Source organism: Vanessa tameamea, chromosome 9, assembly GCF_037043105.1.
Source record: "Vanessa tameamea isolate UH-Manoa-2023 chromosome 9, ilVanTame1 primary haplotype, whole genome shotgun sequence".
Taxonomy (NCBI): domain Eukaryota; kingdom Metazoa; phylum Arthropoda; class Insecta; order Lepidoptera; family Nymphalidae; genus Vanessa; species Vanessa tameamea.
Genome location: NC_087317.1, coordinates 10,787,688 through 11,364,403, shown reverse-complemented (window position 1 = coordinate 11,364,403; position 576,716 = coordinate 10,787,688). Strand labels below are relative to the sequence as shown.

Sequence of the window (576,716 nt, the reverse complement as noted above, 5' to 3'; positions counted from 1 at the left end):
TTGAATACTAAGATATAAAAAGCTATATACTTTATTACATGTTATAAAATTTATTGCGTATATATATTAATTAAATACTTTAAAGTTTAAATAACCTCGATATATCTGCTAATAGTATACGTGCTGTGACCAAGCCCTTAGTCGACGGTTGACTGACGGAGATGGATAACTCGACCATTAATTTTTGACATCACATAGTGATTAGCATCTAGGATTCTAGTTTTAGTTTAGTTTCTTCAGCGACATGACTCTTAAAGCTTTTATTTATTTAGACAGACATTAATAAGGCCCTGTGGAGCAGTTTAATAAATTAAAACATTCGAAGACATAACTATTACATAAATAACGAAAATAATTAGCAGCTTTATTAATGTTTTATTATTACTCTGAGTAACGATTAATTTTTGAATAAAACCGATATGGAAAATAATTAAATGGTAAATTTATGTTTGCATAGGAAACAATAATTTGTAACTAGTCCACAAACGTATTGAAGATAATTGAATATAAATCGAAGAGTAATTGCTTCACGTTAAGGTCTATTTAAAATACTGCTAACAGCTAGAAGTGAATGTTTTGATAACATTTGAATTATTAAACAAACTTTATTTATTACGAAAGACAATTAACTTTATGACTGCGGTCCTCGGACTATACGTATATATAAATACATATTTTACATTTACACATAGATGTCACCACTTTATGAGTTAAATACATTTTGAAAAAATATCACTCCACAAATACTACAATCATATCGTTGAAGAAATTGATTGAAGTAATTATTGTTTTCTTTTCGTCACTAAAAAAAATAACGTAAGTAGTTGATGATAAAGTTTATGACAGCTGTCATCCAGTATTTTAATTAATAAATAACGAGACTTTTGTTTTGTATTCCTTAACTGAAAAATTACTAAACCAATATACATAAAATTTATACCAGAAGATACAAAGCTTTTGATTTGAACGAAAAAATCGAAGCATTTAAGGTTTAGTGCGGGCTCCTACGGTAGAAACAATCAAATTCAAATGACTGCACTGACTTTTATTTCTGTACTCTAGTAAATGGGGTAACAACTTACATCTCACGATTTGTAAAACGTTGACGTCTGTGTATGAGTTAGTAGTTATTGCAATGGCTAATGGCTATTCCAATACACAATCTAGTACCTAATTTGTAATTAGCCTTCATCCTGTCCATTAAAAAAATAGACCTGCTCTGGCAAAAACTACCGACGACTTATTCGCATATCGGTTGCTAGGAAGATTATTCAGTCTAAGTCGAACTTTAATTAGTCGGTAGCCGGCGGGCGGCTAATACAAAATGTTTAATTAGACTAATGCATCGTACTAAGAGTCGCGTTAACTGCCGCATATGAATTATTTATTATTTGCACTCTCCTGAATAATACAGATGGCAATGTTTGGTTAAGTTCGTAGACATAGTAATAAGCGACCGCGGAAACAAAGCATCAAGCTGTATATATCAAACGCGTACAAGAAAAATCTATTATTAATATGTATACTTTTTTCCAAAAAATGAGTTTTCATGCTTGAATTATTGCAAGTAAAGAAGCTAGTTTACATCATTTACTTTGATTTAAATTGTATTGTATTCGATTTATTGTTATATTAATTTATACCTCTGTAATGAATATTTACACCGATTTGTTATATGAGATAAAGAAATATAATGGAAGCGGAACAGGATTACGTAATTTGTCTTATAAATACATTGAGATTGATACGGGACCCACGCTGTATAATATGCGAATATGGTTTTTACATGTGTAAATATTAACAAATGTTTTAATTAACGAACAACGCGCCGTAAACATTGATTTAATTTGTTTGATTGCGCTTCTTGAGCATATACGGAAAGATATGAAAGCATCTATTAACATTGATTAATCTATTTCTATAAGCTATAATAACAAACAATAGAAGGTAATAAAACAAATTGTAACAAAAAGTAATACATTATTTTATAATATCGATAAAACGTTAAGAGATTTATAATAATGATTTCATATTATATATAACCGTGTTGACTTATACTGAGTTTTATTAAATTTATAGCACTAAGGTGTCACCTTAACATGCGAATATAGGGGGAATGTGTGCAGAAGCTATAAATATGCCTATAAAGGCCAATAATAGACAGAGGCACTCATATATTCTCCATTTATACGACATGTCGGTAGTTTCTTGTGTTTTTGTGTAAATAACAGTTTTAATTATGAACCTTGATATATAAAATGCATAAAAATATAACACCTTGTTATGATTCTAAGAAGTGATACAGTTTCTATAGACACGATAAAATACTTATTAACCTAAGCTGCTTGTCGACATGTTATCATTTCAAATATCTTAGGTGTAATCAAAATTGCTTTCCAATTTCTGTTTAATAGTACTGATAAGTCGGTTATGATGCAATTTTTAAGACTGCTGTACCATGTTTAGTACCTACATACATGCAATTATGTTATATTTAATATAGTTATGAAATGTTATAATATGCTATTACGATTTTAATAGACGATAATTATTATTGCTCTGTATATAAACACCTGCTATTCTCTTGTCATTTAGAGAATTCATATGTGTTTAGTATCAAGTAAAGTCCGTTTGTTACTTAGTTCATTGCTTTGACAATGCCGACGCGTGCGCATGCGTGCCACGCGCGCCAAAGGTTGTACGTGCTAAAGGTGTACGTTCCAATAGCGGTATGGGCGAAGTATGTTTCGGTCTTTCATTCGTGATTGATATATCGCGCGAAAACGATGTAACGAAGTTGTTTTTGTTAAACTTTTTCATACTTTTATTGTCTTCGGTCGCTCAGCTTAACCAAAGGGGCGGTTACGAATATGAATAATATTGAACGAATTATCTAGTCGTTACGGGTTTAGAAATGATAATTTAAATAACACTCTGATTTTATTCTAAATTACACTCCGAACCGGTGGTAGATTCACTTAATATAGCTTTGTAAAAGGGCGATTCAAAAGTACTTGAATCGTCGTTTACGTGTGTAGATGTGATGGTGATGTAATAAAGTATATTTTGATTTTGATTTTGACCTATAAGTAATTAGCTGGTTTGCGGTTTGACCCGTGTTAAGCGTTTGTGATCCGCCTTCAGTTTGTCTTAGCAAAATAGTTGACAAATTGTAAGCTGTCCTGTAACTCAATTATGTACTTATATTTTAGTGACATAATTTAGGTACACAGTTATATTTTAACAGTATAAAAAAAAACCCTAAATTTAAAAATACTAGGTGAAATTTGACATCATCCAAAATAGTTAAAAAAAAGTATCAATATAATTGTAAAAAAAGAAAATCTAAAAATATATAATCCTCCTATGTTTTTTTACGGTCTTTATCAGTTCTTGTCAGCCCTGAGGTAATTATTTCCGAAGTAGCGGCAGTTTTTTGATATTCAAGCAGCAAGTGAATCAAGATTTTGATGGTGATGTCGATCAATACTAAAATCTTTATAATAATCTGCTATGGAAACATTTTTTAAATAATTAATATTCTTTACACGATCGAACTTTATTATTGGAAACTAAAATTTGACTAAATTTCAGAGTAATAAGGCTGTAATGCAATTACTTGTTGTGATATATATCACACAATTCTATTGTTACCTCAGTAATAAGTAATTTAAATAATCAGCGTAGCTAAATAAAACAGCTGCTAAATTTCATTAAGATTTTTAGTAATACCGTTTTACGATAAGACCAAAATCGTGAACCTCATACCGAAGTGTGAATAAACTGTTTTTGTTTTATGTTGCCCTGGTACATTCTTTTCTTCGCTACTTAGTTAAAAGTCTAGTCCGATAAGTATAAGAGCACGAGGCAAGATAACCATCGCTATTGTTTCATGTCAACATAACTCATCTTACGTTATTTATAGTTGCATTATCACGTCTGGACTTGGGGAATGACTAGCGGATTGGACCCGGTAGTACATTATGCTGTCCCTGTCATACGAAGTGTGTTGGAAGAGGTGGGAAAATTATATGGCGCCTCGACGGCTTAAAGTTTAAGTTTGAATGCGGAGCTAAGCGATACGGAAAAAATATAGGAATATATCATTATTTATAATACAATACTCTTGTAGTTAACTACTAATAAGTATTTAAAAAACTTCCAAAGATCTGATAACAACCTCGCCAACTTAAAATGCATTTTTGTTTACGAATCCATTATCATACCATAAACCATAATCAATAATAATAGAATATTATTTATTCAGTATCTCGACCAATGACATCGCGTTAATTCAATATCAAACTTATTTATTTTTCTTTATTCGCATGTGGTTTTATGTGTCGTAACGCCGTTTGAGACACGTTTGTACCTGAATTGATAGTGGCGCATTTGTTTAGCATTTTTGCTTCACACTTTCAACTCTACACATTTTGTAATGTATAAACAAATTTACATTAAAATATTTGAGTGACAAAAGAAAATGGGTCCTTTATTAAAAAAATAACGATTATTAAATATCTTACGGAAATTAAAAATAATAAATTAGGATTTTTTTTAACCTGGTTCGGTACCGGCGTTGATTGTACTGGAATACCCACTAAAGACAAGTGGTACATTCAGAGGGCTTGCACACGCTACCGTGACGCCTCAACGGTGGCCCAATTCTGTAGGGCTCCAAGGTAGAGGGGTTTCCCGGGTTATGTGCATAGTGGTGATGGCTTAATCTTTGGTATTCTTCGGTGCCACGGGTCAGCGGAGGTACTCTTTTCACGCTCCCTTACTGCAGACTCCATCTGCGACATGACATTTTTACAGAAAAATACCGACTCCATCCAGCACTATCCTGCATGATTAACCGATTTCCGATGAAGCAAAGGTATCCTAGAGTGGAAACCACGGTTCGGCAAACGCAGCGTAGGACATACCTCAACCACCAGCACCGACGACCTAAAGAAGGTGGCGGGACCCAACTGGATGCAGAGGTGTAGATATCGGAAGCTTTGACGCACTGGGAAAGGCCAAACTCCAGCAGTGGATTTGTGATTATTTAAACATTCTTTTATAAATTAATTCGGTGATAACCGAAGAACCGAAAGAACCGAAGAATTGGCAAAAACTGTAAATATAAAGCTTTTATTATTACAGCTAAGTCTGACATGAGCCTAATATGTCACATACAAGTTACAACGAGAACAGTTTTCTAAAAACTGCCATTTTCTAGCCTCAATAACTTATATAGTTCATAGTTCTGTTAGTATGTTACTTATATATGATTTATGAGATCTAAGAGACTATCAAGGCAATGAACATAGTTATGTACTTTTATGGTAAAAGCAGGCCATAGCGTATATCGATATTTTAAATTTAATGATCTATAATGAGTCTTCATTACGTATTTACTTAAATTAATTTACTGTCTTGACAGCAATTAGGAATAAATGATTAAATAAACTTTTTTTTTTACAATTAACTGAAATAGATGTACTAATTTTATGTTTCTTACTTACTTGCTTGGCTTACTGACTTGGTTAATTTCTTGAAGTATGACATATCTATTTATATATTCTTATTGTCTCATTAAACAATTTTTATAACAATAACCTACAACAAAGTCCTTTAAGAAACACAGTTATTTTGAAAAACGGTTACATTATTTCGCAACTTTATCGGTCATGTTTGAACCATTTAGAGTAATACATCTAATCTAATCTAACTTAAATGTAATTTTTATTAAAAGAAGCAAGAATAAGATCGTATATCTGGTATGTTTACAGGCTGTTTTTGATGGCAGTATCAAAATAATTTAATGTCTGGTTTTTAATATTGAATTTATAAGAAGTTTCTTATTTATTTCATGCAAAAAATGTACAGGCCACTGTAGTACAAGTCTGACTGTCTAGTACTCATGGTTTCGTTATATCTGAATTCTAATACTATCACATATCATGGACGTCCCACGCTCTACGGAATATATCAGGTTATTTTACCTAAGACGAACGTACGGACCAGTTAACAATCTCCATTGTATGACGTCGGTGTACATCATCTTACTTATTTATAGTCGTATTATCACGTCCCGGGCCGTAACTTGTGTTCAAATGTTAACATGTCCTCAGAACAAGGATAAAAATAGAAATGGTATCGGATATCAACACAGATCAAAATGGAAATAGCAAATCAAGTGAAACTTAATAAGAATAAGAAAATCAAATATGCGTTTGATTTTATGATTGTGTCCATCATTTCCAAAGAACCATTTAAATCTAAATTCGGTCTAATTATTATTTAGTGATGTGTAATGAACAATCTCCAATTGTAAGAAATAAATTGAGGTTTAATCTACATAAAATATATATGTAACAGAGAATATATGTATAATCCTAAAAAAATAATATAAAGTAGCTTTCTCAACAGTGAATCTAAACTTTGTCAACGTAGCATGTCACGTCGGTTTGTTTTATTATCTGTGGTCTAAAAACTTGAGCGAATTGAGTATACTGTGGTATACAGAATAATGAAGGCTCTATAACTAGAATCAGGATAGCGTGTGAATGTTAATGTTTCCCTCGATCTGTAAAATTGAATATCAATAGTGAATCTATACTCGTGTAGACATTAAACTTATTTAATTCGTATTCTTGCCTAAATGTATAAAAAATATTGCACTCATTTTTTTATTAAACTAAACAACTAGGCCTTAAAAATATAGAATAAAGTAAAACATGTATATCATTTTATTTCGTTTAATCATAATAAACTCACTACTAATTAGTTAAATCAAATACTAAAAAATGCACCCGTGTACGTCAAATTCACTTATACCAATAGTGCTGCACGATGCACCCGTTATCATTATCGACAATCGACTATTGTGTGCCACCGCCATAATTCATAGCGAGTTATTTACCGCTTATTATCCTTAGGAATGGAGACGGAACGGTAGCTTAGGGCTCCAGGAACTAGTTTATAAACGATTGACGCGGAAATTATAAGGAAAAATGCGTATAGTTGATAAGTTACAATTTGTGTCGTTGCAGCGGGGCTCCGGGGCGGAATTAGGGCTCTCTAACTCATTGATCGATCGTGAAGGGCCAGTATATTAATTACATGCTAGATTCATGTGCGCCTGTTACAGATATATTTTATGGATTTAATGATTTTATACTATTTACAAAGTAGTTCTATCTGGTCCGTTGTAAGTTATACTACGTAGTTAAAGGTTACTTACTGTTTGGGTTTGTTTAGTGCGGTAGTTAAAATGGTTATAAGTATTGGAGCTTATTACACCACGTTGCTCGAATGCGAGACACATGCGACGGAATTTCAGTGAAATTAGACATATACAGGTTTCCTAGCAAAGTTTTCCTACATCACATAGTACGAGAGAATTGGATTGTGTTGCGCAGAAATGTTCTAACCCACAGAAACACTAATAAAATCTACTGGAATTCAAAAGGGAAAAACAATGGTATGAAATAAAAAATAATATTAAATTAATTACAAAATTTACATTTCACAACGGTTCAATTATAAATACAAATTAAGGACATGAAAATTAAATGATGCTTGCACGGGTTTGGTTCCGCAAACATCGATTCACTTGTTCTAACCACTGGACCATCTTAGCAACGAAAGAGTGTATGCCTACTTAAAGTTCTTAATTTTAAATGTTTAACTATATTGTTTTAATAAGCACCAAGTTATCTATCAATAAAATTGTTAAAAACTATCGTATATTTTTTAAACCAAATATATCTTCCAAAACTATGTTTGGTCTATATATCAGACAAAATATACTATAACAATGACCAAAGTAATTCTGCTAAATCATTTGATTTAGCAGAATTACTTTGGTCATTTATTAATTTTTTTAAATTGCAAATAACCTGTTTGGAAATAATTTATTAACGTTTTCTATAAAAATAAAAGACAAACTCAGTTCGATCTCTCCGTTAAATACTCAGATATATGTATGACTGTACATTCAAATGTCTGTAGTCTTAATTCTCGTGACTGATGTATATAAATCTTCAATCGGCACTGACTGAAGCAAAGCGAAACATTAACCGTCAATATTAGTCTATTAAAGTTCTTCGACAATCATTAATGACCACACTACGGCTGTAAACGTCACTTGAACATCGACAATGAATTATGGTGTCGTAAACATGCTTCTAGTGACGAGACATTATATCGATAACATTTGGTGGTAAATATTTCTTTATGATTAATCGATGCAAATTACAATGTTTCATCGATATCAAGATCGATAAATGATCAATTATTATATGAGTAGGTATAATTTTGTTGTGTTATTGGTCGGTTATTTTATTGTTATTATCTTGGTAATTATTGATGCTGTATATTCATAAGATCATTAAGATCATATGATCTTTTTAAATTATTCATTTTTAATACTTAGTATGTTTTGTGCTAAAATTGTTGATTGAACAATTTATAAGTTTGACTTGTTTATTTGGGAATATTTTATAATTTAAAATACTTTTAAAAGAGTTTTTTTATGGCATATTAATACAACAAATATTTCATTACAGTTTATCGGTTCATTAATGTTATGATATATTCTTTTAAAAAATGGTAAATTAATTTTGTCATCGTATATCGATGTTATATAAAGCACGTGACTAGTAGATCTGACACCTACAGCACTATTGTTCTGCGTATTATCACTTCATTTGGCATACGCGTGTTATTTATTTGTATCATTTTAAGATTTAGGGTTTCTTGAAACGATATTTCACGATATTCCCTATGAGAATGATAGTGAGCGGATTTCTTGAGTGTCCCTATGATGAATTGTTTGATTTTGCTTTTATTCGTAGGCGTTTTAAGGTTAGTTTGCGATTATTGATATCTTGGAAACGACTCATAAAAATTGTTTTACAACGCCCAATCCTCAAGCATTCAGTATTACCGTGGGATATTTCTTACTTACTTAAAAGGCGTATCAAAATCGTGGATAAAAACTACAAATAGGCTATTAAAACAAATGACAGCATTTAAAATAAAAATTGGACAAGTTTGTGACTTATTTGAGAAAAAAAGTTTTAAACTAAAGTAAATGTCGAGTATTAAATTTATTATCAACATGGATATTATGTATTGCATAATTTATTGTAACTACAGCGATGTGTGTATCCGTATCCATACGGATATCGGAAGGAGAAAAATATCTGTACGTGCCTATAACTTTTTAGCGAATCTTGAATGGTTCTTTTTCATTATTACATTGATTACATATTGAGTTACCAGTATACTTAGTTAAAAGGTTATAAATAAAGTATATTCATAAGTAGATCGGATCTCTTTGTGATATACCGATATCATAATATATATATACATCGCACGTTTAATCCAACACCGTCACTATCATAAAAAAGCAAATTTCACAGGAGAGCTATTTAAAGATTTTAAAAAAACTGTATTTGATATAAAAAATTTAATATTTACTTTACTTGGAAAAATGTATTTTTAATTTGTAACGACTATTATTCTTAATGAAGGGGGGGGGGGGTACCTTAATTTTTGTACTTTTATATAATCGTTAGTTATTAATTTTTTTTAATTATAGTGACACTTTACTGCTTTAAAATAAATTCTATTTTAATTAAAGTGACATTTTATTCTCATAAGTGTTTGGAAATACAAAAAAAATAATAACTCATATTTTTCACCTAGCCGATCATTATTCTGTGGTTTGGTTGAATAGCGAAAACGAAAAATAAACGAAAAGACAATACTTCTAGTGGAAAGTGGTCACCGATATTATCTGCTCGGTTTACTACTTACCAACTTACAAAATACGTCAAAATTATTCAGAATTCCAACTGTAAATGTATAAAAAAATTATAAATTTAGTAAATTATAATTATATTTACTTGGTGGTAGGGCTTTGTGCATGCCCGTCTGGGTAGGTACCACCCACTCATCAGATTTTCTACCGCCAAACAGCAGTACTCAGTATTGTTGTGTTCCGGTTTAAAGGGGTGAGTGAGCCAGTGTAACTACAGGCACAACGGACATAACATCTTAGTTCCCAAGGTTGGTGGCGCATTGGTGATGTAAGGGATGGTTAATATTTCTTACAGCGCCATTGTCTATGGTGGTGACCACTTACCATCAGGTGGCCCATCCGCCTAACTAATAAGTTATACTCTTAATATGTATGTAACTGACACTATGCATATACTCGTACATCAAAATCATGTATTGATTTTTCTGCTGACCAAAACACTTGTCAGAATAAACTACTATTTCTAGGTTTTGTATATCATATATAGATTCCGATTTATTTTCCAAATACAATATAATATATAAGCCTATATCATTAGCTCCTCGAAGTCCGTCAATTTCACTCCAAACGAAACATTAACAATGATCTCTTGCGCGATCATAAGCTGTGAAGATGCACATTCAATAAAATACTTATAGAATATGTAAGGTTTAAATAAAATAAAAAATAAGTTCCGAACCCGTATTCGCGGAACCAGAAACTAATGACCAATGACATGTACGTATCTATTTATTTGCAGATATACATATTTTACAATTACAATTACTATTGTTAATATACACCAGCGTATAACGAAGACACAATTATTTACATGAGCTAATGAATCGTTTGAAAAAATATATAATGAACTCATCAGCACTGGACGTTTATTGTTGGGTGGTCGAGTATTTGTTAAGCTTATTTTCCTCGTAACGTTGAAATAATCACGGCGTTTGATTGACATTTAGACTTAGATAAACGCTTTATTATAATTTAGATTTTAATGAATAGCTTTGAAATGTAAGGATTTTTATACAATTAAAAACTATCACAATAAAATAAGTTAAAATGCGTGCAACTTAGTACACATGAGGTAAGTAAACTGGTTTTGCGTCAGATACGTTATACTCAAATATTTCTTCGAAATTAAACGCCGAGTTTTTAAAATCTTAAAAAAACTTATACTTGTGACTACTGGTGTCTCGTTGGTCTCATAGCATAGGTCTTAAGGCAGATCAAGGACAAAGTCCGATAATAAAAAAATATTTTTTGTCAAAAAATCTCAATTACATTTTTTATAAAGTAATGAATTCTCTCTGGTTAAGTCAGAATGCCATTTCACCGATTGAGCACACAATTGAGCGCAATAATATAACATAATTTGCTAAAAATATGTATTAAAAACATGTTTATCTATGCTTTCAATGAATGTGTATGCCACATTCTGAATTACATTTTTTCCGTCTTAATCTCGTCACTACATATTATAAAAAAAAAATCTCATCCCATCTGTCTATCTGTTTTAACGCGATAAACTCAAAAACAATCACACCTGGTTTTTATACGCTTTCCATCAATGGACGGAGTGTTTAGGTGTAATGGTAATTCATTATGGTTTTGTGAAAATTCGCTGTCGGAAAAGATGTCGGAAGAATTTATGTTGACTTTACTGGCATGCACGGCATAACCCAATATTTGTATATAAGCGCTCTATGTAGACCCTCATTCTAATCGTGCAAAGCCGGGCCGAGTATCTAGTAATAACTAATCATCAATTTAATAGACCTTAGAGACTTAGTTATGTTTAATAAATGTTTATTATACGACAAAACACGTGCGCGGTCAATCTGAATGCATTTGTAACAGCGCTTTCACAAGATCGCATCGGAAATTACATCTCAGCATAAATGGCGTCGCTTAAGAACAGTCATGTTCTCATTAAGGTGGTATGGCCCAAGTTAAAGACTGTAGCTAAGCTGCAGATGTATTATTATTTTTATCGAATAATTACATCTATTTTCTGCACTTCTTAATTATCATCAGTATCCTGCAACACTTCCAATTTTAACTTTCAACTATTTAATTTTCTAATATTTTTTTATATAAATCTTCTGTAGGTGTACTCGTATGTTACTGAACTCTTCTTTGACGGTTGGACTGGTTTTGATAATATTCTTTGTGTGGGTTCCTGGATGGTTTAAATTAGCCTCGATAAGTAGGGCTATGATCGAAGGGAAATTAAATTCCTATTTTACCGGAACGAAGTCGAGGCAGTATTTTATATATTTTAATAAAATGTATTATTTTTCTCATATAGTCTTTAAAAGGGGTTAACTAATACTCTCTGTTTATTTCTATGTACAAAATATATAATTCCTCTACTATTTGTTCAGTAATCATTGCAAGATTTTAAAATTACTTTTCGTACGCCACTCTTGTCGGAAGATCTACGTATTATAATGAATCATAATGCCTATTGAATATATTGCATCTGTTGTACTCTGTCTAAAATAAATTATCGTTAGTCCAATAAAATTATAATAAATTTAAAGACCAGATAAATGCGTATTCGACACTGGCAACGTTTACTATGAACTACAAATTATAATTATATGAAGAAATTTATGTTACGTCGCTTAGCTTCGGTTTATAGGTATTTGTATGATTATTGCTACCTTCATACAAAATTAAATCAGTTCGATGATTAAAATCGTGACTAAATTATAAATGCATTATTTTATGGAACAATAAAACTGGTCAATACTTTTCGAAATAATTATTCACTCGTAACAGAGATAATGTTCACTCGTAACCGACAAAGAATTCAATCTTTTCTTTTCATTTTACGTCTTTAAATCAATTGTCAAAAGTATTAAATTAAAAAATGTTAGTATTATTATTTCCAGATGAATATTATACTTGGGCCATACAACAATCAACGTGCACGCAATCCCCACTATTATACAGTTTCGCGACACCTCCTACTTATTAAATACACTGTAGATCCCAATTGCCCCCCCTTCGTGAAAGAGGGGACGTAACTAAGTGGGCAGAGCTATCAACTTTATAGCAGTGTGCAGATTGTTAGATAGAAGTCAGTATTTCATAATTGAAATTACTTCGTAATAGTGCATTGGCAATGTAATTGCGATTTAACTATATTGGTTGCGGCCGAAGTCATGCCCTGTTCACAATATACTATGTAACACACATGTATTAGGAAAAGCTTAATTTTGATGTAAAAAAATTTAATAAAATAATTAATAATAAATGCTGATGAAAATGTCTTTCCCGATTTCAATCACGGGACCGTTTTCAAGGGAGACTAGGTAACTGTGCAGGTCATATTATATTCACTTAGTGGTAGGACTTTCTGCAAGCCTATCTAGAGAGGTACCGTAGGTACTCATTAGATATGCTACCACCACAATGTCTTTACAATAAAACATGGACCTGGGATGTATTATCAGTAGTTCAGAGTATATAAAAAAATTGCTTTTTTTGTTTGTTAGGTTTAGCTATTATGTTAATTCGTTATATTGAATAGAATGTTATGGATCGGGCGAATATATCGTTAGTTACGGTAATTAATTTTTAGTTCGAAAAAAATATCTGAGAGAGAATAGAAGGGTTACTCCAACCAATCAGCGTATATTGAATTCATTGAATGAATGTTTACGGAACCGCGATTTCACAATGTCGTAAAATACAACGGTAAGATATAAAGTACGGGACAATTCTACTAATTTTTTTTTCTATTACAACGATCCAGATGCGGTTTAGTTGAAGTTGTCTCTGAATAAAATCGATAACGTACTGTAACTATTATAAATTAGTAGGATCAAACAACAGAGAGGCTTATCTGAAGATAATTGTGACCATAACTGAATAAAATGTATTTAAATTTTAAGCGGTCCTACGTTTTCATTTACATTAAACCGTTACGGTAAAATGTATGCAATATAAAACTGTTATTTATTAGTTATAAATAATTATTCCAAAATTAGAATTAAATGAAACATTATTTCGTATTTGATATTATGTAGAATTATTAAGGACGAGAACCTGTATAATGATTGTTTATAAGGAGACAGCAGGATCATTTTGACATCCGCTGGCTCATATGTATTTGCGGCTCGGCTGTATGCCGAGTGCTCGCGTTTATCCACAGCAATGCAAATCACCTACCTGGAGCAGTTCTCCTTATTGTGGATCGTGGGTGAGAATATTCTCTGGTCCGTTTAAACAAGAAAAAATGGAATGTTTTCTTGGAAATTTTAAAAATAGGATCAAGGGCGAGATGGTTGCTCTTCACCCCATTTCCTATAAACTGGGTCATCTCGGCTCTTTTATCTCACCGTATGTGCACAAAAGACAATTGACTAAGAACAATTAGCAACGTTCGAAAGAAACTAAATATTTCAGTAATAAAAAATATTCAATTAAAACTTAAATGCTTTCAAGAACCCAGACCTCTATTCACACGAAGGTTTCAATAAGCCATTTGCAAGTGCATCAAATACTAAAAAATATAAAAATACATATTTGTAACAGATGATATTCATACTTTAATATAAAAACACGATTGTTACGCAGAACACGCGTCCTAACGAAGTCGTACCGTCTTGTTAGTTAATAGTTTTAACATTATTTAATGTTATGGTATAATATTTATTCTTGGAATATATGAATTCTAGGTAGGTCGTTAGAATATAAATTAAAGATTTTTAATACAATTAAATTATTCAATGTACGTACACCCGATAAAGCTTCTTCGGATCACTTTTGTGTCTATACGTCTGTTAAAGTTAATGAATAAGAGCTGTGTTATTTAATTATAGCAATTTTATTATATTTTACTTTCGTACCATCTAATAGAAATATCTAAAAAACGTTTTTCGTTACGATCGTATTAAGCTCAGTTATCCCAAGTAATTTATTTTAAAATGAACTAAAGATACCGTGAAAGACCGTGACGTTGTACGACCGCTTATAATCTTCACCTAAGAGCGTCTATTGGGTCCGGTAGATTGCACTATAAATTGGTTTTCTGCATACACCGGCTCCATAATATCTTTTAATTAAGTGGTACACGCCTCTAAGCGACGTTAATTATGTCCAGAATAGATAACATGTCCTAGATTACTTACTTATTATCTAGATATTTTTAAAATTATGGCAACTAATGTCCGACTGGGACTTGGATCGTTACAATATTTCTCTTACGTAGGTACTAATATTATAAACGCAAGTCTGCGTGTTTTATACGTTACGTACTTATTCTATTGATCGGGTATATAAAAAATATATATTTGACTATCCGTGTTTAACTAATAAACAACTTTTGATAAATTATATAAAGTTACTTTTACACAAGTTCACTTAAATTGAAATAGTCTTTAGTCATTCATCATTGAATCATTAATTAAAAGATTAAATAAATTGTATTTTTTACTTTATAATAAACTATATATAGTTTATTATAAAGTATTCCTAACACACCAGCAGTGATATTTATACAATTAAAAAAACATTATTGCAATTCTCACCCCTGGAAAAATATCTTACCGTAAAGATAGACCACTATTGTCGACTGGTAACAATAATCGAACTAAAACAAGTGAATAAATCTAATCATTTAGCAAACAACGAATTAGTTATTCATTAATCGCAGCAGGAACGCTTACTGGACGGTTGAAACTATTAAAATTTATAGACGTGAAGTTAATTATTAGAAGAGCCGCGTAGTACAGTCTACTGGAATTCGCTCATGGATATCCATTCCGGTTTCAGTTTTAGAATCCATGACACGGAGACGATCAGACAATTCACAGAATTGCAAGTGAAACATAATTGTGATGTGCGATGAAAAATGCACTGTGCAAGATAACGCACTCTTCGATTATTATTATTATCATCTGATCATTATTTAAAAAAATATATGAATGACAAGGACAAACCTTCAAAGAATTAGCTTCGTTAGCACAAAAGCAAGATGGCCGGATTACTATTTTGCAATAAAGATACCGCACTTTTAAACGTCATATTTACGCTCGGATGAAGGCGGAATGTTAGTGGTTTAAAAAAGTGTTATTAAAAAATTCAAAAGGGGAATGCTCTAATTAAACGAGATCTTCTGATATAGTTTTCACGCCTAAACGATTGAATAGATTATCGTGACATTTCATATACTAACGTTTAGAAACGCTACTTTTTATTGGGAAAATATTATTTAATAGCACAAATGTAATAATAATTCAAAGAAATTAATTATGCAAATAATTATACTAATAGGGCAAATCGAAATGCCAGTGTCCATGAGCGATAGTGGCCATTGACGATTGGTCCAACGTGCTCATCCGCCGTTTAAGTAAGTATTTAAATAATTATAGCATGAGTATTTAATTAAACTTTTGTTTTCTGATGAGATATTTTATCATTTTAATAAAAAGCTTCAATGACATGTCTCCTCTTATTAAGATTCATTCGATAAAAACTAAATGTATGTTATATATGTATTTTTAATTCATATTTTTAATGATTTATAGTTTTGTACCTGTTATTAAAACTCCATTCATAGAGCACAGTGATTATTTTATAACTACAGATCTTTCTTTTACATCTTAATTCACAAGGTTCGGCGCTAATTGACGCTGGTTACCATACCATAATACAAAAAGATTAGTGACTATTTAATCGGCTTAGGAGAGTGAAATATACTGTTACCCTTAGATTATTTATATAATATATTATCAAGACAGTGTCGCAATACGAAAAACTAAAACAAACGAGCCAACTATATTATGTTGGTGTGCGTGACAGCTACACTCGTCACTCGTATACATTAAACTAGTGTGACGTTTAGTCATACTAGTTTACTAGTGTGCGCACACTTAGTGATCAATTCTTGGGCACTATTTTCACCAATGCTTTCTCGTTCGTGATAGTCTATCTAGACATACAAATAATCAACGGTGCTGTCTATAAAACACATTTTTTTCAATTTTTATCATTTTTACATTTATCTAGTTACGTAAAGCAAAATAAATAAAAGATAGTTAGTTCACTAAGAAAATACACGAATGATTTTTTCAAATAGAAATTAAAAAATCTAAAATTGAATAAAGACGGATAGATAGAAACAGTGATCTATGTAACGAATAAAAAAAAATTGAGCTCAAAATGCGATGTAATTAAAAAATAAGTTCAAATTAATGTCTAATATTTATTTACGGCGTCAATTCAATGCAAAGAATTTTAGTTTCTTTCAGCGAGCAATGAAATTTAAATGGGAAAGAAAATCACTAGTTAACAGATTTCAATTTGAAATTAAATAATAGTTATTATCGAACCCTTCACGTTCGATGTAAATCTTACTAGCAAATTAAGTTGTCTGCGAAGTATTGCGGATATGTTGTAATTACAGTTAATTAATATGGGGCATTGAAATCCGAACGCTAAATACATTCCTGCACTCGTACTAACTGCGAATAGATTTCGATACCCCTTTAAGATACAGTTGATTAATTTTCCATATCGAGTAAATTAATTGATTTGGAATAAGTTACATAAATTGAGTAAGTATTTTAAATTGTGAGTTGGTTAACATACAAATTAGCATTCTTTTGTATTAATTAATTGTATCATATTAAAGGATAGTATAAATATTCTTAGAAATTAGACCGGAAGTGATTTTTTCTATTTTTTTACAAATCGGACACAATTTATGTCACAAAATAAAAATAACACTAAGAAAAAACTAAGCTACTAACAATAATGGGTATTCGAAGACAAACCGACAGAGCAACAGCCTTACGATGAGTGCCGAAGCGAAAAGAGGGCAATGCCGGTGAGGCGTCATATTTTATGCGTTTCTCCCCCACTCCTATAGTCTCATCTTCTACAATGTATATTTTAATGTATTTTGTATATTAATTAAAATATAAATTAAACCATGAAAATCTTCATCATTTCATGATATCATAATCGCAGAACATTTTCTCTTTCTAAATAACTGGTTTGATTTTCTAGGAACACTCGTTGCTCATAGCTGATATGATTGTCTTTAAAGTAATGAAAAACAGTATCACGATGTCAACAACTATAAAAAAATATAATAATAATAATAGAACATTATAATAAAGGTAGGCAAACGGGCAAATGGACCACTACAGGTTAAGTGGTCACCGCCGTCCAACCCTAGTAGCTAAGATATTGTGTCTCTTGTATCCTATAGTCATACTGTCTCATTTCATTTACCCTTCAAACCGGAACAAACCAATACTAAGTATTGCTGTTTGGCCGTAGAATATCTTATTCATAAATTATAAATAACATGTACTACATGTACATTGGAATACAGCATAACAAGGTAATTTTTGTGCCATGATTAGTACGTAGATAAGAAAATTTGATGAAATATTAACGGTAGGTCTAATTAAATAACTAATGATACGCTTAACTTTATAAGTTCCAAGTATCTTTGCTAGTTCTTTGCGGTAGAATTCGCGAAATAAATGCAAATTTTCTTTACAATATTTTGCTGGTGGGTTCTATGTGAGTTTTAGTATTTTTTGTTGATATGTACTTGGACCCGCGAACTTAACATCGACAACTCTATGATTTTTTTACAATCAATTTAAAAATTTATAACCCTTAATATTTTTGATTTATATTCAAAGAAACTGAACAAGCAAGAACTGTCAAATGCTCAATGCTCCAAGAGTTATGTGTACTGGGTTGTGCCCACGACTTCGGACACGCGTTGGTGTGAACGATTTTCTTATTACCTTTTTGAATATCTGTATTGTTTGTAATAGTACAGCGAATGAACGTTAACTTTCCGTTTTTATTTATCAATTTTTACTTGAAATGGGCAAAGAAACAATATAGCCAAAAAGGAGTTTAAAACCTTATAGTCGATGATCATAGACGACTTTTAAAGCGCTTTAAGGTTGTTTTACTATTATTATATTTATGTGTTAATTTAAAAAACGTTAAACTTCTATTTATATTTGTAAATGTTCAAGAATGAAAACGTAGTTTTGTAAATTCTAATTAAGGCGGCATATGGCATACGGCATACCTACGGCGCCCGTTAGAACCACTTTACATATTGCACTGCCTTTCGTACACGCGACGAATCATGATACCGCAGCATCAGTGGCGATTATTCCCACAATTATTACATAAAGTAGTGTTTACTTATTATTTTAAACACGGAGTTAATCGCCGCTGCGATGTTGCGGTTTTTTAGCGACAGCCTGAGTAAACAGCTAATTTATACATTATTAGTGAGCAAAAATTTATCACATTGTCTTGTTTTGCTAACCGACGAGGTTATCCTTTTATTTTTAATAATTTAGCTATAACTTAATAAATCTCCATTCGTCCACGGTGTAATACTTGCAAACTTGAGATTTAAATGAAGAGCGCCTACTTATATTTAATATATTTGCTTTTTTTTATTTCTCACTCTCGTCAAGAATACCTCTTTGATTAATCACGTTCAGTGATTTTGTAAAACTTACTTCTTATAACATGCTTCTCAGAATTACCTGTATAGTATAATGCAGTCATGCTTTTAAAAAAAAACTAACAAGTTATCAAAACGAAGGTCTATATAAAAGGCTTACATATCATTTAATATATTCATTTAATTTATTTTATGTATACTAAGCATAATGTTTTATGTAAATGAATTTATATTTATTCATATTCAATAGGTAAACTTACTTGTATAGGGAAGAGTAAAATAATGAGATGGGAAATAACTTAGCAAAACATCTTGGTTTTATGAATTAAGTACATAAATGCAAGAAAAAATTACAGAACTCCTCGCAATTTCTCTTTCTAACTTAAATTTGAAGAAACTAAATTTTTTACCACTTGGAGCCTATTATAAAGTGACATATTTTATGTATTTACACAATATCTACTAATTTGACTGACAGGGACTCTGTCTTAAATTAATTATCCTTACAGCTTTGTAGCACTGACGATAAATAACACGAAGAAATGTTTTACGATAAAAAAAAAACGCTTCATTTCGGTTACTCTTATTATTATACAAATTTCCAGAAATCAAGATAGTTTGCATACCCTTGTAAAAATAATTTCAATGGGTTCTCTTCGAAAGTTGATTTACAAGTCTGTAAATAATCCAAAATAGTCCAAATTCTTTTCCCGTCAATCATGTCTGAAATATGAAAACACTGTAACTTGCGAAACTGTAACACTATCACTAATTGAGTCAACATTAATTTAATAAATTCATTTCAGTAACTGTAGGGGGCACCCTATTGTGAATGGCTGTCTTACTCAGTGTCGTTTAATTATAATTAATAAAAACCTATAGACTTGGATACCTATATAAAATTGACACGTATGGTTTTATATATGCTACGTACATTTATCCCACTAGGGCGCCTGCGCATTATCGCTTTATTATAACTGATTCGCTTCAATGCGCTTTATGCGTCGTGCACTTTTCCATGTTCTATTTTTTTAAAACATTTGCAAGAGACGATACTACATATTGTTTATAATATTTGATTGAATCAATATTTTTTCGCAATAAAATCTTAAGCGTTTCCGCGCTAAGTTGGGAAGAGATGCTTGTGTTATGTATAATAGTTTAATTTAAACAACAAAAACTATTTGAATCGAATACTCTATTATATATTAAAATGGATATCGATTACAACCGCTACTTTTACTCATGCGTGCTTGAAAGCGTTATTTATGAATTTCTCAGTATATTTTTGCATTGTTTCCGTTCAATGATCATAGTAATTGTTTGTTTGAATATGCAATTACTTAGTAAAAACATGATTAGGTACATGAAAAACATTTGAATAGGTAAATTAAAAAAGTGTAAATCGACGTTTTCGTGCGTATAGAAGGCGTCATTTTTAAACGCAATAGCCGTTTCATACTTACCGATAAATAATTTAATTACTGTTTCAGCCATGTTGTAGGATACTGTCTCTATGTATTCATTGGGAATCTTTGAAAGGTACAAATTTGATAATCTTGAATAACCAAGGTGTTTTTTAATTTTATTGTTATACTTACATATATATACATTCCGCACCACCTACATGTCCGAAATCCACAACTGCGCGATTTTTAAGACATATTCTGCCTCGCACAAGCACTCTGTGGAGCCAGCTTTCGCCGGAGGTTTTCCGAACCGATACGACATGGGAACCTTCAAGAAAAGAGCGTACTCTTTCCTTAAAGGCCGGCAACGCATCTGCAAGCTCCCCGGTGTTGCAGATGTCCATGGGCGGTGGTAGTCACTTTCCATCAGGTTACATAAAAAAAAAACTTAATCATTACATTCATAGCAAGAGTTGAACACAGACATATTTAAATGCTTAATTTTTTTATTGTACAGTATACATATGTTGTTCATATATTTTGGTCAAAAAGTTAGCAATGTTTTCAATCTTATGAGGTCATAATGTTGAAACTCATAATGTCATAATGATGAGGTCATAATATTGAAACGTGTTCAGACGCAGGTGCGTCTGAACACGTTTCAACTGTATTGAATTTCCTTTCCGTATTATATGAATTCGTATTCGTATTCGTAGAGAAAGAATATACCTTTTTTTACGCGAACACTATAATATGCGTAGTGCTTTTTTTATGTATCCTTATTATTATTCATCAAATTCTATAAATCGCTATTTGATAATTCGTCTATTTGATATAAATACACAGACAGAAACCACAGATGAATTTAACAAAGATTTGCCCAAATAAAAAAACTGAAATTAAATTAGAACATTTCGGGTGGGTTTTGTCATATGTAAATAATAAAATATGGTACAAGCGTTATCGGTAACAAAATATTTGTTGTAATATAGAAGCGTCAATAGCGCCATGGTGTACGAGCCGCCTAGAGATGTTAAAAATCACGGGTTCGATCCTGACCGATTGGGGTATTGTCGTACCCACTCCTAGTGCCAACAAGCTTTAGGCTTGATTGGGGGGTAGATAGGAATATTAATAATATCTTAAAATGGGGTTACTAGTATTCTTTATTTGAAAAAACACTAAATTAATTATTAGATATATTTATAGATTTAATACAAAAATTTGATTTGATCACGATTCCCGATTCCCATTTCAACACCAACTAACCGGTCATATTCTCATATCGATTCACCTTGATTCGTCCACAAAAAATGATATTATGATGTTTTTCATTTAACAAAAAGCTGAAGACTGCCAGATCATTGTGTGATTGAAATTGTCGGTTAACAGCTTTTCTCAGAATTCGGGTTCGTTGACACCGTCTGACCTTTATTCGATAAATCACTCGATCAAACGATATTATTGATGCACGTATTAAGATTAGTACACACATTAAAGTTATTTGTAAAGGGGTGACGACGTGTGATGATATTTTACGGTTAAATCGAATTCTGTCACTAGAATCTTTCCACATATTTTTTTCTTCACATAGAAAAATACAGCACGCTGTTGTTATATTGCTAATAAAATATTAATAATATTGAACATCGAGTTGTGTAATAATAACAACATATAATAAAGTGAACATATAAAATAAAAGTTAAAGAAGTAATTATTATGTACATTAATAGGTACAGTTCAATTTAAATTGAAATCATCTTCTTTAACAGAGATATATATTTCAGTAATATTGTTCAAGAAGACTCACATCGAAGATTAATTGGAAAAGATTACTGAAAACAATATGTCAATTTAACCTGAATTATTATATATAAATATAATATATATAATATTATAATTCCATATTGAATAAGACAAAATACGTCTTTTAATAACGTTTGCTAAAAATTATATTCATATCTTTGTCCAACGATTTTACGTTTTCTATCCAATAAGGGATCTCGACGCCACCCTAAGAAATTATACTAGTTTTTAACTTTTGTAATTCAACTCGTTCAATATTCAGTTAATAATAATTAGTATAAATTATTAATTAACACGAAATAAATGCAAGGGAAATATTTTAATACCTATTGATTACTCTAATTATATACTGCATAATGTCAAGATGCTCCCGAGTTATTATTCAATTATTAATAAGTTAAGTATGTTCCATTTTACAATACAAGCGGAAATCGGTTCTTACAAACAGCTGTGGACGAGTAATTGAAGGATTTTGTTTACTTTTCATACCTTTGCAATTATACGATGCTTGGTTTTTAATGGCGATATTAAATGAATTATGCAGAAATATTTATAAAATATATGTCATTCCGTCTTGTTGTCATCATAGTGACAAAAACCTCAATAATTATGATAGTTTCATCAATTATGTTAATGCATCATTGATTGATTGCTTATATAATTATCAACAAAGTGCAGTACTTATTTGAATAATTACTTAACCAAAATAATATTTGGTTAATTACAACACAAAAAATATATTTTTTTATTTATATGTACCGTAATCAGCTTTAAAATTATGGTCTTAAAAATTAATAAATAATCATTTAATCTGTATGTCAATAAATCTTTTATAACGAATATCTAGTCACGCTAAGCCTCAAAACGGTATTTGAATAATATAGTTTATTTATGATTAATTTTTGTCAGTATTTTATTTTTTTATGTACATATATTAAGGATCTTTAACGAATGATACAAACTTACCGAGTTTATAACATCGTGTAATAATATTCTTAAATATAGGTGCTCCTTCAATTACAGGACACTTCAAGCACATTGAAATTTGACGAAACTGAATTTAAACAAAAATAAATGTTAAATTTAGTTCACATGTATTAGTGTGGAATCTTCATTCTCATTTGAATGAATATTGTAAGTAATATCAGTTCATTAGTAGGTTGCACTCATGGTTAAATAAAATGCCCAAAAATCTGCATACACTGATTTAATAAATGGTGCTGTAAGTTTGTCACAAATGCCCTAGGGATGATGCCACTAGTAGGTACTCAAAAACGACAAAAGGTAATCGTTTTATCGTTAAAACAGTTGTAACTGTTTGTCAGCTTCGCGTTAAACTTGTTATTGTGTTTTTTAATATAACAAGTATCCATAAGTTTAGTTCGTCGCTTATAAAAATGTTAATCTTCGTTTTTTTAATTCTACCCAAGTTATGATAGTTAGTTTCGTATAATACGTTAACACGACGCCATCGTTCCGGAAGAGCGCAACCGTGATGTGTGCTTGCTTCAGTCCTATTGGCTGCATTTGTTTCTAATAGAGTGGTAGGGCCTGTAAGGAGGTTACACCCACTTACCCGTATATTGCCATACTTTCGTATGCTTAACTGTTAATGGCAATGTTGTAATAGTTCGCCACGGCACATATCACTTTTTTGCTTAGCTTTTTATTAACTGACTGCACAGCAAGTGTCACTGGGTTGTACTAAAACATAGTGAAATTTCACTAACAAAATAATACACTTAAGAACGTAAATTGTTTTTTATTCTTCAAAAATATAGCTGCGTAGGATTGTAACAAAATTTGATACTTGGTGACAGTGCTTTGTACAGTCGGGGTAAGAAAAGGTTCGTGACCTTAAGATCTATTTTCGTGTGCTCAGTATGAGCGATACCCTGCTTTACCGATTGAGTATGACATATTGCGTCGCAATGTCATTATAAGTCGCATCTAGCAAAGAGTATAATAGCGTTTAAAAGCTACAATAATTATAAGCAGAAGCCGTCAATCGGTATGATAATTAACAACTTTTCAAGAAACCTCATAGTCCTTCGTGAATGCTCGTGTAACATCGGAGATTAGGATATTGTCTTGTCTCTTAAAAAAGAGAGTGCATAGTAATCCTACTTCCTACTAATATTATAAACGCGAAAGTTTGTGTGTATGGATCTGGCTGATTTCTCTGAGGTATGGATGGATGTTTGTTACTCTTTCACATAAAATTTACTTAACGGATTTGGATAAAATTTTGCACACAGATAGAATTTGTACTGGAATAACATATTAGATACTTTTAATGCCGGGAAACATAAAATCTTCGGGAACGCGGGTGAAACCGCAGGACGGAAGTAGTAAATAAAATAGTAAAAATAAATAGTAACTATGGTAAAATTTATTCATTCAAACAAATCTTATTTATTTTATTAAAAACGAGTATATCCGCCATTCGTAGCAATCACAGCTGGTAGTCGCTGTCGCATTGATCCAACAAGGTGAGAGCATATAACGGTTCCTCTGAAGCCCTCCCAGACACTTCGGCAATGTTCTACCACAGCTGCTTTGGTTCTATCGTTATTATTTATCCACCGCTGCACCATCAGACCCCATAGATTTTCGATAGGGTATATCCGCCGCTTTGGCAGGCCAAGGAATCGCCACCACTTCCCCGTGCCAATGGAACCACTCATCACACGTCACGTCATTACATTAACCGTCACTTAAAATAACGGCCGAATAATATTACAAGCGTTTTTATTCTAAGATTGCAAGAAATTGCAAGAAAATATAAGACACTGACAGACTTTGCCAATTCAGTAGAAGATATCATATCTAATTTAAATCTTGTAATGACTAATTGCCCACTTTGCAGGATCTTTATACATCAAGTCCAACAATTTTACAGGCTGTTAATGTAAAAAAAAATGTAATGTAATGACTAATTAGGCCATAAAAAAGTTTTTATGTTGAAATGACACTAAACGTAGCCCAAAGATGTTACACTATTTTGAACCAAGTTATCATACTATGTTAGTTTAATTTTATATGCAGTTGTCTGTTTAGTGCTTTAGATTCAAAAGGTACTAGGAGTATACGACTTGATAAAGGAATGAATTTAAAAACTGACGAAGGTTTTCTTACTCTGACTGTACAATAAGTAGCCTAGGTAGATAAAACTAAGTCATCATATATTCTACCGGTAAGCAGCAACGCTTAGTATTGTTGCGTTTCGGTTTGAAGAGTGAGTGAGCCAGCGTAATTACAGGCACAACGGACATAACACCTTAGTAACTATGGTTAGTGGCGCATTGGATGTAAGGAATGGTTCAAAACTTATTAAAGCCAATGTCTACCTCGTGGTGACCACGTAATACCAGGCGGCTCATAAGCTCCGCTGCTCCGGCACCGCAATAAACGTAAACTGCTGTATTATTGAGGATAGAATCCTTTAGATAATCATTTATTAATTTTTTATATAATTTGTAAACACTATCTTTGTTACAATGCTTAAAATAAAGTAACAAAACGAAAAAAATGCCGTACCGATGAGTTAATAATGCTAGCAATTTACAACAGTATCACATCAAGGTATGCCATGATAATTATGCTAATGTCACATTAGCCATGGTAATCTTATGAGCGAATCGACCCGCACTCGTGTAGTCTACACCTATGTAATCGTATGTATGTATGAGTCCATCGATAGGTGGCAACATACTCATCCAATTGATAATACAAAAGTACATATTTAGTATTTTGTTATCAAGGATTAATGAAGAATGTTTAAATTTTTAAATTGTTTTTGAATTTTTTAATTGGTTTTGAATTTTATATTGATTAAATATACGGATAAATTAAGAGTTCTTAGTATTATAAATATCTAACTAGTAAGATATAAACAAACATTTGAATACAAAATATCTAATCGCTTGACTTGATTAATCTATCCGATCGAAAACATTTTATAGATTATACATACACATGTAACTTTTAAAATATTACTCGTCAAAATCATAAACTCTTATCGTCAATTTTTATTCATATAATAATCTTATAATTAATATTAGAATATTTTATTATGTGTGATAAGATAATGTGCTCATAGTAAAAAAATCTTATTTAAAAAAAATTAAATCATTATCAATCCAGTCGCGAATGTTTTAAAGACATTTTGAAAATCATCATACAACATTTTATTTATTACTTTACCATTTAAACGATTACTATACTAATAGTATAATGGAAAAGTAAGCCGGTCCGTCTGTATGTTACGCTTTCACGCTGAAACTAATGAACTGAATATGGTAAAATTTGGTTTGAAGTAAGCCTGAACTTCAAGGAAGAACAAAAACTACTTTTTATACCTAATACCTAACGAACAACCACAAAAAAAATGAGCGGAGCCGCGGGCGGTAACTAGTCTGTTAATATTTAGGCAACTTAAATAGGCCGGTTATAATTAATCCAATAACTTATTTAAACTATTATCTTACTAAAACGAAATCTACTTAATCTTAATTAATATTTAAGCTTACCATGCAGCATATGTTCGTCTTCAAACAATAGTATCAGAATTTGAAACGTCACCGTCAAATGCTGTAGTGGTTTTTGCAAGAAGGCTGAATAAACAACGAAAAGTCACCTCATAGTAATATAAGAATTATTTATATCGCATATATAGTTTAATTTAAGGAATTCATGAGTTCATTTTTTTTTAGTTCGGTGTCTAAGCAATCGTAAAGAGCGTATCTGCATTTCAAAAAGAAGTTTATTTTTTGTCACTGCCCTTTTTTTGCCAGGCGAATTATTTTGCCAATGTCACGTACATAAATGAGACACGTAGGAGATTGATCGGAAATTATGATGTTTTTGTTGACGATGTGAGAAGCATAGAATTCATAATTATCTTGAAATTCCGAAACGCATTTCGTATCTGACTTGTCAATATTATGACTATCAAATTAAAACACATATTTGTTTGTACGGAGCGTTATTTGTTGCCATATTAAGAAAACTTTGTTTTTTCTTATTATTACAAGTTGCTTCAAGCGAGTTATTTACATAACTTAAAGTAATCTTCATCCCGTGTACTACAAACATTTTTTCTAATTTTTGATATACATTATCTTACATTGAAAAAGTAAAAAGTCTCCCTGCTGGGCTAAAGCCTCTCCACGTGTTAGGTGTCCACATTTAACAGATTTACAACCGAAACATGCGGGTTTTCTCACGATGAACACACAAATTCATGTGCTTGTTATATATATATTGTTACTCGGTTAAGTTTGAACCCTCAAGATTCACGTGTTCCAACGTGTTAGGCCATCTCGACTCTGCCTACATCCGAACAGAACGTAATTTATTTTTGTTAACTATGTATTTTATTTTATGTTGGTTTTCATCAGATATTTTCACAATAAATTATATTGGATATTAAAGTACTGAGCTGTTCGGAGAGCGAGAAGGTCGCGGTTGGGGGCGTGTAGTCTCACGTAGCGCCCGGTAGTCTGCTGCGCCAAGCGGTCATAAAGAATCAAATACACTAGGAAGAAAAAAACATGTAGTAGGTACTATATTATTTTAGCTGTTGTTTTGAAACACTGACAATCGGTATATAGCATAGGTATATATTAACAAACACATACATTTTCTTTTAATAAGTTACATCGTATGTCATAAAATTTCTACACGTCGTGTTACCTACTGCAGGGTGTAGGGACTTGTTGAAAATTAAAATTTGTAATATTATGACTAACTTTAAACAGCCTGCAATGAAACAAAACTTAAAAATAAATCCGCTGCATTTTTATTTTAAATAAATAAATAAATAATATAAAATAACATAAAATATATACAATCTTCTATATTCTTGACATGGTATAATAATAAATGACGTAAATCGTTCTCATCGAAAACTAAATTGATTCTACTAACATTTTGCCAATTTTATTTCACCAAAGTTCATATAGGTTAAACCAATTTATCCGATCTGACATTCTCACTTCCTCGGCGCTCCTGGTACTAGAAATATTAAATCGTTATCATTTACAATAATAATCGTGTATTTTGAGAGTAAAACGGATTGTAATAAATAAAGGTTTTACACCACACCGAGATAAAAGCTTGTTTTGAATAGCAAGATCATCAGTTGATTTATTTTTGATTACTGCTTTGGCTTTATAAGAGGGATATAATAGGTTCGCCGCAATGGTCTAGTGGCTTAGTATAAGGTCGCAGATTTCGAGGTCCAGGGCTCAAAACCCAGATCTTGTGTGTACGGAGCGCATCTGTTCCATCGGGTTATGAGTGAGGGAAAATACAGTGTACTTGTGTCTGTGGGATATATTATAGTCCACAAATATCCGGCGTGGTTGACTAATGTTATGAGACTGGTTGCTTAGGCTATCAAGACGATATCTGTAGATACTGTTAGTATCAAAATAGGCAGTTAAACTTAGAGTTTTGAATAGTTGTAAGATAGCATAATACTTTACATATTAACAATTCGCTTTACCCTTTTTTTTTTTTGTAAAAAGCATATTTTTTATGTATACAAAAATATTTAAACAGTAGCTGTTTGAAATAAAAGTTCAATAGTTATGAATAATAATTTGTTTTATTTAGAGTTATAATTTTTGTATGCACACTTTTAGTTTTGATCGTAATAGATTGGACATATTCTAAATTAGCGGTGTTCCGGTGAGATATTTCCGGAGTTAAATTTATATTAAAAAAATATCCTAAATAATATTTTAGTGAATTTAATTACCTAATTATATAAACAAAGGAAGGAGGAAAGAGAACGAGATAGACAGACAAAACAAAAATAGTATAATGTTGTTTTAAAATTATACATTATACTATACACTTCAATTTATTCGTACACTAATAAATAATCACATTATTATTATTATCAGGCCGAATACTCTTAACTCAAAGTGTACATAGTTTAGCTTTTACAAGAGAATTTTCCCTATTTCTGAATTATTTCCAACAAAACAGGTCGAGTAAAAACTTGTTCCTGTCTTGATACTGTGGATTAACGACCTCGACCGCTAAATGAAATTATTTCGCATCTATCCGCCATCTTTTCACGCGATTTTTAGGGTTGCCACAAAAATAAACTCTATTTATTCTTTCAAAATATTAAAGAAACATTAGACGCTCTGGGATTCTTTGAAAATATTTTGGTCATATTTTAGTGCGATACATAAATCAATAACAATCAATTCAAGGTCATAGCGTTAGTATTCGTAAAATCCTAGCGACTTTGTTGTGGTGTTATTTTGACATTGTAGTTAGAAGCCAATTCATAACTTATGTAATATAAAAACAACATTTACATATTACATTAACAGCTAATGCCTCCTCTCCCTTTTGACGAGAAGATTTTGGAGCATATTCCACCACGCTGCTCTAATGCGGGTTGGTGGAAAACAACATTATGTATACATACAATGTGTATCTTACATAATTTTCCGCTTTTGTGAGGGTGCAAAAAATCAGTGTCACGAACTCGCCCAAAAGTACTCATTCCCAAATACTAGTATTTACTACCTGGCCCCATCAGCTCGATGGTACAAAAAAATTGCATCTGAATTATGTATACGTTTGAAGTAAGAAGGTAAGAACTTTGGTAGTTATACAAGGTATGCTTATATAAAGGATGTAAAAGAAAGTAGAAATGGATTGTTGATTTCTTTTGGATTTTAAAGCAACTGTTAAGGAAAATGTATTGTTTTATTATTCGTAGCATTAACAATATATAATGGCAGGAACGGAACCCGCCACTTTCCTTTGTAAACAATTTTTTATATTCATTATACCAGCTCAAGGATATTAAATTTCTCAATTAGTATTTTAAAAGTTCTTTCATTCAAATAGGAATTTCATTAATTCGATGGTTTCTTTTTCGAATTCGAACATCACTTATTTTGTATTAAATATTTCGTTAATGTTGCACGTATAGACCTTCATATTGTTAACCAATAATGGATAAATATTAATTAGGAAGAATTACGTCAACGTCGTTTGCCGTCATAAGCTTTGAATATATAACAACAAAGATGTGAACGTTTACGGTAGCCCTAGGTAGGTAGTACGCAGGCGCAGACCGACAATTTGTTTCGATCATATTGAGATCTCTCTATATCGCGGCGTAAATTGGCCTAACTGTACCTACTACCAGCAAATATTTGTAATTTTCTAGAACTATGGATATATTATTATGAAAGTTAGGAAATGAAAAATATAATAACGTTCTTTCATTATGTTATGAATGTTTTGCTGTTTATTTTAAGCGTTAGCTTAGCAGTTCATAATTTACCTAAACAAAGATAAACTAATAAATATTCTCTTGAAATATTATTATAAAATTCTATCGAGTTGAAAAAAATTCAATATTACAAACCTTTTATTAATCCACGTATGTCTATTAAAAATCAAATTTGTTATACTTGTCACTTACACAAAAAGTGGCACCAAAATTTCAGCCCAGACGTTTTATGGAACTGGTTCAAAGTTCACTTACAAGATTTTAGTCATACATTTATTGTTATAATTTATTTTTAATTTATTTACTCAACATTTGAATATAATATTTTACATATGTTAAATTTAAAATATATAACATTATTTTTATTATTAGTAAAATGAAATTGAATTGAACCCCTAACACACTAACACTTAAGGTTTTAAAAATTATTCGAAATGGCTTTTTCGCCAGTTGTTAACACTCACTTGACATGACAACGAATGTGGGCAAAAGCACTTACGCGTGTTAATTCTTACAAGAATTAATTTAAAATGACATTCACGCGTTGAATTTAAAAGGGCAAGGTTTGTATAAATTGATTTACGTAAAGATATCAAAACGCATCAAATTGGTGAAAGTTATAAACGTATATTTCATTATATGAAATTTACGCTTTCGTGTTAAGTTACCGTTATTATTTTAAGCAGTTTTATTAATTAAATGTCATTGTAGAAGTATTTTTATTTTAAATTAGTTACTGTAAATTTACCAGAAGACTTATCACTAAAGTAAAGTATACATCCTGTTAAATTCTCACTACTGGGCTGAGTGCCTCCTCTCCAATTTTCAGGGAGAAGATTTTTAGCGTATTCCGCCAGGCTGGTCCATTAATACGTGACTGACTTTCACCTAACATATGCGGTTTTCCTCACGATGTTTTCCTTCACTGCCGATCATGTGATGAATTATAAACACAAATTAAACACATGAGAATTCTGTATTGTTTAAAGGAGTATCTCGGCTTTGATTTATCATTAATTTGTATTTTTGATGTAGCTTCACCATGACGTCACTGTTACTTTATTAAAATTAGACAATTGTCAGCGGAATCAGGTCATGTATAAAATGCTTGGACTCTATACCACAAAGCTGCTCCAATGCTAGTTGGATTAAACATTTGACAAAATATAAAACTCATCGGTGATGGCACGGATTTCAAGCTGCGATTATTAGGCTATTTGACAATGCGAAAAAAACACGCTATTTAAATATGAAATTTTTAATTTGATATTTTTCAGCAAATATGTACTAGAATTAAAAATAACAACTTTTAATGGGTTCCTTAACCTCTACTAAATAATATAAAATGAATTTTAAAAACTAGTCAAATAGCCTTTTCTTAACATTCACGTATTTCAACCGCTGGTCCATATCAGTTCTTTCATCATTTTCGTCATATATATTTAAGCGATGTCTTTTTACATTTGTCATTTTTATACGGAAGAATGTGTAAGAGAGGCAACTTTTTCGCTTCTTAAAATATAATATAATCTTGTCACGGTTACAACTATTAATACTTATTTGACTAGCTTTGTTTCCATTTCCGATGATCCATCATTTAAAATTGAAATGTTCAAAAAATATCTCTTACCAGATTCTTACTTTAAAAATTTCCGCTTTCCATACTCAGTTGTTATGGCTTTGCATCGATAGTCAGTCAGGACAAACGATTTAATAAAAATGGATTTGAAGCAACAGATAGGAATAAATATATTACCTGGTGGAAGGTGTACACTTGCGGCTCTGAACTACAAGCTGTATGTGTATACAAGCAGAATAAGTAGTTTAAGCATTATGAAGAAACAAACAGAGAAACTGACAAATGCACGTTAACATTTATAACATATGTACGAAGTATATATAGATTGTTTATTTTGTTTGCTAAAACTGAATTATATCTACAATTATATTAATAATGAGAGGCGCGTCTTCTCGCAACACAGCTTAGCAATCGACTGAGATTTGCGAGAATGACGCACCTTCAATTGATGATTCAATCGATTATTTAAACGATGGTCGATTGAAGCTCCTTCTATCATGTATTGGCAATCGTACACGATTGTCTAAGGTACTCTTGTATACTTTACTTTCTTAATAGCACCCTAATGCTGAATGTCTATCATTAACGAATCATTATAGTACACCAGTACCCGATCGTTAGTTAGTTACGAGTAACGTCATTAAAGTCGTTTTTAAACGATACGTGCAAATAACGAAGCTTTTTATAGTAGTAGTAAAGGCAAAATAGATTAAAAATAATTTTAATCATATGCATAATTGTTGTTTATCTAATTCCAGGCATCATCATCGACGTAAATAGGTTAACAAGCAGATCACAAAAGCGAGATTGCGACGAACAAAGTTCCTAACGTGAAAACTGAGTTTAAAGATAAGGGATAGTATGCGAGAATCTAGACTGCGTTACCGAAGCTCGTTAGTTTCAAAATGGAGTTTTGTCACGAAGACCGCCGCCAAATTTATGATTGCACGGTCCACACTGGGGTGCCAAGCAGATTACTGATTAGAAATCTATATATCTGATCGCTAAGCACGTATTACGTTGTAATAAGATTCATTCTACGAAACAAATTCTTCAACGAGATAAGTTAAGTCCAAATAGATGAATGGATGCTTCACGCTTCAATTTTGTGACTTCATTAAATATTAACTCGTGCTTGCAGCGTCTGTCGCGTGCGTTTCGCATTTAGTCGCATATTTGTTAGCGAATAATTTATAATTGATTTCGATAATCTGTGAGTTATGCAATACAGTTAGTTATTTTAGATGTGTATTTTGTTGTTTTGTTCATTCCGTGAAAATAATGATAACTGATTCAAGTATCTCTTAAGGTATAATCTTAGTGGTGACTAACTGGCCAATTTTGAAATGTTAAAACGGATATGAACGGGATATATTTACACTCAGGGTCTTAAAATTGATTTAGTAATTTTTTTGTTATTTATTATAGATTCTCAAAAAAAAATCCGCTGATTTTCATCACTTCGTCTCAAGTCAGAGCTATGGGCTTGAATATTAAATAAATATTTTGGCAATCTTTTTAAAAATAATATTGAGACTGTTATTTATCATGTCCAAGCAAAACCGTTGGCGGATTTTGTCTGACATGTATTATATTGCACCAAATTCTATATATATATATATATATAATATTCTATATTCTAGGAACTTAAGTAAGTGTATATTGATTTAGTAGTATTGTTCATCTAAGGAACTGTCTCCACATATATTCATGTAAATAACGAAAATAATGTTACAAAATATGTATGTTATTTACCGACGTCAACACAAATTCCAGTTCACCGCACTCTAGTGTTGTCGACATGAACACTACACTGTACTTAACACTACATATATAAAATTACAATATTTAAATTTTATACTAAGCCAGTTTAGTTATTAGTTTAATCTATTAATCATTTCTTACATAACATAAAATACTCATTTTAACTAATCGTAGAATATTAGATTAAGATATATTTTTATAAACTTTTTTTTTTTTTAAGTTTGTGAGTGTATGTGTAAGGGACTTCTGACAGAGACTACTGTGTCCACTCGAACGTATCAGACAAAGTGTTGACCTAACAGACACGTGTCATCCGCGTATCATTATCCGTATGGTCCTGTTCTCTCTGTTGGGAGACTCCCCTATAGACAGTTCCGTCAACTCGACCAACACAGTCGCGTGCCATGCACTAGCTTAATATTCTATTGTATAATTTTGGAACGCAGTTCTTTTACGCGGCTTATAGTAGAATTAAGCAGCAGAAACAGTCACTTTAAGAAAGAGCCCTCTCCAGGTTACTTTTCCACTCTCTTTCCTCTCTGTTTCTTTTTCGATTTTATATAATTAATTCACACGGGATTTTCAATAATAATTTTGTCATTGTCATTTAATTATTATCAAACTTTGTTATTTTTTTATGAATCAAATAACATTTCTTTTTGAATCAAATAACATTTCTTTATGTATCAAATGACAATGGTCTGTTATTTTATTTATAATATAAAGCGAAATCATCTTCATTCCAATCAAATCTCCCGAGACACCTGACACGTTCCTGGCACAGGAAACAAACATGAGGTTATGGTATGAGATGGTGTAGTGGACCGTTTCCTTAACGATCACTTTGTTTACCTTGACTATCGAAAATCAAATCGAACTATACTAATTACTTTGTTTACTTTCACACTTTATTCAATTACAAATGCTTTTGAATGGTCATTTTACATGATTAAATTAATATTACCTTTACACACTACAAGGAGTTACGAGCTCCAGTGCTTGATAGCTTATATTAATGTTTAAAGAAAACAAACCTAACAGTTTGCTGGCCATTTAATTTCTAGTACAGATGTATCATACAATCGCATAATACCATCTTTTATTTGCAGGTTTCCAACAATCGCCATATAGACCGGTGAGTCCATACTTCATGCAAATCTCGTTCCATCGCAGACACATTTAATAACAAATTTAACCGTTAAAGCACTACTTAATCCTACCCAGAACAATACATTCATAAATCGTAGTTATAAATTATTTGATTTGATTATCTTTAGAGAAATTATAACGTGACTATTTCTTGATATAAGTTATAAAGCTACCGCTACGCTTTATAACTTATATCGAAATAAAATCTGAGATTGGAGATACTATAAGCTTTATAATTTAAAAACAAAAAAAGTTAAATGTATTTTTTTCGAATACCAGACTTACGCAGGGTAGGAAACTCCCATAAGAATTTTGTAGAGCAAGTTCTTTGAATCTATACTATAGATATTATTTTAGAAGAAGTCACTAGTAATATTTTGATATAATTTTGTTTATTATGTAGGTGTCTATTGAAATATATTCCATTGAATTTCGTACAAAAGTACAATTTTTTATACTTTTTGCGTATGCCTGCTTATTATATGTAGCACTCGAAACACGCTTTGTTTGTGTCTCTATATGAATGCCTGTTGCTTTTTCACAATCCAACTATATCCTATTCCAATGGAAGTAGGAAAAAAGATAATTAAACCTTAGATTTACGTATTTGATGCTTATAACTCAGCTATATTGAGCACTACCAAGAGTTTATGATTAATATATCTTTATTTATAATACAACAATATTTCACTGAACCACTTACTCATTAAAGTCACCTGTGTGCACATAAACTTGTATTCTTTAATAAGTAAGTGAAAAATCCCGTCGCCAACAAAATCCTTCAAGACGACATTAATGCATGTGGTCAATAAATTTTAAATAAATGAATAAATTTCTCCATTTCAGCTTAATATTATTTCCTCTATTACCTCAAGAACGGTAGCTTATTAAACATTTAATATTGCTTTCAACAAAGCCATGGGTCAAGCATTATCTAAGCTATCGTGTCTGGCATTTTCCTCGCCTTGTGTAATAGTCTTCCAGTGTTACATTGCAACGCAAATAATATTACATGCTATTTTAGTATATTCAAATCCTAAACCTAAAACTAGTACTAACTACAAGAAATGGATATACATATTATTGTTAGAACGCGCTAATATCTGGAGCTACCAGCAGGTTAGAAAATCTTTTTGCGTTTGATAGCCTATTTAACGAAGAAAGTTATAGACTACGAGTATAAAACGTCTTAATCGGGATGGCAAACTGCTTAATCCAAATATAAAAAACCGTAGTAGCGTTCAATTTAACAATCAATAAGTAATTGTAGTGTTTCTATATTGAATAAAGGAATTCGATTTTTTTTTGATTTGCATAACCAGTGACATATACAATATAATGGCTACGAACATTATTTTAATCTGGATTAAAAATCACCGCATAAAGAATAAATACTACACGTAAATAATGTACAAAATACCACGTATTCTATTATTATTCATCAATACTAAATAGTCGACTTTATTACAATTTTTATAGTAGATAACTTCAAAGGTATTTATTGTAACAATGTGCTATTTGTAATCTCCGTATTCAACATCTACTAGATTTCTTGACGTCCAATCGGATAGCTGTAAATACGTCTGAAAACCTGATAACAATAAGGTTTATTCACAATGTAACTTGGGAAACTGGCGACATTTTTGTCTTATAATATATATTTTTATTTAAGTAATTAATCTTATTTATAGAAAATACAGAAAACATATATATAATTTTGTGGTATATTTGACAATTACCTCGAACGATAATTTATCTTGATTAGTTCTTTCAGCGCGCCCTATCTAAACGTCTTACGGCACCTTCAATAAAATCGATGAAGATTTAGATTGTTAAAAAAAGCTCAAGCTGTCAGCTGGTAATTTGTATAGCGCACTAAACTATTGTACTGTAATGATTCCTACCTAAAAGAACTAAATATCTCTATATATCTATCTATCTCTCTCTATTTTTTACTTTCGTTTAAGGATCATCATTACCAAAAACATACCAACGAACTTAAAATTCTACACAAAGTGAGATCCAAGAATACCATCATATTGTAATTATATATGAACCTTCAGACGAGTTTCGTTAACAAGTTATTATGACGTAATTGCACTGTATCAGAACTTTTTTTTTTTCATAAAAAACGTTCAATCGAAATCGAAATCAATCTGAAGGCAATCGTAAAGTATGTTCAAACCTTAAAATCAGATAACTAGCATTAAGGAGAAGTTATCTTGAATCACTTAATTAAAAGGCATTAAATCTGTCATTTGCGCCTTCTGGACGCTGTATAAAGCTTTCTCCTTACGTTTAGACCTTATCTGGGGCCCATTATATCTCTAATAGCAGCTAGTTTATGTTTCAGGCACTGATGTAATGTGGCGTTCTGGATTAATGGCAGTTGTTATAGTAAAGATCTCAAAATTGGTAGACTTCCTTTAATTTTCAAAGACAGTATAATGCTGGAAAATTGTGTGGTTGGGTGCGAGGAAATTAATGCGTGTCTAATGTATTGTAGAGTAGCAAAATGCCGATCTACATAACTTAGTAGGTTATTTCTTGAAATATACTATATATTTTCCTAATTGAGTATCGCTAAAGCTACTTTTGCTTTCGAGATATAAAAATGTTTTAGTTTTTTATATTTATCATAAATTAATTTACCGGTTACAAAAATAACTGTAAAAATAAACTTTAGTACAAAAATATTTTTAACTTTCTTGAACTTTGAATCTATAATTATATCCATTATTCTTTAAAAAGAAAGTTTAACGTATAGACACGCAACATGAGCAAATATTTATTATATTTTGTACTCGTAATCATAAATTTAAAATAAACAAACAAATAAATAAAGAGGTCACGTCGCTGTACACGATAATTTTGTTAAAACTATAATTCACTATGTATAACATATCAATCAATAATTTCATATGAGTAATTTAACCGAATTAAAATATATAAATAAATAAATATTGGACAACATCACATATATTACTCTGATCCCAATGTAAGTAGCTAGATCACTTGTGTTATGGAAAATCAGTAGTAACGACGGTACCACAAACACCCAGACCAAAGACAACATAGAAAACTAATTAACTTTTTCTACATCGACTCGGCCGGGAATCGAACCCGGGACCTCGGACCGGCGTACCCATGAAAACCGATGTACACACTACTCAAAATCTAATCTAATCTAATCAAAATTAACGAAAGCCTGAATATTTGTTTTAATGTTCTCTTTTTTCTGATGTCTAGCTAATAACGTAAACGTTGTAACGTCAACACGGGAATCGTCCACAGCGGAGAAAAATGTAAAAAAATACTTTATAATGAACATTTGTAGAGTTAAAACTATTTATTTGGCTTTCAATAATAGATGAATTTCAGTAACCAGATGTTTTATTTATTTTATGTATTTGGTAGGCGAAGGTAGGTCGGTGGTCCGCCCATAAACGTTGGAGCTGTAACATAACACTAATGCACCACAAAACTTGAGAGCTAAGATGTCTTTTCTGCCTGTAGTTACACTGGGTCACTCTCGCTTTAACCTGGAACACAACAATACTATTATTGCTGTTTGGCGATGGAAAATCTGATGAGTACGCGATACTTACCCAAAAGGTCTTGCAGAAAGCCCTAACACCAAGTAAGCGTTTACTTGAATGTTTAAGCCATTGTCAACTGGCAGCCCACTAGAAGTTAAAAATTGTAATATAATAATGGTACTTATGTGCAATTAAAATGAAATTAAAATACCATTGATACAGATTATAATGTTAATCTATCATCATATCATCGTCATCAATGATTGTGATGATGTAATATTTTAAATGTTTATCGGAAGTAAGCAATGTCGTTTGAACATTATATACAAAAAAAGAGTATTATGGGAAAATTAAATGTAGCAAATGGGAAAGTTTGCGTCTATAGTCGTTTGTCAAGCAAACTCGAACATCTGGGCGGCGTCTAGTAAAGTATTAAGCAGAGTTAATATTCAAAGATATACAAGAAGATGTTATAATTTATGCGAACCGTAGATAATGGATGTACGCAATATGAACAGTAAGAAATAATTATACATTTTTCATAGATAAATATCAACCAAAAAGTTATATTATATATAATAAGTGGTTTAATATTTTAAATAACGCAATCAATAATAATTTATATTAAAATATATATGTAGAAATGAGAGAGGAGATGATCCAGTGGTTAAAACATGTGCATCTTAACTAATGATTGCGGGTTCATCCAAGGCAACACTGAATTTTCATGTGCTTATGTATCTTTATAATTCATCTCGTGTTCGGCGGTGAAGGAAAACATCGTGAGGAAACCTGCACGTGTCTAATTTCGATAAAATTCCGCCAACCATGTATCCACCAGCCCACATTGGAGCGTAGTGAAATAAACTCCAACCCATCTTCTCAATAGGACAGAAGGCCTTACAAGGCCCAGCAATAGAATATCTATAGACTGTTACTTTACCTTTACTTTTTACTTAATAAAAAAATGTTCAAGCGTTGAGACAAAGGTCTATGCAATATGTACACTCACTGTGCTATATTATATACACCCAATCTCTCCGCGAAGCATAAATTGTTTGGATCTTTGTTTTAATCATTGAGCATCTATCCCAGTCTGAATTACATTAAGAAATATATATACAGTGTCATTCTGATAAGTGTGGTTGACAAACATCCAGCCTCCAGACAAAAAACCTGGAGTTATAAAATTTAATTTTCTATTTATTTATTTTTAAAACTTCTGTATGTTGTCGAATACAATATACTCAAAATATGTAATATCTATAATTGCCAGAGCGCTATTATAATTAACCAATGCTGAACGCGATTTCCCGAAAAAGGGCTCGCAGCAGCGATCCATTCCAGATCACACGCAAACTAACCGCCCACACTTAAGATCTCATTATAAATAACAAACACATCCGAGATAGGAACTGCTAGCGAATTACATGTTTATACAAGTAGGTTTTACATAGCTGCATGCGCTGTTCGGTAATAGTAAAATAAGAAATAAATTTCATACCTTTATCGTATAATTTTAGTACGAATTTTATGTTATGAGAAACAATATTTTCTCGTGCAATTTTGTAATGTATATTCAAACAGGAATAATATGAATTCGTCCTGAAAAGTTAAAACTGTTGTGATTGCAGTTCAATTTGAGGCAAATAAATAATTTAAAGCACTAAATTATCAGTTTTAACATTATCCCTCATTAGCAATACGAATATTTTTGTTTTGATGTTAATAGTGTAATTAAATATTTATAAGTCAAAAAGATGCTTGTCCCGACTTCTCCTGATTGCAACGGCACCTACCGAGTCAAATCTAAACCACACAGGGACCCACTCAAATACACATAAAGATCGTTCCGACCGCTCACGAGATTTATACAAAATAAAAATCTCTTTCAACAATCAGACAGAGAACAACAGACAAAAAATAACTAGATTATATTTTAATAAAAAACTATAAATTATTAAAAAAAAACTTTCACTAAAAAGTTCCAATAAGATTTACCATGTAACAGACTTATATTAAATACAATCACGTGTTTTGTTAAGTGAACAAAAAACCCTGTATATAATATGGATCAACAATGTAATATAGGTATTATATGTTTAAAAGGAGATCTCAATCATCACGCCATAAAAACGTTCCCCATAATTTATTGAATAAAGAATTATTATAATAGTTTTTCTTCACTTGTGCCATAAACCTGCGTCATACCGATGAGTAACCTGGCACTACGGTATTAAGATAATCTATTATAATACCTCACACGAAGTTTAGCCTTAGACTTCACAACCGGTCTTTAAAATTATAGTATATCCTTTTTAAATCAATTACATAAATCGTTGTTTGCTTGAACTATTACAGTAGTTGCAAATATTAAAAAACGACGTGTTAAACAATATACGTATTTAAGTATTCTATATTGTAAAGTACTAAATGCAATTTGTAAATTTAATATGCGATACTTTACGTTACATAAATTATAAATATAATAAAATTATAAAAACCATTATATAACGGCTTTCATTGAAATCCTTTCTTGCTAAGGTATTATTGTGCCTGGTGCATTAGGGAATGTTGTTTTCAACAGAAATATTTTGTATAACGTTTTTATATTGCAATTTCGTTATTTGCAGATATTCTAGCATACAAAACTCACATATTTTTATCAAAGGTTTCGGATTCACATCCGCTTAATCCACTACGTTTTATGTGTTTATTTTTGTACTCAAATATCACCTCGTGAGTGGCGGTAAACAAAACATCACAAAGAAATTTGACACAAAAATTGTGTCGCAGCTGCGTGCCGAAACCTAGAACAGTGAGAGATCAAAACCAACTTCTTAATAGAAGCGGTGCCTTTGAAAAGAGACACGTTTATCAATTTAATGAAATCATTTACTATTGAAAAGTAAAATCTAGCAAATGTTTTTTTACATAGAAATTAATATCGCAATTACTCTTTTTAAATATAATTGACGTTTTAACTAATTTTCTGTATGAAAAAATTACATAGAAAACACTTTTTTCGGAAAAATTACTATGTCATTTTTAAAGAGATTAAAGAATAAAAGTCGACACCTCATAGCTTGAAAATCAAGGAACAGTTTGATGTCACATTCAATTCCGAACTCCATCCAGTGAAACAATAATTTATCATAATATATATACCTATATATATAATATATATGTTATATTTAATACATTACAGCAATGCAAAGATAAACCAGAAAGATATAACAATCGTTATTCACTTCAAAATAAGCATCGTATATAAAATCAATTAAACATATTTATGTTGTATATTTATGATCCCTACCGGCTCCCGTTGCATTATTGCGTATTCAAAGTGAAATATGACGTAGTAAAAACGCGTAAGTGCCTATTACAGCTTGATAACAACGCTTAAACCTAATTGTTTATACAAGACTTTATTAATTAATTCTTAATATATTTAAACTTGATAGGGCAAAAAGTTATATTGTAGTTCTTATCTATAGAAAGAAAAATTAAATGTCCGTTCGTTGATATTAACGAGAATGCGCGTAGTTCTGTTGAAGTATGGTTAAGAAGCGAATAGACGCTTCGTTATTTATTCTGCTGTTTAATTGATAGACAATTGTTTCGTCATATTTATTGTGAAATAATAAATGCATATATTAATTACTTTTAAGCCAATTTAATTTACTTAAAATTAAAACAATTTTTCAATTATTTATTGCTATTGGATACATTGTTAAATATTGTTTTAATGAAGAGAATTCTTTGCTGCAACAGCAATTCTCACTCTTGTTATATAATTATCACTCCTAATGCCATTTATAACGTATCTACGAAATATGAAAATGGAGATAAGATTTCTATTTTTAAAATTGATTTGCCATATATAGTAAATCTCTTCTAAACTTTGTCGGATAAAGATATATTTTTGTTTAATATTTAGGTATAAGAACTTTATTTCTCATAAGAATTTACCATTCACTTAAAATGAGATACAATGAATATTTCTATACATTTGCAAGAAAACAGTTTTAACATCTGGGCCGTTGGATATAAAAGGTTTTATTTACTATAGCGAGGATATTAAATTATTTTTTAGTTTGACTTTAAACATCCCTATACTATCACATAGTTTTATTTCATCTGGTAATTTGTCGAACAGCTGTACTCCCTCAAACAGAATTGTTTTTTTACCATAATTAGTTCTTACATTATCAATATGAAGTTTATATTTATTCCTTAAATTCGAAATATGCGGTCTCTGACAAATCCTTATCTCTGATTGAATGGAACCTGATTTAATTTGTTTGATTAGAATGCATGTATAGTATGTGTATAGTTGTGATATATTCAATATTTTTGTTTCATTATAAAGTTGTGTCGTTGGAGTAGAATAGTAATATATATGTATATAGAGTTTTGATAATCTTATTTTGTATTCTTTGTAAAGTATTTAAATTTGAAGTAATAGTGGATCCCCAAACCTGTACTAGATATTCTAAATGAGATTTTACTAAAGAATTATATAAAATGTTTCGGATTCTTTTTGGTATACAGGTGGAGATTCTATTGATTGCTCCTAATATTGATTGCAACTTTGTTCTAATATGGTTAATATGTATCTTGAAATTTAGTTTGTCGTCCAACCATAAGCCAAGATATTTTTTATGATGAGAGCGCTGTAATATATTTAGATATTATACTACATCGTTGGCCTAGTGGCTAAGTCTCTACACAGTGTGTGTGGCGCGAACTTGAGCACCCAGGCCCCAGGGGCCCAGTATAGGCTGGAGGTGTACCCCGCGTGGAACACGGAGAGGCAGATCCTGGTTCGCGAGATTAGACAAGACTTTTCCCTGCGAGCAATCTTGTCAGCGTTGGTCCGCAGTCAGTCAGTCAGTAATCGGCGTGGAGGGCCGTAGCCTTCTTCTGTGAGACTGTAATGGTCCAACCGTTAACTTCAATCTCGAGGCGTCGTCTCAGTCCTCCCTCAACCCCAACGTCTGAGACGTGACTCCGGGGCCGTGGACGTGTGAAGTGGGAGCCTCACGTTTCCAATTTCGAACGGCCCAGCTAAGATGGCCTGGTACTGCCGTACGCCTAGTGCGTAGGTGAGATTCACCCCCTGAGGAGAGCTGTGCCCAACCACGAGCGGAGCATTGCACGGAAAAGGCTGCGGATGTTATATTGACACGGTCCCGCAGCCTCTCCGATCCTTGTCGAAGACAGACATCACAGTGGTTTTAGTGGGTAGGAATCCCTCATAACCAGGTTTCCTCTCTGAAATATTCTACTACGTGAAAAAAAGTGGCTTAGGCTCTGTGAGACAAGGTTGCAGATCTCTAATTCAAACCCCAGGACAAACCGATAAAAAGTTCTTGGGTTTTTCTATCGAAAAAATTCTCAGTGTGGAAGAAGTGTGTACACTTTCGTACCTCGGAAACCAGGTAAGGCTCTTTCCGGTCCGGTCTCATTTGCCCGCCCAGCCAGGTTATGAGAACGCGGGGGCAGACAGGGTGCGTGTGTTTGCGCACACTCTTGTGCACTATATTGTATCCTGCGTAGCTGGTTAGTCTTCTATGAAAATAGCCACCATGGCCGAAATCGGTCTGGACGGCAACATCATATTGTATTTTAGTAGGGGTAAGAATTGGAGCAGGTTCTGGTTTACTTTACTTTACTGGTTACTTTACTTTATACTGCTAATCAGCAATATCTTGTTATGCTGTATCCAGCCTAAACAGTCAGTGAAACAGAAGGAGCAAAAAATTTATGACTTAAAATTAATTATAAATGTTTTATGAAGTTATTTTTTATTTTTGTAACCAATATGAATATAATCACCGAGAGCAGTCAACTGAGCTCATAAATCTATTGAGTAGCATACAATCATAGCATACCTTAAGCACAGCTTGATGTGACCATTTGATTCGTGAAATACGAGTTGTACAGCACCACCCCAAGCAAATTTGCAGTAACTTTGTTTAAATGGACAGAAGTTCTAGTTGACCATATTAATCACATGTATAACAGATCTTATATATTTTGCAATCTCCATCATGTCATAATGCCAATTGAAACCGAAATAAAGTTAAATTCACCTTATTCTCAGGAACTTGCGCATAGATATAAATATAGATATCAAAACCATGTTGAACATGTTTAGATCTAAAAACAACGTGACATGTCACCTCTTTAGGCCTTTCTAACAACAAAATACACCAAGTTACGGAGACAGCATCAGCGATAGATGGGTTCTTGTTACAGGCACATTGATTTTTGTATCGTAAATAACACATTTCCAAATATGCCCAATGGTAATGATTTTTAAGAGTTTTTAGTATTGCAAAAAAAGCTGAGATGGATCTGTTACGTTAGAAACAGGTACGTTTTGCAGTGTCCTAATGTATTCTCAACTAAAAGGCCTCTATATTTTTTTTCAATTCTAAATGTATTCTATAGTAACAGGCGTAAAATTTATACCTAATTTCTAAACCACAATCTAATTTATAAACTCTTAAAATAATGGTAGTAACTATGTTAGCTTAGTTGTTATTATACGTGTAATTTTTAAATATTTTTTGTGAAATTCGATTTACATATTATCTTGTCTTTATATTTTATTTAAAAAAAAATGAATCAATTAGAAAGGTCTTTTAAATTAAGAGTAACTTTTTCTAGGTGGTTCCTTTTTTGTTATATATATAAAAACTTTTTATAATTAATTATATATAACAGTATTCATATATTATAACAGTATGGCCGAGATGGCCCAGTGGTTAGAACGCGTGCATCTTAACCGATGATTTCGAGTTCAAACCCAGGCAGGCACCACTGAATTTTCATGTGCTTAATTTGTGTTTATAATTCATCTCGTGCTCGGCGGTGAAGGAAAACATCGTGAGGAAACCTGCATGTGTCTAATTTCAACGAAATTCTACCACATGTGTATTCCACCAACCCGCATTGGAGCAGCGTGGTGGTATATGCTTATACCTTCTCCTCAAAGGGAGAGGAGGCCTTAGTCCAGCAGTGGGAAATTTACAAGCTGTTTATGTAACAGTATTCATATCGTTTGCATGTCCTATTGGTACCTAATCTAGAGAAGGAAGAGGTCCGGCTGAAAATTTTGCGTCTATGTTACAGATTTTAATGATATGTTGATAAAAAAGGTTCATCCATAAGGGTCACGAAATAGGCTTTCTTACATTTGTTTCCTGCAAACAGCGATGCTTAATTTACGCAAATTTAAAATGAATTTAGGACTTATATAATGAGTGTTTGAAAATTTATCTAAAATAAACATTTTAATATATGTTTATGAACTAAGCCTTATCCATAATAAATAAGGACACGACTACTACGAATTTCTATAGCTGAGTAAATTCTTAACTGATTCGAATATTCCGTCTTGAATTAGTAAGTCGAGAAGATATTTATGTACTAATCCTGAATCTATTGTTTTAATAATCTGTGTATTTCGAGCACAATAGTAAGAAAACCAGTAACGGGTAACATTTCAATCAGTGTGTACTGATACCGACAATTAATATTGTTATCAACAGGGCTGTCCAAACAAGACTAGGATCGGCATATCATTAGAAGTATAAGGAATAATTAATTTGTGACAGTATAAATAAATGTAAATTATGACTGCTAACCTGTTACTTTTTTTATTTAAAATCATTAGGAAGCTGGTAAACTGGTTTTTTCATTCATATAAACTAGTTACAGAATAGTTAAATTGGCTTACTCACCTTTCAAATCGGAACACAAGAATACTTAGTATTAAATTTTTTGATGTATGGTGTTCCATTTGATGAAGATGTTTCTTCAGGCGGGAGATGTCCTTTGGTAGATGACCAAGAGAATTGGGAACTCAGTAGTTGATCTTTTTAACAATTATATTTATGTTATCATATACCATTTCATTGTCTATTTCATTTAACATTTATTAAAATATGTCAAAGTTTGTTACGTTTTAAAATACGCAAGAACTCTCCAGGAAAACATTATCCGTTCTCTTGATAAAGTGCAATGAGTGGAATTTAATATCTATTAAGGAGATGACTGAAGGAACTTAAATGGGATTCGATCAATCATTCGTCAAACATTGCTCGCTCTAATATCGAGATACTACCATACTAGAAGCTATAAACTTGTATAAGTCGCATAGTTTCGAACTATACAAGTTTATAGCATCTATATTGGTGCAATCCGAGGTTGAAGCCCTATTTGGCAGAACTAACGTAGCTATGACTTGGTCCGCAGGGGTCACGTGTGTATATCCGATACAGTCCATTGGTTATAATTTATACTACATGTATAATGACAAATGATTGCTGATTTGTCCGTCGTCATACAAAAGGCGTATTATGTATGGTATTATAGTTTCCATATAGGGACGAAATGTATATACCATATAAAATACTATTGCAAAATGACGATGAATTATATTCAACTTTTTTATTAAATATTGAGGCATTATACTTAATCATTTATATTCTAAGAATAACATACTACTATTGTTAAGTGGACTGTACATTATATTCCAAAACGATGCTATAATTAAATTAAATGGAATATTTTTATAATAAACAAGATCCACATGATTCGGTATACATACATTTGACAAATATTAATCGATTCATCTATATGATGACCTTATGCGAATATCGCGAATGTGTGAACCATTTACATTAGAAAACTTTCATTCAAAATCATAGGACGCAATTTTCGCTTAATCGTAGTAAAAAAATCCGTCTTATTAAATATAACTTTAATATACTTGATTAATATTCCATATGTTACTTAAAACTGACAACCCTCATTTCGATCAAGAGTTCGAACGATGACTAATCAGTGTAGCGCTGTCGGATTTCAGCTGCTTTGCATTCGTAATTAATTTATTGCGATTTAAATTATACTGTGACTCATTATTTCGTTGTAGTGAATTTGCATGAACTATTTGTCAGTAAATGAGCAGCTATACGAAGTATATTGATACAATTTCTGTTTACAAATAAATTGTAAATTATAATAGGACGCTTTGTAAAACTTTGTAAGCCTTAATGTAATTAAGATCCCGTTAATTTAAACTGACAACATCCAACCAGATGACCCAGACTAATAGGTTTTGATGTGCTTAATTTTGTTTATTTATTAATAGTATAGATGAAATTATGTTACATTTAGTGGTAAGGTGCTAATCCGCGAAGGAGTGACGCGATGAAATAAATACCAAAATCTCTCTATATATTTATGTATATGTGTATATCTTCTTACCAAATACATCTTCAGGTGCAAAGTTTATGATGCTAACAACTGCACTCGTTGTCAATGTGCGGTATATGATATTGAAAATGTATGCGTGCCAATTAATTTAAGCTATCTAATTATATTTTGTCGAATATAGAATCGGAGACCCAAGACGAACTGACGATGTATCTCCACCTGACAACTACCCACGATTTCAATTATACTGAATCAGATCATTCGACAAGCTCTTATCTTATAACAATACATCTAATTTATGCTTTAAAGTTTATCACATATTGATTCCGTAGAAATTATAATTGGTATTGAAATAATTAATAAATCAGACCGATTTGTAATTGGCTAATTTATAAGTGAAAAAAAATAGAGCCAATAGAATCGATTTAATTTAGATTAACCACCAGTAGGAATTTTTAAACAGTTTCCGGAGAAGCAATTTAAATACTAATTACGTCTAGCTTTCAACGAGAGTCACGAATAGTGTTGAAGCAGCTATTTGCATAAAAGCGGCATTATGTGTCTTTAACGTGTTGTAAAGTTGGCAGCCACTTACCTCTGGCCTCTAGCTCCTGCTGCGATGAGCTCGTAGGGTGACTGTTATTGGTCATAACAAGAATAAAATAATAATTATAACCTTCTTATTAGTAACAATATCATATGTTTTAAGTATTCTATACAATTATGGTATTATGAGACTGAATAGTTTAAGAAACTATGTTTTTAAATTACTAATAATGTAATTAAGAACTTATTGTTGAATAAATGTAATAGTTTTCTTTTTATGACTCGTTTCAATATTATTTACATTAAAATGATCGTTGATAAAGAAATGTCCTTGTTAGTACCTTTGTATGTAACTTTATACGAGTGTTCTGTTCTCTTTTACAGAAATGAATTATTCTTTGTAAAATCCTTAAAGTAATGTATGATGGTAGGCCTCTGAAGGCATTCCGAAATCAGTTGTTAAGTGTAGTTATCCTACACACAACGCTAGCATTCATCACTCCCCACGATACGTTGCGTATGTCTCAAATCCCTAGCATTCCGGCTTATATACTAATATGTATTTGATAGACACATAGTTTACTCATGTTCTGATTTCAGTCTTTAAAATATTAAGGTTGACTATTTCCCAAAGTACAGACTTTAATCCAAATAATGCGTTATATATGATCAACTGCATGTCTAAAATAAGTCGTTTGTATTTTCTTTTAAAAAATCTATAACAATAAATAAGGAAAAGTTTTTTGTGTTCTTTAACTAAAAAACTACTAAACCTCAATATAAATAAACATAATGCAGAATATGAAGCGCGTTTCGGCGAAGGTATTAGTATATAATATATTAAAGACAACCTCTACTGATGGTTTTGCTTGTAATTAAATAAATGTCGATAAATCAGCTTATTAAAAACATATCTGTATATCTATAAATGTTGTAAGTCTAGCCTTCAACGATAAGGTATCAAGTTCAATTCGCGCTCAGGATCGATACTGTGAATTATTAGGTGTGGGTTTCTATTTCTTCTTAACGTGCTTCAATATTAATGTGTTCCTTGCATGTTAATATTAGATTCCATTACCAACAAACGTTAAAGTTATTATTAACATTAGATTAATATAAACTCAACTATTATACTGATTCGTTTAAATAACATCTCTGCAATAATCATTATGAGTTAAAACGAGTGAATAATTAATTAAACAACATTGGAATGATCGTGAGAAAATAATAAGAATAATGATCGTGTTAGAAAAAAACTCATGAAAATTGTAAATTGAATATTTGTTATGGTAAATGTAAATTAGAGAATCATTTTAATTAGCATAATTTACGTATTTTACACGCAAGGTAAAATATACGCTTCTATGATTCATGTCTAACCTATTTTATCATTTACAAATATAAATTAATATTGCTATGTATATTTTTAATATTAGTTTTGAAAAATATGTAACAGTTTAAGATGACGTTTGAACGACAACATATTGTGATACGTCGTTCGACGTGCTTATAACCGATGGTGAAGAAATACTTTGATTTATAACACGATACAGAAAAAGGAACACAGGATCAGTTAGGTTAGATATGAAGATGAGAAGAAGGAAACTGCTGGGAACAAAGGGCGCAATACCGATTAGGGTGGAACAAATTTGAGGAAGCTTATTCCCAGCAGTGGACCTTTAAATGCCAGTGGGTGATAATGTATAAAGCAGTAATGTCAAAGTATAGGTATACCTTATTTTATTTGAAAATTTAATTCGTTTTCGTTTTATTAATAAATTATATAGTACTCTTAGTAAAATTTAATTTAAATTAAAGCCATTCAAAACACTATTAAAATACATACATATATGTGCTTATATCGGAAATGTATATATCATATATCAGAAACAACACTACCTCGTGAGCAGTTCAGCCTATGGAGCATATATTTGCATATTTATACGATACGTTTATGATTGATCGTCGTCAGAGAAATAAGAAAATATTATCTTTAAATAAATTATTTTATACATTTAATCATTAAAATAATGTCATATGTAAATATTGTATTAATTATCAATAGAATTCACCGTTGTTAAGTCAGTCAGTATAAGTAAATGTCAATCTCAATACATTATCTCGGGATCCAATTGTGAACGACTGACAGACACGGACTACTTCCTTGAAAGATGTTATAGAATATTGATGATGCTTCGAGTTGAATATCACAACAGATTAAGATAAAGATTCAATAAGTAAAATTGAAATCATACTATTACCATGCATAAAGTATTTTTATTTACAATAGTAAGGCAATGTTCGTCTACCTGGTGGTAAGTGGTACTTTCGCTGAACTAATTAATTAACCAATATAAATACCATTAAAAGAGCGACCAGGAGAACGAAGATGTCTTGTCTGTAATTACGTATGTAAGTTTAACCTTGTATCCGGAATATTATTATACAAAGTACAGTAACGTAAAAATATATTAAAAAAAAAATTAAATGGGATTTCCTCAATCGTGGTGAATATATGTGGTATGTTTAATTTTTGTGATAGACTTAACACAAAAACAAATCATTTCGATTTTATTAAAAAAAAACAGTTAATAAATTAAATTAACAATAATACCAAACCAAAGCTACGTTTTTTTAATTTGTTTTCTAATTTAGCTTAACAATTGTTCTACCTAAATTGTTTTATCGGCTTGTAGTAATAATAAACTTATACTACCCCTGAGTCCAAGGCAGAGCAACGAGACTGAGAACAAAAACGTAAATAAACACGACAGATACAATCTAATTGTTTTACCGCTTAACATCAGGACTGGAACAGTAAGGAACACAGCTGGCTTGCCCATGTGTGGGCAGAAATGCACATTTTATTAATTATTTTCATTCCAATAAAATCTTATAATTGGAAGAGAATTATCCTATAGTCGCTATTTTAGTTTAGCACGTGTTTGGGATGAATTACTTAACCTTTAGCGGTGAAATGTTTTGGACACGCAAACTTATTATGAAAGTAAATAGTTATTAAAGGGGAAAATAAACGGTAAACGAAATTAGGCCATAAATATAATTTATTTTGAAGAACCGTTAGTATGTTATTCAATTGATATATTGTGTATTTTTTTAAAGAAATTCGAAAGGGCGGTTGGAAACCACTGTCCACTTTTTTATAAAGGCTAAGTAACTGTACTCATACTAATTAAGTACCTGTATGTATGTGAAATATTAGTCAATACGTTAATTTAAACTTACTACAAGATAGCACTACCAATAAGCAGGTACGTATGCAAAATTAAAATATGCTTTATTCGAACAGGCTTTTAAAAGTGCTTTTGAACCATCATTTTACAGAATTGAATTAAACGTAAAACTACTACAGGTTCGAAACGTAGATTCTACCGAGATACATGTATTTGGCAGATATGTTAACAGTGGTGGATTTGTAAATAGTCTTGCTGGAGTATATTATTGTCGGTGGATTTTTTGTTAGTTTTTACGGATTTTGTTCAATATCGGCGCCGATTTATTTCTTCCAAGCCTTAGACTCATTTGTAAATCTGCCGTCATATGTTGTGAATTGTGAACAGGCATGCGACGAACACAACCTGGACTGATGACTCTAATATGGGGCAAATTCGAACGTTAGAATTATTATCATACTCTAATAATAATATAAGAATACCAATGTTTACGAAATGTGTTCGAAAACCTGGCAACAATGTAATGCGTTGATTTTCGTTCCGAATGTAACTTTTATAATAATTTTAAATGTAGAATTTAAGTTTTGTTCTATAATAACATGTTAAAACGAGTTAATTTAAATTTAAATAATAATAAAAGTGGCTTGATCCATAACAATAATAAACGTAACAAAGGATGAGTAACACCATATTTGTCAACTTAAATTGAATCGAGTGGACACGCCATTAAAGAGCCTCCCACGGATACTTATTATTTTACATTATTCCATAAAAGTTCACTCAGTATTAAAAACAAAACAAACACAAATTTGCTGTACATTAACAAAAAGTGTAACTGGTGATTAACATGAAAGAAACCAGTTAAATCTAGATTAAGGCGCATATCTAGTTAATTATTACCGGCAAAATACTAAAGAACTTAGAATGCTAATTTATAAAAGTGTAATGTAAAGTAAAGCAAATTATGATAACATCAATCTCTTATTTTATAAGCAATTTGTTACTTAATCTGAGACAAATATCTTTAAGACTTTAATTGCTTAATGTATGCGCGACTGTATCTGTGGTTATTAATCAAATTGTTAACTGTTATTAACTTAAACTACGCAAAACGAGTAAACTAATCTTGTTATTATATTTGATAATCTTATATGAAAAACTAGATTTATAAAAACCGGCCGATTTACTCGTACATTTGATTCTTATGAAAGGATAACATTTATATTTCTTAATTTCATCAACAGTTTCTATTCACTAATGTTTGCAATCTAGTTTGACAAGTAACCATGTATTTGAGAATAGCGATAGTTACTCCAACCTTAGCAACGGTTAAAAAAAGTCTATATGTATCTTAATTTCTCAAGTACTATTCAGGAAGACTTATACTAATTCAGGAAGACTCGACCAAGTCACTATACGCTAAGTATAGTTAAAGGACGTAGAAATAAAAGGCTTCTCCATAACAATGTCCACACCAAAATGTCGTAGGCTACGGCTTACTTTTATCTATTTGACTATAATTTAAGAGAAAATTGATCGAAATCATATCTGAAAATACCCACACCATACAAAGCAAACAAGTGTTGAAAGACCCACGCGATAACTTTCGCTAATCTCCGCTCGACATCTTGACGTGTTGGTCTTAAATATTCCTAAACGCCTCCGATAGGTGTCAATTTCAACATAGTACCGACGTTATCGGATTCTCATTGTAAACGAAATAAATATTGTTGTAAATGTTGTATTCTTAGTAAAAAGACTGAGTGTGCTAACATCACTACCAATAATAATTTTCTCCTCTAATCAGCCTACGAGTCGTGTGTATTTCGATTCCTGTAAAATTAAATTAAATTCTAAAGTATCAAATTCGATACAAAAAGCTGTTTTATTATTTGGAAATCACACGAGCTTTATTTAAAAATGTTGTTCGGTGATATATTTAAAAACAATTGCTGTGTCTCAGTGTTTTCAATTTCATATTCGTGATGACAAAAAGAGAGGATACATTGATTAGTTAAACAGCGACTGATCGACGTAATAAGTACCTAAGGCCGTTAAAATTTACGACATTTACATTTTGCCTTTCGTAAATGTGAAATAAAATTTAATAATAATCAGATAATAAAATATGTTGCCATTTAAAATGGAAATTATCTTACAATTAGAGTTTAGAAGCACAGCAAGTATTGCAGCTGTCATTGTTAACAGAGTTTTAATCACTATGGCTGATTTATGCGACGGCGGATAACTTAAAACAGTGCCGCGAGCTCGGGTCCCACATGATTAAGGATACCCGGTTTAGTTCCTAGCTGAAGATGTTAACGCTAAGGGACGTATTATATATTGTGATGTAATTTTATAATTACTAAGTTAACAGTTTTATACAAGTATTAAATAACCTACTCACCGATACAATCGAATTAATAAAAAAGGAAAAAATAAGTAAGTTTCAGAAGTGTAATTTAATATCACAACATCGCTTTATTTTGTAAGATCGCTCCCAAATTTGAGCTTTACTTGAATGGACCCAAAAAAGTTTCACTCTATAACGTAAGAGGTGAATGATATTTAAATTTAAAAGTGTTAACGGTAAGATTCTTTAAATTACAAAAAATATATATATTATTTTGCCAAAAAATTATTAACGAATGTGTGAAAACCTCTAATAAAAATATATTTATATATTACACTATTAGATATAATTACCATTCCATGTAACTTCAATACGGGGTCATATTAAGATGAATAAAAAAAATAACTTTTGACACTTTTTCTACCTTAATTAGCTGGCGTATACTTCACACTAATTAGCGGTGTCCTGTCAAGTATAGTAGAATGAAACTTGATCTTACTATGTATATCATTATATGCATCTCATTCACTCGTATATATAGAGATAATGTTTGTATGAGTGTACACGCTCACCCAAAAAGCGGTACAGTCGGCTAAGCACATAAGTGTACTTATTATTCTTTCAATAATATTTTTTGTACGAGATGAAATGAACTCCTATAAAAAGCGTGGTCTTAAAAAAAACATCTGATTAATCAAGTTAATATCAAAAAAATCTCGTGTGGTTTACGTCGGAACCAGACGATATCAAACGCAAAACAACAATGACCAATAAATACAATTCTATTAATAAAATAATCTGAGTGTTTTATAGATGTTCAAGTACTTGTAATATTAATACTTTAACAGTATTTATGCAAAGTAAAATCAAAGAAGAAAAGAATCATACAAATAATTTGAATAAAGAACTGAGTCATCGAAAATTAGAATGATATAAATTATGTCAAATATATATGTATATCTATTTTTTTTTTGTTATTGCATATACAGGTATATTTCAGCGACAAAGGATCTAGATATCAGCTTTATGTTCTTAAATAAGTTGTCACATAATTCGTTCTTTGTTGCTTGGCCGTATTAAATCTGTTTAGAGTGTACCCCGATCAAATTCCTTCAGCAATATCATAAACTCAGTGGACGCGAAATGCAAATAAAACGTCTTCTCGTGCCTTGAAATAGTTAAATCTATAGTCTTATTACTATGTAGTATTTTGTTCATTTTACGTATTATTTACTAGCTGTGCCCATGACTTCGTGCGCGTTTGAATTTAACAAAAAAAAATATTTTTGTAGCATAAGTTACTCCTTATTACATCAGCTAGTTACGAGTGAAAGTCCAGTCAAAATCGGTCCAGCCGTTCCAGAGATTAGCCGGAACAAACAGACAGACAGACAAACAAAAATTGAACAAAATGTTATTTTGGTATATATACCGTGTACAAACATACACTCCAATTTTATTATATGTATAGGTATCGTGTTATTTAATTGATAATAGTTCTTAACCACAGATAAACAAATTAAACAACAGATTGTCACCTATTGACATTGAAAATTAAATTATCGTTTCACGCAAACCCAATACGCGACCAATTATAACGTTTAAAGTGGTACCTTTGTGTCTCTAATTGTACTGATGAAGGCCGTTTGGTGGTGGAATAAGTAGGAAGTGAGCGGTACCGTCACAGCAGTGTTTTCACGGAACCCGATTATAAAATAACGTTTTTTGTAAGGCATGCACAAATTAGTTTCAAGAATATTACCATTATTATAGGCATATGATTCGTTTGCTGCAAAATATTATCTTAATATGAATCAATACGAATCTGAATAAAAAATACACTTTCCTACTATTTTAATGAAAACTACTTTTTATTATTATTATTTTTATGGCATTGGTTGGCGGACAATGACGCTTAAGAAATATTAACCATTCCTTACATCACCAGTGCGCCACCAACCTTGGGAACTGAGATGTTATGTCCCTTGTGCCTATAGTAACACTGGCTCACTCACCCTTCAAACCGGAACATAACAATACTTCCAAAACAGTTTAGCGGTAGAATATCTGATGACTGGGTGGTACCTACCCAGACGGGCTTGCACAAAGCCCTACCACCAAGTAATATACTATACAGCAAAGAACTAACAGGTAGCTATTAGTTAGAATATAGTTATTATAATGCCAGTCACTGTGCTATTGCTGGGGCATGTCTTCTATCCTCTTGTGAAGACCGCTTGGCCCTGCCGCTTCATAGAATGTCATATTTAAAAGCAGGTTTCTCGACATTATTTTCCCCACCGCTGAGCAAGACATGAATATTACAAACATTAATCATATTCAAAAGTATTGTGCTTGGAAAGGCTTGATGAAATTAAATCTCGCGATATGTAAACATTTTTATTTAAGAATGTCCCAATTTTCAAATTTACATTCAATCGTATTAATATTATACGTCTCTTTCAATAAATGGGATGATTTTTATGTAATAAATTATTGAAAAAATACTGCTAAACCATTATATGTACATAACATTTATACCAGAAGATTCAGCGCGTTCTGAGGTTTTAGTAAGAATGAAATAAATCTTCTTTACGTTTGTCTGTAACTGAATTCTTACTAAACTGACTGATTTCGAAGAAATTTTTAGAACGTTTTTGAATGGGTTGTTTAGATTGGACCCGGTAGGTGGCGCTGGAATTGGGAAATAAATAAAACTCTTATATTATCTCAATCGAAGACGGGACGGGTAACTAGTATTAATATCTATATAAATGTATTTATTTTTTCACTAAAACTTAAAACCGACCACATGTCATAAAACAAAATCTTGCTTTAAATACAAATTAAATAAATCAATTATCCACAGACAATTAACAGTGCATATTATACAAACTACTTATTTAATTTAAAAAATATCGCTAGCTCTCCTGTACTTTGTTAATAACAGCTCGACACGTTCTTGTACTATTATTTCAAATATATAAATTAACAAGATGTGTTCAACACGTTTCACTATCATTATTTTTAAATGTCGCTGTGACCATTCAATTCCTTTTAACGTTATCTATTAAATTGTATGGCATTTCAATTGACATAAAGTTTTGGTTATTATAATCACGCACTATTTGCGTTACACGTTATGTTAAAAGCCTGAATCGTTAACAATTTTACTATGTTTATATTTATGAGTGAACCAATATTATAATATGTAAAATAACTCATATATAACATTCGTCTGTTCTTATTAAACGATGAATTCTTAATAAATAAGGAATTTTATTTAATTCAAAATTGAAATTAAAACAAAACGTGGAATTAGTGTTTGTTGATTTTCCAGTACGATACATAAATTTCATTTTTATTTGGTTAGTGGAGAAAGTAACTACTGAATTTCTCTGGCTAATTTTGCTAAAATTTACACTTCAGATATAATCACGTTTAGTTTATTTTCAAAAGCGCTTGAATGACTAATATTATGCATTGTTTTTTTTTATAACCATTTTACAAAAATAAATTAGATAGTCTTTAAAAACTAAACGTTTGCTTTATTTTAAATAGAGGCAATTCACTCTATTATCTATTAATTGACTTAAAGTAGGTATATATAATAACGCAACAGAAGGGTGGTGCGACCGTGTGTAATGTGCTTCAAAATGCAGCCGTCAGCGACAAGCTTGACATCTAGTACTTACCATTACAGATATCTCAATATTGTTTTTACATTGAAAAAATATACATTTAAAATGGCAAAGACACAACAGGTTTATGTTAAAAACGTTTCCCGCCCACGTTCATTCAAACTCGTCCCTGTCATCGTGTGAAAACCAGGCATTAGTTTTAGACTTACCATCCACTTTTTAAAGATATATTAGGCTACATTTCAAGTTGCTGACTCTTGTATTCCGTTAGCACTTTTGAAACGTGATCTGTATGTATTTGAGTATAACAGTATAACGTAGGTATATAGATAACAAGAGTTCCGGGCTCAAATTTCCAAGGTAATTAAAGTTAATAGTTTTTTTTTGACGAAGAATTCTCAGTAGGCCAGAGTTAGATTACCGGCAGTGTAACCACGTGCCATGCCTCAAAAAATATAAAAAGAATAGTAAATTTTGCGCCCGAGTTCTCGGATTTCTCTTGTGGTTTTATCGGGTTGTTATCCTTTCGGACTATTGAAGTGAGAAAATAGAACATGCGTCGTACGTAGAATTTCATACTCAGTTATTTAGTCTTTTTTATAAATCACCGTGTCCGAAATTAAATCGAGAAGATATTATTGTAATGGTATTATTATCTAGATTTACAAAGATTTAAACAAAACAATGCAGGTAAACAATATATACAATTAAAATTTGAAGTAGAAACTATTCTATCGCTACAATGATCTTGTCCTCTTTTACTTAGGAAATAGGTCGATTTACGAGTAAACAATGAAAGCATTTTCGTTGCGCGTTCGAATTGAATAAAAAGTTCATTGTCAATGAAAATCAAATAAAAATAAATTAGCGTTCATTTGCGTTTCTACACCACTCTAATTGTTATAAGGTGCGAATATCAATTTTATTGACCTAGCTAACTGGATTCATAAATATTCTTGTTAAATAGTTTTATCACCTGGTACTAGGGAATATAGTACCTTAAATCTAGTGGAGAAAAATCTTAATAACTGTTTTTTAACTTCCACATTCTTGAACTTATTCAAATGTATAAATCTATAATAATATTGAAATGTCAAATGGGGCATATATCAATATTTTTTATGCGTTCTTTCGAGTGATCTCAAGCAAGCTTCGTCGAAATCGTCTCTGCAAAAAATGATATAACAATTTTATCAATCTGATATTCGCGCAAATTGTAACATGGAAACGTATCATAATGAATTATATTTATTTAATATACACGGTATGAAAATAGTAGAGCAAATACTTGGAACAAATAACTGTACAAGGGGCGTACTATCATTAATTAGCCTTTTCATTCGGACAGACCAATCGAAAGGGAGCTTTTAATATAGAAATATAATGTAATGCAATATAGCTGAGAATGTCTCCCCGCCGGGCTAAAACTTCATCTTCTTTTGCGGAGAATGCTTAAAGAGTAATCTACCTACATTCTATAAGGGTTGTTGGATACAAATGCAAAATTTTGTCTAACACATGCAAGTCGTAAGGAAACCTGTATGTTTTCCTTCATAATCCATGAAATGGTGCTGGTCCTAGACTTGAACCCGAAATTTTCGGTTTATGTATCATAACCACTAAGCCATCGCAATTTATTTATTTATTTCTGACTCAATTTTTAACTTTACCTATAATTTATTTATATAAAGCAAATTTATAAGTAAAGCTCATTACTCAACAAAAGACTGTACTTATAGATTATAAAAACGTAGAAATAGTGTTTGTTACGTTTTATGAATCATAAAAAAATAAGTAACAGCTAAGCTAAGTCAATGTCCCACAACTGGTCAAAGGCTTCCCCTCCTCTCGTGGAGAAGGTTTGAAGCTAACTTCACCACGCTACGCATACAGGATAAATCATAATGTACATTTGATGAACTTCTTTATGAAAACAATAAGTGAAAAAAACGAATTACTAAGTTGTCTTTAAATTATTTAAATTATTAGCTTGTCAGTATTTCTTGGTAGAATCTAAATTTCGAACCGGTGATATCTTTACATTTGTTTTAATCTTGTAATATGACACTTCAAAAAATCCTACAAGTGTCTATATGAATAAAATGTATTTCGGTGTTCATCATCAAAATAACCGTTAAATTTTGAAATTATATTTAGTACTAGAAATCAGTATAGTTAATCACAGAATAACTTACCATTTCTGAATTCCGAGACGCCTATAAATCGAATGTTGGTCTCGATAGACTGATTTAAATGCTTCTAAATTATAGTTTGCTTAATTTTAGACGACTGTACAATCACAAAATGAAACCGCATAACTAATTGACTTCTGAATTTAATAGATATATATTAAATATTATCCGAACTTTTGTTTTTTTAATTTATATATGTACCTTTTGATAACATTGAATGAAAAAATAAAACATTTCTAAAAACAGGCTTTCATGTAGAAAATTTCAGGTTTATGCTGTTTGCTGCTGAGGAATTCCATTCGTCTGGAGCCGTACCTGGATCAAGTCACAATTACCACAAAAATGCATTATCATTAGAAGAAAACCAAAATGTTAAATTTCAACTCCGTATAAGAGGAAGATGTTCTAATTCGAAATCAGTTTGCAGGATTTACGTAACACAAACTTTGCAAGTAAATAGATGCTTTTAAATGTTAACTTGTATTTAGCAGACAGCAACCAGAATATAGCATTGCAGGTTTAAATCTGGGTAAACACTACTCAGTTCTCACTTTTTTCTTTTGTATAATTATTCCTTTCATATTGAACAGCAAATATACGCTTGTGAGTTTATAACTAACGCAGATGCTTCAGTAATGAAGTAGATTGAAAATAAATAAAGCCTCTTCAATGTAAGATCACGTGATACAATGTATTGGTATAATGGTTTTCTTACAATGTAGTTATAATGCTGTATAATTTTCATGATATTATATCATAATTGGAGATCATATTCCGAAACGTTCGGCTCTCAGCAGCAACAGATCTTTGATAGTCCAGCGTAATGCGTAGTTGTAATTGTATAAGCAAATTATTGGTAGTACAAAGCTGCGTGATAAAGCAATATTAAAATTATACAAAACTAAAACTAAATTGTGCAAAGCAAACAGACTTAAGCTGCAAGTTTATTTTAAAGATACATTTAATGTTAAAGGTTTTTATTTTAATTGTATGGTATTAATAAAAAAAAATGCACACATCCAAACATTTTTTATTTAAATCAAACATCTTATGTCGTACCAGGGACCTTAGTACATTTCATATATTAACAATACGGATTATAATACTACTAATAACCTCCCATAAAAGATTTTAGTTGGCTCGCTCAGAATTGGGCCATATAAAATAATCACTTATGATTCAAACTATCGGCGGGTATTCTTAGCACAAAAAAATCTTACAAAAACAACGAAACAACAATTCCGCTATTTCAATATAAGTGTGATAAATTAAACTTAACTGAATAAAATAATGGTTCCAACAGAGAAATCTGAGTAAAATATAATTGTACACAGAAACTAGTGTTAGTTGTAAATATATCAAAGTCAACAAAAGAAATTGCGGACCAGAACGACTCAGTTAAATTGCATCGTCGCATTACTAAGAGTTACAACCGCTTAGGCCTTATTTAGTGTTGAATATCATCGGCATTACATACACCATATTTTTGCAATTTCAAGAGGCTTTGACGTAACGAATAATGTAATTGCATGGATCCTGCATATCGAATAGTAAAGTAACGATTGAAATTCATTTCGAAATCGTTACACACAATTTACATACTACATTCTTGTATCTAATATATTTTAAAACATTATTATTTAATAAGTTATGGCAAATAAAATATATGAATGTTATTTGAATAGGCTCATTTAAAGTTTCTTTATAATATGAAAATACATATACGTTATATAAAATTGGTGCTGATAATACGAGCAGAGAAACTTGTTCTATGTAGTAAGTATGCTTCAGTGAACTATAATCATTATTGTGTCCACACAGTTGTTTTTGTAATTGACCAATTCAATTACAAAACGACTGTGTGGACACAATTATAATTATATTAGAAACTCGTCATTAGCCGTAAAATTTACCTTTTTTTTAGATAAATGAAACTGTATCATACATTTTATACAACAACCCATCAACAACTAAACCGAATTGAATTATAATTTATTCGAGCGATTTTATAACAAAACCTCAGAGATACATTTATAACATCAGTAAGATAACTAAACGCCAACCAAAGTAGTATATAAGTAAAAATTAAACGCTCAAACAATGACACGACTCGTATTAAAACTTATAAAAGCGATTCAATAATTTATATTATCATAACGTCTTGTACTTCGCCATCCTTTTTCCGCTTACATATCTTAAGCATTTCCTTTGGCGCTGTTATTATATGTCGACATGAGCCCCGGTCATCGCTCGCCTTCTCTTAATTACCCAAGCCGATTTTCTACCAGGAAATCCTAAATATAAATCCATACAAATAATGTAGAGTAACAATTTATGATTCATCTTACAAAGCATATTATTTTTAGTGAGAATATTTAATTCGTTTTTAAAGGGTTTTCTAATACTAAATTTTTATAGTAAATATATAGGTAAAATTTTTAAACGTTAATTAAAATACTACCAAATATAATTTAAAAAAAAAACTGTTGAAATTGTTAACATACATAATTCTGTGGTTTTATAGATCAGGCAAAAAACTTAACTATAGAACTCGTTACATCATAAGAAAATAAACGTCTAATATATACATATTAAACAAGACGATCAATCAAGTCCCAACAGATAAATATTTTAATGACAACAATACAACACTTGTAAGGAAATGATTGAAGTTCCATCGTTTAAAAAATTGTGATCTCGCATTAATTACATGAATAATTACGATGTCCCATGATGGCGTTGACACGTTTTTATACGAGAAACAGAGTTCACGAGTTACATAATGGTGTAGACCCAGCTTTACGAAGCAATCATACTTGTTACTTGACGTCCACACGTGTAGAGCCGAGTTTATATGGTATGTTATGAAAAAAATACATTTTTTTTTTTATTTATTACACGAGCAAAATCTAAATATTATACTTACTTATTATATCTATTAAAACATAAATTAACTTTTTACGTAATAACGTACTAAAACAAAATGAGCCAAGATCAAATTATAGTTTTATTTTGTTATAATTTGTTTGCATAAAAATCTTTCCTTGTATTATATATTCATTGTTCAGGGGCAAAAAAGTACATTTGAAAATAATGAAATTCTTAGGTTAATTAAATCCAATTAACATGGACACGCATAAACTGCGTTCATTAGCCACTTTTAAATGTGTATGATAATTTTAATGTAGCAATTATTTTATTAACATTTTATAAATAATTTAATATGACCTAATACATTTAAGAGGCGCTTAAGGTGTAAGTATAAGAAGCAAAATATTTTAACATAATGTATCTAGTACTATTTTTTTAGCTGTCTTCTAAGACTTATGTTCTCGATATGGCCGTATTTATTGTTGCTAGTAAAACGATTTTTATTGTATTAGATAGCTTTCTCGAAAGTTGACAAAAAAGGAAGTTACTGACTTCCTATAAAATCTTATTTCAGTAGCGCGCTAAGAAGGCCGCCCATATTTAATATACAAACACTTACCGAAAAAAAAATTGATTATAGCCTTTTTATTTGAAATACATACAAAGATATTTTACTTTCTCAATATATATGTATAAGTGACTATCTACTCCTATTACGGTCATAAGGTTCGATGCTTACGCTTGTATCTTTCGCTTGCCCTCGGGCGGCAATAAACAGCGTTCTACAGAACATTAAAATTAAATATCATTAAATACGAATCTAGAGACTGTAAGTAGAATGTTCTAACTAGGAGAGGTAAGGGTCACAGGTGGAAGTCAAGTTCTTGCTACCGGCATTTAATATAAACAATCCTAATAGGAAGTAATTACATTATTTACATTTGGTTATTTGATAAAGTAGGTTAATTTTGCATTTTCATACAGAAATATATTCCTTATAAATGACTTTATTAAGTTCTATTATTTGGCGTTATAACCCCTTTATTAAGTGATCCTTGATTCTTGCAATGATTTGACACACAATTTTAAATAAATTAAAAAAAAGTTGGCTTTCAAATATGGAAAATCCCGTTCCCATCTCTTAATACGAAATATAATTGAATAATTGTGAAGCAAAGTGACATGTCGCCTTACAAAATACTATTGTTTTAAATGGGTTGATTTACACGAACTGACAAAATATTGAATATCGCATTCATATTCCATAAAACGCTTTATATTATGTACTATATATAAATGCTTAATTAAATACTAAATATTATCAAACTGAAAACTTTTTAAAATTATTTATTTACTTTTTAGCCGTTGATAATTTTATTTCTTACTAATAAATTTGCTATATTTAATTTGAAACAATTATTGCATAGCCTAAAAAAAAAAGTTTATTTACTTCGTGAATTCTATTTTAAGCATTTGGAGTGACGTCTGCTACATTTACAATTATTCATTTATTTTACAAATTAAATTAGCATTAACGAGATTATCCAAGTTGAATGTAATTTGTAAAACAAATTTGCATATCCACCCACTCGAATAATAATGTAAATTTTATCGAGTGTCTAATTGCACCACCTTACTGCGAGTATCATGCAAGTAATAGCTTTTTTTATATAGAGTTAATTTGTATAATGAGATGTAATTGGAATAATCAAGCTCTGTATAATGTTAGTTGCATGTTTGTAATCGGAAATCCGTGGCCTTTTTTAGTAACCCATTCATCCCTACAGGGAATCGAACTTCGGACCGGTCACTTTGCTATTCGAACGAGGTGTAAGTGACCATATATGGGACATATAATGACAAATTCCACACCTAAGATTCTTTGCAGTTTTGATGTAATTATTACACGATGGGTAAGAAACCGGGTAAGACATACAATAACTAGAATCTAGATTATTCAGTTAAATTTTAATATTTATTAGACTTATAGAAGTATTGTGTTAAATTAAAAACAACTCATGCAGCTGCCCATTGATTAGTAAAGTTACGTACTTAATCGGTATTAAAAAACGCATAAGCTAATTAACTTTAAATTAAATTAAATTACAATTCAGTTATTAGAAAATCTTATGAAGAGAGCAGTAAAATAAGATTTTAAAAATACGTAGTTACGTAATCTAAAAATTATATAATTTTGTAATTTAGTCAAACGCTTAAATATAATCCAATAAATATAATAGTAGATAAATCCAACAGTAACTGTTGAAACTTAGAATAAGATACCGATTATAAACTGAAAAACTCAAATTCGTTAGTGAAATTATGTCGTAAATATAATACAAGATATTTATCATACATTTCCTATTAACAGAAAAATGCATACTGCGTGTAATTAGAATTTGAAATAATAATGAACGAAAAAAAATGTAATTGGAATTATGTAAAATTATAATTGCCAATAATAGATAGGCAATTATTATTTTCCATAGTAGCAGAAAGATCAATAGGCCGCCTAATGTACGATATAACTTTTAATAAAAAAGTTATATCGCATTTAACAAAGCATATAAAAGAAATAAGACCGCTGAGAATATAAACAAAATTCTCAAGCTAAGCTTAAAACATTTAAGTCGTGGTTAAGGTTTGGATGTAAGGAGAACCTTTGCCCTGAATAGACTGGCCAGTTACTGTTAATCAGATCTATTTGAAAATGGATAGAACGAGCTGGGCTTAGAATTTACTACTGCAATATTATAGCAAACAAATCGCAACACAAAAAGAGCTTTTATAATTGTCTAGACTTCAGCTGCGGCTTCGGCCGCATGCGAGGCAGACAGGTGCTAGGTATAGTGTGTACTTTTCGGTATCACTGTTTCCACAATTTCAAGGTGAACATAACAAACAAGCACTCATAATATTAATTAGGATTTCTCTAAATACATACTTACTCTAGACTGAGCGGCATGTTGTGATGCTTCAAAAGTATATATTATATTCGTGATGCGTTCCGACGCTCTCTGACTCGTCACAAACAATAATGTAGCGTTCGTACTACATACTTATGATAGTCAGAGTGTAGATAAAATATGTTGGTAAAGTTTATTTTAATATAAAAAAAAGAAGTGGTACATTTGAGAAACCGATACAACTAACTCACATTATTAATGTATTATTTGAACTATAATAGAGAACTGGTTATTTGAAAAAGTTATTAACACTGCTATTCGTGGGCAGGCATTGAAAATAATAACTATCTTATAAATTACAAGTGGTACCATTAAACAACATCTTAAGCGTGTGTTTAGTTAATGAGATCAGTAAAATACATTTACAATCGAGCAGGGTCAGAATCCAAGCCTTCTTTATAGCGGCTAAATCGACCTCTAACGGACATTAATGTGGCTATTTCATTCATGAAATAAATATGAACCTATTCGTGTTTACTCGTGCTTTGTTGCCAAACAAAATAGTGCTTTGAAATCAAGTCTGATGTATTTACTGGGCTATAAGTTTTACGATGTCGTTTCGCCTCGAGAAGTGACCGTTTCAGATGAAATGTGCTATGATGTTATGGCTTTTGTGTGATTGGTGAACATTTTAGACGTTTGCGTGCTTAGCAAATTATTTTTAATTCTCGTTGAATCTATTAATATGCATATCGCATATTCGTAGCATATGTTACAGTCGTTAACATGTTTTAAAGTACACTAACAATATACGTATATACTTGATATATATTAACACTGTTTTCTACATATATGTTATGTATATAATAATTGCACTCACCAATTATAGCATTTTATAACTAACTAGCCGACGCCCGGCATGCGTTGCAATGCTGTTTTTTTTTTTTTTTTTTTTTTTTATGTCAGCAATTATCCGATACGATTCGTGCGCCACCTATAGAACGTTGATGGTATTGTAGTAAGGACGTTGACTTACAGGCAAATTCCTACCTACTGTTACCTTTTTACTGTAAGTATGGATTTGAAGAAAACAGTTTTGTTATATATCTATTTAATTGTAGAAACTAAAATGTATATATCTTATAATAAGTTTAGTTACTTAATTTAGTTACAACTTTTGTACTATAGATAATTGAAAATATGCCAGCTAGACTCAGCGTGGGTCACTTATGATAAAAGGAATGTTTGAAAATTCAATGCATTATAATTTATCTTATTAAATATTAAAATTTAGGCGCCACTGACGATTCAAAGATTGTATATTTAATTATTTAGTACACCGTTCGCCAGGCCGGTGTAACTAAGTTTGTATAAAAATTAGAGTCGGTACATCACTAAATTTCCAGCTACACGTGGATATTGTTTATATCTAAGGGAACAGGCATGCCATCCTTGGAGTTGCACCAGCAGCTAACTGGACACACTCAACCAGGAAACTGCAGCCGTCCACACTTAATATTTCCGCTTAAAATTTCAAATCCATGTAATGGGTAAAATAAAAAACCTCCTGCAATACGAAATATACAGGTTCAATAATCAAGTAAATAACCAAGAGATAAATACTTTTAACGAGAGATGTAAGCAGTAATTTACCTTCTGGAGGTTTAAAGTCCTGCTTACTTTAAATGACGATTTCAACTCAGGGGATTAATCCAATGGGTTAAAAATCACTGTAAATCACAAATTAAACATGACTACGACTTTCTGAATTGCAAACCAACGCATTTAAGCGAAAACAAGAATTAAAGACTTACAATTTTTTAAAGTCGGTAGAAATATGTTGTATAAAGTTTTTATCAAACTTCAAAACTCCATTATTAATATATTCTGAAAAGATATATCATGTTAAAGCACTGAAGTAATAATCAATCACAAATTAAGAAACTCAACTATTAAGGTAACTCACCGATATATTCAGTATATCGAATTTGTAGTTTGAATTCGGTGTTAAACCGAAGATGTAAAAATGCAAAAAGAACGAAATCGAAAGTTCTTGAAACTTTGAAAGGTGCGGGAGTGTGGCCAGTATCACCACCAAATTTAAAAAGGTATTATATCCATATTTAAATCAAATAAATAATTATTTATTTAATAAAAGCCAATTATAAGGCAAAATAAATCGGTCATAATAAATTTCCGACATTTTCAAACAAATGTTAACCCTTTATTAGATGACAGCTAATAAATTAATCTGAAACGATGCAAAGTGACTTCCAACAAATACAACAAACGAATTAGATAATAAAATCTAATTGTAATAATTATTTCACTGCACTGATAAAATAAATGTAATTTATTTTATTATTTAAATTCAAAGAAAATGCCGAAATGATGTATTGGGCTAGCAATACCGATATATGGGAAGTGGGAAATGGGTTAACGGCACGGATCTTAGCGAATTGACACTTTTGTGACGTTTTATATAATTAAAAAAAAAGTTAAAAATATAAAAATATTTTTTAATGTAACACTAGAATACTACTTAATCGGATAAATATGCCCAATTTATTATTACATGTAATTCCTATATCATAGTTCATTGAATCCATGTTAACTCATATTAAAATAAAGTAAAACTTTTTAAAGACGATTTTTACTAAACAAATACTTCGAAACGATATATTTAAACTTTAATTGGTTCATCAATTGGATGGAATCAATAATTTTAAACCAATTTGCAAGATTGCAAACTATTCATTTGTTTAAACAATTTTTTTACGGATAATCATTAAACTGGTAGAACATTAACTTATTTACGATAATTAACTATATGCAGTTTAAGACTACTTAGTTAGAATATGTATCAACAATGTAGTGTTATTTTCATAACCAACTATAAAACTGATAATAAAATATACAAAATAAATGTTATTATATATTGAGATCAGTTGGATTATACACATGTTATATGAGAATTTATATATACATACAAGTAAAATTATAATATAACTAAAAAACTATTTATTTTATATCTTAAATTGCAAGATAAGATTACGTAAAACTTTAAAATAGATTTTATTTTCAGAATAAACTATCACATTATTTAAAGGTAGTGTACCAGGTAGGTAACTGTAAGTATCTAAGTTAGATCGTGTGACTGAAGAATTAGTAGTTTCTTTATTTATTTAGAAGACTAGCTAACAATATATATTTTTTAAATATTTTCCACTCGTTATTTATTTTACTAACTATCCTTATGTTCAGGTTTGGACGTTGAGTTGGCCTGAGTCACAAGGGACATAACATCTTAGATCCCTGAGGTTTGTGGCGCATTAATGATACGAGGAATGATTAAATATATCTTAAAGTACCAAGTTCTGTGAATAGTAGTGACTACTTACTATCAGGTGGTCCATTTGCCAGTCCACCTACATCTATGACAATAATAATAATACTTACTACTACTACTACTACTAGCTTAAAGTCATTTATATAAATGAGGAAGCGAAATTGACAAAGAATTGATCCTTGCGAAACTCTATAATGACAGGTCTCAGTAGATTTATAGTCCAGTCAATAAAGCCCAAAATCCCTAACAAATTCGTAACCCGGCGAAATTTTGTGGGTTTGTTTAGTAAGGTAAAATAACTTACCGTGTGATTTTGCAGCGTCGTGGGTTGAAGGGAAAGGGTTGAAAAGGGGTGAAAAGCGTTTTTTGTTAATACCATTGTTAAAAAAATTAGTAACACGCTGCAAATTTGCAATTATCATGTTTATAGCATTTTGTAACATCTATTAAATTTGCAGCGTTTTGCAACGTACGGAACACTGTTTATTATTAAAAAACATTGATATTTGTGAACAACAAGGAAAAAAAAAATTAGTAACACGCTGCAAATTTGCAATTATCATGCTTATAGTATTCTGTAACATCTATTAAATTTGCAACGTTTTGCAACATACCAAACATTGTTTATTATTAAAAAACCAGTGATAAAAAAAAAATTAACACTCTGCAAATTTGCAATTATCATAATTTATAGCATTTTGCAACATATATTAAATTTGCAGCGTTTTGCAACATACCAAACATTGTTTATTATTAAAAAACAATGATATTTGTTAATAACAGCGGTGAAAAGTAACTTTTTTACCCCTGCAACTTCAACTTTGCAGCTTTTTGTAACATACAGAACATTTTTATTATAAATTAAAATATTGTATTTCATCATCAGTTTTACTGATGGAAGAAAAGCTAGTTCAGCTCTTAAATTTGTAATTCAACTGTTTCAAACCGTTTTGTTGTCCCGAAAATTACTCATCATAAAAGTTGCTTTTTTTTCGTGGTCGTTGGTCCAGATGGGCCGCCGTCCTCGAGTGGGCTAAAATGCACAGAACTTTGTTGGTCTTGTCATGGCGAAACTTGTTCGAACATCAGAGAAATTTAAATCGATGGCATGGACGATGATGAAACAGACGCATTTAAGAACAGTCTACTAAATGCCGAAAATAACAATTTTGGAGAGCTGCACGATCCATATCTTGATGACGAACCCGATGAGGCAGAAAACTCACCTAAGGAAAATGCAGGTGAGGTGGATACTCGAGGACGGTGGCCCATCTGGACCAACGACCACGAAAAAAGGCGACTTTTATGATGAGTAATTTGCAGGACAACAAAACGGTTTGAAACAGTTGAATTACAAATTTAAGAGCTGAACTAGCTTTTCTTCCATTAGTAAAACTGATGATGAAATACAATATTTTAATTTATAATAAAAATGTTCTGTATGATACAAAAAGCTGCAAAGTTGAAGTTGCAGGAGTAAAAAAGTTACTTTTCACCGCTGTTATTAACAAATATCACTGTTTTTTAATAATAAACAATGTTTGGTATGTTGCAAAACGCTGCAAATTTAATATATGTTGCAAAATGCTATAAATTATGATAATTGCAAATTTGCAGAGTGTTACAATTTTTTTTATCACAGGTTTTTTAATAATAAACAATGTTTGGTATGTTGCAAAACGCTGCAAATTTAATAGATGTTACAGAATGCTACCTTACTTACCTTACTAAACAAACCCACAAAATTTCGCCGAGTTACGAATTTGTTAGGGATTTTGGCCTTTATTGACTGGACTATTATTTTTAAGTTAACCCTTTGATTTATAGATTTGAATAAAATCATTTTTTTTATTTATTCTTAGCTTTATTAGTTACGTTTATATATTAAAATGATGCATGTGAAGCATACTTATAAAGCTGTCGTGTGGTAGAGACGAAGACTGTACGTAGCCCTAAAATCACTAACAAAATTATTTGTTATTTAATTACATATAAATTTTAAGTTTATTACTCTGAATGTAGATAATAATGGTAAATAAAATTTCCAAAGAATTATTTCTTCGCTCTACATCCTTTTAAGTACCATTATTTAAGTTTAATGTTTACGAGTCGAAATGGCTCGGTAGAAAATTGTGCATTCAAGGTTCTAAGTATCACTGAGTTTCCGTGTGTATAATATACCATTATAATTTATAGGCTAAGAAATGAAGGACAACTTTATGAGAAAACCTACTTTCAAATGAATATCCACTAACACGCAGTGAACCAATGTTGGGCATTATGTGGTTGAGTTAGCGATGGCAGTCTTATTAGTTTTTTACCAATTTACTACTTATAATTTTCAGTTAAGTAGTATATGAATATGAAGTACAAAATATATATAAATTGTTTAATATATTTAATAATAAATATTACCCTGCTCTAATATCGTTTTAAAACGGACCTTTACCTTAATATAAGACTGGTTGCGTTTAAGTAGCGCTAAAGATTCATTACAGAGGTCTAGCGGTAATTGATAGGCCTTTAACGGCACGGATAACGACATTCAAAATGTATATAATTTCACCACAACTGGTATCTTTAATTTAGATTTAAAATATGCGATTAGAACAAAATATAGATTTTTAACAGACGGAATTGCTTTTTTATGCTTTAATAGATGTCGCCCGCAGCGTCGCTTACGTTTTAGGGAGTGGTCGTACGGTGTTAGCCATAAAAAAATAGCCTTTGTCGTTCCTTGAGGTTCAAGATTGATTCATACAACATTTCATCAAATACGGTTCTGTGGTTAGTCCGTAGATAATCTACAGGCAGACAGACATTGTTACTTTCGGATTTATAATATTAGTATACATAAGCTGCCACAATTGCCGCCTAGTGACAAATAGTTGCCGACCGGTCCCGACCTCTTGGACGGTTGTCATTTACACTTATTTGGAATAAATACGTTTATTGCAAATATATTGTAGAAGCAGTCCTAGCGTTTCTTTAAAATAAATGTTACTTTCGGTATTGCAGACAATTAATCGTGAAAAAAATTAAAAAATACTACATAATTCCATCAGGTATGTCGCATTGTAACAAATTAGAAACATTTAAATAAAAAAATCATCTTTAATTTACTGCCAGTTTAAAAGTAACAATCAACAAGAGAAGTAACAACAGTTGTTATCATAAAATGTTATTAAATAGTAAAACATTATTTTTTTATTAGGAACCGTATATTTCTTAAAGGTAATTGGAGTTAATCAATGGTTGTTAAAGTAAACATCGAGTTTAATTTGTTAATTTAAACGCAGTTTATGGTAAAATAGTTTCATGGCTTAACACGCACCACGATTGAATTACATCGGTTTAAAACAATAATGTAACATGTGCCTATCTATAATTGTGCTGCATTAGCGATTTATTTTCAGTAATCGATAGCGGTTTGAAAACACACGATTTTTTTTGTATTTAATACATATATGTGTCAAATAAATAACTCTAATAACTTATTAAAAGAAGCAATCGACATTCTGTATTAACTAAAGTACTTATCGGGTTACTGTCTCAAATCGGTGTAAATTTTGCAAAAGCATTTTTTCTCCTGTTGGTGAATGAACACAGTACCGGCGGTGACGTTTACGTTTTATGTTTCTTATAATAAAATATAATAAAGTTAAGACACACGCTGCTTGTGAAAAATCCATTGTGGTAATTAAATGAAATTCAGCAAACGTCATCTGCTGCGCATGTTTGTAAGCGGTTTGGCGATTTCAAGTATTTCTAAACGTTTAATCCCAGTGCGCGCCTAGGAAGCTGCAAGTTGCCATGCTAACTTGATAATATGTAGATTTCACGATTATTATCTATGATGGCTTCTAATCTGAAAGATAAAGTTTGTTTCTATATTAAGTTTTAAGCAATTAAGTATATAGACATGGGTATGAATGTATGTACGTACCTATACAATTACTTGTTAACTTAGTAGAACGACTGCTCTCGAACCACCACTCTCGAACTAGCTTTTGCCGACGGTGTGTCCGAACCAATACGACTTGACAGTGCCTTACCAACTAACTTATTCGTTATAGACTGGCAACGCACTTGCAATGCCTCCAGTGTAGATGTCCATGGGCGGTCGTAGTCATTTTTCATTAGATGAAACTGCTGCCCAATTCCAAAATTTGAGTTTTTTCGATCACAGATAAACCTTTTTTTATGATATGTGGATAATCAAAATGCCGACGGAAATGTCAGAGTCGTTTTTTTTTGCTTACAATGAATATATATTACCTTATGTTATTTTAATAAATATAGTTACAGTTATTATAAGGTATTTGTAAAAAGCAAAATAAAATATGAAGTTGTGGGTCGTAAGATATATTTACTAAATAATAACATTAGTAATTATTTAAAAAATATCAGGAGATCAAACCTTACTTACCCGTTACTCGTGCAAATTTAGGAATATTAACTAAAATTAATTATACTTCAAATAGACTTATACAATTAACATATGTAAACATACGAATAAATTTATTTATTTCTTCTTCTTTAACTAATTTCCAGTTAATATTGAATGGAAATACTTGCAACCGCGACTAACGGTAAAACTGTCGAACCTAATAAAGTGAAGTTAACAATAAAATAATTGGACCCTTACACTTTAAGAAATAAGATTCAAAATGACGCCATTAGAAGTACTAATACTTTTTTAATCGATCAGAGACACAATAAGTACTCGATCACGAACTGTCAGCTCAGTTTTTTCAAGCCACGTGCCGAGATTACGATAAAAAAACTGATCAAAACTAGTTAGGCCGAGAGGATTCTGACCTGTTCAAATACGTGACACAATCGTATGGTGTACTGATCTCATCGTAACAGTACTACGATCTAGAATATTCTGTACAACAATCGTGTGATTAATTTAACAGAAGTTGTACGAATTGAATACACATTATAATAACGAAATACCACGGAATAAATGTGTGATATTTTAAAATTTTATTATTTTATATAATAAAACTTAAAGTCTAATATATAAACTAACGTAGCGATTTTAGCATTTTTGAGCTGTTACTGTTAAAAATTACACTCACAGTAGGCTTACAGTAAAAAAAAATAGTAGCATTATATTATATAGCATAATATGATATTTTTGTATTAATATATTATTAATTACGTACATAAATCATTTTATGTCTTCGGCATGGATCGGAAAGCCTTCGGGATCGTGTTGATATAATGCGTCCACACGACCCATATAAGTAATATATTATAGCAACATCGCAATAAAATCATCCCAAACGCGACATACGGCTCCAACTACATACTAGAACTAGACGTGGATGTGATGATGATGCGTTAGTATTACTTATTAGTAGTCGTTTTTTAAAAAATATATGTATTTCTGTCACTTTTTTATTTACATGTGCCCAAACATTTTACGATGGCAAAATTATTTGCATATAAAATATAGGTCTCTCTTATAGTTTTCAACGTACTTTAGATTTATCCACGCTGCCCAAAGAAATAAAATATAGTATAAATAGATCGAACATTTATTTTTTATTTAATATCAAAATATATTTTGTGCGAAATACAAATAGTATATTAGAAACCGCATACAATCACTACTAAATCAAGGATTAAAATAAATCTAAGTTCAATGTGAGTGAAATACACTCCAAGATACAAAAGAGCATTAGAAAGCCCGCCTTCCATCATAGGCTCGATCTGATAGGCCATATTGGTTACCATGACAACGGGAGTGCTAACGCGCAGTCTTTGATTTAGCGCCGCTTTTGCGAGGTGCGCTTGCACATGTCATTGCGTAAATTAAGCTAGTGGGTTATTTGTCCTGAACATAAAATACTGTACTGTTATTTGGAAATTATTCATTATATTTTAATATATAAAAAAAAGTATCTAAAAATATACGCTTATACTGTAAAATTTTGTATATATAGTTTTTGGCAAATTAAAAAACTTATACACTAACGCCAGTCAGACACCAAACGTAATTAGTTTTTTTTAAAAAACGACACCTAAATATAACATAAAACAGACTACAAAATGTTACGAGTATCAATAGATGACGCACTCTCCATTGTCAGCAAGCGTATTTCGTATTGAAAATTGTAGAAACAACATTTTCTCATACTTTTACATTAATTAAATTCTTCACATCTTATTCACCGCCATACGGGCGGTGAATAAGATGATAAGCAAGATTGAAATTAAATCCAACGACTTTCGGCGAGTTTAAATCAGCTCCAAACTTCCTACTTCCTTCTTCCTTCTTCCTTCCTACAGGCTACCTAATAAAACAAGACGACAATAAACTAATTTACATAAAAGTATTTTAAGTATCGTTCTTTATATTCTGAATTGCTATTGATTATTATGACACGATTAAATGTGGCAAAATGTAATTGTGTCAAAATATGTTAATATCATTTAGTTAGGCTTTCAATAAAATATGATTTGCACTTATCTCTAATTCGACCTTTAACAAATAAAGTCGCTCACGCACTGTTCGATTTGTAGACAAAATATTATTTTTACTAAAAAACATATTAATAAGTATCTTACGATCAATATAATTGCTTCAGCCATTTGACAATTTATCGAGTATAAACGTTGAACTAACTGTTTGGCGTATTTCTAAGATATTGTAGCAAGTAAATGTAATTATTTAATACCGGCTGTATCCATATCTCTTTCACCCAATAGTAATATGTCGATATATATCATTATTATATATTCAGCCAAGTACAAACATATAAGTACAAAGAAAAAGAAAGAAATCCCCAGAAAGATTACCCAGAGAATGGCATTTCTAAACGAAAATCTGGCGAAATTTCACAGAATTTTCATGAAGATAATTATCATATTTTTTAATCAGACAATTTTACCATTTGTTAATATTTAATATATTTAAAAACTGACAAAAAAATTCACATAATATTATACTCACTAATTGCATATAAGCTGGATTTTGTCAGTTGACTAACATATTTCTGGCATTCAAAACGTACAAAGTAATTATATAATTATGTCTTTTACAGGATACAGAACAATGAACTCTAGTATTCGTTTTGTTACTCATGAATAATTAAAAAAAAAAATTCAGTATGATTTAAGCTGGCATATATTTAGTACGTCGTTAATTCAGTATGTGGCCAGCCTTGTTGTTCTGTTGCTGTAGTCGCCTTACAATCAATTGAAGACAAATGCCTCGGAAACTAAAATGATATCGCCCAAGGTGCGATTTAATGTCCAATGTGCCTTCGAAAATTTACGTACACAATGTTGAAACTTGTCTCAACATAATTCGAGAATTTCATTTCGAAATTGCAACGACAATTCTGCTTAATGTCCCTTTCAGATTTGAACGACATTTTCGATAGTGAAATCAATTATATTGACATTTGAATATACGAAAATCATTGATATTCGATAGCTTGCTCATTAATAGATTTCACATTTATACGGTCAGTTAATAAACATATTGTTATGAATTATTGATTTCTTCTGCATAATATTTAACAAAATAAACATGTTTTGAGTTGCTTTACCGATTGCATTATCTAAAAGTACCGGTAGGTACTAGATAGCCCGGCTATATATTCACCAATTTAAGTGCCAGCTCACCGGCGAAGTACATCGCATATATTTTTTTATGACTGCTAATTAATTTACGTTTCATATACTAAAACAAATAAATTGAATGACTGGTTCCCGAGAATGTTTTTTTTTCTTCTGATTTATAAAAACGATTAAACACTAGTTATCCATCAATATCAAAACAATATTTATAGGTCCAAATTCAAAATTCTAAATTTTACAATGTCATAGCGGTTAGCGGATAACGGCGTAAAAAGCAGCGCGCAGGAAAGCGTCTTTGCCAGCCGACGTGATCCTTCGCGTAACCTATAGATATATATATATGTACATATAATATATAAACCATTACATATACATACATACATATATTTCACTAGTGTAGGGCTCCAGTGCTTAACTTTTAGCAAGCATGCTCTCAGCTCTTTCAGGTGAGCATCGGCTCTGACACAAATTGGAATGCAACATTTTCACATATTAGAAATAAATTAAAAAAATATGCACATTAGTTTTGAATTACTTGCTACATTTTTACAACGGACTGCATAACCTAAAAAAGTACTTTGATACAAAATGTACCCTCGTTATACCAATTATCATTATAAGTCAATTCTGCTAACAAATTGTGCCTTTATCGTTATCGAATGGATACAAACGATCAAGTTGCAGTTCAATTGAAATTAAAATTAGTAGAATTAGCCCAGCATTCCGGTTAATCTAAGGTTTATTTTTTTGAGGAATATAATCCTGAACGTATCATAACCGTTATAAATTACCAAAATTGGTCCCTAGTCTTTTCAAAATTTCGCACAGGAGACAACGATACAAATTGGGTCTAAAACTGAAAACTTAAGTAAACATAATAAGAGTTACATAATAGAGATAATATGTTATTTATTCATGAATTATTGTAATTATTGTAGACAAAATTGTTTTTGATAACCTGTTTATTGTATTTATAAGTTACATTATATTGTCAATGTTTCCTGTGTCTCTTAGAATATTAACTCACCCCAATCGTACTATCCCATATACATATCAAACAATGCTATAACTGACAAACGGGTGGTACTTATGCGGTTATTATATTATATTATATAATACTAGTGGTAAGGCAATGTATATATAATATAATATATTATTTTAATTACTTTTTTAATAAAAAATATAAATGAGAAATGACTTAACAAAGAAACGCTTGAATGCATTCACTCGAAACAGATAAAAAACAGTACAATATAATTTATTTAAAACAGTCAATAAATTATTAGAATAAAATATCATTAGCTTAAATGTTTTATTATTTCCTTTTAATAATATATTATAGAGGTTTGCGTTACACCGACCAACACCTTGGTGGATATATTTTTTATATAAAGTCCATTATGAATATTAGACGTTATATCACAAAGAAAAAGAGCCAAGATAGATGATCTGCTTAACCACAGAAAATACATACTTTTGTAGCTAAATCAAGGCAAGGAAACCTAGAAAGAAGTGTATATCTAAAAATCTGCGTGATGGAATATACACCAAATTTTCTCTACGAAAGAAAAGAAAACCTTAGCCAAGTTGTGGGATATTCACAGGCGGTTTTTTATTTACTATAGGGCACAAAAAAATAATGAATTTATAGTTAATTTGGACTCTTGTATATGTACTTTTCGAATATTATTAACCAAGTAATTATGTCATACGGCGACTCCCCGTGCAGTAACGATATCTAATTGCTTTTTCTACAGAATAAACTAGAAGCTATAAGACCGATTGAGTTAAATCACTCGTATTGTGGCAGCGCGTCTTTTTGTAAGCCATTATTAACCACCCGCCGTGAAGGCGCCGATTGCTTGCAATATTCTATAAGTTAATCTTGAACGTGACTTCCCTCGGTGTACTATACTAGTATAACCAGATACTTTATTTTCTTTTAATTTTTATACTCGATATCGGAGTTCGAATAGTTTTATAAGCTAATTAGAAAAACATAGGTTTATATTCGTGCGTGTGCAACTTGGGACGTCGAACGACTTCATTATAGTAATCATTAGCTTCTATTCTCATTAACTTATTATTTATTGTGATTTGTTCGTTTTTCACTGTTTATTAGATAATTTAATGATAGTGCAAATTTCTGATGTCTCTGATTTCTTTATTAAATATTTTTCTTTTCTTGTGGCATTTATTCATGCCATTTATACGCAATGTTAATAATCAGCCGATATCACGTATGATGGAGCGAATGAGACGCAACGATATTCTTTATTCTCCTACTTTGTGCGCTTCATCTCCGACAGTCGCACTAGTCCTGTAGTTCACCGATAGATTGACTTGTTTCCTCCACACCACTCTGTCCTCAGTTTGTCTCAGGGCAGTCGGAATATATTAAAGTCATTAATACTAAAAGCGTCTCCCTTTTTACTCATAGGAAAAATCTTCGATACCCGAGCCATCGAAGAACCGGGCTTTGTAAAACACTTAACCGAGACGACACTTTTGTCATCTCAGTGGGACCGGTCCTTTCCCGGTCCCGCTGAGGAACCAAACCATCACCTCGGTTAAGAAGACTACGGTCCTCCAGTCTATAACGCCGTTCGAAACATCGCCAACACCACTCACATTTCGATTTCACGGATAAGAGCAGCTCAACCACAACTATTATGATGACCAGATCACCAGCAGAATGTTGCCACGTCAAACACGACGCCGGACCGCAAAATAATTAATCGGTATAAGGACAAGCAAACTACAAAATAATGTTTTCATAAATATTGACTTATTAAAATTACATGACCTCACAATCACAATAGTATATCAATAAATGTATGAGTTTATAACAAATGGGCAAGTTAAATACGAGTACAGTACATTCCCACCAAAGTGAATTCTAAAAACAGTCTAAAGTTCATACTAACGACATCGCTTGTTTCCTAGGCTCGGCTTGGCGGCGGTAGTTTCCATCAATATAAATACTGGTTTGCATATTTTGCGTTTGGATTCTAATATGTTTATTATACTAACGCCATATTTTAAACAAACGAGAGATAATAGCTGTTCCTTGCACATAAATTTCAATTAAAAGAGCTTCGAACTAACATACGATATAAGATACAAATGAATGCATTTAGATAAAGCATACATACTATTTATAATATAGTCAGTAAAAAACCCCATAGGTATGCCATGAAAATTACGATGAAGTTTATTAGTCCGTTTGTATTTCTCATTAAAAAACATTTATTAAAAAAATCAGAATAAAGCCGAAAAAAGAAAAATATCATAAACTGCTATCACTAAAGGCTCAAAACGACGAAATAAAATCAAAATATTCTTTATTCAAGTAGGCTCATGAAAGGACTTTCGAATCGTCATGTAACAGTGTTGAGTTCAATGTAATGATATCACCGGTTCGGAAAGTAGATTCTACCGAGAAGAACCTGCGCGAAACTCAGTAGTTACTCCTTTCCATGATTTTATTTACAGAATAATAGTCAATAAAGTATTATTAAATTTATATATATCTCGCGTAGAAATCAACAAATACTAATTACATGGTTTTTTTTTATATAATATTGTATTGTTTAATACGTATTATTTATCAATGGTTTTCACATGGGCTTTAAATTTTTTAATATGCCAACATAAAAATAACTGTGGAATCTTATTATAGAAACGAATACGGCGCTTCAGGAAGAATATATTAACTCTGCGAATTCGGATTATTAGTTTACCATCTTTAGTCTACCTTCCCCCCTCGTGTCTGTACAATGACTGTCACCGTTTCCTTCGAAAAGATATATGTTATTGTGAATATACATAATATTGTTGTAAACATACTGTGAAGCAACTGTAAGTAAACCCACTCTATTAAAAACATTTCGAAGGGAGTCTCGAGCTCCAAGATTATAAATAGACCGAGCAGCTGTTTTGTTGGAGGATGAAAATAGTGTCAATATCTGTAAGACTATATATCTGGGTTACCCATAACAAATTCCGTAAAACATAATACTATGGAAGTAACCAAAGTATACCATCGAGCAGTATCAACATAAATTAGTTGTCTAACTTTTCTAACTGATCTGATATACCTAAATATAATCCCCCCCCCCCCCAAAGGGACCCCTATAGGGACGATAAAAATTATTACTATAGCTCCCAAAGTTAGAAGCGCTTTGAGAAAAAAGGATGTTCTTCTTGTGGTGATGTGATGTGGTGGCGACCCTTAACCATCAAGTGGCCCATTTGCACGTCCACCTACTTATACCATGAAAAAAAATCATAAGCTATAATGATTGTTTAAACAAACACAACAATCCTTAGTGTTGTTAGTAGCTATTTAGCGGTAGATTATCTGATGAGTGGATTGTAGCTACCCAGTCGGACTTGCACAAATCCTACCAAAAAGTGAGTTTTGTTTAATCAAATTAGTTTTCATCGAATGAATAAAATATTGGTCTGATTTTAAAAATATATTGTAGGAAATTACTCGCGCAGCACCGGCTAGCAGTAGTTCTAGTTGCTTGCCCTATTAATTATTGATAAATAATTTACCTTAAGTAATCTTTGTTTTGGACTTGAATTTGGACGAATTAATTTAAGATAAGTGTTCCGATAACATTTTAAATAAAAATATTTTTAATATATATTGCTAAATGGATGCTCTAGCAAGTCGCTTGACACCAAGGATATCGGCTTGACATCGAATAGAAACGTTACATAAACTGACAATTTTGCAACGACAACGGGTACCTTCATTAGGCCCGTGATACCGCGTGATAAAATATATCTGATACAATTTTTGCAGAGAAATAAATTCAGAGTTAAATAAAAGTTATAAATATTTTATTATTATAAGCTTTTATTTAACTTGCAATGTAAGTATGTACGGGTGAAATTTTGTGCATGGCGGAACATCCAATTTATATATTTTTTTCTTTTTAGCTCATTTAAATAGAAGCCTGTTTTTAAAAAGGTTTTTTACTTTTATTTTATTGATAAAATAATATTACGAATTTGTTTAATCAAACTAGTTTTGGATTTCTTAAATCTTGTTGGTACTTAATCTGTGATTAATTTAAAATAAAAACGTGTTTATGTCCGTTCGTTTCGCTGGATGAAGGCGTCCTTTTAAATTAAGCTAAAACCTCCAGTTCCAATTGTATCGCAGAAGTACACATACTGGTCTCATGATTTTTATCTTTTGTCGAGCACGATATGAGTTATAAAAGCAAATAACTTAACTTCAAATTGCAATATACGAAATTAAAATTATCTAGTACAGTAAACAGAGCTGTCAGCCAGTCTCCAAAATTAAAAAAAAAATTGTAATTTATATTTTTATTGCATATTTTATCAATGGACTTTCGTTGTTTGAAAACTTAATTTGATGACTATTCGCCTTGAGTTCAATGTAACTCCAAGGTGATCTCATCTAAATTTCATTAGTATTAGACATTGTTAATTTTTTATTTGCAGCGTACATTTCGTTGAGTTCGGTTTTTATTTTAAGAAGATTTTATTTATTTATTATTTTTTGTGAAATCGCGAGATATTGAAATTTAATATAATGAACACAGTTCGTAACGTATATCGCATGACAGCAACAATGATCTGTATAGTGCCTGACATTTATCCTTATATTATACTACAACTTTGTAGGTTTGTCGTCGTAAGATCATAATTTAATGTGCGCCCAAGCTTAGGAATCGTAAGCGTGTCGTACATAATGTATATTATTACCTGGTTAATCTGATTGGTTAAAAGTTCTCACATTAGGTACTTTGTAAACTATGTTCTTTTGAAGTTTGCAATTTCAGAATCAAAAATGTAATCCTTGTACATGAATTCTTAATAAAAATAATAAAGTTTGTTAACCCCTATTAAGTCATTTATTATATTTACATATCTATAAAATAATTTATATTATCCGATGTTTTTTAATGTGTGTGACTTTATAAATATTAATATTTTTTTTTTATTTACTGTGCCAGTCACAAAAAGAATTATATATATTAAATAATAATAAACATATTAAACAAACGAACCAACATTTCGCATTTATAATATATATTAAGTTGTAATAAATTTAATGTCCAGAGCATCGGCGACATTTTATATATTTATTTTTAAATGAAGTATTTACCGTTATTAATAAAAAATATTTCTTAGGAATACTATAATATTGGGCCAGTGGGAAAACTAAAAAACTAATTATTCAATTTCTCTTTACCTCCCACTACATAAATATAACTACTATATAAATAGAATAAAACACAACTTTCGATCATGCAGATGTAATCAACTTGTTTTATAATATTTCATACAAAGCGACTAACACGTCCAATTATAAAAAAAAAAAAACAATCTGTAAAACCATACGTAAACATAAGGAAACCACTCAAATTCATCCGATTTGTCAAAATATATCTAATTCAACCGATTTGAATGTAAATTTTCAATTGAGCCGTTTAAGGCGACTCTCGGTTAAAACGTGCATTAAATGGTTCATACAACTGCTTTGAAATCAACCAAAGACGGAAATTGAATAGTTCGCTCATCGTATTTCAACATAGGGAAATCCGTAAGATATAGAATTCTAAAACTTATTCCCCATTGTCAATAACAACTTTTTCATTTAAACCTTTTTGCTGAACTAATAAATTAATTTTTTATCTCATTCGATGCCCTTTGATATTTGTTTGATCTAAGCAACATTTTATATGTAAATTTATATATAAATTATTCATCTATTAAAAGTACACCATTTATGGTAATTTCGTAAAATATCGTTCGATTGTATCTGATTAAATTAATAATAAAAAAATGTATCACCATTTTGCAATTCTAATTTCAAAGAACATGATGCAAAGATCCAACACCTTTTTTATACTAATGGTATAAATGATAATGAGCCGTCTAACTGGACTTAATGTATATATTTAAATCAATCTGGTTTCAACCATAAACAAACAGACCAATTAATCAGCTTAGATATAGATATTTAAGCGATACAAGAAAATTGAAAAAGTTCTAGGATTCCTATTAGCGCCTATAAAGCCTTCCATGAGAGGGCAAACTCCGTCCTCATAATATAACCATTAATTCAATGGGCTCTTTAATATAGAAAAAGCCTTAAGTGCTCAAACAGCAAGGTTTCTCGAAGAATGTTTTTTTTATGATTAACTTGAAAGGATATTTTCTAATTCTTTATATTTCCGTTTTAAAGAAACAGATTAAGGGTATATTTTTAAAAAATATCTCGTTACAATAAAAATTGAAAAATTGTAGAAACATAATTTTTTATTTTATTCCTTAAGACTTTTCTAATACTAGCTAGTTACTAGCTCCTGGTCCCGACTTTTCACGAGTAAAATAATTTTATGAAATGGTATTGATAAACACATTTACCAACCGATCTATTCGCCGTTACTGCTAATGCATCGTAAGTTATAAAATATATTTTTTCATACGTGTATTTATGTATCTCGCAATAATTTAACTACTGGTTCTATACCAGTAGGTACTACCTTAAAGTGTAAGAGGTGATAATTATCTACATATGAACGAGTTATTTATATTAATTAAGATTCATACTTTGTAAGATTTTAATTAAGCTAAAGTTATCGTTAGTTGTAACATTTATTTTAACATTGTAAAGTTATGTAAGTAATCTACGACAAATACATGAGGTCACTGACTTTTCTGTAGCTAATTTGGAGGATGTACATGTGACTACAGATACATATTTATAAACATTTCTTTCACGAATAATTATGTATAGTTTTGGCAGAGTTCAACAGCGTCTGAAACGAGAAATGTCTCTCCTGCCTTATTAATCTATTTGCAACATTAACAAAAAATATTATTAAATTTCAATATTATACGGATCAGTTGATTTTGCGTGAAACCGTAAATTACAAACAAATTATTTATCAAAACTTACCGTTTTATGATATGATTTTGATGTCATAAATCAAGAAATATAAAACAGTTTTATAAATACGTAAACAAAAAAGTATTCAGAATGATTGTGCTAATCAATATTGTATAAACAAAAATTTAATACGAATGTAGTATATGCTAGACTATTAACCGTTCTTAAAGAATTGATGGTAGACACAATATTAACATTAATTGTTTTGCTGAAACGATCATCAGTAATTAACATATAATAATACTGTTAAAAGTAACTCATATTATTAACAATATAAATCACAAAATCGTGAACTATAAAATAAAATGTAAACGACTCCGATGCACAATGGTCACATTAAAGTACTTATGTTGGTTTAATGCTTATTCTTCTCCAAAGAATGAACAATTTGACTTTAGATTAGTTAGATTTAATATAATCTTGTAAAATGACGTTACAAAATTGTTCTAGCTTATTTGATTCAAGTATATTTTGATTTTATAGAGGAGAACGCCGCGGTAAAAGGAAATCATGCATCTCACCCGTCTAGAGAGCGGCGCTATGGCTGTAAAAAAAACAAATGTGAACCGTGCGATTAGACGTCGACAGTTTTTAATGAAATTAAATTAAAACGAAACCTGTAATAGGTTTCGAAACTACTAAAAATCTGTTGAATAAACGCGAAGATTCGCCGGCGACCTACTACTTAAGTAAGTACTTAAGTAGTTAGTTGTGTTTCGGGTTAAAGGATAAGTGAGCCAATTAAAAACAAACACAAGAGTTAATATATATATAAATATTAATATATAAAATGTACTTTTAGAAAATGATCGTCTAAAAATTTAGATAACACATACAGAGTAACGACACTATTTAAAAAAAAAAGAAAAAAATGTTTTGCATTAATTAAACAGCCTATAAAATTATGCTAAGACCCATTCCATGTTCTAATAAATTATCTTATAATGATTATGCCGACGATACATTATACTGGTGCCTATTAGTAATCATAAACGTGATTAATCATTGCATCTTTTCGTACAATCGGCCTGCGAGCTCATGTATACTTATCTCTTGGAGTTAGCATCGGGTGAATGAGGGTTGCCACACTAATTAATTAATTTTACCACTTTAAAATTAATAAAAATATATTGTATTCAAGTATAATAAATAAAATGTTTTTTATAAAGAAAGTGTAGCTCGATCTCAAAAATATTATTTTTTATACGTGGAAGAAAGATTGGTGAGACCAATATATAGGTACCAAATAAATAAATGTTAGAAGGCGGTGAATAAATACATCACATATAAAAAATAGTTTTTGTTGTAATAACGACGTTTTTAACTGTGAGTGACGACTACTGGCAACGATAGATCGTGGGTTCAATCTTGCTCGAGGCATATTATGGCCATGCAGGTGGCTATTATAACAACTCGCTCTTTGAATGAAACCGTTTATTATCAATCACCGTATGATAAAAATCAATGACTTCTGTTAATAATAATATTAAGTATAGCTATATCATTAAAACAAATTAATCAGATCACGTTAATAAATACTTGAAAATACTGAGAAAGGAAAATATAATAGTAAAAGTTTAAATTATACACAATGAGGGTACAGGACAAAGAGCGTGCAAAAGTGACCGTGTCGCTTCTTGATAACTTTGATCGCAGGGTTTAAGAATAAAGCAGATCTCTTATACTCATTTATTTAGTATCGTAATTACAAATAACTACATCTCATTATAATTATCGGATTGTTGTTCTTAGACAAATCATAATGCATTTTATAACTTACACCTCGAAGCACAAGATGAATTGCATTTGCAAATTAAGCACGTATATTTAAGCTTACTCCACATCTTCGTTTAAGTCACATAAGTTCGACCCTATTAATATCCATTCGCACGGGAAATTTAGCCATTTCGGATAAAAATACACATAAATCATTAAATATTAACGAAAATTAAGCAAATGTCTTGTCCAGCCCTGTTACAAAGTGACCAATGCGCATTAAGTATGCAAATACTAGCGATTATCCTCCAGATACGCCCATTTGGCTCCCAGCGCGATAACATCGTGGATCGCGATTAAACACAACTCATTATTACTCTATCACTTGACCCGGTTATATGACCTGTACATTATCAAGCCTTGTAAGGATATCTTCCTTACAATATCTTTGAGGGAGATAGTGTTTACAGATGCATGAATAAGTTAGCCGTTTGTTAATATTTATCGTGTCAATATAGCTCAAGGTAGCCTGGTATCATGCCATTACCTGCGTTGCTAGAATAATTTTCTAATTGATATGTTACAGTTCGATACTGAATTAAACTAGTATTCATATCGTATTCATCAATTATTGATTAAGTCATTATTTATCACGCCATTTATCCTCCCAGCATTCTTTTAATATTTTAACGCTCACTCATCACATATTCTACCGCCAAACAGCAAAACTTAGTACCGTTGAGTTCCAACTGGAATGGCAAGTGAGCCAGTGTAACTGCAGGATCAAGGACCATAACATCTTAGTTCCCAAACTTGGTGGTGCAAAAGCAAACAAATAAAACTCACCTCCTTATACTATTATTGTGGTTACTCAACTGCCAAGAGCAAAACAGCGATAAAAAATAATGTTATTAAGTAATGTGTATCAAACTTGCTTGTCATCTCCAGCTCGCTCTGAAATATCACAATTTCCAATAGCTCAGGGACGTCCAGAACATAAACTAGAAACCTGTCCCGAAACCTATACTATATTTCTTACATATTAAAAGATTCTTTACATCTTCAGATATGACATACGATTTCGACCAGCATGCAGCTGTATCTAAATATTAAAATAATAGAAATATTGCTGTATTAGATTCAAAACATTAATTAAAGCTGTTTATTTTTGTGTTTACGAGTCCGACCTTGTGTTGATAACTTAAAGCGAACATTTATATCAAATAACGTCATGTCCATCTCGCATTAAAACAGTGACTTTAATTTCAGGACAAGCTCACAAGGGCAGCAAGACAATCACTCATCAAAGTTTCATCGCAATTAAAAAAAGATAGGTAAGGTATTACGATACAAGAAACTAAAAACAATTTATATTGTTGTTTTTTTTTCCTTTTTGGCCTTAGTCAAACAATACTAAAAATTTTAACTCCTTCGTCGAAGCAAGCGACAATAGAACCATTCTTGAATCCATTAAGACTAAGCAATTACAAAAAAGATTTATTGTAAACAAACAACTGTACAATTAGATACCTATTATGTGTACGTTGTTTCCTGATAACTGTTGTACTTACGTGTCCCTGAATTAGTTTTTTAAAGAATTTTAATGAGTTGGATAAATATTATCCAACTATTTTGTGTAAAATACAGAAAGATGAACCATTTACTTTAACCTTTACTTGTCATAATTAACTTGAATCCTCATTCCTTAAGTATCACGCCGAAAGTTCTCTGCCAATTAGACTTTAATTATATCTGTCAGACGTGACAAAATTTTTAATACGAGTCAGTGTTATGCGATCATGGTGCCATCTATAACGGAAAGGTTACAAAAGTCTTTACGACAAAAAAAATGTACAATGAACATTATTTTATGATAATTTATTTTATTTTTATTTTATTTATTTTAGGGAAACATACAGCATAGTATAAAACATACAATTAATACAAAAATAATTCTAACATATGCCAACAAAGTTTCCACTGTTGCATTAAAACATGGAGTGAACTAAAAGACAAGTAATAAAAGTAACATATTAAAAAAGATTATCAAACATGAATTCCAAAATTAACAAAAAAAAACAAAAGAAACAAAACAATAAGCTCCAAATAATATTAATGATAAATAGTGTTTTTAAGACTCGTAAGAACTTAAATAGATTTACGTTAAAAATCTACATTACTATAATATTTATTATAATTAGCACATGCTCTTACCACAAAACTATTTTGGGAATAGTTAGTTTTACATATCGGTACATAAAAGGTTTGTTTTGAACGGGCAGAGGCATGTGGACACTTGATATTAATGTTGTTAACTAAGTACATTGAGTCGATATAGTTATTTATAATTTTATAAAGATAAACCTGATCTTTGCATTCTCTGCGTTTCTCAAGCGACAAAATATTAAGTTTATTAACGGAATCGGACCCAAATTTGCGCATTAATCTTCTAATAAATTTATTTCGTACATTTTCGATAGCCATAATATATAATTTTGCAAACAATTGAAGCAACTTCCAAACTGGACCATTACATACGCGTTATACAATAGGTTATATGCATTTATATTTCTAAAATCACTTCCATGGCGAAATATGAAACCCAATATGCTGAAAGCTTTTGCAATAATTTTATTCACATGCCTGTCAAACAGTAAAGTTGAATCCAGAAGCACTCCCAGGTCCCTAATCTCGATTACCCTCCTAATTGAATCATTGGAAATTTTGTGATCAAATAAAATCGGATTTTTTTTCCTAGAAAATGTAAAGTATCTAAATTCTTTGGCTTTTGGGTAGTACGAATAAGATATAATCGTCTGAAACTACCCCTCGTCACCTGCTTACCATTTGTTAAAGGTCGTCATTGTGTATAAATGGCGAAAAGGATTTATCAGAATTTTACGACTACTAGTCTGTACCGATTCTTGGAAATTATATTTGTTTGTTTCATACGGGTCCCGGGTGCTAGACGCGCTTTTGTTATTTGCGAACGGATGCTGGTAACTTTAAGTTACCAATAAAGGCTTTTACAAGTACATTATGCAATAGTTGGTTGGTTTTTCTGATTTCAAATAGAAATGTAAATGACTCGTTTCTGCCCGTAGCTGCATCCCAAAGTACCTACGTACTATTCTAGAGTATAAACTACCTGGTACCAAATTGCATTCCAATCCGTTCAGCTGTACTGGCGTGATTGAGTGACTAACGTCCATTCAATTTTTGGAAATAAAGAAAAAAACCGACTTTCATTTAATTTATCTCATGTCTGAAGTGTTATTATCTCCAATTATGTGTTAAATTTTTGTCACAATAAGTAAGTGTAATCGTCTGATATTGTCTTTAAAGTTGAAAACAAATTCAAACACATTAATTGGTGACTATTTCAGTTGAAATAAACCATAATATATGATGTAGTTGAAACAATAATGATCTGTTTTATTTATCCGAGCGTATAAAAGGCCCTCAGGCTAGTTTACCCGCGTGTGACCGATACATATCGACCTAATGATTGATGCAACCGCCTATTTGCCAGACTAGTTCCATCTCTCATTCAAGGCTATGCAAATAGCGTTGCTGTTGGTAAATGGCCATAAAGCTAATTGTGGCTACTCGCGCTAATGTAGACCATCCATTATATTATAAATGTTCACAAAAGAGTTTTTAAGATTATTCTCTCGTTCTAATAATATTATTCTGTGTAAATAAATATTTTTTAAACAAAAATATTGATCAATTTTTATTTTGTGTTTCAGGAAGTGAGTTAAAGTTCTCGTTATTATAAATATAGATTACAAAAATGTACGTTCGTGTTATTTTGTTTCATTGAATATATGATATATTTTACATATTGTTATCATTTTCATTTTATATCAATTTTACATATTTCAATTCTCTCTCATCTTCAATTCCGTTTAGATGGCGTTGTTTTATTTTACGTATATTTAATCCATAAAGTTATCCAGTTTATAAGATAATTAAAATATAGTGTTTCATCTCTTGACATTATTGTTAATTTATGATAATTAAACAAAGCTTACAATAATAGTCAGAAGTAATAATTATAAATAACACCAAAAATTTCAACAGTCCCAAAGAACCTTAGACAAAAAGACCTTCGATTATTAATATTGTGTAAGATTTCTATATTGTTACACAAAATACTTAATCAACTTAAATATTCTCGCAGTGGAAATGGGAACTAAGAAGATGTCCATATGTTATTTAATTACTTGTGTTGTTAGATGGATAGAACAGAGTAACTACTAAGTTTGTTGCCTGTTCAATCGCTAGAATCTAATAATTCGGTGATATATTTTGTCTTGTAAAATATAAATTCAAAAGTGTTTATAAGAGTCTACTTGAATTAATTATATTCATCTACCGACCACGATCAGGACTAAAAAATAATACCTACGTTATATAGTTCATCTGAGGGAGATGAGTGAGCCCGTAAAATTACAAGCACAAGATTGACTCAATTGATTTATTTTGATGTATTTTAACCAAATTATAAACGATAGATATATAGATATAGATATATAAAATGAACAACATCTTATGTATCATAAATAATTGCATCAAAATAAACGCTAATGTAATGGCCACACAATCGTACGCAGGAATGATACCTGTGCCCGGCTACTAGTAAAACTCATATCGAGATTAATACGGCGTACCCGGACCGCCCTTGTCTCAGACAGTTATTGCAACACTCTCTCTTCTTGCGTATTCCTTGTCATTAGTTATTGAACAAATAATTCTATTGTTCTTTTACGGATGTGTATGGGTGATATAAAATATATCAGAAGAAATAAATAACTATTTACATACCACCACTAAAAAAAGTTTTATTAATGATAAAAATGCAGAAAATAATTTTCAATAAACAAATACTATATGCCGAGATGGTCCAGTGAGTAAAAAAAAAGAACCGATGTTTGTGGACCAGCACCATTATGTTGTAATGTGCTTAATTAACATTCAAAACTCATCTCGCCCTTGACGGTGAAGCAAATTAACGTGAAGAAAACCTGAAATCTGCCCCCCGGTAATTTCCAATTCGCATTGGAACAGCGTGGTGGAATAAACTCTGAACCTTCTCCTCAAAGGCCGGGAAAGCCTTTACCAGCAGTGCTTTTTACTTTATTGTTACTATGAATTTCAGTAACTGCTGGTGTGTTGCCAATTCTTCTGGATAGAATCTACATTCCGAACCGACCAACTGTCATGAAAAGCAGCGACTCGAAATTAAGTAGTTGTAATATCTATAAATTTTACTATACTTTATAAATAAAATCCAAAAATACATTGGTTTTTACAATATGCGAATTGGTTTATAAATATGAGAAATAACATTATCAACACATAACAATATTTATACAAAACATTGAACTAATACGGCTCAGCTATGACGTCATAAGAAGTAAGAAAGACACTCTCGTTAAGGCTTAGAATCTCATCATAGGGTACTTTTCACACAGTTTATGATTTTAACTAGATAGCTTATATGTACGTAAATCTTCCTAATAAAAGGATACACTTCAAAGAGTTCTAAATCAAGTCAAAAACAGAAGACGTTAGTTAAAAACAAAATGGCAAAAACCATCACCTAGTATGACATTTGTATAGGCTTTTACGTAATATCATAAGAGGCGCTGAGCATTGACTGCACGCTTCGTACCATGTGTGACGTTTCAATCGCCTTCCCAGTAGCAGGGGTGCCAATGTAGAGAAAATACCCTAAATATGAAACCTCGCTCGATACTATAGATATTGGGCGAGGAGCTTTTTTGGCGAATATATGACCAAAAATAAAATATAAATAAAACAATTAAGAATCATTATAGAAAAATGTCACGTGAAACAGGAATGCTTAAAACCTGGTCGAACAAGAATCGTTTGTAAATACTATAAAATTAGAGTAATATCCATTATATACTGAGCTGTCGAGATGGTAGAGAATTACATTAAAAAAAACATAACAATAACACAGTAATTAGAATGCATAGCTTAATAGACAGGAGCGCCTTGCGCACAATTTAGGGATAAGCCATTTTTTTTCTATATGATTTGCAAATAAAATATTGTAATTAAAATTACATTAGACATTCTTTGCTACTGTAAAATTTTGTCAATTATACGAAAATGTTAAGCTTATCCTTTATTAAATTTTGATTTCACATCAATTAATTTTTCATAAATCATTTGTAACTTAACATCCAGATGATGAAAGATGTTAACTTATCGGTTAAATAAATATATTTTCTACAAATATTTTTACTTTAATAAAATACTACGTTGATCATAATTAAGGTTACAGTTTTGTTATATTCATTATAAACATCATCCAAGATCCTAAGACCGGCAACCCTACAGGTCACGAGTATAACATATTGACACCCGCATAGATAACTTAGCGCCGTTCTTAAAGCTAGCTTGAGATATTCAGATACAGACATAAGAGCTCATTAGAGAAATTGGAATTGTTAATATAATTAAATACAGAATCGTTGAATCTATCGCTGAATGTTGAAAAAACTATATATTATAAACTTCATTACATATTTTTCTGATTCTAAATCAATTTTAACTTGAAATTGAATAGACTATTGATGCCCACGTGTCCGTTAACTTGAATTTATGGCGCGGGGGTCAATTTACATTAAGTAAAAACTATCGTAGTAACTCACAAGGCGAGCGATTTTACTTTTAAATCAGATATTTAAATTTTATATAGTGGCCACAGGAAGCGAGTAACTGCGTTTCTACCAACACTAGTTAGATGTCGATGCGATGATTAGATTCCTCCGACCTAAAAGGCTTTAGGGACATAGTTACATTCTGAATTAACTAGACGAAATTGCTTATTTAAGGACGTCCGTCGAACAACACTGATCTTACCAATTTTCACCAAATACGGCAATTAAAATTAAAAGCACACTTTCATGGACATAAAAAACTACGAAGTGTAAAGCTGCAATATATTTTTATTAGGAACCTCCAAGTAAAGTGGTCGTATTATTTCCTGTCTGCATTTCAGCCTGGTCATCGCGAGACCACCACGATATAACGTGTATTAACCAAACAAGATTCTCTGTTATTACCGTTTCTCTGTGACTTCATTACATAAAGTTGGACATCTTTGAGTTTTCCATTCCAATTTTGACCAAACATGTCAAAAGAACTTATCAACAAAGATATTCATATAAATAAATACAAACTTACTTATTCAGTTTATCATAACAATGAAATATTTTATTTAAATCTTATGAATTACTTTTCGTTAATAAAATCGTGTATACATTTCTTACATACATATAAATATAAATTGCATTTTTCAATATAAAATGTTCACTTCACAAATGTATGACGTTTGTTTGGTAAGGCGACGTGTCCTAGTCATGGTTTTAAATTCGGGCCTCCACGGAACAATGAGTAAGTTTGTTCTGACTATAATTATGCTCAGCGCTGAAAACAACATCGTAAGAAAACTTTTCTGTTTTACAGGATTTTTTCATATACATATTATGAAACTTCAGCCAGTAGTTTACCGGTCTTTATTTGTATTTGTTTAATATTTTAGTATTTTCGATAAACAGTTATAATTTATTTGCACATTATGATTTTGTTTTTTTTAGTGCATTAATTATATGTAAGGATTATTATACGGTTGATGATCGTATACGTTGCCATTTATTTGGCAACGTATACGATCATCAACCGTATACTAAGAAGATAAGTATAACAAATTATATTATTGCAGACTAAAAAATAATTAATTTAATAACATAATATTGATATCTGTATCTTCATCATCTTTACTAAATAAACCGTTAAATCTAGATATTTAACCCGTTATATTCCTAACATATTTATGAACACATATTATTTAATGCAAATAACTAAACTAAACAACTTAGAAACCAGACAAAACACCATAACATATCTAATGTTTAGCTTAGAATGACAATAACTCATCATTGCTAAAGTCTATTCTTTACTATCGTTGCAAAATATGAATCTCGTTTCTAACTTCAGAGGGTTGTAAAGCCGCGGGATAGCTAGTTACTCGATGAAACAAGATTTTACAATGAATAAAATATCTCGACTACTTTAAATGATAAAATAACTAACCTTCGTTGTTAATATATTGGAAACGCTTTTGGAGAGATTGCGTGTAATTCATCTATGGTGTTCAAGTTTTAATGCGTACTTATATTTTAGCCGGACAAAGTTGTTTGTACAGGATAAGCTACTGTACAGCAGCGTTTTGAGATATATCGTTGACCAGAAGTATAATTTAAACTATTCTATGCTGTAATTCGTAGTCATCAATATTTGTACTGAAATTTAATTTAATTCCAAATAGCATCTACTTTATGGCGAAGTCCTTTCTGCTTTCCTTTATTCGCTTTGACTTATCTTGGACACAGGCATCTTAGACTAGTTCGGTTAATCTAGACGTAGCTTGTGATATGTTTCTCGTAGACTCATTCGTTTTAGTATTCTATACCTTAACGAATATAATAGACCTATCATTGTTGACCACACAAAAATTTCGTATCAACAATTATTTTAATGATATTAATTTCAATTAAAACAATTGAAAATACAGTCGAACGTTTTTGTATTCTACATTAAAAGAACTGGAACTGTTTTAATAATATTCCAAAGTATTCCTTGAACATCTTCACGTAAATATTTATCTGCGCAGACGTCTGACGTAATAACTGGTTAGGTCTTATATTCAACCTGTTGACGTCGGTATGCATAAATGAAATATTTATAAATCCCTCTGTACTACGGCGCGGTTGCATGACATGTTATTACGAAATGATAATAGTCGATCTTATATTATGAGAAGAAGCTCGCGAGGTAACATCGCTCTTTCAACTGTTGCTACGAACGTGGAACTTCAAAGATGATGGAAATCTGTTTTCCCAAGGTTGGGATATGTGTGAATCAGAATCTGTAATTTAATTCATTTTTTTGAAATTGTATCTCAAATATCGGAGCTTTAGGCTTATTTTGTGTGTTGGTTTTATTTTTAAATACCTGGTATCATTATTATTTAACGTTGTACTGGTTCTAGTTCTAGCCGAATAGAGTGACATTCATCAGAACCTACAAAATGATATTTTTCTGCGTATTTAAGGCCTGTAACTATTCTAATATCGCATACATATTCCTAAGGCCTTAATGTCTGTTAAACTCTTCTTTCATGCAGTGCAGCGATTATGTTAATAAAGAATTATAGCATTTCTTTACAAAATAATCGCTTGCTGGTACAGGATATTATAAGTCAAACAATAATATATATATAATAAGAGCCAGAGTCATGTTAATTTCCTGTAAGTAATCAAGTTTAAAAGAATAACTATTGATTTTGATGTGAGTTCGTCTCGATAGAATATCCCACATTTTACATTACAAACTATCTTCACGTAGAACTGTCATGAAATTCGAAGTATGAGGATATTAATTGTTTTTATAAGCTTTCTTAAATAAAATATGTTTTTTTGAAACATAAAGATACATGAATGCAACAATGACAATATGTTCAAGAATAACAAAAAAATTCTTCATGTCTGTTAACTTATTGCTGATTGGTAACTGGTCACCGTTGTATATGAATTTATATTTCTAAGCTAAACTATATATTACACTTTTTAACCCTTCAGGTAAGAAAGAGATAGCAATATATTTAACCCCGTCAAAGAATCGGCACTGACCTCTGACCTAAACTAAATTGACGGGTGTTCTAGTAACTCCAATTGAAAGAAAGAGACAGCAATGTGTCTTATCTTTTAAATAATTTTAATTCATAAAACGTGTTGCTAATATTTATTTTATAATCATAAATATAATATAGAGTTATAAATGTTAAAATTGAACCTTTGACTGTCATGTCACTTGTAGATTGAAGGCTAATTTAGTATTGAGCAATTCAATCTATACAAAGCTCAACTGTTGTAGTTGTGGTTTACTAAAAATATTTATAGAGGTTTTATATACTCGTATCAATTATATGATATAATTTTAATTTTTGTGTATTTAAAATAGTATATATCAACGAGACCAACAGAAATGTTTTCCCTAAAAACCTAGGAAACGTCAAAGTGAAAAGTGAAATGTATGTTTTTAAAAAAAACCTTAATAATACGATTCATTATTTAAAACACTGATATAATGCAATTCGCAAAAAAATAATCAACCCACAATATACATTAGGTAGCACATTTATTTAGTTAAATATAAACAAACTTGTACAATGTACATATGTTTTAAATCAAATTCCCTCAATACACCGTTACCATGAAGAGCGAATATCACGAAGAATTGAGAATAGCTAGTTTAATTTATTCACATAATTCACATCCTCATCTAAATGTTAAATAATTCAGGAAATGAACGGGTTCGCTTAAAGCTTAGTGGATAACACATGTTTTGTGAACACGGTCGGCGTCACGCTGGCTCCGGCCGGCGTCTAACGGACGCGCATTTGTTTACCAGAGACCTTGCGTGTTGGAACCTGAGCTATATTCTACGATAAATGTTTAATTTAGATCATTTTATACCATAAATGTTCTTGAAATATTGATCAAATAACAAAATTATTCTTGTCCAAATGAATACAATACAATACAAAGAAATTAAACTCACTCATATATTCCATATTGATATTTTATATACCAATTACTTTTGAAATCCATGGAGAAATTAATTAAATTCATTCGTTCATTCTATAATTCAGACATTCATATTTTTTATGAAATTAAATTTTAGATACTGATGTTATAGATAGGTCTTAATATATTAAAATAATATCATAATTAGTATGTGAAATTTCACTTCATAATCATAAAATTTAATTTTTAGACGAACAATAAAGACAGTCAAGTTAAGTAATGTATATTTTTTATTCAAATATCAGGAGCATAACTAAACATGAAATAAATGTTTATTTATTTACTCCAAATAATGTATTAAAGACACGTTTCAACAGCAACAGTACTTACGTGTTGAATACGCATATGCGATTTCCCTTTCCCGTCGCCATATGATAAAAAATAAATAAATAAAAGGAATTTAAACGTTCCACTCATAACATCCGACTCATTAACATGACATCGCAATTAATATGAAATACAGCTCGTCAAGCGAGCGCCGAAGCGGAGCGAAGCGCGACTCCACTAAAAACGAGAATCCAGCACCGATTATTATTTATGCATTTGGTAAATATTTATATGTTATAAACATGACAGAATTATGTCGGATCATTTATTTTATTGTAGCCTACCGATTGCATTGAATGGTGCGTGTCGATAGATGTATGTATCTTAGGTTTTTTTTAATCCACAGGTTGCAGATTTTGCACGTCTACGGATGTTGGACGCCACGAATCAAATTTATCATGACTTGATAAATGCCGTGTTCTATTTAGTTTCTTGTCAATGTTAGATATTGATTGTAACATATTTCTTTCTCAAATCATAAACATCTTTCTTTTCGTGATTACTGATCGTAAAATTATTTTTATAGCTCATATGTTGCTTTAAATTCATTCAACGGTTTTACAAGATATCTTTTTAATTGTTCGGGTTTTTGTCTGCTTTCACGTGTTTGTTTTTATATACATAATAGCAAAAATTGTTTTTTTTATTAACGGAGATATTTTAATAATTTAATATTTTATTTATTATTTTTCATAATTAAAAAATATTTTTATTTTGCCTATAAGAGTGTTAGATTCAAACCCTGTAAATCACGTGTCAGTCTTAAACTCGATAACGAATACGATTCTCGCGCTGCAATAAATAAATGATGAATATTAATTTCAACTATAGATTTAAAACGTAGATTCTAATTAGATTAACCGGTTAGAAAGTCAGATACTTTATTTTATCATCTTCGTTGGTCCGGTTATAGTGGTTTTAGCTTAAACTGCTGCAGATATCGACGACCTGGGTATAAATCCCGGGTCAAGTTAATAAAATTGTTTGCGTTTTTTGTTAATAAATTCATTGTAGCAGTAACGGAATTTTCAAAATAAGTCAAAAAAGCTAAAAAACGTGATAACTCAAAAATGGTTCACTTTTGCAGTATGCATATGGGAGTTACAATTATCGCAAATAGTCACCTCTATTACCTTATAACGAGAATACTTCGAATTACCAATAACCCTGTATACTATTTGACATTAAAAATTTCATTTAAATAGGATTTCATCATTTTTGATGATGTAAATGAGTGACTTGCAGTTTACAATTAAATGAAATCAAAACAAATCCTATCATAGGTTCTGAAATTTCTAAAATATCTTTTGGATAAATGCGAAGTTTCGCGGGGGATCCATCAGTTTTTATGACGCGCGCAAATCAAGGAGGGCCCTGTAAACTACATGATGAAGTCACTCGCTAAATCGTCAATTTAGTAACAAGTCTCTCGAAATAGACAACTTCACACCTTATATTTCTGTCTTATTTACTTAAACAAAAAAGACGAGAAAAATATATTCGGCTATGTTAATTGAATTTGACATTTTCCAACATGTGTGATGTCTTGTATACTACAGGATACATCTATATTTTATTTCTAAATATAAACTTAGATTTGATAATTGAAAAATGTTAGATTACCTGTAGAACACAATCAAAGAATCAAATTCCATGCCCAAGGAAGGAAGGATGTATGAAATTATTTGATATTAAGTATCAACGTTGCACAAAGCCTTAACCCTCGGGTTAACTGTTATTATTATTTAAAATAAATCATATTTAATACAACTTGTATCCAATTATAATAATAATATAAAATGTTCGTCGGACACTCACGCGAGGTCCCGATTCGGAAGTTATGATAATAACAACCTCTTAAACAAGAGCAGCGAGAGACGGTTAATTAGAATCAAGATTTAATATCTACGATGAAAATTATATTTCAATCGTATGAATAATTAGAGTAAAGAAAACTTATTTAAAATTATTAGTGAAAACGTTTTAAATGATCACTTGCTTAACCTTTTTTATTATACTACGAGTGTTACAACTTCCATGAATTTTCAGGATCATTCCAAGGTCATGACTAAACTGTAGATAACAAATGCATAAAAGATAAAAATGTACTATTCTAGATAAAAATGAATATTTGCTTAGTGAATCCTTAAAGTTTTTTTTGTGGTCATCTCCTAACCCGTGTTGTGCACCGAAAAATGTGTTATTGTGTACAAGTGTGTGTCCCAGCACCACGTGTGTGTCCCACACTCATGAACAAAAAGCTAAAACCTACTTTCTGTTAGTAATATTGTACTACGAAGTTAAAAATCAAAGCAATTCGATTCAAAGTCTCTAAGTTACAAGATATCTTAATTTATCAATAATTTACAAAACCGATATGAATTATTTAAAATATGATTGACATTTTCCGCGATCACTACAAATTGAAATTGATGTTGTGAAAGCCGGTATTTTGAATATTCAATTTACGTATAACGTAACTTCCGTCCGTGTTTATGTATTATTATGAAAATATTAATTTGTTATGTATTCGATTCAGACATAAATCTTTTTGATTTTGACAAGTTTTAAATGAATATTAAAACATTGATTACTTAAGTTGTGAGAAAAAAAAGAGTGAATATTTACATTAATATTATAAGGAAAAACAAGGTAACATTTATTTATGTTTTATTACAATTTTCAATTTTACAAGGCAAACAGCGACACGGCGCTTCTGATGGCATTAACCAATTTTATTTATTTACTATTTGATGAATAGTTTGTACTCGCTTCCGGTCAAAACAATTTAATATATACTAAAAATGAAAATATTTAAATATTTTTATGTTGTGTTATTTCCATGACAACCCCCAATCCTTATTGGACCGGCGCGCGTGGTGAAATGAACTCTTGGCCTCAGGCCTTTGTCCAGCAGTAAATCGTTTAGGGGCTGTTACTTTAATTGACTTAACGTGATTTATCCATTTATAAGCGGCATTTAAGACTTTAACTATGTTCAGTAATTCACCAAGAGAAAGAGTCATGACATCGTTTCCACAACACGGATCCAGATAAAGTTACGCGTGCAGATGTGACAGGATGATACGTTTAGTGTGCAGCCTGCTTTAAATCTTTATCGTTCTGAGAATTATAAGAAAAATAGAAGTGATATCTCTTTTGAATAAATAACTAAACGTTACTGGACTAGTTAAGTGTGTGTATACTAAATCTATTAATCAGGAAATACAAAGATCCTAAAAGTACGAAACAAGAAAATATTCTGTCTGCAAATTCTTATGCACTAACAATTCAATTATTTTTTAATATAATATATATATAAATACATAATATAAGTAAGCAACTAATGTACTTCATTTTAGTAGTGATAATTACCGCCGGTAATTAAGTAAACAATCTTTTTTATTGTTTTTCAGGTATTGAGAACCTTTAGAAGGATACTGGGATATTAGAGGAGATTTAGAAGGATTCTACCCATCAGAATCACTGCAAATATGGTCTCGACACGGATCTGAGAGGTTACGGGTTTGTTTTGATATAACATATACCTAGATCACTGGGAAAGTAAACAGCCATTAGGGCAAGATGGCACCTTTTTAATAAAAAATAATCAATAGAATTAGTACTGACTTTCTTGCCAGTTCTTCTCGATATAATTAACTGTCTGTACCTATTCTCAATTGCACTTTTTTATCTAAGTATATTAGACCTTTTTACTTACATAATATTACTTTAAAATTTGCGTATCATAGAACACGAGCTTCATGTCAATTCTAACTTCTCCTGTTCTGCGGCTACGTCAGTCACGATTGGCAACATTGTTTATGAATATCGAGGCTCGTTAGCGCATTCTTATCTCCTTGCTAATAGCAACACTTATTAGTGAGATTGAAACAGTAGTGCGATGCAGAGATATTACTAACTCGCTTTTTATGTGAAAGTGTTATAAAAGACGCCTTTTAGTTCTGAGATAACAAACACGGCTGGAACTTCAATGATTATTATTAATTAAAACATTCTTTGTCACTTCAAGGCATTGCATTTATGTACTAATTATTTGATATAACAAATGATTAAATTGTTTTAGATGGAATGACTAGGAGTCTTTTTTTTTTTCATACATAATTTAAGTCCGTAACGCTTGAACCAAAGAGTGATTGTAATTTGGGTTATAAGCTCACCACGTCACTGGCAATTGACTGTAAAAAGCTTCAAAATTATTTCGATGCCATTCAGAAAAAAACAAATAATTATGATGACTAACGACAAAGGATTATTCTAATGTCGAATCCAGTTCAAAGAAGAGAGATGGAAATGGTGTAAACACAATGTATAGAATCTTAATTTAAGCTCAAGCTTCTTAACGTGAGATGCTTAATAGAGAAAAATAAAATGTTTTAGCGACATAAAGATCCAGGATCCTAAATATTATAATTATGTATCTCTGCTCTTCGATTTAGTGGGCACCACGTGGTATCATCAACATATCAGTTACCATGTGTGAGTTTGAATGGTGACTGAGTTAGCGTTATTACAAACAGGGATACTGACTCACTCACATTCCATGCCTGGCAACACATTATCTTTCTAAGAAGAGCTTTATTCTTCTTGTCTTTTCATTGTCAGTTACTCTTTTGCTTGCCTGGATTCCTATCATAAATGATTAGAACACAATTTCGCCTAGGCTGAAGTCACAAAATACTAGTCCTAAAACATATTAAACTGACCACGACATAAGTGCCAGGTGCGCCCGAGTCCTGGATACACGTTCATGACACGTTTCATGACCCCTCACCTATACAAGCTTTATTAACAAATTTAATAGCTGACAAAATCAATAAATTCGATATTGGTGCCAGTGGAATGTGAGGTCGTGGATAGTGACTGATAAACTTTAATCCTTAGACTCGTGTTTGAGATATTTGCTGCAATAAAAGTTAATCTTGTTAAGACATATTTGTTACTAGATAGCTAATCGATTCTTTCGATTTATTGCTGAATGATATACTACTTTATTTACGCATTTAATTTAAATTAAGGTATTTTATAGTTGCAATGACTATAACTTCTCATGGTTTATAATTGATCTGATTTTTATTAGTAATAAATTATATCAAGATCAAAATGTGTAAACTATATTTGTTATGATTCACTTTCGCCGTTTACGGCTTTAATTGGGCTCTTGGAACGGGTAATATTTTTACAGCGCCAATGGTTATAGGTGGCGGTGACCACATACCATCAGGTAGCCCATTCGTACGTCCGTCTAGTTATACAAATTTTAATAAGGCAACAAAAATACTTTATCAATAAGATCAATGAAAATAGTCCATGGATTTACAACTGTAATAGAGACAGCATTATGCTAATAATAAGGTCCAACTTGCCGAATATCAGGCACGGTACGGCTTCGCAAGGACTGGCCAACACAGATGCACCTTTTCTTTCTCACTCCGGTGGAACAATGATCATCACGACCAGACAGAGAGAGCACAGGACCAATAACAAGAAGTAGCGTATGATTCAAATCTTTCATTAAAGTATAGGACAGTCAATGTACTCGTATTGTTCTTCTTTACAGACTAAAAATATAATAACTGCTATTATTGATTTATGAAGTGGATTCATCCTCAAGTACCTATATCTCTATATATCTTTAAACTGGAACTCTTATAGCGTTGTGGTTTTAATGATATAAAGTTAGTTACACTTTATTTCATTCAATTACAATATAAATTGAAATAATATAAATAACCCAACACAGCTGTGTGACGCCAGCCATCGTTAAATGTGTAGGCACGACACATACAGTCTAGACCTAATGTGAACCTACCCTTAGTAGCGCTTATCAAATTGACTACGTGTCGCCAATTAGGGACCTAAGTTATTATTATCACTCAAGCGCTTTTAACAACACTTTAAACGGAAATTGCTGCTATTACCGGTTACGTAAGAATTATCTTATTAGAATTATCTAATAAGATAATTCTTACGTGACCGGTTTGGGCCAAAATTGTATTAAAATATATAAAAGACTTCTGACTATACTTGTAGCAATTTATAAAGAATAAAAGTTCACATCGCATGGAGATAATAATCTATACAAGTACAAAAAGACTACAATGTATTGTATTCATGTAAAAGGTCATGCGTGTACTTTAGAGTACGTGAAAATGCGTACCAACATTTACTAAAAAAAATAATTAAAATCGCCTTTAATTAAGACATGTGTTCCAAACGTCATAATAATAAAAATAGTTGTACACGGCCAGGTCAATTAATGGTCAGAATGTACGGTTATTAGTAGCCTCATGTAATTAAAAGGTATTTTTGAGAGTAAAGTAAACACTTATGTCGTCACCATAACCAAATGTTAAAAATGTCAACGTCAATTTAATTAATAGAGAACGCACGAAAATACATATATTGCCTATAAATTGATTGAACTAAACTTGTTTATTTTTAATTTTCAACTTAGCTAATTTAGTACTTATTTTAATTATTATTATATTACATTTTTTAAGATGAAATTAAGTTATATATAATCTGTACAACATTTAATTGTTTTGCGTCCTTAATTTAAACTTATTCATCCGTAACTGAAAAAAAAACACTATATAATTTATAATCTGTGGTAGTATTCAAAAATATAAAGTTTGACTATTGGATTTATTAAAAAAACATGCAAATAATTCGTTCTTTTTATTTTTTATATATATAATATAATTTAAAATTTATTTAGAAATTTAAGTTATTCTTGGATTTAGATTTTCAATAAATTTATCAGTAAATATCGCTATAAACACATAATAAACTATTGTATTCCAATTGCGAATAGATAAGATTGTATGAGATAGCATTTCGACATGGCGAACGGTGTTCTTGAACGACCGTGTCGCCGGTCCATTGTAATGGTGGTCGCTGGCGACATGTTAGAACATCCAGCACTGGATATATATTGTGTGTTAATGTATTCGAATATTTGTTAACGTATCCGATCTTGAATAATTGGTGCAACTGGGTTTCCGATTGTTCGCATGCTTGTTGTTGCAATTTCGTAGCTATGAATTACTTCTAAAGTAGTTTTAAAAAAAATAAAGCAATACTTTAATTGTTTAAAATGATGTTTTTCTTTTACGGTATTCAGATATCGAAAACGCTACATTTACGTGTACACAAATTCGCTGTACAATTATTTACATAAATAGGTACTTATTATAACTCAACTTATCAAAATTTGATAAGTTGAGTTAAAATACATATATTTGAACAACTTATTATTTCCCTGTAATTATTATTATGACGTGCGGTAAAACCTAATCAAACAAGTGTTCATTGGAATCTCCCCTCTTTTGAAATGCCTGTCGTTCAATGATAGTGCTATCCATATATGGCGTATTGAAAGGAAGAAATTAAAACGTAAAGAAACTGATTAACTACCTTTTTCAGGACTTAAAAAAACATTTAAGTCATCATTTTACAAATTGGTCGTTTAATTTTTTAGTTTATTGTCTTAATGGTAAATGGAATTAATATTATAAACGTATGTTTTTTGTTTGATTTACTAAAAGGCTTAAGTATTAACACTTTAAACACACTTTATTGATGAGTATATCTTTCGTTATTGTATATAACATAAATAAAAAATCTTTTAATATCAGTTTTAATGTTAACATTTGTGAATGTTATAAACATTAGTAATTGATATACATATCGGTAAAAGATACGAAATCTATGTTCTTCTTCTTCAGTGTATATTGTAAATGTACTTTTTAAAATAAATAAATAAATATTCATGATAATACAATATAATGTTCTGGGATCAATTCTACAAACAAATTCTCACTTTATCGCAATCGGATCGAAACGTAGTCGATGCCCTTCAGCCGTTTTCTTACTCTAATAATACAATGAACCAGTTGCGGTTCAGTCGAAGTTGGAACGAAATATAATCCGAATCGTATCGTAACCGACATAAATAATCAGAATTTGTTCTCAATTTCGAATCGGGAACGTATCATTATACAATTATAGGTTAGTAGAATTGACCCCTGGTTTCACTTGCGTTACTTAACAAGGAATCTCGCTCCCTTTTTGTCGTCGTCACATAGTCTACTCCATAATGATGGTATCCAACCATTTCTTTAAAATGTTTAATATTCCATGATAAGTTAATAACGTAAGCTATACCAGATATTTTACTTAAAATAATGTATCAACGATGCAACAATTATGAAAGTGATACTTCAATGTGTACTATGTGTTCTGTGCCTTATGCTCACTGAATTTGAGCTGTAAAGACTTACCTGATATTATTTATTTCTATTGATATAATACGAGTACATTTTCTTATGTACTTGACTTGGTGTCATGCATGAATGTCGAGTTTGTCAAAAATATATTTAAATATCAGCACTCTGGATCTCTACCTCCCCGTTTTTCGTCTTTTTCAGAAGAATTCTGAACATTAGAAGTTATTAAAAATTTAATGAACTATCGATTGTCAATCTAGCTCTACCAGTAGCAGACGTGGTCCTCGATATTGCTTATGGCTCAATGACCACTATCAATAATGTCTGCAATATTCGCAAATCCCCTAAGTAAAAGACGGTGATCCAAACGTATGAAATCCTATGACAACATTAAAGTGAAGATAAACTGAATAATTCTCCAGACAGGAGAGGGGATCATAGATCATATCAAATTGACAAACCTCCTAAAAATAGACAATTTATGAAAATTTCATAAATCATTAACTTTCTTCTCAAATCGTCTAAATAACAGATAATTTCTCATATTATTTGAGCATTTAAATCTAATTCAATAAATATGAATCATCGCTTCTCACTAAGACCTGACCCCTGGCGGAATATAACTTTCTTAGAAAAGCGATTTCATATTAATTTTCGATTAAAATTATTCCGAATTCGCTCCACTTGAATCAACAGAAACAAGTTTAGTCCTATAAAATTAATAGTATAACAGGAGTAGTATGCATTGTATTATTAATAGTCAATCAAAATCCCTTCAGGATCCCTTAAGTAAAAACAAGTGCCTCGTAATATGCTATAAAAAGGTGAAGTGTTACATTGTTATAGCCTCCATCGCGTCAAGTAAAACTCGCGCTGTGCGGGCACATGTCTGATTATGCTTATCTAGAGATTTAATCTGACGTTGATATGTGACGTCCACTGGAAGGCGATAACATAAAATAATATCTCTTTTATGCTTACAAATATTAAGCGTCAAAATTTCATTTTGTTCTATGAATTTAGAGGAGAATACAGTGCAAAGGTAACATACCTTTGACAAATCGGGCTAGTTTTGCAAAAGTCGGGAGGTTAGGTCATTTTGGGTTAAGCAGTTGATTAACTTATTATAACCTATTATTATTGATGGTAAAAAATATATGTGCGTTCGTGTTGTTCAATTTTCATTTTATTCTATTACGTATATACAAAAAATGTAGTATTAAAAGGAGGCTTCAAATAATAAAACACTTACAAATAGATTATAATGGCGATGGACCAAAATTTACTATAACTAGTTACTTTTTAACATTATTAGAAGAACAATTGGTAAATAGGCTATGTGATGGTCAACTTTACGTATAGGCACTGGCACAGTAAGAAATGTAAGCAGGTTCTTAAACACCGGCACCGCCACCGCCACCGCCACATATCACGAAAATTAAGATGTCTGTAATAACATTGACTTACATGGTAAGTGGTCGTGGGGCAACAAGTTTACAATGAACTCCGTTTTATCAAAAGACGTAAAGTCAAAAACAGTTATATACCTCAAATTATTATTGTATAGCTTCAAATATTATGAAGATGTGCTGGTTGCGTTTCATACAGCTCCGTGAGAAAATACTAGTACTAATGTGACAAGAAAAAGAATAACGCCATGAATAAGACATATATAATCTGGGAAACGTTTCATCATGATATACTATGCCTTACTAGGCACATTCTTTACACTCAAGATGGTAAAACATTGTACGTAAGAACAATACTATGTTTATATACCTGTACTTTGCGGCGAATGCATTCGCCTAGACGATGATATAGAGATGTTCATCTAGTGGCTAGCTTATGAGGATGCAGATAATGGGTTCAAATCCCAGTACGAGCAAAAAAATAAAATTTACTTTTTTCTTCGAGAAATTCGTGGTAGCGAAACCGAGTTTGGAAGTGGACTAAATCTATGACTTATGTAAAAATTATTACCTTATATTATCAACTGCCAATGAAGATATTATATACACACAATTTAAACTGAAATTCAACAGGTATTGCTGTTTGGTTAGTACATTTTAATTAATTTTACATACGAACATTATTTTTGAAGTCATAAAAATGTTATAGAAAACTTAAAATAATCTTTACGTTTTGGATTCCTTAGAGTTTATTTGTATATATGTGGGCGTGTATGTTTGTATTGCTTATAAAATAAAGAGATAATTGTATAAAAAGTTAACATATCAAATGAGATGTTAACATTGTGGACAGACTAACTTATCGATAAACATTATATATTATTATATTTACGTAGAAACAGGCGAGATAGCTCAGTGATTAAATTACGTCCTTTTTAACTTTTCCTGGTCCTCATTTGTACTTATAATATAATAAAACCTGAAACTGAAGTCGAAATTCTATATTCAACCGACCGACATATGAAATAAATTCTAAACCTTAAATGTTAAAATGTTTGTACTTACATAATATTATTATAAAGTACACTTTGCAGTCTCACTCGCTTTAAATTTAAACTATTGATATGACAAGCTTTAATTAATGTTCTTGTAAGCATCAAGGCATAACATTCAAGGATATCGTTTACAAATGTCAATATATCGATTAAATGTAAAAGATAAAATAGAAATACTTTTATTATAACGAATAACTTATATGGTATTGTTTTTTAGCACATTTCTTAAAGGATCACAGCGTGACGGACAAACGGGCAGAAATATCGTTCGTATTTAAAAAAATATTTGTATTGCCTTTCCACAGGGAACAATGAAAATTGATTTAGTTCAACTACATTACATGAAAAGATCGTAAATAGTTGTACTTTAGCTGCAATCCTTTCCTCGCTTACGACAGGTAAAATCCTGTAAGCAATTTACTATAATTTATGAAACTGAAGCATTCTATCACTTTATATTATAACAGTATACGTATTAAAGATTACCACAGTATATTCTAGGATATACAATAATATCTTATTAACTTAATAACGCTGTCAAAATGTTTACTGTGGTATTAATGTCACAGCTGTTCGCAGCAGCAAGTTTTATATTCTATAACTTAATAGATAATTTCCTATTAAAATTATTTCACTGCAATACGTACGAGAAAATAATTTAAATATGACATAGTAGCAAACATATGGGTTTTTATACTAAATGAGAATTTTAAAAACCACAATACAAACTTATTGATGATGGTTAATCTGACACAAACGGAAATATATCAGGCGCAGGACTAACGGCATTATATACTTTCCGAGGTACATCCATTTTCAAGACCCCGGTTACCGTTGAAAATGTAATAACAGATAAACCCAACAACCTTTTTATCGACCCAACCTGGGGTTCTAATCCAAAAACCCGAGATCTGCGGAATGCCGCAGACCCCGAGTTTCTGTTTACATCTACTAGCCATTAGACCAACGAGGCAACCGAATAGTCAGACTAATTGAAATAAGGATACTTATATTTGTACCTAAAATATATATATGTATGTTATAATCAGTATAATGGTTACTAAAATCTTTGATTATTTCCAAGTCAACATCAATATTGACGACCTCCGTGGTCGAGTAGTGTGTACACCGGTTTTCATGGGTACGCCACTCCGAGGTCCCGGGTTCGATTCCCGGCCGAGTCGATGTTGAAAAAATTCATTAGTCGTCTTGGGTCTGGGTGTTTGGTATCGTCGTTACTTTTTTCCACAACACAAGTGCTTTAGCTACTTACATTGGGATCAGAGTAATGTATGTGATGTTGTAAATAAATATTGTATTTATTTATTTTTAAAATTGAATTTTTTTATTATTATTATTTTTATGCTATCGCTACAATCATAGATGTTTGAAATGTTGAATAATAATAATAAATGAAAAATATGCCTTATCATATTAAAAAATATGAAATAAATCTGTAAATAGAAAACGTTTAATGAATTTAACAAATAATATAGCACAAACAACCGAAGCTAAAACTACAGTAACCATTTACGAGCCAGTTTTACCGTGATCATTAACATTTAAGGAGCATTTAAGTTTCTCATAATGCGGACACCGACTAATTTATTAGTTTGGTAATGACACAAGAGATCATTGAATACATAAATCATAACGAGATTTTAGATTTTGGTCGCGGGCGCGGCTACACCTGTGCTAATGTTGAGCAACGATTGACCCCCTCTTTAAACTCGGGCAAAAATGATAATAATAAACGCCTTGTCGCCAACAAACTCTGTATAAGTTATGTAGTTGAAGTCAATTGTGAAGTATTTACACATGACAAAAAACTTAATTAAATAAATACAGCTCCTAATTAAGAATAATTATTGAACAAATTATAACGGCGTGGAATTGTGGCAAAAATGTGGTCAGTAGTCTTTCTTCCTAATTAAATTGTTGAAATTAAAGTGGTTATTTTTTTCTCATTTTACGTGTCCGTTTTTATGTAAGGAAGTGGAAGTCTTATTTACTTAGATTTCCACATCCAAATGGTAATGCTTTGGGCCTTTACGTATAAAGACTTCTTACACAGTTAATAACTCCGTCTGCAATAACCACCATGGTCCATGATGGATAACTACCTGGTTAAAGGAACAGCCAATTACATTGATTTATTCTAAAAATTAACGATTGCTAACTCTATTTAGATTTTTAGAATATAATATACGAGCTATTTGTCCCGTCTTCGTACGGCTGAAATAAGAAAATCGGGTCCTATCTAAAGATTTCAAGGGCCCACTCAAGCACACACAAAAAAACTGATCGAAATCGGTCCAACACTTAAGGAGGTCAGTTACATACACGAATACATAAGATTTATATGTAAAGCTATGGCTTAAGACCACTGGGGCCATAGGTCACTGCCCAAAATCGTGTACGCTAACAATCAATAACCTAACATCAGCAAATTATATAAAAAGCTACTTCAAAGAAGTGTTGCTGAAAAAAATGGACTAAAACAATTATTAACCTATGCAGTAATGAGTTTTGCATGTCCACAACGAAACGAACTTAATTAAGTATCTTTATAAGTTACTCTTGACAGCCGTTGCTAATCATTTACGACCACAATAGTGGCAAGAAATAATAATTGTGATTTACAAACAATTATCTATAGGATTAATTTTCTTTTGAATAATGAATATAATAAATGTCATAGCTTTGTAAAAAAAACTTTTAACGCTGAATGCCAATGACTAATTATAAATATTAATTTTAATCACCTTTTGCCAGCGGCTACAATTGCATAGGATTCATACATCATGTTTTATCGATACAAAAAACGATTATCCGTTTTGTTGTTTCTAACCATCCATTTGTATACATTACAAGGTGCAGCTGAAGCTTCGCGGCTTAGAAGCAGAATAACAGCATTTATAGCGTCAAATGAGCAGTCACATTTGAAAGCAACTATTTCAAACTGTGGAGGAACTAAAAATCATTATTCATCATTAATTTGAAACATATGGTTACAACTATTAGAGTGACACTTTGGATACCACCTACTCAACGCAGATCCGACTGCCAAGCAGCAATATCTTTGTGTTTCGGTTTGAAGGGGAGTGAGGCATTGTAAGTAGAAGCTCAAGGGACACAACATTTTAGTTTCTAAGATTGGTAATGTATTGGCGACGTAAGATATAGTTGATATTTCTTATAATGTTAATGACTATGGATGACACCACCAGGTGGCCCATTCGCCAGTCTGGCACAGCTTTTTTAAATAAATAAAAATATTATAACAAAACACCTAATTAATAAATAAATGAAGTCTTACAGATTAATTCATTCTAGTATATATTTTACCTAATTATAACATTCATGCTGAAATGACATGATAATTACTACGTCATTTCATCACTTGTATGAAACTTATCAATAATAATATAATAAATATAATTTCATCTTTTTTCACCCCTACTATAACTCACTCGCAAAGTTAAGCATTACCAATTTAAGTTATAATAAAATAAACATTGTAAAATAAGATACGGCGTTAAGTTGTCTATTTTGAGCGACTTGACAATAGACAGTTACGAAATATTATTAATTATTTTCAATATTTACAGTAATAATAAAAATATTAACTATGTATTCAAAAAAAAATCGATTGAAATCTTAAGAATAAATGTCGGTGCAGTTTTTCGTTCGGCATAGAAGAATTTCGAATATACCAATAAAAAAGTAACATATAAATAACATTCGTAACATTCTAACTCCAGTGAACGAATAATTTTTTTTTATGATATTGATAGGCGGACGGTTAGAATTGCCCGCAATAAGAAATAACAGGCATTCCTTACATCGCCAATGAGCCACCAACTTTTATAACAAAGATTTTATGTCCCTCGTGCCACTGTTACACTCGCTCACTCACTCTTCAAACTGGACTACAATTATACTAAATATTGCTGTTTTGGCGGAAGTATATCTGTTGAATGGGTGGTACTACCCAAATGCACCAAGCACTAGTTTTATTTAAGCGCATAATAAAAATTAAACAAAAATTATTATATTGATTTGATAAATAAGACCAACCTTAGGCCTCGCTTAGTACAAAATGAGGATGGTAACATGCAGTAATGCGTCGAAATTCTATTAGCGCTTAACACGGTTTAAACAAGTTACTTTAAATGTGTTTCACGTTGTCATTATTATTATTTATAAGGAATTCACGGTGATGTTAAGTTTTTCAATATGTATAAAAAATGGCATGCACAACGTCGTAAATTTAATTTTAATGTATTTTTAGACCTAAATTACTCAAAAAGTATTTTAATAAGGATATCGAATGCCTAGTTAAGAAACTGTAGAAGTATGTTACTATGACATCGCATTCGAACTAATACAATATGAATACAAAAGTTATTAAAAATAAATTACAAAAATAAACTTCGATACCTACAAAGACTTTCAATGAGTAAGCCCTAATTTTATTTTAATCAAAATTGTAGCTATTTTTTTTATTTTCCAGTAAATCTGTTACTGATACATGCATGATCATTATGATTTTCAACTACTGTTTAGTATCTATAGGTTGTCTATTGGGTTGGATGTGACAAGCTTAAATGCTGTATAGTTTTCTAAGTCAAAGGTTGTATGTAAAGCAAATTAAAGAGCTTATGGGAAGTGCTGCGCTAAACCTGCTCGCCTCTATTGAAGAAATAACTTATTTCACCACGCTTCTCCAAAGCGGGCTACATACAACCATTTGGCAGATCTTCATCCTACACCCGCGGGTTTCCCTCAATCCCAAGCCCTAGTTAAATTATAAATAAAAATTATGGCACATGAAAAGAAACTCAATAGTGCTAGCCCGCGTTCGTCGGTTAACATTCACGGGTTCTATCAACCGGGCTATTTCGGCTCACGTTGAATGATTTGATGATTTGAAAGATTTGCAAGATTTGACTCACGCACACATACACACTCATGTGTGAATCTTTCAGGATACCAAATTTACACTTGTCACGTAAATTTTCTAAATTTAAAGCAAGTGAAACTGCAAAGCACTGCTACTAATATTCTATAATAAAACGTAACAGAACTAAACCGAAGCGCGCTGCGATTAGAATTAAGATTTTTCACCTAGGCATTCTAAAATAACGTCTCCTTATTTATTTGTATAGTTAGTTGATTATACTGGAATAAACAATAAATGCTAACAATTAAAAAATGTCAGTCGTTCACAAAGCGCATAATTTTCTTAATTTTATTATAAAACTTACTAGTGCTTAAATGACAAACAAACTATAAAAATACCTCTCTTTTTTAATGATTCCTAAATACTTACTTATTTGAAGTACTGTAAGTGTAAGTGTGTAGACTGGTTGACAATTATTTACGGTAATGGATACATTACAACATAATTTCTCGTATTACAAACTACGAAATAATATATTTCATACACAAACTAAAATACTGTATAAAATAATGTATCGTATAATAACAACGATCCACCCCGGCCAAAAGTAGAAAGATATTATAAAAGTCTGAGTAAATAGAGTCGGCTTGTCGACGTGAGTCGTTTAATTTAAAAAAGTTCGAATATATTTTTTTTAGAAGTCGATGATCATGATCGAAGGCCTTATAATATATTTTTTTATTAGGGCTATTTGCTAAGGGTAATGCGAATATTAATATACAGAAGTATGATAATAGGCAGTTTTGGTTTACGGGCAAGTTCCAATAAAAAGTGTAGCGATTTTCCACCTCGCACCTCGCACAAAAATCAATATAATCTTACCATTACTTTTCTAAAACTTTAAAATAGTTTGCGTCAAAATGTAAGAGTTAAGAAGAGTTTCCACGGGATAGATTATTTGATTATAATCTTAATACCTGACAAATTATACATAATATATTCAGGTTAAAGAAATTACTCGTAAATAATCTTACAGTTCACTTTTACAATAAGCAATACATATAACTTATATACAAAATGATTTCAGTGGTAGAATCTGTGGCAGTACATGTCCACAATGACCCAAAAAAAAAACAAAAGAATGTTATATATTTATACAATTACAAATTAACTCATTTTATAACACTCTGAATAATCTGACTATTCCCATAGATTATATAAGATGATTCATCTTCGAGTACTGCATGCTATATACAATATTTTGTTACCAGTCCAATTTTGTAAAATAAAATATGTTTTTCTTAGCGACATATTAGCTATATAAGTCTGTTAACAACGCAGCAGGCGTCGCAGACAATTACTTGTATTTAATATAATATAGATTAGCCTTGCTAGCTTTGAAATGTTTATTATTCTGAGAACAATCACAACGCTATCTCAACGATCCAGCGCGTTTGACGTCTCAACGCGAATAAAAGCCGTATCCGTTGTATCGAGCCGTCTGATGAAATTATGGTATTCACGGCTGTTAGCGCGGTCACGGTGACGCGGCTCTCGTTAGCAATACGCGATTTATACGCGCGTCTCTTGCGATGGAAATTTACCGTCCGCAAAGAGCTTTAATTTATCCTATGGACGGATTGGGATGTGATTAGATTAATGGATGTTTAATGAAAGAAAATATCATTTTATATACTGTTTACTTTTTATTTTAAAACATCTGTCCCGAGCAGTTTAGGATGACTCGGCGAAAAAGAATGTCAGATAAAAAGTTAAGATCGAATAAAATTTTAGATATAAGTTAAAAGTCCCACACTATAGTCGCGTGAAAAAATACAACGAAAATGCAGGTATTTCAACATTTTTGAGACAAATTTACTATATATTTACCCAACATTTACATCGTGATCAAAATTCATCCCCTAAGAAGATTAAATAAGTGATGAAAGTTTATATGAAAAATCGCCATTTCTGATGTTAGAAACATGGAAATCGGAATTTATGTTCATGTTAATGATTGAATGGATGAAACTAAGGATAAAAGTATGTATGGAAATTTAAGCCATGTTTGTTAAAAATATGAAAATCAATGATTATGCTTCTGTTCATGAGAAAAAACGTTTGATCGTTTTTTTTTTAAATTGATCACCCAACGGGATGAAAATTTCTATAAAAGATTATTTTTTTATCTTTGAAAATAGAAATACGTTTTTGTACTTCTGCTTATGAGAATATCGGTTATATTCCCATAAACAGAAGTACAAAAACACCGTATTTGATAAAACATCACCATAGAGGGTAATGTTTGGAGATACAGGATTGCAAAGAAGTACACTTTTGAGCGTTTTTCAAAACAAAACTTTTTTGTCCGTCATATTTCATGCTAAAGATATTCATCCTTTTTTTAAAGAAAAATAAATTATCATAACAGTTTTATAAAAATAATTACCTAAGAAGGTCATGTAAGCAATGAACGTTAGTGTGGATGTTCAATATTTATCAAAATAATCATAATAAATAAATATTTTTTGCACATATTATGTAACCTTTTAGTAGTTATTTAAAATACGATTAGTTCAAGTATCTTCAATGGTTCCGATAGGATATCCCATCTATAATGTATAAAACTAGTATTCCTATAAAATATTGTTGAGCAAAGTTTAATTCAGAATTTCTCAAGACACTACAGATTTAAATTGTAAGTTTTTGTTTCTTCGTCAATGATAGTATGCCAATTTCAAAGAGACATTAAAATAATAAATATCATAAGCAAACTATTCCGCCCATTACATTTTTTATATTAGTATGGAATATAGATTATTTCAATGGTTGGTGTAACAAATGTTTTATGTTCATCAAATTGTATAATTGGTCATCATTCTCCCTTTAAAAAGGTCACGCTGTGAGAAAACAAATAACTATGTGACCACACAAACGCTATTTTAATAGATTCAAAGAAAACATCCACCTATTCTCACATTAACAAACTTTAAATAAAGTATAATTATTTAAAAGCGTTGCTAAAGAATTCACCCTTTCAAACGTAAAAAAGGTTTTATGTTGCACATCGAAGTATCAGTATAAGATACATAATTTGCTTTTTATAGTAGCTAATTAGGCTCTATCCAGAGGCATGACTTGTAATTATCTGAAATCTATAGATCACATTATAGCGTGCGTACGGGCTCGGAATCGACGCTGCACGTTCACGCAACCGAGATTTCTACTAGTTAGTGCAAAAAGCACGCCACCACTATTTACGCTCATCGATACAAGCAGACATTGTAGTTACCTTATAAAAAATTGACCTCTATTATCGGGGCTATAAGGTTGCGTATGTGTTGTAAATTTGTTTGATGAACGTCGGTTGGTGCTCACACATCACTCCTACCCCTCCCACCGCTCGCAGCCAATCACAGTAATCTGTATGAAATTAGCTAGAACTTCACGCACGTCACAACAATCGTATTCTGGTTGGAATGTCGACGCCATTATTAAATTTCTAGCGCATAATATAAAGCAAACCTGCACTGCCGAAGAACTTATTGAGAATATTCATATTATGATTTGTATGTAGTAATAAATCGCATAGTTTTTGTAGACACTTTAGTCAGGCCGCATATTAATGTAGAACCCGCTTCAATAAATGAGATTTTTATTGTAAATTGATATGTTGCTTAATTAGTGTACGTGGTGTGCTCAGTATCATAGATATTAATTTTTATTAGCATTAAGAAGTCTAGCACATGCTCTACACAGTTGAATAGCGTCATTTCCTAAGCTAAACCGAGCAATGCAAGCCATGATTGAATTTGAACTTTAAGAATTTTTCTTATATTATTTTATAGGAAAACATACATTACAGTAATGTTCAAATTTAATATTATCGTTTAAAGCTTCTTATTGGACAGAAATGTTTTGGAGCCGATTAAATTTCAGCAATTAATTTTACACATGCTGGAGTGGAGACCACGTTAGGCAAACCTAGTGTAAGACGCCCCGTGACGAGGTGGTCGGACGATTTATATATTGGATGCCCAAGATCGAGATGGTTGGCGTTCAATGCAGGAGGCTTTCGTCCACCAGTGGGCAATAAAAAGCTGAATAAATAAATACATTTCAGCATTAATAACAATAATAACAATTTGTCACACCACTAGCATTCAACGATTTTATTATTACTTCGGATAAGCTTATGTAGCCTCACTTCAGCTTGCGGCCATAGAAAAACATTAATTAAGAACCTACATTTCTGACGTTGTAATAGCTAAAAAAACTTTATAAATGCTACTAAGAAACTCAAAACTGAATATAAAATATAAAACTATAAAAAAGTTTTTACTAATTAAACAACTCTATAAAGTATATTATAAAAACACACTTTTCCAGCGAATATACAAAAATGGCCGGTTAATTAGTTCTCTCATTTGGTATTTTTAAACAATTACTGACTAAAAAAAGCGATGAAGTACTAACCACTACAGCCGGAAGATTCAAAAAATGCATTGCGTAAGAAATTACACTCATTACCTCAATTATCTATAAAATGTCGAAGTCATTTTAACACTAAAAAGATTTCACGGAATAACAATTGCCGTTGACTCGCAGCATACCACAACATAATTATAACATACAATTATAAGACTTAAGTATAATACATTAAGGGTAATAATTGCGCTGGCTCGAGCCTAAAAGAACCACACAGGAAAATATAAAAAACTATTTTGTTCATGTTTAACTATTTACAACTGTTAAGTTTTTAAAATACCGTATATATTTTTTTGCATGAAAGTCACACATTTTGCTGTGTAAGTTTTTACTATTTAAAAAACGATTAAGGGTAAACAGGCAAATATTCTGACCTCATTATCCCCTTATAAAAGGAGTGTGACAGTGTCATTACGAACAATCAATTATTTTCTTTTGGTTCTAACGATGATGCAGTATACGATAGATAATTAATGTGTTTCCGTCTCATTAACGTTAAATTTAGCGCAAAATTTCTAATTAAACTTTTATAAAACAACAAGAATTTCAAATATATCTGCTCATTACTCGAATTCATAAATCTTATCAATTAATTACAAGATACATGACATAAGCAGACGTTACTTTGCACAAATCATTGCCTTTCTCGTTCTGCACACGCAAACGAAGCAATACAACACCATCTATTATAAATATGCCACGAAATATTTCACTTACGTCTCGTCTCCACCTTCAAATACTATTTGAAGTATGTAGACCTGCAGAGAACATGGTGGGAAGTGATGACTTTTGAACATATACACTGACACTTCAAGAAACCACCACTTATCACCAATGCGCCGCCAAACATGAGATCTACGATGTTAAGTCTCTTGTACGTGTAATTACACTAGCTCACTCACCTTTGAATCCTGAGCAGAGCAATACAAATTATTTGTGGTGGAATACCTAATGAGTGGGTGGTACGAACACAGAGGGGGTGCGCAACGCCCTACTCCCGGTAATAGAATCTGAACCACATTAAGTATAAACGTCAATAGAAAACATATTCTACACATATTTTTTAGCGTAATACGTTTCTAAATATCTAATAGTATATATTTTATGATGTGAAATATTTATAGTTTAAATTACTAGATTTTAATTTAAATTGTCTTGTAAAATGATGGATTCAATAATGGCTTGAAGATCCAACTCATAGCTATTACGTCGAATAAATTGAAATCTCTGCTGTAAATATCTCGATATCAGATTAAATCCCCAAGGTGACAATTTCTTTTTCTTTGATTGGACAATATACTTAGCAAAATATTCAATGGTAGATATAGTTACTCAAATTTGTATCGTATCTTCAATATTTTATTGATAAAGAATTTTTTATGCAAATCAATCGTCTAATTTTCTCCATTTTACGAAACAATAACAAAATCTGTCGTTTTTCTAAACTAATATAGGTAATGTTTAATAGTATGATATTTTTCACGACTGAATTAGTTTATATTTTATAAAAGTATAGCTTTGATAGTGTTTCCCTAAATTATAGAATCAAGTAGACTCAGATCAAGCGTTAAACTAAATACCATCAGTGCCACGGGACACGCGCTGTTTGGTCATTACAAAGTCCCATATACAAGAATAACTTGAGTTTACAATTAAATATAGTTTGATCATTGAGAGCAATTTCACGAATGGAATTTGATTACAACCTCGTTACAATATGATCACATAAAATTTTTAGTAAATTTACTTTTATATTTAGACATATAGTATGTCGGTTTGGCACCAATATGAAAATCACAAAATGTAAACTCGATATCTGATTTAGGAACACGAGTGACGCCGCGGTACCGCTACTTGACTGCAACTATATAAACAGCTGACATTGTTTAAAGCCCGAACATAATATTTTACAAAAAGGATTATTAATATAAATAGCCTGTCCAATTGAGAATGTCGCTTGATCATTTACTCGATATAAATCTATACGTTTCAACTATTTGTCTGGGTTATAAATTAGAAAGAACTATTAATCCATTTATTTATTACTGGTAAGGAATACTAAAAAGTATTTAGCTTATTATTAGTTATTAAGTTTAGAAAACCTTGATTTTATCAAAAATGTTTTTAACTAAATCAGCGGAAACTCGCAAATAAACAATACACGCCATTTTGCTAACGTTATCATTCTCGGTGAGTTCTCGGCGATCGCTTAGATGTCGTTTATTAACTTAGAATATGAGCGTAAGCGATTATCACATGTTACTTGTGCTACAATTTTGTATTGAGATATCGTGATCAACGTTTTAGAATAGATAAGTTCTATGATATCCTTTGAAACGACTTCTTAGCTTGTAAAAATGGTTACCAATTGTCAGGTCGTTTCGGCCTGATATAGCACTATAGCAAAATAAATTGTAATTTCTATACATTTCCCAAATTTTCAATTGGGAAACGTCCAAGTTTTATATATAGTGTATATAGCTAGGCTTATAGGTTATATAGGTTCTGATTTGGTTTCCGCCACTTTTGAAGCGCTTAAATGCTCGATATATTAATAATTAATAAATACGCGCTTAGCATAGGAACGAATTAGTTTACTGTATCTTACGAAACCGAGTCTTCGGATTTATACTAGATAGGCTTTTTCTCTTCTGGAATGCAACAGTGGCTTCAAAAATTCTGTCATTATAATATATATATATATATAATATGCATTCACAACTAACAAATATTTTTTTATCAAGAAGATAAACCAACGTCCGTTCTACGATGGTACCGTCGTATCACATTTTATATACAAATATATGGTCGCATACTTTCATAGTTGTATGTAAATTGTTCAAATGCAACTTATTGCATTTAGCGTACGTTTATAATTAGGTAACCCGCCAATAACTGAAGCCGACCATCTAACTCTTTATCCACTATAACATGACAGGGTACTTTTATCAGGCCAATGCAATTTTACTACCGTAAACATGAAATCACAGTCTTACATGAAACGAAATAAGGTTAAAAATTGAGTTAGCATTATATTTGGAAGCGTAATATCAAAGTGGTATTACGCTTAAGGCGTCCCAAATCACGCTATACCCGTGCATTCAGTTTCACGCAATACAATGCTAATAAGAGCAAGTGCAGAATTGGAATTTATGACAATTACAAATGGCCGCGATAATGTGCAATGATATATGTTATAAAAGATCTTTTACTATTTGTTAGTAGTTCTGCAGCATTTTAACGATCAACTGCTATGTAATTTATATAAAGTGAATCTATATAAAAGGCTAAGCATTGATCATTATATTTTTGTTCGTTTTGGAAGTTGGACAGGCAAATGGGCTACCTGGTGGTAAGTAATTCATAGTAGTATAGAAGAGTTGCAAAAACTAAACTTAGCCAATTCGACCCGTTAAAGATATCTTTTTTTTTAATATACCTATCCGAATGAATATAAGTACGTGTTTAGCAATTAAAGACGGTGTATAAATTAACTTACCGCGTGCGAATCCGCAACGGGTAGTGACTGTATTTTATATAATTTTATTATATAGGAAAAACAAAAAGTCTTGTATCATAAATTATATTGAAAACAATCTCATTGGTATTTTAATTACGTGAAACAATTATGGTAATTTGTGGCATAAGTTCTTTATGTACATAAATATATTTTATATATATACGTACATATATCTTCGACTGTCATTTTTTATATCTTGAAGAAGCTACAATACTAATCTTATTTTTATTAGTTTCTAACCAAATCTCTGGAGCGTTGATTCTAGTTAATTCCATATTGAACATTATGTAGCATAAGATAAACATGTATTTGGTATGTATATTGGTCTTAGAGCTCCAAAGTGGCGTGACTCAAACACTAAGCTTTTTCTTATAAAGTTAAAACGATTATAAAAAGAAATACTATATTTATATAATATTTACTATAGATTATATTCATTAAACAGATATATACCCGTCTGTGGGGCGTTTACTTTGTTAATTTTTTCCTTCATGAGTAATTTTAAATGCATAAGTTAATTCTTAACAGAATAATTTTATTATAATTATCAAATTGTATTATAAGAATCATTGCTGTATTTTAAACCGGGCTAAATTTATTTAAATTGACACATTTAACGTGAGGTGTTATCTCTCATTTAAAATGAGGCATTTATTTTTTATAGTAGAGATAATCTATCAAGCAATTCATCAGCAACGTAATATGTTTAATACCTACTCTTGCATTTTGCGAATAATCTTTGTGGCGCACGAGACAAGCAATCTCATACAATTTCCCCAAGAATAATAGTCCAACTGAACACTCTGTCCATTTAGAATATCTGACATTACAAAACTATCCGATGACGCAAAATTATGCAAATATGACCTTTATAACGACCACATAAGGTGCTCGAAACGTATCCAATTTACGCTTATGGAATCCTTTGAATCCGGCGTGTTTACCTTTCGGCCAGGATTGTTCGAGCATTATTGTGTACCCTACAAGAGACGCACAAAGCCGTGTAGGTGTTCAAAATAGCTGGAAAATTATCTCGGCACATTCTGGGCCATTATAATACCTTTTGTAAATTGCTATGCGTAGTTCTCAGACGTGTGAAACGTTCACACAATTCGAGTTTGAACGTTGGTATTGGTGGACATTCAATTGTTATGTGCCCAACTTGGATAAAATAATGTTGCAATCGAAGTAAATAGCCAATCGTAGCATTTCAGATATATGTTATTATTCACTTAAACGTGATGTCTGAATGTACGGACAATTCTAACGTAAACAGCGACGATTTTCTCTCCATTTTCTCTCCGACTACATTCACATAATAAGCAATATCTCAAAAAACAACACACATGCAATATACATGTACATTGAAATTACATTATTAAATTACATAATTTAAATACACAAACAACGAGAACAACAAAATTAACCTTTACAATATTGACTTATCTATATGATTGTACGGTCATAGAAAATGTTTATTGAGGTTATTATCGCCGTTAGATATTTTTTATAACAAGAATTAGGTTCCGGTTCGTTAATCGATGCACAAATATCAAAAAAATATGCAAAACATACACTTATAAAAGAGTATTAATGCAAATGAATATGTCAAAAATACAAATATATGGTCATTGTAATTGGCAATATATAAATTTTATATATTGCTCGATAGACGATTTATAAGCACATGCAAAGCCTATGCGAATAACGAACTTCTCCCTTCTAACAGTCATAAAGATTTCAATGCAGACATGACGTGCACGTGACTAACCTTTTTAATTCCATTTGAATATTATCAATTATATTATACACGAGGCTTTAATAAGACTGAACACAATATATTTATATAATCAAAGCACATTTTAAAACTTATATACCATTAAGGTCTACAATGCTCTTATTTTTAATTCAGACACGAAAATTGTTGCAACATCTATAAATAAACACGCATTATATCAAATACCATAAACATGTTTGAAATATTTGGATTGAGACAATTAATAGGACATTCCTCTAACGCCGAAACCATTTTTGGAAACCGAAACGTCAATTGGTTATGCATTATTTAATAGTTTAAGCAAACCTTAGAGTTGTTAACAATTCATTTGTACCGAATTACAAGCAGTAATTGGCAAGATATAAATTCCTAATGTTTGTTTCGCAGTTATGAACGTAATGTAATTTTGTTAGTGAGTTGTTTAATTCGCGAAGTGTAAAGATCGAGTGAACAAGAACGAACTATTATGTGCCATAGCTGTAATCTTATATAGCTAATGCTAGATTGCTCCAAATAATACTAGATTAGGCTCCGCTCGCGTGAAATTCAATATGTCATTTTAAAACAGCAGTAGTGTGTAGTATTTATTTCTAATAATAATATATATTGTTATACGTGTTTTAAATACTTCAAGTATTAGGAAGAAGGAATAGTCTAGTGTGGAAAATTATAGGACTGCAATGCATAAGTTGCATACCACGTCAAGCATTTCTGACTCTTCGAAGTTATATATTGTCTTATATCAGCAATTGGGCCAGTGTGTTGGTAAATAGCCTCTCTGTTTATATTGAGCGCCCATTTCATACGCCCATGCCCGTCAGTGCTGATATAGTATAAAGTATAAATCATGTTGAAATTATTACTTTATTTAGGTATTGTTGCTTTCGTGCCATTGAGATAACCCTTTTTTATTCTTGATGATACAATTCATACATAAAGAATAAATACAATAGTAAATGTATCTTCAAAAATGAAAGAAATCTCGACCTTATAGATATCCACGCTATTTAAATTATTTCGAGGTATCGTTGATAAGAATTTTAAATCACTTTGTGTTACATCTACTACGACCTAATCTAAATTAAACTAAAATTAACATTACTATGTTAATAGTTGTATAAACTGACTGACTCGAAAATCGTTGTATCTTTTTTATTTTCACTTAAATATTACAAGAAACTTAACTTATTATATTTTTAAGCTTATTGTATTTTATTTAACATCACCTGCTAGAATAGTCCGATCAAATCTAGCAACTTACTACTTATTAAAAATTAAGCCAGATCCATTTAACCGATTGAGCGCACCCGTTGATTACTGGTTATAAACTACTGTACTAAAGATCTCAAGTAGCTATGTCACGAAAAAAATTTGTTTTTTTTTTTTTATATAATACAATGAATTACAACTTTTTTAAAGTATTAAACGAGACAAAAGACGAAAGTTTTTTCCAAATAAAATTTTACTCTTGAAAATCAACATGAAAAAAACTTCGAGAGTATATTTTTTATATACGCTAAAAAAGTTAATGAACAAAATGTAATTTTGTAATACATTTTATAATAGAAGCATAAAAAGTCAACACAATTTGAATGAGATATGAATGAACGCCGGATACAAGAACGCCGTTGAATTTGTTTGCAATCACCGATTGTCCCGTTGCACAGCTATTAAAAGCCTTCTTTATTCTCAAAGCCACCCATAGAGTTCATTTAAAAGTTAATTACAGAGATAAAGATTTAATATTGAGCTAGAATAGTTTTTATTCAAGTCATTACATGGCGTTTCTGGCATGTTTACGGTATCAGTCCTAACGGAGCAGTTTGTTTGAGCATTTACTTGATGAAAATTGTTGTCTTGCACAATGAAAAACTGAACTGTATTTTTATTAATTTATTTTTTGTATGTTTATAGCGATTCATTAAGAGCAGTTGCAAATAAGATTTTTGACAGCATTTGTACTTGTGGTGAATTTTAATGCCTGTTTTTACTATATGCATGTACACGCTTTCAATCTACAATTAAATATTTAAAGAAAATTTGAATCTTAAATTATTGTTGTGTTATAAATCAATTCACTAGTATCATGCACTTATATGTAATTCATTTTTTTATTATCAAGCCGTTTAATTTAATGTACGTTTCTAATTGTTTATCCATTATATTTCTGCGAATATTTAAAATGAAACTTCGATATCGATTTTCTTTTCAAAACTATATTATTAGTCTTAGAAATGAATAAATGGAAAGTTTAAAGGTTTAATTATGTGAAGTAATCATAGGTTTTTTTAATTCATTCCTACCATTTGAAATATTATTAGGCGTAAAGTCAAAACGGCCTCTAGTCCAGATATAAACGGCGTAGCGTGACACAAAATGATATAATGTCGTGTCTACACGCAGATTGGTTAAGTACAGCAATTACATAGTCTATCTAGCAGGTGCACTGGTTGCTAACCTCAGAACAGAATTAATTAGAAATACTATCTTACTTGTCTAATACGGACCATTATACCTATGTTACATTATATACATAACGTACGTTACGTAACGTTACTTACTTAACGTTATTTAAATTGTTTTTTATAATATAACCGCTCCCTTTCAAATATTTAATCTCCACTTGAATGCCTCATCGTTAGTTAGCTCATAAAGCTAATCGAATCCAGGTCAAGAAATTTTCAGTAGCAGTTCGGGTTCTGAAATTTGCAGTTTTCAAAACCGTTAACTCTCTTCAACCAGGAACTCTTTCCAATCCGAATACTGTTCCGTTCGATTATGAGCGTATATTATTTATACACTGAATTACTTTTCGGTAATGCTACAGATATTAATTCGCTTCCAGTTAAAATCAAGCTGTCCAGTCTATTTATAATTTTGAAGTTAGAGTTCGGGATGTTTTTAAAAAAGTAGGAAAACTCACAGTATATATTTACAATAATATTATATATATTCACAGTAACATTGATCACTTAGAGAGAATCAGTGTTAATCATTGTATGAACAAGAGAAGTAAGGATAAGCTTATAACGCCAAGTTTACGACTCCGCAAAGTCAATAAATCCTTCTTGGGGCAAGATATACGTTTCTTTAATAAATTTCCACCGATACTTTTATCTTTGCCGATACATAAATTCAAATCGATTGTTAAAAAACTTTATAATCTTGTGTTCATTGTTGTGATAAAAAAGTGTGGAGCTAATACATATTGATTTCCAGGCATGATGTATTGTACGTATACAGGTGTGTAATTGTATTTAAGTAATAAAACTTTGTGGGGAAATGTTGGAAAAGAGTAAATACCGAGGTTTTTTTGCTAGTTATTCTCTGTAGAATCTACATTCCGAACCGGTGGTAGCTTTACGTATTATACAGTTCTGTAAAATGACGATTCAAGAGTGCTTGTAAAAGACTACTTGAATAATAATATTTTGTTTTTGATTTTGAAGAAAGTAGAGAATACATTTTGTTAAGTTTTCGATTAATCTACACAAATAAATTCATTGAAACTTGTTTCTAATAATTTTCAATGTTCCAATGAATCAAATCTAATAAATAGCTTATTTCAAATTATTTATATCTATATATTCTATCTTTTAACTTTCAGTTTCGTGGGTAAATTTAATACTGACAACGCTTAACATTGTTTTTTTTGTGTTTTTCCTATCGAGATTTAAATTATTTAACTTCCTTTATAACGACCCGCTGATGCTCGAATAGCTTCCGCATATACTCGTATGTACTTGTGAGTAAACTCAAACGATATTGTAATACTTTACTGAAATATACTCTACATATGTTGATCCGAGAACCATTAATGACATTTCTACAGTATTCTTAACACTGAGGTCGTAACAGCCGCGTTGTAATGTATTATATACACACTATTTCATGCACGTGCGATTAAAATTAAATCACGCTATATAATGTAGATATTACACTAAAGTAATATATTAAATTTCAGTCGTTTCTCTTGTCATTTTAATATTATATACTTGTTTATGTACTTCTTTTTAATTCACGGCTGAATTACGCGCGTTAGATAATTAGAAAGAAAGCTGTTTTAAACGTCAAAAGTTTATTTGATTTATAAATGTTCTTAGTAATAAAAAACATAATTTATATTTTCAAATATGACATTACTTTTTGATATTACATGACACTTAAAAACGGTTATTTAATGAAACAGTTTATGATTTATAATTATAGCTAGAAAAGTTTTAAAACAAATCATGTTTAATATAAATTATTATTTAATTAGCGCAATTTATTTGAAATAGTTGTCTTATCATCGAAATAAAATTATAAAAAACAATATGATATAATTATATATGAAACGTATCACTTGTTGTTTATCGTCTATCATATTTTATGTAATTCGGAACAGCTGTAATGCAATACGTAAAATCAATACAGCATTCTAATATCGCAAATCTGTTATATATCTCAAACAACGCGTTAACTAAATCACTTACAATTCAATAGATAAGGATCTATTGATATAAGCCGTGACAAATATATTTAATATTACCAATATAATAATTTCCCATTATGTTATCTATTAAGAGAGTTAGGATAATGACGGAGCAGGATTTTCCAATGAATAAATTTGCCGGAACCGGCGAATCGTGTTACAGTTATTTGCATTCAAACTGTAAATTGAACAAATTTGAAATTCATTGCAGGCATCGCTCCTAGCGCTCACCTAACCATACCTCAGACGAGTAGAGGAAACACGAGAGAATCTGATCGTTTCTTAAACGATCTAACTTTTATTTTTTTACCTTTTTATTTTGAAGTGGATTATCTTTTTAAATTGAATATTTAAATTCAGAAGCAAAAGTTTTAGTCTAACCCATAAAATATACCCTATTTTTTTAAATTGTAGTTGACTTGTTTTCAGTACGATTTACACGTAGATAATATACCTATCTAATTTATTTGATGTGCTAATAAGACTGATGATTTGATCACAAAGAATCCGTCCCTTTAGCATGATGAAGTTGAAGATTTATTTTTAATTTAATTTATTTATTTAAATATTAGACAACAACACATACATTACTCTGATCCCAATGTAAGTAGCTAAAGCACTTATAGAAAATCAGAGGTAACGACGGTACCACAAACACCCAGACCCAAGACAACATAGAAAACGAATGAACTTTTTCTACATCGTCTCGGCCGGGAATCGAACCCGGGATCTCGGAGTGGCGTACCCATGAAAACCGGTGTACACACTATTCGACCACAGGAGGTCGTCTTTAGCTAGTGAATAAATTAATATTAGAATATTTTATTTAAAATTACTCGACCACGGAGGTCGTCAAATATTTATCTTCCTTTATAATGACCCGCTGCTGCTCGAATAGCTTCCGCATATACTCGTATGTACTTGTAAGTAAACTTAAAGAACGGCATCTCAATCTTCAACTTCACCCACTCAGTGAAGTGAGTGAAATTATAAAAGTACCGCAAAAAGCTTTCACAGCACGTCTTCATTCCGAAACAAAGGTCTCTTCTTAATTTTATTATTCTAAGTATCTATACTAATATTATAAATGCGAAAGTAAGTCTTCCTGTCACCCTATTCGATGAAATTTGGCATGAATCAAACTTGAACCCCAAGGAATAACATAGACTACTTTTTTATACTTAATACCTGACGATCAACCTCTAAAAAGTGAGCGAAGCCGCGAGCCAAAGTTTGTACATCCACTCAGTATGCCCAAACAGATCGTGAGATTACGATGAATCTTCGGTGAGTCGTTTTACATATGCCCGAGCCTTCTCGCTTTCCTTATTGAACAAAAAAAGTAAAAAAACTTCGTATTTATTACTTGAACTGAAACCTTTATTGTATAAACGTTTTACGTACTATAATCTATATTTTAAATATTGCGTTAATAGTCATTCAGTAATTATATTGCCTTTTTTATACCGATACATGAATGGCTGATAAAGAAATTAATGAGTGAATTAGTTTTTACTATATTAATTTATTTGTTATAAATCTTGGTAATCACGCAATATCTATTATGTAAATGATGTTTTCTAGCGCGATTGTTTATAACCGCGATCCAATATGCTAATACAATTTATTTATTTTTAAATAATATTATCCCTTTTAGTTATAAATTAAGTTTATTATATCAACACACGCACTGTAATTATTATATTATTATTTATTTTAAGCAGCTTGCGCTATTATTGTTCGTTGGCCAGTGTTTTATATACAACCTACCCCTTAATTTTTTTTTTTTTTCAATTAACATTTTTTTTGGATTATCTCGTATATAATTTTAAAATAAAATCAAACAATTATATTAAATTAGAGAATCGTAGTCGGTTTTTCTCGAAACAATTCACATTCAGACCCAATCATAATTTGACGATTAAGCAACTTAAAAAACCATTGTACTTGGAGTAGTTGAATTTATTTTTATTCTATTTGCATTTATTTATTAATTTCAATATTAATGTTAGAAGTTTCTGACATTTATATGCATCACTAAAACGCATAATGGGCTGACTAATAATATTTGGTCACCATTGACCCCAGACAATGGCATTGTAAATAATATTAAAAATCCCTTACATCGGCAATCAACTTTCAAATTCAAATCAGCACCAACCTTTGGAACTAAGATGGTTTATCTCGTACTGTCACTGTTAGCTCACACGCCCTTTAAATCAAAACATAACGATACTAAGCATTGTTCTTCGGCGGTGATGAGTGGGTGGTACCTACTCATATGGACTTCCAAATACCTCTACCTCATAAAAAACAATAAAGTTCATCTAGTCCTTTAAAAACAACATTGTTATAAACAATATATATTTAAATTTGGATAATATTCATATGAACTATCTTCTGAATGTTATGAAGGAATAATTACATTGAGTCGTTTCCACTGTTTTTGCCCAATAGTTATTACTACAGAAGTTTTTTTTTTTCATAAAATAAATATGTTAAAAAGGTAGGTAGACGGGCAAATGGACAACCTGATGGCAAGTGGTCACCTCCGCCTATAGACATCGCTGCTATAAAACATATTAACCATTAAGATGTTATGTCTCTTGTGTTACACTGATGATTACTGTTTGGAGCTATAATATCTGATGAGTCGGTGCTACCTAATCAGATGGGCTTGCACAAAGCTACCACCAATTACATATGCCTTAAAATAAATAATAAAAAATTATCAAATTGTATAATTATAACAAAGAATAAATCGAGATTTATGATCTTCATTGGTTCCATTTCACCAAATGATACACTTTGAATACAAATTAATGATTTATATTTTAATTAAAATAGCAATATCGCTATGTGTCCATAATATTTGGGGAGCTCCCTAAATTCCTCATGTGAATCCCACTATCAGAACTGAATTTAGATAAAAATAAGACAATGAAGGAGCTCTAAGGTAACAATTCAAACCACCTTTTTTGAATTCTGTAAACAAATATTACAAAGTTAACTTTATTTAATTACTGTTTCTCTACTCGCATTGCACGTCATTATAATATCTTCACCCATTTCCTTTGACGATGTCGTTCGCTACGCGGCTGTATGTGGTGTCGCTTAACGCGCTCAAAAGAATAGCTCGTCTTCTGTTTCCAGTCACGTAGTTTGATTCGTTAACATCGTTTGTAAATACCATTGCACATTTGCACATTTGCACATTTTTTACGTTTGTTATCATTAATATAAAAATAATTATTTAAAACGGCGTCGTAGGATGTTTTTACTGCCAGTTGTCGCCAGTTTATGTATTTTAGAGATAAATCAAGCATGTGTTTTATTTTACATTTAACGTATATAGACACTGCCATGACTGCTTATTGACAGTGGCCTGAAGTATTATATAACACCTCCATACATAACAAATATTTTCCATCGTTATGGGGTGATTAAGTTACTAAAGTCCAGATATATTATCGTTTAAACTAAAATAACTAATATTTCTACCTACACCACAAGTTAAGAAGAAAACTCTAATTTATTATTTTATTACAAAACCGTGACCATGATAATGAATTGAAAAACCAGCGAACGGATTTTCAGACAGTTTTCACCAATGGAGGAAGTAATTCACGGGGAAGGTGTAAGTGTATCATTTATTAGGTTTTTGGTGTAAATTTGACGGTGATTGTTGAAAATGTCGCCAAAAACGATGCCGGCTGGGCGCTTTACTTGCCTGCGCTGTGTAAACCAATAGAGCTAAATATGTTACAATATAAATGTTTTATGTAGACCCGGGAGCGGTGACTTGTATATTATACTGGTTATGAGCAAGTTTGGAATTAAAACAAAACTCAACTCAATACAAGTATGATAAATTTGTCTGCCATTTGTTTATTTATATTAATTATGATTACAACATAAAAAACACACTTGGAAATTGCATTTATGATTTAACACGAAAGCGAGACTTATGTCCAACAGCCTTCAACCCTTTCTACATTAAGAATTTACATGACTCGAACAGTGGCAGAATTGTTTTACGACTAGCAAATAAGCATCGCCTAGAGCGAAGCAAAACAAAGGTCCTTACAAAATACATAACCATATATATTCTCATTTATTTTCATTAAAAAAATTAAGATAATCTTTCTTTTGTTTGGTATATCGTTTCAAAATTTGCCACGTGACATGTGCCACAATTTTTCACACAATAAGGTGTCGTAAAACTCCATTAGGAGAATGTTTATTATGTGCATTTATAAATCGAGCACGTAAACGTTTCAACCACGAACAGACACGTCTCCATAAAGGGCTGGCGTCAAGTCGTAAGTCTGTCAAATACTTTTTTACATGGATTTTCATTTCGTACACGCACAGACACTGTATCAAGTCTAACTAAAAGAGATGACCACAAAGGACGATTAGAAAAAGTCTTTAAATATAAAAACAAATAAAATTGATATTGTATGTAAATGTATCTGTTTATTTACCAAAATAACACTACTTAACTTCAAAATAAAATCAATGCGGAACGGTTACTCACAAAGATTCATCTAAAGCTTACTGCCAAATATGTCAAGTATCAGTCTGTCAAATGCCAATTGTAAAACATTCACACTAAACATTGTTTGCAAATTCGTTTAAACAAAACTAGAAGCTCAGTCGTAAAACGACATCAAGTGCTAAAGATCATATCATACCGTCATTAAGTCTTGACGAGCGCAAAAACTACGGACATTTTGTAAACACCAATTACATACATTGAAATACAGCATCCTGTGCGATTTGATTCTCGTTATAGGCACTAATGAGCGAATGAAAGTACTCGAGACATGATGCTATCTCTCTCTTCGTAAATGTGATTTATTTTCAAATAATGTGGACGCTGAAAATAATCGCTAAAAGTATATATCTACAAAAATTTGACAATTATTACAAAACAGGAGAAAAAATCGTAATCTTCAAAATCTAAATATTCTTTCTGTGCATAAAAAAATGATACAAATACAAAAACAAACACAACATCGTTACAAATTATTAAAAGTTATTTAATACGGAGAACCTTAATAATTTTATAACTTAATTCAAGATGGCCATTGCAATGAACAGGCGCATATCTTAACAATAAATTCTATTTCAGTTTATCAAAATTTACGAGAAACGCTAAAGAACCAATTATTATCAAAATATCGTGAAGTATTAAGAAAAATCTTTTATTTTGTTAGATTTTTGTGCATTTTTTTTACATTGAAGTCTTAATTGTTCCTGATGGAACCTTAATAGTCGAAGCCTCAGCATGAGGTTTTTTTTTTTATATTCAATAGCTTTATCACACAAGTAGCAGCAGTAATTGCCTTAAGCGTCAACGGGCACGATAAAAAACCAAACGTGATCCCAAGACATCTTGACTCGAAGAAGTATCAAGAAAAAGCAGTTTTTTTTAAATTACAACAACTTTTTGTATCGAAGATTTTATACAAGGTACCCGTTATTAATATTGAGCTTATTAATTGACGTATGTATTCGAATTTCAAATGTTTTCCAATAATTAAATTAACTTTATTGTTTTACAAAATAAGCAATTTTATTTGAAAAAATATTGCATTATTGTCGTTAATTATAATCTACGTAACGATTGTATTATAAATTCACAATTAATGAAATGAGAATTGAAGCAAATTTGTTATGTAATGGACATGAATGATAATTAATGTTGAATAATTCGCGATGTTTATTTTCAGACAATATTAAAGAACTACCGCGCCGTTTTGCGTTCGAGTTGTGCAATAATGTTAACAACAACGAGACTAAAATAAATAAGTAAGAAATATACTTGTAATACTAATACAATAACACGGATTTTCGTGGAGCCGTTTGCCGTCTCGATACGAGTACTCACGACTTATTTTACCGCCAAATATCAGCGTTATATCGTGTTCCGTACCAATGTAACTGTTACTATAACCACTTTGACCTTATGGTTGACAACGCATTACTTATGTTAGGAATCTAAGATATAACTTACCAATACCAAAATATCTGTGCCGAAGTACCTACGTACCATCGGTACTGGAAAAAATATATTAAGAATATTAAGTATTTATTTCAATAAATCAAATTAACAAAAAAAAAACTTAGAAAATTTTATTTTTTTGTCATGCTCAATAAGTAAACTAATATGTTTATTGTAATAAAGAACATCACCAAAGTTTTCAATAGTTTTTACATTTCACGATTAAACGCTATAGAAGTTGGTGTACTGCACCAACTTTTAGCGGCGATATATAATAAGCCGAATTGTATTAAAACCTTCTGCTTTCAAAAAATAACATATATTATGTACCAAATATCATGGTGATCGGTCGAACTTTGTCTTAGTCTGTGTTTATTATTTATATTATTATATTTATTGTTCTTAAACTGATATTCTAACATATAGTTTATATGGAATATAAAATTTTGATACAAAATCTATAATATAATAACTTTTTGTTAAATAGATTGTATAATATTATAATTAATTAATTACCTTTAAAATACTAAACTATATTTGAAAAATAAGCCATTCCTAACAAGATACCGGAAACTAAAACTGCGTAATATCACTCAATTTTTTCATCAAAATTTGCATTGAATACACTGACCAGAAGAACTCTGAGTGCTTGTCAATCTCGAAGTCAGTACATTTCTGTATTTAAATTTATTTTTTACACCGATTGTCCGATAGATTATGGTGATGAAGGTATGTTAATAAAATCATGTCACTGTACAAATATAGACAAGAACAATGGCGATTAACAAACTTTATTAATTCATAGCTGCTTATATCGTAAGTATTTAATCGTGCATTATGTATGGCATGCATTCATTAAATACTAGAAAATTATTGTCATTCCAAATGAGTTTAAATAAAAAATTAAAACGCAGTATAAATAACAATTTATTCGCTGTTTCTGAACACATATTTATCTTCAGCCCCTATGCGTTGATTTATACTGTTTCCTCATTTACGAAACGTATGATCGCGCCACTCAACCGACACGTAAAAGAACTTTGTGTCTATAACATACAGAAACGTACACCGCTACTTACGATTGGTACGCTTTAAAAAAACTTAATACATATATTTACAAAGATTTTAATTACCACGATGTCAACGAATTACTCGTTTAAAAGAGTTACATATTTCACGATTTTTTACTAAATATAATTTCAATCAAAACAAATACAAGCGATTTTTACAAAATCTCATGTTATTATTATGTGGCCTCTTCATAATCGACGAATGTAATGAAATACACTTTCTCGGCTGCAAAGCGTAGTATTAATTTCAAATCAAGAGCGGCATGTAATACTAAGTGTATCATTACCTACTCTCTTGTAATGAAAATCGCCGGCGGTGAACATTTGTTTCACGAGTCAATATTTATTCTCTACATTAAATTAATAGACACAATACTTTAAAACTTTTATTATAATATATTTTGTATTCGTACTAGATGACACATAACGTATAGTCCGCCCAAAATAGACAAATTATTGCTGGACAATCGGTTCAATTGATTCAGATTTTATCTATTACAAACAAACAAATCTTTGTCAAAATGCTAAAAATCCAAAAGCTTTAATACTTTTTGCAGTTATAGTCAATATATTTTCAATTACATTTTCACTACGTAATAAATAGCATGCTTCATAGATACCTACTTACTTTGTAATTTTGTTATTAAAAAAAATACAACATTCCTTGATCATTATACGTTAACACTTATAAAAAAAGAACTACGTTAATAAACTGACAACATTTTCGAAATGGAAATAATTTTAAAGAATGTGTTAAATAAAAAATTGTTAATTACGATGTAAAAAAAATGTTATAAAAGATCGTATCTCATTATCGTAAGTTAAAAAACTGAGTTAGTAATAATAGGAACAAATTAAGCAGTTATTTTTCGTTTAAAAACAGACAAACCTACCCCTGTACACCATCGTGGGTTTAGTTTAAGAGACACGGACACGAATGCGGACGGAAAGAGATTATTAATGTCATTAAAACGTTAAGGTGTAACGATGATGAATTAGGTGTGATAGCCTCCGATGTTCACATAAAAGGTGAGGTTTTTTGCAAATTATCATCATTTCTTGTCACGTTATTCCCGCATTACATATAATCGCCATTCTTGAACGCCATAGAAACTTGGTAAATTAAATGTTTTTACGTATTTAAAACTTAATTGAAGAACATTTCAAGCGATCATATAATGCCGTTTAGGCATTACTCGAAACACATTAGCGCTATCTAAATAGTAGCTAAACATTATAGAATATTAATTAATCTATCGATGCTTAGCAAATTCAAACCTGTAATGAGCACTTGATATCATATATATGAAAGGATTGAATTGAAATTATTCCCGTTAAGAAGTACATGTATGGTCTACTGATATTTAGATGCCACTCGCTTACCAAATACCACCCTTTAATTTTTATTACATAACGGGTAGACTTCCAGCGACGTCCAAGATAAGGACGAGAAGTTGGTTTAACAATTATTACTAGACAGGTTCGGTCAACGTTGACCAACGATACAATATAGGAATATTGTCTAGTCATAAGTAATGTGTCTCGTGTGCTTACACGAGATGGGTTTTACCTCAGAAAACTCATTTGCAAATTCTTCGTTAAAATACGGTAACGACAGACATCCGACTTGATATATTTATTTGTATAACATCCACCATATAAGCAAAATTGTGCCTTCGTATTTTCAAAGCTTGAATTTATATTTTAAATGATCATAAACATTAAAAACATAGTTCTCACAAAGTAAAATGAAAAAAAGAACTTCTTCATCAATTAAGACTTAATTTACATTTTATCATGATCTAACATAAAACAGTTGTCTAATAACGATATAAAATGGAGAATTATTTCAGCATCAAGCTCGCCTTTTGTACAATGTACGTATTTATTCGTGTAATGTAATAAAGAATAATGGCTTTATCTATAAATGTTATTAAAAGGTAATTAAACAATTATTCTGTATCTTCTTCTATCGAATTTCAAACGAATTTACTCAATTTACTGGGTGGTCACGCTGTGTAAGCCCGTCTTGGTAGGTTCCACTGATCAGATATTCTACCGCCAAACAGCAATACTTGGTATTATTGTGTTCCGGTTTGAAGGGTGAGTGAGCTAGTGTAACTAAAGGCACAAGAGTCATAATCTAAGCTCCCAAGGTTGGTGAACTATTGGCGTTATAAGGAATGATTAATATTTCTTACAACGCCAATTTCTATAGGCGGTGGTTACCACTTAGCAGATGGCCCGGTTGGTGTACTACCTCGCTATAGTATTTTATTAAAATAAAAAAATACGCACAAAAAGAAATCACGCGCTTAAAAACTTTTATAAATGAGGTCATTAAGTATTATATAATTTAAAAATATATATAATATTTACACAATCGAGATAAAACAGAGGTTAATGCTTCAGAATAACGGAACCTTAGTCACAAATTGCAATGGGTTTCTCACATCTCTTAATACGAAAAGGTGTTATAATAAAAAAGCTCATTAAATATTCTATATTAAGAAATTAAACGGTAAGTTTTATGTTTTTAATAATATTATAGGACTTAAATGGAATCAGATTTAGTACGATAATTTGAAGCTAAACTCTTCGATGACACAAAAAAATGCGTCGAATGTAGAACGTCTTCGTTATTTCGATGTCGATTAAAAATAATAATTTACAAATATTTCGTTATATTTAACTTTCAGTAAAAACAACTGTTTTATTACATTTATTGCATTTTCAAGATACTTGATACTTTATTTACTACAGTAAAACATTTTTTAATGTATTATTTATGGCAATACGCCTTTAATGGAATCTTTTGCATTATCCATTTACTGAGTATCAAGATTATCTTCGTCTTTACATTTAATCTATTTTCTTACTAGATAATATTTAATTAAACTGTTTTTAAATTTCTTATAATAAAATACTTAACAGTAGAGTTGATCAGAGGCCGAATAAGGTTAAAGTATCTAGTTTGCGTTTTAATATATTCTAAATATTTATGAAATTATAAATTTAAATCTATTAAAGACTTTACCAAATAAAAAGTAATCGTTACTTAAATGTAACAATTGCACGTGTAAGAACATTCAGCCGCCTTGCCTGGTTACAGCCAGCTTTTTTCGCATACTCTCCAGAGAAAAGAAAATAAAAACAAAATGCCATGGCTAAAATCTTATTTCATCTACTACACGTTCAGTGACAGATAAAAATCTTATTCCAGGGCGATAAGACTTTAAGTGACAATGCTATTATCTTAAAGTTTTTATTTTATGTTTTTTACATTAAGGCCGTGGTTATACTGAGTTACTCGAAGTACCGTCGGCACATCAACATTCTGTAATATAAGATAAGAAGAGCTTCTTCAGTATATTTACCACTGTTCCCATAAGAAATCAGTTCCCGATTTGAACTTATCGTATATTAGACTGTTGTGCAACAAACGATACGACATTATTGTATATTATTATTTCTGATAAAGGTAAAGGAACATGGTGTAGGGATCGTCACCATACTATTAAACATTCCGATGCTAAAGATAGCGTCCGTAGCTGATAGCCATAGATTAAAGATTATCTCAAGCGAGATATTTAGAGATATGCTAGTAAGGGGAAATTAATTAGAGGATCTAAGATTCATGAAACCCCGTCTTGTTTATCTTTGCCCTTATAATTTTTACTGACTAATTTATATGGATGACGATTGTTTTTATTTGTACAATACATTCTTACAATAGTAATACTAAATAAGTGAGAATGGTCGTATGCCGTAAACCTTTTAATAGATTTTTTTGTATCATTCAAGTTCATACCTTATTTAATAACAATAATCTACTAAATCAACGTTATGTTTTGTACAGGGTCTTTGTCTCATTGAAAAGATACATCAGTTTAATAAAACTGTTTTATTTTCAGATTCATGAAGGTGGGAATATGAAGAAAGTACTCGAATAATTCGTACAAGAATGTCAACTTTCAACCTCAGATATCCCTGATAACCTGACCCTGATACTGGCAACATGTCATATGTTGCCAGATAAAAATAAAATCCTCATTTTTTGTATGGTATGTCATATATAGAGATTAGAAACATAGATGTATATCATCTTCTTATAATGGCATTTTTTAGTTATTTTGATATTTTATTTTTACGATTTTATATAAAAAACAATTATTTATACGAAATACGCAATTATTACTAATATAACTGTCAAATAAAGTATATTATCACTGCACTCTCGTTCGGATAGTTGTCCAAAACATGCAGTATCTATCAGATATCTATGGTTCGCTCACGATAGATCCTATTCGAGATTAGACGCCGATCCCAACACGATAACGTCGCGCGGTACATATGTTACCCGCTGACGTTATAAAGTAGCTTTTATACGGGTCGTGTATCCGAACGCCTGGTTTATGGTTCGGTTGTTACAGCAAAATTCAAACAGTAATTTCAAACTTTTCATAGCTAAATAAATGTAAATCGTAACTGACTTATGGATACTAAATGGATCAATTTTGATATAAAGTTTTTAGAGACTCAGGCTTTATGACGTTTATTAATATTAAAAACCTACATTATTATTATAATATAAAACTATTATCTCAACGACGAAATGACTTCATCCTAAAATATATGCTTTAAGTAAATGTGTCAACAAAAAACTAAAAATAATTTCATGAGTCTATTTTATATTCAATTCTTATAGGAACTTACTCTATGTATATATTCGAGTACAAAAAAAATAGTAATCTCGACGATAAACCGTATTTTAAATTATAAAATAATTGCGATACACATATATATTGTATAGACCAAAACATTAATTGCATCAAAGCACTTATCGTTGATATCCATCAACATTGTAAAAGAGGCCGGTTTAACATTGCACAGATCGCTCTTGACGCGTCCAAGCGATCCGTTAAAACCGTCAATTAGTAACATCATACGTACGCTCCTGTAAACATTTTGAATGAGATGGGTTATTGAGGACGCCACTCGTCCGTCAGCAGTTATCGCATCAGCCATCTACTCGTAGCCACCTGTCTTGTGAATGTAAGGGCCTTATCACAATTGTAATAGTAACTATACTAAAAATACTAATATTTATTTGCTTTAGAAATTGCAGTATGGGCAACACTTATAAATGTATTTCAATAAAATCAAACTGAGCAAATACCGTAAATAAAAATCCAATTCCGTTTGACAAATTGACAATCATTCAAAAACATTGATTCAATTTTCTCACTAATCATAAATGAAGCTTATGGACTTTGATTCAAAACATTTTTTATTTCAAGTGTGCTTTTTCCCAATATGGTCTAGTTTGGTATTGATATAATTGATTTGAATAAATTAGATATTTTATTATGATTATATTTGCACTGTTATTAGCAAAAAGTGACCTAAAAGAAACCACTATAGCGGCTTATTACAACATATCTCCTAAGAACGAGAATGCAAATCTATCTGATGATTAAGACAATCATTTTTAATTAATGCTCTCATCAATAATGTATGAAAACAACTTAGTCATCGCCGAAAAAGAAAACTAAATATATAATTATGTAAAGTATAATCGATTACTCAAACAATTTTAATAATAACATTAATATAAATAATTTCAACCTTTAATACATCATCAAAGGTTCGAGATAAAACTAATAAGACAAAACTGCACTGCATATATTTGTTTTAATTAATCTGACATGTCTTTTTTTTTTTAATTCGACTCTTATAAAGAATTGGATGAAGCAAAGGAACTTGTGTAATTATACGTATAAGAGACAACACATCTGATATGTCATTTATGTTAATTTTAAAAAGTATTATAAGCGAATTTTTTTTTTAAATACGCTTATTACTTTTATTAATATGTTTCGAATATTTTTAATAGTTAATGAATAATCAATAATTTGCAAATTCCATTAGAAAAGACATGGTAATCATTTAAATCAATCTAGATAATTATTAATTACACTCAGTCAATTCTTCGACAAACCGACACAAATGGTAACTGTAATTTAATCGAACCTGCGCCAACATTAGTCTTTTAGAATCTGAGCTCAAAATGATTGACACTATTTCGTATTTTACTGATACATTAGTAACTTCGAACTTTCATTAAATAATTGTTTAAATTCCAAGAAATATTCTTTGCCATTGTGCATGCGTCCCTAGAAAACTTCTCGTTACAATAATATAATTAAGACTACCGGCAGTCTGCGGTTAACTGGTCTTCGATTAAATATATAATTTAAGGTGCATTAAATATGATCGTAATTATTTGCATTCTATTTAACTTGTACCGTCTACCAACAGTTATCTTAAATTTTGAAGTTTTTAGTTACAACTAAACATACCACATATCATTCCTTCCTAAGTAAGTAAAATATTAATAAACTTAAACGTAAATTGGTAACACTACTCAAGCTATTCTCTTTCACTGCCGACACACATTATTAATTTTATTATAACACAATTAAATTACATGAGAACTCAGTAGTGGTTACCTGGATTTTAACCCGTAATCTTGACCGAGTTCTATCTACTTGATAATATTTTAAAATCGTTTTAAAAGTGACTAACATACAACACAAGTTCAACGGATCTAACAAGATGAAATTTTGCACAAGAATTCCTTATGGAAAGTAGATGAGCACTAAGGAACGATTTTTAAAAATTTATCTCTTAAACAGATTTTATAGATAAAGAATATTTCATTTATGTCGTTAAAAATATGGAAATCGGTATTTAAACTCCTATTAATGATTCAAAGACAGTTTTTGCTTGCATGTTTTCCACGTCTAATTAGTTCGCAATATAATTATCGCGTCTAATTATTCCTCAAGAGGCTTAAATTGGGGATGGAATTTTGTGCGGTAATATTGTTATTTTTGATATTAAAAATATATATGCTTATTGTTTTGCTTATAAGTTAAAGACAGTTGTTACGGCGCTCTTAAAATATGTCATGTAAGAAAGTGAAATTAAGGATTACGTTTCTGTATAAGTTCATTATTCATTATTAGGTTTTAAAATTCTCATTAGGCTTCTAAAATTATACCTTTTAGGTTGAAATTCTTAGGTTAGGTAAAAAAAGTATATGGCGATGAAACCTGCATCAATTAAAAATCTCTAATACCTACTTAAGAAAATTCGGTAGGTTTCTGAATAATGATTCCGATGGACTGTACCATCGGTTACTCGGCTAGTATTTCAATAAATCGTAAAAATAATCTTAATGTAAATTAATACGAATAAAATTTTATTGCATCGTTATATAACAATATTACATTGCGTATGCGTTTAGCACTTAATAAAAAACCTCGGAACAGAATGACACGTAAAAATGATATGTACAAAAGTGTGTACTTACTTTAGAATGTTTTTAATGAAATTAACTCAATCTTAATGTATTTTGATTATATTTCATTGAATGTGCTTCGTATATTTAAAAAATATATATTACACGAATATAGTCATAGAACAGTATATGCATAAAGAAATTCTTTGAATGGCTATTTTCGGGCACAGTGAGTACGTAAAACCAAAATGAATACTATATAAAAATTTGGGTTAAATATGATATAACTGGCAACTCGTATTCGCCAACATTTAACTGAGAATAGTATGCCGTTGCGTTGTTAATAAAACTAAAAATCTAAAAATAACATTGTGAAAAGTTCTCAAAGCATAGATACATCATTTTTGTTCGTTATTAATAATACAACTTGCATATACCACTTCTAGAGACTAGTTCTTCTATTGTGTGATATTGATGTAGTTATGTATTAAACCTCAAAGCATATGTATTATAAATTAGTTATCGGCTAATAAAACTGAGAATACCGATATAGTTATCAGGCTGCTACGCTAAATTTGCGCACGTGCGAGAGAAAACACTAAGACTAGGGACACGGAGAATAAACATTAATAAAACGAACTTTATTATCGTAATAGATTTTATTAAAGCTGGCGCTATTAAGAATGTCGTGCTATGAAAATATTATAGCTGAAAGACTATATTCATTTTTGTCTCTTTCATTTTTATATCATCTACCGGTATTTAAACGAGATGTTTGGTATTCTCTTTTATTATGCTGGCTTTGAGGATAGATTAGTCAAAATTGAATGATTTTCCTCAATATTTGAATGATAAAAATGCCCTTCAGACTGTTTTCGACCATGTCGGCAAATCTCAAGGAATACTAACCAACTACGCAAGTCATATTTTAGTGAAGTATGTTCGCTAACACAGGCAAACGCTCAATTCCCTCAGTCTCATAACGCGATGTGACAGCAAATCGGACACAACCGGAAATAGTTTAGGCGTAGGACCAAAGGCTTGAAATATTTTCTGAAGTACGGAAATGTAAATTCCAACTTCGAGACTCAGGAATTAAAAAAAAATGTCAAATACCTTTTTAAATCAATTAAACATTATGAGATTATGTTTTTTTAAGAGCGAATTGACATATTAAATCAATACCAAGTGAAAGTGGGAGAGGTAGTGAGAGGTAACTACTTACAGGAAATATCACTGATTCTTCTTGACAGAATCTGCATACCAAGTCGTAAATATATTTTGCTAACAATAATATAAACTTATTAGACTTCAGTAACAGTCCAATTTTGTTTTACTGACAAATTATAATTCTGTATTTTTCGGTATTATTCGATTCAATCACAAAATTAAACACCACAATGAAATAAAATAAATATTTCAACAAGTATATGAACAAACGATGAAAATTCTGTCGCTTTATGCGAAGCTAGTCTCCGTGGTCCCACCATATATTGATAGTGATGCACTCAGCTACCCAGCCATTAAGGCGCAGATAACCACAGCATTGCAGTAACTACTGGGTAAATTAATACTCCGTGTCACGATGGCATTAGCTTCCACTTAACTAGATTAGATACAACGACGGATTTTGTTAATTATATTGCTCTACGGAATTGCTTATTTTGTCCTCTACGCCATATAAGAGGGCTCTTTCTCCTTGATAACTGTTGTTGATAGTAAAAGTTCTGCTGTACTTCTAATGTATCTTTCTGTGTTGGGCGCTAAAATTATTATATGTTATTTCCTTTTTTATAATATATATATGAGAATAATAAATTGTGCAAAATTCACCAATTATATAATCTCAAGCCAAAGCCATAACCTATGTAATAAATGTATATTTTTTCATTTAATATATATAATATAATATAAAATTATAATATATAATACAAAATATATAATACCTTATTTTTTATATTAATGTATATATTTGAATATTTCTGCCACATTCGATAATGAATCGATATAATTAGAAACAGTTTCAAATATGATTGTCGAAAGTTGTGGTTTTACGTCACAACAAAAAAAAAACGCCATGTCCCGCGTTTTCACCGACGTAAAACTCTTATCTTTACATGTCTGTTTCATACGGATTTTGGTTGGTTAACGTTTATGGTTACTCAGCCCCTTAAAGTCGTAGCGTGAAACTATAACCTACAAATAATAAACGGACTATTTATTGCTAAAGGAATTATTCAAATCGGACTGGTACATTCTGAGATCGCGGTCAGCAATATCGTCAGCTTTACAAAGTAGATACAGATAATACACATAAAGGTCAATCACCTTGCATGTAGCTTACTCGTATTATCAAACAAACCTTATCAGTTTGATCTGAAAGGAGGTAATAATGTCCCATTAACGGTGATTTTATTGCTCATTATAAACACTGGTCCACAGCGGGCATTAAGTGATTGCGAACTAATTAGACGTGGAGAGACGTCCGTATGTAAGTTTATTGGTCGCCAGACTTAAGTTATGGATATGAAAACTTATTAGCGAAATAAAAATACCTTAAAAGCCGGTCAATAAAAATTCTACAAGCCTTCTACTGATTATTTTTCCAACTGCATACCGGACTTGCTCATTAGCTTGCTTTGTATGAAACTTATACAGAATCATATAAATCTGCAACTTTTTATACTAAAACTTTTTCTAAAAAACCCATAATTGGTATATAATACTTTATTTTTAAAAGATACATTTGCTTTCAATATATCATAAAGTTGTATTATATACTATTATTATTTATCGAAGACGATATTTTATTTTGTGTATGTTATCAATATATTTTATGTTACTCAATTATTATACAACAACTTAAACAACGCCATTGCCAGCGGTATCTTCGACAAAATAAACGCAGTTTTATCATTTCACTCATTCTGACATTTAATCACTTACTTCACTGCCCTTAAATTGACAGCCACTTCAGACCAAACGGTTGGACTCAGGAGACCTCGTAAAGATAGAATCTGCTCCGCTTCGTAAGGAAATTAAACACTATTCATCCAGAATATAAATCCCAGACTTTGAGTTGAATTATTATTTATTACCGTTCTTCGTACATGTTGGACATAGCACATAAAAAAAGACTTTATAATGAAATTGACGTAAATAAGCACCTGTTAACCAACAAAATAGTTTCGTATACATTACAGTCGGTAATCGTTTTAAAAACATTTTTCAAAAACACATTAACCGATAGAACGCTTATTTCATTAAAAATTAAGTATTTTATAACGGCCGTTATACTTACACTTTTAACAACTTCGTAAAATAAAACCATTTAGTCTGAAATAAGCAAAAACATAAACAACATTTGGAAATATTGCATACAAAGTAATTGTAAATTGTTCCAAATTTTCAAACGCCATTTTCTTAAAATGATAGGTATGAATTTGAAATTACAAAACTCAAAAACTTAAAAAATACCACATCGCAGATTATTTCCCAAAAATTAAAGGAGGAGCTACAGATGTCTAAACATATAAGAAACAACTTAAACATATAGAAAACAATATTAATTTCAATATAAAACGTAAATTTCATTACGGGGGCTGTACGTGCAAATATTATCTACGTAATATAATTATATCTACGATAAAATTGTTAATTCTATGTATTCACTGACCCCCAGACGTCCTCTTAAAACTAACTTGGCTCATGGCTCATTAATTGTCCCGCAGTAAGGCATTAATTGGCAACTTTAGTTCGTGTATTAATGCTTAAAATACTATACACTTATTTCGCTAAACGCTTAAGGGCTCACGTCCCACACGAAGTTGTAAAATTGATTTTGTTCAATTTAATTGAAGTAGCTTTAATGATCTAAAGCTTAGATCTAGATTTAACGATTCACTTTTATGTGTGTGTTACAAATGTTTGTTAAGTCTTTTTTGTGTAATACATTTAATTATATTATGGATGAAAATCGTAAATATGGATACAAAAAAAAACTAATTTTATGCATAAAAAAGACAATACTATTGAACAAAAATATTTTTATTGAAATCTCGTACCTATGTACATAACATCATTTATACCTAAATTAGCAAATACAATAATTTGGTATCGACGATTTCCTACAATCGATTATTTACTCAAACACTTTTAATACATTCCAAATTCAAATTTTAAATAACAACCAATTTTAGGAACGTTGTATACTATTAGTCAACTTAAATATTGATTTCCAATAACTCAATATCAAAGAAACAAATAGGTAAACTGTTCTCAGGCCAGTCAATAGTGCTCGTTTAATTAGGAACGTGTCGCGTGCGCCGCCCCCGCCACTGCCTTTTGTGTCCGACAAGTACTGCGTACAAAACTAATATTTCATACCTTTATATGAATTGGTGTTATTAATTATTATTGAATAATAGACCAACTTGATGTTGTATAAATATTAACTATAAGGTAACTCACATACTCAGTGGGCGTTATTAAGTTGTTTAAAGAGGTTTCAATGACGCTCTAAGTTTTAGAAGATTGCGATTGTAGGGTATTTATTAAAAACCGCTATGATATGGATTTTATATATTTTAAAACTTTATGCTGATTTTTATATTCAAAATATTAACATTATTATCTCATTTCATAGTATTAACGATAGGGAATTAGCTCAAAATTTTAGTTCTTTTTTATGAAGAATACCTTTCTCCGTATTTTTTTGAAAATGTGTTTTTAAAAATGGTTACGTTGTTCATTATACAAAATGTTTTGCAGACGGTACAATTGTTGGAAATTAAGCTAAATTTCCGAACGATGTCGACGCGGCTTCATTTATGAAACGTCCCGCGGTGTAAACACAGGAATGCCTGTACCCAGGCGCCCACACACCACAATCACAGTGTATTCGGCTCTATCCCTAACAAGCGACCTGAATATACAGATAAGGCTATAAAGATTAAATTGATAAAACAACATAAACCGCTACATATCACAAAATATAATGCCCCAATAAATAAGCTTTTGGCGTTCCATTAACGTTTTACCATATTTTGATTTAGAAATAGGTAAAACAGTTTTGGTTAAATTCCTAAGGAATAGTTTCTTGAACGAATAAAAGATTGGATTAATTTATCAACGAAATGTAAGTAATTAAAACTGGGATCGATAACATAACTTGCTCCACGAAGTAAGGAGGCGGTGAAAATGTTAATGTTCAGATTTAGTTAAGTACCCTATCCTAGGATCTGGGTTCATAATGTATCCTGCGCGCGCTCGATATGCACGAGTGCAGTTACACCACGCCACCCATTTACGTTTTCTATGTATTACTTATTAATGATATAAAGATTTATTACGTTCCACGACAGATTTTAATATTCATATACCGTAGCAATTTAATCTTTCTCTAATTCCACGGACGGGCGTCTGTAGATTTATTGGTTTGTTCCAATACGGACTTTTGTTTGAGGATTCGAAGCACGGGGCTGAGTCACGATCGCAGTAGGAAGTTGAAATTGATGTCAGATTAATTGTATCGTTTATATAAACTATTTGTGAAAATGATTTAGGTTTTCGTACAGTCATTTAGTAGCGATTATTCTCATTTATTGTGTAATTATATTTCTTGTCTTATTTTATGTTAAGGCCTTAAAACTTTAGTACTACGTAGTACATCCGAAATGAAACATTTCCTGATGTCTCAAAAACAATTGGTAAAAAAATGAAAGGTAAATGACTATGATTTTGTAGGCTATGAGTCCGCGACCGTACCGCGTCTCTAATGGCGTCTCTAATTTAATTGAGTATTATAATTGATTGTGATCGAGCAAGACTATGTAATTTAGAAAAGAATATAATATAATGTAATCTTGAGGTTGATATTACTTATAGCAACCAAACATTAATATTAATGTATCTCACGAGGCAAACTTCCATATTATAATTTACAAGATCCGCATGTCCAAAGTGCTCTGAGAAGAAATTATCTACTCTAAATTTCTCAACAATATTCAGTATATTCCAGGATAATATTGCTAAAGTCTGCATATATTTTAGTGGATATCTCGTGCACCTGCTCGGGTCAGACGGGTCGCGGGATCCTCAAGCGCCGCGGGTGACGCGCCGACGTGCTGATAACCATTTTCCTGTTTCGATACAATATAAGAATAGCCCTCTGGCAAATGTTTAGTAGCAAAGAATACGGAATAACCGAGCCGCTGCTCCCGCGACTTTGTTCGTTTATAAAAGATGATATAAAAGCTTTTGTGCTTGGCAATCTTCGATTTTGGCGTTAGAAATAAAGCAACAGGCTGTAACCACCCCCACTGCGAGACATAGGCCTGCATTCCTTGTACGGAGAACATTTCGGACCCTATCGGCAACTTTACTGTACTTGGCAAGTTGTTAAATATAAAAATGTATTCATTCCACGGCATTAGAAGAATTATAAACACTAATTAAGAATCGGCTGTCATCGCTCAAGAGTATTTTTCCTTGAGACATCTCGCTCTATTAGAGATAAAGGAACATTAAAACAAATAACTAATTAATAAAATAATACAAAAAAATATAAATACATAATATATTAAAATTAAAATAAATTATGTACTTATATTACAAAAAAAAAACAGATAATATTTATAAAGTAGGTAACATTTAATATTGTTAATATTTGCATTAACATAAATGCAAAGACAATTTTCATCCGACTATATATATAGAGGATTAAATACATAATATACAATTAATAAATTTTTATTAACTTCACAACATATGACATGACTCAACGTAAAATACTAATTTAAAATTAAAACAAAATAAATATATATATATGTGATTTGTTATTAGTTTTAACCGACTTAAAAAAAGAAGAAGGTTCTCAATTTTTCTTACTTTACAAGCTGACATTTAAAAACCGACTAAGAAAATTCTTTTTTTGTTTCAAAGTTCCCGTTTGGTTCCATCTTTTATTTAAAATTATATTATGTCATACTTACTTATTCAATTAATTTCATACTAACTTATTCAACCAATTTAATTTCAGAATCGAATCGATAAAACATCACAAGAATTCGATTAAAAAAAAAGTATTCCTTTGTATTTATAAAGCAATAAGACACAATTTGAAAAACGTAAAAAATGAAAACCAGTTTACATTAAGAAAGTAAAAATTGCTATTACAATAATATAAGAAATTGTCATTGTATTCGTGTTATATTTATGAATATAAAAAGACAAGGTATCCCAAGGTATCAGATATTCTCCCGTTAGAATCAGGGCACACTCGTAAATAATGCATCAGGTGCGGTATATAATGATAGCCGCCTGTGGGACAGCAGCAACAGATCTTTAGGATTCAATGCACTGTTATAGTCCTACTAATATTAACTTGAAATCATCTTAAATGTAGTATATTTAATGTGCGTAACAGAACTGAAACTATACTTTTACAACGCAACGCTACATAAAGAGCCTTAAAACTCAAGAATAAACATATTATTTGATATTTTATTTTTAAAATGTTACCAATTTATATATTTTTATTTAAAATAGGCGGAGTGGATTATATACCTTTTGGTAAGTGGACACTACTGCCATTAGACAATGGCAGTGTAAGATATATTATCCCTTAGAAAGAGCCACCAAATTGAAATATTATGTCCCTTGTTCACGTAATTAGACTGATTGACCCTTCAAACCTAAATGCAACAATACTAAGTAATTCTATTGACGGTAGAATGTTTATTGAGTAGGTGCTACCTGACCAGATAGGCTTGCACAAAGTTCTATATATTTTTAATCAATTAAATCAAAAATATTTTATTCAAACAGTATTTTGAATCGTTATTTTACAAAATTTTATTAAATTAAGTAGTGTTTTATTAAAAGTAAAATTAAATATATGTACCACCGGTTCCTTATGTAGATTCTACCGAGAAGAACCAGCAAAAAACTCAGTAGTTACCTTTTTTTCCAACATTTGAAACTTTTGAAATTAATTGTTTTACTTGACGAATCAAACTCGAAACATCAAGAACATCAAGAAGAAACACAATACTCGAAATAAAAAAAGAAAGACAGAAAAAATATCGCCTGAAACTAAGGATTAGTTTGTATGAAAAGAAACCGCAAGCAACTTTGTATGCGGACTTCACATTTGAACGATTCGGAGCAATAAATATCAGCTTTACTTCTCAACTTCTACAAACGGCATCGACATCAAAGCATGTATCATTTCTTGCCGGTCTTATACATTCAATAACTCACCTTTCTCCGGTTTTAGAAGGTCCATTAAAGATAAGTAATGCGATCGATTTTCAATCTTTTTATTGAGTTTTCTTCGAATATATCTGAATTATTTTCCATGAAACAATTAAAAACTTCGTATTTGGATTGTAATAGCATTATAATGAATTATTGCTTATAAATAAACACCTTAAAGTGCTACTATGTCTCGAAAAGGAAGTATGCCTGTCAATGGAATATTCATTACCTGTTACTTTTGTAACGTTAATAAACGATAAAGGTGTTCGCGACTAATTACAAACACCAGTTTTGCACGTTATTACTGAAATCTTTAAGAATGAAGCATTTCATCAATTTTAAGACGACAGCTTTAAAAATAACCCAGCGTCAATGTCAAAAGAATTTCAACATGATATATATAAAATATTTATCAAAATATGAAAAATATTAAATTATTTACGGAAATGTCAAGTTTTTTTAATTTATGTATATTAATGATTTAACGTGGAAAATAAAATCAATACTATTAAATAATATATGTATTAGTAAGTGAGCCGAGATGGCCCAGTGGTTAGAACGTGTGCATCTTACCCGATGATTTCGGGTTTAAACCCAGGCAGGCATCACTGAATTTTCATGTGCTTAATTTGTGTTTATAATTCATCTCGTGCTCAGCGGTAAAGGAAAACATCGTGAGGAAACCGTGTGTCTAATTTCAACGAAATTATGCCACATATGTTTTCAACCAAGCCGCATTGGAGCAGCGTGGTGGAATATGCTCCAAAACTTCTCCTCAAAGGGAGAAAAGGCCTTATAGTAATATAACCGATGCTTTAGAAATAAGTATCATATAAATATAGTAAACAACATTACACATCTAGTTCAGATAAAATATAAAATATCAGTAGTGCGTGTCTCATCGACATAAAAATACATTAACAACAGCAATCGGGCATTGATCTAATTTAATTATAAAGTACGGATGGGTTACGTGGTAAAATATTTCAGTATTCATGAGGTATGAAGAGGTTTCACGTTGGTCTCGCTCGGGGCGCTATGGCATTATAATACAAAAGCTATCGAACAGTGAATCAATGTGAACATGATTTCTATTATTCGTATGCATCGAATTTGCCTCGGGCTGCCCGCAATTCATGCCTTTGTCGCATTATGTCGCGCGCGCTTAGAGCATTGTTGAGAGGATTGCTTCTGCAAATATTATTCGAGGTATCGCATGCCTTATCTGTTTTACATATTTAGAGTATGCAATACAAGTCGGACACGCATTCCGATTGAATTGAATTTAATATTTAAGTCTAATTTTTGCAGTAATATTTAGGTGGTCATGTTTATGTACATATTCAAAGTAAAAACATTTAAAGTTTATATTATTTGATAACGTGTTTTCTCTGTGACATCATTTTATTATGTAAAGTAATTAATTATCAATCGTATACATTTATAACTTATATTATATTCATTAAAACAATTGTACAGATGATATGTATGATGACAACATAAACATGTACGGCTTATAAATTTCCCACTGCTGGGCTAAGGCCTACTCTCCTTTTTGAGGAGAAGGTTAGGAGCATATTCCACCTCGCTGCTCCAGTGCGGGTTTGTGGATAAATAATATAAAAATATGTTATATTTTATGTCATAAAGTACCACTTATTTAACTTCAATTATAATATACATGAAGAATGTGTCATTGTTTAAACTAGTATTATTGTTATAACTAGTAGTAGCATTTTTCCAAAATAATCGCTTTATTTTACGCTATTAAGAATGATATAGAATATAATATAACATGGGGGCGGTGCAGTAACTCTCGAAACGGATGAAACAGTGCGAAGTAACAAGTGTAGTCTAATGTAAATATATATATATGTGTGTGTGTATATGGCTACCTACAATAAATTAAACTATACTTATATATTTTCTTATCACTACCAAATCCATAAACCTTTGATATTTGATTAGTAGTTTCACTGACATTAACGTACGATAAAGGTGAAAATCGATTCGTTCGTCGTAAATCGTCTCTGTCCGGAATCGATTTTATTATCGACTATAGATTGCGTACTATCGCAACTCGATTGCGAATCTCTCGAGTATTATCTAATCCGCTCTGATTAGTGTATCCTTTGGCATCTTCCTATTTTCTACACGGACTCAGTTTAAATCCAAACATAGATTAACAAATAATTGATAGAGGAATGGGAGATAAGCAAAGAAAACCGGTCGTATTTCTGACCCAGTTCAAGTCCTAGATAATTTTTGGATTTAGTTAATTCTAGAAATAGTTTGAATATGTTTATATGAATACATAACGTATATATAACAATAATTTAATTGATATATGCAATTCAATTAACCTATATAACAATAAGACAAAATATAAATGAAATAATTAATAATAAATTTATACGAAAAAAATATATACATAGGGAATGAAGCTAGTGATGTTTAGTCTTCGCGTTTTTAAAGTAGAAACCATCTAGTAGTCGCCGTGTCTCGAGCATGTGTCGGGTTTAATAGGTGCCCTCTTTGTTTATGGCGTCGGAAATCGATGGCACGATGCCTGTTTAATAAAATATTTTTACTATTCTATTACTTGCGTTCAATTTATGTCTTACGTATACAGTCAATTCAATATAAATCTGTCCGGAAATTACGACCATCACTTTTTGCGTGGACCTGGATCAGAAGACAGAGACGTCTTGTTTTTTTAACCTTCTCAAAACAAATGTCTTAATTAGATTTATATAACTATGTTTTTCTCATTAACCATAATAAATCAGGACAACTGATGTCATCAGGTTTTTCCATTAATAATTATAAAAAAAGATCGTTTTATAATTACAGTTTTAATAAAAAGGTAAAACTCATAATAGCTTACAAAATAAACTCAGCAGTATTTTCAAATCATTATTTTACTAATAATATTTGGTTAGTCATCATACTTTAAATAATAACCTAAAAGCTAAAAGTAATTAAGTATCAGTCAACATTTTTAACCTTTCATCTATCCGAGTGACTTAACGTTTAATTTGTCTTCTTCCTTTGTAACTGGCATGTATAATTAAAAATACATATCTATAAAAACAAATAAATACAGTAACACCATAAAAATAATGGAAGTAATTTTTACATCATTTTTTTTTTCAGGTGTCATTCAAACGTCACGGAGATCATAACAAGGTTTTACAGTATGTATGTGTGTAACAATATATATAATTAGGTTAATTATTAAGGGTCGATTCATAAAATACGTACTCAATAAACGAGTTTTCGAGATGATAAAATTGCGTGGACCTCATACTTGTTAATTTTCAGGCAGGATATATTATATACAGAGTTGTATTAACTAACAATGTATTTCAAATATTGAAATAGAGTAACTACTAAATTTCTTGCCGGTTCTTCGTGGTAGAATCTACATTCCGAACCGGTGGTAGTTTTATTTTTAATGAAGTTCTGTAAAATAACGATTCACGTGCTTGTAAAAAACTCCCTGAATAAAGAATATTTTGATTTAATTTTTGACGTACGATACGAACGTGATGTATTCTATGATTTAATATATTTTTGTTTTATTCCGTTGTATATGTATATTAATACTAAGACGAAAATACATATTGTATAACATGGAAATCACAAAAGGTAACATATATCTATTAATAGAATAAATCACGTCATACGTAGTTAGCTATTTTGGTTAAACAAATGACTGAAACATTTATTATTTGTATATATTACTGTAAATAATGTTTGTTGTAGTATAATAACTTAGGAAGAAAAACAGAGACGGACGAATGACCTGCCTGATGGTAAGTATCTCTTCTGCCTATACACATAATCACTGTAAAGAATTTGAACCATTCCTTACACCGTCAATGCGTTTCGAACCGTTTTTTTCCATTGTACTTGATTCTGATTTTAACAGTCACTAACTTTTTAATACTAGGAATCTAAATATTTTACAATTACATCAGCGTAGCATTAATGGGAAGTTATGTGAACCTCAGAAGCTTGGATGTAACCGAAGATATGAAGAGGTCCCAACCTTAGCGAGGGTCTTGGTGGTCTAGTGGGTGTGTTCGTTTCTTACTGGCCTGCTAAGTCCCAAGCTGTGGTGGAACAATACACGAAAGAATAAAACCAGTCACTCATATTATGTATTATTTTTTAATACATTGGAAGAAACTATTTTTTAATAATTATTTATTTGATTGTCTCCAGTAACAAAATACTTTAATAAAGATTTTTATTTTTATATTAAAATTGTTTATGTTTATGAAGACTATGAATAGTAAAATATTTTTTTAGTTTACGACATAAAGCAAATTAAATATCACTTTGACTGCAATGTTAACTAACATGTTTTGCTCGCCGTTTTAGCAACATGGCATAATGACAATGAGGAAATACGTGAAGGTTATTAGAATAACCCTCTTGGGAATACATTCGCGGGTGGATTAGCTCTCCACTAATATAAGACTGACGGGCAATTGAGTCATTTGATGGTAAGTTGTCACCATCACCCAAAGATATAGGCATTCCTAACATCGCCAATGCGCCACCAATCATGGGAACTAAGATGTCATGCCCCTTGTACCTACAGTTACACTGGCTCACTTACCCTTCAAATCGAAACACAATTACACTGAGTATTACTTTTTTAAATATATATACACATATAGAGATATGATATTGAAAAGCTATTAGAATTAAATTTTATCGTAAGTGATCTAAGTGCACAAAATGATGAAAAAATATTTGAAGAACATTGTTATATGCATACAACCATAATGTCTTTTTTAATACGGGTTTTGTGGTGATGACACACGGAATAACACCTGCCGCCTACTTATTAGTATTTAATGCTAGATCGTGTGCCAACGCTCATTACAAGGATAAGAGTCGCCATTAAATGATATTATGTCATATCCATATTTTTACATTGATGATGTCGTTAAAAATGTAATTCTCATATAACTGTATTAATCTTCGACAATTTAAATTATCTTTTTTTCTACGTTAAATACGTGCGTTTTAATTCGGGCAATTCATCTCAATATATCTGACAAACAAGTATAAGTGAAAACTGTATGTTCGACTTCTTATATAGAACCGCCAATCTGCATTCGATGGCAAACGATAACATAATAGAACAGAATCATATCTGCCAACAAAACTAAATTTGAAAATGTATATGAACAGATTTCTTTGAAAAATAAAAAAAAATTGTCAAGAAACTTCGACACGATATATATATGTATATTCACGACGCTGTTATGTTAAAACTCTCATTTTTTTCAAGCGTCAGAGTGAGTTTATTTAGCAATCAAGTAATCAATTCAACGTCTAAGATAACATCACATTTGCATCATGGAGATATTACAAACATATAATAGCAAATTGCAATATCGCATAAGCATTTATAATATCAACCAATCAATCAATGACATATTATGTACATTTTTTTTTTAATTTAAATTATGCGACCTAAGGATTAATTTAATAAAACGAGCAACACGACTACCAAATTTTTGGGTTTTGGAGGTAACAAAGCAAAAAGACGTCGCTGGAATCATAAGCTTGAATGTTTTTCTTAACATCTACGTCCATTGATCTTGCTTGATTATCTATATCTCTCAATCGTGGCTTTTCCTCGTTTTTAGATTGATTTAAATAATCAACCTCAAAGACGGGATTACTTGTTTTTCTACCAATTAGAATTGTAAATCTGGCTTTTATAAGTATGCATTGTAATAAATCAAAAACTAAAAGGCATTAATTTCGCATTTATAGAGTACCATAAAACAAATAAATGAAACGTTTCTTGTTAGCATCAAACGACAATACCTTCACGCGCAATAGACATCAACGCGTTCATGTGTCACAGAGAATAAGTAGCGAGTTGGAAATAAATGTGATCGCTTTCAAGATTACAGAGGGATTGGAAAGACATTTAGACTAATTTTATTTTAAACATCGTTCACGAGAGCTGCCTCGTATTGCTAGAGATTTTATTAGTTTACATTATTAAATAGTGGTTGTAATTTTATTTTACGGTGGACTCGTCTTGGACGTGGCATGAAATTTAAAGATCTAAAAAAGGATACTGTGTATGTAATGAGATAGGTTCACACATAGATGTATATATGTATCTGTGTAACTGATGTCCAAAGTAGAAACAAACTATGTCATTAATTTTGGTGCAAATGTGAAAGCACTGGCTAAAATTCAGCATTAATAATAATTATGTAGATCTGATTAAATTTATCAACTCCATAATTTATTATACGAGTCGACTTAGTAAGGTATTTTTTTAATTCGACATTTGTAGGAATTCATTGTCACTCTCAATGTCTTTAATTTAATTTAATGGACATTTTGCAAATTTGGTATACAAGGTTTTCACCTGTTATAGATTTCGAGTTCTTGTAAACCTTTGCACATTTAACTTTTTATAATAATCTGACACAGCTTAGCAATTCAATTCAATTTATATAAACAGGCTTTTATAATTTTTGAACTAGACAAAAATAACAGTATTTTAGTTATCCGTGTACATTATTGAATGTAAACATTACTTTATAATTTATAAAATATATCAACAGTGGAGGCCGCAGGTTTGCCCAGAATTACATTATATATATAAAACATTACTATGTGACGTCAGCAGTTATAGCATTGCAGTTGAATCATCCCAATAATTTACGCATGGTCATGTAACTTCGGTATTTATGTAACCATGAAACCCGACCATAAAATACTAACGATTAGTATTAGCAGTAGCGTAAGAATCCGTTTATGAATATATAAATTGCACGCACTTATATTTTTATAATCTATATTTTACTATAATTCTTGCTTGCGAAAAACATAAGATCTTGTTCAATGTGTAGCTATAAATTGTATTTATAAACATACATATTTATTTTATGGATTATTATTAAACACTCCGATTTTCTCGATTATGTTCTCAATAATAAGATTTCTCCTTTTACAATTCCCTTGAAGTCGGTATACTTTGTCTCAGTCTGTCCGTGCGTCCGTGTACTGTCGTGATCTACAAAACAATAGTCTTGTTCCAGCGGCGACTTCAAAGCTTACCTCTCTAATTTAAGCTACAATGACAGTTATAGAGTACAATAATTAATAACTGAATCGTAATATTAACACACAAATAAATATAGGAATTACTGCTTTGACCAAAAGATTGTAGCTAAAACTTCATTTAAAATATATTTATAATGTGCACTCGTCGTCAACTTTTTTATTTAAACATGGAACAAGATAAGATACGTTTATCTTTACTTATAGGTAAGCTTGTAATGTTTTTATATATGTGTACTGTTTAATTTCCCAGAAATATTGCCATGATAATTAAACCCATTTCTGCCAAAATGTACCCGACCTTATAATTTAAGATTTATACAGTTTAAAGTTTTAATACAAAATTATCAAATTTTAATTAAGAATTTCAACGTGTTTCTCAATAATTAAATCGATTAATCCCACATCCTGGTGTTTTAGTTTGGTATATTCTGGTATCATATCTGAGTTCAAAAACCTTGTGTTAGATGACCTTGTGTTAGTGAACGAAGAGGCTCAAAAAACATCATTTGCCGAATGAACGATCGAAGAAGAAAAGAAGAATGTCGCCGTATTGCTGGGGTTTCCTAGCGGCATGTGCCTTCTACCATGCAATGCCCTTGGAAATCCCAAACGTGCAGGCGTCAATTACGACATGACGACAATTTAACTACGATAGAAGAAAATGAAGAATGAAAGAATATTTATGTTTTATATTTATCAATTTATTTGTTTTATTACACATATTTAACACAAGTTAGCTAATTTAAAATGACGGCTTATATATTAATAATATTTTTATCTCGGTCCAATTTTCACATACAAATCTGTTTTATATGTATATAATTTTTGGTAATATGTTATCTAAGTTCTCAAAATAACGTTAACAATTGGTTAAATAGGAAATATGAACTTTTCACTACGTAACTACTGGCCATTTATAAAAAATTGAATAAAAAAAAATTTAACCGTCTTTTATTTCTGCGTTTCATTTGTTTTTTTATTTTGGATATCCAAAAATAAATCGAGTGATATGTCAATTTATTTTTAAACTTTTGTCAAAAAAATGTGCTACCGTCGTGTTTCCTTAAATACACCTGATTTGTTTAAGTTAAAATACATGATCTCAGAGGAGCTGCAGTCCACGAGGTGTAATTCTAATTAAAAGTTATTACATTTTAATTTTTGTAATGTTAAATGATGCCGAGTCAAACGAAAATCCTCCTTGGACTTCTGAGGTAAGCAACAAAACCCTAAGTATTATATACATGGCTGACATAAAGGCATGCATGCTTGTCACATGTCTGGCACATTTACTTGCTCGGTCCTTTTCCTTGCTCACATACCTAGAAATTTTTCTTACGATAGAAGTAGATATAACATACTTATTTGTCTGGCTCAATCTCCCGCAGGTTTATTTTGCTTTTTATATTATTCTTTATGCAAATTGTTATTTAGTTTTATTTTAAGTTATAGTTCTTTCTTTTGCTTTTCTATTTAAAGAAAGGTAGGTATGTTAAAAGTTTTCGTGTTAAGTATTAATTAAAAGTGATTATTAATATATAAGTATATAAAATAAAAATGTTCATTCGTACATTGGTGGCGGCGACAGCGGCGATGTCAGTTGAAGAATCAATCTTTTTTGTTAAGTTAGACAGGATTAAAGTGCGGAGGCGACCCAGAAATAGAATCTTCTAGTGTAACAAGACGAATATAGGCCTTTTGGTGGTGAGTCAGTAATTACACACATGTGTGTAACCTTCACATCGTAATTGTATCCGAGGCATTTTCGCAGCGCGATACATAAAGGATATATTGAAAAAGATTATCTTGTGATTTTTTTAATCCATAATAGTGATAGGCTCCATATACTACGGTTTATATTGAAATATCTCAGATCTAAAATGGAAAGCCGCAGATCAAATGTTATTTGGTTTTCTTGTCAAGGAATGTCAGTGATAATTTAAAGTAAAAGTTAGCTGTGTTTACACACTTCGCAAATAAAACCGTTGGTTCTGAACCTAAATTATCTCCGTTCGTATCAGATCGCCGTCCCATCGGTTTATGAAAGTGAGATAACACATTCAAGTCGAGTTGAGTGTTCGTGTACACCTGTATATCTACCGTGCAATAATTTACTCTCGAATCCAGAAGACCGAAATCGTTCAATACACTATTTTAGTTTTATACATATACTAGCGACCCGCCCCGGCTTCGCACGGGTGCAATGCTGATACTAAATATACTACAGAATGTCTTACAACGTTCACAGCCTTTTTGTCATTAGACAATACAAACCGCTATGTCCCATTCGTCCGCATTTTAAATCTGTAATATCTTCGAAAATATTCATTTATATTAAATGCTGTAAAGGGCCCTATTGATCTATATTAGTACTTAATTGGATAAGAATTAATGCTTTGTTGCTTAAAATCGCTTCGAAAATAAGCCATTATTTCTCGTAAAAAGTAAAGGATAAAAAATGGTTATTGTGGGTTATCCCTAAAAGATAGATATATATACAATCACGGATTTTTTAAGACCTTTTTAAGGTATACAATGTGCATGTATTATATATATAAATCTTCCTCTTGAATTTATCTATCTATTAAAAAAAACTGCATCCGTTGTGTAATTTTAAAGATCAAAGCATACACGAGGACAGACAGCGGTAAGCGACTTTGTTTTATACTATGTAATGATTCTAAGTTGTTTTAACTGATACGCATAATTTGCATCGATCTATTCACTCACGATGGCATCTCCATGTCAATCTACAGGTAACATTAAAAAAACAAAGCTAATTTCTATATTTCTGCTGTCTTTCTCTTACGTTGATCGTATCACACACTTACGACCTTTCGTAAGCAAGCACGTGCGTCAGTCAATACTAATATACGCCGATATTTAATTAAACGTGGAGGGAAGCGCCTTCGTGAGTGAATAGATCAAATTATTTTAAACAAGTTTTAATTTTGTTTTGATTTATTAATCCTTTATTACACAAAATGTATTTTTATAATACAAGAGTAATTTTAAATATTTACAAGGCCATGGCTTGTATTTCTAATATTATGTCTCTATAATATTTTAGTTATTTAAATATTAGGGACATCCAAAAATATTTTATTTTTAGTTTAATTTTGTTCAATAATTAAACTTGCATAACGATATTATACTATATTACTTATTTTAAATGACACAATTATCTATAAAAATAAGCAACACTGCATATATAAAGAATATATTAATATTTCAAATAAAAAAAAAACGAAAATTATTCTAAAAAATATTTAAAGCGTTTGTATTGAGATTTGGTTCTTCATAAAAATAGAGTAGAAAATTATTGAAACCAAGACATAATATATTGCTAAAAACATGTACGTATGTTTTTTAATATGAATACAATCAAAAACTTTGTCTTCAACTTTACCAACTATACTATAATTATGTGCCGCGCAGTTCAGCGCGAGTAAATAAAACACCTCGTCACATCAACATCAATTAAATTTATTAATCCCAACTGTCAATTTCCTTGAACGCTTTTACGCATTCCACTTTACTTTTACTGTCACTGTCATATCTGTCTATAACTTTATTCGTCTCTTTCCTCTTGGATATTGTTGTTTCTTTCGCACAGTCACTGTGTTTCCTTTTTCCGTTCGAGACGACGAGCTCAGCTTTCTTTGGCGGCGGTTCCATTTCATCAATCTATAAAAATGATTACAGTTAATGGAAAAAATAGTTAATTTTTCTTATATTCAATTGATAAAATTTTAATTGTTATATCCATTTACACGGCTCATGGTGCAAAGCAGAGAGTGCTTTACGATCTAAAAATATTTTTCACCTTATTTACTTATCTTGTAAAAAAGTTTTTAAGAATTTTAGTTTTACTTGCTAGTACAAAGACAATATCCAAATTTAATTTTAAATAGTATTCTACTATGTTTGAAAAAATACTTCAAAATGTCGATTTTCCTAATAAAAAGCCACAAAAAATATATTTCGGCGAAATAAACACGCTTCTTGTCGTAAAATTAAATTAAATTTTAAACGTTTTTTACTCTCGCAAAAACGTTGTCAATTATTTTGGTGACTTCATATTGGTAAAAAAAACGATGTCATCATAATTTCCAAGAGATCTCACCACACGCAGTCGCGAGTCGTGGAAGAATTTGTTATATTAAATGTTGTAGTTAAATCCCTAGACTGTAATCAAATCAATTTGAAGATGAATCATTCGGATTCGATGTAGTACGTATGTGCCTGTAATTACCTGAAACACGCCGGAAGCGCACCTCTTGCGAGCCGGCTGCGCGTCTGCTAACGATACACTATTCGACCGCCCTCGACTCTTCTCCGGCGACCCGGTCGCGTTAGAATCACTGACAGTATCTAATAATTACAATGAATAATAAATAATCGCTATAAAAATAAATAAACTTTACATTGCTTCTAGTTCAGATGTTACCAATTTTCGTATTTTATTTTCTTTTAGAGATTTTGTACTGAACAAGATAAAATCATTTACGGGTGTTATATAAAATGTGTATTAACATATAATTTCTCTTTGATTAATACTGATAACGTAACTACAATATAAAGCCACAAATAAATAAAAAAATACTTTAAAGGTTATAAACAAGGTGATCCAAAGATAATTATAATCGGGTCCAAAGGTAATACATGTATAAATCTTAAAAAAATATGAGCGCAACCTTGAAATTTTAAACGAACTGCAAATAAGGAAGATCTCTAACTGTCTCGATTCGTAACTCAGGACTACTAAGACATCTTTGTCGACATTCAATATATACAAAACTAGTTTCAGGGATTAGTCGTCAGGTGTTAGGTATAAAGCCTATAGTCTTTCCTTGCATTAATTTGATGAAATTCGATTCAGTCGTTTGGCCGTAAGCTAATAGACAGACCGTTGCATTTATATTATTAGTAATGATAATAATCGAATAATGGGAGAAGGAAGCCACTTTTATGGACTCTTGCAACGCAAACCAAATAAGAAAACTACTAGACAGCCAATAAAAATAAAAATGTGGCAAGCAGTGACGATAAGGCCTGTCTCATCAAGACAATGCACCTGTGAACTGTCTGCCAACCGAGAAACAGGCTTCAGACAGCTTGATCACCTACTCTATTTTCAAGATCGAGTCTCCAACGACTTCTTCTTTTTGTCACGGCTCGAGAAACGAATACTCGGCAAGATATTTAAGCGATGAACGCTCAGTAATTATTTTGAGAAGGAAATGTAGATGTAGAAGAATAATAGGAAAAGAAGAGATTATGTATCAAATCGGTGGAAGACAATGTTCTTAAACAAATACAGCTCTTGTTTCAAACACTCAGCATTATTACCTTTGAATCACCCCTCCAAAATTTTAAAAGCATCAACTAGATATCAATTACATTATTAATTACAATAAATGAACTAAAGTGTATTCTAGTTACTGTTAAGCACATAATTAGTAATAAATTAATATCAAACAGTAGTCTATATTGTACGTTTAGAAATCGTTATCTAATTTATACTTACAAATGGATTTCCCTTAAGTGTTAATTTTGAATGCAAATAAAAAGCACATAATTAAGATTAAATATACATTAATTTTATAGGAACCAATAAAACCTTTTTGTTATTTTATCATCAATCAGATCGTGTTGCAGCAGCAATGTTCCTACTGACGGAAACTCGAATAAAAGTTGTTAAGATTTAAAAAAGAAAACTACATTTATATTGACCCTTTTAAATGATATATGTGCATAATTATAATGTTATACTTATTGATTCGTTAAAATGTTAACAACTATTTTTAAGATTACCTGATTATGAAAAAAATGTTTTTAATGATATATTTTTTTCTAAATTACAAATTTAACAAAACGGTCCTTGATAAAATACCTTAAGAACGAATAAATGAATAACAAGCTTACAAAATGTTAATATTTATTTTTATGAAGTTATTAAAAAATTAAATGGACATACCTCGCCGGGCCAACGCGTTGTCGGATGAATACCTGTAAAAAATATTTCGTATATAAACTTTATAAATATGGTAAAGTTATTTCAACACCAGACCATAAACGAAACTAAAAAATAGGATATTAAATTATTTTTTTGTGATCTTAATGCGATTACAGTAATGGATTTTGGAGGTATGTTTTAAGGCAATGTTAGCTATTATTTTTGTTCTCCTGTTAAAGAAATATAATAAAAATATGAAAAAATATGAAAATAGTTATGAAATTGATATTCTGGTATTCAATGGTTGGTTGTAATAGAAACAGTTAGTTGGAACAGGGGATAGGAATGGCAGCTCTGTTTTTGTGTAATCATACGTACGAGTATAGTCATTGTCTGTTATTATATTTCTGCACTCTTATAATAAATGCAATTGTTCGCGTACTTCCATTTAATATTTTCCATACATAGTGTCTACATCTATTTAAGACAATGTTTCTGTAAATACGTTATACATGCTCGAGGAACGCCTTTTAGATGACGAAACGAGTATTTCAAATTATTTAAGTGGCATTCGACTCAATATCGATACTCGCTAAAGTCGTCTAAAAATTATTAAAATTATAAAAAAATGTTTTGTCACCTATGTTTCAATTAATTAATCGATCTTAATGACAATTTACGTACATTAATATGTTATCATTTGTAATGAAAAATACCGATATTCTAGGTGAATTCATTGTTTTCAGATACATAACATTTTTGGTGAAACCAAAACACACGGACAAGCTTAGATAAATATAAAAAGTAACCTACATTACAAATATATTTGCATGAATTAAAAATAAAAGTAGGATGTATTTGAAATAGGAATATATTTTTTTAAATATATATTAAATTAGCAACTAACCGTATCCAATTCAAAGGTACTATTGCAATCGTTATAAAATGGGACAATAAACACGCGAGATATTAATACATAATTACTCGTTGGTTAGACGACAATAAGTATTATTATCGATAGAATGTCATTATGGTACAATAAATTTTTACGATATGTTTCGCACCATAAAGTGAAGTAGGTACTCGACTCGAATCGAATATAATTTTATTGGGGCACTATCGATATCAACAACGTCTCGACTATAATACGTGTGGTTATTTTAATCTCTATTACAGCTACAAAAGTAGGTATGGGAGTCATCCAGTTTTTCCAAACGAATTCCTTTTATCCATAGATAATATATAATCCAGATCAAATAAAGTAGAAATTATTCATTTTTATATTTTTTAATATAGTAAGATACATGTAAACGGGCATCTGAGTAGTACGGACGTTGATTTGAAAACAGCTCCACCGTTATAACGTTCACATACCACTAATATGTTCATGGGATTTATAAAAATATTCATTCAATTTAAAGTAATATGTCAATAAGCCAACTATTAATTTATTTAATGATATTACTTTAATAGTAAAATTTTTTAGGTATTAAAATTTGATAAAAAATAACGTATACAATTTATATTTATTTATTTTGCTATTATAATTTATTTCTTTTGCTATAAAAATTAAATTTATTGTTTGTAATTGTTACGGAAAACGAAACGTATCAAAATCGTGATTTTGAACGATCGTGTTATATTTTTTATAAATAAATTTGCTTTTACTAATTATTACTAACCGAATATTACCTATGAAGAAGTTGACTGACATACAAGCTATGGAAATTTAAGAAATATTCATCAATCAATTCCAATTTATTTATAACTCGACAAGCCATTATACTAGTATACATAATGCAGACACTGATCCCAATATATATTAATTGAAAGGAATTATTTATTGGAGGATTTTTTTGGACATCCGTTTATGTTGTTTTTTAATTTAAACTCGTACGTGCTGTATGCGGTAGTTGGAAATAAATAGAGCGATGTTTTTTGTAGTGACATTGTTGTACTCGGCTACGTGTTCACGGTGTGCAGTTGATATTAATATACAATTAAATCATTATGATCAAATAATTTTACATAATTTCGTCTATTTTATTAATATGCTAGAGTGTGACTACTTCTATTTTTGAATTGATGATAACCTAAAAAAATGCTTTCCAAAACCCGAACCATCTATTTTTATTCTTAAAACATATATATCAGACTTCTCATTTTTAATTATATTTTTATTTAAACATCAAATACAATTTGAACGTATGCCCATAAAGTCGCTGTAGACGTGCGTACTAATTAAAATGGCCGACTTTAATTAAGGATTATAAGTAGGTATAGTTCCGGGTAATAACAGTGGAGCGTTTGATTGTGATCTTTATCAAATGTCAACTAACCAATAACAAGAAATTCTAATATAAAAACAGCAAACCGTATGCTGTGTATTCAGTATAACATTTTTATAACGTTTTCTTAATTAATTCAAAAAGGTTGAATGTTTTAATATTCAAAAAGATGATACAAAATGTCATACATTGTTTTGCTTGAAATATTATTCATAATATTATATCATACTAAGAAATTTCTTAAGTAACTATAGATGTTCAGAAAAAGTTTTATGCGATGTACAAATTGTATTGTTAACCCATAGTCTCTAGCCCATATTTATGTAAACTCGACTAGAATTCCACAGAATAATAACACATCAAAGAAAAACTCTTTCAACCTTTATAAATTCTTAAATATTTCCGATTCAAACCCAGACTATAAAAATATTGAAGTGTTTTTTTTTTTTAATTCGAACCGACATTGCGAGTGTTTACGCTTTAATTTTTCAAGGAATAGAAAACATGTCGATGTCGATGTTGGTTTAATTGGTACGAGAACGCATTGGCTAATTGTGGTGTTGGACACACTAGCGCCTCGCATTCACCTGTCACGATACAGGGACATACCACCAGTGAGCCAAATTACTTCGCTTCGGTCACGACCACAGCGCTGATTCAATGTTAAGAATCTAATAGAAGTCCATTTAAAAGTAACGTATCGTTTGAAAAAGTTTTACGTGTGTTAAAGTTATTTCCTATACGGTTTATTGTCGCTTTCTCTATGTCTCATTCCGCGGGACATATAATGAGGCAGTCGACGATAAATCGCAAAATTAGATACTTATCGAGACAGTTTATAAGTTGCAATTTAAAATGAATGGTTCATTGTTAATACTCGAGTAATAATCAATCCATATGGAGAGGATGTAATGAGAAAAATTATGTTGAGCAAATAAAATATGAGTTTCTTATATTAGCAACTGTACTTATCTCGATCATCGCGTTCTTACAATTAGCAATTAAAGGCGCTGTGTTCTCTCACATAAAATCATCGAGACCTCGGACATCGGACATCGTCTCAAAGCTCAACGGGATGGTTCATTTATCAAACATTGCTCCAAATAAGGATCGTGGCGCGCCTGCGCGGTGACACGCGGAGAAGCGGCAATTGACTTGTAACTGCACTTTTTGTTTGAATCTACTAATAAGATATATTCAGGAGTGACGTTCGCAACTCAGATCGAAATAAGCCTTTTCGGGATTTCTATTAAGAGACAACTAACTGTAGCACATGTTGAATAACTATGTCCTGTAATAATTTTTACTTAATATCTCGCTTTATAATTTGCAATCCCTAGCTAAACGTGTGACCTATACTACTTTGAGATGAATGTTTAAATAAGCTGCATCAAGTCAAAGGTTCGGATATAAGCTGTAACTGTCGAATTACATATATAATATATTACATTCCAAATCAATATGAATTATTAAATTTTTAAAATACAAAGCGAATAAACGCTTCTGTATGTTAAATAGAAAAAAAACTGTTCGAATTAACTTTTCTACAAAAACGTCACAACAAGAATGCGTATCTGAATGAATTCTAAATTGAAAACTAGTCGGCTCACTTAATTGTAAACTGCATTGACATGTGCGAGGCATACTTTTGTTTTCTGATGAACCACCGGCCACATTATACTCCCTAAGGCCGATGCTAACACCGCATTAGCCCGTGTTATCTGTCACCGAGTGACGCCCGGGTACACTGTTTACGTAACTTATGCACATACATCAGTTTCAAAACAATGACCCGTTTGACGTTTGTCGGTATATTAACCACGACGCCATTAGATCGCTTTTCAGACTGAATATGGTATGTTTCGCCGATACCTCATTTAATGGCACTTTTAATGGTGAAATGTATGACTGTACTGGACTTGTGTGAAGTTTCCATAATAATATTATCTTTTTTATCTTCCTACAATTCCTTTACAATTCCGATAGATGTTTCAGTATATAGCTAGTTGGATTATAAGCTAACCTAACCATCGGAGTATACACTTGTTAACATTCTTTTTAATGTAAAAAGTCTATATATCGTGATTGATATATAAATTAACATTGTTAAGTTGTTCGTTATATACAAAATGTAATTATAGGACCCTTATAACATTCTAACCATGCTCTACACAGAGATGCGGTTGCTTAGAACAAACACACGATCAATTAAATTGTGTAATCATTGAAATTATACATACACTCGTGACAGCTGGCGTTAATAACTAGGTTTACTGCGTTATTGCATGCATTACAATGGGCCGAAACGGAATTAAAGGGTAAAAACAATAATAATATATACTCTATTCCAACCATAACAGGAAAAAAGCCAAAACAACATTTGGCAGCAAATTGACGCGATATCATTGGTCGAGAGTTTGATTAATCTATGATATTCAGTATGGATTTGCGAAAAAATGGCGTTTTGAACGATAACGCAACTGTTTTCGGAGTTTTGGACGTATAATTAGAGAATGATATATTAATCATAAACTCTTAGTAGTGCCACTACATACAGCGGAGCTATTAGCAAATCGCATGAAATACATATATCTAAGGTTTGTTTATCTTTATTCCTACTTCGATTGGAATAGGCTATACTATTATTCGTATCAAACGGTAGTGTATCCCTACAACTTTTAAAAGGGAAGTCTACAATGTAGTTACGAGTATATTCTACAAACTCAATAAATCTTAAAGAGAGATAAGTGCCCTTACATTTTTTTCATTGAATGCCATGTAACACTTAAACCATGTTTAGATATTAACAGCGAGTATCTTAGAAATGACTATAAAATAAAAATAACATAAATTATGTTATATAAAAAATTAGACGATACGTACATACTTAAACGAAATTGAACTACGAGTTAGATTTATTATAAAAGCACATATATGTAAACAGGAAAATACTAATTTAATTGATAGTTAGATATATTATAATTATATTTCACATTCAAAATACCAAATAATATAAATATTAATAATAATAGAAATATTGGAATAGATATTGTTCTAATAAATAGTCGCCTACGCTCCAAATTACGGTACCCAACACTCGCAGAGCGATCGCGACACAACAGGAAGAGTTTAAAAACATCGTTGTAATCCAATACGAAATTAGTTAGGCAAAACGTCCGTTAACGTTTACGATGGGTCTTTTAATTCGCTACCAGTATTTATTGTTACCGTGGCTACAGGGATATCGCAGCGGTTAAATCACAGCAAACAACGGTAAAGGTCGGGCTTACATGGACGCAATTCCAATTTTGGCACCAAATAAAAGGACGAACGATAATATGGTAATACCGTGGTGTTAGTGATATTGCTAGTATGGCGTACGGGTCGTACCTCATCCCTTTCCGAGCAATCACGATTCGCTTGTTGCACCCAACACAATAATAGGTGGACTTTCTTATCTCAGTTTATGGAATGTAAGGAGACAGAAAGACATATTTAGTGTATAATTCAACATCTACATCTACATCTACTGTAGATGTTGTTGTTTGAATAAGTATATCTCACAAAACTCTTAAATTAAGAATAGACTATTTATGGGGCACCGGATGGTAAGTGGATATCACTTCCCAACTTGCTTTTTCAAAGTATGGAAAATAATACATTTAAATATTTATTTTTTTATAAATAACAAAAAATGTGTTGAAAATTATGTTTGACCTCACGAGATACTTATTACACTCGTGATGAAATGCATTATTATATTATGCTTATATTAACAACTTTAATCTATCTATAAAATGATAAAATCTATCTATTTGTTTTCTTTCATATAAGACTTAATTGTCTTGGAAGATTTAGATTTAAAGTTAGTCTTGTTCAATGAAATGTTTTTCTTTGATCCAAAAAATAAAATGTATACAAATTCGGGTATTTATTTCGTCGGCATATAGCCTCTGCTGGACGCCGGTGTCGCGTGCGCTCAGTCGATCACGGCAACTTTACATCTTACATAGTTAGCGTTACCTCACTCGTTTATTTTTTACGCGAATTTTAATGCGACAAACCGGCCTCCATAATGATTTTCGCCTTATTCATCAGGAGGCTTATTAGAACAGCTCGAAAAGGGTAAACTTTGTTTTTATAACCGAGGATTGTGATGTCTCTGTCGTATCAATTACACTTAATTTATAGCCAATCTCCCTATTACTAGTTTACATTGCGGTGACGCAATAAGGCGCGCATGGTAAGGACGTTTTTTAGATATTCGATACGTATAGGAAAATTCTTAATTGCGCCAAATATGTCTTAGAAGAGTTTTTGTTTAATGCCATAATAAACGAATATCCGTTCCGCCTATGGACACTGCATCACTAATTAAATTAGTTACCGATTCAATATAGCTTCCAATGACAAACGACTAATAAAACGAATGGAGAATCAATTTAATGGCTTACACAAGATTTCCAATGAAATGTTCGTTCAATACCTAATGTTTTACTCTTGGTAGATATTATGGGGCCATTAGCCAATCTAATGTAATGCAAGTAATGGACTAATATAGGAGAATACAAGTATATGGCCGTATAAGCTACTAGTAAATACAGTAGTAAATTCATCCGTTACTCGTTGTCGGAGAGGCCGCGCCTTATACGCACAGATCAGACGCAATAGGCAAGACGTCGGCATGTCGAATAGTTTCACACGTCTCGACACAGACATCGTTGAATCTCAAATCCGTTTCGTGTTGTCGCCTGCCCGCTGTCATCGTCTGGTACCTAACGGAGCGAACTATCCTCGAGAATATTCACTTTGCACAAACGCCGACCAGATCCTATCGCAAGATCTCATTAGCTAATGGCGGCCTACAGCCAATTACACTGAGTGACGTGTCCGGGGCAAATTGTGCGCCGACGCCGCGTATTTGGGCCTTCGGAGAGCTATTCCATCTGTCAAACCCGAGCAGGCAATTATCACCCGTAATAGTTTTCTTGATAGCTCAAAATACTATGAATAAAGGCTACCGTGGCTTACTCTCAAAGTGTACCATCTCAAGCGAACACGAATCTGTCCTATGTCAGTTAAATACCACGTGTCAGTGCAAAGAGGTTTTGCCCTGTCCTGTCGTAGTCCATCTGTAGATCCAAGCACGCGTTAGTTATATCACGAGTCTCATCTGTTACTTACGAACGATGGAAATAAAATATAATTGGCTGAGACATTACGATTCATCTACAATGTTAGCCAATATAATAACGGACGTTATATAAAAAGGTGGTATTCATAAAAACGAGTTTTATTCCGCAAGAGCGCAGACGTATGTTCCTATTATAAAGAGGTGGTTCGAGTACGAGACACTATCAACGGCGAGCATCCAAAGTAAGATACAAAGTCAAGTTAAATAAATATGTTTTGCGTGGAGCCCTCCCAGTTTCTATTCAATCGAGTCTAAAAACAGGCGAGCGGTCACAAAGGCGTGAAACTGATGGTGCGTCGTAAAGATGCAGTCTTATAACACTAAATCGCGGGCGTCGTCGGGTGGCGCCATTAGTACCCCGTCAAGTATAAAGGACCAGTACAAAGCTGGTGCAATGCGCAAGCGCAGGGTTATCTTCACCTTTTGTCTACACGCAGGCGAAATACCTCGCCGCTCTTTGAGACATTTGCTACTTTGTTTGGACTTAGAAAACCTTAATGGTAATTTGTATGCAAATGCTGTGACATAATGAAATAGAACTTTATATATAAAACATAAGATTTCTATAGCTAAATAAATTATTTTGAAAAGAACCAACGCCATGGCAAAGAATTCCAGTAACTGGTACGGGGTACCTATTGCAATAAGTTAAAATACATTTAAATTCACTTGTCTTAAAACACACTTAAATATAATGTTTGAAACGAAAAACAAAGATATACATACCACACTGAAAACTTACTTTTAACCGAAACCGGAACGAAAAAGATTCAAGACACGAAAATGATTTAAATATTTCAATGTACTAAAATTTTGTTAGACAGTCCAATTCAAATTCAAAAGTTCCACCAACCAATAGCGATAAACCTAACAACGAAACACACGCATCCATCACGACAATCCGATATTTACCGTCACCAGACCACAGATTATTCATATTCGAGTTCAGCAATAATTTCAGTGAATGCTATCTGTGGTGTGTTAATCCGACACGACAGAACGCACAGCGGAACGTACTGGGTTTCTCAATGCCTTGCCTCAATAATATTCAAGCGGATAACTGGACTGGAAGAGCCAAGCGATACCTATCATTGTAACTGTTAATGCTTTATTTGACTCGACAGGTTTTAACGCTCTTATACCAAACGCAATTCTATGGAACATCTGCCGATGAAATCGAGAACGAACTCTCAACTAAAAAAAGTATAAATTTGGAATTACAAAAAAGATATAACATATTTTTGTTAACAAATTGGAAATCTTAACAGATCCACATGCGTCCTAAAATATTTTTTGCATATTTATAATAGAACCAGGAGAACGCACCGAAGCACTAATAAAAGTTAGTAAGAATTAAAAGTGAAAATCATTTTTGTAGTGACAACAACCCTGTTTAACTATACATACGTATGATTATACTAGCAGACCGGCCACGTGTTTCTGTGGCTACGTTATATGTCCGATATATATATTGTACGATAATGATTAGCCGAAAAACCTTTGTAAATATATTAGTATAAGTTAAGATGCGCATTCAGATAGATAACTTTGATGTTATACGTACTATTTTTTAATCTAAATCACTTTTATTTGTGTCCGTAAGTTGGTACATTTCTGTACAAAACGGTCCAATATAGTCGAAGATCACAATAAATCCAAATCAATTATCGAAAATATCTTCCCGGCAAGTAATAAAAAATGATTTAGTTATAACAACTAAGATTATATCAACTCAAAACAAAGTTTTACAATTGGCCTTAAATATGGATCAAGTTGGTGCTTCCCTTCCTTGGTCATATATGATTACTATTAAATTATCAAAATACTCTATTAAAATCTCCATTAGTTTTATATAATTTAATCATGGCAGTTGGACTTTATGTAAGGCCAGGAAATATATTGTATGGTATTATACCATTTTCAAATGTAAATACTAAGATGGTACTTTAAAAAATTTATAACCAGCTACAAGTTTGTACTGGAAATAAATTATTGAACACCTTTATATAACAGATACGGTATGAAGTAAATGCTGTTTTATTCAATACATTGCAAAGCTACTCCCACACGTGGCGCGCGCATAATACGAGGGGTATATCGCGATGACTCAACGTGCAGGGAGCGGACAGTATTTCACACAAGATCATGCGCGTCACGAAGGCTTAAATCAGTGACTGTTACTACCGCAAACAGCTATCGGAGGCTGGAGGCGAGAATCGCGACCCAGTTCGCGGCGCGTGCGCACCCTTACACAGAGCAGTGAGAGAAGCAGGCCTTACGCAACAAATTATTCATACAAACATATACGTTTACTAAAATCATATAAAAAAATATTACATTTCCATTGAATTACAACGAGCCATAGGAATTAAAAATAATGATTATTTAATTTAGAAATGGTTAAATGATATATTTATAATTTATTTAACACTTACAAACCTGAAGAAAGACTTAAACATAATTTCATTTAAGTAATTAGTATAAAGATTTACAAACATTGTACTGTTAAGTGAGTAAAGTATGACTTATGTCATAAATCAGTAGCAAGGTGAAATGTAAACACATAAAACTCATTATTTCAGTGCAGAGAGCAACCATATTGAAATGAAATAAAACCCAAAGTATAGCCAAAAACATATTCAACATACTGGCAAAATATCTTTTGGGCTCGGTACATTTTAAGAAAGTAATAGGTTTCTATACCAAGTTACTCTGTGCCCTAAACAAGGTAACCGCGAGATAGCATCGGCACGAGCGATGCCGATGAAACTCGAGTGTTTACGAGCGATCGACGCGTGCCACAATTGTTTCTTTAACCGCTCCTTTTATTTATATGCGCCGTGCCAAACTTTGATATGCCAGTCGCTAGTCGCTAATGCAAAGCGGACTGCCAATAAATCTCATAAAGGTCGGAAAAGATAGGGATAAAGTGAAATTGCAACTCTAGATTTACTGTAGTGACATTTAATTACGATTAAAATTAAAGCCTACAAATGTGCCAGTGGTATATTTGTTGGTGAACATATAGTTTCTCAACTTGTATTCCTAGAACTTATGAGGATTTTATACATTTAAAAAAGTTTTTTTTTTAAATGGAAAAATGTTTTTTGATCTTGTTTTTTAATAATAGTGTTTATTAATACATATACGATAATATTTTACTGCACACTTTGAACGCAAAGGAGTTCTATTATTGGTGTAAAAAAGTTGCAAGTCACTCAACTTTAATTTTATTGGAAATTTATATTGTTAACAAGTTTTGATAAGGCAAAAAAATATAATAGTTATTATATAAGTACCTATTCCATTTCTAGACGAAATAAGAAAATTAAAACAGAGATTTAGCAAAACAATTCCCCTTAGAGGTAGCACAAAGTAAATGAGAATGGAATATCATCGCACGTGTCGGTCTATGCAAATGCGGTGCGCGCATTAAAATGCAAGATGGCGGAAGCGCGCACGCGAGGTCGCGGGGTCGCGTACCACGCGCCATTGTCCAGACCGATGGTGACCACGCAGTAATATGGGCACAGATATTTATAACAGTAGTAAATAAAATTTTAAATTTAACGTAGGAGCGTGTTAACATAATCATGACGTGCCCTTTCTACTATCCTGAATAAACAAAACAACATAAAAACAATTACGACCTCCGTGGTCGAGTAGTGTTCACACCGGTTTTCATGGGTATGCCACTCCGAGGTCCCGGGTTCGATTCCCGGCCGAGTCGACGTAGAAAAAGTTCATTAGTTTTCTATGTTGTCTTGTGTCTGGGTGTTTGTGGTATCGTCGTTACTTCTGATTTTCCATAACACAAGTGCTTTAGCTACTTACATTGGGATCAGAGTAATGTATGTGATGTTGTCCAATATTTATTTATATTTATTGTTATTATTATTTAATGTAACAAGTAAATAATTATAAACTCAAGTGCATATTGCCAAGTCGTTTATTATACTACTATATTATAAAATAAAAAACGACTGCATTGTGTATTTCACAGTAATATATTGTATATATATTAGTAATGAAAAAAAATCCCATAAACTACTATTATGGTTTTATTCGAACATGTTTGACATACTTACTTTACAATATAAGCGAGATAAAACTAATTATAAATGATTTTCACTCTCTCCCTACAATATTTCTGAAATAAAAATATCCTACGTAGCTGTTAAATGTTGTTACCCTACAGATATCCTCTCACGATCCGTTAAACCGAGGCTTACAATAGCTTCAAGTAGAAAGCTCAGTGAAACAAACCCAATCGAAATGCGACCGAATATATTATATCGCTCAGTAATTATGTATTTTTTATAACCTTCATAAAAATAATTGGAAATTCATTTAAATTGAAATCATTTTGCTCATAATTATTCAAGATGAAAAAAGCCTAATACACCAATTTGTTATTTAATGGAGAAGGTAGTTCTCACGTGTTAACATTTTATCTACATGATCTTCCAGCGTATTATTTTATTAGTATAAACGTAAGCTTTTTATAAACATGACAATGTCAATTCGACCCATGTGTTACGAAAGTTAGAATAGGCGTTTCATATGATATACATTTAGCAGAATATCATTTAACATACTATACGTTTCGTCATAATATTAAAAATATTTTTTTACGGAAAGTTGGTAAAAAATTGTGCAATTTTATCTTGTAAATTTTATTTCGAAGCTCCGTAGTCTAATTAAATTATAAATTATTTTTTAAAATTGAATTAAATAGCTAATTACGAAATAATGAACCTGACTTCATATATTTTTACCTCACTATAAACATTTGATGCTTGCTTGATTCATGCTATTGGATATATCATTCCAGCAAAACAAGTTATACGTTAATTCATTTAACGTAGTAAAACGGAGGGCGATAATTCAGCTAAGCAGATACAATAAAAGTGTGCCACAAAGTTAAAAGCGCCTTGTTATTAATGTAGTAAAACGAGCCGATCGGTCAAATTAAGCTATCTGCACAACGCAGGCGTACCAGACACACGTATACATCGTATGATCCTAGGAAACCATGGAGACAGGATCGTACTTACTATTTCAGTTAATATTTTCTAAAAACTAAGAAAATATCCACTCTATTATTAAAACTAGTTAACTACGCCATCTAGCGGTAAACTACATGAGCTCACAGAGAGCTCGACTAAAATTGGAGGCTCTATAAAATTCCTAATCATAAAACATGACGTTATTTATGTTGGCGGATTCCCCGCATTAGTCAAACTTCAGATAAATGTTATTTTGTAACTTGTTTAACAAAAAATATTTGAGAGTATCTTGGTCCCCCGGTTTTGCTCGCGTTAAATTTATATTATACATTAAAGAAATACGTACATAGATTTGAACTAGCAGTAATAATAATAGTAATAAGCATAAAGTAACTAACGACAAACAGACAGAAAAAATGATGATTGTTTCGGTTTAAAACTTTTGATAAAACTTTAAACGATCCAGTCAATTTAAACTCAAGACATCAAATTTAACATGAGATGATGACATGTATAATATATTATACATGATATTATAATATATTGGTAAGTACAAGAATATTTTTTTGCTCAATTTTTACGAATTGTATTGGAGAGAACTCATTTACGCAGCCTAAAGAAAATATCTTCGAAAATATAGACTGAGATTATAATGGAAGAACACCCGAAAGAAACCATTATAAGTCATTTGGTATTCTAGAAGAATGTAGTCTAGAAAATTAAGTTTTAAAAATAGAACATTATGAGAATAGCTACAGATTTCCACGTGAGCTGTGTGAACTGATTAGTGTTTATAATTTATCTCGTGCTCGGCGGTGAAGGAAAACTCAGCAGTGGGAAATTTACAGGCTGTTAATGTATTGTAAATAGGGCGCCCAAAAACATTTTTCCGAGAATACATCCTTTCTGACTCATTTTACATTGACTATAGTTTGTTTCTTATTAATTATACACAAACTTTTTTTACAATAGTCAACATAATGAACACGTTAATAATATTTCTTACGTGCCTGTATTTTTTATCCATTTCTCGAGAGATCCGGTTGTATTTGTAACATCAAATAGCGTTGAGTAAAACATGAGTAGTGTGCTATGTATTTTAGTGTGGTACACACAATTTCTTAAATAAAGTTTTTCTAATAGAAGATAAACGCTGTGTAGGTAAACCTTAGACCGAATAATCTCGACACTTGCAGCTTTCTTTACCTACAGCGAAAGATTTTCGTTCTTTCTTGTTTTTGGTATTTTAGTTGTATCAAGCTTGCGTCAGTAATTTAACGAGTTCTCGGAAGCAAACCACAAGAACCTTACTGTCAGTGGAGTTGCGCCGGCATTATTTTCATGAATGAATGGTAGAAAATGTATACTCCAAAAAACAGCAAACGAATGGTGTAATTATTTTAAGTTAATTGTATAAGGAATGATTGATAATAACTGTGTTTTTATTTGCAGTATAAATTACAATTATTTAGGGAAGATGTAAATTACAAATCACTAAACTAATCGAAATAAATACTTAGTAATTTATGAGCTATGTAGGTAATCTTTTTGTCGAATTAGGACTATTGTAAGCGCTTTACCCTTATTTTCTCGTTAAAATATATCCTATTAATATATAAAAAACATTAAAAGTTAATTCGAAAAAAAAACCTTTCGTTATGAGTACTAGTAGAAAGTTTTAAGTAACCAACTAATTGAAAGGCTATATTATGGAAAATAAGAAAAACTATCAAGTTGACAAATAAATTAAATACATACATAGATAGACACACACGACTCCCATAAGCGACAAACATGCATTACATATTAATTTTTATGACAATAAATGAAAGTAATTAATTACCACCAACCTTAAAATAAAAATAGAACAAATTATCTTCTATATTGGAATAGCTAAAGTAAAATGTGAATCATGTCGAATACGAATATGGTTATAGAATCATAGGAAAAAGTAACACTCGTCTACCCATAAGATATTTAAGGTTGCCTTAATTGACACTAAGCGTGTGATTTATAATATAAATAATAAGGAATGATTAGAATTAGTAATTTTAAAGCAATATTTATCAAAATAAGAAAGACAACGTTTAATAAATCATCAAATAGAAAAACGTTTTTACTGGTATTCCTGATTTTCTGAACCGATCGTTAGTCTTAAGTGACTGAGATAATTATGATTTCGAAGTAATAGTTTTGTTATTTTGAATGGGATGGAAATGGAATGGGATTATAACATCAATTGAAATACATTGGAATTTAGTATTAATTAATAAATGCTTGATTTCATTGAAATATAAAAATGATAGACAACAGTTTATTAAAATACACTTATTATTATCCTGAGATGGCGATTTGATTAAAATAATAAATAAAAACAGATAACACGATTGAAAAAAGTACTACGTACAGTCTCATAAACTTCTCCGATGTCTCCTCGCGACGCTCGCTCTGGTGCTGCAGACGAAACAATACTTTAGTACACATACATAAAGTTTGTTTCACAAATATGATAACAAATGGACACATTTAACACATTTCTTTCAGATAGAACGCATGTCACAGGATTTTTAATAAGGCGCCATGTCTACCGTCTTTCTTATTAATGGTAAGGATGTTAATGGATTATTTCATGATAATACAACCTATTCTCATTTCATTAAATAATAATTAATTAGTAATCTTAAACAAATATTCACTTTGATTTTGTTAATTGTTTTGTTAATGGTCCATAATAATCAATATTTGAAATACAAAGGAATGTAAATCTTGGGGCTGACAAAATAAAGCTCAAATTACCTTATTATTGAGCAGCTTGTACTTGACGTACGGCATGATGGATATCCGGTTGTTGTTGGCGAACACCCAGGTGACTGTCTTCGCAAGATCTCTTCTTGATAACGCAACTAGGGCTGATGTATCGTCCAAGAATTGGACTGTGATTTGGCCTAATATTAAAAATATATTATATATATTTAATTAGTATTTTTCTGCCAGACTTCTTCCCGTTTCAAATAAAATGATGATCATAGAGCTTAACTCACCACGCACGATCGTATTTTTCCCCTGAGTATTATTGTATTGTAGTTGTGGAAGTTGACTAATCGTATATTATTCTTGATACTTTGGAACGGTAGTTCTACAATATACTTGTACAGAAATGTTATCCGGAACAAGTAAATTAAGTACTTTATTTTCTTTATCCACATCGTTTTGCATCCATGTGCCTTTACGAGTTCTATAAATGATTTGACCTTTTATGGCTCCGTTACATTCTTATGAATAATGAAATTAGTTTTATATAATATACTTTAATTATTTAACGACTATCTTAATAACTAATTCACGTTTGCGTCTTTGTAATGAAAACTGCCTACGATGCTTGCGCTAAAGGAGATGGATCGAAGCAACCTGAGATTTGGTCAGCTCTTCAAAAAACGCGAGTCTCCGTTTATCATAACCATTTTCAGTCGTAGTCACATAGCGCTGCTCGGAGGAGTCTCTAGCCTTTCGGATAAAAGTAAAATAATCTTACCAAAGGCGCTGAAAAGTTGATTAATGTCACTCCTCTGCCACTCCTTTGGGAACGTTAAATGAAAGACGTGGTCTCTGGACGGCGTCGCTGAAACAAAATATACATAATGCCTTAACATAACAAAACTATGGTATGTATCGTGTTTTACTTCAGTTATGTCCAATATACAAAAATCACACGTAACGATGTATTCGAAAGGTTTACTTTAATTTGGTTTGATGTTGTATTCACTTTCAGCCGGAACACACAGTAATTCTAAAATGGAGTATATTTTAAAGTATCAAATACTAATGTTCAATACACGACACCAGCTGAACCTGCATCCCTACAAGCACAGCAGTACGTACGGTCGGGGCCCGTGAGGTTGATGTAGGGCGAGTCCTGGTGCGCGGTCTTGGCCAGGAACAGCTTGTTGAGGAAGGGGCGCAGCGGCGGCGCGTCGGCCTGCGCCACGCGCGCGCCGCGCTCGCCGCGCATGCGCGCCAGGTGCGCCTGCATCGCCAGGAAGCACAGCCCCGTCACGTACGCGTCGAAGCCCGCCTCGTGCGCCTTGTTCTGCGCGCACGTGTAGCCGCGCCCCGCCGCGCACTCTGCGCCCGATTGTGTCGTTAGATGTGCACGCCGTGAGTATCTTCAGGCTAAGCTATTCGACTTAGGGTCAAGCGGCGGCACGTTTGACCAACGAGACTCACTGAGTGGAGGGTAAACGTGAATGTTTCGGTAGACTCGGCTGACCCGAGGCCGAAATATGTAATTTATTATTAACTCAAACACTAAGCACGGCCAATATTGTGCGATTAAAAAGGATAAGATATATTTTTATGTCAAAGTTTCATAAAAATGTAACTTACCGACTTTTGGCAGTGAGAATGGTGGTTCTGATAGTGTTGACAGTAAATGCTGTAGAACACTAGAATTCACCTTGTCTTTGAAGGGAGGTAGACTACACATGTATTTTGTGTCTAGAATCCTGAAATATAAGTTATAAAAATCAATTTCTGATGATGTCATCTTGACCGTTTTCACCAAAGACGACCATTCTCAAGTAAAATTAGCTTGAACTGCAACTAACAAGTACCAACTCTCATAATCCAATGAAATAACAATTCCAAACGACCGGAAAGGGTTCAGGCGCAGGTCCAACTTACCCATTCAAGCTACTACTGTTTTCAATTGCTAGACAAATACAATAACTGACCCGACAAAATAGCTATGAGTGTGTCCACAACAGGACCAAGTTTACGTACAAATTATTCATCTGTGTTGGTTATATGCAAAAAAGAAGAAATGGCCGAACTGTATTTATATTTTTAAATTATTTATAAAAAAAAAAGTTCCAAGTTACGTCGAGCGAAGATCTAACAGCTATTTAATATAATTTAAGCAATGTTTACGAATTATAGTCGGTTAAAACTAAATGTTTAAACAAGTATTTTCATCAAGACTTCTTTTGTCACTGAAAAAACAATTAGAGTCATAGTTCTGGTGAAAATATAATAATAGGAATAAGCTAACATTATTATGCATATCAGTAAATTAAATGCATATAATCATATATTTAAATATATTTCCTAATCAAACTGACCTCGGGAACATACAATGTGTAAACTCTTTAAAGGAAGAGTAATCAGAAGGCAGCGGTTGGAAGAAATGGTTCAGTGTGTGCAGGACGTCCAGTAACATGTTGTGACCTATCACCAACTTTTCCTGAAAGAATATATGCTTGTAATAATAAGTTACTCACTCAATAAAGAAAATAATTTGTGCAAAAAACTATATTTTATATTTCTGTATTTATCATTTACTAGCTGAACTCACATACGCGCGCTAAAGACCTTCAAATTATTATATCAAAAGCAAATTAATGTTAATGAAAGTACCGACAATAGTAAAATATAAAATTCAGACATGTCTCTTTTTGACTAATCTAGATACTTTGTTTTACTGCAATGTTAGCTCATTATTTACTCTTACTTCTTTCAAATTTAATAGTTAAAAATGTTTATTCAACATACAAACAACACACTAAACACACACATATTGAATAGCAAAAATCTACCTATCTATCTTTAAAATTAATGCTTTTCAACTGTTCTGGTTCTTTTCCTTCTTTGGAAAACATAATAAGTGAAACACAACTAGCTTACCGACTGACTGATCATTCTGGCAACCTTCGAAAAACCAACCGCTTCTTCAAACTCCTCCCACTCTTTCTCCTTCTTCTGTAAGTTGCGATTCTCACCCTTATTTTCGGGTGTTAACCGGCTTACTTTTAACACCCTGCAAAAGTTTTTCTAACTTAGTTAATCATATAAAATCATATAAAAAAGACTAATTTTAAAAATTGACATGTTTAAACTTTCATATGTATTTACATTTTGTCTTTTAGAACATAATAACTATACTACGTATGATTTGGTGGGAATGTATGAAATAAACACTATAAAAACACAGTGAAAAATAAAACTAATCCATGGTAACTTTACTAAAGTTGTTAAGAAAAATGTAACATTTTTGTATCAACATTCCAACATATTTCACTAGCTGTTGGTAATTTAATGTCTAAATAAAACTAAATATTTTGAGAATATTTCAAGCTGATTTGCTGATTTTAATATTGGGCAAAAAAATGGCAAAAAATCCCTTTTGATATATGAGAGCCCCTTATATATATATAAATGTATATATATATTTATTTTATTATTTATTATTAAAGTAAATATACAATTAAGTATTTTGTGAATATTTCAAGTGCCTACCTGTTACCATTTCTTTATATCAAACAAAAAAATTGCGTTTTTTGTATGGGAGCCCTTAAATATTTATTTTATTTTGATTTTAGTACTTGTTGTTATAATGGCAACAGATATTGATATAATTTGTCTAGCTATCGCGCTTCTTAAGATACAGCCTGGTGACAGATACACGGACAGACAGCAGTCTTAGTAATAGTGTCCCGTTTTTACCCTATGGGTATGGAACCCTAAAAAGCATTAACCAATGTTAAATGTTTTAGTTAACATTTATTTTCGTTTAGTAATTATATTCATGTTTTATTGAATATAATATTAATTGTAATCAATATCCTACTTAATACTTACTTAAGTTTAATAAATAAGGAATTCTAATTGTAGTCATGCTTCTTATATGTTATAAGCTTACTTTCTAAGGAAATCAAGTGCTACGTCTGCTATTTGTTAATTTATTGATTTAACTTTACATTATGTTTTAATTAAATTAAGTAATTATAAATTTACAAAACACAATTACCTATCTTTATTTTCCAGAACCTTGGTCTCAACAAATGCTTCGTTTTTAAAACGTGCCCCTAGCTCTTGGAACAGCAATCGCCTGATGAATGCATTGCATCTATCAATCTCCATTTCATCTGATTTGCTGTTATCCAAAAACTCCCGCACTTTTTTACTGTAAAATAAATATTGTATTTTAACAATTCCCATTTATAACCCTTTTTACGTCTAATCAATGTATATTGAAGAGTAAGTTTAACAGATATGCTTTCAGTATCATAACAGCAATGTTACAAAGACCATAATTAATTAAATGGGCCTTTGGAATTTGGATAGTAGGAAAAGTGACATACATATTGGACATACATATGTTTTTAAAAATTCATACAATTGCAATTACATGAAAAAAGAGATTAGGATTGTAAAACTATTGAAAAACATATAGAAACCACAGGAAATACAGTGGTGAATATATCAGGAACAGTTTATTTTTTTTTTTTAATAAATAATTAATAACCTCGTAACTACAACCTACTACTGAAATCTTATTGGACTTAATATTAAAGAAGGCATTTGTCAGAGCTCTGTGTTAAATCTGTTATTCTTTTTACTTTTCATGACTGTAACATGGAAAAAAGAAAAATCCCACTGAGTTTCTTTCGCCGGTTCTTCTCAGGTCCGAGGTGTTAAATTCCGAACCGGTGGTAGATTTTTGACTATCAATAAGCAAGTGTAAACACTTCTATATTGAATAAAGATTTTTGACTTTGACTTTGACTAATCTACCAGATGTATAGATACTGCTTTAAAGGCTTGTCACAGGCATTCCAAAACTGCAGCATCAGGTGCAGTATCGAACAAAGCTACAAGTTAAAAGTATTTCTCTTACCAAATGTCTTCAATCTGACTTCTTTGCTCAACAGGAATAGTGATAGATTCCTGCTCAGAATTACTCCTACTTTGTCTCTCAGCCAAGTTCTCTCGCAACCTTGATTCTATAGGTTCTGTCATATATGAGATGCCTGAAAAAGGTTTATCACTATATTCATATCAAAATTCACTCAACAGTTCAGTGTTAAAGTACATTAATTGCAAAAAAGTATAAGTATATTTAGTGTTTTGATATTTTGAAAAATAACAATATTTGAACATTAAATTAACAACATTTTAACGAATAACATTTAAAAAACATATTTTGTGACTTTATAAAGTTAATTAGTTATTGCAGTAGGCCAACAATTAAAAAAAAAAATATTATGTGACAAATTTGAAATTTAATGTTAAAGTAAAAAAAAATTTGGCTTTAATTTGATTACCTATAAGATACCTTTGATTTTTTTTTTGTCATCATCATCATAAGAGTTTAGAAACCTTAAATCCTAAATAAAAATATTTATTCATATACATTAATATAGCTTAGTAATCCATTTTCAAAGGGGTTTTTATGCCATTCCATATTGGTATGTGCTACGGGTTGTTAGTTGCTAAAATGTTTTTGAGGTTAAATACTACTCTTATTTATTACTTCCTGTATTACAAAATGCTGTGATGAATAATGAATTGGTGTATCCAAGACAATAAAAATAATAATGATAAATATTATTTTGTTTATTAGTGGTTTAAGTATGTAGGTATTCATTATATTTGACTAATTTTATATCTATTCTATCTTTCTTATTCATGTCTTTTATGATTAATATATTGTTAAAAAAAATGTAAATATAAATACCTTCTTTGATAAGTTTGTTAAAATCAAATCCTTGTGCCGCCAAAAAATCTAAGCTAGAACTTTGACATAAAAACATTTTTTCGGGACCAGGACGCCCTCGTGGAAACAAATAGAAGTTATATGCATCATTCTTGTAGTGTTTTTCTTCTTCATCCCAGAAGAAAGCGCAAAGACCATACTGTATTAATAAAAAATCGGTTGACCCATTCAACAGTGTAGTGTAGTACTCTTGAGGAGAATCAAACATAGAAACATCTCGACCGTTAATTAAGCCTGTAAATTCCGTATCTATCACCAAAAAATCCGCTTTATTTATAGATTCGCTTATTAGAGGTAATGTTTCTTTGAAATCTAAAAAAAAGTGTTTATTGTGAGATCAAATGTATAACAATAAATAAAAGGTTACCTTATTTACCATTAAATTACTCACTTTTTCTAGTTACCTCCATTGTTATTATATTATTTTATATTAAACATAAATGTAATTTTGATATTACAGGCGATTGTTTGTAAATAATATTGAGCATATACAAAATAATAGTCTAATAACACAATACCGTCTAGTGTCTACTCAGTACACACTACAATTTACAGTACATACACACTGCGCAAGGAAGCAAAATACTAATCTTTGACAATTGACACTGCGCACCTAAAGCCTCTGTTACACGTTGTGCCTATTTGATTCAATGCACTCCAGTTAACTATTAATCATAATAAAATTATAGAAATGAAATATAAATATCTATAAAAGTGAAAATATCAATTTTGAATAAAAAAACTTATATGTATAATAATTTACTATCAAACTTAAACTTTGAGAATATGTAAAGAAAATAATAATAAAAATAAACTAAGCTTTATTAAATGAAACTATACATATTACAAATTATGTTATCCACCGTGATATTACTGTAAAAGAAACAACGATTACGTAGATCTACGAGAGATTGTAAGTTAATAATAATGGGTTTAACGCGTCTTTTTTGGCAATCCTACGTGTAGTGTACACAGATCTATAATCACATATTAGTATTATATAGATATAATTTTATATAAATATTATATTATCTGTAAAAGCGTGGGATAATATGATATATGAAAATGGGCGCGGGGTGAAGACGGTGTGAGTGCACAGTGAGCTGATATTTAAATATAATATCTATTTAATCTAATTGGTAAATCGATTAGGCCTCGTCCCGAAATCCGGAAAGCCTACTTTGGTGCACTCGATCCCTAATTAAGGCAACCGCTAAACCCGTCCAATCATAGGCCTATAGCCATCTTTTTCTCCAAGATAATGGAGTCGATTATTACCTGTCAGCTCCTCCGATAGCTAGAGGAGGACCAGCTAATTAGCAACTTCCAGTCTGATGTCCATCAAGGCCACTCAGCCGGTGATCTTCTAGTTCACCTGACACATAGATGAGTGGAATCAGTTGAATCCAAGGAGGAGGCATTAGCAGCCAGCTTGGGTGTAGCGAAAGCCTTCGATCCTTCCTTCTTATGGGCTTCCCGGGAAATTATCTAATTGGATCACCAGCTTTTTGGCAGATCAAGGTCGTTGTCGATGCCCTGATTTAAAATTTGTCAATTCTGGTGTCATTATATTGTGACCTACTCTGGTTCTTCTGCACATCAATGATTTGTTGCAATTTAGCAATATTCACTGCTATGCAGAAGCCAGTACCGTAGACAACTTATACACCGGCCGCGCTAATATTTCTCGGGAACAAGTCGAAGAAAACCAGAACAAAATTGTGTCTGAAATGAAGTCTTTGTTGACAAAATCTTGGACTAGGGCAGGTTAAACCTTTTTTTATATCTCGCTGGCAAATTGCAAAGTCTATCGACAAAATGTCTGTGCGGACTATTCTTTACCGCTGACTTTTAGTTTTGAGGATGCAGAGTTTTTCAAACATTTTTTTTAGCAGCATCCTTGCAATATAGTAGACCTACCATAAGATTGGTTAGGGAAGAGATAGATGCAATTATTGACCAGTATTGAAGAAAAAAATATGTTACAGCGGTGCAAAATAAATTGAGGAGTCAAATCCGCCCAAATAGCAAAAATATGCCAAAAGTATGTCTCATTGACCATATCGTTATAACCCTATATAAGCAAATCAAATGCAATGTACCTTATAAGTAATAATCGCTATGAAACATTATTTTCTAGGTAACAGGTTGAGCGCTACTTGTATAAAAATATAAAAAGTATTAAAGCTTACATACGTATAATCAAGCCTTTTTTTTTGTTTTACGTGGAGGATATGCTTTTACGCATTCCGCCCGGTCGTAAGGGGGGACCGGGACGGATATGTGGGACTCCCGGGGCTGAAGGCCCCGTCCTACCCACTAAAACCTCCTCGGATGTCCGCCTCACCGCAAGACGGCGGGGCTACGGGAACGCGCGTGGCTCACCACCACGGCCCTGCCAGCGGCAGTCGCTTGAAGGCGACCCGCCACGAAAGGCACGTCAAGACGTTACGGCGCACCTTCCGACTCCGCCTCCGTCACGCATAATAAGGACCAGTTTAACAACTATATAAAATAAATCACAAGAAACTTAAGTCCGTGTAGCAAAGTTTAAAATCATCAGTCCATTCGTTATACTATCAAAACCTAGCTGTGGGAAGTGAGCAAGTGTCTTGATCTAGATCTAGAACATCTGAAAATCATATCTTCCAAAATGACTAACCAAAAATAAAAACGATAAGTTTATACATTTTATAAATTTATTTCTTTATTAATTAAATAAAAGATGCAAACATTGCTCATATTAAAATAAAAATAAAAATTAAGCTTTTATGCACTCTGTGCTATTAAGTTTGTTGTACCGACTATTTTGTACTCCATCTCTTTTCTTAAACATAATAACAAAACCAAGACGAGTTTAGGAGTTAGTGCAAGACGAGTCCTAAACTCGAATTAAACTCCAATTAAATAGAGATATTTTAAAGCACTAAAATTGACTAGATAATTGTTTATTGCATATGTTCTTCAATATGTCGAGTGAGTCGCTCGTAAGCTGCTTTATTTCTATACAAGTGTATATTTGATTTAAGCTTTTTCATCAATAGTTGAGAATCTATGTCACTTAATGTTATTAGTGCATCTGGAACAAAATATAATTTCATTTAAATGTATAATTATATGAACAAACATTTAAAAAGGAATGCATTACAAAACCAATAAGCTAAATCATATCAATTGACTAGAAAACATTGAAACTGACACAAATATTTTTATCTTTACACTTTTTAATCTACTCGACCTTAATGTGCAGAAATGTTCGAACCAAAAGAAACAAAAATAAAAGTATTAATTTAAAAGAGAAAACCATAAAAACTCAAGGTTATTGTGTCAATGTTTCCCTGATGAAAACGTAGAGGATGAGTTTAAAAATGATGTCGTATATAGATAACTGTTATGAGCTGAGATGACCGTGAGCATGGCTTACCCAGCATTTCCTTTTGAAACGTTTCGTCGTTATCATCGAGGTGTATGAGCATAGCGCTGTACAAAGCATCGATGTGAGCTCCGAAGACGGCGGCGTCGTAGGGTTTCGGACGAGAACCGAACAGCGTACAGAGTGTTTGGACGGCGTAGGATCGGACCTTGTCACTGCTATCGTCGAGTCGTTTAATCACAACTAAAACATTTTGTTTAATTAAATTAACAACCATAAATTTCACAGAATCACTTTTTGCATATTAAGATTAAAGGTACTATATCCTTGCTTTTAGTCGTGCTAGTAGAGCACAAATGATTTGGCTAATGTCACAATCTACTGATCGACTGACTGATTTTGAGTTTGACAATAATCTTCATAAAACTGATTGGCTTAAAGTTTACTATGACTGATCTCAAGTTTAAGGAACCTAGAGCATGGCCAACAAGTACATGGTTGTAAACTGTCACGATCTGGGTAATCGTGTTATGTCGATTTTTAGGATCTCCGAAAAATTTATAATTATATTATATGGGTATAAGCGGTAAAAACCAGTTTAATGGCAGACACAAAACTTGATAAACACATAAAATACATTATCAGTTTTAGACGAATTTATGCAAAGTAAAAACTACAACCCATTTGGAAAAGAACCTATCTACGACGTAAGAAGAACCAGCGAAACTAATTCATCGGGGTTTTCTGTCTTACCGAAATACAGTTTGTGTAGGATCTCCACAGAGAAGAGACCGCGCGGGCGCGCCAGCGCGACGACGCCGCGCGCGGCGCGCAACGCGTGCTGTCGCGTCAAGGGCGAGTTGTCCTCCGTCAGGCTCACCAGCAACGGTACCACTCGCTCTAGGAAAGGTTCCAGAGACTCTTTGTTTGGGAATAAATCTATTTTCTGAAACGAGTGAATTATTTTGAAATAATTAGTTACCTCAATTCAACCGACTTTGTAAATATGTATATGTATTTAATGCTTTTTAAATGGCAATTATACGGAATTATGATGTCGGTGGAAGACACGGGGAACCGCAGTATGTATGTATATATGTATGTTAACCTTCCCAGAGAATAAACGCTCGCGTTTTTTTTAATAGAATTATGAACTCAATGACAAAAGTATTAGGCTTACGTTTCAAGACTACTCGACTTTTGAAAATGATAACATAAAAGTGATTATGACTGATTAATTGAATAAAATTTACTTTGATGTCCTATACGTTACATCAGTTAGTGAATGGTAAGTAACATTGTAAGCACAAATTAGATCTGTCTCATATGGTGTACCTCGCCCGCACCGCCGGCGCCGGGCTGTTCCTGCAGCGCGGCGCACAGGCACGCCGCGGCCGCCGTGCGGATGGCCTCCGCTATTTTACCCGGAGACCATACGAGGTTTGGCAGTATCACTTCTGCAATGAAAAGTAACTGTAAAGGTACCGCCAATCATGGACACTAACTCCATTCTGACATCCGTAGAAAGTAGTAATTGTTAATTTAGTGCTATCTACATTATGCGTAATACGTAAACGAACTTCATCGGTCTCTTAATTATTTAAACCTATATCCTCGACGCTTATAGGCCGCTGAGAGAGCATCTCTAGTGTCACGCTTCAAAACAATCACAACACAAAAAACACATTGCACCTTTTTTACAAGAAGAAAGTAGTCATCTGATGACGCCAAGTTTCCGACTCCGCGAAGTCAATAAATCATTCTTGGGGCAAGATATCCGCTTCTATAATAAAATTCCGCAGACATTTTTAACTTTGCCGTTTCATAGATTCAAGTCAATTGTAAAAATACATTGGTAAAGAAGGCATATTATTCGATACAAGAGTATATTGATTATAAAAAAGCGTGGAGTTAATGCTTGTTGACTTCCAGGTAGGAGACATAACATACATATATAATTGTATTTAACTAACATGACTGTATTTTAAGATATTGAAAAAGAGTAACTACTGAGTTTCTTGCCGGTTCCTTTCGGTAGAATCTACATTCCGAACCGGTGGTAGCTTTACTTTAAATAGTTTGTTAAATGACGAGTCAAAAGTGCTTGTAAAGTCTACTTGAATAAAGTATATTTTGATTTGATTTGATGATCAATAAATAAATATTATACTACAATCAAAACCGATTTAATAAAAACTTACCGTCGCCTGCAAAATGGCAACATTGAATATAGTATAACATAAGATAATTTTGAATTATACAAAGATTTAAAGAATAGATCAAAACAGGGAACGTACCATCAATAACGATCTTCAAAAACGCTTCCAACTTATCCTGATCACATTTACTAAAGTTGATTTGACGCTGTAAAAGTACCGTTGACAGGGCAGTGAATATTTTCAACTTCACTTCTGGATCCAGTTTCGGCGGGTAGAGGCATTCTTTTAACAGAGGAGCGATGAGATGCAGCTGGGTTCCCATCGCTGAACCTGATTCAATTAAAATTTAATACCTTTAAGAGATACAGTCACACGGAAAATCAAATGTATAATAGTAAATTATTCTTACTATGATGTAACTAGAAACTAGATTTTACAACGGTAATGTCACGATACCGTAATCCAATCGAAGAAAGAGATAAACAAACATTAGATCCAAATATATTATTAGCAGTTCTCGATTAATATATGTTGATATAATACTTACAACACTATTTCAGTTCACTACTTGTATCCCTACTAATTTTACTTCCGGGACTTTGGATCTTACAACTTCGCTGACGTTCAAACGCCTTTTGTCGACAAATCCATAATGAGTATCATAGATTATTCAACATCTCGACATATACGTACATATCTTATTATTGTTTAAAACTCGTACGACAAATTTATAACATGAAACTTATTTTTGTATGAAATGTTAACCGTACCGAGTTCATATTTAGTGTAGAGACTACAAAAAGTTCAAAATATTATGCCTACCTAGACGAATACTGTAGTATAGGGATATAACTAAAAAACGATGTCAGCATTTGGCTGAATATGTCCCATCTTCGTTAAGTTGTTTAAAAATATGTATAAGAGTTCGCAGTTTTATACTTTTCTAAATTGTTAAGTAGAGAAACGCACCTGACTGCAACAGCACGCACTCCAGCAGACAGCGGTCGGGGGTGAGGAGGTTCCACGTGCAGGCGTCGCTGGTGATGTCGGCTAACACTCGCTGAATATGCTTCTCGTATAGAGAAACGATCGTACTTCCGCACTTTTCAATGCAGCGAAGTTTGTCCAAGTTTGCTACAACAAAACATTCAATGCCGTGTCGTAGTTATTAAAAAAAGTATCATGTAATTGCTGATCGGTTTAATCATTAGTCCCAATTAAGACCACTCGAAAATAAAAAGTAATTGTACTAATTAAATATCAAGTTTATAGGCACTTTTAAAAAATCCTTGATACTCATGATCCGATAGGACGGTAAATCCGACACGACTGGAAAATATTCAAACGCAGTTAATGCATACGTTAATTTTTGCACCTTTTGCCCAAGTGTATATTATTTAACTTATGAGTTTTAGTTACACATTTGTCTTTATTTGACAGAATTAAGTCGTTTCGCGCCTGAAACCACTCGAGCACGCGATTCAGCGAATATTCGAGTAAAACTCCTTATTAGAGCACTCGGTACATACACCACTAATATATTATATACTTACATAATGCCATAAATTGTATTTTATCATCGCAGGGCATCGCATACACCGTGAAGTTAATAACAAATAGCTGTTCAGCTACGGACTTGCAGTCGTCTTTACATAAGTCCATTAACGCTTCAGTTACAAGGACCAAGTTCGTCTGATATTTTGGCTAAAAATCCAAATAAAATATAAAATAAAAAAAAAATCACTCAAACAATCAAACCAAACCACGCAAAACTGATTACAAATGCAGTCGTAACTATATATATTTTTTTATATATAATTGGATTACATTAATTTGAAATGGTATTCCTTCCATATGCAATGAATTGCCTTGTCTAGAAGTGTTTTTACCATAGCCTAATGACGATTTATTGGACTTATGTAAAACTGACAATAGAAGACAAATTTGGAATTCACTTTTTTAATATCACAGCATGTTTTAAAGCAATTTTCCCTCTTATCATAGAAAAATGTCCGAAAAGTAACCGCCTACCTTCCTGACCCTGCAACTCTCAGGATCTGCCAATTCCTTACACAATTCCATCATAACCTTCTCCTTGACCAGTTCTGCCCGGGATCCTTTCAGAATATTGGCAATAATAAAGAGAGCACTCCACGAGTCTACCTCAGCTTCGACGAGGGGCCACCAAGTATCCGGCGTAATGAAATAACCGAATAATTCAGACGCGCGTTTTACCTGCAAATTATTTGTATTTTATTTGTATTTTGATAGCGATTAAAATTCATATCAATATCAATTATATTTAGCCAGTTAACTAAGGTAGGACCTTCATTACACTTTTGAGATACAGACTTAATAATTTGGACCAACTCCGCAATTTTGCTACGCACTTCGAGCACAACCCTCTGGTCGTCGTCTGCGGCTCCGCGATGCAGCACGCGCAGCACTGTGCAGGCGTGCTGCGTGCTGCCCCCCTCCGCGCACAGCAGCAGCCAGCACAGCAACTGAGCGCAGCGCAGCCGTGCGTCGGCTTGCCAGCCTTCCATCTCTGTTTTTACAATTATTAGTTGAGAGATTGCATTCAGAGAATCCACATAAATTATTGTTTAAAGATGTATGAAAAAGTTGTAACACAATCTTACCTCGACATATAGCTGGGACTATCTTCCCAATATTGCTCTGGACCAAGGTTCTGCATCCAAGATTGGGACGTTTAACATCAGGGTAATGTTCTGGTATGTCTTTAAGGAAATCACTTTTCTTTTTCAACTCCTCTTCATTCTCTTCAAAGTATTGTAGGCCTATGTCTTTCCATAGTTTAGTTGCTGTCTCTCTTATAACAGTCATGACATCACTTAAACTGGAATGTAATAACACTCATTATTGTAAAGTTACAGCCTGTAAACTAACATTAAACTTCAATTTATGTATATTTATGCTTATTTAATTGAAACATCTCCAAACTCATGATGAATTATAAAAAACAAATAATACATCAAACATTTGGAAAAGTTTGACTAGATATGTACCTGCAATTTTGAGCTGACACAGGTTCACAAAATATGTAGTTCATGTTCATTCATATTTATTAACGCAGAATATAAAGAATCACAACAATATCTTAATTACCCATCTAAAACAAACCTTGTTAGCAGCAAAGGAATCATGCGATGCCAGAAGGAATAACGATCCTTATAAGATAACATCCAGTTGCCAACTTCCATAGTCACTTGCAGTCTCACTTGAGTATTCTCATCAAAGAGTTTCTCAGCCATGGGTGTGATAGATAACTCAAAACATTTGACATTGCCAGCCATAACAACAGCACCTACAAAAAAAATCTACAACATGTTATTGAGTTTTTTTTTAATATAATTATTTTATAACCAACTGAAATAATATATATACTCCACCAATAGCTTTTATAGCTCCAACCCGAACCCTAAAGTGTTGATGAGCAAAGTTTGATAAAAGAGGTTTAACATAACTCTCAGATTGAAAATGAAAATCTCTCTGAAGAATTTTTGTAAGCATTATTATACACTCTGATGCTTCTAATTTTACTTTAGGAAATGCATCGGTACAAGTTTTAGTTAGAATACTTGTAAAATCATTAATGAATGGACCAAGAAGACAGGTTCCCTTGTACTTTTCCAGTATCTTATGAACCAGTTGAATTAAAACTAATCGAATCTCTTCTGCATCTTCTATGGTCTCTGCAGCGCCGATACGCCGCACAATAACAGGGAGAATATAAGTTAAATAATAATCATTCCACGGCAACTTTTCTATAAAATTGGACATTATTAATATTGCTTTCTCTCTGCATGACTCAGAAACATCTGAGAAACATTTTAAGACATAAGCATAAATTTCCGAAAAAACAACAATTAGATCGCAATCCTCATTCAACGGATTTTCAAAAATCTCTTCATTGATTTTAATTAATGCCTGCCTTCTTGCTATTTTGGAATCGCTTTGAAGTGTGGTTATATATGGTTCCAAAGCGCCCCTTGGATTATCCTGTAGCTTTGGTTTTATATCCGACATATTTTTTTTAACTTTTACAGTAAAATTGTACTAATCTCTCTTCTATATTTATCCAAAAGATAAATTAAATGAAATTTTCAAATTGAAAACTAGAGAGATATTGACAAACAAATACATGTTACCAAGACAACACGTTGTCAAATGTCAATGCTAATAGATTAATTTTCATAGACATTAAATAAAGTCATTATTAAAATTCGGTAGGGTTTTTGGTGTACTAACGCTTTACTTCTAAATATTTTATAGAAATGGTAAAGATTTCTTCATGTTGTGAAATTCAATTTTGATCTGTAACTGGGAACACGAGATGCTTTGTGTAAGTACCATCTTGGAGAGTGGAGTGTTATCGTGTCTTATTTATCGCTAATCGCCATTTCGCTACATTAATTATCACTTATTAAAAATTGTCTATAGATTCGAGCCAATCTGAACGGAATTTCGGACACCTTTCTTTTTATCGATTTTTACGTTTCCGGCATAGAAGGTAGCCGTAACCGCGGATGAAATGAATGTGTCATTAGTCCTTTGAATTATTATGTAGCTGCATGAATTAAAAGATCCAATTTAAGTCGTTTGCCTTCTACTGATGATAATCTATCAATAAACATAAGGACGTGCAATAAAAAATACAATAAAGTTTCATTGTAATCTGACAAATATTTAATATTACATAAACGTACACAAAATAAACAAGTATTGGTTTTTATTTATAAGCATTAACAATTAATCAAGAAAACATTGACTTCTGTTTATATACTTATTTTTTTATTTTATACTTCTAAATTATTAACATTTAATTCTGTACACAAATGTGCAAAATTTTAAATAATAATTAACCTCATCATCCTCCTGCCCTTATCCCAACTCTACTTGGGGTCGGCGCAGCATGTCTTCTTCTTCCATACTTCTCTGTCGGACGTCATCTCACTAGTAACATTCTTTCTAACCATATCGTCTTTCACACAATCCATCCATCGTTTCTTGGGTCTTCCCCTACCTCTATATCCATCAACATCCATTTTCAAAACCTTTCTCACAACATGGTCCTCATTCCTCCGCATAACATGCCCATACCAAGACAGCCGGTTTCCGGATAGCTTCTCGGTTATCGGTGCCACTTTCAAACTTCCTCTTATGTACTCATTCCTTACTCTATCCATTCGCGTAACACCACACATTCCTCTCAGCATTCTCATCTCCGCCACATGCAGTTGTCTTTCAGTCATCCCTTTTATAGCCCAACACTCTGATCCATATAGAACAGCAGGTCTGACCATGGTCTTATAGATCTTCCCCTTAAGTTTAAGGGAAATACGGGGGTCACAAATTGTTCCCGTAACCTGCCGCCATTTCATCCACCCTGTGTTAATCCTGTGCTTCACCGTTCGATCTATTTCGCCATCGCCTTGAATGAGTGAACCGAGATACCGGAAGTCGGAGCAGACTGGAAGGGCCACGCCATCAAGCGCTATGGCTTCAGGACCGGAGAGACCGCCGAAATCACAGAACATGTATTCAGTCTTCGTTCTACTGATTTTCAAGCCAACATTCTCCAGTTTCTGTTGCCAATCCTCCAATCTGCTCTGGATCTCAGGTCAATCTTCACTAACCAGTACAATGTCGTCGGCAAAAAGCATGCACCAGGGTGCCTCCTCCTGTATGTCCGCCGTTAGAGCGTCCATAATTAGCAGGAAGAGGTAAGGACTTAGAGCCGACCCTTGGTGCAACCCTACAGCCACACTGAACTGGTCGGTGTTGCCGGCAGATGATCGGACGTAGGTACAGGATCCCCTGTACATAGCACGGACTAACTCCACATACTTCCCAGGCAAACCTTTCTCTTTCAATGCCCACCATAACACTTCACGAGGCACCCTATCATAGGCTTTCTCAAGATCAATGAACACCATGTGCAGGTTCTTGTGAGCACGTCTGTACTTCTCGCACAATTGGCGGAGTGCAAAAATAGCGTCCATTGTCCCTCGACCTGACATAAACCCCAACTGATTTTGGGTAATTTCACTCTCTTCTCGCAATCTTCTCTCTATTACCTTCTCCCATACTTTCATAGTATGTGACATGAGCTTTATCCCTCTATAGTTGTTGCAATCCTGTACATCCCCTTTATTTTTGAAGATGGGCACTAGCGAACTATTGCACCATTCTTGAGGGATGGTTTCTTCATGCAACAACTTATTGAAGAATAAAGTCAACCACATACATCCGTCAGTCTTTAACACCTTCCATACTTCAACTGGTATGTCATCTGGACCCAAAGCTTTCCCTTTTTTCATGCTTTTGACTGCTGTAATTATCTCTTGCATGCTTATTTCTCTTACTAATCCCTTATTTACTTGTGCCTCTTGGAGAATACCATTCCAGTCATTCTCTTTATTCATAAGCCTTTCAAAATAAATCTTCCATCGCTCTTTTATTTCCTCATCTCTACATAACACCTTACCCGCCTCATCTTTCATGCATTTGATATGTGTTATATCTCTCGATCGTCTTTCTCTCTCTTTCGTAATTCGGTAGAGTTCCTTCTGGCCTCTAGGGCTGTTCAGTGAGTTGTACAACTTCTCTTGTGCCTTGGCTCTGGCCACTGCTACCGCCTTCTTTGCTCTTCTCTTAAATTCCTTGTAAACTTCCTTTTTTTCATCTTTTAAACTTGTATTCACATTTTTTACAACCTGCCATTCTTTAAATGCCACTTTCTTCTCTCTCAGTACATTTTGCACTTCTTCATTCCACCACCATGTATCCCTATCTATCAGACCTTTTCCTTTCGACTCTCCAAACACGTCTTTTGCGACCTTCCTTATGTGCCTGGCCATCTCATTCCAACATTCATCTACCGATTTCTCTTCCATATCATTCATTTCTATCATTTTCTCCACTATATGGTTCCTAAATCTACTAGCACATTCATCATTCTCTAACATACGCCATCTTGTCTTTGGAGGGGGTCGTGTTTGGCTGTTTCTGGGGGAGACACTTAATTTAACCTCCATTACCACAAGCCTATGTTGGGCGACTAATGCTTCGCCTGGCAGCACTTTACAGTTTTTGACACAGCATAGACTCCTCCGCCTCACTAGGAAGTAGTCTATCTGTGTCGCGTGGTGGCCACTCTTGTAGGTTATTAGGTGTTCCTCTTTTTTCTTAAACCACGTGTTTGTTATAGCCAGGTCGAAGGCACAGGCAGCTTGTAAAAGTGCCTCGCCATCAGCGTTCCGATTTCCTAATCCCCACCCACCATGCACTCTCTCATATCCATCACTCTCTCTTCCTACATGGCCATTAAAATCACCACCCACGTAGACTTCCTCGCTATCCTGTAAATTCATCAACAGGCAATCAAAGTCTTCCCAAAACTTTTCTTTCACGCTCTCCTCACAGCCTGACTGTGGCGCATACACACTTACTAAATTCAGTGTCATGCCGTCCACAATCAGTTTAATCGCTATCAGTCTATCATTCACTCTTTTTACATCCACCACGCATTCTTTCAACCTACTATCTAAAACTATACCCACGCCATTTCTCTTGCCATCACTTCCACAATAGAATAATTTATATCCTTCTCCTATTTCCCTAGCCCTTGCACCCTTCCACTTTGTCTCTTGCAGGCACGCTGCATTTATCCGTCGCCTTTTTAAAACATCTGCTAGCTCTCTTCCTCTTCCAGACATCGTTCCTACATTCCAACTTGCACACCTCAATCTTAACTCTCTCACACTTCGAGCTCGCTTCTTACGTCGCACCCGCCCGTTCCGGTGCGACAACCCTTGTCCATTTCCCACAGGAGCCGGGTGCTGCCCCTGCGCGTCGCCTGTGGGGTACGCCCTAGCCCTATCACTCGTATGGTTTTTCCTGTCCATGCTGCTAAGAGTTTTGGCTTAAATATTACGGTCGGCCGCCTGCCTGACACCAACCCTCCTTGGGAATGCTGTCGTGGTGGTTTACCCGCCACCGTGCGGGTAGCCCAAAGTGCAGGTGATATGCAGTGGGCCTTAAATACCCTTAGTCGCCTCTTACGACACCCACGGGTAGAGTTGGGGAGGTCCTATTCTAATCCGGGACCATCACGGATAATATTTATATTATATTATAATAAATGTAAGAAATATTTAGAGCAACTCGAATGAAATACGGATAAGGAATACGGCATAAGTCATATTTATTGGTTACTGTGCCCCGGGCAGTGGCATTATTGATTTTGTTGTGTAATGAGATGGTTTTGATACTCGTGTTTTTTGTTTCACTCAAAAGAGGATGTTTATTTTGTGTAATATACTTAAACGGACTGTCAAATAAGTTATTAGTTATTTGATGGTAAGTGGTTACCACTCATAGACATTGGCGATTAATACGTTAGTGTATTTACACTAGCTTACTCACCCTTCTAACCGGAATACTGGAAATTTTTGTTTGGCGGTAGAATATATGATAAGTGAGTGGTACCAATCCAGACGGGCTTGTACAAAGTCTTACCACCAATTATGTCTGTCAAAACCAATATAACAGAGTAGATGTGAATATTCTTAAATCCGTACTCCATCTCGCACTGGGGGTTACCAACCCTCTGCATTTATTCCAACCCACTTCTTGGCGGATGTTCACTATTTATATCTATACATATAATAAAATTGGAGTGTCTGTTTGTACAACAAACAACAGCTTTTTACTAAATGCATATGTATGTATACACGGTACATACAGATACCAAATTAACATTTTTTTCTAATTTTATCTATCTGTATGTCTATAAACTCTGAAACGGCTGGACCGATTTTGACAGGACTTTTACTGGCAGATAACTGATGTAATAAGGAGTAACTTATACTACAACAATATTTTTTTTTTTTGTTAAATTCAAACGCAATAAATAATAATTAACCTCTTGAAAGAAAATATCATTCTCAAGTTTATAAAAATCTAATTTGGTATGCATGAAATGAAACTTATTCTCAACACGAAAACGTGCACCAATCCTATGTCGCCAAGTAAAGCTGTCAACGTCTTTAAATGAATGGAAGAGTCTTCTGGCACATCAGATCAGTTTAATTCTACTATTTTGCTGCTTTGCATTTTTTAAAAGTTGTATTAAATATTTTGCTTACTCAAAATCTATTTAAAATGAATAAATACAGTGTATTTTATTTATTATTTTTGGTAGCAGTTCTACAAACAGTTTTAGCATTAAAAGAAGGCGAATGCGAAGTCTGTGTGAAAACTATTGATAAATTTGCAGCCACGTTATCAGATGACGTTAAAAGTGAACCAAAACGTATTGAAGCTGAGTTCAAGAAATTTTGTAAGGGTTCAAAGAACAAAGAGAATCGGTTTTGTTACTATTTAGGAGGACTAGAAGAATCGGCGACCGGTATACTCGGCGAACTCTCGAAACCGCTCAGTTGGTCCATGCCTTCCGATAAAATCTGTGAAAAATTGAGAAAAAAAGATGCTCAAATTTGTGACCTTAGATTTGATAAGCAAATTGACTTGAACAATGTCGATCTTAAGAAACTCAAAGTTAGAGACCTAAAAAAAATTTTAAATGATTGGGATGAGGTCTGTGATGGATGTATCGAAAAAACTGATTTTATTAAAAGAATAGAGGAACTTAAACCTCAGTACATGGGTAGATCTGATTTGTAGTAGGACAATTCAATTGATAGGTAAGAAGTTATAGCCTATTTAATTGTATATTAAAACCTTGCATTAGGAACCCATCATTCAGAAGTGGGATGTGTTTTTTTTATCATGGAATTATTTTTTTGTCTTATGGCATCAACAATCTCCTTAGAAAATCAGGATAAAGATTATCAATTTATACATTATAAATAAGGATCAAAATGACATTTTTTTATCAAATTACCATTATAGATTAAGAAACAATTGATGTGTTTGAAAAATAATTCATTTTTTAAAATTAGTTTTTTATGTGGTTAATTTATCTGATCATAATTAGTTATATTGTTGTATGTGTTTCAGAGTAATAAACAGTTTTGGACATGTGATACCTCATTTGGGTGTGTAAATCAGCAGAGGAAGTCCAAGTGAATAATAAATTATTGCATAAGACATGATTCTGTGGGTGTATGCATGAGTGTTGTACGCATTTATGACAGCATAAATTAATAATAAAACTAAGTAAATATTTTTTAGATATACCCTTGTTTTATTTAATTCTTCAAATAGTTATAAATATATATTTATTTACTTTTTACTAGATAGGTCATAAGCCAAATTCAATTTTATCTTAAATAAAGAGGGTTAAATAATGGGCCTCTTTTATTTACAATATGTAATTAAAATAGTTGAGAATGTATAGTTAAAAGATATAGTGTCACCTATATATTAAATGAATGTTTTCATTCTCTGTATAACAAGTTAATTATGTTTTCATCTTTGAGTGTAAATAAAATTATAATTAACAGCTAGTGTCAATTTTATTTATAAACTCAACTTAATTAAAATTTTATGGTAATCAAGATAGCTTTTTATTTTTCGGAATGAATGCAAGAACTACTTATCTGTTGATACTGTATCATTACAAGGTACACCTTGGGTCGTCGTAAATGTCTTAGACAGCTGAGGCATCAGTGACAGCATCACAGCAACAATGACAAAAGTTTTTGTCAGTTTTCAGACATTTATTAGCTCATTTATATATTGAAGTACAAGTGAAGTTCAAGAGTATTGAATGGTCAATAAAATTTTTGGTTCTTGACTTTTTACCAGGTATACTTATTGTTATTAAAAATAACACAATTATATTTCAATAACAAAAAAATATATGATGAAATTCTTTATTTTAGTGTTAAAAGTCTTGACACAGTAAAGAATATGATGCTATTTAGGTTTCAAAGAAAACATAGTTTGAATCTAATTTTATTGTTTTTAATTAATGCATCCTAGATTTGCTTCATGCACATACTTTAAACATAAATATAACAAATATTGCATGACATAATATGGTTGTTTCATAGTTTAGTGGTACTTGTAGTTCCTGTGGTGCTCTGAAAAAAAAAGTAATATTATATTATAAACAAATATTATTAAGACATGTTTTAGTTAGCATATTTTTTTTTAAAGGTTATGTATTTAAATATGACAGCTAAGATTCCATACACCAGAGATACTGTCTTTACTTAAGTTAAATTTCAAAATTGTTCATTTAGTCAGCTGCAAGCAAAGTTTGTGGCCAATACTTCACCCAAAATATGGAAATTGGCCATATAAAAGGGATACTTTGCTAGTATATTGGAGACTTCCTTAAGATAAATAGAACAATAAATTCTTTGAATTTAAATAGGTATAGTAGTATTAAAATAATTATTTTTATTTTTCTTCATTTACTGAAATGTTGTCTTAGATAGTATATTTTTTTATAAAATATAGCTTACTCATTTTGCCGTAGTTGATAGCATAGAAGAAAGTCATTGATCCAACTAGCAGCTGGAAAAATGGAGCAATACCAACTTTCTTGGGTTGAACATACTTATGCTGCCACCTCCACCAAACTTAAACAGAACACGTTTAATTATAATTACACCAATTTTCGTTATATTGTAAAATAAATGTTATAACCTTGAAATTATTAAAATATAAAAATTATACGATAAATACCTCTACTGCAAGCTCCCATAAATGCTGAAGGAGTCTTGCTCCTACGACCAAACCATGATCCAATTTCATTCAACTTAAGTTGTCCGAAAGGAGTATCAGCTGAAAACAAGACAAAATTACATAATCGACATTAAGAATGCAAAGATTAATATTTAATTTATATATACTTACGCTTTCCATAATACCGGGCCGGATCATAGGGCCCATGAACGGCAGGATTGTATTCTTTAGGATAATCACCGAAAGCCATCGTTATTCGGGTGTAAGCCGAATTATCGTGGAAAAAATTTAATGCAGAATTTCACTCCGCAGTCCACAGATGTGATTATGACAATTGACAAATAGACCCTTTGTCTATAGACGTCATAATATTTAAATAAAATTAAATAATGATTTGGAAAATTTTCGTAATTCTTTAAATAATTTTGTAATATTTGTAAGGAACATTTTTTTTGTCATTTTTTATAAACATAATGAATACATGAAAAAGAATATTTATATATAATATTTTAACTGGTAACTAACAAATTCATGTTAATTTTTTTATAGTTATCTGTTCCAATAATTATTTAGCAGATTTCATTCTTCGTGATAGTGATATTTCAAAAAATATTATTTACATCATAAAAATAATATCAAAATGGTTTTGGAAAGTACTATGATTTGTGTGGACAACAGTGATTATATGAGAAATGGCGATTTTCTTCCTACAAGATTACAAGCTCAACAAGATGCTGTTAATTTGGTATGTCACTCCAAAACAAGATCAAATCCAGAAAATAATGTTGGATTACTGACTTTAGCAAATGTGGAAGTCCTAGCCACATTAACAAGCGATGTTGGTCGAATATTATCAAAGCTTCACCGTGTTCAGCCTAACGGTGATATAAATATTTTGACGGGCATAAGGATTGCCCATTTAGCACTTAAACACCGTCAAGGAAAAAATCATAAAATGCGTATTGTAGTTTTCGTTGGATCACCAATAAACACTGATGAGAAGGAACTCGTCAAGTTAGCTAAACGCCTAAAGAAAGAAAAAGTCAACTGTGACGTCATCTCTTTTGGTGAGGATTCTGATAATAATCCTCTGTTGACTTCCTTTGTAAATACGCTGAATGGCAAAGATAATACATCCGGTGGAAGTCATTTAGTTTCTGTACCTGCTGGTGGCTGTGTTGTTCTCTCAGAGGCTTTGATCTCTAGTGCTGTTATTGGTGGGGATGGTGCAGGACCATCAGGTTCTGGTTTGTCACCGTTCGAATTTGGCGTTGATCCCAACGAAGACCCAGAACTTGCTCTTGCTCTAAGAGTGTCCATGGAAGAGCAAAGGCAACGCCAAGAAGAAGAGTCTCGACGTCAACAGGCGAATGTAGAAGGTGAAGAGGGCAAAACTGCTGAGGCTCCAAATCCCGGAGTAGAAAGAGCTATGGCTATGCCTCTCGGACGAGAAGCTATGGAATTGTCTGAAGAAGAACAGATTGCTCTTGCTATGCAAATGAGCATGCAACAAGAAGCACCTCAGACTGAAGAGAGCATGGATGTGTCTGAAGAATATGCAGAAGTAATGAATGATCCAGCATTTCTGCAAAGTGTATTAGAGAACCTTCCTGGAGTTGACCCACAGAGTGAGGCCATACGAAATGCTATGTCCACCATCAAAAAGGACAAAGATGAAAAAGATGACAAAGATCAAAAAGAAAAAGATGGAAAAGGCTCAGGTTCAAAAGAAAACTAAACATGCTTTTCAATTTTTTTATTTATATGAAGTGTGATTGGTAATTTCCAGAGTCCGCAGTAATATCATTGTCACTTTTTAAGTTTAGAACATAAATATATTGATTTACAATAGATATGTTTATTTCCACGATATCCAATTCAGTCCCTCTATTCTTTCATATTCTGTAATTAATTCCAAAATTATTATTAAAAAATTACATATATATCATATATCTGTTATTTTTTTATTTTATATAATTTTTAGTGCGTACTTGAATCATTCCAATACTTTTTAGTCTTATACTTCTTTATTACTTCTAGTAATTTCTCATTTCTTTGTTTGCCTCTCATTGGTTGTAACTTTGACAAAAACATTTTATCAATTTCTGTTGAAGCAACAATAACTCTTATATGTATCAATGTTATGAAATGGCTTATTTCTATTACCTTGTGTGAAAACGGGACTGAGGCCCTTCATTCTTTATCAATTGTTTGATTTTTAAATCAAGCCAATATTCAGTAACCCTTCCGAAATCGTGAGAATGTGGACTCAGCCCATATTTCACTAAAATAATAGAAAATAATTTTAATAATTAAATTAAATATGACCAAATCAATGAAAATCACACATGAGAGATAACAAATTTACCATAGTTTTCTTCAGATTTTGTTTTATTAAGTAATAATAATGAACTTTTGATGTCTTCTAACTGTGGCTTAAAACTTTTACTACTTTGATTTGTAGCTGAAAATGAAATGAACAAGTTTAAAATATTAGATATGAGTACATATTTATATGTATAAAAAAAAGAGAACCAAATATTTATTTGATTTTAAGACAGTTTCACTTTTGAAACTTACAAGGATTTAGATATGGATTAAGAAAAACAAATGAATGCTTTCATTTGTTCTTCTTAAAAATATTATTTCCTATGAGTGTTGGAAAATTAAACTTACTTTTTTTTCCATTTATTGGTGATGCCTTAACATCTCTGCTAGTTGAGGATACCTTAGCTCTTGCATTTAAACTATCACGAGAAGAACATGTTGATTTTATAACAGCTAGAAATATAAATATATATATATATATATAATATAAATAGCAAAAGATAGATAAAATTACTTTAACAAAACAGATGCAATCGGAATTAGACAAAGAGACAAGACATATTGATTGAATTTTAAAATAAACGAACGAAAATATTGTACTTAATAATAATAGGAACTTTTAGCGTAGACTACAAAGATGTAGTCTCATAGTTATTTTTTAAATGTTTATACGTCATTTACCTTCAACATTTTTAATATTTTCCCTTGATAAACTACGTTTTTTAACAACTGGTAGTCGAATTTTGCTAAATTGCCTCTTTGACGAAGACGCGTCTAAAAATTAAATGTTACTGAGTAAGCGTACATAATAATATACACATTTTGATGCCTAACCGATTTCGGCAACAGAGACTACCCAACCCGACTACCAAATCGATTAGTGCACGAGTGTGCGTAAATTTTCCCCTCACGCACAAAATTTAATTCTTATATAATAACTTCCAACTCTGGGTTGCTTACTCTGGGTAGCCTCGTAACTTCTTACTGACCCGACCCGATATTTTATCCCACTGCCTTGGGACCTATACTAGTCCATTGAGTCTATATATATATATATCTATATATTTATATCTATATATATATATAGTCTATATAGGTACATAATCAGCCTGTAAATTTCCCACTGCTGGGCTAAGGCCTCCTCTCCCGTTGAGGAGAAGGTATGGAGCATATTCCACCACGCTGCTCCAATGCGGGTTAGTGGAATACGCATGTGGCAGAATTTCTTTGAATTTAGACACATGCAGGTTTCCTCACGATGTTTTCCTTCACCGCCGAGCACGAGATGAATTATAAACAAATTAAGCACATGTAAATTCAGTGGTGCCTGCCTGGGTTTGAACCCGAAATCATCGGTTAAGATGCACGCGTTCTAACCACTGGGCCATCTCGGCTCGGCATTATATAGGTATTTCTAGTCTATTATGGATAATACCAATAATTTATAAACTAAATACACTTAATAACTTTATGTTTTACAATTTTCCAAATGAGAAAGCCTAGTACAATTACATTAGTTAGGGATGTCAAACGAATTTCATTGCACATTAGGATAAAATTTAAGGTATTAAGATGAATTTATATATTTATTACCATCATCATTTGTGTCCAATGATTGTCTTTTCGAACTTGAGCTAATCCTCTGTTGCATTATTATTTGCTTAATGGCTGCAAATATAGAAATTGATTAAATTAAAATGTTGTATCCAAAAATATAAATGATGAAGGACTATCTTTGGTAAAGCTTTTTTGTAACTATCTCAAATTAATTTAGGCCTATTATGGTTAGGTGAGTGATATTGCAGTCTAGACCATCAGAAAATCAATAAAGAATTATGAAGAAATTATCCAATATTATGAAATATCATAAGATATGAAATGTATTAATTTAATTCTACTTAGCTATCATATTTACTTCCAAAATAAAATGTGTCTCTAAGTCGTAGATACTTATATTAGGACATTCTTACGTTTGGTTAGAAGCATCGTTTTCGTATTCGAGCAGTTAGAATCGGATCTCAAGCTGGAAGTAGTAGAAATAATAGGGACTTTTTTCCTACTTCCGGATACAGTATTAATAGCTGTCCAAAACAAATTACCAACTGCGATTATTGTTATCATTAACTGTCATTGCAAATACTAGAGCCAGGCGACGATGTGATGGAGCTTCCAAAAAAGTAAATGGTACAATATACTCGTCAAAATGTCTATGATTTGAATGTTTACTGAAATAAAAAGGTCGGTGTTTGATATTTTTCATAATTCTAACTTTTTTTATGAAAGTAGTAAAATTGAGACCATTTAACACCTAAATAAAATTATTACATTACGCTTAACAGAAGATGAACATAAACAAAACATCAATTTGTAGTTGTAGCAAAGGAGTTGGAGAAAAATTAGAAAATTTGAATTATTTTTTATCTTTGGCAAATTATAATGACACAACTAGTAATCTTATTAGGACTTACAAATTACCTCACAGTTCTCTCTACCAATGCAAATGCGTTGTTAAGAATAATTAAACATATAAATATTATATATTAATGCCTTAAAATTTAGTGTTTTTTTAAATTAAAACATTTAAAGAAATCAATTACTAACACGCTCTTTGTTGACGCGTATCACGTGCAATTGAAGCAGCTGCGTTCGGGGTGTTTTTGTTTTCTGCAAAAAATATCAAATTTAATTATTTACTGATAGTGATCTACATAGCAAACAAATTTTTGAGTAGTCGAGGCGCTCTTAGATTGCGTTTATGTTAAAGATTCAGTACGTAACATTATGACATATAACTTATTAAAATAATTAATCCTTTAAAACTTTTCCATTCATAAATAATTTAAGTCTTATTTTTATCTTACTTCATAAAACGATTGGTTACTTTTATTTCTTTGTTGTTGATAATTTCTCATAGGTATGCAACAGAATGATAGGCGACATTTCATGTGATAGAAAATTCTATCTAATGCGAAGCTTCCAAGCGACAACAAAAACTGAACAACTACTTTTGTGTGTACCTATATCGTTTGGGAACTCGTTAGGGGCTCAAGTCTGGCTTTGGTCTCATAACTAATTTACTTAAACACTATCACTTTTTTTTTCTAACAACTGTTCACCTAAATGATATAGGTACACACAAAACTGAATTGTTACCTCTTTCATTTCATCATCACAATAAATTAAAAAAATAGAATATGACAGATCTTGCATTATCATACCTTTGCTCGGTGTAGGTGGTCGGGATCTAGCGAGACGAGACGGTGATTTGTCGCTTGCTGCTTTAAAAGTTATAAATAAAATGAACGATAATTACTTTTGAATAAATGTTTGATTGGCTAGCCCACCGTGGTTGATCACCCCATTCGCCAGTTACTCTAATTTGTGGTCCAGTTCGTAAGGTTGGCGGGCCTTGTTATAACAGAACCTTAACATCTCAGACACAATGGATCGCGGTATCGCGCGTTCATGATGTTTTGGGGATCGCGACGCCGCTATATTGATACGCCATATAGATGCAGGGAGCTTCTTACATTACTGGACGACCATATTGCCTTCGTCGACACTTAGTACAGTGTTAAAAAAATCTAAATTTCGATGTTTATTGGATGATGTTACTTTTTTTTTATTTTGTTGGCGGACGAACATATGGGCCACCTGATGGTAAGTGGTCACCACCGCCCATAAACAATGGTGCTGTAAGAAATAGTAACCATTCCTTACATCGCCAATGCCCCACCAACCTTGGGAACTATGATGTTATGTTGTGCCTGTAGTTATACTAGCTCACTCACCCTTTAAATCGGAAAACAACAATACTGAGTATTGTTGTTTGGCGGTAGAATATCTGAGGAGTGGGTGGTACCTACGCAGATGGGTTTGTACTAAGCCCTATCACCAAGCTACTGTCATATACACTAAAATCCCAATAATATTGTTAAGTAAAATAAAAAAGATATATGTATACCCAAAGATGTTCTTGAGTAGATTTCTTGTCGTAGAGTTAACTTTTTATAGATCGAAGTCATCAATGGTTTTCCGTAACCAGAAGTAGGTTTCGGTTCTGCATTGTTACAATTTTACAAATAAGTATGACCAAGATATGCAATGTTCGAATCAAATCATATTATTACTAGACAATCTAGTACGGGAGAGTTATATCCCTTTAGCTTATTCCAATCGAAGAAGAGAGTAAAGATAATCAATTCACAATAGGTTTACATATCGAACTCTCACCTGACCTGACCAATTATATCGCGTAAATTCGATGTCAAATTTTGTTTAATTGTCTTTACTTTTGGTCGAAATATGCTATATCTACTTTTAAATCATAGGACCAGATTTAAAGATATGGGGGCCAAGGCCAACAAACGGGTGAAGGCCCCTAACAGAATAATTTGAACAATTTTATTAGTCGGATTTTTCGATAATTTAGTGCGGGACAAATTTAATCCTCTAACAAACATATTTGCACAGATATATTATAACAATAAATAAATGGGTTATTTTCGTCATTTGCAGCATATAGACCAAAATTTGAAAAATATAATTTGCTCAAACATCTATAAATAACCGGGACCAGAAAGGAAAGAAGTTCTTTCTTTCCTTTTTGTTATCATTCGAACGTTTACTAGATTTATCGGCATCAGTCTGAGAAGAGTCCTTTGCAGGATCTTTATTGATCGTCTTAGAAAGTGCGAAAAGGTTGATAAAATTCATATATTGTAATATAATGTTTTTTTTTTGTATAAATTATAGTAACATAATAGGTAAATATAAATTTAGTGTAGTTTTTTCAATTTTTATATTTTAATAATAAAATTGTAACCACTATTTGTACTTAATATGTTCAAAATTAAGCAATATTCAAGTATTATACATACTGTCCACTCGAATATTATTAGATGAAGTTGCAAAATTTTCTTTGACGTCTTTACATATATTCGAAGATTTCCTTGCTGTTCGACCTGCGTAGTAGGAAATAATATAATATAAAATGAGATTATTATTTATTACTATAGTTGTTAGGAATATGTCTTCTATATAGGCTTTATATAAAGGTTTCGTGGCAGAGCTTAATACAATCCCGCCTGGGTCAGTACCACCCACTTATGTATTCAACCACCAAACAGCAATGCTTTCTTTTGTTGTGTTCCAGTTTGAAGGGTGAGTGAGCCAGTACAGGCACAAGGGCCATAACATTTCAGTTTCCAAGATTGGTAGCGCATTGGTAAGATAAGGAATAAATAATATTTCTTACAGTACCCATGTCAACGGGCACCCCATTTGCCAGTCCGCCTACGTACATGACAAAAAAATAATTGGTGAAATTGATACATTTAAAAAAATAACCTTTAGTATAGACTTTTTGAAATGAACTATAGGTACCTAATATTTTAATACTTTATACTTACTTGGGGCATCTGAGCCTCTTTCGGGTGATTGTGGTGCACTATCATTTGATGAAGGTTCTGTTTATTTAAAAATCTATTAAATAAATATGAATGAGGGGAGATAATTATTATTATAATTGGAATCGACAAAAGGAAACTAAATCATTAAATCTTTCTATACACGCATTCCCAAGAAACTTGGAGTTCAAGCTTGCTTCATACAAAATTTTATTGAATTCGGTTGTGGTTTGGCCGTGAGAGCCACTGACAGACAGAGTTACTTTCGCATTTATAATATTAGATTAGATGTATATATCAAACCTAGAGAGATGGTACAACCCGAATTACTGACAACAGCAAGTACAGATTCTATTAAGACTCAAGATGATAACATTTTACCCAACATATATAATTTTAAGCGTTAGTAGGGCTAAGTGCTGGCTCGTTTAGGTGGGAATTGTGAGTAAGCCAATATAATTACGGGTACCCTACTATGGACATAATCTTGCATCCCATGGGGACACATTGACCAAAATCGTGTGACTATGGGCAAAAACTTGATTACAATTTGCCTACTTTAATTGCTGAAGACATTACCTACTTAAAAAAAAAAGACTATACGAGATATATAGAAAAATCTAGTCGAGCTCAGATATAATAAGGCTTACGCTTAGACGATAAACTTCTAGTAAAATTTTTAGTCGGAGAACTGGATGTACTTCGCTGTTCACTTTTTCGGTCTTCAGATAAGCTACGGTTCCTGTCGTGTCTTAAACCTATATGTAATGCAGTTATAGAAATCAAATTAATACTAATATATTCATGTAATGATATAGATTAGGGAATAAGGATATAATAAATGGAACGGTCGACACCACCAGGCAGTGTTCCAAGGAACAATTGTTCAGTAGTGCGGGATTAACGAACCTCTGCGTAACAGACCCCTAGAAAGCGGCTTGCTTTTTATTAAGTATAATGCTCCAATTTTTAATTTCTGCTAGAAATTAATAAAAACATAAACCAAAAACATTAAATCCGCATCCGCATTCGCATCAGCGGATGTGAAAAAATTTGCATCCGCAACATCCCTAATATATATGTACAATTCAATGTAGGACAACTTTTATAGTTTAAATATTGGCACTTATAAAATTAAGCCTCACAAAAACATTAATAGACAAGGTATATTAGGGAATCATCGTATAAGTAGATTAAAATATTTTTGATAATTGAAAAAACCATTCACAATGTACGGAATAATGATTGTGGCAATATATATGGCAGTTTGTGACCACCTAGCAGCAGCTAACTGTTCACGTGCTACTTAAAACTTTATTTAATTATTGAAAATTTATAACTAACGGGATGCGTGACTGTCTCTATACTGTGCAGATAGGCGGGAACCGCAAGATGGCGATCTCCTCCGTTTAACTGTGAATTTTTATTCAATAGGAATATTAAATTCTATATTCATATTCTTTAGTGTATTACACTAAATGTCGGTCTCTGTCGTTTCGAATAATTTCATGAACTGACATTCATAATAATGAAGATTAATTAATTTAAAATATACTGGTTTTTTTTCGTCTATGTGTACGAACTTTACATGCGTATCTTTTGAAAATATACGAAAGCTTATATCAACGACTGTGTGTATAATAGGACGGTTATACGCTATTTTATAAAAGACAGTTTAACTCAACATTAAAAAATATTTATTTCAGGTTTTATATATAACAGCCAATCTTAGTTACACTAGTGTAAATGATTCAAACTAAAACATATCACGTTATAATGATAACTATATGTTCAACTATTTACTATTGAATGAGATAATATAATATATTATTTTAATAAAGCAATACTTCTTCCATTCAACTTCAAGTAACTTGTACAAGAATATTTTTTTTATTTAAGCTGCTAATATAAAACTACAAAACTATTAAACTTAAAAACCAAATTAAACACTAGCTCATTATATTACGATCGTTATCTGTAACATTTTCACCATTTCTCTGATGATCCGATTCATTATTGTCTGTGGTTCCATTGTGTTCGTTCTTGTCGTTGTCCGTGGTCTCTTCATCTTTATGGTTGTTTGTGGAATAACTTCGTATAGAATTAGCCATCGGTAGGGTGGGGGATAACCTCTGCTTGTCTTTGAGTCGCGCTCGATTAGCCGCTTTTAATTCAAGCTCTACACAATGCTCGGCGAACATCAGTTGTAGTGGGGCGTACATGTGTGGAAGGAGTTCTAAGTCGTTCATTGTTATCTGAAAAAATGTTTTCTTTATGTCCAGTTTGCTTTCGTAATTTTTTGTCAGTTTAAGCTTAAAAACGGCGATATCTCGCAGTCACACCTTTCTATACATTTATTTATTACGGAAGAGCCAATAGTATTCATTTATAAGGAAATGCTGCATACAATATTAACTGAGTCTAATTGATAACTCATTCTTATATGATAAAAAATACAAATAACAATACAGTGTTAGCTTCACTTTGGACGGACACACGTCATTGACCTTGCTCGTTTGGGCGTTACCGATAAATATTAAATAAATAAATACTCGAAAACCTCACACCTCGCGCCCTGTATTTGTGGAGAAAAGCGTTCAGCACATAATATATTTTTTTATTGCTTTCTATTTTTTCAATTATATTTGGAAAATAGTAAATGCAGCATGTGTAGGTTAACACATATTTTTTGTTATTTTTCTTAAAGCTTATCCGAAAACCATTACCACGCCTTAAAGACTAACTCAGTGTGCATTACTTTACTGATATTTTTTTATGACGTTGGTATTGATACTTATTCAAATAACAAATACTATTAAAAAAATCAACTATTACTAAAAAAAAAGGAATGAGTACAAAAATGTAGTAGTATTAAAAAAAAAAAAGAACTGTTTCTAATTAGCTGTTTGAAGGGGCGGCCTGAATTACATTTAGTAACTGCATACAAATTAGTTATTAATTCATAGCACGTACCTGCATGTTATCAAAAGCTATCCCGACCGTATTGTTGTCGTTCAATATGTTCGCATTGAGTCTCGGCAGTCGCGCGTATCTCTGACTGAAGTGCGTTAATATTGTGTACTTGGCGTTCATTTCCTTCCCGATGTTTATGGCCTGGGAAGTCGTCGAATGCATCTTTATACGCGCTTCTCCTGCGAGCTCGTCTTCCATTGTTGCTTCGTGGATTAATAGTGTTGAGTTTTTGCCTGTAATTACCCAGTTACTTTATTAATCACAATATCTTTATTCAGGTACGCTTCTGATATATGCACTTCTGAATTGGCATTTTACAGAATTATATTAAATGTAAAGCTACCATCTGTCCGGAATGTATATTAGGTACATTAAGAATTAATTCTTACTATATTTACTTTAGACAGTGTTTACGAAATTCTCTATAAAATATTTGAATAATTCATAGACAATCTCAGCCTTCATTATTTTTTGGCGTTTTAAGGATAACTAGCTCATCACCTACTAGTAAATTAAAGGTAACATTAAATACATAAACAGTAGAAATAAATTTAAATAGGAAAAAACAAAACTTAGTTACTTACTACATACTTAATACAAACGAGCGTTTTGGATGAAAACATACCAGTATCGTGGTTTTCTTGATAAGAGTTTCTACCTCGAATTAGTAGGGTTACATGACAAAGGACTTACATAATAATAAAATTGTTTGGAAAAGAAGGCTTTACGTCATAATCACTGGTATAGGTATATGGGAATAGGAACAGCTCGGGCCGGACTCACCGATGCTCACGAGCTCCGCGCAGGGGATGGTGTCGCCGGAGTAGGTGAGCTTGTAGCGCTCGTCCACGTCGACGGCCAGCCCGAAGGCGTTGGGGCAGTGCGCCACGTGGCACGTGCGCACGCGCCGCACGCCCAGCGCCGCCCGCGCCGCCGCCGGCAGCGCGCCGCCCGCCTCCCACTCCGGGCTCTTGTCCTCCAGCTTCGAAAGTAACCACGACTTGTTTCATGTATATTATATATATTTATTCGTGTGAGGGTATCCAAAAACACCTCGGCACCGTTACTGATATGAGTGAACATGTGATCAGAGACACGGGAGACCAAAACGTAAAAGCGCGGAGCGAGCTGGCAAGTGTTTATACTCCTCGCAGTGTCCGTGGGCGGATCACTACAGGCGTCGTGCCATAGCCAATTCGACTCTCTTACCAAGTCCTGATTAGGTATTAGCGTAAATTCATCTTGAATCCTCTCGAACTCCTTGTCGTATATGGATAGCCAGGAGACGATCTGTCCGGGTGCGAGCAGGTACACGGAAGTTGTAGGCGCTTCCTCGTCAACTTCGTCTAAGGCCTGACGACGCGCCTGTAGCACGTCTATTAGACCTGAAACAATACTTGTATGTTGCATTCTACCGAAGATTATAGACATGACTCAGTTAGTTGTAACATCTTAAAAGTCCATCATGAAATTTTGAAACCGAATGGTAAATAATTAGGACTGGTATTTAGAAGACTCGTTTTAGTAGGTACGAACTACTCGTTTATTCAACCCCCAAACAGCAAAATTCATTTAAACCCGCGGCTTGACTTATTCCAAACTATAATCTATCTCTGTGCTCGATCTCATTCAGATCCGTCTAGCTGTTCTGGCATCATTCAGTAACAAATATCAATCCATCCAAACTTTATAATTTATAATATAAGTAAGTTAATACATAGCTAGGTATGTATGTGCGCTACATACATACCTAGCTATGTATGTATGTGCGGGCTAAAAGTGGGCAAAAATGCCATAGCATTAAGACTACATTTTATATGGAATTATTTTTCTTACAAAGCATCGACGTAACCTCAAATAAATAAATAATGTCGTTACTATCAAGATTTAATTTAAACTCCCAAAAGGTTTATACGTTTATAAAAATGAGATATCACGTCAATATTTAAAATAAAATAATAATTGAAATTATAAAATCTAATAGAATTTTAAATTAGAATCTTATCTATTTGGGTATTGACTGAGAACGCCGTAAATGTAATTCTTACCGATATGGTGGTCTGCGTGTAGGTGAGAGATATAAATGGCCTTCAGTGTCCTCAGGAACGCGTTGACTTTCTTTGGTCCAAAGAAGCGAACCAGTTGACCGAATGTGCCTTCACCACAATCCATTAACATTGCACTACGTTCACTGGATAGGGTAGAAACGTTAGCGATAAGGATTTATATTATAAATTATAGAAAAAAATAAATAGCTAAATTTACTCTAATAAATCTGAACAGGAAGTAATGAGTCTTGCATTTAAAATTAATTCCACGTAAGAAAATTTTAATTAATTTTATATTAAAATTAATAACACCAAATACTTTTAAACATTTTTCAATAACAAAAAAGACTTACTCAATTTGTAGAACAATTGCACTCGTATTCCTCGTCTTACTCGGTATACAGGACCCGGTTCCGAGGAAAACTACCTTCGGATACTCCTGCTGAGACTGGGTCTTGCCATAGCGAATTTTCTCAACTAGTTTTCGGAATTTTTCTAGACTTTCAACGAATCCATCCACGTCCATTGCCTCCTGGATATACTCTTGTATATGGAGCTTCGGTTCGGCCGATCTGTTAGACAGCATTCTTAAATATATAATTTATAAATCACTAACTAACCTGACAGACATCGTCCAGCCTTAGCGATGAATATTCAATTCGAAATTAAATAAATAAAAATAAAAAAAACACGAATAAACGGCTAATACGGCATAAACACTCGTATATAAGTTTTTGCATATTTCTTGATTAATCTTAGAAACGAAAAATGTTTCGTTTCGTAAGAACCTTCTTCCGAAGAAGCATAAGATAAATGAAGTCGTTCTCATGTCTGAGTGGCACCTGTCGAGCGCCCTCTTGGGGCGCAGGTGGAGCGCGGTGAGCGTGCGCGCGGCCACGAGGTCGAGGCGCGCGGGCGCGGCGCCGTCCGCCGAGGCGTCCCCGCACGAGCCCTCCATGTTTATGATGTTCTGGAACTGCGCCTCGGCGATCTGCAATCCCAGGGCCGAATTAAGAGCTGGGCAACCTTGGCTGGCCTACCCTGGAGCCTCCACGGGAGCGGGGAACCACAGCAAAGATTCCGACGAGTTAACAATTTTAATGTAAGATATTTTTAGGTACTACACTAGATATAGTCAAATGATAATAGCGTTACTTAAATTATTGTTTTAAAAGAAACCGATACAAAGAGCATAGTGAGTATATAAAATAGTGCTTCCTGGCAGTCATGAAAATGATCAAATTAATTTGTAAAATAATTATTAGGGCCTCTATTCCTCTGTGGCGGCCCCGGAGCCTCCAGACCTCTCTTTAACTCCAGCTTTGTACGAACCGCTTCACAATTCCCACACCGATCACGCAAATTGAACTACCGCTACGGACTACATTTTTTTACATCACTTTAAATGCCGATAAGGCTTGATGCAGCTTTTTCTGAGTTGGGACGATTAAATCGTCTGAATTTTCATACCATACTTGCTGAAAAGCTGATTAAATTCCATTCGAGTATATCTAAATAGTCATTGGTCGTTTGACTTTAACTTATAAACGCTTATTGCTCACAGTTAATCTGACATTGACCAGCGTTTCAGATATCGGAGGCCATTTCATATAAGGTGCAGGTGGAAAATACTTCGCCTTTACAATAGCATATAGTAAAAAACACGATTTACAATAAATTAATAATTTGTACAGGGGCCAATGTCGGCCAGCTAGTAAATATTTCTTATGTTAGCATACTGATAACATAATATGATATCGGAACACTATCTTGATATAATGAGTTAACTCACGAGATTGGTAAAACCCATAACGGAGGTGACCCAGGCTATACTTGAGGTCGTGATTCATAATACATGGAGTATTGTGTTTGTAAGTACATAAGCCTGTGATTATTCTAATTGAAAAATAAATGATATGCTTGTTACAATTGCACTAGACTAGAGTATTGATCACTCAGCTATCTATACTTGTGACGACCTGGTGTGTACACCGGTTTTCATGGGTACGCCACTCCGAGGTCCCGGGTTCGTTTCTCGGCCGAGTCGATGTAGAAAAAGTTCATTAGTTTTCTATGTTTGTGTCTGGGTGTTTGTGGTACCGTCGTAACTTCTGATTTTCCATAACACAAGTGCTTTAGCTACTTACATTGGGATCAGAGTAATGTATGTGATGTTGTCCAATATTTATTTATTTATACTTCATCGACATTCCACATTCGAGAATTCTCGTAACACCTTACTCGAGCATTCTATGGAATACAACACAAAGACCACCAAAGCGATCGCCGTGAATTCAATAATTCTTCGTAACACATAACGTGGGAATCGTACGAGTTGCAACATCAAGACAGTCGACAGGATAAATTTTCTTAATAAATATTTTCGGGCTCGCTCATTGCATCTTGCTTCCAAACAATGTTTGTTTGGAAATAAGATATATGTGGTTATACAATTAATATATGGTTTATTCAGCGCTAAATACACAGAACTAAATACTGATAAATATAATCTGAAAGTATTTAGTAAGCAAAACAGCCATTCCAACTATAAACAAGATACAAGTCAAACCCATGTTAGCTGCATGTTAGCAGCAAAGACAACAGCTTCACCCAAATACCGCAATACGCGCTGTTTTTATTAAACTGTCATACTCGTCATCGAAGGACACAGTCCGTCTCACCTTGTTCTTGAGCTCCTCGATGCCCCTGAGGCGGGCCCCGTCGAGCGCGGCGCCGGCGCGGGGCCCGGGGGCCCACAGCGCCGGCACGCTGGCGTCGCGCAGCAGGGGGAACATGTCCTCGTCCAGCAGGTGCAGGCGGTGCTGCGAGCGGTGCACGGCCTCCGAGCCCATGCACGAGTTGTGCGCGTTCAGCACCAGGTGCCGCGTGGTCGCGCCGAACTGCGACATGAAGGCGCGGTACCTGCCGGGGGACGGGCGGTGAGCGTCTTGCGGACGAGCAGCGTAAGTCGTTTGTTTATTTTCGATTCCAAATCAATACTAATAAATGAGGTGACGTTTTTATTGTAATACCTCACTGTAAAATTTAAGAGAAAATACATAAAACTTGTTTTAAATGCATACTATTAACGTGACAAGCGTACATTTGGTGTTTGTTTTTTTTTATGTTCTGTAATTAGAATAATTAACTTATGATGACGAACCTCTACTGGACAAAGACAACTTTTAATGGTTTTTAGTTATTTATTTTTTAATATCCATTCATTATATCTTGTTTAACTTAATCACTAAGAAAGAGAGAAAAGAAGTCTTTTTATATCAGTGAGAATATTTGGAGCAAATTCAATTAAACTTGTCCACTGTTTTATGGTCATACCTGTGTCATAATTTAATTTTACACCAGCAAGCACTATTAAAAGCATATAAAAAAGCAATATAAATTCTAAATACTTCATTAACAAAATTTCGACCTTTAAAAGTGACTTTTTTTTTGGTTTCAAATTATAAATATTTAAAAAATACAAACAGAATTTCATTACTTGGGATCATTAAAGACGTGTGGTGGCGTGTAGTGCACGACAACGGTAGGAATGTTCTCTGGCGGGTTCATTTTATCGTCGTAATGCGCAGCGAATTCTGATTCTTTCAAATATGATATATCTGGAACTTCCAGGACTGAAACACAAAGCATATATCAATATCAATATTAAGTATCAGCATTCATTTAATTCAATCGTACAGACGATTCTAATGGCTACTTGGAAAAATAATTGGAATTTATGTAGGTAGTAAGGTAGCTATGAACTTTTCTTTTCGCTAGGCATTTATTAAATAGCCATAATTTATAATAACTATAAAGAAATTCTTAACAGTAAATTTTATGACGAAAATGTGATTGACAAATAATTTTTTACACATTACATTTAAAGAAGAAAATAAGATATAATCCAAATACCTATAAAAACTGGGCCGGGATCGTCTGGTGTCTTCACATCTTTTGACCGCACTAGTTTACCATTTGGCAGCACCACATCTTGACCACTTTTCAGTTGCCCAAGCAGAGGCCCTGGTTTGACACCGAATTCTACACATTTCTCTAGAACAAGTGTACCGAGACGTTTCTGAAAATGAGTACAAAATGCATCAAGTTGACTATTGAAGATTCAGTTACCAGTGGCACAAAAAGTGCTCTAACACAAATATCTATCTTTTATGTGTAAGCCATTATCGCCAAAATAGTGAACCATAAATACAATAAAAATATATAATTTATTTCTAATGAACAGTTCGTAGTAACAAATTGATCTATATATCAAAATAAATACTTTTATCGCTTCTGGTATTATATAAATCCGAAAGTAACTCTATCTGTCTGTCTATTGCTCTTTCATCGCAAAACCGCAAAACGGAATTTGATGAAATTTTGTATGAAGCAAACTTGAAATTTAAGGAAAGACATAGGCTACTTTTTATGCCTAAAACCTTACAATCAACACTTAAAATGCGAGCGACAAGCGCAAACCTTGGAGAGTATATCTATTAAGTGGCATCATATTGATAGAACATTTCTTGGTATATTAGATTATGTATTTAGTAGATTTAGGGAACACACCTTCAAAGTACAAATATATGCTACAGTACAATGACTTTGTTTTTGCAGTTCATGCAATACTTTTTCGTTCTTCGACTTCAGAGCATCTGAAATATAAAATGAAAATGTTTCATTACTTTAATTTATTCAAAGTATTAAATATTTTTATAAATCACTGTTTTAAATATCCATGAAGTTGTTATCAAAACTTTAGAAGTGAATATAAATTTACTATTGACATCTTACTTTAATTTAAGTAAGATTTAAGTAATATATATTAACAGATTTAAGTAAGATTTTAAGTAAGTAAGAAGAATTTATATCTAGATATTAAACGAAAATTATAATACATAAATCTCAAAAATAAGGCTTGTTTATCTTTACTCCTTTCATCTTTCAGTTGGAATATGTACTTAAATTATATGTATGTTTCTGTTTAATGGTGATTAATATCAATCAATCATATTATTGACTATGTATACTGACCTTTGCCAACATTTTTTGGTTTTAATTTTGGAGATGTATTCTTTAGTTCATCGGGGCTTTTGACTTCCCTTTTGTAATAGTCAGTGTCATCATGAATGAACTCCTCAAATTTACTGTCATGATTTTCACCACCAAGTTTCGGTTTCTTTGCAATAGGTGTTGAATCAGTTTTTAAAATTTTATCTTCAGGTCCCCTGTAAAAAGAAAATAATTATATTTGTAATATACTTAAAATTAATTGATTGTAAACTAATGTAAAATACTTACAAAAGAACATATTTAACAGTCATCACATTGTCTTCAAAGTCAACAGAAGGGCTGCACTTGGCCATAGTGACATTCATTTCTTTCATAATCACAAACCTTTTTGTGGCATTGTACAATTCATCCTGAAACAAAAAACAACAAATTACTTTATGTGTACAATAAATAACATCTATATAAAAATCATCTGCTCACATTTTAATTGCTTATTTTATGCATGTAAACGCATATATATTTTTAAAAACAATGAAAAATATTAAAGACAGTTTTCATGACACAAAAAGATCAACAGTCTCAGGTCTTATAAAACTATAATGTAATATAATTACCAATCCATCAGGTCCATGTAAAGTTATATTTGGCACACCAACATCTTGGAGTGTAAGAGATAGTCCAGGCAGACCACCAATATTTCTCCAGGTCTTGTTAGTGATAAAAATATGGTCAAGTTTTGATAGTTTTACCTTGTGTTCATGGGCAAGTCTCTGAGTACCCTCTCCACAGTTGAATAAATAACTGAAATTATTTAATACATCAATAAGCTATACCAGACACAACCAATATCCACTTTTGAAATATTTATAAATATGATGCAATTTCATTGCAATTATGGAAGATATTATATTTATTTTATATTAAATTAATATACTTACCGCTTTTGATCTGTAAATAGATAAAGAGTATTAGGAGCTCCTCTAGCCCCAGAGCCTAGGACCTGTAAGTATACTGTACTAGGGCCATATTTTTCTGCCTTTTTATTTATTTGTTGACGTTGGCGTTGTGCATCGAAAATTCTTCCAGAATTGGGTTTCGGCATGCTGGCTAGAAATCCCAACAATTTCTTACTACTGTCGCTGCTGTAATAACGGACACTACTTATTCTAACTACTTTATTAACTATTATTATTTTACCGTACATGTGTTTGGAGGTTATTCTTATTTTGCCAGAGTTTACGAGCATCCGTTAGGATGAATTAGAGTAGGCTACTAGCTTACTCATTTATACATAATTTTATATTTTTAAAAACTTCTATTACAAACACATTTTTAGATTTGGAACAGTTATTTTTGCGTCAGTCGATTTTTAATGTTTTCTTCTGTTATGTCAACTCATTTCTTGACTTAACTAATGACTATGACATTGACATAACTATTTTTTATAATATTAATTTAAATACAAAACTTAACAAAATAACATAAAAGCTATTTACTTACAGGAGAATAATTTAGTAATATTTAAAAATAATACTTAATTGGGCATTCAAAATACTAATTCAGATAAGTTTTATTCACAATCTTTTATTCTACATCTTTTGTTACTAGCTAAAAAAAAGGAATAAATGATCATTTGAACTGTAAACATCGAAATCGAAAATGGCGTTCTGTACAGCTGTGGGTTGCGCAATTTATATGTAAATGTGTACGAAAATCTTAATAAAAATTGTATTTTATGTGCTATAAATAATCTAAACTCTGAAAATGTTTCATGTGCGCAATTTTTGCGGTCAATATTGTATAGTGCTTTAGTATTTTTTCTTTAGTGTAAACCTGTCAGGGACCGTGTATTTTTTGTGTTGTGGTGATGTATTAAAATGATAAATAATGAAACGAAAAATAATACGGCTGTGCAAATAATGTAAAAATGATGGCTGTGTTATGGGTGATTTTAATTTTGGCCTCAACGGGCCTTCAATTGGTACAAGGATTGCCTGTTAACCCAGTGCTGCGGGTCTACCCGCACGGTAAGTCAATTTATTAGAAAACAATGTTTTTTTAATTAACATCTAATATAAATTAACTTTTCACTCCGTAAGTAAGCATTTATCTCATATATATAAAACGGAATCGAATATCCTAACTATTAGTAGGTAATATAATCTTTGTTAGTCTAAATACATGTGGGTAGTATTTGCATAAGTTCAATTTATAGTTATCGTAATTTAAACGATAGTATAAGACTAATTTTTATTATTTGTACACCATAATTTTCAGTTATTCCTTTTTAAGATATAATTTTAAAATGATACAAGGTTCACTAAAACATGGGAAGAAGTTATATGATATTAAATTAAGTAATTGTTTTAGCAATATACATGAGATTTTTTTTTTTTAACAATCAATATTTTCCAATATGCTTAAAAATGTAGTATCCCAATATTATAAATTAAACAGACATCATATGAAAAACATGTTTATTTTTAGCATATTTTTTATTTAAATGATTCAGTAGTAATTTTTAATCTAAAATTTGAACATAAATAAAATGCTGTAATTTATGTGAAGTTCTCTTTAAAAAATTATGATTGACGTTGTATGAAACAAAACAATAATGTTTTGACAGAGTAATTTGTGAAATTAATCAAACAAATTACTTATCAATATTTAAACAAACATATAGTTCTGTCCCAGTCCTGTTACTGTAGAATATGAATGAGGTTAAAATTATATTATCTTAAATTTAAATATTTGTCCACCAAAACATGCCTTAGAGAGTAGTAGATATAAAATGTATAGGTTGTGGTTGAAGGGTTTAAATTTTTCAACTTCACCAATAATATCTAGGGAGTAACAATAACAACATATATTCTGGCATTCATCATTATCCAGTTTGATTTGCTTTTAATTGGAGTATATCCATCATTCCCTTGAGTGTTTTATTAAAACCACCCACTTACATACTTTTTGGTTAAATTATTTTAATGTTACAGAAGCCAGTGGGTCTCAGGTGGAAGAATGGAATTCAGAAAGCAATTTGTACACATCACTGCCGGCGCTGGCGTTGGTGCTGACTGTTGTAGGACTATTATTTGGTTGCACCTGGTGCTACAGGCACAAGGATTGTAAGGTAAGTCACAATGTGACTTAAAGGATTGATAGTATTATATCAACCTTCATTTGAGAGTGTTTTTTTTAACAAATTGTCTTAATTTTTTATGTATACATACTTTATATATTCAGACCACATGTCTAATGTGCTAATTATTTAAATTAAATCCAGCATTCACTTTTTTCGAAGCCATTGTTATGCCAAAAAAATCTAAAAATAGGTATAACTAAATTATATACATACTATAAAATAAATTATATTTGAGTATTGAGCGTTTAAAAACAATGAATATGTTAAAAAGTTTGCAAAATATCTATAGTTACGCCTTTCATACAAAATAGTTTTGAAATTACCTTACAGCATTCATATCTTGTTTTAGTTTGGTTTTGGTTAAGTTTATATAATGAGAGAGTGGCTAATAAAAGCTAAAATTATGTATCTAATCAATTGCGGACGATGGGTCATTGCACTGCGTACCCTCCATATAATACGAGTTATCATATTATGCGTGCCTTCAAACTATTAATGGGTCAATCATTGATACCAAATACGCTGACGCCCTTGACTAATAATTACGAAAATCCAATTAACTAAAAAAAACCTTTTGTATATGTCTTCAAATAATTGATCTATAAATTCAAGTATTTAGAAGAAAAATATTTGTCAGTCATACATATTATGATAATTCATACTTAGATTATTTGAGCCGTCTGGACATATGACGCAATAGACAACCTTCAATCGATATTCCATTCTTATTAGCTGTTGGAAGTACAGGGGCTATCAAGTTTCACGTCTCAGAAGGGTCAGTACCCACACTAATTAATACTTAGTCTGCTCGACTCATTAGCCCAGGGACAGCCTGCGACATTAGTCATCGTAAACCAATATTTGGCACCATCAAGATCTATTCTTCGCGATGATGCATCCACGTCAGTGAGAACGTAAAGATAGGTATCGAATGTTTGTTAGTCATTGAATATTTATTTCAGTTTTTATTACACGAAGCTATGATATCGTCGCGATGTATTTATATTGTAATTTTGTTACCAAAGAATATTTTGTGAGTACATGTATCAAACGGGAAAAAATCTTAGAATATATTTCTAATATACCACAATTTGGTAGGCTTTTTGATGCCCTCTTTTTTATTCAAAGAATATAAGCTTTAAAATATAGTTAGAGGACATTAATATTGACCTCTACTGCAGTTTATAATATGCCGTAAAAGATAATAGGTACTCGGCACTCCGATAGTGCAGATAAATTAAAATTTAAGCTATCCCAGTTTAGGAAGCTGACCTAAATGTTCTACATTTGGTGCACTGTATTTTTTCATAAAAGTTTACTTCAAATAAAATCGTATGAAGGACATCGACGTACGGATAACATTTTTTTTTTTTTTAGTTTTGTCGACACTTATCGGGATTGTAGTTAAAATATTAAATTAGTGCTTATATCGCATGCCTCATTATCGAAGAAACACATTGTCCATACAGCACTAGGCAGATTTTAAGCCAAGTCGGCGGTGTTTCTTTTCTTTAAAAGGTACATGTAAACTGCATATTTGGATGAACGAAGTTCTGGCCACTATTCCTCATAATATGTATGTTTTATTAGTGTAGGTAAGTTTGACTTACATATTATACTTCTGTAAATGTATTTGAATTCACATTATTCCTTCACACGGCAAAGGTTGAATCTTACTAAGGTTTCATAACTATACGAATTAGATAAATATTATTATATGTTATTCACACTCTTTTTGCGTCATATGTACGCGTAATTTCTACGTTAAAGTTATTTAAGCCAAAAGTGTCGCTAAAAAGCATGAAACCCTGGAAAGAAGATATATTCGCTAACCAATAGAAACGTATTCATTTTTTATTTTTAACACGATCACAATATGATCTCATTTTAATTATTTCTTTGCAGTAATCTTGGTCGGAATACTATATATAATGTCTTAACTAATTTACTTTGTAAATTATATGGAGTGACAAATTTAGACAACGTATGTATGGAACATAATATGCCCATACAAAATCGTCTCGTTGTTTTTATTACTTCACCATTAAAATTAAGTGGTTTAATAACCACTTAATTTTAATCAAGTCACTCTAGGCTCTTAATAGCACTTATGAATTGTAATTTACAAAATAAATTGAATTTAAACTTCGACCAAAGGTACTATCGGTTCAGAATGTAGATTTAACCCATAAGATCCGGCAAGGAACTCAGTAATAGTGTTTTTCATCAAACATCTTCTCTTTAATCATGCGATTCTAAGCATTTGATTGAACAGTGACTATACAATAACAGATATAACAAGGTGACGTTAATAAGTCATACTTACTATTCACCGGATACGTAGCGGTAAACGCCGGTGTTACTTGTAATTTGTGTCTCGCTCGTCTCGTATTATTTAGTTACGTCCATTTCCTAAGCGTCGATTCGGTTGTAGAGTAAGAAACAAGAGTGATTATTTAAATACTTTCATTCGATTACTAATAAAAAAACTCAAAGTCATTGTTACACCGTTAATGCTTTTCACTATGTTGTAAAATATATCTGAGTTAAAAAGAATATTTTTTCCACAAAATCTATTTCGTCATTATAGTATATCAAATATTCTGTAGGTGCGTTATTACTTGTATATATAATACCGATGGTATATTTTATTCTGGTAATGGATTGAAATACGAATCCTCAGGTAGCGGTTGAAAAATATGTGCACGAGATTTTTTAACTTGGCTCTTGCACACAACTATACTCTTGTTACAAATTAATTAAAAAACACAAACCTTTATATACAAAATTGAAAAGTTCCATTATTGGATCCAATCATGTGTGTAGAATCAGGTCATGGTTACTATAAAACAGAATTATCATCAGAACTGAAGCAGCATGTAAAATTTCAACTCCATAGGATAAGAAGAAGTGGTCATAATTCAGCATCCAAGATTTGACTTACAGAAACAAACATTGCAAGTTCAATAATAGCTTGTAAAACAAGAACAGTAGTAAATCGAAAAATTCAAAACAGTTCAAGTGAGCTTATTTTATACTAGATATGAATTATGTACTATTGTCAGTCGTAACTCATAATTGATTTAATTCCGCAGACATTCTGTTTCAGACTAATTTTCTCTATTAACTAATGGAACGTTTCTGGTAAGCGCGGTTTAGGTATAATTTTTATTTATTTTTTTCATGGAAAAGGCACGGTCTTCGTAATCTACACTAATTAATTTTGGTGATGAAATCCATTAAAAATGTTGTCAAAATGAACCAAAAAAATCAAGATATTTTTTAAAATGATACTAAAAGGTACGAAATATTTTGTACATTTACTGGTACTGTACATTCAGATTACGTTTTACAAATTTATAATAAATTGGAATTTGTGTGAAGTAAAGCTAATAGCGGTAGAACAAACAAGCGTCTGTTGATTACTCGTAAATGAGTCAGTTCCTGGAGCCACCTGCAAGTATATTAATTGAAAAGTAGTCTCAGATCAGTTTTGTTTAATAAGTGGTTGGTTAGTTTAACATGCTTGCGTAAAATATGATAAGTTTTAAAGTTTTAAAAAAATACCAGTATGCGTTATTGGACTTAATATAAAAAAATATTTTAATGAAATAGTACCACTAGGCGACCAGTGGCCGGAAATTGTATCGTTATTATTTGCTTATTAAATGAGACTTTTAGAGAAGATTCATAGTCGTATTCGAGTCTATCTGCTTTGTATATAAAAAATATGAAATATAAGGAAAAATGACGAGACGTGGCTAGTCAATAAAAAAAAAACCTACGTCCAAAAACGCGTTGTTGCTTAATATTTAGACATTTATTTGGCAATTTTAGTTGTAAGGTAAATAATAAACATGTATAATTATTTAATATACATAGACATAATGTATTATATTTATGTATATACAAAGACATCAGCCCTTTTTCTACTCGTACGCCATATAAATTTGGACTATGCCAAGTCACAGACTTCTCTGTGCGCACAATATGCTTAAAAGAGGATACAAAATTTTCTCTTCGAGTGTATTATAGTTTCTATTATCTATATTTTACAGTTCACTGAAAGGGTACTTGTAGTCACATAATATTCTTTCAGTTGCAAATCTATCCAAAAGATGTTTTGTACTGAGATGCATAAAACGGAATAGTACAATGTCAATGACCGACGTAAAATATCTGGGGCACGACCGATTTTTTCCGAGAAACATAATGGGTTAAATTTTTACTGAACTTTTGTTTTTGCGCTCATTCTTAAAAACATTGAAAATATTCCTCTAAATATTACTTTTAACCTCGGTTAAATCTGGTCTATATCAGATTCATTTTCAAACAGTATTCAAATTAACCCAAAAATTCTTGAATGATCTCAGATGGTTCACATTTAAAAACCTAGACTATGTGCGAGACATTTAGATGACGTGAGACAAATTTACGATAATCTTTATGTCATGGGAAATTGGTTCTTATGCGATTAGGATAAAGAATTATTAAGTGAAGATATATAATGGCGCTGAAAGACGTTGCAGTGTGAGCAGTGGCGCTTCGTGTTGGCAGCATGCCCAAAGATCTTAGACCTCCCGTTCCACTCCCGGTTCTATAGCACTCGGTTTCAACCTCTCTATTACTACTTTTACTAATGCACGGGAACAATATCGCGATTTCGACCCAGCGATGTATTATTCCAACGCATTGCGAACGGGTTGGGCAAACACAAAGAACGCAGATATGCGCCATGTCACCGTTGCGCCTTGCGATTTGCGACCTACCATCGGTGCAGTGCGAGCGTGATATACATATACAAAAGTATGTCATTAGATATATGTATTTATGCACTCATTTTTAACTTGCATAGATGTTGTTCTATTTTTAAAATAATAAGCGCTCTTGGGTTTACACGTGTATTATGGGAGATCAGACGGAAATTAACATAAATAGGACATAATTTATATGAATTTAGACGAACTTAAAATTTATGATTGTGTATTATAATACATTTATACTTTTTTTTCAAGTAAACAATCCCACTGTACACAATTCAAATAAGCTGTTTGGTTGTAGATAAATCATGTGAAATAAGATTATATTTGCTTCTAGTTAGCATTGAGGTAGGTCGTACGCATCAAGGTCACTGGACAAGCAGACTCTCAAAATTTGCTTCGCAGAAATTAACGTGTATTGAAGGTTACTGAAATGGGAATATCATTCAAAAGTATTGGAATATCATGGCGATTATAACATGATTGATGACAGATAAAGAAATTCCTGCTGTTTTATAATTGTATAAGGCTATAAATAACAATTTATCGTAAATCCTGTAATTTATGTTCTTTGTCGATAGACTGATTGATGTAGATCCATACATACCATGTATGGGTAAACCTATCTATAGCTTCTATATATAATCCTGGTTTTCCCACATTTGAACGACGGAGTTCAGGTGTTTTTAATAGTCCACCATGAAAGTGTTGTAATTATCTTTTTTTCCTTCCTTTTTTTTGAACCCATTTGCTGAAGCTTTTCGGAAATTGGTTATTCAATACCCAATTACGAAGTTATCGGCGCTTGCTTTCGTTCACCGTTCCGTTCCATTTCACAGCTGAGTGTTATGTAACACGAACTTCCTCCACGCCAGACAAGCCGTTTAAATTATTTTACCGGGATACCTGTTCTTACTTCGAGAACATCTTTAACGTGTATTAAAAGAATGTTTATTTATTGTTATACAAATACAAAATTGAATTCGGATGTTGTTCAAACGTCATCGAACTTCTTTTAGAAGGATGAATATAGTACTGTTTCAGCAAATGTTAATGTCAATATTATACTTCACTACTTTTTATATTATTAATATATAAAACGTACCTCACGTTTTGATTGTTTGTATTTACCAGATCATTAATTTTAAGATATATATTTAATATAATATTTGAGAAATAGCAAATCGTGTCAACCTAGCCAGACGGTAATTTTTCGAACCGGGCGCTTTCCAAGCGAACGCTGCCAAAACTCTAACGAATGCGGGGAAACTTTGTATAAGAGATTTCTAGATATCCAAAATGCCAACAGAAGTGTGCGACGGCACATAATCTTTAATAGATAGATAATATTACTTACATTATCAATTAAAGTTATCGATTTATTACAACTTAAATTTATTCGTACAATGTATTTGTGACAGCAAGTTCATATTTATAAAAACAAATATCACTGATCGTCTTTTGCCATCGAGAGTTTAACAGATATTACAAAACATTAAATAAACCGTGCTGCATGGTGTACTAGAAATTAGCACGCTATACCGTCGCGCGACTAGCTTGTATGACTACTTATTATTGTATTATATTTGTTTATATTGTTATCACCGTTACGAAATCAGTTCTGACATAAAAGGATAAGCGACTGTTAATCATAAAGGAATTCGCATTAAAAATGTCAGTGCGGCTATTGACACCGTAACATCACACGTATCTCCTTTAATTGGTATTTTTCAAGTTTAGTTGTCTTTCGTGTATACTTACATAATTCAAATTTTACTAGCAAATATATGAAAGTTACTGTTTTATTTACTTACGTTTTCGAAGTGTAGCAATTACACGTTTTCTTCATATAACTCTTTTCTATTCTCAGCGAATCGGACCCTTCAGTGACTTAACCGTACGTTCACTAGAGCTTTTAGCGCCCCTCCTTAACCATAATTGCGTTGTTCAGACGAGCTCACAGTACGACGATTGTAGCGAAAATCTGTATAAACATACCATATTTAGTAAAAGTTGCTATACCTAATTTAATACACAAACCCATGATAGCGATTCAATTAGTCCATTTGTGCGATCATATTTTAACTTCTTATTAACATTTTGAAAATAGCGATATACCTAAATAATTAATTAAATTACGTCTAAAAAGGTTAAACAGATCTTCCACTCATGCCTGCAATAACAGTACAATAACGTACCCATAGCAAACAAGGAGCGCTTAATGAGTAGAGTTATCAACACTTGAAAGGGAACACGTGCTTCTACGTCGTAATTATCATGCGCGTGAGCGTGTGTGAGTCAGCGCAAGATGCGCCTGCGTCGTGCGTTAAGAATAGGGCTGCAAAACTGAAGATACAGGAATCTTATCTTTACTTTTGGTTCAAATTTATTATCGGCCTTTTAGTGTCTAAACGAATATCAGCAACGACGGCCAATTTTAAACAGTAGCCAACTACGCAGATGATTATAATGGTCCACAATCCACAATTATTTGCGTAAACACGAAAGACAAAATAGAGATCAAACACTAAATCAATGGTCTTAAAAAAACGTTCAAGGATGTGCTATTGAGAATCTCTTCTTCTTTTAACCCAAATCCGGCATCTCCAGTCTTGTTGATTGACTAACGAGATATTTAAAATGATTTATATGAAGTGGTGTGGTCTTTAAAACTGACATGGAAAAAGGTACAGGTCAACGCAGATATCGACCGTCCGGGCAACCCTAACTACGCGACGTTATTTTGTTTCTGGCTGACGCGCTGAGTCGCCGTAATGCAAGATATGATTGCATTTAAGATGAGCCTATTTATAAGCATTCTTATCTCGTTGCGGTGACTAACGATGTTTGGTATTCGATCGTACTCTCACATGAAATCGCCACTTGTTCGCTAATTTTTGACAATTCATAGATAATAAATATAACGAGGATTCTGTTGCTATACATTTTACAAGCATCCAACCCCCGTTTTACCCCCTTAGGGGTGGAATTTCGTAATTGTTTCGTAGTGGATGTTACACCCTATAAGGAGGTTTCTTTATACCTGCCAAATTTAAGGTTTGTGGGTGTTATAGTTACTGTGATTTCGTGATTATTTAGTGAGTGGTATTTCGGTTTTATATATGTACATATAGATTAGTAATATTTTATTAAGCTTTGTAATAATATCAAGATATATAACAATAATAACAATACACGTCGTTTAAAAACCAAGAGTGCATATTGATTTAGTTTTCCAAGTGCACATTACCAGTCGTAATCTGCCTCCTGAATACCACAAAATAAACATTCCATAACTAATCAATGAGCAGTAAGAATGTAATTGATTGTACCCAACACAATTGTCGATTCACTAAAATCGGATATGACAGGTGTACGTGGGAACATGTAACACGGGATGGTCATCACAAAAGTCGCAATCCTCTTTTATGAGTCGCCTAGCCCATTTACGTGGCACGAGGGACCCGCCCACAGGCCCAGCCATCATATATTACTTTATTTAAATCATACATGCATTGTTGTTATTTGTAAATCATACTAAAAATAATCAGATGTTTGCCCGTCTCTTAGTAATGTTTTTGCATAATCGATATAAAAAAGGAGATTATTTTGTGTCTGTATATACATATTCATTTATTTATTCTGTTTATGAATCTTTTTGCGTTGTGTTCAGTAATAAACTAATATTCAGTATATGTTTTTAAGCCAATTTTTTTTAATCGATATCTGTTTAGTTGTGAATAGTTTCAAAAGTAGCGTCTAATTTTATGTAATATTGGATTTGCATCCCAAATTTTATTGGAACCTCCTCAGCGTGGTTAAATTTCATAAAGCTAAAATACACTTGAACTTTAGAATTATAACATATGTATCGTAGGATGGTATATTTATATGTAGGACAAAATTAACCATAGACTATGTAACGAAGACGACGACACGACGAAGGTATAGTTTTAAATATTTCTTATTTAAAAATCTCAAAGGACGTCAATGTCCACATCGCTATTTCAATTATTTTGGCACGAAAACAATGTCATTAATATTGATACTATTTTTGTACGGTATTTACGTTTATATATCAACTGGAGATGCATTATACCGTTCATGTAAGAACATTTTTGTCATTTTTAATTTACTTCTGTAATGTGCTTATTAAACGTTGTTTTAAGCTTGATATAAAATAAGGAATTCAAAATGAATACGTCGAGAGCTAATAAATTCATAAGTGGTAAAAAAAAAAAAGTTATCGAATTTACTGAAAAAAGACTAAAATATGATCAACGATCATTTACCTTTAACTTGCTTTATTCGATTTTCTTGACGTTACGTTTCGTTTTCGTAAGATAACATTATTTTTTATCTTAACTAATGAAAAACTTTGCAACTGTATAAGTTTTATATAAAATCGATTCAATATTTGACAGTCTGTAAATGTTCCACCGTTGGGCAAAGGCCTCCTCCTTTGTTTAGGAGTTTACTTCATCACGCAGCTCCAATTCGGATTATTTGTTTGATTCACATAATGATTAATTAAATTTAATTTTTCTCACTAATTCTCCTTACGACATCTTTCTTCACTGCTAATTACAAGACGACTATCTATACTAATATTATATGATGAAAAAGTTGACTGCATGTAGGAGATAAAGAACTAATGATCGAATTTCAAAAATGTTTTTACTGGTAGAAAACTACATTACTCCTGAGTGCTACTGGGTAAAAATTTTATTTGTATCATATAATTTTCTGTCTTAATAAATGACACCAGTGCGAAGCCGAAACGGGTCGCTATGTATGAAATATATAATATAAACAAAACACATAAAAACTCGGTGAACCCGCGATCTTTGATTACGATCCACGTGTTATATACACTGGATTATCTCGGCTCTCGTTCGTTTATTCTTCCCGTCAAATGTATAATCCAATAAGTTATAAAAGTGATATAATATTTATATAATAAAACATAATAATAATCAGCCTGTAAATTTCCCACTGCTGGGCTAAGGCCTCCTCTCCCGTTGAGGAGAAGGTATGGAGCATATTCCACCACGCTGCTCCAATGCGGGTTGGTGGAATACACATGTGGCAGAATTTCGTTGAAATTAGACACATGCAGGTTTCCTCACGATGTTTTCCTTCACCGCCGAGCACGAGATGAATTATAAACAAATTAAGCACATGTAAATTCAGTGGTGCCTGCCTGGGTTTGAACCCGAAATCATCGGTTAAGATGCACGCGTTCTAAAGATGCACGCGTTATTTATATTAACAATATACTAAGGCAATACGCTATCTTACGTCAAAAAGAGCGTTTGTTCTTCACATTTTACGTCATCATCACTATTAACTGTTTACAATGTTTTACCGAGAATATTATGTTCTTTATCTTTAGCGCTAGTCGGAATTTCTTTAGTTTTCCTCAATGATATTTATTTTTCTCATATATATATTCAAACTCTCATAAAATAGCACCTAATATAAGATAGAATGTATACTTTCTGCTTTTTATGTCATAAAGGCAGATATGGTTACAAAAGTATGTTTTTCGTAGAATACCATATGAGTTTTAATTTGTTTTTATGATATGAGTAGACAAAGATGCCACCTCAATTTTATTTGTTTTGTTTGGCAGTAGAAAGGGCTGGCACAAACCCCTACTAACAAGTATGTATATTATTATTAATCCTGTATACATTTTTATTAAGAGGCTGTAAACAAAGTAAATAAATTTTTTTCAACAGTTGTTTATGTTATGAACGATTCATATCGTATTAACATTACTCATATGGAATATAGGAAAAACCGGGAGAACTCGGGGGCTATTTTTCTCCTCGAATAATCAGGGAAAAGCCAGGGAAATTAAAAAATCTTTATTGTTCGTAAAAAAATGAGTTCTTTATTTAACCATAAACTCCCTTTAAAATTTGTAAAATCTGTGTAAACAAACCTGGGAAAGTCAGGGAATTTGTGAGTCAGTAATGCGTAACAACCATGAAGTTCCTCCACATTTTGTGTCCGTGCCTTTTTGAGTTTCCTGTTTATCGTTTTTTAACGGTATTTAGTTATTAATCTGCTTAAAGTAAATAATAAGAAAATGTCTTGTTTATGAGTTACAAGAAACATAAGTTCCCATTCGACATTCATTCACATTGTGTGCAGATTGTCACAGTAAACGTTTACTACATCATTGTTCGGCGACGTTGATGTTAGTCCCTTGAATACTTAATACTATTGTGTTTCAAAATGCCATTGATTGTGTCTATAGTATAGGTTTTGTTCGATTGTATAACTGGGACTTCCTTACGTGTTATGTTTTGTTATGATTTAATAGATTACTTTCTTTGATTCTTCATTGTCTTCATAATTCTTTACGTTATGTAACAAACTTATAAATGTCCCGCTACTGGGTTGGGTTGAATGTCTTCTATTCTTTTAAAGATGGGAGTTCATACCACCACGCTGCTCCAATGTTATATTAAATAGATTAAAACCTGATAGATTTTTTTTTTCAATTAACACTAAGAAGTTAGTTGGCTAAATGGGCCACCTGATGGTTAGTGTTTACCCTCCTATATACTTTGGGCTGACCATGAGATTTTAGAGGTCGCATATCTTTTGTTTGTAATTACAATATCTCGTTCACTCTTTAAAGGCGAAACACAACGTAAAATATTGTACTTATTGTTTGCCGATGGAATAACTGACACGTGGATAGTACATACAGAACGGGTTGCAATATGACCATCACATAATTGTATAAACTTACAGCCAGGTGGCTATTTGATCACCCTTTTTGAAATTTTATTCTACTGATTGTATTTTTTAATATTTAAAGAGAATGATTTTTTTTTTGTTTTGTCTTGATATTCAACAGTGGTACTATTACGGTTATAACATAGCAACTGTTGCTATCAAATATTTGTTGCAGATTGATAAATGTTGCAGTAGATAAATCAGTATTATGCTACTGCAAAGGTCCACATACTGATTTATATTTTTTTGATTTGCTATCAATCCCCAAAAAATATTTGTTAAATCACTCTGCTCTGTGGTGCTATTACTTAGCAACGGTTGCTAAGTAATAGAACCACAGAGTGTTTCAAAATTGTGATTTCTTCCCCTGAAAAGGAGAGTCGTCCTTAGCTAAACACTCGGCAACTTAAAATATCAGTAACACAACGAGAGTTATATCTAATGTTGATCTAAACTTTTGATCTACTAGAAAGTGAAAGATAGCAGTGAAAGTTAAATGCAATATGATCGTTGTTATACTTATTTCTTGCAAATATCTACATATTATGTGTATATATATATTTTTGAAAATATACCTACAAGACTAACACATAATTCTAGTTTACTATATATAAAATAGCATAGACATAAAAGGATTTTTTAAAAATCGACTGCGTCCTGTTTGACCGATACTTTTTGTTTGTATATTGAGTATTTTATGAGTCTTCATGAACGATTTTTTTTTTATGACGAGCTAAATTCTTACGTAAAGCGCTTTATCCTTTTACCCTACAATATCAACGTACCATTTTTTAAAACACGTTTAGAAAACTCATTAAAATGACTATAAAGTAGCACACGTAAACAATTTGTAGTAAAGTATACATTTCTAATTATCATAGGATGTATGAAAGAACAAAGAAAATTTTTCATCTAACCATTGGACATAGCCGCGAAAGCCTAGCGGCACTGCTTGAACTAGTTTCGTGAACCATTGTTACCTTTTTTTAACTTAATTGCTTCGGACGACAACTGTACACATTTTTGTTTTAGGTTTCATATTAATTTTAAGGGATTCTTCCGGACTACAAATTATAACAGCACATTTTCTATTTATAAAATTAAAACCTATTTGTCTATAAATAATGGTAAAATGGCAATTAAAAAATCGAAATCACAGAATCAGTGCACTGTAATAAAATCACACGAGATTTGTTTATCAGTAGTATAATATGGACTATCAAAAGGATTCAGCAGAATTACATAGACATGTTTCGTGTAGCGTGCGGTCAACCTGGGCATATGTCGAGTTATATTGTTTTTACATCAAATTGGTATCAATGATATCCACACAATACTAAAAGAGCCTGCAGCTTTACCCGCGTTAAATTTTTGAAACTTTACCTATAGCACACGAACCATTTTAACCACCACAAGGGGTGAATTTAAAAAAGTAATCTATATCTATCCCAGGGTATCAATTTCCATACTAAATTTCATCTAAACCGGTTCAGCGGTTTACGTTACTTTCGAATTTATAATATCGGTATAGATGATATATATTTTGAATAGATGAAGAAAATGGTAATTATTGTCTCTCTCCAAGCTCTCAAAAGCCAAGATCATCGTCCTCAGATCATTGTCTCTCTCCAAGCTTGACTCAAGAATTCGAATAATCATCAAAAGCACAGCTTGTGACTTAGGCTAATACGTATCCGTTTTCAAATTATATTTCCATGTCTAATGCATATTTAGACAAAGTTGCTAGATTTGTTAATGGTGCATCATGAAATGCCTATTTCCACGTGACATAACGAGGAAATTATGACGGCCCGTAACAAAAGAGTCACAAAAGAGGTAACTAACAAGTAACAGCCGTCAGCTGTGCCAATTCACACGGAATTGCGTGTGGTAAGCGGGTACTTATTGAAACAAGATAAACATGTTCAATCTTCACATTGCCCATCGCTTTGATTCATATGTCCCACTTGCGCATAAAGTAGAGTAGGTATTACATATTATCCTTAGCTGTTTAAGATTCCCAAGTAAGTAATAAAATCGTCAAATTTGGTTCGAGCTTAATCCAAATTTACTAATCGTTTATTAACAACTTTGCTATAATATATTAATTGAGAACACTTTGAAACTTTGCGATAATTCAGTCGTTGTAATTGCTTCTGAATGTCACTACGAGTTCTAACTCATAATAAGACATTAGACGAAAACATTCGATTTGTTCAAAGGTGTTTCGTTCCTGCAATTGTATTAAGGCGTGACTTACACGAATCAAATGGCCATGAATGCTGAAATGCTCCATTATGCTCTAGCCAAATCGAAAATTGTGACTCATCGTTATCAATCTTACGTCTATGGTCAAGGTGTTTCCCGCACCTCTTTGAATACTACTTCGATTATGTCGTTGTACTTCGTATTATATTTTGCAAGATTAATACCTAACTTTGAATTTCACTTAAGTCTATTTATTAAAGCGATTCGTCGCTTAGGATCACTGAATCTTAAAAATTAGCGGCCTTCATGACGATAACAAAAAATATAATATTCAGAATAATTTTCCCTTTGAACATAGTCAATAGATAATATTTTGGAATGGACTCGACATCATCATTGTTGAATCAACCGAAATTTGTTTGTAATTTTATACACGATACCAAAACATGCTTCAGTTGATCACTAACACACTCTTAATTCTCACGACCTTATGTTTTGACAATCAGGAACTTCTTCTAAATTGTCCTTCCTTTTTCCGAAAACGTCATTGCATTTATCTTGTACCATCCTCAATCTCGCCGCTATTGCTCTTTGCTAATTTAATGAATACTTATGTTAGTAAGCAGTCTGCGCGCAAAAATCATACCCGTATACTTACTATGTTGGTATAGTTATTGATGTTGGTAACGATCGTCTCCTACTATAATCCTAGAGTGATTAAACTTTGGAATCGCTACACTGAAATTAAATTAACTAAACATTTACCTTTTCTTAGCACCTAGGCATTTGTACTATATAGTATATATTACTGTACATGATACGATTATCTAATTGTCTGTGTTATTGTTTTGTTCAATTTTAGACATTAAGATAGGTGATTTTAAACGCCGTCTTCAATGTTTATTTGGTTCAAATAATGTTTATGGAAAAACGAAGGCACGTATAATTCGAACAAATTAATGTGTACAAAACTCAATTCTTGTTCAACTTTTAGACTTACGTCATTCGATTACCATAATTATATAATTATTACCGTGAACATGTGACTGTTAACAGGAAATTTTAAGAGTACGAGTGATTAATCTTTATTCATTTTTCTTGCTTTTAATAAGCAATATCCTGTACATATTCAATGTATTTTCGCTGAGTCACAGATATTGCTTGTTGTTAGATTATGCTTTATTGTTCATGATACTATGGCAGATTTACCACATAAAGGGAATTTTACAAGAAGTTTGCGAAAAGAATTATTGTTTTTTCCTAATATTACTGAATTAGAAGGAAGTAAAAAGTTAATATTATTATTATTTTATATTATATTTTCAATATTACGATAGATAAAAGTTGCTAGATTTTTATAAAATTGGCTTATTATGTGAATACATTAAGGAATTAAATATGAGATAAGTAAGACGTAATAAGGTTTGGCTCGAAAATAATTGTTTTGAGAACAATACCACGGGTAAAATAATATTTTAGTATAAAACCTTCACCAGTATAAAATTTGGTGCGAAGTCAGGACGGATAGAGAGGCACTTCTCACTGTGACCTCCTTACTAGTTAAACGTGCGCTAAGAGTATGACTGCAATCTAGGAAGTCAGGTTCAACCCATTGTAAACTTTCACATGGGAGGCGTTCCGTGTACCGTTAAGGACTTTTTTACATAGACGTAAATCACTTTTTTATTCTGAGTTGTAGTTCCCAAAACTCCAAAAAGGTAGTCGATCACGATGCTACTTTTATTAAAATCCAACCAATGTTTATCGCGTGCTACGCGAAGCGGTCAGAGTTTTTTTTTAAAACAATAACTTCCACGAGTTAATTCACGTATATAGTCCCGTAACGATTTTGTTTTATGTACAAATGATTATTTTCATAGTCAGTAAGTAAACAACGATTGTTGTACTTTAAACATTTATATATACATACATATATTCATCGTTTGTTTTCTCTTGTCTGCAGCCGAGCGAAGGAACGGACAATCAGGTAGTGGCTCATTCTAAAACTATTTGTGTTGTTTACTTCGTGTTGTCTCTGTTCATTGTGTTGCTTTTGTTGTTGAAACAATTAACCTTAATGATTTTTAGAATATTTTGTTTCATTAATATACATATTTGTAACGAATTATAAAATGTATGTCCTGTGCTTTAAAACTAAAACTTCGTATTATATAATAAATATCAATCAAAAATCTAAAATAATGTTTGTAAGCACCGCAATTATTAAAAAAATATTATGTATAATAGTAGGCAAATCGTATAAATATCGCTTCTTACATTTTTTTTGTTCTTGGCAAAGCAAAAGCAAACTTATCATATTATTTAGATAAATGGTTTACGTATATTGTTGATTTATATATATAAATGTATCAATTTCAACAGCTATTCGCTTCAAGTGTATCACACCTCCACGATGTTCGACACTCGCAGCCTCCCGATTCGGGTTTCTCCGAACCGGTCAACAACAACATCAACGAAGACAATAACAACGGGCCCATCTCACTGCGGGAAATGCAGAATATCGCAAATAACAACGCCGCTGTGTATATCGTCAGTGAGAACGAGGAACGAAACCGCATTAGTAGAGAATCGGTGGTCGAGTTTGAACCTCTCCCGTCGGGAATTCGAGTACTTGACCCCCTCGAAACTTGCGCTGATTGGTTTGGTAAGCTTGTTTACTAAAACACAATTACTTATTAAGTAAAAAACATGCTTTATCTCAATCCATGTATCGAATAGATTGTAACTATTGTCCATAATAACATAACATAAGTATGCCCAAGTCTTTTAGATAGAGCTGATTTAATGTTCAGTTGTGATTTATGACGATACAATCTAACAGGTGAAATTAAATAAATGTTAGTAAAGTTAAAATGAATATATATTGCGATGACCAGTTCTAGTAATAGACATATTAATACATATAGACGTCTTACAAGTAATATGCACATACGTATATGTACATACGTCCCAAACCCCAGTTTTCATAAGTATATTTGTTTAGCTGTTTAATAAAATAACCATGAATTTTGTTTGATTTTTTTTCAGTATTTTTACATTTCGTATAAGCTATTATCGTAATAATGATACACTGAGATTATATTAAATAATATTTACACTAAATCAAATTTTGTTTGCAGCTGGTGAAGATTTTCCAAGAAATCAATTGCAGTATCTTCGAGAAATTGGGCGCGGTTGGTTTGGCAGAGTACGTATAAAAACTAATATCGTTACAAATGGCGTTGTATTTGAATAAATGTAATAATGTTGTTTCTGTACAAGGTGGTGGAAGGCGAAACAGAGGATGGAACGGGAACCACTACAGTTGCCGTCAAAATCCTTAATCAGAATGCTAGCCTTGAGGATAAAGCAAGGTTTCTAAATGAAGCTCGCCCATATAGAGACATGAACCACGAGAATATCTTAGGGTTCGTTGCGAAGTGCCTCCAAGAAGATCCCTGGATAGTTATATTCGAATTATGCTCAATGGTAAGTTAAGCTTCTAAAAAATAATTGAAAAATGTATTAGAATTTAAATATCAAAATGACGATTTTCGTCCAATTGTCTTTGCAGGATCTACAACAGTACCTAATAGTGAATCGACCAAAGATGGCCATTTTAAACGAAAGCGGGGTTCCGTTGCAACTCATGTGTGACGTCGCTTCCGCTCTCGCCTATATGCACTCTAGGGGATTCCTATACGGGTCGGTATCATTCGATTTGATAATTAATGAGTAGACATCATTTCATTTGAAAATTATACGTATTCATATGGTTAAGTTAGAAACGCTATTATTAACTTGACCGGTGTGTAACGCCACATATATACACGTCTGGAATGAAATGTTCATCACTTCAAAACTTATGAATTCTGCAAACGCATTGAGACCAAATTTTATAACTATAATTAAAAAAAAACCTGTTTGATTGAATAATTGTCATTAGATGCCTGTGGAGCGGCAACGTGCTGGTCCGCGGGTCGGACAGCCCGCGCGCCGTCGTGGGCCACTACGCGCGCAGCGAGCCGCAGCCGCGCCCGCGCGCGCCCGAGGCGGCGCGGCAGCCGCCCGTCTGCGCGGTAACGTCACATATTATGAACTTAAATATATTGCGCTCTAGAGAATCTAGAAATTCCAAGAACTTCTTACTTTAGTGGCTTTAAGGCAGATCCAAGGTTTCAAATACGGTCCGATCTTAGGAGTGAGGGAAAGAGATGGGACCTGTTTGCGCATACAGTTTACACTTGTTTAGTTCTATTATCTCCATTGAGAATGTTCGCCGGTGGCCGAATTGGTCAAAACATCAACATTATCATGCACTTGTCGTAAAGTTGGGTATATGACAATATACACTATACGACGAGCCCACAAGCTTTTGTAATGCAACAAAGTCAGCCTCTGACAATAGCATTGTTCTCAATCCACAAATGACAGTCTGAGTAAAGGTTAGTTAGGTGAGTAGGTTAGGTGAGTAAAGGTATACCATTTTAACGAGTAAAAAATAAAATTGATGTAGTTACTGGAAAAAACATAGCCAGGCTTAACAATAATGAACAATAATTAATATAAAAAAATAATGAAACAAAATAATTTCTTGCATTTGTTGTCCTATAACTTCAATCCGTTATTCGTTGCCCTCGTAAGAGACAAGCGATAAAACTAAATAGCATATAGTTACATTTGTATATATGCCCATAAATCAAATTAAATTGTCAAAATGCCTCGATATTCTACATGTCATCAATTTTGTTATTTAAAAATTTTGAACTGTACGTCTTGTTAAACTGTATCGACGTCAAACTTATATGTGTAAATTAAATCAATTTAATTTTTGTGAGTATATAATATTAAAAACAACCTTGAAAATTAGTAATAAATATAAAATACAAGAATACTATAAAATGATTGAACAGGCGAGTACCGACATATGGTCGCTCGGGTACCTGGTGTGGGAGGTGTGCGCGTGGGGTGCCACGCCGCCCGACGAGCCTCCGCCGCCCGACCTGCCCTGTCCTTACCGGAACCACCTGTAAGTATTACATACAAATCCATACACTAGACTGAAATCTCGCCTATGGTTTCAATTCTTTATTATCTATTCCAGGTATCAAGTGATGCAATTGTGCTGGAACCCCAATCCGGAGGAGCGACCGACGGCCGCTCAAGTACACGCTCTGTTAAATCACCTACATTTCACGCATAAACACACAAGCGACGCCGCTAAAGATGACGGCTACGCCAGTAGTGATTTTGAAGAAAGATGGCAGAGACTCAAACCTAACTCGATACCAAAAATAGATGAGCATGTCGCTATCGTCCACGCCCCGTCCACATCCATGGCATCGCATTTTACAGGCTCAGACCAGGAGTTTGATAATGGACAAACCATACAGGATTCTCTCAGCGTCGAAATGGATACAGCCGTTTCTAGATCCAGCAGTATAATGTCCGACAAAGACCCTCTCTCGATACAAATAAAATCTGAAAGCTTAACCAACCTTCACGGTTCCCTCGAGGATGTAAGAAATATCTACCTCACACACAACGAAACACCGGCTCTCGAATGCCATCAGGGGAACATAAACCTTGAAGAAAGCAAAGAGAAGGAACAAGATCGCTCCGATAGCTCAGTTGATCCTTGGCTTAAAGATATAATTACAGATAGTCAAGACGATGTGAGTTACTATAAGGATGTTAGTGATGTTATAAAGAATCTCGATAATATACTAAATTCAGAGAAAACTTCGAGCTCAGAGTCGAGTCACCAAGCTAGTCCTTCAAGGGATAATTTAAGCTTGGAATGCAAGAAAGATTATCCTATGCCCACTTCGATGGTCAAGTCTCCAGGGATCAGTAACTTCCAAAATATTCTTGAAATGGGTTTTGCTGCAGAATCCGATCTAACGGAAGAAGATGACGGCGATCGTGATACCATTGGCACATTAAGCCATTCTTTCGAACGTCATAGTGATACTACCAGCCAACAAACCCTCGAGAATATTACTCCAGAAACGCCAATTAAAGGATTAGATATTTCAGATAATATTGAAACAAAACCATTTACAGATTATGAACCGAACTTTAGTAAAATAAATGAACCAGAAATCAATTATGTGCACCAAGATAGTGATCTGCCAAAAGAAAATAGAATAGACAGTAGCGATAGTAAAGTACCCAAACTAAAGGAATTATGTGTAGCCTCAATACCTAGTGTAAGTGAAACCATTGAACAAGTGATTTTTAAACAAGACTGTCAAACATCAAATTATGATAATAAATATGCAGATATAAAAACTGATAGTACAGAAACTAAGTCAGTAGATATTAATAAACAAAATATTAGCAATGAAATAGAACGAGATTTTTGTAAAAATATTGACACTGAAAAACATAAATGGGGAAATAATTCTACAGAAAAAGAAACTATACTGTCAGTCTTAGATAACGCGAAGACAGCAATAGAACCGGACTCCCGTACATTCAGTGCAAATTTAATTACAGAAGAAAATGACGTATTTGGTTTGAATAGATCTTCAATAGAGAGAGAAAATACTTCATCTAACTCATTTTTATGCCTAACACCTGAAGATAACAAAGAGAAAGAAACCTTTTCAGTAATTGAATGTGAACTTTCTTGTAAAGAATCTCTTGCTGAATTTACGTCTTTGCCTGTTACTAACGATGTCTTGCCAAATGTTATTAATAAAACAATTTTTAAGAAAGATAAATTCGATAGCACAAAGGAAATGATCGTTGCAAATAATGTAGAATTTTTAAGCGAGAGTTGTGAAAACTTATTTGAAGATATATCAGAAAATATTACACAAAGCCAAGAACCTAACAGTTCATTATCAAAATCTATAGATAATTCTCCCATTGAAATAACTGGTAATACAAGCTTACAAATCAACAATATCAATAATGGTATTACAATAAGTAAATGTCTTGCGGAAAATGGTGATTTTGCCAGCCCAATAAATAACTCTATCCAAAAAGAGGAAAGTCGTTTAATTGTAAAAAACAAAGAACGTGATTTGGATAAAATTGAGTCAAGTTCAGGTCTTTCGGTAGATAATTCTAATCTATCTAGTGAAAGTAATCTTTTATTTTTAAATGATACAACTAATCCTGTTATGATAACTAAAGAATTATCTAAGACTGAAAATATTACTATTGATAAATGCGATTCAATAAGTAAATTGATGAATCTTGAAGATACAAGTGAGTTAAAAATTCCAAATAATGATTTAACTAATAGTCAATGTGATAGAAATATGGAAGTCTTAGAAACAGTCAATAACGTTTTAAAATATATAGAACCAGAAAAGGAGTCACCTGAAACAGTACAAATAGTTAAAAACGTAGAAATCTCATCTCCTATGCAAAACCCTTCCTGTCTAGTAGATGTTAACAATGAATGTGCAAACAAAGCAAATAACAACATTCAAACAGCATTTGAAAAAGTGTTATTACCTGAAGAAGTACAAAATAAAAATGATAACGATGTGTTTATTTCACAATCTATAGAAACAAATAATATTGAAGATGCATCCCATAGATTAGAACATGTTATAAGTCCTAAATCAGACGCAACAGGGAAAGATGAATTGAGTGATAGTACTGTATATATGGATCTCACTAATAATACCAATAGTAACATTTTAGAAGACTACAGCGCAGATAATACTGTTAAGTGTGTAATTAAATCTTGTCTTGAGGCACCTTGTATTGAATCTTCTTGCTCGCTTGTCAAAAATGATTCAACGGTGTACTTAGATCTCCCTAATATTATAAGAGAAACCTATAGTTTTTTGCATTCAGAAAAATGCATTAATAGTCAACAAATAGACGTAAATGATAAGATATGCACAAGTACACCTAAAGGAAGTGATACTTCAACAGATAATATTCTGGAAATTGATGCAAAGCCGACAGATATATTATCGGAAACAAAAGTCCCCAATTATGGTCATGGTGTCACACTGACGAAATTAGAACAAAAATATGTACCAGAAAACATAAGTCCTTTTGAATCTCCTTCTAAAAGTCATCATACGGATACCTACGATGAAAATAGTTCCGTAGTTTTAGGTCCATTTGAGAATTGTACACTCGAATTATATAAAGGCGTCAAATCAATAGCAGAACTAGCTGATTTACCTAAAGAAGAACTACTAGCGTTTTCGTCGAATTTTAGTGACATTAATCTCGAAACGCCATCTCCATTACGAGACGGAAATTTTCTTAACGAAGTGCCGGATCTTGTCCCCGACGAATTGCATTTCGATCAAGTTGCTACAATGAGCGAATCAAAACCAGAATCTCAATCAAATGAAATGATCTCAGAAGAAACAGAAGAACAATCTTCAACAGAAAAACGCGTTTCACCTTTAACTCCACCAAATTCGCCGGGAATTTTTCTTGCATCAACATCACAAAATAAATATTTAGTTGATATAGATATTAACAGCCCTAATGCCCAGGAATCTAACAGTAATCAAGAAGCAGTAGATTTGAATCAAATAGACCTACAAATGACGACAAAATTAGCCATGGCGGAGAACGAAAATAATTTAAACATCGAATATTCCGGACCGTTAACTGAGGAAGGCTTGACATTAGATGACTCAGTTATTATGCGAGATAATGATGCGATACCGGAATCATACTTGGCTGGTAATGGTGGATCAGTGGAGGACATGAGAGAAAACCTTGTTATTGACGAAGAAAGAATGAAAGAATTGAGGAACGAGTTGGAATTGAAATTGCCATTAGCTCAGGTATTTTTATTAATTTTATTTTAATAAATTAAACGATAAAATCATATATTCGAATATGTATGAAAAATATAAAATGTCATATAAAATAACTTTTTTTAGAGAAATATAAATGATTATACATCAGATATTATTATTAATGATTCGAAACGCCGTTATTTTCTTTCTTTTAAAAAAATTGTGTTCATAATCGGGTTTATAAATCTTACATATAAAATATTACAAACTTTATCCAAATTAGGTGGCAGGTATAGAGCCAGCGGTGGAGGGTGAATGGACGGAGCTACCGCCACCACCCGAACTGGTACTAACGTACGGCGCGCTTTCGCCTATTGCAGAAGAGACGCGCATGCAGCTCTGCGCATACGAGAACGACGATCAGTGTGAGTTTCACAAAGAACGTGTTTATGTGATACACTAAAATGTTGTGTTTCCTTGTAAGTGCAAAATATTTTATTTTATGAAAATATTCAAATTAATTATAGTATTATAATTAAACACGCTGTTTAGTACATTTGATGTTAAGTGAACGACACTATTCTAGATTATCATAGTAACCCTTATCTAACAATATGCAGGGAATGCCTCGATTCGTACAGAATCATCGGCAAGCTATCCTGAACCCTGTAACAACTCAACGGACGAGGTGACCGACTTGCCAACAGCTGCCAACAGTGTTCCGCAACACTCCACTTACACAATCCACTCAAAAGATCCTTCGATAAACCACACGTACACGGTGCAGAAAGAAGTCATTAGCAGCAAAGAGTAAGAATATAACTGTTTTGGTTTAAAATAATGAACAAAGTTATTCGTTGGAATTTATCATTAAGCAGATATGCAGATATATATATTATTTTACTTTTTTTTACAGAATAACAATGTCTGCAGATAGCTTGAATGCTAGCCCGCTAAAAAAGTTACAAGAAACCCAATCGCCAATTGATGACAAAACTTACAACAAAAACGAAGACGAAAAAGAATCGAACTGTGAAAGACTTTCCCAAGTGTCACCGTTCCTTCTCAGCCCTACAACGGATACATCCGTCCCCGAGAACTCTGATAACCCGGTCGGTTTGTCTACATTCTCTAAAACGACAGTACCTACAGATGCTAAATCCTCTAAACCATCCGAAACCCAATGCTTGTCTAAAGCTACAAGTATCGATTCATGGTGTTCGAACGACACTCTCTACAATGTAGAAGAAAACTTCGACGATCTCGCTATGGATCCCGATGTTCCTTTAGATTTCGACACTGAGATTGAGAGAGATAAAAGTGAAAGCGATGACACCCTTACTCACAACGAGGACGAGAAGGAAGCGAGCCATTGCTCGACCTATATAATTCACGATAGCAAATCCGAAGTTTGCGGTACATTTTCACCAGATTCGATTACCGCTAACGACAATTATACGTACACTAAAATAAAAACAGATGTGGCGACTACTACGCCTTCTGTAAATACGAAATCCGATTTAAATGATTCTACGAAAAATACTCAAACGAAAGATCTAGCTTATGGTACACTAATGTCTGGACACCCATCTTATTCTAATTGCACTACAGAATTAGGATCCGGTTTGGACGAAGTATGGAAACTTCCGCAACCTGAATTAGTAAGAAGATCACCAATCGGTGACGAAGTAAGCTTTACGCCACCTAAACATGTTGAAAAGAAGGAAATAAGTATTATGGAAAGTCCCCAATTAACTTCAGAACCACGTATTAAGAAAATGAACAGCCTAGAAATTACGTGTTTAAAAGATGATTCGACAGAGAGTAACAAAGGCGGTGACACCTCAGAACCACGAGTTCTTTCTGAAATAAATAATAGTCCAAATATTTATTTTATGAATATGGCACACTCTGCAACAAGTACACCTTTTGCTATGAACATCGAAAATTGTGAAAACTTAGAAACAATACCAATTCACCTACCTCACATCCAAGGAGAGAATAGTGAAGAAATTGCCAATAATGTCCCAAATTTTCGATCATTTTTTCAGTCAGCTGAAATCCGACCGCAAGATATTTCTTCAAACGTAAGTAACGAAGGTCATAGCACCGAAATTTTACTAGAAGGAGAAAGCAAGACCTTAAGTCAAGATATTACTAGAGATATGTCATCAAAAACTCCTTCTTATTCGGATTTTGAAAATTCGGCCATGACAAAACCACAGGACGTCCATACAAGTGAGAAATCTAGTCAAAGTGTGGAAAGCGGAATAAGCTCTGAAGATTTCCGCCATTTTGAAAACTCAGTAAAAAACCGGCCTCAAGACCTTTCGTCGCTCATTGATGCTAGCTCTCTTTTACTAAAAAGCGAAAGACGATCTAGTGAACTTGTCATGGGTAGTCTAATGAGCACCGGTTTAGATCTCACTAGCCAATCTGAAAGTCAAACGATCAACACGGAACCCGAATCTCTTGTTTATGTCTCATCTAATTATACAAATTTATTAGAATCTCACAATGTAGATAGTAGTCAACCACTCAATGTATTTGTTACTGATTTAGACATGGAAGAAGAGACTGAACAACCACATTCGATTATTATAACCGAAAGCCCTTTAATTACATCTAAAGTTAGTCCTAACAGAACTTTCGACTCGCATACAAAAACAAATCGTACAGACATGAATTACACATATGATTCCCATGCGAGTAGCTATCAGCCTTTAAAAAATATTTGGCAGAACGACAGTACAAATTCTGAAAAGTTAAACGGGGTAGGCGAAAATAAAATCGACAACCAAATGGAATCTCCAAATGAACGAAATAATCCAGAAAGTTCATTATCACAAAGTGAAATAATTACACGAGATATTGATATAGTATCTAATTCGATAGATCAGAATGCCGAATCGAGTAGCAAATGCACCGGAAGCAATGAAATGTTTGCAATAGTAAATTTTTTGAACGAAACCTTTGAAGAGCTGGTTGAAAGCAACGTTGATGATAATGATACTGGAAGTGACATCAACAAAGACGATCAAAGTTTAAATTCCAAGAAAGTAATAGAAACCAGGTCAGAATCAGAATCTCTCAGAGAGGAGCCCGTCGAGAAAGAGGCGTCCTGTAATAATGAGGAGTGCGCTGAAGATACATTTCTTTCCAATGGAGTTTTCCAGGAAGAGAAACAAATGGCTTCAGTAACGGATGATTTTTTAAAAAACGAAAAGAAATTCTGCCAGCTTGATTCTTATTTTCCCCTTCTAAGTGATATTAGATTCACTGGTAAGCGCTCCAAAAAATTATCTGATTTACATTTTTGTTTTGTGTCCATCCTACTTTTTCTTTATTTAATAAAAATTTTTAGGTCCAGCGACAGAAATAATGACTACATCGTTCACTCAAGATTCGCCAACAGAACCTACTTCTCCTGAGTGCGAGCAAGACAGCAAACCTGACCCAACAGCGGAAATAATAAAAGAGTGGGACAGCGATAGCGATTCGCATTCCACGAATTCATCTAGCGGCGAGTTTATTTGGAAGGTAAGTGGATTAAATATTTAATTTTGTAAAAAGTTTTGATTTTACATATTAGAGCTAGAAGCTCTTAAGCTTGCGGAATGGTCCTCTGTATGTGTGCATATAATTATTTACATTATTTTTTTTCTGATTATTGATAATGAATTAATTCCCTGATTTCAAAAATATTGTAGTTTTGTGTTAGAGTTAGCTAAAACTTGCTATTATAATATTATTATATATTTTATATGACAAACATGGTGGTGTGTAAAGTATGTATGTGTGTGCGTGTGTGTTGATTTGAAGGTATTAATTTTTTATCTTTTTTTTATAGTCCAAGGCTTTGGGTTCAGTGGCAACGGTTTTGTAAAATAACTACATAACTAAATTCATTTGGAGTATTGTTTTTTGTGTATTTTATTTTTATGATGAATGTGTCACAACCACTGGTTAAATTAGCCGTTCAGGGCACAGCCCGCTCTGTTAATAACGTTAAGCCTTCGTTTTCTTAAAAAAAATATAAACGACATCGACAATACCTCGTAGAGTTAAGAGAGTTAACAAAGTCGACTTATGTCGACCAATTAAAATAAAACAAAGGAGTATCATATAAGTAAATGACGATATTCTATGAACGTTAAATGAATAGGCTGATGTTATTCAGATCGATTATTAAACGGTGCCTTTTACTAAAGTTTCTAGACGTTTCACTGAATAGCTAATTTAACCAGTTGTCTTCGTATATCTTTATTGTTTTTTTGCATTACTAAATATATTAACGTTTAATTAAAGGTGTCACCAAGGTAAATGCTCCAGATGAATAATAAAACAATTGCTTTATTATGTCAGCAAAACCCCTTTTTATAGAAGGTCCTATCTTAGTAAAAAACCCTTTAATTAATTTAATTTTATAGACATGTTCAATTTGATTATAATATGTCGCTATAAATTATATTTTGTATATTCTGTTCTTTCAAAAAAAATGTATGTACAGTCCTATATATAATCTGCAGTTGTACATGTCTATATGGTAACCCCGTAACGGTGTCGGTGTGCCTGCATGTAAATCTGTCTGTGTGTGGCGCTTAGGACGGCGACGGACACGAGACCGCGGTCGTGCCGTCCACGCACTTTGACCACGTGAGTACGTCCCTTGTATGGATTGCTTGTATATATCATTATTTCGTTTCAGTATTACCTGTAGATGTTAAATCGTAGTTTGTTTGTTGGTTCATTATGATCAATTCCATGATTGTCATGCTTTATTATATATTTTTATAAGTATTATGTATTACAAGGTTTCATCTTAGAACTCATCGTTGTAAAATCGTATAATAATATATATTAAAACTTCATGCTGAACATTAATAATAATAATTCGAATGTGCTATCTTGTATGTCTTATTAATTGCAATAGTTCTACAGCCATACGTATTCGCCTACTTAATTTAAACAATATGATTTGGCATAGTTAATTTATTTAAATCATTTCTTATTTTCCCACATTAGGCAAACTTCGTTGAAACATCTTTCCGAATAATTTTGAATAATAATTTATCTAATAACGATATATACAAAGTATTGTTAGTAATATATGATGTACGATGCAAACAGCAGCGTGACAGCGGGTCACAGCCGAGCTGTACAGACGAAGGGGCAGCCGAGGGCGAAGCTCCCTCCTCAGCGTCCGGAGACTCCGGCTCCGGCTCAGAAGGCGACGAGGTAGAGTTCGTGCCTTCCTCCTGGGACTGTCTTGCCGCGCCCTCCAAATCCTCGCTCAGAAGTATGGAACAACCACCGGTTAGTATCTCGTGTTTGTTATGACTTGTGCGAATGTTAGTGTCACGAGTCATAACAAATTTAAACACATATTTAAGGATGGAAGCGACGCAAGCGAAGCGATAGCGACCTCAGCGATGAAACATCTGTAAAGCTACCTGTGCGACCAAGCAAGTTCCCAAGGACAAAGAGACTTCGCAGTCGCTTGGTCGCGCAGGTGCGTTCAATCCCTGAAATTAAATAAATTTTATGAAAGTTTTTATTTTTAATCATATTTATATAAATGAATTGCTTATTTTATCATAACCCTTCTTAATGACATTTATATTTAAAAAAAAATACTACTATACATTTTCAAGGACAAAAGTAAATGATAACATTGTGTCATACCATCTAGACGACAAATAAAATAATAGTCATAAGCACGGGCGTCTGATTCGGTCTGTAACCGGCAGGACAACAAGAAGCGCGTGGTGTTCAAGCGGCAGAAGTACCACTGCGTGTACGAGTACCCGCGCGAGGCGCCCGACGCCGACGCCGACTCGCCCGCCGCCTACCTGCCCGACTACTCCACCTACTCCGGTCGGTCCTCTTTATGTCCAATTGAATATGTTCGTAAAAATGAGCACGTTTATCATTGACTGTTTATTGCAGAGTGGGATCCCGCGAGCGCCGAGGACGCAGAGTTAGGATATGGTCAACTATTTGGGGCTCCGAATCCTTTAGACTTATTCCCTCTCCGGGCCGGTATCGCATTCGGTGCAGGTTGGTAATACGATAAATATGCTTAAAAAAATTGTATAGGTTGTTAACTTACTAAACCATTATTTTTGATACAGATTATGATGAAGATTTCTTCATATCATCATCGGCACGACCGTTCGAAAGCCTGGGTGTCATGTCTACCACCAGCCAGTTCTTCCCCGGCATGCACTTCAAGCCGACTCTCGAACGCGACCTGTCCGATGAGCTCAGCGAGGACTTCCCTCCGCCGCCGTCGCCCCTGCCACCTCCCACTCTCGTGCAAACCGCCACGCCCTTCCTGGACTTCACCACTCCGGACTCGGGCGTGGAGGACATCACTCCCGGCTCATTGACCGACGACGACTACAAAGTGAAGAAGTTGCCGGACAACGAGCCCGGCCAGTGCTGGCGCTCCGCAGACAGCGCGAGCTCCAGCGAGTCCGTCAGCCCCAGCTCGCCCGGCGGGGAGGCGCTCGGCGGCCTGCGCCACACGCGCGACAAGCTCAAGCTGGACCTGCCGCCCAGCCCGCACGTGCCGTCGCCGCGCCACGCCCGGGTCTTCAACTTCGTGCTCGACAAGCCCAAGCGGCCGCGGGACGAGCGGCCCGCCGAGCCCGCCACGCCGCTCGTCATGAGCGACGAGACGCCCGTCGTGGCCGTGGCGCTGCCGATGCCGCGGGACAGCGATGACGTCATGCCCGAGCCCACCTTCTCCACCTTCGGGAAGACCGCGCCATGCAAGGCCGGCCAGGGTGCCGACGCGGAGAAGAGCATCGTCCTCACCGACGAGGTCGAGCGCGCCGCCGCCGTCGACGAGGCCAAGGAGGAGGGCTCCGGCAAGGTGGAGGCCGTGCGCGGGGAGGGCACGGTGCTGGACAGCGGAGACGAGGACTCGGGCATCGAGAGCAGCTCCAAGGCCACGCTCGAGCGGGACGAGCCGGCGTCTCATGTATCTTAAGTAGGACCGAATAGATGTAGATTTGTTATCGTATATCCACGGTGTATCGGCTCGTGTTGTACTAGTTAGTGCACGGGGGCGAACGTGACTGAAGATTTATTTCGGAATAGCACCTCGCACCTCGGCCGAAGTATTCGACATGAGCGACGGCAGTAGTGAGTCCGTCGATGTGCTATGATAATGCCATTATATGTTAAGATTATCAACAATCTTACAGTTTAAGTATTTTCTATTCGTATTTCAGTTTTTATTTTGCATGACATTTTTATACATATCGGAAATCGAACGTTTTACACGGTTCTATTAAATTTTACACCAAAATTAGTAAACTAAACAGCAATCCATTATTCAGTAATACATAATAGTCATCGGTGATTCTTTCGACACAACTATGGTACAAATAGCCGTGAATTATTCTAAATATATTTGTAGATATAGCGCTTCGATTATCATACTGAATTAATTAGGTTTACGCGAGCCGATCCTTCGGCGACCGCGACAGCGGCCTACTCAGTTTTATACAGCTGTAGATTTTCTTATACTTGCTAGGATTTTCATACGTAAAGTTTTTATTATTTCATATGTCATAGTGATTTAGAATATTATATGTAATTTAACATTATGTTCGGAAACATGTTTTATTATTAAAATGTGTTGCAATCATTAATTGGCAATAGATAAATTAAAAATATTTCCAAAATATTGTAATAAATTATGTATTTAATAAAAAATACAATTATTACATGTATCCGAACAAAATTAAAAGTCAAAAATGTATCGTACTTGTGACATTACATCCACGCACAATAAATCGCAATCGTGGTAAAAACTTATCGAAATTGAGGGTGCAGTCTCATTATTATAGTGTTATTTTAAACCTTTACCTATGTTAATCATCTTTATTTTTATTGGTATTTTATTTTCTTTCTAAAATATATTAGATTAATAAGTTTTGCAAACTCAATGCATTCATTTTAGCTGTCGCTTTAATAAAACTGCATGTCCTTTTTTTATACTGCACCCATACATAACGTTCAAATTTCAAAGCCAATTTCTAGTTAAGTGAAAAATTTTATTAGATAAGGTTTAGATATACAAGCGGTGGTGACAGGTCATTGCGTATTTATGGATATCTCGGCGACACGACACACTCCATGTAACAATTTATACTTCTATACAATTTTAACACGCTGTAGTCCTAGATAAACACGACATTCGGAGGATCAGAAGGGTATATAATATATTAATCATTTTCAATAAAATCCGCACGTAATTATTTATTGTCGCAAGTGCCGCCGAGTCGCCAATAAGTGTGTGCCACGAGATCGAGTCATCAAATATGCAATACGTCCAAGTGTGAACCTCATGTGCAATTCTTCTCATTTCCATATCATCGCGTTTTAGTTGTTTAGTTACTGCTGTAAATATAATTTAAAAAGTTATCGAAGATGAAATTTTTTTATTAAGGAAATTTATTATTCGTACTACGTGTTTATTGTTCTGAACTTTATTTTTTACAGTTTTTAGAATGTTTCGTTAATGTACAGGTGTAAATACGCGGTAGATGTTCATTTTGTTGCGATATCAATGTAGGGATACTAATTGGTTAGAGTTTAGATCGTGAAATTTATTTCCAAACAACTCGAGGTCGGCAGACTATAGCGCACTATAGCGCACTATAGCGCACGGTCTGGTATCAAAAGAGTAATAGAATTTTATAAATTATCTATTTCGTTTAGAAATGTTTCCAATACGATGGATTTGTTTAGATTACCTTTATAATGATAACAAGGAATTATTTGAATGAATTGTCCAATAATAATTATGGTATTTATTGTTTGTAAGTTGTTGTTTTGTATGAGCTGTCGGCAGTATTTAGTGAATGTGACGCATTGGAAGTCTTTTCATATTGTGACTTTGTCGAGTCTTTAAAAGTATTTATATGAAAAAATAAATAATTAATAAAACTTGTGACTTCAAATGACTTTTATTTTTATCCTCTACTTATTGCTAGCTTACGTCGAAACAAAATCAAAAGATTATTTTTGTCATTATTATTATTTTATTAATATATAATTTTAGTAAAGCAACGATCGAGACTCAAGACAATAGTCGAACAATAGAGTATTATTAAAATGGAATGCATCGTTAGAAGTCCAGTATCGGTCCGCCGGCAGAGCCTCAGCTGCGGCGCCAGATGATGACGAGCCCCGCGGCGTCGCTGGTGGCCAGCAGGCTCTCGTCGTAGCTGAAGCTGACGCCCAGCACCGGAGACGCGTGCCCTACGATTTCTTATAATTTATATCATACGAAAAGTTACACATCAACAAAAACTATGATGATTTATTTATTAGTACTATTAATAAAAGTCGACTGGACAACTACTGATCTCTCCCGCGGACCCAATTATAAGCCTATGGTAGTCATAAATCTTTCACGGGTTCGACAAGACACTTCAGTCAGGTTACATCGCATTTTAGTAGGACAGAATTAAATATAGAGAGAGCTGTGACATTATCTTCAATAAGTATACCTTGCAGCTTGTTCACGACTGGGTGGTGACGAGCCTCCCCCTCTATGTCCAGGAAGTAGACGCAGGCGTCCTCTCCCCCGCTCACCACGCACACGCCGCGCCGGAACGACATCAGAGGACAGAACGACGACCGCACCGCGAACGATCGGTGCTGCGTCGAGAAGCGCTTCTTCAGCGACAGCAGGCCCTCACGGTCCGCCACCCTACGGGATAGTGGCACGTACGCCCTTTAATATGACGTTCCATCCTTCTACCGTCAGGTCAAACATTTGCTTATTAAAAAAAGTGATCGGGACTGCCGAACAACTTCGGAAGGAATAAATTATCGTGATAAGTTGCAGCCCGCAGGGAGCGTTACCGAAACAGGTAGAGCGAGTCGTCGGCGGCGCTGACGAGCAGCGCGGGGTGGCGGGCGAGCCACGGGCTCCAGGCCAGGCTGCTGACGGCGCCGCCCACGCAGCAGCGCCGCAGCTTGCTCAGCGCGCCGCCCGCGCCCGACATGCGGAAGCTCACGATCACGCCCTGCGGCACTCCCCGCTACAGCCTCTCCCCGACACGACTGTCCGACCTCGGGCGTCGGGCAGCCGCGCGTGTCCATTGTATCGACGTTAATGCATTAATCACGAGAGCTTAGGACGGTAGGACACGAGTATCGTGATCGACTGATGCGAGCAGAACTACGGATGCACTTGATTTTTATATGAGGAAATATTTGGAAAAACATTAATTTATAAAAAAACTAATTACCTTATCATTAGCTGCCCAAAACATTCTTCCACTGGACTCGCACGCTATGGCCGTCACTCGACCGCCTAAGATACTGCTGCCTCCTAACAGAATACATGTAATTTTATCATCTCATTACTTCGTCTTAAAACGACATTCTATTAAAACACAAATTCTTCATCAATATAATATACACTTTTTTCCGAATAAAAACGTACCTCTAGGATATATACCAGTTGATACGTTGAGGACCTCTACCATCCCTCTTGCGTTACCCGCCTTGACGCTCGTTAAGATATTATTGATAATTATGTACATGTGTGAGATAGCAGGAAATTGTCTTATTGCCGACAAACGAGAATTGTATTTAAGATAAATTTTAACAACATAAAAACTTTCAATAATCTAAATCAAGGTTTTGTTTCACAGATTTCTAGTGAATGACTACCATCAAGATATTCAAAACTTACTTATAAACGACATAAACAATAACGTCTACATCGTGAGGGAAAATATTAAAAAAAAATATAGTCAAAATAAAGTTAAGTATAAATTGAAGTCCAATAAAGTATGTATCTATATTATTAGTTATGACGCATCCATTTTATTTCACAGTTCACGTAGCACATATAACTCACACAGCAGTTATTTAACCACCGAAACCGGAATACTTGGTGCGTATTCTAGTGTAATATTACAGGCAGATGGGACATCCATCATAGCCGACGGCTCTTTGGCAATGACATGGACTTCCGAAAGGTAGTAGGTAGTGTAGTTAGCGACAAGGATACGATGAGCATGTTGTTGTTGGCGGGCTGGAAGGCGCAGCACAGCAGCGGCGCGGCGAGCTGGTCGGGCACCGCGCGCAGGCGCCGCGCGCCGCACGCGTCCCACACCAGCAGCAACCCGTCCAGCGCGCACGTCACCAGCACCTCGTTCGACGCCGACCAGTCGCAGCCTGCCGGCCGCCCGTTATATATACATATACATAATTATACATTATTGTCAGGTATGCGATTGTGAATCTCTGTCTCTCTTTGAAAATTAATTTCATTCCCTTATGTTAAGTAGATGAGATGTAGAGTAGACATCTAAAATTATATTGAAGTCATGATTGAAAATATCATATTTTACGAAAGAAAATAAGGAGCTGCTATGCCACCCACCGGTGACGGGTTTGGTGTGTCCTCGCAGCACGAAGGAGACGCGCGGGGGCGTAGCGGTGACGTCACACACAGACACCGTCCCGTCGTGCGACACACAACACAGTTTGCTACGGTCGTTGTTCGCGAATTTCACCATGCTCACTTGATCTGTGTGCTGATTTGTGACCAGAATATGAGATTATTTGATAAAATAAATATAATTTTGCTTTTAGAATTATATGGACAACGGCAAAACTGCAAGAGATTTTAATATAACTATGAAAACTATTTGCAATAAAATTAAATTAATCTAATTTAATTTGTCTCTGTATGATTGAGAAAAATAAAATTCGGAGATAAAACCTGATCAAATATGTGATGTACTCCAGAGAATGCATAGTTTTCGGATATAGTCATGTCATTCTTTTTCTTGGCATTAATTGTAATACTCTCGTCCACTGGCAGGCTGGCCTGAAATATATATCATTACAAATTCACATGATTTTTTCATCATTCTTAATAATCTAGTGATTACTTGGTGGTAGGGCCCATCTGGGTTGGTACCCACTCATCAGATATTCTACCGCCAAGCAGTTCTGAATATTGTTGTGTTCTAGTATAAAGGGTGAGAGAACAAGTGTAACTACAGGCAGAAAGGACATAACATCCAAGCTCCCGAGGTTGGTGGCATATTTGGTGATGTAAGGAATGGTTAATATTTTTTACAGTCCCATTGTCAATGGCTAGTGTTCACGAGTGCTCTTTCGCCTACCTATATAAAAACCATAACAATATAAAAAATAAATGTTATAATGTTAACAATCTTACAATACTTTAGATCTTTCTTTTGATGTGATGACAACTAAAAAATAATAATTTCCTTTAAAAAATGTTTTCATTGTAATATAAATCATAGTCTGCCTTTCAGAAAAACATCTAAATAAGTTTAGTCATTACAAAAAATATTTAAAAAGTTAGAAAATAATATTTATCTTACCCTACTATTTGATCTTTGTCGAGATGAGGATGAACTGATAGATATATTGTCCTGAACCCCATACCTTCTCTGCAACAGCTGACTTCTAATATTAATATATTTCTTGATTGTTTCTATATCCTAATTGACATAAATAATTAAATTAAATATTGACGTTAATTATCAAATAGAATACAAACAATTAAAATATTAATTAAATAAGTACCTTAAATTTAGAATTTTCTCTAAGAAGTTGACTCCTACGGCGTATATATAAAGTTTCTGAAAACATTAAACCTATGAACAATAGATATTACCTGACGTAAGATCAAATTTTATGCATTATATGACTATTCTTACTACGACTTTGACTATCTTCAATTTAAAAGGCGATACCGTAAATACAAACAAGTTATATGTCTAACAACTTCAAATGACATAAAAATAAACAACGTACTAAAGTTTGGATTTCCGGGAGCTCTGTAAGCATTGAAGCGCGCGTCCAGGGCAAAAATCTGCTGCTGAAATGCCGCAGCCATATTAAATTACTATAACTGATTATTATTACATGTGCATATTATAATTGTGATGTTTTTCAACTACTACATTTCCAAAGGAAAAGAAAACTTTAAGTATTATCAAGTTGACAGTTCACAGTAACGAATTGATTACTGACGTTTGAAAACAGCTGTTTATGACGCAGGAATAACGTCCAAAAATAACGAACATTACTTTTATACATAGTCATAACTGTCAATTTAATTAATATCTGATGATGCTAAATAAAAATTTAAATCAATTTGTAGAAAAAAAAAGAAGATCTTTATAAGGACACCAATCAACTTTTGAGATTTGAGAATATGGGATAGATGATTCTAGGATAAGGCTTTAATATAAGGATAGAACTCATAGGAATTTTAATTGGACAAATCTATTTTAACTCACTTAATTAAGTGGTTCATAAAATAAATTAATATTTGATCAGCATAAATACTATGATTGTTATATTTACATAAAGTACCTCTAACGAAATTTTACGTACTATACAATACCTACTCTATGGAATAGCAAAGATAGCTTAGTCAAGCACCTGTTTGAATATAATATAATATGTTAATAATTTCTATTTAAATAATATTATACTTAATTTTTTCAGGTTTTAACGAACAGCTGTTTATGAACATTCCGATGTAATAAAATACATATACATATATATATAAACGCTGCGCTTGTTATAAATGACTAGCCAAGACTTCGCAGTTAGCAAATAAAGTAATTTTTAATTATCCCCACTCGTATGTACTATTATTTATATTCAATGTAATCTGAATATTATTATAAGTAGTAGTAATTGATTAGGAACTTTTTAATATTAGGAATAATTTTCCTAGAAAAGCTTTTCTCTCACGTAAGATAAAATTAAACGCTTAGCGGGTAATAAGTACCTCGTAATAATGAAGGAACTGCTGTACAATCCGCTCTAAGGCTATTCATCACGCCCACTCGGCCGCGTCCTCCGCCACGCGCGCCGCTGAGGCCAGCGATTTCCCGGAATCCTTATTTCCGATTCCGAAATACTCAACACAGTGATACCGAGAAATCTCAACGGGCGTTATTCTGGGGCAATGCCGTGTAAAACCCGAAACACGTAGCTTTCTAGCGAGGTGGCTCTGCCGTTATAAATAATCAGAATGCGTGAAAAGAAGTCGCTGACCCACGATTACCGCCATATTTATTTGTACCGGGAAGAAATCATTTTAGCTTACAAAAACTTATCGTAAAAAATCTAATTTAGTTTTTTTTATATAACATTTTTTTAAGCGCCATCTCTTTCACCCCATCTCGCTTTTTTGTAATTTGAAATGATACGATCATTTCCGTACTAGGTACTTAAGTATTAATCATTTCTATACCGGTCGATCAGTTTCATACACAGCAGGATATTATTCTCGCACACATAACTTATGGATTAAATCAAGGAGGATAAAACTAAATAAAACAATCGAATTAATTTTAAAATCTCATTTAATGACATACCACCAAACATCTTAACAATCATACAACAATCGTTTGTATTCAGACGGTTTACACAAGTTTTTAAACAGACAGTAAAATGGGCATCAAATTGAAACTATTTACAAACATTTAATAACTACCAGACGGATTAGTTCAGCGCACTAGTATATTTATGAGATTAGTTACTACATCCTATTTCATTAGTCGTTTATAATTAGCACGAGTTTATTTAAATAATCGCTTTACATAAATAATTTAACGATCTAACAGTTTACTTAGAACATTCGTATCAACTAATCCATCTCGAGTGTTGACTAAACTGTTGTTACTTAAATAATAGTAAATATTACAAAAGCATCGCGATGACTTCAATAAAAAATGCAAAGTGTAAAAAAACTATAATATGTAGATCATTTAAATCAATCAGTCCAAAGCTTAACATAATTCTAAAATAAGGCAAGTATTACTAGATACACGTTAAGATTTATAATAAAGTTTATACAATTCAAAAATCATTAATATTACTAGTATGTACATGATTAAATTTAATTTGATCAATATTACATTTATAATATCAACACAGTTGCCGTTTAGATTGCCAATAGCAGTTTAAAGCTTTCTTATATCTAATCAGATTTTTTACTTATATGCTACGGGCGTTAAGTTATATTAAAATGGCATTACCCGTGTTACTGACACGGGATTACATTACAAGTGACTCGATTGTGATTGTAATTAAAGATTAGTTCGTGTAATAATTATCTATGATGATAAAGGTGAGCTATCATTAATCATGGACGATCGCGTTAGGGTTACCATCGATTGCAGTATGTAAGATATGGATCACCAATAGTTATAAAACTTTCTTTAAATTTCAAATTTATGTATAAAAAAATTAATACGAAAAAAAACATTATAATAAAAAATATTGAATTAAATTATAAAAAAAAAAAACTAATAAAAGAATCAGTATGGGGAACCCCTTATTAAATACGCTTGTCTATGATTAATATGCTTCACTCCGAGTAGACACGTCCATGCAATAAATTCTCATTACCTTTCGATTCAAATCAATTCAAACTTCAAGCAGGAATCGAATCTCTAAATATAATGCAATCTCAAATCAGTATTCAAATATGTATATTTACAGATAAAAACCCTGCTTGTTTGAAATAAATAAGAAAGCTAGCCGATTTTTTTTACGCTCTATATCTATATTTTAATCTGTGCGATTTAGATGGCAGAATTTCTAGAAAATAAAGAATACCACGCTTTTCATATTTATTGTAAGAGTATACATGTTTTAATATGAAGTTTATTTAATCCAATCAGTCAAATATAATCTGGGACAGCTAGTTCACGGCACTAACAGTACCCGCGCCCACCTCGCATACGAATGTGATACAGCGATAACCAAGGCGGCGTCGTAGCACCATACCATCTTTGTATTATCAGCCGCATCTGTTTGAGAAGCAAGCTCAACTTAATGTCCAAAAAGTATAACAAGTTCTAACGTTACTTAAAATTGTATCAAATAGAATAACTTATACACATAGATTTTATTTTTACTTTTTTAACGCGTACTATATCAATTGTTTAGACAAAATAATAAAAACTTGTCATGATAACGAATAAAGCCATTCGCTTAATATATTTTTAACAATTTGTTGTATTTAAAGATTTGAAAAAACATTTTAAACCCTTCCAAGACTAAAACACGCTATTTATAAAACTTTTACACTGGTCACATCATCACATGTTATCCGTTAGACATCGTGACATAAAAACCGTTCCAAAAACGTAACGTGCTATGAGTTTATTATTATCTGTGCACGTTAATAAAACACAGCAATACGTGCAAATAATGCCAAAATTTTATTTTATATTATTTAGAAACAAAAATATGCCAATTTAATAAAATTCTAAAATTACCATATAACAAAATTATTCTTCTTTTTCTACGTAATAAATCACAATTATATTTAATTCGTAGAATTTGTAAAAGCGAAATCAAATATTATTATTCTAATATTTTAATCATTCCACTAATATTAGCACCTCTTCAATAGGCATCCATATCACTTGATTTTTACCCAACACTCAAATATATAACATTTGACCTTTATAAAATAATATATATATATATGTATATATATTGTATACTTGTATGTAAAATATACTTATCGATCTACTAAATATAAGTCATAATCCCATAATTAACTATGTAAATAGTAAAAATATTTGCCTTTTTAATTAAAATAACTTGCGAGTAAATTATACGAATAAATAATTTGATACATTTAATTAAACATCGTACAGGAACAATGTAACAAAATGTCAATTTCGTGAAGCCGAGCAAATTAGAACGAGTTTGATAAAATGTTTAGACGCACATAATATGCATATGTATAATCGAGTTCCGCGACGAGTAAGATTAAACGTATATATATTTTTTCTTCTCAATTCTGGAAATGCTAATCACCCGAACCAGTTGATAGTTTGCGGGGACTGTTTATGTGAGCGCACCTTCCACGAAACGAAAGCGAGACAGCCGCTAGTGAGAAATGTGATTATCGTAATAACCTCCCGGAACCGGACCCTTTCCGATCTTTGTAAGTAGCAGTCACTGAAATGCCCACTGACGCCACTACTGACGGCGTTATCGATATTCTAAAAAACTAAATTTCCAATTCCAAATGACCTTTTAATCACTAGCGAGTAGCATTTTAAAAAGGGATTAGCGTTATTGATCCGACGTTCGTGCTTCTAAGAAGTCGCAGCGATTAGAGCATACGAAACAAAAATAACTAGTATTCGAAGTATCGATGGTTTGGGACGACTGTTATCTATTAAAATGATAATTACATTGATTTCAAATAGAGTTATGTGAAGTTATCATAGGCCACATATAATTAGTTCTTTTTAGATGTACCATCAGCATTTCAGAGACCTTTTACTCCCAATCTTCGTCGCTTGATGACCTCTGCGGTGAAGATTGTTCACCAGGCTCGGGTATGATGCTGGCCAAAGTGTGGAGAATCGATCCGCCAGATCTTTCAGCACCAGATATTCCTCGGCGACGCATCGAAAGCTTGGCGTGCAGATCCGCCATTAGATCTCCGCCGACTGGCTGTTTGGAGGCCTGCCAAATATACACTTTGATCAAAGTAATTGAAAAAAAAAATGTTATTTCGGTTTCGTTTCAGTGTTTTTATTAATAGCAAATAAATGTTTAACGGATTTTCTGTTCTTAAAATGATATTAAGAACAACGCAAATGGCTAATTGTAGTAGAAAAATCTTTAATATACATTTAAAATTAACTGAAGATGTAAAAGCATTATGTATGTATAAGCACTGCAATCGATATTTAAAACGCTTCGTTTATCTCTAATGGTGCGTTGATAAGCAGAGTTCGAGGTTAACCGATACGCTGAAATATAGATACTTAATTAAACATTTTATTGAATTGACGGACGTATACGAAGAATACTATTTTAATGTAATGTGAATCAGTGTGTGATTTCTCTTGAATGTATCGTACGATATAAGGTCAATGGCAGGCGTAAACAACAAGTGATAAGAATTCATTATAATTATTGTAAATATAAAAATAAAAAATTCCGAGAGTTCGCAATCAATATAGATTGTACTTGACATGCAGTATAACGAATTGGATAAACATCGTATCTGCGATATTAATAATGTTACGTTCTAACTTCGTATGATAAACTCCACAAATGTTTTTATAATACCTATCTACTGATTTTATGTCAATCTTAAACAATTATCACAATAACTAATGACGGTCGACTAAAATTTTCCGATTGATACGACCCGTAAAGGTCACGACGAGAGAGCTTCCTTATAAGGTTTTGTTGTTCGAATGCGTTCAAACTCGCACGGGTCCCAATATCACTGTCCCCTTCACACGAGCAGCAGGATAAAGCTCAATTGAATAATTCAAGTAATAAACATTTGGGACTGAACCAGCTCTTCCTTTTTAAGGCCAACTCAATGGTATTTCAACGACCGCTTACCGAGAAGTAAGCAAGCCGGAAAAAATAAGAGAGCAAAAGGCATTCTACGTAGTGCAAAATTTAAATTCTTCAGATGGTCATGATCATACCGGAGACGCGTCTGAGCTCTCGAAACAACTGCTGGGGTTACACGAATTGTTACGCGCTATTACGATAAACGTTGCGTCATTAGTCGTAGGCGCGATTATTGCAAATGAATAAGAAGACATCATTACAATAACATTACCTACAAATATGACACTGAACTAAACATAATATACTATTTGAACTATTGTTGAATTAATTTATTGATACATCAACTAAAAAATAAGTTAATATGATATAATTGGAGGTCTGCATAAATAAAGTTTAGTTTGATTATTTTATTGTGATTAAAAGATATAATATCACATAATCTATTATACACAAAGAAATAATTAGAAAATATTTCTTAAAGCTGCCTGTTTTTATTACACCAATATCTTGCTTAAAAAGGTCTTCAACGCACGTGACGTATAAATGAAATAGTTAATTCGATTCGGTACAAAAGTAAGTAATTTTTTTATTTATATTTTTGTTAATAGGATATTGTGTGGCGCACCGAGTATTCAGAGTCAGTTCAGTCGCATTCAATGGAACAATGAGCCTTCAACCTGGCTCCGAGATGTCGGGCACGAGTTCAATGTGGAGCGTGCATTCAAAGGAATTCCAAATAATCGATCAGTTTTAGAAAATATTACAGTAGACGCTTTAGCCTTCTTTGTTGTATTGAGTTTAGTTTTGTTTGCAGTCCAATCGTGAGTAATGCTTATCTGCACATTACACAAAACGAATTAAGAAAAAAACATTCTTCGTATTTGATAAAAGCGACAAAAACACAGCGACCATTTTTTTAGCTATAATGTTGGTGTTTTTTTATTGATAGGCGGACTGGCAAGCGGGCTACCTGGTGGTAAGTGGTAACCACTGCCCATAGATTTGTATTGTAAGAAATATTAATCATGTTTCACTCTTGAGCCTTCAAACCGGAACATAAAAATACTAAGTATTACTGTTTAGCGGTAGAACATATGACGAATTGATAGAATCTACCCAAAAGGGCTTTCAGAAAGCCTTAGTCTTGCGAAAGTCCCTTCACGACAAATTTACACAATAACCCAGTTGAATAAGTTCCATATGGCGTTTTACCTCTTTTCTATTAATTGGTATTAGAAGATTTGGTACAAATTGCGACATCGCAGAGGTATAGTCGCTGTTCCAAGCTATACTAATAATTTAAAAGCAACTTTGTTTGTAATACACACAGTCTGTCTGTCTGTTACACTTAGCCTTATCTTCTAACTAAATTAGAAGATATTTTGTATGAAGCAAACTTAAACCCCAAGGTAAGGTAAAGGCTAGTTTTTTATACCTAGCACATAACGACCAGCCCTTATAACGCGAGGTAAGCTGCGACAACTAGTGCTGAATAATTAAAACATAGACATTGATACAAAAAAAAATATTATAAAATTTATGACACAAAGTTTGGCGACCCGATCAATTTGTGCGACCGTACAATAATAATTTTAAAGCAGTTAATGCAGCAGAATATCACCCTGAAAAAATCCCATTGCTCTGCATGATATAAGTATATCAATGTTTCAGTTATGGCAAGTTGTGATAGTACAGGACAAATAATTTAGAACTATTTCGATAAAACAAGGCACAAGTATAACTAGGTATATATTATGCTGTCTAAACCCGAGTTCTTGTGCAGACGTCTTTAGCGAATGATCTATAAAAACAATGAAACGTGTTTCCGTGTGTCCGAATGAAAGTCACATATTCCCGGGAAACGCGCGACAAAAGGCGGCTTGCGAGAAATGTGCTGATCAGTAGAAGTCGTCAATTCGTTTACCGGTAAGCCGATCGATGTGCACATTTCATTTAACATTTTAATATGTGCTCGCTTGTTTATGTCTAACAAAATATTTTCTTATGTTTATTTAATCCGTCTCTATTGTGTATTAAATATCGTTAAATATTTGAATTTATGCCAAGATGGGCAGGGTTTTAAACCCAGGCAAGTATCACTGTATTTATCACGCATTTTTTTTTAGTTCATGTTATGTTTGGCGGTGAAGGAAGGCATCGTCAGGAAACATGAATGATCCGATTGAAAATCTGACAACTATGTATCCAACACGCATTGCAACGAGATGAGATATGCTCAAAGCCTGCCAAAAAGACCAGCTTTGGCCCAATAGTCGGACATTTACAGATTGTTACTTTTTATTCTAAATACAAAATAGAGAACAAAGTCTACCTTTTACCATAATATTATGTAATTAGTACCTAAGTAGCAAGTTCTAAATATGTAACAAAGATTTTAGATAATAACATATCGGCATTGAATTTACATTAAAACGCTATTTTACATAATATATATAATTTTCCGAGTCCGCTCCGCTGCATACATCTTGCGGATAAAAACAAAATCCACTTCGCCGAAACGTCAACGCATCCGCCGTGCGCTTACGATGGCAGCATCTTATTAAAAACCGGTCAAGTGTGAATTGTTTTCTCGAGCAGTCGATGTCATTGTAATAATAAATTATCCGGAATTTACAATTAAAAAATATTCCACACGTAATAACCTCAGATCGACTCACTACGAAATAAAACTTCCAGATAAATAATATGCAAAAGTTTTGATGAGTCAGCCTCAGTCAGGCGGTGAGTTGTCGAGGGTGACTTTTATCTATCTTGATAATTTTTCAATTACGTTTATGCGTTGTATGATAAATTACGCAATTAAATTTCTCTTTAACTAATAAATTAGACTAATTAAATTGTTATTGCTCAAACTTTTAACGAAGACGAGATAGGATCGAGTGTGTTGTTTTCAAGTTCTTTATAATGAAACACGAACGCACTAGAATTTCCAGTAAATGCCGATCTTTTATCTATCGAATAGTTGAAACAGCGGTTATTTTATTTTAATTGAACGGCGAACTCTTTTTACGCTTAACACGTGTATCGTAACAATGGGAAGTGATACTATTATCAATGTGCTATCATATCCATTATACTAGAGTTTCTGAGAAGCCGAACAGCATACAATTATCGCGGTTTCCTTGAACGGACCGTTGTGATCGTAATTACATGTAGACTGATGAATTCGTTGTTTTATACCAGGAATAGAACTTGTAAAAAAAACGCTGTTCAAACAACAAGAAATAATTCGTCAATGATGGAATATTATTTAACTAGCTGTTACCCGCGTAGAATATGAATATATTTACAAATTAACTTAAAATGTTACGTTAATGTAATACCTCTTTGTATACCACATTGGTGTGTATTTAGCCCTTAGGGTAGAATATCCAGAAACGCTTAAATGCAAATCAACTCATTTTTAATCGGTAGCTCAAAAATTTCGACCTTCTAACTTCAAAATGACAGACTTCCAGACTAACCTGAATACGAAATGTTAACACCAATATTTCCCTTTAGGCGTAAAATATCAAGAAACGCTTAAATACGTATCTACTCATTTTTAATCAGTAGCTCAAAAATAAAGTTTCATGCTTCTAACTTCAAAAATGATGGTCTTCCAAACTATCCTATATACGAAACGTCAAACTCTATTTCTCCCCTTTGGCGTAGAATATCAAGAAACGCTTAAATACGTATCTACTCCTTTTTAATCAACATCCCGAAAATAAAGTTTCATGTTTCTAACTTAAAAAATTCCATACGAACGTTCAACCCCTATTTCACCCATTTAGGGGTAGAATATCCAAAATTCCCTCCTGAGTGGGTGTCATGATATGTTATTTTATAAGTGTACAACCTAAAATATAAGTTTTATGCTTCTAGTTCTAAAAATTCTAAACATGACAATACTTTCAACAACTTACAACCTTTCATCCCTCTTTTCAACCCTTTACAGCACTTTTTTCCAAAAAGTATGTCCTATGTCTTTTCTCAGGCTCTAGACTATTTGTGTACCAAATTTCATTTAAATCGGTCCAGTAGTTTTGGCGTGAAAGCGAGACAGACAGACAGTCAGACAGAGTTACTTTCGCATTTATAATATTAGTATGGAAGTACGGATTGTTATTTCCCTCGCTAGAGAGCTCCGATAATAACCGCGTCAACAATTTTAGCCAGCGTTTACAATGTAAGCGCAAAAAATTTATAAATTTACGACATCACATTAGAAACTTTTAAAATTATCAGTGTTACTTAACTATATATCTGTGTATTATATATAACCTTCCTCTCGAATCACTCTATCTATTTAAAAAAACCGCATCAAAATCCGTTGCGTAGTTTTAAAGATTTAAGCATACAAAGGGTCATAGGGACAGAGAGAGCGACTTTGTTTTATACTATGTAAAGATGGCGATACCGAGAATCGACAATAATACAAAGTAGATTAATATCGATAATTTTAACGGATCAAAAGTATGCTGGTTTTATTAAATGTAACAACATTGCTTATAAATGTCAATGGAAGAAAAAAATTTGAATACGTATTCATTTGCATATTTGACTAATAAATAATATTAAACGCGCACCGCCGATGTTATTCACAGTTGAATAGAGTTTACAGATATTTCGCCGAATCCTTAATGTACTTGAGATAAAAAATAAAATATATATGGAAGAGAATTACGTTATAAATTATCTTATTCAAAACGTGAATGATTAAAATTTTAATCGCTGTTCCAATGAAACATTGACGATTTTTCTCATAAAAAAGATGTTAGACAACTTCTATCTATTCGGAAAATACAAAGATTATGTTATATATTAAATTATATAGTCTCATAAAAACGATAAAATATTATTTTTATCGTTTTTTTTATTAGCCTAGGGAGAGACGTTTATCATTAAGATAAAGTATCACGTTGTGATATTATAGAATAGATTGCGGCAACAAATAGATGAGCATCGTCAGCAGATTTCTTAACGAGAATTGAACATTATTCTTAACTATTTACGTTTAAATAATAAATGTAAATAGTTAAATACGATCTCTTTTTATGTAATCTTTTTTATCATTGGAAATATTATTGGAAATCGTGGAATCGTGGTTGGAAAGTGTGATAACGCAGCTGAAAAGGTATGAACAAACTTATGTTTAGCTGAAAAATAAATAATAAAATGTAATTCATAAATTACCTTTGTCGAAGAAGATTCAACAGCCGACTTAAGCTTGGCGCGACCCACGCCGCCCGCTTGCCGTATTGCTGCCATGAGGCTGGAGTGCGCGTCGCCGGCGGCGGGCGCGGGCGGTGCAGCGCTTTGCGAGCGCTCGACCCTGATGAAAATTCAGAATATCAAAATATCATAAAGTTCAAAACTAACAGGTTACTATAATATTGCCAAAATGTTGTTATTGTATGACTTTCAATCTAAACCTTTCTCTTTAATAAAGGTCACACAATCTCTGCACAGCAAGAACACGATATATTATATAGTACTGAAGTAGGTTTATGATGTATGTTATGTTGTTAATTTATTTTAAATGAACGTTTGTTAACTAATACGAGACTAGAACCAAATGTAGTGTTTTTATATGAAACATGTAACTGCTTTAAAAAAAGAAAGCACATTTCTCCAGAACGACACGAGAAGATGAATTGCTAATGAAATGGAGGCTGACTGCGCTTCGAGGCAACGCATTTTAAATGCAAACAGAATTACTTCTTGGGAATGACATTCTTGCATATAAAAATTTATAAAGAATTTTGAGAATATATACATCCTTGATGACCTTTTACGTTGGTACTGAAAGAAATTACAATAAAGAGAACCATATACATTATTATGTGAATTTGAAATTACATTCTCTTATAAAATGGTAAAAAAGGTTTATATTTCATTATAAACGTCACAAAGTATAATGAACAAAAATCAAAGACGGACAATAAGACAGCGCAATATTGCAATATCAGGTTTAAATATATGCGGGACGAGTGTGATACTCAGAAATCGATATAATTAATTTAGTAAACAAAGCGAAGGTCGCTTGTGACACCTCGTGAACTAGTATTCAAACAATTGGCTAATACCGTTTATGATTCATGCGGGTAATTTTGTTTTTTACTAGCATATGTAAGGTCCAAGGGCCGTCTTAGGCCGTGCGGAGCGGGCCCCTTACTAAGTCTGGGGTACACGGGCATCGGGTTTTGAAATTTCAAATATCTTTCGCAGTCCAAATTTGGTTATAGTCCCTGGATTCATGCACAATGTAATGAAGACGAAAATGAGTATAATGCACCGATTACTTATTTAAACAATTAATAAACAAATTTAATATGGAACCTATATACCTCTTTTGAGAGTACATAAATTAATTACGTCCCAATATTTGGGTCGTTGAATGATATGACATCGCTTTTTAAGTCGGGCCTCTTTTAATTAAGCGAAATCCTTGAACTCCATTTGAACAAATAAATTTTACGTGCCAAATAAATGCATATAATGTAGTTTTAAAATGACTACACATTAATCAAAGCCGACTTAATAAAATGCTCTTTATTATAAATAAATATTTCTTGATAATATTAGAAAGAACATGTTTTTCATTACGCAATTCAACCACCACTATTGAAATTGAAAATGACTTGAATTTGGTTTTTAAAAACTAGCAACTATGTATAGATTTGACCTTCATAAGGTATCGATTAATGCTAGTTAACTAACAGGCTGCGATGTTTTTCATTCTGTCTCGTTTTATACTGTTAGTCACGATGTGATGGCGCATAAATCGATTAACCGTTACGTACTATCACGGTCCTACTGACTTAATGCTCCCGAGAACTTGTACTGCCGACGTTTAGACGTCTGGATTTATGTAACACCGACCGATTTATTCGATAAAAGGATTTGTATACGATTCAAAACATCGATAAATTGCAATTTGCGGGAAGAGCGACGGTGTTTTATAAGGACCATATAAATTACATTAAATTGAATGCAATTGCTTCGCTGATCTAGTGACTAGGTTGGAAGCCAATGGACCCCGAGGTGCTGAGTTCAAGCCCTATCAGGCATCAATAAAAAGTAATTCAGTTTTTACCCCACTCTTGCCCTGAAAATAACGTTAAGCAGTAAAACTACTCGGATTGCCGTCGCATTATGAGAATATGAAGGAGCATCTCCTGTGTTTGCGCACATACGTGTGAGCTGTCTCTCATATGTCCTGTGCTGTGATCTGTGCTGGATATCATACTTATTTAAAATGCCTATTAATATTCTATACATTACATTACATCATTACATTAGCAGCCTGCAAATTTCACACTGCTGGGCAAAGGCCTCCTCTCCCTTTGAGGAGAAGGTTTGGAGCATATTCCACCACGCTCCTCCAATGCGGGTTGGTGGAATACACATGTGGCAGAATTTCGTTGAAATTAGACACATGCCGGTATCCTCACGATGTTTTCCTTCACCACCGAGCACGAGCATGAAAATTCAGTGGTGCCTGCCTGGGTTTGAACCCCAAATCATCGGTTACGATGCACGCGTTCTAACCACTGGGCCATCTCGGCTCTTATTATTAATATATTATTAATATTCTATAATTAGAACAAAATAGTGAACTATTATAAAATAATATAGTTAGTATTGTACAATCAAATTACTAGAATTTGAACAGGACGTGAAGGATTCGATACACGACAAAGGGACGTCCGCAGCTCGATATGATAGACCTGACCTATCTCGTTGCGGACGTCCTGCAACATTCTTGATTTCGTGATTATTAGGTAATAGTTATTTCGACTAGACCCGTTATTTCCGTTAAAGCCGTGGTCATAGCACCAATCTTTAAAAACAAACCACCAATCTATCCTCACACAATTTATATGTATAAATTTAAAACGAAAGTTGAAACTTAGCGATACGGAAAAAACGTTATTATTGAATTGCATATAATTCATGAATTTCATAGGTGGAAACATTATAAACAGAATAAAACACATTCGCGTTTTCTGAGAAACGAATTCCGTTGGATGTTAACTAATGACAAGTTTCAATATTGTTAACTAATTGTGCTAAGACTTGTGAATTGGCGTAAAATGCATTTCATACGTAAATACGTTAAAGGTGACCGAATAAGTCAATAAAAAATTTAGAAACAATATTATTACACGTTATTCTTTCCATATGGAACGTTTAAAGGAAGTTTTTGGCACAAAAAGTTTTTACTTCTAGCGTGTTGTCTTCTAGCAATAGCAAACAAAAATTTTGAAACGTATAAAATGTTGCAAAAAGAACAAAAATATTATCTACAATAATAGAAGTAGGTATATACTCCTCTAATGTTTCACAATTTCATAAAAATATATTCAGTTAAATAATATTTTATGAACCTAAACAAGTAAAATAAAATAAAATCATATAGATAATAATTACATTACAGATATACAAGTAGGTAAATATAAATAGGTATATGATTTTCGTCGGTTCCGAGGTATTCATTGGCTCCGGTCCAGGTCGCGCTGCACTTTGATAAATATGCATAGCTTGGTAATTAAATTACGTCTTGCGAATAAAGTTGTTACTGCGAAGGTATGCTATTACAGTGAATCGTCTAAACATTAAAGGCACACAAACAGGAACTTGCTCTTATAAGTTTATCGAAATTTCTTAGTTAGTTACAACTTATAGTTAAGTTAGTACTGTAATGTAGAATAACCGCCTACTGGCTGTGTGACTCTCCTTAATTGCTTTAGTTGAGTTTTATATAAGTGATAGTAGTATTTGTTCGAAATATAGTACTTGACAATATTAATAGTATTAAATAATATCATCCGTTTTCAATAAAATAAATAACGTATGCAGCTATAAAATTGTTAGATATTTAATATATTGGTAAATATTACCTGGTATTATCATATCAAAGATTCGTTTATGTAATAACATGACCTAAAATAACTGTGACACTGGTGTGATCGGTCTCAATAATCAACAAGTCATACGAGGAAGCGGTACAAGAGTTAACCTTTAAAGGACATAGTATGGATCGACTAGACATTGACAGTGAAGACGAAAATAGAAAACTTTCCGAGTGCACAACTCTCTACAGATGGTTCTGGGAACGCGGATCACGACAGCGGCGTGGAACATAGACGCACAACAGAAATAGCACTTCGTGATAAATACTCGCGAACGTTTCCTTCCTCGACTACTAAATGTTATTGACATGGGCCGTTGGCCTCGTAAACTGCAAACTATATACACCTACGTATTAATACCTCCTTATCGTAGTTGTTATTGACGTTTATTAAACAATCTTAATTCTGAGAAATATTTTATTCCATTGTTTTATATCTAAAAAAAACTTGAACCGATTCAATGTTATTTTGATCACGATGACCTATTTGGCATGAAGTGACGCCAGTGTTATCACAATGAGATACGAAGAAGGTTTTATCGTGGCAGATCATGCTTAAGACGTAGTAATTAGCGCTACGCTATGAATTTAAATAACAGTAAACCCATTAGTAAACTAGTAATATAAAAACAAATTACGAACTCTTAGACGTAATTTTGAACTTTAAAACAATAATTAATCATATAGTAAAACAACAATAAGCGATTAACATTTGTAAACACAATTAATAAATTCATAATAAAATAAGTATTGAATTCAAGTAAATATATTTCTCACAATATACATAAACACATCCTCGAAGACTACGAATGAATAGTTATTGTATCGTTCCGTGAATAGATACATTTATAACCACATAGACAACATTGGTTAATTGCAATTATAACGTCAGAGACTATATTTATCCTCTATTTGTAATAAGACTTTTCATGAACAAATTACAATCTTAAATGAAGAATTTATCAATAACCAGCTGAACCTGGCTTTACCCGCGCGAAATTTATAAAACACAAACTTTCAACCCCGTTTTACCCCCTTAGGGGTGGAGTTTCTTAAAATCCGGATTCTTAGCGGATGTCTACATCATATAAGGAACCAACCTGCCAAATTTCAAGTTGGTAGGTGTTAAAGTTTCTTAGATTTCGTGATTAATCAGTGAGTGGTGTTTTGCTATTATATATAAAGATGAAGGTATCAAGTAGGAATAAACTAGTAAATTTTGTTGGAAATATATTTCAAATCCGTCTATGTATTTCATCATCTATCTCTACTATTAATATTATATCAGAAACTAGTGGCAATGCAGTAGAAATCCTTAGACTATTATATTACAACAAACAACCTTGTCTGATGAGTTAATAATTTTGCCGCAGACTAATTCCACATGACCTTGCACAAACACCTACCTAATCTACGGAATATATTATAATCCTTTATATTTCTATACATCTAGAATACTTCACGAACGTAAGAAAAGTACCTCTAAATAAGCCGTGAAGTGACATAAACAGAGCTATAATTATATTTCACACGTAAATTGTGAAACCTGTGCAAATACAAGTATAAACATCGCGTGCTCGTCTAACTATAATGACTGAAGGCAGTTAATTTCCTGCTGTCATTCATTGATTTACTTTGTAAAATTAGTTCAATACTTCAGAACCTCTCAAGATTATTTTAAACAACTTAAGTACCTACATTATATTCAAGTTACAGTACTTACTTTGCGTAAGTATAATAGCTTATTCCATTTTTAAATACATAACGTAACGCTTAGTCGGTTCAGTGCGTCTGCTTGTGTATTCACTAACTTCTATACAAAACGTATTATGATGTGGTTTTTCGCCATTGATTAGATAATTTATACTCTAAGTTTACAGTACACATAATTCATTAAAAAACAATCGATTAATTCGAGTAGAGAAAAATTCTTTTCGCAACTAAGTCTCAAAATATGCTTTTACCGCGCTCATTAAAGTACTAATGAATGTTGTCTTTAAATTATTATAGAAGTCTTAATCGCCGTATATCTATATTTTATTTATCGACAAGTCACAGTTACTACTATAAGAATAACAATGGACAAATATAAACGGTAACATAATTCATTTGTCACACAGTGTTTAGTCTTATTGATATAAATTTAAAACTTTTCTGTAAATAAATATTATTAAACTATTTTTTTTATTTAAAAATGTCACGGGATGAATCGCTGTTCTTCTTCGAAGTCAAAACAAATAGATAGCATGAGATAAAATATTGTACATTCATCGTCAGCAGATTTATTACAAAAATCGACCAATAATACTTGATTTAAATATTTATCACGAATTTAATTGGTGATAAAACGTTATATTTATATAAATATACAAACAAAACCATCAGCAGTCTGCCAGGTATTATTTATATATATAAAACATTGTCCGAAACGCGTTGCATTTTCTTATATGTTAATGTTCTAAAAGTTTTATGTGTATTGGTTTAGTAGTTTTTTAGTTAGGAAACAAAAAAGGTCACCTCGTTTTTTAATATAGATTTAAAACAGACTAGTAACCCGCTCCGATTTCATACGGACGCACAAATTTATTGTGGAACATATATCAAATTTACTAACATTATCTGTAATTAAAATCGTAGAAAAGATAAACTATTGAGTTTCTTGTCGGTTCTTGACGGTTATTTTTGGAAGAATCAACTTTCCGGTCCGATGGTATCTTTATATTTTATTCAACACTGTAACATGACGATTCAAAAGTGCTTTTATGAGCCTATTTGAATAAAGAATATTTTGATTCTGTACAACTTTACGGTCAAAATGTACGGTTACAGCCAATTGTCAGACTATTTATTCGTTGCACATATTTTGGAAATGGTGATATTCTATTATCAACATTATAGTGTGTATAATATTCGAATATTATAGTTTAATATAATAAAGGCAATTGAGAATATTATATGAAAAGGATTAAAAGAAGTTGGAGAAAATGACTTTTCAATAGATGTTACAAAGCTTCGTATTAACTAAGTGACCGATCAAACCTCATTCATGTCACTTGGCAGCAACAGTTAAATTCAATTTATATAGGGGTCAACGTGCCTCCAATTGGAATAAATAATTTAACAATTGCCTATTGAAATACGCCAACTGCGAACGTCATTCACAAAAACTGAGCCGCCACTTATTGATAAAACATATTGTACTATCGTTAAGACTGTTTCTTAAATTAAATATTATTCATAAGTTTCTTTCTCGTATTTACACATTAATCAATAATTTATGAATACACCGTTCTTTATTTTATTTCAATGATAATTCAAGTCAATGTACCGGAAAAACTAAAGGCAATTTATATTTACTTCCAACGCTAATTATGTAGATGTATTAGTAGGCTTCTAATTTTAAAATACCGAAAAAATACGTTATAAACTAAACGAAGCACGTTATCAATCACCCACGCACACGTATTATTGTTGCGCGCGCGCAATTGGTTTGTAAGCTGTTCTTTGAATTAGTGCGGTGACGTCATATTTATAGAAGTAATGATAGCGACTTTATTCACGTATTAATGAAGCACATATTTCATAATACCATTAATGAATATTGTTTAATCTTAATTAAACAAAAAAAGGAAATAAGAAAATACTATTTTTTTTTATATTCATTAATTAATTACTTTGCGCATCACAAATTACTTACTAATAATTTTGTAGTTATGTTCATTTGAGATATTTTATTTATTAATTTCAAAACGAATGGAGGAGCCTGTTAAACGCAAAAACAAATATCATTATTATCATAATGATGTACCGGTTTTCATTCCCAGAATGTGACCGTAATATTGATACCATAAACAAAGAAATATTCTATCTGGTTTGTCAAGAAATAATAATTGACTTGTTTTTAGAAACGATTAACATTCTAAATTGAATTTTCTGGTAAAACGTATACTCGTTTTAATATGTACCTAACGACCGTAATTCGAGGAAATATTAGTGACACAAATTATAGATAATGTGTTATTTTTTATACATTTTTGGTGCGAAATTAATTAGTATAGCAAATGTATTAAAATTATTTCCATTTTTATAAAAACCAGCAACGTTTACATTCATTTATCTTTACGCGCGTCATGTTGAATATAAAAAAAAACGTTAATTTACCATTCAACTGAATATTTTTAATCTTTTCTATAATCAAACGAAATTATACGAAATATAGAACCAATTAAAAACCGAACCCACCACTGTAACCACAAGAACATTACTATAAATTCTAAGAACTGCGAAAATCTCAGAAAACCCGAACTACAAAATTAAATTCTTGTATGAATTGCCTTCTTGTGATTTGGATTTTTAAATACGTTAACGAAGAGTTCGCAGTATATCAGGCATTGTAATACGAAATATTTTTTTAAATCAGACAACCTTATGAGATGGAAGATTTGCATTCCGCGCATTGTTATGATGCTAATTCATATCAAGGTCGTTTCATACAATTACGTAGTAAAAGGTATTGGGCCATATTTCAAAACTCATGGCGCCATTTACGAAGTTCAGTTTTGTGTACGTGAAACATCTTCCTGTTATTTGTTATTACATCTGGTCAAAATAACTTGGTAGATTCTCTACTAAGTTTTCCTTATAAAGATAATTCTAATAAATTAGTTGTTGTACTTGAGATAATGTATGGAGTCACGAGGGCGAAGTTTTTGCTAATAAAAACATGAAACGAGTCTTTCAACTGCAAACGATTTTTATGTTACTTTAAAAATTGTTTCGATAAAGATCATACTCGAACAAATGGTACCTACATAACTCAACAACATAACGCCATTCACATATTTTAAATATATAACATTAACGATATGTCACTAAATATATATTTTGCGAATAAAAACATCGTTGGTCTCGAGTAAATATCCGGGAATCCAAACGACGTAAAAAGTTAATCGGTGAAACGAGCGTGTAAGACCGCCAATGATGCCGTGTCGGCAGCGGCGGGTTGCATGTGATTGATCGAGCAGAGGCCAATGCCAAATGAGGGTCGCCCAGTCTTACCGTACGGAGCAGCCGCTGCATCACACTCGCCAACCGTAGGACGCCAATGTCATATTTAAGGACATATCGCGACGACATGCCAGGACCAACATACCAACTTTATTAATTACTGGATAAAAATTAAAACGCAGGTGGTCCATTTTTTATTACATACGAGCCCGAAAATGGCCTTATTGAATGACGTAACTAATATGTTTGTATAAATAAATAATTAAACCATTTCCTGTTTAAATAATATCAACAGAATAGTCTATTCATATATACTATGTAATTATAAACTGCGCAAAACATCGTAATTAACATCAAAAATAAAATAGAATATTTATTTTAGTAGTTTTCGTCGGATGAATATATTAAGCGTGAGGGTAGAATGAAATATGAACGTACATTATCTTCATAATTTAGCAAAATAAAAATATAAATTTTTCTATAGCTTCAAAATAAAATCAAGTACCTACTTCGATCCGATCATTCATATTTAGTCCATTGAAATGTTACAATTTTAAAGTCAAACTGAACATTTTCTAGAGGACGCAATTTTATTTGTGGGACATGTTGGGGGTGTCAATACAACCTTAACCCCAAGTTTGTGGGGTTGCCGCCCTTGTACCCCGCCCGCCATCTTGAAAAAAGTGGTGGAAACATATTTTTAACTATATCTCCGAAACTTTTAATTGTACGGAAAATTTGTGAAGACATAATTTGTAGCAAATCGTTGTGGCTAAAATTATGTTTATGTGACTTTTTACCATAAACTTAAAATTTAAAAATTTATAAGCAATAAAGTGAGACATTTTGCTCAAAAATTTCCTTTTTTGCTTAATGACTTTTTTTCTGTTGATTTAAGCACAAAATTAGATCAGAACAAATTTATAGAGCATATCTTTCTGAAAATTATGCTTTATAAATTTTTCATTTTGGTCAATTTTATACGCTGTTACAGCGCTCCAAAGTCAATCAAGTTCATCAATGCTCATGATAACTAAGCCAAAACATCATGTTTACCTTACTTTTATGATCTCTAGTTTTCTCAAAAAATCATCTGAAGGTGGATAATTATTCGTTTCATAGCGCCGTGAGCGTATATCTTCCAAAATAATAGCAGCTGCATCTCTCTCTCATCTCGATTTTGATTTCTCAAACAACTGCTTTATTTGCGGCGAAGTAATTCAAGATCAGAGTCATTTACGTCACAGCCGTCAGAGAAAGATTTGTCATGTGCGTCATGAAGGTACAAAACAAAGCATTTTGGATCTTGTTTTGAAACGAACGGATGTCAAGGCAAAGAGCATAGCTGATCGCATTGCTAATGTTTCCAGTTTAGTTGACGTTGAAGCTCAGTATCATAAGGATTAAACGAGCACATAGGTCACCTGATGGTCACCACCGCCCATAGACATTGGCGCCGTCAGAAATTTTAATCATTCCTTACATCTCCAATGCGCCACGAACCTTAGGAACTAAGTTATTATGCCCGCTGTGACTACAGTGGCTCACACACCCTTCAAATCCGAACACAAATATACAAAGTATTGCCGGTTGGCGGTAGATGATGAGTGGATGGTACCTAACTACCAGTCGGGCCTGCACATCAAGCCCTACCACAAAGTGAACTATTTTCATAGTTATAAATGTTTTATTTTTCGGTAACTTTTGAAATGATCTTTTAAAATATTTTCAAATCTTCTATCAATTCAAATTAAAGCGATTCAAACAATATCGAATAATTCTTATTCCATTTGAAAATAATTAATTACAATATATATTTTAATAAAACTGTAAGTACAAGGTAACCGTCCAAGTCAATTACTGTAAGGCCGAGAAATTCTTTAAGATAATTACTAATTGAACGCGAAAAAAATATTAGAAATGAAATAGCAATTGAAAAGAAAATTGTATTGTAAATAAGTAGAACAATTAAATTTCCTTATTTTATTCAGCAATTAAAATGCGATAACACTATCTCCACGATTCCTAGTTCTAGCGAATCGATACCTAACTAGGTATCGATTCACTATGAACAACTGTTCATTTTTAAAGATAAAATTATGTATAATTAAATGTTTATACATGTTTTTCATATATCTATTATTATCATCATTAAAATAAAATTCGAAGAACATCTTTTGATAAAAATGAGAAGTCATAGTAGTAACTTATCCGGTATTGATACATAAGATTTTCTTGACAACGCAACGCCACGAAACAAACGCCAGCTTGTATATAAAATACAAGCTGCCCATCCCGATTTTGCTTGGGTAGAATAGGAGTGAAAATAACATGTTTATATTGAAGGAGAAACGTACGCTAATTCTTTTTATTAAAATCATATAATTGCGTAAACAAAAAAAAGTCCCAATACAATTATTCATATAACCCCAACTCTGCCCAACTTATATTTATTGTATTATACCAATACACAAACCAAAGTAAGCCACGTGAACGATGAACGACCTTTACATTTCAAAACAGAACGTTTTAACTAATAAGCAGTGAAACCTTATCTTTCCTCTCATACGTCACTAAAGTCAAACACAAGAGTTATTTGTACAAATCAAAGTTCCTAGGAACATACGCACGCGATTTGTTTTCAAAACCACTTCCAGTTCGCGAATACGGTGAAATCGATTTATTTTGTAAACCAACCAACAACCACCAACAATACAAGTTGATTCGTCATAAAACTCCTATTTTCAAATCATGTTATTTTGTTTCTCTATTAAAAATACTACATTTATAGAAAGTGTGTAGTAAACGTAAACATAAACATAGATTAACGAGGGATAAGACTAGGATTGCGAGACTGAAATTCTTGGAAAAGCTATCTACTCTAAAGATCTGCAAGACAAACTCGTTGAAAATAGCGGAGTACATTTAAAATTCCAATCCGGTCTTTTCCCGCGTATTTTCATGAAACTTTAATATGTTAGATGGCGCCGTTCTTGAAATGTCATTATTTATGCATACGGTGAAATTTTCATCCGGGTTTTCAATTTATGAAGATCAGCAAATGGTATACGAGTATTTATTCTGGCACCAGCCAAGTGTGTTAGACTGCAAACCACGAGAAGACTCGCTTTAATGATTTTATTATTCTGCCATTAGCAGAACTGACATGTTTGTACTGTAGATTGTTTAAACCGAATTAAACTTTTACATATTTTAAAGGAGATAAATACATCTCACACACAGTTCTTAATAAGTTTAATGTGTATTTGACATAAAGCTATTATTTAAGATATAGTTGCCGCACCGACAGGTTATACCCGAAATTACTTGATTGTGAGCTAATCTCCGATTCCTTTTCAGTAATATTCATGTTCACATATGATGAACGATCTGCACTTTTACATCTCTAATATTTTATGCACTAAATATTAATCGAGCATATAATTTCACATTTCACGACTAAAATTAATAACAACGTTAGTATTAAGTAAAGCTAATATACATTTCGTTCTTTACATATCATGAGAATAAATATGCTATAATTATTATATAAGGTTAAAATAAAATAAGCGACGCTCTCGGAATATCTTTACAAGAACTATCAACATCTTACAGGGAAGCGAAGATTCCCAATAAACGCGTAAACATTTCGGACGTGCGTCGTATTAAAGCTGGCTCATGATGTTCGACTATCCGAGATGTATCCGTTTAATATTCCATCGACGGTCTAAGCTAGGGTCAAGTGACCCATAACTCTAATCCGACTCGAGTGGAACATACAATTTACATTTTTCTACGAAACCCTTTCTATTACACCTTCCTTTTGTGGCTAACGATGCTACTTACAATTCATGTAATGCAACATCTATTGCAGCCGGTTTACTTGAAAAATGTACGTTTCACGAATGCCAATAATGTACTTAAAAACGCCGCTTAAGTCCACGCCATAAATAAAAGTATAAATATAGCTTTTTAAATCTTTCCTAACTTCATATATTATCGTGGAACTACAACATTTAAGGATAATGAGGCTGGCATTCTAAATACAAATATAAATACCGACTAACATATGGAATATTTAGAAGCTTAATTTAGAAGCTAGCATAGTCGCCCTGAGCTTTCGAGTAAATGTAAAAATCATAGATTATTCACCCGAAGCAATAAAAATTATATAGAATTAGTTTATCTCTCCCGTGAAGCGATGTTTGATACCGGTCATGATTAGAGAGCTAGCTCGGATGCACCCAGGCTCCGTATAATCTGATTAATCTTACTAATTTCCTCATACCGTTTCATGCAGCACTGACGTCACTGTTGTAGCAATTATATTTCATTTTTGTTACGATTAAAGACGTAAGATAATAACAATTGGAATTAACTTGTTCAAAATAATAATGTTTTAAAATGTTAAGCAAATTTTACATCGTATCCTGCTCTATTACATTTAAATATAACTTGCATAAATAATATGGTAAATATTTACAATAAACAATGTTTATTACGTTTCGTTTTGAGAGGAAACAAAAATAAAAAACAAATTTTAGTTGTTCCAAGATATATATAACGGGGAAAACCAATTCAAAATTACGTACAAAGTGTACGTAATCGTGAATCTAAAAATTACTCAAATACGAAACGATCAACAAATTTCATATAATAACATGGTATATAAAACAGGTTCGGATCAAGGTTTTATCATTATGCTGAATCATATAAACGTTACAGAATTTCCACCGACATATTATGCAGGTTCACAAACGATTTTTTCTTTCCCTCACAAGTCATCTATACTATGCTTAAGTAACTGTCTGTCTGTTACTCTTTTACGGCCAAACTACTAAACCGAATTTGATAAAACTTAGTCAAAAGCCAGCTTGAACTCCAAAGAAGGACATAGGCTATATTTTATGTCTAACATCTAACGCCTAACACCTACAACGCGAGCGAAGCCGCAGTCGACATAAATCTACTTTTTAGGCCTCCGTTTTATTGATTAATCCATTCATGGACAAAGAAAGTTTGTGTGTATGTATTTTGAATTTTAGAAACAGTTTATCGTCTTACGAATTTTACAAATTTTGTAAACTAGAAAATTTGTAAATTCAACCCAGCTATATTAATATTTTTACCATTCAAACGAAGTACACTTTTCGAAAAAATATATATATATACTCGTTAATCTGTTCCGTAGCTAAATTAATGAGGGCTATGTTAGTAAACCATTTTTTACGTGCGCACATGGTGACCGGAATGCTTATTGAAAAAGTCAGGTATGGGATAAAAGCAATTCGACATAGGCCTCGAACTTCGACGATATTTATTTTAAAGCTAACATCGACGAATTAGTGTTAAACAAAAAAAACGTAGAAAGATAAAATCGTGTAACGTTTTAGACGTTAAGCGGAAGAATATTTTGACAATACCATATTATTTACTAACTATGTTTAACATTATTATTTATTAACTATTTCAGCGAAGTAGCCCGGAAACTCATTAAAACGTATATTTAAAATACATTAAAAGTTTAAAACGTAATAACAAGATAAGTTAAGCAATTAACGAGAAGTTATTAACCAATGTCATTAAACTACTTTGGTGTTTATTTTTCTTAAATAAAAAATATATTTTTCTATTTTAACATTATAAAATATTCTGCTATTATGTTTGTTATGGTTTTATCTAATTTACCATACATTTGTTGACATGAACATCTATCTTATAAATCCAAATCCAATGTGTACCAAACAAGTTTATATTTAACCAAAAAATACTTAGTATCATTTCGCAATCAAAGCTGTGTATATAGTAAGGACAAACATGTATGAATTTATGTTATGTTATGTTATATATATATATTCGTTTATATTTTTTTTACTTTTAAAAGATAGTCTACTCTTAATAGGTAAACATCGTTACTTAAATTATCTACGGTTGATTTAAAATTTGTATCTACAAATTATATTAGAAAAAAAACTTACCTTTTATTCGTTTTTGGTGTTTCGATCTCCATAGGCGGTGGCGGTGGCGGCGGTGGTGGTGGTGGGGGAGAAGGCATCACTGGCAAGACCGGTACAATCGGGGTCGGTGGTACAGGCGGAGCATCCGGTATATCCGAAGTCTCTACGTCCAACTTGACATCAGGCAGTTCTTGTAGATCCGGTAGCTCGGGTAATTCCGTTTCTGGCATCGTATTGACCGGTACCACCGGTGACGTAACAGCCGACGGTGCGATCGAACCGTCGTCAGCGTTGGAAAATTGGACATCCCCGGCGATTCCAGGTAGGTGAGGAAGATCAAGCGGCATGTCTAACTCCGGTACCTGTTGTCAGTTTATCTTATTTTATACAGCAGTAATATTAACCATCTATTTTATACTAGCGAAACGTTAATTTTGGCATTTGCATAAAAAAATCCCATTACTCACATGAAACTTTAAAACCATCTTTATATTCGTAACCTAATTATGATTTTAGTTACATAGTGGAAATCTTATTTACACACAATTTTTTAGATACAATTTTTTTTCTTTATATATCTTTACGTTATAAAGTTTTAACTTTTTTTATTATAACAGTTAAATAACAAACTGAGGACAAGTTTTTCTTTCGCCTCCGTATTTTGCTATTGCTATCGAAGTTTTATATAACTTTGTATTCTCTCAAGCGCCAAAGTTTGTGCGAAATTTCAACTCAAACGGTTTGGTACATGTGACTTAAATTCATCGCAAGATTAGGTCCGCACGACTTAAGAAGTCAAGTCATAAAAGCCTGTAATTAAATAAATGCTAATCAATTTTTCACTGACCATTCCCATGCCCGGCGCGTACATGTATTCGTCAATTTCTCTCTTCAAAACGTTTTTGTTCATGATCGATGGCGGTGCATCTTCTAATAAACTTTTCTGAACATCTGTATTCACCCTTGGTACATAAACGGGCGTCCTGTTCGGCGTAACCAAATACGGACTCTCGTCGGTATTGTAAATTAGGAGATCGCCTACAGTCGATACTTTATCAATAACAGCTTTGATATCGAAATCTGATTTTGGTTTCACCGATTTAGGTTCAACAACTTTCACGTGGAAGAAATGAAGTTTTTCCTATAAAAGACATGAGATGTATAAATTGTATTCTTTTAGGAAATTATTTTAAATAAGAAGAAATCAAAACACGACATAAAATTGAATTGAAATTACCTGAATTGCTTTTTCATTAGACTGCCTCTGAGATTTTCCACTTAGAGTTACTTTTTTACGTTCAAAATTATAGTAATTTGTATCGAAAACAGACTGGTAATGTTCATGTGATATTGACGCTGGATATTTAGCGCTAGAGAACACTTTAATCGCTTTCTGCATACCAGCAAGTTTCTCCACTTTTGTTCGAGACACATTTATTCTTTCTTGAAGTTTGCGAGTCTTGTCTATATTCAGGTTAATCCTCGCCGTTACGCGCGAGAATACGTCATCAACTATTCCGTTCAGATTGTCTAAGGTGTCAGCAATCTGTAAGACAGTCTCTTCCATACTTAAATCATTTGGTATTAAATTGATTTTATAAATTCCCTCCATTATAACTGTCTTGTTTTGAGTTTTGAATTATCAGATTCTGTAACAAACAAGTCATCCCTAAGATTAACATAATAATTAAGACCCTGTACTTCCTCGTTCATAAAATACAGTCTTAATTTTTTAAATATAATTGTAGTGTAAAAACTTAATCTTACCTACTTAATTCCATTGAAATTACCTAAAATAAATTAATAAGGCACAGAAATTATCACTAGATAACACACCCAACATCTTGGGATGGAATATAAATTGTCCAGTAAAATATTATTATACACGGTAAAACTATAATTTTTATTTACAATTCAGTCACTGTTAATCTATTTTCGTTTATCAGTTCTGTGTCAACTATTATACGCAATGATATAATCAATTCTTGGTCGTTCGCGTGGGTGATTCGGCGAGTAACGTGTGTAGATTATCATTAGCGGGGTCAGTGCTCCAAGAGAAACGGCAATAAGCATCAGGAGACATCGTTGGATCTAATATGGCGGGCTCCTCGGCAAGTTGACCAGCTGACAGCATATTATTAAGATGTTTATTAATGACAACATCTTCTGGACTAACGTAGCCACTCGAGGCAGATGGCTTCAATGGCACAGGGTTCCGTACAGTTGTCTTAAGACTAGGCAAGGAATCTAATGACTGTAGCTGAATATAACTGTTGTCAGCGCAATGCTTTGCTGGAGGTGGCAAGGTAGGCATAGTAGGCAAGCTTTCAGGTCCAAACAACTTTGGAGGTGCAGACCCTAATTTAGAGAAATTCACCATAGATCTCGCTTGTACTTCTTCAGGGAGAACGTACCCCGAAGATGGAGCGGGTGGATTTGGTACTTGAGACGGTGCACTAGTAGTAAATATAGGTGGAGGCAGACCAGCCATAACATAACTGGTACTGGCAGGTGTAGGCGTACTCTTTGTCAGAGGACCCTTTATTGGTGCAGGTGCTGACTGTACGTAACCACTTGCAGAGTTCACGACGGGTTGAACATAACCAGTTGTAGAATTCTTTTTAAAAGATTTGTCACTTAAGTAAGGAGAATTTTCTCGCGAACTCTCTGTATCAATCGTCGACGAATCTCCTTGTATTTCGTTATTATCAACCTCATTGGCTTTAATGGGTTCTGGTTCAATATGAAACGAGGAATTAGAACCATCATCTGAAGTCGAAACTTGTCGATCGACGGGTCCTCGTGAAGAGTCAGACAAAGCGGTGCTATCGGTCTGATCACTTGCACCACAATTTTCATCCTTTTGCTTCAAATCCGGTGATGAAACTGTAGTCTTGCTATTCGGCAACAACAGCATTTCGTCAGATGAGGGCTTTTCTTCTTTGTTTGTAGGATTCCAGCCACCAAAAGTATATTTTGAAATATCTTTTTCAGGAATTCCTAAGCCATTTGGCAAGACTGGCTTAATGTCTTCCATTTTCCTATATTTCTTGTATAGTTTAATGGATCCGTAAATTATACCTATTAGAGCAAAAATTGCCATAAATATTAAAATCATAGTCAATCCATCTCTGCTTCGACAGGCCACAGTACTAGGCTCACTCCATGGACCTGGATATTCATTAACAGATTCATTTTTAGCTCTTTCAGGCAAAGTTACGTTTCCATCGCTTAGCACTCCATGATACAAGTCATAGTCAAAATTAACTGCTCTTACTTCATAAGTTTCTGTTGAAACCACTCCTTCACAGTGTGTAAGTAAAACTTCTAAACCAGTTGTATTTATTATTTCCGGTTCCAAGTCGTCTATTACCCTTCTTATCTGATATTGATCTACTGTTCCACCAGGATTATCAGGTTTTTCCCATGTAAGCTTCTCAGGGTTATTTTTAACAGTAGGAGCCTTTAATCTACTAGGGGAGCCAATCCTTGTTCTTACAAATATTGCATCATTATATCCAATTTTGGAACATAAGCCTATAGGAACATTACATGCTTGAACAGTTAAAGAATAATTAGTATATCCTTGCAATCCTGTTAGTGTAACTTCTCTTCTAGAGGTATCCGTTTCAGAAACTTTATCTACATAAAATTCTTTATCATAGTTGTAAATGACATATTTACCAATATTGCCATTTCGTTGGATGGGTGGGTCCCATGAAATAGTCAAAGAAGTATTTTTTACATCAAGTATTTGAACATTTATAGGATTTGTTGGTGTATCTTCTGATGTTGTGAGTACTGCAGTAGCATTTTCAATATTCTTTTGACCATAAATAGTCTTAAGGGCAAAAGTAAACTGATAAGTTCTAAAGGGCAGCAAGTTTTTTATAGTTACATCCATCTGTTTTGGATTAGGTATAAAAATGTGTCTATTTTCTACTGATTTATCACAGTAACTACTTGTTTGAACAATTGGGCAATAACTTATGTTATAACCTGTTATAATTCCATCTTGGAGAGCACAGTCCATTACCCATCTTAAAGTTACATATGACTTACCAGGCACATCATAATTTAAATGAACAGGAAAGCCATACATAACAACTCCGTCTTTTGATATGTCACATTTAGCCCAGACCATGCCACTAGTTTTTGTCCCATTATTTGCTGATATAGCAAACTGATACCTGTATTCTCTTGGCAAATCAATAACGTGATTATTTTTTTTTGGATCAAGTACTGCAAAATCCATTCGCCCAGCACATATTTTTGTAGTGTTGTGTTGACACCAGAAAAGAGTATAATTGTCAATATCCTTTATACCCACCCATGACAGCTCATAGGTACCATTTTCATAAGCTAATTTGGTAAAAGATGTTAGCTTTAAGTAACGTGTATCTTTCTCTGGAGGAATATAGAGATGACTACTGTTAGTAGAGGAACCATTCATATTAAATGACCAAACCGTCACATCTAGGGCATCAAGGCTTGCATTGAGAATGACATAGCTCAGACTCTTATTTTTTTCGGGAAATACAGTTTCTGTCTTGTTTCCTTGTGACACCAGTACTTTATATGTGAAGTTTGCACCAGCTTCCTCATACTCCTCAAGCTGTTTCCAATACACGTAAACCACTCTTTTGTTCTCATAAGTAGCTTGATGAAATGCACCTGCAATCATATCAGGTGGTCTCTTTGGCCTCTCACTAGCAGTGCAGAAAACTGTATATTCAAATTCAGACCAGAATTCTCTTTTTACTGCTTTTTTAGACTTTATATACACTCTTACTTCATATTGCATATGTGCATATGGTAAATTTGTTAACTGAAATCTATATGTTTTATTTTTTGGTGGGAGATATGATGCATCTACTCTGTGAAACTGTGTAGTATTATCAATTTTAGCAATTTGATATTCTATTATATGATCCACTCCGCATCTCAATAAATCAACAATATTGTTAGGAACACTCCATTTTAAGACAACACTGTGGGTGCCATTCTTTACAACTCTCAAGTCAATAGGTGGATCAGGCTTGACAATTGAGTAGTGATCTATGGTGAAATTTTGTTTGTTACATCCAAATACATTACAAGCTATTAGGTGAAAGAACTGTTCTTCTTCTTGTTGCCTATATCTTGGCTGACTACTTGTATTCCACAGACAGTATCTGGTAAATGTATTGTCAACTTTTTCTGCTATTCGTGGTGACTTTACAAAATTTCCATTAACAGAAAAGGTTACAGAATAATTAACATTACTATATGACTCAGGACTAGTCCATGAACAATTTAATATATCAAGATTTTTGGACAAACAGTTAAAGTCCATCACATCAGCTGGAGGACTTTCAACAAGCACTCGAGCAACACATATTTTCCCAGTCTTGTTGTTTCTACAGTAATAAGAATTTACTTGCTTTTCGGGCTTTTTGATGTACAATCTCCTTGTTGTACTGTTCACAATCTCAGATTCAAGGTGTTTCCCAGCAAGTGAAAATTCAATATCATTAGACGAATAATTTTCTGCAATGCAAAAAATTTCTAATGGATTACCATACGGAACTGTTATGTCACCTTGAGGGTACACTGCAACTGTAATATCTACACCAAGACATTTTGAGAATATGCACGGTAAACTTATAAAACACTTTATTAGTATACACCAAATCCATGATCGAAACTGCGGTCCGTTCCTGGAACCACTACTACACTTCGTTCTTTTGCGTGAATCTAAATCTGCCATAACGGAAACAATTGTCCTGAGCACCTTTTGTCTGTCACATTCCGATTTATAACATTAGCCGTTTCTCTAAGCAAGTAACGAAAAAAGATAAACACATTTCTTGTTTTATATTTTTATCACGAGAAGTCAATGGCGTACTGTCCACCCGAAACGTTGACACAAGGTTGACTAAGTTCGAGCAAACAACATCACTTTTATTTATCATTTAAACTGATCATGTTGCTTCAAGTAATTTTATATTTCTAAACTTAGCACATCGAGACTTGAAACCTCGAGAATGCATGTAAATTTAATACGCCTTGCTACTTACATAAAATAGAAAGAAAAACTTTGAAGTATTTCTGAGTAACGCCAACTTCACTCCAGTGTCGAAAGACATTAATCAATAAATAAGGAAATGTTGCCAGTATACAGGAGAAATAATTACTAATTTAAGATTAAATTAAAAACATTTTATAATAGTACAAAATATGAATTAAATATTTATTTTGAGTTCATAAAGATGTACAAAATAAAACTTGCACAAAACAAATATAGTAATGTCACTTTTCTGGACGAAAATTGAAATCTTGTCAATGTCGAAATGACAGTTTAATGACGAAACGTTCGAAACATCAACACAGGACTAAAAACTTGTACATATTGTTAAAATTATTATTTTTTACACTTAGTTACCAATTAATTCATAATAATTGTTTCTTAAAATATTCAAATATAAATAAATATTTCTAAATTTGTAAAAAATATATTGATAAAATGATATAAATATTAGTTATGAGACAATTGATAAAATTAAACCTAATCTTTGGAACGCACTTTGGAAAAAGTTGAAAGCTTTGTTTCACTATTTTAAGATTTTACATAATTCCAATTGTTTTCTATGTAGACTAGGAATTTTGAGTAACTATGTACATATTTTATTTATAAATATAATGGATGAAAAAAGCAAACAAAATCTGGGATACTCAACTAAATCGGCTCTTATAAAATTACGCGATGACATTCGAACCGTTATCGAAGAACATAAACAGAAAAATCGCATGGGGTATTTATTTGTATTATACATAATAAACTATGGTTTATATGTTGTTTATGACTCTCAGTTCGTAAATTTTTTAGAGCTCTTCAATTTGAAATAAAAAATATATATCTTTTATTTCAGATTTGGAATTGTGCGAAACATTATATCATTTTCATCTGAAAAAATTTTGTTATCAGGAATCGCATATACTGTCACAATAATTAATATAATTTGCCTAATATTGACATATCTATTTGGTGAAACGTTATTGGCCCAAGGGTACTTGTTATGGGAAGCATTATTTTTATTTATTTTACTTGCTATTAATTTCTTAATAGCTTTTAATGAAGAATACATATACAACAACGAAATACCTCATCGAGTTAAGAAAGTATTAGGTATGTGTATGTAATTTCTAACTAATTTTAACATTGTTTTTGATAAACCAAAGCTGCTTACACATGTCAGTGGTATCATTATCTGTTTATCATTTTTTTTACACAGAAACTCTTGATGAAACAATTGAAAAGTGCCTATGGAGGGAAAATCATTACCCACACTTATGTGCTCCATTTTCTCCGTGTGTAATACTACAGTGGACTTATAGAGATGGTTTGTATAAAAATACATTTGTAAAATAATTGTATTATTAAATTATTTTCTAAGTTATTTAAGAAAAACGTATGTGCAAAAAATCTTGGTATTACTAAATTTTTTTTTGTGTTACAGGTGTTATTGTAAATCTACCCTGGGCTCTACTGGTGGAAGGTGATGTAGTTGTTCTCAGACCAGGACAGGAAGCTCCAGGGCACTGCAGAGGCCTAGAACCTGATGATCCAGAACTTTTTTTTGGACAAATTTTTTTATCAGGATCACAGGTAAATAAATGTATAATAGATGGAATATTTATGTTTTGTAACTAAAGTTTTAGAACTTAGATAACATTTTATACAGATAAAATCTTGAAATATTTGAATCTTCAAATGTTTTCATTGTAATTTTGCATGCTTGTCAGGCAAAAGATCATTTCAGTATGCCTCGAGTGCGTGCGCCACATCTCAATAAAGCATACAAGATGTGTGAAACACCCTTTTTGAAAAATCTGAAATTGGCCTTGGAACAAGCCTCCACTAGGCCGGTAACCGTTTTTGAAAAACAGAGGTATTTGGTAAGTTTTGACTATTGCCTATAGTTATGCTTGTTATGTTCACTTCATAAAATTTGTACACTCTTGTCTCAGAATTATAAGCTCTTAAGTTTAATTATATGAACTCTGAGATTATAAAATACAATTGTTGAAGAATGGTCAGTCCCTCAGTAGAATGGGAATGGGTTATAGCATTAGAAAATAAGAAATAGTTTTAGAAATAGTTAGTTAGTTACTTTCAAAACTTAAATGTTAAAATTAAAATTACTTTTTTTTCGTTCGATCTAGTGAACACATAATAAAATATGTCATTCTTGATCTTGCCACTATGACTTTATTTAATTTATGGATCAACATTTTTTTAAATTGTATATTAATAATTATGATAAACGTCTGGATTAAATTAGATAAATAAATATTTGAAAGCTTAATAAAAAATGTCTTTTAAATATTTTTTTCAAATTTAATTTATTTTATAAATCTGCTTGAAATGCTTAGAGAAAAATAGTGTAATGTCTAGAAAATCGAGAAAAGTTAATATAGACCCAACATACACCTGGACAAGCGCAGCGCACAGGATTTTTTACTGTCAATCAACTGCCTAGCCACGAATAAACGCAAAATAAATCCAAACTGAATTTCTCGCTGACACGGGGTGTGGGCGTTACTACGCACAGCAGAAGTGCGACAAATCGAAATGTGCGCGATTTCAGATCAGATGAAGTTTTCCCTTGAAACAACACTCTTGAAACATTTACATATCTCATTTTTCTCTTACAGTGCACAGTAAAAATATTAGAAGGCATAGTATTACCACTCGTAATATTGTTAATGGTGGTGACTAGTTTGATACGCTACTTATACCACTTGCCGGGAGTGACGCACTGGACTGAAGTGTACTTTCTGCAGATAATTGCCGCTTCACTGCCATTATTACAAATTGTTTTCCCAATTGCTTGGGTCACACTCAACTGTTATGGATTGGCTAGGTGAGAGTATATGTAGATTTATATATATAGATTTTTAGCTTTGTGTATTTTTATTTTATGAAAACAGACTCAGAAATGAAATTTGACTCATAATTGTTATTTTTAGATTTAAACTATTATCAGAGATAGGACAGAAGTATACTCGTCCAAAATCCTGCTCTATATCAGAAGATGCCAGTGATCCGTTAATAAAAGCACTCAGTGAGTCTAATCTCAAACCGCAGGCATTGAGAACTTTAGGAAAGACTTTCTGGAACATTCTTATTGGAAGAGAAGATATGGTTACTAGAACTGCCAATATTGTTCATGTTTTGGGTTCATTATCGGTGAGTTGATTTAGTATGTAGAATTTGAACTAAATATGCCAATTGACAAAAATATAACTTGCTAGTAAGTAAAGTTATGGATATTTGTAATAAAAAAATCCTTTTTTTTCAGGCTCTGTGTTGTGTGGATAAGAAAGGTATTCTTTCATGGCCTAATCCAACAGCAGAAAAAGTATTTTTCCTAAGGAATTCGAGTCCCTTGTCTCACAACTCGAGTAAGACGAGCCTCAACGGGTCCATGGGGCACCAAAGCCAGACGAATTTAGACCAAGATGGTGATATTAAACAGAACCCTGAACCATCCACAATTGTCGAAGTATAGTATATTTTATTTTATCTTTTAAATATAAATTGAGTAATGTCGAAATATTCAAAATGTGCTTTTATTGAATATTCAATTAAAGAGATAAACCATTTAGCCTTATACGTATTTCTCTCTTTCTATTTCGTTACAATATTACCAAGCGTGGACCAAATGAAGTGTTCATATTCGGGCCGTCGCCGACAGGTGCTGGACCTGACGCACGACCAGAACGCGCCGTTCCGCGTGGAGTTCGACGAGCAGCGCTGGCGCACTCACCTGGCGCGCCTCAAGCCGCTGGGCCTGGCCGCGCTGCTCAACACGTGCGCGCGCGCGCCGCGACACACCTACGCGCACTTCTGCGCGCACCTCACCTGCGAGGCGCACCACAGGTCTAGCTCGCGCACTGTGCTTTGCGGGTGGACAGATCACCTAACATTATTCGATATCGAGATGCATTGCTCACTGACTTAAATTCTCTATCTTTTGGGAAGGCCTTAAAAACACAATCGAAATGTTTTTTTTCTGAGTAGTGCACTGGATTTTTCCTATCCTATCTAATAATACAAATCCTCGGCGGTAATTTTTTTGGGCTAAACCCAATCATTGACCTTGAAATCGTCTTTGATTCTTATTAAAGATGCACAGCACGAATATAATAGTTACAGTAATTAATAAGCTATTTTAGAAATTATATTAATTTCAGTGAGGACCTAGTCCCCGTGACAAACAGACGCTGTCTGTGCGAGTTAGCCAAGCAGATCGGTTTTACGGACGCGGTCGCCGAGTCTTATAACGTACAGGAATGCTTAGCTGTTTTTCGACACCTTGTAAGTAAAGCTTAATTATAATTATTACGTAAATAACTTATTAAACAAAACAACTATTAAGTAATCCTTATGAAAGCCCACTTCCAAAATGTACAATTTTTGTTATCGTTTCAGCAAGCAGATACAATTCGGCGAGAGACACGGTTCGTTCGGTCGCTACACCTGAGTACGCGTGTGAAGGTTCCTCTGCCGCATATGTTGGCCGTCATCGTGAAGGATCAATCAAACCAACTACAGATGCTCACACAAGTATGTTTTTCGTAATTAACTATATTCCAATATTTCATATATTGGTAATATCGGATGCCAGCGCCATTGATATGTACTCGGTGCGCCGCTCGCTTTAAAGGAATGAAATCTTATTTTATTTTTAACGACATAAATATATATCGGCATGTAACGCTCGTTCGATGCGGCCAGGGAACTGCTGACATAATCCTGGACTCGTGCGTCGACTACTGGAACGGCCGCGACCTGACACCGATCTCGCCGTCCGACCGCAAGAAGATCATCGACTTCTACCAACGGAACTCGCTAACGGCGTACTGCACGGCCTTCGCGTACAAGTATGTGGCATCCGTATAACGTGAGTCGTGCGTGAGTGGCGCGTTCTAAGGGCGGCGTGCGCAGGCCGCTGACGCGCGGCGTGGCGGGCGCGCTGGCGCAGCAGTACCTGGAGCTGCCGGCCGACAGCCGCGCGCTGTACGCGCACGCGGCGCAGCGCGCGCACGCGGCGCACTGGGCCGACGCCGCCGCGCTGCACTTCCACTCCACCGGTGCTTTTCTTTACTATTTTCACGACTGTTTACCTCCCGGGTATGTTTTTTTTTTTAAAGACACGTTATATTTGAAGCAGGGATGTTACGGATGCGTAATTTCGCATCTGGATCTGGATTCGGATGTGTGAATAAAATTTAACCGGTTTCGGATACGGAAATTATTTCGGATGATCCGATTGCTTCGGATAGTTTTAGTGACTGATATTAGATTATTTAGACATCTCAAAAGGGAAAATTACAAAGTACCGATTGAAATTTATATGTAGGCTATTATTTGGTATTAGGTATAACAATAGAAAAATAAATAACAATAAAAAAACAGTTTTAACCACTTTTTTAAGTATAACACTATGCGAAAATAAAATATATTTGTAAAAAAATATTTTTATCGGATTTGGTTACGGTTTCGGATATCCCAAGTTTACGATTACGGAGCTACGTAACGTCTCTGATATTTGCAATCGATTGCAATTTTTAATCAATATATCTCATCTCAGTCTACATGTAGAAAAATTTAGTAATAATCCTAATAATCTTTAGCGCATTTCAACCTCAATAGGAGTAAAGACAAATGAAAATAATAATAGCAATAAAAAACAATTGATCGTAATCTTGTATAATCTGTGATGTTCTAGATCACGAATAGTGTTGTTGTTGTTGTTGTTGTGTTGAGTAGAATAAGTGTTGTGTTATAAATAAAGATATATTAATCTGTTTGTAGTGCATAATATAGCAAGGCTATTAACCAATCTATCTTTACTCTTTTCTCTATTGGAATACAATCCGATTGACATTATTTAAGGATACCCACTTAAATAATGTCAATCGAAATGTCATATTAATCAATAACGAAATAAACTCCTCAGATTCGTTGCTATTTAACGAAGTCACGGACGATGACGTCAACGACGCCGACGGATATTTCGACATGCAATGTAATCAGGTAAATTGGAAATTTTGATTTGTAAAATCAAACAATAGTACAGCATAAATGGCAGATATACCAAGATCGTTCGCTTACAATTTACATGTAACAATTGATATATTAAATAACTTAAAATGTATATTAATAAATCGCAAAGACACATAAATGTAAATCTTACATAGTATAAAACAAAGGTTCCTGCTATCGGTAGATCTTTTAAACTAAGAAATAATTGATAGCAAATTCACATTCCTTCCATAAATGGAGGAATGGTTGTATATATAGACCCTGAACGTTACGTTTGAAGCCGTGACCGGTAGCTTGTATAAGATGCGCTCAGAGTGGACAACATTTCACTTGCACGTGTTTTCGTTTATTTAATTTTTACTTAAAACTTATATATTTATCCATTATTCATCTCAGTGATTGTTCTAAATGCGAACCTCCTCGTGTAATATACGAGTACAGTTCAGTACTTTTACTGTATATTTAACACAACAGGTTCACTACTGACTCTTTGGAAGGTTGTCGTGATTTCAATCCTTTAAATAATGTTTATCAGCGCATTCTATAAGTGCTATCGAGAGCTTTTCACTTTAGATCTGGGCTGTGCGTAGGGTTTTATTTGGTTTATATATTCACCAACGAGAATCTAATAATATGACCGTCGATAACGAGACATGTATAACTCAATAATCACATTGACGACAACGACGCAACAGGTGTTTATAGGTATGGTGACGATGCAGTACCAGGCTCAGAGCGACATGGTGGAGCTCATCGAGCGGCTGGAGCGCGCCTGCATCCGCTTCGTGCACTTCAGCAAGGAGAACGAGCTGCGGTCGCGCGTCTTCAGCGAGAAGATGGGCCTCGAGTCAGGCTGGAACTGTCACATATCGCTCATGAGCGATCACCACCACAGGTAAGCTTAGGAGCATGTGGCGGATGGAGGAGCACAACCGTTCACAACAACGATCAATTGCGTATGTGCGACGCCGGAACGAGCAAACTCTGTGCTATTTTTTTCGCTGGAAAAACGCAATACGCGTTTCCCCCATTTGAAGTGGGGGGGGGGAGTATGTGTTACTCGCCCGGTGCCCAGGACTACGAGTACACCGAAATACCCACTAATAAACCAGCGGTAGCCTCTCCGTCTCTTCGGCGGGCGCCACGGGATCGCTTTCGCACGCTACCTTGACAAAACTCAGTGCCCTAGACAAATCACAAAAATTGCGTATATTCTAATGTCTTTTTGGGAATGATTGTCCATAAATTCAATTTGGAGCTTCGGGTATATTTTTTTAAAGCAATGGATATTCATCTCCAAAATTTTATTTGTCTTTTTGGAGCCGACTAAGCTAGTATCGTTAGTTATAAGATAATCTTCGGTATCGGTAATAGTTTTAATGAAAATATATGTTTTAATATATATAGAGTAAAAAACCAGGATACGTTGAAGGCTCTGAACTAATAAACAACTAGATATTTAATAATAAATACATTAGGATTTTAAAATGTTTTATCAGAATCAACGCATATTTCAAAAGAAAAAAACTTCAATTGTAGTTAATAGTAGCATTATAAACATATTTAATTATTATTACATAGACTTGAGTAAAAATTAAAAAAAAAAATAGTATAAGTTTACAGGTCGTAAAAGCAGCAATTGGAAGTTTGGATGATCCTTTCAAAATTATGGCACTAACACTTTTAATAGTGGTGATAAACAGAAATAATACGTTAACAGGTACACCCGTCATTTTCATATAACACGACACATTTTCTGACTAGCTTATTATTTTGAATTATGAATTTGTTTCTCATTAACCTTGTTATTTTTCTTGATGTTGTAATAATTTATTTTCTAATGAAAAATTGATCATTTGCTTCAATAAAAAAAAACAATTGGTAAATCTGATGTCGCTGTTCATGTTGTAATCTTTTTTATAGTTTGTAAGAATAATATCATTGTAAAAATACTCACTTCTGCATCCCCATATCATCTGTTACGACATTTGTTTTTGGGTCTCTTGTTAACAAAACTGACATGATATATTTAAAAAAAAAATGTGGAAAAACAAATCTTGTATAAGTGTTCTGAAAGAAAGCGTCGTTCTGTAGTCCCTTCTATTGTTCTTCTGCATGGTCTATTTTTGTTTTCTACAATACATTAGATGTATTAATCCCTAAAAAGTATGACCTTATCTAGAATATTTGCAAGCTTCTTACTGGTAGACGAAAAAAAAACCATTTATTTTTAATATGTGTGCCAATTTGAAGAAGCTCCTGATTTGCAAATTTTATAATTGTTCCCATTAAGCTGTCTTTAGTTGAAAATTTGATTCTAAATTTTTAATTTTGTATATATTCACCTCGATTTCTTAGCTCTTTAGTTAAGAAATATGTCCAGATTATTGTACATTCTCGCGGTTAATTTTTAAAATGTATTTTCCAAAAATGTTTAAGCATTAAATATAATAATATAAATTTCTGCAAAATATCATACGAAATATAAAAATAAATGCACTGTTTTAATGTATGTTTTTAAGTATCATTTGATTATTTGTCTGTTTTATCATAACTTTTGTCGTAACTAAAATAATGCACAACGATTTTGAGTGTGCGGTGAGAGTGAGTGAGACAGTGTTGTCGACAGCAAGCCGGTTTCGCCGCTGTCATCTCAGACTCTGCGAGGCCGCCATAACACCGCCTCGCAACTTACTAGGCCCGATACGGGCGACGCCTTTACTTTTAGGTTCGTCTACATCTCTCGCGCTTCATTAAATAGCTCGCTTGTGACTTTGATTGACATTTTGTTTTTTAAACGACCTTGTAACTCTACATTTTATTATTAAGATAGGATGGTAAGGTTTTATGTATAAATAACATTACCATTTAAAATATAAAAAAAGAAATTAAAGCTAAAACCATAAAGATTTTTTTTGGTCATTCGACAGACATTAGGATATAATCCTATACTCTATTCTAGATCACTTGATTTAAAAGAGATAGATCGAGCTATGAGGGTGATCTTTTTCATATTTTAATATTGATACGGGGACTTGGCACATCTTTCTTAAAATAATTAGTTTGGGAATACACCATATTATAATATGCTTATTATATTTCTTTTCTATTATTTAATTTTTAGTGTTATTCATTTAAAATATATAACACTTAAAATTAAATTTCGGGAACATCATTCATTACCCGTCTTAATAAGCATAATTTAAAATGTAACATTAAAGCGTAAAGCTAGATAATACTATTTATATTCAAGTGAATTTTATTTTATATGTGTTAACTTTGCACAACAGTTCAGAAATATAAAAAATAATAAATAAAACAAAATGTCAGTTTGGGTGTGGCAAAACTTATGTATTTGCATATAAATCAACAATATATTAATATTTGTTATGCCATTATGATACAAACTTTAGCGATATATTTTTTCATATAAAAAAATATAAATAATTAAAAAACAGGAAAGTAAAACTATCGATGTTCAAATGCATAAGTTTTTTGTAGCTTTGTCTTAAATATGTCACTTTTACTCATGTTTATGTACAAACTATTTTCGTTTTATGTTTCACCTACGAGCTGTAATTAAAAATTATCATCAATTATTGAGAACGAATAATATGAATATAAGTGGCATAGTATATAAAATATTTATAAGCTTTGACGGTAAATGTCGCTCAGCTTTTTTTGCGTATAATAAATTATTAATATTTTAATTAGCACTTATGAACCTAAATTATAAATAATTTGACAAAGAAATAGTTCGCTTTAACCCCGATATTGCATGAATCCAAAATAACTTAATTTTTTTTTCTTATAACCATCATTATAAGAATTATTTTTAACACTGAACATCATATTCATTTCTGATTACTAATCACGAGTATCTCGGTTATAATGCGAGTGTATCTCTATTTTCGTGTGTGTATACATATATACCTACATGAATTAATTGCTTTTGGTACGAAGTAGAATTACCACAGATTAGCAGTTGGCACATTGTACCTCTTAAAATGACCAGACCTTTTTGCATTTGCCGAAGAGCTTGAATTAAATATTACTTCCAAGTAGTATATTTTGAATTAAAACTATTAAGCAATTTATTTAAGTTTAAATTGTATCGACGTTTCCACTAATGCATATGTTCAGCGGCACCATATCATCGTCCAAGGCGCTATCGATGTCTGCCCCGGGAGCGATTAACGTTGAGCACAATACTGTTAAGTTCGATAACGAGGTCAAGAAAACGAGGCATTCGATCACCGCACACAGCGGACTCAAGGTAAAAACGATGACTCAAGCTGGACTAATACTTAGAACATAATCATTTTATTACACGACTGCAAAGCAATTATATATAGCATTTGTTCTTATAACATGTATTCTATGGCACCATATTGCACTTATCATAAATAACAGGTTTGAAATATGACCCTGCAATTCTTAACGTTAACCTAAAAACTTAATGAACAAGAATTCCGCCCCATTGTGAACTTGCAGCAGTTGCAGCGCGACAGTATAACGACGAGTCAAGCTTCGACAGACTCGCTACTAGACGGAGCGGCCCCGGAACCCGGGGAATCCCCGCCTGACGCATGCCGCTCGCTATCCTGCCTCACGGACTCCACCGATCACTCCGCGCCGCTTAACTTCGACATGAGTAACCGGGTCTGTACATGAAGACAGGCGCACTCAGCCGATATTTACCACACTTTACCATCACAATTGCATTCGTTCCCACTTAAACAATTTCGAATTAGACACGTACTTTATTAATGAATATGAAACATATTTGAGAAGGTACTCTGTACGTTTCCCTGTACTTTGAGGTACACCAGGATACTTTTTACAATAATGACCCAAATGCTTTATCCTTTGCTTGATATCCTCTGATTATATGAAATCCAGTTATTGTTAGATTTACTTTCGTAACTCTATACATATGTAAATACTACGTTCACACTAATAAACGATGTTTTATCACATATTACATATATATAAGATTACAATATCATTTGGCAGGCTTTTACTGCCGAACCCGACCTGACTGAAGTATTTTTGAAAATGTATACAGGTGGATTAAAGCGTCAGGCTCTATTCTACTCATTAAGAATCATCTCTACGTAGTATATAAAACAAAGTCGCTTTCCGCCGTCTGTACGCTTTTAATGCGGTTTTCTTCAATAAAAAGAGCGATTCAAGGGGAAGGTTTACATGTATAATAAATGAATATATTATAGAATAGAATAGCCGAGAATTTCAACAACCCTAGCCGGGGAATAACAAGAATTTTGTATAGTTGTATATATTCCGTTATTTTACCCGTGCGAGGCAGCGACGGGTAGTTTAGTATTTGATTAATATGACTTTTTATTGAATGTCTTTAATATATGACAATTTTATTCTCAATAATTAAAATCCTTTACGTAGTGTTCCAGAACCCAAATATTTAAAAAAAATAACTACGGCCTTGTAATATTCGACAGGCAAAACTGCCGCGAGGTATTGAAAACATTCGGCCTCATATAGAGCAAGTGGACAACGTACCCCTACTGGTGTCGCTATTCACAGACTGCACAGCTAATTCCGTTCAGCGAATGATTCAAATTATGCAGGTATACAATTATATTTGTACTAAAATTAAGTGTAATCATTATTTTGATTACTTGGCTGTTTACCTATTTTAAATGTACAAGTTGTAAATCTACGATGAAACTTTATTTAAATGTGTTTAATAGGATTACGGCGAGGTGGTGTGCGTAATGGGGTCGACAGCTAACTGCCAAAATATGGAGATTTTTATGCAAGCTGATGCGAGGTAAAATTGATAAATTATGTGTTTATAGTTCTTAGTTTAATTAGGTTTATAATTATCTTTTTTATGTCAGCATTGCAGTCGAGCCGTTATATCCGGTTTTATGTCAAAAGATGCCGCCATATCAAGTGCCGCGAGATTGCATTGGGCCGATTGATTTGGCGAGGTCATTGAACTCTGTACCATGCTCCCTATCGGTAATACATTACATTACTTTTAAAATATGTTTATTATTAGGTTTTGTAACACTATAATTATTGTTTCAAAAAAAAACGAGGCGTGTAATACCGGTATTATAATCTTCGTTGTTTTTTTTTTTAAATAGGGATTTTTTTGTATATATAATATATAATATTTAACAAACTATTGTGTACAAGTCTTGCAATAGTTTTAGTTCTTAAAATTAAATTTTTCCCAAAAAATACTTATATTAGTTCAAATTGATGCACGCTCACCTTAAAGTTGAAAAACAAATGGCAAAGTCAGCCGTGCACCAACTACTGCAACACCCAGGTATGTAAGTTCTTTGAACATAGTATATGCATAAAAGCTATGTTAAAGTGCATGGTGTGGCGTACTGCAGCAATATATCAATTTTACTTTTTTTGAATATTATCTATAGTCTGTAATTAAAGTTCTTTTAAAGTTTACTGTGTATCTACATTTTTAGTATTTATACCTACAGGTTTGGAGGACATACTCGATTTTTATAAATATTTATATATATAAGTCCGCTGATTATAAGCAATGTGACGTCACTCTAAATTGATAATGCCGGCCATCTAGGGTACATATCATTGCAAATAAATATACATATAATATTAGTTTTCTCCCGCGGTTTCGCTCGCACGTTAAGGTTGTCGTGGGTTTTAGATATAAAAAGTAACATTACTTGGGGTTCGACTTGGTGCATACCCAATTTCATCAAATTCAGCTCATTGGTTTCGGCGTGAAAGCGTCACAGACCAAGTTACTTTAGCATTTATAATATTAGTAAAGATTTTAACTTACTAGATTACTAGCGTGCAATTTTGCTTGAATTAACTCATCTTAAACTAATTACATTTTTTCATCTGAAATTATGTATGTTTTTGTTATTTCAAATATCAATAGTGTGCATTTTATCTATAAATCGAAACGACATGACAAAATAATGTGTACCTTGACTAAATTTTAATTTTCAAACTTGTACGAAAGCATCTTTTACAAATATTATTAAAAAAAGTTTTTCCATAAACACATCGGAAAATATAATCCGGTTCAAATTATTAAATAACATATTAGATTTTGTCAAGCTTTTCTTATTTCATTCTCCCAATATAGAAGGTGATAACAGTGATAGCTGCCTACCAAATAGAACGCTCGTGGCACATTTTGTTATGTGTATCTGTTTTTATTCAAAGAATGAAATCTTAACGCTTTTGTTAGATTAATTCTGCAGTCGGGACTGATTCAATGAATGCTTGAGAGATTACTGAAGCAGGAACTTAGTTTAGTTCGATCTTTGATGAGTGATCTCGATGTTTTCTTTTTCTTTGTAATAGCAATATATCTGAGAGTGACCACATTTACTGCCTCAGATGTCTCGCGACGCGGACGTATCGCTGTTCGCACTCATCACAATGTCGCGACACTTCACCATGTGTCTTTGGAACAGCACGCAGTTCTGGATCTGCAGCTCATGCTTCCTATCGTTGTTACAGGCGAGTGTTCAAACTTTTTTTTATGTGATATAATGATTAAGTCAATATATTTTATCATAATTTTGACTATTGCTTAGGTATTAAATTCTTGAACTTACTTAAAATTGTATTTTATAGACCTCAACTGCATTAGCATAGTTATCATATAAGGCTACAGATGTTGAGGATTTAGGATCTAACCCCGCGTCAGACTGGTTAAAAGTTACTGGGTTTTATGGAACGAAATTATCAGTAGCTCAGTTTGAATTTTGCGAATTTGGCTCGAAAAGCACATAAAGCCTGGCCCTGTGCCTGAAATCCAATATTTTGTACAAATATTTGTGTACAATGATATATCCTTAGCGGTTGGGTAAACTTCGTGAAGAACGGCCACCTCGGCGGGAAATTGGTCGGGAGGACGTATCCAGTACAAAGATTCGGGAAAATGAAAGCGTTTTAGAGGTCTCGCTTTTGATTTGAACAGCTGAGCTCGGTGATGGTGTTCGGCGCGGGCGCGCTGAGCGCGGGCGGCGCGGCGGGCTGCGCGCTGGCGGGCGCGCTGCTGGCGGCCGCGCTCAGCTTCGCGCCGCCGCGCGCCGCGCTCGTGCTGCGCGCCGCCACGCGCCCCGCGCTCGCCTTCAACGCGCGGGTGAGTCGCGCTGCCCTTGGTGTGCCGGCTGGCGCTCTCGATGTTGTATAATCCCCGAGGACAGACCCGATTCTAAAACTCTTATAAGTCGTAGAAAGCTACAATATTTCTGAGTACTATAGTATATACTATATATATTTTTTTGTAGATATATAAAGATTTAAAAAAAAAATCATAAAAATATATTTGTGTATTCGTTATAGTTTTCGCATCGTTACCAAAAAAATCGCCAGCGCCGGTAGTTTTTTTTTTCAAACTACATTGACAAAACCTTTATCTATTAACAAAAAAAATGTCACATGGACATACTATCATTATAGTCTGCACTTTGTACTCTTTTAAAATACAAACTAAATTTATATGAAAATTCCGTAGCAAAAGGATTCATTGTTTTTCTGTTACAAACAAATTTCACCCCTTTTTAATATTAGTATGACTTTATATGTATAGTATAACAGTTTTTCCAATAAATACTACTAATAAATATGATTGAACTGGCTAGAACAATCTTGCAAGAATTTTTCGACTGATTATAGTTACCACTGAGTTTACCACTGCTGTTCCATAATAGTTGTTTATCTATGATAAATATATGATATTATTTTCTGTCGTCAACAGATGGCGCTGTTCGTTTTCTGGTGTTACGCGTGCAAGTTTTTACCATCAGCTATTTCTATCCTAGTATTATATGGATTTACATTACGAAGCTTCTGCGAGCAGATAGCATCTTTTACGAATGCCACCTCCTGTTGGCTAATATATCCTGTCAATATCGGGAACTACTCGAGCAGCCAAGACTTGTCGTTAAAGAGCTGGCACGGGTGGGGTGATGATTTCTACGACGGGTTTTATTTAGCGCAGCACATAACATTGGCGTTGATAACTTTGCATTTAAGTGAGTATTAAATTTCTTTTATACTTTATGAATTACAATTCCTTAATACCTAATTTATTTTTAAAAAACTTTCTTGTTTCAGTTGTGATATCATTGTCTTTTATACAACGACATTCTTCCATCTGGCAGGGAAGATTCTGGACAAATAGGGTGTGGTGTGTGACTGTAGTATTTTTGTGAGTAGCATTGTAATGCATATTTATATTATTATGTACAATGGTCTTTCTACTTAAAATATCAGCCTATTAATATTTATTATTATCGATCGAAAACATCGAAATCGATGCGATGATATGTTCGCTCACGTCGGCTTAATAAACAATTGCAGAATACTAGTCCAAAGCATGTTCAGCGCCACCATGCTGAGCGGCTCGTACGGCGCGTGCGCGGCGTGGGCGGCGTGCGCGCTGCGGTTCGGCGTGCGCGCGCCGCTGCTCGCCGCCTACGCCGCGTCGCTGCTGCTCGTGTTCGCGCTCAACGAGCTCATCAAGTGGCAGGAGCTCAAGTCAGTCTACATTTTTAATATAGGAAGCGAACCCTACATCGTTCATACATCACTTGCCATCCCACGTACCTGCGAGAACATTACGAACACTTTATTTTTTGTTTTGCCAATCGCCTTTGACCTCGCTAGCTTTTCAAAGCGTCTTCGGTCGGAAGCCGAGTACTGAGACACAACTAAGAAAAGGGACTAGTGTAAAGTCTCAGAGAAATGTCGTAAGGTCCCTTTCTGAGAACGCATCTCGACTTAGGACTGTCAGAACGGTATTGGAGTTATGCGAAGCTCGTGCTGGCGTCACGCCTACTAGCGGTTACAAGTTGAGATGATGTAAGTGTGGCATATGCGTCGGTCTCGTCCCTGCTCAGGGAGCGTTGGCTATAATTATTGTAACTATTACTAACTAACTAACTATCGTCTTTGTCATTCAGGACGTGTTTAGGATGCCTGGTGGCGGCTATATACTTCAGTTTTCAGAGTTATATCGAATGTCTTTATGCTGTATACAAGCCACCGATTTCATCTCATTTCTCCGCAGATGGTATAAGATGAAATCCTCTAATTGCCACGGTGTCCACTACGATCTTATTTTTATGTGTTTCGACATTTGCACAACGCATACGGACACAAGTACATGATCTGAGCGATAGATTGACGCCGCGATCTATAAGCAACAATAAAACTATGCTAACGATAAAATCTGTAATGTTATATCATAGACACGTTCGATAACTCTCTAAAATACTTCGTCGCTGTGTGTAGCCGCCTGTCGCCTTCGTGTCTGTTTGGTTCCTCGCCAAGTTCCTTTGCTACAGTCGATAACTGGGAAACGGCAGTACTGAGTACATACGAGTCACTACAACACTATTCTTACTATAACCTCAATCAGTCGGGGGAAATGGGTAAAAAAAATGGAGATGATATTATAAATAAGTGTCACAGTACTAACAGATTACGTCTAAAAAATTAACAAATTATCGCACTGTAGCTCGAAATGTTAATATATGTTTTAACTTTCTTTAAATCGTACACTTTGTTTTTGCAGAGTTGACGCGCGAAATCAAAGACGGGCTCGGTTAGACTTTGGAACCAAGTTGGGGATGAACTCGCCGTTTTAGTCATCATCTTATCTAGTCAATTACAGTGTTGTAAATTTAATTATAACGATGCCAATGGTTGAAGTTTAGTTTTAAGAGAAATGTTGTACTTTTTATGTACCTACCCACTATTTTGTACTTAATTTATTCAATGTATCTGTTACAGACATTCAATTTTTTAATAAATGGTATTCTCATAAATCTAGTTTTATTTAATAATAGCAATGAATAAAACAAAATTTTAAACAAATATTTTATTTGGACTACTTTATCTTGTGATGTATATTATGTATCGCCCTATCGATGTCGCTATAATAATAGTCACAAAAATGTCACAAATGGGTTAAGGCCATGGTTCTCACTAATTATTAGGCCACTCTTGAGGTTAGCAGTTAAGCACTATATTTAAGAGAAAAAATAAACTATTTCAACCTTATGTGTCAAAAACTTTGAAATATCAATCTAATCCTTTCAGACCACCGATCATTAAATCTTGCCATAAATTAAGTGTTAATAACGATTTTTAATTACGAACTCTACAGACTAAACTATTGTTAGTTGCTAAACACTTGTACTTATAGGTAAGTAAATAATTATTTTCCTATTACTAGGAATCATCAGGTAAATCTAATATTTCTTGGACAAAGGAAGACACATCTGTTTCTTTCTGACTATGCTCTTGACAGAATGGATGGACCAGCAGAGCGTCATAATTAGGTCTCTGTTTGTAATCTTTCTTGAGACATTTGGTAATCATATCTTCAAAATCAGGTGTAAATTGTCCACTGGGGAGACTTGGAGGATCATCTTTAACAACTTGCTTTAGTTGCTCAAATGGTGTACCCCATGTGTTGTAGGGAAATTTACCTGTGGCAAGTTCAATCATAGATATTCCCAGTGACCATACATCACTTCGAATATCATATTGCCCTGGATTACCACTTGGGTCAATGCGTTCTGGTGCCATATATGGCTTACATCCTGCATCAATAGTCTTTGCTACCGAGTCTACTAAATATCCTGAAATGCCAAAGTCGCACATCTTCACTTCTCCTTTTCTATTGATTAAAATATTGGAAGGTTTTACATCTCTATGTATGACCCTCAGCTTTGAATAGAGGTAATGAAGAGCACTTACAACTGAAAATGCAATTTTGCCAAGAATATTTTCTGTTATAGTCTTATTATTCTTGTATACCTTAGTGTAGAACTTATCAAGGCTCATATCCATAACTTCCATGCAGATCCATACATCACCCTCTCGAAACATGGCACCATAGAAATGTACTGTATAAGGACATGCACTGGCCCTCATTGAAACATCAAGATCCATCAACAAACGCTTAAGCTCCAATGACTGAGTGTTAAATGATGCTGTTATTCTCTAAAAATAAAAAAAGGTAATTTAATCTCATAATTAGTTTTATGGGGCATTTTTTTAAACAAATGTTTATGTAAAATCAAAACAGATGGGACTGAGATATTTAGAGATTGTTACTTGCACAGACTCTAGACGAAACCCTTGCCTCTGGTCTGTGCAAGTAGTAGTTTTCTTTTAAAAGTATGAGGCTTATACAACCACATAGATGCGGTTTATAGATAAATACAAATATCAGCAAATATCAACAGACAAATGCAAAATATCATGTTTCACATGAAAACCTACTGTTTGCCTAGATTTTAAGCCATGGTTTTTGATTAAATAACCTAGTTGCTAGAACATGTAGACAATCTACAAGCTATATCACCCCATTTATATAAGAAAAAATATGTTAGTGCACATATAATTGATTGAAACATATTTGTTGAAGATAAAAATACCTTAACAGCCATTATAGTGTTACTGGGTTTGTGGTGCATCTTCTCCACAATGCCATACGCTCCACGACCAAGATCACAAATCTTGACCAAGTCATCCGCATGGACAGTGAATGTTTTATCATCTACTGTGATAGTGGTTTGTTTGTCCAGGTTCCTTGGAGGAGTCCTGTCAAAAGACAGCCATTTAAGTCCTGTTTATTTATAACTTTAATTGCAATCACTAAATAAATTTATAATTTTTTATTTTAATAAACTTATTTAGGGTTTTTAGGTTCCTATCAAAACATACTCATCACTGTAGAACAGATAATTAGGTTACAAATTTTTGATGAACAATTTTACCATACAACCATAAAATAAAATATTATGATTTTAACCAAAATAATTTTATTCATATATATATTGTGAATTGTTGCTCAAAAGAAAAAAATTAATATATTACTATAAATAGGCTAATAAGACTTATATCACTCTTAATATTGCTGTGTGATCTTTTAGTTCTAATTTAGATAATTTAGTATTAAATATGGAGGTGAGTAAATATGAATGAACCACTAAACTATATAAATAGATATAATAAGATTTCAGCTATATATAAAATAAGCTGTTTTACAATTGTGATATTATTGTAGTAAAACACAAAATTATTGGTTACTCTAACATTAACTTTTAGTAGATAAACATAAAAATAATGCCAAGATTGTTAAAAATTATTTAAATAGAGATTGACTATTTGTCTGAAACAATATAGAAGGCAAAAATAATTTTACTTACACATTAACTTGCTCTTCTTGGGGTTTAAAACTGAACCCTGGTGGTGGTGGTTTTCTTCGGCCGGACATTTTTAACCCAAGATCGCTAGTAGAACCTGGTCAAACTTGCAAATCCCAATTAGACCCAGAGCTGTCGTGATGAGTGACGATTGTTATAATTTATATTTTCGATGCCATATTGTACCAGTGTGAGCGTGATAATAAATTAGCAAATGCTTTTAAAATAGTCAACAGTAAGTATAATATTTTTCTACGTTTACCAAAAATGTGTAAATTATTAAAGTGTTCACAATCTCAGTAGTTCAGTGCTTTTGTTTGACAGTTTAATAAATGTTGCTAGCAAAACTTCAATTTAAAATACCAAACAAATATTTAAAAGAAAATATCGATGATTAGAAGGAATTTGTCATGGCTAATACATTTTGAATATTTTCTCGATAGAGTTGACTTCCAAAATTTGGGTATATGACATAGTATGTTGTAATAGTAATAACCCAGCAGTTTGTTCACAGTATTATATTTAATTATATTTATCTATAATATGATTTTTTTTAAATAAACAGACAGCAAAGATTTTTATATATTTTATATGATACCTGGAGATGCCCTTGGAAGAATGAGACGAACTTTAACAAGTGTATCAAGCGATTTCAAACACGACTAACGAAACGAATTTGTTAACCATTGGATCTTAATAGATTTACATTCAATTCTTATTAAATAACTAGTATCCCACCGTGACCCGACTTACCGATATTAGCTTGACTAAGCTAATATTTTCTTTATAATTCTTACAATGCTAGACGTGACTACGTCTCCTTGAACGGATATTTGAATTTCGTAATTCGCTTAATAAATGCTACTATGCTTAATAGAGGCAAGATTGGAAGAGAAATTAATAAAAAACTGAAAATAAATTAATTTAATGTGGCATGCTTAATAAAAAAATAAGATTGTTTATAGTGTGAAAATAATCTTTATCGCACTTTCAATGTTGCGGTAATCAGGTCGGTAAAATAACGTGTGGTGCGGTAACTGAAAAATTGGATAATACTTTTGTCATGAAACGAATTTACTTTGAAAATATAGGTAGTTAAATTAAAACTTCGTCATAATACTACTAAGCCAATATTTATTTTGTAGAAAATTTTATAGCTCTTACTGCCTTTTTTGCAGTTTTGATTGCTTCTACTTGAATTTTGTGTCGTTTTTCTTTTTCGGCTAATCCCACAACTACATCATGATGTAAAGCATTTTTAACAGTTGCTTTAGCAAAGAGTTTATTTAAAACATAATCATCATCACTATATTTTTTACCCCTCTCTTTTTTTTGTTTTTTGGTCTTAACCCGTTTTACTTTTACCAAATTCTCGATTTCACAATCTGATGATGAGTAACTTCTTTTCCTAGATTTACTTTTGATTATTTTGTCATTGTTATCTTCAAGACTCTCTAAATTTTTTTCATTTCTTGCATTTATAATTGTTTCTTCAATGTATTGAGATTCACTTGTTGACTTTATTACTTCATTTTCAGCTTTATTTCGAAGTTCAATTTCTTCATCTTTTTTATTTAAAACTTCTTTAAGTTCTTTTCCTTCATCTTTATCTTGAGTATTTAAAACGTCTTTAAGTAAATTTTCTTCGTAATCCTTTTTTGTATGTTTGCTTACTATATCTAATTCCGAAAGAACATTTTCAAACGGTGTGTGAGTTACTCTATCATCAACAACATTCATTTCTGGTTCTTCAACTTTTGGTGGATTAAGTAGTGACTCTCGTTTTTTTTTATATTTTTCACGAGGATCTTCTTGTCCTGCTGATGTGATAGCTAAATCTCTTTTTATTTTTTTACTTATTTCTTTAGCTTTTCTCCTCATTTCTTCTAATTTTCGTTTAGTAAATGATAAACTTTTGGAAACATTATTTTTTCCTTTATCAGATATTTTATCAGATAAACTGACTTTTGTATGTTTAAAAAGTGCTGCCGTTTCTGTGTCGCCTTCACAATTCAGATCCTCAAGCGTAAACAAGCCTTGCAAAGTACTTGTTGTTAAAACATTTTTTTGATTAGGATCTATTAATATCTTATTACTAAGAAAATTTTTAAAAATCTGTCTTTGATATATTTTTTCTTCAATAGTTCCAGCAGAAAGCAGCCTGTACACAGTAACATCCCTCTGTTGGCCAATTCTCCATGCCCTTTCTTTAGCTTGATTATCAGTAGCCGGATTCCAATCTGGATCATATATAATAACTCTATCAGCACCAGTTAAATTCACCCCGAGACCACCAACTCTTGTAGTAGCAAGAAAAACTAAATATTCAGCATTTTCATTAAATGTTTGGATTAAGCTTTGTCTCTGACTTACACTAACACTGCCATCCATTTTTAAATATTTAAAATCATGATTTTGTAAATGCTGCTCCAAAAGGCAAAGCATTGCTCTAGATTGTGAAAAAATTAATGTTCTGTGTCCTTGTTTCAACCAAATTTTCAACAAGGAGTGTACAACAGACATTTTACCAGATCTTTTCCAGAGACCAAATGTTTCTTGATCAATTTCTTCATTTTCTTCCTGTGCTTCATAAAGATATAGGTCAGGATGATTGCATATCTTCCTGAGTGTTGATAATGCAACTAAAACTCTCGCTCTTAATGGATCTCCATATTTTGAGTCTTTGTCAAGAATGCTTCGCACTGTACTAGTCATAAGATAACCCATATACAAATCTCTTTGTTCTTTTGTTAGAGCACAGAAGAGAACTTGTTCATTCTTCTCCGGTAAAAGAATATGTTCCTGTACTTCAGCCTTGGTTCTTCTTAACATATAGGGTGTAATGAGTGCCTTTAGAGCTTTAGCAATTTCCAAAGCTGTTGCTTCTTGGTATTCCGTAGCATTAGCATACCCTCCTTGGGTTATAGGAACAGCAAAGTGATCCATAAATGCAGTATAAGTACCCAGTAGACCTGGTCTCATAAAATCAAAAAGAGACCATAATTCTTGCAAACTATTTTGCATGGGTGATCCAGTAATCAACAATTTATGAGGGGTATCAAATTTTTTAACTAGTTTACTTACTTGAGTGTCAGGATTTCTAATTTTATGCCCCTCATCTAAAATTATATAATGCCATTTTTTCATCAATAAATCTTTTATATATTTGACCACTCCTGCATATGTAATTAATAATATGCCATGTGATGAATAAATGTCTCTAATGAGTTTATTATGATTTCCAATATGGGAACCAGAATGGTGAAGTACAGCTACTCTGAGATGTGGCAACCAGTAATGAAAATGTGACACCCACTGATATATAACGGTAGCTGGTGCCACAATAATTGAAGGACCAAGTCCCCCCCAAGACCCACTATCTGTTTTGGATAATCCAGCAATAAAAGCAATGATTTGAACAGTTTTACCTAAACCCATCTCATCCCCCAGTAGTCCTCCAGATTGAACCTGATGTAACTCCCATAGCCATTTAACACCGGTTCTTTGATATTTGTATAGTTGCTTCCAAATGTAGTTTGGGACGCAGAGACCATTTTGTAGTTCATGGGTGACTTCATAATCTTTATTTCCATCTAAAATATATTGTACATCGGCCGAAATACAAACTCCATTATATTTTCCTGCAATGGATGATTTAACACTATTTCTCCATTTGTCTATTCTTTCATTGTAAAGAGTTGTATCACCATCATCTATAATTTTTTTTATATTTTGCTTAGTGCGAGAAGTAGGAGCTGAGCTGAGAATATTTACATCTTCATCTTCTTCACAGGATGGTAAGTATTCACTGTCTTCATCGGAGTGTTTCGCCACCGATGTACTTGCCTGTGGACATGATATTTTTCGCTCCAGTTGCTCACAATCATCTTCGTTGCCTTGGAAATTCTTGTGTTTTTGCTTTTTTGAAATGAACTCTGCCGCTTTTTTGCTTTTTAGAGATATTAAATCTGCGACTTCCTGTTTTGATTCCTGTTTTTGTTTTGCCAGCGCCAATTGGGTTTCTAAATATTTATTTATTATTATATCGACCATTTTAAATTTTTTGAAACTTTAAATTATTATGAATACATAGATTGATAAACAATTTTATTGTGCAATACTTATATTATATTATAAACCTACTTTTTAATTATTATTGCCACATAAATAAACATTTCCTTTATTTACAATGACAATCGAGTCCATTGCCTGGCATTATATAGCTATAAGTTTAAGTTATAACTTACATGACTGAGTTACCATAAGACATAATAAAATGAAATAAGGCTTTTTTGCTGTTATTTTACTGACGGAAACATTTTAAAACCCAATGATTGGACATGTAATAATCAAGTCAACAATCAAATCAACAAACGTGTAATAATCATATACTACTAATATATTTATTCAATACTAGAAATATTTTTAAGTTTAATATGTGTAACCTATTAAGTTTAATTATATTAACTGCTACATCGATTAAAATAACCACCAAAAATATAATTGATGACCATGACCTACTAATGACGAGATAAATTAAGTGCAGTGATCTCAATAAAAAAGCTTTAATATATTTCAAATTGTTTTTATTGAACAAACACGAGTACTCTTTTCCGCAGTACGCAGATGTGGGCATACTATTAAATCCAGTAAACAGTTAAACATCACAGTGTTACTGTTTGTACAAGCACTTTATTTTACATATGTATATGTAATAACGCAAAAAATTAAAATGGTTGAAAAGAAGGAAAGGAAGGTCCCAATTTCACCTATTTAAACCGATTTTTTTTTACACTATGTTAATTATAAAACTGTCGGTTTCAAATAATTATTGGAAGTCGGATTTCAGAGTCGCTATTGAAAGGTTTGAGGCTGAGTGGCGTTTATACCTTTGCTTTTTAAAAGAGAAATGATTATAAAAATAATGTTTGAAATCTTGTTGTTTTGAATTCGTATGTCAGCTGTCACGTTGTGAAGTTGTCAAGCGAGTGTGAGAAACAGTTCCGACACGTGCTTTTTTAAAAATCAGCATTTGCCTATATCTTAATTGCATTGAAATTCTTGATATATCATACTGTAAACAGTAGATTTTTTAATATACTTATACGTTATCCTAAACATTTAAAGGCAAACTCACAGATTACCTAACGTGTTTAATACATTATTGCTAAAATGCAAAAAATTAAAAGGAAAAATACAGATGATGATGGGTCTCCACCCAAGAAGAAAATACTTTTTAGTGGTCCTAAGAATGAAAACAAAAAAAATGGAGACAAAAAGTTCAACGATAAAAAAAAAAAATTTGATAAGGGAGTAACTAATGGCTTCAAAAAATTCAACAAACCTTTTACGAAAGGCAATGATTCTAAAAATAAGCCATTACCCACTGAAGGTATTACTGAAAAACCGAAATGGTCAGAAATGAAAAAAGAAAAAAAGAATCTTAGAACAGAGCGACGTAAGGCAAAAGCTACTGCAGAGATATTTGAAATATCTCACAAGGCAAAGTTATTAGCAGCTCAAATTCAAAGGTAAAATATGATAATATATAATTTAATATGAATTTTTTGTTTCATTACTTTCCATTGATTTAAAAATGTGTAGTAGTACTTATATTGTAATATATATGTTGACTTTATATATTATATTTAATGTATTTGATATATTGTTTTTACTGGTGAATAATATTATTTTGGATGTAATAATTATATGAACTTGGACACTAATTTTATTTTAGGAAAGTTGTCAAACCTGAATTTCGAATGCAAGCATGTAAAGAACTGCACTCTTTAATCAAAGGGCAGTATAAGGCAATCGCTCTTACCCATGACTTGAGTAGAGTAATTCAAGTCTTGCTTAAACATAGTCCAGAGGATATAAGAAATGATATAACTGAAGAACTTTTGGATTTAATGGTTCCCATGATGCAGTCTAAATACGCACATCACTCTGTCAAACGTATTCTAAAATATGGTACGGATTACATACGCCATGAAGTGATGAAAAAGTTTTTTGGTCACATTGTTTCCTTAGCATCTCACACTGTTAGTGCACCAGTCTTAGACTATGCATATGGAGAGTTTGCCACTAAAAAGGAAAAGATACATATGCAACAGGAGTTCTATGGAGACATGTATAAAAATGTATGTTTATTTTCATCTTAACATTTGGCCTGTCTTGTGATGGGGCATTATTCTCTGTGTAATGTGCTCTTTATCTGCTCTACTTTATGTCATGGTTGAGTATAATTTCTGATAACACTCAACCATTGCAGCTTATTATTTCATAATAATTTTTATAAGTTTGAATTTAGATCATGATTTTATTGCAAATTGATATTAAATTAAATTTTTCTAGTAATTAGTTTTTTCCATGTTTCAGTCAAAAGATGAAAAGGTAAAAACCTTAAATGATGCTTATAAAGATAGCCCTGAAATGAAATCAGCAATCTTGCAGTCTTGCAAAGCTAATGTGCAAAAAATATTAGATAAAAATTTACACGATAGCGAGTAAGTACTATAAACAAAATATGACAATAACAGCTTTTTTAAATTGTTATGAAACTTTATTTTTTTTTCTTTTTAGGTTACTTCATTCAGTATTGTATGATTACATTAGAGAATGTAGTTCAGAGGACAGGGTAGAATTGATTTCAACACTGAGTTCACTCATAGTGCCACTTAGCAATTCTTTGCCTGGTGTCAATACAGCAAGTATGTGTGTGTGGCAAGGCACCAATAAAGATAAAAAGGTGTGTACTATACTATAAAGTAAATGTAATGAATATCTTTATATATGATGCATGCCATGCAAGATATACAGTTTTATAAGAATCAAATTAATCAATCCTTAGGGAAGATGTAACATTATATTATATAAAGTAAGGTCTTCTAAAAATATTAATATGTTGTATTTTATCACTATTTGCAGACAATATTAAAAGTAGTCAAGGAGCATGTGGTACCACTAAGCAAACATAAAACAGGCTACAGGCTTTTGCTAGCAATTTTTGATTCTGTTGATGATACAGTTTTAGTAAAAAAGGTGATTGTTTCAACCCTCGCTAACAACCTTAAAGACATTGCCAAAGATCATTGGGGAAACATGGTATGTGTATAAATTGTATTAAAATCATTACTCTTTTTTTGTTTAAATGGATTATTAAATTTATTTGTATTTTTACATAGACGTTACATTGGCTTGTAAAACCAAAAGATCCAGCTGCATTCCATCCAAGTTTAATAAAAATTTTAGATGAGGGATTTAAAAGTGGCACATCAAAAAAAGATGCAGATATCCGTGTTTCTGAACTGAGAGAGGCAATACTTCCAGCAGTGAAGAGTGATATTGAATCAGATCCTGATTTCTGGCTCAGTACTAAATCTGCATTTTTGTTAGTAGTAGCTGTTTTATCCATCGGTAAGCTCCTATTATTGATTTCATTATAATTTAATTACAAGAAAATTAACTTAATAACAATTTAACTTTCATTGTTTTATAGAATCATCAAAAACAATATTAGAATCACTTGCAAAAGTTATTTGTCGGTCAGACTGGATAGTAAGAGCAAATGATAAAGATGTACTGGCAATAGAAGATGCCGGTATTCACATGTGTTTAAAAAAACTAGCAATATTGGATAAAACTGCATCAGACACATTGGGTGATGCCATTTGTGAAAATATTGAAGATGAAGCAGTATGTATATTTTTTGTATTAATTCATTTAATAATCATATAAAGATGATTGAAAATCTGGTGTACACCTATTTACTTTATTTCTGAAAGTATTGTTTTATTTTTTGTTTAAGAGATTTATGTGTCACCTGGTCCATTTCAAAATAATTTAGAACAGCAGCATCTATTCTAAAAGTTCTAAAACTTAAATTACAATTATATTATAATAATAATAATCTTTTTTCTAGTTAAAAGCTTGGCTGCCTACAAACCGAGGATGTTTCTTTATATTAAAATTGATTGAAAATAATAAAGAAAATGTTGCCAAGAAATTTATTAAGAAGATTAAGAACCATACAAATATTTTGAAACAGCAATCATCAGAAGGTGCAAAACTTCTTTTGCAATGTATTAAGAAATAATAAACTTTTCTTAAAATTACTTCTACTTATTACTATAATCGATTTTATTATCACATTTAACTATTACATAACCTTATTTAATTAACAATTAGTTTATTTATACCCAAATTTTTCCAATTGGTTTATCACCTACACTGTCAATAATGGCTAATGTCCTTTGATATAGTTCCTCTTGGATAATTTCCATAGACCTGAAATAATGCAATTGCATACATGAAGTAAGTCTTAATAACATTTTAAGCCACCTTTGAATAATTGATTTTTATTACCTGCTAGCGTCCAAAACCTCCCAATTTTCTTCTTTTAGTTGCATATACACATTTGCTACTTTTTTCTGGAAATCTAATACTTCATATCTAAAATATATATCAAATCTAATTTATAATACATACTTGTATGGAATTGGATGAGGTTTTCTACATGTACAATGAAATGTTTTTAATAAATCCTTAGTTATATATTTTTATTATATAAATATATTTTTTTCTTTTTGTGAGCCTCCCAGATATTAAGCAGTCACCACCACCATTGGCACTGTAAGAAATATTAACCATTCCTTGCATCACCATGTGCCAATAACTTTGAGAACTAAGATCTTTTGTCCCTTGTGCCTGTAGTTATACTGGCTGGCACTATAATACCAAATATTGCTGTTTGGCAGCAGAGAATACCCGATAATTGTAGTTTACTTATACTTTAAAATGACTCTTTAAGTTGTCTTTGAAGTATCCATACTTCTAGACCCTTACAAGTTCACGTATTACAAACAAGAATATGGTCTACTTTTATAATTGTAGCATACATGTTACAAATGAAAAAATCTACTTATAAATTTGATTACAATAATCAAAGAAACATAAGGAAGTGAACCTAAGATTTATTTTATGTGTGTCATACCCATCATGAAAGATGAATAATGAATAAGAGTTTAGGTATAGTAAGTGTCTTTCTGGTATTATATTTATCATTATCATAATTTTTTTCAGGGTCTTGACTTCAAATATACTAGTTGCATTGTTTCAATCCTAATATATTATGTTATTAGTATCAACGGAAAACTATTTCATTATGAACGTATGATACTAATTTTAAGTTCATTTATTACTTTATATCTAGATATATAAATATGTTGATAAATCATACCTTTCATTGCCAAAGCCATTTCTTTGCTGCACATTCTCTAATGACATGTTAAGAAAAAATACATGGTCTGGTTTTGGTAATCCTGAATCTGGTATTTTGCACCAATTAACATTTAAGTCTAAAAAAAAAGAACACCTAAATATGGAAATAATTATGCTGACTGACTAAACTAACATATTTATGGAGACACATACATATTAAGTTTAATGTGAAAGGGTGTTCATATGGATGAAAGATACCTTTTCCAAATTTAACCAAAGATATATGGTTAGAAAATACCATTGAATTTCCTTGTGACTAGTTTGTTATTATAATTTATCAAGTAGGTAGCTGAATTTTAACCTATTATGATAATCCAAATGAATAAATATTATAATTGTATATTAAAGTTGTATAACTACCAGATGTCCAGGTTTCAATAAGTATCTTACCTTTAGCAGCAGAGAATGCAACACCTGAATAACAATATCTGTCAACTATTAAAGTGATACCATCTTCTAAGGTTTTTATAATGCTATTTGCTTTTTCCCATCTGTTTGCAGAAAATAAAAGATGAATTGTTTCATCCGACAAATCTTTCTGTAAAAAATATGGAGAACAATTGCTTAAGAAAAAATGAAGATGAGATTAATATTTGAAAGATATTTAAAAATTAACGCTTTTTTTATTTCATACCTTTGATTTTAAGTAACTGTTAATAACTTTTCCAATTTCAGTGGTCCGATCCGGAAAGTTTGTGTATTCTGCTTGTATTTTTTTATTTCTCAGACATTCAACTGAAGTGCAAGAAATTTTAAGCGGAATTATGTACTTCTTTTCAAAAATATAGTGCAAGTGAGGTTATTTATACTTTTTGAAGACATATTATATTGAAATTTTTCTTTCAAAATATAAATTTTAATATATCATTGGTTTTAGTTCCATTAAGTATCTGGTACAATAAACAATTACCTAGTTTCTTACACTGTGTAGTTTTACCGGTTCTATCAACACCTTCAATAACGATTAATGCTCCTCTTTTTAAAACCATTGCAATTTTTTTTTAATTTAAGTTTTATGTTATAAATCTTGAAACAGTAGTATAGATAAGGTATAACGAATGACTGTTATAAACAAGATCTCAGTTTAGATGCTAATAACCTTAAAAAAAAAAAAATAAACAACCGTCATGACTCATGTGAGTGGACATGTCTTATTATTATATACAGTAGTGTTGCATATCGACAGTCTACTATCGATAGACACTCGATAGTCTATCGATAGCAAGTGCTTTTTCGATAGTATTACTTTCTCAAGGTAAGTTATTTAGTAGGCCAAGTAATGAAACTATATTTAAATAAGTTTAATTAAATTTGCGCCAGTAAAGAGATTATATTATTAGCTTATAGCTAGCGACTATTCGATTTGTAAAAACCATTAAAATATATCCTTAAGTATAAAAATTGTGTTTCTCTTTGTAGAAGTGTAAAATTTATATAATTACATACGTTCATCGATGTCCAATGACGCGTTACAAAAAAAATACAATACTTAATGACAAATCAGGGTCATTATTAAGAACTTTTGACTTCGTAATCATCCTTTTCTCAAAATTTATTCACTGACTACTGATAGTCCAAAACCATCGATAGAATCGATATAATCACTGTTATCAACAATATTGGTCACGGAGAGCTATCGATAGTATTGATCTAATCGATACTATCGATATCCTGAATACCTTTCGAGGTCAACTATCGATAGTCAAGCTATCGTAGTTCTGAAACTCAGGCACAGAGTACATAACCGTAAGATCAGAGTAAGTAAGTAACCATTACCTTTTTTCAATATCTAGGTAAACATTTACTACTTCCATACACAGACAATAAATATGTCATATAAGACAACGTTCTTTTGCCGTTGTAAGCTGATATATTATTTATAACATGTAATTGCTTTATATATATTTTTTTGTAATGTATACTTTGCCAAATTAGGCAATAACTTTGAAGTATGTTTCAAGGATTTAGAATGTTACTAGAAACGTCAGATGGCTGCTGTCAATTGTCACGGACTCAAATCGCGCAAAATGTGACAGCAGACCGGAAGTTCTTATCAGATCGAAAAGTATCTACTAGTTGACTTTACGTTGACGGTACGCGTTTTTCTTTGTTTTTATTATTCTACTAAGATTTTAATTAAAAGTATCTTGAAAATATTGAACTATGAAAAAAGGATACAAAGTTACGGATGTGAAACGGATTAAAAAAATTGGGGTAGCAGCTGAGAACCTGGAAGAATTAATTGAAAAATCATGCAAAAAGTTAGGAGTAAGTTGATTCTTTTTGAAATACGATAACAAGGACATAATAAACACGCTTAAATTTAATTTTACATTAAAATCAGGTTCTTTCCATTTTTCTTTTTAAGCGGTAATTGTAATAAATATGTCAAGGCCAGATTCCCTTGACCTAATTTGTTAGCCGTGACCTAAATCACATTGTCGGTTTTTAGTTCAATGTCAGCTGCGCAGAATGCAGACTCTACGTAGCCGAGGACGGGACTCATGTAGATGACGACGATTATCTAAAAACTTTGCCACCACAGACACTATTCATCTTATTACAGGAAAAAGAAAAAATGGTAACTGGTATGTTTAAAACTAAACAAACATTGGCTTCTTAATATAATGATACATTGTAATGATGTGTCTGTACATCTACATGGTATCTTAAAATTATTTAAAAATAAATCAACAACTACCTTTTAACTGAAATTTAGACAGATGGAGATTTATTTAAAACAAAAAAGTTTTACAGTTTTTTGCTTTACTAACTTAACTTATAGTACTTTGCTTATAGTTTACCATAATAACACACATTTTAATAATTGGATTTGGATTTATATATTTTAAGGAACATTATATAAAATAAATAAATAACAATTTTAAACAAATCTCTAAACTCATTACTTCAGAAAATAAAACTTAACTAGAGAATACCTTTTTTAATTAAAATAATTGATCATTTTTATATTTCTCATATTTATATAAATATTTCATGGTGATTTATTCAATATTTATTTTAGATTTTGACTACTACTACAATCTGATTCGCTCCTGCAAAAAGGATTACATTGATACTGGATTAGCTGCAAAAGATTTTCTAAGTACTAATTTTAAAGAAAAATTTCAAGTATTCCAGAAGTATATTGCGGCAGCTAATGATGCAAAAACTATGCTTAGCGAGCGAACTCAAGATCCGGCATGGTTTGAGGGTATATTATTTATAATTATTTCTTTTTAGTGGTAGTCGTAAAAGTAATGTGAGTACTTAAAGGCTGATCATGGTTATTAAAATGAATTGGCAATTAGGAAACAAACAGAGCTATGACATATTTCAAATAATTGTATTAAGAATGCAAGTACAACACATATTTAAATTTTGCATTTAAATGCTTTTTCAAGAAAAGATTTTTTTTTTATATTTGATATACTTTTTTAAAGGTATTTTCTGTTTTGTGAAAAGATTATTATTTTACACTTGGTATTTCAATACTCTTCATTTTTCACACAGATTGCAATTGTCATGTTTATATCATATTTTTTTAATCAACTCTAAAAAAGAGGTTTTATTATAAAAAACTAAGACATGTTTTTGATACATAACATCTTTCCTCTCGCTTTCCTTTAATGTATGGGAAATATGTAACATAAAGCCATAGAATCGCTCACTATTTGATTTGACCTATGAACGCCCGCTGTTTATAGTTGACCATCAGATGGTACCTTATAATGTAATGATAATGTTGCTTATTAGTTATTACTATTTCAAGTGTGATGACAGATGTTACATATTGTATGTGACTACTGCAAGGCTCGTTTATTTTAGCTTGAATACCTACTGAAATACTTCGAACTTAGTATAAACTGTAATTTTCAGGACTTGAGCCCTCTGAAAAAACAAAAGAGCAGTCCATGTCGAAACGTGTAAAAGAACGCATGCGAGGATATTTTTATAAAACCAAAAGTGCTCTGCAATCATCGGAATTATACATACATTCTAGAAATGGACGAGGTAAGAAACTAATTGACCAGTTCCTATTAGACTTACGAAAGCTGCTGGAATCCAACAAATATAATGAAGGTTACTTCAATAGACATGATAATATTACACGTATGTGTAACGAAAATGGACTTTTTGAATGCGGCGGACTATGGAACAATCAAAGATGTACGTATGATGGTGAACATGTTATAAATCCCTATAGAACCCGGGAAGAGCGTATTATTTTTCAAACTTGGAATTTAGATCATAAAATTGAGTTATCCAGATCAGTCGTGCCGATGATACTGAAAGCTATTGAGAGATTAGGTCAAGCAACAGTTCAGTGTACATCTTGCAAAAAAATCGCCGGCGAAAGTTATATTGAAGCTGATAGATATTATTTACAGATTTTTACGCGCGAAAATTTAAAATTGGTACACATCGTTTGTCATTATAAAGGCAAGCACGACATCCAGTCCGATGTATACACGTTATGTAAGAAATGCTTGGTCAGTCAAATGATACAATCATAAATTTATTTTATATTAAATGATAACGCATTTGTACATATTTTTTATGCTTAGAAATATTAATTTAAATATTTATATTTTGCTTTTATAATTTTTGATTATAAATCATTATATTTATATTTTGATCTGTGTGACCTTTTTACAAAGTCATATCGAAATTTAAAAAATGAAGGGGTTATCGACATACAAACTGCTATTTAAAGACTAAGCAACTAACTATGATCCATTAATTTACTTTTTGTTTTCTTATCGGTTCGTAAAACAATTTCAGTTCCTAAACTATTAAAATACTGATTTATCTTCTTCTTATAACATCTTTGTATGCTATATTCCTTAAACGAGATAATGTAAAGTGCCAAACTACACGTGTAAATCTGCAGAATACGTTTGTAAGTCGAATTACCATTTAGCAGCAACAATATTACCTGAAACCGAAAATTTTGCCATTTCTTACTGTAAATCCATAATCACATAGTTATCTTAATATCAAAAAACTATATTTTTTGACTACTTATGCTTAGTATGTATTTTCGTGATATATGATGTACTTACCTGTATTTATTATTATCGGTAAAGTCAGTTTGATCGAAAATTTTTAAAAACAAAAAGCACATGTTGTAAATAAACGCAAAAAGTATATATATATTCATGAGATAAAATAGGCAAAATTTAATCATTTACGGAACTTTTTCGTATCTGTAAGATACCGTACTGCCAGAACTATTATGATAAAATAATTATAATAAATAAACATCTATGAGATGTTTTATTTACTACTGAATTATCGTAGTAGCCTTTTAACATAGTCATTATTTAAAACTGTTGATATTATTAAAAATCTCTAAATTTTTCTATTCCTTAATTGATCTCCTCTACCCTTAGTTAATTAGAATAAGTGTATTGTATGTAGTTAATCACCTACTATAATTATTATCAAATAAATATTTATTTTTTTATTAAATGATGGACTTATATTCCGAACATATATTGTTGTTAACGGTTGTGTTAATCAATTATTTATATACTATGTTAATTGTATTGAATGAATTGCTTGTGATATGAGAACATTGTCAATGATGAAATTATTTGTATTAATCTTAATTAAACGTTCTAATTTTACTAAAATGATAATAATTGAAAATTGTTTAAAAATAATAATACAAGAAAAGAAGAAAAATGCATTTTGGCATTTATTTTTCCATCTTTGACAAAAATATATTTTCAGTATCATAATAACTTTTGTTTTATCAAGACTTAATAAAATTCACAACCTCAACTTGTATACAGGGTTATTAGATAGCCATAGAAAATTTTCTATTTTTCCATACGAATTTTATTAGTGATGAGCTTATTCAAGAAAATAAAGTCGAACTGAAGTAAAATTATTTTAAACATATTTGTTTCATGTAGATATATTAATTATTGTTATCTGTCGATGTTTCTAACTAATTATGTTTTATTACATTAATATTTAAATTTGTTTAATAAAATACTGTAACTACACTATTGTATGCATAAAAATTAAATCAAAAGATATGAACAAATGTCTTCTTTCACATGTTTTTAACTACAAAAACTCTCTTAAAATGAATATATCAGCGAAGGAATTAATAACACCCGAAAAGCTACTTTGTAGTGTACCATTTAAAGATTATAATTGCATACATAAAAATAAACTAAATAATATATTTCATAATTGAACAAATATCAATAGATTTACATATTAAACTGATGTTCGATTTAATTATTAAACGTTTATTAAAAGCGTTAAATATTTATTAAAGCTTAAATAATTGTAATTAATTATTTTTTTATCTTTAGCTTTTTTATTGATCTTAAATGTATAAGAAAATGTATATTTTTATAATAAAGAAAAGTAATTATATATATTACTTTTTTATTGAAACAATTATCAGTGAGTGTGGATTATTATTTTAAACGTGCCTACTCAAGTTGATTTATGTACAGTTTAATATTTAAGTTTAAATATTAGTATTGATTACGATAAATGATGTACGTAACATAAAAATATTTTTTGATAATGTAATTAAATAAATATTAGCAATATTAGATAAGTAGAAAATATTATTATTGTGATATTTATATTCAGTTTAAAAGACATACTCATTGCTGTAAAACAGTTGTATAAATTTACGAAAATTACTTCCACTTTTGATTTCAATTTTTTTAATTATTTTTTCTAATTGCTGAAATGAACTGTATCCAATCATAATTAAAGCTTAAGACAATGGGTCTACATAAATTTGTTTATATTAAAGCATGTAGGCTGTATCCAAATTATCAATTGTAAACGAAAATATAGCACTTCAAATTATGTATTGTTGGTTGTTTTTTATTGAAATATAGGTCTCTCGATTAAAATTCGAAGATTCGTCTTAATTTATTTCTTAATAAAACAGTAAAAGTATTACTGTGCGTGCGTCATGAAAATATTTTAGTTTTTTTTTTAGTTACTTATATGTAAATATCACAATAAAGGGACTTATAAAACATAGTTGTGAATGTAGACGCTTCCAATGTAGCTTTAGTGATTGTGTGTAGTATGTAGACGCGAACAATGTCAAAATGCGTATTCGGTTTCAATATTATGTCTATTCTGCAAATGTTTGAAATTTATAAAAAAATGTAAAGAATATTTTTTGATAAGTAAATCTAATCAGTCATTACTTAATGTTAAGGCCATCCATAATATATCCGCGTTAAAAAAAGTTATACCTACTCTAATCTAAATAAGTAAAAAGCGTAACAGTTATTAAATAGCAACTGCTGTTTAATATACATGTGTGAATAAAAATTAATCATAACAGAAAACTCAGTGATTCTCTTCTGTAGTAAAACTCACGATCTAAAGTTAAGATACAGAGGGCCATCTCGGCTCTTCGATTAACTAAATTGTAGGTAAAAATACACAAGTGGTGGTGGGCCTAAATGTAAATAAAATAACGTCAGGTGTCTCATTTTTCAGTATATTAATTTTTGTGAAGAAAACCAACTCCTCTAAAAATATTAATGTTTAGCGTATTGGATAGACTGTTAGATCAGTAGGTATTGTGTAGAGTTATCTATATACAGTATTGACGTTATAACCTCATCCTTTATGTTAACAAATGTGGAATATCTGCATGTGATGTGACATAATAAATGGTATATATTTGATAAGTGTTTAATTAATTGACCTAACCTTCACTCGCATTGACATGATGATGATATCCGAAAGATTTCGGCTTCAGCCCCACGTTAACTGTGCAGGAGTAATTACAGTGTACAAGTGTGTTGAGATAATACAAGGATTGATTCTCGGCCCAATTCTGTGAAACGTTGCCTACTACTGGCTCCTGTGAGCACCCGTCATAAACTTCAAGGGTGCTATGCGGAATTCCCTGAAGGTCGCCCGTCTATCTAAAACGGAACGTCATCACGCTGGATCTCCTTACAAATATCTCTATCTCTAAAACGCATAAATTCCACATAAACTGTTTTCTCCATTATCACACTCGTAATCCGATATTTATTAGTAGCATCCGTGACCACAAACATTAAATTGCCAGCCCAATTAAAGCCGCGACCTGCGTATTTTTGTAAAACGTATCACCTTTCTGAAATTATATGTCCTTTTAAAAAAGTATACAGATATCCTCTCCTTTCCATTTGTGATTTAGAAAATATTCTACTTGTCGGCTGTTCTTAATGAGGGTTAGTGAATACAAATGTGGCAGTATTTATCTAACAAATGCAAGGTGCCTCACAATGTTTTCCTTCACTGCCAAACACTAGATGAACTTAACAATAATAACATTATTGTTTTATACAAATATATAAACTGTACTGTTAATTTATCTATGTAAGTAAAGCAAGCTTGCCTTTTTATTCCTCGGTTCTTTTGACTGACTTATGGAGACACTTATGCAAGAACAAAAGCAAAAATACATTACACTAATATTATATTAAAGAAACTGAATTATCCAATTTCATTCAATGACATTTCTTATTTGGTAAAATAATAAAAAAAAAATGGTATAATTATTATATTTCGAATACATATTATGACAACAAAGTTAACATTGAAAAAACACTAACATATCCAAATTTATAATATTGATCATATTTTGGTGATAAAATATACTGTCTACAGTAAATATACACAATTTTTATACAAGATGTAACTACTTCTTGAAATATATGCAAAAGTGAGTTGCAATTTCACATCTTAACTACTCACAGGCTGAAGGTAGCTGTAATTAATTTCAATAAGAAAATGTTAATGTGTTTTCATTGTCAGCTTAAAATCCAAATAGTTCAACTAGAACTATCTCCTCTTCCTGCCTGGATTCTTTTTGTTTGGATTCCTTTGGCCCTTGCCAGCTTTAGGCTTTTTAGCTGAGAAGTTAGTTACATTGCCACCCTTAGCTTTGCCTTTTCCTTTAACTGGTTTCATACTTTTCTTTTCTTCTGATCTTCTAAATTGACAAAAATAAAATAGTTTTAGTTTTAAATTTATCATTGTAATTTATAACACATTAAAAAATATAAATACGAGGATTAAACGTAACTTTTAGTAATACTGAAATATATCATTCTGATAATTATTGAGTCTCAGTGATTTAATACAATACCTCAAATAAAAAAATCCACATTCAAAAAGGTGATTAGACTTACTGTACTTGTTCTTTATGTATATGTTTAGATACTGCTTTATCCATATCAATCTTAGGTCTCTTGTTCAGAATCCTGTCTATGAGGTTAAGATTATTTTCTCTTTCCATCTGTGGTGTTGGTATTGGTGCATTGCGTTTCCTTACTTTGCCTGGGATCAGTTCATGAACACCTTTACCCCTGGCTTCTTTTTCTTTTGGGAGCTTATCTTGGAATTTACCAAGAGAAGCAGTAGAAGCTTTTGCAACAACAGCTGCAGTAGACAGCTATAAAAAATAATTTAAATTCAAAATCCATTTAGACAAGAAAATAATTATTTTTTGTCATTATCATAAATAGTCTAATTTTAATGTATCTGATGTTTAAAAATATATTTCTTTTACCTGTGTAGCATTAGCTTTATCAGAGGTGACAGGCAACCCAACCCTAGGAATATTGACTTTCCTAGACCTCGCAATATTCTTAAGCCTTTGTAATTCATTTTTAGCAACTTTCTCTGACTTTTCACTTGCTTTCTTTTCATACATATCAGTCATTGGATCCACATTTTGTGGAACTTCTATTAGCCAATCTTTCTCTTTTTCAGCAGCTGCCTTTCTGAAACTATACCGAACAAACATTTCATCATTAATCAACACTCAAATAATTGATATAAATTAGTATGAATTACTATGCATAATAACAAAATCTTACCCATAGAGTGGCACCCATTTCTGTAACTGTTCATCCCATTTGAGTTTGTCTTTCTTTTGCTTAGTAATTCCTTTTGCCTTGGCAAACTCTTGCCATTTGGTTAAAGGTTTCGGTTTCGGCACTGGTTTTGATCGTGGAAGAACTGTTGTTGGCTGAGGTAATTTAACTACAATTGCTTCATCAATTCTCTCTGTTGGTAATTCCCATATTTTATTAAGAAGCAGCTGAGTATTGTCACGGGCCAGAGATTGTAAATACGCATCCCTTTGATTATCGGATCTAAAAATATTTTAACAAATTGATTTTTATTATGTCTACCATCATTATGAAATATTTCATTAAAATGTTATTTTAACTGACACATTATATTACTCACTTCAACAATTTGGTATCGAGATCATTTGTATCAAAAGCCAACAGAGTTCCGACATCTAGTTCTAACTCTAAATGCTTTTCAACTGTGATAGGTTTATACTTTTCCGCTTTTTTTTGTTCTTTTTCTAAGATTTCATTTACAATATCCATTTTAAATTATTTTTATGTTTATCTTTATACACTAAGGTAAGGTACAAAATTCACGTTTTATTACTGGAGCTACAAACACGTGTTATATTACGCTGTAAAATACCCTTTTAACGTAAGGGAAAGACTGTTATCTTAATGTATCCTGCTAATGAACTTTATTACATGTTTAGTATACAAAATCTTAGATGTTTTAAACATCCTTTTACACAGAACGTTTTAAAATAACCTTTAAAAGTTTAAATCACGTTATAGTGTTTTCCAACTTCCAAGATATCAATTTAATGACATTGAAGCTGTCAAATGTCAACTATGGAAAAATGATCCATGCCCTCGGTATAAATAAAAGCCAAATTAAAAAAATAAATAAAAATGATGTGTAAAAAAAATTCACAAAAATTCTAAATCTGTAATCATTTCAATAGACACAGAATGAAGTGCTTAGACCCTTTATTTTACTTCTCATCTATAATATACCAATTACCAATATATGGGACTATTCAATAGTCATAGAAGACGACCGAGCTGCGCGGGCAAAACGCATCATTTTTGGCGTTTAATAAAAATAAAGCCTAATAATATTCTATTTTTCTATGTAACGAATTTCATCAAGCACTGCTGTCGGTAGGGCACGAATCATAGGGACTTACGTCACGCGCCTCCCATGGGCGCTTTCAGCGCGCATTTTTATTGTGCCTCAGATTTCAATGCATCGAAATACACGAATCATGAGTACGCGCGTTCATCGCAGGAGAACATAACTATCTTAAACACCAAAATATTTATTTACAAAATAGAAAAACGGCTGTATATTTGGAATGCCCGGCATGAATCCTATTGAAATAAAAAAATAAGGGCATTGTTGGTTGTCTTCCCTAATTCATGTTTTAGTAGCGTAAGAAGTTCATTTAACGGAGACTCATAAAAACAATGATTTTTTTTGGGACAAGTTTTAACCTCTGTCAATGGGTATTAAATTTAGGCCGGACTTAATCAGGTGCACAAAAAGCTCAGGCGCCGCATGTTGAGGAGCCGATAATGACCATGTCTTGCATCAACGGTGGGGCGCCCCAGAGGGTCTCTTAAAAATATTTCTGAAGATGAGGCAACTCCCTAAACTAATACAAAGACATACATAGACATATATTAGACATTAAGTTTAAACTTGTTAATTAAGTTATATTAAAATATAAATATAAGTTACATTTAAATAATATATCTCTCTGGTATTTTTATCAATCAATGTCATGCCTAAATATATGACATCTGTAGACTATTAATGCTGTTCTGATTCCTGAGTAAACTGGAAACCACTAAAATTAAAATAAATAACACTAAATACATTATTGGTATTATAGTATCGATAGTAGTGTTGTATTATAATCAAACGTATAATGTGGTTTTTGTTTATCGTTAAACATTTCTTTACAAATAATTATTGTATTCACATCAACTTATTGATTAATAGAACTTTCGATTTTTTGGTTAAACTAAGATAGTTTTAATAAAGAACAAATATTTATAGACCTTGGTAGATTCTTAAAAATCGATTAGTTTATTTGGAATTCATTGTCATTGGTTATCGTAATAATCGATTACATCATCGATCATCATTAATGACTAAACATACTCTATGAACATGAAGTCTATGAATATATGTATTATCTATGTCTATGAACTGTAATTTATTTATAAACAAGTCCTAAAATTGTAATAACTATTATTTTTAGTCTAAAAGTTCACTTTCTCGCAAATTTTTATATCAGTAACTATCATAATATGACTGGTGAATCAGAAAGGAGTCATTGTTTTAAAATCGAAAATAAATTTATTGTTAAAAGTGGTTGTAAGAAGCGTATGTGGAGATCGCTTAAACAAATATTAACTACTGAAAGAACATTACCATGGCCTAATGACGCTGTTCTATGTGAGTATTTATAAAATGAGAGCCAATAAAATTCATATTTATTTATAAAAATTTGTTACTTCTTGCAGATTTTTCAATCAATGCACCACCTTCATTTAAGCCAACTAAGAAGTACTCAGATATCTCTGGTTTGCCAGCGCCTTATATAGACCGTCACTCGAAACTGTACTATAGCAATGCAGAAGAATTTGCTACGGTAAGAAGTTTGCCAATGGATATTACTGCCGGGTACCTACAACTGAGAGGAGCTAATACAATTGTCGGTTAATGTTATCTGATGTATATACATTTCGAATTAAAAGCATTATTAAATTCAACATGTTTTTTTAAATTACATTTAGCAAATGGTGACTCAACAGTTGACCAACTTAGGACAAATTATAATATTATAAATTGATATACCTACATACCTATCAATACAGTTTATTAAAAAAAGAAAGTAATTACCAATTTTATAAAATTTTATAAAATTATATAATATAGTTTCCATTTTACTTGTGATTGATTGTACATGCTTTGTATGTGTCCTTATATAATGTACAGTTAATTGATCACAATGTTACTTATTGATATAAGTTATTGATCTTGTGCTTTTCTTTTTTGGAAATAAAGTAATATATGTATACTCATGATACGAATTCAGAAATACAAAGCTGATTACTAGGAACTAGTACCTTGGTTCATATATACTACAAGGTATATATAGTACAGTTACTTTATTATTAAATTAAAAAGCAATTGAATATGAGTTATCTTTAAAGAGGTATTGAATTATTGTGATTAAAATTATATTAGTAGCAAAGTTATCATATAATTATACAATAATCTGATGTAGTATTAAGTATTTATAAAATATTATGTAATTATAGTATTATTAGTAAAAAGATATATATTTTAAAATTTATTTATTAAAATATTATGACTTCATTGATAAGTTAATAACTAATAAGCCATTTTTTGCACTCCCTTGCTTAAACCACCTGCCTCCTTTGTGTTCTTGTCCTAAAGCTGCATATAAAAGTCTGCCATCACTTGTAAATTGCATATGATTTACAAATCCATTTTTCATTATGCTAAGCAAAGGTTCTATATTTTTGTATGAATCACTGACTTTCCATAACCTTATGTAATTATCATAGGATCCAGATGCAAAAACATCTGAATTTAAAAGTGTTGCTAGGCTTGTAATCCAGCGTGGGACCTCATTTTCAGACCCGTGTGCTTCTGTTACAGTACATAATGGCTTTTTCTTCAAGACACTCCACAAACATATTGAACCATTATCGCTGCCAGACACAAAATGCTCCTCATCCAATAGCTTCACTTCATCAAGACTTCCCACTGGACCGTTAAAAATTAACTGTGATTCCTCAACTATTTTCCATATTCTTACAGTGGTATCTCGACCTCCTGAAGTTATAGCTCGTTCCCTAGTTAATGCATCAATAGAAGTGATGGGTGATTGATGACCAAACAATGTTTCGACATATGCCATTTCATCTAATGACCAGATCCTTACGGATCTGTCTTTACTAGCTGAGTACAAGTCATGTGTGTTCTTCCTAAAAACTAGACCTATAACCACATCCTTATGGCCTTTGAATGTATGTAGGTGTTTCAATGTATGAGGGTCCCAAATTTGAATGTTTGGTGAAGAATCAGAGGTAGCTAAATATTTTGAATCTGTAGTTAAGGCTACTGAAGTAATACCTCCTTTTAGGTAAGCGGAATGTGTTTTATAAGTTAATGAGCCAAGTCTTCGTTTTTCCCTGACACTCCATTTAATGAGTGTACCACTCTTACAGCCAGTAAATGCGAAATCGCCTTCACTGCTAATACACAAACATGTGAGTGATAGGCGATGTTCTTTGGCCCGTATGAGTCTAATATTAGTATCTGTTGGAGCAATATATTTATCGGCAACTTCTGTTTTTAGCCTTCCTTTCTGCTCCAAGTAATCTTTCTGTAAACGTTTTTCAATAGCATCGTCTAGAACCTCCGACCTCTTCGCTTCTTCCTTTTCTATTTCTTCTAGATATTTCTTTGCTAATCGCAACTTCTTTTGTTCTGCTGTTTCATGGTCACTCTCTGATTCCTCCGCTTCAGAGAACTTTTTAAGGTCCAAATCACTATCTGAGGATTCTTGTCCATTTTCGAGGTTAGGAGCATTTGGCTTTTTAGGTTTTTTCTTGTTTATTTTTTCACTTTTTCTTTTATGAACTTGTCTCGATTTCCCTTTTAGGAAAAATGAAGAAGACATTTTCTTTTGTTTAATTTATAATATATATTTTATATACAATTTTGTTGAACTTTCAATGTAGGAACACGTTGATTTGGCAGATGCATTTGACAATTGACAGTAACAAAAAGTATGACCATTGCAAAAATAGAGAATCTAGTCAGATTATGTATTGCTTTTCATGTTGTCAAGCTATTTTCACTGGCGTTTTACAATGTCAGTATTATACAATTAATTTAATTTGTAAAAAACAATAAAGGACAATGAGCCCACTATCCTGATATCAGAACGGCGGCTCACTTTAATGTAATTCTTGCTAAATATATGACGGCGTAAATTTTAGGCTTCACTGGTGTCATTCCTTTTATTAGGGATGTGTATAACATTTATAAATTGAAACAATTTTGCCTACATTTAAAGTATATAATAGAGTAAGCGTTTCTGAATTTATTAGTACCAAGATAAAGTACCCTTCCCGATCACTTAAGCCAAATAAATAACTTTGAAGTCTCCATTTAATCAACGTTAATTTCACTGAAATTGTTTAATTTTAAATGAATATTACAAAATTCATTACGATTCTTTTAAAGTTTCACCGGCATAAAACAAATTTTTAGTTAACCTGTACGATTCGTGATTTTTAAAGCTCTAAAATTGGGTGTTACACTTTTTCCCACGGAAATATTTCGTTACAAAATTGATAAAATCGATCGTACTGCACTCTATCTACTCACATTTCGACTAGTATATGGCAATGTCGTCTGTCTACGAGTCGGTAATAAAGTATATATCATCTAGGACATTAATTCTTACGAAAAGTTGGAAAAAAGTATTGTATTTAAAAAGATAATTTTTGTTATAAAATTATATGGATGTACTGCGTGACATATGACAGGTCTTAAATTTATTTTTATGCGAGGTTACTGTGCTTTACTTGATAATTATTATGTAGATCAAGAAGTTAATATTATTTACGTATGTTGTTTGGCTTTGTTCATGGAACGATTATCCTTAGCAATTTTCATACACGTTAGCATTTACATAAAGCCGTGATGATAGTATCTGTATTCTGTACTTCGTATACTCTACATTTGGCAATAATTTCTATAGATTTTTATTTAATGTTTTATTTTTAAAATATTCAAATTAAAATATTATTAGAGAAGTAAATGAAAGTCCTTAGTATATCATCTATTGTTTATTTTATTTAAAGATTTTGAAACGAGTGTTGTCATCCGAACCTGGTGTTCCATCCACATCGCTCCGACTTCTTCTCTCTTGTTGAGTAGTTAATTTTTTAAAGAAAAGGTTTTTTTATTATAATTAAATACAAATCTTAAAATGAAAAACACAAATTTGTGTCATTTTTGTCGTGCAAATAAACCTTTTCCCTAAAAGGAGGTAAAATCAGATATTAAAATATATGTACTTCTAGAAATTTATAGGCAGGGAGGGAGAGAAATCCTGCATCGTTAGAGTAACCTAGACGCACGTATCTGCAAATCACAGCAATCAGCACAGGAAACTGCCACAGCAAACAGGCCAGCGAGCAGCACCGGCCTGCCAAACAAATCCACACATTACCCACTATGCAAATATTGTTTTTGATTTCTAAATCTTATCGTGAAATTACAATATCTATGATAATGCTCTTTAATTAAACAACACGCATCTAATAATTACAACTAATCTCTAGTTACATTCTAAAAGTGGGATAGTTGACATTCACATAATTATACTGATTCTAACTCAGATGTAGAACTTCATGTACACATCTGTCTGGACCTAATTATGTGTGACTTGAGTTTTGCAATAAATATAAAAGATTACTCATAACTTATGCTCGGCAACAACAGCAATTCAGCAGTTGTCAGCAAACCGCAAAACCCCCCTCCCCGCAAACAGCCTCGCTCCCCGCATACTCCATGCCCTGAGCATACCAACATTTCTGTTAATATTGTAATGCTGTGGCTAAACTTTAATTTGATGTGAATGAAGCTTATGATACATATAAACTTAGTCCTAATACAAAATTTTGCAACAAACATGTTACTTGCACAACTTTCAAAATATGAAATTTGTTCTGAACCCTACAGCTTACATATACAAAAAAAAAATAAAAATAACACAAATTTAAATTGATATAAACATTGACATGACTTTAGTGCTATTTACCAAGTCTTGAGGTGGTCCTATAATATGCCCAATTTAACCCAATTTGGAGAACATGATCTTCCGATTTTATAATTTAACCTGAAATAACATCTTACGACTATTACAGTCATATCTAAGAGTTAGAGATTAATCACATTCTAAAAATACATTTATTGAATCTCATCAACTTGATTTGAAATTAACATTTGTCTATTTAAATCAAATTATCACACTAAAACTTTCAAACATTTTAAGTAAAAAAATATAATAATACAATTTTGACAATATACATTAATCCATCAGCTTTAAGAATGGGCAGTTAGTTGAAAAATGTAAGTGTTAACACATTCACAAACTTGTACATGAAAACAGAAAAATTATTAATATACAATTATTACAATAAATTGAAAACTTAAAACTAGATGTTTTGTTGCAAGTTTACCACTATGTTGCTCATAGTTAGGTCTATAGGTCTTATTGTTTAGGAGTGTTCTAGTACCTGGGCTGAAGGCTGCCAGCTCAGAGGCAGGGAGCACAACCTTTCAGCTCACTATGGTACTCTCAACCTGTATCAAGAAATTATTTCATATTGATTGATTTATACCTAGGTTTTATTTACTTCAAATGTAAAAAGCTTGTTTAAAGTTTTGTTTGTCTTATAGCCATGAAAGCTAAATTGATAGATGCTGGCATAGTTCCATAAAACACTACTACTTAATTATTATCAGTTGAATGTTGAGGATTATGGCCTTGAAAACATTTGAAAATAGATATTAAAGTCTAATCAACCTGATATTATATGTACTCTTAAGTCAAAAATACAATATATTCTTACCCCGCACTTCAATGTCTGGAACGGGAGCGGCTGCGGCTGCGGCTACGAGACCTGCCGCGGGAGCTCTTGGAGTCCGAGCGTGACCTGGACTTCGAACGTGAACGGGAACGGCTGCGAGAGTATGAGCGCTTCCTGGAGCGGGACCTGGATCGACGACGTGAACGAGACCGTGAACGCGAGTAGCTAAAAAAATACCATCACATACTAATTTATATAGGGTCCATAATATACTGCATTCACGTGAGACGACTCAGCCGTTCTGGAAGAATGTTTATTAGCTTAAAACTATAACGGGAATTGCATACGGCATCACTTACAGTAGCTATTATACAATTTGTTTTTTATATATTAATATTATTTGAAAAATGATTACTTCATTATAATACTTTTCTATAAATGTTGTCCATGCAATTTTAAAATTAAGATACAATTTAAATAGTTTTTTACCTTCTCCGACGGTCGTATCGGCTTCTGTAGGGTGAGGATGGACGGCCATAACGCGCCATCTGAACGCGAAGCTCCCTTCCATCCAACATGCGCCCATCCAGAGAATCTAATGCTTCTTCAGCATCTCTTCTATCATAAAACCTAAAAACACGAAACCGTTGGGTAGACATAACCTATGTTATACGCAATTTTATACCAATTGCTGAATCGTAGCATCATATAGTTAAATGCACATTAAGTATATAGTTAACATACCTGACAAAAGCAAATCCTCTGCTGTCTCGCGTATATCGGTCTCGTGGTATATATATGTCGCCGACATCACCACACCTTTCGAAAACGCGACGCAAATCTTCTGGGGTTGTTCTATAGGTAAGATTATCCACTTTTAGTGATACCATGCCATCTATACGTGGCGGTGGTCTACCGTAACTCATTTTGGTGTTTTAATGTTCTATGGTGGTCGAAAGAAATAAAATATTAATGATCAAAAATAACTATCACAGTTACAAAACAAAATGGCGGAACTTATAAGCTTTTCATAAAACGAAGCGTCTCACAGGCTAGTTCTTTCTAGAATGACAAAGGAACGGAAGTCATAAAATCATTTTTAGTTACCGGACACGTGAACGAATGAAATTGAATGAATGCTGTAACATTGTCATTGTTGGCGGAATTGATTCACACAGATAAAAAATAAATATTTCTGTGATAGGTTTCCATGTTATATATAGGTACATACACACCTTTTAGTTTTTACTTTTTATGCAATCTGCAACAGTTACGTTCTAAGGCGTCTTTCAAAAAGTAAAAAACAGAGATGATGTAAATCGCTATCTAAAGAGCATATAAATATTGAAACAGTTAAGTAAATCGGCAAAATAATTAAGAAACTAATTTGAGCATACTCTACAATTGTACACAATTTAAAGTGTATACAAATATACAACACAATAAATTTTTAAAATCAGTACTAAATTAATGACGCAAAATCTTTAATCAATCGAAGAGCGGAATTGTGATCGAAAGCTAGTATTACTTTTATTGCTAACTATTCTGCTGTAATTGCAAGCTGCCATTTTATTTTATTTTCCCTATTGATTCGGGTTTTGTATTAAATGATATACGAGTATCAATCTGAGAAGATTAAATAATACATGTCATCTCAAGAAAATAATAATAAGTAATATTTTTCTGTTCAGTTGACTTTAGTTTGCTGTTACGCCAATGATAGCCACTATTTTGTTGTATTTCACGTTTCATAATCGTTGCTATGGACACGAAATGAATTATTTTATTTATATAAATTTTTCTTAATTATTATCGAAGTAAATTTTTTGTAATTAAAATGACAGGAATTAAACAAGTTAGAAATAAAAAGTTGTTACCGGATTTACGAAAAGAGGGTGACTTGGGAAAAGAAATAGTTTTATCAACGAAAGAAAAACACGGCGTTCCAACTGGATCACGGCTTTTTTCACATCATACTTTAGCCAGCGTCAGAAAATTAAGTTTTTACCATCCATTTTTGTAAGTGGAAAACATTTGTCAATTTTATTTCTAGGTTACTTCACTTTCAATACCTACTCTTCCTGTAGGAATTATACATATTATGTGAAATTACTGGAAATTACGGTCTAAGATAAAAATTAAGATTATTTATTTGGATTAAGACCACATTTACACATGTACGTTTCGCTTAAAAATTAAAATATTGTTATTTCCAAATATTTTACAATTACAAATAAAACGCGTGCATACTTAGTTTCTTCAAAAAAATCCGCTTATCTTATAATACAATTACAGTTTACCACATGATAGTTTGGATCTAGTTCTAGCAGCGACCTACAATCAGTCGAGTGAGTATTTTGCCGATAAAGAAGATTTGTATTTGCAAGCTGAAACAATCGGTTGCGATACTTGGCGCCGTCTGAGGAACACCTATGATAAGCTACCGCCAGTTGTTATTCCTTTGGTAGGTATACAAATCACCAATTAATCTATCGAAGTACAAAATGCCAAGCATTAATTTATTATTTTAACAATTTTTTATAAAAAAATATGACTGTGACCGTCAGTTTTTATAAAATTTTGCACTTTTTAGGGTCATCCAATGAAAAGAGGCGGCATCACAGAACGAAAGTCCCCCTTCAGTGTGAAGCTAATGAACTCGGGTGTACACTCTTCACAAACCAATCCTGGATACAGCAGACAACCTGCAGGCGGCGCGATTTTCTTCTATTAGTTTTATACGAATTGATCCTGAAATTTATAATAAAACAATATACATAGATGTTAGGAAGTAGATAAGAGTTGCGATATAGTTCAAAAGTAGACTTTAATTGCATGTTATAAATTTTGATTGAATCTCAATTATCAAAATGTTCTTAAGTTGTCGATAAATCATTTTAATAGAAATAAATATATGAGGGGAATAAAGCCAGTGTAACAAGTATTAGTATGTTAAAAATAAAAAGATTTGAAGGATGTTATGAGGGTGCGATGATACATTAAAATATCTCTACTTTTTTAAAATATTATTTATTAAACTATCTTAAAGAAGTATGGTATCGAATAAAATATTTCTAAAATTCCCAAAAGTGTTTGTTTCCTCATTTTATCTTTACTTATGTCAATCGAATTGACCAATTTAGCTCGAATTTACAGTTACATAATAACCATGAAATATTATCTGCCCGTACTAATTTAAAAAAAAACGGTTGCGTTCATTGCGTATGATAATTTTAGGTATAACCCCTAGAAAGTTCTGTTGGGCGGCGGATGGTGCTTTTTAGGTCTGCTGCCTTTCAGATCTAGTTCTTCATAGCATGTGAATAGAAATAAGGCTCTAATAAATTATATAGAATATTAGGCTGGAATCTAAAAAATAAAATAACCAATTTAAAAAACAAAACCTAACAATATTAAGCCAAGGCTAGGATTTCCCAATAAACTAAGACCTGATGAGCTTACTACGTCGTAAGCCTCCCAATAAATCTTCCATTGCCGTTACAAAACTAGATATATATAAACTTTACAAGTCATTTCAATGTGATATTATGTTCTTAAATAATACCTATATGCTTAAATATATGTATAGGCCAAAAATATCACTTCTTTTAGAATAGCTTGACATGACAGATGAGTTTAGGCATAACGCGATATTGTATCCTAAATCAATTTTAATCAAAAATTATATAAATGAATTTTAGTCTAGTAACTATTTTAAAATTATTATTTGTAATATAGATACTTCAAATTTTAATGGATTTTGTTAACTCATTCGGTTAGTAGTTTATTATTTAGATATATTGTAATTAAATTATAAGATTTTATTAAAATTATAATTTGGTAAAGATCTAGATTCCGCAAATGAAAAATGTAATCGTGTACGATCGTGGTATTTGTACGAACAGTATAGATCGCTGGAGAAGAATCAACTAGACGCTGTCCAAAGGCTGAAGAAAAAATCATACCAAGATAAAATTTTAAAACAGGAACTTAGTGAGAGACGAGCACGGCGCAGGCTGTGTGATCAGTTTGGATTATGTCAGAGTGAACCGAAACTAGACAGGAGCATACGCAGTGTTCCCTCTAATGTCTACCTTAATGATGATGAACTTTATGAAAGTTTTAGCGAACTTCACGATGAGTACGAATTGGAAAACTACGAAGACAATAACAGCCACGATTCAGAAACTAGCAAAGAAAATGAAGACTTTACGAGTGTTGCTAACACAAAACAAGCTAATCCTCCAAGTTTAAACGGCGTTGCTAAAAATATTGCAATTGATAAAGTAGATAATGATATAAGAGAAGAGTTGGAGACAGTTAAGAAGAATATTGCAGAAAATATAACTTTACAATTAGAAACTGTGAAGGAAAACATTGAATGTTTAGAAAAGTACGCTAAACTTAATGACGAGGAGCAAATATCAGATGTAGATGATGTTATTTTAAATATTTGTGTAGAGTCAGATGTTAATGATCTTTCTAACTATAAATTCAAAAATGCAAAGAAAGATAATAGTATGCAAAAAATGTGGTCGAATTTTGTTGACTTTGCGTACAAGATGATAAATTTAAACCATGGTATGATTTATTAACATTTTAATTATTGTTTCATATAGTTTTACACAAAGTCATAAATGTAATTGTAAATCATTAATTTAAATTATTGTTTTTACAAATCGTATAATATATTGTTTTTAACGATCTCGAGTGCAATCATCTCAATCGATGTAAGAATAAAAACTCGTTTCGAGCTCATTTAAAAAACCTAATAATCGCAATAAAACAATTATTGTTGATAGTTTTCTTTACAATATAAAAGCTATTAAATCTTTGAGTTAGACGTTTAATGTTTCTTTTCTTTTCAAATCATAGGTAACTGTTATAACGACTACAGTTCGCAAATACTCATAGCTGTGTTGGCATGCGATGTTCTCTTACGGGGAGTCAGCAGAATGTGTTCGTATTGTGTTTGTTGAACTTATTTTTGTATCTACTTATATATCTTTATTTAGTGTTCTCATGTTACATGCGATTGCAAACTCAACTATATTCTCATTGCCATTGAATATTTGTGCAAAGTACTTGTTCAATGCTTGCCATATTTCATTGAATACAAGGGATAATCATGTCTTCATAATCGAAACCGCCCACGACGACTATTCTTAACTAAAATAATACCAACATACACGCAAACCTATCTATTATCTCATTCATTACCCGACGGGAGGGCAGCTCGATATCTCCAGAGAGTTCGGTGCTGGGCCATCGCCTCTACGTGAGTTCTGAGACAAGTGAGTGTAAATAGTGCCAACATCTGAACTCTAGGCAGCTACTGAGAATTTATTGATAGAAAAGCTAGAAGCATTTTTATTGGCCTACCTACTACATTCAGTTTGAACCCAAGATCACAGTTTTTACAGTCTTATAAGCCAGCCGTCAGCCCAGTCTTAAGAGCAACAAGAGCCCGGGTGGATACAGTGATCTGTCAATCTCCCCTCTCCCGAAAAATATTTTTAAGTGACCTTCAGAGGCGCCTAACCTTTGGTAAATCGTGGATTAAGACGAGCCCGCTAGCTGTTATAATTGCAATAATATACTCAACCTTTGAGTTCCTCTAAGGTAGTCTATAGATATGCCGAACTTGAAAATGTATGCTATCATTTTCACATTGTGCATAACTACGAAGACAGAAAGTAACAATATTAATATAATGTTGTATTTAAATATTTGATTTTCCTTATGCATAATAACTTAATTTTAGGTAATTATTTGCAGACTTACGTTTCACCGATAAAATATATAAGTAGCGATTCGGAAACATCTTTAATAGATAACAAAAAAACAAAAAGAAAAACGTTGGTTCACTATGAAAAAAATAACGGATGCAACTGTACAACAGAGGTAATTATTGTTAACCTTATTAGATGTGATATACGTTATATCCCCGTACTTATACAATATTTATATTAGAACATTTTCTGTGGTGTGATATATTCTAAACTAAAATATTTGTCGATCGATAGAGCGATATACCAATTTAAGTAATACTCACATACCCGTTAATGCGTCGTAAGTTTCCACCTATAAGAGACTGCTTGAGTACTTTTAAATTTTATTGATCAATAATCTATGTATAGCATGAACGCTAATCGCAGAATTTTCTTGAAATATTTGTTTCCAATTTTTTATTATAAAATAATATTATCTGCATTCCAATTTCAAAATATCCTTTATTAAACTACTACCTACTTCTTCTACTAGTCTTCGCCAGAGATTTGAATAGTATAAAATTATCGACGAAAACTGATTTTCAAACATTTCAAATTATTTTAACTATGATTGCCATCCAATTTAAAGTGAATAAAAAATCTGATTAATACACCATTTCATACATTAATATTCATTTTTCAGCAGCACTTAGCGAATAGAAAACAAAAAAGCAAAGGGTTGCGGAACTATAACAAAAAAAATCATTCTGATTGCGAACGTTATAATTGTTGTAAGAACTCTTTAGAAACATTTTTAAATGAAGTGAAATGTCGTGGTACCAGTGAGCCTTTACGCAGTACCTCTACGGGCTGTAAGAAACACAGCAACAAATCTTATAGTAAAAGATCACAACAATTTATAAGAGAGAAATCTTCTAAAGAGAGTGTCTGTAAGTGTCATCGTCTTAAGGACTGTGTTAATCCAATATTACAACTTGTCCGTTACATCGAAATTTTACTGCAGGATATAAAAGATTTATAAAATATGAGCCTTGTTTTATTTACAAAATATTTATGAAATGTTTGCATAATAAAAGTTGTATGGATATTGGCGAATATTCAATAAACCATGAAAACGTGTGATGACGCCAGTGGGTCGATTAATGTTTGCGCGCGCTTCAATAAAAATATAATCAATGTACCATTTAACAAAATTAAAAATGTTAGTACGGCAAAATTAATAGTAAGTTTACTTGATTAAAATACATTTTATTTGATTTGACTACCCAACATTGTCCAACGCATAAATTTGTTACTCGATATAAATTTAATATATATTAAAAACGTGAATCTTTAATTTTTTTTGTAAATATAGGGTTAAACAGAAAAAAAAACTAACAAATATGTAACATTTTATTACACATCGCCTGTACAACAGATAATTTATGCTCCAAATACACAGATTGTAGAATACTATCTAAGATTACATTATAATCATAAGAAAACGTATCCCATATATTTTTTAGGTAACTACACTTGAAAAAGAAAATAAACAATTTCACGAACATTAAATCCGTACAATTGGCCGTGCTATTTAAAAATATAATAAATATATTGAAATCAGAATAGCACCATTTTGTTTAACATATAACTTAAAATCGTTAAGTATAATCATCAAATGATTCATTAGTTATGAAGACTTATAAACTTAAGAGAAATATTTTCGTCTGATTCAATATTTAAATATTAGAGCCCCAGAAATATTATTATTTAAGAATACACAAAAAAATTATTTAAAGAACCATTTAGAAAAAAATTACATAATATAAATGTAACCTAGAATCTATATTGATATCAGTGCGAATTTATCAAAATTTCAGACGAAACAGTTAGACGAAGTGGATTTAAAATTAATTATCAAAAAATACGATTGCCCTCCAAATACGTAACATTTTATTCATTTGGATTTTTTTTATAATGAAGAACTATTTTTTCATAATAGAATGATAGAATCATGATAATTGCGCAGCGAAACTGAAACAATAAAATTAAAAACCATTGTTTTTTTTAAATCTATTACATCGAACACTTTTATGAAGTGCTAAGCTTTCTTATTTTATTATTTTATAAAACGATTATATTTATTATCTAATATCCGTACAATATTAACTCTATTTGTGCTGAACACATAAGATTTATTTATTTGAACTAGCATTTGTGTTAAACGTTGACATGACATTAGTTTATAATTTAGCAAAAAAGTTTAATTGAATTTTAAAAGGAACTTCCTAAAATTGAAAAAGAGTTAAAAAATCATCTAAATTAGGCCAATTATATAAATAAAAAAAATTAGGAATGACATATAACATATATTAGATAAGAAACGAAAAGTCCTTTATATGCTTGTAAAGTGAAGTTTACCTAATATTTTCTTATATAATATAAGTGATTTCCATTAATCATCAAATAACACATAGCCCACACGTATCCTATGCATGTATATTTTATTATAATATGAATAATATAAAAATTGACTCTACTATCTCTTACTTGTGATCTCAAACAAAGTTCTCGCTTTGTATAACATTAAATATAATATAAATAATGTTTGAAAATTCATTATAACATATAAGGCAGCATTTATATTTGTCTATGGTGATATTCGTTGAACAGTTAATATAACAGAAGTGTTCTATAGTTAATGTATTATTTTATGTTATTTATATTTCTTATTATTATTTTTCTATGATGCAGAGATCACTTGTAAGTTTCTTATAAAAAAGTAGACGCAGACGAGTGCCTCCATAGTTATGCCAATAATTAGTTAAATTCAAACATTTAGTCACCCCACATATATTTAATTTGTAATTGAAATTCCTATTAATTTAATTTAAAAAAAATCTAAGGTTTTATTTTTAAGTATTTTATATTAAAATATACAAAAAAAATTCAGCCAATTTTTTTTTGTTATGGAAATACCTATGTATCATAATTAAACTATAGTCCATTCCACGGGTTGGAAAAAGGTCGTAAAAGAGAATAAAATACCCGAACCCATTGGTTAACAAGCGACGCGATAAGCGATACCAATCCGGCATGTAAGACAACCGTAAGTATTTAGCCAATTTTAGAAACTTTAGAATTTTAGAACGGACTTTATTTTTTCTTTTGTTTTAGTGTGAGCAACACTTTATACATAAAAAACGACTATTGAAATTGACCAAATAGTTTAATTATGTACATATTTTTCATTTCTACTAATTGCATAAAAATAATTGAGAAATATCATATATTTCACATAATATCCATCGGCAACTTAAGCACTCATCTGGCCTGAATTGAGCTAATCGTTCAGTTGTCGGGCGGGTTGTCGAAGTAGTCTATCTTGGGCGCCTGCTTGGGCTGGCTGCGAGCCGCCCACGCGTTCGTTGAGGTCAGCGTCGCCCAGCCGCCGGATGATCTGACAAATTATTTTATATAGAGATAAAGAATGACACAGGTTGAAATTATGTAGTGCCAACTTTTTTATAGAAAACTTTTTGACCTTGATCATGAAAACTTAGTTGTACTAATTTTTTGTTTATTAACAGTTTTTAATTTAACATATAGAATAGATGATCATTTAATTCAAGTATTAAGCAGACGAACATTATTTACAATATTTTTTGGCAGAGGAGAGGAATGAGGAGCGACATGCGTGTTTACGAAGTACTGCAATGCATTATAGTCTTACTTGGAGGAGGCGGAGGCGTGCGCGTGCGCGGAGGGCGGTGCGGGTGCGGAGGGCGTGTGTGCGGGCGCGCGCAGCACGGGGCCGGGCACGCGGCGCTTGCCCGCCTCGCGAGCCAGCACCTCCAGCACGCTCATTGCCGGCAGCCACGACTGGAGTTACAGGGCAAACAATTCATCAGACCTTGCACATTCAAATCGATCGTGAATTTCAAAATGTTTACATTTTGAAGTTCTAGTAGAAGAAGTATTAGTTGATTAAAATATTTGAAGAATAACTAAAAGTTATGCTGACTATATATTTAAAATTTACAGGTACATTTTTGAACGTTTTAAGAAAAAAACTATCAACCTTTTCCTTATCAGCTGTGGCAACAACGTTTCTGTTAGGCTCTGCGTCATACGCAACACTCTCACACCCAAAGTGTTCACACAGCTCGTGGATGAACTGACGCTTCTGTCTATTCATAGATGGGAAGGAATGGGCGCGAGTCTTCTGTTTTGACTGCAGGGGAAACGATTTGTTAATTTGTAATATCAAATTATCAACCAACTAAGGATATATTAATTATTTTGCACAATGATTATTTCCATTATATAAAACATTAATTTGTACTTTACTTGGGTTTTTTATTTACAAGTACTTTGCAACCCCGATATAGATCGGTCACGTCAGTTTACCTTCTTGGCGAGTTGCACGAGGTCAGTGAGTCGTTCGTGCACGAGCTGGGCGAAGGCGGGCTCGCGTGCAGCCGTGGAGCGCACGTGCTCGCTGTAGCGCGGCGCGAGCTTGGCCGACACGTCGGGGTTGCGCAGCTGCAGCGCCAACGCCAGGCGGCGACTACGCGCTTCCACAAAGCATTCCTCGTCGCACTCAAGCCTAAACGGGATATATGTATTATAATTAATATATTTTTCTGTCGTCGTATGTCAGTCGTTGTGAAAGTAGAATAAACATCCAACTTACAGATGTATTCTAGTATTAGAGAAATCGGCTTTTTTGTTATTATAGAGATATAACTCACGTTTTTAACATTGCACTCGGACGCTGTACTTCAGTTAAATCCACGGTACCACCATCTTGCATCTTCGATGCTGCCAAAGTGCTCACCATCCTTAGCAAATTAATGTGAATATTAATCAAATTAAATTTAACAATATACTTAATATCATTAACCCTTTCGCCGAGAGGTAATGTTATGACATATTATGTATTTGTAGCATATTTTTCAAACATAAGTCTATAGGTCTATTCCAAGCACAAGAGGACAAAAGCCATATACAAAACATTGAATTGTCGCGATATCATTGGTCGAGAGCTTGAATAACCTATGATATTCCTTATAGATTTTGGAATCGATGGCGTTTTGAGCGTCGAAGAATCTGTTATCATAACTTTAGAAGTAAAATTAATATTGATAGAAATCGTTAATAGTGTTGTATTATAAATAATGAAATATTAATCAAGAACTTTTAATACTCCATAATATAGCTGACGTATTAGAAAACCGTATGAAATATATAAATTTAAGGTTTGTTTATCTCTATTCCTTCTTCGATTGGAATAGACTATAAACATTCTAGTAAAAGGCTGTTGAAAATTAGTTTTTAAATTTTATCCAAATATTTGATGCGACAGACACGAACAATAATCATAAACTCACTTGGCATAGTCTCTGGCGTTGTCGCAGCAGGTGCGCTCCGCCTTGCGGCGCCCGCACGGACACGTGGCGCACACGAGGCGCTTGCACGGCGCCCCGCTGGGACACGCGCCGCCGCCGCCCGAGTGGCACGCCGCGGCGCACGGGTGCCCGCAACTCGGACGCTTCTCAGTGCACGCTTGCGTGCATCTAGTATATATCATTTGGTTAGAAAAAAAGACGAGCACAGGTCACTTTTGCCCATACGCACTGGTAATGAGCCGCCATGGAATCTATGACTTTATAACCCTTGCTCTTGGAATCATTCTATTGGCGATTTATTTACTAATGGGTGGTAACAGTGATCACCTAAACGGTTCCGCAAAAACAAAAAAGTTCCTTGCTTTTTTATCCAGATCAATTTTATTAATAATAAAACTGAACAAATAAAAAAAATACTTGCTTTCCGGTATCGCAGGGACCCTTGTGGCACGTTTTTATGCATGTGTGTTTTCCACAAGGTAGGGGCTTGCCGCAGGGCAAACCGCACGAAAACTCCTCTTGTGAACATGGGATGGTTTTACGTTCCTGATGACGAATTTGATATTTTATAGCAATCGTTTATACTATATTACTTATCTAAACCTAGTGTCCAGATTTATAAGAGAATGTTGCCATTTAAATCAAATGATTGATAGAATCTTAATCAATTCAATAATACTAAAAATAATTGAATCAATGGTGTAAATTAAATATGATGTATTAAAACATAAATTAATCATAAAAAAAAATCCAGATCGAATTAAAGAATAGAATCTTATATGCAACAATCAATAAACTTATGACATAGTTAGTATATCTTGCTCAGTCACCTCGTGCTTCCCGTAGCACATCTTGGTGGTGAGCACGACGCAGGGCGGACAGTCGCCCGAGTGGCACGAGTGGTGCGGCGGGTGCGCGCAGGCGCGGGCGCGGCGACACGGCGCGCTGCAGGCGGGCGGCTTGGTGCCGCAGCGCACGGGCGGCAGCACCACCTCCGTCCCGCACTCGCAGCGGAGCTCCTCGAAACCTGAGTTCGTTGAGATTAGTAGATCAATGTTCAATATTTGATATCGTAAATATTATTTATTGCATCCTAGGCATGTTTAATTGACCTAAAGGTATAATTGATTTTTATTTTTTATGAATCATGGACATTAACTATATTGCTTTTTTTTTTCAAAGATAAATTTGTATGAAATATGTTATATAAAGAAATATATTTATACTAAAGATACACATCTTGACAGATTTTTATCTCTCTGTATAAATGCTAGATAATTTTTATTGCAAATATTGATAAAATTTTCATTTTACCCGGCAGTATCAAGTGAAAATCACAACGTAGGTATTGATGATTGAGGTAGCTGTGGTATACTATACTCACTGACTCTAGGACAGGGCGCGCAGTGTCCGGTGTGGCAGAACTCCTCGCAGCGGTGCAGCTGGCAGGATAGCGTACGCGCGCACACCACGGCGCAGCGGTGCGACTGCGCGTCGCAGCACGTCGTACGGCAGCGGTGGCGGCCGCACGACAACTTCTGTACAGACCGTACAATTAAGAGAGATGATTTTGAGTTATTTCACATGCTCACATTTGATGCTAGTCTACGTTCAACAGATTACTAGAATTATTATTATTTTTACCTTATTACACTTTCTCTGGCACAATACATTGTTAAGCATCTGTGGTAGGTCTGCGCAGGGGACCTCACGGCTGGAGTGTCCGCAGCGACATTGCAGCAGCGTGGTGTCCGGGCATACGCGACAATTACCTGAATAGTTTTTATTATTACCTTACTTAAGCAGTATGATGAATTATTCAACATGCTCGGATACATTTTAATAAATGAATGGTAATAGGAGGAATTACTTATTAAATATTATAATGATACTTATCAGAAAAACTATTGGACTAAAATGCTGTAGTGTATTAATATACATATATCTAATACTTAATCTTATCAAATTGCTAGACCAATATTTATCATGCTATCACACGAACATTTGTTACATTAAGGAAAAATATACATTCTGTTCAACAATACAAGAAGTAGTAGGTTTTACATGTTTATAGCATTTTTTTACTTCATGCTCATTTTTGTATGTAAAAGTACTTTAGCACTAAGAGTAAAATACTCTTCACTTGAATTTTTAAGTTACAGTTTACTTAGTAATTATTTATTTACCTTCATGACAACACTCTTTGCAAAAATGTTTATCTCCAGAAGGACCACATGGTAAAGGCTTGGCGCAGATATTACCACAAAGTGGTATTGGGTCTGTACAAGATTTACGCTGGTCCTTGCTTATTCTGAAACAACACGACAATTGCATATTTGAGTATATTTATTTTGTATATGATGTGATAAGTATGTATTGTAATTTAAAAAAATATAAATAAAATAAATTGATTTTATAACATGTCCAATAATGTCAGTATGAGCATATTATTATGAAACATAATAATTATCTACAACAGAATTTCAGTGTAAACAGTAATTAACAAAAATAAAGTATCTTTGTTTTATCGTCAAACAAACTTTAGCCGTCTTTATATGTGTCCTCTGTGCAGGATTTTAAATTCAAATTACTTTTATGATTGCCTTGCTCAGTCTTTGAAACAGACAAGTAATAGCGTCAGTCACCTGGTGTTGCCACAGGGACAGGCAGGAACGTTGTCGGGGCGTAGCGGGCATGGGGGGCAGGGCGCTTCGTGACACGCAGCGCGACACACGTGCGCGCCGCATGCCAGCACGCGCCCGCACGGCGCCGCGCACGACCACGTGGCGCACGCGCCCGACTCCGCCGTGCACGGCACGGAGCGAGACTTCGCCGCGGGGCAGTGGCACACTGAAATTTTTATATTTACAAGATGGGAGTTAATATACCAATATATTTATATCGTTTTTATAATGGTCGTTAGCATATGTCACTAGACCACATGTTTTGCAACAGACATGACTGTTGTGTATGTAATCTATGTATGCTTATCTTTAAAGCAACCTTTCGTTATTAAATGTTTTATCTAAGTAATTATGATAGAATTGAGTTTTTTTCATGTGCAATACAATAATTTGAATAAAAACGCTTGTAATATTATTCGGCCGTTATTTTGAGTGACGGTTAATGTAATGACGTGACGTGTGATGAGTGGTTCCATTGGCATCGGGAAGTGGTGGTGATTCCTTGGCCTGCAAAAGCGGCGGATATAAACCCTATGGAAAATCTATGGTGTTTGATGGTGCAGCGGTGGATAAATAATAACGACAGAATCAAAGCAGCTGTCTTAGAACATTGCCGAAGTGTTTGGGAGAGCTTCAGAGGAACCGACATATGCTCTCGCCTTGTTGGATCAATGCGACAGCGACTACAAGCTGTGATTGATACGAATGGCGGATATACTCGTTTTTAATAAAATAAATAAGATTTGTTTAAATGAGTAAAGTTTACCATAATTACTATTTATTTTTACTATTTTATTGACTACTTCCGTCCTGCGGTTTCACCCGCGTCCCCGAGAGATTTTATGTTTTCCCGGGATAAAAAGTGTCCAATACGTTATTCCAGTACATATTCTATATGTGTGCAAAATTTTAACCAAATCCGCTCAGAAATTTTTACGTAAAAGAGTAACAAACATCCATCCATACCTCAGAGAAATCAGCCAGATCCATACACACAAACTTTCGCGTTTATAATATTAGTAGGAAGTAGGATTACTTCTATGCACTCTCTTTTATAAGAGACAAGATAATGTCCTAATCTCCGATGTTACACGAGCATTCACGAAGGACTATGAGGTTTCGTGAAAAGTTGGTAATTGTCATCCCGATTGACGGCTTCTTATTATTATTATTATAGCTTTTAAACGCTATTATACTCTTTGCTAGATGCGACTTATAATGACATTGCGACGCAATATGTCATACTCCATCGGTAAAGCTCATATCGCGAAATCGATATCGATCGAAATCGCTCATACTGAGCACACGAAAATAGATCTTAAGGTGACGAACCTTTTCTTACCCCGACTGTACATAATATAATTTGGCAGTAAATATGAAATATTAAATTATTAAATTTACCTTGGGTGACAATTTCTTCACATGCATCACAAGGACCCTCATGGCAGTCTTTTGTGCATGAGTGTACCCCACACTCGAGTTTACGATTACATTGTCGACCGCAAACTTGCGGCAATTTGCTGCTGCAGAGTACTGACCGTGTTTCTGTACCGCAGCCGCATTCCCTGAATTTACATTAAAAATCTTAAATATAGATAACTTATTCTACTAACAAAAAATATAAATAAATATTTGTATTAACACAGCTTATAACTTACTTCTTAATAGTGGCTTGACATGGTGGGCAAGGACCAGGATGACAAAGCAATGTACAAGGATGTGGACATATTCTGGGCCGCTTACAGGCTTTGCCACAAGTGTGAGCCCCACTCGACCCTCTCTGATATTCTGGGTTACGTACAGCCCCACACATACATCTATATTCAGTTGGTATATCTTGACTTGTGTTCTGGCATGCTGGACAACGCCATTTGCCTTCTGCAATATAATGGAAGATTTAATAATAAATTGTTAAATATTCTACTGGAGTTTATAACAAGATAGCAGATTTTTGTCATACCAAATTTTTTATTTAAGCAAAACAACATACTACTTCTACATTATATGTTAATTTAAAATAGTATTAAAAATTTATCTTTATCTCTTCAGAGGATCTAAGATATTTACTTACTACATACTCAATATTATGTGTAAGTTTTTTAAATTTCAACAATGATATATATATATAAAAAAAAAAATAATTTTAAAATATATATTATTAACTTACCAACCAAACTGCTCATGGCCCACTTCCTTATGCACCGGAGGTGTAACACATGGTAGCAGTTGCTGCAATACCAAACAGAGTCAGTCTGTTTCACTCTTTCACAACACACCAGACATTCAAGGGTTCCTTTATCTAATTGTTCACTTAGACGCTCCCGCTGAGTCATTTCTGTATTTGCTGAAATATATAATATGTGAACATTAATACACAGATAATCTATACAATTAATAATTTATTCATGTATTCAAAATGAAAAATAATAATTGAGGAAATACCTCCTATATTTGTGAAAGCCTTTTTTCCTCGCATTGGACTGGACACACTATCTTTCATTTTTTCTTCCCTATAATATCCATATGTATTTGCATATTGTTCATCTTCAGTACTATTACGTTCTGTAGCTCTTAAACGCTGACTGCCAGCCCATTTACGATTTCTTGGTCCTTCACTTCTTCCATTCCTAACATCTTGACTTTCTTTAGGCATAGTACTGTTGTAAAAAGTTCGACCTACATCAGACTCTTTATTCTTAGTCTTTGGGTTGGATTTTGATTGGCCCCCTTCATTGTGCATGCTTACTTCATCATAGGCATTTGTCTCATGATTAAAGCTGTTTAAATCACTGTTACGATTGTTTATTCTATGATTGTTAGAGTCTTGATGATTAAAATCTTGATTACGGTAGTTAGTCTCTTGCATTTGATTACTATTAGTGGCACGATTTTTGGATTTTCGGTTCCGATTATTCAATTCACTGGGACGGTTTGACGAGTCTTTATGCATTTTAGTAGAGTTTTGATCTAAAGACTCAGGGTGGCTATTATAACAGTCTTGATTACGAATTTTAGACTCCCCTTTATGATTTCTATTTGAGTCTTGATATTTTGAAAATTTCTGCATTTGACTTGTTGTTTCATTACTAGATGAGGCACCACTTTGTTGAGAACTATGTGGTTTTTCTCTCCAATTTGTGGAACTAGATGGTTTTGAATAATTACTAGATGATTTACTTACTGCCCCACTTGATGAGCTTGCTTCTTGTGAAGGCTCATTGTGAGGACTGCTTGGTGATTTTGATTTGGAGCTTTTAGGCACAAATTCAGTAGCAGTTGGTGTTAGCTTTGATTTAAAAACCACTTCATTTGAATAATTATTTTTATCCGAGGTCACCTGGTTGTATTGATTATGCATGTTTGGTTGATAAGTTTCCTCATTATTAGGGAAATTGGCAGTGTTCGATCCATATGCATAATCTGCCTGTGAGCTTTGAGGTGTAGTACCATTTTGATAACTTGGCATGTTGTTATATTGCGCATTAGGGTAGTTTTGATATTGCATGTTATTGTAGGTAGCAGGATTCGTAGGCGGTGGATTTGAAATTTGCATTTGAGATAAAAATTCATCAAAACTAACATACTGATTACTGGGGTCATATTGTCTATTTGGATTTGGATAATAAGCTTGATACTGGCTATTATAATCGTTGTTCCAATTATTAGGTGCTTGATACTGGTTGTAAGAATAAGAATTATTCCACTGAGACATTATTACAAAAGAAAATAAAAAATTATGAAATATCTTAATTTAGCTTGGGTATGGCAGATCTTTTTGGATGATTTTTCCAATACTTATAGTTTTTATAGTGTTTTTGGCCAAAGGCCGAGACCTGTGGTCTCGTTGTAATGTTTCTCTGTACTCTGAAATCAATTTTAAATGAGATACGTTATTGTAAGACTGAATTTGAAATCATTAAATCGACATGTGGCACTTCTAAAGATATTCAATGAATGGACTTCACTTACCAGTTATCCGTTCGACTGGCACTTGATTATATACAAACAATAATAAATAAATCAAAAAATAAACTAAAATAATTTAGCAAATCAAAAATATAATAACTTTAAGACGATGTGACAAGATGAGTCGGATTCTATTGAATTGGGGGCAGGGAGGGGGAAGTCAACGTTGACAATACTTGACATTAGATTTTTAAGCAATTCCTATCTACGCATGTAATTTCCTGAATCATTTTATTTAATGAGGATTTTTAGAACCTTATTTAATATGTAACATTTAATTTCTTAATTTTTGCAACCGAACGAGTATATATCTTTAAGGTAAAATATGTTTTTCGCACATACTAAGTCCGGTTACAGTGTTTCACAGTTTAGTTTGAGTTTTTTAGTTTAGTTTGAGTGTTCTCCAGACTAACAAAACTACTAAAGTCGTTACACAATGGACGGTCATTCTAGTTCTGTAAGGTTTTAAGAATTTCCATATATATGACAAGCGCGGCTGACGTATGCACCGACGGTCGCTTGAACAGCGTAACCGGCTTTATCGTAATTTTAGTTCACAGAAAATATATTTTTTTTATATAATGACAAAATATGCTTATTGGTATAAATATGGTTGGATAAGAGATAAGATTAATTTAATAAAAAATAATATTTTATTTCATCTGAGGGTTCTGTTGTGGTTGCTTCGCTTGTATCCTACAGAGTAAGAGTTCCAAAATCACGAAAGGTTACAATTTTTTTGTGACCAAGGACTCGAATCGCCTAATACAGCCTTATAAATAAATTTCAGTTCGTGTTGTTTTAGTGAATTCACTTTATTAATTGATTTTCGTGTAGTATTTAGTACATATTCCATATAAAATAGCATGATACACAAGAAAATTCGTGCTTAGGACTAATTATGTCACATCCATCAATGTTACAAGCTCCGAATAGGACAGAACTATGATATAATATGTACCACTTAGTTTAAGTTTACGTTTTTGTAATATTGTGTTTGGTATATAAAATTACGTACCAATAATTAGTTTAAGTGAACATAAATTACGAAAATATTTTATAAAGAAATCTTTATTGAACTTGCCGTGATGTTATGGGTTGAATTAAACTTTTAAGCATTTGAACCTCTTTGCATTTTGGACTCGTCATGTACCACTCTGTGTTCAGCCCTTATTGTTTAGCCTTCGTTCACGGCTATCTTCGTTTTAACGCGCTGAAATTCGTCGAGTTCATAGTATCCTTGACACATTTTATTTCATTAGAAATATGAGAAATAGTAGTATATTGTAAGTAGTATTCTCACACAGTTCACAGTTCTTAGTAGTTGTGATGGAATGGGTTGCATAGCAAGCTCTCAACGTGTAGATGTAACAACCATGCCTAATACGGTGAGTATGTTTTTAAGCTATTCTAGGAAGTACGAATAAAAACTCATACAATATAAAACTCGAGTAAGTATAAAATAAGGCAAATATTAAAACAAGAAAATAATATAACTATAGGTAAGATAAAACTAATACTAATACACTAATTGTTTGATACGGTTTTCGGTAATCAGAGTTCATGGCAAGTTGACACTGGCAAAGAGACTGTGCTGATCGCTCTCGTGAGACTGGACCAAGATATAGCAAGTAGTGAAAAACTCCATCCAGCTCAAAGACTTGCGGTTGTGTCGGCAGAACTTCAAAGCATACAACAGGTCCATAGATTTACATGAGTATATTAGAAAGGGTTTAAATATGTTGTGTAAGTATTTAATAATTGTTCTACTCCGATATTTTAGGAAATTAAAGAATTTGAAGAAATGACTAGTCCAGTGGCTAATGCAGAAAGTTATGCTAAGACTATGCATCAGGTAAGCTTTCGTATTAAGTTTCGTATTTGCTTTCATGACTTATATTTTTTAAATTGATATAAACCTGCTATTGTAAAATGTCTGTTTTAGATCTTCGTCAATTTAGATCTTTACAGACGTCCAATGTTAGCGTCAGAAAATGAAGATTTTGTCGCTAATGTTAATAGAAAGGTATGTAATAATAAGATAATTAGTGCATTTTTGTTTAAAAAATAATAAGCCATTCTTTATTTTTTTTTATTTTTAGGAAATGCGTAAGCTTGAACTAATTTGGCTTCGGGTAAGAGAAAAAGAATTGCAAAGCGAAAAACGATCACTGCACGCACAATTATTGCGTATACGTACTATGTACATACAACTGCAGCAATTGTTGAGTAAGTATTATATTATTCTTTAATCATTATTTTTATACATTTATGATTTTACCAAACTTGGCTTCGCCCGCGTATGATGAGGGCTAGGGAAGGAGTAGTTTCTGGCGTTTACAGGTGCTAGGAATAAAAGTATGCTCTATTCCAGACTATATTTATACCTAAATTTGTGCCAAAATTAATTCAGATCCATTCCGCCGTAGGTACTGGCATTAAGTTATAAACATCCATCCACCCAAACATTCGAAATTATAATCTGTTTTAATCTTGTAAAGATATAATTTTTAGTTAATTTGAATATCATTAAAATGTAATAAAAAAGGTTGCTTATGGAGCGAAAACCAACGTCCAGAAATTCCGTTAGAAGTTGCTTGCGAGCGTGCGATTGCGTTTCGCGATGCACTCGCTTCGGTCAGTGCTCGGTTACGAGCAGCCGCTGAAAGTGCTCACACAGCGCTGAAGCTGCTAGATGATGCATTGCCAGCTTGGAAACTAACAACAGTGGGCAAGTAAGAATTTTGTTAATTTAAAATAAGTTGATTATCATATAATAGGGTAGTAAATGTTTTCAGCAGTTGCTCTCACAGTACATTGTCTTATGGTATTTTACTTTCAGCTAATGATCAACAGGGGCCTATTTCCGTAATTTATCCATCATACCACCATACGTCCAGCATGTTACAACTAATGTTTCAAAAAATAAATAATTTATAGAAATATATTAATTTTTATCTTATTGTTATATTTGTAAGCTACGCGAGGGCATGATGGCATTAAATTAACTGATAAAAAGATAAACTGGCAATTGTGCCACCTGATCGTAAGTGGTCACGATCGCTCATAAATATTGGCACCCTAAGAAATATTAACCGTTCCTTAAACTACCAAATTACCAATGCGCCAAACTTGGGAACTAAGATATCATATCCCTTGTGTCTGTCATTATACTGATTCAAACCGGAACGCAATAATACTGAGTATTGCTGTCTGGCGGGAAAAATATGTGATATGTTGGTAGTATCCAACCTAGCGGTATTGTGCAAAGCTTATATGCATAGCTTATAAGTATAATATAAATGTTGATGTCACAATACAAAAACACTAATGTAAGAATAAGTTAAAGGTAATAATAATAAATAGTATTTATAGACAATTGCGGATCCAGCTTTCAAGTCAGTGTTCACATCGTCGAGGTTAGTCAGTATACAAAAAAAAAGTATTTTTAATTGAATGGGTAAGTTTTTGTGAATGCGAAGTAGTGCCAGACCAGTTAGACGATTGCCTGGTAAGGACGCTTTAAGAAATTAATGACCATCCTGGATCCGCCAATGAATGAAAAATGAGTATTAAATTATATTTTTATTGATAACATCACAGATACAGAAATGTTGGTTTAAAATAAAAAAAAATATTATTGCCTCGACCGATAGATTAAGAAATATTTGTAGAAGCGGGTGGGAACGAACACGCGCATGTTCAGACGCATGCAGACTGCTCGTGCACGCTCGGTGCGGAGAGCGCGGTGCGCGGCGTGTGCTGGTCGCCACTGCTGCGCCGCGAGCCGCGCGCGCTCTCAGACTCGCCTTGGATTATGCTTTTACGGACACAATGCATGACTATAAGTATGTCCTAGTAAAGTTTGTGTTGATTTAAATAATTGCAAAATTATCTTTATTAACGTCAAGAGAAAAAGAAGATTGATTACAAAAATATGTCAGATATGGAAAAGCAAAAAAACAAGATAAATATTATAAAATTTAATAAAAACAGTTTTTATGTGCTTAATTTTGAAGACACGAAGTTGAGTCACGGAGCGCCAGTGTGACCACTGCATATTTTATTTTCTTTTATGTATAGGTTAAATATTTATATATTAAAAAATATATTTCAGATACCAAAGAGCAACAGAGGCATTTTTACAGTTTAAGGAGGCTTTAGTTCAATTAGTTAATTCTATACATCAGGTACTTAACAAAAATGGATTTTCTTAGTATTCAAATTTGAATAGTTATAATTATACTTTAAAACGTTTGGTTAATCAGGTAATTTTAAACAACGTTGAAAATTTGGCTGTGGCTGAAAAAGAACTAATGGAAAATAGACGAAAACTCAGAGCAGCGAGAGTCAACGACATAGTTAAAAGAGGCTTAGCCGATTTAAAATATGAGTCATCCACACTTACTAGTCTTAAAATAACGCCTAGACAATAAATCCTTAATGAAAGTAAGTTTAATTAATATGCTGATCGATTTATTCTTTTTAATTTGTTATCAACTTCGTCACTCTCTAGGAGTGTGTTTGGGGTCTTCTTAAGGCAGTACGATTTTTACCATGAGGGCAAACGAGGGCCCGGACAGGACTATATATTTGCTTATATTGTTTTCTTTCTATTCTAGATTGATACAGCCCAATACAAAGACAGACCTTGATATTTTCTCAATACAACATGACACCGGGGTCTTCACCCGCCTAGCCCTATATTCTTTTGTGTTAGGGTGCCGGAATCTTCTAAGACGTCAATATCATGTCATATCATCTCATCATCGTCTAGTCTGCTATGTTTGTATTCGTGTTAACGTACACTGCTGCAGATCGGATATAGTCATTAAGTGATTAAAATTAATTTTATTATTCATGATATTCAAATGAATAAAATATATATGTAGGCATCAAGGAATTTATTTTTATTTTATCATCCGATATATAATTGCCCAGTATTTTTAACGTCTCAGTACAAAACCAAACAGGCCTTTTACACCCAAACAGGTTTTCTGTAAATAAAAGACTGATTTATATAAAACACAATCAAATTTTATTAAATATCAAATATTGTATTGTCTAACACGATTCCTTAACTATCATGTTTCACATCAATATATAATGGCATAATTATAATACGGTTAATACATTTCAAGGCGAAAGTATAGATGAAAGATTTCAGGAAAGGATAGGAAATATTCGATAAAATAAACTAAATATACAATGTGATGTAAAGATTGATAGAATTTTTCTAATTTATATTGTCACGAAGGAACGAGATTTAGATTATGATAGCCGCACATAAAATATAAATGCTCTTGATAAAATCCAAAATATTAAAGACAGAGTAAATAGATTTCAATATATTATAATGAATGTAATCGTAGATGAGGTAATTGGTAAAAGAATTTAAAGAATAAATAAGTCTAATAGAAAAGACTGAAAATACCGAAATATTACTAAAGAAGAAAGCACGAAGAACACACTCACGTCATAAATACATACTTGACACAATACATGGGCTTATATGAAAAATCTACGAAAAGTGTTATACATGATTATGACCAAATTACCATGGGTTATATTAGCGCTTACAATCTATTAATATATTAAGGTTTGTGCGCCAAAGCCCTAAGTTGATGACATTTTAAGCATTTTAATTTATGCAATGGACTGTGGACAATAATTCTACTGTAGATGACAACCTATTTCAGTTAAGACGATTTATATCTAACACTGATATGTGATATGATGTGTCTCGTCTTGTTTGGTCGCTACTTAGCCCTGCCTATCTCAATATCGCCAGTACTTCAGGTTACAAAAAAATATACAAATAAATTGGAACTAAAACAAGTTTTTCTCTTAGTCGTAGAAACGTATTGTCTTAAAACTAGAATTGTCATATCAAAATATAATTCGTTAATAGAAATAATGAAATAGTTATTTTAAATGTTATATGAAAATAATTTGAACAAGTTTGTTTTTAATGATTGAGTAGACAAATAATCCATAATCACTATTCTGTAGCGTCATTCTACACATCGAATTACTTTTGACCATCTCTAAGCTAAGAAAGATTCTATGCTACACATGTAGCTAGAGCTAGAAATATTGTCAATCCGAAAAGCCCCATCGCTATATTTCGCATGAAAAAGTCGTAAAAATCGTCTAAATTAGCATATTCATTTACTTCTTAAAAACATGGAAGCACTCATGCGGACAGACTGATCGCTGGCTGTTACACTGATACATTTCAAAAGAGTTAATTACTTTATGCCGATTATTATAATTGTATTGATAAGAACTATTTTCTGATATGATACGGTTACATTTTGAGAATTTATTCGCAGAAGGAAAAAGAAATAGTGTTTTATAGTAACAATAAACAGATGTCAAACATCGAATAATCATAAATGTTAATGGTAAACAGTATTAAAATAACAAACTATTCTAAGACTTAATAAATAACAAAACAAAATAACAGTGGAATGTATAAATAGGTAACAAAAACAGACAGACACTATTCAAGTTTGTCGTTGAGAGCCTGAAATCAGTGAGATCACGTTATCACGAGAAGGAATAGCCATTTTTTTTATTTTGCCACGAGGACAGGTTTAAACTTTAGTGATGGCTTTCAACCGCCGGCTTCTGATGCACCTGTACATAAAAAGTATGTAAGAATATCGAAGTTACACGTATAATATTATAATATTTTAAATGGTAACTTTCGTAAATATTAACAGCTAAATTTTGGAAAGCAATAGCTGCAGTATTTCGGTTTTTAATGTGAATTTAAAATAGATTTAAATTCAATAGAATTAATTATCTTGTTAAATTTAGAGCCTTTACCTGAGTATTCCGCGATACAGCATGAATGCGCCGTACAAACTAAGAATAATTGTTGCCGTCCACACAACTGCTAATACAGAAGTGCTTCCCTCTGCAGAAAATATATATTTATTTTATTTCATGGAATGCTTCCTTTGTTAACAAGATTAACAACCTGTAAATGACATACTAATAGGCAAGGCTCTCTTCCTCCCATAATGGGAAGGAAGGAACGTATTCCAATAAGCTGCTCCACTACGGTTTTGGGTTACGATTATGCGAGTATATTTATAACACAAACTAAGAAGGTATAATGCTACTTTGGTTTAAAATGATTATATCATAATTATCTTAATTAATTTTTAACATTCATCAAAAATCTAAAATGTTTATTTAAGATATAAACTGTGTATAAGTTACCGAGATATCCGTCGTGGTAAACGTCTCTACCGCGGCCGAGCCAGGCGCGTCGCGGCTTGTCCTCGTGCGGTTCGACAGCGAGCAAGTCGGGGATTTCGTCGGCGTCACCGGTGCAGTTTGCCCATTCAATTGTTATGTATCTGCGCGAGTATATAAGCAATCGTATCATATATACAATGTAATTTGTTGTTTAGATGTGACGTGTCCACATCTTATGGTGCACCTTGAACACTTTGAAGTATGAAGGAAGAATGACATTCTCATTTACGAGTATTGAAGGTGTTATTAACAGATAATTGTTATGAGAAACGTTTCTTGGATATTTCATATTTGAACGATTTGTTAAAAAGTAAATAATGAGCGGCGCGTTATTATTTTTTGTAAACATGGCGATATTATTTTTGTAACGACCAATAAAATTATGAAATTGATAAAAAAAAATCAAACCAAAATAGCTTTTATCTGAATTTGTATGAGTTAATCGACCGTAGTATTATTATTTGGGTAATTATCTATATGATCTTTTAAATCGAATAGTTATAGTACATACATGACTTATCTTTAAGTGTTACATCAGAAAATTATAACGTATAATTAGACGAAGTAAATAATTAGTCGTATGTATGTACATGAACAAAATTGTAACCTGGAACTAGTTCTACAAGCTCGTCGCGGTGGCACGAGCAGCTGCCTGGTGCGAGATCGGGCGCCTCCACGACAAGGTCCCCACGAACCCCAAGGTCCGGGCTGGCCTAACTCGGATTCCTTACATCCACATTCCACTTCACAATCTTCATCCTCCTATTAATACAAAAGATGTATGTTGTGTTACATTTATTATTTAATAAAGAATATTTTAAACGAATATTGTTATGGGTAATATTAGCGCTTTAATATTTGTTGTTCTGAAAAGTTTAATATCCTACCTGATGGTGTAATGGCGGTGCTACAATCCTGCCGGGGAGCGCAGAGGCACAGCGCCAGGGCTCCAGGTAAGCGTCGGATGCAGGCTCGTCCGTCACGCTTGTCAGCTCGCATCGTGCGTGTGACAGTTTGACACCCCACCCACAGGCAGTTTCCGCTTCCTCTCCCGATGACGTCTAAATACATCATTCGAATTTATATCCGGACAATATTTAAAGCACAGAAATCAAAAATCTCGCAAAACTAATCTTACTTTTCAAAAATATTGAATCAAAAAGTAAATTAATTTCATAGTATAATTGCAATGCCTATACATTGTATATATATACATGTATATTTAGCAACGCTTGTCCATTTCATATCCACAATCTTCGGTTTAAATAAGCACGTGCCATTGGAATATATCAGGTCTCAATAAAACGAATGTTATTGTTTTTATCCTAATTCTTAATCGCACTATTGTTCGATTCTGTCGCAGAGATTTTCAATGTAAATTAGAGACTACATAAACTAAAAGACAACTGGTTTCAAAATATAAATTGACAAGGTGTACCTGCACGTGACATCCGAGTAGAGGGCGGGCGACGAGTCGGAGGCAGGGTTGTCGCGGGCACGGTGCGTGCTGCTCCGTGGCGGGACAAGCGCGTCCCGGCCACACCGCCATCGTCAAGTGTTGGCTGCAACGTATTCAACGATATGTCACAGTTCTGACACTATTCATCTTAATTTTTGAAACTTTCAAGATAGAAGTTTTGCACATCTATCATAACAGTTCAGTATGAAATTCGTATTACCAAGGTGTTTTGATGTGGTTACTACTTTTAGCTTATTCTAATTTATCGTATCTATAGAATTATTTGATAACATATTTTTGTTAATTTCAAATATCTTTTCATATAGGAATCGAACTAAATGTTATATGCGTCAATAAATATGTACATTCAACTCATCAAGGATAGAACGTCCGAAGAAAGTGATTTGTTTATCAGGTATTCATATTATATAATACACAATTTTATTATAATGATGATTCATCGAAAAAGTCAATAATGATTAAATATTTAGCATCATTTACACTAATGAACTTCAGAAGTTCCGGTTATAAGACTTTCAAGACCAAGACTTCACAATCATCAACCCGAACCTGTGCCCGATTCGCCCCAGGCCTGCCGGCCGGGATTTTTATATCCTCTGCACCTTGATTAAGAGGCACCTGCCTGGGCGGCCTGCTTATGCGTGAATATTAATATTTAAGTGATTCTCTGCTTACCGTATACGCCGCATGTGTCGTGCAGTGGAGGCGTCACCGCAAGAACAGGCAGAGGAATCCCACGCACCCCATTCCCCTACCTCGCAGTCGACGCCGCACGGAACGTAGCACCAAGATTCTCGGGCCTCGGTTGCTGTGGCATTCTAAATAAATAACCCATAACGTTAACAAAATTTTACCACTTTAAACTGATTCGAGTACAGTTCCAAGAATTTAGAGAGACACTCACGGGACAGTATGAATCGTTGACGAACAATCCGTCACTGCGAAGACACCGTACCGATCTTTTCTTAGTTCCCTCTCCACAAGGCGAACCACCTAAAATTTTATAAAACATTTTTCTAGTATATGACATAAATTAATAATGATCAAGGAAATTTAATTGTTAGAAAAATTTATAATGAGTATGAAGTTTAGTATCGCAAAACATCTTTTATTATGTTAAACGAAATGTAAAATTTTAATCTAGGTCCTCGTAGAAGTTTGTTGCTAACCTAGAGGCTGACAGTCGTCCCAGGGCGCCACATGCCAGGAGTAGGAATGCGGCGCACACGGCTCGGCGGCCACGAGGTGCGGGCACGCGGCACCGCCCTCGTCCGCCGCGCGCAGCACGACGCGAGTGCGGTCGCGCCGTCCCCCCCACTTCGTCTGCAGATTTCTCATTGTTTATACTTTTGTGTTGTAGTTTACTCAGCTTATTTATTTACTTGTAGGCATAGTGTCAGCCTATAAGTGACCTATTACTAGACAAGTGCCTTCGCATCTTTTGGAACATCTATCTTGCTAACAAAACCAACGGGAACTAATCGCATCACATTCGATTATATATATTTACTCATTTCAATTATTATGTTTCGTTAAGCCATTCATTTAACTAATGAAACAGTGTCAAATTTCAGATTTAGTAAATACCTGTTCACAAGGGCTCCATTCAGACCAAGTGCTGACAACGCAGTCCGCGGGACAAGGAGCACGACAAGTCGCTTCGCGGGATGGCGCGGGACCCGCACCCGAAGTCTCACATGTCACATCGTCCAGTTTGTTTCCATCTGCATCTATACATCTATTTGAGGAAAAATAATATTTTAGGCAATGAAGAGTTTTCTTATATTTTAGGATCGGAAGAACATTATTAAAATATAAATCATTTGATAACATATTTTTTTGTAAAGTAATTATAGTGTTGCTCAGATACGCTAACCTATTATATACTTATATGTTGTAAACAAAACAAATATAATTTGGAAATACAAGCTAAAGCACAGCTTAAAATTTCAGTCTCTGGTTTTCAGTATAATTACATTACTTTTTTTATCAAAATTTCAAGTTTCTTGCGATACCCCAAAAATGTATATTTCGTACCTCTAAGTACTGCTAAGCAGTTCGTGCAGTGATCATGGATCAATTAATTTACGCTTACTAACTGTGTTTTAATATTTTAGCATGATACACGGCCTTAAATAAATGAACACAAATATTATTATTATGCGCTTTGTATCTTAAGCCTTTATCGAATTATATGGGATATGTGTCTGTATCGGACTCACTCTACGGTGCGGTTGATGATGGCGCGGCCGCACAGCGCGTGTCGCGGCGCGCACACCGACCACTCGCTGAGCTCCCAGCGCGGCTCCGGCACCACGCAAGTCGCGCGCTGCAACGTTGCGCCGCATTCGCGACCGCCACCCGATCCTTCTTCTATCACCTCTCTGACAGAACAGGTGGCATTGTTAATATTCCAATATAAAATATAAATTTTAAACCTGGTATAGATGATCTTCGATATTATCCTGTAAATATTATATGTACCTTGTTCTAAATCTGAAAGCAGCTCTGGAGCCAGGCTCAGCAGCACAAGGACCCCACGCAGCCCAAGCTCCAACGGCGCAGTCTCTGGCACAACGCACGGTGCATGTTCCTCTCAGAAGAGAGCCAAATTCTTCATCATATGTGAATCCGTCAGTTGCTGCTTCGCGCACACGACGAGGACCTGAAACAATCAACAACACTGGGTGCAAATTTCGTAGACTTATATTTAGAAAATATTATTATACTTACAATATTATTTAAATTTTTAAGTAAAGTAATAATTTTACTTGAATTATTTTGTAGTGCGACATAAATTTAACTGTTTTTCTATTCCTATTGTGCTTCGTTTATTTACAAGTAAAATAAAAATTTTATGTAATAAGTTTTATGAAAGCTTTTGAATTACGTAATAAATAAATAAAAAAATCTTATTTTGAGCTTTAAGTGCTGCATGACAGAAATGGTTTATATACCTTCGCTATATGGCCACCAAGGAAACGTCACATTAAATCACCAACTTACACATTTATATAATATTTATATATTTTTTTTCTTTTTCAACAGTTCACGGTGTTCTCGAAAATATTTTAATTACGTACCAGTAAGGGGATGATATTTCTTGCATACGTCCATCGGTACATCCCGACCTCCGACCAAACATCGAGCTGCTCTTAAAGACCTCCCCTCACCGCATTCAATTCTGCAATAATATATAGCAAAAATTTTTTTTGTAGAAAAAACAAAGCATTTAAATGAAGGATATTTGTAATAATTACCCCGGTGGCAGTATGCAGTCTGAGTCGGCGGGGAGAAGTTCCAAGGTTACATTTTTGCAAATGCATGACGGAACATCAGGATCAGAAGCATCCAAGTACCTAAGATAAAAACAAATAGTTCAATTTTATATTAATTCCAGGTAGTATATAAGGTTTTGATTCAATAAGCATGATCTTTGATGCATACTTGAGAGGATCAGCGCAAATAGCATCACAAGTGAGTATCACGAAGGAGTCGCAGGAGACAGTGCAGGCGGCGACCCCGGGCGGCACCAACTGACCTGCGCACGCGCCTGCCTCTACGCGATGTGAATCTGATCCGCACCATATACCTACGTATGGGAAAAAGAGGTTAGTAATTAGTAAATTATTATCGTTCCATCAATTATCATCACTTATTTATTTTATTTTTATTTTCAATAGGACAACCCACAGGAGATAGAATATTACACCAAAATAAAAAAAATACATTTCAAAATTATCTTGGCAAATGTTCTAGTATTTAGAACGAACACTAACAACAGAATGCGATGGTTATTGCGCTTAATTAAATTGTGTTTATGTTTTTGCCATATTTAGGCGAACGGGCAAATGGGCTACCTGACGTGATCACTACTGCCACATTAACCTATGAAATCATAACCATTTCTTAAATTATCAATGATCTTTTTGGCTGTAGTTATATAAGTATTTCTGCTTAAAATAAATTACGTGTGGGTGGTACCTACCCAGGCGGGCTTATCACAGGCGGCCGTATCTCTACCCTACAATATACATATATCAAGTAATTTTTGATTTTATTATGACTTCGACAGTTTCTCTGAAATTCAACTAAAATATACGATATATGTACATACATAAGTACGTGAAGTAGAATACTTCTCTAGAAAAGGCATATATTCGTTATTTAACTTACTTCTTAATCTATAGCCTACACCGCAACGTTGATCTGGGGGCAGCCGGCATGTGCTCCACTCGCCAGCGACCCACGAGGCATCCCGCGAGCGACACGAGCGTGCCACCGGACAGTCCCGAGTCTCTTGTAATGGACCGCAATTGGGCCCACCGTGTACAGTCCGAACTCTAACTTGTTTTCCTGGATCTGATGAAAGTGAAATTGGTATCACTTAGAGATTTTATCGGTATATTCTATCACTAGGGACGTAATTATATTATTCTTGAATTTGAGCTATGAAGGGATAATAATCTATTTTACTGTTTAATATTATTACAATTACATTTAAGTAGCTATACATCTGTAATAGTTAGTAGGGAAATATTATACCACAAGTATTAGGGCATGGTGACCACGGCATCCAGGCTTCGACTCTACAGCCTCGCTTGCAGCGAACTGTACATGCGCGACGAGATGCCGGTCGACGAAGAGGAGCGCACCTGGAGGACACATTATTAGTAGAAAGGAAGTGTAGGGAGCAGGTGATAGAAGTCTCTTATTCATTTTACTCCTTCAGAATTACTGCTATACTAATATAGAGGCAGTTATTTTTTACTTATATATTTTATCCTTACAAGTAACTTTGCCATAGAAAAAAAGACGAAAAAGATATTAGACTACAATCATATTATAATAATGAAACGTAAGTAAATATTCATTTCTTATGATTTCCAATAAGGAACAATAAGGAACTTTTTCTATGTAATATTAGTAGTAAAAAAATTTACTAATACTAAAAAATAATTTAAGCTTAATTTAAGCTTTAAAAAAAAAACGAAATAGCAAACGATGGTACAAATTTCAATGAAAAAATAAATATATGAAAGTATAAAATCAACTTACAAAGACTCACGAACGACGTCGGCGTTGTTTTGCACACACATGACGTCTCGAGTCATTTCTCCTTCCTCTATGCAGGGTTCTTCATCATCGCTTTCGTTAAATGGTTCACCGTCCTTTATAAAAAAAAATAGCTATATAAGTATTCAGGGAAAGTTGCTTTCGATATGTTTCATACTCTTCAAAGTATATTTAACGGTTATTATAATCAAGACGTATACTTTTGGTTAGAGAATGTCAGTCTACGAGACATACGGACAGACAAACGGAAGATTTATTTACTGAATGTCATTCGGTCTGATTTATATTTTTGTTTCTATTGCCCGTCGCAGCACAAAGTTCTGTTTAAGTTTATTTATTGGTACAAATTATGAGTTTAGCTTACCAGTAGGTCAGTATAGTTGGTAGCAGGCATGTAGTCCTGTCGCCTTCTCTCGCAGGGCCCCCAAGGCGTGGCCAGCCAAGAGTAAGTGGCACACGCGTGCGTGTTGCAAGTTTCGTTCTGTATGAGCTGGTCTTCTAAGGGGCATGGCCAACCGTCTGTTTTGAAAGCATTTTCATTATTTGTATTTCCAAATCTATATCAATTATCAGATACTTTTCAGGTGACATTAGTCGTGGTGATTGAGCTTGTTTTGGGTTATTTTCTTAAAATAAAAACTTACTTATTCTATAACTATACTTATTTATAAAACTAAATTACGTCAAAGTAATCTTACGACATAAAAGACGACAGGAGCTCGTTTTGCGTAAACATAACGTGTTCAAGATCGTCATATATGACCAGAATTCTAAAGAGTACTGACTGGGTGCGGAGTGCGCCAGGACGTGTCGGCGGCGCGTGCGTGTGGGGCGCGAGTGTGCGGGCGCGACGCAGGGTGCAGCGCAAGGCGACCACGCGCCCCACGACGACACCACGCAGTCGCCCGCGCACGCGATGCGGCAACGTTCACTGCGCGGCGGGGCGCCATTTCCGCACCATGCACGCTGTGCTTCCTTCTGATCAGGGAAGAATCATAATAATAATGTTATTTATTTTACGAAAGGGCTTAAACATGTACATAAGCTAAGAAAGAGATATCGTATTTAATATTATTACTTTATGTTGATCAACAATTACAATTGTTACAATTGTTTCAAATTTCAATTCAAAATGCTAACTTATATGTTAAGCTTCCAGTACACGTGTGCTTGGCAGACATTGGGCCTATGTATTGGTTCACAAAACGTTTACACGTTTGCATAATGTACATGTTTTCAGTGCTTGAAAAACTTGGGCGTCCCGCTGGAAGATCGAAAGAACTCTGAAGAATATATTGTATTGCATAATATCTTCTTCAGAGCTCCAGCGACTTCCCAGTGGTTCATTTATACTTTAAAGCGTTATTATTTGTGCAGAAAGTATTGCTACCCAAGAGAGGAGTAAGTGCGGTACGTAATCAATGTGTCAAATTTTAACTTATTCTATACGTGCCGAGACTACTCTTCTGAGCACATCACAAGCAAGCTAACTAAAATCATGGCGGTAGAACGAAAGACTAACAACATTCGATTTGATTAACTTGAAATAACTTTTTTGCGACGTTGTCCTTAGTAACATTTACCTAGTAATAACGTCGTTCGCAGGCGAAGGACTTAAAAAAAACCAAAAGTACTTTAAAATTGAATTTAAATTTTAATTCACAACTTATTTTACAAATATTAATACTAATTTAATTAGACTACTTCATGTGTTGAGGTTGTAATACAGAATGCCCCCAGAACCAATTATTATAAAATAATATTAAGACTTTTCTTAATTCTAAGAGACACAGAAATTATAAAGAAAGATCGGTGTGGTCCGTTGTTGGGCGGCGTGATGTTGCGCAAGGGTTGCTGGTACCGGGCCGTCGTTGGTGGTCTCGGCGAACGCGATGTCCTAATGTACCTCCATAGGGTGGTCGCATACATAACATAGTACCTACAATTACAAATACTTTTGTTGTTGTTTGGAAGTTGCGAGGAAGAAATAGAAAAAATGTGTGCTATGACAGCCGTGGTCATGAAGATTTGGAATGATTTCGCATGACTGAACACTAACGTTCACTAACTAATGAGATGCTTAATGCTTACGTTTGTCTAGAGGGAGCTGAAACATCGTCTATGCAAAATATCATAAAGACATTTATGGGAGTTTCAATGGTTCTGGATACGCTTGCGAAGGGTAAAATCGACTTTTTATCCTGTAAGAGCTTTTCCTCGACCGAACAACTGCGAATTCAAACATACCACATGGAATCTTATTAAAACGCCGACGTTATACCCTTACTGAATGTATTCGCCGTACCACTAATAAAGAAAGTCACGCAAAACTCAAAAGCCGCGATCCACTTATTAGACGGTCTATATCCACGTTCACTCAATCGCCTACGCAACTCAATCGTACACAATCGAGTACGCCTAGAAGAACAAATCTTTCATTAAAAAACGAATTGATTTGGTATGAACTTGGTTATAACTTCTTAAATAATTAAATTAATACCCAGCTTGCTGGCCCTGCGTGTACTGGAGTCATAAAACGGTGCGTTGTTCATCACTGTTTGCATCAGTGTCTCATACCTGTCATTTTTCGAATTTTATGATAATAATGTGTGAGACTTACTCCATCATGACCGATACAACGAAGTTCTCTTGTACGCCGTCCCGGCCCACATGTTGTGTGGGGCTGAGTGAGCACACAAGGCCCCCATGGTAAAGCTTTCCATGCCGCGCATCGGGGTGTGGTACAAGTACGTTTCTCTTCTAGAGGTGGACATGGCGCTCCGCCTCCTGACGCTGCTGCCGTTACACGACGTCGACGGACGCTATAACCTGTTTAAGAGGAAGACTTGTTTTATAAACATATGGAATTTGAAATTAGTCATTCTGATGGATGATTAGTTTTTATAGTTGTACTATTATTGAGATGCCACTGTTGGGCTAAGGGCTCCCCTCTCTTCGAGGAGAAGGTTAGGGATTACTCCACCACATTACTCCAATGAGGGTTGGTAGATACACAAATGATAAAATTCACACAAATTCATTAAAAGAACAACTAAACTGTACCTGTTGTGGTAAGTTGCTGAACGGGGAATAACGGACAACCATCGGTTGGTTGACAAGCTCCCCACTCACTCCACTCCCCTACTTCGCAGTCTCGTGGGCAAGGTACCTAAAACAAATATTTAATTAACTACTACATCCACGAGATAAAATCTGCCTTGTTGATCTTGTCATCCATACTTCGCAAGGTTGAACAAGCGTGGGCATCTGCGCATGCGCACATTGCACGGGATGTAGCGCCCGTCCATCAGCGCGTACACACGTCGCCTCACGCCTTTGCACGCCCCCGCCGCAACTCGCCTCGCTATCTTTATCGTTTTCGTCCGTTTCGTCGTCGTCCTCGTCGTAGATTGCGTCGTTGTCGTCGGCATCGTCATCATCGTCGTCTGCTAAATCAAATTTTATTTGTATTTCAATATTTTATATATTATTTAAGAATATATAATTTTAATTAATATTGTCAATTTAAATAAAAAAGGAAGTAAACTATTATATGTAACTATATATTAACCACATGATATTTGAAACACTTACAGGGTGCTAAAGCTGTCGGTTGTTCAATAGCAACGCGGCAGGAGCCCCAGGGTCCAGGAGTCCAATGTGCACTTGCTTCTAGCACAGCAGGACGTACCTCTTCAACCACCTCACATTCTTTACCACCGCCTAATTATAATATAGAAATATCATACAGATTGTTACTCATGTAAGACGTTTAAGAATAAATTGTTCTACAAGAGTAACGCGTGTGGTACTTTTCTAAAAAATACCTATTTAAATGAGGTCGGTTAAAAAGAATACAATATTAATTAAAAATAGACAAACATAATATTTAAAAAAAACCTTGTGGCAGTCTACGTAGTCGCCGAGTCCGCACAAGAGCCCCATCGGATCGTGGACGCCACGGCAACCATTCTGCTAGAGTACAGTCTTCATGCATCACACAAACTCGCGTTGTTCCGATATTTGCAATAGCAATGCCGCAATATCTGAAAATAATGTCGCGTTAGACATTAAAATATAATTAACATCTTTCTAGACTTAGCACCCGTGCTACGTCTATTATATTTCTATTTTATAAATTATATTAAAGTATTACTCGGTGAAAATGTCCTTTACTAATACGTCTTACCGTTTCCCTACATATATTTTTTCGGCAGTCCGAAACGAGGGGGTAGATTTGAGGTGTAGGTCCAACGGTTTTACGTGCTTGCTGAGGTACTAGGATGTATATATTGTCAATTTGCAAACATCGAGTTGTTACGTTGAATTTCCACAAACTAAATGTAACTAAATGTGTTGCACTCAAAATGGGCTTAAAGTTGTCGTGTCAGTTCTAGGGAGAATTTACATTACAAGTCGAGCGTAGCTTTTCGTAGAACTGACAAAATGCATCTATAACATGATTTAAAAGCGATTGTAAACCTATTTGGATAAAGTATATCCTTATTTGAAATATAAATCAACTGCGACTGAAGAGTGGCGTTGATTATTATATTCCTTTTGCTTCCTAGTATTCGAACTGCTGAGCAAACTTACGATTTTTAACAGATACTCAATTGTCACTAAATATAAAATGTCCCTGTTAATGAAACATTGTTTGAAATAGTGTCATTAAAATGGAAAGAAGAGGCAATCGATCAATATACCCGCGGCAATGCCCCAGTTTAAAAAAGATGTGTCGTAAAAATGCTAGTCGCGAACGTGCTGATCTACTTAGCTCGAGTTTCAAGATGAATTTTAAGATGCCATTTCGTTGGTAACTGCCCGCTATAGATACGCTGTAAGATTATAATCGGAATCGATTATAGTAAACGCAACTCATGTAAAAAACGTGCGTTAGAGCATCTTGAGTGAGGTTCATAGCTTTAATATTATGCCGTTATTTATTGGAATATTTGGAATCAAAACATTTAAATCAATCAATATATTTGTCTAGCAGCTGAGCTAAGAGGAATAATTTTCTACACTAACACTATTCCTTTAAAACTTTTAACATATAAATATTCTATAAAATAACATCAACACAATCAATAAATATTTTTATATGTATAATTTATATATTTCAAAACTTTATGAATCTATATAAGATTTTAAATTAACATGGTTATTTTTGTTACTAACAGTATCTAAAACGGGATATTTACCATGTTTTTTATTTTTATTTGGTGGAGCTCGATATTTCAACATTATCCACCAAATAAAAATAAAAAACATGGTAAATATCCCGTTTTAGATACTGTTAGTTTATGAATCTATTTTAGTATGGAAACTTTTGTACTTGCGTAATATATAATGATTGCTATTTTCATTTCTTCATATAAGTTTGTTTCTATCAATATTATCAGATATAAACCGGAATTTAAAATCTTGATCATGCATTTTATTCTGGAGTCTTTTCAATGTTAGCATACTTTTCGTTTGCTTAATCGGGTTTCATTATAGTCTGATTGTAGATTTATTTTCTTTGGTGGGATATCCACTTAAAACTTCGGTTTGTCTATAAGTTTCAGCGCTGAATAGCAAAGTTTAATCGTTTCTCAACTTATATTAAAGTAATAAAATTCCGATGAATTTTCCTATATGTGAGTTGTAAAAAGTTTTCCGTATATATTCGTATTTTTTAAGCATTAGTTTTTTATCTTTTCTCAACTGAATGCAAAGTTTTATAAAACTGTATTAAAAATATTAAAATTCATAAAATAATTTTTTTATTTCACTATTTTATGTATAAATTATTATTATGCTAAAATGCTCCTATAAATATTTCGCAATTAAAATATACTTACAAGGGCTCTACAAACTGTCCGTCCTTTCTGCGGCACTGGACTTGCCTCCTCTGTAAGCCCAGACGCGGCGTATGTACTAAAGAATCAGCTTCTGGTCGGCTATTATACCTGTATGTATAGCACAATTTTATTAAATTGTCTTAAGAGTTAAAATTGCTTAGTAGATAATATATACAAAATTAAAGAAAGATTCAATTGAAGAAGATATTTATTTTACATACACTTTGATGGAACATTACTTCATCGGTTCAGCAATTTTTAGTATAATATCGGAACAATTGAAGTGGTAAATAACATTAAAATGTAATTAACTTAATCCATTTTCATTACTTATAAGATTGTTTGTCCCGGCTAACTATCACCGCACAGTCAAAACTACTGAGTTTAGAAACTTCAAATTTGGAACAGAGGTTTAATTATAACGATACCTATCTGCTTTCAACAAGAATTTTCAATTTCAAGGGCAGGAAGTGGGTGTGGTTATTTAGTATGAAAGTCTTTGTTCTTTGTAGTTAGAAGGATGTAAATCTGAATCCTTATTTTACCCGCAAGAAAAAGCGATCAAGTATATTAGAAAACTGTCATTATTTCATAGTTATTGTGAAATATTTTACGTCTTAATGGTTTTAGCGAGGTCCCCATCCCCCTTGGAGCACTCGGTCCAGCGGCCGACGTAAACCGTGTAGTCGCCATCATTTATCACCGGTTCTGAAAAAAGTAAACCTCGCTTAATAATTTATTTCCCTACGTGAATGGAATTTCAACGTTCATAAATTAAACATGAATTGTTGTCTGTAATTTCATAACAAAATACAAGTAAAAATGTTTAACATATTGTATTTGTAAAAAAATGTTATGATTTTCTATTAAACAACGAGACCACGGCTGAGGAGTCAAGCAGCCGTCAGCAGTATTATTCTGTAATTCTTACGAGATGACATTGATGTTAATATTACTTTTTGCTATTAAACGATATGGTATTTTTGGTGAATTTAAAGATTGTTCTTTCAATTTGGCTCTACAGAAAGAGCGTATAGCCTATGGGCTACATTTATATTTTTCTTTAGGTAAGCGATTATTTTATGTTTTGATATATTTTGGTATGTAAAAATATTTTATTATTTGTGTTGTTTGCTAATATATTGTCATACAAATGAGATAATATGACAAAAAAAGTATTGTAAAAGGGCAAGTAGCCTATATGTAGACAATATAAAGTTCAAATTAATGTATACGGATCTTATATTGACGTAAAATACATATATTGTCGTGCCCAACACAAGCCCAGTCTATTCATCCAAGAAAGAATAAAGATAAACAAATCTTAGATTTACGTATCTCATGCGATTTTCTAAAATGTTAAAGATATTTGTACTGTTTGTATTGTGTCAAATCATTGTATAGATACAAGGAGGAAAAAAAAAAGTAATAACACCTAGTTTCCGCCTTCCACAAATTTAATACGTCCTTCTTGGAGCACGTCATTTCTTTTTATAATAAGATTCCTCGTTTATTTTTAACTTGGCCTATTAAAAAATGTAAGGCTCATGTCAAAAAATTATTGATATGTAAGGCATATTACTCAATATAAGATTATATTAATGATCAAAAGCGTGGTCATAGTAATCATTGATTTCTAGGCAGTATATATATATAAATTTAATTGTACTTTACTCCAATACTCTGTAATTAAATTGGTGGAAAAGAGTAACTACCGAGTTTCTTGTCGATTCTTCTCGGTATAATCTACTTTCCAAACCGATGGTAGCTTCACATTTCATTCAATACTTGAATAAAGTATATTTTGGTTTTGATTTTATCTGTTCTTGTTTAATTTGTCTTTATTTATAATACAACACTTTTGCATTTATATCCACTTTAATTTTACTTCCAAAGTTTCTGTTTTATAACAGCTCCGTCGACGTTCAACGCATTTTTTTCGAAAATCCATAATGAATATCATAGATTATTCAAGCTCAAGCTCACCAATGATATCGCGTCAATTCGCTGTCAAATTATGTTTATTTGGCTTATGTCCTCTTGTGGTTAGAATAGACTATAATGTTTATTTATAGAGGTAGGAATTTAAATTATTGGCCTTGCAAATAGCCGTTGCTGCTATTCATAAAAAATCACATGCCAAATTATTTTTTAAGGGTAATACAATTGTCTGATGTTGTCAGAATTGTAAAATGAGAGTATTTTAATTTAAAGAATGGAGATTGAAATGAAAAATGTTCAAACGATGCGAACTTAACTTTATTGATTTGGAAACTCTAAGTCGTTGTTACCCTTAATGTAAATATGACTGGCTTTAGCAAAGCCGCGGGGCGTCATCCAAGACAGTTGTAATAGAATCTATATTCTTCTACATATTGGCAAATTAGTATTATATTTACTAATATACTTTCATTGTAATTATATTGTAATCATGGTAATTAATAGCGCTCCATTTTTATTACGTAACTAAATTTTTATATTTAATTATTTCCGTCATCATCTACATTCGCTTGTTCTTATTTTATTTGTTTAGGCTGCCAATCTCCTTTGGCAAAGCTTTTGTTACCTGCTTACGGTTTGTTTAGCCGCCTACGCGTATGATCGATGTTTATTAATTAATTAATTAAATATATATAATTTTCAAGAATATATCTCAAGTGTTTATGTATTATTACTCATTTTTGAATACATATAAATATGAAATATTACATAATTACTTATTTATAGTGAACAGTCAAATAACCGAACATGAATATCTAATCCACTAGATAGCATTTTTTATTGTACATATTTTTTAAGCAATTCACTCGATAGCTGTCGAAAGAAATGTTTATCATCGAGAGACTGCCAAATAAAGTTTCCATTTTATCACAGTTCTATGAAAGATATCGAGTAAAAATAGATGCTTGAAACTGGATATGGTTTCGTAGACATTTTCTGAATTGGTAAAATTTCTTTCTTGCGGACGAACTACAAAAGATTGTTATTGTATTCGATATAGTACGACAACAAATGTCAACGTAAAACCCTACATACATTTATTGATACTTATGTTTTGCGTTTGGTTAGCTTAACTTATCTATAAACATGAGGGATCGTGTTGGTAAAATAATATTAAAAAAAAACAAAATATCAAGTCATATTTCCATGTATAAAGTTTTTCGGTTTTTGCGTAAGAAAAAATATAACTCAATTTGTATGAAATTTATAAATGACTAGATGCCGTCCTCGTCTTCGCTCGCATTTTAGGGGTTGGTTTTTAGATGTTAGGCATAAAAAGTAGCCCTAGGAGGACAAGCTTGTTCATACCAAATTTCATCTTATTCTGTTCAGTGGTTTACAAGTGAAAGAGCAACAGACTGACTTACTTTCGCACATATTTTTTCGCACTTATTAATATTGATTTTCACCTGAACAAAATTATATTTTTAGCTTAGTTCAAACAGAAGATGGTTATCAAAATGCTTCATATTGTTGGGTGTATGTTTGTAAACATACAAAGTTCGTGTTCGTTTATTCTCCGATTGTTAAACGACTGTGATTGTCTTGTTTTTATGAATAGGTATTAGGTAAAAGCAATCTTATGCTTGTAGGGGTAATTAAATGCATAATATTCAGTTTAAGAAAAAAAAGTGAAACCGTTCGCTGTGTTATTATAACCAAGGTCTAAACATAATTAACTAAAACAATATATATATACTATATATCCAACCGAAGTATTTTGTAGTTAGTTTGTTAGTTAGTTTTTTAGTTTAGGTATCAGGCATATATTCAATCATGTTTTATTATTTTTGTTTAAAAATATTTTATAAAATGTTATAAAATAAATTCTGTGATAAATGGAACGTCTCTTATACATATGTATAATATTCGTATGTAAGATTATGTTTTAAAATTAGACTAGACAATTTAGCATTTGGAATCATTCCAGTAAAGCGAAGGTATAGCTCTTGCCAGAGATACGATGTATTGCTTCGGTACGGTAAAGGTTTATGTAATTTATTTTTAATAATTTATATTTCAAGAAAATATGATATTACCATTTTCAAATGTATACATGAATCAGTAATCGTTTTTATAATGCATATTTCAACAGACAGAATAAATTAACTTATAATAACAATGTTATATCATTATAACTATTTCGTATGATATGATGTTTAGTCCAAAGTTTTTACTTAAATAAAGATATATATATAATGCTATTACGTCAGATATAATGTTGTTGTATGTTGTTATTATGTGTTTTTTATTGTGTTACGATTTATAAAGTAAATCTAGTAAATTTTTACTTATAATTTTTTATAATGATTACATTAATTATTTTTGATAAATTAAGATAATTTAAGTGTTTATATTATATGTATATTCATTTTATTAAAAAGAGTTCTTTTCCTCGTATATACAATATATGTTATCTAGAACAATTTTATTTTTCAAATATAATCGAAACCAAGGATAATTTAAATAAGTGTGGCAGTTTAGTCTTCGTTCGAAAAGAATAATTTCTTAATGATTATTTTAAATAAGGTAAGTCTCTAAAACATACGTATAACATGTTATGTAGCTTATGTTCATTCTGAAACTATAATCCATAACAATATCGCAAAAGAAAATATCAATCGTATTACTAGTTTTCGTGTCAATATGGAATATTAAAAATGATAAGTGTCTTTAAAAATAGATGTTATTAAGAATTTAAGACAACTATTCAATATGGATACATATATATACGTATTTTTAAATATTTATAGTACAAAACATTTTTTTTTAATTATTAATATTTTATTGTAACTCTAAAAGTTAAATATCATACTATATTTGATATTGTTGTATTTATTGTTAAATGTATGCATAATGTTTGAGGCCTTACTCATCGGTTAGTTGCTACACAAATAGACCGCCTTGGAGCGTAACGCAATTAAGTTGGTGCCCCTAAACTAATTAGCCCCTCAAATGTGCCCCTAGTTCAACAACAGAATATCTTCTAAATAATTTTCTGAAAATAAACTTTAACTAAAAAATACTCTCAAGCAAAGTATACATACATACGTAATACATACATACTGTATTACATATGTACATGCTCTTCTTAACATAAAATGAATATAGTAAGTAAAAAACGGATTTTATATTTTTATACAAATCCGTTCAAATATTTGTTTATTCATAATTATTTTTTTATCAAAGCAAATCTGCATCAAAGTCTTATAAAATTAACGAATCGTTTGTGGAGTTCCTTTAGAGGTTTAATTTAATTAATGCGGTGTCGTCGATAACTTACTTTATTGAAAGATATTTTTACAGCTCTTTTAATAGGGGAAGTTTTTCATATTATTATCTGAAGTAAGACTTTCTTTGTTACATACAAAGTAAAAAATATTTTTATGATCTTATCTCATATATAAAAATGGCCGTATATCTGTTTGTGATTAATTGACGACGTTTGTCCAATCTGTGTATTTTTTCCAATAGGTTTCAAACCATTCTATATGGTTTGTTGTGACCTGTGAATTGACACTGCTGCAGCAAATCAACTACTTTATCGTTGGTTGGATCGCCATGATTATTAAAATATAAGGGTCGCTGACATTTGGTTAAATTAGCCATCCTTTTAAACGCCTAGCCTCTTTACTTTACGCAGCCCCTCAACCAGTGTCTTGAATGACATCAGCCAAATTATTTTCCGTTCATAGTCGTCCCTATGGACGCTCCTGAAAATAAGGTTGTTTATCAAGAATTTCGGAACCCGATGACCTTTGGGCACTAAGACATGCTTAGTAAAGTGGCGAGGCGTTTAACTGAATGGTTAATATAATTAATTGGCTGCAATATATTTATACACAGCCAGGGCAGCGTTTGAGTTTTGCTGCGTACTTTTGTACGCAATATAAAGAAAAATACCTATGTACTAATAATTTTAGTTATATGATTAAGCATTTTGGCGTCGATTTTTTGGTATGTTTTACGGAATTTATACTAAAAACTGTGCGTATAATCATTATATAATGTCAAACACAATAGGTAAATCTGTGTTTTTAAATTAAATTTTACATGTGCACGTCTTTGTGTATTTTTGTTCTGCTTCTATCTCGTTGCTGTTGTGGTCTTGGTCTCGCGGTGTGATTGATCTTTTTTTTTCCGTGTCTTTAGCGATAATCCTTGACTGATGATAATTATACCTTCTCTACTAAGCCCTCTTTTTAGTTTAAGTCATAGATCAAAACCAGCATTGGTCTTTACCTATCCGAAAATATTTTAAGCGTTAACTTTTAGATCTATACTAAAATAAATATGCTTGAACAATTTAATAGTTTCGGAGGTCCCGAGATGAGTGAAATACTGTTTCTTAATTACATTGAATAAATTGTAAGCCTTAATATTATGTAGATTTCATATTACTATTATATTCTATTCCGGTACGTATCACCAGGGTCTCATGAGCTGTAACATATTACGCGCATTTGTTTGCGGTGTTTGTAATATAAGTGACGGAGCTGCGGAATCGCTCTGACGTAACAAATAGTCGTCACTACACGTATATTACTTATGTTATAACTACACACCAGGGTGCTTATATGTCTTTGTTCCTAGTACAAATCTTCTTATTCATAGATCGTTTGTCAAGATTATATCATGATTATCAGTGTCTTGATCAGGAGGATCTTGAGTACGATTTGGACAAAAATGTTTTGTGCCTATTAAAACTTAAAAATATATAAATATTGTTCAAGCCTTGGTAGTATATTCAGACAACAATTTGTTTTGCTTAGAATATTTCGTGTCTAATTGACGTTTATAATTTTTATTGAAACACATATTATATTGACCTCTAAAACAGTAAATAATCTTGTCTAATATATATAATCTTGTATAATAATCGGGTAAAAATAGATTAAATATATTTCGAGAAAATCTCAACGATTGCCCTTAGCCTTCTGCGAAGGGCAGATAGCGATCGCTTTATGTAAAAATTAGTCACGTGTCAAAATTGGATGTTTCCAGAAAATATATTTTTATTTATTCTGAGATGTTATTCATATTTTAAGAACTGTTATGTTAAATGCACCATCATTCTACCCATTATGCTACCACCACATAAATGATTAAGTTTTACTATGAATTGTCTAGATATACTAAATTATATTGTATACATATATGTTTGAAATTAAATATATTTAAAAGTTACAGCGTGCTGCGTGCAGCACACTTAGAGACAGAATATTAAAAAAAAAGTTTTTATTGATATTATAGTATACATTGCTTAATTATATTTTTTAAAACGATAAAAATCCGTTTCAATTATATTTTCATTATTATATAACAGACTAGCAGTGCCCACGTCGGTTTAATTGAAAAAAAAGAGTTATTGTTCCGTTCAGAGATTTTACTATAACTCATTAATTCTGTATTAAGCAACTTTAGTGATATTAACTCTTTGGTGGGAGGCAGCCGACATGACGGTTGAGCTGCGCGTTGAGCTGCGCGCGCTACTAGGCATTTTTTAGATATTGCAACGTGACTATATTACTCTTTTATATTTAATTCTAAAATAAAAATAGCCTAAGTTACTCCTTATTACATCAGCTATCTGCCAGTGAAAGTCCCGTCAAAATCGGTCCAGCATTTCCTGAGATTAGCCGGAACAAACAGACAGACAAAAATTGATAAAAAAAATATTTTGGTATATGTACTGTGTATATACAAATGTATTTAGTAAAAAGCGGTTATTTTAATATTACAAACAGAAACTCCAATTTTACTATATGCAATGCATATTTAAAAATGAAAATAATAACTGTCACGCTTCCTTATTTTATCTATGGTATAAATTTAAAAAGTTTTCCTTTTCCAACTTCTCTGTGAATTGCATATCGCGTGACATTCAAGTAGTAAAATTTACATATTAATGACTTCGTGCATATTGTTGGAGTGCTGAGAATGAGTAGGCACAATTTGTATTGATATAATTGTTCTTATCTAAGTGCATATAACTAGGGACTTGTATTTAATGCTTATATACATATTTAAGAACTATGAACTATTGAAGTTTTCAAATATTTATAAAAATATTTTTTCAATTTACTTAAACAAAGTGTGTAAACAGATAGATTAGGGCCCGAGCTGTCATGTGGCTGAATCCGTTTGGATCGTAATATATTAACCGATGCGTGTAAAACGCTACGAGGGAATCATGTTATTTTATATCAAATTATGTGCAGAAATGTTTTATAACATTGGCTGGCGGACGAGCAAATAGGCTAAGTAGGTGAGTTTTTGTAAGCGGTCACCACTACCACTAAAAACATCAAGCATTCTCACTAACCTTTTAAACCAGAACACAACAGTACTATATATTGTAGCTTGGCTGATGAATATATGGTGCGTAACGCACCAATCTACCAACCACCAACCACCCAGTATTTGACCATATGTCGGTCCAAACATTGTTATATTTCAATAATAGATGTTTCAATCATATTGCAACATTATAAGATTTTCCATTTCGCAGCACATCTTTCCATTGTATACTTCATTGTGATTCAGTGAGTTGATCCGTTTGTATCGAGTGCCTCATTGCAATGAACCGAGTAAACATAGGATTTAATAAAGATGCTGAGAATGTTCGTTGATATACGACATGTAGGAGACGATAACACGAGGAATAATAGACGCATAAATTGAACAAGCTTTACCAAACAATATTAATATATTTCATCGTCGTTCTAATCTTAGTATTTTCTTTTAGAAAGCATTTTATTTTGAAGCGTGCTTGGAATGTTTTATTATTTATTTAGCTTTACTATTATTATGGTGTAGTCTCATTTTTTTCAAAGGGCTTGTTTTTACCATCACGTTACTCGAGTCTGGTTTGGTGGATACGCATGTAGCAAAGATTTATCCGATACATGTTTTTGTTTATTCATTAAATATTTTAAAGTGATTAAGTACATGGAAAATCATTAGTGCTTGCATCAATGGTCAATTTACTATAGGCAAACAAAGATATATTTTTTATTTATCTTATATTAACTTTCTTAGCTTGCTCTGAAGTTCTTTTAACTCGTCAGTTTTTAATAAATGTTTCTTGTTAACGAAACACATTGGAAAATGATAATAGGTCTATCATATCCATATATATCTTTAATTACTTACATAGTAACGCTAAACTTATATAAATAAATTTACAGCATATTATTGCCTTTTTTTTTAAATTAGAGGAGGCAAACGACCAGGAGGCTCAACTGATGGAAAGTGACTACCACCGTCCATGGACATTTGCAACACCGGGGGACTTGCAGGTGCGTTGCCGGCCTTTCAGGAAGAAGTACGCTCTTTTCTTGAAGGCAGAAAATGTCTTAAAAATCGCGCTGTTATGGATTTTCGGACATCTAGGTGGTGCGGGTAATATTTGGAATTTTGACGAGATGTCCGAAGGTGAAATTCAGCAGCCGGGATTAATCCGAATAATTCCTCGGAACATTCCCCGTGATAAATTCTGTAGAAGATGCAGAGCGATCCAACATCTCTACGCAGAGCCAAAGGATCAACAGATCGGAAAGGACTTGATCGTCGATAATTCGAGCCGCTCTACGTTGGATACGGTCAAATGGAAGAAGCTGGTACTGGGGAGCACCCGCCCAGAGGTGAGAGCAGTACTCCATGTGTGGCCGAATTTGTGCCTTGTAGAGTCTTAGACGATGGGCCGACGTGAAATACTGTCTTGCCTTGCTGAGAACACCGAGCTTTTTTGATGCCAATTTGGCTTTGCCTTCCAATTGACCGCGGAACTGAACGAGAAATCTATCTATTGGAATGTTTTCAAATCGTGGAGATACGAGGAATGGTGATTTTTTTGGCGGTTAACGCGCAAATTTGCGTCTTTTTGGGGTTGAAATAGACTAGGTTTAGCCGGCCCCAGTTCGAGACTTTGTTTAACGAATACTCGATTTCAGACACAAGTTTGTTCCGGTTTTCTTCGACATTTTCCCGAGAAATATTAGCACGGCCGGTATATGAGGTGTCCACGGTGCTGTCGCCCGCATAGCAGTGAATGTTACTGATTTGCAACAAGTCATTGATATGCAGAAGAAACAGAGTGGACGATAGAACGCAGCCTTGTGGAACACCAGTATTGACGAATTTTAAGTCGGAGCATGCACCGTCGACAAAAACTTTGATGCTCCGATTTCGCAAAAAACTGGTAATCCAATTGCATAATTTCCTGGGAAGCCCATAGGAAGGAAGCTTCGAAAGAAGTGCTTTGTGCCACACGCGATCGAAGGCCTTCGCTAGGTCCAGACTGGCTGCTAATGCCTTCCCCTTGCTCTCAACAGCTTCCGCCCAATTATGAGTCAGGTAAACTAGAAGATCACCGGCTGAGCGACCCCGACGGAAACCGTACTGGCGGTCGCTAATCAGCTGGCACTCCTCTAGGTATCGCAGGAGCTGGCAGTTTATAATGGACTCCATTACCTTGGAGAACAAGGAGGTGATGGCTATAGGCCTATAATTGGACGGGTCTGAGCGGTTGCCCTTTTTAGGGATCGGATGCACCAAAGCAGTCTTCCAGGAGTTCGGGACGACGCCGAATGCATAGGATTGCCGGATAAGACGCGTTAAGACCGGCGCCAACTCGGGAGCACAAGTCCGTAGCACGATTGGAGGGATGCCAACTTTTTAAGAAACCTCATAGTCCTTTGTGAATGCTCGTGTAACATCGGAGATTAGGACATTGCCTTGTCTCTTATAAAAGAGAGTGCATAGTAGTAATCCTACTTCCTACTATTATTATAAACGCGAAAGTTTGTGTGTCTGGGATCTGGCTGATTTCTCTGAGGTATGGATGGATGTTTGTTACTCTTTCACATAAAATTTACAAAACGGATTGGTTAAAATTTTGCACAATTATGGTAAAATGTATTCATTTAAATAAATCTTATTTATTTTATTAAAAAGGAGTATATCCGCCATTCGTATCAATCACAGCTTGTAGTCGCTGTCGCATTGATTCAACAAGGCGAGAGCATATATCGGTTCCTCTGAAGCCATCCCAAACACTTCGGCAATGTTCTACGACAGCTGCTTTGGTTCTATCGTTATTATTTATCCACCGCTGTACCATCAAACCCCATAGATTTCGATAGATATCCCCATATATTAGATACATCGATAGTGTATATCCGCTTCTTTTGCAGGCCAAGGAATCACCACCACTTCCCGGTGCTGATGGAACCACTCATCACACGTCACGTCATTACATTAAACGTCACTTAAAATAACGGCCAAATAATATTACAAGCGTTTTTATTCTAAGATTGCAAGATAGTGCAAGAAAATATATGACAATGACAGACTTTGACAATTCAGTAGAAGATATCATATCTAATTTAAATCTTGCAATGACTAATTAGGCCATAAAAAAGTTTCTATGTTGATATGACACTAGACGTAGTCTAAAGATGTTACACTATTTTGAACCAATTTATCATACTATGTTAGTTTAATTTTATATTCAGTTGTCTGTTTAGTGCTTTAGATTCAAAAGGTACTAAGAGTTTACGACTTGATAAAGGAATGAATTTGAAAACTGACGAAGGTTTGCTTACTCTGACTGTACTTTAAACGCTACAGCTCGTAACAAGATATCCTATACAACGTCGAATCGATCGGCGTTACTTAACATATTTATGTGGAGCAGTGAGCCGATGTGATTGAACGAAAGCCTTATTGAAGTAAGCCGTATAAAAATGGCGCGTTTAATGAAGATTTGATGGAACAAGCTGTACTATGTCACTAGATATGTAAATGTACACAACCTTTTTTTTATATGGATGTATATAAATAGCTCTTTGGTACATGTTTATTATTGTCCTAGTGTCTTAATGTAAGAAAAAAAATCTAACATGTTATCAAAATTTTTCGATTTTCGCTTTAATAATTTTAATATTTAACGAAAATCGAAATATAATCAATTAATAAGTTTTTTCGAATCATTATTAATTAAAAGATATATATAAATAAGAGCGACTATCGATTCGAGATGTTGTTTTAATCTCGAATATTTTTATTATACTGCTCTGCTGCGAGCAGAAGTACATGCTTGTATGATAGAATTGTTTCTTTTCTTCTTTGATTTACAATAATCGAGCTATGCTTTTTATATTTTCCCCGTAATAAAAAAAACCATGTGTGCTCGCCATTAATAAACAGTAATGTTTATTACGATTAATGATTTAGTCGAACAATGTTTTATATACAAAACACATATATATTTAATTATTATAACTAAACATTACGAAATATTATTAAACACGAGTAAATTGTTTGAATTGAACGCGTGCTTAATACGAGTAACTAAATGTATTGATCTGTGTAATGTGATATTGGGAAGGCTAGCTAAAATGTATTCCTAGCGTAATATATGGACTGCTATACACACGGCGTACACGGTATATTGTGTATGTATTATTTGCTTCTAAAATTGCGAATACATGCTTTGTTAATATCCATAAACAGACACGCGTTAACCTTTTAAAATCCAATATAAATATGGTGCTCGGTTTATAAATGGTTTTTCATACATATATATATATAGCGAAGCAATATAATTTATTTCGTTGTATGAATATGTAGTTGTTCTAAGATATTTTACACATTTATTAGTAGGTACACGTTAGAAATTGAAAGAGAAATCTTATTTTATCTTAGATCTTTTTTGAATATTAAGCTTGTATTGAAACATAAAGGCTTTGCGTTTTTGTTGTTTTATTATGAGTATAAAATTCATCTCAATGTACCATATTCGTTTATCTTTTAGAATGGCAAAAATAAACAATAAATAAATTGAACATTTTTATCAGTTTCGTAATTTATTTTACAGGTGTTTGATAAAATATAGACTTTTAGATTGTTATATTTTTTACAGTCTGTTGTAAGTCTTATTTATTTGTTGTATCGATCGGATCTCTATCGGGATATTCAGAGCGGAACAATTGAGCGGTATCCATCAATGTTATTGCCATGTCGCTGTAAACCGTATGGAATTTAATAAAAATACGACGACTCGGGTTTTTCGTTATAAGCTTAATATGTTTTTTCGATAAATAAACGCCCATACATACATATAATAATAACCTATATATTCCATCATTTATTTATTTTTATTTTCTTCATAAAATAGGTAGGTAGACGGATAAATTCGTAAGTGTTCCCAAAACATAGGCATTGGTCCTGTAATAAATGTTAACCAAATCGCAAATGCGCCACAAACCTCGATAACTAAGATGCAATGTCCCCTGTACATATATACTGGTTCACTGACCCTTCAGACCAAAACACAATAATACTTATTTAGTATTGTTATTTAGTGGTAGAATATCTGATTAGTGGGTAGTTTTAACCTAGACGAGTTTTCAAAAAGTCCTAGAACCAAGTCAAATAAGATCACCATGAATATAACATACAAATTTTAATTAGTTAACTTTAGGAATTACAAAACAGTATGTATTTTTAGAACGTGCCGAACCTTTGAATTTGCGTCCGTCTTTATTGGCGTTGTGATAGTAGAGTGACGATAGAGTTTCCTTTGATGACAGTGATGGACTGTTTCAACATCATTTGCATATAGGAAATCCGTGAGTAATTAAGCTTTAGAAACGTATTACAAGGTAACACAAACCTGCTTAGATTTACGGTAGCCATATTCTGCCAAATATGTATATAACTATCTTAATATAAGTTGAATTGTCAGTATAACTCCGGGCTAATATTTAAAAAAAAAAGGGTTTGTAATTCATCTTGTGCTCGTCGGTAACGGAAATAACTCTGAGGAAATCTCTGTGTTTGATGTAAATCTGCCACATGGTAATCCACAAACCAGTTTTTACTAAAAAGGATCTTATTCCAGCGATGGAACACGTTCATACATTCTATTTTTTTTAAATTAAGTTATTTACAAATTTCACGAGTAACTTAAATGATTATACGAAAATGAATTAGATGACGTCCTATTCTACTATTTCAAGATTAGTTACCACTAAGTATAGCAGAACTTCTCGTAGAATCTATACTTCGAACCAGAGGTAGCTTCAGGTTAGTAAAAAATATTTTGTTATTGCTCGTGCCACTTTTAAATCCTTACAAAGAGCCAACGCAAATAAAGAGAAATATTTTAGTTCAAAAGAACTAAACTAAAAAGTTGCTTTTAGTTTGTGAATGGAAATAATATGATTAAATCTTTATCGTTTAGATATCATTCATAGCTATCCTAGCTCTCTTTAAAGTTAAAATCTTTGTATTAAACGTAAGATCGTCGTCTGATCGTTTTTTTTTGTTGCCGGTCTGAGTCTCAAGGTGGCACTACATTTGGCAGAGAGCCTGGGTTCATAATGTCTATAGACGGCAGACAGCACTTACAACGTAATTGTATGTTAGTTTGAGGACTTTTTACATTTACTTCAATATATTTTGCTAAAATTATTGAACTCGGCTTGGCTTTGCAGGTGAATGCTGATCGTTAGTATTATTAAAATCTTCCTAGGAATAACATTTATTTCAGCGCTTTAATCGTCATAAATTTAATTCAGTGATTTCGGAGTTAAAACAATATTTGACATTTTAGTTTACATTTTTTTTCAAGCTGTTACCCGCGGCTTTGCCCGCGTAGAATATGAATATATTTACAAATTAACTTAAATGTTACGTTAATGTAATACCTCTTTGTTTACCACATTGGTGTGTATTTCAGCCCTTAGGGTAGAATATCCAGAAACACTTAAATGCGAATCAACTCATTTTTAATCGGTAGCCCAAAAATAAATTTTCTAGCTTCTAACTTCAAAAATTACAAACTTCCAGACTAAACTACTATACGGAATGTTAAGCCTATTTTCTCCCCTTAGGCGTATATATCTAGAAACGCTTAAATACGTATCTACTCATTTTTAATCAGTATCCCAAAAATAAAGTTTTATGTTTATTACTTAAAAAATGACTGTCTTCCATAAAAATTTTCAACCCTTATTTCACCCCCTTAATGGTAGATTATATAGAAACGCTTAAATACGTATCTACTCATTTTTAATCAGTATCCCAAAAATAAAGTTTTATGTTTATTACTTAAAAAATGACTGTCTTCCATAAAAAATTTCAACCCTTATTTCACCCCCTTAATGGTAGATTATATAGAAACGCTTAAATACGTATCTACTCATTTTTGATCAGTATCCCAAAAATAAAGTTTCATGTAATAATAAACTTAAAAAAATCCATACGAACGTTCAACCCCTATTTCACCCATTTAAGGGTAGAATATCCAAAATTCCCTCCTGAGTGGGTGTCATGATATGTTAGTTTATATAAGTGTACAGCCTAAAATATAAGTTTTATGTTTCTAGTTCTAAAAATTCTAAACATGACAATACTTTCAACAACTTAAAACCTTTCATCCCCCTTTTCAACCCTTTACAGCACTTTTTTCCAAATAAAAAATAGCATATGTCCTTTCTCAGGCTCTAGAGTATTTGTGTATCAAATTTCATTTAAATCGGTCCAGTAGTTTTGACGTGAAAGCGAGACAGACAGACAGACAGACAGAGTTACTTTCGCATGTATAATATTAAAAAAGTATGGATTGTTATTTCCCTCGCTAGAGGGCTCCGATAATAACCGCGTCCGATCACTGCTAAATTCAAAGTGCTACAGGGAGAACCGCGGTTTTTTTTTTTGTATCATGTTTGAAGTAGTGCTGTTGGCCCTACTGGCCTTTACAGCGTCACCGAACGTTGGGGCGAGTGTTAAAATTCTGCCTTAAGGTGAACCCTTTTAGGCTCGAGAGTGACGTTCGTCCTGAGGGTGTCTCCTATGAGATCGCACCTCGGCTCAGAACGTAGTCGGTGGGGGTAGAACCGCGGCCTCCGATGCGCTATTTATAGGCACGCTCCCGCCGCCCCGACCGGCCGGTACCACCGCAAACGCTACGTTCCCCAATTTTTAAATCTGTAATATCTTCGAAAATATTCATTTAAATCATATGCTGTAAAGGGCCATATAGATCAATATTAAATCAACAATGTATTTAATGTATTTCATTGGATAAGGATTAATGCTGTATAGGTTAAAATTGCTTCGAAAATTAGCCAATATTTTTGGTAAAAATAAATGACAAAAAAATGATATTATGGGTTATCCCTAACAGATAGACACATACCATCGCGTTCTTTTTTGTAGACATTTTTGAGGTGTACAATTCTGTAGTACATTATTTTGATCTATTTAGTAGGGTTCAGCCAACGTTTACAATGTAAGAGCAAAAAAATTATAAATTTACGACATCACATGAGAAACTTTTAAAATTATCAGTGTTACTTAACTATATTGTCTATGTATTATATACAAAAACCTTCCTCTCGAATCACTCTATCTATTAAAAAAACGGCATCAAAATCCGTTGCGTAGTTTTAAAGATTTAAGCATACAAAGGGACATAGGGACAGAGAAAGCGACTTTGTTTTATACTATGTAAAGAAGTTTGCTTCGTGGTGGGGCAGCACATAACCTACCACCAATCACATATTATACCACCAAAGAGTAATATTTAGAATTTTGTGTTCCGGTTGAAGATTATTGAGCCAATGTAACTACATGCATAAGTGACTTGATATCTTAATTCCTAATATAGGTGGCGCGTTGCCGATGTTAGGAATGGTTAATGTTACGTAAAGCACCAATTTCTATGAGATAATGGTGACCATTTATCATCAAATGGCCCATTTGCCTGTACACTTACCAATTTATAAATGTAAAAAAATTAGGAAGCGTGGAAGCGATACATACTTAATAATAGAGTGGAATTAAATATTAAGTAAGCTATATAATGTTGCATCTTCAATCAAGTGACAGTAAGTACATAATGATTTCGGAGCCAGCCAGCAGGAGCGATTACTGAGTGCCTTCTGCAGCGAACCGTGAGTATTGTTAGAGTTAATGAATATCTCGAGAGTAAAGTATTGATATTTTACAATGATAATATGTAATTAAAAAATGACAGTCGAAATATACATCTTTATTTTTTATGTGATTAATAAATGTATTTTATAGCATTCTCCCTTTTCTATGAAAATATACAATTATGAATTAATAAAATTTGATCCATATTAAGCATATTAATAATTACACAGAATTGAGTTCATTTTGAGATATAATTTTCGGAATTATTTTAATATATTAATTATAAATCTTTAATTAAGTATGGGAAAATATTGCGTTCGTATTGATAATTTTTTTATTTATTTACTTACAGTCCCTTTTAAAGGGGCTTAAGAAGTTTTTAAGTCTTCGTACGAGCCTCATCAACAACATTGAGAAGCATCATTGATTTATTTTAAGTCTTTTATATTTATTGTATACATTTATTTTATTTGTGTACAGAAAAATATTATAAGTCATACATACATCATAATATTATACTGAGGATATATCTTATTTTAATTCTACATTATAATTTCGATTTGGTACGTGTTTAAATTATTTATTTCCTTCATGGATGGGCTGTTAGAAATCTCTTCAAACGATAAATATGCCTTTTATAAGTAGTTCTCTTTTGTTTTTTAATGTTATATTTCTGGTAGGTATAACAAATAAAAAATGTTCTGTCCATTAATGTAATTTCATTTTTTAAAAAGGGTGTAACTTTGTCTAGCATTAAGCTAAGGGTAGAATGAGCGTCTCACAATCCCCCCAAGGTGTCAAATACTTTACAAGTTGTCTGAAACGAGACTCGTTTTTGTTTACAAATTGGTCTAGTTTATAATCATTTAAATGTTTAATATTACATCTTTATTTAATATTAACATTAGTGAGATATAAAAAAAATATTTCTGACTACATTTATATTCACATTTTAGCTTTAGATGTAGTTAAATATTGTTTTGTCAAGTCTTTGTTATTGTCAAATGTATTTTATCTAATTTGTATTTATACATATTTCATCAAAATCCTATTTCAAATAAATGCCCCAAATGTAATCTTCAAATAAAAATTTAACAATGTATGATACGATTGATGAGACCACCGTGGATATGTAAATAATCTTATATATACTTGCATGCTAGTCTAGTCATTAAATCGGAACGCAAATAATATAAATAAAATACTTTTTTCAGTTTCAACCGAGAAGACCGATTTTAAGATATTGTTTAAATTTTGCTTTTATTTTACGAGAAATCTGCTTTAAGACGCTATACGAAAATGCCGATAATATACTTTTGAGTTTCTTTTTGACGCTATATAATTCAGGCCATATTAATTATTCACCTACCGTTGAACGTAGTCGAGACATCGAACGAGAAAGTAAAAACTCAAGGGATTGAAATACGCTTTTTGCCGTTTTCTTTATATGTGTAAATTTTAATAATATTGTATATACACAGACATGTATGTAACTATAACATTGTGAATACATATAATACATTCGTTAGATTGCAATCTATCTCGAATTTGAGGCGAAATATGAATTAAATACATTAAATTAATTTAAAAAAACATTACTTATACTTACATGCGTTTGTCACAGAAATATAAATACTTATAAAAACACATTAAGAATTAATGTTCATATGACACAGGTTATGTCAAAGTTAAAAAGTCCTGTTTATTTATAATCTTGGAGCTAATGATCTTTCGGGATGCTTTCAACATAGTAGGATACTCACTTTTGTCTGACAATATATTTATAACAATATTATGTATATTCACAGTAACATCGATGACTCTGATAGTGATAATAATTGTATGTACACGAGTCGTAAGGATAAGCTTATACCGCCAAGCTTCCGACTCCGCAAAGTCGATAAATTCTTCTTGGGACAAGGCATCCGTTTCTATGATAAAATTTCGCAGATATTTTTAACTTTGCCGATTTATAAATTCAAATCATTTGTGAGAAATACATTGATAAAAAAAGTGTATTACATTAATTATACGAGATTAAATAGATGATAAAAAGCATGGAGCTAATACATGCTGACTTATAGGCAGGATATATTTTATATTTTTTTTATTTAACTAACATAACTTTGTAATTTAAATGTTGTAAAAGAGTAACTACTGAGTTTCTTAGAACATATTTTCCGAACCGGTGGCAGCTACACTTAATATAGTTTTGTAAAATTACGATTTTGAGTAACAAATAAAAAAGTACTATTACATATTAAATAGAAATATGTAGTTTTCTAGCAATCCTATTTGAAAACAAACGCAACCGTCAGGTCTTGAACGTTGAGATTGGCATTTGTATTAAATTCCCTAGCGGTCTGGTATAATGCAATCAGTCTCCATATTGTGTTCGTCCTGCGGTGCTGCGGTTAAATTAGATTTGGGGATTCTGTAGAAAACTTCTACCTTTCCACTTTACTTGGTTAGAGTGGACTCCAGCATTCCTAAAATGTCTGATATACAAGTCAGAGAACCAAGACTATATTCTGAACATAGCACAATAAAATTTTATGTATATAATTTTATTCAAACATAATTGTATATTATGAAGTATTTTTATCTGTATTTATATACATATGTATGTACATATATACTCGTAGAATTTTTTGCTTTCTTTTAATAAATTTAAGTTATATATTTTTTAAATTGACTGTAGTTTAAGCCAGGGAGTTCCTTTTTTCCAAAATTAGTTTTGTTTGAAATGTTTTTATGGTTTACATAAATTCTTAGAGTTGCTTAATCTACATATAATAAAATTGGAGTGTCTGTTTGTAATATTAAAGTAACCCATTTTTACTAAATGCATATGTATGTATACACGGTACATATACCAAAATAACATTTTTTACAATTTTTGTCTATCTGTCTGTCTGTCTATATATTTCGGCTAATCTCTGGAACGGCTCAACCGATTTCGACGGGACTTTCACTGGCAGATAGCGGATGTAATAAGGAGTAACTTAGGCTACTTTTATTTCAGAATTATATATAGAATAAAAATAAAATCACGCTACAATATCCAAATAACTTAAATTCAAACAACGCGCACGAAGTCGCGGGCACAGCTAGTTTTTAGTTTTAGTATACGTCTGTTTCTGTTTGTGTTTTTGTGATATGTAGAGACTTAATGGTTTTTGTTTTTGCCACCTAATGGTAAGTGGTTATCACTGAATATAGATAAATAAATTGAACCATACATAATATCGCCAATGTTGTTACACAGACCAACCACAGCATTTAATATAAAAGGTGATGAATAAACCTTGTAAAAATAAATCGAAAAGAAATCTTGTTCTCCTTCTATTTCGGTTACAGCTGACAATACCAAATCATTGTGAACGCGATCGTGAATGAAAATTATTGTCATGAAAATTTTTAGTCACGACGATCAATTACCAGCTATGGATAGTCAGAGATACGAAGACATAGCAATGCACTATGTACAAATTTAATAATGGGAAGAATGATTTATTCACTATCACACACAAAACAATTATAATATTAAAATAAAAGTCGAAACTGTAATGATGTCAGAAACGTTGCCGTAATGAATAGTATCCACCAATCAGATTTGGGTTGCCGAACAGCAGTGCTCAGTATTGTTGTGTTTCGGTTTGAAGGGTATAATAAGATATATATATATATATGTATATCTACGGCCATAAGAGACATAACATCTTATTTCACACGATCGGTGGCGCATTGGCGATGTAAGGAATGGTTAATATTTATTACAGCGCCATTGTCTATGGGCGGTGGTGAACACTTACCATCAGGTGACCCATTTGCTCGTCCGCCAAATAATATACTCAAAAAAAAAAAACAATACGGCTGTAGTAACCATTAAAAACACACAATATGACGAACTTTATTAAATATACGTACACTATAATTTAACGGCTCACAACTTGTATTCATAATAATATATATATATATATATATATATATATATATATACATTTCTATTGTTATATATGTTTAAATATAACAAGATTTATTGCAGCATATATTTTAATTTTCTTTTCACTTTTATATACATCATAAAAGCAAAAGAAATACTTAAGAATTTATATTCTTTTGTGCATAACAAGGACAAAGTATCAAGGATAAGTTGTAGTCACGGCTTTGTTTCAATGGAAGGCCAAATGTCTTTGAGCGAACTCGTAATATTCTCAAATGCGATTTGTGACCTATCCAGATAGAATCAGATAATGCTGTAATAAAAATAGATTGAGAGTAACGAATGACCAAAGCGGTTAAAATAATAATATCTGCACTTGGTTGACAATGTTATCAGTTGAGAGACAATCACCGGCGTAGAGACGATTTTCCAAGAATATTTTTTTTAGAATTCAGAATATCCAGCTGATCTCTGCTGAAAAAACTAATCGATCTCAAACAAAGCTCACTTGTTTGATTCGAGATTGTGTTCTGTTTATATAAATATGTAATAAATGCTCGTAAAATTTGCAGTAACCATTGTTTTTATTTCTTTGTATTTCTTCATGAATTAATATAATTATATCATTAATAAATGCGACACATTTTTATTTTTAAATCAAACATTGATAGTAACTATAAATTCACAATTATAATATAGAATGAGGAAGGAGTCTGTTAGGATATTACAAAAAATATTTCATACATTTTTGTTTTGTTCGTGCGCAATTTTGCAATCGATTTTAAGCATCAGTTTTTAGTATTTAGTTTAGATGGGTTATGGTTTTTCCTTTTTTATTGTAAGCTAGAATATGGGTTTAGAAAATGGCACGATAGTCCTTACAACCCATAGACACTGACGCTGTAAGAAATTTTAAAAATTCCTTTAATCGCCAATGTATACTTCCCATGTCATGTCCCTTGTGCCTGTAGTTATATTGGCGCACTCATCCATCAAAAAGAAGCACAACAATATTAAGTATTCCTGTTTGGCGGTAAAATATCTGATAAACTGGTGGTGGTAACCTACCCAGACGGGCTTGAACAAAGCCCTACCACCAAGTAAATATATAGAAAGAAAAAAAACTTTAAACCAAAAGTATCGCATGTATTATAAATCTGTCTAGTGTTTGAAAATCATAAAGCTGTATATTGATAAAAAATAATTATTTAAATTAACTGAATAATTTGTGCTTGAAAAATGACTACTATTGAGTATTCTCACGAAATTACGTTCGTTTTATATAATATTAATGTTTTTTTTAAATAAATAATACTTCGGATACAAATAGCTTCGAAATATAAAGATTCTTTGTTTTTAGTTTGAACAGAAACATTAATAAAAGGTATTAAGTATATTTAAAAGAGAAAAATAATTTTCAAGCGAAAATTATCTGCTATGTATGTTTTATTAAAGAACTTTTATAACATGTTTTTATGTATTTACATTGGTTTTTCCTTTTAAATCTTAATATTTTATTAGTGTGTCTGTGGATTGGAGTATTTCTGCACAACTCAGTCTATTTGAGAAAAGAAAGTAAGTTATTCCAGTAAGCAGAGGGTATGTGAAGTCGATGTCCCCGGGCGGTAAAATACATCTTCGAAGTTTATCCTGTCAACAATTCTGAATTTCAATCTCGTGAGATAAATCAACGACAGCTTTCAGTTAAATTGGAAAATTCAGATGAGGAAACATGAAATATGCAGTGCTATTCAAAAAAGTATTACTTTCATCGTGAAGTTTTGAAAGTAAATGTTTTTTTGTAGCTTTCCTTTACTTGGCAAATACATACTTCACGAGATATATTGCAATATTAAAAAAGTATCTAGTACTATAGAAGTATCGTATCGTTATTTTGTTAGTATTTATGTTTGAAAAGGAGACGAGAATTTATGTAACAAGCTTACGTAAGCTAACATTATAATTTTAACACAACATAAAATAACCTGTGTTGAGCACACAGGTTATTAAACAAGGTTGACTAATCTGTAGTCTAAAATATATTTTATTACTGCAGGTGTTATCTCTTGTCTAGAAGAAGTAAATGTTTGAGCCCTTATGTAATATAAATAAATAAATGCCTCTTATATAGCAATTATTTAAATGAATAGCATATTCTCTTTGCTATGGAATCTTATATATATATATATATTACCTAAAGCACAAAATAGATACGGTCGGACGGTCAGTTAAAATGATCTTCGCGTTCAGATAAAGATACTATATATAGTGATAATCATTTTGCTCATTATTGCAAAGGTCCTGAATTCGAGACGAGAGATTGTTTAAGCAACTTTATTGCTAATTTGGTCGCTTTATTTATTCGTAAGTATTATTTTGACACTTATTATTTTTTAAAGGTTTTATTGAACATACATCAAGACTAAATCCACGCGGTAATTAAACTAAGGGTAGTTACTCTTTGCATGTAATTGCTACATTAGCTTATTATAAAATATTGCGTATTTACTTTACATATTTTTGGAGGTAGTTGTTTATTTATTTTATACATGATATATAGTTTATTGTACACAACTAAAATAGTGCACAAAATTGTTAGAGTTACGTAACCTGTAGTACAAGGGGCGGCTTTATAGCTAACTAGTTGTCAACAGCGGCTTCGCTAACGTTTTAGGGGGTGTTGATGTATAAAAAAGGAAATCGAAATCAAAATATTATTTATTCAAGTTAATTTCTCATAAAAACACTTTTGAATCGTCATGCAATGTCTTTCCTTTGAGTTCAAGCTTACTTCTTAACAAATTCGGTTTAGTCGATTTGTTGTGAAAAAGCAACAGACATACAGTTATGTACTTTCATATTTATAATATTAGTATAGATTAGTATAGATAAGCCATTTCTTTCAGACAACCCAACCGAATAAAAAAAATAACAATATTATAGTTCTGTATAAACTACAAAGCTTTATTTATAAAAGATAATCTGAATCTGGCTTTTCTATGTTGAGTTTGAATTTCATATTATACTACTGAAATAATATGTGTTCTCAATTAGTGTACAGAAACTGCTAAGATTTTTTGTACTCTAAGTATATACCTTTGTGTGTTGTTGTCTGAACCGATTTTATATATTATCCTTTCTATTATTTGGATTTATGTTTTTTTCATGTGCCTTTTGTGATATGTTATAAACGTATTCTTAACATACTAGAGTAATTATGTTATAAGAGTAGAAAATATATATTTATTTAAATAAAACGTGTACTTATCCCAATATAAATCAGAGATGAATACGATGTAGGTTAATGTAATTCGAGTGCTTTATTCGTAACGCCATATTTTTACCATTGTTATCCCTCGGTCATGAACCCAGCGGCCATTTTATTTCCGCCCTCATATATTTCATTCTCCAAAAACCCCGAACGGACGGTTGAAATGCCTTCTTAGTTGAGAATTGCTTGTACAAAATTGGCATAACAAAAATTGAACTGCAAACATTATTCGCATTCTATTTGTTTAACGTGTTTGATCTTTTATTTCTTTATTTAGAATAAATATATGTAGGCAGATTGACAAATAGGCTACTTGCTAAACGTGCTGCTGTAATTGATCACTACCATGCATGTTAGCACTGTAAGAAAAAATAATCCCCTATGTCGTCTATGTCAACTTTGCAAACTAGGATATTAAATTCCCTGAGGTTGTAGTTACACCGATGTTACAATAATTTATAATGTAACAATTTTATTGTTAGAATTACTGACTTTGAGTAACAGTTACTTATTCCATCACGGTGCTACACTGGTGTTGGAACGATACATCAAGTGGCAGAATATCATCCGACACGATTTGACATATTTCACCACCAAACAAGAGATGAATTATATAAGATGAGAACAGAGGCAAACATAGCATATGGATATTGAAAATAGAATTAGTACCCGCGCTTAAGTGTCCCCTGCCTGGGTCTCGGTTATGACATTTTGTAGGTTGAAAAGTACGGAAAAATTTAAAAGTTTTAACCAAAATCAAAAGTTAAATGTATTTATTTATGAATATTTAAATGATTTTTCTACCTGTCGATATTATACCACATTTGAACTTTACGATCTGTATAATATTTTGATTGTGTGCATGTATGATGTACCTGTAATCGAATATTATTTTAATTATAGACAAATTCATATTTCTAGATGGATGCGTTTATTTTGAGTTTTTTTAACGCAAAAGCTGTCTTAACATTTTACTGACATTTAGCTAAGCGTAGATACGCCACGTAGAACATTAAGTATATAAATCATGGTGGCAAATGAATCCATGCGGATGTACTATGTTCGTGGTCGCACGTGCTTTGCCTATAATAAACATCGCAAGTCTAAAGTAAGGAAAATCAGCTTTATCTTTAAAGACATAAAGTTGATATTATACTTTCGTTCCTTGACAGGTTACTAAAAGCTAATTACTATTTTAGTTATGTTGCCTTCAGAAGATAAGATTTTAGAGACGTATTCACTGGACTAAGTAATTTTAGTTGTTGTTATTCAATATTAACGTGTTGTAATCGTACATAACATTGCTCGATTATACAGAAAGAGGTGCGAATTTTAAAAATCACGTATGAAAAGCGATTTCTAACGCATGTCAAATATATAAATTAAATAATTTTAAGGCCTTTACCAAAAATAATCATGATATAAACGAAAATACTAAATTAAGAAAACTACTACAAAGATCCAAGTATAGTTCAGTAACTGTCTCCGTAATTAGTTACAAAAAGTATATATGTAATAATAATAAAAATACCTATACCTATATTTAAAAATCAATTCCTATGCGTATATATGCGTTCATCCGTATAAGTCGAATCTTAGTTGTTGGTACTTGAGTGACGATTTCTAACATGGTACTAATATACGCAATTGTTTTATGAATTCACGTATCGTATAGCGTAAATTTTGTGTATTTAAGCGTATTGCGCGCGATGTCGATGTGCACTAAGAAAGAATGTTTTGAAATGAAATTTCACTTGAAGGGAAATAAATTTTCATCATTTTTTACTCTTCACAATTAACGTGTTTATTCTAATTCATTTGTACTATAATTATTCAGGATACATAAATATAGTATTTTTTTATATTTTATTTCTTTTTATATTTTTGTTTTACGAAGGTAAAAACTATTAATGTTGGCAAAATTTTATAATTTATAAAACTAAGTACTCATTTTGTTATAACCAGTATAATTATATGAAGGTAATATTATATTCAAAAGTTTTGTCTAGACAGATAGAAGAATAAGACATTTTAATATCTTTACTATGGCAAATTATATTAAAAAGTAAGACGGGGCCTTTTGTCTGGAATAACAAAACGTGTTATTAGGTCTCATTTATTCACTTTTCATGCTTAATACGATAAGCCAATGTTATCATTTATCACCGCGCTTAATTCGACATCGCATCAATCTTCATTTCCCATTTCCTTTTACAGACTCGAGTGTTTTGTCTTTTCAATAGTAAAATATATACCATTTAAACATTAATTTTAATAAATATTTAAAACCCCACAAAACTGTTAGCTAAAGCATGAAAAATCTCAATGGAATTATTATTTTATTTAGCGATAGTCAAGTTATCTTTTATTTCCTGATATTTTTAATGTCAGTTTTTTGGTGATTTTTATCGTAGGCATAAAATCGAATAGTAGTTGAATCACTTAGATTTTGTAGTTGTAATGCAAAAACCATTATTAAATTCTTATTTGTATGTAAATTAAGGCCCTTAATAGATATTCTTTTATAAATAAAGTTAAAAAACAAAACACTACATAAACACAAATAGATATCTAACAATCGATTGTAATATTAGCAATAACAAAGAAAAATTAAATTTTTTATTTAAAATAAATAGATACTTGTGAATATTCCCAGTGCATTGTGTAATAGTGGTAATATTCATGCTCTTTCTTCTTTACACATTTGCATAATACCAGTTACGAAGACATTGTTCGCAGTAAACTTCGTGGCGCAGCTACGAGTCTACGATCATTACCTCATATAATCTACAAGTGCTACGAAGTTGTTATCACAGAAGTAGAAGTAAGTTGTGATAATGTTTTACACTAGAATTACTTTTTGAACGTCATAGAAGAGAAAGCAAAGTCTACAACAAAGGATTATGCAAACGGTCTTGAAAGTTTTGAATAATATAATAAGAGTATCATCATAGTTTCATAAAGTTTATTTTGTTTTATTATTATTCATTAATATTTGTAGATCTGAAAACGATTTCGCTCACCGTATCAACCTTTTTTTGAAAGCATATTTATCTACGACTAGCTGTGCCCGCGACTTCGTTCGCGTAGTTGTCGGAAACACTATCATGATTATCGTTTGATTGCTCACGTTGGTTTTTGTTATTATAATCGTCAATAAGATTTAATAATATGTTTTACAGTACTTCAGCGTAGATTATATTTTTAGTTTTATTTTCTTGTGGTAGAAGAACATACTGATTTTGCCCGCAACCCGATCTTGACAACGCGACATATAGTTGGCCGTGTGAAAAGCAGTCTTGACGTAAATCGATTCCTACGTGTTTAAATGTTTGGCCCTGTGATTTATTAATGGTTACGGCAAAAGATAACTTAATGGGAAATTGAATTCTTTTAAAATTAAAAGGTAAATCATTTGGAATCATTGGGATGCGAGGTATAAGCACTGTTTGACCAACTGCCGGACCAGTCAAAACTGTTGCAACGATCACGTTATTGCGAAGGAATTTTACTTGAAGGCGGGTCCCGTTACATAAATTTGGTGGTTTAAGATTTCTGAGTAAAATTATCGCAGCACCTATTTTTAACTTCAGGGAATGTGGTGGAAGGCCGCTCGGGTTTAAAGAATTGAGAAACTCTTGTGGGTAATGGACAGCATCTTCTTGATCCATTACATTATCAATAGATGTGTAGGTAGTTATATCGCCTGGAAGTTTGGTTAAAATTAGGTCGTTAATTTCGTCAACGCTACTATTTCTCGCCGCCAATATTGCCCTTTGACACATCCATTGGTAATCTTTATTTTCTATTTCGACGATATTAGGATTAGATGATTTAGATAGATTAGAGGATTTAATATCAAAAGTTTACCACTTTTGATATTAAATCCTCTATGCTAGTCACTTTTTCTCCTAAATCGCGATCAATTTCAATTTTATTTTCAGAATGAGGTACTTTTCCATCTCCTATTAAAAGTAACTTTGAAGGAAAATTTGTACTTCCTCCCCCCAAATGTGCTCTCATATTCGTAGATAGTTTTAAGGTATGGACAAATTTCCATAACGGTGAACTTTTAAGGCAAGACCTTACAATGTCTGCTCTAGTTCCTCTTAAAATTACCGGTAAAGTTTGTCTAAATAAATTACCAACATCTGTGTTTTTATTGCTTATTGTTATACGGTCAATTATGACAACCCTTTTCTTAAACATAAAAGAAATATTGTACAATAGTGTACGATTGCGAATATTTTTTTTGTTAACAATTCGATGCAGGTGTATCGACATCTGGATGTAAGACAAAAGAAAAAGTCAATTGTAAATAAATAAATCACAAACAAAATTCATACTCTGCCAAAACAAACAAAACGTTCAACAGGAAATGTAATAGTAAATCTGAATGACTTTTCTTTGTCTTGGATTAGGAGAAAAGTTCATGAATTGTAATACCTGACGGTAGACATGTTTGCTTAAACACTCAATTTTGATTCCAATTTTCTGTCATTATATAGGACCACTATGTACGTATAGGGTTTAAAAAAACATCAAGAAGAAGTGTATTTATCGATAGACCAGATTTACAAATTTGGAGTATATCATATATTTACAAACCTACCTTGGCTGACACCGCCTCCAAAAATAACAATAATTTTAACTATAATATATTATCGTAATAACTTTGCTGACTTTTAAATAGTCTAAATATTTTTAATTTCATTTTACATAGTTTAAATCTAAAAAATATTGTGATCATTGTTTGTTATTCATAGGTTTGTGTTAAGTTAGATTTAAAGTGGGTAGGTACATACTTATCTCCCTGCGTGGAAACACAGAACGTACCTACATATTGGTAAGTAGAATAAGTTACTTGATTATTAAGTTGTAGAATAATAAGCAATTATTTTTTACTTTTTAGAGCATATTATTTTTTTTCTTTTTTGAAGTCGGTTTTTTTTTGTCAAAATTTTTGTTTCTAAAAGATTCGGCCGAGTATCGCTAACGTGCTCCTTAGAATTGTTCCGTTCCCTTCCGTACCGTTACTTTGTCATGGATCCTATGCTCAGAACCTTACCAAACTTTCACCATAGTACCCTTGAAGTATATCCTTTATAAAAAGAATCATTAAAACTGGTTGGCACAATTTTGAGTTATTCACCTATTTATCGCGCACATACATAATGCACATTTAAGACTTATATCGTTTTCATAAGGATACCATCATCGTAACAGGATAAAATTAAAATGGGGCCCCACGGGGAGCACTACCTTTCAAACAAAAAAAATTTACGCACGCATCGAAAGTCCATAAATGTGAATAATTTTCCCCGTTTTTGCAACATTTCTCACTGTCGCTGCGCTCCTATTGGTCGCAGCGTAATGTTATATAGCCTAAAGCCTTCCTCTATAATTGGACTATTCAACAAAAAAAGAATTTTTCAAATCGGACCAGTAGTTCCTGAGATTAGCGCGTTTAAACAAACAAACAAACAAACTCTTCCGCTTTATATATTAGTATAGATAACACATTTATATTTCCAATTTCTAACCGAAAATGTAACATTTATTCAATATAATATCAATTTGCTCAGGTATAGTATAAACACATCGTAGCAACTGTTTTGAATAATGTTAAGTAAACAACCCTTATTGAAATTGCGCTCGCAATCGATCGATTATGGTGTGACGATGGCTCGGGGTGAACACCCCTGGGCTCGTAATACCTACTGTTGCTAGAGAGGTGACGTCGTCTCCGTGTTGTTATAGAGACGGAGATTATTATTTTATTCAATTACAATACGAATAGATTCTAAGCATATATTTTATTCTTATTAATAATAAGACGAATTACGAAATACATTTATCTAAAGTACTGGATCAAGTGCGGTTGAAATTATGGTTTAATTGTATTTACGAGATATATTTTAATTGTACGTTAGAAAAGTTTAACTTAAAAATAAAGCTATTGGTATGAGTACACTTTTATTGCAACGAATAGGTTAATTTTATTACGAAGCTAAGATAATATTATTCACTCCAATTAATACGATGGATCAGTGCTCGTTATTGTGTTTTATTATGTTTTTGTTCACCTAAAAATATTCTAACCGAAATTAGGTTATTCGTGAATATAATAATTTACATTAAAACACATTAAATAACATTTTGTATAACTATGATATAATAGAGTTTTATTACTTGAAAAGCACTTTGTTTCGTAAAATGTTGCATGTTAATTAATTTAACTGACTAACTTATATTTGTTAAATGCTCTGGTTTCTTTTTTTTTTCGAAATAATCCCGACAGGGGAGAGTATTGATCTGTACGTCGAAATCATGTAATTGTTGTTCACAAAAGAAAGGTATCATGACCACTCAGGCTAGGGAAGCATTAATAATTTATATTTGAATATTATACTTAATTTGTTAGTATTGGTTATCATTCCCTGTTTGGCACAGTGGGTTCCGTATAGATTGTTGAAGCGCTAATGCCGATTATTATTAAAACATTTACAAATACGTTAAACGGTCATCTTAAAAACATATTAATAATTAAGACATACTATTCGATACAATATTTATAAATACACCAGTACACAGAATGTTTTTTATTATTTGTTTAATTTAATAAATATTATTATCCTGAAGTTAAAATAAAACAAAAATCTCCTATTCACATTACAGTGACTGTCATTTATTTTATTTCTAATGTTGCGCGGGAAAACTTCTTGTATTATTTTTTAAAGCTATGCGAATGACGTTCTGAAATCGATTATACTTATTTTTATGAAATCGGATACAATAACAAAATATGAGTTTATTAAATATTTAATTATAATATAAATGTAACTGCATAAATAAGTATTTTTATTAATATCATATTGATGACTTGACTTGACGATGATTGAGCTTAACATTAAATTGAATTCTGCAACGCAATTTGAATGACCAAATGATCAAATTAATTAACGATTTAAAAGTGCTTGTAAGGAGCCTACTCGAACTAATTACATTGTTTAAATTGTGATTTAGCAAACAATTTCCAAAGGCTGCTCTTATCATCTGTCATACCCAGAGAGTAATATATGCTTCTTTATTCTAATAGGCCATAAACCACATTATTATCGGACAAACAGATAATTTATAATAATTACCAAGAAAAATATAATTACATGAAAAGAAAAAAATAATTAGAAACGAATACAAGTAGGTTCATTGTGTAAATTTCTTCTAGTGGACAGCTCCCTACAATGAGATTGCTTCCGCTTGCCGAGTTCTGCATTATTTTTCTGCCAGCGCCAGACCGTGGTTCGCTCACCCAACTCAGTGATGCGGTCTTTGTGTAATATTTGTAAGAAATATTGTCGCTTTAATGTGTAATTCAGATTAAGATACTTTCGTAAAAAAAATATTGTTAGTCAAAGTTATTTAGTTGTTATTAAGAAGTATTAAAGCACGTTTCAAATAACGAATACCTTTAACACTTTTAGTGATAATAGTAGGTATGTATGTATGTTGTTTCTGCATTTGAACTCTATCCGTTCGTTTCGGATTTGCCGTCCCCTTGGACTATTAGAGTAAGAAAATAGAGTTCATCTGTGTTTGCACGCCCTCATGGTTGGTCTAGAATGGGCGCCGTGGTTGAAATTAGCCATCAGGATGACATTATCATCATCATCGATATGATGTTGATAGGCATTACTGTTTCAGAAAGTGTTAAGCTGCTATTTATAATAAATAAATCATTTTAATACCATTGTTTCGCGTGTACCTATATCGAATCGTTACATATGTGAATACAACATTAAAGTAAATAGCGCTTCAATTACATCCCAAATTAAATTCATTTTGCTGTAAAATATTTTATCAAAGTAATACTTCAAACTACTAACGTCGTAAAGTTTCAAAGGATATGGTATTTTGATATTAATACCGAACTAATAGGTTACATTTTCCCGTAACCCGTCAGCATTCATGTATCAATGAATGTACATGTGAGTATTGTGTCACAGTCTGTCACCGTCCCGCCTGTCCCGCGACGCGTCCCGCCAGCCGTAATGCGCGCTAATGGAAGCAATTTGCCGTGTTTTGCAAACAGCCGCTTTGACGTTAAGCGCCTCGGCCTCGGCTACCTCTAATTTGTTTTTATCGACGAAAACGCTTACCGCCATGTGATACGAGACTCGTTTAAAGCGGATGAAATGAAATAGGTACTTTGCGCTTAGTGGGAAACTTTGTGAAAAATGTAAGGAAAGTCTACGTTCATTAAAATACGATTTGGCGAGTACATCCCCTACCTAAGTTTATACTTAAAAATAAAACGATTTTTTGTTCGCATTTATATACGTGTTTATACACCGTTCATCCGATTAAGTTGAAACTTTGTGTAGTCGTTGTTGGCGCATGCGTAAAGATTACCGTGACAGAACTAAGAATCTATAAAAGATTGCGTGCGAGTCACAAGGGATAACTGCTTAAAAATAATAATGAGACACAGTACTGCATGCCGATTAGACCTAATATAATGTAAGTAGCAAAGTTAGAATATAACAATTTTTTTTAATACATATATAATTGTAATACGTATGTATGTTTAATAGTTTTTTTATTTTTTCTTTTGTCTATAATCAAAATATTTGGGAAATACATATATCAAAAGTTATCGCTACTCAAGAATGAACTCATAAATTTTCATTATTCGTTGAATTAGAATATAATTTTTTCCAAACATTTTCGATACATTTAAGATCGTTCAATCAATTCGCTCATCATAGTTGTCAAACATAGTAGTTTAAAATACCTATAATGATCAAACAGGAGGAACAAAAAAAATCTACACAACCTAGCTGAACCTGCGGTTTTACCCGATCGAAATTTATAAAACTTTGCATATAGCATACAAATATATAATTGTATTTAACTAATATGTCTGTATTTTTAAATGTTGAAAAAGAGTAACTACTGAGTTTTTTGCCGATTTTTCTCGGTAGAATTTATATTCACTTAATATAGTTTGTTAAATGACGATTCAAAAGTGCTTGTAAAAACCTACTTGAATAAAATATATTTCGATTTTAACCATTTTACCCCCTCGAGGGGTGAATTAAAAAACATAGCTTACGTCTTTTCTCGGGACTCAAACAATCTTCATAACAAATTTCATCTAAATCGGTTCATCGGTTTAAGCGCGAAGTATTTATAATATTAGTATAGATTATGTATGTATGTATAGACGATATAAATATCGTTCTAAAGTGCTCTCCGCATTGGAGAACATTGCCTCTGCATTCAGTATTCATTATATATATCTACTTCATTTACAACAAAATAAAATAATATGTTTCAACTTTAAATTCCAGAAATACTAAGTACTAACTTTATATCCGTAACAAATATAAATAGTTTTTGCATTAACGTGAACGTTTCCTAGAAAGATAAGCTCGGAGATTTACGAGAAACTTAAATTTTTAAAAGGGTTCTCTCGTAAGCTAAAAGCCACAGCCGAGTGCATCATTTCTTTCTTCTAAGGTCTACTTTATCAGTAGAATAAAATACAATGGTAGTGCTCGTAAATGTGACTTTCGAGTTAGCGAGATCCTTGAAATTTATCAAAGCGTTTTTTTTTATGTTTGCAATCTAAAAGATAGGAGGTATAGCAAGATAGTTTTCTTGAAGAATGTTTTCTTCGTCATAAATCTAATACGATAGTTACACTTATTTGTTACAGATTATTTAGTACATACATATATTTTGTATCGCGTTTTTTTAAAAAGAGCACTTTACTAAGAAAATTAAAGGTATTAATTATTTTGTTAAGTTGATTATAAAGGTTTAATTTTTGTTCATTTTTGGTGTCAGTTATACACCAACTTGCCGGAAGCCGTAGGTGTGGCTATGACAGCCTCTTCATTTCCCCGGTTTCCGGCGGAAGCCGTCAAACCGCCATTTAAAAATCCACTCAGTTGGCACTATACCAAAAACGGCATCGATTCAGAATTTATGCGTTCCTGTTACTCGGTCATTTGTTCCCAGAGATCAGTATCGTACTTGTAAAATATTACGTGTTTACAAAAGTTGGCACCACACTATAACGAACATTAAAATACAAAAAATAACTTTTTACTTTAGCTGTAGTCAATTGGGATTAAACAGAATTAGTTACAACTTAACAAAGAAATAATCTACGCCATTATAATTGGTACTATGTATTCATTTAATGTACTTAATAAAACTCTAACACTGATTGACAGAGCCCAGTTTAAACTGGCGCGTCTAAAAGGATTCCACAGAAGTTCCTTACATACATTTAGGATACAGGATATTACGTACTTATACATAATAATATATATATATATATATATATTACTACCTATAATCACAATTAAATACGCTCCTAAAGGGGAAATATATATTAGTTATCTTATATGTATATTTTGAAATATATATTATCTACATAAGAATTATTAACACTAGTAACTTATATAAGAAAATACAATTCAAAATTAAAAGGATACTCCTTTAAAAAAATGTATGTTTTTAATACGCCCCGAGATGTTTGAACCAATAAGCCGATCGACGTAAGCAGATTACAAACTCGCCTTATCAGGAGTATGCTTGTAGAACACACGTAGATATTTACAGAAAATATTGCTTTCGCGAATATTTTTTTTATATATTGCAACTATATAATGGAGATTAAAACTTAAGCCGTTCAATATAAATTATTAAAAAATATATATGTGTAGTTTATTTACTTTCTGGTTCTTGATACAGTTATTCAAGCTTCTGAGAAATATTACGATTTTGATCCAACGTAATTTTACATGTTAATATTGTTATAAGTATTTAATTGAATATAGTAAGTAGTACTTACCGAATTACCGCCACGGCAGCCAATTTCAAAGTCTAGCCAATTGCTCAGATGATATCACGCGCAAGCGTTTGCAAATACAGCTGCAAACTCTATTTCCTACTACTCCTATTCCCTTAATCCAATGGAACGACAATCCGACACGATTGGCCAGAGACCCGAGTCAGACCTAACGGCTTTACATGATTCCCGAGGTACGAAATTTTAATAGTGCTAATTTGACTTACTATCTTCCACTAATAATTTTATGACAAAAATATACTCAACAGCTTTTTATGGGCCTGATTCAATAAAAAATCCACGACGAACTAGGTATTTGTTTGAGTAAGAGAAAAATGACGTCCATAGTAAATTTACTTATACTTCAATACAAATAATTTACGATTATATAAAACTAATTTCAAACAGATGTTTTCCTACAAAAATGATAAACAAAAACTTAACTTGTTTTTATGGTCGAAGCATCTCTCAACAATGACAGATGCTGACATATGTTTAAATACAATACTATTTATTTATTTGCCACATGCAAGAAGTAGCAAATAAATAATAGACAGTTAATTTACCTAGCCTTATTGTTGATATTCTTATTTAACATGGAAACGACGAACGACCTCCCTTCTTCAGTCGGTTAATGTACCGCGTATGAATGTTATTTACACACGAAGAGTGCTTGCGTCGAAAACATCCGAGGGGTAACATTTTGCTTATCGGTCCGTGCAGCCTCGCATTACGTACGCATCAGTCTCCTTTATATATTACATACAGACATAACAAGTGTATGAATCATATTTACAAGTAGGTATATATAAAATGTATGTTATTTCACATTTTTGTTTCTATACAGTATATATACTTCCACAATGACTTCTTATTACAAATGCTTAATAATCTTATTACATTATCATCAATATGAATGAATACCATAAAAATTCATAATGCTTTGTTTATTTGAGATGAATTGTCTTCGACACGATGTGACCGATCCCAATGGTGAGCATGGTGATCACAGATAGCTTATAAAACTTTTTCATAAAACATTCTTGAAAAGGTTTATATACTTTATATACATACTTTATATATATCTAGTAACTCGTCACTAGATAGCGCTGCAGGACATCAACTTTTATGGCGTTCTACCGAACGCCATGTCAATTGAAAGACCTCGTTTATGTATATGCGTACACGGACAGGACAATGTCTGCCAAATTTTAGTCGATTCCATATAAACGAAAACTGTATCAATCAATTGATTAAACAAATACTGTAACAACTTACTATGGTGTTATTTACACATATTATGCAATATACGTTTAAATAATTACAGCATTTAAGTAAGAATAGCGTTCTAAAAAATTATTTTAAATTGACTTGTTACAAAAAATTGTTTGAAAATTCCCAATAGAAGCAGTAATAATTTAATTCATCTGTTTCGTGAAAATATATATTACGCTAATTTGCTGTAAGTCTTCCATATTGTTTCGTCCTTGTGTTTTGAAATCGTTGTTTTTTTACAAGCTTTTATTTAACCTTTGACTAATAATACTTAAAATCTTAATTTTCATAATTGCGTAAATAAAGTTGTACTAGACAATAAATTGTTATACACATTTGAGTATATGTAGATTTAATCTTGCAATAGCAGCAGCTTTGCACGTTTTGGCCATGAGATTTAAAGATGTAGACCGATTAGTACACACATTATCCTAATTTTTCCTCTACGAGTAAATAATAATTCCAAAAAAGTATTAATGAACAGGTACAGACGCTATTACAGTTTAAATATACGTACGTAAAACATTCTTTTTAAAATTAAATTAATAAAAAGATATTCATGTCGTGGACTTATAATCCTTTAGGGGAGCTTTTTCTGTCGGAAAATTGACTTTATTTCCAGACGTTAAAGAGCATATTTAGGTGTCAGATAAAAATATACGACAAGGGGTCATATTTCGTTAAGAGATGGAAAGCAAAGGAAGTATAACTTTCCACCCCCTAAGTGGGATCAAAGGGGGTACGTGAACGAAATTATCTCTTCTGAGCATTACGCCGCAGAGATGAAACCATGAACGTAAATTATGATTCGTGTTATTTTTTTATTCTTAAATTAACATTCCGTAATTATTTTTTTACAAAAGCTTAACCTTACTATTAGTAATATATCTTCGCTTGGAAATCAACCTCTTTACAGCATTTCTCAAAATTAAATAATCTTTTACTTCGAAATTAATATTGATTTTATCAAGCTAAATACATTATGATTAACACCAGCATATTTTTTTTTATTTTTCTATGGTATATCTAGAGGTGTACCGTGTATATGGACCGGGAGCTTTGCACGTCTTGAGAGGTACTTATGTATATCTAGCAGTGGTCTGTGATACGCTTAGTAGATAGATACAAACTTATTATAAAATCGATACTACGCATTTGTAAGTAAGTGGCTCATTGCTTGGATTTGAACTCGATATATTTTATTCATCACATGTTCTTCCCGTTGTGTTTTTTTTTAATGAAATAACTTCGAAGATAAATGTTTCTCGTAAATGTATTACTATTTTTTGTCACTATATGAATACTTACTAAATCTTTAACAGCCTTGAATCTTAAAATAAACGTTTACACTCTATCTCTGTTTTTTGTCGTTTACAGAATGTTTAAAACGTCTGCGAAATGCAATTTAATATTTATTGAATTTTTCAAAGCAAAGGTAAGTGTCAGGCGGGATTTTATTAAACAAGAATATTTCGTATTACGTCGGAGAAGCCTCACCAACTCTGAAAGAAACTAAGGCGTGTGACATACATAATAAATGTCTAGGTGCTGTATTTAAATACGAAATACCGTCTCGGAATTTTTATGCTAAATTCATTACTTTGAAAAAATCTGTCAAGTGCACTGTTTGTTTCCATTTGATAGACGACTCGAGACTGTGGGTCGGAATAAATTGTTTTTTTTTTCAAAAGAGAAATTTAAAAATTGACTAAGATTTTTTTAAAGTAAAACTTAACTTATGTATATAAATTATTTCATATCTAATTACTTTTATTATCATTAATGTTAGATTCAGGAGTTTACTAAGTTTTTTTTACAATCTTTTATTTCATTCATTCATTCGTTTATTAGTTTATTTCGGTCAAGTTTCGCAAACTTAATCATAATGTATGTATTATTTTTATATCTATTTACTTCTAGTTTAACTTGTATACTAATCAGTTTTAATTCTTGAATACAAAAAGGAAGACTTAAAATTAAAAATACAACATGTATTTTGAGCCTACACAGCACTAATAATGTATTTCGACCTACTCTAATGAATGAACGTAATGAAAACGCGCACCAAGTTTTCGTGTCGTAAGGCCGCTGTAGGTTACCTAGATCTTTATGTAAAACTGTTGTAAAATCCCGGTTCTTTCTGTCGGAGGCGCTTAAAAGCACTTAGCGCGTAATTTGTAGCTGTTTCAAATCTTTCAATTCACAAAGGAGAAATAACGATAGAACAGATTTTAAAATGAGATAATGTCCATTATTGTCAGTCGCTATTCACAACCGTCGCGCGTTTAACTTTTTACCGTAAAGTACTTAATTCCACTTAAAGAATCTTAAATTTATTTATTTATTTATAGTAAGATATTTATAATACTTATGTCATACAAATTTTATAAATAATATATAGTACCAAACGTTAACAAGCAACTACATTATACATAATACAGCACAATAAATATTATAATTGAGAATAATTATCACAAGTCTTACGAACGCAATACGGGCTATAGAACATTTTATGATATAGTTTGTCTGACAGGATTTGAAAGACCCCATATCATGGCAGCCATGGGAGGAGTTTTACCAGCAGCAATATCTCGAGGTGCTAGTTGCTTATTCAGTGTTGATATCTAGTAATTTGTCATGATTTTTAATTTATTGTTCGTTGTGTTGTTTCCTTAATAAATATGTAATCTGAAACTATATAATATACTCTACATACATAAATGTTAACAATATATTTTAGTCAACTCTAAGTCCATTAGAGTAGTCTATTTCTTTGTATAATAGTAGAAAAAGTTAAATTAATGGACTTAGACAGAATTGTGTACAAACAGAATGTTTCATATGTTGCAGCATCAGTATTTTAACCTTGTACTTAAATAAGGTAAATAAATATTACGTTAAGTATGCTGTGGTCAGCTATGACGTTGCGTAAGAGTATATTAACTTAATGAAGTTCAATTATATAATCGGTTTCAAGTTTTTGAGCTGATTTTCTATGTTATCTTATAAATATAATGTAAGTGGTATATAGGTATATATTTATTGTTTTTAAAGTTAATTATTTTTTTTGGTTGGTTGTAAATCCGGGAGACCTGGTTTCAAACTTCGAATCAGACTAATGAAAATTATGGATAAATTTGTGTAAGGCAGTTTTTGTTGAACCTTTTTATGTTGCTGACTGGCAAAACAGAGCTCATCCCTTGCAGAACTCATTTCTGTCGTGTGCAAAAAAACGTAATTAAAATACACTTTACTTAAAACAATCTCGTAACCAAATGGATCTTTTCTATTATATATTGTGTGTGATCAATAACGTAAATACAAAAATAAAAGTGCCACGTATCCTTTGTCGCTCACATTATCATTATTTTCTTTAATATTTATTCATTTACATGTTGCATAAAAATCTTTCAGATGCTGAAAGATGTAATTGATATTTGGATATTTGTTATACAATTAAGTTAATATAATAATTAAATCTTTTTTAATTTGATAATATTATCGTCAAATGGACAAAATAATAGTATATTTTGTTGATTTTGAATATTTAATTAAAATAGAAAATATTTTTATTATTTAATCGAATGTTAGCAAAGTGAGTTGCTGTGTGAAGATGGCGTAGATGTTCTTCTACGAATTGCTACGACACTACGTAGCATGTAGGATTTTATACGAATTTTCAGAAAATGATTTTATAAAATACCACTTGAATTATAATCCTTGCTTTTATACATAATGTAGGTAATAAGAAAGTTTAATTTATAATCACCGTGATTACTTAACTATTAATAGTAACTATTATAACTAAATATTATATAAATACTTCTTTATTTTTTGTAATATAAGAACTATCAGAATGATTATCGAAGAAAAGAAATATTAGAAGTCGGAACAACATATTTTCTTTATATATTTCAATCGAAATATCATATATTTCGCTTTAAACACTTAATAAATTACATTCGAACATCACATTACAAAATATTTGAAAATAGAATGGGATATATATACGAAAGCTCCACTGATGGTATTGTAAAGGTACAATAAAACGGTTTCTTTCATTTGTATTCTACACGATGTACTTTAGCAAGAAAAATCATAAATAAGTTTTTTATAGCATTTAAATCGAGATTGTTTTTACATTAAGTAATAAAGAGGCGTCAATCTTTTTTAATATGCCTATTACCGTTTACTAAATAAACTTACTAATAATTATATTTTTTTGCACCGAGTAAGTAAAAACTCTTTAAAGTAGATTCAAATTAAAAAAGTAAGTTGTATGATAATTGTCTTTTATAGTTTTCTTTTATATTCGATTTACAGTGTTATAACTATTTAACTTTTTCGTTTAATATTTATTATAAAAGTTTGAAGCTTGCTATTATTGCTGTACTTATTAATCAATGAATTATTTTTATTCATAAGATAAGAAGTACCTACTATACCTAGTATATTACAAACTTAGTTATCAAATCGTATATACCACCACCATTTGTACTTACAATATAACTTCTGTGTAATTTAAGTCTATCTGAAGGAATCTCGAATCTTATGGAATCTCATTAAATGGGAATTGCGAATCATAATTTGGTGAAAGTTGGTAGAGCGCTTTAAGTGGACTTGAAAATCGTGATTAAAACTTTTTCTTATTATATTGGCGAGGTAAGATTTTTTTTTAATCAAATGAAATAATTTTGACGATACAAAATTATATGAACAGGTTAGGTTATATTTCACATACCTGGTGTTGATTCTAGCAGTCCTCTCGGATCGGTGGCTTCGTCTGCAACAACCGCTGTCAGCGTCACCAGCAACAATAGAAGAGTCATCGTTCTGAGAGCAAAAGAAATTTATCAATATCTGTGTTAAACGCTATTCATTCTTATAACAACATTTTACAATTAATAAATGTTCTCAAATATTAGTTACACCTGAATTTATTTGTTGACTATTGCTATAATTTCATTCATATCAATAAAAATAATAAAATATTCTTTTATTACTTTTTATGATAAATAAATGAATATATTTGGTCGGAACATATTTATATGGTGCAGTATAAACGTAAGTGTAAATTGTTTTATTTGTGGGAGTGTGTTATTTTATATCTAAATAAGTCGTAACTAATATTATAAATAAAGCAGTCGATTTGTTTGTTTGTTATGCTTTCACGTTTCAATTAATCAACTGATCATCATGAAATTTTGTAAGCACGTTGTAAGTGTAACAGAAAAAGTCAAAGGGTATCAAAATCTGTCCCCCTCAAACGGGTGGAAGACGCCGGAGGTGAAAACTAGTTTATCAAATAAATATACTCTTTAATGTTTTTACCAAATTAATATTGTATGAATTATTTTAATAAACGACTTATATAAGAATTGTGATAAAATTATATTTAGTAACCACAATTTAAAATGTAACAGAAAATCTTGATTACTTTGTCCGTTACGTGACCGTCCTACATAGGCATGTAAACGGGAAACAAAACATACAACGATATGACCCAGATTGCAAAGACCTCAGCGGTCTTCATTCAAACATCTCGACCGGGAATGTAAAGAGACATTCACTGAAAAGTTATAGTCACCACCCGCAAAAAGTTGGCTAATTTCGAAACGTTCCGAAGTGCTTGCGAAACTGAAATTATTTCGAGCCGCATTTCATCCCATTTCATACGTGTACGTCGAAAAGTTTGAACATGTCTTTGTCGGCGGATTTAATAAACGAGTTTTGCGCTGTCCGCACGATGCCTATTGTTGTGCAAACACAAATACGTTCACGTCGACTATTCTCGTTTATTTCGGTTTTTATTGTTTTATACGTTTACAGATATTTACTGTGATTGGTCAATATTTACGATCAGAGATGAAGACATTACAAGCAAATTTATATTTCAAAATATTTATTGATCAATAGTTAATCTATTGATTTTTATTCAAAATTTTCTATGTATATTTTTTTATTTTATTTGAATATCCTTGAAAAGTTGTACGACTACAAAATATAAATACAATCATAATAAACTTAATTTGCGCAAGTAAAACATTTATGAGTCGCATTAACAGCCTGTATATTTCCCATTACTGGGCTAAGGCCTCTTCTCCCTTTGAGGAGAAGGTTTTGGAGCATATTCCACCACGCTGCTCCAATGCGGATTGGTGGTTACACATTTCGTAGAAATTAGACAAATGCAGGTTTCCTCACGATGTTTTCCTTCACCGCCGAGCACGAGATGAATTATAAACACAAATTAAGCACATGAAAATTCAGTAGTGCTTGCCGGGGTTTGAATTCGCAACCATCGGTTAAGATGCAAGCGTTCTGACCACTGGGCCATCTCGGTTCATTTATAAGTCATTATTTAGAAATACCTTAACTCAACAGGCTAGCAGATTCCATCGAAAACCATTTTCAATATTTATGATTTATTAAATAGTGTTAATTACATGCCAATAATTAGAACTAATTATAGGAACTTCTATCTGTTCGTATAGTATTCGTACTAGTATGTCGTAGTATGTGTTGTACGTTGTTAAATATAAATCTAATAATTATTAAATAGTATATATAAAATTGCCGCATGTTCATATAGCTGATATGATATCATATTTATTTCCATTATACGAATGAGTATATATATGCTGTACAATGTTCGCATTATAAACACAAAGGGAGTCACGTTTTAGAAACTAGAATTTATGTTCTTGACTCCGACCTAAGTTTAGAAAGGAAGTTTCACAAAGTCTGGAAGGGAATTATTATGGTTTATTTAAGTTGTTCTACGTTATAAACGTTTATTTGTAAAAAATAATATAGTATCGCCACCTTCTGTGATGTATGACTTTAAGATGTCGTATTTGATATTGTATGAAATAAAAGTAAATAAATATATTTTATTTACTTATAAGAATTACATGCATTTTAATATTATATATTGTTCAGAAAAATTGCTCATATTAAATTACATATTAGACGGTTGAGATGTACAAACATTTCAAAGAAATTAATTTATCTAGTAAATACTACGAGTTCGTTTAAAGTTACACGATTCTCGGCAAGCGCCTTTGTGAAAGACGTGCCGCTACACACGAAACGCCTTTTATATAACACGACACATTTTATCTCAATGCAAGTGTCTTTATGAATTAGAATGGGCGTAAAAGGAGTATATGCACATAGCTTGTATGTGGTTCAAATATTTAATTAAGATGTTGAGTTATAAAGAGTTGATCCTTTATAACTGATGCAATTTATCAAGTCACAATAAACTTATAAGCTTGAAGATATAGTGTTTATGTTATTTACTTAAAATATAGAAAGATACTGGTGAATGGACTTGCTTTAACTTGGACAAGGCATTAACTTGCTAACTTAATATATATATTTGTATATATTATTTAAAGTAGGAGGTAGATTGGATGGTAAGTGCAGACATCGCCGTGCGTAGACATTGTCACTGTAATAAATACTAACCCACCCTTAGAACGTTAATGTTGAACCTTAACCTTAGGATTTCTTTTAAATTTATTATAAACATTTAATACTTAACTCAAGTTGTTGGAAATATACATTTAATATCTGTAGAAATTACAACTATGGTACCTATACAATAGTAGTGATTAAATTATAATCCTCATATATTGACGAAACAAAATAACCTAAATCAATTTATACAATAAATATGACTTGAGCTATGTTTCTTGAAAATATGAAATAAACCAAATGAATAAATAATTTAAATAAATAAAATAATACTAAATACAAAAACTTTCAATAAAATATATGTATATACAATGTTTTGTTGAAAGTTTTATCAATGCCAAATTCCAACGAGCGTCCTTTTCATCAAATTTTCGTCCTCGCTAGCAACTGTGTTCAGTCGAACATCCTTTGACTGGTAACCACATATTTGTATAAAACGAATATTTGGAATCGTCACAATGGTTATTAAGCTGAACAAGTTTTTTTTTATTAAAATAATAAAATTCTCAGAATATTTTGAGAGGAAACGATAAAGTTTGGCATTACTGACGACTTTGTAATTTATTTTTACTCGTGAAGCCACAAGTATATTTGGTAAAACAATATGTGATAGATGGATAAAACATTTTTCCACTTAATTACAATTAATAATTTTGGAAGCAGGAAACACGACTTTCGTCTTAAATTCAAAATTATCTAGAAACAATAATTATAATTATAACAATAATTATAAAATTAACATCAAGGCAACAATATACAAACATGAGCTAAAAAAGTTATTGTATAAATCATGACCGCGTGGAATGGTGGCAAAAATGCTAGCAGCATTTCTTTATATTTTATTATATAATAATCTTATTCATTTTTGAGTAGAAACAATTGAAACTTGGAGTAGTAAAATTAAATTATAAAACATACAACACCTTACTTATATATAGCCTCAAACGGTGACAGAAAAGCCGGTTCATTTTTCGACTAGATATTCGGAATTGTGATTGAAAGGGTAAATGTTGCTAGTATTCTTCTGTACCACGTTGTTCTTCTTTTGATTGACATATTTATTTCAATCGACAGATGAAGATTTCCTCACGATTGTCTCCTTTATCACCGAGCATGAGGTGAATAATTATAAATACAATTTAAATACTTATAAATGTTAGTGGTTTAAGTGGCTTACATACTTTAGCCCTCGTTCTTCGGTTAATATGCTTGAATATTATTTACTGGACCACTCGGCTCTACATTAGCGTTAGTATAACTTGTTGAGGATAATATAAATGAATATCATTTCACATCTGCCCCCGGTAATAACACTATTGTAGAGCGTATTTACGATTTAACTAGTGCAATGTTCCATAAGTGATAACCGAAGACGTCATCTAAATCAAATTGTCATAGTTAACAGGCTTCTCTATTAAACTATGCAACGATTGTGTTGGGTTGAGAAGCATTGAATCTGATTATGCAACAAATAATGCTCAACAGTACTGTCGTAAAACTTAAATAAACTATTAAATTTTAATCTTTCTATTTCTCACAACTTTATAATTCATTTAATTTTAGAATGATAGACATGAAATAATAACAAAAGGGATTTTCACTTTTGTGTGAATAAATATTTTATTAAAAAGGCAGAGAGAAGAGGACGTCGAACCCGAGTCTTGTTTTATAACGAGTTGAAATACAAAACTCGGTTCAACGACCTCATTACCTTCGTAGATGAGTGTAAAAGAGTGCTTTATGAAAACTGTTCACTTCATGATTTTTTTTTATATGTCAGTACAGACGAACATAAATAATAATTTAAATTCTTCTGCTTTTATTTCATATACGACTATGAGCATTTTATTCTCTCCGCGTTTTATATAATTGCAACTACAATAATTTATTCCAAGTTTGAATTCTGTTAAGAAATAAAAAATAATTATTGTGTTACTGTCCTGTATGCGTTCATTTACTATTGATTGTAATAAAAATGCTTAGGTGTTCTGCGTACACAAGTGGAGGTTTTGGTCTAAAACCGACAATTTTTTTTGAATAATCTGTTAATATAAATGGATAGAAGTCTTAATAAAATTAGACCCTTATTTTACCTGTGTGAAGCTGGAGTAGCGAGTACATAAATAGTTAATAAATCCTTATAACAGATGCTATATAACTGATTGTTTTGAGTTGCCGTTAAATTCGTTTAACTTAGAAACTTAAAAAGCGGTTTTAATTAAGACGCTCTTGAATTAGGCCTTGTTGACGTTATACCACCCTATGCGAAATCGTTCTCTGAATATAATTACTGCAATAAAACATTACGTTGATATTAAACTTAACAATAAAACAATGATGAATGAACGAAGAGATTTAATTTAATATTTTCATAGTAATTTCGAAAACAATCATCATTCACCCTCATCATACTGGTAGCTGGTAGACATTAATTGCTGGATAAATGCCGAAAAAAAAACCATTTCATTGAATTCTTAATTCAAATCTTGATTAAAACGAAAATGTTACCGTTTAATTAAAAAAAAAACAATCCTTATTACCGATCAACTCAAGTTAATGATTAATTACAATGAAATATTAGAAGTAGAGACATATTAAATATTTTTAATTCATAAATGCGAGATTCTTTAATAACATCGTTGATCTGTTTGTAGAGTCTATAAGTATGAAACTCGAGCAGTTATTAACCATGACGAGGGTACAGCTGATAGGTCGTATCGTGGAAGACAATGGATTAATCTTTCTAATTAAGCGAGTGATAAACAAGGTGTAGGTGGAATTGTTTTAATAACAATGTTTCACAATATTTATTATTCTTCTATTCGAACGCTCTTATGTTTATATTCGAACTCATTTCTTTTTTAATCAAGTCTACTCTAATTTCTTCCTTCTACTTAAAACACCTAATATTATTTATTAGAAACGATGTTTATAAAAAATATTGTGTATTTTTTACCATACTATATGATTTTAATTTTAATTATATATATAGACGAGTAATCATGTAAACTTTTTAACAGAGGTGGTTACGTTAATAATTGCTTTATTAAATTACTCTTTTTTTTCACAGAATCAATTATAAATTTATTTACATCAAATGAATCAGATTTTAAATAAGGTCGTTTTTATTAATGTATTTTATATTTGAATTTTACATATATTGTTTTAAATTCTATCTTCCAAAAAATAAAAGATAATAAAAATGTGTATTCAATATCTGTCTGTCTATAAACCTGTATAAAACTTTATATAACTTGGATATGTACAATTCAGGCAGCATTAGACAGTTGTTCAGATATCGACACAGTGAGTTGTTATAATGAAAAGATTATAGTTGAATTTATAAAGTATAAATCAACAATAATTCAACATTGAGCATGACAACAAAATGTCGGCGGCACTAATGTCATCGTTTGGCACCCTATCAGCTTAAGTTTAATTAAATTTCCATTAGCAACTCCCAACTGGAAGGGTAGGTATGTTTTATAAGCGTTGGATTATTAAACTAGTCGATAGTAGCAGTTCAGACGGTACTGTTTGTGTATATATAGGTATATGGAAAAGCAATTTTCAATGGACGCTTTTTTGTTCACATTAGGCTGATCACTCGTTTCACAATAGGTTTTATGTATACTAGTAGCTACATACGTATATACGTTAAAGGCGTGACGAATTTTTTAGTTTTCACGATACTTATAATATATTTTACGACACAATATACTCTTTTTAAATTATGTTTTAGTACCTCTGAAATTATTAGAACATTTTTGTTGTTGTACCCTAATTATAACAATAAACTTTTTTATTATTTTACAACCATTGTGAATTAATTTTAATATTTCTTAGTCTTATTGTTATATTTCTTTGTCTGTACTGCATAAAGCCGTTGGATTATTGATTATTGGTAAAAAAACAATGCACAATACAAAACGTTAATTACGATAGCAACGCTGTGTTACAATTATGCAATCACGTTATTTTCAATTTGAATATGGTTTATGTGACTTTGTGTCTGTAAGAATTGCAACCGAATTTAACAACCGGTTGGAAAAATACGTATCTATGATGGTTAATTGTCCACGACAAGTTTCAAGGAAAAATAAGTGTTGGTGGAAGAAAATCCTCGCTTACAAAAATGTTCTATGGTGCAATAAAGTTACATTTGAGTTGAGCTGCTCTATTAAAAGTGCAGACCACATTATAAGCCTACAGTAAAATGAGACTTAAAGAAGAATGTATGCTATTATAGTTCATATAATAAAAGTAATAAATATCTGTGTGATTAAGGTCATATTATAATATCAAAGGTCACTTAATTACTCATATTATCATCATAACCTTTTAGTTTGTTAACTTAAGTCATTTTCGATTACGTTGGACGTAGTATTAATGAGGTTTCAGAAATTTACTTATAATAATAATTAATGACTGAAACCTTTTATGTGTTAATTAGTATTAAAAACAAAAGTCAAATTTATTTTTGTGATGAATGATATAATACATAAATTAGATTACAAAACTGGTAACTAATATATTAAAGTGGAATAATAAGAAAAGAAAGCGGTTCATGGTTAATTATTATTTTAGGCCAATCGATAAACAGAGAAAATATAATCAATAGAAACAATATGGTTTTAAATTCATCCACATCAAAACAGTTGACGTGAATATAAAACGAAAAAGACTATAACTGTCAGGTAAAGGCCAACCATTTCCAAATTGAATAAGAGCATTGCGCATAAACTGGCTGGATTTTCCATCTGGAAAAGTAAAAACTGTAAAGTAATAGACGGAAAGTAATAGAGAATTAAGTTGACTTTTCAATGAGGATGGTCGCGACAGACAGCTTTGTCGCGAATTGTTTGCCTTTAATTAAATTCGCTTGTTAAACCTGCGCCCCCCCCCCAATGCGGTTCGTAATTAATGAAATGCCATTTTGCTAAATGATCGTATTTCTAGACTTCTCATTATGCTAACAATGGCGCGAAATTTATTATAAGTTAGTATGGTCGTATATCGTTCCTATTTTAGACAATTGTCTTATATATGACAAAAAATAATAATTAATATATAGCTTTCCATTTCGTTTTCATAGATTCGAAAATAATTATTTCTCGCTAAGAAATAATTATTTATCCGACCGATTCCGTTCCGATCAAGGCAAACATTTGCAACAAAGACTAGCTAACTACTTAAGGGATAAGTGATGCATAAGTTAGTACGCAAATACATGTGCATTTTTTTGTTATCATAATGCTCACATAAACCAACGGAGCGGCAATCCGTCACGAGCAGTGAGAACTCAAGCGCTTGGTCAATGTGCTTGCCGTGGCACGAGGGTGTAAACACTCCCAAGCTAAAACCCAATATCCTTTTGTTGGTCTGATCGGGGATTGGAGCCGCAAAACTCGTGGTCTGCAGTCCTTTGGTAAGGATTTTGAAAGTACGAGCTTAATTCATAGTGTTTAAATGTATCCAGTACGTTTACAGGAAACCACATCATGCACTAAATCGATAACATTTATGATTTTTTAATAACTATATATGTATATAAAAACACAAACTAGCAAATCTAAATTACGTATTACTTGAAAAATACGGTGGTACTTAATAATAATGATGAAAAATAATAATAAATATAAATTAATCTGTATGGAGTTATTAAGTAACATATTATTGACTGCATGTGTCAATTAACTTTTGCTATATCAAGTTACGACCGATCCCCATTGGTTTCTATACCTACGGCTGACGTAACAATCTTGTCTGCTACGTTATCTATGTGTCTTTTTGGATACGGTTTACGTTACGCTTACTTGCGCGTTACTAATCTTTATTGTATAGCGGTTGCGATTGAATAAACTTTTAATTATGTCAATCGATTAAACCTATATAATATAAAAAATAATAAATACATAAGAAAAACATTTCCGTCATATATATAAAACCTCATTTTTAGAAGTCGGCTAAAAGACAAAGAAGAGTCAGATGCATTACAACTGAGCACACACAATGTACTACACAATTTACACATACAATGTCCAGTGCAGTCATATTATATAAAGTTATGAAGCATATATTATGAATTTCGACAACACACATATTTATTACAACATTTTAATTTTGCTAATGAATACGCATATTGCAAACAAAGAAAGTTAATTTAATATCGTGTTCATTATCGGAGCAACTGGAGCGTGGTATATTGTTCCAACCCGCATGTTCGTAGTTGGTTCCAATGTTGGTCCAATATCAACCTCAATCCCGGACAATGGCTTATAATACCTATAACCTATGTATAAAGGCAAGCTCTATCCCAAACTTCGGAAGTACATTAATCATAATAGATATTTGGGTTCCAATCTAAAAGTTGGGCAGATTTACACAGAGTTGGCAACTAAGTTAAAATAGTTTCAATGGATAATATGTTAAGGATGTAAAGTGTATTGTATTTGTGTTGTGTACTTTATTCTTGCGTTTAGTTTATGCTTGTTTATAAACATATTTTTTGTCCGATTAATTAAATACGTCCTTATAACGGTAATGATTAAAATCTAATCTAAATGTGTTTTTAAAACATTAAATAAACAAAATACAAAAAAAAAAAAATCTATGCCAAATATTTAGGCGTATCATCGATAAAGGTTATTTTATTTAAAATTGAGTCAAACCCAAATAAAAGCACACCTCAACCTCGTGTTTCCGATAACTTCTCTCATCTCTTACAAGCCGCTACTCGAGCACATATTGAATGAAATTCAATAACTCTGTGCATCGCGCTGACTTCAATTTTACCACAAAATTTTAATATCCCTCAATCAGTATTCAGTTCGGAGTACCGAAGTGAAACGTGCGCTGTGAGTGCGTCTCGAAGATTCAGTGGGGCAAAATTCCTGATAATGAAGTCGGCAGTTTTCGATGATCCTCGACTCCACTTCAACGCAATGTTGGCGAAACAATGCTCCGTGTGAGAATGGGGCTGTTTCAGAGCGTCGAGTTTCACGATTATAGCGGTTACAGAATAGGTGCCCGTTTGGTTATTATCTTTTCAAACAAAGTGGAACTACAAAGTTGGAAATAAACACGAGTGAAGTTCGGGCCTTAAATTCTCACAATGTTGAGTTGTTTCTTTAAACGAGGCAGTCGCTCACACAATGCGAGTGAATTGCAAACGCCCGTTGTACAGTTGTTTTGTAGAGACAATGACACAATGAAAGCTTTCTTTGATTCAAGAGATTAAATATATTTTAATTAACAAAGAAGGTTTTGTGTGAATTTTTCTTTAATAAAAAAACCACAAAACTAAGAATTTACTTAACCAATTATTTATAGGCCTCCTCTCCCTTTGAGAAGGTTTGGAGCATATTCCAAAGGGAGAGGAGGCCTTTAGCCCAGCAGTGGGAAATTTACAGGCTGCTAATGTAAAAATGTAAAAAAATTATTTATTATATCTTTAAAGTGATTCGCTTAGAACTTAGAGACTAATAATAATAATAAATATAAAATTGCAGTTTGTTCTGCTTAAAATATTTTCGCAGGTTTCCTCACAAAGTTTTTATTCATTATCGAGCATGAGATGAACTATAAACACAAATTGAGCACATGACAAATAAAGTTGTGCGTGCCCGGGTTTGAACTCTCAATTATCGGTTAAGAAGTGTTCTGTTATTGTTCTGTCTTTACTGTCGAATATTCTATTTATGACGGATGGTTAGTCTAAATTTTAAAAGGGCCAATCACTCCACGATGTCAAAGCTGTCAAATCAAAGTTATGTCAGATTTGAAATTGACTTTACAACACTAGACCGTCTGGAAGTATAAAAATGCTTATTCTATTATTATTAAAGATAAATTCCATATTTCTGATCTCTATTATTAGATCTCTATTTCCCTAACTAACACATTCGCTAGGGAAGTAATAAGCGAAGTACAGTAAGGCTGAAGGTAGGCAATAGTGTTGCATTCTACTAAATGGTGCGATATACTTACATCTTAAGATGCTTAATTAGTGGCGAAGATACGTTGAATAAATTCGCAGATTACATTAATTACTAAGTAAATGATAAATACAATAAAATCTAATTATCGAATAGTAAATATCAATGTTTTTAATTATACAATAACATTTAAAATAACTTTATGACCTTATATATATACTGATATGAATGAAAAATAGTTACTGTATAAATCAAGACCGCCTGGAATGGTGGGAAAAATGCTAGCAGCATTTCCCCGTTGAATCGCAATTCCGATCCTCTGGGCGAAAAACGAACCAGCCCGAGCTCCTGTCACCAGTGAAGGCAAATGGTGAGATGTTATACTTTTAATGAAGTCTTTTGCACTATTACTCTAAGGTCCAAGTGTTTCAATAGTTATAATAGTAAAATAGAAATAAAATAAATATTTTAAATACAATACCAGTAATGTTTGTAAGTAATCTGTAGTTTCATGTTCAGTGGACATAAAGCGCGGTAAACAGATTAAACTAGCACGCGAGTTACCCGTCTCACTGAATGATAGTGTTTGCACTTTGTTTCACACTGTTGACTCTGAGTAACAACGTCGATCGATCCGATATCAAGCGCCGATTTAAAACGCGTATCATTTCATAACGATTCATCCGGTCTTCATTTACACAGAACCAGTTTAAACAACAATTATAAGAGCTCTCCATTTTTACAAATGACTACGTACTTTTAGTTTAATGACCTTTATGGTTGTCTTGTAAATTGTTCTTGTAATTTGTAAATGTTACAAAAGTAAGACACGAATAGCTTTTTATGGTTATTTTATACAATAGGATTAAAGAGGCTTGATTTAAGATGCTTCTTTCAGGTTTATTTAAAAAATATATAATAAGAACTTATTTCTGAATAAATAAAATTATTATAAGTGAAATCGTCTCTTTTGGGTCAATTATAAAAGCTCCTTATGCTTTAATAGCATTAAGGTTTATGTACTGAAACTTCATAAAAATACGTTATATTTTCTATACGGTCTCTATAATACAATACAAAACCCTTAGACAATATGCCATAGTGGAAAGTTTGACAAGATTCCAGAATTCTATAGTGGTTACCTGAAAGTTACGGGGTAAAGGAAATCCTATTAAGGGAACTATTCAAGTTAATAGGTTCAGCGAGCTCCCTTGGTGTCGTGTCACGCGGTATTTGCATAAATTATACACATGAGACTCATCTAACTCTATAGCTGGGGAGATGAGAATTTCGAATAATTGGCCAATTTTATCATAAAACATTTACAAGCGGTGTAATGTGTAATATAGTTGCTTCATTCTTTAGTAGTGAGAGCTTCAGATATTATATCAAATTGTAACAATAGCTATAAAGCTTCAGGACGAACACGAATTATATAGTATGTTAGTATATTGTAAATTGTTTCAGGTATGGCTTATGAAATCAACGTTATTTGCAGAGAAAACAGTCATTCCGTGCTCCTATCGGGTAAATACTGAGAAAACTATAACAGAAACACGTTTTCTTTTGTTATTGTATTTGGAATTTGTAGATCTTTAACAAAATTACAGAAACGTCTGTGGCAACATGTACAATTATTATTTATAGATAAGGCACAGAAACCGTGTTAAGATGAACGATTAATACCGTAACACTACCCGCCAATTCTAAACCGATTAGCAGAAATCGGACCTGTGAGCAGATGTATTGGCAATGCTCTGCAGAAAATATTCTTAAAGTCTCCTTAGTCTCCTTTTGTGAGACAGTCATAATCCAAAAAAGGGTGAAAGAGCGGGATCAAGGAAGGGTCAATGCTCCACGTAGACGTTTCGTCGTACACAGCCAAAATGATCGGGGATTAAAATATATGATATGTCCTTGGGTTAAGATGGACATATGCCAGCCAATGTGATGGCCTAGAGGTTACAAGTTGTGAATATTAACCGAGGATTCTAAGTTTAAGCCCGGAGAAAGCACCGCTAAATTCATGTGGAGTAAGCTCCAAACACTCTCGGGCGAAAGGGTGAGGAGTTTTTGCCCAGCACTGGATCAACAAAGGGTCTTTCCGTTCCAAAGGCTTGAAAATTCAACCTATTTTTGCAATGACTCAGATATATATAATGAGGTTTATAAAATTAACGTTTTATTAAAAAATCATTGGATATATTTTTTAAGTCATTCATCCTTAAAATATAGATTTATCAATTGTAAATAGAGGTGACAATATAGTAACGGCCAATAAAGCTATATCGACAGGCAACGTATTTGTTCAGCTCGGTTTGTCTATGGTCGTTAGTACAAAATGGCGCGCGACCGTCAACCGTAGACAATGGCGGTAACGCTACATATCGTATTGTTGTGTTCACTACTCCAGTCGGTCTGTTTAATACAAATACAGATATTGCAATGGCTAATTCGAGTTTAATGTAGAATAGTAAATATATACAAACAGTTATGTACTAATCGCAATTGATTACTGTTATATCATAATAGTAATGAATTATCAGAACTATTAATAAAAAAATAATAATAATAAAAAAATATATAATCAAATATACATGATTTAATTTGAATAAGAATTAGTTATTTGAAAATAACCACGAATTCTATACAGGGAGCTTAGTAAAACCGTCTGGGCAGATACATGTCAGTCTCCAGTTTTTAACGCTAAACAATTAAACTTCAAACTAGATTTCGATTTGAAGGACGAATGAACCCGTGTAATTTCATACAAAAGTGAGATTTTAGTTTTCATTGTTTTATCACACCTTGACGGTGACAGGAATGTTTAGTAATTCTCATAGTGGTGAAAATAAGAAATCTATGAACGAAGGTGGCCGTTTATCATCAGAAAAATTTTACACGCCTGTATCTTTTTAAACTTCTTATATATTATAATAATAAGCCAAGCACATTATAGTCTTATAGTACTATAAAAAACTTAAAGCATTACATAACAATAATTTTATAAAATCAGTCAGTATAAACGTGTTTATTTAGATGTGTTTATCGTTGGTTGGTTGTGCAAAATGGCGCGCATACGTCAAGCGTAGACAATACCGAGAGCGCTTTACGTCATATCGTTCAGTGCACTTCGGTATTGATGGCGCTGCAATGGCAATACCTTAATAGTAAACAATGATAAATTATTTACAAAATATATACTCAACTCGATTCTGTTTAATTTTCAAATATTAAAAACGATTATAATAGCTTATAGTTTCAGGGTGGACGTACGTTATAAAACATGTTTATACGTAGCACATTTTTTGAGATATACCTAATAATGTTCAATGTATTCAGAGAAATAACTATTGGTTCGGGCGCTTTTCACATAAACGCTTCAGAATCTGTAAAAAATGAAACTTTGTATAAAGTATTTTCTGTTCTCCAATATGATTTGTCTACAGTAAAGTCAGATAAAAGTATATAATATCTATCTTTTATAAATAAACAGACAGGTAACATAATTGTATCTTTTTATCTATTAAATTAATAATCTTTATTATTTATAACCCTTCTATTCAACCCTTACTTATTTTCTCCAGCAGTACATTGATATAACAGCTTAGAAAGTTTCATGGTTTCTCATAAATTCAATGAGGCGAAAGGTAAAACTTTTGTTAATAAGGTATGACTAACTTTATCGATAAATTATTGTTTTGGTGGAATCAAATACATATATAAATATATTAAAAACAATTTTGATGTCCTTTTGTAAATTGAGAAAAAAAAACGGAAATTGTTGGGTAGGGTAATATGTCGCCATAATTGAGTTATTCTGTGACCGGTAAAAGGTATTTCTTTTACCAGATAAGTAACCTATCGAAGAATAACTTCTTTATACCTCGCTTTCACTTATATAATTTCTACAGAACCACCGCATACTTCCTTAGGTACAAAGGAGATAGCAAATATCAATTAATGAATAAAAATGAAATATATTATGTGAACATTGTGGACGTGTCTCTGGATGGTCAGCCTAAATGCCTAAGCGCCAATGTCATTTGGTGCTCGCAGTGGAAAGGGAATGTCTACGCCGTAAATAAACCTCGCATTTCAAACAAAAAGCTTTTATTCTGAATGTTAACCGTAAAATGGATGTTTTTATTGTTCACATTTACATTTCGCTTTGTATGGAGCAATTGTAATAGTTTGGTTAGAATGGAGTTTTAAGTTTCTAAAAAACGGACTGCGTTGATCATCTTTTCTGTTAAAACTGATAACGAAAGAGTATTTATATGTGTATGAAGTTTCATAGTCAAAACCACAATGTTCATAAATTGTACACATATAAAACCACATTTTTTGTTACTTGTTTTATTTTAGTAATACCTTAATTAAAGGCTATTGATTTTATATCGGTCGAGAGATGTCTGGTGACCTGTAACACGGGCTTATTATTATCAATCAACGGCACCAGCGATGCAAAACCAGAATAAGCAATAGCTAGCAGAAGAAGAAATATCTTCAATTGCTTTTTATAAAAACTTATTCTGGTCATTTTTCAAATTTGGTTTGTAGTAATAACTTATATTATTAACCAATTATAATATTGTAATCACGGTCTATTTATGTTTGTTATATCACTGTTACTACTTTATATACTATTCAGCAAAAATAATCTAACCTAACAAGTAATTTTTCTGAAGAGTCTTTATTTTATCATATAGTTCACTATTTCCTTGACTTTATGAAACGAAGTTAAAACTGGAATTGAAGTTTCCATCGAAGAATATAATGATTTCATCGAAAAGGTTTCTTTATTCCAATGAGTTGCTTAGAAATTAAATATTCAATTATGACTTGATGTTTCGTTCTCAGATATCAATTGTTACGAGTTTCCAGCAAGTCGATTTTAATGTAATTCTACGAAATGATGTACTTTGTAATTTATAAAAGACATTATAGAATATTAAGTATATTATGAAAGTAGATAGCTATAGAGCATTCGAATTGTTTTTAAAAATATTTTCATCCACTCAGTATACTTACGAGTATTCGTGTGCTAAAGATATACGAATGAAGTACAGCGTGTATCAAAAAATAACAGGTTCAGAAATAGACTCGTTAACTAGACATATAATGACTCTCTCGCTCCACGAGGGCTCGTCACAATGCTTAGCCCCTAATTATGTTCCTGGTTCCGTACCCATCGTTTCGAGGGCAAGATTTTAATAGTACGTTTTTAATTTGTCAACGGGTTTGAGTTAGTCGAGGTCTAATTTGCGAGATGGGTCGAGTGGATGCTAGATGCGATGAATGGGCGTGGAAAGGGCAAAGCTTCACTATGGAGTGTACTTGGTTGCCTGAGTACTGTACTTGCCGGGGATTTGAGTATTGCGGCCCTTGTGATCCTTTAGCGGACGCAGAGCAATGACCGGGAACAGGTGGCTATTATGAGGCAAGACGTAATAGAATTGTTTCAAATTACCTTTTAGTATGGTACTGTTTTCGGTGTTTGGTAATAATAATGCTAGCAGAGTAAATATTTACCTAGATAGATACTATTTAAAAAAAAAACGCAATTTTATCTCTTGCGTATTTTGCATTATATAATTTTTTTTTTTAATTAATAATTTATTTTTTTATATAAAATGTAACTGATTCAGGCTCATTATTTAAAAAAAAACTACACGAGATTGTATTGTCATCAGCACCCAAAGTGTATAAAAAAAAGTTTAAATTTTATGGATTGCACTGGTTTAAATTCAGTTGTAGGTAATATTTGACCCACAAATACTAACAGGCAAGGATAACTAAAAGTTTGTAGGAACTATTTATTACTAAGTTTCATTATAATACATTCAGTCGTAAAAGAAATAATCTATATTAATAATCTAAATGAGAATGTAGCTCTGTCCGTCTCTCTGTTTCACGGCTAAACATTTTGGCCCGACTTTGTGACTTTGACAGCGCCTTCTAGCCATGAGTTATAACAAAGTGTATAAATAAAAAAACCTTTACCCTGAAAAATACGTATCTGAGGCAATTTTGATAGTAATCGGTTAATCTCAAACAGATTTACCAACATCGGTTGTAATATATTATAAACAATAAGATTAACAACAAAAGCCTTATGTTAAATAGCTTTGCAAACGTATCGATATTATACCATCTTAATTCGTACAAGATATCACTTACATGGCAAATTAGCGATATCAGATTCAAGAATTAATTAATCCCCATTAAATAAATCTTGCTCCATTTTTTTACTTAAGAAAAGGACATTTAAATATAGCACACTAGTTTCCAATGTATGAGAGAGAGATGTGCCTGCGTGGTTTTATACTTTTCTTTACCCCTGAACACGTGTATGCAAAATTTCATGACAATCGGTTGAGCAGTGAGACGTGAAAGCGAACAAACAAACAAACTCACTTTCGTATGTAATATTAGTCAGGATGAATTGATTTGAATTTGATGACTAGCAGCCAGTTTCTAACTTTAGTAAGTCCGAACACAAAGCAAACTTTCCTCTTTATAACTTTACAGCAGTATTAATCTGTTGTATTACAGAAAGTGGGTAGTAAGTTACTGGTCTTGTTACCAGTATTTATGGAGTATGTTATACTAGTATCGTGTAACTACTCCAAAATATTTTAAGTGAGGTACTAAAAGTAGATTTTTTGTTAAAAATTGTACTTTGTATTTAACATAAGTACATTTAAAATAGTCATAAAATTAAATGATCTACATTTATATATCCTATGGACATTGCTTAAATATTCTCGTTGTTTTCAGTTTGATATTAGACATATTTACTCGGCTAATGAGTGCGAAGTAATGTTAGTATTCCCTAGTGCAATTACATAGCATTTTATACGGAAAAGTTTAAAAACGATGTAACAAAATAGTGGACACGAAAATGTTATGATAATGATAAAAAGACATAAACTGTTAATATTACTAGCAGTCTAGAAAAAAATCTAGAATATATTAGAATATACCTAAAATACCTAAATAAAACAAAGTAATTGAACAAATTTGAAACTATAAATTACAAAAGTCAATTTGCACGATATTAAATTAAATTTCAATCCAGCCCAGCTTCAAACTTCGTAAAAGCTCCCGTGCTACTCGGCATCCATCAGTAATTCACTTAGTCGGTAATGGGTTTGATGCCCGCCTGTGTACCCTGTGCAATGTTTATCTCCTAAAATGTTCACGTTTCGATCAAGCCCTCAGAAACAAACGGGTCACAAGTGCGTTCAAACCTACTTTCATTAGGTATGAACGCACATCTATTATTTATAAATCATCAATACGAGGAATAAATTTAAACTTAAAATACCCTTAATATAAATATTCTATCACATATAGCAACAACTGGTTTTTAAGTGAATATAAATAAATATTGGACAACATCACATACATTACTCTGATCCTAATGTAAGTAGCTAAAGCACTTGTGTTATGGAAAATCAGAAGTAACGACGGTACCATAAACACCCAGACCCAAGGCAACATAGAAAACTAATGAAATTTTTCTACGTTGACTCGGCCGGAAATCGAACCCGGGACCTCGGAGTGGCGTACCCATGAAAATCGGTGTATACACTACTCGACCACGGAGGTCGTCATCGTCGGTTTGTGACGTTAACGATGTTATGATAGTATCCCAGAAGAAAAGCAAAAAATCTCTGTTCCTATATTTAAAAAAATATACACAACGTTAAAACAAAGGTACAATTAGAAAGATTATAAATAATAACAGATTATGGGAATTTAATTATCAATATTCTATTGATAAAATTAAACTTATCTCAAATTTATAAGCGACATTAGCTGAAAAAATCTGGTGAGTTCCTATTTTGGTTACTTTCCTCGGACTCAGGTGATTTATTACCCGAACTGAATTGTGATATTTTTTACGTTGATATTTAATTATTAAATAAGTTACAGGTAATACGACAATATTTAATAAAGACGTTTAATTTTAAATTTAATGCAATTTTGGTATAAAGACAATTAATAACATTGACTTCTGTATAGAAGTTAAATTTCCTCCCAGTTCAAGAATGAACTTTCCCCGATAGTCTTTTGTTTTACATATAGATCTATATGTGCTTAAGGGACAGTTTTCCTCGCGGACGACTATAAGCGGACGGAAGAGGCGAGCGGCAGGCTTGGTCAAAATAAAAAGCGAGGTATGGTGTTGTTAAGAGGCATTGAATGTATTTACCGAAAGTAAAATTAATTTTTACATTTGGATTGAATTTTACATGGAGGGAAGTGATTCAAATTCAGATATTGACATTAATGAACGTATTTATACTTTAAACAAATAAAATTAAGTATAAATAATAAAATAATTATATTTATGCAATTATATTAGCGCGTTTCGTTAGAAATGAATTACTCATTAATGTAATTAAAATATTTTTATAATGTTATGAGGAGCGTAACATTTAAGATCTTCTTCTGAAATATTTAAGAAAAATCTCAAAGTAGTATATAGTAAGAACACAAACAAGCAAGTGCTTTATTTTTAAACAAATTGTATGTATATTATATACTGCAATACGATATATGTATGTGTACGTTTGTATATCAAGCAATCTGCATTCTGCAGTGCAGTGGATCAAGCTTTAAATCTCAACATTCAACATAAACACGAGACAACGACCTTGCCAATGAGAAAATACACGAATTGAATTTTCTTCCATAAACAACAAACGTGTTTATTGTGCTAACAGTCATTTGTTCATAATGTTTTACAATAATGACTATTATTAATATGGAAATACTAGTCACAAATGTACATCTTATATATAAAAATAAGTGGCATTTTTCGTTGTCACTTTATAACTCAAGAACTCATCTATCCAAACCAAATTTTTAGGGTTTGTGCGGACTATTTAGTAGATGGTTTATGTGAATTTTGCACAAAATCGGTCGAGTGGTTCTTCATTTATCACATTTTTTGTAACAAATGATTTCAATAAATGGCGGGTCATTTTGTTAATGGAGATTCTTTAGACGGGAAGATTTTTTATCAATTAAAAATGAGTACACTCATCCACCAGTTTCAATAGGTAATAGTCTTAATTTAATTTATTATTTCCAAATAACCCATGGCATAGCATTAAATACTGGCATGTAACACAATTTCTTATTTTAAAAATGATTGAGCTGTCATTAGAAATAATACAAAAATCAGTTAGAACATCTATTCATTTCTTAAAAAAATATATTACTTAATTGCTAACTATTTAAAAACTAAAATCATATAAATATTTATTTACGTTTGCCGATTTAAAAGTAGCGTGTACTTTCAATTTTTAAATTTTACTCAGTTTTTTAGTGCGCTGTCGGTGTTTCATGTTGTTAGCAGGCTTTATTTGAATTAAATTGTCAAACGCATTTACACAAACGGTAAGTTTTGAACTGTTGAAGTGATTACATGTATGTTTCATAATTTGAAAAAAAATATATATTGCTGTGTATTTTATTATTTTGTAATGGATTATTTTATTGACATTTTTTTATACATTGACAACGAATGCAGTTATATAGGTACAGGGTGAAATTTTGTTGGTTGTTTTCCCGCAAAGAATTGATTTAGTAGTCAATACCTACTCCTTTTGTATTTTTATTTTTACGCGAAACTGAATCGATATCATAAAATAACCACCAATATTTAATCCCGTATATTTCCAGACACATATGTATAAATACTGATACACCACTATTAATGTAGCAATTTGTTTTCAATTTCATTTTTTCTTTTGTATATGAAGGATGAAGGATTAATGCCACGAGCCAGACGAGCAAATATAGGTCGGCAAACGCGTAATACAAATTATGTGACATCTCAAAGACGATCATAGACTGCAGATGAACGCACACAAGCTAATGCATCGCAGCGTGAACGTAGTGCACGAAATAGATCTGCTGACCCTGTGCCTGTACTGAATCTTCCACGGCGATCACGAATACGTTGTGCTACTTTGACTGAAACGATGTGTGCTGCTTTTAATTACAACAGTCAGATTGATTATAGTATGTACGGATACATTGGAATGATGGACGTAAAATGCAAACGCAAAATTTTCAGGTGAAACGCCCGGCATGTGTTGTGCTAATGGCAAAGTTAGATTGCCAGCATTAGAAATTCCACCCGAACCATTATATTCATTAATATTTGGGACATCTCTCATTCTGCGATTAACGTCAATTATTTTATGGGATGAGTGTACAATGGCGAATAAAAAATCACTAGAAGCATTTAATCGAACGATGCAAGATTTACGTGGTAATCAACAGCTTTTTGGTGGCGCTTTGATATTACTGTCAGGGGATTTTCGTCAAACATTGCCTGTCATTCCTCGATCAACTCCTGCTGATGAAATAAATGCCTGTTTGAAGTCATCAGTTCTTTGGAGATATGTACAAAAATTTACACTAAACATTAATTTGCGTATTAACCTACAAAATAATCCAGCTGCCCATAAGTTTTCAAAACAATTGTTAGAAATTGGTGATGGCAAAATAAAAATCGACAGGACCAATGGATTGATCGCTATACCGAACAATTTTTGTACTATTGTGCAATCGATAGATGAATTGATTGAATGTGTTTTTCCGAATATTCTTCAGAATTATATAAATCATGATTGGTTGAACATTCATATCAATGCTATTACTTTTCAAATTCAAGAGAAACTGCCAGGTGTATTCACGACATATAAATCAATTGACAGTGCTATGAATCAAGATGAGGCATTGAACTTTCCAGTTGAATTTTTAAATTCATTGGAACCGGCTGGCATGCCACCGCACTGCTTAAATCTTAGTTAGTTCTTTAATTATATTATTGCGAAATATTAATCCACCAAAACTGTGTAATAGCACCAGATTGACAGTGAAAAAGTTATTGCCAAATTTGATCGAAGCTACGATCTTAACTGGTAAATCTAAAGGTGAAGTTTGTTTGATACCGCGTATCCCTATGATTCAAACTGATATGCCATTCGAGTTCAAACGATTGCAATATCCTGTTCGTTTATCATTTGCGATATCCATCAACAAGGCCTAAGGGCAAATACTTCACGTTTGTGGTGTGAATTTGGAAGGATCATGTTTTTCACACGGCCAACTTTATGTTGCCTGTTCCAGAGTCGGTACCCCCAGCTGATTGTTTATTCACACTCAAAATGGAAAAACCAAAAATATTGTATATCCAAATGTTTTGAATTAATTTTTTAAATAGCTAGCAATTAAGTAAATATATTTTTTTAAGAAATGAATCGATGTTCTAACTCGTTTTTGTATTATATCACTTTATACGTAGTGAAGCACGTACCGGGCCGCTAGTATTATTATATTATATATTTAATAAGTTGACCAGTATCGTTCATATTTATAACTCCTTGATATCTTATATATCGTATTATCAAATAAGTTACAGATATACATCTGAAATTATTTTTGAATTAATATTCTTATACTGAACTTTTGGTTAAATTTTGTATTCGGTTTTTGCGTATGAAGCGATTTCCTTAAATAATAATCTATGAACCGTCTCGTTACTTTTTATCTTTATGACATTTAGGACTTCGTTAGCAATTTCTGCTTACAAGATTTAAGAATGCGGTTCATTTAGCATTTGATGGTTCAAGGATAAGATGATGTCCTAGTTTATTATATTTTTTATTAAACATGGTTCATACTATTAAAGAAGACAAGCTTGATTGATTTATAAATATAATTTGTAAAGTTATATTAAAAACAAAAGAACCAGTTTTGATTGATTAAATTCGCGTTTAAATCATTATACTATATAAATATATCGGCTCGACTTGTCTTGTCTTGTAATACTTAACTTATACTTAAGTGTAAGTGAGTCTCTTTGGGGAATGGTCATCGTGGCTGAAAGTTAGGAGGACACTATTAATATCTAAATTTAAATTATTGAAAATGCAATTTGATGCTTTATAATTGACGTTTTCGTTAAATATTAACGAAAGGAACAGTTCATTTAGGATTTACTGAAAAAATGGGTATTTTTTAATATACGATAAATATTATATATCTATATATTTATTATAAATTAGATGCTCATTTGAGATCATTATTTAACAAATAGCAGACAATAAGTGAAAATAGAATTGATATTCTTAAAAGAATGGTTTGGATTTAAATTACAATAGTGAAAGAAACGAAAAAAAGAACGAACGAAATTTTCAGTGAGAACGAATGAAAAACGCGTGCACAAAAACGTAGAGTAAAAGATTGCTTGATAAAAAAGGATCACTAAGCCAATGCAAACTCGCTAAGGATTAAAGACATGATCAACAATGATAGTCATGTAGTTTGCTAACGGAATACCTAAACAAACTAGTAACAGCCAGCGGAAAACCAAAACAAAATCAAGTATTTTTAGTTATAACTTTGCAATATCTTGCAACAGATAAAATATAGAGGACATGAAATTTCAAGCATATTTTCATTCAAAACTGATATTGGGTTTGGTGTATAAATCAATAAATTTGATGAAAACATCAGTTAGAGATTAGACGATAACAGGGGCATAAAAAAAGCTAAAGAAGCTGAGAAGATAAGAAACTCATTATCAAGATCATTATTATGTTTTAGAGTTGAGTTAATAACAAGCCAATAATATAATAGTCATTATTGAAATAGTTTTTGTACATTTAAAGATACCCTGACATCTTAAATTGTGAAGACCAGTAAGCTAGGAAGAAGTTATATTGATTTTGTTACAGTATATACTTATATAAATGTTTTGTATGTAACCACAAACGCATATATCAGCGTCAAATTCGTAAAGTAATTATGTAGTTACAGTAATAATCTATATATATAAAATAACAAGTCCTGACTGACTGATTCATCATCGCTGAGCGTAAACTATTAAAGCTAGGCTACTCACGTAGGATCATTTTATTGAGTAGACACCCACTAAGAAAGGAATTTTGGAAATTCAACCCCTAAGGGGGTGAAATAATGGTTGAAAATTTGTATGGAAGTCGGTTAGTTTTTAAGGTAGAAACACGAAACTTTGTTTTTGGGATACTGATTAAAAATGAGTAGGTATGTATTTTAGCGTTTCTGGGTACACTACCTCTAAGGGGAGAAATAAGGGTTGAAATTTAGTATGAAAGTCCGTTATTTTTTAAGTCAGAAACACGAAATTCTATTTTTTGAATAATGGTTGAAAATGTGTATATACGTATTTAAGTATATCTGCATATTCTACCCTTAAGAGGGTGAAATAAGGGTTGAAAATTTGTATGTAAGTCCGTTAGTTTTTAGGGTAGAAACACGAAACTTTATTTTTGGGATACTGATTAAAAATAAGTAAATATGTATTTTAGCATTTCTTGATACACTACCTCTAATGGGGTGAAATAAGGGTTGAAAATTTGTATGTAAGTCCGTCATTTTTAAGTTAGAAACATGAGTCTTTATTTTATAGGCTATAAATTAAAAATGAGTAGATATATATTTAAGCGTTTCTGCATATTTTTCCCCTAAGGGTTGATATTTCTTCTGTAGGTTAGTCTGGAAATCCGTCAATTTTGAAGTAATAAGCATCAACCTTTATTTTTGGGCTACTGATGAGAAATGATTAGATATGTATTTAAGCGTTTCTGGATATTCTACCCCTAAGGGTTGAAATAGTGGTTGAAATTTCGTATATAGGCTAGTCTTGAAGCCCGTCATTTTTTATGTTAGGGGATTGGCGCTCCAATAATGTAACTGACGAATTTAAGACTTCAAAAATTATGCAACGACACCAGACTAATAGTAAGGGTTCTCTATCATTATATCATCGGATACAGTTACTAAAAGAGAAGTAGTGTATATTCCACGAATATCTTTGATACCATCAGAATACCCCTTTAATTTCAAGAGAGTACAGTTCGCGCTTAAAGTATTATTCACGGAATAGATATAAGAGAAGACTGTTTTTCGCATAGACAGTTCTAAATAGCATGTTCGAGAGTGAGCTCTGTAAGCAGTCTGGTGTATCTAGCCCACGAAAGTCGAACCACAAATGAGGTCTAAAATTAACGTAATATTTTAAATTATTCTGTAATATAATCAATTTCCACGAGAGCAAAGCTGCGGGCAACAATTAGTAATTAATAAAATTATAACGCAATCATCGAATAACTAATTGAACGTGTGGCCATCATGCATTAAGCTGATTAAATTTTTACCGAGTGGTGGTCGGTGTACCGATTTTAGGTCAGAATTTAAACGTAATTGTTTTTTGTGAAGACATACTGGTCACCTATAGACCATACTAGGAACGTGTCAGACAACAATATATAGTTTGTATTGATTAGTAAGAGACTATGTTTACTAGACAGGTCCGTCACAGACCAGCACTATCGCGGGTCATGCACGGAGCGTCAATAATTTTCAGTGAGAATATTTCCTGATACGTACATAGCATGGTCATGATAGGGGACGGTGTAGTGGGCAGACTCCCTAAGACTGATAAGAAATGCGTATATGTTTTTTGTATATCAATCGGTAGTACGTTCAATGTCATTATAGCACAAAAATAGCCTTGAGTAGATCTAGTTATATGACGTTATGCTATTATAAATTGCCTTCCATAATGACATATGACGCATGCGTCACAATTTAATACGGTTATTAAAATGTGACACATTTTTTTTTAAATTATATGCATTCCATACTGGAAGTACCTTAACATTCAAATTAACCTTGTAACTTCTACTCGAATAAAGTATATTCTAATTTCAAAAGAATAATCTTGCTTAATATTGAATTAATTTATAGCTTAAGTCTTTTACTATATATTCATAAAAAATACCGCAAGTTAGTTATAAAATATAGCTCAGAAATATGGACACGCTTAATGCCTTTTAATAAATAAAATAAATCTTATATTTAAGGTAAATTATTGAAGATCTAATAAATATAAATGTCTAAATCCAAATTCCGATAGAGATAATATAGGCACAGATAAAGGGACCCTAGAAAGAATAATAAAGTGCAAGATGCCACACGAAATGACACTGTCAAAAGTTTTTTTACAAAATGGCGTAAATAAACAGACTATGTTATCAAGATGAAAGTAAAAGGAAAAATATAGACAGCAACAGTGATGGGCCGTTTTATTAAAACTTTATTTTGCAAAATTATAAATATGTATTGTAACTTAAGTTAAATATGCGAAACAAGTATTTAGTTCATTAGTCGTTATTTTTACCATAAATTATAGACAATGATGTCAAGTTCGTCGTGTTTATATTTTTCTTAAATTTCGATGTAATTGAAATTGAAGAATTATAGTCGGTGATTAATCTGTCTGTTGTATCGAAGCATCGTAATATTTTCTGAAGATGCCAAAAGTATTAATAAAAATGTAAATTATTCTAGGATAAAATATAAAAAGATTTGAAAAATAATTACAATATGGCCGTCGTGATTCTTTTCGATTCCCCACTAAGTTTGAAAGAGCATTGCCTTAATAATTTACTTAAACCGCCTCGATCTTTAAAGAATTATTCGTATTTTTGATTGAAAAGTTAAATGAAATTTCCTTGCTCTCTTGTTACGACGTTGATCGTTAATTGGCAAAACTCAAGAGGCGCGATAATCGAATCGGTGCTTAATGAGCTGTTTCTTTTCAAAGCCTTTATTACTGCTACGGATGTGTACACGATTGTAGTCCTTTGAAATATTTTATGAATGAACGAATATATTCATCATCATTATACATACAAAGAGGAATATTTAATCTTTTAATCAATAATATATATTATTAAACAACGAGAACGAATTTGATATCGTTTACAATTTTGTAGAGTAATAAAAAAAATCGTAGGATGTGGCGAATCTCAAGCACAAACGTTTTTAGTATATAACATAGAAAAGTATAGCTTTAAATAAGAAAAATTGGCATTTAACTCGGCAAGATACTTTTTAGAAATGTTATCAAGTCATTGTCTTTTAAAGTCTTTACGTTAATTTTATTTAAATATTCTGTTCTTCTTGCCGCTGTAGTTAATGGAGGATATTTTTCAAAGCTAATTGTCGAATGCTCAGCCGTCGCGCCATTCGAGATAATCGAATCGGTGCTTAATGAGCCATTCGTAACCGCGAAATTGCAAAAATGGTCTTTCATCAATATCCCAATCTTTTTACGTTTTAAATGTTCGGTGAGAACAATAAAATCTGTTTACATTTTAACGATTAAACACGTCACGGTTAAGAAGATATATATAATTTTTTATACTTATTCGTCGCTTGGGAAATGCTAGATAGTATTAGACAGCAGGAGATACTTATGTCTTTGTGATAGCGAAAAATATGTTATAATTATAATTACTTCCTATTAGAAATACAAATAATTTATTTGTATTTCTATATATATATAAATACAAATAATTTAACATATAGAAGAAAAGCTCCCCATTCATTTCATAAAATTACATATTTTATGTAGCAAACAAAATATATTAAGTTTCATATCATAAAATTAATATGTTTATATAAAGACATTTAAAAATATTTCATGATTGATGATGTACTTAATACAAAAATATTTAACAAAAAAAAATCTCATAGAGTTCCATACCAAAATAGCAATTATTCTGATGGTTTTCCTTAATCTTCTAACTAAATATAAAAAGGACCTTACCTTGAAATCGCTCCTACGTTAATAACACCTAACCTAAGCTACACATTACTACAAAGTCGGCTACAGGTCATAAATGTATCTAAAGCATGTTTTAGATAATATTGGAAATTTAAATAAAATATACTTGAAATTGTATAATATAATAGATAGAAAGAACAGTTTTCTGCAGACACGATCAACCGAGATCGCGGCGCGCGGGGCACTGACCAAGCTTTGCACCCCGCGCCGCCCCGTGCAAAGATTATGAAACATTCAGCTAAAAAGGTTCAACGTTTAAGGAAAGAGGTCTGCTAATAAAAAAAAAAAATTTAATGTATTGTTTTTTCCAAAAACCGATGTATTTTGTAACTAAGTAATACTATTCTTTTATCTTTTATTTTACCTTAACAAATATTTGTATGATTTATAATTGTTTAATGTATGTGACGGCTTTACTATTGTAATTACATAAACGGATTTAAAGTTAGAGCATTGATTTAAAAACGATATTAGTTTTATAGTTATTATTTAAAAAAAAACAGGATTTCAGATCATCATTCAACTAAATTTATCACTCACAGCATCCTTTGTGACAAATTTGACACATCTGTTGTTTATTCTGTGCGCGTTACTGAGGGCGGGCGGTATTCGATACTGCGCGAGCCACGCGGAAACCGCTCGCCCTTTCCGAGTCTTTGTTTTGCCTGACAAGCATCATCACTACAATTATTCGTGATTACAAAACATTCTATTTCCTACCCTTATGGGTATAAGATAGAATCTTCCGAATCGATAGCTTTTCAAGATTCTGGGAATATTATTTATTTTAAGTAAATGACAAAATGGAAGATATCTATTAAATAATTATCTGGTAGAACAGTAAGAAAATATATTTTATATAGAATAAGACGAAAACACGACTGTTAAGATTTAGTTACATAAGCAACTCGTATTTCTTTCATGCTTGGCTTTGTTGTTTAAACTCCATTTTAATTTAAAGCCATGACTTTTACTTTGAAGTCAAGATTAACTATCCTTTTGTTTTGGACTTTTACCAATACGTTTTCTTACAGTAATTGAAGAATACATAATTTCAGTCTCAATGTGTTGAAAATACAATTTTCCAAATAACACTTTGAAATCTAAAGAAATAATCAATCAAAACATACAGGATTATTAAATATAATATATGAAGAAATACATACAAGCATAAATCACAGCAAGTTTCTATTTGTTAATATGATGATGGTTCCAACAATTTACATAACTATTTTTTAATTTTTTTATTATATAATATAGTATGACTTTGCAACATAAAATATTTTTCAGATATATCTTAAATTAAGATTTTATCAGACTCAGCTATACATATATTTTTAATAGAGCGTTACCCTTTGCCTGCGCTATCTGCACCCACCTACAACCATTGTAAAATATTGAATATATAGAAGTTGGCAGATCTTATGATATTATATAGGAAAAATAGGAAGTATAATTATATCGGCGAAATCCATTGTTTAAAAGAATCAAACGTATGCAAAGCCAAGGACGCCAGATAGTTGAACACTGTTTTTACTTTATTAAATAGTTAAGTTAGTCACAAATTAAAAATAAATATGTGAAGTTTGTCAGAAATGAAAACTGTTTATTAACCTACTAATCCAGAACGAAGTTTTAATAGGTTAAGCTCAAGCCACACGAAAAAATAAAATATGTTGAAAGCGTTTTTCTTGCAACGAAACATTTCAGGTTATTCTTACATTTTCATTGCTAAGTTTTATTACCTCCTTTTTAAATTATAAAAGTAATTTAGGTTAATGTAATTATATTAAGTTTTAAATATGCAAGTAGAAGTTAAAACGCGCATAAAATTAATGAGCTAGAATCTACAAACGAATATTTAAAATGTATATTTATTAAAAAACTTTTTGAATGTTGATACACTTTTGTTAGTATTTCATATTATCGTTATGTTATATACGCAACAATCTTGTATACGCAACAATGAATTATTTATTTGTACCTTATGACACCAATAAAATAAAAAACAAAATACAGTCTGGGTGTATTTCTAGGGATCTGACAACTAACAGATGTGCTAAACAATTCTACTGTATTTTTTATAACTTGGCTTTTCATGAAGAGTATAAATTAATTGACAAAAAGTTTAATTTAATTCATCGTGGATTCAGAATAGAAAACAAAAATTTTATATGTACATTATCTACAAAAAAATACGCTAATTAAGCTAAACTAGAGCTACGCAATATATATTATATTTCTTAGTAATTCACTGTTCATGAAGTTGGAAGAACTGGTAATATTCTAAAAATATACATTAATCTTACTTTCTGAGAAGAGGCGTTCCATATTCACGGGGAACCGTCAGTTGTAAGCTTAAAATGTTTTTTTAATTTTTAATACTTCACTTTAACATTTTTTACTTTATTTAGTTGGTTTTCTATATTACACTAATCCTAAAAAGCTATAGATTTGTAACTAGCAGTCAGTGCACTAGATAACCCATTTGTTGAAGAAGGGATATCCTTACATTTTAAAACTTCACGCTACGGTCACAAAGAATAGAGCAGTAGAAGCAAACTGTATCGGTTTATTTACAGTTACATTTTTATTTTACAGTTATTCTATTCTTCAATTAAAAGATACATTACAGCAAATAAACTTTTTTGGGAAGAGGTTTTAAGTAATATCCGTTAACCCTCTATGGAGTCAAACTACGGGTAAAGCTTTAAATCCCTCTTATTGCAAGAAGAGATATTGTATATGTAATGGTTGTAATGTAAGTAAGCTTTATATCATAGAAGCATTTATATTTGTTAATAAATATAAATTAGTACCTATTTTATACAACCAATTATCGTTTAAATATCGAACAAGTTTAATAATTTTTCACAAGTTTAAGTTTTTTTTATAAGGAATATATACATGACGTATTTAAGGATGAAATTTTAAAAAAAATTGACTGAATTTTATTGTTTGTCGGAAAATAAAAGGTTTCATAAACGCGAATTAAGTTAAAGTAAAATATTTCAAGGTTGATATTTTGTGAAGGGATCGAATGAGAAATAAAATTCAAACAGAAGCAAAAGAAGTCATTTTCTTCAGTATACATTTATTTTTAAAGAACATTTTGTTTTTAAATGTTACATTAATACCTTCTTCTTAAAAATTTGCGTTACAGAAAATGGCTTTTTTCCACTTTATCACAATTCATCATTCGTTCCCCATCCGAACATTTCCGCCTCAGAATAACGATAAGTGGCTCTGTCATAAAGACTACTGGACCAATCACAGCGACTTATTCCGGTTCGTTCGTTCAATCGATATTAAAGTGAAGTCGAAATACGCTAACAGTTTATTATGAGGATTTATATTTGAATTGATGTATAGCTTTTTCTAATTGCTTAAACATTCAGCCAAGGTACGATAGGTTTATTTTTTGAGGTACATGAATATAAAAATGTACCTATGTATACATTATCAAATAACACTTTTTGTTTCGCCTAGTGTCAAAACATCTCTTTTATGAATTAATTAAAAAGTATTTAATACACGATCGATTAATATAATAATGATGACATTATAATACATATTAAAATACTCTAGTATATAATGACACAAAAATAAAGATACTGCACTCAATCTCTGATTTCGTATGTGAGCAGAGTGTTGATGTAAATGGAAAATTAATGGAAAACCCAAGACTAACTGGGGCTCCAGTTAGGCTTGGGTTCCCTCAATGATCTCTTCTTGGTCTATTTCTCTTGCTCATTTATATAAATGACTTGTCATATATTTAGGTAATAAAAACGACATAGTGCCTATTGTTTGCTGATGATACTTCTTTAGTTTTTGAGATAATAATGCGCTGTCTGAAATTGTACATTGGTTTAGTAGTTTAGTTTAGTTCATAATTTAGTTTTAAACAGTAAAAGGACAAAAAAATATTAAATTTACTTCTCCGAACTTGTCGTGTAGAAACGAATGTACTTTTTAAATAGGATTAGATGTTCTAGATTCAATTTTTTTACTTTGTATCACTATAGATTCTAAGCTTCAATAGGCCCTTATATAAATGGACAGCGTTTTGCAGCTTTCAGGGTAAAACAATTTAAACTGTGAATGTAACCGATGTAGATATGGCTTGCCTAGTGTATTTTACATATTTTCACAGTATATTGTCTTATTTCATTCCTTTTCGGCAGAAGAGGGCTAGGCTATTCATGCTGTTTATAACATGGGCCCAAAAGATTAATTAAGATGTCAATTTAAAGATATTAAAATAATGAATGTCGCTTTTTAATTTATTTTTGATATGACATGTATGCACACAAAATTATAAAGGATTTTTCCTGAAATGGTGTCATTTATATAGTTAACACTAGGAACAGGTATAAGCTTGTCATCCAGAATCCCAGATAAAGTTTAAAAATATTCAACTGTCAAATTGATTTTTTTGGATGATAAAATAAAAAAATACCAGGATATTTAAAAAAAAAGTTAATTTTGTTATTTTTTTCAGGCCCGTGGTTTTTATTTCCGAATCGGTGGTAGATTATTTATGTAACGCTGCTATATTGAACAAAGATTTTGGCTTTGACCGGACTTGACCATCCAATTGACACGTGAACTTGCTTTTTTGCTTTTACAGAACATATTTTAATATAACACACACATTTATTTACGAAGTACAAGTAAATATTCTCTCTTTCAATTTCAATCCGGAATAAGACTGTCTAGGCTTTTCAGTGAAATTAGAAATAGTCTGGAAAGTTTTGACCGTAGCCGTCGGGATATTATTTTCGCATAAAAATTAAATAGATGAGATTTATGACAATATTTAAACAGTTATAAAAAGTTATTATAAAAAAATTGGTTTTAAATATATTGATAGTACAGAACAATATTAAGCCATATTAAATAAATTTGAATTTTGTTCTCTACAAAATAGAACTTTTTTTTAAATTTACATTTAAAGTTTGTGCATAATTATTTCATATCAGATGTCAAAACTACCCGCAACGTCCAGACGAAGCCCATCTCAAATTAACATATTAATGAATCCGTAGAATAATAGGCTGAAATTGAATTTAAATTATCGGATTTAATACTGAAAATTATATTCCTTCATTCTACTTCTGTATTTATAAAATGAATCGTATATTTTGAGTAATGTTAACTAAACTAATTAGATTACGATTTCACTCTTTGATGGCAAACTACATAACACTAATAGTAATAGTAGTAGTATTTAGAGCTAATAAAATAAAACACAATGGCTACTTTTTTGGCCCACCTAAAACTGTTTACGTCAAATTGTGAGAATAATAATAGATTAGCGTAACAATTTTTATATATTTTCGATGCATAAGCGTCGTATATTGTAAGCAAAAAAAGATATATATAAGATATTGTAGGGCAAGTTAGTAATAAATTATGATAATAGGTCTATGAGAAAATAAAATGTTCTTAGAACGCAATAAATAAATAAAAAGCCTAAGGGATGTCACGCCTTTTAAAATTCTTATAAGTGTTTTAAAAATAAATACGAGCTAAATTTACTCTGAGACGTGGAGAAATTTGCTCGAACGTAATGTCGATGAAGCCTTTTAAAGTATTTCACAAGAAACTGAATTTGCAGTAAGCGTCGGATCAATTTGGTAAAAAGTTTTTATAGATGTAACTTAAAAGCAAAGTGCTTAATGGAAGTTTCACTCTAGTTGAACATTGTTTCTTTGTTTTATACTTAAAACAAAACCTCAGGTATCCAAGTTTAATTAATAGCTGTACTTTTAATTTCGTATAAACAATAGCCTCATTGTTTACGTAATTAGAACAAATAGGAATTCAATATGTAATTAATGACAAGACTTTATTGCCTTATTTTAACTTGGTTACTTTTATTTGTTACCGCTCTCTGAAAGGTATTTTCTAACATTTTTGAGACTTGACTGTTCAAATTTTGATTTAAAAATGTAATTGACAAAAGACATTCCTTTCATTGTATTTCCTAACAAAATTGTCTTATACTTGTAATCAACTGTCTAGATAGTTGTGAGTTCCTGATTTTTTTAATCATGGAAGTTATATCCACATTGCAAGCGTTTTCAGCAAAAAAGGAGAAAATGTTGCAATGGAGGGTGCTCAATTTTTAACGAGGCATGTGTGAGGGCGACACTTCTAGCTGGCTCTCGACGGATCGGGCTGCGAAAATGTTTTAATCAATACTCGTTTGAGGTTACCTTCATTATCTGTCTGTCACATCGGAGGCCTTTATTTATATACGTTGAGATTATTTTTATATTTCATGAAAAAAAAAGATATTATCTGGAACACTAATTTTAGTCAAAGGAAATTCTGTTAAAGATGTTATATTCATGAACAAAATTTATAAATATTAACGAATGCTACGTTATGACAAGCTTTTATTTAACTTTATTTTTATTATGTGTAATCTTGCAACCTATAGTTTGCGTTTACACGCACGTCCACAGGTATATTTTTTTTCTAATATCTTTAAAATGAGCAATTCTTATCTTAATATTAAAACAACTTTTACAAATTCATGTACTTAACCATCAATCACTTAAAACGTCTTATTTTATCTATTTCGTTTAAAAGATTAAAGCTTTGTGAGATACAATCCGTCAAAACATTTCGTTAAGGTTTTATTGTAACATTTCTTGCCTCGACTTTTCCTTAAAGCTATTCATGTCATTCGTGTATCTTTTGAGATACATATCTACAAAGAAAATTATTATAATGACAGACTAAACGAAATCTTCATTTGTAAGACATTAAGCTTTAACACAGGAATCAGATTTTTAGACATTTGTTGTAGTTATGTACATATTATTACATAATGTATATGAGTATTCAATTTAATCAATAGTTACACATTTATATGTTAAATGGTAAATATGAAATCCACTTAATGATTTTTTTTTGGTTCTTTTAATAAGGTTCAGATGAGGTATAACGGTATAGGAAATGAATATTCATTTTATATATCTTTGCGAGGTCCATTACAAAGAAACCGACCGCCTTCTCTAACAGGTAAACAATAGAAAATAGTACAAAAGGTATATTTCGAGTAAGACAAAATCTTTTTATTTTATTTTGCTTCGAACACAATAGATGCGATGTTAATCAGACGCCAGTGTACGAGGTATTTCGTGACCCCCACATTCTCTTAACGATTTTTTTTTTCAAAGCATTTTCTGCCTCCACCAGATCCTTTCACAGTCTGCCGGTGAAATTGGATGCATGGTGCATCGATGCATCCCTTTTGCGTAACTATTTGAACTCGACACTTTTTAAGTAAACTTTGAGTCATTACAGAGCGATTTTCATAATCATTTTACTGGCTAAATTTATATTAATTAAAACAAATGAATTATATTTATTTTAATGTAGTTTTAATTAATTAAGGTACTATTCTTTATCATAAGTTCGTAAGTTTATTTTAAAAATCAAACACTTATGTAAGTCGATGGTGATTTTGGCTTAAAATATTTAGTTTAACATTTAAATAATTAATGTCAAAGTTATTAACTTTAACAACTTAAAATAATAAAAAAAATAACGAATCATGATATTTCCTTTAAAGCAATACTTTCTGGTTAGATATTGTTACATTAACATAAAGTATTAGTTATTATTTTATCCAGTTGTCGTTTATAAAATAAAATTGCAAAAAAAGGAATTTTAATTGGCCGTCTTTGTCAAAGGCACTCTCGTAGTGTTGAGGTCAAGAGGTACGTGTATATTTGAATCAGGACAGGAGCAGACACGTTGTGAATATGAAGGTTATATTAAAAGCTGTTTCATGTCTGATTTCAAAACAAGAATTTCAAACTAAATAGATTTGAATCGTAAAAGATCAAAGGCAGCTTAACTCCTAGACTTACTCTTGATAAAATAAAACATGAATTGCTTTTAAGGTAAGTTATAAAGACTTTTAAGGTAAGTTTTAAAGAGTTCAGTAAGACTATTGCATAAAAATAAAAATATTGCAATTTTTCTTGTTTAAGGTTTGATTTGTACCGAACATTTGGATATGTTTTTCGAGGTGAAATATTTAGTTATATGATAAGTAACGAAAAAAAGCAAAATTTTTAATATATATATATATATTTTAATTTGGCTGTTGTTTGTGCCGAGATTATTTCGCCAATGTCACGTGCGATGCAGAAGTTACGATGGAGATTGAACGCTACGGTCGAGATTACACTAAATATGTTCTTTGAGAATTACATTTGTCAAAATGGTAGGTAAATAGTAAAAAACAATTTATAAAAAATAACGTCGACTTCTTTAGTCGTAATGATCTAAACACTTAAATAATAATAAAACTTTGTTTCTTAATATAGTAAGTACTCAATCAAATGTATACTAATCAAAATATAATATTGTATATGTACAAAAGGAATTTTGATATAGAAATAAAATAAATTCAATTTTGGTAGCATATATCTACCGTGTAATTTCGTAGAGACAGTGTGTTTCCTTGGTAAAACGTCGGGATGAAATCGCGATTGCCTTAAAAACATTTTATCGGGAACGGTTCCTTTGACGTGATTCTAAATAGAAATTTTCAAGCACTGACAGAATAAATACATACTCATCGCTAAATTATTACTCCATGTGGAACTTTAACATTACGAAATTACTAAAGGTTGTACTAACTATCTTTATTATTAATAACTCAATCATTCGCTTTTTTGTATAAATATTGATCTTCATTTATTTGTTGGTCGGTATTATAGCAGGAACACACTAAGACTAAAATATATAATAGTATGGTTTTTAAAAAGATCAAATATTTTATAATAAATTTTAAAATGAAATATAAAATAGATTTATATTTTTTAAACTGTCTTTGTAACAGAGTTATGTCCTACGAGAAATAGACAACCACCTTTTCTATTTATATATTTTTGTTCAGAAAATAAATATTTGCTTACTATATAGCGAGGGAATTTCATACATATAGTGAAATAGAAAAGTGTTTTTGTGCCAAATGGACACAATTAATTCGCCATGTAACGTAGGAAGCAAAGTAGGTAAATGCAGAGTCAGAAACACGACAGAGATAGCAAATAGCTGATTGATTAGTTGTCAAAATGGTTGACAGTCACCTTTACGACTTACTGCTTGCGACAGGATGATTTACGGAGCACATTGGAAAAGTCTATAAGTATTGTGTGGTATTTAAATGCAAAATGCAATAGGTTGGGTGATGTTCTTTTTATGATTGTGGGTTATAATACCTTTTTATATAAAATTCTGGTCTTCATGTGTATCTAATTGTTATCTTACCATCAGTAATAAAACAGTTTGACCGATGTTGATGAAATATCTTTTTTATACTGATGGGGTCACCACGATGTCACAATTGGTTAGTTCTTAGCTATTTTTGGACTCGGTAGACTGCTGTTGTCGATATCCATAAATCTATTTTTTTACATACTTTGGATTTCTCACATTAAAACCATATTATACTAGTTTTCTGCCTCCCAGCACCTCTCAATTTTTTTTTAAATTTTTGACCTGTTAATCGCTTGTTGCTTAAAAATATCACTTCTATACTATACATCTATCTATATTCATACAATAATATAAAAAAATAGTGGTTAGGGAAATGCGAACACTTCAAGTATATGATTCGCTCGGGTCAATGCAAATTAATTTATTTCACAAATTTAAAGTCCTACGTTATTGCGTAACAGCGTTACAAATTCATAAAAAAAAAATGGTGCTCAAAAACATCCAAAATATTTAAGGAAACCTATGATTAAATTTGACAAAGCACATTGTCAGGGAACGTAACTGTAGAAATGTAGGAAAAAGCTCTACTAAGTAATTTGTTTTGAAAATATACATATGTGCAAAATTATGTTAATTTGATTTATTTTGAGTCACTGAATACACAGCAATAACCCCAGAGTGTCATATATAATGAGATCAGAATATTATCATTTTTGATTCATGAAATTATTTTTAAAGAAGCATGTCTGTAAATTGTTTATATATTTTTTTATAAATAAATAATGTGTTATTTAAAAAGATTACTGACATTCTTGCCAGTTCATACATCTAACCTACAATCCAAACCGCTGGTACATAGCATCTTTACATTTAATCTAACTTTGTAAAATAACGATTCTAAAGCGCTTGTAAGAGCCTACTTGAATAAAGTAGGTACACTTTGTTAACTCCTACAAAAAATGTTTACGTCATATTCTCTACGTTCCAAAATTTTGAATAAAGCTACAAAGAACATTCCAGCTATGATGAGATTGTAATCATTGCTGAAACTCGTTACGGCATCCTTTGTTATACTGAAACACTACATTTCATATTATTAAATCACTTCACGGAATAGGGCTGAGGGGTAAATTATTCACTCGTAGTTCCAATGAAATTATATTCAATTTGAATGTGCAACTGATTTATCATGACTCAGGGGGTGACTTTAGTTTATTTTTTTTATCGTATCTATGGCGACAAAACCTTCGTCATTTGTTATGAAACCTTGAATTATTTTCAAACGCAGACGGTGTCATGTATCATTTAAAAGAAATAAAATCTCAATTTCAGTGCAAGTTGGACTACTTAGACGTGGTTATCCAAAATAAAAGCAGGATATTAAATTAAATTACCGTTTCCCGAAAAAACTGGATATAATAAATAAGTTAATTAACAAATTAATATGTTAATTCATCTTGTACTAGCTGTCCGGTCCTGACGTTGTTCGGGTAAAATTCATACAAAGTTTTCATACCGGTCGGCAGAGAGCCGTCGGTGATATGCCACCATTGTGGCGATTGTGGCTGTGGACACGGCCGAGCACACGCGTGCAGAGTGCCCAGCTTGGGCGGAGTCTCGCGCAGCCCTGTCCACGGCATTTGGCCTAGACGTTTCACTTCCGGCCTTGATTCGGAAAATGGGCGCGAGCGAAGATGCGTGGGCGAGATTACGAACTTTCAGCGAAGTCGTAATGTCCGCAAAGGAGGAGACTGAACGACGTGAGGACGACACCAACTCCCTCCCGCTGCGCCGACGAAGAACGGGTAGACGGCGCCGCGACTATATAGGCCGGATACCTTGATTGAGACGTAGTGACGTCGGGTCTGACGCCCAGCCTCCAGTGGCGGACTCAGGTGAGTCTGTCACGGTTCAGACGGAGGCGGAGTCGGAAGGTGGCATGCCTTTCGTGGCGGGTCGCCTTTAAGCGACTGCCGCTGGGAGGGCCACGGTGGTGAGCCACGCGCGTTCCCGTAGTCCTGCCGCCTTGCGGTGAGGCGAAAATCCGAGGAGGTTTTAGTGGGTAGGACGGGGCCTTAAGCGCCGGGAGTCCCACGTATCCGTCCCGGCCCCCCTTCGACCGGGCGGAATGCGTAAATGAATTTCAACCTCGTAAAACAAAAAAAAAAGCTGTCCGGCCCTGACGTTATTCAGGTAAAATTCATACAAAGTTTTTGTTCCCATTTCCAACCTTAAATTTTTAATTTCAATATTTAATAAAATCTTTTATTAGCCGAAGCATTATAAAATAACCTAAGTGACATTCATACATCTTTAGGCCAAATGTGAAGATACCGTCTAATACCAAAGTCGATGGTTTTACAGCTTTTATGTCAAGTCATAAAAAAATGGGCAGCGTGGTGGAATATGCTCCAAACCTTCTCCTCAAAGGGAGTGGAGGCCTTAGCCCAGCAGTGGGAAATTTACAGTGTTAATGTAATGTAAAAAAATGGCAATTTTTTTTGGCCGACGCTTACCCCTTGGACCGAAATAAATTATGTCCTTTCCAGGTGAAGTAATTTTGGGTATAGGCATGTCAGGACTAACGATTTTATAAATATAAATTGTTAATTATTTACTAAATAATAAATGAATTTACTAAAACCAACTTTGATATTTAACTGAACTGTAACACTCTATCAATGTCCCAATGCTGAAGAAATGCCTCTATCCTTTTTTAGAAACAGGGTTTAGAGGTTACACATGGCGTCTCCAGTGCAGGTGGGTAAATAAGAATGTTACATCCGACACTCATACTCAATACTTTACCCGGCAAATGATAATTCGGATAAGTGTATATTGTACTAACCACTAGGGCATTGGCTCCTAATATAAGGTTAAAAACTATAGTTAAATTGCTTAATTCATTTTCTAATAAATTTCCAAGTATTTATGAGCTTATTTTTGTTTTAACGAGACCCGGCGTCTCATTATAACGGATATTAATTGGTGCTTAATTAAATCGCTTTATCGTAAATTTTAAGAATATACTCTTATAATAAAGCAAAGTCAATTACCATAGTATACAAATCATTCATAAAAGAATAAAGTCGGTATTCAAAGAGCTTATTAAAACATGTCATGGTTTGATATAATTTTTGTCAAAGAATTTTCATCTCGCGCTAAAACAGTTGGAATTTAATTTCACCGCCCTGTGATCTTAAAATTGGTCTGTATGAATCCTCGTCAAAAATTCGCCTCGAGTTAATTTGTTTTAAGGTTTTTAACTCTATTTTACGTTAAAATTATTTACTAGTTACAGTGTAACAAAACAGTAAACAGCTAATTATATCCAGTGGTATTATTATGAGTATTTTTAAAACTATTTTGTTAAACTACGAAACTTAAATAATTGTTATACCGGTTATTAATAAACTTAAACCAGTGTATGTGTATATTATATTTTGGTTTTTTTTTGGCATAGACAAGCCATAATTTTGAAAATTGTTGTTTTTGCTTCTATTTAAAAAGTAAGGTTCATGACATTGACGTGGCACAATTCTACATAATATAAGGATTAAGGTTATGTAGATTATATAATTCCCATATTTATTAATAAAATAAAAATATTTTTGGTTTTTTAAAATATTTCTTCTCAAATAATAAATCATTTTTTCTCTAATAAACCATATTAATCATAAAGTTATATTTTCCGACCGTCACTGAAATTAAGCACAAATAAAACAGTCTAAAACATTTTGTGGTGAATGCGACGGAGCTTCTCACTGAAGTCTTTATTAGGTTGATGTTGTGCACGATGCAAGATGCGCCCGACGCCGGCAATCGATGTATCCATGGTAACTATGAGTCCTTGGAAAGACATTTATAACACAACGGGACGGTAAAATTACTATTACCGACTGGGTAATAAAGCTCACCAAAAATTTAACTTAGAAGTGGTAAAAAAATAATCCTAAACAGTAGAGCAATTTCGAAAAATAAACATGAAACTCAGAGCAGAAAAGGAGCTTGAAATGACAGGATGTGTGACATGGACAATAATATATAATTATAAATGTACGTATCAAAGTAGCATATCACTGTAAGTCGTTTGTCAATATTTCACGAGTGAGATGTGAAGTGAATTTTAACAAAATTGTCTTACAGTACGCATTATTACACGAAAAAAAAAAATTCGATGACAATGCGTTCCTCAAAAAATTCAGTGTCGTAGTCGTCTCGGTATGTTTGAAATCGTGTAAAATCAGTACATACCGCAGATGTGAAACCAGCTTCATTCGATTTCTGCCGCGATAATGTAGCTTTGTGGTAATTTCGTACGGGATTCAATGTTCGATATCACTTCTACGGTAAAACAGTACAATCTAAATTATTATTTAGTTTTTTTTTTATATAAGAACTCCAAATTTTTATACTCACCTATAATCTTTGTAAGATCTGTTCAAATTATTGATGCTAGTTACATGACATACATATGTAGGTATACCGTTATCTTACTTTTATTTATTGTATCAGGTGAAGGACATGCGTTACTATTTACAAATAATAAAATAAAATAAGACAAAGACAAAATTATGTCTGTCAGAGACAGCAAAACAAGATGAATCTTTTTAGAAAGATAGATTATATTAGTAATACTAATTACACCAAATTGAATTCTTAATATTAAGGAAACAATATGATTTTCATTGGCGGCAGAATACATTTTTCTAAAAATAAATAAACATGCTGTTGACAGTTGAGTATTTCTTTCACCTGGAGTCAATTCTGGGTGGAGAATCAGGTCATTACAACAATTAAAAGCTCGCGGCTCTGGGGCGTTATAAGCCCCATAACATTAATAATTTATACAAAGGACAATCAAGGTAAGTCCGTTATATTACCGGCGGAATTAATATCCCTGCATGAATTATAAGAGCTTGACTTTTAATATATGAATAATGTAATATTTATTTTTTCTCCTCAACCAACATTCATTTTAACATGCTCATTATTGCGACATTGTAAAATAAACAGTGTTTCGTACGAGAGACAAACAAACACCATACAAAAATGAAGTAGATTTTGTATATAGATCACATTTTGTATGATATGACTAGTAATCTTGTATTTTTGAGATGCAGGTGGGACGTAGATATTTCTCAAAACGGATAGCAAAACAGAAGCGATTCTAAATATGTAAAGGCAAATTAAAAAAAAAACCTGCAGAAATATATAGTTACTTTATTATTATTTGCTTTTTTATTGTTAACACTTGTGGGTTTTATAGGTTTTATATGAAAATAAAACACAGTCCAATAATTGGTACACTTCAATTTATAATATTCGGACTGCGTAACGTTGTGCCAGAAATTATTAAAACAACCGAATGTGCCCCTTTGGCGCATCCTACCTTCTTTATACAAAATAATCGGAAGTCAGTTTACGAACTAGTAAGGTTAAATTATTGTTCACAGCGTAATTTATAACTATGATGATTAACGAAATTATTAATAATGAATTATAGGAATAAGGTACTAGTAAATAAATCACTAAGATAAATATCATTAATAGTTATTATATGCCACAATAGCTGGGCGCCTATGTGCTACTTGTTAACATTATACTTATAACATAAGTATCAAAAACCGTTAGCGGTAAAAGAGAAAGATATGTAATAAAAATATCATCTTCAATAAAAGAATATTACATTTGTTATTATAGCTGAAAGGTTAAATCGATAAGACCCAGAATGACGAAAAAATCTATGATCGCATCATAAAAATATCTTCAAAATTGATAAATTTAAAGTCTCCAAACAGACGTGCCATTAGTACTCTTAACGTCAGGACTCGAGGCTCAAGCAATAAGTGCCTGTCCAACCTGTCGACATGCACTTACTCGAATGTGAGCAATGAAATGTACAAGCGAGGTTTTAATGGAATATTTCCGCAGGAGTATTGTTCAAAAATATAGTGTCTTAATAATAGTAACAAACAATAACTACATATAATATTTGATTATAATTTTAAATAAGCGACGCTTATAGTCTTTTTCAATTTATAGAGTCGAGATGGTCCAGTAGTTAGAACACCTCAATCTTAAACACTTGGTGGTCTGTGCAAGCCGGTCTGAGTCACCATCAAACGATACTAGTACTCAGTATTGTTGTGTTTCTGTTTACAGGCATAAAGTACATCAAATCTTAGTTTCCAAATTTGGTGGCAACAAATTGTTAATATTTCTTACGGCGCCCATGCCTATGGGATGGCGATCACTTGCCGTCACTTTCCCGTCTCTCTATTTCATATAAAAAAAAACAGAAGATTGTGGATTCTCAAAACTCGGCCAGGCTTCCTTAAATATTTGTGTGTTAATTATTAAGATTTAAATCTGTCATGTATTCACTAATCGGCATTGGAGCAGCGTCATGACGGTGAGGAGGCCTTAGCCCAGTAGTGGGACAATTATAGGCTGTTGCTTATTAAATTATTAATATAAAGGCTCACCTTTATAAAATGTTATATATAAAACTTATTTTGTATATAATATATATATATATATATATTAATAATATTTCTTGAACGGAATTGCGATTCAACCATTCCACGCGGCCATGATTTGTACATATAGTAGTAGCTATTTTTAACTTTTACTTGTTGTACAAACCTAGGGCTTACTGTAAATAAATCTTTAGTAAATCTATATTTCATAACATAAATACCATTGCCATTGAAACGAAAATTAAATTTTGTATAAATGCTTGAACCTCAAGGAAGGATATAGGCTGCTTTTTCATACGCAAAACTTACGACTTTCCCTAACACGCAGGCAAAGTCCTGGGCTAAATATATAACTACTATGTAATAAAACTGTAAAATATTTTGCTGCAAAAAAATACTTTTTATTCCATACCAATAACTTACACTATGTAAAAAGTCTTACTCGTGTTCTTATAGCTAGATGACATCAAAGGAAGAGAAAGATAACAGCAAATACATACTGTATAAATACGTTATAATAAAATCACAATAACTTAAAATTGGAATATATGTTATCACTATCTATACTACTATATAAATCTGTAGTTTGTCTGTACACTAAATTTTTTCGTTGATTTTTGTCAGTAAGAACATGTGATTGCGCAAATGATAGACATATATAATGCAGGTAAACCTCAAGGCAGCTATAACAAAATAAAATATCCTTAATTTTGTATTTTCTCTTAAATAAATTAACAAGCATTATTCAGCTGTTTTAAGTTAATGTGTGTGTGTGTGTTGTACCGTTTTTTGACTAAATTGAAATCAAGTTAGTAGTGAATATTCAATTAATTTATAAATATTTAATAAAATCAAATTGTTTGCATAATTGTTTTTTTGAAAATCTCAATTTTCATAGCGGGAAGATAAAAGGTATTCAATAAAATAAATTCGACTATTCTCTTTGTATATGTGACTATGACTATACGACGTCCCTCCTTTTATTGGCAAAGAGCATCTTATTCATATGTGTAAATGTTTTCTTGAATTATTATTTCTATCTTCAAGTAATTGATAAATTATTTTTTAAATAACAAATATTTGGTCGATTTGTCAATGTCACTGGTCATATGGATTATTTATTTACCCTTTATTTTTGTTTCACCATCCGAAATATGGATGGCCACACTCACTTTATCATGGTTCGTAATGAACTTAAAGTTCTCGGATAAAGAAAATTCTTACACTGGTCACCACTTCCTTTAAAATTTTATTTTTTGTTGTCTTTGTGTTTTGTTTTTTTAAATGTCACATGCCACGTGTTTTTATGGAAACTTTGTGGAGCTGGACCACGACATTTCGCCTTTCGACTTCCAGGTTTTCAACGTCGAAAATATTGAACAATTGACAGTTGAAGCAGAATCAGAGACCGATTAATTATAAGTTTTTCGTGAAAAATCTTTTTTTTTTTAATTTGATGTTCCTGTTATTTATTATATTATTTTCACTATTAATTATTATTTTATTGGCTTTTTTGTTCAATAAATATATTCAAAATAAAAAAGTATGGTTCCAGTTATAATAATTATTATTATAAATAACTAATTTGAAATAAATTTTAAAAGGGCTAGCGACGCGGGCGGGTAACAGCTAGTTTATTATATAACAAGCGTGAGGACGCTTCGCCTGTCTGTCTGTCTATGCGCGATAAAATAAAAAACTACAAAACGGATTTATATACGGTTTTGATGATCGCAGTGATTCATGGTGGTAGGGCTTTGTGCAAGCCTGGGTAGGTACCACCCACTCATCAGATCTTGTACAAGGAACATAACATCTTAGTACTCAAGGTTGGTGGCGCATTAGTGATGTAAGGAATGGTTAATATTTCTTACAACGCCATTGTCTATTAATGGTGATGCCACCTGATGGCACTTACCATCAGGTGGCCCATTGGCTCGTCCGCCAACCGATACCATAAAAAAACTCAAACTTACGTGTATCAGCATAGTCGATCATTGAAAATACAAATAAATGAAAAGCATAATTTTGCAGAAAATGTTGAAAATTACGCAACATTTGGAAATACCCTACAGTTTATTTATCCTTTTATCTACAGTTCTCAATAAATATTTGGAAAAATCACTCGTATATATTACAACTTCTAGTATTTTTATTACTAGTACAAATTATTCCACTACAATATCGACATGAACAAATAGTAGGCTCAATGGCACTGTATAATCTATCATCCAACTTTATTTTAATATTTAAAAAACAAAAAATGGGATAAAACGCCATCTTGCGGATTGCTAAGCAGTTATTGAAGACCAGTCGGAGAAAAAATCTTAAGCTGAAGTTAGAATGAAATTACTTGTAGATACTAAGAGTTAAGGTAAATTTAATGAGGACGAAAACCAAACTGATAACATTTACTTGAAACAAAAATGAAATGTTTTAAATAAAATACATCAGCATTCATTTAATTATTCAATCAAATTGTTCGATATTTTAAAACTTACCGCTAACTGTTTAAACTCTTAGAAGACATACTTTCACTTATGACAAGAAAGTTCTATTCTGACATTCAAAGTGTTGCCAGTTTTATATGCCGTGATGTACACGTATGAACCAGAAACATATTATACAACAGGGTTATCAATAACTCCAAAAATATTCAAACCCCATTATAAGTAGATAACGATTTTTTTAACTTAATTAGCTCAGTTTATTATAAACTGAAAACATATACGTCTTGTTTTTCGATTCATTGAAATTACAAAATATTTTTGTAACAAAAAAAGCAATAAAAAAAACCTTTTATTAATAAAGAAATTTTAACTGTATTTTTATTTCATTAAAGTGGTATTCATAAAAATTAAAAAATATATTTAACTAAGAGCTTTAATTCCTAATTCAATGTATGGTAACATTACAAAACCAGTCACGTCACGTCATGGCGTAGTGTGGGTGCGTTTCGTGTGCGTACGTTCATGAATATTATGTTCTTGCATTGTGTTTGTATGTATTTCTGACGCCGTTGTGACTTGTCTGTCATTCCTCTAAATTTGGATTTTATAACTAAAAATCTTCAAACTGTCGTCTTCAGGTACGTAAGTTAGGATATTCTTTTGATACCCAGTATAAAACAACATGTAACGTTCAAAACAATGTTCAGTTAAATATGTAACCTGTTCGACAGGCGTTGTCTAAGGGTTGGTTCGACGATCATTACAAGTATTATAAATTCAATATTCCGTAACATTTCCATGCTATCTGAAATGTTATCTCCGCACCGGTTATCTTGCGATTTCAAGAATAACTAATGTTTTTATCTGGGTGCGGGGCTAAGCGGTGACAACGCCGCGTTTAAGTCAGGAAGGCGCTGCGAAGTCAGTCGGCTTTCCGGTGCCGGTCAAGATACTAGTGTTCGCTCGTCTAATATGAAATCATGGTAGGCTCGTGTCTGTTTTCTTGTCCTGTGGTGCCCTGTGAAGTGTGCTAAGTGATTGTCTTGTTGCAGGCCGGCAGAATGCTAAAGTTTATACGTGGGAAGGGCCAGCAGCCCTCTGCAGAGAGGCAGAAACTGCAAAATGAGCTGTTCGCTTTTCGCAAGGTAAGTGATTACTGAAATAGTGATTTTAGATTTAGTAACTCCTACATTAATTAGTAGTTATCCATGGAACAAACACTAATATATAGTAACATAGTAAATATTTGTAAACAAAATACTGAATTATGTGTCATGGGTTAATTCCTGGTTGTTACAAAATCTTCTTGTTATTTTATATTTACCTATTTTGCTCTTCTTCGAGAAACAAGTTTAATGCAGTTATTAAGAAACTTTTATAATATTATAATTTAAGGTTTTTTAAAGTAATCTGTGGTTTGAAAGGGATCTAAAAACATGAATTAATCATGCACTACATGAGCATAATTACTTGATTGGCTGTAAGCATTTCCATGATTGATTTATAAGATTAGTAGTTAAGCAATTAAAACATTGATGCAAAGCTATCAATGAAGTTTTATTACACAACAATTTAAATATAAACACTTCATTATGGTATATAGGTACTATTCTGAGCCGATCATATATTCTTAACATTACCATTGCTTACTATCCATAGATAATATTGTAGCACAAAAAAAGCATTTTGTTCTTTCTCAGTGCAATTCATGCAGATTTGAATGTCTTACATGAAAATAGACATAATAATGACTTTGAGAAAGCCCTTAGTTTTTTTTTTATATTCTTATTTGACCAACTTCCGACTATGTAAAACCTCAAAAAGTTTTACAAATATATAAGATATCAATCCACTATTACTAGACACTTCCTTTATATTAAAAAAAGATTTTATATGTTCAAGGTTTTGTTCATTATTATGGTTAACATAATAAGAAATAATATCTTATCATATCAAGCCCTAAACTAGGTGTTTACTTTGTGATTAGATTGCTCATTTTTATAGAACTTGTTTCATATTGTTTTGACTAAAGTAGATCATGGCCATAGTAGGTATAATTATGAAACACTTTACATCAAATATACCTTACAAGAAATATTATGGTACCCATCAGGGTACCATAATATTTCTTCTTCTGACTTCAATACTAATGTATTGAAGTCCCTTATATTGAAAAAACTATTTATATGTTAAATAACAGGAATAAAAAAATATTTACACTGAATCTATTTCTCTATATAATATAGGACAAATATATATTTCACAAAAACTTCAATGGTATAAATATTTTTTGATTTCTGTCATATTGTTATGTATATTATATATACATAAATTCAAATAGTCGTTCTATTTACTATTATGGTATAAAATGCATGTCAAACAAGTTTATAACAGTATAATATTTGTTGTAGTATTAGGTTTTAAAAAATATAAAATTATTTTTCTTTAAGCTTTTATTAAACATCACTTTGTAATTATCGTGTGGGGCAAATTTTGCAATTGAATTTTAAGTCAATTTCACTCGACTGATTGAACTGAATTTTTGCAAATAATTTTACTTTCTGATGAAAATACAACCTAGTATACTAAAATTAAGTATGGACTACACAGATTACATAAAAGCTTGTTAAAAAAAAACTATTAGTCTGTTTACAGTACACAATATAACAACTTCAATTTGCATAATTATCTATGGATATACTTTATTATAATAACAAATGTAGCAATTAAAACCACATGCATGACATACCTATTTGTGATTTCTTATTGAGTTTACATTTTTATTTTTACATTGATTTTAAAAACTTTGCCAGCCTTCCTTTTTAGTCTCTGAAATGCTAGAAGACATTTCTTGTGATATCTTCTCATCATTTTGTTTTGTGGGTATGTTAGTAAGGTATTAAAATTACAAAAAAAGTATTAAGTTGAATTTTAAAATAAAAAAAATAAAGTTAATGTATTCGCTCTATATACAATACTTTAGCAGCCTGTAAATTTCCCACTGCTGGGCTAAGGCCTCCTCTCCCTTTGAGGAGACTGTTTAGAGCATACTCCACCACGCTGCTCCAATGCGGGTTGGTGGAATACACATGTGGCAGAATTTTGTTGAAATTAGACACATGCAGGTTTTTCCTCACGATATTTTACTTCACCGCCGAGCACGAGATGAATTATAAACACAAATTAAGCACATGAAAATTCAATGGTGCCTTCCTGGGTTTGAACCCGAAATCATCGGTTAAGATGCACGCGTTCTAACCACTGGGCCATCTCGGCTCTATATACAATATAAAAACCTAATATGATATTGTAATTTATCGATCACGTATATTTTTTTGTAATCAATACACATCGATGTATAAAAAATGTCGGAAAAATAATTCATTAAAGTTTCGCTCAGGCGCGCCCACGGGCGTGATGCCACCGTCCCGTATAGATTGCTGTCAAGGTCGCCGAACTGTTTCAAATTGTCAATTATATCAAAACTCCACAAGTAGCGAATGAAAGCTTATATATATAATTGTGTTTCTTATTTACGTCATTGCATAGTAATAAAAACACGAAATGTGATAGTTTTGGTTTAGATGTTTTGAAATAACCCTCGAAACTGGACTTTAATAAAATTACCTATAGCAGTTACTTATACAATGAAATAAAATATGGCTTAATTTTCTTAATTTAAATAAAAAATATTCCTCTTTAATTTAATTCGCGCTTAGCGACCGCCTTAGACTTATTTTTTAATTAACGTATTATTTTTTTGGTACATAATAATTGGAATTGATCCCTAAGATTTCTGCTGCTAGTACTTATCTAAGTGCCACTTTGATCTAGTACAAAATAATAGACGAACGGACAAATGGGCCAACCACTCCCTACAACTCTTGCCATGTGCCTGTTATAGCTCATACATGTACTAGCTCACTCACCCTTCAAACGGGAATAAAATAATACTGAGTATTACTGAGTCCTAAGTTCAATAGCGAATGATTTTATCAATAGTAGGTACATCACGTTTATCAGTCTATTAAGCTTTAAAATATAAATTTTAGATAATATAAGCAACGTGCGAACAAAATTTTACAATTCTTAACATTTACTAATAAGTCTATGGAATTAACCTATTTGTAACGTTTCCAAGAATTAGTTTAAGAGCCGAGTACTATTGTACGGAGTTACAAGTTCCAACGCTTATCGGTCGATACTGATAAGTCGATAACGATAATATACGATCGATGTGTCTATTGAACCGTTCAGTGAACGACTAAAATAATATTTGCCATTAAATGTTTCTAATCTTATAACAAGTTATAGTCGAAAAGTAATTGAAAACCTGATCATTGAATTGTATTTTTTATGTACAAAAATTTATAAACAATTTCAACTGTTTTTTACATTATGGTTATCGGTAGTTGTTTTAAATTTATAGCAACCTCTTGATGTACTAGATTATTTATCGTAACTTAAATAAAATACATAATTATTCGATTACTTGAAATAAATTGAGTTATTTAAGTTCTTAACCCTTAAATATTAATTAGATATTTTACCAGGGACCAGAAATATTTTGTATGAAGTTCTGGTTTTGGGTCGGGCGATTTTCGCTCCGTTATTTTTAATATATAGTATATATAAATAATTTTACTTTAATGCACGCCCGTTTTTATATTTTAGATTAAAAAATGTTAATTTTGAGTGAAAACTGGAGTTGTGCATGATGAGGAGTTAGCCTATAATTGTGATGTATTAGCAAATGCAACAATTTTTCAAAAATGACATCTTTTATAAGATAGGTTTATATTAATATTGTACATTGTGTTGGCTGCCTATTTAATAAAAATATATATATAGTGATGCGTATGTAGCTTACCGATACACTAACTATTGTTATTCCTGTATTGCTAATATCATTTTCTCAAAGTCGTTTGTATGTCGTTGCATATGCAATATCAACAAAAATAGAAAGAAAAATCTCAAAGCGCTTTATGTACATTATACCAAGTGTTCGTATAACGCGGACTGATTTACACTTATTGTAGTCTTGCTCGTGTTTATAGTAGAATCGCTATCAATATCTTGTAAAGCAATAAATCGCCACGCCCGACCTCGCCCGTGCCGTTAATTATCTATAGGCCGATGTAACACAAGATAGCCAGTCAATGCATTCCACTTTAAAATTATTTCAGAGAATTCTGGTTTGAACTAATTTACACTTAAAAAAGCTCGCGTGAAACTCAATACCTACACGTGACAGCAACTGTGTGTTGTAAACATTAATTTATAACGATATGTCAAAAATTTCTACGTTATTAAATCCTTTTAATTTTTTATGATTTTCGGATCGTGATCTATGAACTATCAGGTAACACAATATATAATCCAATAATTTTCCAAGTAAATCACGTAAATTGGAACATAAATATCCTAGCCCCAAGGCGCCCCATGATTATTTTATTATTTCTACGGTATCTTAACTTACCTAACTATAATTTCACATTGTTGTAAGTAAAAAATATTTACAGAAATGTAGATTTTTTATTTACCGTCAGATCTAACTGTACGTAATAGATTTTTTATTAGAACTATTCTGTATATAAAAACTGAAAAACATTTTCCCATAGAAGACATAATACTTCAATACCTACACTTGGCTATGTCTGTTATTAAAAAATTTTTTTATGACTATTTACGTGCTTTATCATATTTTAATTACATGATATCGACAGATAATAAAACCTTATCAAATACCATTGATGTAATAAACATTAGTCACATTAGTTGAAAATAACACTACAAAATACTTCGAAATTATGACGATCATTTAGATTCTCTTTGAAAACATTAACGTGGAATAAAATAATACTAGCTTGCTGTTGTATCTAACTTTAAAAGTAGGCATTGCTTTAAGGAAAATATAAATTTAATATGTTACCTGTGTGTCTCATCGGTTATAATTATATCAGTAACAAACGATTTATTTGTAGTTAAATATTATGTTGAAAACTTGACAACAATAACACATACAATATATTTTTTTATACATACGTAGATATATTTAGTTAAAGTTAACTATTTTTTAATGTATTTTATTTTTAATTTAATTTAAATGTGCCACCTGATGGTATGTTGTCACCAGCGCCCACCAAGATTGGGAACGAAGATGCTTTTTATCTTACATGTTACACTGGCTCACTCACCCTTCATACTGGAAGACAATGTCATTTTTGCTGTTTGGTGAAAACGTTACACAAAGCACTTCCATAAAATAAAAGAGGATTACGGACTGATTACTTTTCAATCACGTGTTTTGGTTTGTCCTTGTTTTCGTTGAATATTGTTGTATTTGTATTAAGATTGAACAAACAATAATATAATGTTTCTCTGTTTTTTAACGAGAGCATTCCAGGTATTCTTTTACTAATTGAATTCGAATATAACAGAAACAATTGACATGTTTATTTGTCTATAATAAATATGTACTAAGGTTTATATCTATATTTTTAAATTATTTGACTTGACGTCAAAACAGGTTTTGTTACTATTTAAAAGATTAAATAATTATCATTGTTTTATATGAGAATTTATTTAAACTTTATACTGAAGTATCCAATACTTGATCGCAAAGAAAAAGGTCGCTATAAACCATTTAAACAATATATCGTGTTGCCTGGCATTCATAATTCTTTAGTAGACAACGTTGATTGGCGTATTTGTAACAAACGCATTCTCTTATATTGGCCACACGCAAAGATTTACAGAGTAGAATATTCATTAGAACTTCGACTAGACATCGTTTACAACGAACCTGTTATTTCTTCTAATCTTAGTGGTACAAGTACAGGTTTTTATTTTGTTTTGTATTGTCCTCAAATCTATAACTTCGGATTTTTACAATGCAATAATTTTATCAAAATTGTCGAATAGAAGCATGAGACATGCATTTGTTAACGCGTGATAGTTTTGACATGTAAATATTTCATTGTCAAATGTTAGAAGATATCTGATCGCAATCGGAAGGCCTGTCTACATCATTATATACCTAACTTGCTCTGAGTCTATTATAAAGATATCTGACGGGACCACATTCCTCATGCCAACTCTGTTGTTAGAGCGCCTTATTCTTTTTATATCTACTTAGATACCATCCACTACTTGCTTTTTTGGTTACTGTTATTTTGTATATAGATTAATATTAGTTGCGTCTAATACAAATTATGAATGATTGTGAGCTGTTTAAGAATTTATTTTTGACCTAATACTTTTGTAAGATACCTAATGTCTCAAAAGAGTTGTTAGAGCTAACGGCGAACATCCGTAATTTGTGAAGCTTATAACATTAAATAACGTACAAAATATAACGTGTCAGATAACACGAACGAAAATTGACAGTAGGTAAATATATTTACAAATTTGATCATTCACAGCTATTATTAAACAAATTGTAAACGTGTTTGACTGTCTTGCCTACTACTGGGCTGACATGGGGAAGTGACAGAGTATATAGTAAATTTGATGTGAATTGATGGTTAAATTTCGACATATCCGGCCATATTTTTACAAAGTGCCAACTTTTATTATAGCTTCCAAGCTCTGTGAGTTAGTATTCAATAGAAAGTACCGATCAGAATATTAAAGTGAGTTTGCCGGTCAACGACCTTCCAGTTATTCTTTTGTATGTTAGTACTTTATTGTTTGCATTTCATGTTAAAAATATTATCACTTTTTGTGAATACTAAATAAATAACGAACGAAAACCAAAATTTCTTAAGTTATTCAAAATTAAAATATTGTGGATTTCGACTATTATATTATTTATATAAATAAAAAAATGTGTTGAGCGAAATTATTAGCTAAATAACCACCACTAAAAATACGATGAAGCCAGATATGAAAGTTATATGATTATATTGAAATGTTCGTACATAAACTATAAAAAATATTTAAAATAGCACAGGCAATAATTTTAAACCGCACGCTTTTAGAGTCTAATGACTTGAAGAGTCGATGCTGAACAGATGCCATGTTTCATTTGGACTACGGTATTCGAATTGATGCAATAAAAATCAAAGCGAGCACGTGATATCGTGAACTCGACTTTTCAATTGGCTGAACTGTTTCCAATGCGAAAGAATGCCACTACGATTAAAACGGTAAAATTATTAAACGCCAATGATATATTTATTACATTGTTTATGTTCGAGACACTGCACGCGTTAATATGTTATCGACGATTTCACCTCTTTCTAACAAAGCCAATCAGTTACTTGACATCGTTTTTCATTTACCAAAAAATTCAGATAGATTCATGCAAGTCATCCAATTTGTATAGCGTAGTTGCGTCCAACAAGGCGCGAGGCTTCATTATGAAGGGGCAAACAGCTTAACCTCTATTAGGTCGCGTCACTGCCTGAATATAGCGTCTCCCACGGTTTCCTCCTTGAAGACATCGTCAATTTAGTCGCATTACGCGAAGAAACATTCGGGCCAGCTCGTTTAATTCCGAGGGTGGCATTTCCTATTTCGACGTTGTCCTATTTCGTATGGCCTCCTACTCGCCGTGCCAGGCTTGATTGTACAATTTGCGCAATTCAGATCGTGGCTTCATTTAAATTTCATAACTGTAAGATGCAAATCCATTGACTGTATTGAAACGATTGAAACTACAAAAATATTTGAAACGTTTCAATAATTTTTGTCTTTAAGACGGGTAATGTGTTGTTAGCAAACAGACTTAAAATGTAAATTATTCTTGAAATCGCTATTAAACGATCGTCCAAAATATGTTGTTCGGACGATAAATAATTTTGGTCACTTAAATGCAGATTGTATCAATATTTGTCCGATTTAATGCGATATCTACACGCACGATAACGCGTCGACGAAGTTCATTCACTCGTACAAAATCGCGTGGTATCCTCCAATGCCTTCGACGCGACTTATCTTATTTCTGTGCTAATATTTACACGACGTTTTATTACTATTAAAAATGTTTGCTAACGTTAACGAATAAACTTATTCATATAAATAAGGAAACCAAGAATGATATTTTTAGTATTCCGTTAGAGGCTTTTTTCACTCATAACAATAACAGTAAAAAGATTAATTATAATTTGTAAATATGAACGTAACCATGAATTTAAAACATCAATAATGCGATTATTGAGAGATTATATTTCATACATTTTACAAACAATGAAATCGTTTTAAAATTCACGAATACACAATTAATTTAAATAATGGATCCCTCTAATATTTTATATGAATGCAGTATCACGTATTGTCGCCGGTCCGATTTTGTAATCGAAAAATTTCGGACAACATCTGATGGTTCTGTTAATCCCAAAAATAATATTATTAATGCGTAATCTTGTTTAATGAGAACGGTGTGTTTTTTTTAATTTAGAGTTTTTGATTTAGTTATGTTTTGGTGTTTAACTTTAGAATTATTGATGATTTCAAGTCTTTGTCCAGTTATTGTGATATAAACGAAATTATATTATACTTTTTACTTGTGAAGAATTTACATAAATTGCAGGAAAAGAATAAGAACTGAGCTGGTTCTTCTTGGTAGAATATGCAATCCGTACCAGTGGCATTACGAGATTATTACGAGAAACGAAAATCGAATTTGCGATGTGACCAATTTATCAAAGTAAACATATTATAAAAATTAAAATTAACTTAAAATATTTGGAAGTATTTTTTCCCTAAGCGTAAAAAAGTAAATTAGTCACTTTTGTACCTGTAATACAATTTACGAATTTCTTATCAAAAGATCTTGACACTCTTTCTAAAGCTTTTTATTCTGATTAATAGAAGTCTTACAAGCCCGTATATTCTATAGATAGTTGGAATCCTTTGTGAACGGACAGTCACCTTCGTGAAGGTCGTTCGAATCGTTTACTTCCACACAGCTACTTTTTTTGTGATTTCTAAAACGTGATCTTTCTTTGATTTGGGGGCTTCAACTAATTACACTCAATTCATGCTTGTTAAATATTGTTTAATCACATTAGAACGGAGGTAGATCCTAGATAATAACAGTGTAATTACAATTCTCAGCTCTGCCATGCCGCTTATTCATGAATATATCTTTGAAGTATATGTATTACGTAATTATTGATGGAGCAACATAGTTTATATGCATAGTATTAATAAAGGTTCAACTAATTAGCATATTGTATATTGTTTTAAGTTTCATGACAATAAAACCCGATTTAATTAAAGTTGAAAGGTAAAGCACAAACAAACAGACGAACAAATTTATAGGGCGTTTAGTTTTACAATTTATCTTAAAAATATAAGCTCTATTATAATTATTATTTAAAATATTGATGGTCGTTATAATATTATTTCTATTACATGCTGGCATAAAAATTTAGTGCAGTTAGATACAAACAGACAGCTTTGAAAAAGAAAAACGCATTATGTAAGGTTTTAATGTAATTACCACTGGGTCTAATAAATAAAAAATGCAGGTGTGACCTATTTCACATGACATGTAATAAAACGGATATCAAATGTAAAACGTTACTTACTGCAGTTGAGCCGTGGTATAGGAAGCCTCGCAGGTGACTCCGATATCAGACAACCTGCATCCAGCTTAGAAGCCTCACATGTAACGAGTTCGACGGCACCTTTTTATTTGTATGCTAATCAAATTCTTTTTACGTAATCTTCGATGGAAGTGTGAATGAATAGTTGTATCTATAATAAAACTTTTTTACACATTGATGTGTAACTTGGTCTTCATATTGATTCCACATTCAGTTGGTCTGTGCATATCTCTGATATTAGTCGCTCAGTTACAGCCACGTTAAGGTGTCTGAATCGACTTCGAAATTTCCTTCCCATCAAGACTAAGATTATACTTGTGCACGCTTTGGTCTTTCCCATAATTGATTATGCAGACGTATGTTATTACGATCTCAACGAAAATCAACTGGATAAACTTGATCGTCTCTTAAATAACTCTTTGCGTTTCATTTTCTGTCTTCGTAAGTTCGACCATATCTTTCAGTATCGAGACTTCCGATTACTTTCATCTCTTTTCTCTATTCTCTTTGATCCTCTCTCCCGATTATTTGAAAGGCAAATTCAAATTTCTTTGTGGTAACCACAATCGTCAACTACGTTCTAACCTTTTTTCTGTCCCTACACACACTTCCGGTTTCCTCTCTAATTCCTACTCCTTTCAAGTTGTCCGATTATGGAACAAAGTACCCGAACATATTAGAAAAGCTACCTCTAAATTAACTTTTAAAACTCGTCTACGTGAGCACATATTGTCAGAAAGCCCCTAGCTCTTATGATTTCTGTTATGCACTATTATCATTAAATTAACTATTGTTATATTATATATATGTTTTTACGATAGACAGTATATATCAATATTTATTTTGTAGATACTATATGGATATGTATGTATATGTTTTTTTTTATCTATTATTATGACTGGCAGAGAATGCCTTCAGGCATTAAGTCTGCCTTTTGTCCCATTAACTTTATGGTGGTCAATAAAGCATTTAAATAAATAACTTTCCTTTCGCTTTTCCATTGGAAGTGATTCCGTGAAAAGGGACGGAAGTGTGCAACAGAAAGCTAGGAAAACGCGCTATTTGATTTGACCAATGAAGACGGAGTTAGACTTGGCCGTCATATCATACCAACCCATATTATTAAGGTTGCTTATTAACAAAAAGATATGTTAGATGTTACAAATATTATATGTTATATTTTATTTTTAAATGAGTCTTAAAATATCTGTGTCGAATTCGTGTGCATATTTTTTACAGATAGGTACTTCATCAAAAAGTTTTAGTAAGAGTACAATGTTAAACATAAGTTTTAAATTAAATTAAATGTTATATAACTTAACGTACCCTCGGCATAGTTAAATAGTCTTCTTAAAAAATCTTTAAATAATCTTCAACTGATAACATGGGGATTATTTGCTTAAACAGATAACTCAATAGAAAGAAACATAACAATGTAAACCTTGCCTTAACGTGATGTTATCTAAGTTTAACATTTTTTAAATTTCTTTTTTGTTTATTAGTCCTCCCTACACGTATATTTTTTTTAATGTAATAGGTAGGCGAACCAGCGAATGGGCCACCTCATGTTAAATGGTCACCACCGCCCATGGACATTGGCGTTGTTAGAAATATTAACCATCCCTTACTTCGCCAATGCGCCACCAACCTTGGGAACTAAGATATTATGCCCCGTTGTGTTATTAAACCCATAATAAATAGTTATTACATTAATATGATACTTTTTTTTGTAAAGTGTAACTTAAACCAATATATAAAACTTGTACCAAAAGATGCCGCGCGTTTGGGAAAAATAGTTTTAGTATAAAATATTAATAAATAAATAGCTTCGCAGTTTAACCCACTTGAAACACTATTGACGTAACAAGTCTGGCTTTCATGTTCTTTTGTATATTACAGAAAACTATTGTTTAATGCAGATTAATTAACATTATGTAACATATTTTTTTCCGATTGAATAGTCGGAATCTCATAATGATTCCATTTTCAAACGGAATCCTAAATATCAAATCAATATTTTGACCGTGATTTTTTATAGTATATGAATCTGACGTTATGTTGCTATTTAATTATATTTATATATTAGTGTTAAAAAAATGTACACGTGCTTCACGTTGACTATTATTGACTACAAGTTACTCAGCACTATTATGATAAAGTTTTTGCTTCGATTGCCGACTTTTAATTTTCTACTCTATAGGTGTCTAGACGTTCTATACAGTACAGTGTAAGTTTTATATACATATATATTAGTGGTATGAGATTGTGTGTGAATGTTTGTGTGTGTGCTCTAAATAATTAAATATAAGGATAATATTATAAAGTGCATCTTACAAATAAATATGTATTTATTGAATCTTATTGTGTATGCATTAGACAATACTTCTTTCTTTCTTCTTCTATTCTTTTTTTTTTTTACTTTGCTTGTCTTGTAACTTGTCAGTAAATGTTTCTAAGAGGATGTGAAAATATCTCCAAATAGGAAACAGGCCACATTTTTTTATATACCTTTATTTATAGTATATCCAGATGTATACTAAGCTACAAAGTATTCGAAATTGAGAATTGATTCGTTCGTTTTGCGATAGATTTATGATACCGGGATTGCCTGTTGGTGCTCGCTCGTAAAAATCACGCGGTCGTTACAGTTTTATGACGCAAACGAGGACCTGTGATGAATTGCAACTGACCATGTTTGTTTCACGTTACGGCGAACGCGTGTGTTTAATCGCGAGAACAGAGAATATATCCGAGACGACACGTTATGGACGACCACCTCACAAAATATACCCTAAATTTCTATATGGCATCGTAAATATTTATGCTCATGTATAAATGCAATGCAATGTAGTACGTAGGAATAATTAATTATTTATTAATCATATTTTATTTACTATTTATATTTTTGGTAATGGTTTTCGAAAATTTAATATCAAAAAGTTACTTACCTAACCTACCTTACCTTTTTCATGTTATTAATACACCTTAAAAAAATACTATCGCCCATATGCATAGAAAAGGTTTTTCAAGTGAGATTATTTTCATTGCAATTAGTAGAATCATATTAGAATTGATTTTTAAATTTATAGTTAATAAATCAAAGCAAATACTTTAGTTTGTTCATAAAATTATCATTACCATTAACATAATTGCGAACTCATTATTGTTAATTAGCTTATAACTCAACTAAATTGCTATCTATATACAGAAAGATATGAGCAACGCTCTCAGTGAACATTTTATGATTAATATCAATGTATTTTTTTGAAAATTTACTTTAATGTGTTATCCGAAAATTGATTGAACATTTACTTTTGGTTTAGACAATATTTTGTCTCTTCTTTCAACTGTCAAATCAATCAAGCAAGGAGTATTTAATTAAACAACCGTTAAACAACGTCTATAAATAAGGTCGTAGTTATATATCTATGCCGTATGTAATACAAAGGTTTTATTATCATGGTTCACTTGAAAGAGTATTTACTACAGCATATACATGTATGTCGCAGCCGTCTGGTTAAATTAGCCATTAAATGAAACTCCTGGCTACTATATTTAACCTTTCAACCAGCAGCCTGAATAACCTCAGCCTGTTCACCTTCCGTCCGTAGAATAGGGTCGCTCTTGTATATAAGGTTGATTATCAGCAATTTCGAAAATCCGTAGCCTCTGCCGCTACGGGTAGGGCAACACCTCGGTCTTGTTTCTTAAAAAACACTAGAGTTGAGACCGACGAGTCCAAATAGAGTTAAAAGATAAGGAGCCTTTGACAAATCTCTAAATTCTATGAACAGAATATGAATAAGCTGATCTCATTCATGTCGCTGGTTGAACGGCCGCTTAGTCAAATGGCTAGGCGTTTCATTGAAAGAGTAATGAAAGTAGTTGGCTGCGACATATATATTATTTATTATGTATATGTATATAATTGTTCATTGTACGCTATCGGTTATCGCGATAACGCTATCGCAATCGATCCTCGAATAACCTCAGGGTGCCTTTCAAAATTAATTTTACTTTTTTGGTTATCTATCTAATGTTTTAGTGTTTTATTATTTATCTTGTATATAAATTAAATCAAAGTGAGTAAATCTAAAAATATGAAAAGATAAATCCTACTAACCGGCATTGGAGCTTCGCCTTTTGAGAAAGAAAAGGAGAAGTCGTCTCCCAGAAGTGACACATTTACAGACTGTAATTTTTTACTTTAAAGTTATTTAAATTGGTTGTATGCTTCATACCGACGAGAGTTAATCTGACTACGTGGATTTATATATGAATAATTAACATCAACCATTTTCAATAAGGTCGGGCTTAAATACAGCCATTTAATCCCAAAAAAAACTGAAGTAATCGGCGTAATCTTTTGTTTGAAATTTAGTACGAGTAGAGACAACGAAGATTCTTTCCTAAACTTAGAGAGACCCGGACGCGCAGGAATGTTATCACGATAAATGTCGGTTTCTTGGTGCTTTATGCGATAAATATTTGTACTAAGTCGACATAAATACCAGAATGTATCAACATGACGGTTTAAACAAAAAACTAGTAACTCCTACTACTAACTCGATGGTTCAGTTAGTGACTAACTTATAAAGCTACAGATTTCTAAGTTTAAATCCAGGGTCGGGCCAACAAATGCTTATTTTAAGCAGTTTTCTGTCAAAATATTCTCAGTAGAAGGTCGGATTCAGGCATATTGATAGTATTCACATTCTGGCCTCAGTGCAAACAATAAGTTAGCCGCAATAGAGTTTATCTGTAGGTACTTACACATACGCTTTTGCGCCTAATATCACTTGTGCAGTTAGCATCATAGAATCACTAAAATCTAGCGGTACCGTCTCTTTGGTAGGGGGGGCGCGCTGGTACACGAGATCGATTGCGCATGCTATTATGAAGCCGCGACGAATGAACGACACGCATAGTAAGGGGTACTTGGGGTACTGGTACTGAGGACCCCCTAACCGCGGCGATGCTTACGGCGGGGAGAGGGAAGAAGAAGCGCAAAATGCTGAAACTTTATCCCCGGCATTCTTCTGCAGAGCAGATGTGCGGATGCACTCTTCTCACGCTCCCGCTCTGCGATCTTCTTCTGTGACAATACAACGTTAGTTTTCGGAAAAGGAGACCATCTCCTTCCAGCACTTCTAGCTACCGAGCATAGTACTATATTAACCACTTGATATAAGCATTATCTATTAACTATACATATAAACTACGGGTAAGTCATACAATGTTTTATTGTAAAGAGTACTTTGTTTTTTATACTAAAACAAAACGTAGTACAAAACTTTTATAATTGTGTTAATTAATTCGGTTTTTTGCATATTTTTTTCGTTGTATAAGAAGTAAAAAGTCATAAATATGCAGAACAGTTTTAAAGTTCTATAAGTAATTTAACGCAATATCATATTATGCAGTAATTAGATTCCAAGTATTGTTTCCGCATAAGTAGACTCGATGACAACCGCGCCGTTCCGCTCCTGGTGTCGAGAACGCTTGCCTGCTCCATTTCTTGCTGATTGCGTAATTCCACGCATGGAAACTTACTTCCACTTTCACGTCTATTGTTTAATGAAAGAATTTATGTCTTTATCGTCTTAGAACTGATCATATTAATTCATTTTATAATAAAAACTACATTAACTTCGCTTTCCAAGAGGAAACTTAAAAAACTGGAGGGGTTTCGATTTGGTGTTTATTTATTTTTCAAAAAACTTCTATTATAGATTGATTGTGTTCTCTAAAAATAGTTAGTTGTTGTCAACAACTATCTATTTACTAGGTGAAGTAACATTTATAGCGCAGCGTCTTGGTATAACACGGACGCAGTAAAAAAAATGATATAAATATTTGTACTTAATTTCAAAAATTACTCATCTTGTAAATTTAAACCAATATATCCGGGTTTTGTGTACTTCTAAAGTATAACTAGTATTATAATTTATAAGTTCCGTCGTATATAAAATTTATTTCAAAACATCCTTAGCAAATGAATAACCTCATGCTTCTCCGTTACATATTATAATGTTCATCACGATAGTAGATGTTTGTGCAAGCGGTATTTTTAAGACGTGAGATGCAGTATTGCGGTTTGGAGTGCAAAGGTTGAACTTTATTGAGGTTACGATCGGAAGTAGGTTTAATAAACGGTATTCAATCTCCTTGCAACATTATCTCAAGAATGCCTTTTGTTCTTAGTTTTTATTTGCACCTTGTAAAATTTATCGATCGTTCTTAAATATGTAACGGGGTCATAAAAGTTCATAACATAAGTAATACAAAAAGGTACGAATGCCACAAATTTAAAAAAAGGTATCGTAAGATTTTAACTAATCTTCTATTTATATAATTCTATCTTTCTAATATAACATTTTATGACTATTTCAAATTATGTACGCTAAAAAAACAAGAATCCATATCTGAATGATAACTCAAAACCGGTTGATTGAGCAGTTGTAGAGTTTATTCGTACAAGTGTTAAAACTTTGTTTATTTTTCTAATATGTGCAAATCTTTGCAGAGGTAATAAAAGTAATGTTTAACGAAGAAGTGTAAACTAAAATGTCGAAATGAATTTAATTATGAGTACCATAGCATTCAACTTTACGACATCCAACATTTATGTTGCGATAAGCGGTTTGCACAAAGAAATGCTCTATATTGCTGAATCATATATGTGTCTTATTTTTTATCTGGGCAACTATCAAGGACGCGTAAAACATACGTGAGTGGGTGTTAAAGCTATTGTCAGGAGGAAATGCAAAGTTTTGTCCCAGTAACAGTCAAGAATATTTGTAAATATTTCCTACGCATCTTATTGCTTTACAAGGAAACATGACAAATACACTCATCTCGTTAAGTATTTATATCATGTTAATGTAAAAAATGTTAATAGTGGCGCTCTGACCAGGTATCGTGAGTCATGCAAATGCCGCTACACAATTCACCTGCTCGGTTCTATTCGCATCCTTTCCGTCTATGACGTATTCAACAGCACAGTTTACATTGATGATTGTATACAAACGCGATACTAAATTAGCCTCTAGTAACGGGACTTGTAAATCGTTTACAGCAATTCGTTTGTTTACGGTTATCGTAATCGCTTCGACTGATTCATGCAGTTTGTCATTCTGTAATGGCAACATTGTTAATTCTTATATAGGTTAATAAAACTTGATTCATCTCATTATTTGTAACTTTTGTGTTCCTCGCTGCAACTGATAGCTTGAGATGCACCAACTTCACAGGTTCTATTTCTATTCCATTTTCAAATATTAATGTACGTTTTTTTGCCGACATAGTAAGCCTATGTAAATATCACGAGATAAGGTAACTGAACACAATTTTGCATTTATAATATTAAAAGGAATATCTATATCATATTCCTATTAGTTTTTTAAAACGTTAGTTCCACCATAAGAGACAAACAATTCGCCTTAAAGGTACACTGATCATTTAGGTTTGTCAATAGCGAAACCGTTTAATAATTACATGTTAAATTCATTATTATCTTATCATTGATTTCTATGTATTCGAAAATTTTGTGTCCGATGATTTCATAGTTATCAATTTTCTTGCTAAGAATGTATAGTCAACATTTTCTTTGAAATTTTCATATAAAAACGCGTTACGCTTTTTTTATCGTATGTAGTAGCTTATTAGAAGTCAATAAATATATTTTAATTTATTTGGCAATTCGTAGACATTGAGACGAGGCTATCTGAAATTCCCAAATGTACGAAAAGTTTGCCGCAAAATAACATAGTTCTAATGAAGTCATATTTTCCTTATAAATCGAAGTGCGTATCGGGAAATCTTATACGTTTCTCATTTTTATATGAGTAATAAGCGCGCCGGCGCTTGTGAATGTAAAACAAACATAGTTGTTCCACTTTCATAGAACGATATGCATCGTGATCATTCATGTATATTCAAACTAAACTCACAATGAATATGAATTAATGTATATAAATAAAAACGTTTTTTTTTTTATATATCTCTAGTGCTAATTACTTCTTCGAAGACCATAAACGGCCTGCAATCGATTACATTAGGTGATTAAGTGTTTGGTTATGTGTTAAACCTGTTTGTAAATGATGATAATGGTTTTATTATATTTTTTTAATTGATGTGATTTAAATGTAGATACAGTTTATATAATGCATTAACTAGTTGCACCATTTATTTCTCTGGAAATTATTATTTTGATTTCAGAGACATTTGCAGTCTCTTTACGTAGGTAAGTTTTGCCAAAGGGAGCTTAAAAGTTTTTTAAAGAAATAAAGTAAATGTCCCGCGGGACACTGCTCCAATGCAGGTTGTTGGATATAGTCTAACCGTTCTAAAAGAGTAATTGTTTTAAAATATTAATTTGTAATAGTATTAATTACGTAACCAAATCCTTGTAACAAATCTGTCTATGTAGTGTATAATAATTTTAACATATGATCAAACGAAAATTTTCATCGTCATAATGTCTATGATCGAACATACTATTGCCCTTAATATCCCACTGATTTATATCATCGAAACGTTGCACGCATGCGTTGCCATACGCACAATAGTGGAGATCGTATTGTCCGACCGGAAGTTCAGCAGGAAACCACTAGTCTGTCATATCGCGCGTGCGCTGACGCTGACGAAGCCTATGATGTACCTTTGTATGCTACATAAATACTAAATTTATAAAAAAACGACAGTTGGCGCACTGTTTCTTATAATATTAAACAAAGTAAAAACAATTGCAAAATTTAGCGGTAAGTTTAGCCAGATTTAAATTGTACGATGTTCTAATCTATAAAGTTCCAAAGTTTCCCTTACTCAGGAATTTTCCCTTACTTGCCTAGAATATTTTTTTAAATACACCGACTGCCGCCACAATAGTTAAACAATAAACATGAATCATATATGATACTAGGACAGCAAAAAGTTTAATTATACGCGTGTGCCAGTCGAGGCACATACACTACCGTGTCAAAAGTAAATAGACACCTATAGGTGTAAAGAGTTATTAAAAATGTAAAAGCGGGTAGTTATAAAATATATATTAGAGTGTAGGTGGGACCTAATCTCAGTCTATTAACACGATTTTAAAATGCCGTGAACAATTGGGTCTCTTGAATTAAGCGATTTTATTCGAGGACGCATTGTTGGCCAATTTGAAGGTGGTAAATCTCAGCGTAAAATCAGTGCTGCATTAAATGTGCCTCTGTCAACTGTTAACCGGGCTGTCGTGCAATTTCAAAGGATTGAGAAGACAAGTGTTTACCCAAAATCAGGGAGACCTGGACCTTCTGAAAGACAAAAACGGGCGCTAGTTCGTGAAGTCTTAAGAAACCCCGAAATATATGTGAATGATGTGGCTATATCTTCAAATTTATCACGAAGAACTGTTCAGAAGTACTTACACGATCTTGGCTTTTATAAAAGAGTAGCCAAAAAGAAACCCTGTTAACAAAATTGCAAAAAAGCGGAGATTTGATTGGTCGCATGAAATGATTTCTAAGGATTTTAACTTTTGGAAGCATGTGATTTTTTCGGATGAATCCAGATATTGTCAATTCAGCGACAGTGGACGAAAATGGGTCTGGCGTCGCTCTGTAATGCAGTTAGAAGACCGATATTTGCAGCAAACTAGAATACGGCGGTGTGAGTGTTATGGTTTGGGGGGCTATTTGATATGGCGGAAGAAGTCACTTGGTGTTCTGTGAAGGTAAAATCAATGCTGAAAGATATATTGAAATTCTAAAAGAGGGACTTCTACTGATCTTTGAAGGAAGAAATTTGAACCGCCAAGATTACGTATTCATGGAAGATGGTGCGCCGTCTCATAGAGCTCAAAAAACGACTGCCTTGAAATCGGAAAAAGGCTATAAAATTCTGCCGTGGGCAATTGCCCGATATGAACCCTATTGAGAATACCTGGCGGTCTGAATGTCTGTTTGAGGAATGGCGTAATTTAAGACAAGATCGATGATTTGATTGATACTATGCTAGTTGGAATAAAAACCCTATATGAAAAAAAGGAGGTTCAACACACTATTAATTATCATGTATTAGTTTTTTAATTAAGTAATTAGATTCTTTGTAATAAACATTTTTTTCTAAACTACCCTGTCTATTTACATTTGACACGGTAGTGTAGTTAGTTTAAAAAAGCTTTTTCAAATAGATCGTATAATCTCCTTTTCTTTTTAATTATTTAGCATTATGAACAAATTAACACCGTGACGTTGAGGATATTATGAACATGGTTGTTCATTTTGTGCCTAAATGAAAACAATATATTCAATGTTTCTATTTATTCAGATTTTTTGAATACATATCAGTTTATATGACGAATTTCAAAATAATTTATGTTAAAATATGATAATTTGTAACATATTTTCAACGTTATTATTGTAAATATGTAGTAACATTTCCGCGAAGCCTTACGAGCCCCTTCTATTACGCAAGTTTATATAATGAAGGGTTTTATACGAAGGGTAAAACAAGGGGTTGTGAGTAAACCAATTATACAGTCAGAATAATTTCATGAATTCTCTCAAAGTGTCGCAGTATTTTAGGAAAATACTTAAACTTGTTCAAAGGTGGATTTTGTTTCATATCTAAAGACAAATAACACTGCTCACTTTTAAAAAATCGCCAAATACAGAACAGCTAATAATAATTGATGAGTTACTATATTTTTAACTATAAAATGTTTATATCCTCCATGTACCTTATTAAATAAATAAAATTTAACATACGACATTGTTTTGAATTCGGTTAAAAGATTTGATTCAAACTCATTAACAGGTGAAATTACGAGAGCAAAATCTTTAATAAATAAGGTATGTTTTTCAGAACGGATAGCAATTAAATAGGTGAAATTACGAGAGCAAAATCTTTAATAAATAAGGTATGTTTTTCAGAACGGATAGCAATTAAATATGTATGAAAGAGTAGTTACCGTGTCTCTGTACAAACTGTTCCTATTCTTTTCGATATACACATTCAGAACTTCAATATTAATTCGATGGTAAGTCTACACTTAATTAAATGAGTTGTAGGCGCTTATACGAGCAGACTTGGATAAAGTATTTATTTATGAATTAGGGTTTTAATGTCTTACCGGTTATATTTTTAGAATACATTTCATAACATTTTATTATTATACAATAATCGCGCCAGCTAAATTCAATACTACAAGTAATGAATTTAGCTGGCGCGATAATCGTTAAAATGATGATTTAAAAATACTTCTAATAATCAAATGATAAGCTTTTATACAATTTTTATTAAACAGCATTAACTCAATTGGAGCAAATTATTTAGTTAGACGAGGAAGCGTATGAAATAACAATGAACCGACTGAGCTAAGATGTGAAACTATTAAGATCGTCGGCGACCGAGCAAATCGTGCACGCTATAAAGTGATGTCATTTGGCAAGGAAAGCAGCTGTCATGGCACAGTGACATCATGTTACCTACGCCCGATAAATATTCTACACGTAATCGATGTAATGAATGTTATAAACTTTGTAGGGCGCGTTTATGAATATTGTGTATGAATCTCGGAATAATTTGTAAGATTAGGAAGTTATATTGTTATAAAAAATAGTCTTAAGTTCAATTTGGTTTACTGACTCTATTAACTTCGCATTTGACTCAATGACAAAACATCTCCTATAATCTTCCACAAAATATCACGTAATATTAGATGGAAACAATAAAAGTCATCCTCCGAAACAAACACCACACGCGTTACCCAAAATCGTGGTTGTCTAAATTATCCTTTAAAAGTCGAACCCATTGCGATAACTACCTTAATAGGAAGATAATGAACGAGAATGTTTTCGAACAAAGCCATTAGCGATCACAAGCAATGTACAAACAAAAACTTCCAAATAATACATCGTATACACAGATCCATATACATAAAGCAGATACCCTACAGTCGAATAAAATATAGATTAAAAAATATTTAAAATGGAATTATTTAAAAAAAAATCATAGTTGATTTAATGAAGTTGACACATTACTAATTAGCGCAAGGATGTAATATTTTAATAAGGATGCTAAATAATGGCGAACTGACAGTGCCGGCGATGGTCTAATTGACGTGAACGCGTTGCATTGATTAAACTCAGCGGTGTGTCATACATATGAATGAGCCATTATTTATATTATCTAATTACCCCTAATGGTAGCTGCTAATTTAATATAGTGAGCTAATTTTGGGAGTGATGTTTTGAAAATAGATTGACGTAAACTTAATTGCATGAGCCATATTAGACGTTTTTGATTAAATTAGTTTATAAAGCATTGTTATTTATTCCACTTTCCGTTCCATTATAAGGAAAATGTTGTTAATCAAATAGAGCCGTCATGTAATGTATTTTTTTTTGCGTTCCAAAAAGTATGGACGTTTTTGACATTTTGAAGTCGCCCAACATTGCGCATCGTACAAAAATCAAAATCATAGACATATTCAAAGTAAAATGATCCTATTCGCTATTGTTATAACTTTCAAAATAGTAATAAAATCATATAGTTTTAACTAGAGCCTATAACGGTACCAAACCGGTCCATTAGTCTGGATGTTGAGGTTTCGGTGCACATGTACCAGGCGATCATAAATGCTAAGCATATGTAGGTATAACATTTAATTTCAAATCTATTTCTCCATCGTAAACGAATTTCATTAATAAATTAATTTTATGGCAAAAGGGCGAGTTAATAATATATCGAATTTTCAAATATAAACTAAAAATATTTATGTACATAGTTTTAATAAAAAGATAAAATATACAATATGAATAGAAGCAAAGTTATGTAATGAGTGTTACACTGTTGTAAAGAGAAGAAAGTATAGTAAATTGACAAAAAAGCAATACATATTATCAATTAAAATCTTCATGTATTACTTAAAAGCAATGTATATATATGATAAATATAATTAAATAGCTTTATATATATCTAACAGTATGTACAGAGGCTCTTTGTTTGTTTCATATTTAAATAAAGGTAGGCGTAGGACGGACAGACGTCGTTAAATAATTCTTTTGTAAACCATTTGTATTGCATACCGGACTTTCACATTCAAGAACTAAATATACAATCTTCGTATGTATTCTTTATACACAAAAGTATAATTACAGTTTCACAATCGACTATTCGTGATAGGTGAAACGATTAGAGGCTCCCGCTAGTATTCGATTGGATGATACGGAGTGTTATTTTTATGTGCGAAAAAAGATGTACCCAACATCAAGGGTACAAAATTGCATCAACTAAAAATAATAGATTCTATTTTCAAATAATCAAACATTTCGTAAAAAAATGTTAATTAGACTGATTAAAGTCCCGTCGGTAAACAACGATAAAGTTACTATTTACAGAACATACACAGTCGGCTAAATCTGAAACACGTTAAAGTTCGATAAGAGAATGCATTAACATTCATTTGTGTTTACACATTAACTAAAAATATACTTACATAACAAATTGTTCATTCACGTTACGCGGAATGCAATATGTTCGTTTTTAATCACGTAATAGAATAAAGCATTTCATGTGTGGAAAAATTCCCACGTTTCTTTTGTCACAGCGGTTATTATGCATTATTAGTACCTATGACATCTTTATATAAATCAACTTATACAGCAGGTATAGCTCAGAGTATATCGACCAACTAGCAAGTATTACGTTCTGGTATGGATATTTATTAAGCCACCGTAATTAAAAGTATAAGATATTTCAATTCAGTACAGACATTCTATAAGAAGAAAGTCGAAACTGTAGGGTTATTCCGTAACAAGAAATTCGAAACTCATAGCGCAGAGCACGATCGTGTAATGTCAGAATTGGAATGTGACATTGAATTGAATGTTATGATGAGTTTATTATTAATTATAAAATTTAAGAATTCACGTATCAAAATGGCGTATCACCTGTAAGACGGTTGTCAAAATTTCACGAGTCAGATACGAAATGAATTCTTATAGAAACACACTCCTACCTCAAACATTTTTTTTAGCTATTTCCTAATTTATCTTTTAGTAATGGTAATTATAAGAATTAGGTTGATGATTGTGAATTTCGTTAGGAAGCTCGTTGTCAAATTATAATTTGAGTTAATCAGCCAGTACCAAGGATTATTAAGTTTCAAAATGATCGACCGAAGCAGGTTATGCAAAACTCGACTTTGCAGCGATTATAACGTGACAATCAATTTTATCTGGAAACAATATAATTTCGAAATGATACCTAGGCACGTATTTCACAATAATATTAATCAAAATCAGTAGAAGTATTTTAACTTTAAAGTATAGCCAATGACATTGAATTGACTATCAATAATCATAGTTAATTATATATACAAAACGTAGATTTAATTTAAATTTAAGATTTAAAAAGTAATTATTTAAAATCTGTAAATATCATTGTATTATAAGACTTGTAATGTGTTATCTCTGCTAGATACATTCAGTGTCTTAACGCTAATGGTTAGTTCTAACACGGATACAAATAGTTACTTTTATAACATCGTCAATGTATATCAGTACGATAACATAGCTTACTGTAACGGTATAGTACCAAAAATTGTAGTCAGCCAATAACAAATGGAATTCAAAGAAATAAACAAAGCAGTTCCTCTAAATTCAGCATTGCTTGAAAAAGGTCGACATGGCTTGTCATTGAAACATTTGTAGACTAAATATTTACAATGCCTACCTCACAGATAATGTCGACACAACTGTAAATAGAATTGGGAGATTGTGGAAAATCAGCATATTCTGTTAAGCTCTGATCACAGTGTACCTTCTACATTGTGCCCTTAAAAAAGTCCCGTACTATTTATTACTTATGGTTTCTCCTTAAAGTAAACCTTCGTGACTAAAATAATATTTAAGCTAGCCATGCAATGAGACCATTAGAATTAAATTCGATCAAGTTATCGTTAATGTAGATAAAATTTCATCACTAGCATTAAGATCATCGCATCAATCGAGACTTGATTATGATCATCACACTATTTTAATACATTATATTGTTTGCTAATAGGTCTCCGGTTCTTTTGACCATGTACATCATAACTTATATTCAGTTGAAGTAGGTTTACTTACACGGTACGAGATTGTTGAGTCATCGCATTTTGTATATTTGTTCATATCGTGACTTGACAGTCTATTGTTTCGTCCAATGTTGAGACAAAAACATAGTAAGCACCATAATTATTAATTAAAAAGAAAAATATGATGTTCTAGGCTTACCTATAGTGTATTCCAAACGAAGAAAGCATAAAGATAAATATTCCTTAGATTTACGTATGCCACGCGATTTGATAATAGCTCAGATATATTGTGTACTACTACCGGTTCTTGATTAATATATCTTTATTTATAATACAACACTGCTCCACTTCAATTTTATTTCCAATAACAGTTTCGTCGACGTTCAAAATGCCTTTTTTCGCAAATCCATAAATATAGATTATTCAAGCTCCCAATGATATAGCGACAATTTGATGTTAAATTATCTTGGTCTCTTGTGGTAGGATTAGCCTATAAATAAGGCATTCCACTAGAGTTCAATGAAATACTACGATATATAATATTAGTCAAATGAAATATTATTCATTGAAGTGTGATGTTAACAAAAACAACACGTTCCTTCTTATTAGTTATTCTAATATTTGCTGCTCAGTTGCTAAGCAATTTCTTCAAGGTAAAATGATTGAAGTTCATAAAAATTGCATCCATTTATTTCTGGTCTCGCTAACACGTTTATATTTTCTATTTCCGTTCCAAACTTAACTGGCTACGTAGCCGAAAACACTGGAACTTAAGTATATTCATATTAAATTCTATTTATAAAATTCAAGATCTTCTGTATACATTAAATGCATATTTCATTTCCCTAGCGGCACTCCAACAGTCTGTTTCTTTCTGCTAACAAGGTAACAAGTTGTTCCTACGTGTATCAATTGTTTCGTACTGATTTCCTGTCTAAGTCCTTTCAGTAAGACTTCCGCAACTTGCCTCCGATTGACGTTATAACTTAGTTTTCCCTTGCGAGTTAGTAAAATTTGAGCAAATTTACCTTACTGATATTATATTTGCTTTTGCACATATTGTGCAAAATTTTAAATACCTAGCTAAAATTAAATCAATATCACTTATTCATCATGATTTAGAGCGCGGTGTCTCAGTGGTCTAACACCGCAACACATGAATCCTTATTGAATGATAAGGGTTCAAAACCGGGGAGGGTCCACTAAATTTTAATGTTAATCATAATTAGTGTTTATAATTTATCTCGCGTTCGTGGCGGTGAAAGAAAACTTAGTGAGAAAATCTACATGTATCGGATGATCATCCGGAGCACCTTCCCCAGCTGTGGGATATTTATACTTAACAGGCTATTATTTCACTAACAAAATTGACAAATAAAAACGCCGATTTAAGGAGAGTAATCTTCTATTTTTGAGTTTGAACTCTTGGCTCTATAGCAAATTCGCAAAACTTATTTAATTACTTTAATTAAAACTTACGAGATCCGAATCCAAAAGTATTTTCTGTTTTGCTAATACTAATCATAATTCATTATTTTTACTCGTTCGTTACATATGTGAAAGCAAATAGTAATCAATTTATACTACTAACTATTTATATAGTTATTGTTAAAATCACTAAACCTAATGTTGAGTTTTATAAATATCAGAGACCAGGCAATCGTAGGTGATCTAAAAATACATACTATATAATTTATAATAAAGTATCTTATTTTTGTCCACAGACAGTCCAACACGGCTTTCCTCACAGAGCGTCAGCTCTCGCATGGGACCCTCTATTAAGACTCGCTGCCCTGGGAACGGCTTCTGGTGCCCTAAAAGTATACGGGCGCCCAGGCGTCGAGTTATACGGACAACACACCAACCTAGACTCACCTGTCACACAAATACATTTTATTCCCGGTAAGTTAAGTTTTAATGTATAAAGTAATTTGTTTATTTGTTTATAGTTTATAAATACTAATGCTATAAATGCGAAAATAACTCTTGTCTATCTGGTACGGTTTCACGGCTAAACTACTTAGCCGATGAGGACATAATAGATTTTTTTTTTTATTTGGTACCTAAAACCTACAACCACCCGATGACGATACGACGATATTAGAGTAAAATCACGACCGAAGTCGCAAGCAAACACTAGTTATTTTGTATATTTTCTTTAGTAAATGTGACTTTAAATTGGTGACTAAAAAAGAGACTCGCAACAATTCAAACTCAAACTCAAAATTCCTTTATTCAACATAGAAACATTACACTTACTTATTGATGGTCAAATCGATATCACTCATTTCTCTAACTGGGAAGACAAAATAATTTAGACTCACGACGCCTGGTGGCCTGAATAGAAACCAGTTTCAGGTAACAGTTACTAACATGTGTTGGCGGAATATTCTAGAATTAACTCATTTATTAATAAGAGTATACTATCGAGTGAACTTCACTGTTTGATAAGAAATTTCTTTCAAATATTTTAAAGTATAATAATGCTAAACTTTTTTTTTTAAATCATTATAATTTAGACCATACTCATACATACGATGTTTATTGTCTTTTTTTTTTATTTGTTGATTTATTTTAGTTTATAAAACACATAACTATAATATTGAATAGAAAAGTGCTTAAAAAACGTAAGAAATTATTTAGATTAGACATCAGAAACTTATTTATATTTAGTATGATGATCAACATAAATTATATAGTTGTACAGCTTAAATCATTGGCAACGTAAAATACCTCATCGTACAAGACAAAGAGTACTTATTTATCAGGTCTTATTTTGTTGGTAGCCAAATATAAAAATCGAACATTATCGTTTAAGAACTGACCGTTGCGTTGTCACGATTACGAATAATATTTATTTTCGTCTCGGCCTGTCTGTTTAAGTGCGATTTCCAGCCAACACAGTTAAATTTTATTAATATTATCATAATAAAATAAAATAAATATAGTCAAATATTTATATAATTTTTAGTATGACTGTGTCTGTTATGTATTTTAATTAATCATAGGAACAAAAATATCGTATTTCATGGTCACGGTATTCTTAAAACTAAATTATATTATTAGCTATTGCTCTGAATCATCATAATTCCTTCCTCTCGGTAAACCACAAGGTCGCTGTATTTACATTAAGGATTTTTTAATCTATATGTATTCATATGTGAATATCCAAGTCGAATAGCCGTATTATATTTATTATAAACGTATGGAAATTATAACATTCAATAGTATTGTGCTATAGATTTGCACCAGAAAACTGGGTACTAGTACATCGCTAGAAATGAGTAAAACTTACGTACATATATAAAACAGTATTAACTGCCTCGTTGGTCTAGTGACTAGCAAGGTCGCAAATCCCAAGGTCCTGGATTCAAACCCAAGATCGGGTCGATAAAAAGGAATTGGGTTTTTCTGTTGAAAAATTCCCTATAACAGCCAGGAATCTGGCAGTTAAGCGTGTACAAAATATTGGCTACGTTTAAAAATTATAACTTGAAAAGATATTCCAATGAGGAATACGAAACTTCCACATTCTAAGGAATTTATATACATGATATCGTTGTAAATATATTGTGACACTCTGTAAGTATTCCTGCTTTACTAAAATTATCACGGAAAGAGTCACCGACTTCAAGACTAAATAACAGCCCGAAGAACTCGTTTTTGAAGCATTAATAATTACTGCTTTGATGTCTGAAACGTTATCCCCAATGTAATGTACCATAAGGTTTGATTCTATGGAAAGCCATTACCTCTGTGGGCTAAAGTTAGCCCATTTAAAAATCCGCCACAGGCTCCCAACAAACCGCAAAATAATAAATCGCTTATATAAAATGATTAATTACAAGACTAATATTAGAAATATTTTAAACTTACTCTGTGGCAAAACCCAGGTACTCAGGATAACTTCTGTAAATGTATAAATATATCATAGATAAGTTGAAGCACTCAAGCCGGGTATATCATATTACAAATAGAACTAAATGCATAACTCCCTGGTACTGGAATATCCTTATTCGAATACAACCGGCGATTATTAGGTACATATCGTTTTTTGTAAATTAAATACCGAAATCATATTAGTGATAATATTAAAACAAAGTTATTTCGACGTTCTATACAAAAAAAAAAAAATTCATTGCATTGAAAAGAAATAGTGATGCCTCATAATATAATTATTTTCTTTATTGTTTATAACTTGCTGGCAGTTCCGATGCACGCGTAGAATAAGGGTCTATATACAACGTTTATATCATAAGACATATATTGGTGGACATAGTTTTTTCTGCCAACTTCGAAAATGATCATAATAGCTTAGGCAAATTACAGAAAATTTCATGAATAATACACATAAACCTCACTCATGAAAACCATAAAAAAAATCCATTCGATAGTTTTTAAGTGTATCGCGTATTGAATATGTGATGACTTTATTTGATAGTCTGTAGTGACATTTATTTATTATTTTTATATAAGTATATGACTATTTATTACTTTTATGAAAGATATGACTATGGGTCCGAACAGTTGTATTTCTCTTTTATCGTTGTTTTGAGAAACCGACGCCTAATTACAAAATTATCACCTGATAAAAAAATATTTTTTATTTATTTTATAATAAAATAAATTACAAAAATTTTGAGTGAGTTGAGTTGCTCAGTGGATAACGTGTACCAAAGAAATCGCATCCATACTGTTTTTTACTATTTAATATGATATGTTATGTTTTTTCAAATAACGATTTTTGACTTTATTTTTTATGAAGATCGCAAAAATATCAATAATTACGAAGAAATAGAAATGGATCGTTCACTCGTTATTAGACCGTATCTGCGTATCGAATGAAGTAACCGCACCTAGCGTAAACATACACGCTTGGTTAGCTTGCCACAGATTATAAAATACATTTCAACATACGTTTGTCACAGTAAACGATAATTACAGAGTTAATAAATTTAATATTTTAACATTTAACTAAAATATAATAAACTGTCGCAACTGTTTTTTTAATGATACGGCTAAAATGGAGCAGTGTTTTTGTTTGCCCAAATATAAGTCTTCAGTCAAATAGCATAAGCTGGTATTGTTGGGTTCCGGTTTTAAGGGTGTTTGAGCATATTAACCTTATAGGGAATGGTTAATATTTCTTACAATACCAAATTATATGCGTCATTGTGGCCATCTTGCCACCAAAATGCCACCCTCATAGTGCTTAAAAAAAAAAAAAAAAAGTGTTATAAATTGTTGTTTGTTATGTGATTTTTATTTTAGAATGTTTATTTCTTTCATTTTTTAGAATATTTATTTTGAAAAGTTTATAAGAGATATTAGTATAGTGGCATTAGCTACAAAGCCAAGCTAGTATCTAGCTTATAGCACTGTGTTCAATCCCTGTTACGGAATAAATACTGCATTTTTTTATCAAAAAATTTAGGACCAGTCTACTGGGAGATGTTTGACAGTGATGCGCTCATGCCCCTCAGAAAGCCAAGCCCTTGGTCGTGCTTGGTGCGAGAATCTGACAAAAATCAGTGTTTAAATTCAGATAGACGATCAATATTTGCCGCAATATCTTAGTGTTTTATAAAAAACCGCAATTTAAGTATTATCATGTAATTGAGTAATTTTATATTAAAAGTTCAATCTTTATTACAGGGACAGGACGTTTAATATCACTATGCGACGATAACAGTTTACATTTATGGGAAATAAACGAGAAATCCCTCGTAGAACTTAAATCACACGCCTTCGAAGGCAAAAATAAAAAGATATCTTCAATATGCGTGGAGTCATCCGGCAAGAACCTACTACTCGGCACAGAGGGCGGTAACATCTACACCATCGACTGCAACGCATTCACACTAAACGAGGATGTTATTTATCAAGATGTTGTTATGCAAAAGTAAGTACGAAAAATATTTTAAACTTGTCTAAAAAAAGTTTGCTGTTCTCGAGACAAAAGCGACCTTATTACGTTAAGTTTTTACCAAACATATATCAGATACTAGTAATTTTCAAACTGCTTTACTAAACGTAAATTAATATACACAATATATATTTTTATAGCATACATGTCAAACGTTTGCATTTTTCATATTAATAATTTATCAATCAATACGTATTTAAGCAATATTGCTTATACATATGTATAATATAATTTTTATTGGAAAAATTTGAAATACGAAAAAGGGTATAACTTACCTTTTGTCCCTTAACTGCTTGCTGTTAATTTTGTCGCATAAAACGTAACTATACTCTTCCAGAACTTTCCATGATTTTAAATGTCACTTTATTATTCAGTTGTCCCGAAGACTTCAAAGTGAATCCTGGTGCAGTAGAATCAGTTTGCGAACACCCAAAAGTACCAAGCCGTATCCTGATCGGTTACAATCGTGGTTTGGTGGTACTTTGGGACAGAGTGGCGGCGGCACCAACACACACTTTCGTCTCCAACCAGCAGTTAGAAAGCTTGTGTTGGAACGATGAAGGTAACCTATATAATACTGATACTCATACCTGATACTTGTTTTACGAGGTTGAAATTTTTAAGAATTTTTTATAAGTTCAGTGTCACGTACTGTTTTTATAATATAATTAATTATTACATTAGTGGCCAATAATAAGAGAAACATTTATAAATCTTTATGTTCATGTCTTTTTTTTTTATAAATGAATAGATGACATCTATTCCACGTCATTCTGGACATATCATTAAGATTTGTTTATTTTATTATTTTCTCATTCTATTCAAATGTGTGCCCCGAGCTTTTGGTTGCATTTGTATCTTAATGTTAAACATAAATACTTAATATGTGAAAACGATGCCACAAATATTCCTTAATGTCTAAATTAATCTTATTTTTTAACTTATTTAGTTTATACTTATATACTCATTAGTTGTAATTTGTATGAAGTAAAATATTGTATATTGTCAAAATGTAATTCACTTCAGGAAATCGGTAAACTTGACGTTTAATGAAATGACAATCAACAGGCGAACACTTCACATCATCTCACAACGATGGGTCGTACGTCACGTGGGAGGTGGCGGGCGCGGCGAGCGACAGGCCGCTCAAAGAACCCGTCACGCCTTACGGACCCTACCCATGCAAAGCTATCAATAAGATCCTCACCAGGACCAGTGTGGATGGGGACGAGATCACAATATACGCGGGTATGTTTCATGAGTCCTTTAACTTATTTGAGAAGCTCACCTTTTAAAAAGTTTTTCCATTTCGAAATGTAAACTACTTTGAAATACAGTTGCGTATTTGTGTGTTTTATTATGACAAAAATAAAACTCATCGTACACGTGACGCAAAACTTGTTAAATATCTCTATTTATCCGTATGTTACCCATTTTCTCTTTCACGTAAAGAAACGTGATGCATTCTTAAAATCTTACTCTCAATTCTTGTTCAAATATCTAATATCAAATAGCCGCCTTACAAGTATCACTTCAAGAATCTTACATTAAAAGTAAGATTAAAGTAAGGTTACAAAATGGATTTTTCATTGAAAGTGTTAAAATAAATGAATACACTTATATTTATAATATTACTGTTTTTGAGAGACAAATATATCAGTCATTAAAATTTTGATTTAATCCTACAACAAACGTGAATAATTGTAATTTAAAATCTTGTAGGAGGCATGCCCAGATCGTCATACTCTGACAAGTACACTGTGACCGTGCAACAGGGCGAGAAACATGTTGCCTTCGATTTCACAAGCCGAGTAAGTTCATTATATATATTATTAATGTCTGTTGATAATCAATATTTTTTATAGGATTACTCGATGATTTCACTCTGCTCTGTTTCGTAGGTGATCGACTTCTTCACAACTACGCCCGTGCCGCCCGACGGCGTGCCTCTACAAGAGACAAGACCCGACACGCCAGCTCAAATACAAGTGCAGACCGTCAACCAAGTCGCAGCTTGTTTGGTTAGACGCATACATTTTAAATTGTACCCCTGCTGGGCAGAGCCTTCCTTTTCTCGGAGGTGAATAAACGTGTGACACGACACGGCGCTGCCCGCAGGTGGTGCTGGCGGAGGAGGAGCTGGTGGCGCTGGACCTGTGCGACGCGCGCTGGCGGCCGCTGCGCCTGCCCTACCTCGTGTCCGTGCACGCGTCCGCCGTCACCACCGCGCACCTCGTCGACCAGGTGGCCGACGGCGTCTACGACAACATCGTGGCGGCCGGTGAGCGCGCTAACACTACCCACTGCGGACTACGACGGTCGCGGTACTCTATATAGGGCCTGTACTGATAATGCGATGAGATAGAAAAATTGACCCAGCCGGAAAGAATTTAGGCGCAGGACCAACGCTTCCTAAATGGAGTGTCATGTTATATTATTAAATATATTATAATTATTAATAAACGTCATTTATTTTCACAGGACAACAGCAAACGGAAAACGTGTACTCTGAGGGACCGTGGCCGATATCCGGCGGTATCGTGGAGACGCCCGAGTGCTCGGACCGCCAGGTGCTGCTGACGGGCCACGAGGACGGCTCCGTGCGCTTCTGGGACGTCAGCGGAGTCGTCATGACGCCGCTCTACAAGTACACCACGGCGCCGCTGTTCAGGTGAGACGAGCCCACGATAATCCCATGTCGAACGGAAACAGATCGATGCGATTTGTAAGTTGAGAAGAAATATCCAGGTGAAAATAAAAATAATGAAAATTTTAATTATAAAATCCTTGACAGAAAATCGCGTTCCAAGTGACAGTAACGTCCCGAAAGCTTATTGCTTGTTGGACTTTTTGTTTAAAATTACTTTCGAATCGATCCATGTTGCATATAAATACCATCAATTAGTTACATACATCAAGTGATCGTGGTATTTAATATGGATTGCGCCGCATACCTTGGTTTTTCATTAATTTGCCGTTAACATAATCGTAACACGAAAACCTTAGTACAAACCTAAGCTAGTGGCGAGCTTGTGAGACATAGTTAACGTTTCATCTTTTGCTTATTGCTTACTATTATCTGAAGCGGGCTGAAAAGGTCGACTCCGAGGTAACATTACTTTTAAATCATTTAATGATATCAATGTGTAGTGTAGATGCATGAAAAGTATCATTCGTATCCGTACGTACGTTTTTTGAGCTTGTTTTATATAAGACAATCGTTAAACTATTTGTTTTCTATTATGATATTAACTTATGGAGATCGAAAGTTTAAAATAAAGTAATCAGTAAGGATATTATCAATTACATAACTGATTACAATATATATTTATAGATTTTTCAAATACACAATTTATATGAAATATGCAAGTAGTTATTGATTATATAAAAAAGTAGACAATGTATTATTATCACAAAATATTAATATTTTATTTATCGGCAGCGGTGAAGAGATTGGCGAGAACAACGACAGTCAGAACGATGAAGAAGAGTGGCCTCCATTCCGAAGAGTCGGTACTTTTGACCCGTACAGTGACGATCCAAGACTTGCTGTTAAACGAGTAAGTTCTTATTTTAGTGTCTTTTTTAAAGTATTCTTATGTATATAAATTTGTATAAATGATATAGTCATTATTTTACAAAACTTAAGCAACATTATGTGTAAGAAAAAACAAACAATATATAATTAAAATTAATGCCATTATAATAATAATAGGTAAAATATTTATTGAAGAGACAACTTAAAAATTTATGTGTTTATTGTGTTGTCATACTTTTTAAATTTTAATTTGTTTTGTGATTAACAGGTTCTTCTTTGTCCGCTGTCCGGTATGCTGACCATCGGTGGGGCGGCCGGTCAGATCGTTATCGCTAGCTTAAAAACATCACCTAGCACAGCAGAAGTTAAGGTATATTGCATATGTTCGATAAATAGTTTAATTGCACTGTTTTCGAGGCAAATCTTTGACAATCATTTTATTTATTTTCAGTCGATTCCCGTAAATATAGTGTCAGATCGCGACGGATTTGTATGGAAGGGACACGATCAGCTGACATTACGTTCCGGTCCCCTTACATTCCCATCCGGCTATCAGGTGAGTGACTTCTTAATTATATACGTATATGTAGTTAAATATGAAAAAAATGGCATAACTTAGCATGACATATCAATTAGTAATTCTGTATGTCAATTTAATGTGTGGAACACAACGTAATATATATGTAAAGTTGTATTCGACAATAATTAGCCCTCCTTTCCAGGCCAGCGCCGTGGGACAACTGTCGCCGCCGGCCGCCGTGACGGCGCTGAGCGCGCAGTGGGAGTGGGGCGTGGTGTGCGCGGGCACGGCGCACGGGCTGGCGCTGCTGGACGCGCTGCGTGTGGTGCCGCTCACGCACAAGTGCACGCTCAACCCGCACGGTACGCACTGGGCGCGCGCTGGACACGGTGGGGCGCTGTGCGATCGACGCTCAACCCGCACGATACGCCATACAGCTTTCGCCTATTGGTTACGATTAGAGTTAGTTAACACAACAACTATGCAAATAGTTACAAGTAATTGTAACTCTTGGCATAGCAAAAGTGCTAGGTCCCATTAATTGACAATGCATCTATGGTATAAGGAATGGTTTACACTCTTAAATTTGCCATTTTATTTATTTGAGCAATTGTGACTACCTATAGAGAGTTATTTGTGCAACCTTATGATTTATTTTTGTCTTCATTTCACCCTCTCGTATCTTATCGTATCTTATGAACAATCAGATCACTCGGGCGCTGGAGATACGCCGATTTCGAGACGAAAATCTTTCAAGAAGTCCCTGAGAGAGTCTTTCAGACGATTACGGAAGGGTCGCTCGCAGAGACGTCAAACTACAACTTCAGCTAGTCCTACTTCGCCGGCACAAGTAACTAAATAATTTTAAGTTATTTAGAATGTATCAAATTTGTAAATGAAATTTTAATTATTAACTCGTGGGGTTTCCTAGTTATAACATGTAATCGTACCATTAGATTCGGCTCTACATAATATGGATCAAACGAATGATTTGAGATTTAACATTTGTATTACTCATAATTCTTTGTTAAAAATGTACTAAAGTATATGATTGTATATAAACAGCCAGCTGCTAAGAAATCAGTCGAGAAAATCAGCGAAGTGGACGCGGACGTGAAGCCGATAGAGCGCGCGGTGGAGGCGCGCTCCACGGACGATGCGTTCGGCTCCATGGTGCGCTGCCTGTACTTCGCGCGCACTTTCCTCATCAACAGTGAGTAATATTTATGCAACTTTAATTCAAATCAGTTACAATCATCCCATATATGTGCCACTTAAATTTACCCACACGAATTATTGGACATTTCTAATACGATATTAATAAAATTTCGAGAATAGAGGGAAACTAAACATAAACTTTTGAAATTTTCTTAAATATCCTTATCATGAAATGCTTGAAAATAGTGTGAGGAAGCATTTGCTTTCCACTTGAATATATACTTTACTTTTAATCAATATCAAATTGATCATCTTATATATGGACTTTAGATATACTTCGATTGAAGTATTTGAGATTTTAAATATTTTTAGGTTGTACTAATTATTTTTTTTTAAATATTATTTTTTTTAGAGGGTCGTAAGAAATAAATCATCGAGCGTACACTTTTTCATAAATTGTATGTTTCATTGTTGAATCAGAATAACTAATAAATTAATTGGACTTATGTAATCTGGGTTTTGTTTTGCAGCACAAAATTCGACGCCAACTTTGTGGGCGGGCACGAACAACGGAACCGTATACGCATTTACGATAAACGTTCCCAACACGAATAAACGAAAAGAGGAACCGGTTAGTACCTACTGTAAAAATCTACTAAAATATTTACTCAGACCAAAGTTGGCATTTTAAATTTCGCTTCCACAAAGAATATCTTTTTTCTGTTTATGAATATCTTCTAAACAAAAAAAAAACGCAAAGTTTTATGTAAGATACCAAGGTGATTTTTGAACAATATTCATTTGTCTTTCATTTCGTAATATTTTCAATACTCAATATTTTTTTAACTCTTCACAGGTAACCTGTCAACTTGCAAAAGAAATTCAATTAAAGCACAGAGCGCCCGTCATCGGCATCACAGTATTAGATGGAGCCGCCGTACCTCTGCCTGATCCATTAGAGGTATCATATTTGCTTTGGATTACTTGCAACGATTTTATATTTTTTCTCCTACGAACAACATATTCCAATCAAAGGAGCTGTAAATTAAATGATGACAATGAACAAAATCTGCACAAGTAATTGTGGAGAGTTCACGCTATCAAGTGTGTGCAAGTGTGTGCAAGTATGTGCGCGTGCGCAGGTGGAGCGCGGCGTGGCGGCGCTGCCGGAGGGCGGCGCGCACCGCGTCGTCATCACGTCGGAGGAGCAGTTCAAGGTGTTCACGCTGCCCGCGCTCAAGCCGCACAACAAGTACAAGCTCACCGCGCACGAGGGCGCACGGGTAAATACTTCTTTTCATTAAATACTTTAATTATATATATATTAACTGTGCTATTTACCCTCAAAAAACCTTAAAACTATTGCTAAGAATGGGGCACGCATGAGTGACGGAGTGTTCAACCGACCGCCATTGCAGGTGCGTCGCACGGCGTTCGCGTGGTTCTCGTGCACGGGCAGCGGCGGGGAGCGGCACCGCGAGTGGTGCCTGCTGTGCCTCACCAACCTGGGCGACTGCCTCGTGCTGTCGCCGGACCTGCGCCGCCAGCTCAATGCGGCCGCCGTGCGCAAGGAGGACATCAAGTGAGTGCTCGGCTCGTCGATTTATAGAAATATTTATTGAAAACTGATGAAAAATAAATAATCTTTAAATACTGATGATGGCGAAAATGTTTATGTTCTTAGTTAATAGCCTGTATAATTTACTAATCGTTACTAGCTATTTGCTCCTATGTGTTAAACAAAAATATTTTTGAATTATCGTACATTTGAGTCTTTACTAAAAGTGCTGTTGTTATTAGTAAAGTGCAAAACTAAAAATTACAAAATATATAGTTATTTTTATAATAATACCAAACATTACATATGAGGTTCAATAAGAATGAATCTAAGTTGAGAGAAACTTGAAAAATAACTTATTTTAATTACCTAACAAATATTTTATGCTACAGTGGCATTTCCAGTCTTTGCTTTTCAAAACGAGGCGAGGCTCTGTATCTTCACTCGTCATCAGAACTTCAAAGGATTACGCTCTCTGCTACTAAGGTAATAAATGACACTATTGTATGATGTATTTTTTTCTGTTCCTATTTTGTTATATTTAATGTTGTTTTTCTTATTTTAAAGGTGACGATCGCGCAATGTCACGTCTTACTATCACCTTGGGCTGCGGCTCTACGCGGTCCGCCTGAAGAAACTCCTTTGACTAATGGAGAACATAAAGTGAGTATAAATAATTATTAAAATAAGCTGAATTTGTTACTTTAAAAAATAACACCATTTATTTATGAAGTTAATGATAGTAATATCATTATCTGTTTTTCTCATTATTAAAAGTAATCTTTAGTTCCCAAATAACTGGTCGGTTTTGAAGCCACCCATTAATTAGTCAGAATAATTGCCTTCCGAGATAGATCAAAATAAGAATATTTAAGACGTTTAGGTTTATCTTCTGCTCTGGAGTACACCATTTTTATTACACATAGAAACTGGTAGATCAATATGCAATGATGCAAACTACAATAAGACATACATATAGTAAATCAGCCGTTTCTCTATCCCGAAGCAAAATCGTAATGTATTTTCAGTATACGGAGTAAATGAGATCGTATAACAAAGTCTAGTTGAAATCTCCGTAACGCAGGAGGAGGCGGCGGCGGAGGCGCACGACGTGACGGCGGCGTCGGGCGACATCACCGTGGACTCCGTGCGCGACCACGCCGCCGAGGCCAACGAGCTCAACATCAACCTGCAGGTACGACCTGCTCTAAGCTGGGCTGGCTGTATTGAATCAAACGAGTTCACTGGTTCTGTGAGCAATAGTTAAATTGCAAAACCTTTAGATATTTTATAGGAAAATATCAAGTTTGCACAGTAATTTGATGAAATTTTAACTAAGATTAAAAATAATTGGATGTATTTGCTACAGGTGGTATAACATACCTTCTTTTCCTCAGGCAGCTACTATGTTACTTGACTTAAAAACGAATGTTAACCATTAATAAAAATTGTTAGTTTTTTTTATTCACTTTAAACCTAATAGAATGACACTTTTTAAACTTTACATCATAAAAAGTTAACTTACGTATGAATTAGAATTCACAAGTGAACACGACCTCCATGGTCGTAAAGACGACGACGAGGACAATGATAAACGAGAACAACACGGACGGTGGCGTCAGCACCACAACCACTACGACCACCACCAACTCCACTAACGAAAACAGTAAGTCATAAGACATAAAACTTAATTCAAATTAAAGAACACAGTTACTATTGAAGTTATTTCACTTATTTCGAAATTATTAATTATATATATTTTCACGACTGTAGTTCATTAGCGCAGTTTGAATGAGTAGTCCTTCAGTAGTATATTTTTGTATCCCGTATTGTTGCAAATACGCAATCCACGCATGTATGCAACTATAAAATCGAAATGGCTTATTTTATTCAAATATTCCTAGTCAGGTGTAAGTGATATTTATTTATCGATTATAGCTTATGCTTCAAGTTAAATCTCACTTATGCTTCGAATTATTTTTCCCTTCATTTTATTAAACTTTGTTACAAACCGTTATGAATTGGATACGATTAGAATTTTAATCAATATATAAAAGGAATTTAAATAATTGAAAAGTTATACTACAATCTCAATAAAATAAATACTTTTTAGAAAAATTAAGCAATTGTTACAAAGCTTTGTCCCACCATATTTATATGTTTATGTTACATGTTCGTACGTTTATATGTTTGACAGCTGCTTTATGTTTTTGTTTGTAGTCCTAGAGCACAGTCGCGAGGAGGGCGTCATCACTCGTATTGAGGTATCCCACACTTTGCTTTAATATCTACTCGTCATATACAAGAGGCCTACGTCCTCAAGCATGCTATATCCCTTATTATTTGAACTCCTAGGCTTGATCCATTTTTATCAGATATTAATGTTATAATTATCAGTCTAACCAATTCAAGCTATTCAAGGTCAAATTCTCCAACAGTAACTTACTAAAAAGTGCTCTAAAATAAGAATCTTCGCAATGTTGTGACGTCCGCTCGTGTTCGTGTCGATAAAAAGCAACGATCGTCGAATATATAGTACACCTGGACACTGCGTATTCAGTAGAGCCTAAACACGCGCGGGCGTCACGCGTCGCGGAGAAGAGCGTGCGCTGGTACTCATGAGCGGCGTCCACAGACGGGCACCGTGACGGTGCCGGCCGGCACCGACCCCAAGCTGATCCTGGAGATGTTTGACCGCCAGCGCTCGCCGCTCGCCGTGCCCGTGCCGCCTGCGGAGTCCTAGCCGCCGAAAACTTCAATTCTAAATTCAACATCGATTGTCAAAAGTTCGTACGATTCGACCCCCAAAACTTGATTAAATATTTCGCCGGTCATATCACCACATTTCATTGATACGAAGATTTTGATATTTGAACTGAAGTCACGAACTTTAAACGAGTTCGATCTGATATTTCGTTGACTTTCGTATCATGAATTTAACCAAAATCGTGTTCTAAGTTACGACTTTCAGTGGTCGCAGCTACGAATTTCATTTTGACATAACTCGGAAAGAAGTAATCACTAAGATTAATAAATAAATTGTGCCTGGTTTTGGTATGATTGCTATGACTCGCGGAATATTTAATATTATTATAAGCATATTAGCAATACCGAATTTATCGGTCTGTATTCCACCGATCATTTTGCATATCGGCCTTAATTTAAATTCGAGTAAATTATCATCATTGATGCATCTAGATAGCTAGACAAACTGCCGTTGATATCATTGTTAGTTCAATATTTATAGTCAAATTTTCATATTTACAAATATTTTTAATATTAACGCTACATCAATAAACATTTCTTATTGTATATCCAATAATATATCAACTAGAAGCAATTTCTTACACATATTTTGTACATTTAATCGATAACTTGTAAGTAATAATAAAGTGCATTTTATAATGAATAGATTACTCTTAATCTTGTCACGTATGTAGCGTTTTTATAAAATAGTTACAATTATAAATTATTCTGGTGTCTCTATTATTTAAAAAAAAAAGTGAAATTGAATATTGGTACTTAAATATTTAATGTCTATTTTTTTACCAACCAGTTTTATTTAGTACAAAACGGAAGCCATAACAGTTTATTTTATTTAGCAATGCCGCAATTAAATTGTGGATTGTTATTAAGAAATTATAAAATTATTGTGACAACTTAGTTTTTAAGTTGAGTTTCTTTGAAACATTCTACATATGAGAATGTGATGTGCTTATTTATTTTTTTATAAACGGAATTTTATTTAGACAACTAGTATTAAAATAATTGACAAGTAATTCAGACTAGATTATAGTAATTTAGTTTTATACTAAATTTTTCACGGCTGACACTTACCCGCGTAGCCTTTTTTTAAAATAAATAATAGATTTTTTAACTATATCATTTTCTTTCAAATTGTATTGTATATTCAGTAAATAATATTTTATTAAATTATAAGTACCGAGTGTGTGAATGTTATGCAATATTTAGCTGTTGTTTTTTTTATTTTATTTAATAAATAATACGTATTTAAATTAAGTTCTTTTATGTACGCATTTTAATCACTTAGACAAAATGGCAGCTGTATACTTCAATGCCTAATCATATTTCATACTGACGGTCGTATGTAAATATATTTGTAACAGTATTTTTTGGCATCATTTTGCATGCATTTTGTGAACAAACATCACAATTTTAACTACACGAAGGAATCGATTATGTTTTTTAATTGATTTTATTTTAGATATAAGTTGAATGTGCCTGCCTCCTTTTTTTAGAGGATCATTTTAATTTAGTCCTGAACATTATTGTAATGTGTGGAAGTGAAACGTCCAGATTGCTTTGTTTTATCTAATGTACAAGTCTCCATATTATTGTGGTATTTTTAAATTTGATACGAAAAATGCGATTTGTATCCAATATTCTTACATGAAAATAAATGCTACAAATAATAAACTTGTCTTAATTGTCTACCCTTTTAAATAGCTACATACAACTTACAAACCAGTATAGTCTCAACATAAAATTTTCATAAGCTATACATAGCTGAGATAAAAAGAAATAAAGTATCCAAAAATAAACTTTAATAAATAACAATTAAATCTATAGTAATCATTATAAATATATTATTTAATTGTGTCGCCATCTCTGTTTTTATTATATTCCATGACAAATATCTTTATCCATAGCCAGTTTAATGTCAAAATCTATTTATAATAATGGAATTACTTTTAAAGTTTTTTAAACAGTGAATACCTTATTTCATTACGATCTATACTCTTCTGGTGCTTATAATTAAAATCGTTCTTAACTGGACCACCATTTGATCCGTAGTTTTTAAAATGTATATAATGTCTGTATTTGGTCAATATATTGCTCCATCATAAGTTGACATTGACACTTGACAATGTACATAAAGTGATCAAAGTCATAACTTTCAAAAATATCACATTCAAAACAATTTTATAGATCAACTATTTTTATATGAATAACAGTGAAAATGAACGTTTGCCGAATTTGTCTTACACTCGCCGTCGAAAAAGACATAAGCCTTTTACCTGACCTACTGGAAGAAGATACTCGAACTTATTCAGATATTATGTTATTTTGCTTGGGCATACAGGTAAAACATCATTTTTAAAAGTTAATTAGAACAATATTTATATTAAAAATATTTACCTAAAAACGTTAAGTGTCCTGTTACAGGTCCAAACTGAGTCAAAACTGACATCGAAGTTGTGCGAAACATGTTTTTTAAATATACTGTCGTTCTATAAATTTAAAACATTAGCATTAAAAAATGATGAATATCTACGATCACTTCAAGAGAAAGAACAGAAGACTGAAGTATTTCTTATAGACGATATTAAAAAAGAAGAATCGGATAACTTTTTGGATGATGATATACAACGAGATGACGATTTTAAATTAGCATTAGACGTTAAAGGCGAAAATAATTTAGAGGAACTGCAGTCTGACGATGAGCTTCTCAGTGTTATAAAACAATTAAAATATGAGAATACAATAGGAGAAACTAAAGAAAATGGTAATTGCAATATTTTATATTAAGTAATACAATTTTGAATTCACCTATTATAAAAAATATAACTAAATTTCTATACATTTAAAACTTAACTGATTAAACTTTTAGGCATGTCCCTAGTTTTAATTCCATTTTCAAGTACAGCACAATAGTGGTTGCATTAATGTGACTTGTTTCGTATAATTTTGCACTATTTTTCTCATTAAAAAAAAATGTTTAACACTTTACAAAAAAATAATTTTTATAACAGAACATGTATCACCAAACAAAATGAAAAAGATTAAAAGAAAAAAAGTAAAAAAAGAATTGGAAAAACCGAACCAGATGTGTGAAGAGTGTGGTAAGACAGTGCGAAACTTGAAAGAACACATGTTCCAACACAAGCCACTGCTGATAAGGAAGAGGTACAAATGCAAAGCCTGTGATAAGATGTTCTCCAGCTGCAGTTCACGACTGAAACATTATAAAATCAAACATCTAGGTATTAAAAAACACTGTGATGAATGTAATAAAGGTGAGACAATACAATGTTATAATAATTTATGGGTCTTATATCAACATTCTTTCTGATCATTCATTCTGATTTTGTATAAAAATGACACAACACATACACAACTCACAATACACATGATATGGATACCTGAATGTTCTATTAAAATTAGTTCTACAAAATATGACACAGAAAAACTGACTCACAATCCATATAAAACTATAGGTACTAACTTGCAGTATAAACTAAATTATAAACAGATAATGAATGACTTACAGAAAATATTAGTAAATAATCAACTAGGATTTTGTTTCATGTACCAGCTGTTGTTAATTTAACTTCTCATCGTATGGTGGTTCATAAAACAGCACTACTACCATATGAATGTGTTCCATGTGGCCGAAGATTTATATCCAAGTCATTACGAGATCAGCATACTCTCATCCATACAAAGGACAGACCTCATGAATGTGATCAGTGTGACAAAGCCTTTAGGAGTACTATTGCTTTGACTCAACACAAGTAAGTACTTATATTTTATAAATGACTAACTTCATTGAATGCTTACAGAATAAAATTATGTAAATTATGATATAAAACACTATAATGAAAACAAGATTTCACAGTTATTAAAATGACTATGACGATCATAAGTTTTTTAAAAATAGAAATTTTTAATTTGTCTTATATAATAATATTTCTTCTATCTTCTTAAATCTACTTTTAACATGCGTCATGCAAAAAGTGCTGAATACTTTTACATGAAATTTGTAACATAATATTCAGCATTTTTCAGAGAATTTATAACTGGTTTTTAGCTATTGTTTAGCCAAAAAATTTAGCCACAGCAATGCGTGACCAAGTCTGGTATTATATATATATAAATAATTTGATTTTATTAATTTCAGGCGGCAAGTACATGATAAGGAGAAAACTCATTTATGTCAATTTTGCTCAAAAAGATTTTTCAAGAAGTATCACTTACAAATACATATAAGGTGTAGTATATATTATTTATTTCTAAATTGTCATTGTTAAGACAGCCCTCCACCATTTAAAACTACCTGCCCTCACTGCCTGAAATTCAGTATATTTAATATTTGTCTCACTTTCGAAGGAGTCATTCAAAGGAGAGGCCATATGAATGTCCAGACTGCGGGAAGTTCTTCTCAACAACATCAATACTAAAGAACCACAGGCTGATACACACAGATGTCAAGATGTTCGCCTGTGAACTTTGTGATATGACATTTTGCAAACCGGGGTAAATATATTTATAAAAAACTTATAAGACGTATCTGTTATTGAAATATATTTTAAAAATACTATCAAGCCTGGACCGGCTGTTATTAATAATTACCGGTCCCGGCAGGGCCGGACTGTAAGTTAAGTAGGGGCCCTGGGCTAACACTACTTAGGGGCGCACCTAAGACATATCTGAACCAAGCATTGTAATATTTAAGATTCGTTACATATGATGTACTCCATTTTACAAAAGAAGCCCTAAAAGTTCATATGACTGAGTACAAGATCTCCGTGAAAATACTTTGCCTCGTATTTGCAGGTACTTACGGAACCACATGATCTGTCACACGAAGGAGAAGCGTTACTCGTGCAAGTACTGCGGGCTGCTCTTCGGCCGCTCCGACCACCGCCTGCGCCACGAGCGCACCTCGCACGAGCGACATATACTACCTGCGGCCTGACCGCTACGAACTGCTAACAGCTCAAAATAGGCTATATATAAACGACTTCAAAAAGAGACTTCCAACTTAAAAAAAAAAAATATTTTTTACGTCATTTAAAAACAGTTTCACATGTCGAAATCTAAAACTTAGTTCACGCTCAGGAAAATATATTTTTTTAATTTAAATGTAATTAAACCGCGGTAGCCATTAGCATTAACGTTTAGTGTTGAAAATATTATACATTTTCATTGTTAAAGACCCAAAGAATGGTTAAAAGAAATATTTATAACCTAGCAGACTTATTATTTATATCATTTATTGTTTTCGTCGATCGATCTGAATCTACATCCAGAGTCTTCCGTTTGAAGTCGTTTAGTGTAAATTCTATGGAATTGGTGATGGCTTTATGAAGTTATTGTTTCGTTGATAAAATTAATAGATTTATTAAAATATTGTGAAAATAATTATATCTTGTATTAAGTTTAAATAAATTTAATGTTATTATTGAATGCATTTTATTAAAGGAATTATAAATATTACAAAAATATTTTAACACTCATCCGACTTGTCAAGTTTCTCCGGTATGTTGTCTGGGTCTTCTGTTGTCTCAGCACAGACGCAATCGTCCTCGACGAATCTCGGAGAGCCACCTGGAGAGTGGATGTTCAGGGTGTTGTGTATGACTTCCAGCTTATCGTTAAGGTGTGGGTACTCGTTTGCTAAAGTTGTAACGATTTGGGTGAGACGTTCGTTGAGAGCGAGAGCTTGATTGTACTCTGATAGGACAACAGATTTCGGCTTTTTAACACGCACCGACTGCCGCTTTATAGCTGTTGCCAATTCACTGCCGAGGCGTTGACTGCGAACCAAACGTTCTAGTAACTGGAATAAAATCGCAACTTATCACTGTGTGGGTTCTTAACCTATCTTTCAATCGCGGTAAAGTCAAAAGTTTCAACAAAATGTTTTAAATTGCGAATGAGCATAATTCGAATCTTTAATCTTTTAAATTAGAATATTTGCCGTTAATTTAAGTAAACGTATATATACCCATTGCTTCTGTTTTTCCGCATCGCGACTCTCCTGCAATAGCGTCGCAATGCGTTCTTCGAGTTGTGCGTTGCCGGCGCTCGTCTCAGCAACTTCGCGCTCCACACGTTCCTGTTCCTTGAGCAACTGTTCCATCTGAGATTTACCCTCGCTTAGATCCTAATGAAATACTTTTCTTTAATCATCAATAATCATTATTTTAATTACAATTTTACAATCTCATTTTAGTATTAACTGATCAATCCTGAATTTCTAGAGAATAAACGACGAGTTTAGTTTTGAAGAAAAAAAAGTTCAAAATTTTTATCATAATTACCATTTTTACCTATGTATTCGTAGGTTGGTGATCCAATACTGATTATTTTAGAAAAACCATATTACTACAATTGTATTTTTAAGTTTTATTAGCGCTTAAAAAACGATAAAATATATTCCTTCTAAAATTGTAATGAAGGTAATATTATAAATATAAAAGTTTGTATGTAACTTGGATTTGAATGAAAATTGAAATAGAGAAAGCTTATATACCTGACTAACGAATGCAAGTAGGTAAATTACCAGTCTCTTTGTTACTGTCTCCTGTCATACTGTATGAAAACTTCGGTGTTTTTTTACTACATAAAGAATCTTTTATAACAACAAAATCTCTGTATTCCGAAAATATAATCAATTTAACTTTCTACCTTAGTAACTCTTGCTACATCAGCCTTGGCCAGTCTCAGTTTATGATAGTAGTTGGATTGTGATGTTTGGTTGGTGCCGTGTGCCTTCTCCACGGCTGCAGCTGCTCGATTCTTTTCCAAGGCTGTCTCTCTGCGGGTCACGTAGAGCGCTAAATCTTCTCCTAACTTCTCACCAGTCTTGCGAAGTTGTTCACGACGAACCTTGAATTTTGTAATGTTTTTTATCACTTTATTTATCTTATTATCTGTATATTTATTGTTTTTACCTCCATTCTGTGAATTTCAGCTCTCATTTGACCGATTTCGCCAGCAGCGGATTTTGCGTTTTGTATGTTTCTTTTAAGGTCGACGGCTAACATACCCTGAAAAGTGAATAATGAAAATATTTACTAGAAAATTTTGATGAATTTAGAGTAGGTACCTGCAGGAATTAAGTAAAATTATAAATGTGAATACAAATCTATAGCGATTTGTACCTTTCTTTGCCAAATCAGCGCTTCTCTTTGAACACGGTCTAAATCTTGGGTAAGGTTTATTTTCTCCTTTTCAAATGCTTCAATGTCTTCCTCCATCTGTATGATTTCTGTTTCAGCATCCTACAACATACAATTATTGATTGAATACTTAAATTAATAATAAGTATATATCAAATAATAAATAACTTCTGTAGAAATCATGATCGCGTAGAATATTGGCGATATTGTTATTCTTGAAAAAGATTAAATATAGTTTCGAAACGTGCTTCTAAACGTCTTTCTGTTATAACAACAAAAAAAAAACCTACCTTTAAACTAGCCGCATATTCATGTGTAATAGCGAGGTTGGTCTTCTGCGCGATATTGTTCCTGTCTGCGGCGTCCTTGCGCGTGCGCTCGAGCACCTCGAGACGCCCGCGCAGGTCACGCAGTGTGCGCTCCACGCGACCGCGCTCCGACAACACGCGGTCGGATTCCGCCTGGATACGCATCGTCTTCTGCTCGCAGATTTGAATCTCTGGAGTGATGAGTTACACCTATTTTTATCACCATATAAATAGCCTACTAGCACCCAGCTGGTAACCACCCATTAGTATATATGTACATATTCTGCCGTCGATATCACAATTTTGTATTATTTTAAAATTATTATACGGGCGAATGAGGTAGTGTAATTACACACACAAGGGTCATAGCAACTAACATGTAGTTAAAGTTTTGTGAAAGACTTATTTTTCTTTCACTACCTATCTATTGACGAAGGGAACACTCACCATCAGATGACGCATTCGTCCATCTGCCTTCACATTATAAATTACATTTAAATATAATCATAAATAATTAAGACGTTTGAAGTCATCATTAAGACTAAATTAAGTCTTAAATAAGTTTGATTATATCGCTATGAGAAGGTATTTAATAAATAAACCTTTCAAGTTTTTGTGCATTATACTCTTATTCAATTTATTTAAAAAAAATTACGTTTATTGATGAGGTTTATGTCGGACACAATTTTTTGATGATGTGAAGTGAGCTTGACCACGTGACCCTGAAGTCGTAACCACTCGCACTGCATGTTCTCAGTGCGCTCGCGCAGGCTCTTGATCTGCTGTTCCAGTTCCTCGATACGACGCTCTTGAGGTGATTTCATCTAATAAGTTTTATTTATTTTAAATCAATTATATTTTTCCAAATTTATTAAAATACGACATTTTATCGAGAAATAAAAACATGTCATACGTCAAATATCTCCTTTAGTGCGTTATATTTCTTAATGACAATATCCAACTCCCTTTGCTTTCTCGTGATGACGAGCATTTTCTGCTCATACTCCTCCTGTAACTGGTCTATCTCTTGCTCCCTCGCTCTGACCTTAGCCAGATTCTCTTCCATTAGAGTATTATTCCTCGCCTGACGGTTTCGATGAACTTCTATATCTAGCATCATCTTCGCGTGTTGGTTTTCCATTGACATTAACGATATTTCCTGGTGAACACAAGGTAAAGAGTAGCTTTTTTTGTTAAATGAATGGTTGTATATTATGAAATACGATACTAATATATATTAAACGACAAGCTTAACCGCCAAATAACGTTTCCTACCATATTCATATTATACCTTCACCAAAAAGGGATGCATATTCTGGTATAATTTTATATATATTGGTTTTTAGTTTATGTATTCTGTTTAATTAGGTAATACACTAAAACTTCTCCTTATTTATTAATTTAAATTAAAATATCGACAAAGAGTTCGTTTAAATTATCTCAGAACTGACATCTATATAAATATATCAAATTTAAATTTTATGTACCATTTTATATTTTTAAACTATTTTTTATTTTTATTTTACTTAAAACTAAGAACATCCTTTCTTGTCGCAAAGTCGGCTGGTAGAGAGCACAGTAGTGTTATTGCTATATTACGCTCACATTTTATACAATGATATTTTTTTAATAATAAACAATATAGAGATCTCCTAAAGTTATACAATGTTAAAAACTCCTTATAGATCTTACTTGTTTTCGTGACATTTCTCTCATCTTCTTTATACCATTAGCCATTGACTCGACGGCTTTGTCATTGAGGAGACATTCCTGAAGATTTGTCAGTATTTCGTTTTCCAGCTTCAGTTTCTGCTCTGACCGACGATCGATTTCTTTTTCTGTGCTTTTCAGAATGTTACTCATTGTTTGGTTTTCCTATGGGAAAGTCAAAGCGATTATTACTATTATTAATTCGATAAATTATTTTATAAATTCGTACAAATTTTATAAACTTTTATATGGCTTGATTTTTTCAACTTATGTTAGACACACTTAAATAAATCTGTAGAAACTTCTGTACTGTAAACATTTTAGTGTAATATACATTAATTACGATAAAATACTATATCCACATATACATACTATATACTATACCTATTATAATATTTTTTTAATGAGAATCTTGCTTATTTTAAAGTAATACTTACAGATTTTATTAGTTCTTCATCCCTTTCCGTCATTTCAATTGCCTCCGATAGCTCCGCAATTTGAGTTTCCAGCGCTGTACGTTTCGCGTCTTCAGTGTTAACTAAAATATTTAAGTGAAAGATAAGAACGTTTTAATTATGCTTTTTTATAACAAAAACATTTATTTAAAGTCGTAACTATGTTGTCGTTCTGATCTCTAAATAAGACGCAACCTTTGCAATAATATCTATATTTTATATTATAACGATTTATCGGAACTGCTAGACACAATAATTTCCCATATTTACGTGGTATTAAAATTATTATAGTATAGTTTTACCTCATTATTTTTAAGTCGTTAGAGGTACTATAACAAAATTTATTAAAGAATAAATAGTTAATATTTTAAGGAATGGTCTTATATGTAATTAGTATTACTTTATCGATCCGAATTAAATCACCCGTCGCACCACCGTGGACCATGTTTCTATCACGATTTTAAAACACACGAATATGATGTTAAATCGTGAAAGCACAATACATTTTATATTGAATATCTCATTTACTATTGTTATTTAAACAGACCAACTTACAAATTTTAGTTGCATTATTGATGTCATATGTTAGTTTGTCTTTATTCATCGAGATTTCCTTTCCTTTGTTCATCTCTTCCATCACCACCTTCTTCGTGATCTCCAAGTTGTTGAGTAAAGTGTGATAATTTTCTTGCAACGCCCTGTCCAACAGTCACATTACATTGCATTGCAACTTATTTTAAATAGAGCAAGACTATGAAACCAAAAAAAAAAAAGCTTTGCCTTTCAATTAAAAACTAGCTTATTATAAAATTTCAAATATATTGAAAGGAAAAATCATCATCGTTATCAAAAGTCACAGATTATTTTTACATTTTACCTGTAATCGTCTCGTACAGAATCATAAACCTTATCTCTCTGCTGTATGTTGATCAAAACCGAGTTCCATAAGCTGACGAGACGTCGTTTTTCCAGTTCCAAATCTTCCAATTCAGCTGCGTACGCTGTTACCTGTACAATAGTATTATATCAAGCCTTTAGAACATAGATAAATACTTAATCGAACAGTTATATTTTAATCAATTGTCTTATTAAATTATCACATCTCTAGGTACCCAATGCTTGACATGCGTTCGTAATGCCTTTTATTCTAAATAAGGTTATTTACAATAACACGCGCCATTTGTTGTACGTAGATGGTATATAATACATACAATACGCGAATACTACTTACAAGCCATGCCAGCACACTGCGAAATTTCAACTTAATCGTAGACAAAAGAAGTGATAGTGACTTTTAAAATACAAAAAAAAAACAAGCGACCAATCTATGCACGTAATGGTGCAAGCTTATGCTTAAAGAACTAATACTTAGCGGTAAAGGAAAACAACCTAAAACCTGCAAGTATTTTATAAAAAAGTTACACATGTGTATCTAACTACCCGCATACTGCCCAGCGTGCTGGAATGAGCTCCAAACCTTCTTAAAAGGATAAAAGGCCTTATCCCAGTAGTGGGACATTTACGGGCTATTAGTTTATTTTACTAACAAATCGCAATTCATTTTTAAACGTTTTTGTAAACAGATATTCAATATGACTCGTGCACTTATTTCGCATTTATGGTATACCGATTCCAAGTGTCAACGGCAACTCTCAAACTATCAAATAAATCGGATGATTGCCATAGAAATGTATTATAAAAATAATAGGTACATAGATACACTTACCTTATCGTTAACTTTTTCCATTTCAACATTTTTTATTTCTAGTTGCTTCTGGAACATTTCCAATTTCGATTCCAATTTCCAAACTTCATTGCTGAGGCTGTAGATGATCATATCCTATGTGATAACAATTATTAATAATATTATGTTATTTATAAAATATATAAATATATTTACTATATGTATCTAATTAGTTTTTTAGAGTAGTAAAAGCGATGAAAACTAGACGAATATCTGACGGACTCTCGTTGGTCTAATGGCTAGCTTATTAAGCCGTTGATGTCAAGGTCCTGTCTTCAAACCCCGGGTCTGGCAAATACAAAGTTATGGGATTTTTCCGTCAGAAGTTGGAAATGTATTTACTACAGTTGACTAGTCTCGGTTGAAGGTCGTCCCTTACTTTGACAGACGAGATATTAATTCTTTTAAATACGTTATTTTGTTTAATAAATAAAACTATCACATACAAGCTGTCGCTTTTCATCAGCGAGCGTCTTCCTCTCGACCCTCATCTTGTCTGAGACGCGCTGGCTGACGGCAAGTTCCGACTCGGTCTCTTCGCGCCACGTCTCCAACTGCCGACAAAGTGTTGTCAGCGCCTCCAGCTCCTCTGTAGCTTCGCGTTCTGAGTCAGAACATCAAAAGAATAAGAAGATATAGTGAGTAACAAACTGTGAATGTTCCACTGCTGGGCTTAGACCTCCTCATCTTTTGAGGAGACGATTTAGAGAAAATTACACCAAGTAGCTCCAATGTAGGTCGATGCATATGTAACAGATGTATGAACATTTGTGGCGGAGCACGCCATGAAATGATGAATTAAAAACATAAATTAAGCACATGAAAAATTCAGTGGTGCTTGCCCGGGTTTAACCAAATCGAGGACCATGAGGCTTAGACATAGACAATTTTAATACTTTTCACTAGTTTGACATATTCCTAACAGTCACAAAGCTAATCTTGGAATCTCATATGTTACGAGAATGTCACTTGACTTTGTCTGTAAAAATACTGACCCACGCGCCGTTCAAACTGGAACAAACAATACAAATTACGGACACTCATTTGGAAGCAGATTAGCTGATGAAAACTTGTACCGGCATGAATATTCTCCTCTAATTTTTCCTTAGCGCGCTTGTACTTCTCATTGGACTCCCGAGCGCGTTCTTCAGCCGCCTGCCGCTCCGATGTACGTTCCGCTAATGTACTTTCATATTCTTCGATCAATATCTATTAATTACATTAATATATTTATTCATTATTACGAATATACATACTTAGAGCCAATTAATATATTCAAAAAACGTTGGGTAATCTTAAGATGCATGTGTGTGACGTGTTTGAGCGACGACGGCTCGTTACAATAACGATCCTTAAAATTGTATATATGTAAGTTCAAATATGCATACTTTAATATAAAAAATACAATACAATATAATATGATATCATATTTTGATATAACATTTCGATATCAAACAATTATAACTTTTTTCCAATGTAACTCCAACATTCTAGAGACTGCTATGAAAAACAAATAATATAACAAATATTATAAATTCATTTAAAAAAAATCTTGATCTCACCCTTTGAGCATTAGTATCATGATCACTTCGATATATATCTTCTAGATCTTTCTCGTATGATTGCTTGCTTAGTTTGAGCTCATCTCGCTAAAAAAATTAATTAATAGAAATCCTTTTTGAATATTGCAACCAAATAGACAATTTCAGAGATAATTCTCCAGACAATGATAAAGTGCTATTAATTATGCAAACAATTAATCAAAATGTTCTATATAAATCTAAATACCAATCTAGTGATCTCCTCTTCGGCAATAGCATTTTCCTTTTCTAAAAACCTTTTTAACGTGTCTTGGAAGCGCTTCATCAAGGGGTGAGTAGATTCTAGGACGGCCGGCATTGCACCAAGTTCACGCTTACTACGCCATCTTATGAAAAAAAAAATTAATAAAGCATATCAATTACATAAATATAATTAAAAAAAATAAGTTGCGAAATATTTTTAATCACATAAATTTAGTCTGCAAAAACTGATAAGCAAATTTCCAGCAGAAAGTCTGTACACAGAGCTTCGTTTTGACTTTATAAAACTTCCATCCAAAGGATATTTGCATACGAAAATTTTCCGATATATCGAAATTTGAAAATCACTTATCGCTCATTATTTCTATATATTTCTATTTTACATACTTTTTTCACTATTTTTTTAAAATAAATGCATTAATGCAGTATAATAAAAAATATTATAGGATTATAGGTACTATCCAAAAGAAAAGGAATTCTAAAAATTCCTTAGTGGACCGGTATTTATTGAAGTTATATAAATAAAGTTTATAAAAAAAAAAGTTGCTTTCTACAAAGCGTACACGTATAAATTTAGTCTACTCACTCATTAAAAGCATCTTTTCCAAGAATTCCACATTTGCATTGATCTTGGGGACAAGAGCAACAGTTGCAAATGGCGTGATCTTCTGCAGGACTAACACACTCACATGTATCCGGCTAAAATAATAAATAAAAAAAGATATTTATCATAAAATCTATCAGTTAGAGCGAAATTCAAAAGTTTCAGTGCGTTTCACGTCTTGCCAATTCGGCAGTTTTGGTCCCCACAACGGCAACAGAAAACAGCGAAGTTTATATCATAGATATCTTTTTGTCGTCGAAAAACCTAATTGCTTCTTAATAATATGCGGAATAAAATTTAGTTTTGTAGTAAAAATGGATTCAAACCTTACTTTTGGGTAAATCATTTCCTCATTTTTATAAAGTAAACAGGTTTCATTGTGTATGACTATATCATGATCGTCTCTTGGGCACGTGCAATGTGGAGTTAGAAGTTCTCTTTTTGGCTCGCTGTCTTTGACACATGGGCATGATTCAGAATCCGTCATTATTAAATAAAATAATTACAAAATACAATATATCGCAAAACGATATCAATTATTATTAAAGAAAATTTGTTGCTAAGAAACAAACAAGAATAGTAGTAACTTGTTTTGTTGATGGTGGCGTGGTGTGCCGATTGGCTTACATTTCTAATAAAATTAAAATAAAAGTCGTAAATTAAAAAAAAAGTAATTTCTTTTTAATTTACTGCTTGTATATTTTAGTTAATCCTCCAAAATAAGTTTTCATTTATTTACACTAAACATCCATAGACTATTACTAACCACATTACAACTTTTATTTGACCACTAATTTCCGAGATCATATGCTGTCAGACAGACAGACACGAAATTGTAGAATCGCTTTAAGTGTTTAGTTATTTATTTGGATGTAAACACAACCCTAGAAAAGGATAATGTTTGGCATGCACTGAACACACTTAATCTTAGGTAATCTCAAAATACTCATCCAATCATCATGAAATTTTGCATGCATGTCATCAGGGGTATAGTTTAGGACATATGGTACAACTCTAGCCCCCTTACCCCAGGAACAGGTGAAAATAGCATACTTACACACATAAACAACCCACCCGTCTTTTCTATAATATTGTAAAATTGTACACAGATTATATTTTAAGTTTCCAAGAGTCCAAGCACTGCGTCATGTTCATATTTTGTTGTCATGGTAACCAAACACAAACAAAACTTCGTTTTGGAGAAAGTTTTTGAGGATAACATTGCATCATCTATACATATAATAATTTTAAATATATGTGTATATTCTATAAGATATTATACTAAAAATTCGATTTGCATAATTTCGAATTTCGATTAACCAAAAGATTTTGAAAAACCGTCTACCTTAACAAAATTATGGTAAGCATCATTCAAAGTATGTAAAAATTCAATAAAGTATATTTATAATTTATTAATGGTATTATTTACTGTTACTGAGGACGTAAATTGCGTTTAGTTTAATTTTGTAAAACAACATGAACTCTGCTATTTTACTTGTACTAATAGCATTCAACGTGCAAACATAATACGAGTTTTCACAAGAATTTAACTATACGAACTTCTTGCAGATTTTAAGTCGGTCGAAACCAGCGAACGATAATCGAAGTCATTCTAATAGCTCTGGTAAAAAAGCAACATTTCCAGAACTTGAAGACTTCATCTTAAAAAGGGATTATACGGGAGCAATAACCATGTTGGAGGTATAGTACATTTTATGGGCTAAGTAAATTACTTTTTTTTATACTTGTTGGTAGGGCTTGGTGCAAGACAGTCAAGGCTAGGTAACACCCACTCATCAGATATTCTAACACCAAACAACATTATTTAGTATTGTTGTGATCCGGCTTAAAGGATAAGCGAATTAATGTTCAGAAATCAACTCCTACTGTATTTATATCCAGTATTCATTGTATAACAAGTTTGGAAGGTAAATTCTGATTCTTTATTTCAGTTTTTGAAACATGACGGCAATACCGACGTGTGGATAAATGCGTGGACAGCATGGTGTTGGTTCCACCTCGGCGAATATAAACGAGCTCTAGACGAATATCTTGAAATTAAAAAAAAAGAAAACCTTACCCCTAGTATAGCTGACAATATCGCATTAGATCTTGCTGTTTGCTATTTCTATTTAGGTAACTATTTATTTTATTGATATTATAATATTACCATTATTATTTAATAATCCGACATCGCATACGTTATGTATCGCGAAATGCTCGACCTGTTTCGGAAAGATTTAGCATTTTTTCGATCCTAAGGCGAAAATTTTTAATTCCTATATACTAAATCGGTTATGACTTTTACGGAAAACTGCCTTCTTAACGGCAATCGTCCAAGACTCAAACATATAAAAAATCTTAGGTCTTGCCATACGATACAAACGGATTGAGATGGTTCAATTCACTACCAGACTAATACGCCATAAATACATACAAATATATCAATGTACTTATGTATAGGATCGTTTTTAATTTATAACTAAATTTTAGGTTTGTATAATGAATCCCAAGATGCTGTCGAAGATGCTCCAAACTGTCCCTTAAAGGTATAAAAAATAATCATTTCCTGACAAAATATGTAAAAGATATATATAATACACAGAATTTGCATTAAAAATTATGAACAACTAATACAGATGATTAAAGTTATTAAACTCTTTGCAAATATTACTAATATTTATTTAAGAAAATATTTTTGATCAAACATATCAAATCAGCCTCATGGTTGTTTTTGTTAAATGAGATGTTTCAACAGAATAAAAAATAGTTGCAATAAATGGATGTTCTCAGAACTTGTTTCATTTATTCAGACAGTAATATATCGTTTCTTCCAGTGTCGGCTGCAATTTCACTTGGCACATAAACTGGGTAACGAAGATACATTGATGCAAGCTCATGCAAAACTGCGCGATGTTCCCGAAGACCAGCTTAGTTTGGCCTCTGTACACTATCTCCGCGCCCATTACCAGGAAGCCATTGATGTTTATAAGAAACTGCTTCTGGACAGACGGTTAGTTTTAGTTCAGTAGGGTTTTGTTTAAGCATTATAAAAGCGTTATGATGGTTTTTGAATATATATATATATCTTTTTTTTATTAGGAATGTTTTACATTTGTATAACATTTAAATCAAATAGTCTTAATATTGTCTTTAAAATAACCTAATAGTCAAATTGAGGCATTAAAAACAATTAACTTTGCAGTTATAAAAGATACCAGACAGACGAAAAAGATTGGGTGAAAATGTTGCCTCATGTTCCTAGGTACTTTTGATGAAACTCAATATGTATTTTATTATTATTATTTGTAATTTTTTAGTTAAACTAGTATTTACAATTGGTTTATAATTTAGTTTTAAAAGCCGCAAAAACTAAATGATATAAAAACACGGAATTTGTATTTAATGATATACAGACTCTGTCATTTGGAAATAAATATCCTCAAGTTTTCTGACGATTCTTATAAGTAGTTTATATTTAATCCTGTATTATTCGACGTCGACACGCGATTCAAAAGTCCACACAAAGGCCCACTTCAATTAAGTATATTTTGAAATTCGCAACACACTATTGCACTCTCTATTTGAATATTTATTTTTAGATACTTCGCAGTAGTAGTAATTCTATTAGTACGTATTTAGAAATTATTTTGATGACCAATCTATAGAAATTTTAAATTAATAAGAATAACAACTGATAAAACGAAAAAGATAAATAACTATAAGCGAAGTTAAACATAAATATTTTTATGTTTAATTCTGCTCATAATATGGCTCGTTAAAATAATTTACAAATAATCTGCATAATATTTATACAAAACACGATTAACGTATAAAATAAGTATCCTCATAGCTATTAAGTTACTGCGCAGGATATAATTTTATTAAAATCAATAAGAGTGTGTCTAAACTCAGCTGACGACCTCCGTGGTCGAGTAGTGTGTACACCGGTTTTCATGGGTACGCCACTGCGAGGTCTCGGGTTCGATTCCCGGCCGAGTCGATGTAGAAAAAGTTCATTAGTTTTCTATGTTGTCTTGGGTCTGGGTGTTTGTGGTACCGTCGTTACTTCTGATTTTCCATAACACAAGTGCTTTAGCTACTTACATTGGGGTCAGAGTAATGTATGTGATGTTGTCCAATATTTATTTATAAAAAAAAAAAAGCTGCGACCATTCGCAGCCGAACTGCCCCATGGCAATCACTATTCTCTTGCTGTCAATCTCAATTGGCACCGATTAGATGTGAATCTTCCTCAAGGAAAGTTATTTGGTATCACATGATATTATATTTTTATGATAAATGATAAAGTTATTCCTTCATCATAACCGATCCAGCACGTACATGGCGCTTAATGTATATGTTGCGCTGTGCTACTATAAGCTGGACTACTACGACGTGTCGCAAGAAGTCCTCGGCGTTTATCTGGCGCAACATCCCACATCGACTGTCGCTGGAAATCTAAAAGCCTGCAACCTGTTCAGGTTTGTACCAATCTCAAACGACATTCTGTCTAATAATATAAAGTATGTGATGAATATCAATTAGTTCTTTAAAAACATGCGCTACATTATTAATATATTTTTAACAGATTATACAACAGTAAAGCAGCTGAAAGTGATTTAAAACAAATATCATCTGAACAACACACGTTCGGACAAGATCTCGTCAAACACAATTTGGTTGTATTCAGAAATGGAGAAGGAGCCCTAAAAGTAAATCAAAACAAGCTTATAATTTTATTTTGTAGCCTTTAATTTTTTATATCGAATATTGAAAAATGAAATATTTATTTAATGATTGAAATTTTAAAGGTACTCCCAGGACTGGTAGACGTGGTACCGGAAGCTCGTTTAAATCTAGCTGGGTACCGGCTGCGTCATCGCGAGCCGTTAGAAGCTCGTGAGCTGCTGGAACCCTTACAGCCCACGTCACCTCTTCACTACATACTCAGAGCTGTAGTCGCAGTGCGTCTTTATAATGAAACAAATGATGTGAGTGCAACAACAAATTTTAAATGCTTTATATATAAGGGATAATTCTTCATGTCGTTTAGTATCATGATTCTTTCGTGCAAATTCCTTAATTTCGTGCCGATTTAAAGCGTAACAAAACATTTTGTTACAATTTAGAAAATTATTGGTATTGCTACCGTACTGTTCCAGGACAAATATACACCCCACACATAATACAGTAGCTCTTTTAGAATATGTTTGGATTCCATTTGTTTTCAATGATGTAAACGTTCGGCCTGCTGTTATACCGCCAATCGAAACTCCGAACATTTCTCGACGATTTAATATGAATTTGAAAAGACCATAAATATTTCATTCTTTTTCATACTTCAGGTTAAAAAAAAAATCTTTTAAGCTTATTAAAATAATTTTAGAATAATGGATTTAATATTAAATTATAATCCGATTTTACAATTTGTTTTAGGTATTTTCATTATCAACAAATGAATTGTCAAAAACTTTTCAGTGAACTTTTCTCCCTAATGGTATATAATTTATTAATTTATGCTTACTTTTCTTTAATCTAGTCTATTTTTTTAAGGAGGAACAAATGAAGTTAGCACAACAGAGTTTCCACGTAGTTGGCAATTCAGCGTCTGAATGTGACACTATACCTGGCCGCCAGTGCATGGCCTCCTCCTACTTCCTCGCCGGTCTGTTCGAGGAGGTGCTCGTCTATCTCAACTCCATCAAAAGCTTTTTTGTTAACGATGATACGTTCAACTTTAATTATGCTCAGGTAATTTACGTTACCATTTCTAACATATTAGTTTTATTTTATTCTTTGAGAAATGATGAAAAAGAATAACTACTGAGTGTCTTGTCTTCATTTCCAGCATATTTTTATTCCGAGCTGGTGGTAACTTTAAATTTATAAAATGACCATTCAACAGTCATTATTTGAATAGAGTCTATTTTTTATTTTGATTTTCGTTATTATTTAAGCTATGTAAGTTTTAAAAAATATATTAAAGCCTGATTTTGAGTGATTTCAATACACGGAATATTTAAGGCAAGACTGTTAGTAGAATTGTTAATTGCTATTAATAATGTTGAATTGATAGTGGGGAAATAGGTGGTAATATGATGGTACTTAGAAATTATAAATGAACCTGTAAAACAGGCGGATTTATCTTTGTTCCGAAGGGAACTGTTGAAGCAAAAAATATTTTGTATATTTTTTTATATCAGGCAAAAGTGGCGTCCGGCTTTTATCGAGAGGCCGAGGAATGCCTGTTAACCATCCAAGATGAAACTATACGCAACTCTTTTACGTATCTTGCCTGCCTTTGTCGCTGTCATGTTATGAACAAGGAAGCTCAGCTCGCCTGGGAGATATGTGTTAAGGTATGTACGTAAATATTCAATGCCAAAACTATTATTGTATAACAGTTATCCATACTATCCATACTATTATACTATAATATACTATCCATATTATATAATATTATAAATGCGAAAGTAACTCTGTCTGTCTGTCTCGCTTTCACGCCAAAACTACTGGACCGATTTAAATTAAATATGGTACACAAATAGTCTAGAGCCTGAGAAAGGACATAGGCTACTTTTTATTTTGAAAAAAGTGCTGTAAAGGGTGGAAAAGGGGGATGAAAGGTTGTAAGGTGTTGAAAGTATTGTTATTTTTAGAACTAAAAGCATAAAACTTATATTTTAGGCTGTAAACTAACATATCATGACACCCACTAAGGAGCGATTTTGGATATTCTACCCCTAAAGGGGCGAAAAAGGGGTTGAACGTTTGTATGGCAGTCCGTAATTTTTTAAGTTAGACATCAGAATAATCTTGTAGGTAACCAGGTAGAGTTGTCCTGTCTGTGTATATTTCATACTAATTATCATGGTGATCGGGTACGCGTCAAAGTCTATTAATTTCAAATAGTTATACCTACCAATATTCATTATTGTATTCATTTCCTTGGTGGTAAGGCTGTTTTGCAAGGCGGTTTGGGTGGGTTACCACCATCATACATGGGTAGTAGGTACTATCGCCAAGCAGTAATACTTAGTATAGTTGTGTTCTGGTTAAAAGAGGTGTGTGCGCCAGTGTATCTACAGGCATAAAGGACATATCATCTTATGGTGCCAGTGTCCATTGGCAGTGGTGACCGCTTATCATTGGCCCAATTGCTCGTCCGCCTACCAATGTTACAAAAATTGATGATAGAATGTTATTGATTGATTTACATGTTGTAGGCTGCAGGAACGCCCGACAGTTTCGCCCTGCTGCAGTTGGTTGCCAACGACAGCTATCGCATGGGACAATTCCTCGTAGCGGCCAAAGCTTTTCATATGCTAGACAGGTGCCTATATACACTCAATTATTAGAACATTTATTTATATATAACTAATAGAGTTATAACCGGTTATGGTCTAACTCATAACTGGTTCCAATCCGTACGGCCATACGACTTGGTTGACTACTTAAATATGATTAAAGTTGGTTACAAAAAACATCAATTTAAATATATTTATTTATGGACCTGTATTTCACAGTTCGTATTCCGTAAGTGATGATTGAATTAAATTGGATAAGTTAAAGGAGATCAATAAAGCAGATACCAGGAATTTTGTTCTTACTTTTGCAGAAGAGACTTATCTTTGCAAATGATATTATCAATTTAATTGTGCCCTTAAAGGTTGCGAGTCCCTTTTTCCAAGCTCAATCGATAATTTTTTGGGAGTCACTGCTCAGGGCCACATCTGCTCATATACAAAAACATATAATTAGTACTGTTCATAAATATATATGGCTACAACTAGGCTAGACGGCGGTCCAGAAATGTGGGAAGGTTTACGAGGCGCGGTGTGCGGCTGCGCTCAGGCCGTGGCGGCCGGCGCGCCCGCGTCACAGCTGCGCGACGCGCTGGCGCTGCTGCGCGGACCGCGGGCACATCCGCGCGCTGAACATATCGCCAGACCCATCGCTAGATGGGCGCAACAGAACAGGATACCAGTATGAAGCGTTAGATCGGCTATAATATTACCTATATTATAAGTCTCTAATATTTAATGGCAATGAAATATAATATGAAAAAAAAATAAGTTTTCTTTTTATTCATTACCACAGGAATGAAATCGATAAGCTTCATAACTATACTGAAGATGTATTTGTAAAAATCAAACGAATGCAAAGCGTATTAGGTATTGACAAGTTCATTAGAACATTGCGCACGTTTGTACGCGCTTTAAATGCGTAAGTCCTAAATTCCTAATTTACGACGATTTTTTCACCGTAGTTGATGAAAAAATAAAAAATAACCTTGCATTTGATTAAAAATCCAAGGCGGCCCACTATTACACGTTGAACATGATACGAGAAACATTCACCTACATACTCCATACGAAACGGAAACAAACTCGTACTGCTTGCTTCGAACAATTTTCGTACTAGTTCAATACATATAAAATATAGGTTTACACTTGTTTCCATTCCCACTAAAACTAGTAAAGTTATAGCCTATCAATTTGTTAGTTAAATATCTATTTATAATATATAATTTACTTGGATAAATACAGAATGCTTTTAATATTAAAACAAAAAGAATGATATACATAAATATACTTAACTGTCAAAAATGTTATTTACGGTATGTTCCAAATAATCTGAATAACGGACAAATGTATCTCGCAATTACTGAAATTGCATATTAGCAAAAAGAAACTTTAAGAAAATTAAAGATATGTTTAATAATAATTTTAACTAAATTCTAATAAACTTGTGTAAGAACTTTTTTTACTGATATTTTTATTTCCAAAACGATAAATATATAACTGCTTAGTGTGTGGACTGCAGTCGGCTTTATTTAATTGAATCGTTGATATTTTAATCGATTACCTTTTTAGGTTACGTAACAAATCGGCGAGTTAGTAAGTACCTACCACATTATACGAACTTACCTATATAATCTAAAATTTATTGAGATATTTCACGAATTAAAAAATGTCTAAGATTTTTTGATCTAAATTATGTTTAACTTGTGGAATCAAATTGAATTTCAATAAGTAGTTTCTACGTGTCAGCGCCGAGACACAAATAACTATTTAGGAATAGTTAAATACATACATATGTACTTATAGGTATGTCAATTTACAGTTGACAAATATTTATGTCTTAGTACTTACCTGGTATAAAGATAAGGTTATTAAAAATAAAAATTAAAAATTACCGTAAAAATGGCGTTTTATTTAAAAACTAAGTACACATTATATTTACATGTAAGTAATACAACGCGTCAAGATCAAGTCCGTAGCAACAGTCAAAGCAGAACTAAATAAATAAACAATAGGACAGTTTCATTCGGCTCTCAGGCGAGGTCATCGACCTTGTTGCATCGCTGATTGGACAAACACACCATAAACACAAATATCCGAATCCCTCTTTCAATAACAACATCGCTTTCATTAAAAATCCAAAATTACCAAACATCTTTCCAACCTATTCTACACAGCAGAAAACGGTTATAGAAACTAATACATGCCAAAATCTATTCCTTTTCGACTTTTGTAAGCTGATAAAACTTATACTAAACTTAATCCTCAAAGGTAACATTATAAACAACACTGAGAACAACGCTTTGTACAAGCCTTCGTCCTCTAATACTTTCAAATAGTCTTATCAGCTTGCTGTACTGTAAACTTAAGTTTAATTGGCCAGAAGACGTCAACAATATCGTCGTCTATGCTAACTCAACTAGACATCTAAAGTTTAGGCAGAAGTCGTCATCCGAACCCTTTTTTCCATCAGCGATACGACAAGTAGTTTATAGTTAAATTAGTGACTAGCGCCAGGGGTGGCCGATTGCGGGCAGTGCGTACTTGGCGACCGGTGCGGCGACAGCGACGTGTGCTGGCGCTACTGCTACGTGGGCCGCGACTGGCGCCTGGAAAGTTGAGCATTATTAAGGATCATAATTGAAGGTTCTAAAAAAATTAAGGTTAACAAGATGCTAACATTAGTCGCAATATACTATTTGGCACTGACGAGGTATTTATATACAGAATTAGAATTTCATCGTGAAAATAAAATCAAGTAGGTTTTCAGGACAATTCTGTCTACATTACATTGGTAGCACATATACATTTAATTCAACATGACGATTCAAAAGTGCTGATTTTGATTTATTAACAAAAACGTGTATAGCAATATTTAATTATCTTGTTTTCTAAATAAATTACTCAATTTTTCGGATCAAATATATTCATATATTTAAAGAATAAGGGGGTTCAAAGCCTGTCTCAAATACAAAGCTTCGCAAAATATTTCAATATTTAGCTCTCCATGTATAATGGTTTAGGGTATACATGGAAAAACAGTTTTTGGGAGATTTCCTTAGTGTATTAGTACTAATTGAAACCCTATCTGGTACCATCAACTACAATTTATTACTTACTGCGTGAGTACCACCAGTCCTCTCAACGACGGCATTGAAACCGTTGACCTTGTCGGCTGTGTAGGTGACCTTCCTGAGGTGACCGTCAGGCTCTACCAGGCTGTAAGATCCGTGAACCACACCATTCTGTAAAGTCTCCTGTGCGTCCTTGTGGTCACCAGTGTGGGGATCAGCCACACCGTACGCGTAGCTGTATGCCGGATTCGGGTCTATGGGTTCCGCGTGTACGACCTATAGTGTTAAATAATATTAAATACTGCCTGCGAAGAGTGATTCTCTTCCAACATGCAAGTAAATTAAAAATTCAGAGTTACTTTTTCACGACAACTAAGTTTGTAAGCGTTCACAATAATTTGTGTAAAACTGCTGCCGCTTGTAACCGTTTTGTATTGATGTAATGTAATAATTTTACAAAAATAACGTATTTTTATATTGAAAGGTATAGAAGAAAAGACTTACTGGGGCAGCAACAGTCTTGTAAACTGGTGCGGCGACAGCCACAGGCGCAGCGTAAGAGTGCGAGAGCGCCGGCGCCGCGTAGCCGATGTCGTAGATACCCGGCGCCGCAGCCGCCAATGCGCACGCGCAGCATAACATAAATAACTAAAATGCACAAAAGAAACATATATAAATTTGTTGATTGTTAATTGTAAATATCAACCAACACATGTTATGGAATTAATTAAATGAACTAAATTTATCCTTACTTTTACGATAAATGAAAAAAATTATAAAACCAATTTACCTTTAGATAAAAAATAATAAAATATCGTATATAATATAATTATTATTATACCTTGGCGTACATGACTGTCGCGTGCGCTGTTCGTGTGGTCTGAAACACTATGGCATGTAGGGCCCCGTGCAGGTATATATCTGCGCCGGAGTGGACAGTTGATACAGTTTCGCAACCAAGGATACGGCACACTTGCCCTACGCGTGGCCCTCACATGAAAGTATAATATATGGATTAGGGGTGTATTTAGTAACATTGTGGTAATACTGGTATCTACATATATAGCAGATAGAGAACTCCAGGTTGGAATTCTTCAAACTGTAACTAGTTGTCGATGATTTGTCTAATCTATCTGTTTTTTAGCATTTTAATAATTTTGTGTCCACTAACGAAACATCTGTCCCATAATAACTTATTTGTTACATTACAATATAACATACTATTTTTTCTACTAAAAATATAATCGGTTGTATATTGCTGTGAAAATTATAACATAACATTTTTTTAAATTGTGATATATTTTTAAATGAATAACTGAGATCGTAAAACAAACTAAATTGGATAAACGACAAAATGAGAAATTGTTGTTACATCGCTCATAATAATTTCTTGGGTAAAATCTATAATTGTACAGTAAGTTTTTACCCGCCCAGAGAGCCCTCTACAAAGATGGTGCGGCTGTAGCTGAGCCACTATAATTACTGTAACAAAGGGGTCTATCATCTCTTCGCTGAATAATTACTGTTTGGCAGTAGACTATCCAATGCGTGGGTCGTAACTGCCCAGACGGGCTTGCAACAAAGCCCGACCATCAAGTAATAACAATTCCGCCGACATTAAAGACGCCATTTTTCACGAAGTCATAGAGTATACAAGTTATCAACCAATCAGATTATGGCAATTCAGCCATTTTTTTTAATAGTCTTTGTTCCACCTGTGATTGTAATATGCTATAGCAATTTACTAATAACGACAGAGCATGATAAAACGCATAGTCTTAAAATAAAAATATAATGCAGGTTTTTGTAGTAGAAAACAATATCATATATAATGCCTGGTAAAGTAAAGGGTATTATTCGTTACAGCACACAACTGTAATTTAGATTAATTATTTGATAAAGCCTCATTTTCGATTCCACTTTATGAGAGTAACTGGCTTACGCATTGCGAAATTTATCCTACTTACAGAACAAGAATATTAGATTTAATTTATTTCTGTAAGTTATATAATTAATCTTCTTAAAATGTTTATATAAAGTAACAACTGGCAAATGTCCCACTTTTGGGTAGACCCTCCTCTTAAGATGGAACTTGGACCTTATTTCACCACGCTGCTTCTGTAGATTGATGGATAAACATTGCAGAGTTACATCTGACTGTAGTATTCATTGCGATATTTTTCTTTACCGCTAAACACGAAGTAAATAATATTATATTAAGCACAATAATACTCAGCAATACTTGTCCGGATTTGTTCTAATTCAAATGTCGTAATCACTGGATTATATGGACCCATATAAAAACAACCGTACCTAAATAAATTTGTCAACATGTCAAAAAGTTTTTATTTAAAATGTCCTAAACAACATAAAAATATTACAAGCCGCATTTGAATGACCAAGCTATTTATATGCAAATGAAATAAAGCGGTGTACTTAAAAGTAGCTGCGGTATGCATACAGCTTGATGTTAGTATTATGTATGTATGTATATACATTTTTCACATGACAAAAAATAACCATGAAACATTGTTACGACTATTAAAATGACCTATGGATCAATGACGAAGCCTCATATATAAGATGATATTTTATCATTAGTGTACTCGTAATAGAGTAGGTAACCTGGTATAATGAGCTTCAAACAATTCCCTTTCAAAGGAAATGAAGCATTGCAAATAAGCAGCATATGAGAAGTTGACATTTACTATTTTAATTATAAAAGCCTAACAAATTTCTCATTTAATAAATGTCTTAAAATATCCAGGAAATGTTCATAATAACGGACAGACCGAGAACATTCTACTTCATTCACCAGTCCATTTATAATTATTGAACAATGAATTAACGTAAGCAGGAAGGCGGTTTGCTTGATAAATACAACTGTCGAAAGTTATAACATTTGTTTTCGATTATGTGTAATATATTAAACTACCTGTTTCAAGTAAATCCTGTAATTCATAATATGCCTGCTTCCATGCAGGTCTCAAGCTACATTAATGTCTTCCATTTGTATCGGTTCAACGGCTCAGTAGTGAAGAGGTATCAAAAAGACAAACGGAGATACTTTCTCATTTATAATATACTTACTGACTTGACATGTCTAGATTTATATTATAACAATTTCAATAGCTTTTTTAATTAGATAGTTTTTTTTTTCGTAATAAGAAATAAACTACTGTAATATAATACAGATCTTTGATAAAATATTGTAAAAAAAGCTTTTCATGTGAATTTTGTTCAATTTACGTGTGACTAGTAGCGGATTTACGCGATTCGTTTTTAGTTATTCAACAATATTAAAGCCTAAATTTGAAAAAAAAAATCAACAAGTTATATTCAAGTCAAGTCTGCTTAGACAGTTCAAATTAAAATCAATGTACATACTTTCATTGAACATTTTTAGCTTAGATCGAATGAAATTAGATGGCTGAGAGAGTTGGCGAGGCCCTATAAGAGTTGAAGATAATAAACGTTAGCCCAATAGATGTACAATATAACAAAAAGTTGACTTATGATTAAAATAAAGCAACTTTTATTTTACGCTTCAAATACTTCTATTGGAATTACTAAAGTATAGAATCAAATCCAAAAGCTGAACTATTAGAGTTAGATATTGGTTATGTGGATAGTCCACAGAAAAAATGTTCTTCATCGAAACAATTAAACATGTCAAGTAATAAGTAATATAACAGCACCGCAGGCGGCGAGTCTAGTCAGGGGAACGCATTTCAAAGTAATGTAGGTCACATTGTTAATACCTAGGCTATGTATGTCACATAGCTATGTAGTAGTGCCATGTGCGAGCTAGTTTAAATTTCATATTGATCGGCCGCGCCCATTCATGTGTTAGGCACATAATTTGAGCAAATGAACTTAATACCTTCCAATCATGACCCGATTTTCTTACAATTAAATAATCTATTGATATTATGGTTTTTTTTAAATTTATATTTGAAATTATCTCGAAGGATTATTACAGCTAGGCAACTTTCAATAAATTTTAAAATAAAATATTTAAATTCGACCCAAACGTTTCAACCCAAAACTTTGAAGAAAGTAACAATTTACATATGACAAAAAAAATAAAAACAATCCATTCAAAAATAAATCTATTGAAGTTTAATAAAAATCGGATCGTGAATAATCGCTCTATGTCCTTATTTCGCAAAGCCAAGTCTTAATTTTGCACTTTAGTACAGCGTGTAAGCCCTTTCTTATCAAATAAGACTCAAATTGCCTGGCAACATACGCTCTGCACATGGAGGTAATCATTAGGCAGGTATCCTGTTCTAGTGCATTGCGGATTGCGATAGCCGATAAATGAGATATGCGATATTGGTTAATGTTGACTCACACTTGAAAACTCGACTACGAATATGATCAATTTTAATTTCGAACCGTTTTACAACTTATTATCTGGTTATAAGTATTACAAAATAACTGCCTTTTTAAGTTAGTATAGCTATTTGCTAGTTGCGAAACCCAAAACAACCATTATTTAATTTTCTTAGTTATTTATTCGAAATACCGTTTATAGTATTTCTTTTATCAAAATTGTTTAAAAATTATAACAATGTAAAATTTACGTGCATTTTTGTTTACTGTTGTTAAGTATCTAAGTTTAAGGCCTCATATACACGTAATATATCAAATGAATAACTTTTTAATGTGAATTTATTATATTTAAAGTTGGTTATATTAAATTAAATAAATAAATAATAAGAATTAAAAAAAAGTTTTTTAGGATTTTTTTAAAATATCCTTGGATATGTTACTTTGCTTCAGTGAACGTTATTATGTTTTAAGATTTATAATATTTTTGTTTTTTTTTATATATATGTTATTCTCAGCGGAATATCTGGTATTTTTGTAAACAATGTACGGCCATGGCCAAGTAAATGATCTTATTTATGTAGTTAATTAGTCAATAAGTTTGATGTAGGTTCATCCTGAAGAAAACGACGTACAATAAGGCATGTATTTAGGATGGCAGCTTTTTGCATGGTGATATATGCATTTTCTGGGAGTTGTAATTTAATACTATGGTGTAGATGATTTGGGATTACTCCCGTACTGGTGAGTACCAGTGGAACGATGTAAGCTTTGTCCAAATTCCATATTCTAAGTACCTATATCTTCTTTGAGTTCAGAGTATTTATGTATGTTATCTGCAATTGTTTGTTTTATATTATGGGTATTAGGAACGGCTATGTCTATTAAATATGCAGTTTTGTTGGCTTTATGAACTAGGGTGATGTCTGGTCTATTACAATAAATCGTTTTGTCTGTTAGTAGATATAGCTCGGTCAAAGTACATAGTATAACTGGGACTCTCCAAAACGGCTTTGGTTGTGTTCTGGTAGTATGGTTCTACTTTTACAGTAACAGTATATTTTATGGCAAGTTTTTTATGCACATAATATGCGATTTGGTTATGTCGGTGTGTGTAGTCGTTCTGTGTCAAAAGTGGGCATGCATTTATTATGTGCGGAATGGTTTCTGCATTTTTGTGGCATTGTCTACATCGATCGCCTAGAGCGCCTGGATTTCTAACTATGTGTTTTCTGTAATTTTTAGTACTGATAAATAAATATTGGACAACATCACAAACGTTACTCTAATGTAAATAGCTAAAGCACTTGTTTTATGGAAAATCAGAAGAAACGACGGTACCACAAACACCCAGACCCAAGACAACATAGAAAATTAATGAACTTTTTCTACATCGACTCGGTCGGGAATCGAACCCGGGACCTCGGAGTGGCGTACCCATGAAAACCGGTGTTGTAACACACTACTCGACCACGGCGGTCGTCATATGACTTGATCTTGTATTGAAATCAAGAATCCTTCTGTTTTAGGGTATAGGTAACCTGATTTTAGCCATTTGTTTGAAGCTACAGAATCAATATGTTGTTGTTCTAAATCTTTAATGTGTCTGCCGTGTAGTTGTTTCTGTCGCCATGAATCTAGTTTCTCCTTTTCGCTAATATTCTGAAACTGTGCCATGAGTGACGTGAGTTTATTTTAAATTTAGTGATGTTATTTTGTCGTCAATCCATACCACGGCTGTGTATTGGACTCTCAGTTTTACTATAAAAAAAAATTCACAGGTTGTTAATTTGGCTTTCCCACAATATTTTTAGATCAACTAGCCCTCTTCCCCCTTTTTCTCTATTAATGGTCATTGTTTCAATAGCAGATTTTGGATGCAGATACATATTTGTGTTTAGCTAATGAGGTTATTGTTTTAAATTGTAAATGGGATATATCTGTATTGGTCCATTTTTATTATTGTTATTATTATCAAAATAAACCCGCTGTTTTCACACAGTTTCTAACACCGGACACAGTTTAACAGATATTCCCACAGATTAATATGAAGATAAAAACATTAAATTCAAATCGTTCTATAAATGCATTCTAAAGCAATCTGAATATTATATTGTAAAAAAATGTGTTATCTTTTTATGTGTATAGGGTCGAATATAAAATACAATCATCCAGTTTACTGTGTAAATATGCGTTAGTAAAACGTTTCGAAAATAAATCTGTCAACAATTGACTTTTTTTTTTTTAGTACATTTTCAAAGTGTGTATACTGTAACATAAATTCATTTTTTGTGCCATATAATGACACAAAAAATATAGGGAAAAAAAAAGCAATATAAATAGTCCATAAATACCTCTTATTTACATTCATAGCCAAAACCCAAGTTAGTTAATAGACAATTTGAAAATATCTATAGATAATAATGGAATAATATTTGAAAGAAATAAAAGAAGCTTTAAATCTAGAATATTTTATTACAAAAAATACTTTTATAGCTAGTTAGAACAGAGTTCGTGTGACTTTAAATTCATAAAAAAGAATTTATAATGTAAAATTACACTATGCTGTATATGAAGTCAAGCGGCCAGTACTCAAAAACTTTAATCATTTACACACCACACTATTTAATTTCAAAATTATCTCACAGTTCGGGAATGTTATTTGCTATTATATAAGACACAATCAATAATATATTCGATTTAAGATCTTAACAGCTGATCGACGAAGACCATTTATCCATAAAATAAATCTTAAATAATGGTATATAATTAATAAAGTTGTAACAGCCTGTATATATCCCACTTCTGGGCTAAGGCTATCTTCTAGAGAAGGCTAGGGGCTTGTTCCACTATGCTACTCCCAAGCATTACATATCTGAAATTAATTCTAAAAGAGCCTCGGATTTATGAAAAGGTACATTCTGATGGATTATTATTTATTTCCTACCTTTTGGCACTTAATTTAAATAATCAAGAGTGCCTAAAGCTACGTTCAATATGTAACAATATTTAATATAACTAAATATAAAAAAATAAGCAATATTGTGATTGTGATATAGATTTTTAATTTGTCCTAATTTGCTAATAGAACTAATATACAATCAATAAAGAACGCAACCAGCGTACAATTAAAAAGAATACATTGTTCAAAATATCACACAAAAACGTAACTAAAACTAGATTAAAAATTATTATGTCAATTTGTGATCTTAAATTTAAAGAAACGTGCTTTTGTCTAAACTTATATTTTAACTTTATTGAAAGCATATCAAAATTATTACATAGCAATCCTTTCTTCAATAAAATAAGAATTATTATTTGGAAAAGAAATAATTCAAAAAATATATGCAAATAGAATCATTTTATAAACACAATCAACAGATCCATAGCCAAATAATAACCGTATAAAATAAAGCATAAAGTAATATTTATATCATTAAATGTATTTACTATTTATAATTTAATTAAAAAAGTCGTTTGACATATAGAAATCTTTTAGATTGGACTTTATGTAAATACATATAAAATGCATAATCAACTGACATGTACTGATATATATATAATTAAAAATACCGATGACAGAAAAGTTGAGTTAATAATGAATGAGTGAATTTCCCAGTGTAAGTATGTTGACTTTTCAATTTGACAGTGTTTTTTTGTGTTAAAAACGCTTCAAATATTAATTCCTTATTTACTCGAGACATTTTATATACATATAGATTTTTTTAACTAGTAAAAAAAAAAAATTAGTTAATTACAATTCGAAACACAATAGAATATAAAACGAAGCGAACAGTCGCTTAAAATTATTATTGTTACATATACTTTTGTTGTTATTTAATATATTTTTCTTTGTAAACTTAATTTATATAATGTACTATATTTTCATTATATTAAATACACCTCATTAAACAAATATTTTTTTCATTACGCTTATAAAATATTAAAAGACAAATCAAGTTAGCCGCACAAATGAAGAAGGCAAGTTCATATTAAAGTTAATAATAATAACGTAATTACAGCTTAAAATCTCTTTGGTTGCGATTTATTTGTACTTTTTATATATATATAAATATCTTTTAAAATATTATAACGATAATTCCGCTTGTGTGATACTTATCATCTTTAATAACAGTCACAGCAAGGGACTTCATTTGTGATCGACATGAATGGCCCTCATACTACAGGGGCTATGTTAGTTAGCCCCACGACAACAGGGGGCCATTAAATAAAAACATGCATATTGCCCAGCAAATACTATATATTCAACTTCTTTATATTTTTATATTTTCATTGCCAAATACTTATGTACAGATAAAAGTTGACTATCACATAAAATATAAGCTAAGGTACTTTATTATGCTTTGTTTGTAAATGGAATGACTAATATTTTAAAACAATTAAAAACCCTGTAACATACGCATATAGAAATAATAGTGAAAGACTTACAGTAAATCAAATTATTCCTCTATTTGATGGAAAAACATAATTATTTATAACTTAACGCAGTTTAAATTAAAATTAAACTTATTTTGCAATCGATCAAATTATAAAATTATTTATATATTTAGTTATATATTTTATAATTTGATCGATTGCATGCAGCTGTTAAGTGTGGTTGAGTCACAAACATTTCAAGTCAAAACACAAATTCTTGCATTTACAATGTTGTTAAGTTTTATAGCAATGAATAGTGTGTATGTACAGTTTTAAGTTATGTGTATAATATTTTCAATTATTGGTTTCAACAAAAATATTGAACGTGATTATGGTTTAATGATTTTTATTGTGTCAAATCACATATTATAACGTCCGAGTATGACAGAATAATCAATGTATTAACGTATTAAAGCTAAATATTGTTACATACGCGCAAACTTGTGATGCATATACTAATATTCTGAAAATATTTAAAATTAAAAAAAAAATCTTGTTTTCGGCAATACTACTGTAAGCTTAACTCAACTACCGTATGTAAGGCATTAATAAGAGACCAAATCAAAAACGTATTAAGCAAAAAAAAAAGGTCGTTATCTCTTAGGGAGTCTTAGGAATCCCTTTCAATTCTAAAAGATAATACGAATGAAAAGTCTACGCATAATTTTTTTAATATGAGATCAGTTTTCAACAATTACGACATTATTTTTACACGACTGCGAAAGAAAGCAATGTAATGTTTACAGGATTTCATGTATGTATGTGAGATTTTGAATCCATCATAACATTTAAATGCGTTTATTATTAGAATTCATACACAATCCCATTTTTACTTCTGAGTTCATTTGTTGGCAGTCGTGTTTTGATTTTGGAAGTCGTCATAATTAATTACTAATTTTAAAAGAAATATTGAATACAAACCAATTGTCTATTTAGTTCATTATACTACTATTAGAACACTTTTCTTACCAGATTGTAGAATCTGGAAGGTTCCACCAAAAAATGATGTACTGATTGGAGATCAACAGAGCAAACTGATGGTACCATTGTCACTACCCAGCAAGAGCAGCCTGTTTAAAGGTAGCACTGACATACAAGTGAGAACTCCTTTGAACGTGTCTGATCTCAACTTGGTGCTGGAGAAAGAGGCTTCCTGGTCCAAAGAAGTGTGAACACCGATTCGATTGTTCGTTGTTCCTGATATCAGTTCGTTGTAATATACGGATAGACAATGCACCGGTTCCGTACTGCCTCTGTTTTTGGGATAGATTTTTAAATCAGTGATATTTACATGATCATTTTTAAAACTAAACTTTTATATTTATAATATTTGACGGCGCGCCATCTTGTTTATTCATACTGGTTGGAAATTAGCGATTCGTCGCATACGTGGTGCTCGGGAAATATTGAATCTAACTGCCGATCCAAGATGGCAGCCGCGCTACCATCAACGTGACGCTTCACTAGAGCGCCGTTCAACTCCCCTTGACACTCTTTTCCAACCAGTATGAATAAACAAGATGGCGCACCATGGGTCGTCATATTTTTAAAACTTTGAATATCAGAGCGGTTTAAAACTTAATATATTTATATACTTACTTTAGATGCGCTATCAATTCTCCGTCGTCAGCGCGCCAGAGAGCCGTGACTTGGTCCAGACCGGAGCTCAGAATCCTGTGGTCATCTACCGCTGCCAATCGAAGTACCTGGATTGAGAAACGCTTTAGTGAACTTAACAATACTCAGTATTGGTGACGTTCACAACTATATTAAGTCAATTGAACTCGAACGGCAGAATAAGCACGCGGTACCTCCCCGTCGTGCGCCCGCCAGGCGGCGCGCGTGGCGCCCGTGCGCACGTCCAGCAGCGCCAGCGCGCCGCTCGCCAGCCCCACGCACGCCCACGCGCCGCTCGGGCTCACGCACATGCAGCGGATGAACGACGCGCCGCCGCTCACCACCTGCACACGCCCACAGCTAGACTCACGGGACACGGAAGTTAAATGTTGAAAGATTCCTATTTGCGAGGAGACATTTTAATGAATATACACTACGGTTAGCGGCCCAGCCTTTTTCTTTTTGAGATTAAATATATGTGAATAACCATAAACCGAAGAAATAAATCATCTTTCGTCGGTTCCTCTCAACTTGACGATCACTAAGTATAATGAATTAAGGAATGAATATGAAATAAAAGAATAAAATGATATTTGCCTGGGATTCGAACCCGGGACATATCGGTCTGCCGTACGAGGCTACAGTCGTCCGGCGAGCGAGCGGGGCAGTGACCTTGAGCTCGTAGGGGTGCGCGGGCGCGCGCGCGTCGAGCACGCGCAGCGTGGCGTCGGTGGTGGCGGCGAGCACGGCGCTCGCGGGGCCCGGCAGCGCGCGCACGATGCTCACGGCCGCCTGCGCGCGCGTGCTGTCCAGCTGCGGCGGTATAACATTATTTGGCCGCTAGGTTTAATATTTTTTCAAAACTGCTAGATAAATTTATTAAATTCGGAGCATTATATCTTCATATCGATATCTTACAATGTATGCAATAAAATATTATATTCTATACACTATAGACTAAATCTTTGTCGTAAATAGTCTTTGTTCTTCACATAAAAATTGGTTACAACTAAATATTTAGTAAATTATTTACCTGACACACGACACTCTCCATAAACGGATCCCATATATGAACTACCGAGTCAGTGGAGACGGCCAGACGGAGCGACTCCAGGAATGTCAGGGACAAGACGCCTTTCTTATGACCAGTGTACGTCCAATTACACTGAGTTACAGCATTACCGTCACCCTGTGGATATTTAAACAAGTTTAAGGCTTTGGAATCCCAACATCACAAAGAAGTAAATTAAAATTTTAACATATATTTCGCAAATACGCAACTTTCATGTGGAACAATATTCTTTTAGACAAGTTTGCCAGATAACGTTCGATAATTTTCAATTATACAATATACACGAACTGCACTTTGGGAATTAAATGATCGAGGTTAAATAAAACTCATCGAGTTTCCGATTCTTTTCTACAGATCTAAGGGACATATAATCAATAACCAAGAAAAACTCTTCTAAAGAAAATATTTAAAACAGAAATGCCCAAAAATACGAATTTAAAATTTAAAAAAATACCTGATTCCTCAAAGACCAAAGTCTAACGGTCTTATCCTTCGAACCGCTCATGAAACTGTTCTCATTGTCTAAACAGTGTATAGACTTAACCGAATGCGAGTGTCCAACGAATGTTTGTAACTTTATCTGCTTCAAGTTGAACCGCGTGTCTTTGTCGGCACGACCGATTTCGTGTTCCCAATATATCAGCCAATCACCCCGAAGGTGCCTTAAAAACGATAAAAAATTATTAGGTTTTAGAACTAGAGAAGCTTAAAGAACTGAGATGAAAACGACTATATTATTTCTATTTTACAAAGTTATAGCGGAACAAATCTCTCTCAACTATGAATGTGTTGTACCAGTATACCAACAGCTATTTAAACATGACAATAACAGTAGTGAAAAGATGTCGACATTTTAAAATACGAGTTTGCGCCGCCCTCGGCTTCGCTCGCCTTTTAGGGTTTAGCCGACATGTGTTAGGCATAAATAGTAGCCTTTGTCCTTCAATTCAAGCTTGCTTCATACCAAATTTGATCAAATTCGGTTTTACCGTGAAAGCAACAGACAGAGTTACTTCCGCATTTATAATTTTAATATAGATATCAACTAATATATCAACGTTTACATTTGACCTTGAAAATTATACACACACACACACACACACATCAGCCCGCATTCGTCCACTGCTGGACATAGGCCTCTCCAAATGCACGCCAATTAAATTAATATATAATTATATTTAATTAATTAAATTATACAAACAAATTTATTTAGAAATTTATGTGAAAAAAAATTATTTAGAACGGCGGATTTTTATTGAAAAGGAGGAAAAATTAAACCACGAATTGAAATAAGAGTAAACTTAAATAGAAAAAAAGCTACCTCTCACTCTTATTCCCAACGTCCATTTTATACGCGACGACGTCAAACCCGTCGACGTGTCCCGCACTCTCGCACGCATTACTGACGTCTATCCGGTTGCCCACCAGCGTGACGTTCGAACCGAAGCTATTGGAGTTCGAGATGTGGTCCACGGCTACATCTGGTTTGGACGGTATATCTATCGTTTTACGGTTCAGGGGCTCGTCGCTGAGCGAGGATTGGAATCGCTTGTCCGGACGGGTCGTGTGAAGAGGTGAGCTGTAATCATCATTTATTTTTACTTTTTTATTTAACCGATAAACCTAAAGGTTGTTTTATATCAGAATTTTATAAAATTAATAATTAATATTCAATTATATAGATAGTGGAGGTGTTTGTAAATAAAACCTGTACTTAGTGGCTAAGTATGGGGACTATGATATCTCTCGTGCCTGTAGTTACACTGGCTCACTCGCTCTCCAAAGCGGAACACAACAATACTAAGTATTGCTGTGTGGCGGTAAAATGTCTCATGAGTGAGTGATAATAACTAACGTAAGTGCTTACAATAAAGCAAAGTATTCTTAACGAAACGCTAACCTGATTAAATTCGCCTGCCTATACTTCGAACACAATGCGCGTATAGTCTCACTGTTCTTCAAACATCTCTCCAAGGTATCTGTACCGATCAGTTTCGCGAATGTCGTGTACGAATGATACGCGAGCTCTTCGTCAAAGACCATTAGTAGCTCTTCTTGTGCCTGGCAAAAAGAAAATTATTTGATTATATTAAACATTTTAAAACTAACAGCTAACAATTGAATAAAAAGTGCACCCGTGTTTGTGCACACACACACACACTCATGTAAACTATAATAATATAAATTGGCTTTGAAAAGGTCCTAATAAGAATACAATTAAATTGAGTAATAATGTATAGCAAACTAAACAAAATTAAATATTAGCCTGATTGACGACTCACTGAGAGAGTAGTGACGTCATGCCGGTCACCCAGGGAAGGGGGAGTGCACGCCAGTTCCGGTAAATCGGATCGAACCACGCGACCGTCTTTGATAGCCCACTCCGCTGTACTACCGTCGCGACATATCTCCAGGAATCCTTCTAGTTTCGAATCGGTCGAGTCCTGCTCCGAGGACTGAGAGGTAAAAATATATATAATATTAATAAGTTCTGTCCAAAATTAATTCATTACACTGTCTGTTTAAGTACGCCATGTATCGCATATACCTTGTCGAGATTGTTTTCATCCTGTTTCGGCCAATTATCAGTTTTCCCGCTCGCTTTATCGAATGCTAAGAAAAATCTGAAATTAGAAGAAAAAAATAAAATTGGAACGAAAAATTTGTATGTAGTATGTATAGAGGTAAACTAATAAATAGATAAATAAACACATACACTACATTTACTATTTAGAAAAATATTGCATTTTTGGTCAAAAGTGTAACTTCAAAATATGCGTCAGGATTAATAATTATCCTCGCACGACACCGAACCTCCCCAACCCCCTCCCCGACCCCTCTGCCGCTGCGCGCGTAATAATCGAGTGCGGGCGGAGTGCGGAGTGCGGAGTGTGGAGTGTGTCGCGTGCGTACCTCTGCAGCGCGGGCACGCAGAGGTGGCGGCGCGTCATCTCGGGCCCGACGCGCAGCGCGACGGCGTGCAGCGCGGCGAGCAGCTTGCGCGCGAGCGCGGCGCGCGCGGCCGCCCCGCTGGGGTACGCGCAGCGCGCCGTGGACGCCAGCCGCAGCGCCGGCTGCAGGATCGACTTCAGAAACGTGTCCTGCGAGCGATACGCGGTGCTTACGACTGTTATCAATTTATACCAGTAAAGGAATACTACGTTTGAATAACATTTTATATTATAGATTGTGTTGTCACGAGCGCCTGATGTGTCCAAAATTGCAGCGCAATCTATTAAGTAGATCGTGTTTAACATTCAGATGCAAAATTGATTTCGCATACTGTACTAGTTGAAATTAAATAAAAATTGTAAAATCGCTCTGTGACGGACCGTCATGACGCGAAGTCACCTAGCTTAATATAATTATGAACGGCCTTAAAACAGTTTATTACATATCTATTTAATACAGTCGGTCGACTCACATAATGTTGTAAAATATAAAAATAATATACAATTAAACATAAACATAGAATAAGCAACAATCATTCCTACACTTACAACAAATCTTTGCTAGAAATATCCGTTTGATACTTTGAATATATCGTCTAATTTCAAGTTTTATAATAAAACTAAATACTGAATAAACTATATACTATAAATAAAAAGTGCTTCAAGCTTTGTGTAAAGACTGACTTACTTGCAATTGTTCCATGACCTTAACATCTGATATAAATGGTAGAAGATACTTTATAAGCTGCAAACAAGCCACCACTCCGCCCTCCAACGGCGTCGACAATCGCCGCCTGCAGGACGCGATCAGTTCCCCCATGTGTGGGAGATACTGAAATATTATGAGATGCTCTCCATACATAGCTGAAAGAAACGTATTTAACGAATCGTTTCACACAATCAAAAAACTTATCTATAATTTTAAATTAAATAATGATCGATAACTTACCGACAATAGAAGTGAGACATTTAATAACTTTCATTGCGTTTCTATCGCCTACGACTTTACTGTTAACTATCGAGATATCATCAAATTCGTCCTTTTCATCACCGTCCCAGGGTGCAAGGTTTTCTTTACCGATGTAACACAGAGTGAGCATCTTTAGCAGATTCCTTGTGATATATCTGCACGTGAGCACTGGACCCAGTCTGTGCGACAGCCATATGAGGCTTTCGGAACTCATATCTGATATTTTATAATCATCATTATCTTTATCGTTAGGTTCGTTGTCGTCTTCGTTAACTAGAGATATATTTACAATCTTATTCGCTACATTCCGAGTCAGGTCTAAACTCTTAATCTGTCGTAATAGTGGTTCATTTGTGGATTCCACGCTGTCTGATTTTTGATCATCTTCAGCAAAATGCAAGTAACTGGTAAATATAGGTCTTGGTATCTCAATGGTCGGTGATGTGAGTATTTTATTAGAATCTGATGTTGTCTCTTGATTTTCATCTTTTATCGCGCTAGTTTCTTTCGAATTTGGTAAAGACACGTTCGTAAAGAATCTCGAATTCCCTGGTGAAATGTACTCCGCTGCTGAAGGCGACGGTATTAAATTAGAGTCTTTGTTGTTTGAATCTAAAGAGCCTGTGGGAGATTTACTTCTGCTATTTCGACTTGGATTTCTATCTTTATCATTTTCGAAATGAAATAACTCGTTCTCACTTTTACTATCCTGATCTTTTTCTTTCGTAACATCATTTACTTCCGAAATACTTTTGTCTATGTTTGGAGTGACGACGTGTTCAGATCCGTAAGATGTGTCAGGAGAAAATATATCGGAAGTATTAATTAGAGCATTTTTAAGATTATCATCGGAGTATCTTGGTTTCTTGCTTAACGTTGCTCGATTGTGACAAAGGTGGCCAGGAGAACCACTTTCAGTACCCATAGTGTCCTTGTATCCGCCAACGGCTTCCACTAAGTGTTGTGTAAAATTGTCCAAGAAACATTGAAGGCCCAGTCTAACCATTAATTGGAGAAGGAATATGTGGTGATATAGTTTAACGTATTTTTGTTTACTCGCTAAACCTGCACTCGTGATAGCGTCTACATCTGTCAACTTGTGCTGATCTGACTTATCGTAGACATAGTCGTCATCTTCGTACAGATTTAATATATGTCTCAAGAGTTTCTTGTTTGTCTCAGAAGGACCTAATGCTTTACTTATCACATCAAATAAATGCCACGCAGCAAGCACAGAAGTCTCTTTGTTTTCGAGCATTTGAATATAATATTGAAGAAAAATATCAAGAACATTAAATTGGTTGTCGCTAGTAATTTGATTTAATAGAATTCCTAAATGATTAATACAAGCTTGTATTTTTCCTTCAGCTATTTTTTGGGTAAAGTAGAGTTTAGTCTTGTCAATGTTTTGATACATCTCACATTGGGTACCATCACATTCGTAAGTATAAAGGATTTGCAGTTCATTGCTTGTAAGTTCATATTCATGTAAAGTACTAACGAGGTTATATAATAGACTAAAACTTTGTGGAAAAGGTATTAAATGCTGCATTATAAGAGGCTGTAATAACTGAGAGGAAGATGGCGGCGGTAAGCCTTTATCTGTGACGATTATATTTTTAGTTGGTTCATCCTTAGCAAGAGTCAGTTCATTCTTAAAACTCAAGCTTGGAGGGTCAACGTTTAAGAGCAAAGACGCTACGTAGCTGATACATTTTGGCATCGAATTGAAGTTATATTTTAATATCGTGCGACAACTTTTGTATCTTTCTAGAAAATTTTCGTTAGATAATCTTAACGGACGCATATAGGTATGTAAGAATATTTCAACAATAAGGCACCCAATCACGAGCATGTCCTGTCGTCGACTCTCGGTAACGAATTGCTTAAAGACGGCTACATCGGTCGTGTAACGAGTATTGAACATTCTATTCTTCCTCTCTTTCCTAATGTCTAAATTATCTTGACTAAACTTTTTCAAATAACCCTGATTGTAGGACGCAAGGAACATGTGATTCGTAAACGCAGTCTCTTCTAAGGCTTCTTTACTAGAGGATGGTTGTTCGTTTTCTTTCGTTTCTTGCGGCACGGGATATAGATTTTTTGTTACGGATTCCTTATGTTTTTCTTTATCCTCCGCTTTACTGAAGAAACATTTTGTATGAAAATTGTCCAAAGCTTCTAATGCTTGAATTGAAGCAGCGGGATTGAACTCTTTGGGCAAGTATATTACATCTTTACCGAGTTCAGATCGTTGGACTCTATAGTGTCTGGAGTGGGATGAAGCCCGGCCCTCACTGCTTGGAAGATCTTCTTCTTGTCCTTTACACAACGAACGCGCTCTACTAGCGCTTTTGTGACGGCGAAGTCTTTGAGCCGGGACGGTCAAACGTGATATATGCTGTGGAAGACTGCTTGATTCTTCTTCATCATCAGATACTTCATCTGAACTATCTCGGGCGGATTTTTCTAAAATTGACGAAAATAATTTAAAAAGTCCGTTTTTCAAACTCTATGTTATATTTAAATACGAGCAAAGTATCATGGATGCTCACTGGCGTCTCTGGGCGCCGTCCAGCGCAGCCGCGGCGGCGCGGGCGGCGGCGCGCGCAGGCGGCGCGGCGGGTGCGGCGCGCTCAGCAGCTGCACGGCCGCGCCGCGCCGCGTGCGCGTGCTGCCGTCCACGAGCGACAAGCACACGTTTTTTGCTTTCACCGCTGCCGATCCCGAGAGTCTTTGTGACGATGTAATAGATCATTATTTAAATTTATAGCTGTTGTTTCTTAAAAGGAACGACATTTGTAAACCTAGATAAGATGATTTGCAAGAAAAGGTGTGGACTAAACATTTATGTAAATTCTAGATGGATTCCAGGAGCGAATTTTTCAATTTTGAAATAAAGTTTCATTCTCAATGCGGGATTAAATGATACTTACTTATAACCAAAAGTAATATCAATCCAATGATGAAGGTTTTCCGACACGTGCGTACTTTCCAAAGCTTCTCGATGCTTCGTTATAAAATCTTCGACACAAGTCGCCCAGGACGGAATGCCCAAATCCTAATAAACACAAATATTTTTAGTCTTTTTATCATTTATTTAGGTCAAACTAGACGACTACGACAGAGTCTTGTGCTAAACGAATCGTATCATTTTTGAATATCACAAAGATGATACTAGCTTTAAAATATTTTATTACAATATAGGTACATGATCATCAGGCATATTTTGGTATGGGTTCTAAAGCTGCAGAACCCAAAGTCATTGCCGGAGTTAAGATTGCACTCCCGTGCCTCGTTGCGCAAGTAAATTGGGTCCTGTAAAGTGTCGGATTGCTATCCCATCGGTGTTAAAATAAAATTAGCGCACACTCTTGTGTGTTCTCTAACGTCTCAACTTTGGCTTTAATCAGGACTTTTTATCATGTTGTAGATATTATGTTCCTCCAACTGGTTTTACTAGTCATTATGAAAATAGTGTTTATCTGAATTAGTAAATAAGATGAAGCCCTTACATTTAAGTATTTCAGAGAATATTTCTATTAAACATTAGTGATTTAAATTCTTAAACTTCGACCATCGTAATTAATTTAAATTTATTGTCATTGACATACTGCGAATAAGCTAACCGAAACAACAAAAGTCAATAAATCGATACATTTTCGTAATTTAAATATAAGTTCTCAATTAAAATGGAATTTAAGTTTAAATGGAACACATTTAAGACAATATTATGTGTAAACATAATAAACGAAACCATAGCAATAAGATAGGGGCTATCAAATAACAAATACATCAGACGCCACATGCTATCATCCAACCTTATTTGTATTGATACGATAAGTTTTTAATTACTGGTTGTAAACCAACCACAATATCGAAATAAACATAAAATGAATTAAAAGATTCTTGCATATTTTTTTATCATGTAACCTAAAAAAACCAATGTTCTGGGCCAGTTGATATTACTAATGTTATTCGTATACGGCAATTAAAATTGCAATATATTGCTTTTTAAAAACAATTCATCTCGATAGTTTAATACCTACATCTATTCAAATAGGAAATAAACAATTTTAAGTACGAAAAAAAAAAAAAAACTTTTTACCCAATTATTTTTTTTAAGGTTTCTAAATTCTTTCCTCTTCCTCCTTTTCTTTGGTCAGACTAGTTTTTTATTAGTTCGTTAGTATCTTAAGTTTTTTTATTAGGAGCAATTTGAGAGGAATGATAAATTAAATTTGTACACACCAATTTATATTGTATAGAATTATATGTTTTTTTTTTCAAGAGCTACTTTTAAAAATGTTATAATTTTGTGGAAATTTTCTTTCATTTTTCTATATTATTCAAATTACAAAGTAAGTATAATGAATATTTAATAAGTATGAGGAAGTATATATAAATATCTTTAGTAATAGTTAACTTATGTAGCAAAAAAAAGGTTACTTGTATACCGGTAAATCTTCATGCATACTCTTGAAGACTGTAGGATCGGTGTAAAATTCTGGTATGCATTCATCTGGAGTCCATTCCTGCATGCGCTGGATCGAAGCTGGATACTCTGCTGGCACCCATTTATTACGCACATATTTGCAAAGAGTTTCTTTTGGGGTTCTATAACACATACATTTATTTATACATCTCTTTTCTAAGCAACATTCAGTGGCCTATAAATTTTTCTTCTTTATCCTTATTGAAAATTGTAATTTAAAATATTTTCAAATGAGAATATATTGCAAATATTTCATTTACCTGCGTGCTAAATAAACATAACACGTGATGTCAGATAGAGCATCTGTGACATGATGTGGGATCTGACCATTGCAACTTAGGACATCATATGTCATATCTAGCTGACGATCACCTTTATTTAAACGATACTTTGACTTGCTTAAGTCTCTCCAGTTGCGTCCTAAAAAATGTATTTAAGTTTTTAAATATGTAAAGAGAGAAACAAAAATATGGAAAAATTAAAGTACTATTGTATTTAGTTTATCTATATGAACTGATCTTACCTTCAATATTAAGAATATGTACCTTTTTTCAATATTCAATTTAAAATTTTATATTAAAGATCTACAACAAAAACAATTCCAATAAAATTAAAAAAAAAACATGTACTCACCACATCTAGAACTGAAATCAGTGACCCAAGGGACCATAAAATGTGCTTGTGGATCATTTGCAGATCTGCCAGCTAACACATTTAAATGCAACAGGTAATCTAAGTTAGATATCCTTCCTCGCACCCAGAGCATACACAGCTTCTCCAACTGCACTGCATCACTTCTCCAACACCACTCATCACCAGTTTTTTGTGTATTTTCACCGTTTAATGGAGGACTTTGACAGGAGGTATGTCTATTTCTATTTTGCTCACATATCAATGCAGGGTCAAGGCAATGTATATTATTAGTAATTGGTGGTATAATTTGAAGCCACAGATCCTCAGACATATATATATCTTGCAATTTGAGAGTACCCAGGCTTAGTCCTCGGTCAGAAAGAGCTTTAGAAACACTTAATAACTGGTATACAATGAACAAACCTCTGGCATATGTCTTATCTATTAAATTTGGACTAAAGTTAAGACAATCTAATAAATTATTTTCATAATGTCCCCTGTACACAATAAAGTAATTATTATTTGTTTCTAGCACAAACATAGCTGCTAATAAATTGGCATGAGTCTCATAAGATTTCAAGACATGTTTGCTGGTTGATTCTTTGTAGTAAGTAAATTTTTCTGCTGATCTGACTCTTATGATATGACAACCATACAATCTTAATATCACTTCAGCCACCAGCTGATCATGTTCTATGAGATTAACTATGGTACTTTCCTTAATACTTTCATTATTTTGACAATATTTTTTATAGGATTCCTTCCATAAATTCCGTTGATTATTCAGAGAGACATATTGTAGCAATTGGGCGAAAGTTAACGGTGTCTCAACAATAGTCTCATTTAATTTATATCGTGGAAGTGGTAAAACCTTAGATACTTTTTTACTTAAAACCTACGACAAAAAAATGCGTCAAAAATATATTATAATTGTATAGAAATAAATATATATAAATGGAAGTATAATATGTACCCTAATAAATATTTTTCTCCATGGATAAGGAACACTTTCACCAGGCTGCAATGTAAAATCTAATTCTTTTTCAACACAATTATAAACTTCTGCGTTTTTAAACCATTTTAACCAATTATTATGAACAACGACCGCGAATAAATTGGGTGAAGCGGTGGTAAAAATATTTTTACTATTTATATCCAATTCCTTAGATATTTTATCCATTTCTCGTTATAAATTCTTTGTTTTGTTTTATTCGAGGTTACTGTTGTTAATTTGACATATTTGACAACAAAGAATATAATAGGTATATCGACTAGGACTTAGCACTACGTGTTTGACAACTGACAGATCGATTTTATAAAAATACAAATTACAATTTTCAAATAAATTTAGGGTAGTTCTCTTGTGGTGGAGGAAATTTATATTTTATACATATTTTTTGCTTTTATTTACTGTTCTTCGTTGTTCAATCATAATATTTTATTCGTTTTAATTTATATTTGATTTAAAATTATTTAACCCTTAAGTTAGCATCAACTACACTTTCTGATTAGTTCAATTAAAATAAATCCGTTCGTCCTGGCTCTTGGCAGCTTAAGTCATAAATGTGTGAACATAAGGTAAAAATAAATAAAGATTAATATAAGAATCGTGAAAATAGTATTTTTCTAACATAAATTAAACGCGAGAGATTTTCCATTGAGACGCCAAAGATAGTAAAACTTCCATAGTAAGGGAAAAGATCAATGTTAATATTATTTTTGAAAAAAAAATAACTCAACTATTAACAAGCGACTTCTATGAAAAGTTCAAAATTATAAATAGATGATGAAAATCAATCTAAGCATGAAGCTAATTTAGACCAATTTATATAAATAACGATTACTCATAGCTACAAAGTGTCAATAATTGAATACTTTAGTTTGTCATAATATTACTGAGTAATAAAGCAAATTAACAAAATATTTCAATGTCGACATAGAAGACCTTGCTTCGCTTTTTATCCCATTTTCATCCTTGTTTTTCTATATGCAAACAAATCATTCAGGTATACAAAACTCAAACTCAAAATTCCTTTATTCAACATAGAAGCATCACACTTATTGATGGTCAAATTAAACACTACCACCGGTTCGGAAAAAGGAACACCCTGACCTGAGAAGAACCGGCGTAAGAAACTCAGCGGGTCTTTTTTTGTCAAATTAAGTAGATACATAATTGTATATGAATAGAAACAGCCAGGAGGCGATCGTAACATTCCCAAGGTGTGCTCATAAACTCACTAATTGTATAGTAACCTTTCGCACACAAGTGTTCCTTAACAATTTTTTTAAATTTGGCAACAGAAGCATTTTGAACGCTTTCTGGGATCATGTTGTAGAAGCGTATACATTGCCCCACAAGAGTTACTAACTCTATGCAGTCGAGTAACAGAAGTAACAAGATTGTGTATGTTCCTTGTACCAATGTTATGAGAATCACATTTTCTCATAAAAACATTAATATTTTTCCGTACATACAAAACATTACAGAATATATATTGAGAAGCAACAGTCAATATCTTAATTTCTTTAAATTTATACCTTAATGTTTCATGAATCTAGTATCTTTATATTAAATATTTGCTAAAATTCACACCTTAATTACTTATTAATAAAAAAAACCTTTTGTAAATAAATACAGTATATTTAAATAACATCTTATTTAAGACAGGAATGCAATTTTATAACAGAGTAAACTATATAAAAATTCATAATACAGTCATTAACATCCTCAGTGGTCAATTCATTCAGTCTCTTTACCTAGTATCGCTAAATTGGAAATGTATATGTAAAATGACATTTATAGTATAAAAATATTGGATTAAATCTTAAAAAGTATGACCTAGATATACTATTATTATAAAAAATATAAGCACAACATATAAATTCACAAATTTATATTTCATCTGATAGCAATGTTTTTTTTTAATACAACAAATTAAAAAAGGAATTATTGTTTTAATAATCTTAATATAATATAAGGGTTATTCCATTTTACCAGAAACTCTTTTCATGTAACACCTCCATAGAGTATCTTTGTAAATAATAGCCTCTGAAACTGGACTTTTGGCAGCCACAATGCCTCTTCCAACAACAACAACATCTGCACCATTTTCCAAAATAACTTTCTCTGGTGTGTTATATACTTGGCCAAGTTCATCCTTAGAACTTTCTAGCTGTACACCAGGTGTGAGTTGAATCAATCCTGGATCCTTAAATGTCTCCTTTTTCTGACAGACAAATCCTGTGATGATTTCAGGATATTTAGCTGCCATTTTCACAGTTGTTTCGGTGTAGTCTTTTGTAATGAGGTTGCCCTGAAATATCAATCAATTTACATCATTTATGTTTACGAAAATATTTCAATTATATCATATAATTAGTTTTATTTTAAATCAATCGCCTTTACATGAAATTTTTCACAATGCCAACACTGTAAAAAAAATTGACTATTCCTATCATTATCAATATGCTACCAATCTTTGCAACTATTATATTATATCTCTTGTGCCTGTAATTACACTGGTTCAATCCTTTATACTGGAACACAACAATACCAACTATTGTTGCTTGTCAAAAGAACATATTATAAGTGGATGGTGACCATATAGACTAAATGTACAGGCAATTCAATATTTAACAATTTATAGAAAAATAAGTTTGTACATGACATCATAATAAGACAAATTATTGTCTTTTATATCATCGGTCTCGATAATTTTTTGCAGTTAAATTTTATTTCTTATACATAATATATCTTTACCCAATGATAACTATCAAAGTAAGTTTAATAATATATTGAAATATGATATTTATTATAATATAAAAAAATATTAAACAAGATTTCTTAAATGAGTTTTATAATATGTTATGCTTACCTCGCTACTCATCTCAGCTAATAAGAAAACTCCTCGACTGAGACCATTATTAGAATTATTAAGAGCTTTCAAGAGTCCCTCGCCAGGCAGTGAATGTGCTGTCACACAATCAGCCCATTCTCCAACTTGATATAAACCTTTGGAATATTGCAATGATACTGTGTTACCAATATCAGCATATTTTCTATCTTCCAAAATTAAAAAATTAAATGTTTGTGCCAACTGCTTTAGGCGTACTATAAAATCATTAGTAAAATCTTCTATTATGTCAATATGTGTCTTCACTAAGCACACATGTTCACCAACTTTCTCTAAAAGATCAAGGATCTTTGTTGATGACGTAAGATCAACAGATAAACATAAGTTGGTTTTTTTTGTGGCCATTATGGTAAATAATTGCTTGGCAATGGAATTTGTGGCAAACTCTGCTCGTTTTTCATAAGGAAGTAATATTCTTTCAAATTCAGGAGCTGAAATAAATTTGATAAGGTATTATTAAACAAGATTTTGTGGGATATTGTTACATAAAAAAAAGGTTAATTTTTTGTCATAGCATTTTTGTTTATTTTAAGTAAGTTTTTGTTTTGTGTATTGTTAATGTCAATAGTAAATTAGGAATTTTATTATTCTAAACATACTATTACTAACCTGACTGAGGGGCTTGAACATTTTTTAAGTAATTTATCACATCTTTACCACTTTCTTCAGTTATTTTATTATTCTTTACTAATATGTCAATTAATTCAGTCATAGTGAATAGAGACTTCATTTGAACATTGTTTACAGCCAAGTTTTGCTTTCCACCTTGTTCCCTATCAAGTATTACGATTACTTCCTCAGCCTTTAAACCTTCTTTTCTTAAATCAGTAACAGTTTCCAGTACACTCGACCCAGAAGTAACAACATCTTCAATAATAAGACAAGAGTCACCTTGTTTGTAGTGACCTTCTATGACCTTCTTCGTTCCATAAGACTTAGCTTCTTTCCGTCTCATTAACATAGATGTCTTGGTTTTCACACTAATCAAGGTTGCTATTGGTAAAGCCGTGTATGGAACACCACAAACATGATCACATTTCTTATCTTTTAGCGCATATTCGTACAGTAAAACAGATATCAGATCCTAGAAAAAAAAAACAATTTAGTTTCACATGGTCAATTATTTTCAACCCGTTTATTTTGTTTAAACTGAAATTTAATTAAAATTATATATTACCATTACATCCGGGTAGCTTACAATAACTCTTAAGTCGAAATAAACTGGCGTTTTTATTCCAATTTTAGTCATGAATTCACCAAATTTTACCGCATCTATATTGTATAAGCTGATGGCTAACTCCTCTAATTTATTATTGGTACCCATTGTCAATATGTTTTGTACAATTCTTGTTATTGAATATGTGTATTTTATCAACAGACTTATATTTTTTTCAAATTGTTCTTATAATTTTCTAACCTAAATATTTCGGTTCCAATGAAACAATGAGACGATTGACATTTGACGATAATCATTCGCTATCTTTCCTGTCGCTTGTCCTGAGGCCTGAGGCACGAGTAAATTAAATAATTGACACTTGTCATTGACATATACCACAGATAAAATCAATAATTTTAGTTTGAAGTGAATTACTTGAACGAGTGAATTGATAAATCAATCAAAATCTTAAAAATTAATAACTAACTAAGATTATTAATTATAAGAATTTATAGATAAATCTTAGTAGTAGTAATATAAGAACGGACAAATTATATTACGTGATTTTATCCTAATTGTAGCTCTAGAAGTATTAATTTAATAAAGTTTAAATTATTACCTTCTGAATAAGGCTTAATTTTAAATAAATATAAAATATTAAAAACTTGTATATGAATTTATTATGTTTTTCAAACATTTCTTATAAGCACTCACAACAGTAATATTTATTAATATTGAAAATTTAACAATGTATATCTTTCATAAAAAGAAAAACATTATGGCAGTGTATTTCCTGCACTATAATTACAATTTTACAAAAATAAGCCATGTGATTGAATGAATGACGCCTCTAACAAAAACACCAGATTTATCATTCATTCTTTCAAGTCATTTTCATTTACAAACTGTACGAGGGGGGAGAGTGACGTTTAGTTTCGTTTGTGTTTAGTTTTGTTTTTTTCAAAAGTGTGAAATTGTAGAAAGTATTATCCATTGTGAGTTTCCTGATAAGACAATAACAAATCAAAATCGGTTATAAATTGAATAAATATAACATATGAAGTTCTGTATTACGACATTTACGCGCCAAAAAGTGATAAAATTTATAATTGTTATTGTTTTTACCATATTATATTGTGCACTATGAAAGTAAGATACGTAATATTATTACAATCTATAAAGACACGTTAGGTGATCGGGTAGATTTTGAATCGATGTTGAGGCAAAATATAGCCCACCCTCCTAAACCGGCTAAAGTGGGGTCCCCCGCCCTCCGTAGGAGAAGTAAGGGTAGACAAAGGGTAGTCACCCCTATTCGGAGGGGAGCTCGAGCCTTGGGCGACCGCCGTTGGTAGGGGAAGGGATTACTATTTCAAGTTCTTTTTTTTACTTTCTAACGGGTCGTGCAAGTGTGGGAAACTTTAGTTGTGACTTACTTCGTTCGTTTTTCTTAGTGCTATATTAAGTAAAGGAAGTTTGTTTTCTCATGGAAAATCGTATTGAAATTAGTAAGTTGCTACAAATTAAAAAAAAAATTACATATTTCTTGGCAAGGACTTTAAATTACAATTATAATATAATTATAATAATATAAACAAAGTTTGTTTGGCATGTTACTTAATTGAAGTACCTATGATATTAAATTAAACATAACAACAACTTTTAATTAGCAGATTCAAACTCTATGGAGTTGATGGTGAAAAAACATTTATTATCAAAGAGCAAGCTAGCGACCATACAACACAGAGACGAAGGGACTCAATTTACATGTGTAGAGTGTTCGGCTCAGTATGATGACAAGGAAAAATTAGAATTGCATCTGTTTTCACATTACCATACATACAGGTTCTTGTGTGGAGTCTGTGGAACTGGGTAAACACTTATTTTATTTCTCAATTTTTTTTTTAATAATTAATATTGATTAATTCCACAAATAAAATGTTGTATATTGAAAAATCCTTGTAAACCTGCCAGTGTTAACTTGTAATTATTTTGCTACAGACTCAAACGCAAGGAACATTTAGATAGACACATGCAGGAACACACAGAGTACAGACCGCATGTCTGTCCCGAGTGCGGGAAGGGATTCAAGCGTAAAGAACATCTTAATATACACAGCTCAATTCACAAAGGAAACAAAAACTTAGCATGCTCTCTTTGCCATAAAAGTAAGGATAATGTTATACTATAAAATGTTACTGAAAACTCAGAGTTAAACTCTGCTTTATATACTTTGGTTAACTTTTAAATGAGTAAATAATGTTGTTGTAGCATTTTACCGTAAGGACCATCTCCAAAAGCATTTACAGACACATAATAAACACTTTATGGAGGTTAATATTAACCCAGTCAGTGAACAGGAATTGGATATTAAACAGGAGCCAGAGGAGTATGATGAACTCCAACCGATCATTACAAGTGTAACTGGCAACGCACACAGTGAATCGTCTATGGAGGTTTGTTTCATTTTTATTTTTTTATATAAAATATGATAAATCTCTCTTCAAAAGGGAGATCCAGTCTTTAGCCAGCTATGGGATGTTATTGTTACATGAATAATTTTATACTATTGATACTCTAAAATTATCATCACATTGGTAACAATAAACTGATTCAAATAAAAAATAATAAATTCAATTAAATATCATATTTTTTGTTGCATTTATAGAATTTAACTAAAAATTAACTTATACAAAATTGAATATTAATATTATTTAGATTAAATAAAATACCTGCACACTGTTCAATTAAATTAAAATTAAATATAAGTGTATAGAATTGCAACTATCTCCTTGACACCATTTTTATTTCAAGTGATAGATAATATACCATGGAGTTGCTTCACACAAAGCCAGACAAAAATAATAAAAGGTTATTAACAAGTAATTTGCGAACTAGTTTTGATATTTTTTTGTTTTTAAACTAACGAATTTCTTGCTATTTCTTTGTAGAATGGAAATTTAAATGGTTGGTGGGGTATTAAATTAAAAAAAAAATTGAAATCGATTTCAAGTATCTTGTATTACATGAAAAATATTTTTGATATGAATATTGGCATGTAAATATACTAAATACTTCATATTTGTCATCATAAATCATTTTTACGCATTAACTTTTGACACAGTATGGAAGCATTAAGGCATTATGCATTATATAGACTTTAAGTAATAGAACGTTTAATTTTAATTGGCGTATACGAAGAGTCGAACTACATATTGATACATTATAGTTTTGTATTATGAGAATGAATTAAAAAATAATATTAAAAAAAAAATCTTATATTACAGAAGTAAAAATTAAATTACATAAGCTATTTTGATTTCATAAAAACAATTTAGAAGGGAAAAAATTGCCCTTGCCCTTTAAAAGGCAGGGTATAAATTGAAAACATGAAGGGGAGTTTTGAATGCTATTTTTAAATTTCCTCCTATTTATAAAGTTTCCTTGACTTAAAGACTTCCGGAATACGGTTGACCACGATAACAAAATAACAAGCTTGATTAAGCATAAGCTGTCTGTTTTTCAAGTTTGATGTTGTTTGGAAATCTTTATCGTCTCTTAATCAGTGAAGAGTTTTAGTGAAAACGAACCTTAAGAGATCGCTCAAGCCTCAATTACCTTCTCTATGTAATTTCTTATTATATATATGCATATATGTGCTTTAAAATTTAAATCTTTATAGAACTGGTGTGCCATGTACACACATGGAGAATATCGGCATTAGAGAGCGTCAGGCCGGTCGTCACGACGTACGAGTCGGTCCAAAGCTCGCAATAATATAACAAACATCGATAACGTAAAGAAAACATTATTTGTCTAATACATCATTTATTTACGTAAATTAAGTAGTACGTTAAATAATAGATATATTACGAATGTATTTGTAATTTATACAATTAAGACAGCTTCTTAAATGGGATTCGAAGCCTTTTCGATCCATGTTATTTTTATTTGTTTTCTACATATTATAAAATAAAGTATAATTCATTATAGTGTTGTGTGAATTAGCTAATATATGACGATTATTGTTAAAAATCGAAAGAAATATGCGGACTTTGAAGCTATACTGGCGTGCGCCACGTAAACCAATAGAATTATATATAATATTACGATATAAACGTTGTCTATGAGTCTATATACTAAGAGTACAGTTTACGTGGGCGCAGCTAGCGAGTAACAGTAGCTGGTGAATTATAAATACATATTTATTGCTGTGTAATTATCACTTTTGAGTTCTTAGTCTTGTTTTGTTACTATTTACACTCTACTGATTATGACTATAAAGTCTCCTCTTATCTCTCCCTATTCTGATATTATCAAAGATAACGTGATTTAAACATAGACATGGTTTCTAGTTTTTACTTATATGTAATATTCATAACATTTACATAAATATGTTTACATTGACACGATTTTTTTAGATGGACGATACAAGTGAATCAACAGACCAGGCCAGCAACAATTCTATAGGGCCTATGATATTCGATAGCACGAGGCCCTTCATGTGCCCAGACTGTGGGAAGAGTTACAAGAGGAAGGACCATCTCAAGATACACAGCTGGACTCATAAGAAAAAGGAGGTTCTATGCGGTCAGTGCGGGAAAGGTGAGTTATCATATATTACACAATATGTTTCATGTCACCTTACATAAAATGTGACTTTATTTTTTAATTGAACCAATATCTCTATTCTAACATATATACGACACGATTACACACATAACATTTATGTTGTATTAGTTTCTGCCCGCGGCTTCGTCCGCGTGTGAAGGGGAAGGTGTTAGGTGCCCTGTAGTTTTCTGTGCCCCTCGCACCATCAGCATATAGAATATTTCATGATGATGTTTTAGTAATTACGACGTGAAAGCGAAACAAACTAACCAACTTTGGTATTTATAATATTACTAGCTATTACCCGACGCCTAGCTGGGCTCTAAACAAAAAAGGGGGACCGATCGACGGAATTCACCAAAGAATAGCCTAGAACTATCTACGGACGATTCATCTTCGATTGGCGATAGTCTCACGCCGATAAGTCCTTTAGCTTTCACGTGATTGACGCACTAAAGAAAAATATGCGTTAAATATATAAATACTAATGATTATTATCAATTTATTATCTGTCACCAACTCGCATCGCTAGACGAAAATTATATTTGAAATACACAATTATATATTATGTATATATAAGGTTTGGAATATATGACTAACCTCCACGTAATTGCATACAATTGCATTATACATGTAATTTGTGTGTAATTTTCTTGAAATTGTTTCTTTTGCAAGAATGACATACATTCTATGCCACAGATAAGAAAAATCACCGCAAAAGAATTTCATTTTTCATTGATATCGTTAGAATTGGCATTAACATTGCGATTATTTAAATCTTGAATATTAAATGACATTTACTGGAATATTGATTTTCCTTTGTTTTTTTTTTGTATTAAATATACGTTATTTAGATTTTAGTAGGTTAGCCTGTGATAGTAATAGGGGATTTACTCGAGCGGCATATATTTAATTTAGAAAATTAGATGATACTTTATACTATATAACGGTAATGAAACTATACTAACGGTAGATGGACCATGTACTAGTTTTAAAATGTAAAAAACAATTACATGCATGAAAATACTGAGCTAAATAATGAGCATGTCAAATATTGATTGTTTAAGTACCTCAACCGGCCCGTGATAATAAAGGTATGCTAATCTACCTACTTGGGGCTGCCCGTAAGGAAGAGATGAAAATGGAAAAAATAAAATCATGGCGCGTCAGGAATGTTAAGTGAACCGTAAAATGCTCCCAAATTCAAAAGACTGACTATTCGGAGGTGACGCTAATCATCGTATCGTCGTGGCTAATTTTTAAAAATGCCAAAAAATATTGCCAGGTTGAAATACTCGAGCGAGTCAGATTTTTATACAGACGGTTGACCTATTTCTTTTTTTTCAATAACCAATTGTTGCAAATGAAAGCACGAAAATTGATGTAGATATTTAAAAATTTAGTCCATTTAGAAAAATATGAAAATAAAATGTAGCTTTATTTAAAAATAGTTTATTAAAGCGATATAGGTCATTCATTCACTCATTGGCGTAATATATTAAAAAATCATGTTGAAGTATCAGGAGAATGCCCGGAGTAAAGTGCGTAACAGTAAAGTTCACAAAATTTTAGGGAATAATATTAATATTTGTAAGTTTAGGATAAATATTACGTGTTTGAAAAAAATCGATCATCATTACGATGTTTTTTTTTTTGTAACTCCACTCCAATTCAACTCAACCATCCTTCCAATTCAACCATCAGTGTTGCCAACTGCACAGGTTAGCAGTGCGAGAGAGTATATCACTCTCGGAAAATGAATAGGCTTGGAGTGGGGAATACATGCTTTACTCCAGTTAAATTTATGCACGATTTTACATGCTATATCGCATTGCTACTGCGAATATTTCTGACGATCGATTTTTACTACTCCAATGGCCTGTTCTAGACACATACTCCTATATGAAGTTCTTATATACGGTGGAGGTACTCTACAGGATGCGAAGAATCCCCCCCTTGTGTTCGTTTACCGCGCTCGAGTAAATTCCAAAATCCGCTCTGGGTCTCCCCTACTATTTATTTCGCTCGTTACATATATAGTATATATTTAAACTTCGACGCGCAGCTTAGATACTATTATTATAATTTTTTCTCTAAGACGCATTGCATCTTCAAGTTTAATATATATAAGTATGGTAGATTTTGGCAGTTTACAAAAAAAACCGACTCCTTTATTAGTATACATATGGGTTTTAAAATAGCGGACAAGAGCATGGAAGTAGGCAGTTAGCAGAAGTTAAGTTCTAGGAGGGTACAGAGATAGAAATATCCCTATTTAATCATAAGTCGGCTATTATGTATACATGTATATGCCTACAAGTATATGTATATATTTTTTTATTCCGAAAATACATTCTAAAGGTATATAGTACCTTTCAAATTTTAAATATATTGAATGCGTGGATAAAAAAGGGGGCGTATTGAATATTAATACCTCCATGCCTCCCAATTCTCATACCATCGGTGATGGATTTTCGCAATATAAGCTTGACAGTTGGGAAGTTTCAATTTTGACAAGATGTATGTTTGAGGAGTATATTTATAAGTACCAGAATCGCCTATATAAACAATTTACATTTTTATTTTTAAAGTCAGACTTTACTGGAAGTAAAGGTAACAAAAATCGAAAAATGAAATAAGGTAAAGTTTTTTTTTAATACGATAAACAGGTCGAGAGTGAACTGAATTGATGTGACTTTAATCCTTTTACATTGTAGACGTTTATGTTTTGGCGTGGTCTTGCTTGCTGTAGCTTCGTAATCCGTATAACATAAAATTATTCGCTTATATTTTATTCGTTTGCAACGTTATAACTTGCTACTGATAAATAAAATAAAATAAATTTTATTTATTCACATTAAATTTAAGCATTTCATTTAGGTAATATGATTCTCGTATGTATCGTAAGTCTATGATACTAATCTATGTATTCGGTCAATAAACATCTCTTCTTTCCTTTTAATACAATAGAAAAATATTACTATTATAATAGAATAAAATTATGTTTTTGGTCCTTTTTCTTTTTGTGAATTGTATTTTGGCATTAATCGCAAATTGGCAACATTTTGGCTTTCATAGCTTACATCGGATAAGGACTGTGATATACCCCACTATCCAAATTTTCTATCCAAGTTGCTGGAATTTTATGATTGTAATCATTATAATAATTTTATCTTTTTTTAAATGCCATGATAATATATTTCACTGTGTTGTTTGATTCTCGAACTTTCTCATACGTAATTTTTTGTAAAATAACAAGGTCTTGAAATATAAAACTAACCTCATTTAAACTACATTATGTTCCACGGCCTTGACATATATCTACGTGCGTACCTTTAATGCCCTTGCACTCCTCTCGTGGGAGTTAATATTCATATAACCCGTAAACATTAAATGGTAGTACTAGAAATATCTCGACCAAACATGTAAGTCTTATAACTAAAATCTAGCTTTTCTTATCGCTGCAGCTTTCTTGAGAGGGCATAACATGTGAGTTGAATTTTGTAAATTAAAACAAAAAAAAAAACAAAATACTTTATTCATTTGTGGCTGATTTTATAACATTAATTTACATTGAAAGTTACCACCGGTTCGGAATGCTGAGTGAAATTAATTTTATTGCGATAATCGGCAAGAAACTCAGTAGTTAGTCTACTCTTTATTACTTTAAGTTCAAGGGTAATTAAATACAATAGAATTATTATTTATCCTGGATGGAAATCAACGAATGCTTTTTTTTAATAATTTAAAACAGGAGTCTCTAAAATAGACATCTCCAGTACCTCATGCGGATTACTTCCAATCCTTCTCAACCTTAGTCGGCGAAATTCTCAGAAAATGAATTTTTAACGAATGTTATGTAATATAACTGACAAATTTATGTCTTATATGGTTAGAATATATGATTTATGTGGCCACTGACAACCGCAAACTACCTCAGGAATTAGATGTCGCAAAGCCGGTTTTAAGCTGTTACTGATACCTTCGGAAGATACGGGTCTGCCAAATATCGAGCCGAAATTCAGTAGGTCAATATAATTGAACGAGTAGTGTAACTGACATCATACCAGTTGTTCACTCGCGTTAAACGCACGTTTATTGTTATGCAGCTCTTCTAGGCAAAATTATTTCATCAATGTATTATCTTGTGATCCTGCTATACTTAATAATATTATAGTTGGTAAAATTATTTGGTTTATTTATTTGTTAAGCTTTCACGTCTTAAACACTAAAACGATCATCTTAAATTTGCATATACGCTATTTCAGCCGACGCGGTTTCAGAAAAGGACAAGTTACCTAACACCTGCCTTCCCCCTAACATATATATATGTACTAGTTGTACACATATATAATAGAAGTCAAATAATTATATTTATATTAACGTTTAAAAATGACTGACTTTTTGTCGAAGGGTTAGAATTTAAGGGTTGTAATAAATATCACAATTCGTAAAATCAGAATCACAATGTCTGATGTAAAAATGAAATAACTGCGTAATATGGCTAAAGGTTCGGACTTATTCTGTACTCGATTTATATTGACCTCGTACACTCGTATAAGTCCAGCGACGAATTATTGTAAAGAAATTTCGATTTTGTTTAAAATACAACGAAACAAATGACAAAGAAACAAATGAGGAACGATGAAAAGAGTATTGTTACCACAACTACTTTAAATCTTTAAACTACAATAACAGATGGCTGTATAAAATATATTATCAGCTACATGTTCACGTGTTTCTTATCTCTGTTCCACCAAACCTCCCCCACCCTTTCCCCCCCAAACGACCGCAGCCATTCAAGTCCTATTACAAATAACCGGTATACGGTCCGTAATAAGCAAGGACAACAACGCAAAATGTTACTGATTAATTACAAGATGTTAGAAGTGTTATTAAAAGTAACAATTCATTACTCGAACGTCACAAGACACGATTCAATACTTTTATGAAACGAATGTCTTTCAAATGTTAGGAATATCATTTTGTATTATAATAAATTCTAGCTTATATTATGAATACGAAAGTTAATTTGTTTGTTACGTTTTCACGTCACGTGAATTATTGTATACACATTGTCAGGGATACAGAAAAGGATGTAGGGTACCTACCACCTGCGCTCCCCCTTCACACTCGGGTGAAGCCGTAGTTGGAAAATAGTAGTTATATAAAAATTCACTTTTGAAATTCTTGTGTTATCAATTATAAATATAAATTAATAAGGAAATAATAAATCTCACGAACAATCTTGCGAATATTACGAACAAAATTTTCATAGACATTACAAATAAAAGTTTAACTTAAAGTATGTATAACAAATATCAAAGAAAGTAAAATATATATTATATTTACTTTTATCGAAAATTGTAAAAATTTTACAACTTTCGAGGTTTCTTCTCAGGTCAGGGTATTTCTTTTCGGAATTTGTCATAGTTTTATATTAAAGTAGCTCTTTATTGGGAGTATAATCCCATTTTTAACTAAAATATATATAAGCTACTGGTTCTAAAAACTACATCATAATTACAGTATCTTTATTTAGGATATGTGTCACAAAGCTGGTAAACAATGACAAAAAAAAAACAGTTATTTTTATACCATAATGGTTGTAACGGAGCGTAAATGTTGCATATAAACCGGAATGCAAGCGACACACGAACAAGGCCACCGTCACCAATTTTGTAATAAGGATGATTTTGCAATTTATGAAATGTCATATAACGTGTATAAAATGTACGAAATTATTTATTTATAATTTATTGCACGACGAGATTGCAAGTATTGTACTTACAGTGCAATTACACTGTCTTTGAACTCTCTGTCTCCTAAGTTGATTTCTCATTTGTTATAATTATAACCTCTATAAATTTTCTTAATGTTTATTAACACCGAAACAATAGACAGTGCAAGATCTTCAAGCATCATATTATATTATTTACAAAGGCATTGTTAATAAGTGATAAACTGTTCTGTTAAATTAGTATGATTATAAAATGTCTTCTCATTTAATAAGTTATCAATATTATATGGCTGATAGTTACTTCAATTCCAAAACTTGCTAAGAACATTTAGATTACTCAATAGATTAAATCGAACTCTCTTGATTTGTCTTATAAACTAAAACACTCATTATAAATCACTACAAATTGAATTAAAAAAAAGGAGAACAAAAACGGAGAATTTATGTGGTAATTTTTGAATACCAGGTTATATTAGGTTTATATTTATGTACCTATATATGTTATATTGTTACAAAACATTTTTATTTATGGTTTTATGGATAGCCTTTGATTGAACCATCCATTGATATAGCTTCAAATATGTATACTCTCAAACAGATTATTTCTTCTTTCTCTATCAGTTACATAAAGTCATAAAATACAATAAAACAATGCCTATAAATTAATGAATCACATCTTCTATGATTTTATTAGTGATTAAGCAAATGGTGTACCACAAGGGTCATTGTTAGAGAATTTTATGGACAGTATTTTATGATGACTGACATTAAAACGCATTAAGAAATTACGCCATAAATGAGCTAATTAGGACAAGTCACGTGACTATTTCCTCTTTCTCTAGAAACTGGGGTAGCTACTGATAGACTGAAAACAGTTTAGTAAATATTTATTAACATACTTTTAGAAGTTTTTACATCAAATAAGTCAAAACTGAAATTAGAAAATTATATAAAATAATACTTATATAATTAATATTTATATATATTTAACTTTCAGTTTTTACAGTGTGAAATAGCTAAGATTTAAACAAATGCAGAGTTAAGTATACAAATGCACAATAACTAAAACAGCTAACCATACATGCGGTTGGCATTGCACGAGAATTAATGTGTATAATTAAATATGCGTTTGGAAACAATTCTGAACGTTTAACGGAGATGATGTGACGGAACAGGAATACATTGATAAAATAGGGTACGACTCAGTACACGCGACAGTCGACCAAGTCATTCATTACTTTGGAAAATTGACGCAAAAATGCATGCGAAACGGCAGATTTTTGATATTACATAAGGGAAGCCTATCACAGCTTAACTTACAATTGATAACATTTTCTGTTAACTTTCTTCGCCATCTTTAAAAAGGGATTTTAAGCAATAACTCGGTTCTCCGTTATTATACGAGTATGCTTGTTGATGTTTATGCTTAACGCTTTACAGATTAGTTCATATAATTTTTATCTACTTTTGATTATTGTTGAGATTTCGGACGAGAAATTAAAAAGTTAAGACATTAAAATTAATAATTAAAATATTAAAATTATTAATAAAACCAGTTGCGTGAAGGTTTTTGTACCTTTAACCCTTTCCTTGTCCTGTACAACATGAATAATGATTCATGGTTATTGTTTAATTATTGTGTCGGCTATTTGGACAGGGAACCTGTTAAAGTAAAACGGGCAAGTCGGAAGTCGGATAATTATTTACTTTTGTAAATAATTACCCGACTTGCGACTTGCCTATTGTACGTTAACAGTACGTAAACACGTAAAATGATATGTTGAATATGTAATGTGTACGTATTGTACGTAAACAATATGAAGAGCCTATTTTAATAAACGACTGAGTTCAACCAGCGGGCTGACTTTCTTCCGTTCAATGTAATTTGCTTTAGTCTCTTCTAAAAATAAAAATGTTTGTACTAGTTAGACTAAAATGTACTAAATATCAATTGAGTTTTTGTTAGGCCGCTGATAGAAATGTGCCGCAAAAGGCTAGTCCGTTAAATTGAATGGCTAAATAAAGACACCCGCAACATCTATGTATACTAAATACCGATTCTTCGAAAATAATATTTTAAATATGTACATTAAAGACATGAATGTCATGTAACATTGAATACATAAAGTTCGTACTCGCAGGCAGGTTGATCCCGTCCCCTTGACCGCCCCACACGGCCTAGATATCGACCTATCCTTCTAGAAATACCAACGCCTCATATTTTCACGTATCTACTCTACTGGGTTTAATTCCATGTTGGATATTAATTTTACGTTTTAAGTTGATAGTTAATCATATTTCCATTTCGATTCTTTAAAATAATACAACTCATTTTCGAATTACAATTACACAAAGACTAATAAAAGTCTCCTTAAATATAATACTATTCCAATTATTTTATGTTTCTTTTGATCATCATTATTTCAAAACAGGCTAGTTGTCGCCAGCGGCTTTGTTTGCGTTTTAGGAATTGATCGTCAGATGTAAGATATGTCCTTCTTTGGGTTTCAAGCTTCCTTCGTAACAAATTTTATCAAATTCGGGTCATTGGTTTAGCCGTATGAACGTCACAGACAGACAGACAGAGTTACTTTCGTATTTATTTTATTAGTACAAGTATGAGTTTACATTTTGACAAGCTAAGAACAATTTTTAGTCGGTTTCAAAAAAGGAGGTTTTCAGTTTGAACCAGAGCTCCGTAATTTAAGAAACGACTCGGAAAAGTAATTTTTTTGTTAGGGACCAAACGGAAATTATACCCAATACATTTTGAAGTAAAAATACCCTTATAAGGATGTTTTCCCGGCATGTAATATATTTTTAATTAATTGTCTCAGACTATTATTATAAAATAAATTTAAAACCGTACCGCAAAATACGCTTGTGTATTTTTTCTAATGTCAGTGAAGCGCGATATTTCGGTCTTAGACGCAACCACTGTCGTTATACAGACGCAGACATTCCGCTTATTTAATAAGGATACATGTATATAAACATATTAGTGATACCTTAGAAATATGTATTTTCCTTATAAACATAATATATTAGTGCACTAAATAAAATAATCTATTTAAATAGTCTTTTTTAGAATGTAAAGATCTATTATAAAAACATTCCTAAATAAAAATTTCTTTCTATCTATTATACTCAATTTTCAATCTTGTAAATAAATAATGGTTAGATTCTCGTGTACCCGCTTATGAGTTACTACCGGGGGACACCATTACTTTGTATTATAGTATTCCAGTTTGAATGGTGAGTCGGTCAGTGTTATAAGCACAATGAATCCTACATCTTATTTCAACCAGGAGGTGTAAAGACATATAAACAAATTTGATATTGATTTGACGCGATTGATTGGTCCAGAGTTTTGAGTGTCGGCGAAGTTGTTTTTGGAATTCTGAAAGTATAATTAAAGTGTATATAATTATATAAGAGGAATAGTGCTGTGATGTCGTCCTGACCGATTTCGGCCACGGCAGCTAATGTTGGCCAGCAATCTAAGGACATATCAGAGTGCAAAATTATGCACTCTCTATTGCCTCACTCTCATTATCCAATGTGACGGCAAATCCGATACGACCGAAAAGAGTTCAGGCGCGGGACTCACGTGCTTGCCGAGGCATGGAAGTGTACACACTTCCAACTTGCAGTCTCCGGGCTGTTATCCTTGAACCCTCGGGATCTGCGATCTTATAAACCAGTAGACCAATGAGGCGGTCGAATGTACTAGTTTTGTATTAAAATAACTATTTGTAGTGCTTATACAATAGAGTTATTAGCAAATTGCATGATTATATAAATTTAAAGTTTGTTTATTCGTACTGTTTCTTTCATTGGAAATATTTCTCGGTCCCTTGATTGGTGGCAGGACGGTGTACATGCCTTGTTCGAGGTGATTATTTAGCTAATTACCACCGAACGGTCCCTTTTCCTGCCTGCTGTATAAAATTTTGGATTAATTTAAAAATTAAAAAGTAAGATATTTTATAGTGGTGCTAATTATAATATTTTTCAACAAGATCAAAACGAGTTCATCTATAATTTTGTTTGCAAAATGTGACAGAAAAAATTTAACCTTCATTCTTAGGCCCTTTTTATAATAAAATATATATGTTCAAAGCTACCCTTCTAAGCTCATGTAGTAAGAAGGGGTCGTACAAAAGGGGGGTGGATATCCCAAGACCCTTTCGAACCCGCTTCGACCCTTTTACCGTTAAGCCATTGTAGCTTCAACGGTTCAATTATTTATAACATATGAGAAAAAAACTTTCTTTGAATTTGGGTTGTGTTCTGAAAAAAGGAGTAATGATGTAGTTATTTTTAATATTATCATATTATATAAATGATAATTAAATAAATACCAAACAGGAAGCAACGAAATGTATAAAAAAAAACAAAAAATAATTAATGCTAGCGCGAAAAAATCGTGTGTTTTGTTGTGCGCTAAAACTTCTAAGATATCGTCAATTTTGAATAAAATATGAATAAAAAAAAAATATATATTGGCAGCCATTTTTAACAAATTACAGTGTTAAGTATGATAGGTTGTCTCTCATGTACTCGCCAACAGTACTATAGGTGCGTAAAATTCTAGCGCAATCACTCAGGTGGAACTTGTTTAAAATTCAGTTGCAAGATGTGACCTACTGATAATAGCAGGTACCGGAGCCGAGGTGGCTCAGTGGCTAGACCACAAGATTTATAATCGAAGATTGCTGGTTCCGAAACCCTAACCACCGGGAAAATATGTCATTATTCATGGTTATAATTAATATTGTATTGGGCGGTAAAGGGAAAACATCGTATAGATACTTGTTTGAATAGCGATATGTTTTATATAGCGTGTTCTACATGTGTACCGTATACGAGCGGCGTGGTGAAACAGTCTCTAAACCTTGTCCTCAAAAAAGGGGCAGCGGTACACTTACAGCTGTTAGTTCATAGTGAAGCTAAATAAAAATTCAACTCAACTATATAAACATTCACTTACTAATACTCAGAATTTATGAAAGAGTATAATAATGGTTTACGTAGAAAGTTGATTTTGAATGACAAACGTCAGAATCCTTTTTTTTTTTTAATCTTCTCGCACGAAACAACTCGACAAAGTTTCATCACAATCGAAATAATGATTTAGGAACGGATAGGACCGATATACATTAATTTTCATTTATATAGGTTAACGAAACTTTACGCTGGGGCAATAATACATTAGGGAAATTAGTTTCAAAATCAACAGTTCGATTTTTGGCCAAGAAATTCGTCAGTTATTCAACTGAATAAATATTACTTTAGTACTCAGAAATGTAGCTTTCTATCGGTCAATTATTTTTTTTAAATTGCATCATTATTTATTGAGGAGGTTACCCCCCCCCCTCCCCATACAAACAAGCAAATTTTACCATGCCACTTACCACTATTGAAAGGTGCATTAATACACCTTTCAATGGTTTCATTTAAAGGGCAAAACATTAAACCATGAAAATAATATCAATTTTATCCAGTTTAAAATAGCTATATCTATATATATATAAAAGCGAAATATAAATCACTGATCAATCACGAAATCTCAGAAACTAAAACAGCTACAAACTTGAAATTTAGGCAGATAGGTACATTACATGGTGTAGACATCCGCTTAGAACGGATTTTACGAAACTCCACCCCTAAGGGAGGTAGAACGCGCGGGTAAAGCCGTATGTTCACTTAGAAATACATATATATATATTTCAACTAACTAGCAAAATATTTAAACTATTTATATACCCTAAAAGTTGATTATGATTCTATCGCTATTTTTTTTTACCTTGTTCTTTAAATTTTTAAACAACTGTACTAATGTTATAAACGCAAAAGTAATTATGTCTGTCTGCATCTTGCATTTTCACGCTCAAACCAATGAACCGAATTTGATGTAATTCGGTATGCAAGTTTAAAGTCCAAGGAATGACACAATATTTATGACTAATCTAACACCGACAACCAACCCCTAAAACTTCTATTGTATATATATATATATTTTAAAGTAAAAAATATGTTGTAAAGGCCACAATTTACAAATATCACTATAACCTTGAAATGAATAAAGTAGGGGTATTTTTAAATATAAAAAACTACCGACCTCGACTCGTTTACCTGGGGGTAAGGTCTTATTTGGAAAAGAAATTCTATAAAAAAAATACAACAAAAAACGGTTTTTTTTATCCTATCTCGTCTTGAATTCTATTATATTTCCTAGTACTTTGGGTCGGGTAATTTTTTTTTACTTTTCAACCCCTCGTCCCTTTTTTATTACCCTTCGACTATAATTGTTCGATCACTTAAAATATACCACTTGTCTTTATAATGCACTGAATAGTTTGAAGTATTATGGTAATATTAATTCCCTTACATATTGTATAATTATTGACGAATGGAATCGTAATACTATGACATAATTAAATTGGAATACGCACACACATTCTTCGAAGTCGGTAAAGTTATCGTCAGTGTTTAGTTGAGCTTCAATATCTAGCGACCTTCGTTGGTCCCTTCCCTACTCTGTGATCCCCATGGGTTACGAGGGGGAATGGAGGGGACACGCCTCGGGCTGGGTTTGTAGGGTTCTGGTATTGAATTTATTTTTAGAAGGGGGACTGACGGCTAACGTCACTGTACTATCGTTTCTCATATAAACGCTGAAGCGAACGAATGCCACACTTGTGTTATATTCTCTTCATTACATAGCATAAAACAAAGTCGCTTCCTGCCCTCTCTCTCTGTACCAGTGTACGCTTAGATCTTTAAAACTATCTCTTAGGAATAACCCACAATAATTATATTAATCTTTACTTTTTACGAGAATGGCTTATTTGCGATGTGATTTTAAGCCATGCAGCATAATTCTTAAAGGTTTACATTGTGCTTTTTAATATAGATCCATACGACCCTTTACAGCGTGTAATTTAAATTGATATTTTAGAAGATATTACTTAAAATGCAGAGCCATAGCGATATATTTGTGCTGTCTATTGACAAAAATGATGTGAACGCTGTAGGTATATAAAGAAATTCCGTATACTACAGATTGTCTTTATATATTATCAGCATTGCACCCGTGCGAAGCCGGGGCGGGACGCTAGTCTTATTCTAAATTATATTGTTTACAATCTAAGCACTTGGACGTTAGAGTAATGCGGTATACATTTTACAAGTGTTTATTTAAGTTATTTGTTAGTTGGTCAACAGTTGCACCTAAACATTAAACTAGTTCTAGTAAACGAATAGAGTCGAAATTTTTCACCCTTTGTGTTTGCTGGTTCTATAAATCAAAATATTCTTTATTCAAATAGGCTCATAAAATCACTTTTGAATCGTCATGTTAATAAATCAATAAATAACTTACCAACAATAGAAACAATCATCTTATTTAACATTATTGAAATGACAAAATATCTGAGAAAGTTGGTTCATTTGTCGCCGAGAATTAGAATGACTATTCAACTGATTAATGTTAGCGAAGTCAATTTTCTTCCAAGCTATGATAAAAAAGTGGTTCAGTTCACTAACTATGATATTTGTTTATAACTTTTTTTTTCTTATTTAAACATATATCATTCGAATAATATTATGCCATACATGAGCATAAATTGATGTATTTCGGTTACGTTCTTATAGAATTAACTCATTTTGTATCATAAAATTAAAAGAACTTAAGGGTAGGAATCTGATTTTATTTTACAATGTGTTTTGCACAAGAGAGGACACGAATGTGAACTGTGAACGTATTTTACTTCGATGACGTCGTGTCAGCCTCCCAGAAATCAATATTGCATGTTACTAGTATTTTCATTGGTAACCTATAAATAACTTAACCAAATGTTATGTATTATAAAACGGTTCCCCCTAATGTATCCCCCAATTCTGACGGACTAATTATCATATCTAATTATCGATCTATGGCACATGAACAGATTACAATGTTTCTCGTATTACAGCTAAATTTTATAATAAAGTATTAGAAGAATGATTTCTGAACTGTTCTAAGCACTACTTGTGCTAAGATTTAAATGATGACATTACAGCGGGTTAGTATAAGATAATTTTACATTATATGAGCGATCTTATGTTTTTCTAAACGCGAAGTATCTTAAAATCAAAATATGGTTTATTCAAGAAGGCTAATAAAAGCACTTTTGTATTTTGTCATGTTTTAGCGTTGAATTACATGTTAAGCAACCACTGTAAACTTAAACTCAGTTTCCGTTTAATTTAACATCTGAAATGTTCGAAACATGACAGTAACGTCTGACTGATGTTTTGCTGTATAATCTTGCTTTGATTGATTTTAATGTCGTTATAGTAAAATAGTAATTATCAATATCATTTTAGAATTGATAAATTTAAAATGTATTTAAGGGTTCTGTTATAAAGATGAAAGAACAAAATGATACCATAAAATACTAGTAATAAAGTGTACTAGTGAACCACCCTGACTTTCCACTCAGGAATACTGTCCCTTACTACTAGTGTTTTTTTTTAATAGGGTCATTAGGTTTCTATTTGACCTCATACGTATAAACAAACAAATTTTACCTCTGTATTATAGTAGTAAAGATAAAAGTTGAGAACAATGATCACAATTAAAATTTCAATGAATCTTGTTCTGAAACGCACTTAACAATTTTTCATGGTATAATAAAAATGAAAAAGTATAAAACTCATATTCTGTCAGACATTCCTAGACCGATGAGAAGTATGGCGTGACAGATATTTGCTTGTGGTTGAGATAAGCATTTCCAAGTGGAAGCCTTTGCCTTTGACTCTGATTATGCTCGAATTATTTATTAGACGGGTCTTTTAACTGCAAATCCGCTACTACCAAAGAGAATTTGAGGTCATCCCCCCTCGGAATCATTAGAATTTCATTTAATCTAGAAATATCTTGATGTAAAGATCCCTAAAGCCAATATCTGAATATATGCAAATGTAAATTCGTTATTTCTGGCGACCTTTTTTGGTCCGCTAAGTTTTTTTTGAAAAGAAATAAAGATAAATTCTGTGTGCCGCCCCCTTTTTTTTTGGCGCCCCGAGCGACCGACCGTCCCAACCTCTCCCCCCTCGACCCTCATACTGATACTGGATTCGATAGCAAAATGTCGATTTGGTTTTGATTAAAGGAATATAAAATATGGTATAAATAAATGTTGGGATGTCTGTTTGAGATTAATTAATTTCGATACCGTTTGACCTTGGAAATTGGGATTAGACGAATCGTAAGCTAGAATGGATCTTAACAAAAGTGAATCCTTTTCCACCTTTTACCTTTTCGGTTTAGTAACTTGCTTATATAACAGATCTCGAGGTCCCGATTTAATGTCACGGATGAGGCTTCGAACGGGGATTTTCTTTTGAGAAGAAGCATCGAAAAAATACGTTAAGCCTTTCCTTCTGCGTCTGATTTGGCTCCGGTCGGGTTGGATTACCGCCCCATCGCCCCATCACCCCACCGAGCTATGGGAGTATGGGAGTGAAGAGTGCGCCTGCTTTGCGCATGCGAGCCTTCACTATAGCTACATAGACTTTCTTTCGCTGGAATTTCGGTTTTCATTTGGGGGGTTATGTGGCACTCACCGGCGCCGAGTGCCGGAAAACTCATTAATAAACCAGCGGTACCCACACCGTTTGTACGGGGGGGAGGGGCGATATGGCATCGCTTGCGCATGCTATCATAATGCCCAAAGGATAGTTATGTAAATATATTATGTTCTAGACAGTTACCTATCCTTTATAGTACATTTATGAAACCTACAAAAAATTAAAGCAACGTTATTTGTTTTATTACAACGATGAATAAAAACAAATGCTTCTACGCACATTGTAATTATAAAATCTTTTTCAGCATTTCACACGGCTGATCAGATGTTGGTTCACGTTAACTTGGTCCACCTCCGAGCCCATGAAGCCAATAACGAAGGTGTGATGCAGCTACGGGCGCTCCTGGGGGACCAGATAGACATCGAAGTGCTCGTAAGTTTTATATTATATTTACTTGAAAACAAAATCTCTAGGCTAAGACAAGACACTCGTCGAAGTACTATATCTAGAGATCATTCAAGTCACTCGAGTCACTATAACTAGAGGTTCCCGCTTTATTTAAGGTCTTATGGTTTAACGCTTTTAATCAGGCCCGGATTTGATTGTCTGGAGGCCCTGGGGCAACAAAGGGCCCTTAATTATTTTGAATAATTAAAACAAATTAAATTCTGTTAACTACTTATAAATATTTTTTTTAATTTTTTATTATAAATATACCTTTTATTAAATAAGCCCCCAAGGCTATAGCCCCGGATGCCAGGCCCTAAATTCGGCTCGGCTATTAAGGGTCGTCTAATGACAAGAAAGTTGCAAAATTATTTTTCCAGGACATTTGAGATATTTGCTTATATTACAATATCAAAAGTTTGTGTTTATAATATATTCCAGCTCCGTAAACTTACCAACACTTCGAGGAAAGTTCGAACAACGTTATACACTAGTTCATATTAAAATAATTCTGACGTTACTTAGTCGAAATGCTCTTAAGTTTACACGAATTACTTGTTGATTGTGTTCGGTTGAACAGTTTTCTAAAATGTGTTTTGCTTTAAGAAGTGAGTTTAACATTAAATAATGATATAATTTATTCATAATTAAAGTTAAATTTCAAAAACGTTTTTATTTGTTAGATCATTAAAGTGTTTTTATGTATGTATTTAGTATTTAGGGTGTGTCTAAATTCGGTGATGTAGTTTTTAAATCTCTTCTACTGGTATAGTCATTGGCTGACAACCACTGACTAGGACGTATGTATATGTAAAAAAATTAAAAAAAAAAGTATTTGTTAATTAAGTCTATTGTGTCTGGGTGTTTGTGGTACCGTCGTTACTTCTGATTTTCCATACAAGTGCTTTAGCTACTTACATTGGGATCAGAGTAATGTATGTGATGTTGTCCAAACAAAAAAAAATATTAGTGAAAAATAAAAGTGAAAAAAAATAATAAATAATATTTCATACAAAAAACTTCGATGAGAATAATATTAATTCTACCCAAGCTATTTCAATAATAAATTTATAATGAACTGTTAGTTGAACATGTACGTATTACTTTTATTATTTATTTCTAAATTAGTTTAATTTAATTTAGTAAAACTATATCACCAGTACTATAACGTTATGTATGTCCATATAAAGTGTAGCTAGGCTGTTAATGAGAAATCAGATTATATAATGTATGTACATGTCTGCATACTATATTGGAATTCTATAAATAATTTTCACTATTGTAGCTTTACTATGATGTTACGAGCTTAATCTGCTTTTTGTTTCATAATTTGAATTTTTAAGTATATATTTTTCATTGTTTAATAGAATGAGGCTCCCTCCCTACTCGTACCGAGGAAGAAACCATCTCCAGAGAACCGCCCTCACGAGTGTCCTGTTTGTCACCGCAAGTTTAAGAGAAAACAGCATCTTAAAATACACGCCAATGTTCATCTCAAGCAGACGACGGCGGCGAATACCGTCTGGTGTTCGCTTTGTAATGAAGGTGAGTATCGTCTCTTTCGAACAAAAGAGGGATCTCAATAAATAAACTACATCAAGAGCCGAGTTGGCAGTGGTTAGAACGCGTGCACCTTAACCAATGATTGCGTGTTCAAATCCAGGCAAGCACTACTGAATATGCTAAATTTGTGTTGAGCCGAGATGGCCCAGTGGTTAGAACGCGTGCATCTTAACCGATGATTTCGGGTTCATACCCAGGCAGGCACCACTGAGTTTTCATATGCTTAATTTGTTTATAATTCATCTCGTGCTCGGCGGTGAAGGAAAACATCGTGAGGAAAACTGCATGTTTCTAATTTCAACGAAATTCATCCACATGTGTATTCCACCAACCCGCATTGGAGCAGCGTGGTGGAATATGCTCCATACCTTCTCCTCAACGGAGAGGAGGCCTTAGCCCAGCAGTGGGAAATTTACAGGCTGATTATGTTTATGTTTATTATTATAAATTTGTGTTCACCTACATGAATAAAATTATGCAACATGTGTGTCCGCCAACCCGTATTGAAGCGGCATGATGATACAAGCTCCAAACCTTCTCAAAAGGACTAAACTCAGCTCCTCCTCAGCCCAGCAGTTGGACTATTACAGGCACTTAGTTCAAACAACATTTGAAATCGAATTGACCCGATACAATCGGTCGAGGGCTTGAATAATCTATGATATTCATTATGGATTCGCGAAAAAATCGCGTTATAATTGTCGACGTGGCTATTGTCGGAACTTTAAAAGTAAAATTAAAGTATAGAAGTGGTTAAGTTGAAAAGTGGTGTATTATTAATACATATATATTAATCAAGAACCGCTTATAGTGCACAATAAGTAAATATATAAATCTAAGCTTTTTTTAAGGTCATCTTTATTCCTTCTTCGATTTTTACTTGAGTCCAAATATGCATTATTAAATATTGAAACACGTGGCAGAGATTAAACGTATTTGCGTCGGAAGTGTTCACAATTAGTTTCCAAATAAAATTCGATATGTATGTTAGTAGTAATTTTCATGCTTCTCTCCAGGTTTCTCCGATAACGCGCTGTTCGAAAGCCATAGTTGCCAGTGGTCGGGCCAAGACTACGCAGAGAACGGCGAATACGAGCAGGCGCAGTTCAGCTCGCCGCACGACACTAAGAAAGAAAACAACCCGATCGAATTCGTTGAGGTAACTGGTTGTAACCGGTTCAGATTGGATTCGGACATATACTTTTATCATTCACTCACCGGGACCATGGTCTTCCTATATACATTGATCTATCGCCCTTTGCATCATATTCTATTATAGTATTGTTCTATCACGATGGGAGGAAATGGCGTTATATAATCGGCGTGCATTAGTCTGAGTGAGCGACACTCGTGTTTACAATCTTTCTTAGTGTGTGTGAGAGGACTAAGAGTACAGTCAGCAAAAAAATACAAACTGCATTATATATTTAATATAAATATGATAATTTAACGTGGACACTTGGACGTATTACGTTCTGCAGGATCGTCTGAGTAGGTACCACCCAAAATGTTCCGATTTGAAGTGTGAGTGAGCCAGTGTACACAAGTACAAGGGACATAAGGTTGGTGGCTCAAGGAATACTTAAAATTTCATACGGCACCAGTGTCCACTTACCATCGGTTGGCCCATTTGACGGTCCGCCAACCTAGTTTGACGTCTTTGTGAAAATAGGATTATGTAGGTACGATACTATAAATTTGTGAAGATACTTAACTGTAGTTTGAACTTGTTTGCAGGTAGTGGTTAATGAAACAAATGACCTCCAAGAGGAGGCGAACATCCCGATTCCGCGACGCGTGTTCGTCTGCAAGTTCTGCTCCAAGCCCTTCAAGAGGAAAGACCACTACAAGATACACCTCCACATACACACCGGCATCAAGTCCTTCTTCTGTCCCGACTGTGGAAAGGGTAACATAATTTTTACTAGGACCCAACTACGTAGCCTTAAAGGCCTAGCTAACCTATCTAACTAACATTGTATTTTTTTTTTCAAATAAACGAGCAAATTTTAAATAGCGTGAAATATTGCAGGTTTTTATAGAAAGGATCACCTCCAGAAACACATGATCGTACACGCCAAGTTCAAAACGAAACCGCGACCCAAGAAGGAGATCCCTGACCTGTTCCCTATCGACATGTTAGCGAAGAAGGACGTTAAACCCGAGATCACTATACATGTAAGACTATTTCAATCATATTTTCACAAACATTTTGAATTATCAATCAAATTTGTTAATCCTCTGTTTATGATTGTCTTATTCACTATGCCTAGCTTGACTCAAACAAAACCATTAAATTGGTTTTCTTTTTGAGATTTTTTTTTTATTTTTTATTTATGGTAAATAGAAATATCATTCAAATCAATATTTTTTTTAATTTATTTATTACAAACTAGATGTCGCCTGCGGCTTCGCTCACGTTTTAGGAGTGTGCGTCAAGTGTTAGACATAAAAAGTAGCCTTTGTTTTTTCTTGGAGTTCAAACTTGCTTCATACCAAATTTTATTAAATTCGATCCAGTGGTTTGGGCGTGAGAGAGCAACAGACAGACAAACAGAGTCACTTTCACATTTATAATATTAGTATAGATGTAAGAATACTTACATAATTGAAACGTTAGGCAAAAATACCGCATGAGTTAAATTTTAAAGATTAGTAATTTGTATAGCAATGTTACAATGGCTGTATGCCCTTTTTTGTTTTCCTGACTGTACTGTGACACACGGACTCACATATACAAAACAATGGACGTGCAAAACAGTAATTATATCAATATATTTTTCCAGGCTCCGTCTAACACAAAGCTGCGTGTACCGCTGCAGATCAAGGTGCCGTACCAGATGGTGGTGTCGCTGGACAACGGCGAGCGACGCGCCGTCACCGTCGACCCGCAGGCCGACGCCTAGCGGCAGCTCTACGGCGCCACTGTACCATTGACTACCATCGGAACGAGCCCTTGAGAGAAGACATTACTGTCTTTTGCTGTAGTCTCTTGTCGTCCATAATATAGAACATTTTGACCCAGGCCGAGATACGTAATGCCTAAATGAAGATGACTTCGAATCTTAATACAATATAGCATAATGATGTGATTTTTTATTAGTTTTTATATATATTTCATTTATTATTACTAGAAGAATTTAGACAGAAGTATAGGTCTCTCAGTAATTCCACATTCGAGAATACCAAAAACTTTCTGGTGGAAAAATCCACTCGTAGGCATAGTGAAATGACTTGCCCAGCAACGAGTAGTTAGTTACGCTTATGACTATTACAAACTTAACTTTGTCTAATTACATTTTAATAACGTTTAAATTGTAATGGTCGTTAGTACAACACAAATCTTGTAACACTGCGTGAGTATTGTTCGAAGTATGAATGGTAAATTATTCTGACCCAAAATAGTAAATAAACGTAAATAGCATGCCTTGTTGAATATCCACGGTTGTGCAAACGTTTAAAAAATAAAAGAAGTTATAAGCAGCGTCCATTAAAAAAATTGCGAAGAATATCGCGGTATCAAATCCCGGAAAGGATCGTTTGTAATTCAGACTCGGCGGAATGAAACTCGATAATATAAGCTCGATAACTTTAAGAGCAGTGGACGTCTTACATTAACAACCTGTAAATTTCGCACTGCTGGGCTAAGCGCTCCTCTTCCTTTGAGGAGAAGGTTTGGAGCATATTCCACCACGCTGCTCCAATGCGGGTTGGTGGAATACACATGTGGATGAATTTCGTTGAAATTAGAAACATGCAGGTTTCCTCACGATGTTTTCCTTCACCGCCGAGCACGAGATGAATTATAAACACAAATTAAGCACATGAAAATTCAGTGGTGCCTGCCTGGGTTTGAACCCGAAATCATCGGATAATAGTGGACGTCTTACTTATGGATTAAATTTCGCATCACTATATGAAATATATTAATAATAACAATCTGTTGGCATATTCCAAAATGCTGGGTCCAAAACGAATGCGTAATGTATGATCTCCTAGTTATAAAAATATATCGTTTATTAGCAATTTGTACATATCTTAATAGTCTACGACAAATATAAGATTTCAACATAATCACGATAATTCTTATTATATTATAATGTCAACGATTTTAATGTAGTTCGTAAGTTTCAGATTTTGATATAATTATAAATTATCTCCAATTTTTATAAATTAAACGTTGAAAAAAATATTAATAATATTAGGATTAACAAAAGTCAATAACTGAAACTCGATTGCAAATACACTTAGCTGCGTCAGTTTTTAAATTTCAATAAATAAATGATTGACTTAAATTTTATTATAACTGTTGAATATAGATAAATGTAAAGTTCTGTGCTGATTCTCTTATATCCAATCTCTAAACTTAACTAAAGAGGTGTTCTATGATCCAATGGTAGCAGGAGTAACCATAAACAAACATTAGCTTGCCATATTCCATGAGATTTGCTAATAGCTCTGCTGTATTATGCACTACAAACATTTGATTATTGTCTTTTTTAATACAAAACTTTTCCACTCACTAATTTCACAGATTATATAGACCTTAACCAACAATGTCATGTCAATTGAAGGCCAGAGACGTTTATTTATCTTTACTCCTTCCATCATTGCTATGGGGTCTAGTAATATAGCTGTGTCGAATTAGTTTAGGTATTGTGTTAAACTGGTTTGGCACCGCTGTTTTAAAATATTTAGTAAGTATAAGTTCAGTTCGATTGGGTTTGTACATATTTGAGGTGCCATGCAATGTACCAAAAATTGAGTATGTTTTACCTTTGAAGTTCCTCTTGTCTTTACACGAAATATCTTGTGATCTTATTTGTAAGTTCAAATGTGTAACATAAAGTACAAAATAAAAAAATATTTTGCACCGATTTTTAATCTTTTATTTATTCATACTAATAAAT

At 32.4% G+C, this 576,716-nt stretch overlaps 33 protein-coding genes across 56 annotated transcripts; 14 read left to right on the top strand and 19 right to left on the bottom strand.

Moving 5' to 3' along the window:
• Window positions 1–160,454: 160,454 nt before the first annotated feature.
• On the bottom strand, window positions 160,455–184,551 carry LOC113396999 (poly(A)-specific ribonuclease PARN-like). 2 transcript variants are annotated; one of them, XM_026635127.2, is made up of 14 exons: window positions 184,382–184,551; window positions 183,947–184,302; window positions 183,112–183,239; window positions 182,242–182,397; window positions 181,119–181,251; window positions 180,557–180,678; window positions 179,823–179,941; window positions 179,319–179,561; window positions 178,972–179,058; window positions 178,236–178,384; window positions 177,847–177,893; window positions 162,970–163,001; window positions 161,245–161,363; window positions 160,455–160,676 (listed from the first exon to the last, which is right to left on the bottom strand). In XM_026635127.2, exons 1-14 carry the CDS (start codon window positions 184,398–184,400, stop codon window positions 160,479–160,481), a joined length of 1,908 nt encoding a protein of 635 aa, XP_026490912.2. In that variant the 5' UTR covers window positions 184,401–184,551; the 3' UTR covers window positions 160,455–160,478. The 2 variants fall into 2 exon arrangements, with proteins under 2 accessions (XP_026490912.2, XP_026490913.2); XM_026635128.2 differs by having other exon boundaries at window positions 183,112–183,244; window positions 183,952–184,302.
• Window positions 184,552–186,919: 2,368 nt separating this feature from the next.
• Window positions 186,920–193,708, bottom strand: Dnaaf5 (Dynein axonemal assembly factor 5). The gene is made up of 12 exons (XM_026635126.2): window positions 192,936–193,708; window positions 192,667–192,850; window positions 192,165–192,382; window positions 191,913–192,070; window positions 191,554–191,757; window positions 191,076–191,226; window positions 190,492–190,656; window positions 189,661–189,852; window positions 188,699–188,820; window positions 188,117–188,309; window positions 187,415–187,606; window positions 186,920–187,069 (listed from the first exon to the last, which is right to left on the bottom strand). Exons 1-12 carry the CDS (start codon window positions 193,570–193,572, stop codon window positions 186,939–186,941), a joined length of 2,547 nt encoding a protein of 848 aa, XP_026490911.2. The 5' UTR covers window positions 193,573–193,708; the 3' UTR covers window positions 186,920–186,938.
• Window positions 193,709–198,576: 4,868 nt separating this feature from the next.
• LOC113397002 (mesencephalic astrocyte-derived neurotrophic factor homolog) lies at window positions 198,577–199,746 on the top strand. Its single transcript, XM_026635130.2, has 2 exons — window positions 198,577–199,253; window positions 199,570–199,746. Exon 1 carries the CDS (start codon window positions 198,712–198,714, stop codon window positions 199,231–199,233), a length of 522 nt encoding a protein of 173 aa, XP_026490915.2. The 5' UTR covers window positions 198,577–198,711; the 3' UTR covers window positions 199,234–199,253; window positions 199,570–199,746.
• A 710-nt stretch (window positions 199,747–200,456) lies between these two features.
• Window positions 200,457–201,551, bottom strand: LOC113397003 (putative ATP synthase subunit f, mitochondrial). The gene is made up of 4 exons (XM_026635132.2): window positions 201,379–201,551; window positions 201,208–201,306; window positions 200,985–201,101; window positions 200,457–200,597 (listed from the first exon to the last, which is right to left on the bottom strand). Exons 1-4 carry the CDS (start codon window positions 201,455–201,457, stop codon window positions 200,569–200,571), a joined length of 324 nt encoding a protein of 107 aa, XP_026490917.1. The 5' UTR covers window positions 201,458–201,551; the 3' UTR covers window positions 200,457–200,568.
• A 215-nt stretch (window positions 201,552–201,766) lies between these two features.
• On the top strand, window positions 201,767–203,060 carry LOC113397001 (26S proteasome non-ATPase regulatory subunit 4). The gene has a single exon (XM_026635129.2). It carries the CDS (start codon window positions 201,848–201,850, stop codon window positions 202,943–202,945), a length of 1,098 nt encoding a protein of 365 aa, XP_026490914.1. The 5' UTR covers window positions 201,767–201,847; the 3' UTR covers window positions 202,946–203,060.
• Window positions 203,061–203,183: 123 nt separating this feature from the next.
• On the bottom strand, window positions 203,184–210,467 carry LOC135193432 (uncharacterized). Its single transcript, XM_064215853.1, has 14 exons — window positions 210,458–210,467; window positions 210,288–210,356; window positions 209,594–209,701; window positions 208,947–209,003; window positions 208,416–208,499; window positions 207,500–207,595; window positions 206,754–206,813; window positions 206,137–206,199; window positions 205,506–205,616; window positions 205,129–205,203; window positions 204,217–204,309; window positions 203,884–203,988; window positions 203,576–203,671; window positions 203,184–203,312 (listed from the first exon to the last, which is right to left on the bottom strand). Exons 1-14 carry the CDS (start codon window positions 210,465–210,467, stop codon window positions 203,188–203,190), a joined length of 1,152 nt encoding a protein of 383 aa, XP_064071923.1. The 3' UTR covers window positions 203,184–203,187.
• A 150-nt stretch (window positions 210,468–210,617) lies between these two features.
• On the bottom strand, window positions 210,618–220,393 carry LOC113396960 (ribonuclease Z, mitochondrial). 4 transcript variants are annotated; one of them, XM_026635053.2, is made up of 16 exons: window positions 220,178–220,393; window positions 219,919–220,087; window positions 219,595–219,781; window positions 219,269–219,390; window positions 219,002–219,195; window positions 218,537–218,622; window positions 217,880–218,045; window positions 217,464–217,599; window positions 216,646–216,886; window positions 214,807–214,955; window positions 214,318–214,536; window positions 213,965–214,107; window positions 213,126–213,301; window positions 212,700–212,898; window positions 211,917–212,149; window positions 210,618–211,198 (listed from the first exon to the last, which is right to left on the bottom strand). In XM_026635053.2, the coding sequence occupies exons 1-16, from the start codon at window positions 220,224–220,226 to the stop codon at window positions 210,893–210,895; spliced, it is 2,775 nt and encodes a 924-aa protein (XP_026490838.1). In that variant the 5' UTR covers window positions 220,227–220,393; the 3' UTR covers window positions 210,618–210,892. The 4 variants fall into 4 exon arrangements, with proteins under 4 accessions (XP_026490838.1, XP_026490839.1, XP_026490837.1 ...); XM_026635054.2 differs by having other exon boundaries at window positions 220,183–220,393; XM_026635052.2 differs by having other exon boundaries at window positions 219,919–220,393.
• Window positions 220,394–220,618: 225 nt separating this feature from the next.
• LOC113397010 (uncharacterized) lies at window positions 220,619–253,559 on the top strand. Of its 7 annotated transcripts, none has more exons than XM_026635140.2 (19): window positions 220,619–221,007; window positions 221,974–222,110; window positions 237,810–237,833; window positions 238,229–238,511; window positions 238,987–239,054; window positions 239,129–239,335; window positions 239,421–239,551; window positions 239,793–239,925; window positions 240,760–240,875; window positions 240,951–244,626; window positions 244,865–245,006; window positions 245,202–245,391; window positions 245,498–247,863; window positions 247,946–248,121; window positions 249,187–249,237; window positions 249,715–249,897; window positions 250,332–250,458; window positions 250,531–250,641; window positions 250,716–253,559. In XM_026635140.2, exons 1-19 carry the CDS (start codon window positions 220,908–220,910, stop codon window positions 251,576–251,578), a joined length of 9,084 nt encoding a protein of 3,027 aa, XP_026490925.2. In that variant the 5' UTR covers window positions 220,619–220,907; the 3' UTR covers window positions 251,579–253,559. The 7 variants fall into 7 exon arrangements, 5 of the variants coding, with proteins under 5 accessions (XP_026490925.2, XP_026490924.2, XP_026490926.2 ...); XM_026635139.2 differs by having other exon boundaries at window positions 249,712–249,897; XR_003368795.2 differs by lacking the exons at window positions 250,531–250,641; window positions 250,716–253,559 and adding an exon at window positions 249,975–250,093 and having other exon boundaries at window positions 249,712–249,897.
• Window positions 253,553–257,646, bottom strand: LOC113397013 (WD repeat-containing protein 13-like). Its single transcript, XM_026635151.2, has 11 exons — window positions 257,416–257,646; window positions 257,185–257,240; window positions 256,980–257,099; window positions 256,346–256,453; window positions 256,004–256,157; window positions 255,629–255,795; window positions 255,056–255,116; window positions 254,859–254,941; window positions 254,470–254,633; window positions 254,112–254,314; window positions 253,553–253,860 (listed from the first exon to the last, which is right to left on the bottom strand). The coding sequence occupies exons 1-11, from the start codon at window positions 257,495–257,497 to the stop codon at window positions 253,760–253,762; spliced, it is 1,299 nt and encodes a 432-aa protein (XP_026490936.1). The 5' UTR covers window positions 257,498–257,646; the 3' UTR covers window positions 253,553–253,759.
• A 1,319-nt stretch (window positions 257,647–258,965) lies between these two features.
• On the bottom strand, window positions 258,966–288,994 carry LOC113397012 (WASH complex subunit 1). Of its 3 annotated transcripts, none has more exons than XM_026635150.2 (6): window positions 288,912–288,994; window positions 284,090–284,501; window positions 283,700–283,993; window positions 282,874–283,214; window positions 268,168–268,306; window positions 258,966–262,116 (listed from the first exon to the last, which is right to left on the bottom strand). In XM_026635150.2, the coding sequence occupies exons 2-6, from the start codon at window positions 284,462–284,464 to the stop codon at window positions 261,928–261,930; spliced, it is 1,338 nt and encodes a 445-aa protein (XP_026490935.2). In that variant the 5' UTR covers window positions 284,465–284,501; window positions 288,912–288,994; the 3' UTR covers window positions 258,966–261,927. The 3 variants fall into 3 exon arrangements, 2 of the variants coding, with proteins under 2 accessions (XP_026490935.2, XP_026490934.2); XM_026635149.2 differs by lacking the exon at window positions 288,912–288,994 and adding an exon at window positions 284,620–284,891; XR_010309230.1 differs by lacking the exons at window positions 258,966–262,116; window positions 268,168–268,306; window positions 282,874–283,214; window positions 283,700–283,993; window positions 288,912–288,994 and adding an exon at window positions 284,620–288,905 and having other exon boundaries at window positions 284,219–284,501.
• A 346-nt stretch (window positions 288,995–289,340) lies between these two features.
• On the top strand, window positions 289,341–305,778 carry LOC113397011 (transmembrane protein 94). Of its 4 annotated transcripts, none has more exons than XM_064215889.1 (28): window positions 289,341–289,646; window positions 289,764–290,020; window positions 290,127–290,234; window positions 290,352–290,500; window positions 290,638–290,790; window positions 291,550–291,758; window positions 291,865–292,084; window positions 292,197–292,400; window positions 292,593–292,777; window positions 293,092–293,215; window positions 293,330–293,464; window positions 293,636–293,781; window positions 293,846–293,991; window positions 294,861–294,937; window positions 295,642–295,841; window positions 297,576–297,674; window positions 299,090–299,222; window positions 299,441–299,608; window positions 300,427–300,555; window positions 300,679–300,758; window positions 300,829–300,952; window positions 301,218–301,268; window positions 302,336–302,458; window positions 302,922–303,086; window positions 303,705–303,981; window positions 304,064–304,157; window positions 304,310–304,486; window positions 305,526–305,778. In XM_064215889.1, exons 1-28 carry the CDS (start codon window positions 289,534–289,536, stop codon window positions 305,596–305,598), a joined length of 4,119 nt encoding a protein of 1,372 aa, XP_064071959.1. In that variant the 5' UTR covers window positions 289,341–289,533; the 3' UTR covers window positions 305,599–305,778. The 4 variants fall into 4 exon arrangements, with proteins under 4 accessions (XP_064071959.1, XP_064071958.1, XP_064071960.1 ...); XM_064215888.1 differs by having other exon boundaries at window positions 297,564–297,674; XM_064215890.1 differs by lacking the exon at window positions 297,576–297,674.
• A 38-nt stretch (window positions 305,779–305,816) lies between these two features.
• Window positions 305,817–308,509, bottom strand: Lic (licorne). The gene is made up of 3 exons (XM_026635066.2): window positions 308,173–308,509; window positions 307,399–307,564; window positions 305,817–306,961 (listed from the first exon to the last, which is right to left on the bottom strand). The coding sequence occupies exons 1-3, from the start codon at window positions 308,238–308,240 to the stop codon at window positions 306,185–306,187; spliced, it is 1,011 nt and encodes a 336-aa protein (XP_026490851.1). The 5' UTR covers window positions 308,241–308,509; the 3' UTR covers window positions 305,817–306,184.
• A 774-nt stretch (window positions 308,510–309,283) lies between these two features.
• On the bottom strand, window positions 309,284–312,352 carry LOC113397004 (DNA excision repair protein ERCC-6-like). The gene has a single exon (XM_026635133.2). It carries the CDS (start codon window positions 312,220–312,222, stop codon window positions 309,304–309,306), a length of 2,919 nt encoding a protein of 972 aa, XP_026490918.2. The 5' UTR covers window positions 312,223–312,352; the 3' UTR covers window positions 309,284–309,303.
• An 805-nt stretch (window positions 312,353–313,157) lies between these two features.
• Window positions 313,158–316,286, top strand: LOC113397005 (protein penguin). Its single transcript, XM_026635134.2, has 8 exons — window positions 313,158–313,700; window positions 313,907–314,312; window positions 314,551–314,678; window positions 314,755–314,920; window positions 315,100–315,276; window positions 315,357–315,588; window positions 315,671–315,867; window positions 316,094–316,286. Exons 1-8 carry the CDS (start codon window positions 313,342–313,344, stop codon window positions 316,265–316,267), a joined length of 1,839 nt encoding a protein of 612 aa, XP_026490919.2. The 5' UTR covers window positions 313,158–313,341; the 3' UTR covers window positions 316,268–316,286.
• On the bottom strand, window positions 316,273–318,522 carry LOC113397008 (thymidylate kinase). The gene is made up of 6 exons (XM_026635138.2): window positions 318,362–318,522; window positions 318,086–318,186; window positions 317,842–317,989; window positions 317,411–317,528; window positions 316,537–316,623; window positions 316,273–316,458 (listed from the first exon to the last, which is right to left on the bottom strand). The coding sequence occupies exons 1-6, from the start codon at window positions 318,438–318,440 to the stop codon at window positions 316,365–316,367; spliced, it is 627 nt and encodes a 208-aa protein (XP_026490923.2). The 5' UTR covers window positions 318,441–318,522; the 3' UTR covers window positions 316,273–316,364.
• Window positions 318,523–319,467: 945 nt separating this feature from the next.
• Window positions 319,468–322,151, top strand: LOC113397006 (DNA fragmentation factor subunit beta). The gene is made up of 4 exons (XM_026635135.2): window positions 319,468–319,719; window positions 319,904–320,039; window positions 320,477–320,665; window positions 321,331–322,151. Exons 1-4 carry the CDS (start codon window positions 319,615–319,617, stop codon window positions 321,966–321,968), a joined length of 1,068 nt encoding a protein of 355 aa, XP_026490920.2. The 5' UTR covers window positions 319,468–319,614; the 3' UTR covers window positions 321,969–322,151.
• Window positions 322,152–325,996: 3,845 nt separating this feature from the next.
• Window positions 325,997–328,145, bottom strand: LOC113397007 (ribosome biogenesis regulatory protein homolog). The gene is made up of 5 exons (XM_026635137.2): window positions 327,709–328,145; window positions 327,333–327,611; window positions 327,023–327,242; window positions 326,643–326,905; window positions 325,997–326,443 (listed from the first exon to the last, which is right to left on the bottom strand). The coding sequence occupies exons 1-5, from the start codon at window positions 327,855–327,857 to the stop codon at window positions 326,293–326,295; spliced, it is 1,062 nt and encodes a 353-aa protein (XP_026490922.2). The 5' UTR covers window positions 327,858–328,145; the 3' UTR covers window positions 325,997–326,292.
• A 1,402-nt stretch (window positions 328,146–329,547) lies between these two features.
• LOC113396954 (INO80 complex subunit C) lies at window positions 329,548–330,098 on the top strand. The gene is made up of 2 exons (XM_026635045.2): window positions 329,548–329,781; window positions 329,850–330,098. The coding sequence occupies exons 1-2, from the start codon at window positions 329,634–329,636 to the stop codon at window positions 330,047–330,049; spliced, it is 348 nt and encodes a 115-aa protein (XP_026490830.1). The 5' UTR covers window positions 329,548–329,633; the 3' UTR covers window positions 330,050–330,098.
• A 573-nt stretch (window positions 330,099–330,671) lies between these two features.
• U3-55k (U3 small nuclear riboprotein factor 55K) lies at window positions 330,672–332,118 on the bottom strand. The gene has a single exon (XM_026635073.2). It carries the CDS (start codon window positions 332,039–332,041, stop codon window positions 330,698–330,700), a length of 1,344 nt encoding a protein of 447 aa, XP_026490858.1. The 5' UTR covers window positions 332,042–332,118; the 3' UTR covers window positions 330,672–330,697.
• Window positions 332,119–333,203: 1,085 nt separating this feature from the next.
• On the bottom strand, window positions 333,204–336,042 carry Sc35 (SR family splicing factor SC35). 2 transcript variants are annotated; one of them, XR_003368791.2, is made up of 5 exons: window positions 335,712–336,042; window positions 335,457–335,597; window positions 335,010–335,192; window positions 334,674–334,740; window positions 333,204–333,950 (listed from the first exon to the last, which is right to left on the bottom strand). XR_003368791.2 is itself a non-coding variant. In XM_026635033.2 (4 exons), the coding sequence occupies exons 1-3, from the start codon at window positions 335,891–335,893 to the stop codon at window positions 335,018–335,020; spliced, it is 498 nt and encodes a 165-aa protein (XP_026490818.1). In that variant the 5' UTR covers window positions 335,894–336,041; the 3' UTR covers window positions 333,204–334,740; window positions 335,010–335,017. The 2 variants fall into 2 exon arrangements, 1 of the variants encoding a protein (XP_026490818.1); XM_026635033.2 differs by having other exon boundaries at window positions 333,204–334,740; window positions 335,712–336,041.
• Window positions 336,043–336,651: 609 nt separating this feature from the next.
• Window positions 336,652–338,047, top strand: LOC113396968 (protein CFAP276). Its single transcript, XM_026635072.2, has 3 exons — window positions 336,652–336,986; window positions 337,263–337,431; window positions 337,561–338,047. The coding sequence occupies exons 1-3, from the start codon at window positions 336,805–336,807 to the stop codon at window positions 337,699–337,701; spliced, it is 492 nt and encodes a 163-aa protein (XP_026490857.1). The 5' UTR covers window positions 336,652–336,804; the 3' UTR covers window positions 337,702–338,047.
• A 525-nt stretch (window positions 338,048–338,572) lies between these two features.
• On the top strand, window positions 338,573–340,871 carry LOC113396931 (uncharacterized). The gene is made up of 4 exons (XM_064215831.1): window positions 338,573–338,742; window positions 338,814–339,548; window positions 339,843–339,926; window positions 340,746–340,871. Exons 1-4 carry the CDS (start codon window positions 338,721–338,723, stop codon window positions 340,775–340,777), a joined length of 873 nt encoding a protein of 290 aa, XP_064071901.1. The 5' UTR covers window positions 338,573–338,720; the 3' UTR covers window positions 340,778–340,871.
• Window positions 340,872–342,073: 1,202 nt separating this feature from the next.
• Window positions 342,074–352,903, bottom strand: LOC113396952 (protein shuttle craft). The gene is made up of 17 exons (XM_026635043.2): window positions 352,743–352,903; window positions 351,216–352,637; window positions 350,941–351,117; window positions 350,432–350,651; window positions 350,175–350,338; window positions 348,735–348,939; window positions 348,276–348,400; window positions 347,734–347,861; window positions 347,474–347,627; window positions 346,920–347,116; window positions 346,511–346,635; window positions 346,072–346,257; window positions 345,433–345,522; window positions 345,089–345,287; window positions 344,760–344,912; window positions 344,412–344,560; window positions 342,074–344,138 (listed from the first exon to the last, which is right to left on the bottom strand). Exons 2-17 carry the CDS (start codon window positions 352,483–352,485, stop codon window positions 344,030–344,032), a joined length of 3,651 nt encoding a protein of 1,216 aa, XP_026490828.2. The 5' UTR covers window positions 352,486–352,637; window positions 352,743–352,903; the 3' UTR covers window positions 342,074–344,029.
• Window positions 352,904–354,042: 1,139 nt separating this feature from the next.
• On the top strand, window positions 354,043–357,203 carry LOC113396965 (uncharacterized). Its single transcript, XM_026635067.2, has 9 exons — window positions 354,043–354,127; window positions 354,298–354,438; window positions 354,523–354,594; window positions 354,685–354,765; window positions 354,842–354,968; window positions 355,288–355,474; window positions 356,414–356,587; window positions 356,857–356,929; window positions 357,008–357,203. Exons 1-9 carry the CDS (start codon window positions 354,074–354,076, stop codon window positions 357,173–357,175), a joined length of 1,077 nt encoding a protein of 358 aa, XP_026490852.1. The 5' UTR covers window positions 354,043–354,073; the 3' UTR covers window positions 357,176–357,203.
• A 551-nt stretch (window positions 357,204–357,754) lies between these two features.
• LOC113396932 (thrombospondin type-1 domain-containing protein 7A-like) lies at window positions 357,755–441,040 on the bottom strand. 2 transcript variants are annotated; one of them, XM_064215905.1, is made up of 29 exons: window positions 440,829–441,040; window positions 413,461–413,552; window positions 373,028–373,121; window positions 372,414–372,521; window positions 370,468–370,613; window positions 370,162–370,290; window positions 369,808–370,016; window positions 369,631–369,736; window positions 369,188–369,396; window positions 367,353–367,545; window positions 366,932–367,086; window positions 366,550–366,662; window positions 366,037–366,146; window positions 365,668–365,853; window positions 364,939–365,083; window positions 364,752–364,850; window positions 364,575–364,675; window positions 363,976–364,156; window positions 363,714–363,875; window positions 363,079–363,229; window positions 362,661–362,814; window positions 362,396–362,484; window positions 362,167–362,309; window positions 361,450–361,573; window positions 360,899–361,072; window positions 360,619–360,773; window positions 359,973–360,112; window positions 359,574–359,664; window positions 357,755–359,381 (listed from the first exon to the last, which is right to left on the bottom strand). In XM_064215905.1, exons 2-29 carry the CDS (start codon window positions 413,546–413,548, stop codon window positions 359,339–359,341), a joined length of 3,798 nt encoding a protein of 1,265 aa, XP_064071975.1. In that variant the 5' UTR covers window positions 413,549–413,552; window positions 440,829–441,040; the 3' UTR covers window positions 357,755–359,338. The 2 variants fall into 2 exon arrangements, with proteins under 2 accessions (XP_064071975.1, XP_064071976.1); XM_064215906.1 differs by having other exon boundaries at window positions 369,808–370,013.
• Window positions 441,041–459,507: 18,467 nt separating this feature from the next.
• Window positions 459,508–501,787, top strand: LOC113396923 (lethal(2) giant larvae protein). Of its 4 annotated transcripts, XM_026635002.2 has the most exons (27): window positions 459,509–459,668; window positions 459,912–460,013; window positions 460,083–460,175; window positions 486,375–486,552; window positions 490,306–490,552; window positions 490,951–491,138; window positions 491,645–491,824; window positions 492,299–492,387; window positions 492,478–492,597; window positions 492,695–492,857; window positions 493,058–493,247; window positions 494,019–494,136; window positions 494,383–494,484; window positions 494,566–494,670; window positions 494,837–494,996; window positions 495,342–495,484; window positions 495,700–495,847; window positions 496,323–496,423; window positions 496,649–496,753; window positions 496,935–497,075; window positions 497,211–497,374; window positions 497,743–497,836; window positions 497,918–498,013; window positions 498,435–498,545; window positions 498,887–499,016; window positions 499,571–499,614; window positions 499,986–501,787. In XM_026635002.2, the coding sequence occupies exons 2-27, from the start codon at window positions 460,011–460,013 to the stop codon at window positions 500,091–500,093; spliced, it is 3,321 nt and encodes a 1,106-aa protein (XP_026490787.2). In that variant the 5' UTR covers window positions 459,509–459,668; window positions 459,912–460,010; the 3' UTR covers window positions 500,094–501,787. The 4 variants fall into 4 exon arrangements, with proteins under 4 accessions (XP_026490789.2, XP_026490787.2, XP_026490791.2 ...); XM_026635004.2 differs by lacking the exon at window positions 459,912–460,013 and having other exon boundaries at window positions 459,508–459,668; XM_026635006.2 differs by lacking the exon at window positions 499,571–499,614.
• A 474-nt stretch (window positions 501,788–502,261) lies between these two features.
• Window positions 502,262–505,557, top strand: LOC113396980 (zinc finger protein 682-like). The gene is made up of 7 exons (XM_026635098.2): window positions 502,262–502,454; window positions 502,538–502,877; window positions 503,125–503,388; window positions 503,688–503,886; window positions 504,273–504,362; window positions 504,482–504,628; window positions 504,929–505,557. The coding sequence occupies exons 1-7, from the start codon at window positions 502,332–502,334 to the stop codon at window positions 505,068–505,070; spliced, it is 1,305 nt and encodes a 434-aa protein (XP_026490883.1). The 5' UTR covers window positions 502,262–502,331; the 3' UTR covers window positions 505,071–505,557.
• LOC113396933 (coiled-coil domain-containing protein 40) lies at window positions 505,526–514,519 on the bottom strand. Its single transcript, XM_026635017.2, has 19 exons — window positions 514,234–514,519; window positions 513,885–513,997; window positions 513,285–513,423; window positions 513,059–513,145; window positions 512,573–512,705; window positions 511,943–512,100; window positions 511,479–511,592; window positions 510,630–510,760; window positions 510,308–510,450; window positions 509,735–509,835; window positions 509,280–509,462; window positions 508,501–508,746; window positions 508,243–508,411; window positions 507,570–507,778; window positions 507,262–507,381; window positions 507,052–507,147; window positions 506,786–506,986; window positions 506,103–506,261; window positions 505,526–505,934 (listed from the first exon to the last, which is right to left on the bottom strand). Exons 1-19 carry the CDS (start codon window positions 514,387–514,389, stop codon window positions 505,602–505,604), a joined length of 2,991 nt encoding a protein of 996 aa, XP_026490802.2. The 5' UTR covers window positions 514,390–514,519; the 3' UTR covers window positions 505,526–505,601.
• Window positions 514,520–515,476: 957 nt separating this feature from the next.
• On the top strand, window positions 515,477–521,909 carry LOC113396976 (intraflagellar transport protein 56). Its single transcript, XM_026635090.2, has 11 exons — window positions 515,477–515,603; window positions 515,855–516,038; window positions 516,396–516,451; window positions 516,740–516,915; window positions 518,240–518,386; window positions 518,494–518,617; window positions 518,717–518,896; window positions 519,459–519,656; window positions 520,109–520,264; window positions 521,132–521,238; window positions 521,699–521,909. Exons 1-11 carry the CDS (start codon window positions 515,595–515,597, stop codon window positions 521,895–521,897), a joined length of 1,536 nt encoding a protein of 511 aa, XP_026490875.2. The 5' UTR covers window positions 515,477–515,594; the 3' UTR covers window positions 521,898–521,909.
• A 1,191-nt stretch (window positions 521,910–523,100) lies between these two features.
• On the bottom strand, window positions 523,101–525,282 carry LOC113396981 (cuticle protein 7-like). Its single transcript, XM_026635099.2, has 4 exons — window positions 525,125–525,282; window positions 524,788–524,931; window positions 524,329–524,559; window positions 523,101–523,818 (listed from the first exon to the last, which is right to left on the bottom strand). The coding sequence occupies exons 1-4, from the start codon at window positions 525,134–525,136 to the stop codon at window positions 523,717–523,719; spliced, it is 489 nt and encodes a 162-aa protein (XP_026490884.1). The 5' UTR covers window positions 525,137–525,282; the 3' UTR covers window positions 523,101–523,716.
• Window positions 525,283–533,451: 8,169 nt separating this feature from the next.
• Window positions 533,452–546,048, bottom strand: LOC113396974 (WD repeat-containing protein 81). Its single transcript, XM_026635079.2, has 19 exons — window positions 545,767–546,048; window positions 544,794–545,688; window positions 544,421–544,580; window positions 544,123–544,282; window positions 542,602–542,726; window positions 542,221–542,399; window positions 539,645–542,134; window positions 539,384–539,559; window positions 538,658–538,845; window positions 538,293–538,368; window positions 538,027–538,200; window positions 537,645–537,805; window positions 537,066–537,323; window positions 536,199–536,406; window positions 535,706–535,861; window positions 535,345–535,485; window positions 534,867–535,016; window positions 534,655–534,761; window positions 533,452–534,308 (listed from the first exon to the last, which is right to left on the bottom strand). The coding sequence occupies exons 1-19, from the start codon at window positions 545,971–545,973 to the stop codon at window positions 534,077–534,079; spliced, it is 6,243 nt and encodes a 2,080-aa protein (XP_026490864.2). The 5' UTR covers window positions 545,974–546,048; the 3' UTR covers window positions 533,452–534,076.
• A 289-nt stretch (window positions 546,049–546,337) lies between these two features.
• LOC113396977 (zinc finger protein 484-like) lies at window positions 546,338–575,215 on the top strand. 4 transcript variants are annotated; one of them, XM_026635093.2, is made up of 11 exons: window positions 546,338–546,371; window positions 551,540–551,738; window positions 551,868–552,034; window positions 552,138–552,322; window positions 554,288–554,471; window positions 570,101–570,228; window positions 571,611–571,788; window positions 572,823–572,965; window positions 573,544–573,715; window positions 573,839–573,984; window positions 574,593–575,215. In XM_026635093.2, the coding sequence occupies exons 2-11, from the start codon at window positions 551,551–551,553 to the stop codon at window positions 574,710–574,712; spliced, it is 1,611 nt and encodes a 536-aa protein (XP_026490878.2). In that variant the 5' UTR covers window positions 546,338–546,371; window positions 551,540–551,550; the 3' UTR covers window positions 574,713–575,215. The 4 variants fall into 4 exon arrangements, with proteins under 4 accessions (XP_026490878.2, XP_064071899.1, XP_026490877.2 ...); XM_064215829.1 differs by having other exon boundaries at window positions 546,343–546,371; window positions 551,537–551,738; XM_026635092.2 differs by lacking the exon at window positions 546,338–546,371 and adding an exon at window positions 550,755–551,374.
• On the bottom strand, window positions 547,417–550,180 carry LOC113396979 (uridine 5'-monophosphate synthase). Its single transcript, XM_026635097.2, has 4 exons — window positions 549,888–550,180; window positions 549,320–549,794; window positions 548,672–549,141; window positions 547,417–548,110 (listed from the first exon to the last, which is right to left on the bottom strand). The coding sequence occupies exons 1-4, from the start codon at window positions 550,032–550,034 to the stop codon at window positions 547,778–547,780; spliced, it is 1,425 nt and encodes a 474-aa protein (XP_026490882.2). The 5' UTR covers window positions 550,035–550,180; the 3' UTR covers window positions 547,417–547,777.
• Window positions 575,216–576,716: the final 1,501 nt, after the last annotated feature.

Coding starts and splice junctions, on each gene's coding strand:
- LOC113397007 (XM_026635137.2), bottom strand. CDS start 327,857: ATGGATATTGTAAATGAAATCTTAGAAAAAGAACAAAAAAAAGCGGAA. Junction 327,612..327,708: donor CTCGATACCAAATTGTTGAA/GTGAGTAATATA, acceptor AAATATTTTTAG/ATCCGATAATCAAAGGGATG. Junction 327,243..327,332: donor AAATGGGTGCCACTCTATGG/GTAAGATTTTGT, acceptor TGTTCGGTATAG/TTTCAGAAAGGCAGCTGCTG.
- LOC113396968 (XM_026635072.2), top strand. CDS start 336,805: ATGACAGGAATTAAACAAGTTAGAAATAAAAAGTTGTTACCGGATTTA. Junction 336,987..337,262: donor AGTTTTTACCATCCATTTTT/GTAAGTGGAAAA, acceptor ATACAATTACAG/TTTACCACATGATAGTTTGG. Junction 337,432..337,560: donor CGCCAGTTGTTATTCCTTTG/GTAGGTATACAA, acceptor TGCACTTTTTAG/GGTCATCCAATGAAAAGAGG.
- LOC113396933 (XM_026635017.2), bottom strand. CDS start 514,389: ATGACGGATTCTGAATCATGCCCATGTGTCAAAGACAGCGAGCCAAAA. Junction 510,761..511,478: donor TGGAAAAAGTTAACGATAAG/GTAAGTGTATCT, acceptor ACTATTGTACAG/GTAACAGCGTACGCAGCTGA. Junction 506,262..506,785: donor ATGTAGCAAGAGTTACTAAG/GTAGAAAGTTAA, acceptor GTATTTCATTAG/GATCTAAGCGAGGGTAAATC.
- LOC113396977 (XM_026635091.2), top strand. CDS start 551,353: ATGGAAAATCGTATTGAAATTA. Junction 551,375..551,536: donor GGAAAATCGTATTGAAATTA/GTAAGTTGCTAC, acceptor ACTTTTAATTAG/CAGATTCAAACTCTATGGAG. Junction 551,739..551,867: donor TGTGGAGTCTGTGGAACTGG/GTAAACACTTAT, acceptor ATTTTGCTACAG/ACTCAAACGCAAGGAACATT.
- LOC113397011 (XM_064215888.1), top strand. CDS start 289,534: ATGGATGAAAAAAGCAAACAAAATCTGGGATACTCAACTAAATCGGCT. Junction 292,401..292,592: donor AACCATCCACAATTGTCGAA/GTATAGTATATT, acceptor CGTCGCCGACAG/GTGCTGGACCTGACGCACGA. Junction 297,675..299,089: donor GGCGACGCCTTTACTTTTAG/GTTCGTCTACAT, acceptor GCATATGTTCAG/CGGCACCATATCATCGTCCA.
- LOC113396931 (XM_064215831.1), top strand. CDS start 338,721: ATGGATTTTGTTAACTCATTCG. Junction 338,743..338,813: donor GGATTTTGTTAACTCATTCG/GTTAGTAGTTTA, acceptor AATTTGGTAAAG/ATCTAGATTCCGCAAATGAA. Junction 339,549..339,842: donor GATGATAAATTTAAACCATG/GTATGATTTATT, acceptor TTCAAATCATAG/GTAACTGTTATAACGACTAC.
- LOC113396974 (XM_026635079.2), bottom strand. CDS start 545,973: ATGGATAAAATATCTAAGGAATTGGATATAAATAGTAAAAATATTTTT. Junction 538,369..538,657: donor TGCGTGCCCGCGCTGCAGAG/GTACGCACGCGA, acceptor TTCTAATTTCAG/ATTTTTCTTAGCATTCGATA. Junction 535,017..535,344: donor CGCACCCCTACGAGCTCAAG/GTCACTGCCCCG, acceptor GGGCGTGTGCAG/GTGGTGAGCGGCGGCGCGTC.
- LOC113396923 (XM_026635002.2), top strand. Junction 494,485..494,565: donor CTAGCACAGCAGAAGTTAAG/GTATATTGCATA, acceptor ATTTATTTTCAG/TCGATTCCCGTAAATATAGT. Junction 494,997..495,341: donor GTGCACGCTCAACCCGCACG/GTACGCACTGGG, acceptor ATGAACAATCAG/ATCACTCGGGCGCTGGAGAT.
- LOC113396965 (XM_026635067.2), top strand. CDS start 354,074: ATGGGTTGCATAGCAAGCTCTCAACGTGTAGATGTAACAACCATGCCT. Junction 354,439..354,522: donor AACTTCAAAGCATACAACAG/GTCCATAGATTT, acceptor CCGATATTTTAG/GAAATTAAAGAATTTGAAGA. Junction 354,969..355,287: donor ACAACTGCAGCAATTGTTGA/GTAAGTATTATA, acceptor GTAATAAAAAAG/GTTGCTTATGGAGCGAAAAC.
- Dnaaf5 (XM_026635126.2), bottom strand. CDS start 193,572: ATGTCGGATATAAAACCAAAGCTACAGGATAATCCAAGGGGCGCTTTG. Junction 192,383..192,666: donor ATTCCTTTGCTGCTAACAAG/GTTTGTTTTAGA, acceptor ATTACATTCCAG/TTTAAGTGATGTCATGACTG. Junction 189,853..190,491: donor GTGCGTGCTGTTGCAGTCAG/GTGCGTTTCTCT, acceptor TAATTGAATCAG/GTTCAGCGATGGGAACCCAG.
- LOC113396999 (XM_026635127.2), bottom strand. Junction 183,240..183,946: donor AACTTATCAAAGAAGGTATT/TATATTTACATT, acceptor TTTTCAGGCATC/TCATATATGACAGAACCTAT. Junction 180,679..181,118: donor CCAGAATGATCAGTCAGTCG/GTAAGCTAGTTG, acceptor ATATTCTTTCAG/GAAAAGTTGGTGATAGGTCA.
- LOC113396979 (XM_026635097.2), bottom strand. CDS start 550,034: ATGGGTACCAATAATAAATTAGAGGAGTTAGCCATCAGCTTATACAAT. Junction 549,795..549,887: donor TAAGCTACCCGGATGTAATG/GTAATATATAAT, acceptor TTTTTTTTCTAG/GATCTGATATCTGTTTTACT. Junction 549,142..549,319: donor TGTTCAAGCCCCTCAGTCAG/GTTAGTAATAGT, acceptor AATTTATTTCAG/CTCCTGAATTTGAAAGAATA.
- LOC113397008 (XM_026635138.2), bottom strand. CDS start 318,440: ATGGTTTTAAAAAGAGGAGCATTAATCGTTATTGAAGGTGTTGATAGA. Junction 316,624..317,410: donor AATGGCTTTGGCAATGAAAG/GTATGATTTATC, acceptor TATATATTTTAG/ATATGAAGTATTAGATTTCC. Junction 316,459..316,536: donor GAGGTTTTGGACGCTAGCAG/GTAATAAAAATC, acceptor GCATTATTTCAG/GTCTATGGAAATTATCCAAG.
- LOC113396960 (XM_026635052.2), bottom strand. CDS start 220,226: ATGCTCGTAAACTCTGGCAAAATAAGAATAACCTCCAAACACATGTAC. Junction 216,887..217,463: donor CACGTCTTTAATGATCCCAA/GTAATGAAATTC, acceptor GTCCCCCGGCAG/GTACCGCGCCTTCATGTCGC. Junction 211,199..211,916: donor TAGCTTTTGATAACATGCAG/GTACGTGCTATG, acceptor ACATTTTTTCAG/ATAACAATGAACGACTTAGA.
- Lic (XM_026635066.2), bottom strand. CDS start 308,240: ATGTCCGGCCGAAGAAAACCACCACCACCAGGGTTCAGTTTTAAACCC. Junction 307,565..308,172: donor CAAGAAGAGCAAGTTAATGT/GTAAGTAAAATT, acceptor GTCTTTTGACAG/GACTCCTCCAAGGAACCTGG. Junction 306,962..307,398: donor ACACTATAATGGCTGTTAAG/GTATTTTTATCT, acceptor TTTTATTTTTAG/AGAATAACAGCATCATTTAA.
- LOC113397013 (XM_026635151.2), bottom strand. CDS start 257,497: ATGGCTGCGGCATTTCAGCAGCAGATTTTTGCCCTGGACGCGCGCTTC. Junction 256,158..256,345: donor TACATCACATATTTGATCAG/GTTTTATCTCCG, acceptor GTCACAAATCAG/CACACAGATCAAGTGAGCAT. Junction 254,634..254,858: donor TTTGGGCAGCTAATGATAAG/GTAATTAGTTTT, acceptor GGAGTGCCGCAG/GGCGTGATCGTGAGCTTCCG.
- LOC113397005 (XM_026635134.2), top strand. CDS start 313,342: ATGCAAAAAATTAAAAGGAAAAATACAGATGATGATGGGTCTCCACCC. Junction 313,701..313,906: donor TTAGCAGCTCAAATTCAAAG/GTAAAATATGAT, acceptor ATTTTATTTTAG/GAAAGTTGTCAAACCTGAAT. Junction 314,313..314,550: donor ATGGAGACATGTATAAAAAT/GTATGTTTATTT, acceptor TCCATGTTTCAG/TCAAAAGATGAAAAGGTAAA.
- LOC113397012 (XM_026635150.2), bottom strand. CDS start 284,464: ATGGAGGGAATTTATAAAATCAATTTAATACCAAATGATTTAAGTATG. Junction 268,307..282,873: donor ACACCAAAAACGAATAAAAG/GTAAGTTTTTTT, acceptor AATTTTCATCAG/GGTCGAGCGCTCGCAAAGCG. Junction 262,117..268,167: donor TTGAATCTTCTTCGACAAAG/GTAATTTATGAA, acceptor TATATTTGGCAG/GCCTCCAAACAGCCAGTCGG.
- LOC113397010 (XM_026635139.2), top strand. CDS start 220,908: ATGATGGCTGTGTTATGGGTGATTTTAATTTTGGCCTCAACGGGCCTT. Junction 247,864..247,945: donor AAGTGATATTAGATTCACTG/GTAAGCGCTCCA, acceptor AAAAATTTTTAG/GTCCAGCGACAGAAATAATG. Junction 250,642..250,715: donor CGGTATCGCATTCGGTGCAG/GTTGGTAATACG, acceptor TTTTTGATACAG/ATTATGATGAAGATTTCTTC.
- LOC113396952 (XM_026635043.2), bottom strand. CDS start 352,485: ATGTCTCAGTGGAATAATTCTTATTCTTACAACCAGTATCAAGCACCT. Junction 347,117..347,473: donor CGCGCCCTGTCCTAGAGTCA/GTGAGTATAGTA, acceptor CAACGAACTCAG/GTTTCGAGGAGCTCCGCTGC. Junction 344,561..344,759: donor CCACAGCTGATAAGGAAAAG/GTTGATAGTTTT, acceptor CTGTAACTCCAG/TCGTGGCTGCCGGCAATGAG.
- Sc35 (XM_026635033.2), bottom strand. CDS start 335,893: ATGAGTTACGGTAGACCACCGCCACGTATAGATGGCATGGTATCACTA. Junction 335,598..335,711: donor AGAGGATTTGCTTTTGTCAG/GTATGTTAACTA, acceptor TCGTGTTTTTAG/GTTTTATGATAGAAGAGATG. Junction 335,193..335,456: donor CGATACGACCGTCGGAGAAG/GTAAAAAACTAT, acceptor GTATTTTTTTAG/CTACTCGCGTTCACGGTCTC.
- LOC135193432 (XM_064215853.1), bottom strand. Junction 205,617..206,136: donor TACGCGTCAACAAAGAGCGT/GTTAGTAATTGA, acceptor TGTTTTGGACAG/CTATTAATACTGTATCCGGA. Junction 204,310..205,128: donor ATTGGACACAAATGATGATG/GTAATAAATATA, acceptor TTTAATTTTTAG/ACGCGTCTTCGTCAAAGAGG.
- LOC113396954 (XM_026635045.2), top strand. CDS start 329,634: ATGACTGGTGAATCAGAAAGGAGTCATTGTTTTAAAATCGAAAATAAA. Junction 329,782..329,849: donor GCCTAATGACGCTGTTCTAT/GTGAGTATTTAT, acceptor TACTTCTTGCAG/ATTTTTCAATCAATGCACCA.
- LOC113396980 (XM_026635098.2), top strand. CDS start 502,332: ATGAACGTTTGCCGAATTTGTCTTACACTCGCCGTCGAAAAAGACATA. Junction 503,887..504,272: donor ATTGCTTTGACTCAACACAA/GTAAGTACTTAT, acceptor TATTAATTTCAG/GCGGCAAGTACATGATAAGG. Junction 504,629..504,928: donor ATGACATTTTGCAAACCGGG/GTAAATATATTT, acceptor TCGTATTTGCAG/GTACTTACGGAACCACATGA.
- LOC113396976 (XM_026635090.2), top strand. Junction 516,039..516,395: donor TGTTTGCTATTTCTATTTAG/GTAACTATTTAT, acceptor ACTAAATTTTAG/GTTTGTATAATGAATCCCAA. Junction 518,618..518,716: donor ATGGAGAAGGAGCCCTAAAA/GTAAATCAAAAC, acceptor GAAATTTTAAAG/GTACTCCCAGGACTGGTAGA.
- U3-55k (XM_026635073.2), bottom strand. CDS start 332,041: ATGTCTTCTTCATTTTTCCTAAAAGGGAAATCGAGACAAGTTCATAAA.
- LOC113397006 (XM_026635135.2), top strand. CDS start 319,615: ATGAAAAAAGGATACAAAGTTACGGATGTGAAACGGATTAAAAAAATT. Junction 319,720..319,903: donor AATCATGCAAAAAGTTAGGA/GTAAGTTGATTC, acceptor GTCGGTTTTTAG/TTCAATGTCAGCTGCGCAGA. Junction 320,666..321,330: donor AGATCCGGCATGGTTTGAGG/GTATATTATTTA, acceptor TGTAATTTTCAG/GACTTGAGCCCTCTGAAAAA.
- LOC113397004 (XM_026635133.2), bottom strand. CDS start 312,222: ATGGTCGATATAATAATAAATAAATATTTAGAAACCCAATTGGCGCTG.
- LOC113396981 (XM_026635099.2), bottom strand. Junction 524,560..524,787: donor ACAAGACTGTTGCTGCCCCA/GTAAGTCTTTTC, acceptor TTAACACTATAG/GTCGTACACGCGGAACCCAT. Junction 523,819..524,328: donor GGACTGGTGGTACTCACGCA/GTAAGTAATAAA, acceptor TCAACTTTCCAG/GCGCCAGTCGCGGCCCACGT.
- LOC113397002 (XM_026635130.2), top strand. CDS start 198,712: ATGAATAAATACAGTGTATTTTATTTATTATTTTTGGTAGCAGTTCTA.
- LOC113397003 (XM_026635132.2), bottom strand. CDS start 201,457: ATGGCTTTCGGTGATTATCCTAAAGAATACAATCCTGCCGTTCATGGG. Junction 201,102..201,207: donor TATGGGAGCTTGCAGTAGAG/GTATTTATCGTA, acceptor GTTCTGTTTAAG/TTTGGTGGAGGTGGCAGCAT. Junction 200,598..200,984: donor TATCAACTACGGCAAAATGA/GTAAGCTATATT, acceptor TTTTTTTTTCAG/AGCACCACAGGAACTACAAG.
- LOC113397001 (XM_026635129.2), top strand. CDS start 201,848: ATGGTTTTGGAAAGTACTATGATTTGTGTGGACAACAGTGATTATATG.
- LOC113396932 (XM_064215905.1), bottom strand. CDS start 413,548: ATGACTCTTCTATTGTTGCTGGTGACGCTGACAGCGGTTGTTGCAGAC. Junction 373,122..413,460: donor ACTGCTAGAATCAACACCAG/GTATGTGAAATA, acceptor TACTTTTTTCAG/AACCGGTGATAAATGATGGC. Junction 362,815..363,078: donor AATGGAGCCCTTGTGAACAG/GTATTTACTAAA, acceptor AGAAATCTGCAG/ACGAAGTGGGGGGGACGGCG.